Source organism: Schistocerca piceifrons, chromosome 2, assembly GCF_021461385.2.
Source record: "Schistocerca piceifrons isolate TAMUIC-IGC-003096 chromosome 2, iqSchPice1.1, whole genome shotgun sequence".
Classification (NCBI taxonomy): domain Eukaryota; kingdom Metazoa; phylum Arthropoda; class Insecta; order Orthoptera; family Acrididae; genus Schistocerca; species Schistocerca piceifrons.
The window spans coordinates 357,662,935-358,239,650 of NC_060139.1; the positions used below are offsets into that span (position 1 = coordinate 357,662,935).

The following is a 576,716-nucleotide window of genomic DNA, read 5'->3' on the forward strand; positions in this document are numbered from 1 at the left end:
AGTACTCAAGCACACTTCAGCCCCCCTCGGCACCTTTTCGATACCTCCTGGGCGTTTCCAGCATATTCACATTGACATTGTCGGCCCTCTCTCCCCTCTAATGGCTTTCGTTATGTTCTCTCGTCTACCGACCGAACAACTCACTGAGTCGACGCTGTCCCACTCCCCAATATTACGGCACAATCTGTAGCTCGAGCTTTCGTCGAGTCATGAGTATCGCGTTTTGGATGTCCAGCTATCATCATGACTGCCCAGGGCAGACAATTTGAGTTGGCCCTGTTCAACGGGACTTGTAACATTTGCAGCATCCAGCGCATCCGTACCACAGCATATCGCCTGCGATGCAACGGGCTAGTCGAGTGCTGGCACTGCATTTTCAAGGTGGCTCTTCGATGCCACGACTCTCTATGGATGGAGGCCCTTCCCCTTGTGCTACTCGGCATTTGTGCGATCTATAAGGAAGACCTCAAAGGCACAATAGCTGAGTTCATATACGGCCAGAACATTGTTCTCCCTGGCGAACTTGTGAGCCCTTCTGGTTCTCACCCTCAGTCTGACTTACCTTCCTTCATGGACCACGTCAGATGCCATTTCATCAACCTCCATATCCCTCCGCCCACCAGCCATTCCCACCCTAAGGTTCGCGTCCCGAAATCTCTGGAGAATTGCGAGTACGTCATGCTCTGAGATGACACTGTCCGTGCTCCCCAGCAACCTCCATATACCGGCTCATACCGAGTTCTCTGGCGCTCAGCCAACACCTATGACATCCAGATGAAAGATTCTGCTCTTACAGTCTCTCTCAACAGACTTAAGCCTGCTCATGTCGAGCCTTATTCTACCCCTCTTCAGGCCACGACCACGCCACTCACTGTTGTGGCTCACGATGCTCCGACCACTCCCTCCACATTGGATTTACACACTCGATCGAGTGACTTCCAGCTCCAATCGTCGAGCTCTCCTCTGACCTCGCCCTCTACTCTGGTCTCATGCACTCCGTCAAGTGACCACATGCTCTCCACGTTGAGCTTACCTATGATCACGCACTCACCGCCGGGCCCTTGGCCGGTCCCTTCGACCTCTCCACCATCACCTGCCTCACCCTGTCGAGGTTTCTCACACTCCTCTGTCTTGAATGTGCCCTGGCTCGAGGTGTTTGTGCCTGTCCCTCCAGACATAATCCATGACATCTCAATAATACTGCGCGATTATACACTGTTCGTCGTGTGGTTCTCTTCATCCAGTGCTCATGACACAACCTCCACCATTCTCTGCCACCTGGTGAAATGTGTTCCCCTCCTGCCCGACGCTGACTTGGACATGCTTCATGTGTTCGCCATGCCCACCGGAGACATCATCATCATTGCTCCGTTCCGAAGTTCCACCTGCAAATCGCCAGCGTACCTGTCACCGCACGACCAGCATGCCCAGTACGACGCCCGGCTCGATTCAACGACTTCCAGATTCAGTGGCCGAACCTTCCTTCACGACATCTACCCACACACTACCCACACAGCTCCCCAACAACACTGTTGAGCTGACCATGGTCCTGCTCCCGTGGACCACCCCAGCCGACGCCATACTCACCCTCCTTCCCTCCAGCCTCTTAAGAGTAACAGAGAGGGGGGTGGGGGGTGCTATGTGGCGACGATGAAAGCAACACCAACATCGATATGCATTCATCTTTGGATTCTAAGCATTGTCTTTGGCTGTTCCGCCATGTTCAATTCAGTTCTTTGTGATCCTTGTATGTGTGAAGGTTAATAAATGAACTATTGCTAAATGGGTGTGATTATTGGTGCAACCACCCCAGTAATCCTCCTCAGGCCTATACATGATGGAAGAAAAATACAGATGTCAGTTGGATGAGGGCATTAAATGATCTTTCCCAAAGTCAGCTTCTACCAGTATCATATCTCCCATCTCATCTTCATCTATATTCTCTTCCATTTCTATAATATTGCCCTCAAGTTACATCTCCGTATACTCCTTCCAGCCGGCCAGTGTGGCCGTGCGGTTCTAGGCGCTTCAGTCTGGAACCGCGTGACCGCTACAGTCGCAGGTTTGAATCCTGCCTCGGGCATGGATGTGTGTGATGTCCTTAGGTTAGTTAGGTTTAAGTAGTTCCAAGTTCTAGGGGACTGATGACCACAGCTGTTAAGTCCCATAGTGCTCAGAGCCATTTGAACCATTTGAACTCCTTCCATCTTTGGCTTTCCCTTCTTGACTTATGACTAGTTGTCCATCTGAGCTCGTGATATTTGTACAGGTGGTTCTGTTTTCTCCAAAGGTCTCTTTAATTTTCCTAGGCAGTATCTATCTTTCTGACAGTGATATATGCTTCTATATCCTTACATTTGTCCTCTAGCCATTCTTGCTTAGCCATTTTGCACTTCTGTCAATCTCATTTCTTATACAAAACCAGAGAAGGAAAGTTGCTACTCACCATATAGTGGAGATGCTGAGTCGCGATAGGCATAACGAAAAGATTCACACAATTAAAGCTTTCGGCCATTAAGGCCTTTGTCAGCTGTAGACTCACATACATACACACACACACACACACGTAAACGCAACTTGCACACACGTCTGCAGTCTGAGAGAGCTGAACCCACACTGCAATCAGCAGCACCAGTGCATGATGGGATTGGCGACTGGGTGGTGGTAAGTAGGAGGCTGGGGCAGGGAGGGGGAAGGATAGTATGGTGAGAGTGGCGGACAGTGAAGTGTGCCTTCATGCAAAATATTTGTGCTTGCCTCCAAATTGCATGGTGAGAGATCAAGGCTGTTTGGAGGATGTGTAAAGGATCTTCTGCAGTGTTGTCAAAACAACCTGCCAATAAAATTCCCTCCCATGTGTTGTCACGGTGAATCAGCTTTGCATTAACAATCATTATCTCACAGATATCAATGTCTCTCAGAACTGGTAATACACACTGACTAAACTTTCTGAATCAGGCACGCTATTTGTTTTATGAACTCTTTTTTTATATTTATCATAAGCACTCTTGGTCATTTTTATAGCTTCGATGTCCATTGATCCATTATCTTCAGTTATCCTCGATGCAAACACTCATCAATTGATCCTATGATTTTACTGTTAATTTGTTTTATTTTCTTTTTCATATGTTGATTATATATTGTTCATATTATCATTGATATTTAGAGATAAATCGTGAAATTCATCAGCAAAACAAAAATGCTTCTTGTATGTTGTATTACCATATATTCATTCTACATTTTTGCACTTTGAAGATTTGAAAACTTTTTATTGTGTTGCTGAGAATAGTTTTTGGGATATGCAGTTTCCTAGACTGAACCTTCTTCCAGTTTTAATTTGCCCTGATGAAGGATAATGGAAGCTGTGGGACTGACACATGCATTTTTCAGTACTCTAATGTTTGTTGAATTGGTACTTATTTCTCAGGGGCTGTGAGAAGAGATTTTATTGAAACTGAGTCAAATGATTTTTGTTTTTTTGTTTTCAAAATCTATGAATCACAGATGAAGTAGTAAACAAAAATTATTGCACCATTGTATAAACTGGTTATGATTTCCAAGTGATCTGTAGTTCAACATGGATTTCTAAACTCAGAACATTTGTTTGCTTGAGTAAATCCCAGTTTTTCCATATTTTTGAAATAATCTTAGACAATATTTTCTGTATGATGGAGAAGAGGCTTCTAGGTCCAAAAATTTTTGTCTTATCTTTTTTTTTTTAAAAGTAGGATAGTTACAATACTTCTCAACAAAAGTACAATTTTATGGGTTCCTTTAATCTTGTTTCTCCTCCAGATTTATTAACTATCTGTTGAAACACCAGCTACAGGTTTCTTTTCCACAAATTGCTTTATATACATCATGTAGCATTACTCCTTGAATGTTATAATTTCGTTGTTAACTATGTATGTTTTTGATTGTTTTCAACTAGACAAGCATTTAAAGATGTCTTTGAAAGCTTGTGCAGTACTCTCTCTGTTGTTGGTTATCTTAACAGAGTAAATGTAATGTACATCCAACAACAGTTTCTGTTTCTTTTTCTTCTTCAGATTTGTTGTGTTTTCAATTGTTTGTCTTATCACATTTTCATTGTACTTTCTCCTATTCTCTCTAACAAGAGAACCCTCCTTTGGTCACTCTCTGATAGCTGAAAATTCCCAGAGTGAAGGAAGGGGAAAGTATAGGAACTCATAGTTTGGCTTAGGTGCTGACACTCAAATGACGGTCCAAGTTTCAAAGCCAAACCACTTCAAAGGTCTGCTCATACAGTATAAAGCCAAGTGAATCAGAAGAGCAATGACTAAGAACCTAATTTTCAACATTTGCATGCCACATTTGAATCCAATCATATGGATGCCTTTTTTTTTTTTTAACATCAACATTGTTTGTGATATTGAGAAATACAGTGTAGTTACTAAGAAAAGAAATAAGCATTTCAAATTTTATTAGAATGGATTCTGCCAATCAAACATGTTGTATAATTAACAGTAGCTTAAAATGAAAAACAACATTTCAGTTACTCCTCTGCATTTTACTTTTAGCTCCAAGAAAACCAGTGCATTCCCTGGGATGATATCTTCTATGCTGGTAATAAATCTATAAAACTGTAAGGTCCATTTGTTTGAACACTCTTCTCCAAAATTACAAAACAAATTTTCATGGGGTCTTCACAGTTAACTTGCGCATAGCTTGGAGTACCACATAAGCTTTATTTAACATAAAATGGATCATACAGAAAAAGGTATTGTGATTTAAGAAATCAGAGCTCAAACGGAAAGATTTAGGTGTTCCTTTTTCCCACGAGCCATTCAAGAGTGGAATGGTAGAGAAGTAGTACAAAATGGTTCGATGAACCCTCTGCCAGGCACTTAAATGTGAATTGCAGAGTAATCATGTTGATGTAGATGTTAAATTTGTATATAAAACCATCACATCTGTCTGCTTGAACATGCTAATCTCTTCATGGCGTTTTTACAGGGAACTGAAACATATCTTGGGGCACTGTATAGGCTTTATTTCATCAAAATTGTATCACAGAAAAAAGATATCATAACTGAAAGTTTTATCCATGCTAATATTATTAATGGGAAAGCATCTGTCTGTTTCATTTTCTTGACTAACTCACTTAACCAATTTCGATGAAATTTGCTATGGAGATGGCTTGAGCCTTGAGGCTAATTTAGGAAATGTGTAGTGTAAAATACTTTTTGATTTGAAGAATATTACATGAATTAGGGAAAAAGTTTATTCCTTGAAAAAACTATTTACTTTTTGACTTTTGATCTTTATCATATTTGTGAAAAGACTTTTATTGGTTTATTTGTCCAACATGATACAATTCGTAGTAATGGACACAATGTGTATACGATCTTTAGTGTATTTAATCTATACTACCACATCCTTTGTTGCATAATATACATATTAGAAAATGTGTAGCGATCCTGCATGTTCATCATTTTAAACAATGAAAATGTTCTTGGGGAAGCTACAACAAAAGTTTTGATTTTACGTAGCTTGCTATTACAAACTGTCAAAGTGAATTGAACTAGCCTAAGAGCAGTGTCCAATTCCAAAGAGTAAACATACTGTCAATAGCATTCATTTCAAACACGTAAAGTACACTGTGTGCAATCTATTCTTTGTGTGACGATTCCCACACAGCCCTCCCCCTCCCCCCCCTCCCACCGCAGTAGGGATAAGCTCCTGTCTCCTGTAAAGTATGGGTATTTGTAATTTTGTACTGCATGCATCGACCAGCCCTGGTGCGAACTACTGGATTTTCTAGCATTTCCTCTGGGTCTGCATGCCATGTTGAGAGTTTCATTTGCTCCAATTGCTTTCCTTCTCCTGTCTTTTCTGCAGTTGCAAGCATAGTTTCCTCATGCTTTCCTGAAAGAATTCATTGTCTGACACTAATTTATATGCAGGCTTCACCCTTTCTAGGGACACTGTATGTTGTTTGCCATTACATTGTATCTGCATCATACGTTTGTCATGTTTTATGACTCTGTGTGGCACTGCATATGTTGATCGCAGAGGGGGACCTACTGCATTCGTCCTCAGCATTACACCTGAGCATGTGCTGAGATCTTGTGCACAAAAAACTTATGTTCACCATGTCATGTTGCTGGTGACGGCTGGAGTTTGGTAATGCGGCTTTGTATTTATTGCAGCAAGTATGCTAAATTATTTCCTGTCAGTTCTGATAGTGCCAAAAAAAATTCTGACAGCAGACGGAGGGTCTCTCCATATATCATCTCTACTGTTGAAGATCCTATATCTTGTTTATGTAAAGTGCATTTTCGGCCCTTCTTATGTGCCTAATATCTGTATTGAACTGCCCAATAAATTCAAGTTGCTGAAATTGTCTTGGGGACCGGTTGTCCTTATGTGTGCTGAAGGCGAAAGTTACCAGTTTGTGGTCCATATATATGATGAATGGTCTGGCTTCGATATACAGGCGACAGTACCACACTGCTTCATGTGTAACTAGTAGCTCACAATCAAAAGTGCTCAATTTGACTTATGATGCCATGAGCTTGTGGGAATAAAAACTAAAGGGCTGCCAACAATCGTCAGCATACTGGTGGAAGGTGGCACCAATTGCATGCTGGCTGGCATCTACAACTACTGTTAAAGGTGCGTCATGTACAGCATGTGCTAACAAAATTGCTTTATGCAAGCTGGCTTTTACCTGGTTGAAAGCTCGCTGCATCTCCGGTATCCAATAGAGTGGTCATCGACCTGTGCCATGTTTACCTGCTAGAGCTGCTGTCAGTGGTGCTTGTACCTTGACTACTCCTGGTAGGTGCCACTGGTACAAATTTATGGCTCCTAGGAATCCTATCAGCTGATGAAAGTCAGTCGGCTGAGGAATGTCCTTTACGATTTAAATCTTATATTTCAAAGGTTGCATGCCAGATGCTGAAATGATGGAGCCAAAGAAATTTTCCTGCGTATGATGCAGAGAACACTTTGCTTTGTTGACCACTATGCCATAGTTGCGCATTCAGTCAAAGACTGCTTTGATGTGTTGCTCATGCTCTGTGGTAGTTCTGGAAAATACAAAGCTGTTGTCCAGGTACACAGAGCAAAAATTCAGTGCTTTAAGGACTTAATCCAAAAAACTTGCCATTCTTTGCAGCATTTTGAATCTGAAGGGTATTCGTAAAAACTCGAATAATCCAATCACAGCAGTCTTTGGATGTCTTCATTCGCCACTGGTATTTGGTTATATGCCTTCTTGCAATCAATTATGCTGAATATTGTGGATCCTGCTAGTACGTTTGTGAAGTCTTTAATATTTGAAACCAGGCACCAGTCTGGGATTGTGCATTTGTTCAGGGTCTCCAAGTGCCATCCTTCTTCTTTACTACATGTAGTGGAAATGCCCACAGGCTGTCTGATCTGTGGATAATGCCCATGTCTTCAAAGTCTCCTTTGCTGCCATGAAACGATCAGGAGCCAGTCTTCTAAGCTGTCATGACACCAGTTGTCCTGGTGTGGTCATAATGTGTTATGCAGCATTGCGTTTACTTGTTCTCAACTACCCAAGGTGCTCACAGCACTTCGACCCAGAGATTCTGTGACGACCTCACCATCCATTTTTATCTGTGCTGCATTGAGGTTTGTCTCTATCCTTTGTTGACAAATATAGTCTGCTCCAAGGATAGGCTCTAAGACATCTGCCAGCAAGAAATTTCACATAAATTCCTTCCCAAATTCGAAATACACTTCTATTTCATGATGTCCGTACATTGCTATCGGCAAATTGTTTGCAGCTGTGAGCTGAGTGGGTTTGGCTGGCATTCTTTTTTTGTGCCTGCTGATAATGTGCTAACATCAGAGCCTGAATCAATGAGATAGTAGTGATATGCCATAACATCTAGTACATACAATCTTCATGACAATATTAGTAGACTGGCTCGATTACTCACTTGTTGGGATTCCATTAGGTCGTCAGCTGTCTTAGTCCAGTGCTTTTGTTGAGCTCTGCAACCTGCTGCACCTATTGCCAACTGCTGGTGCCGTTTGGGTATGAACACAGAGAAGTACACTTTGTGGCTTGCTCCCCAAAAAGCCAATGATACCAACAGGTTGAGTCTTGCCTCTTTGTATAATATTATTGATTCTTACTTTCAGTGTCTTGTTGTATATCCTTCATATCTTCTACCAGTGCCACTAGCTGTCCCTGCAATGCTTCTCTCTCTTCTATCAAGTATTTGTTAACATCTGTAAGTCACTCTTTTTGTATAACCACAGTTTCTTGCGCGTTGCTTCCCTCATGCAATTTCATTGCTCTGATGCATCAGTCTTGCCTAATGTTGCATACACTTTGTCTGCAACAAGAATTATCTTGCTGATGTCAGTACTGCCGCAGGTAACAACAGTTGCTTGCACCATAACTGGCAGTTGTGCCATCCACACATGTTGCAGCATGGCATCTGATAACTCTTCTTCACTGACGATACTTCATAAATGTCACCAGAATTCTGCTGGTATTCTATCACTTGTCTCCTTGCTATGCAACACTTGCTGCGCCCATTGCTCTACTGACTTACACAACTGATCAATTAGCGTTTTCCTTAGCTGCGTGTACTGTTTTTGAGGTGGCTGCAATATGTCGTCCATGATCATAGCAGCAACTTGGCGTCCAAATTGTTTACTGCTACCGTGAATTTTACTTCATCATCAGTGACTTAATTCTGGACAAATGCTAGGTCCGACATTGCAAACCATAATTCCGGTTTTTCAGGCAAGAACCACAGAGTCTGTACTTTCGTTCTAGGCTTGACTCACAACTTATATTTGTTGGCCTGTCTGTGAATTGAATCTTTGTCTTCTATCAGTGATTGTGGGCATGTCTCTCCTCTGTCTTGTGTTTCTGTTGCATCTTCAAGATCCTTAATCTGCTTCTGCAAGGCTTCTTGTAACTTTAGCAGCTGCAGTGTGGCTTGAGCTCAATTGACGTCTTGATACAATGATATCATATGACTCTTTGTAGTTCTACCGCCTGTGACTTTTACTGCGTTTTCGGGGTTACCTGTTTGTAGCTATCCTGCATGTTCATCATTTTAGACAATGAAAATATTCTTGGGGATGCTACAATGAAAGTTTTCATTTTACTTAGCTCACTATTACAAATTGTCAAGGCGAACGTAACTAGTCTAAGAGTAGCATCCAAGTCCAAAGAGTAAACATACATACTATCAACAGCATCTGTTTCAAAGACATAAAATACACTGTGTGTGATCTATTCTTTATGCAGCGATTCCCACAGATATATAGCTATTTCAGTAGCACAATGCATAGATGCGTGCACTTGCCCGTGCCCCTCTATATGCACTGCTTGGCAGCGACACTGTGCATGCCGACGCATCATGTATTGTGACAGATTGGAGGAGGAGGAGGAGGAGATCAGCATGCATGTCATGAGCCAGACACACAGACATACAGACAGATGAGGGCAGCTGATTATTGCACATACCATCACTCATAACAAAACTACTGAAATGTGAGTGCAGCCACAGCTAGCAGCATCTATCATAAAATCATTCAAAGCATAAAACTCCTGGAGTCCAACAACAACATAAAACAGTTAAAGGAACAGCCTCACAATGTGTACATAACAGCCACAAAATCAGGAAAGCTCACGAAGAAAACTTATAGTAAGTTTTCAAGCACAGTTTTCCTATCTTACATAAAAATGGAGCCATTCCTGTACATTATTGATTCACGGGGTAGGCAAAGCAATCTCTCCTTATACAATGGGCTGTTTGTTGATGAAATCAGAATACCAATGTGTTCATTAAAAGTAATTCCAGCAAAGTGTATGCAGTTCTGTCAATCCAGTGACATATATTTTTACAACAGGTAAAGAATTATATTTGCCAATTAAAGTTGCAGGAATCTTTTGTGATCTCACAAAAGCCTTTGACTCTGTAAATCATGCACTGCTCATCTATAAGCTCGACAAGTATGGGATCAAGGGTAATGTTCTAAATTGGCTTACTTCATACTTATCAAATAGGAAACAAAGAGTGATTGTCTCATCAAATGCAGCAAATTACTATTCAAAATGGAAAACAGTAGCCCAAGGTGTCCCTCAAAGCTAGATTCTAGGACCTATTTTGTTTTTGTTCTATGTTAATGATTTACCAAACAATGTAAATGCTCCATCGATTTTATTTGCAGATGACAGAACTGTATTAGTTGAAAACCAGGAGCCAGAAAACATCCCTCTCTACATAATAAACACAATGAACAAACTAGAAACATGGTTCCAACTGAATGGATTAAGATTGAACATCCCCAAAACCCACATGGTCCAACTCAGAACAAAACAGCCAAAGCCCCAAGAAATTAAAATAACTGATAAAAATCAGGATATAGAAGAAGTGGATTCTGTGAAGTTTTTAGGGTTAAACCTAGATAAAAATTTAAATTGGAATAAACATGTTGACTACCTGTAAAACAAATTATGTAGCTTCGCATTTGCTATGCAAATATTAGCTGGTGCAACAGGCATGAATACAGGGAAAATTGCATACCACAGCAACTTTCAATCAGTTGTAAGGTATGGTATTATTTTTTGGGGAAATTCAAGCAATATATTGTGCATACTAAAGTTACAGAAAAGAATAATAAGGAACATGTGTACTGCCAATCCAAGGACATCATGTAGCCCACTATTTTAAAAACAAGTTATTAACAATTCCCTCCTTGTACATCTATGATATTATCACCTTTCTACACAGCAATTTAGAGTTATTCAAGAAAATCTGTTTCAATCATACGTATAACATGAGAAACAAAGACAATTTTATGCTTCCCACTCATCGCTTAAACCTATATGCGCGGTCCTCTCAGTATACGGCAATGAAAATTCGTAACAAGCTAAAAGGAAAGAACGTTCTAAGTATGAACCTAGAGACACTGAAAACAAAGCTATATGATATACTTGTCAAATGCTGCTACTACACTGTTGAGGAGTTCAAGAAGGATGAACTGAACATTTGAGAAGGATAAATTTACATATAGTCTTGTGTGTAAATGTAGCTGTCCTTCACAAAAGGGAGGAAAGAAAAATAAAAGTTTATATTAATGTCAAAATTCTTTGTACCAATTAGGCCTAAGTTGTGTCCTGTACACTAAACATATGATTGGAAATTGTATGTTATGAGATGAATAAAACACTATTCACTATTCATAAGTGGAAATCACAAGTAGAAGTGATGCATTTAAAATACATTAATTGATTCATACTCTTTTTGCAGATTTCAGCTTTTGAGAAGCTGGTTTGATGTGTGTTTAGATTAGATTAGATTAATACTAGTTCCATGGATCATGAATATGATATTTCATAATGATGTGGAACGAGTCAAATTTTCCAATACATGACATAATTAAGTTAATTTAACAACTTTTTTATTTTTTTGTTTTTTTTTTAATTTTTTATATAATTTTTTCTTTGTTTTTTTCTTTTTTTCTTAATTTATATCTAAAAATTCGTCTATGGAGTAGAAGGAGTTGTCATTCAGAAATTCTTTTAATTTCTTCTTAAATACTTGTTGGTTATCTGTCAGACTTTTGATACTATTTGGTAAGTGACCAAAGATTTTAGTGGCAGTATAATTCACGCCTTTCTGTGCCAAAGTTGGATTTAATCTTGAATAGTGAAGATCATCCTTTCTCCTAGTATTGTAGTTATGCACACTGCTATTACTTTTGAATTGGGTTTGGTTGTTAATAACAAATTTCATAAGAGAGTATATATACTGAGAAGCTACTGTGAATATCCCTAGATCCTCAAATAAATGTTTGCAGGATGATCTTGGGTGGACTCCAGCTATTATTCTGATTACATGCTTTTGTGCAATAAATACTTTATTCCTCAGTGATGAATTACCCCAAAATAAGATGCCATATGCAAATAGGTGTAGTAAGCTAATTTACTGAGATGTTTATCACCAAAATTTGCAATGACTCTTATTGTATTAGTAGCTGAACTCAAACGTTTCAGCAGATCATCAATGTGTTTCTTCCAATTTAATCTCTCATCGATGGACACACCAAAAATTTTTGAATATTCTACCTTAGCTATATGCGTCTGATTAAGGTCTATATTTATTAATGGTATCATACCATTTAATGTATGGAACTGTATGTACTGTGTCTTATCAAAATTAAGTGAGAGTCCGTTTACAAGGAACCACTTAGTAATTTTCTGAAAGACATTATTGACAATTTCATCAGTTAATTCTTGTTTGTCAGGTGTGATTACTATACTTGTATCATCAGCAAAGAGGACTAACTTTGCCTCTTCATGAATATAGAATGGCAAGTCATTAATTATATTAAGAACAACAAAGGACCCAAGACCGACCCTTGTGGAACCCCATTCTTGTTAGTTCCCCAGTTTGAGGAATGTGCTGATCTTTGCATATTATGAGAACTGCTTATTTCAACTTTCTACACTCTTTCAGTTAGGTACGAATTAAACCATTTGTGCACTGTCCCACTCATGCCACAATACTTGAGCTTGTCTAGCAGAATTTCATGATTTACACAATCAAAAGCCTTTGAGAGATCACAAAAAATCCCAATGGGTGGTGTTCGGTTATTCAGATCATTCAAAATTTGATTGGTGAAAGCTTATATGGCATTTTCTGTTGAAAAACCTTCCTGGAAACCAAACTGACATTTAGTTAGTACTTCATTTTTACAGATATGTGAAGCTACTCTTGAATACATTACTGTCTCAAAAATTTTGGATAAAGCTGTTAGAAGGGAGATTTGACAGGAATTGTTGACATCCGATCTATCCCCTTTTTTATGCAAAGGTATAAAAATAACATATTTCAGTCTATCAGGGAAAATGCCCTGTTCCGGAGAGTTATTACACAGGTGGCTGAGAATCTTACTTATCTGTTGAGAACAAGCTTTTAGTATTTTGCTGGAAATGCCACCAATTCCATGTGAGTTTTTGCTTTTAAGCAAGTTTATTATTTTCCTAATTTCAGAGGGAGAAGTGGGTGAGATTTCAATTGTATCAAATTGCATAGGTATGGCCTCTTCCATTAACAGCCTAGCATCCTCTAATGAACAGCTGGATCCTACAATATCCACAACATTTAGAAAATGATTACTAAAAATATTTTCAACTTCTGACTTTTTGTTCGTAAAGTTTTCATTCAATTTGATGGTAATACTGTCTTCCTGTGCTCTTGGTTGACCTGTTTCTCTTTTAATAATATTCCAAATTGTTTTAATTTTATTATCAGAGTTGCTGATTTCAGACATGATACACATACCTCTGGATTTTTAATAACTTTTCTTAATATAGCACAGTAGTTTTTATAATGTTTGATAGTTTCTGGGTCACTACTCTTTCTTGCTGTCAGATACATTTCCCTTTTCTGGTTACAAGATATTTTTATACCCTTAGTAAGCCATGGTTTGTTACATGGTTACGAGTATATTTAACTCTTTTCTTGGGGAAGCAGTTTTCAAATGCATTTACAAAAGTGTCATGAAATAAATTATATTATAAATTGGCATCAGGTTCATGGTACACCTCATCCCAGTCTAACGGCTGTAGGCTTTCCCTGAAATTTGCAATTGTTAAATCGTTGATTGAACGTACTACTTTGGAGGACTGTTTAGTACAGCTGAATGGAGCTATGTCATATATTGTAACTAGCTGTGCACCATGATCAGAAAGACCATTCTCAACAGGCTGAGCATTTATCTGGTTAAACTTATCTTGGTCTATAAAGAAGTTATCTATCAGTGAGCTGCTATCCTTTACCACCCGAGTAGGAAAATCTATAACGGGTGTCAAATTGAAAGAACCGAGTAATACTTCAAGGTCATTTTTCCTATTACCCTCCTTCAGAGAATCTACATGGAAGTCCCCACAAATAATAATTTGCTTCCCCCTGTCTGACAGATAGCACAACAAGGAGTCCAAATTTTTCAGAACTAGATGAAAATTTCCCGATGGCGACCTATATACAGTTACAATTATAAATGTGCCTTTATTTAATTTAAGCTCACAGGCACATGCTTCTATATGTTTCTCTACACAACACTTTTTTGTTACTATACTTTTTGCACAATGATAACTTTTGACATGTATGGCAACAACTCCTTTCTCCATATTTTCTCTAATTACATGTGCAGAGAGCTTATATCCACTTACATTTACCTTATCCATATCAGTAACAATGTGATGCTCAGACAGGCATAGTATATCTATTTCATCCTCAGCTTCTAAATCTTCTAAACAAACCAGAAGCTCATCTATTTTATTCTTTAAACTCCCAATATTTTGATGAAATATACTTACATTATTTTTAATTATACTTTTATGAGAACCTTTCCTTATTCTAACATTTGCAGTACTCTCCTGTCTGAGTTTCTCATTGTGCTTAGACCTAGTTCCTATACCAGTGGTCACATGGTGTTCAGAGAGGCAGATTATGTCAACTGGGTTGGGTGACTTTAATTCATCAATGCAATTACCTAGGATTGAGATACAGCTTGGTGGTAATAAAATTTCTGGTGATTGGTGAAAATTTATAATTGGCAGCTGTGATTGGTGATCCAATGTGCTAGAATTGTGCTGTTTGATTTCTTTCCTAAACTGAAGATTTGTTTCAATCCTGACCTCTCGTAGAACTTGACATCTTTCTGTCTTACCTATCCTAAAAAAGGTGCTGCTCCAACACCTGTAACCACTGGTATTTTACCATTCATGGCAGTGCCTCCCCCTCTTAAATTTCCTGCTATTACCCCAGCCAGTTTACCCTTCCCTTTCCTGTTGAGTTGTAGGTCATGCCTGGTATAGTCCCACCTACTGAGAGAATCAACAGGAACCACAGCAATATGAGCCCCCGCACCCGACCCAAGCAGCCGTTCCAACTCCAAATTAACTCTCCCAACAGAAGAGTTCAAATGAGGCCAGTCATGGCGTCTCAGGACAGATACAAATTCAACATTGGTGTGTCTCGATGCCGACACAATCTTTACTAGGTCACAGTCTATACTGTACCCAGGATCTCTGTCGATACTGTTCCCTGGCCCTCCCACAATAACCACGGTGTCTTCACTGGTAAATCCTTTACAGAGTGAAGCTAAATCCTCTGTCACCTGATCCAGACTAGCACTTGGTTTGAAAAAAATTTGTGACCTGATATTCTGGTCCTAATTCCTCCTGCAGAAGTTGGCCTACACCTCTGGCATGAGAACTGCCTAACAACAAAACTTTCTTCCTTTTCGATGACTTTCCTACATTCTTTTTCAATTTCCTATTAAAAGTTTGTTGTGTCCTGTCAACACCTACCTCTGCTTGAGGCTCATCAGTCTCTAACTGAAGCAACAGGTCAAACTTATTTTTGATATTCACCACAAAACTGTCAGACTTAGTTCTAGGCCTGTTCCTTCTGTTACCTGTTGCCACTTCCCACCTCTCTTTGCCCTTCTCCCTCCTTAACCTGCCCAGATCTTCCCTAGCCTGATCTAGCTCAGCCTGAAGGTCAGCAATTTTCCCCTCCTGTTCCACTATCTTCCTATCTCTGCTGCAAATCGTACATAACCACTGATGAGTCTGACCCACTTTCCCGACACCCACGCCACTGCAGTACCCCCAATGAAAAAAACTACTGCATCCATCACACCAAACCCTGGAACTAACAATTCTATGGCAAGTCAGGCACTTCTCATTCGTGGCAAAAATAATACTTTACGTAGAATAAATCAGTTAAATTACCGAAAATAAAAGAAGACGTTACAAGAATTAAGCCTATTCACAAATGTATATAAGCAAGTTTCTGATATAAAGTTACGTTGTTTTTCTGAAATCTGTATTAAAACAATGAAGTTATACGCTATTTACGGCAGTTTACTTATTTGTTACCGAGAATCTAGTCAAATTACCGTGAAACAAGAAACAAACACGTTTACAAAATTTGAGCCTAAACGCGACTTCGCGAAGTTACGATCTTTTCATGTTTTCTGAAAATATACGCAAAGAAAAATGAAACCTTTAACGGCAAGACTAAATGATACACTAATGCACGTATTTAATTTGTTGTCGGTGTTAAACTAAATTACATTCCTGTCTAAATCACTTAACTTTCTGGAAATAGTTTCTGGCGTCACTTACTCGGCGGCCATCTTGGATGGCTTGGATGGTTTGCCACGAAATTATTGGCCGATTGTGAGTTGTTTAGCAATGCTAACAAGGTTGATTTCTTGCACTTGGTGCTCTGAATTTTTGAGCTTTGAATGTTTTTATGATAGATGTCCTCGGGAATGCACTGCTTCTCTTGAAGTACAAAAGTAAAAATAAAGCAAAAACTGAAATACTAGAATTTATATGATTTTCAATTTCAGTAACTGTTAATTATATACAGTTTGTGATGGTAGAATCTATTTGTAATAAGATTTGAAGTGCTCATATCTTTTGTCAAGGATTCTATTGGATTTCATGATCTCACAAACACAATCTCTACTGCTGCAACTAAAGAAATAATGATAAGATTGGATTTGAATACTGTGTGCAGAAATCTGAAACTGCACTCTTAGTCACTGCATCATTGAGTCACTTGGTTTTATGCTGCACAAGTGGACTGATGAAGTGGCGTTGAAAGTATGTCATTTTCTTGCAAACTACTGAGTGTTGGCACCCGAGCTGAAAAAGATCTCCCTTTATTTTCACTCTATGAACTTTTGTTTGTATCGGAGAGCAACCTATTGTGGGTTCTTCTTGTAATACATTTGAAAGTAGTTTTATTTAATAAATTCACACAATCTACATTTCAAAATTTTTACCTGATGGTTTAATTGAATTTCACTAACTTTTCTTTTATAGTAACTGCAAAAAATAAAAACACACTATTTATTTGCAATATTTGGTGACCACTCTGCTGTCATTGTGTATTTAGTGATGGCTGTCATGTTAGAGTGTTTATTATGAGTGATAATGAGGAAACACAGTTTGTAGTATACATAATCATTTCATGTTATTGTAATTGTAGTGATACTATTGTATAGAACAGAAGAATCTGAATACCCACAATATACTGAAAACTTATGAAATGTTGCCTGTGATTATATGCAATGGTAAAAATGTTGGAAGTCATATAATCTTGTAATTAGGTATAGATTCTATTTTCTGTTTTCAGACTTTTTAAAGAAGTCGATAAAACACAAATGGATTACATTACTCACATAGTGGAGTGACTACTGTGAAGCATTTTACTGGAAGCCATAATATTTGTTTACAAAGTTTGAGAGATATTTGATTTTCTGCATGAAGTCTCACTATTTATAAGAAGGTTTTATTCCACTTTTCCCCAGTACAATTAGGGACAGGAAACGAGAGAGTATATTTCAGGATACCCAAGCACTTCTTAATGCATTTCTCATAAAACACGTCTTATGAAACTATCAGGAATGTACACACATTGGCACTCTGAGCACCAGACGACAACAGTTGGCTTGGATTCTTGTGGAATGGGCCAGTAGGTCCCATCATAAACAGGTGTGTGACTTTCCCTTCAAAGCATATAGCAAATGTGCAATTTAGTAGACCTGCAATGCCTAACACAAAAGAAAAATTAAGACACTTCATTTGAGCCATTGCCATTTGCTGTACTTAACTCAGTACTTGTAGGGCATATTGATGGTAGTGAAGAAGAAATTGTGGGGCTTGAGAATTTTCACAGGTGTCCTAGAAAATAAAGTTCAACTACATATTTGTTCTTGGCCAAAATAAAATAAGTATGATTTACTAGCTGAAGTGCTGTGAAATACTTCAAGGCTATAAGGCATCAACTGGTAGCTCTTATTTATAGATTACTAGGAATGACAATTAATGACAGTATGTTCATTTTCTGATGGTGAGGGTAAAATATTTTTGACATTAATATAGCGCCTCTGCATTAAACAGCATTTTTTTTTTATTTTATTTTTATTTTTTTTTTTTTTTTTTTTTTTTTGAGCAAAATGTAATCAGGCACCTTGATTTTTAGCTTTGAAGTTGTTTAACAGTCGAATAACTGTGTTAACATTGTGTGCTACAAGTAATAGACATTGTAGTACTTATTTTACATGGAAAATGAAACATTTTAAGCAGCCATGCATTTCTGAAATACATCAGGTATTCAGACTCTAAGGGTATTCCTTTTAACAGTCCCTGTCACCAGTTTTGAATGTTTCTGGAAACTTACAAAAAGAATATTCTGGTACAAAGACAAACTGTTGTTGATTGTTGTGTGGAGATGAATTACTGCAACAGAATCAAATACAGGGAAGGCTGAAAATTTATAATTGCAATTTTTTTTTAAAAAGCACAGAAATCATAAAAAAACATAGCTTTCATTCATGAATTACTAAAAGCCTTAACAATATGATGTCTGGTTTCTCTGCAGAAATGCAGTTTGGGGGCTTTTGTTAACTGATACTATCAATTCTTCTTGAAGTGTTTTTGTTATATAATTTTTATGTGCAGTGTGATTGCTGTTAGTGCAGGATTCTAAGATGTTTCATAAATTTTTAACATCAGGACACTGCAGAGCCTTCACTTGTTTAGGAGTATTGTATAGAAACTGCATTATAAAATTTGTAGCAGAAACAATCACAGTGGAATTTAAAAAAAATTCTTTTCATCTGCTTCTGTACTCAGAAAATCATTATACAGTATGTGGCGGAGGATACTTCATGTACTACTGTTTCACCACATTTATGTACGCTTGCCTTCATTATGTGAATATATCATGTTGCTCCTTAGTTTTTCAATGAAATGCAAGTCTCCAATTCCAGGACATCTTATTATGCACCTGCAAAGAAGCACTGACTCATCTTCGTACAGTAGGATTGAAGCTATTGTACACATTTGGGCTGCAGCTGTGGTTGTAAGCCTAAGAATTTAAGGGAAATCAACAAACTAAATAATAACTTTTATATTATGTTAACCTTTGTGATTTATTTCTGGACTTGGGATTAATAATTGTGACTACGAAGTTTAGAACACAGAGAAATTGTGGATTGTTTCAATGGAAGAGCAAATATAACTCTCTTCTATGGAAGATAATGAAATGCATTTGTTTCTGAATACCATTGCAACAAGCTTCCATTCTACACCCTCTTCTTGTAAATAAACTGTTATTCCCATAATAACTTAAGAACATGTTTTCACAGATCAAAGAAAAATGTGACTATTAAAAATTGCTATCACTTTGCACAAATGTCATACAAGATTGTTTGCATAACAAGCACATTTGAGATTGAAACAACCATTTTTAGTCGATATGTAGTTTAACAAAAGCTCTGTGTACAGAGCTTTAGGCTCAGTCTGAAAACCGCACTCCTAAAAAATAGTTCTTTCACTAAGGCAGCTAGGTTCAATATTTTCAGACATGCTTCTGGCTATTTTTATCAAACACGATAAGTTCCCATCCATAGGTATAGTTAAATAAGATTTTAAACCACATGGAATTGTTTCTTTTTTGTGCAGTTATTTTATTACTGAAAATTGATTACAAAATATAATGCTGATTCATTAAGTATTAGCAACATCAAATGGACAAGTGGTTCATTGTGCAAACCTATTTGATGCAGCTATGTTGTACAATGGAAACTTCTAGTGATAAACATGTTACCTTTACAGCACTCTTTCAGTTAAACCTCAGGTAATAAATATCACTGATGCTATATTCATTCTTATATTCAGAATTAATCAGGAAACTACACTGTTAAGCACTGAAGTAGACTAAACACACAAGAATTGGTCTATTTTCACAGAAAATAAAAATATCTCAAGACATTTACTACTAAATGCATTCCAAAAATATAAATGTACTATTACAGGAAATAAGACAAAAATATACTGTTGAGAAACATACATTTGCAGAATTCTAATTTACATAATTAAAGAAACATATCTGTTATAGTGAACTGCTCGACATGATTGCTGTGAGGCCTTCCCATACATAATCCAGAAATTAAATCCCTGAATACATTCTTCCATTAATGAGCACACACGCATAATATAATATTGTCGTGCTTTATATTTTCAGCATCATACTGAAGTTTCTGAAAGATGAGTGCTGATTGATGAATAACTTGGTGAGATTGAAGACTCAATGAACACTTCCGATATGCACACACACACACACACACACACACACACACACACACACACACACACACACACACGTTAATGTCATGCAAAGAGACTGATATTCATTTCATTTTAACATGCTTACTAGGGAAGCTTCAATAATAATGAATGGGACCTGTCTTGTTGTTCTGACACACATCTAGGGTTTATTGTCACTCTTCTTGCATTCATTTATGAAAGATATACATGTAAACTTTTTGTGCTCCATAAAATAACTGGATGATAGGCTAGGAACAACTACTCCTGTATACAAGAACTTGTGTCTTTTTATACTGGGGCAACAGATGCTTGCAGTTCGCTGAATTTCTTCTCTCTTTTTACTTATCGCTTCTTCTGCATTCCAAAATATAATTATAAACATCAATATACTTTGTACTTTTACACAACCTGTTGTCCTTGAAAGACAATGTAACCCAAAAAACAAAACTTGGACAAACTAAAGAACATTAAAAATACAAATTTTAAGACTAATACCATGAATGATTTACAATTAGTTACATTAACACAGTACAGTTTGTGACTTTTTAAATACAATTTTGTCATAATGATATCATTCAGTTTGCACATTACAAATTTAGTATTTTTTAACAGAAACTGACTGACAAATTTTATCGAAAGGATTGCATTTCTACACAGAGGCATCTGCGAGAGCTATTTTATACCATAGCAACACCTTTGTTGAACCTGGTGCATAATGTCAATACTGAGGAGTATATCAGTCAAATAATGCTTTAAATTTTGTTTTTGTATTTTATTTTCCAATATTTGCTGCTAGGCAGTAGAACACAGAAGTTAAATTATAATTACTTTGTGAAATTTAAATCTAATTTCTAACGATTTGCTGAAAATAAGAATAAATATTATGCAATTAAAATCTGTTGTGTTTTGGGACTAAGTTACTACATTTGTAAAAACAGTGGCCATCCACAGAAAGGAGTGAATTCCTTAAATGCTGAGTGTAATCTTGGAAACTGCAACAGTATAACAAATCTCTTTGAAGGTGTCTGAAGTGACATCATCAAGAAAATAAGTAGTGTGTTCACTGAAATTGCAACAAATTGCTGCAATGTGTTTTGAAATACTTACAGAAAAAGTTGTCTTGAGAATTCTGTTATCATGTAGACTGAGCATTGAACTCTGTGCATCACAATGTTTGAGTAATATAGAATGGCAGTTCTGTCAGTTATTAATTTGATACTGTGGTCTGCCACTATTCAAACTGGCCTCTGGCATCCAATTAAATTCAGTGCTAATCTCTTAGGTTGGTCACCACCATTACTCAAGAGTACGCAGGTCAAAATTTGAAAAAATTATATCTGTAAGGCGTACATGTCAATTACAAGCTGTTACACACTACATTATACTGAACTCTGTTAAATGAAGGGTTTCTGGTAAATATGTCACCAGTTTTCTAAAATTTTACAGCTCACAAAAAGCAGACCATTTTGATAACTTACACATTTTAGTTCAGACCCTGACAACAAAATACTTGTCAGCTGAAGTGGGACCATTTTCGCTGACCAGTTTGAAAATGTCAAAATAAGAAGAGGCTGTGACATTACTCAGAATTAAACCAGTTAATTACCACATATGGGGAATTCAGTGTTATGTGTAATTGTTCACATTTATATTTATTATATATAAATTTATTTTATATATCAATATGGAGAGTTCAATGTATTCTACAATAGCACCATTTTTTATGCATGCTTAATGCATACTCAACTTGCAGTGTTTAAGTACTTCTACTATAGTCCCATTATTACATTACTTAAATTTACATTAGCTCACAACTCAAAATGACATGATATTATTTACTTACGATTATCTTGGACAGCAACTACACAACAATCACAAAAGTTCCTTTATAATATTATCTTATTTTTCTCATCACATAAGTTCTAGGCACTTTTCATTAGTTGTAAGTACATACTGCATACAGTTTGTTCAGACTCTGTCACTGACACAAATGAAAATAATACTTCTCAGTAATCCGGAATGACAATTTTCATGATACAGTATTGTGATGGGGCATACAAAAGTTTAATAGTCTAGCTACTTCTTTGAAAGGAATATAGTGCTTACAGTACAATACTACTCCACCTTTAAAATAACCAACCATGCTTGAAGCATTCTGTTAGCTGGTTTTGCTATAAAGAAACTACTATTACACAAATATACTGTCACAAAAATAGTGAATCTCTTTGATTGCATCCTGCACTTATCATCACTACTTCTGGAAGTTCTTTTATTTATTTTGCTTAATGAAGTAACGAAGTTTTCAAGATAACCACCACAGTTAATTAGAAAACAAAATAATAAAAACTCAACATGGTCTCGAAACTCTTTAAGAAATGCAAAGTGAACAGTATCAGTAAAAAAGGACTATTGGCCAGATATATATATATATCTCTCTCTCTCTCTCTCTCTCTCTCTCTCTCTCTCTCTCTCTCTCTCTCTCTCCCCCCCCCCCCCCCCCCTCTCTCTCTCACACACACACACACACACACACACACACACACACACGCATGCGCACGAGCTCCATATTTAGGTAGCAATTATGACAATTAGGAGAATAAATTAATATAATATTTTTATATATCTTACTGTCCCCTATCCATTTTCATCTGTCCACAAAGACTTGCATGCTGTTTCCAATCTCCATTATTAAAAAATATGAAATACAAGCCAATCCTTATATCCAAACTCTCAGATATCTTAATAGCTTTCTGTTTTATCAAGCAAGTACCATGGCATAATGACCAGAACACATCATGTGTAATGTATGCACATAAACCTATAAGAACTATGTAGAAATGTTAAGCCAAAGAGTTTTTGTGAAATACAAAATTACTGACTCACACTAACATAATTCACTATTTCCACAAAGAAAAACAAAGAGGAACTTGGGAACCATAATGTTGATGCATCTCGAGCACAGACAAAAGATGAGCAACAGTATAAGTTTTTGGAAGTTAGTTAAATTGTTTGTTGTCTGCCGGTCAGACAGAAATAGAAAGCACATGTGGTCAATAAAAAAATGTAGACCCTGATGATCAGCCTTCAGCAGCATCATGATTCCTCCTTTGTTGCAAATCTTCTTTTTTTGATAAAGGTAGTAATTGATCACTGCCCTCTGCTGAAGGTGTCAGTGGATATTTCTGATCAGGATAGTTCCAAGCCTGTATTTCAGCTGTTCCAAATATCTGGAACATGATGTATGTCGTGCATGACACTACTGCAGACACCCAGAACACATGAAGCCAGTTCTCCAAAGTTGGCTGGAAAAAAAATTACAAGTTTCATAACATCAAAATTGAACTCACAATTGAACAATTAAAAACTATAATAAAAAAACAAGCTTTATTTTTAACCTTTAGTGTTATCATAAGCAAGTGAGAAGTGCTACGTCAAAATATTGCTAATCACGTATAAGATGAAATACTAGACTGTAGTTGAACACACAAAAAGTAGCCCTTACTGCTAGCTTTGGGAACTTTCAGTCTTCTTCAAACTAAATAGGAACTTTACACATATAGGTATATCCCTTCACCATGAAATTCTGGCTGTTTATGAACCAAATGCAAAGTCACATCCAGCTGTAGTGAAATACTGCCAAGAATTTGGCTGAGGCTACAAAGATGTAGATGACACCGAGTGAGGAGGACGGCCACTGACATTGATCACAGGCAATCAAGGAACAGATTTGCAAAAATCCTACATTTTCTGGTGAAGAGGATTACATTCACACTATGGTTCTTAAATGGCTCTGTGACCAAAGAGTGGATTTCTATCGTTGAAGAATTGAACAACTGGTACAAAGTTCTAACTTGGTGGCAATGTGAAAATTAGTGTCATATATCAGTGTCTTTTTAAGGGCATGCACACATTCAATAGAAGTTACCAATGTGAACTTAGTTTTTGAAGGCTGCTTATATTTACGAACAGTGTTTTGATGCATACAGTAAAATTTAAGACAGTTAATGAACCTCTAAGTCGGATATGAGTTAAGTTTTATGGCCTCAAATTTGTGGCTAAAATGAAAATAAGAAAGAGTAGAGCTAGTGTGAGGGTAAACAGATGACAGAGGAAAGGTGCCAAGACAATTGCACCAGAAACAAATGAAGCATTACGAAAAGATAGTTTTAAAGTGACTTATAACTGAAGATCATTATACACACAGAATACAATATAGATCACAATGGCACTCTCCTTTTGACATAGAAATAGCTTATGAAATATAGTGATAAATGCTGGACGTGCCACTCTCTTTAACTACCTAATACTTTATCTTTCTAGAGCCAGTTTATGTTTTTGTATAAAGTGTTGGTACTTACACTTTCTTGCAGTAGTGCACCTGCAACCAGTGGCGATAGAAAACTGGCCGTCATGTGAATTGTTTGTGCAAATGCTAGGATTGGTCCTAAAGAAACAAAAAGGAAACTCTGTTATTAAGAAATGGTTTTCCTGCTTCATTCCAAACTGTTTAACTATGAACTGACTGGAAATATTGAGCCTTGGGGAATGACACTAATAACACTTACCATTTCTGGGAATTAAGGGTGAATCACAAATGCTTTTTAACAGTTACTAAAATAGTGTTCTTTGACCCACTAAAAAAATATCTGAGAACCGTAAGGGCTTAAGGCCCACTTGCTGTTGATTTTAAGACCTTAGCATGTATGCATGCTCATGATATATGTTGATCTTATCATGAGTTAGGTTTATCTGTGCTGTAGATCACACTACACATATAAACACTAATGAAAAGCTATCTCACCAATTTGTCTGATATTCACTTCTATATGAGCCCAATGAAATGTGCTTTACGCTCTTAAGGTTCTCAGTGCTTCAATTATTTCCTTCATATCTTCACATAAAATCTAATGTATATTAAATAGTAGCTATAATGATTTCACGATCTCAATGTAACTTTTTTTCAAGTTCTGTAAGATCTACAAAAAAATTCTATTTGTTTCTTTCAGTAATGTTCATCCACATTAATGTTCATTTTGATTATAGGCATCGGCCAAATTAAATCTACAATAATCTCCTCTTGGGATTAAGGGATAAACAGTTGATATTTAAGTTTTGTGGAAAGCATTTGTCATAGTCCCCAAATGTGAGGACAACAATTCATGTGATATGATGTCACATCATGTCATGTGGTGTGTGTGTGTGTGTGTGTGTATTTGTTTGTTGTGATAGATGGGGGGGGGGGGGGGCAAATGTGCCTTATTTTCAACATGTTGCAGTATGGTTTCTTTCCATTATGTGCATATGGCAATAGATCACTATTCTTCAACAGATGAGGTGCTCAGCAACAAAGATGGAAAATTGCTTAAATTTAGATCATAATGTAAAAAGCAGACATCTCAATGGGGCAAACAGTAATCTGCTCCCATGATGAGTGGTTGGAAGTGGTAGGGAGGGTGGGAGGGGTGTGCAGTGGGAGACATGAGAGCAAGACAAGTTATAAATGACTGTTCTGGGGTAGAACTTGTCAGTGTGTGCAGGTGTAGGTTATGGTTCCTTAAGAGGATATTCCAGGAAACAGAGTGAACAGATAGTTGAATATGGAGGATCCAAAGTAGGCATATGAGTTAAAGGGGTAAATAATAGTTACAGTGGATGAGCTATGGTGAAATGAAAAACTAACATAAGTGAGACAGTGTTACTAACCAACCTTCATTGAAATATTACTCTCAAATACACAAAATTAAGTGGTTAGTAGGTACTACAGCAACACCATTTCAGTGTAATAGTCAGTTTGTTTTTTGTCCATTTAAAAAATACCATTTCACCTGTTCCTGAAGTTGACCAAAAATTAACTGCTTCGGGGGAAAAAAAGACAAAACGTCCTGTTACCAGTGTTCAGCAATCCACATATAGAACTGGACTGCATTCCTTCAGGTGGTTCACTACAGTAGTGTAAATGAGCTTCATGGTGTAAATGATTTCACATCAGTAATTTTTTTATTCATATTTTGACAATAAAAACAGTTTTTCTCAAGAAGAAACATATATTCCATTTGTAAAAATGAGTACTAGTGTTCCACGGGATTATGTCCTAAGATACTTCTTCTATATTCTTTTTATCACTTGTGTGTCCCATTGTTTAGCATAGACTCTCATCTGATGAATTCTTCTTGGATTATCAGCAGAGTGGTGATGTCTTGTCACAATGTTTCAATGAGTTTCGTACCCATCATCTTCTCTGAAGAACGTTGCGACAAGACGACGCCACCACTCAGCTGATAACCCAAGAAGAATCCATCAGTGGAATACGCTGTGTAAGACTAAAATTGCATATAGACTCTCATCTGTTATGCTGCTGATACAACTTTAAGTAAAGCTGTACTCAACCTCAAGGTTAGTTTAAAACTGCAGTTATTTACTAGGCAAGGTCCTACTGGATATGGTATGTCCTGCCCTCCTCTATGTAACCTTTGGAGTGACTCATTCAGTCAGATATGGAGGAACCTACAGTTTAACATAGACTCTGAAGTAAGGAGCAACTTTTCATTTTTCACAATAATAAATCACTGCTGTAGGTGAAAGAAGCACTAAGTAACAGAAAAAAACTCCTTGAGGACATTGGGGACTGGACACCTAACCTACAATTTGTAGTCAGCACCAACCCACTAAATCACCAAACCACATGGTACAACCTCACATAACTCATTTTGCTGCTGGAAGACAGGATGCCAAAACAAGCAGAAAAAAACAGTGTGTGATTTAGTTACTACATGCTGTGGGTGGGATCAAGGAGCTGGAATAAAATGTACATTTGCTCATTGATATCAATGAATGCTATTTCTTCTTCACCTGTACCCCATTAGGACAGCTGCTAGAGTGTGGGATTCAGTAGCTTGGTCTAGTGTGCCACCTGTACCCCATTAGGACAGCTGCTAGAGTGTGGGATTCAGTAGCTTGGTCTAGTGTGCAGAAGGGTTGCTTAGTCCCAGTATGGGCCAAGTTTGGTGTACCTCATGTACAATTTATTTATGGTATGTTTATTGAAGCACTTGGTAATTTGTTTAATGCTGTCATTTATTCCCCTGCATGCTCTCTCGCATTGAAATAGACATTTAAGGCAATTTCATTGTACAGCAATGTCAATATGCTTTTGTGTGTTCATTTTTGTTTGACAGTATGTTTTTTGCTGTTTTGTTAAAGATCATTTTCTTCTGAATTGTTCACTCCACGTGGGAAAAAACCCACATCCTTTCGTCTTTGCCTCTCTTTCCCTCTTTCCTGACAAAGCAGCCGTTGGTTGCGAAAGCAGAATTTTGTGTGTATGTTTGTGTGTCTATCGACCTGCCAGCGCTTTCTTTTGGTAAGTCATATATATATATATATATATATATATATATATATATATATATATATATAATGGAAGGAAACATTCCACGTGGGAAAAATTATATATAAAAACAAAGATGAGGTGACTTACCGAACAAAAGCGCTGGCAGGTCGATAGACACACAAACAAACACAAACACACACACAAAATTCAAGCTTTCGCAACAAACTGTTGCCTCATCAGGAAAGAGGGAAGGAGAGGGGAAGACGAAAGGAAGTGGGTTTTAAGGGAGAGGGTAAGGAGTCATTCCAATCCCGGGAGCGGAAAGACTTACCTTAGGGGGAAAAAAGGACAGGTATACACTCGCACACACACACATATCCATCCACACATACAGACACAAGCAGACATATTTAAAGACAAAGCCTGGCAAAAACAGAAAGAGGAAAATAAGACGACAGAAAAGATTTCGAAATGGAACAGTGACAATAACAAACGTAATTGTTGGATTCAAATTAATGATATCAATATAATGGAAGGAAACATTCCACGTGGGAAAAATTATATATAAAAACAAAGATGAGGTGACTTACCGAACAAAAGCGCTGGCAGGTCGATAGACACACAAACAAACACAAACACACACACAAAATTCAAGCTTTCGCAACAAACTGTTGCCTCATCAGGAAAGAGGGAAGGAGAGGGGAAGACGAAAGGAAGTGGGTTTTAAGGGAGAGGGTAAGGAGTCATTCCAATCCCGGGAGCGGAAAGACTTACCTTAGGGGGAAAAAAGGACAGGTATACACTCGCACACACACACATATCCATCCACACATACAGACACAAGCAGACATATTTAAATATGTCTGCTTGTGTCTGTATGTGTGGATGGATATGTGTGTGTGTGCGAGTGTATACCTGTCCTTTTTTCCCCCTAAGGTAAGTCTTTCCGCTCCCGGGATTGGAATGACTCCTTACCCTCTCCCTTAAAACCCACTTCCTTTCGTCTTCCCCTCTCCTTCCCTCTTTCCTGATGAGGCAACAGTTTGTTGCGAAAGCTTGAATTTTGTGTGTGTGTTTGTGTTTGTTTGTGTGTCTATCGACCTGCCAGCGCTTTTGTTCGGTAAGTCACCTCATCTTTGTTTTTATATATATATATATATATATATATATATATATATATATATATATATATATATAAAATTGTAATGTTAAAAAAAGATGCTGTGACTTACCAGACAAGAAAGCGCTGGTAGATAGACACAATAAAAAACACACAAAAACACACACACAAATTTCAAGTTTTCGCAACCCATCAGGAAAGAGGGAAGGAGAGGGAAAGATGAAAGGATGTGGGTTTTAAGGGAGAGGGTAAGGAGTCATTCCAATGCCAGGAACGGGAAGACTTAAAACCCACATCCTTTCGTCTTTCCCTCTCCTTCCCTCTTTCCTGATGAAGCAACCGTGGGTTGCGAAAGCTTGAAATTTGTGTGTGTGTTTTTGTGTGTTTTTTATTGTGTCTGTCTACCAGCGCTTTCTCGTCTGGTAAGTAACAGCATCTTTTTTTTAATATTTTTCCCATGTGGAATGTTTCTTTCTATTATATTCATATAATTGTAATGTGTTAGAATGAGGAATGTTTCAAAGATAGTGCATATTATTCAGTTCAACAGAGATTGTTTTCAATACAGAAAGCCAGGAATGTAAATTAGCATAGAATCAGACATGGCCATTCAAAAGCCAGGAACACAAAGTAGTGTAGAATCAGACACACCCATGACTGTGGAAGATAGCCATGCTCTCATTGAGGCAAAAGCACTTCCATCCCCTCATTTCACCTTCATGGAGGGACTACCAACTATGATAACAAAGATGAAGGGGGACAGTATGTTGAAATTAAGGGAGAATTCAGAATTGTAATTCTGCATTAGAAGCAGAGTTAGAAGGTATAATGAAGAAAGTTAAAGATTTAGTCAGAAACATACGCACTGAATTTCATTTTATCACACATGATGTTGGTAAAGAGACAGTGGAATAGAAGAAGGGGTTAAGACTAACCTCGAATCACAGATGAGAGAGAGACTAGGTGGGAAGAGCCAACTAGTTAACATCAGTATAGCAGTGATTAGCAGAGACAGAACCACACTGGTTTTCATGTGACTACAAAAAGCAAACATAAATGCACTCAGGCAAGGTGTGAAGCAAGATAGACAGGATATGCATTTATTGAATATGCAGTGTGCTAATGATGAATTTCCTAGATTCCAAAGGAAGGGTGGGGGTGGGGGTGGGGGTGGGGGGTGGGGGCGGCACTTCAGGCTTTATTGTGTAATCTTAAAGTATATTTCCAGACAAAATGTATAACGAAATGCAACAAGTGGTTTCTCATATGGCAGATGCTAGATCTGGAAGCTGTGGCGTGGTTTGAAGATTATGTAAGTGAGGACCTTACATATGATACCTTCGAAGCAAAGTTTTTAAGCAACATCCTGTGGCCTAGTGGACTGATGGTCATAGAGAAAAATTTTTCATGGGTAGTACTTGTAGCAACTGCATAGTTGACAGCGATGATGCCACAGATCTTACAATCCTGGCTAGTCATTTAGAATGCAGGATTCAGAATGGTGCCTGGCAAAAACTACACATTTTACAGTGCACATACAGTGATAGCTAGCAGGTAAAAGTGCAAAGTCTAGTAGTAAAACTGTTAAACAAGGTGTGCCACAGGGCTCAGTATTGGGACCTCAAAATTCCTCCTGTATATTAATGACTTGAGCCTGAATGTAGATGAACTCAAAACCATAACGTTTGCAGATGACACAACTTTGCTCCTTGAAGGGGAAAACACAGAGACTTTTCAAAACGCTGTGAATTTGGCTACTGACCAACTCAGCCAGTGGGCTACAATCAACAGATTAACCTTCAGCACTAAAAAAAGGCAGTTTTGATGAACTTTCACACCACACAAAACGCAAACCCCTGTCAACCAATTGTAACAATAAATTCCAACCAATGGTTACCAATGCTGTAATCAAATTCCTGAGTCTATGGGTATAAGATAACCTGAAATGGAATCAACATACTGAAAAGGTAAAGGTCAGAGTAAGTACTGGCTGCTATGCACTAAGTGTGCTGAAATCATGTTCTCACTACATGTACATACAAGCCCATCTAAAATATGGTGTAATATTATGGGGTAATTCTACAATGTGCTCTGAGCACTTTCAGAATCTAGAAGACAGCCTCAAGGGTCAGTATGGAAGCAAACCTGGAGACTCCTGCAAACTAATCTTTGTGAAGTTGGAGAGTCTAACACTGCCTTGTCTATACACTCTTGTGACTGTAAAATTATTTTAAAAACCACATAATGCCAACTGAATACTGTTCGATTACCTGAATCCATTCATTCCATTGAACATTCCAACAGACTTGGGCAATTCCAGCAGGATAATGCAACACCCCACACGTCCAGAATTGCTACAGAGTGGCTCCAGGAACACACCATTGAGTTTAACACTTCCACTGGCCACCAAACTCCCCAGACATGAACATTACTGAGCATATCTGGTATGCCTTGCAACGTGCTGTTCAGAAGAGATCTCCACCTCCTTGTACTCTTACATATTTATGGACAGCCCTGCAGGATTCATGGTGTCAATCCCCTCCAACACAACTTCAGACATGAATGAGTCCATGCCATGTCATGTTGTGACACTTCTGCGTTCTTGTGGGAGTCCTGCATGATATTAGACAGATGTACCAGTTTCTTTGGCTCTTCAATGTAATTCACTTAGCTCGGTCTGATTTAATTTCACTACATTCCATTATACTTGGTTTGCTTTTGTTGGCGTACATCTTATATCATCCTTTCAAGACACTGCCGATTACTTTCAACTACTCTTCCAGGTCCTTTGCCATCTCTGATAGAATTGCAGAGTCATATGCAAACCTCAAAGCTCTCATTTCTTCCCCCTGAACTTTAATTCCCTTTCCAAATTACTCCTTGGTTTCCTTCACAGTAACAAAAGGGTTACGCAACAGCCCTGTCTCACTCCATTGTAAACTAGTGTTTCCCTCTCATGTCCTTCATTCTGCATTGTCTTAAGGAATTCTCTCTTTGGCAATGCTACTACAGTAGATTCAGCAATAGCAATCCTTAGGAACATTGTGTATATCAAAGATCTTGGGAGTCTGACAATCTCTCCTCAGTTCATTTACACTGATGTCGAAAATTAAAGCAACGAATGGAAATTTTGTGAGGTTACATTTATTTTGCCACAATACAGAACAAACGGGAGATGGTAAAGTAGAAACAGTGTAAGGAATACAGAACACAAACATTTGCAACATGCATAACAGTAGACAAAAATGTTCTTCTTTTTTCCAACTTAACAGACTTGCACACATGTTCCGACAACTGGTTAATGTGCTCAGAAGGGGGCTGCCATTTCTGGCAGCAATACAGGTGTGATAAAATGGGGCACACTGTGAATGATGTCATCAATTTCATGATGAGGCAATAGCGCCCATTCTTCTTACAGAGTAGTTCGCAAACGCTGGGGAGTGGTTGGTGGATACTGATGTGAAGCAACCTGTCTCCCTAGTGCATCCCAGACATGTTGTAAGGGATTCAAATCGAGAGGAGAGCAGGCTACATCTTGCATGCAGTATCTTCCATTTCCAAGAAAATGTCAACCACTCGTGCTTTGTGACATTGAGCATAATCGTCCATCAGTATGAAGTCTGGGCCTACAGCACCTGGTAATGCATGCACATGAGGTCCCAACTTCTCTTCATGATACCTGATGGAAGTTAAAGATTGTCAGTTCACCTGTACAATTTCATGAAGAGTTGCCAAAATATTCCCTGCCCACACCATTAATAATCCTCCTTTATATTGTCTCTTTCCACAATGTTTGGGTTCCGAAATTGTGTTTCACATTCCCTCCAGATGTGAATCCATCGAGATTCGCTCTCTAGACCAAACTGGGACTCATTTGTGAAAAGAACATTGGGCTATTATTCGACCGTCAAGGTGGCACGTCAACGCTCCACTCTAGATGTTCACTTCTGTGAAGAGGCAACAGAGATACACATACAGCAGTCTCTGACAATAAAGGCCGCTCTGCTGAAGCCTTTATGTACATGTTTTGCGTCAATAAATCATGTTCAGTGGATGCCGCAAGGTCGATGCCAGTTGCAAAGCAGTACTAAGGCATACTGCCTTAATCCTACAAGTCCTCACAGCCAAATAATGGCCCTCTCTTTCTGATGTCACACATGGTCCACCCCACATTAAGTCTTCAGAATTCAGTTTCAGTCTCTGTAAACTGTCGCCACATCCGAGAAACAACAGAATGATCACCATTAAGCCATTGGGCCAGATCAATTTGCGACTGTTCCATTTCCGTTCTTCCTATGGCCCTCCACTGGAGAGAGTCTGGAAGGTGTCTTCTCTGTGCCATACTGCACTGTCTGTCTCTGTGTACACAGCGGTTGTGGATGTGGGACTACCTGGCAAACAGTAGCCTATTTTATAGGTGCCACGATGTCATCATTGGTGTGGTTGTCCATTGACCAGAATGCCACATTCCATGCAGAACATGATCATACAGACATGTGTTGACAGTTTGTAGGATTACATCATGAATTAGACACAGGGCAGGGAAATAGTGGCTTGTTGCTTTAATTTTGGACAGCAGTGTACTTATTAACAGTTTATATTGTTGATAGTAAAAATAAATTATAGATGAACAGAGATATACATAGCTGCAGTAGAAGATACAAAAACAATTTCCATTATGAATCTTCCTCTCTGTATAATGCTAACATTTATATCTACATGACTGCTCTGGAAATAATTTAGAATTAAGGGAGACCACTCACTGAAAAGCAGAAGCACTGAGTTGTCGGTAGGCACATACCAAGGAAAAAAACCTTGCTAGCTTTCAGAGTTATCATACCTCTAAAATCTAGGAAGACTTTTTTTTCCTTTTGTATGTGGCTATCAACAGCTCAATGCTTATGCTTTTCAGAGAATGGTCTCCTTTAATCCTAAAGCATTTACATTCTACAAGAAATTTCCTACAACATGACCACTCTGCACTCCACATTTCCATGCGATCATTCCAATTTTTGTTTTTCATAATTTTAATCCCTTTGATTTTTGTTAAATTGACAACCTCTCAATTTGTGCAATTTATCATGTAAATGAAATTTAATGGATTCCTTTTAGTGCTCATTAGGATTCTGTGTTCTAGTGCACAGATCTTCTAACAAGCTTTCATTTGTTAGTACATACTAGAGACTTGATGAATTTCAAGACAAGCGCTCACTTGCAAACCATGGGTAAGATATGTGGAGAGAATTATGGTAACCACTACATGTGATGCAACAGCAAAGAAATTTTTCTTTCAATGGTTGTAATTTTACTTGCATCAAATGTTGCATATTCTGAGCAACCGTTTGCCTAAATGAAAGCGTATCCAGACTCGACCACTGACCTAGTGTAAGAATAGATGTGATTCCTGGTGCCAGGTAATAACAATCTACCTGTTGCCAAACTCATTTATATCAGAGGATTTTCTCATTTGCAGCCCGTATTGCCACTGGATGTCTCCATTTATCTCTGCTCTGCTTACATGCAGGTTGTTTATAAATTAAATCACACAATGAAAAATCCAGGATGAAATGTAACAATATTACAAAAAGGAAAGTTGTTACTTACCATATAGCGAAGATGCTGAGTTGCAGATAGGCACAACAAAAAGACTGTCACAATATAAGCTTTTGGCCATCAGGGCCTTTGTCGAAAATTCACAAAACACACACACACAAATGCAGCTCTCACACATGACTGCAGCCTCTGGCAGGTGAAGCCACACTGCTTCTGCTGCCAGAGGCTGCAGTCATGTGTGTGAGAGTTGTGTGTGTGTGTGTGTGTGTGTGTGTGTGTGTGTGTGTTGTCAATTTTCGACAAAGACCTTCATGGCCAAAAGCTTATATTCTGACAGTCTTTTTGTTGTGGCTATCTGTGACTCAGCATATTCATTATATGGTGTTTATAAATTAGTTGTACAAAAGTAACCTTTAATTGTGAAAAGGGTAAATAACTTACATAAATGTTTGATACAGCACTGAGCGCTGTACATTTTCAAGTTTTATTAGCACCTAACACTGTTAGTACCCAACTTTGACGCTACGTGGCATGTGCGGATGAGTTATTCCAACAGTCATCATGGAGTCGTATAAAGGTGCAGAGTGTGCACAGTGTTGGTTATGGTTTGATGAATCCAAATCAACTACTAAACTTCAGGGACAATTCAGGACTAAATATTGAAAGCCACCATCGCAAAGACAATTTGTTATTAATTGGTAAAATTGTTTCATCAAAACTGGCTGCATCTGACACAGTAATTGAACAAATTTGCCAGTCTTACATTTGAAGTCTAGTTAGATAAATGAAATGTGCCAGCTTAGAACTCAATATGCCTAGTGCAACACTGTCAAAAGGTATTACAGAAATGCCTGTCATTCAAACTCTACAAACTGGAACAGTTTTAAGCTTTAAGAGAAAGTGGCAAAGAAAATGAGCTGAGTTTTGTGTAGAAATGTTTAACTAAATGCAGACTGAAGATGGGTTTCTTAATAAAATTGTGTTTAATAAAGAAACCATCTTTCATACCTGCACTAAAGAGAATCAGCTTAATGCTCAGATATATGAGTTGTGCAGAAACCATGTCAAACAATCAAACAGGTATGGGTCTCACCTAAGGTAAATGTTCTTACATTGTAAGCTTTAACAAGATTTACAGATTTCTTCCCCAGAGTCAACTGTAACTGGTGCATCATAACTGGAAATGCTTCAACATTATCTAATACCTCTATTACAACACAACATAAGGTAAATGTTATTACATTGTAAGCTTTAACAAAATTTACAGTTTTTTTTTCTTTCTTCCCCAGAGTCAACTGTAACTGGTGCATCAACATTATCTAATACCTCTATTACAACATGACATGAGCACATAATTTATTTCCTAGCAAGCTGGTGTGCCACGACTTATCATCGTGAAGTCATTGTGTATCTCCATAGGAATACGCTGACCTGGACTGGACAGGGTGGAATGATATCCTGACCACAATAATCAACTGATATAACCCCACTGGACTTCTGCATATGATGTTATTTTAAAGACAAAGTATCTGACTGTCCACTTCTGGGAAACATTAACGAGCTGTGACAATGGATAACACAAGCAGTTGCCACCATACGCCAGACCTGCTTCGTAGTATCTCTGGAGGTAAACTGATTACAAAAGGGACATTTGTCATATTACAGAATAGCCACATTGAATATTTGTAAATAACATTTGAAGATATCCTCCATTCAGTGCTGTATTGAGGATTTCTGTCAGTAATTTATATTTTTTACAATTAAAGATTACTTTTCAATAACTTATTTTTAAACATCCTTTTCTTTCCTCATCAGATCACACGACTGCAGTCTCACCAGGTGGGATTCAATCTCAGGGTGGATAGCAGTGGTAATATTTCGAATCATCAGTATATGTGTATCTGCAGCATAAGCCTTTCTGACTGCTACTGAGGACTATAAGAAGATCTGCATATAAAGGCAATTAATGAAAAAAATGTTTACAAGGTATAGTAATAACCAGTGAAAACTATATTCTGTGCACTGGAATATGTAGTAGTACCACTCATTTGGAAAAGTTGAAAAGAGCCTACTGAGAAAACAATATAAGATATTACACATTTAGTCCTGGTAGAACTAAACAAGAAAAAATTCTCCTGTGATCTTGCCAAGGCCTATGACTATGCAGATCATAAATTTCTACTACAGATAATAGAATGAATGGCATTAGAGGCATTCTTCTTTGCACAATTGAAGCCATACCTTAACAAAAGAAAACAGAGAGTCACATTAGCACGTGATATTGCAGGAATAAGATTATATTCCCAGTGGGAGAGTATTTAATGTGATATCCCACAGGATAGATGCTTGGCACAATCTCCTTCTTGGCCAACAAATGATTTACTGAGGAGAGTGGACAACTCTTAAAAATTGTGATGTTTGCCAGTGACAAGTACACTTATAAAGGCCTCGAACATACCCACATCAAATGCAGTCAGGAGAATAATAGAACAGTTTTACAACTGGTTCACAGCAAGTTGCTTATGCACTGATCTTACAAAAACTTATATTATGATGCAGTAGCAAATAAATAAAAATGATTTAAAGATTCCAGAAGCAGAGCTCATTGGGCACACTCTGGATGAGGAGACATGTGGAAAACTGCTAGGTATCCAAATGAACAATAAACTTAGATGGCACCAGCATTTATAAAAACCTTCAGTTTCACCTGCTAAGGTCAATAACGTATTTATTTGCAGAAGCATGCTGTGAGAATATTGTGCAAAAAAAATAATATTGAGCTAAGCTGATAACTGAAGATTTTGCAGAAGGTTCTTCAGGGATTTAGGGACTATTACACTTACATGCCAATATGCACATACTACCCAATTGTATTAAAATTTGTGGTTAGAAACAGGAATGACGTTAGTATGAACTACACAATTTGCATCCACAGTCTTCTTCTAATACCTAGCATTTATCCCATCTAGTATGGGTCTGATTTTTGAGGATTTGCAAAATTTTACTTTATTATTTAAACTACCTGTCTGGATGCCCTTTCTGACACCACAATCAAGATAACCTAAGAGAGGGAAGCTGTGAGCACCATCTGTCTGTGACTCATGTAAACTTTGTTTTGTGGATTATTGTATTTTAATTGTTTGTGTATTGTATTCTTTGATGCAGAAGTTTGGAATCAGCTCAGCATTTGCCTAAATGAGCATAGCAATCAGCCTAAATACCACACTCAGGGTGTCCTATGTATCAGGTTACAGTCATTAATCTGCCAAGTGCATCTGATCCCCTATTCCCATCATTAGTATTGCTAGGGCAGTTTTAGTCCAAAAACATTTTTTCCCCTCCAGATAGTAAGTTGTATTTACCAGCCTTCGTAGAAAATATTCCCATCTTTCTAGAGTTATAGTTAACATGTTACACCTCTCTACCACTACATATGCCCCCCCCCCCCCCCCAACGTTAAATGTCACCAGGACTGATACCAATCCACCAAGGAATCCCAAAACTATGGATTAGATTAAAATTCTCATCCCCACCTCATTCCTAATAGTGCTAGCAGTGTCTTAGCACAATAACTTATTTTCCCACATAGTAAGTCTACCTGTACGATGATAGTTGAAATAGCTCCAGGTGTTCCAGAGCTATACTGGAAAACACTTCTAAATATAATGAGAGGGATACCGTAATGCCATATATGAACTGCAAACCTGAGCTTACACACCACTGAGAGCAACACACTGGAAAGGGCAAAGATTTTTTTCTGTTTATTTTCATGTCCTAAGTTTTGATTAATCAGGATAAAGTAAACAAGTGAAATGCTGAATCAATTGTTTCATTAGAATAACTGAAATGACTTCTGAACCAAAAGTAAATTTTTTGCAGGACTCATGGAAATTGTCACATACTACAGGAGTACAAAAATATATTATTCAGTTTTGACCAAATTACCAACTACTATGATTCATTGCTTTGTACACTACATTAGCTTCATCACAGCACATGTTTAACACAAAAATAGCAAAATGATGTTAAATCAGTATCACAGTATTTGTATACACTACTTACCAGCAAGATTTGGTGCAATATCTACCACATTAGCCATTGCACCAGCATAAGATGCTGTAATAAGGGTAACAGCAAGAAACCAAGCAATCAGTACCAACACTATTTCACAGCCTAAGTATCCAATTGCAAGGACAAGTAGTCCTGGAATTATCTGAGCTAAAAGAGAAAAAGAATAACTTTGTAGTAACAGAAATATTTAACAATGGCTGCAGAACATTACATGTAAACCTCTATAATTTTCTTCTATGCTATGCAAATGTTCAGTCCCTTCTGAAGTATGGAGTCATTTTCTGGGAGCTTCTCCAAACAACATTAAGCTATTTAGAATGCAAAAAAAATCATAGAAGACACTATACACAGAAAATCTCTTGAAAAAAATGCAAAACCTTCCACTTCCATGCCTGCATATATATATGAAATCTTAGTATTTATAAAGCAGTATGCGAATGAAAATCCTGCACTCTTCCTCGAAAATGAAGATGTACAAAAACAAAGCTCTCCTAAATGAAGTTGTGCAACTTTGATTATTTTCTAGGTATTTTTTTTCTCCAAACAACATGCACTCAGTAAACAGCATTGCAGGATACAGAGTTGCAGTGGAGGCATATCTAACTGACTACTGCTTCTATAGCCTGATAGACTCCTTTGATAGATAATGCATTGAAACCATAGTAGTAGTGTAAGCTATGAACTAATAACAATAACAATGTACCAATAACCAATATCATAACCATAAGTAATTGATGATATTTTATAGTGACAGAAACAGTGTTGGATTAAATGGTATCCAATGTCTTACCATACATTCTATGTACCCACAAGATCTCATGGACTAATAAATAAAAATATATAAATATACAACATGTATTGTTTGTGATTTTAAATAAATATGTATCGAAATCTGATTCACCTGCATACTTGTGAACTGACTTGCCCTATGCTTTATCCATAAGCTGCTATTGTAGACAGCAGAAATAATAAAAATAAAGTCCAATAGAATACTTGCGTGCACATCATCTTATTTCATAACAAATAATATTGTTTGTTCTATTTGGTGCTGTAACTGTAGGACTTGTTGAAACTGATGTTATGAATGCATCACAGTTTCTAAGTAAGATGAGTGCTGGTGTGACCATCCTGAAGTCACAACACATGACTATTATTGTATATTTTGTCATCTTTAAATAGCTTCACAATATTGTTATAAATGTATCGCTGTACAAATTACATAATTTGCTTCAGTAACTATTCTAATTTCTGCATACAACAGCAATTTACAACTTATATATCCATTCACTGTTTTATTCAGTTATGGCAAGAAGTAACAATACTCACACATGGCAGTGAAAAGCTTCCGAACATTTGTCAAAGAAAGAATCTTCCGAGTAACCAAAACATCAGCAAAATAACAGAAAAATACTGACGAGACATAACTGCAGAGGAAGGGTGCGCCAGAGAGCAAACCATTCTGAAACATTTAGATTGAAAGAAAAACAATGAAAACCTCTTTCTTTAAAACACTGAAGGTATATTGTTATAAGGGCTATACAGCGAAACCATAATATCTGTATTTTTACTGTGGTAGTTACATGCCAGTAATACTATCTTTTAATTAATCTTAATGTAGCATAAGTGAAAGTTTTCACTGATAGAACATCTGCTTCCTTAGGCATGAATTGCTTCACTAAGTCTCTGAGTGGTTCCATTATACAAGATCTGTGGTAATATTGGTCACTGTAATACAAAGTAATATATAACTATTAAGACAAGTGGTAAAGTCAAAGTGCTTGGTATTACACTTAAATCAAGTTTAATACTTGAATTATCATATGATGTGACGTGCCTTGATGACCATGCACCATGACTGTTTGGTCTGATATCTTAATGTTTAAAGGGAGTTTTATTTTTGGAGTAAAGGATGCAGGCAGGTAAAAGTGTGAAATATTGTGAAATGTGATACCAGTGTGACTAAACAGAAAAAAGCATGCATATGATATACATTTTGGCTAAGAGGCACATATAAATTCAGCTTATACTACGATAAATGGAAATTTTGGTTAGGTAAGCTCATGAGAACAAATAATGTTAATATACGAACAAGAAGAAGTGCTTTCTTCCAAGAGCATATAACATAAAATTTTCAAGCATAGGAATTAAGAAGAGCTATAATATCCAAAAGATGGTTGATAAAAATTTTGACAGCTTTCTTATTTGTTCCTCAGTAGACAAATCTGGGAAATTTCAAGTCTCCTTTCTCATGAGTGTGTTTATACCATAATATCTACTTACCACTACAGGCAAAATGTCATTCTGACTGTCACCAATCAGCCAAAGACTCTGAATCCTTCTTGGATGGCACTATACTGTGATTAAAATAACTTTGTGACTGAGATTTCTGTGAAGTCGATGGTAGATGCCAGTCATCAGCCAATTATACATTTTCTTTCTTGCTTGTGATCACTTGCTGTGTATTTAATAAGTACACACAGAGCCTTGTCAAGAGTGGCTGGTAGCACACCGCACTTACATTTGGAAGGACTGTGGTACATATTACTGTCCATCCATCAAGATTCAGATTTTCTGCGGTTCTCTCCATCACTTATGGCAATTACCAGAATGTTTCTTTGTATAGAACATGGTCTTGTTCCTTCCCAAAGCTGAGTTTGTGCTCTGTGCCTAATGATCTAATCATCATTTGGACACAACACCATCATTTTTCATCCTCTTTCTTAAGGATGTGATGTTGTCAGAACCATCACCCATCAGCCTAGCAGCACCATAAACTATAGATTTGATGTTAGTATTGGTCATTTTTTTGGCATGTCACCATTTTCCAACCCCCCCTATTCAGTCCTGACAGCACTATAGTAGCATAATTCACCCACCCTCCTTTTCCCTCCCATTGTTTCCCAAATAGTTAATCACATTTGTACACAGTTTGGTTGAAATTGCTCCATGGGTTCCACTGTTAAGTGCACATGCCACCAGTTCCTGTCCCTCATCTCCACAGATAGGACAAAAGTGTCTCACCCCAAGTCAACTGTTTCCTGGCACTAAGACATTTGCACATAGTTTGGTCCAAATTACTCATGACTTATCCTCCCCCTCTCACTCGCACTCGCTCTCATGCACACACACATATTTTTAGTGTATATAGATTGCTGAAGGCGATCTGTTTGTAAAACTGTGAAATCCCAATCTGCAAGCAACTATTGTACTTAACAACAGAAACAAAATGAAATTTGCACCAGATTTCATGCTTCTACTTTTTTTCAGTCTCATGAGAGTGGTATAAAGATTCAAAGAGTGGAATAAGTTGCTAAATCATCAGTGTACTATATTTACTTGCATACAGCAATACAATATATAGGCTCATAACTTGTAATTTTCATGAATAATAAACTACCCTTGTCTCAATCTCAGGTAATCTGCTGCCCTCACACCCTCCACCAAACAGTTTCCCTTTCCTCCATCCATGACTGGGTACATTACCAGAGATTACCACTAACTATTTTATAAAACACTGTACTATCTTTTGATCACCTTTTGTATGCTGAAACCTAAAACAGTCTTCATATAGAGTGGTCCTGGAATAATGAATGTGTAATGAACCCATATGCGTCCAAATGTTGTAATTCCTATAGACCATGCTGGTAACGATGTAAAAATTGCTTTCCATGGTACTGGTAAGCCCTGAAACAAATAAATCAAGCACCACAGGAAAGGAGAAATAAAAGTAATTTCAAATTAAAAATACCAACAAAATGGATTAACTTTAAACTAAGAAGAATGTAATTAAACTGAAAAACATAAAATAAAACATTAAGCAGGGAAAGGAGAAAAAATAGTAGGAGGAAGGAGACAGGAAAAGTTCATCATTAGAACAAAACTGTCACTATAGAATTATAGTTATTATGGTTAATGATTTATAATTTTGTGCAATTAATGAGAGTGGACGAAACAAAACACACACACAAAGAAAATATATTAATTCAGTTAACATTTAATCATGCAAGCAAAAGCAATGACTAAAGTTCAAAGCACATTAGTGTATAATATTTATCCACTGAATTGTCATTCATAAAATCTACAGACAAAAACTCTTCCATTCAAACAAATGTGGCACACTGGAAATATAAAACTGGACACAAGACTTCTTCAGTATATTAAACAGGTGTAGCTATGAGTTTCAATTTTAGTTTAAAGCCTGGTCTAGGATGTGGTCTTAAGCTGCCATGAAAATGAGATGAGAATTAAGATTACCAACATGTATTTAAACACTATATATTTATAAATCCTTTTCTTCCATCATATTTCTAATGACTTTATAAATCTCATATGGTAATGTTAAAGAATGTGTTTATTTTCATTATTAACTGTCTGTGTTTCTGATTCATCTCTTGCAATTTACAAACATGTACATAAATCTTCAAATGCTTGTACAGTTTTCTTTTTGCTGTTAATGTACTGTTTACCCATCATCATAAATTATAATTGTTGTTAATTGGCACATAAACAACTCTTCCTCCCACTCCACTACTTTTCTTCCCTCATCCACTTCACCCTGACCTGCAGTACAAACACAATGTAATCAGCAGTGATCATGCAGCCATGCAGATATATGTTTGTGTATTTGTACTCTATAGCTCTGAAGGAAGACTTGTGTTGAAGCCAGAAACAATTTTACTCCAGATTATATATGTATTGGTGAATCAGTGCCTAAACTATTTGGTGAGTTGTTACCTTTACACCTCCCTCCTTCCATCTGCATCAATACAGAAAATTTTTCTTATCCCTAGCCATATCCTAGTCCGACATACTGTGCCTGCATTGTTGCTTGGCTCATGGAATCCCCCCTAATGGCCTTACAATCAAATTACCCATCTCTGGCTGCCACCCCTCCTTCCACAATGACCTTCACCTGTTCAGATTCCACCAATCCTTAGACCTCACCGACATAGTCCTGCAGAACCATATCAGCCAAGCCCAAACCTCCTTGCAGTACCTTTTCTCCAACTGCAAAATTCTCCTGCTATGCAATCCCAAATTCCTAGAACCCATAACATACACTGAAACTCTTGCCCTGCAGGAACATGAGCAACATGCACAAAACCACCTCAAAGAGCTCTCCACACAGACCTGCAACACAGTCATGAACCTTTCGTCCAGAAGCCTTAGTCCCACCGAAATATCAGTCCTTTCCAAAGGCCTCACCTTTTGCCCCACTCTCAAATTCAATCATGCATGACTTGTTAAAGACCTTCTCACCTTCTCGTGGTCCCTTGAGTGGAAACACTTTTTCTCCACCAACCCTAACAATCAGACTCAACCACAGACCAATATTTAACTTTGCCTAGCTCAGTTCACTCCTCTATCCAACTGTGATCCATCCCCACTGCCCCCAAACCACCCCCTGTTAACTTTGCAGAATTTCTTAACCTAAAACCTTGCCTCACCATCATTCCACAAATCCCTCAACATGCAAACTAACCTTACATCTGCAGAAAGAACTGCAGTCCACCATCTAAAAACTGATACTGACCTTATAATCCTACCTGTGGACAAAGGCTCCACCACTGTTGTTTTTAACCACAAGGATCACCTGGTGGAAGGACTCTGCCAGCTGTCAGATACCTCCACCTACAAACCTTGCCACAGTGACCTCATTCTAGTAATCCAGCAGGATCTCCGGTCACTACTCAAATCCTTAGGCCCATCCCAGAACCTCTCCTCTAAGTCGACCTCTCTACTCACCCCTACCACTCCCCACACTCCTACCTTCTACATGCTTCCTAAAGTCCGTAAACCTAACCACCCAGGATGCCCCATTGTTGCTGGTTACTGCGCCACCACTGAGAGAATCTCAGCTCTCATAGACCAACACCTTCAACCTATTACTCAGAACCTACCCTCCTATATAAAAGATACCAACCATTTCCTCCACTGATTCTCCAAAGTTCCTGTTCCTTCACCACATGGTGCCCTGCTCGTCACTATTGATGCCACCTCCCTGTACACTAACATTCCTAATGCACATGGCCTTACCACTACTGAACACTACCTTTCCCAACTCCTGACAGATTCCAGACCAGCAAACCCCATCCTAGTCACCATGGCCAACTACATCCTCTGCAAAAATTACTTCTCCTTTGAAGGCCTTACCTACAAACAAATCAGGGGTATGGCTATGGGCACCCAAATGGCACCATCCTATGTCAACCTATTCATGGGCCATCTAGAGGAATCCTTCCTAAAAACCCAGAATCCTAAACTCCTCACCTGGTTCAGATTCATTGATAACATCTTTGCTATCTGGGTTGAAAGTGAGGACACCCTATCCACATTCCTCCAGAACCTCAACAACTTCCCCCCGTTTGCTTCACCTGGTCCTACTCAACCCAACAAACCAACTTCTTAGATGTTGACCTCCACCTCAAAAATGGCTACATCAGTACCTCCATCCATACTAAACCAACTAACCATCAGCAATATCTCCACTTCAACAGCTGCCACCTATTCCATACGAAGAAGTCCCTTCTGTACAGCCTAGCCACCTGTAGTCATCACATCTGCAGTGATGAGCAGTCCCTCTCAAAATATACCGAGGGTCTCACTGAAGCCTTCACTTACCGTAATTATCCTCCTAACTTCATACAAAAACAAATCTCCTGTGCCTTATCTTTACAGTCTCCCAACTACCAAAGCCAAATCACCCGGCCACAGAGGAGCTTTCCCCTCATAACTCAGTACCACCCAGGACTGGAGCAACTGAATTAGATTCTCTGCCAGGGTTCTGATTATCTCTTGTTATGCCCTGAAATGAGAAATGTCCTGTCTGTTATCATTCCCACCCTTCCCACAGTAGCATTCTGCCATCCACCGAACCTACACAATATACTCATCCATCCTTACACAAACCCTGCTCCCAATCCCTTACCTCATGGCTTGTACCCCTGTAATAGACCCAGATGCAAGACCTGTCCCATACATCCTCCCACCACATCCTCCTCCAATCCGGTCACTAATGTCAGCTACCACATCAAAGACAGGGCTACCTGTGAAACCAGTCAGGTGATCTACAAGATAAGCTGCAACCACTGTGTTGCATTGTATGTAGGCAGGACAATCAACAAGCTGTCTGTCCACATGAATGGCCACCTACAAACTGTGGCCAAGAAACAAGTGGACGACCCTGTTGCTGAACATGCTGCTAAACATAATATCCTTCATTTCAATGACTGCTTCACAGCCTGTGCCATATGGATCCTTCCCACCAACACCAGTTTTTCTGAATTGCGCAGATGGGAACTTTCCCTGCAATACAGCCTACAGTCCCGTAACCCTCCTGGCTTCAACGTTTGTTAGTCACTGTCCTCAGTCATCCAGCCCCTTCCCTGTTCCCATTCCAGCACTACACAGATGTCATTCCACTACCACACCCAGTCTTTTTATTTCTCTCCTTTTCCATTACTTCCCCCTCCACCCACCTCTCCTCTGCCCTTCATATAACCTGCAGCACTTCACTGTCCACCATCCCCACTATACTATCCCTGCCCCTCCCCACCTCAGCCTCCTCCTTATCCCCACCCAGTTGCCACTCCCATCATTCGCTGGTGCTACTACTCTTTTTCTTAAATATGCACTCTCACACACAAGTAAGCACATAGAAACCCAAATGCTTAATGACTGTCTATGCTGAGTGTGGTACCTGAGAGGATGTAATGTTCATGTGATACAGAGGGACAGGAGAGACTTGATAGAGGAGGGGACAAATGGCTCTCAGCAGAAATAGCAAAAGGAGTACTGAATAGGTAATTCAGAAAACTGAATGTGTGGGAGGTGGAGTATAAAACATGAATGTACGTTCAAGATACAGACAGGGAGGAGTGGTGTGGAAAATATCAACAGAGGAAAAGTGAGGGTAATGGAGTGGAGTGATGATCAACTGAAGTTTCATGTCAGATCATCAAAGCTAGCACTAAGATGGCTGACCGTCCAGGTCTGCCAAGCGCTGTTGGCAGGTGGGATGCACTTTGCCCTTGTGAGGCCAGTTGAGGAGCTACTTGACTGAGAAGTAGTGGCTTCGGTCACGAAAGCTGACAACAGCCAGTACAGTGGTGTGCCAGCCACATGCCCATCTGTATCTGCATCAAATGACACCAACTGGCTGAGGATCACATGGTGGGAGGTCAGTACCACTTGGCTTTTGAATTCCTGCTTGGATGGTTTTTCTGTTTGAGATACCAACATTGAACTACATGCTAGAGTACAGACCTTACCTATGTAGTTAATGGGAGAAGGTGCTCGAAGTAGAGGGTGGAGAGAGATCCACACGGTAAGGGTGCCAAAGCAACTATGGCAACATTTGTATTGTGTTTTGTAGCAATGTGTCTGTATGGGTCATGCAAGGGAGTAAATAACTAGTTAATTATCATCTCTATGAAGAATGTTGTTCAGTAATTGCAGCAAAGCGGATGACTTATATAATATGGGTACTTTTACACGTCACAGCATTTTATAGGTCATGAAATGCATATGATTGGATTACAGTTAGAGGTTGTGGGTGGGTATATAAAACTACTACTCAGGATGACGAGGATTAGATTTCAGGTACAATATCCCTTACCTCATGGCATGAGATGAGGTAGCCAAGACCTGATGAAAGACTCTATTGTGTTGTTCTATGCTGAGTGATATTAAATGATAACAGGAGTACTGGTCAGAGACTGCTTTACAGTGCTTCACTGGTGTCACAGGAAGGGATGGCAAAGAAAGTCTATTTCTGGAGAAGCTGGGCAGGCTATTGTCTGCCTGGAAATGCTGTATCAAGGTTACCTGCATGTTTGTCCAACTCCTGCTTCCCAAGTCAGATGTGCCCACAATTAGCAGGACTTTATAAAACAGACTTTTTGATGTAGAATAGGTGACACCTCTCGAAATGGAGCCACTGTTTGTTGTTGGAATATTTGAAGTGGCAGAGGTTTTTGTGATGCCATCTGAGCGCCTGAGATCAACATCCAGTAAGGTAACTCAATGAGCTGATAAGAATCTAGAGAAGCAGATTTGGAAGTACATGTTGAGGTTCTGAAGTACAGAAGATGTCATCAATGAATCTAAACTAGATAAGGAATTTCAGGCATTGAGTGGATAGGAAGGATTCCTCTAGATGACCCAGGACCAAGTTTGCACAGGATGATAACACGTGGGTACTGATGACAGTTTCCCCTTATTTTTTGTAAATCTTGGCTTCAAAGAAGAAATAATTATGGGCCATAATGTGGTTGGCCAAAATGACTAGGAAGGAGATGTTGGGTTTGGTAACAGACAATAAGAAATTTGGTGTTTCATGGCTGCAAGGCAATAGGTATGAGGTGGTTGGTGTAAATAAATGTTGGATTCACAGTGACTCACTAAGAATCTACTGGTAAGGAGACAGTAAATAATTATAATTTAGCAGTTCAGCATTTTCAACTTGTATCTATTATTGTTTGCTTGAATCTTTCACCTGCTCTTTATGACTGCCTCATTTCATTTGAGATCTTCTATTCTTTTGCTGCCCCTCTCTATTTCCTTTTTTTGTGCATCTGCTACATCTTTTGCTGTTTGTGTGGCTATCATGTTAAATAGTTGCCCCTTTCATCTACGCCTACAAAATTTTCATTTCCTAAAATGATGAACTAGTTGCTTGATTCAGTCTGGTACTTCTTTCTACTCTTAAAATAAATTTCATAATCTACATTTTTGCCTTTCTCTTTAATGAGTTTGTTTCTTTCTACTTCCATATATTTCATCTACATCTTACAGGTCTATGATCACTTTAAATTCTTGTGTTGTTACTTTTTAAGGGGAAAAATATTAAGGAATATTTTTCTGTATGAATGGAGGTTTACTTGTAATGAACATTGTTTCCTACAGGAAGTTGAAAACCTTGAAGATCTATTTTAGAAAGAAGGTAAAGTACCAAATGCAAGAACTATATGTCAGTCTGAGTTGAAAACAATGTCTTCACATAAATCCTTTGATTAATTTAACACATGCTATAAGAAAACATATAAAATATACTATAAAAATTAAAAAGTAATTTCATAAATTATATCTGTTTGATTACATAACAGTCTCTGAACTTTATCTCAGATGCACATTATTGTATATTATTTGTACACTCACGATGTGCACAATACTCACCTTGTCACCTACAACTGTATTTCCAACATTGGACTCTATGTAACGTTTTTCTGCAGAAGTAATGCGTGGATGCTTTGCTGGAGTATCAAAAGCAAGCAGCCACCAGAGTATACACCACAGAGCCCCAATACTTCCAGTTGTGTAAAACACTGCTCTCCATCCAAAGTGGGCAATGATGAATCCGCATAAGGGATATGTTAATCCAATGCCAAAGCTGAACCCTGGTGATAATAACAAATCTAAAATTATTTATTATCGCTTAAAAGGAAATAACTTAGCATAAATGAATTTTATATTTATTTTCAAAAATATAATTCTCAGTTTATTTCACAATTTACCAATGAAATATTAATCAAGTTAGCAATACTATTACTGGGATAATATATTAACTGCAATGGTATGTGTTTAATATGTAAAGCTGACAAAGTAAGTATGTTATCAAGCATCTATAGATCTCCTATATGTGTCCCATTGAGTAATATTAAAATAATAACCTTGGAAAGAAGACATGAAGCGACTCCTCTCAACAGCAGGTATCCAGTGGCCTACAATGGCATACATAGCTGGCCATGTTAGCCCCTGGGGGTGCGTCAAAAACATAAAATGAGATCACCAAACATAATTATAATGTCAGAAAAAATCATAACTGAGTCTGTCAAATAAAATTTGAGCTGAAATTAAGAAGCAATAAAACCTGTAAAGGCAAAGAGTCAAACAGCATAAATCTGAAACCAAATGCACGCATCATTTGATATGGCACAAAAGCACAAACTGAATGCCTCTTTCTTTTTCAAGAAATTCACAATTTTCTAGGAAATCATGACTTATACTGATTTCTGGGAAGTGTGAGAATTATTTAGCAACCACAATGGAAGCAATATCAATTTGAATGATGTCACTGGATGAAACAATTTTTACTTCTAAGCAGTTTTTCTTTTTTTTTTTATTGTTACTATCAGGCTGCAGCACAAAATACAAATATGCAAAGCACAGCTGAATCAAAAGAACTTATTTCTGGATGTATATGTGTTGACAGCTCATGAGTTAGTATTATAGCAGAACTGACCAATTTTACAGACAGACATATTTGTGACAGCCAATGTTCTTTCGGAGATCTCTTCAAGCCCCCGTTGATTCTATAAAGGTGAGTGAATATCTATAATGCCTATGAGTAATGAAAACTTGAATAACTGAATCATCCATTACTTTAATATCAAATTATTGTGCAGCAAACACTTAATTTTCCCCATCAATAAAATAATTAAGTTACAAATCTTTATGAGCAATTGGGTGCTGTTCAGTGGCACATGCATGTGAATCTTTATTTTAGTAACACATAATGGGAGTTTTTATTTCAAACTCAAGAGAAAAATGTACACACAGACAGCAAACAAGTGCATCACTAGAAGGGAGAGACTTAAATAGGAGAGAAATAAGGAAACAGAGATGAAAAAAAGTCTATAAGGTTATGCAAATTTTGTAGTTGAAGCATACTGATGCAGTTTTGGAGCAGGAAAGACAGTGGAATGAGAAGATAGTTGGAAAAGATGAGAGAGAAAGGGAGGGGGGGAGGGGAGAGAGAGGGGGAGAGAGAGAGAGAGAGAGAGAGAGAGAGAGAGAGAGAGAGAGAGAGAGAGAGAGAGAGAGATGTGGAGATGATAAGAATGACTGGTGTGTATGGAAGATACTGCCATGTTTGATGTAACCAAACAAAAGACTCAAGTCAAGATCTAATGGTTTGTAAGGCCAGAGAGTATGCTTAATTCCTAAATCCATATTTACAAACCTGGGCATCTGAAACATGGATATGGAGGAGTCCTGCAAATTAGTTGCGACTGTACTACTATAAGCAACCTATTTATCAGTTTTTCTGTAGTTGAATACTATTTGTAGCTAATGGTTGCAACATTTAAGGAAAAGATTTAATAAACACTGTATCTCTAACCCGCAAACTACGTAGAACAGAAACTAAAGATTTATCAAGCACATTAGTGTAAGCTTGTGATATGAAAAAAGACAATTTAATGAAGTTAAAATCTTCATGGAGGAAGTGACTGATGCTCAAGGCAAATAGGAGCAAGAATGGTTAAGTTAAGAAGCATATTATTTTTGTTAGTATGGATGGAGGAATGGTCTTGGTAACAAATTAACAGAATATGGATCTTCTCATTATAAACAATGTTGATTATGTACCTGAACGTTATTCAAGTACCTGGCTCATAAAACTGTTTTTATAGGATGAATAGAGGAGAGACAAACGCTGGTGAGATTGAGAGACACTACATAATAGACTTTTGTAACAGTTTAATGAAATTTTGGGTGATTCTTGAGTGTAAAGCTACATGCGGATTTGTGGCTATGGGTACAATTATTAAAATTTTCAGAACTTATAGTATTTTTAGGGAATTAGTTTCATATTTGATACTACTGAGAAATAATAATGTCACTTTGATATATATAAATTTCATGACCAGTTCACTGAACTGCAAAAAGTGCTAAGTGTTTTAAACATTTCTCCTCTAACAAACAAAACATTTATTCATACCATTTATAATTTACCATTGTACCTTCAAATATGGAAGGCTTTATCCCATACACCACAAAGGTATGTATAACAGGCTTCAAATGTAAATGACCAGTAGTTAAGGCTATCACCTGAGGAACTTACATAACACAGATGGAAATTTTGGATGTATTAATTTGGCAACAGTGCGAGTGTGCTTTAACTTCATACATGTTACACTGCGTCTTTCTCTTACCATTAAAAGTGGCTTCTTCCACCTTCTACCACACAAATAAAACAAATCCTAATCCCCAATAAATCTTATAGAAAGGGAAGTGCGGGATTTTATGAGTTAGGAGGTACAATGAAGGAAATGAGCTCATAATTCATTACAGAAAGTGATAAAACTGTAACCACTTACTATTGAGGTATCATGGGCTTGCAATGGTTGATCTATCTACCAATCTACCAGCACCCATAATGCTGCAAAATGGTGCATGGAAGAAGATATGGCTATATTCAAGACTGCCAGAACACACCAGTTTGAAAGCTTGTTCAAAGCCTGTGTCACTACCGGAATAGGAGCCACAAACTTTCTGTGTATGTCATATGATGTATCTGAACAGAAATCTTCTGAGGTGACATCATAAACATGTTAGCTACTTTTCAGTATCTTTCAGTAAAATACAACTGATCTGTCATCATCAATGGACACACAAAATACAACATACACAGTAATTATGCTGACACACAGAAGATTTGAAACACAATCACCTGATAAAGAACTTGACAACAGCTAATGAATCTATTTCATGAAATGAAGTTATGGATACATATCTGAGTCATTCCACTACTTTCCACTGCTCCATCCAAAACCTATCCTGTTAAACTGACCATTCACTTCACAATCGGCCACTAAAATTTCTTGACAATGAAGAAGAGCAAACACTAAAATTTTACTTGCTGTGTGCATACAGTAGTTGCAGAGGGCCCATGATTAAATTTGTGTGTCATTTTGGGGTAAGAAGCGAAATTTAGCACACAGAGCTGCCACCTCTGGCAGCAACAATGGCTCCAATCCTGCTGCTGGGCTCCAAGTCAAAACTGAGTGTGGACGATAGACATGGGTATGTCACTCATTGCTTTTTCAGCTCTATGCTAGACTTCATCAATCATAGTGGCTCATGAGTGGTGGTGTGCCAGTCTAATGGAAACACATGACCGTAGGCTTTGAATGGGTGAGAGATCTGGAGAACTTGCTGGCCAGACTAAACAGTCTGTTCAAAGACAGATCCAGATAGTATGAGTAATATACAATTTTGTGTTATCCTGTTGAAAGGTAACATAATGGAGACCTCAAAGATACAGCACAGCCATTGACCTTAATACATCTGAAATTACTAGCTATGAAAAATCAGGGTGATTGTGTTGTGTACCTAATGTCTGTCCATACCATCACACCAAGTGTTGGACCCATATGAAAATGAAAAATGTAATCATGTCCTCCTTGAAGCTTCCACACTCGAGTAAGAACATCATGCTCAGTGTTGTTGTTGGGCACACCATTGAATTCTTTTCTCTGGTGTTGTGCCAAGAGGAGACACAACAATGGTCTCTGTGCTGACAGTACACAGGAGTCTGCTGCTTATGGTCTAGTGATTAGTGTTGCTGTCTCTGGATCACAGGGTCCTAGGTTCAATTCCCAGCTAGGTCAGGGATTTTCTACACACTGGGACTGGGAGTTGGTGTTGTCCTTATCATTCGGGAAAATGGCGAGACTGGACAGTGAAAAGATTGGGAATTTGTATAGGTGCTGACAACCATGCTGTTGGGTGCCCCACAAACCAAAATCAGCATCATCGTCAGTACACAGTACTCCATATGTCATCAAATGGTTTATATAAATACTTGTTTGTAGCATAAAAAGTCAATTTGCTGACTCAAGATACAAGATGTGGCATCCAAGCAAACAATATGAAGAGTGGCAATTAAATAACTGGAATGGTGCTGCTACAAGCATAAAAGCCAGCACACCACAACAAGTTAGAACATGTTGTGTCAGTTGGTGCCTCCCCCATGCTGAGCTCATGGACATGGTTACATACTGCTCAGTCGTAATGTAGCAATCATCCGTTAGAGTCTTTGTGCTAGCATCTTGGCAGAAAAAACAAAGTGTTTGAACAGAGCAATGAATTAACCTCAAGTTTTTCATGGAACTGGGGAAATCTGCTGCAGGAGTTCATACCACATTAAAGGAAGTGGAACAGATAAGAATATTTTTTGAGTGGTTCAAAGAGATTGAGGAGGGATGTGAAACAACTGAAGATGATCCTCACCCTGGACGATGCTCAACATAAAAAATGGCTAGTAACATTGAGAAAATTGGTAAACTGATCTGTGAAAATCACTGTCTCAGTGATTGGGCTCTTGCTGCAATCTCACGAATTAACAGAAAGTTTAGTCAGATTTTGCATGAATCATTCAGTATCCACAAAGCTTGCACAAAAATGGTGCCAAAACTTCTCACTCCAGAACAAAAGAAATCAAGAACAAATATGTTGTCTGCCTTTTTTAAGCAACATTGATAATGATCCAGAATTTTTAGTCAAGTAATTACTAGTGATGAATCTTCTTTTTTTTATGCTTACAATCCTGATACAAAGTGGCATTCAATGCACTGGGAGAATCCAACTTCACCATGGCAAAAAAAAGAGCAAATCAAATTTTAAAGTTATGATGCTTTCTTCTCTCTCTCTATCTCTTACTGTCTCTGTGTGTGCAACTATGAAAATATCAATATTCAGTGAGTCCCCAAAGGTGAAAAGGTCAATCAACATTATTAAGCCAAGGTTGTGACTGCCCTTTGGGGGTGAGTGAGAAACAAAGACCCAATTTGTGGAACAGCAAGTCCTGGGTAATTCACCAAGACAATGTGCAGCATATTCCACCTTGTCTGTAAAGGCAATGTTTCCAAATACGGCATCACTATGTTGGACCACCCACTGTATTTGCTCCAAATGGCCCTCTGTGACTTTTGAATGGAAAATTTGTATGGAGTATTGTAAGGATTGCAAGGAGAGTAAATTGAAGGTAATGAGCTTTGTAATGTAATTGTTGATCCATAAAATGTTTTGTATACCAGTCTCATTATTTAATTGCCTCATCTCTTATTACTGACTTCTTGAGCACTAACTGCATGAGGGCATTCAGATTCTGCACGACACTGAATATGGTCCTCCTCACCATTATTCGATATTTGCACAGCAGTCATGGAATCCTGACCATTTTTAGCAGCAACATTGTGGAACAACAAAATGCAGTTACAATAAATCACAGTACTGCCATTGTTGTATTTCAACACCTGGTGGTAGATGTTTCTCCTTCTTCCAAGAGGAATAACATAACAAACAACCAACATTCAAAAATGATTTCTAAATGAGAAGCCCACTGTATAATCTTTCACTGTACTATACAGAATGTTCACAATTATACTGCTACCAAGTTTTGTGGCTGTACATGATAATCACATGTCCAAGCAAGCAACTTCATGATAATCTGATGTTTGTTGCAGACTGCCTTCAGTGTACTGCAATTTTACTGGCCAGCAGTGTAATTATATTACTGAGCATTCTGTGTCATATAATTTAGCCTCTGTTTTAGTCAAGCCATATCCACTAATTACAGTATGTCTCTGTTTCAATTGTTATCAGAGGTCCATCTTGGATAAGTGATTTCTCTCTTTCTTTTCTTGTTTTGCAACTATATTACATGTTAAAATGTGTGCCTCCACAAAGAGCATTTGAATAATACTAATCATTAACATGGGACTAAAAAAGACCATGTGATGTCAGTATCGGATCACATTATCTGGTTTGACACAAAAGAACATTAAACTTTACCTCAAATTTTGATTTAAAAAAATGCAGCCCTAGTAGAAGTATGCTATAGTTTGCCATGATTGTGCAACAATTTTTCTTGTATTGTAGATTTCATGCAATTTTTTCTTTGTAGAAAAATTCATTGGCAACATATTAATATAGCTCAAGCTACAGGGATTATAAATACAGGACAGGCATGTTCTCTAAGAATTTCTGTTTATCATGAAATTATCTTTAATATTACATCACTACAGTGATGGATAAATGCACATGGAAGGCTACAGGGGTGAAAACCATTATCCAAAATGCATTATCTAGTGTCTTACTAGCAAATGTCTTTATGTGAGAGTCTGGTCTGTTAATACTGCTTCAACAATAATTGCAAAAATCAGAAAATATGTTGAATCAAACCCTTCTTTCATCATATTTTGGCAACTGTGGTGCAGTAGGAGAACAGTCATCAACATGGTATATGATGGAAACTGCTTCTTTCCTTGTCACTGTTGTTGAAATATACTGATGACTGATACTGCCACCAGCTGTGTAGTGTAGGGGTTAGCTTCACTGACTAGCGTGCTGCACATCACAATTTCAAACCCAACCATCAGCAATCATTTGTTATTTAGTATTTATCATTTCTGGGTGGTTCTTAAAATAGCTTATGTTTTTTATAAATATGCAGCAGCATTCTGCAATGTTCGATGTTTATATAGATGGCTGCATACACTGCCTACGTTCTGTGTTCTGGCTGTACATGCTTTCGTTTCTGACTGTTGTACTTCAGTGACAACCCTGCCTTTGGATTTGGACTTGATTATGGTTTTCACGTGACATTGTTTGGTGAAGACATGGATACTTCAAAACATCTACCTCACTGATGTTCCAATTAGGCAACATAAAAGCTATCACCTACACAGACAGTAACTGGAATACAAACAGTACACAGTTCCTTAGATCTGTGTATTCTAGAGGCACATGGATTGCAAAATAGCAGGAAAACAGCTGCACATCAGGCATCTATTAGTGCACTCTAGAGACACTTATCAGAACCCAATGAAATAGTTGAAAGGATTCGACTGAGATGCCAAACACAACAGATGGGACAATATGATGTGTTTGGCAAAATTATGCTTTTACTTGGATGACACAGGTCAGAAATGGTACAAGAACAATGAACAGAAGCTCAACAGCTGGGACAAATGCCAGGTTGAACTGAAGAAAACATTTAGTGACAATCAACAGCAAATTCATTTAGCAGAACAACAACTGAAGAACAGAGCCCACCGTCATGGTGAAATGACCCAGTCATACATACAGAATGTTCAGGTCCTTCTCAATATTGTGAATCTGAATATGACAGAAGCTGACAAAATCTCACATTTGATGAAAGTTGTCACAGAATAAAGGTACCAAGCTCTTCTGGTAAACAATGTCACAACTACAGAATTTATCAAGTTATGCCAGTGCATTGAGGAAATGCAACAGAAAAAAATCTGACAAAAGAGGTATGATCGACTCTCAAATGTGGCTCCTGTGGCAGTTGGTGGAAGACCACCATGGCGTCACCACTCTTCTACACCACACTGTAAGAGAAGAGACAGCATTTTATGGCAGCCAGAACTGTCAGATGGAGTAAACAAGAGCAAGCAGCCCTGAATGGTGACCCATACATCAGGAAGTAATAGACAATACTGAAGGAGTATTGGTATTTAGCACTAATCTCCAGCGCCATCCAAACATGCCAGGATGAGTGAACTCTGCCAACCTGGACTTATGGTGCCACTGTCAAACAACAATCCAGCATCCAACCAACACAGGTACAACCAACTCCTCCACTAAGTAAAATGCCCCACAAAATAAGACTTTCATAGGACATGTAAATGCACTGAACACAGTGTACAGTACTACAGAGAAAGAAAACGAGTGTTCAAGAACCATTATATTGCATGACATCAAATGTCATGACATACCCTTATGCTAGAAGAGTCATTCCCCAACACACTGTAGCTGTTCTCCGTCACTGTAAAGAGGTACCAGCCACTCACTTAGCTGCCAGGTTCAGTAAAGCTAAGCAATGTGACCATCAATGGAGGTGAGGCTGCCACAAATGAAAATCCTCCATGGACAACATTTACCAAGATGCCAGGAAATCTCATTGACATCATCACTGACAGCCAACTAGTCCAGGCAGACTAGTGATTGTGCAGATGATCACAAATGGGAAACATTTCCCACCAGTAGGAACATGTATTGTAAGAATAACTGTGAATGAGAGAACACAGTCATTCAAATTTTTTGTTTGAACAGAATTCAGTCGTGATATTTTTGGATTGAACTTCTCGCAGGCATCACAAGCAGTCATAGACTGTGGAAAATAAGAACTCCAGACTAGTGAAGCTATTCCAGCAAGTACACTTAATAAATAATGCAGTTGTTTACCATTGAAGATGATGTTATCCCAACAATGTCTACGAGATGAGTTCCAGTTGTCAGTGAAGTTACACAGTTAAACTGTGAAGCTTTTGATGATTGCAAAAAGGTACTCACAATAGGTTCTCAAAAGAAATCTACATCCTAGTGATGATCATAAACATTGTGAATGGTAAGGAGAACACTGTATCACTAACTGTCATGAGCAGGCACAGCCCATCTCTAAAGGTACATGCATACATGCATAGGGACAACTGAACCATCCCAGAAAGGGTAGCTTGGTGTCTCTGAAGAATAATTGTGTTCTGCTACCACTACAGACAACAGGAGAATATCATCAGCAAGTAACAGCCATTCTGTGTCAGTTTTTGGATGCTTCCAAATCTGGAGGGCAGTAAAGGCAGAAAAACCAGTCCATGATAAAACATGTATTAACACTGGGGACACCCATCAATTAGCCAGGACACGTATAGTGTGGCGCAAGCTGAATGATGGAAAATGCAAGAGGAAGTGGTGAAGATGATGAAAGATGACACCACTGAATGTTCAGAGAATCCTTGGCTCTCTCTGGTGGCTCTTGTGAAGAAGGATGGCACATGGCATTTCTGAGTGGAATACAAATAACTGAACAAAATCATGAAGAAAAGTAGCTACCTATAGCTGCACACTGATGACATCCTAGACTGCTTGAAAGGAGCAAAGTATTTTTCAACTATGGACATGCTGACAGGCTGCTGCTAAATCGAGGTTCACAAGGCTGACTGGGAAAAGACTGTTTTCGTAACTCCTGATGGACTCTATTACAATAAAGTTATGCATACTTACTTAAGTTGTGGGCTGCCTCTAATGTGACAATGTTTACAGGATAACCCAACATGCACGCCAATGAATTAAGTCTCAAAACACTCGTTTTTGGGAATACATTCATTTTATGTTCAACATATTTTCAGGTGTTTACATTTATTTATGCATCATGAACATTCTTTAATTATTTCTGAATTTATTTTGTGGGTTGGACTGGAATCAACTGCAGACCAGGTCCACCCTGCGAGCTGCCAGCTGCCCACCCATTCCTTCACTGGATGGGGTGTGTCTTTGTTATCTGGTTGACGAGATTGTTTTCTGTTCTTGAAGACATTTGAAGAACACCTTAGCCGACTGACAACTGTGTTTGAGTGCATTCAGCCTGCAGACCTCTGCTGAATCTGAAAAAGCGACTATTTGCTGCCTAAGGAGAAAAAAATCTTGGCCCACCTAGTGAATGGAAATGAAGTTCATCCAGATCCCAAGAAAATAAGAGCAGTCACAGTTTTTTGTGACTCTTCAGCACATTGACAATTTGAGAGGTTTCCTTGAAATATGCTCATACTACCAGATATTGTGAAAGGACTTTTGTACCAAACAACATCCCTTGCAAGAAGTATGGCAAGAAGATGCCAAATTTTGCTATACTGAGTTGTAAGAAAGATATTTCTTTCCCCTTAAGGGTGCACCAACATCTTATACAATTCTAGTACCATATGATGAGAATGCTGAGACAGAACATCACATTGATGCTAGTAATTTTGGAATAGGTGCAGTTCTAGTGCAAATTTAGAAAGGTGCTGAAAAGGTGATACCTTATGCTTCCCACATACTTTCCAACTCTGGGAAGAGCTAACCTACAATAGAGAAAGAGTGCCATGCAGTTGTTCGGGGTATCAACAAGTTACGGTCATATTTATTTTCCTCACTGTGATGGATAACCATTCTCTTTGCTGGCTGACCAGCCGGAAAGATCCCTCAGGCCAACCGGCAAGATGGGTGCTGAAGCTTCAGGAGTGCAATGTCACAATGGAATAAAAAAATGACTCAAACAGAAGGACCCTGACTATCTTTCAAGAAAACTTTTGGCAGAACACATCAGTGTGAATGAAATCTTTGTCATGACTACATTATGTGACACTGCTGCTGAGCAGAGGGAAGATCCTGCAATGCTGAAAACAAGAGAAGCCTGGCAGAATGAAGAACCAACCAAAGAAGAACTCCAAAGAATTCCAGTTTATAAAGAGAACATTTTATAAGGGGAACTATGATCTGCTGGAGCTGAAATGGTTGCTCATATCCCAATTCATCTGTTGCCAGAAATCCTGAAGTATTTCCACGATGCTCCAACATCTAGTCACTTGGGATTCATGAAGACTCTAGACTGAGTCAGATGCAGGTAACATTGGCCATTTCTCTGTCAATGTGTTATACACTATATGAGCTACTACAAGGAATGCCTATAACGAAAGCATTTGCTACAATTACATTCATGGCATCCGATATGAATTCCACCAGCAATGGCACCATTCCACTAAATTGGAATCAACCTCTTTGGGATCATCCCCAAGTTGACTAACTTGAGATAATTTAACAATGTGACATCATTTATAGGATGACAACTGACTACCATCCACAGACGAATAGCCTCACAGAATGCTTTAATGGGAGATTTGCAGATATGCTCTTGGCTTGCGTTGACATCGAACAGAGAGGTTGGGATACAATACCGCCCATTATAACATTCATATCCAATATAGCAACAAAGCAAGACATTACAGGCTTTATACAATTCTTTCTGCTTCACAGATGTGAGGCCAGAATGACAATGGATAAACTGTTCCCTTTTCATCTGGATGATACTCATTATGACTACATGAAACACTTCTTCACCAGGACCAAGAAAGCAAGGAAGCTAGCTCCCTTATGGGCCCTGGACACCAGGAAAAGTGAGAGCACTGTAACGTCAAGCACTGACCAGTGAGATACAGGTCATGAGACCTGCTATGGATTTTTATGCCTTTGCAGAAAATGGGACTGTCAGAAAATTTACTTAAGTTCTTTTGTTGAGCCATATTACATGCTTTGGCATTTGTCAGACATCATACAAAAACTCGAGGATTATCACCCTTGATCAAAAAGAGAGATCATTTATGTCTCCCCAATGAAGCCCTTCAACAGTCCAGAGGTGCAAGTTAATGATGGGGGGTTCAAGGAAACTGAAAATCCACTCAACAAACACAAAGCTTAGATGGAAGCTGCAATCTGTGATGCCCATCATAGTGAAGAGAATGTGACAACATGACCAGAACATGAGGATTTCCCTGTGCTGCCATACAGAGGGCCACTGAGAAGATATAGATCCAGGATGCTGTAATCAGATCCAGTGAGAACTTCTGACATGCCTTGAGGTGTGGCACATGCATTGTAGTGCAGGCTTTAGATCACTGGCTGGCACGCTTTGGGTTGCCAGTTCAATCCCAACCACTAGAAATTTTTATTTAATATTTACTGTTTCTGGCAGGTTTCTGGCTTATCTTATATTTATAATGTTCACATATTCTGGAATATTCCATGTCATGTATAAATACTAGCATTCTGGAATATTAAACATTTGCATAAATAGTTGTGCTCTCCTTTCAGGAGATCAGTTCTGTTCTGGCTGTACACTGGTGCCAGTAACAAACCAGCTTTCAATTCTAAGTGTGTTACGTCACTGATGATCCTGCCTGCATATTTGGACTTGACTGTGGTTTTGACACGACAGTATAATCTGATGGTTAGTGTGTGTGTGTGTGTGTGTGTGTGTGTGTGTGGGGGGGGGGGGGGGGGAGAGTGAGAGTGTTGCATATTCTTGACTTTAACAACAACCTTTAGACAAGATCATTATGTGACAGCAAGCGGTGTTTCGTGCATTTCTTGAACAAAATACCACAGTTTGAAATTGGTCAGTGAAACAAGCCCACGACTAAATAAAAATGTTTTTTTGAAAAACCAAGAGTGAAAATGAAACTTATCATGTTTTCTTGTAACAGTGTGATCATTCACAAATTAGAAAATTCTAATAATGGATCCTACCAGGATGTGTTAAAATACTCACTAGTTCACCCAGACATTTTCACCTGGTATACAATATCACCTCAGTTCATTTAGTAGCAATAAACCACCAGTTCCTTGCTGAAATGCTGATCTCAGTAATGCACTCTCTACCTTATTCTCCAGATTTGTCACCTCTGTACTGATTACACAGTTTAATTTTTATTTATTTATTTGGTATGATGTCTTTGGTTTACTACTTAGAAGCAAAAGCAGACCATATGAGGTCTGTCCAAAACATTCCAGAACATTCGTAATTTCACACAAACTGCGTGCTGGAGTGAAATGCAGTTGGCATCCCTGCAAACACCTGTGTTCAATGTCCAACTGCTGGAAGTTTCATCGTTTTATATCTGTTAGTTATTGTTCAATGCTGTATTGAGTAGAATGTTGTGTCGCACAGTTTGGGAACTTCAAGACACCAGAGTTAGAGGACCAAAACGTCTCCATTAAATTTTGCGTGAAACTCAAGAAAACCTTTACAGAGACATACCAAATGATGCATGAAGCCTTTGGTGATGAGTTATGAATGGTTCACACTGTTTAAAAACGGCAGGATGGAAGTTGAAGATGACGGTTGCTCAGGATGCCCTTCAACATCTACGAACGATTATCATGTGAGGAACATCAACGAAATTGTGCATGCCAATCAAAGACTGACTGTCCAAGGGATTGCAGAAGAATGTAACATTTCAGTTGGACCATGTCATGATATCCTGATACAGCATCTCAGAACGCATCATGTTACCACCAAGTTCATCCCACAGCTCATGAGTCAAGACCAGAAAGACCGCCTCAATCTGTGAAGAGATTTGGATCGCGCAAATGAGAACAAGATGTTCCTTATGAGAATTATAATTATTGGTGATGAGGCATAGGTCTATGGTAATGATGTTGACACCAAGGTTCAATCTTTACAACGGATTGGGAAAGGTTCTCCAAGACCAAAAAGCCTTGCTGATAGTTTTCTCTGACTTTGAAGGATTAGTTCATCATGAATTTGTGCAGCGACATACATTTAATTGGTGGTACTATCAGGAAGTGTTGGGATGCCTGCGAGAAAATGTGAGAAAGAAGCAGCCTGAAATGGGGAAACTCATGGCTCTTGAATCATGATAATGCCCCCACACATCCATTCCTGTTCGTGCATGACTATCGCACAGAAAATGAAATCACTGTGCTGCCTCATTCTCTGTACTCTCCACACCAGGCCCCTGTAGGCTTTTTTTATTTCCAAAGTTGAAAACTCCATTGAAAGGATAAAGATTTGCAATGATCAATGAGATAAAAAATTCACAGAAGGCACTTTGCACAATCCAGCAAGAGGTTTACAGCTTCTGGAAGTGGAAACTGTGTTGGGAGTGGTGTATCAATTGAGTAGGAGAGTATTTCAAAGGAAACCATGCACAATAAGTGAAAGATAAGAGTAGAAAAATTATGTGGACAAAGTTCTGGAAATTTTTTTACAGACCTCGTATAACTGTTTACACTGTTGTGACATGTAAGTTAAGGTTGTTTTTTGTGTAGTTGGGTCACATACACTGCAGAATTTGTTAGTATGTGCAATGCTTTCTGAGCCACGACAAAGATCATGAAAAGGCTGCTCGAAATTTACACCAAAATTTGGTTGTGAACTACTAATTTCATGCGTGTGGATAACAGATGCATGCTGACAACAGAAATGTACTCTATAGCTAATAGGTGCGATTCATTAAATGACAGGACTGAAATTTAACAATCATGAGTGCTCTTGTACAGCTATCAGTTATATGGGGCTGGCTAAGAACCTGTGGTAACATGGGCTCAATACTGGTGCATAGCTGACCAGCATTCACTTTAAGGATGGCAACATTGCCTCATTATGGTTCCTTGTGGATACTGATTGATGACTGTTAATGCTGGCCAGTAACTAAAGGCGCTTGCCTTCAGAGGGCCCAACACTTTGAAAGAGTAACGTTTTTAGGTAATTTTCTGATACAATGTATGCAGCTGGCAGTAGGTATCACAGTACTTGACACCACCAACCATCTTGATACTACCAATAAACTGATTACCAACTGACTGACAAATTATTCTTTTCTGGCTATGAACTGTTCAACAGCAAGTGCAGCTTAGGACAGACACCAGCCTTCCAGGAAATATATAAATCAATTAAAAATTTCCTCTTCCCAAAACTGAAAATTTAAATGAAATGTTCATTAAAAATGAATAGTTTTATTGTGGAGATACAGAAGGCTGACAACATACTTAACCAAATCACCAAAGAAAATTACTCTGACACCATGAAATGATTGAAAGGTCAAAGCAATGTTATGCTCAAAATGGATTCTATTTTGAGTAAATAAACAATTACCACATGCAGTCTTTAATTTTGTATTTGTTACTGTTTTATCATGGGATCTTATGACTGCACTGTATACAGTTGAACGGTTTATTTTTGAGAGAAGCTATTTGCAATGCCATTTCTCAGGTAGAGTCAGATTTGATCGCCATGGTTTGTAGAGAATAAGAAAAGTGTGTGGCAGTGTCATCAAATGTATATAAATAATGGTTCTTTCTGTGGTTTCCCTAAAACAAGACAAGTACCAGGATGGTTTCTTTACTAATTTAATCTTGGTATCTAATAACTGTGTAGTTGACCAGGCACGATATTTGTAATGTATGTGGTGAGAGAACACCTGTGACTGTTTCATTGTGTTTGGTGTTGTTACTTTGCATGCCTACCATGAGCATTTTGTTTACATTTCTATGGCAATGCCTTGCTGTTGCTGGCAACTGTGGCTTTGAAGCCGTGATGACAGTAGCCTCTTGCATCTTGTGCTAAGGTGGTAATGGCACTGCCCATTGTCACAGCTATCCTTTAGGCATATGGAGTACACAACAGTTAATTTTGGAACAGACCCTCCATGGTGTACAATCATTTCTAAAGAAACAATGACTACTGCATAATGTCTGTAAACAAACTGTAGGGCAGTAGATGGAAAGAGTCTAAAGAAATATGTTTGCCAATGCACAAAGCCTGTAATGGTCATCTTTAGCAGAACACTATCTAAAATTTCTAACAAGAACCAAAGAAATTCTTGTTATATGTAAAGGCCATCAGTAACACTAAAGTTAGTGTCCAGATGTTCATGGATAGGAAAAGAACAAAAGTATTGCCCTGTTCAGTTCTTATACAACTGCAAAGATGAGTGCTACAGAAACTAGTGCCAGTTGATTGAGAAGAGTTGAACTCAGTAAAATTTAACAAAGCTCCAGGCCCTGATGAAATTCCTGTCAGATTCTATACTGAATTGGTAATAGGAGGTAGCTTCTGTTTTAATCATAATACACAATTAAACTCTTGAACAAAAATGTGTGCCCAATGGTTAGAAGGAAGCACAAGATAAAACAGATTTCAAAAAGGATGACAGAAGACATTAACAAAACTACTACCTTATTTCACTGATGTCCAGCAGTTGTAAAATATTAGAACATATTCTAAGTTTAAACTTAATGATGTATCTTGAACAGAATAACTTCTTCCGTGTGAGATAGCATGGATTTCCAAAATGCTGGTCATGAAGAACCCAAATGACACTTTTCTCACATTCCATCTTAAGAAGTCATGGATCACTCAGTCAGGTGGATGCAGTATTTCTTGACATCTGACAGGTATTTGACTCAAAGCCACACCAACATTTACATTAACAACAGTGTATTCAAATGTGGCTGTATGGGTATAAAATGGAATGATCACATAGACTCAGTCATGGTAAAACACATGGCAGACTTCGCGTTTTCACAGATCTTGTCAATGAACCGATCAGTTTACAGAGGAGACTGCTTACAAGACATCTGTGTGTCCAATCTTAGAATAATGCTAAAATATATGAGACCCGTACCAAATAGGACTAACAGGGTTTATTGAGCATATACAAGGAGTGGTACCATGAATGGTCTCAGTGTCTTTCAAATCGCAGTAGAGCACCATAGAAATGGGGGAAAACCTGAATTGACAGATGCGTTTAGATATATGCCAACTATCCTGCAAAAGGATACTTATGAAATACTTTTATCAAAAAAGGTTTATTGTAATCCTTAAGCAACACAAATATAGCATTTGTAATTTTTTGTCTTTACTGCTTAATAATTCTGTTCACAGAGGGTTAAGTGAAGATATACAAATACACTACATCCCCTCACATAATGCTCTCAGAGGAACGGTGAAGACAAAATTACACTCAGTGCTACATACCTCTCCCAAGCACTACTCCACGATAATGCCTGCCTGCATTCTGCTAGATTGACAAAAGACACTATACAGGGTTGGGTTGGGAAATTCTGCACCCACATAATTCACCTGATCTTGCAGGCTTAGATTTTCACCTTTTCCAACAACCTTCAAGAAACTTCCTTTCTAGATGAAAATGTGCTTCAAACATGGCTCAACAAGTTGTTTGCCTCAAACCACAAGATTTCTACAGTTGCAGTATTGAAAAGTTAGCCCAGTATTGTCAGACAGTTCTAAATAGTGAAGGAGAACATATTATAGATGACTAAAGTATCTGTAGTGTTTCTTAAACTTACAGAAAAATGCTACAAGCTTATTCACCAAGTGAATACCGCCATACAGATACGACTTTTATGATAAGTTACTGGGGTACCCCAACTACCAACTAACTGTCCTCTCATATTAATAGCCACTGCTAAACTGTGATCCAGCACAAGTTTGAGGACAAAATAGCAGAACACAGTGCTCAGCAAAAGGTGGTTTACTTCTATGGCTGTTTCACAACCCTTGACATCTTGATTCTCTGTTCCCTCACTACCTTACTTGAATTAAGCCACTGGGAACATGATAACTGCCCCTTCATGGCATCTTTGTGTCTCGCAGTCCTTTTAGCCTCAATTACTACTACCAGTCCCTAACATCCAACTAACTACATCCTGGTACTGATGTTGTTTCCTCTTCCTGCCCCCCCCTACCCCAAGTTATTACTTGTATTAACCCTCACCCTGTCTCTTTGGTTTCTCGTTTGCACAATTCTGTTTGCAGTCTCTTCTATTCCCTTCCCTGTAACAGCCCACCCACTTCTGCTCTGCATCTCTGTGAACAACATGTAATTACGTTTGACTGTACTTGAGTGAGATTTCTTTAATGTGATATTTCTACCCCCTTCACCGCTGCTCCTTTTCCGCAGTCCTTGATTTTCCCCCCTACTGTTTTGTTCCCTAACTTTCCACGTCATTCCACTGGCTCCAACTGAAACAACTGCTCCTCCACAGTGCCAGGAGAATGTAGTGCACACTCTCTCTCTCTCTCTCTCTCTCTCTCTCTCTTTCTGTGTGTGTGTGTGTGTGTGTGTGTGTGTATGTGTGTGTGTGTGTGTGTGTGTGTGTGTATGTATGTGTGTGTGTGTGTGTGTGTGTGTGTGTGTGTGTGTGTGTGTGTGTGTGGGCGCGTGCGCACTTGCTAATTCCATTCTTGATCTTTGGCTTCCCTCTGACAACCAAGCCTCCATCCTTGCTACCCTCCCTATTTTCCTTTCCCTGTTGCTTCATAACCTGGGTTGTGAGTAACTGAATCTCCTTTCCCTTCTTCCCTTTCTTTCCCCTCTCTCCTCCCCGATGAAGGAACATTTGTTCCGAAAGCTAGGAACGTAAATTTTCGGTTCTGTTTTATGTGTATCTATCGGCTGTACTGAGCTGAGGTAAGTACTGGCCAGCCCCTCTCTCTCTTTGTTAGTATTTGTTTCAAATCTTTATATGAGATTTTCCATAATCATTTTAATTCCATTCATTGTAAGAAAACTTATTAATTTGCCTGAGAAACCTATCAAAATGCTTATTCATGCAAATTATGTACAGTATTTATTACTGACAATGATTTACATAAGTGCCTCAGAGAAAAACAGCTCGGAACAGAAAATAAACCATAAAACATGTTTGTAAAACTAATACAGTTTTTTGTAATAACACCACCTACTATAAAACTACTTTAATCACCACTCACCACTCTAAGCAATATATAGGAGATGTGATTGTCAATCTACTGAATGCCTAAGTTTCAACTGAGAGAGTTAATGATGAAATATCTGAGAATAATTATTGTAATAACCGGCACCACTGTGATGCACAGAACACAGTACATAAGCATCCTAGCAATTCTTGAAAGAATCATATGCAGATGCATATTTTTTGAAACTGTTTTGGTAACAATACGATCATCCACATGTTTGATGTGATCAGAAATGTCTTTGAGTTCAGAGAAGACTGACTAATATTTACTGGATTAAAAGGCAAAATTAAAGTCATAATTAGTAAATGATAGAGAGAAACAGAAGTGCAGCCTTTGTGTGTAAAGAATCAGACAGCAGAACATGACATAGAAGAGAAAGAACTGAAGGTCTGCTTGATTATTATGAGTATTTATGTATGATAATTAAATAACTTAGCATAATAAAAATAAAATAATTAAAAAGTTACAATATGATTTAGAGATAAAGGAAGTAAGATCCAGAAATATTACATCTTACAAGAAGAATGACTGATCAAATGAATAATTATTGCAAACTAATGTAAGCCAAATGAAAATTCAACATTTTTTTTAAAAACTATGTTGATCTAGTTTGAGTGACTATTACACTCGAGAATTAGGACTAACGAAATTACTAATTCTTCTTGTTTCAAAATCTCAATTACCAGCAACACTCAAGTTGACTGATGACTTAATTCTGGCCAGGAATGGCAGAAATGTATAACAGCACAAATCTGATTACCTGTTGTTATATGCCACCTACTGCTTTATTCAGTCTATAGCTGACTGGTACTGTTGCACTATATATATATATCTTACACCCACTGAACTCACAGTATTTCAAGAGCATGCTGATAAGTAAGGCCTCCAAACTTTTTGTGTGAAACCCTTAAAGCTTTTTAAATAAAAGAGACGTTATTAACACTTTACAGTTTTAATTTTTCATGTGTACATACTTATTTCTCAACATAGTCGCCCTGGCAATGAATACATTACTCCCAAAGATCGGTTTGTTGATACCATCACTGTAGAATGTCTGCCTTTGTTGACAGAGCCGCAACCTCACCTCTGCTTGCACGGCTTCATCACTATCAAACTGAAGTCCTCAACGGTGTTCCTTAACTTTTGGAAATGGATGAAAATTGGTTGGGGCCAAGCTGGGACTGTATTGGGGATGACAGTGAACCCAATGTGTCAGAGTGTTGCAGCTCTCATGTTTGATCTGCCATTGTCCTCCTGTTTCTCAAGCACCGACATAGTTACGTTACACACTGCCACGTTACACTCTACGATTCGGAGCCCTCTAGCAGCAGAGGGCTCTAAATATATAGACATGAAGAATAAAGATGTAGAATATTAATAATATTTGTTTTATTTGAAAAGCTTTGAGGGTTTTCACATAAAAAAATTCAGAGGCAATACTTTTCAGCACATCCTCATATATTATACTTTTATTTTGAAATATATGACCAAATAAAATTTTAATCAACAAAATAAAAAAGAACAGAAAGAATGAATGAGAGTGTTCTTGTGGTAATGTTCTTAAACAAATTAATCAGATAGTATAACAGGCTACCTCTAGTTTAGCACAACACTCTTCCCACTAATGTCATGCAGCTTTTTGTTTTTACACTAGTGTAATAATAATAATAATAATAATAATAATAATAATAATAATAATAATAATAATGAGATTCTGTTTTGGTTGATAATTTCAAATCTTTTCTTCCTCAGAAGTAAAATAACTGTGTTAGATACCACAATATCAACCTGCATATCAATGTAGCTGAAGGGCAAAAGCTGAAGAGATGTTGTGGACACAAGTAGACCTGTAAAATACAGTACAACAAAGTTCACATTTTCACTTGAGGGAAGTGATTCAATGAAATGTGAAATATATCACATGACATTATCTCAGTTCACCTACAGCAGCCTGCAAAATACACTCATTATGAATACTCAAATCAAAAGATACCTCTCCAAAAACATAACAACAACAAAGGAAGAAAGGTAACTGAGAAAGGAATGTTTAAACTTACCGATGCAATGCCCTGTATAGATCTCAGCACAATTATCAGCGAGTAGTGTACAGATGCAGCTGCCGGTATGAGCAGTGAGCAGACAGCAGTTGTAAGCTGTGACATTCCAAATACCGTCTTTGTGCCAAAGTGTTGTGTCAGCACACCACCCACCACTTGTGAGAGGATGTAGCACCAGTAGAATGATCCTAAGATTGCTGACTGTGTTCGCAGATCCCAGTCAAACTCACCTTCATCCTGTGAATGTTACATCATTCTCAATTAATTAAATGTTTTGTGAGACAGTAACATGATGAGGCTGGAGTCACCAATACTACCACTGCCAACAAAAACAACAATGGAAGCTGTGTCAGAGAGTATCTGTAACTTCACTCCTGCCATAATTTGTGTATATGGTGAGGATATCAAGTGTCTACAAGCCAAGAGATCAGCTTATTATGAAAATAAATCACATCAGATTTAAAAATTGCAGTGCATTTAATCCATGCCATAAGGCAGGACTGGGTTATTGCTAGAGTAATATGTGCCTGATATGTGCTCATGATGTGGTAGATTGCTGTAGAAGTAGTTCAATATACTGTCTTTGAATACTCCATTTAACTGTTGCATTTAACCATCAATAAAATACTGTATTAGGGAAATACAGCCAAACAGCCATAAGTTTCCATTCATGAAGCCAAATCACACCAAACCAAGCTTCTTATTCACTCTGGTGTGGCTAAGTGTGGTTTCAATGTCAGTGATACTAAAGTGCGCGTCATTTATGTTGGCGGCCGAGTTTAGGTTCGTTCTGCGCATCTGACGTCAAAAAATACAGTCAGCCAATGAACACAGAACAACGTTGCCAGATCTCGACTGCAGAGCAGAGAACGGACGAGTGTCTTCAGTTTTAGAAACGTTCAGTCATAAACAAAGTAATAGAACAAAAGCAATGTATTGATAGCAGACTTTGGTTTTTGAAAGTTTGGAAAAACCATTCTTTATATCAATTGCTTCATTTTCTATTAATTAATTAAACCAAACAAGCAATAAGACTCTTAATTCAGGCGATTGCAAGGAAAGGTGTTTGTATCAATTTCACGAACCGCTTTTTCGCAATAAAGAACAGCGGTAATTGTTTATTTCCTATTGTACTTCGACGAAGTGCGAGTAATTCATAGGCATACCAACAGTGTTTGTCAGAATTTTGCGTGACCTCTTAGACTCCTTATGAAGAGATGTTGCAGGACAAGCTGCCCTAGCGTAATGGTTAAGGCGTTGGGTTAGTAAGTGGAAGGTAATGGGTTCAAACCTAGTGCAATGCTAAACATTTTTTTTATTTTAAAACAATATCGAAGTGTCTTACTTCATGAATTTTATTCGTTTGAATGCAATTTTTTGAAATTTCTAGTGCTTTGTCTCTTCATTAACCCTTTCGTTGCTGCAGTCACGTGCTCCCCGCATTCCGCGCTGTGCGCGATTTTGTCATCACTGCACTGCTCGCCTGTGCAGACACATGGTGTTCGCACTGCTTTGACACACTTATCATTCGATTTCACAAAAACTATTTGGTCCAAAAATTAGATTTTTACACATCTTCTTGACTGATACCTTCCCCCCATAAATGACTTAATTTTGTTTCGATGTTCAACCCAGTTATTGTGCAGCATTAAATATAGTAAACCATTGCGCGAAATTTTGAAGAGTTTGCAGAGGTAAAAGTCCATAGGGTATACTTCCTGTATGGTCGATTTTAGTTGCCACAATGTTGAGAATGAAATGTGGACAAGGTACCTAAATTTCATATAAAATTTACTGTATAACGATATCTCATTTAATTTAAGTACCACATAGGTGTCGTATGTAATATTCACGACTGTAATAAAAGTTTTATTTACACCGGGCGCGTTTGGCTTTATTTTAAAGCACTTCAGTCAGTCAATGGAAGTGGGGGGAAGGTATCAGTCAAGAAGATGGGTAAAAATCTAATTTTTTGGCCAAATAGTTTTTGTGGAATCGAATGATAAGTGTGTCAAAGCAGTCGGAAACACCATGTGTCAGCACAGGCGAGCAGTGCAGTGACAAAATCGCGCACAGCGCGGAATGCGGGGAGCACATCTCTGTAGCAGCGAAAGGGTTAATGTGGCCGTGGTGGCTTTACTTCATAAACTGCGCGCTCCCCCCTAAACGTAAGTTTGCAGCACGTGCAACTGGCAACGCAGCAATCTCCCGCGTCTGGGTGGGCATGCGCGAGCCGCCAAGATAAAAGAATTCAACTATAGTAGACTCACACAATATGCTTTAAGTTGTTTTAAACTCACATATGGCATTTCAAGCACAGCTGTGTTATAAAGACTATGAAATGTACTGCAAATGGAAATTAGCACTAAAATCTTATGGCTAAATCATATGTTAGAAAAATATATTAATATATTGCTGTTGTAAATGTGATTATATATTATACACAATAAGAACACATCACACACAAGTGCAAATATTGTAAATATTGTAAACATAGTAAACGAATACTCTTAAGTCAGCTAGGACCAACTCAATACCAGCAACAAAAAAAGAGGATGGAAAACGATGAGAATATTGCACGTATTTAGGACCCAGGGAATGTCTAGGTCTGCAACAATGCAGCACCCAAGGCTTGGCCACAATGTCTCACATGACACAACCAAAGGATGTTGGGTAAATAAATTAATGGAGAATGAGATTGCCATAGTAAGAGTTGGGAGTCCCTGAGATGAGTATAGTTTGGTTCTGTGTAGAGGTTTCCAGGGCTTGCAAAGAACTCTGTCAATGGTCTTCTGGGCCTCCTGTGGTGCCATTTGAAACTTTTCTGGGCGTTAGTATTCAATTGAAGAGTACTGATAGGTCCTGCTAGAAGACAACATGAAGCAGAGAACTGCAGTTAGGGTAGTAGGGGACAGAATGAATGTTTCGGTCCAATTGGGGGGTAATTTTTTGGTAGCAATCCTCTGTTAATTTCCACAGCTAACAGTTAGGCAAACATGGTTTTGGCTGAGAAAAAAGACTTAACTAAGCCTTATTGATGGGAATAAATTCTGCTGTTTACCTTTCAGCATCTGTTGAATCACATTTTTCCAGCGATTTTTCTCAAGATTTCTTTCTCAAGACTGGAGAATGTTGCAGAATAAAGGTTAAACAGAGACTGTGCACCTTATCATTACTGGTTCAATGGTCAGATTTGCAGGTCTTCTGATGGCTGTTACATTGCAGTATATCTTAAACTATTGATGGAGGATTTATGTTTAATCAATCTCGTTTCAAGGGTCAAACTCAGGATTTCACAGGGATGCATCTGTGTCAAGAAACAGGAACACAATCTCTCTTCAGTGATCTGAGCTATATTGTGGGTACTCTTTCCATTAAGAATGTTCAGTAAAATGATCTTTGCATTGTTTCGTTCAGTGAGCAAGAGGACTATGGATGGAAGAACCTCAGATGGATTAACCTAACAAACTGACACTTGGCATGGAAATGCAGAGCGACCACAAGGCTTCTTGCGAGTGCTAGGCTACTGGTTATCTACTTACCGGAGGTGACTCTGCAGCAGTAGAGAGTGAGTCATTGGCAGTGGCCTCGGATGTGGCAGCTGGATCATAGCAGTATAGGGCATCTGCATTGCTGGCATTGGTGGTAGGTGGTGGGATGCGAACCATGGCCACAATGGCGATGTTGATGTCAGTGCGCATCATGAAGCTCACCAGGAAACCAGAGAATGACAGGAAGTATAGCACCACACGTGCTGGAACCATGTCTGCAATGGAAAACAATGTGCCCTGTCAGCTTGTTTCATCCAGTAATAAGCTGTAAGGTCGTGCTCACTTTTCAGCACACTAAATAGATCACAACTTAAAATTAAGAAATGAAAAGAAGTACATTAATGGAAAGTATTCAGCACACATTCAGTTTCCTGTCAGGGAAAAATATGTGAATATGTTATGGGTTAGATATGTTGAAAGTTGCCTGTCTTCAATAGCTGAGTGGTCAGCTTGGTTGAGTGCCATACGGAGACCCCAGATTCAATTCCCAGTACTGTCAGTGAATCAACAGACTTTACTGACCTGATTCAAGCATTTGGTTTCAAGCCAAAATTCACAAAGGTCATGAGAGAGACTAAACAAAAAGCAACCTGACTAGATAATATTATGACAAATCATTCATCTGGTGATGCAAAAAATTCTGCACTGATTTAGATAATTTTGATCAAGTTGCACTGTTTTTTGAGCTAACAAAAATAAACAAATCAGCCATTAGAAAAACATAACACATCCTAAGGAAAATATGTGTTTTATTATAGGCTTGAAGAAAACAGGCAGTGGATCAGTGTACTACAAGCTCCAAAAATTATGACAGACTTCTTGAAAGTTTTTTTGTATATTTATAATGAAATATTTCCCCATAAAGAAATTACAAGCAGACTGAAATCGATAACTGCTGGTGTAACATTCAGAAATATCGGAATATTGCTATGAGTTTTTAGTAAATGTATCAAAATCAGATTTTGATGGAAGCAGTAACCTAGATACTGTCCAAACCTCTGGTTTCAATCACGACAACAAGGAAGTTTTAAATAAATTTGAATAAATTATAGCTGAAGATACAGAAAAAGTACTATATCCATCAAAAATAATAAAAAAATGACTGGAAGGGATGACATACCAGAGTAATTAGAATATGCTGCTATCTGAAATAATAAACCAGTCAGTTCAAGAAGGTGGGTTCCCAGATGTTCTTAAGTATGCAGCAGAAAAGCCACTGTTTGAGAAAGGTACAAAGGAAGATGTAGGAAACTAGTGACCACAGATTCTACTCCCATTATTGTCAAAAGTGCCATGTTTGAAGACATTGTTAGAATCCAAATCCAAAATTTTATAGTAAAATCTGATATCATGACAGTAAATCAGTTCAGCTTCCAGAAAGGGGAGAGTACAGTATGTGCCACCAACAAACTTTTTCAGGAAATTACAAATCCCAAAAAAATCACAGGAATTTTCTGTGACATTACAATGGCTTTTAACTGTGTACACCACTCTCTTCTTTTAAATAAATTAGAGAGATATGGAATAAACGGCAATGTTCTGAAGTAGTTCATATCCCATTTAACAGACGGAAAGCAAAGGGTAGTTGTAACATCAGGAACAGGAAACTGTTCTCAAGGTTCCATTCTAGGCCTAATGCAGTTTTTATTTTACATGAATGATTTACCTCTAAATAAAACATCCCATTCAGTTTTATTTGTAGCTAAACAGTACTGTATTCACAATAACAATATTGGCCTATGCAAGTGACATGAACAAGAAAGCTGTCCACTACAGCTATTTTGAAACTGTTGTATCATATGTAATAATCTATTTTATGGAATGCAAGTAGTGTAAATAGGATATCATCACTTCAAAAAAATTGTTATTAGAAATATATGTAATATTAAGCCTAAGGGCTCATGCCAATCTTTATTCACGCATCTAAAAATTTTAACTACAGTATTCGATGTATTTACAATTATGAAATGTTTATCTTTTTACATACCAATCTACAATTTTTTTATAGAAAACCATATTCAACACATGTATGGCACAAGAAACAAGGATAATTTCGTGTTAGCATCTCACAGACTAAAACTCTGCTTCCAGACAGACTAAAACTCTGCTTCCATACTCCTCAACACATGGTTATGAAAGTTTATACTAAATCAGAAGTGAAAAACTTTCACAGTATGGAACTAGGTTTACCGAAGATAAAATTACTCACCATCCTAGTGCACAAATGTTATTATTAACTCATAGAATTTTTAAATAGTGGTAAAGATTTCTGTGTTGTGAAACGAAATGAGTTTGCAATTAATTTTAGTTTTTTTGACACACTGTCGGTATGTCAGTTAGATTTTTTATACTGATGAGTGTCCTGGACTTATGCCCTAACATCTGCAGACACATTATTCCCTGGTTTGATGGGCATCTTACACTTTTAGACAACTTTCACATGGAGATCTGAGTGACAGTGTCCCCAAATATTTCTTGAATTCAGTTCCAATATTTATCATCACAGAAGACTCATTTCTGCCAGGGAGTCACTATATGACTATCGCAGTTAAAAGGATGTATGCCACATTTCTAAAACCCTTTCAGTAAATTTGTAGAACTTCCCATTCACCTAACTACAACACCTTCGTCAGTAGGCTAATAACCGTATCCTTTGGAAGACAGATCTCGCTTCCTCCTTCTGGAGTCTTCCTCTACTGAGAAACAACATATCTCCGGTTCTTCAGTGAAGAAAAATACGGCACATCTAGAGACAGGAGATAATCAGCATTTGATGGCAGGCAGATGAACTTAATGATGGTTTGCTAACACAGCTCCACAGTTTTCACTGAGATGAGACCTGACATTATCTCCAAAACTCTCCTCCCTTCTTTCTTTCTTTAACGCAAAGGGGAGGAAGGGATATCGAAACCAACCACACACTCCATTCTATCCATCCTTTCTCAGACAAATTCAATTGTGTTTGGATATGAATTTGAATGTAGTCAGTCCATATTTGTTTACCTTTAAAAATAACACATGGAGGAAGGAAATCTGCTCCTGCATTCCCACAGAACATGACCCTAAAGATTGATTTAGAGGCATTCTCAGGATACTGGCCTGTCCAGTGAAATAAGAGCTTTCCTTTTGTTGGCATGTCATGAAATCTAGTTTTGTCAAAACTGAAAATATTTAGAGTCAAGAATGTCTTCAATCTCATCTTTGCATTACTCAAAAAAATACTGATTACATTCTAATCTACAGCAGCCACTTCCTTTAAGTATTGACTGTAAACTTGTGAGAAAATTCAGAACTATGTCTCTCTAAAAACGCCTTTCCCCATTCCTACTCAGGCATGTTATCTTTAAAGCAGACTACTTTTATTATACTGTAAATATCGTGAGCTTTCCAACTTTACAACTTCTTCAGTTGGTTCACACAGTTTTGCATTGGAATGCTATATTTTCTTGCGTCATCCCTCTGGCCACCTCGCCCTGTAGTAATTTCCACCAATGTTTTCTGCAGTGTTTCGTGTTAATAATGGGTTTTTGTACCATATTTCTGGGAACCACACCTGGTTTGAGAGGTTTCTGCTGTATCATGGTCTATAGTAGAAGAAAAACATAGTAAGCACAGTGTATCGCAATCATTTAACTTCACTAATATTGAGGTTTATTTATTATTGAGCCTGCAGTAAATTTTGATTAACACACAAATGAGTGACGTCAGAAGTTATACAATCGTCTGTAACAAATTTCTTTAATTACTGAAATATGATTTTTCGAATTTTTGCTCATGTAAATGCTATGTTCAAGCACCAAGATCAAGTAATCAAGCAATCCTGGGCCATTTTCTCAATTCTAATGTTACAATACGTTGACTATTATTGTAGTTTCAATATGGTAGACAATGTACTACGATCCTGGTAACTTCGTAGTGGGGAAATGTTACCCTAAAATGTGCTCTAATCTGCAACTAGCTAGACTATATCACAGTGGTCATTGTGATCCCTTGGGAAACAATTTCAAATCTAATTGCTTCACTGTAAACTCAGAAAATTATTAAATCGTTTAAGAATCAAACGTTGCGAAGGAGGTTATCATTTTTTCTCACAAATCGAAATTACAATCGGTATTATCAGAAGTTGTCTTCACGGCCTACACAAACTAAGAATAACAAGCTTTCAGGAAAGTGGAAAGACATCGAAATATGAACGAGAAAACAGAGGCGTACTAGAACTATTACTTTTAGTACAAAATTATGCCAGCAGGTGGAACACTATCCATTTGAAACAAAAGTAGTACGCGTACAAGGTACCATGACTGGTAAAAAGTTGCTTGATGAATTGTAGAAATGTAAAGTCACTTCAGCATTTGTACACTATTCTCCTGAAACACAGTGCTGTCTGCTAGCTAACATTGGATCTGTCTTAGAAATAACCATTCCAGCAGATGTCGCTCGATTTCCATAAACTTAGCTACTCCCAAAAGCACTTTGCCAGGAATCATCTTACTGGCTGCGTGGAGTTTACGACTGTGGCGTTTCCGACCTGATTGTACGTACCACAGGTACCGTTGCACTTCCGACCAACCGATTTTGCACAGTGGTATTTCCGATCAGAGCCAAGTGGCCAGTCGTTCCTCAAAAGCAGAAGTGTTGTCACCGACAGTCAGCCGGTGCCCTCGTTCCACCCTTCATTGCCGTGCATTTAGTTTCGTAAGGTACGGTACTTGAGTTCTATACAGTGTAATGGAAATAATTACAATACTGTAACGAAAGGAATGCCGTGTCTTTCAAAGATGGTCACCGCTACGAGTTGAACAGAAAATGTGATGAATATAGGAACTGCTTTTGTGTGCATTCCAAACGAAGCAAGTGCCAAGACCATCTAAAAATTGTAAACGGTGGGATCATGGCTGAACAGAACAAGTCTTGCTCACCTGACGAAACAGATGTGCCGATTAAAAAACGAATGCGAAACTGCGGAAAAGAACCCGCGATAAAAATACTGTTTTCCAAATTTTTAAAGAAGAATTCAAGATCTGAAAGATAAAGGTTTAGATTTCGTCGAAATGTGCCAAATTATGAGAACCCCAAGACTGGATTGTGCAGAACAAGAAGAGGAACTATTGGGACGGTCCAGAACCCTGGCTCTAGTTCTCCGATGCAGCTGAGTGAAGATTATTTGAAATTAACTGAAGGTAACAGCTTTTTGAAAACTGACGATGGGTTGCTCCTGGCAAAAGAATCTTTGTGTTCGGTTGTTTATAAACACAGAAAATCCTGTGTGAAAATGAAACTGTTATTGTGGACAGGAATTTTGACAATTTTTTGATACAATTCAGACAAATGTACACAATACACATCGACATCGTAAGCTTTGCTCAGACATTATTCAAAATATGTGTGGAAGACTTTTTTCTGTACTGAAACTTGTTAAGCCACCACTACTATTTCATTGCCTGTTGTAGCTGATTACAGTTAATCAATATTTGCAATGATTCTGTTCCTTCCAAAACATTTTATTAGCAACGAAGAGGTTTTAATATGTGAACACTTTTGTACGATACAGTAATTTTATTCCACTTTCAATTCAAGTGACACGTCCGTATTGGTTCAGATTGCATTCACTCATGTATCACCCGCTTGCATGAGTTTACCATTGCCGGTTCATTACTGTACGATCGCCTTTTCATAACACAACGCCTCTCGCGGATACGAAATTTAAATGTGAGCTTTAAAATTCTTTTTACAGAATATTTCATCTTTGTACATCGCGATCTTCTCTGTAAGCATACTCCGGCCCTGCTGAGTTATAACAATAATTCTTCTTTATTTCTTTTACGTGCGATGCAAGAAGTACGAGCTCTCGTGACGAGCCCTGTAGGCTTGCTCAGACTCGACTTCCTTACTCCGCGCCAAAAGATGTCCAGGAGACAGTGTCTTCCTCCCTCAGCGATGGGGCATCCCCGTCAGCGATGTGTCTCCGCTGTAGCAAAGTAGCATGAGGGTAGAGTCGATCCTTCCAGTATAGGATCGATATCTATACCCTTCGAAACTCTCATTCCGGTTACAATTTTCAATAAAAACAATGTCTGTGGAAGAAGATAGAAGAACTGGGATCAACGGAGAAATAACGGGATAGAGAACAACTCTAACTGTTTCGCTGCATCTTTGCTGGTGTGGCACATCTACATTACTAACAGACTAAGACTCTTCATGGTTCATGGTGCAAAATCCTACTTGCAGGTGGCCTATCTAACGGCTTCCAAGGGGCACCAAACCTTCCACCGAATTTTAAAATTTAAAATGCCGTTATAATCTACACGTTAAAAGATATAATCTTACGTTACAGGTTTAACACAGTAAGACAAGTATTGCAGTTATGAACTGTACATGTCTTCAGGCAGCGTAGCTCACTATGCGCAAATTACCCCTGATATATCCATCCAATATTTGAGAATGAGAGCACTTAGCGACATCCAACAAACTTTAACCACAATTCGAAACCTTTATGAAACGTTTTATCGCAGACACCCCCCACAAAATGATGACAGAAGGAAAAAGTTTATCACTTACTAAATTTATAATGATCTTGCAGTAAAACTTCAGTATCAGGTATAATTTTTTAAATTTATTACTTCTTTACAACAAACACTATTCGCAATACATTTTGCAGACGATGTGCACACAATACCACTGAATGTACTTGCAAAATTATATCAATGTACGATCCGCAGTTCAGGAGATATGGCACCAGATGTGTGAAAAACTACCTTTTACTTAAAATGGAGCGGTGAGCTATGCGTGGGTTTATATCAACACCTGCCACTCATTAAACTTTTCTGTACTTCGTATCGTAGCGATGAGTTCGCCGGCATCTTGCTTTAGGCAGCGTACCCACACGCAGAGAGGATTTAACCACAAGCACGCTTTCTGCTAAGGGGGGATGTTTGCTGGCTCTTCCACATGGTAACCAGGGCTCTTCATTGGCATCGAGCGGAGCAGCGCAGTGGTTAGCACACTGGACTCGCATTCGGGAGGACGAGCGTTCAAACCCTCGTGGGGCCATTCTCATTTAGGTTTTCTGTGATTTCCCTAAGTCGCTTAAGGCAAATGCCAGGATGGTTTTTTCAAAAGGGCTCGGCCGCTTTCCTCCCCCATCCTTCCCTAATCCGAGCTTGTAAAAATTGGAAATTTGTGGTAAGGTCTTATGGGATGGAGGTCATCGGTCCCTAAACTTACTCACCACTTAATCAAAGTAACTTAAGCTAAGAACAACACCCATGCCCGAGGGAAGACTCGAACCTCCGACGGGGGGAGCCGCCCGGACCGTGACAAGACGCCTTCTCAAATGACCTCGCTGTGCACGGATTTTAAACACAAATCTCCTCCTAATTGTTCATGTTATGGGTAGTGATCCGTAACTGTGATAAATCTGCCTACGACATTTGAAAACGTAGTGCTTTCTGCTGCATTCGTGGTCGCGAGTTTGTACGTTCAGAGTCGAGATGTTTCCATTTCTGTTGCTTTGGCTGCTGGGTGCCTAACTGCCAGCGTTTACTAGACAGCCAAGGGTTGGCATAGAAAGAAGACTGTGACTTCCTTTTGTTACGTGTGACCAAAGTACTGGTTGTGATTCGTGAAAACACCTGTTCTAAGAGCGAGGCCTTGTTACAGAAATTTAATTTGGGTTCTCGCAGTTTAGCTTTGATCAGTCATATTTCTAAGCCCACTTGTAAAAAGTAATACCTTGCCAAACAAAATCTTTTACTATTTGGTGTAATCATGGTGGGTATAAAAAGAATTAATCATGTAGCTAGTGTGTGTTCCCTTGTTAAAGGCTCATGTGCTAAATTTGTCATGCAAAATTAGTAATTCTGAATCGTCTGTTTCCTTTTAAACACTTAAGTGTTAATTTGCTATTTTTAATTCAAGATTACAGAGCCGAAATATAAAAACTTAATTTGCTTACACTTAACGCCTGAAAAGGTCTTATGAGATGTTTCGGGGTGAGATCTGTAATTATGAGCCGAATGAAGGGACCGAGCAAAGTTAGTGAAAAGCTCAAGCCGGTCACCTTATGTCAGTGCCTGTTTACTAACCAAATGTATTTGTTTTCATCTCTGTGAATTGTGATTTAATACTGTTAATGCTTTTAGAGTTTACTTATGAAGTGAGCATTTTAATAACTCGTCTCTTTAACGGAAAATTGTTGTGAAACTTTTAAATTCTTTTAATATTGATTCCCTCACGGTTTATGGGATTTAAATCTCAAATATGCAAAATTTTAAAATTTCTTTAAAGGTAAAAAAAATCTGAAGTGTCATTCTGTCTGTGGGGTGCATTAATAATTTTATAGAGGCTGTTGTACTGTCCATCTTGAAGAAAGGCAAAATACTTCTATGGTAATCATAATACTATCTTCCTCAGGAATCCAGTTATTCATTATTGCCAAAATTATTTGAATGCCGCTGAGGCGAATAAATTTTGTAAAAATCTTTTTTCTTTCTGGGTAATCTGAGTTCAGCACCTAACCACTCCCAGCCGCATGCTACCTGCCGTATCAAAAACTTTAGAATCAGGTACGACACTTTATTACTTATTTCCTATTAACTCTATTCCCAGCACATTTTGTGGACAGTATCCACACATCACTTAATGTATCAGGTTGCTATAATAATTAAAGTGCAGCAACTCACGGAGGTCCAGTGTGGGCTGTAATTATCGTACGGCAGCGAAACTTCGTAGACATCAAGCTAACATGTAAATGCGGAACCGATTTACGCCGGCAAAAACTAGTTTCAACTTTGGCTACCAGGTGCAAATCTGGAGTTGTATGACACACACGCTGTCATTTGACAAGCCATAACGTGAGTGAACTGTATGGCTGTAGAGAAGAGAGAAAACGCGATATTAGTGAAACTGTTATGTGAACAGTAGCAATGAAAGTGCTGCATTGAGAGAATATCGCCGACTGAAATGTCATATTTAAAGAAGACGATAACGAAATTCTGAGACACGGGTGTGCTTGTTGTGGCCTCTGGAAGAGGAATGCATCCTACGGTGTTGGACGTTATTGTTTGCTGTAACTGACCATGCAGCACGTTGTCCAGCTAGTGCTAATGTTTGTGCACCGTCTCGAGAACTGTCCATGCTATGGTCAACAGCATGGAAAATTTGGCAATCTATATTACAATTGTACCCGTAAAAGATACAGACGGTGCTGCAACTGAAACCTCGTTATCTGCAGCAATGTTTTGCATTTGATCTTCGGTTTTGGTGCGGATTTAAGTTGATGACATGTGACTGGGCAATACTCTGTGGAGTGACGAGGCACATTTTACACTACAGGGTACAGTGAATACACAGAACTACCGAATTTAGGGTAATGTTAAAGCGAGTATTGTGCACGAAGTGCCACTGCACTCGCCATATGTCAATGTTTAGTGTGGATTCATTGCACGCTTATTCTTAGTCCGTCCGTCCTTTGAAGATAATATACCCAGAGGGCCTGTCAGGCGTACAATGACGTATGCACGTTGTCGAGACCTCCTTGTACAGCATGTGATTCCTGCTTTGGAAGCGCGCAGCTGTATGGAAAGCATTATTTCATGCAAGATGGGGTAACACCTAATGCCGCTCGCTCAGTGAAAGATCTGCTTAATGCAACCTTCCATGAGCATGTTATCTCCACATGTTTTCCAGATGCTTGGCCTGTAAGATCACCTGATCTGAATCCATGTGACTTTTGACTCTGAGGATATCTAAAAGTATGCGTTTACCAGGGACACATTTGGTTCCTACCTGACCTGAAGGCCAGTATACAGAAATATATAGCTCAGACTCCACCGGAACTGCGAGCAACAGTAATCAGGTCGTTTTAAGGATGTTGCATCTCGTCGACGTCTCTTGCGCTCATATTGAACAAACTGTGTAATCAGCGGTTAATAATAAAATCAACATTATGACTTTCTCAGTTGTTTGATCTTTTCTGTTCACGTCCCATTCCTAATTCTTGCATACAGAAGCCTTTCTATACGTCTATCTTGCGTTCACGGCGCTAGATTTGCACCCGGTCGCTAAAATTAGTACTAAACTTTTCCAGTGTAAGTCGGTTCCATATTAACACATTAGCATAGCTACCAAGTTTCGGTGTCATACTATTATTAAAGCACACATTGGACCTCCATGAGTTGCTGTACTTTCATTATAACTACCGGGTACCTGCAAAATTATATCATTGTGCGACACAATAGTTCAGGAGATATGAATGAAAAACCAGCTTTAGTATAAACCTTTGAGTTCCAGTGGTTTCTACCTCAAATCACAATTTTATGGATTTTATTTTGAAGTACCAGTGCCTTTAGCATTAAAAACCGCCTATGATGTTGCTAGACAGAGACATCTGAGGCACTGCTACGAATGTAGCGCATTCTAACAGTCACTTATAACGTTCAAAGCAACACTGGACTGAGTGACTGTAGGAGAGTTTGTTGAAAACTGAGTTGAAGTAATTCCAAAGCAAATCCACCTTCTTAAAAGAATTGGTTGTTTACTTTTTGCCAATTTCTTCTTGTATTCATTGCTTTGCTACGATAATAAAGCTTAATAATTTTGTGAAAAAAATTAAAATTATGTTTTTTTCGTATTGTTGGGACTTAAGGTTTAAAACGGAGCGCATATCACAACAACTATACACAGTGAATGTTTGGTAATGACAGCACTTAGCGAGTTCCAACGAACTTCATTTCTAAATTTTTTCTCGCTTGTTTGGTTAACGTCAGATATCTAACACATTAACTCATCTCTAAAGTAATTTGGTATTTGAAACTGCTTTATACATGGGAGTTCTATTCTTTAAAGACTCGGGGTTTGATCATACAGTGTAGGCTTTCTCGCCGATATCGTCTTTACTTAAAACTTCCGGGCCGATAGGCCGTGACCGATGTATAAAACTCTCCCCTGACGTTTCGTCTCCGACTGCGGAAGACATCCTCGGAGACAAAACGGTCAGGGGAGTATTTTATTCATCGACCACGGCATATCAGTCCAAAAGTTTTAAGTGAAGATTCGGGGTTTAATGGTCTTCCACTAAGCAGTATTGTTGAGCCGTGGTTGGTAATAAGGTAGGAAATTCCCTGTGGAGGAAAGATCACGCAGTTCGCAGGCTGCACGTTCAATCAATGGACGGAAAATACTTGTGGCGACGTCATTTATCCACTGCGCCAAAAACAGCGGGTGAAAGCTGCAGCTGATAGATATTTATCTTTGCCGTAGTCGGCTTGGTTACGAGTTGTTTATTCTTGTTAGTTTTTGATCTGTGCTTGGAAAATAAAATGTTTTCTCATCTCATGAAAAAGCTGTTACTTCGTAGACATCAAGCTAACATGTAAATGCGGAACCGATTTACGCCGGCAAAAACTAGTTTCAACTTTGGCTACCAGGTGCAAATCTGGCGTTGTATGACACACACGCTGTCATTTGACAAGCCATAACGTGAGTGAACTGTATGGCGGTAGAGAAGAGAGAAAACGCGATATTAGTGAAACTGTTATGTGAACAGTAGCAATGAAAGTGCTGCATTGAGAGAATATCGCCGACTGAAATGTCATATTTAAAGAATACGATAACGAAATTCTGAGACACGGGTGTGCTTGTTGTGGCCTCTGGAAGAGGAATGCATCCTACGGTGTTGGACGTTATTGTTTGCTGTAACTGACCATGCAGCACGTTGTCCAGCTAGTGCTAATGTTTGTGCACCGTCTCGAGAACTGTCCATGCTATGGTCAACAGCATGGAAAATTTGGCAATCTATATTACAATTGTACCCGTAAAAGATACAGACGGTGCTGCAACTGAAACCTCGTTATCTGCAGCAATGTTTTGCATTTGATCTTCGGTTTTGGTGCGGATTTAAGTTGATGACATGTGACTGGGCAATACTCTGTGGAGTGACGAGGCACATTTTACACTACAGGGTACAGTGAATACACAGAACTACCGAATTTAGGGTAATGTTAAAGCGAGTATTGTGCACGAAGTGCCACTGCACTCGCCATATGTCAATGTTTAGTGTGGATTCATTGCACGCTTATTCTTAGTCTGTCCGTCCTTTGAAGATAATATACCCAGAGGGCCTGTCAGGCGTACAATGACGTATGCACGTTGTCGAGACCTCCTTGTACAGCATGTGATTCCTGCTTTGGAAGCGCGCAGCTGAATGGAAAGCATTATTTCATGCAAGATGGGGTAACACCTAATGCCGCTCGCTCAGTGAAAGATCTGCTTAATGCAACCTTCCATGAGCATGTTATCTCCACATGTTTTCCAGATGCTTGGCCTGTAAGATCACCTGATCTGAATCCATGTGATTTTTGACTCTGAGGATATCTAAAAGTATGCGTTTACCAGGGACACATTTGGTTCCTACCTGACCTGAAGGCCAGTATACAGAAATATATAGCTCAGACTCCACCGGAACTGCGAGCAACAGTAATCAGGTCGTTTTAAGGATGTTGCATCTCGTCGACGTCTCTTGCGCTCATATTGAACAAACTGTGTAATCAGCGGTTAATAATAAAATCAACATTATGACTTTCTCAGTTGTTTGATCTTTTCTGTTCACGTCCCATTCCTAATTCTTGCATACAGAAGCCTTTCTATACGTCTATCTTGCGTTTACGGCGCTAGATTTGCACCCAGTCGCTAAAATTAGTACTAAACTTTTCCAGTGTAAGTCGGTTCCATATTAACACATTAGCATAGCTACCAAGTTTCGGTGTCATACTATTATTAAAGCACACATTGGACCTCCATGAGTTGCTGTACTTTCATTATAACTACTGGGTACCTGTAAAATTATATCATTGTGCGACACAATAGTTCAGGAGATATGAATTGAAAACCAGATTTAGTATAAACCTTTGAGTTCCAGTGGTTTCTACCTCAAATCACAATTTTATGGATTTTATTTTGAAGTACCAGTGCCTTTAGCATTAAAAACTGCCTATGATGTTGCTAGACAGAGACATCTGAGGCACTGCTACGAATGTAGCGCATTCTAACAGTCACTTATAACGTTCAAAGCAACACTGGACTGAGTGACTGTAGGAGAGTTTGTTGAAAACTGTGTTGAAGTAATTCCAAAGCAAATCCACCTTCTTAAAAGAATTGGTTGTTTACTTTTTGCCAATTTCTTCTTGTATTCATTGCTTTGCTACAATAATAAAGCTTAATAATTTTGTGAAAAAAATTAAAATTATGTTTTTTTCGTATTGTTGTGACTTAAGGTTTAAAACGGAGCGCACATCACAACAACTATACACAGTGAATGTTTGGTAATGACAGCACTTAGCGAGTTCCAACGAACTTCATTTCTAAATTTTTTCTCGCTTGTTTGGTTAACGTCAGATATCTAACACATTAACTCATCTCTAAAGTAATTTGGTATTTGAAACTGCTTTATACATGGGAGTTCTATTCTTTAAAGACTCGGGGTTTGATCATACAGTGTAGGCTTTCTCGCCGATATCGTCTTTACTTAAAACTTCCGGGCCGATAGGCCGTGACCGATGTATAAAACTCTCCCCTGACGTTTCGTCTCCGACTGCGGAAGACATCCTCGGAGACAAAACGGTCAGGGGAGTATTTTATTCATCGACCACGGCATATCAGTCCAAAAGTTTTAAGTGAAGATTCGGGGTTTAATGGTCTTCCACTAAGCAGTATTGTTGAGCCGTGGTTGGTAATAAGGTAGGAAATTCCCTGTGGAGGAAAGATCACGCAGTTCGCAGGCTGCACGGTCAATCAATGGACGGAAAATACTTGTGGCGACGTCATTTATCCACTGCGCCAAAAACAGCGGGTGAAAGCTGCAGCTGATAGATATTTATCTTTGCCGTAGTCGGCTTGGTTACGAGTTGTTTATTCTTGTTAGTTTTTGATCTGTGCTTGGAAAATAAAATGTTTTCTCATCTCATGAAAAAGCTGTTACTTCATAAAATATAAAGGCTCCCATAGTGGTGATCCCGAAAATCGTAGCAGAAGCATAAAGAAAATATATATACCGACGAGAATAATGAATTCAGAGACAAAAGCATGGGGCAGTGGAATCAAGATTGAAGACTACAGTCTGTTCGACAAAGGATCGCGGTCCACGCCCTTTGATTCGCCACAAAACGGAACGGCAGATGTTAACGCAAAAGATGGGAGTACCTACGCGCGACACGGAAATAAGCTTTCCGCGTTCTGGCCGACGCGCCCCCAGCTTTGGTTTACGCAGGCTGAATGCATATTTCGGCAGCGTGGGGTGTCTAACAACATTGACAAATTTAATATAGTGGTTTTACATCTAAATTTAGAAGTGATAGAGCAAGTAGAAGAAACCTTGTCGCAACAAAATTAATTTGTGCTAAAGGAAGCTCTCATACAGCATTATACGTTGTCACCAGATTTGCGACTACAAAAAATTTTCGCATACGAAGATTTGGGCGACAAGACTCCGTCACAAGTACTCAAAGCCTTACGTACATTAGCCGGCCGGAACTCCTACCATTGCAAGTCTTAGCAAAAAAGGCAGACACCATCGCAAACACCTTAACCGAAGTTTCTGCGTGTTCCGAATTCAACTACAGCCAGGATAGAGGCCCAAGAACGTGTAATGTGATGGAATCTGACGTCAGTGAGCCAGGAACATGCAATAATACTTCCCTACATCAGTGCTCATCGACCGAACCCACCATACAGCAACTGACAGCACAAGTGGCAAAACTCAACGTGCAAGTAACTTCACACCACCAGCAGCTACGAAGTCGCAGTTGGAAAAGACGAAGAAATGCTATCCAACAGGATTTGACAGATCAATGGTGCTGGTACCACAGACGCTTCGGTAACACTGCCCGTCAATGTATTCAACCCTGCAGCTACCCAAACTTAAAAGGCGGGCGTTAAAGGGCGCTAACGTTCGTCAACAACAACATAGGCGCCCGAGTCATAGCGTGATTCAAAGAGGTGAAAACGCCACGGTATCTGCAGTCAACCAATCACACAGATTGTTCGTGTTGGACCTCTCTTCAGGTGAGAAGTTTCTGATTGACACAGGTTCAGAAGTCAGTGTTTATCCAAGAAAGAGGGGTGATATACTCACGACAACAACGCAACATGTGCTGACTGCGGCAAACAATTCCAGAATATCTACCTATGGTGAGAAACAGTTGGCATTACATCTGAATTCCAACTTCCATCCAAAATGGACTTTTGTGGTTGCTGATGTGCCGAGTCCTATAATTGGAGCGGACTTTTTACGGAACTACCGACTTATGCCCGACTTGGTTAACCGTCGTTTGGTGACAGTTCCCAGAGAAGGGATATTGCCTACTGCGTCTTCCACGTCGGTTCAAGTGCAGTGCCATGTGCCCGTGTCTTTCCGCACGAAGATTTCCGGCTCCTCTACCGCGTCATCCGCGTCGGGATATTGTGATACGATTTCGTACCCGCAAGTAAGCGGGGCGCACACGTGTGCGTCACGCAGGAAGACACCCGACAGTCGTAACGATTCGTATACTGTAGGCAATATCAGAGCACTGTCGGAGGAATCACTTTTTCGTAAACTGCTTCAAGACTTTCCAGCACTTACCGAACCCGTTAACGCAACCAGGAAATGCAGACACAATACTCAACACCACATCAGCACGACACAAGGTCAACCCGTTGCCTTCCGCTCGCGGAGTCTGCCTCCAGAGAAGCTGCTCGCGGCGCGAGCTGAGTTCGACAGACTTCTAAAAATATTGTAAGTAGGTCTGATAGTTCATGGGCATCTCCAATTCACATGGTCCGTAAAAAAGACAATTCATGGAGAGTATGTGGAGACTACAGGGCGCTCAATGCCCGCACATTTCCCGACCGCTACCCAGTACCCAATGTGACTGATTTTAACAGTACGATTAGCAATGCCAAAATATTTAGTGTGATTGATTGCGCCAAAGCATTTTCCCAGATTCCCATGGCTCCATCTGACATTAAAAAAACAGCAGTTATCACACCATTCGGTTTGTTTGAGTACAATTTTATGCCATTTGGCCTCAGAAACGCTGCCCAAACATGGCAAAGATTCATGCATGAGGTGCTTCGAGAATTACCATTCGTATTTTGTTATATGGACGACATTTTAGTATTCTCTGGTTCTGTATATCAGCATGTCGAACATCTGCGGCAGCTTTTCCGCCGTCTGACAGGGTATGGTATGATTATTAACGAAACAAAGTGCACGTTTGGAAAACGCGAGGTTAAGTTCCTGGGATATTTGGTTTCAGCAGCAGGACTGTCACCTTTGCCTGAGCGGGTTGAAGCAGTACAACAGATGCCCCTTCCCATAACTTACAAAGGACTTCGCAGATTTTTAGGCATGCTCAACTATTACAGACATCACTTACCTAAATTAGCTGCCGCCCAAGAGCCACTCACAACGTTACTTGCAGGTAAAAATACAACAGGAAATCGTACAATTCCATGGAGTCCAGATGCTGAAGCAGCTTTCCATGACTTAAGAAATGTCTTTCTCGGGCAACACTACTGGGACATCCAAGATTGAGCGCTCCTTTAGCGCTCATGGTTGATGCGAGCCAAACAGCAGTGGGTGCAGCGCTACAGCAAGAAGTTGATGGCAGATGGCAGCCGCTCGCATTTTTCTCTAAAAACCTGACTCGACAGCAGCAAAAATGGAGTGCTATTGACCGTGAGTTGCTTGCTATTTACTTAGCCGTAAAGCATTTTCGCACGTCTGTCGAAGGGAGGCACTTTGCAATTTTTACCGATCACAAGCCGTTAGTAGCTATATTTCAACGAGACACAGAGCTCAATTCACCACGTCAGTGCAGGCAAGTCGAGTACATTGCACAGTTCACAACTGACGTGCGTCACATTTCAGGAAAAGACAACCTGGTCGCAGATTGCCTGTCTAGGAATTGTGCCAGTTTAAATTCAATTCGTTGGACCGAGTTAGCGTCTAAACAACGAGAAGATCCTTTCTTGCGCCGTCTAATAGAGGAACAGAGAACTGCGCTGCAGCTCAGACGTGTGTCTGTCCCAAATGTTCCAGAAGGAATTTGGTGTGATGTAGCAAAAGGAAAGGAGCGACCTTACATACTAGAACAATATCGTCGCGAGATTTATAGTGCACTACATACAGGAGTACGAGCTACAGCCAAGTTAGTTTCCTCCAAAGTAGTGTGGCCTGGAATACAAAAAGATTGTCGTGCATGGGCGCGTGCATGCCTAACATGCCAGCGTAATAAAATCAGCAGACATGGCTTTGCACCTATTGCCGATTTCCCGACGCCATCTGCAAGATTTTCACATATACATGTGGACATTGTGGGCCCGCTATCATGCTCTTCAGAACAACGCTATTTGCTCACAATCATTGATCGTTTTACCAGGTGGCCAGAAGTAGTTGTAATACAAGACATTTCTGCGGAGTCGGTTGCAAAAGCACTGTTGCATTCATGGTTCTCCAGGTTTGGCGTTCCGCAAAACATAACAACAGATCGCGGAAGGCAGTTTGAAAGCCAACTTTTCAATGAACTTTTACTACTGTGCGGGTGCAACCACCTACGCACCGCAAGCTATCATCCATCTAGTAATGGAATGGTGGAACGACTACACCGCACGCTCAAAGCTGCATTAATGTGTAGAACCACTTCATGGCCTGAAGCACTACCGCTGGTCCTACTCGGATTGAGAACGGCCGTGAAGGAGGACTTACAATGCTCTTCCGCAGAATTGGTTTACGGCGAGCAATTGAGGGTTCCTGGAGAATTTATCGTTCCAGCATCTACACAGCCGTTCGCCCCTGAGCTATGCACGCAATTCGCGAGACAACTCAGCGTTAGAATGCGAAACATCAAACCCACTAACCCTGTCAGACATGGAGACCGGAGAGTGTTCGCGCATAAAGACCTGCAAGCAACGTCCCACGCGTGGCTTAGGGATGATACGGTGCGCCCGCCGCTTGTTTCGCCTTACTCTGGACCATACGGGGTAATCGCAAGAGGAAGCCACAGCTTCAAAATCGATAAGGATGGTAAAGAAGAGACAGTCTCAATTGAGCGGCTTAAACCTGCTTACACCGAAGAGGGTACACTCCTTCCTCGGTCTGCAAAATCACCCTCAAACGTGGAGGCCAAAGAAACAGCAGAGAGTCTCGCCGAGCCCTCGGTTTCAGAAGAGGACAACGAAGCAGCAAGTGCAGAACAGGAGCAGCTATTGCCTGCACCAGACGTTTTCAAGAGAAATGGGAGAAAAATCAAGTTCAAGTTTCCCCACATACCTGGTGCACCCGGTTTCAAAAGGAGGGGGGCTGATGTGGCGACGTCATTTATCCACTGCGCCAAAAACAGCGGGTGAAAGCTGCAGCTGATAGATATTTATCTTTGCCGTAGTCGGCTTGGTTACAAGTTGTTTATTCTTGTTAGTTTTTGATCTGTGCTTGGAAAATAAAATGTTTTCTCATCTCATGAAAAAGCTGTTACTTCATAAAATATAAAGGCTCCCATATACTAATATAGTAATTGAAATGCGGAATGCATTTAGCGGCACAGACCACAAACGCTGTCGAACTTTGGCATCTATTAAGTTGGTGCGTAAATTTCTAGCGTTTATGTTTTGCATGCTGATATTCCGGTTTCTGTGGATTTGTTTATCGATTGTCATTTTTTATTTGTAGTTCACTGTTGCTATTTGAATTTACATATTGTCATTTTGTCATATGGAGATAGATAGTGGAGCTGTGGACGCTAGAAAATGGAGTGTCAAGTCGAGAAATCTGAAAATTTCCGGCATATTCTTCCTTTTGAGTTCAATAGAGGGGTGACAACAGCGGAGGTAGCCAGAAACATTTGCGCCATGTTTGGACACTGCACGGCAAAAAATGGTTTTATCTTTTTTTTTAGGAGAATCGTTTTGACGTTAGTGACTCTTCACATTCATGAAGACCTTCGGGGTTTGATGAAGATCGTTTAAACATATTAATCCGCAATAATCCATGTCAATGTACTTGAGAATTGGCAGATATGATGAACTGTGATCATTCCACTATCGTGCGACATTTGCTTGATTCAAAAATCGGGTGTGTGGGTACTGCATCCTCTGAGCCAAAATCACAAAAATCAGCGGGTGACCATATTTGCATCCCTCCCTTCTCGTCATCAACTGGCTAATCAACAACACCGACGATTCCTATCCTGTATCGTTACTGGTGACGAGAAATGGAGTCTTTATGCTAATCTAAGGAAAAGAAAGGAATGGTTCAGCCCAAACAAAGCAACAACTCCCCGTACAAAAACCTGCGCGCAAGTACAAAGAAAATGTTATGCATGTGGTAGAATAGCGACGGTGTGGTGTACAACGAATTGCTTCCCCGGGGTGTAACCATGACTGATGACACACACTGTCGACAACTGAGACGGTTTGCAGACGCAGTCGAACAACGACCAGGAAGACAGCGTGAAGTGATGCTACTGCATGATAACGCCCGCCTGCATTCTGCTACGCTGTCGAAAACACTATACACGTGTTGGGTTGTGAAGTCATTCGTCACCCACTTTATCCACCTGATCTTCCGCCCTCAGACTTTTATCTTTTCCTCTCTCTATCGACAAACCTTCAAGGAATTTCCTTTCCGTATGAAAATGCGTTCCGAACATGGCTCGACCAGTTCTTCGCCTCAGAACCAGCTGATTTCTACAGTCGCGGAATCGTAAGGTCCCTACGACGAGTTGCTTGTGCCCGGCAAAGAGAAGCGGTCGTCCCAAGTGTGGGTGAAGTCAATGTAGAGCGCGCACGAGGGACATTCAAAAGAAGTCCAAAGAAATCGGTGCCTCGTGCATCCCGTGAACTCTAAATGGCTCCAATGACAGTGTGGAAAGTCCTGCGACAGAAGCTGTCTATGAAATCTTTCAAACTGGAGCTAGTGCAGAAGCTCAATGACGACGACAAAGACAAGCGTTTTGAGTTTTGTTCGGAGTTGCAACAATTGAATGAGGATGTAATGAATAAGTATGTAATGTAATGTAAGGAATAATGAATTGTTGATCGCTTAATTTTTAGCGTCGAAGCCACTTTTCACACTAATGGGAAAGTGAACAGGTATAATTGCCGAATCTGGGGTACACACGAATACATTGAATTTGAGCGTGATTCCCCTAAGGTAAATGTTTTTTGTGCCTTCTCACGTCGAAAACTGTACAGGCCATTCTACTTCGCCGAGTGCACTGTCAATAGATATTCCTACTTGGACATGTTGTAGCAATGGCTGATGCCTCAAATGCAATCGGACTCTCCGTTCATCTTTCAGCAGGATGTGGTTCCAACCCATTTTCATCGTGAGTACCTGAACATGGAGCTGCCGCATCGATGGATCGGCCGTGCTGTAGAAGGGGACAGCTGTTTCATGAAACGGCTTCCCCGATCACCAGATCTCACTCCGTGTGACTTTTTTCTGTGGGAACACATAAAAGATCTGGTGTATGTACTGCCTCTACCACGTGATGTAGCAGAGCTCCGGGAGAGAACGCGGGAAGCGACTGCCACAGTCGACGACGCCATGCTAGAATGGGTATGGCAAGAATTCGATTACCGTATTGACGTCTGCCGGGTCACTCATGGTTCGCATATCGAATGTTTGTAAAAAAGAACTTTCAGAGTTTCTCTTCAAAATGCAATATGTATGACATCTGTACAATGTTCAGTTCTTGTGCAATAAATAATTGAAAAGTGTTTCCGAACTTTAGGTACACCCTGTATTACTAAAAGGCTAAGCCAGTGGACGGTCACCATATTCCGGCTGCAGACTGCCTGTCTAATCAAAATTTGACTTTCAATGTTTCGTATAGTTGGTGACAGAATTTAAAAATTTAAAATGCTTTCATCATCTATTCTCATTGCGAGGTATTACCTTGTACCAAAGGTTTAATGCAATAAACAAGTCTTACGGTTAGAAACTGTGTCTAAGTCTAGACGCAGCACAATTTATGGCGCTCAAATTACCAAGAATATACTCCTCAATATTTGAGAATGGGAGTATTTAGCGACTTCCAACAAACTTTACACAAAATTTCAAACATTCATGTAACTTTTCTCGTTGCCCCCCCCCCCCCCCCCCCAAAAAAACCACAAAATGATGAAAGGGAAAATGTTTATCGCTTACTACATTCTACATCTACATCTACATCCATACTCCGCAAGCCACCTGACGGTGTGTGGCGGAGGATACCCTGAGTACCTCTATCGGTTCTCCCTTCTATTCCAGTCTCGTACTGTTCGTGGAAAGAGGGATTGTCCCTATGCTTCTGTGTGCGCTCTAATCTCTCTGATTTTATCCTCATGGCCTCTTCGCGAGATATACGTAGGAGGGAGCAATATACTGCTTGACTCTTCGGTGAAGGTATGTTCTCGAAACTTTAACAAAAGCCCGTACCGAGCTACTGAGCGTCTCTCCTGCAGTCTTCCACTGGAGTTTATCTATCATCTCCGTAACGCTTTCGCGATTACTAAATGATCCTGTAACGAAGCGCGCTGCTCTCCGTTGGATCCTCTCTATCTTTTCTATCAATCCTATTTGGTATGGATCCCACACTGCTGAGCAGTATTCAAGCAGTGGGCGAACAAGCGTACTGTAACCTACTTCCTTTGTTTTCGAATTACATTTCCTTTGGATTCTTCCAATGAATCTCAGTCTGGCATCTGCTTTACCGACGATCAACTTAATGTGGTAATTCCATTTTAAATCACTCCTAATGCGTACTCCCAGATAATTTACAGAATTAACTGCTTCCAGTTGCTGACCTGCTATATTGTAGCTAAATGATAAGGGCTCTATCTTTCTATGTATTCGCAGCACATTACACTTTTCTACATAGAGATTGAATTGCCATTCCCAGCACCATGCGTCAATTCGCTGCAGATCCTCCTGCATTTCAGTACAATTTTCCATTGTTACAACCTCTCGATACACCATAGCATCATCTGCAAAAAGCCTCAGTGAACTTCCGATGTCATCCACAAGGTCATTTATGTATATTGTGAATAGCAACGGTCCTATGACACTCCCCTGCGGCACACCTGAAATAACTCTTACTTCGGAAGAATTCTCTCCATTGAGAATGAGATGCTGCGTTCTGTTATCTAGGAACTCTTCAATCCAATCACACAATTGGTCTGATAGTCCATATGCTCTTACTTTGTTCATCAAACGACTGTGGGGAACTGTATCGAACGCCTTGCGGAAGTCAAGAAACACGGCATCTACCTGTGAACCCGTGTCTATGGCCCTCTGAGTCTCGTGGACGAATAGCGCGAGCTGGATTTCACACGACCGTCTTTTTCGAAATCCATGCTGATTCGTACAGAGTAGATATCTAGTCTCCAGAAAAGTCATTTTCGCTGTTCACGTAGTAAAATTTTCCCATGAAGCATGATGTTAAGATTTATTACTTCTTTACTAATTTTATTCGGAATGCATTTTACAGACACTATCAACATATAAGAATGAATGCACCTGCAAAATTATATTATTCAGGAGATAAGACGTCGTAAAGATTGAAATGCGCGAAAACTAGCTTTTGGTTAAAACGGAGCGCAAACTACCCGAACTATACTGAATGTTTGACAGCGAGAGAATTTAGCGACTTTCAACAAAATTGAAAATAATTTCTAACTGTTCATAAACTTTTTCTCGTTAATATGCAAATACTCAACTCATTCTCAAAGCAATCAGATGTCGGTAGCTGTTTTATATATCGGAGTTCGATTCCTCAGAGAATCGAGATTGGGGGTTTACTTTCAAATGGCTCTGAGCACTATGGGACTCAACTTCTGAGGTCATTAGTCCCCTAGAACTTAGAACTAGTTAAACCTAACTAACCTAAGGACATCACAAACATCCATGCCCGAGGCAGGATTCGAACCTGCGACCGTAGCGGTCTTGCGGTTCCAGACCGCAGCGCCCTTAACCGCACGACCACTTCGGCCGGCCTGGGGGTTTACTGTTAAGGAACAAAACTCCTCAATACATCAAAAATATCCGAAAGTATGCTTACTGATAAACAAGCAGGAGGAGGAATCAGTAAATGCTACATATGAAATTAAAATAAAAGGTTCCATTGGCCTTCCTCTACAAAAAAAAGAAAAAATACATAAATATAGAAAAGATATTTAAAATTTCCAGCTTTCTTTAAAAAAATTGAGTGAAAATTAAAAATTATTAATTAAGATAAAAATTTTACTCATTTGCTGCAGTTATGTAGAAAGAAAGAAGAAAGGTAAAATATAATAAAAATAAAACACACATTCAAATAAGCCTACGTGCTATAGCATAGCTAGTTATAAGCGTGACTAAAAAGTCAGGGATGTTCTTATTACTAAAACCGTCGAATAATCCACTGCTAAAATATTTATGGTCGAAAACATGATGACATTACGGATCGCGTAGTACACGTCGGAAAGGTCACGACGCCATCTTATTGCGTGCATATAATACTTCCTCTCAACACGAGAGCACCACAGGTACTTTGCACGACGTTCCGACGGCTGCATCAATTAGCACTTTTCTTCCAGTAAAATTTAGTCACTATGCAAGCTTAATAACGATCTATGGAGAGCACACTCTTATATTCAGTGCTAGTCCTATCTCGATGTAGCTGATTCCACTGCAAACACAGCACTTTAACAATAAGCGCTGCTGGATGCCTGAGAAAGATAATAATTGCTCTGAGCCTCTGATACACATTTCGACAGATAAACGCAGTTTCTTTGATAGTTGCAATGTTTGTGTTTATACGATGTCCGTATCTTCACAATACAATGTCCTCCAGACATGCATACATGTCACAGTTACAGTAATTATAGAGATATCGGTATTAACTTCGCTTTTTCAAATGGAACTATAGTATTTTCTGCTGCTAGTATTGTATTTCTAAAAGAGACGAATTCTAAGGAGTTTCACTCTTACAAATCTGTTTTGTGGTTTCGGACAAAGTACAATACTGAGAACTTAGGATTCTGTTCCAAATCGCCGTGCATAAAAACGTATTTTCGCCGTCACCAGCGGATCAAACTCCGACCGAGGATTCCAATGGCTATGTACAGCAAATGGCTGAAATTTTTACAGTACATTCCGGTATCGAACAACCTTGAAAATTTTCTTGGCATCTTTATCCCTTTCCCAGATACAGAGGTTCAAAGTTACCGTGCTCGTACACACAAAAATATGCACGCAAATTTAAATAGATTGATTCATGACGGTTATACCCGCGATTTAAATAAACTGACGGGTACACCTATGAATGAACGAACGAATGAATGCATTTGCGTAAACATGGGCGGTTCCTGAGGAAACCTCAAGGAAAGCCTTTTCATCACATTTTCGCCATCAGCGGCGGACCAAATCCCAGTCGCGGATTCCAAGAAGGCTATGCACAGCAAGTGGTTACAATTTTTACGATATATTCCAGTGTCAAGCAACCTTGAAAATTTTCTACGTATCTTTATCTTTTTCCGAGATACAGAGATTCAAAGTTAATCTACTTTTGCAGGTAAATTCGATGTGACGCACAAAATTTATAAAGTGACGTAGCACGGAGAAATATGATGTAAAGCGTCTCCGTTATCACAAGGTTTCAGGCAGTTCCACGATGTTGTACTGAAGCACATGTAGAGTCCGGTCTGACAAGTAAAACTAGTTTTGCGTTGTTTCAGTTTCACATAAGTTAACTATCCAAACTGTACAGGCCCATCAAGTTCTTTTCAAATGAGTAACGCACCCCGCCATGGCACGGTAAAGAAGGGAAAGATCGTAAAAATGCTACTATCAGAGCACAAAAAAGGCGAATATGCTCCTCTTTATTAAAAGACTGGCTGAGAAGTGGGCTACCAGCTGCCACACTGCATCTTCCTCAAACCTTTAAAAATTTCCGCAAAAATATTGACATTTGAACGTATTCGCGCTTTTTTATGCTGAGACAGAATGAGACAGTGGCAGTGGGAAATAGACGGAGAAATAGTAAATACTGGAAGTAGTAGACAGTGGTTGTGCTGTAGAAAGAGCGAAGGAGACCATGGCAGTGTGAGAGAAAAAGAGGGCGACAGTGTGAGTGGAACAGAGAAGACAGTAAGAGAACAGTGGTAGGAAAAGAGTGAAGAAGACAGTGCCACAGGGAGAGGAATAAAGAGAAGGAAAAAGTGGAAGTGGTTAAGAGCCAGTGATAGTGAGAGTCTATGACAATGGCAAAGAGGAAGAGAAAGATGGTGGGAGGAGAAAGTAGTAATACGGCACAACGAAGCCGACTGTGCTCTTGAGGCAAGACACAGTACCAGTTGGAGAGTCAAAAAGAGAGAATGACAATTATTTGAACCAAATGAATGAGTGAGAACGGGTAGTTGGGTATGGATGGGCCCGAGAAACTTACAGCGATGGACTAGTGGTTGTGAGCGAGTTACAGTTAGGGCAGCTTGTGGGGGCGAGAAGTGTTAAAAAGAGCGCGAGTATGTTTGCACACCAATATTTTTGCGAAAATTTTTAAAGATGCTGAGGATGGTAGAATGGGGCAGCTGGTACCCCCAATTTTCAGTCAGAGTCTTTTAATAAAGAGGAGCATATTCGTTTTTTTGTGCTCCTATAGGAGCATTTTCGCTGGTTTGGTTTGAACATGAAACCGATTGTCGTTTTACGCGGAAGTTCGTGTTGTTGTACGGAACTGTCGCGTCAGGCTGATGAGGTGCTCCACCTTGAAGCAGTTGAAGCGTTCTTCTTGCAAAACTATTCAAAAGTGGAGAAAAATTCAATTTAAAATTGACTTGGCTACACGTGGCTGCACGGACACACCAACCGAAGGTAGAAGACGTGGCATATAAGAATGGTTCACCAATTAGCTACAGTAACGATTCTGCTCTTGTTTCTGACAAAATCTCGAAAGAAAGGTGCACGTAAAAAATTGAATGGATTTCTAAAACTGGGAATTTAAATATGAAGATTGTTAAATAATAATTTTGCGTCATAAATTTAATGACACGATAAACACATTGCAAAATTAGATCATCAACGGTAATCGCAAAAGAATGTGGTCATAAACATGTCCTTACGATTCAGTTTATGTCATCAAGAGTCTGAAAAGCCCACCGACTACTGAAATAGACGTTTGCAGTCGCTGTTTCAAGGGCTTCTAGACAGACTAAAGGGATTCCTTCGATATCACTGCGAATGCTGCAATAATGTGATGTTTTAAATCCTCTTGGATCATCGAAACTTGTGCATAGGCTTCATCTTTCAGTTTACCTCAGAGAAAATGCAGTGGCACCTACTGATAATGCCTGAAGGCGTGGAGCCATTAGCTGCAAGTGAGTAATGTGCCGGCATAATGTGCACACACGTATTTCAAACGGTATTTCCTCTAGGAGAGCTGGTAGCACTTCATCAAGAACCTGTGCGTGTCTTTCACTCATTTAATGAAGCAAGGGTCAATCACGCAGTCTCCAATAATCCCGCATCACACGCACACGCTCCACTGCCTCTGATATTCAACCTGCCTCAGCCAAGACGGATTCTCAGTCCAATATTTATTACATTCAGCGTTCCCATGATTTTTAAAGGTAGTTTTATCGGCGAAGAGAATTATTTGACGGAAGAACCTACTCAGAGCGTACTGTTATGTCGCATCAGAACCGAGCGACAGGATTCATTTGTCTTTTGCAATCTCGCTGGTTTACTCACTGATGAAGTGACATGACATGGACAGAAGCCGCATGCGAGCAAAATGCGAACAACTGTGGGCTGATTTATACCACGGACACTCACAACTCGCTGTTCCTCTGGAGGTAACATGTGGATTATAAGCCACAGCCACGAATGGTACCATTAAAACCAGGGCGGGTTTTGGCAGGCTTATCACTTAACTTGGAACGTACTTATCTAGCTCACGGTTTGTCTTTCAGCTTTAACCACAACTGTTCTACATTTGTTAGATGTGAACTAAATCTACACATTTCGTCCTTTACATTAGTGACTGTCCCTCCCATCCAAAACAAATATTCTCCTATCTTTTTTGACGCCTTTTGCCCTTGGTGAACATTGTTCTTGTAATAGCAATTTGCTCGCTGATACGCCTCTCATTGGTGACACACTAGATAAGATCGAGTCTGTCTGTAAACAGGCCTAGAGTGTCTCTTTCGTGCGTCGGCGTCTTGCCCATTCTGCGCTTGACTGCCATGCCGATGGCTAGAAAGTGGTCTGAAGGTGTGAGGTAGCGCATCAAACCATTCCATCGTCGTGGCGACGGGACCACTCCATCTCAGATAAAACAGATACCTTTAATTAACTGCTCGTGTGTCGATTTGATACAGGCTTCTGCGGTATTTCAGTACAGAACGTACGTTCTGCCAGCAGCATTTTGTCTTAACGAGAAGCATTTTTATGTCTGCTTTTCTTTCTTCTTCATCGTAGCGTTTTACCGCTGTAGAAGTGACCGCTTCTATGTGACAGTGCAAACAATCCTGGTCCGTCGCGTTTTCTATACAGAGGTCAGCGATATCATTGTAACGTCCACCAATTTCTGCTTAGACCACGTACGTAATCTCTCGTTAATAATTTTCAGTTTATACAGAGTTTTGGCCTAAGCTGGATCTGTTGTCCTGAGGCTGCCAGATTAAAAACTGGTGGTTCCGCCGAGTGTTTGCCTCTGTCGGCCTAACTTCACATTTTCCGAACAGTGGCCTGCTCTGGTCTTAACATAAACACGCGAAGGTTACGATTTGAAATTAATGGAACTTCGTGCACATAATAAGAGCAGCAATGTGCTATACATTTTACTTTGCTAAATAGGCGTGTGATTACATATCAGTGCAAGGACTGGACGAGTCAACTCCCCTAAACTGTGATATCCGGTTTTAAATGGGAGAGCATGCAGTGATGGGAAAACAAGCATGCAATGGCAGACCCACTTCAGGAAACAGCTGTCGGTGAGCGAGAAAGAGGGATGAGTAGGGTTTACCATCCTGTTGACGGTGGTGTCACTTAAGATGAAATAAAATCCAGGATGGGGGCGGAAATCGGCTGTGCCCTTCCAATGAAAGCATTCCGGCCTTAAGCGATTTAAGGAAGTCACGGAAAACCTAAATATTGATTGCAGGACCGGGAATCTGAACCGCTGTTTTCCCGAATGTGAGTCCAGTGTCTTACCACTCCACAAAGTAATACTAAAAACTCAAATCGTCTGCGAACAAGAATTTCCAATATCGACGTAATTTTTCCGATACTATGTAACACATTACAGGATAAATGTAGCTGAGAGTGCTTGTCCGTGGATGGAAGTAACAGCAACATCTCAAACTATGGAACCGCTCAATAATTCGAATAGGGTGCATGAGAATTGCGGACGCAATGTGGCGTGCCCGAGTACATTGGGCTGGGTTGCCTCACTCGACACTAGGAAAATAAATCGACCCAAGGGCAACAGGATGCACTGTAAGGCATTGCGGTTCGTTGCGCAAGGTTACGGGAAAGATAAACATTTTCGTTTCGTGTGCCCAGTCATTTGTCTGCGAGCGTGGAGAAGGAAAAAAAAGAAACGACTCGAATCATTTTACTTGCAAACATATTCTGCAAACAATGTTGACACTCTTTCGAGAGTTCCAGATTATCAGCAATTCCCAATATTTATTTTCACAGACTCAGGGCGAATGGAAAATAATCCATAATGGAATATTACAGCTAGGATAGGAAAGATAATGCTACTAAAAACCACTATGACGATGTGTGGAGGTCACTGAATTTTGGCTTTCCCTCACACAATGTGTGTGTGTGTGTGTGTGTGTGTGTGTGTGTGTGTGTGTGTGTGTGTGTGATAGAGAGAGAGAGAGAGAGAGAGAGACAGACAGACAGATTATATATACAGAGAGAAGGACGAGGGAGAAAAAGAGGGAGCGAGGCGGAAATTTTGTAACGTAATTTTCTCCTACCGCTGACAATATCTGTGGTAATTTGAGAACATTATGGAAATATTTTCCAAATCAGTTCGACGGGGGTTGGAGTGGTGGAAAGGATGCCTCTGGATAGCATGAACCAAGGTTAGCCATACTGCAAAGAGCACATCGTCGGCTTCTGTCGTCCAGGAATCAGAAACATCAGACTGCAATGGGGATGTGCTGGTAGGGAAAAAACGTGTTTTTTGACGAGTTCCGATTGGATACCGGTGGTAGACTCTGCAGGGACCCAGTCCGGGAACCCAAGTCGTGTGGCACAGAAAGGAGCGAAGTATTCATCCATGAAAAGCTTTGATCACCAACCAAATGATGTAAAAAATTTAATATATAGTAAAATTAACTTCAAATGCAAACCAAAAACTGAAATCACTTCTGAAATTCGTTTTGAAGTGACATCTTCTTGACTGCTCCCTATACACCACACAACAATTTTTGAACAATATGGTGTGTTTAGTAAGAGGGGTCGAAGTGGAAAGGTGGCTGCAGGTCACAAAGGAGCTATGGTGAAACTTTCAGGCACAGTAAAACTGTGTGCCGGACCGAGACTCAAACTCGGGACCTTTGCCTTTCGCGGGCAAGTGCTCTACTCACTGAGTTACCCAAGAACGACTCACGATCTGCTCTCACAGCTCCACTTTCGCTAGTATCTTATCTCCTAGCTTCGAAAATTTCATGGAAATTCTACGAAACTTGCACGACTACACTGCTGGAAGAAAGGGGACGGCGCAGACGTGGCTTTAGCGGAGTGGAAATTTCATTCTGGAAACATCTCCCATGCTGTGGCTAAGCCTTGTCTCCCTAATATCCTTTCTTCCAGAAGTGCTTGTCCAGCATGTTTCGCAGGAGAGCTTCTATGAAGTTTTCAAAGTAGGCGATGAGGTACTGGCGGAAGTAAAGCTGTGCGGACGGGTCGTCAGTCGTGCCTGGATAGCACTTTGCCACGAAAGGCAGAAGTCCCGAGTTCGATTCTCAGTTCGGCACACAATTTTAATTTGCCAAGAAGTTTCATATCAGTGCACACTCCGTTGCAGAACGAAATTTTCATTCTAGTTTCGATGTTTGTACGTGCCCATTGCCACACCGTGTGTGGAGTTTCCAGATTTGTTGGTGTATCAGTGTGCATACTAGGAATGGTTCCACGACTCAAGAACAGTGGTCGTGAAAAGATGCTAACCGCCAGGGACCAGAGACTAATGTCACCCCTTATCAATGACAATCTATTTCAAACTCGTTAGGAATTGGTACTTTAATTACATCTCACAATCAGTTTCCGACCGACCAATTAACATTTGGAGTAGGGTACAAAGCTGCACATCGTTTATGATCCAGCCAACACAAGAAATTGGACAGCAGCTGACTGGAGACGTGTAGTGTAGCTCGATGAGTCGCTATTATGTCTCTTTTCAAATGATGCAGGGCGTCCAGTAACATTAAAACAGACTTTACTCATTCCATCACCGCCCCCCCCCCCCCCAATAGCCGAGTGCGCCGGCGTTCGGTCAGAGAGCTGGTTGGCCTCCGTCCCCATCCGGCGCGCAGGTCGCCCAATGTGACGTCGAATGTAATAAGACCAGCGCCAAGGCGGCCGGACCTGCCCCGCAAGTGGCATCCCGACCAATGACGCCAAACGCTCATTTCCATTTTTTCATCACCACATGAAGCGGCAGTTATATATCTGTATCTTCAAATTTTATGAACAAGCGATAACTGTGAACACAGTAGAAAGTCTGGGTAAGAGAATGGTGCATGTATTTATTGCTGCAAATTGGATTGGATTGAATTGTTTGGGGGAAGAGACCAAACAGCGAGGTCATCGGTCTCATAGGATTAGGGGAAGGAAGACGGCCGTGCCCTTTCAAAGGAACCATCCCGGCATTTGCCTGGAGTGATTTAGGGAAAGCACGGAAAACCTAAATCAGGATGGCCGGACGCGGGATTACACCGTCGTCGTCCTGAATGCGAGTCCAGTGTGCTAACCACTGCGCCACCTCGCTCGGTGCTGCAAATTGAAACAATGCCACAACCTCATCTGGAAATGAAAGCATAGTACTTGCGGATTAATTTATTGGCGTGAGCTTTCCTAGATATTTCAAGAGGAGACAAACCGCAACAGGGAGAATGGGTGGGGGCCGTATGGTATCTTACTGCTATTGCATACGGCGCCTGATCACATTTCATAAACATGGTCAATACAGTCATATGAAGTTACTTTGACCTGTCTTGCACAGATAATTGGTAATTCCGTTTTGAATCCCAGGAAGCGGTTTTGACTGCTACAAAATGTTCCAGAGCCAGTCGCACAGTAATGTCTAGATTATTTGATGGGACTCATCTGTGCACAGTAGAGTACGAAACTTCTTAGCAGATTAAAGCCGTTTGCCTGACCAAGAATCGGTCTGCCTTTCGCGGCCAATGTTTTACTGTCAGAGTTATTCGAGCATGCATCATCAGCCCATTCAGAGCTTACAGCCTCAACAGTCCAGTCTATAGAAGCACTGCCGGCAAATGACCATGGCCGAAGATCAGATCCCAGTTCGGGACATGCTCTTAATCTGTGAGGAATTTTCTTTGCTGCATAGACGCTATTGCAAAGTTTCATTCCAACACAGATTTTCACAGTATGTGCGAATAGGTTTTTTTAAAAAAATGCCGGTAAACAGGAATTGCTTTCTTGAAACTAGCGGTACTTCTATTTAAATTTCCCTGTCATTTAGACACTGCCACATTGATTAAAGCAACTGACAAATTCTGGTCTGGGTTTAGTTATCTGCAATTTCACATATTCTACACAAATAGGTTTTTCCGAAAATCGGTGTGACGGGAGTGCGATAAGAGTCTAAAATTTCTCCTCGATAATGTGTCATGTTGCCTGACCTGAAACACGCTAGTGAGGCCATTGCCCTGTATATACTTTGGTGGGCTTACTAGGCAGCGCTCGATAGACCGCAGTGACTTTCTCTGCTGCAGTCTCTTCTCTAAGAGGCTGTGCAGTGCTGACCTATGGCTGGAATTCTGGACAATACGTACGCGTCTGTGGATTTCGTCCAGGCCAGATCACTGCATCGTAGTGAAGTACATTGGTAATACCACCAGCAATAGAGAAGTAGAGAATAATGGCAATTCGTCCACATTAAAGTTATAGTACTAGTAATATCAACAGCGGTATATTTCATTTATCCACTACAGCATTAGGAGGAAGTATGAAAGACAAAAACAAAAAGTGTAATGAAACTTACGTAGGACTGCAAGATTCAAATTGACTTTCTGCTTGACTAGCTACTTGTTTTTTAAATTTCTGTTTGTGTTATGTTTAGACGTCTCCTCGACTGACGTAAAAGCACCTGAGCTTAACACAGTGGAGGAGAGGTAAACTTAAAAATGATCCCGTTATGGCGTCGATCACCATTTATTGTTAGTTGTTAATATATGTGACATGCCAGTGCACTAACATATGGTTGATAGTAATATAAAAAACTTTGTCTTTTAGCTATTAAGGCAAACACTTTCTACTGTGACGCCACGCATGACTGTTTCATGTCCACATGAGAGAAAGTGTAATTTGTTGAATCCTGGAACGAAATACGGAACTCACTTCTAGTCTTACTGTAAAGTTACGCGTTATCGTGCTGGGAATAAAGTACCACAGCCCGTGCAGCAAACTGTCATTTGATGCCTGTGGTCGCTTAAAGATTGCAACTCACCTTAACAGGTGGTGAAGCAACAACATAAAAAAGGAAGAACAGAAAAAGAAACAAGGCACTCTTGATAATGATAGTGTGCAGGCCGAGGAAGCTGCGCGAGTATCCTATTACCATGACAAACTGGTTTTTATATATCAGCAACAGTTAACACAGAGACATATCTATTAAATGATAGAAAATGAAATCAGCCGCCAAGGAGTTATGGATAGGCTGTTTATGAAGTTATAACACCACAACACAGAACATTATGGAAAGGCATTTACAGCCTTTTATTTGTATAAAACAACCGTACAACGTGTCTCGCCTGTGTGTGTTATTGCAATAGATTTTTAAAAATTTACTTATGACTACTTTGCTGCCTTTAAGTAACAAATCTTTGAATATGTCCACCGCACCTATTTAATTATAACTGTTGTGAATTCATATGACACAGCACAAGACGTTCAATGACACTGATAGCTACGAATTGTATTCGCATATGTTTGCTGGACTCACCCGCTGACAGTACTTTAAAAACCAACCTTATGCCCGATGTGAGATTCGAACCCCCAGACCAGTGAAGCTGGCAACTCCCTAGCCTTCGTAAGTGTACACTTTACGGGAAACTACGACCACTTTCGCTTGGTCAGACGGTCATTTGTCATGCCCACATTACACATAAGCAACAAGCAAGACTTCCACGATAGAGGAGCATCCGTATGTGGGTCTCCGCTGCGTCTCTTACTGCACAGTTATGTTTGAATATGTTTAACGTGTGATGTAACCGACAGAAGCCACAACACAAATATGCAGCAAAGGGTGAAAAAATTCGTCTGGTAAAAACTTACCGCTGATGCCACTGACTGCAAAGACTCGAGAGCAGTAGACACAGTGATGAACCAATTGCCGCAAATGTTTATGGCACTGCGAGACCCGATGTTAAATATGCCACGAGTTCCGTAATTATTAAAGTATCGACAAAGGAGAAACTTATATCGATCGAACGTGGGTTTTCGTCACTGTGCCACGGATACGATATCGACTCCTCGTTGTCCTTCCGCCGCACAGCCCGTCTGAGCAACTGCAGTAAACCGCTGTGCATTTCGGCTGCCGGGTGTACGAACCATCTTGGTTTGGGGTGTCAGTGTGCGTTGGACGACACACCTGCCGGCTTCGCGCAGCCAGATATCGAACATCACACCTTTTAGCAGAGAATGGGCAACGATTAATACCTACTACTGTGCGGACAAATTTTTGCCGATTCTCACTGTCCGTTACGGGCGCTTTGCGCGCTACTGTCCCGGGAGCCGAGTTGTTCAACATTCCGCTTTCGGCAATCGGCGCTTATCGTGGCGGACGTGACGTCAGACGGCGGCAGAGGCGGCTCGAACGTGCGATTGAGCGAGTTGGCGCGCATGCGCCCTGTACTCAGAATACTCGTGGCTGACGTCAGCGAACCTTTGGCGACGCACTGTGGTGGGCCACGGTACTACTCATTGATGACTTTCGGCTGCTTTCTGGGAGAGTCTACTTTCTCAAATAACCGAGCTGTTAGCTGCAGATTAAAATTTTTTTTTTTGCACTAACATCTCTATTGCTGTGTTGTTCCTTTCTTATCAAGACAAATATTTGGTACGTCGTCCCGACATCCACGTGTTTAACTTGTCTTCTACATAGGATATCGTTCATTATGTAATTTTATTCACAATTCAAAAGAATTTATCCATTGTTAAGGCCTAATGTTAAATGGAAAGTAGATTATAAAAGAGCAGCGAGGAGGCGTTAATTCAAACACTGACGTACGCCCGCATTTCCAGACCTCCTTGACCTGACCACCGTCTCCGGAAACGGCGGGGTCACGTTCTTCTCCATTGAGCAAATCGCAGTTGGCGCATGCGTTTGAAGGCGACGGAGCGCAGCTTTCGATGTCAAATTGCCTTAGTTTTTGACTCCATCAACTCTAATGTTTACCACCCAAAAATGAGAACAGCATAGCGTTCTTACATTTAAAGATCAGAGCCAAAGGTAGAATAAAATCTAAAATTTTCATACATAATTACGCGTATGTGCAAGATTCAGATCACAAAACATTTGGCATGTGACATAAGTTAAAAATAAAAATTAGCAGTTTCCAAACTATTTCGGAAACAAAAATAAAATGGTATTTGGGCATACATCAAAAGTAAACTAACTTAGACTTTGTAAGGTTGTGGCTGGCCCTACAATGTTGCATGGTTCTCATACATGTCTCAGTCAGAAAGCCAAAGGAAACTTAAGTCAGACAGCAAGAACAAATTTTGTTCGGAACATCAAATATGTAGTCTCCTAGATCACATCGCAAATAACGTGAAAAGGAAGGAACTAAACGTGAAATCAGCACTAAACTAGATGTCGGCAAACCAGATGAAAACAGAGGAAAGAAGAATGTCTCAAATACTAACAATTCGACCCAATTATAAAAGAACAGCAAAGCAGAGACCGATCGTAATGAAGTGAATCGTGAAATCGGAAGAAACTAAAATCTTAATCCTGTGCCGAAGAAGACGCAGACGAGAATGAGAAGAAGAAGAAAAAGAAGAAGATAAGTACTGTTAAGTTACGAGGGAAACCGCTCAATTCGTCCTATAGGAAACGACATCTGCGCCTAGCTCTCTAAAACGATTTCACTCTAGCCCTTGGTAGAATTTGACTGAAGTAAGCTTATGCACTGATTATAAATTATTCTGAGACTGAAGAGCGATTCGATTTGTGAGATACGCTAATAAACCCTAAAATTACGTGCTACTTGGCTAAACGGAATTATATAATGTTAAAGGTTCAAAATAAAATTCTTTTCACTCCAGACACTTCTTGAAAAAGTCACTGTTTACTGCTCAAAATTTTCCACGCTGAAGATGCCGCAATAAAGGGAGAACTGTTTTCATGTGTATTTTCCTTTCGGACACAGGCATTTCTTGGAATGTGTTAATGTATCAAAAACGCAGCTTTCTTGGATGAATTACCAGGAGTGGTACACGGAAAAGCGAGATTAAAATGGGAGCAGACATGACATCATTTGAAACTGGCTCTTCCTCTGCGGAACTTTATCTGAGCTACAAAAAACAGATAATCACTGTCTTTTGGTGCAGTGTTTATGAAACGCTGTACTTCATGGACATCTAGTTTGTGTCTGTGACGAAGGTATAGAGAGAGACTCTTAGAGATGAACTCCAATTATTCCTTTATCAATTCCTATCTACATGAATGACTAGTATTTTATTTTTTGAATCAACGAAACAAAAAAGTACTCTCCTATAAAGTTTTGTAAACGGCTCTTGTTGCGTTTTGTAAGAATAGTCCTCAATTGTTGTTGAAGCGCCCAATGACACTGATGGTGTGGCGTTCGAGGGACTAGATCGCTCATCAGGTGAGGTCACACACATAGTAGGCATCGGCATTTCAATAATTAACTCAGAAGTGGCCGTCGAAATTTTTCCCGATCTCTGTAATGGTTCCTGCACCACACATTTGATAAATGTGTCTGAAGGTTATCTCGTAGATGATTAGCGCTGCATTATGATATATGGTCTCACAGTATTTACTCGTGGCTTCTGTCTTGTTTTAGATGGTACTTGTATTGTATAAGTTCCATACTTCCGAACGACGATGCATGCTGAAGAACGCTAGCAGCGTACTCATGTTCCGTAGGTTACGTGACTCTTTATATATCCACAATCAGTTTCTGGACGATTAAACCCTTCTGGTTTTTAGGAGAATCTAAGATGACACTCACCGCATAAGTAAATAAAGCAATCGGACTGTGGTAACGCCCGACGCTTATGCAACACACCTGACGTACACGTAATGCGGATCGAATCGTAACTGCCCGAGTCTACTAGGAAAACTATGGTAGTCTACGCTTAATTATGCTAGTCTACTACAGCTTGCGGTAGCTATGTAACTCTGTTAATACGACAGAAAAGAAGCACACATGACGCCGTGTCAACTTTCACCAAGTGTGATGGTGCAGTGGTAAGCAAATTGGGAATCTCATTCGGGAGCATTCTGCCTAATTTAGTTTTCCCGTGGCCTCATAAGACAGATAAAATAAAATGCTGGTATAAGGAGATGTAGATTTCCCTCCTCATCCTTATTCTATATCTTATTATTGTAGGTGCGCTTATGTTTCGTCTCTAATGACGAAATTCCTTCCTTCCTTTTCAAATTATATTGGAAGACTCTGACAGGAAAGGAGAACGGAAAATGTGCGGGTTAATATTGGGTCTGAATGCTGGGACAGTGGAATGAGTAATATTGATGTGAGGCGAAGCAACTGCCGCCGTGTCCTGCAGCTTCATTTTCTTCCTTCTTTTACTCAGTTTGTTTCAGGCAAAGTGCATTTCACTATTTCACCAGATACAAACAGAACATTTGACTGAACATTTCACCAGACACAAACAAGACATTGGAATGTCTTGTTAAAAAATATAAAACAACTTTGCGAGATAATTAGCCTACGAAGCACATTAGTTTGACGAAACTCTTAAAATAAAAGGCACAAATTTTTAACATGAAATGCACTCATATACATAAAACATGAAACAGTTTCTCATATTTTAAGGTTTTCTTTCACTAAGACAGATGAAATGGCAAATACATTTGGCAATGGATCTATCCATGGAACTAAGAATCACTCTACGAGAAAAACAACCTTTAATTTTAAAAATATTGTACACAGTAATTGTTGTTGGATGATTGTACTCGTATTTACCACAATCTATTAGTTTCTGCACTATGTCCTCAACAAAGAGACAGCAATCATAGCCTGGAGGGCGTATTACGTTTACCAGATGTCTCTTTTTATTAGCATTCATGTGAGCTGCTCGTAGTCTGTTAATAGTAACAATTTATTTTCTCGTGAACGCCGAGTTGAGAAACCTAGGGTAGCGTAGTATCTCTTGCTGAATCGCCCGAAACTATGTGCCTGATTTCACGTTAATAGTAGGTCCTCTTCACTTGGTTGAACAACTACAGTAGGTTAGGAGCACGCAGGTCGCCGAAGTGGCACTCAATTGAAAGACTTGTACCGCTTCAGGCAAATGCCGGGACGGTTCCTTTGAAAGGGCACGGCCGCTTTCCTTCCCCCATCATTCCTTAATGCGATGGGACCGATGACCTCGCTGTTTGGTTCCCTTCCCCAAATCAACAAAACCAACCAACTTGTACCAGGCCATTGAGCCACCCAACAACAACAAAAATAGTAACAGAAGTAGTAGTAGGTGATGTAGTAATGTCCACATACACTAAAACTGTCCATTACGTTTTTTATTTGTTGGCGAGTGTAATGTGAAAATCACTGTATGGTCGGGGAATGCCGATGGGAAGTAGACGCAGCAACGTTTTAGTCTGGTAGTCTGCCCTTTCGTTTCCGCAGTAACTATTGTAGACGAATGGGTTGACGCAACTTCTTTGCTCTAGCTTCACTCTTCACGTAGATCCATCAAATCTGTTCAGTGTAACCTACTAGCAGTCACCTATAATTTCAAACCAAAACTAAAATTCGCATGATCTACAGATCCTTAGGAGACAGTTCTGAAGACCGATTAATTTCGCACAAAATAAATAACAGGATTAGAACACGCGCACGGAAGCTGTAGAATACGCATGAATTCACGGCTGCTAACATGGCACTGGACAAACACGCACTGTGGGGAACATGACCTCGACATCAACAAAAAAACAAGTGAAAAGCGTCTTGTCAGCACGACGCGGAAAACATGCGCATCGAGAGAGGTCGTTCTTTGCGCGTTGCCAGGGACGTTGAATGTAGGATACACAAATATGGGTTTTCAAAGAGGGCGTGATCAGCCTCCACAGCTAGCCAGCACACCGACTCGATAAGAGTTATGTTAATTACATGTACCTGTCTTCCCTACTACGAACGAAACTACACTTATGCTCAAAAATTAAGGATAATGGTGTTACATGGTGAAACAACGCTCTGGTTGGCAGTTTGCGGGTTTAAATCACCTCGGGGTATGATCATGCGGTGCATTTGGCCTGCAGCCGTCGCACGGTGGCGCTGGCAGCAGTCCACATACGCAGAGGTGTGTTGGTGCATGTCAGAGTACGGTGCAGCGAGTAAGTGTGCAGACGTTTTCAGACGTGCTAATGGTGACTGTGTCTTGAAAATGGCTCAAAGAACACATATGAATGACGTTATGAGGGGTAGAATACTAGGGCGACTGGAGGATGGTCAAACACAGCAGGTCGTAGCACGGGCCCTCCGTGTGCCACAAAGTGTGATTTCACGATTATGGCAACGATTCCAGCAGACAGGAAACGTGTCCAGGCGCTACAGTACGGGACATCCACAGTGTACAACACTACAAGAAGACCGATATCTCACCATCAGTTCCCGCAGACGGCCAGGGAGCACTGCAGGTAGCATTGCTCGGGAACTTATCGCAGCCACTGAAACAGTTGTCTCCAGACACACAGTCTACAGACGACTGGACGGACATGGCTTATTGGGCCAGAGACCTGTAAGGTGCATTCCACTGACCCCTGTTCACAGCAGAGCCCGTAAAAACTGGTGTCAAGAACACAGTGCGTGGTCACTGGAACAATGGTCCCAGTTTATGTTTACGGACGAGTCCAGGTATAGTCTGAACAGTGATTCTCGCCGGGTTTTCATCTGGCGTGAACCAGGAATCAGATACCAACCCCTTAATGTCCTTGAAAGGGAACTATATGGAGGTCGTGGTTTGATGGTGTGAGGTGGGATTATGATTGGTGTATGTCTTTGACAGAGGAACTGTAACAGGTCAGGTGTACCGAGACGTCATTTTGCACCGCCTTTTCAGGGGTACACTGGGTCCCACCTTCCTCCTGATGGATGATAACGCATGGCCCCACCGAGCTGCCGTCGTGGAGGAGTACCTTGAAACAGATGATATCAGGCGAATGGAGTGGCCTGCCTGTTCTCCAGACCTAAACCCCATCGAGCACGTCTGCGATGCTCTCGGTCGGCGTTTCGCTGCATGTCTTCAAACCCCTACGACACTTCAGGAGCTCCGACAGGCACTGGTACAGAATGGGAGGCTATACCCCAGCAGCTGCTCGATCATCTTATCCAGAGTATGCCAACCCGTTGTGCGGCCTGTGTAGGTGTGCGTGATGATCATACCAGATATTGTTGTCAGGGTACATGTGCAGGAAACAGTGGCGTTTTGTAGCACATGTGTGCTACTCATCGCCAATACAGTGGACTTACAGATCTTTGTCGCGTGTGTTCCTTATGTGTCTATGCTATTAGCGCCAGTTTTGTGTAGTGCCACGTTGTGTGGCACCACATTCTGCAATTATCCTTAATTTATGAGCATGAGTGTATTTTGGCTTTACTACGAATCGGTTTTACAGAGAAACGAAGACACTTACTTCCGTACTACAATGGGCTACCAGACAGGCTAATACGTGATTATCATAAATAAATTATCCAATATGCGATACCTCTGTGTACTGTTGTAGGAAAGTGAACGCAATTTATGTCCACCATAACTTTGATGTGTTACAAACAGTGGTGGTAACACTAATGTCTACTCCGCCTGACCTACGTCAAGTAAAGTTTTGTAACTTTTACTTCAATGTATTTACATTATCTTTAATCTTATAAACTACCCATCCACGATATCACTGCACTTAGCCTCCCCTGCCCGCTATCGGAAACGCGCTGTGACATTATATTCATATGTAAAGGTTTTCGACGTGATTATGGCCACACAACGGGAACTTTGAACGCATGGGACATTATATTTCGGAAATCGTTAAGAAATTCTATATTCCCAGACCCACAGTGTCATGAGTATGCCACGAAAACCAAATTGCAGGCATTACCTCTCACCACGGACAACGCAGTGGCCGACGGCATTCACTTCACGACTGAGAGCAGCGTAGAGTTATCAGTGCTAACAGACAAGCAACACTGCGTGAAATAACCGCAAAAATCAGTTGGGACTTATGACGAACGTGTCCCTTAGGACAGTGCGACGAAATCTGCCGTTATTGGACTACGGCAGTAGACGACCGACACGAGTGCCTTTGCTAACAGCATTAAGGCAGCTGCAGCGCTCTCCTGAGCTCATGATCATGTCGGCTGGACGCTGGACTACTGTTGGCCCAGTCAGATGAGTCCCAATTTTAGTTGGTAAGAGCCGATGGCAGGGTTCGAGTGTGGCGCAGACCCCACTAAGCCATGGAACCAAGTTATCAACAAGATACTGTGCAAGCTGGCGGTGGTTCCATAACAGCGTGGTCTGTGTTTCCATAGAATGGACTGGGTGCTCTGGTCCAATTGAACCGTCAACGGCTGAAAATGGTTATGTTCGGCTACTCTGAGAGCATTTTCAACCATTCATGGGCTTCATGTTCGCAAACAACGATGGGATTTTTATGAATGACAATGCGCCATCTCACCAGGTCACAATTGTTCGCGATTGATTTGAAGAACATTCTTAACAGTTCGAGCGAATGATTTGGCCACCCAGATCGCCCGATATGAATCTCACAGAATTATTATAGGACATAATCGAGAAGTCAGTTCGTGCACAAAATCCTGCACCGGCAACACTTTCGCAATTATGGACGGCTTTAGGGGCACTACTGATCAATATTTCTGCTGGGGATTTCCAATGGACTTGTTGAAGCCACGCCACGACAAGTCGCTGCACTACGCCGGGCAAAAGGAAGTCCGACAGGATATTAGTATGCTGCCCATGACTTCTGTCACAGTGTAAGTTCATAATGAGATCACGCGCCAGCATCTTGGGCTCGATCTCAAACCAAACTCGATGACACTAGAATAATTGCGTGAGGTGGACGTCACAGTCGTTGGATGCTGACTAAAGGCTGTTGCGAAAGCAAATTTATCATTAAGTTTGGAAATATTTTGAAAAGGATGCACATGCACTCAACTCAGAATGTTATGTGGGTATGATCAGCCCGGATTTATGTTATTTCCGAACTGGGGCAGAAACTTGATAGTGGCGCCCCCCTCCCCCCTCGAGTGTTTGAGATAGGATGCCAAAAATTTATAAAAAAATCTGTTTTTCAAAAATATGTTTATTTTATCTTTCTGAAGAGTATGATATATAAAACATATTTGTTCGAGGAAATGTAAGACATGTTATCTCGTGGAGTGTAGGTTTAAGACGCTGCTGATGGTGTTCAGTACGTCTGACGTGAACACTAAACTGGTAGGCACGCTGTAGCTAACCGAGCTAGCTGGCGCAGTGGCAATACACCGGACAAGCACTCTGGAGGACTGCCATTATGATCTCCGTCCGGCGATGTATATTTAGGTTTCCCACGGCTTCGTTCCATCGCTTAAAGCGAACGCCGCGATGGTTCCTTTAAAAAGGACACGGCTAATATCGTTTTTCATCCTTTTCCAACCCAAGTTCATGCGTCTCCGTTGGAGACCATAATCTACTATTTGGGCTGAGCACGCTATGAGCCGGTATCATAGTTTCGCCGTCCCTTTTCTATTAATTGTATACTTATCTTCAGCAGTACAAAGATAACAGTATACTGCACAAGCGCTCCTTGCTGCCATCCACACGATACAGATAAACGTCTTATACTCATAACAAGCAGGGGGATGGGCAGCAACAAACTGTCATCGTTGGGACTTACCTAGTGATAGCATAGCGGCATTTCAGTGTTGTCCCCGAAGTTCACTGAGTTGGATTAGAACTGAGCTGGTCTTACTCAGCAAAGTAGCAATAATAATAATAATATACCAAGGAGACTCATTAAGTCCTTTCTGGTTCTGCCTTGCTCTGAACCCACTATCCAACATGCTAAATAATACAGAAGTTAAGTCGCATGGTGCTCAGAGCCAGCCATGGCTTTTGGAACAGACAAATGTACGAAAAATAGCATAGTCAAGGGAAAACACACTAAACAAGAAGATTACATATTGGATAACCACAGTGACTGCATAGAAGCGACGGAAAAAAAGATATGCCTATAAATATCTAGGATACAGACAAAAAATAGGAATAGATAATACAAATATTAAAGAAGAACTAAAAGAAAAATATAGACAAAGACTAACAAAAAAAAAAAACCAGAATTGACAGCAAGAAACAAGACAACAGCTATAAATACTTATGCTATACCAATATTGACCTATTCATTTGGAGTAGTGAAATGGAGTAACACAGACCTAGAAGCACTCAATACACTTACACGATCACAATGCCACAAATATAGAATACATCACATACATTCAGCAACAGAAAGATTCACGTTAAGCAGGAAGGAAGGAGGAAGGGGATTTATCGACATAAAAAACTTACATTATGGACAGGTAGACAATTTAAGAAAATTCTTTATAGAACGAGCAGAAACTAGCAAAATACACATAGCAATCACTCATATAAATACATCGGCTACACCATTGCAATTTCATAACCACTTCTACAACCCTTTAGATCACATAACATCAACAGATACGAAGAAAGTAAATTGGAAAAAGAAAACACTACATGGCAAGCACCCGTATCATCTAGCACAGCCACACATCGATCAAGATATACAGTGAGACGGAAGGATTCATGATTGCAATACAGGATCAAACAATAAACACCAGATATTACAGCAAGAATATTATTAAAGATCCCAGTACCACCCACAACAGATAAATGCAGACTTTGCAAACAACAAATAGAAAGAGTAGATCACATCACAAGCGGATGTACAATACTAGCAAATACAGAATACACCAGAAGATATGACATTGTAGCAAAAATAATACATCAACAACTTGCCATACAACATAAACTAATAAAACAACACGTTCCCACACACAAGTATGCACCACGAAATGTACTGGAGAATGATGAATACAAATTATACTGGAACAGAACCATTATAACAGATAAAACAACACCACATAACAAACCTGACATCATGCTCACCAATGAAAAGAAGAAATTAACACAACTAATCGAAACATCCATACCCAATACAACAAATATACAGAAGAAAACAGGAGAAAAAAATGAAAAAAACATCCAACTGGCTGAGGAAGTCAAGGACATGTGGCATCAGGATAAAGTTGACATTATACCAATTATACTATCAACTACAGCAGTCATACCACACAATATCTACCAGTACATCAACGCAATACAGCTACATCCAAACGTATATATACAACTACAGAAATCTGTAATTATTGATACATGTTCAATTACCCGAAAGTTCCTAAATGCAATGTAACATATACCGTACAGTTAAAAGGAAGTCACGCTTGATCAAGGTCCGCGTCACTTTGCATTTTTAACCAGACATAATGTCTGAGACAGGAAAGAATAATAATAATAATAATAATAATTTGTTTCGTGGTTCCTCTTGTGTCGAGTAAACTAAGTGCACTAGTTCGTAAAAACTTTCTGCAATCATTTGTGACCAAAATAAAGCGACACCAGAAAGCCGTCGTTTAATCCTACCATTTCCAAACGTGAAACACAGGATTCTTGTTGTCTGGTGCAATGATCGAGTTGCTAACAGATAACGCTCACAATTACATACACGGCAAGACACGAAATCACCGAAGTGAAACTAAACACGGTGCAATGTGGCGACGCTGAAGCAGACTACGTGCTCCGCCAGACAACAGCCGACTCGCCCCTAGGGCCGTGCGTGCCGTGGGCGCCACACGCCGCCTAAGCGTCAGATTCTCTGGAAGCCAAGCGGTGCCGCGGCAGTGTGGCGAAAGCCGCCCACAAACACGGCGCTCTCCTGTTCTAAAGTGGTACGGCTCTCCTGGAAAGGTAAGCTCGATTTGTCCAAAGGGTGGCGCATTACAGAGTAAGGCCAGGTTCACACACGTAACTAATGTTATGTCACAACTTGTGGCTGTGTGTATTGGCACCGAGAGCTACCGTTCACACAGGACGCCACAAATTCTACGTAGTTGCACAGCTCTAAGCAACTGAAATCATATGGGTTGGTTCTAATGTTGTTGTTCTTGTTGTTGTTGTTGTTGTTGTGGTCTTCAGTCCTGAGACTGGTTTAATGCAGCTCTCCATGCTACTCTATCCGAGCAAGTTTCTTCATATCCCAGTACCTACTGCAACCTATATCCTTCTGAATCTGCTTAGTGTATTCATCTCTTGGTCTCTCTCTACGATTTTTACCCTCCACGCTGCCCTCCAATACTAAATTACTGATCCCTTGATGTTTCAGAACATGTCCTACCAACCGATCCCTTCTTCTTGTCAAGTTGTGCCACAAACTCCTCTTCTCCCCTATTCTCTTCAACACCTCCTCATTAGTTACGTCATCTACCCATCTAATCTTCAGCATTCTTCTCTAGCACCACATTTCGAAAGCTTCTCTTCTCTTCCTGTCCAAACTATTTATCGTCCATGTTTCACTTCCATACATGACTAGACTCCATACAAATACTTTCAGAAACGACTTCCTGACACTTAAATCTATACTCGATGTTAACAAATTCCTCTTCTTCAGAAACGCTTTCCTTGCCATTGCCAGTCTACCTTTTATATCCTCTCTACTTCGACCATCATCAGTTATTTTGCTCCCCAAACAGCAAAACTCCTTTACTACTTTGTCTCATTTCCTAATCTAATTCCCTCAGCATCACCCGACTTTATTCGACTACATTCCATTATCCTCGTTTTGCTTTCGTTGATGTTCATCTTATATCCTCCTTTCAAGACACTGTCCATTCCGTTCAACTGCTCTTCCAAGTCCCTTGCTGTCTCTGACAGAATTATAATGTCATCGGCGAACCTCAAAGTTTTTATTTCTTCTCCATGGATTTTAATACCTACTCCGAATTTTTCATTTATTTCCTTTATTGCTTGCTCAATATACAGATTGAATAACATCAGGGAGAGGCTACAACCCTGCCTCACTCCCTTCCCAACCACCGCTTCCCTTTCAAGCCCCTCGACTCTTATAACTGCCGTCTGGTTTCTGTACAAATTGTAAATAGCCTTTCGCTCCCTGTATTTTACCCCTGCCACCTTCAGAATTTGAAAGAGAGTATTCCAGTCAACATTGTCAAAAGATTTCTCTAAGTCTACAAATGCTAGAAACGTAGGTTTGCCTTTTCTTAATCTAGGTTCTAAGGTAAGTCGTAGGGTCAGTATTACCTCACCTTACGGAATCCAAACTGATCTTCCCCGTGGTCGGGTATTAATGTTACGGTGCAGGTTATGGCATTAGAACGGTGACAAGAGTTAAATACAAGGAAGATGAAGCCCAGATGTTGGACACGGAAATAAATTTCGTGTAGCGATATATCAGGGACGACAAACATATTTATGAAAGAAATAACACTCTAAGACGAAAAAGCAAACTAACAGCTGACATGCACTCGTATGCAACTAAAAAGAACGAGTCGAAAGAACTTCGTGATTTGTGAGAACAAGCACTGAATAAATTTTGGATTATATGCAAGAAATAGCCTCTGAGTGTGTTAAGGCACCTATTAAATTAAAAATTAGTTATTCGAAATGCCTACATCAACGAGTACAATAAGATCCTAAAATCTTGGAAGAGTGGCGTTTCTGCAGATGGTATTTACGAGGTGCAGCAATAAAGAAACCGGACTCACGCTCTAACTCTATTGAAGTAACGTACGCAACTGAAATGTTGTTCCCTTCAATGTTCCCCCAGTGATCCCTGCACCACTCCATGCGAATTTTCCGTCGTTGGAAGCATTGCTGCAAGTCTTTTTCTGTTACTCGTATTAAGTGTATTTACTTAATCACTCAAAAAAATTTTAGGACTGTGGGATACATCACAGGTTTTCAAATATTGTGTTTGTGCGAGTGTGACATACACACATACATGGCTACAGAAAATTAAACATACGCTGTTGTTCTTGTAGTTCCAGAAGCTGCAAAAGTGTACCTGCCGACCACTATTTTGACTTTTTTCAGTAATAAATTGAAAACACGCTGAAATCGAACGGTGTACAGCAGCATTTATTCCACGATAACTGCGACAAAATGCTCGTGTTTCAAAATATAGCCACGAGGGAGCAATGGTCGAAGGAAAGTGGCGTAACAAAGTACGACCAAGTGGAACTTCTTGTGGCATGACAAAAGTTGCTTCTCAAGTTGCGCCACTGAACTCTGGGAGTTCACATGTGCAACTACTGTATGTGACTAGCTGTGGCGACACTTTTGTAGCGTGTGTGAACTGGCTTAACTTCTACCATGTTAAACTACTTCGTAATTCTTTGTTCGACGTATTTGTTCGATGTACACAGTGTTCCATCAAGCTTTCGCATCTGGAAGAGCTTTGTTCCTTTTAATGTGGCAAAAAAATGATTAAATGATTGTTTGGCTCCAAATTCTCTACACGCTTACGCTAATGGCTCAAATGGCTCTGAGCACTATGCGACTTAACTTCTGAGGTCATCAGTCGCTTAGAACTTAGAACAAGGACATCACACACATCCATGCCCGAGGCAAGATTCGAACCTGCGACCGTAGCGGTCGCTCGGTTCCTGACTCTAGCGCCTAGAACCGCACGGCCACTCCGGCCTGCCCTTACGCTAATGAAAGTAACTTCAATGACAAACTCTAAAACTGCATTGGTCACTAGAATTTTTAAAACGGCATTATGGCATTTTGTTCCGCCAGAATAGCAGATATATATGAGATGAAATAACTGGTGTAATTCTTTTGTAGGTGTGGCAAGAAGTTACGGGGTAAAAACACACTGAATATGGGGATTTCTGAGCTGTTGTCGCCACCATTTTAATGGCGCATCGCCCGGATGTTTACACCACTTTCCGTCAACAACGACAACACTACGTATGCTTTTGTCGGTGCTGCTAGTTTTCGTGGAGAGTCGTGTAAATTTGTAGGTGGCGTGGAATTCGAACGGCAAACCACAGAACTTCGCACATAACGTGCGTTTTTACTCAACAATTTTTAATCAGAGCTACAAACGAGATATCACATAATTCGTCTCATTCTGCTGCCAGGAAAAAAGAAGTTCCATTAAAAATGTACAATTGGGCTTATATTTTTAGAATAAGTATTTCGAGTGATTTTTCAGAAGCTTTGGAATCAATGAATCTCCATCTGAATCTTTTTGTTGTCACATCAAAATTTACATCAGATAGCAGTGCCAGTTGGGACTACCTTATCCAGCCGCTGTGGCCGAGCGGTTCTAGGCGCATCAGTCTGGAATCGAACGACCGCTACTGTCGCAGGTTAGAATTCTGCCTCGGGCATGGATGTGTGTGATGTCCTTAGGTTAGTTAGGTTTAAGTAGTTCTAAGTTCTAGGGGACTGATGACCTCAGAGTGCTTAGAGCCAATTGAACCATTTTTTTACTTCCTTTATATTGATTTTCCATATCTGTCACTTTTTTGTGGTGCGGGACCATTTTTCATTTAGATGTTGTCTGTCGTTCAGTTCAGCTGCAGGGCAACCTACTCCCTTTCTCGTATTCCACTGTTTACAATACTGTACAAGTATTTCAGTGTATTTCATACTTCACGTAGTGTGTAATGTGCAGTTCCGTAATCCTAACTATTCGCATGTTGCCGTGAAGCTGATCATAGTGTGTCATCAAAGCAGCTTGCATGTTACAAGCTGACCGAAAACTACGCACGCGTCTGCCTTGAGCTGTCGCAGCGGCGCACCGACTTCCAGATAGTGGCCATATTGGCTGCGGCCTGTTACGCGCAGGAGACAATGCCCTTCGCTTACGCGGACCACCACACACCTTGGCCTCAATCTTCGTACACGTACGCAACACTGGCAACTGTCAGTGACGAGGAAAGTGTAGCGTCAGTTCTGCTTAAATAAAGGCGACGAACAACGTTATATTCAGCCGCAGTGCTCGATGACACTAGAATAATTGTGTGTGATGGACGTCACAGTCGTTAGATGCTGACCAAAGGCTGATTTGAAAACTAATTTACCAGCACTTCCTGGCAGATTAAAACTGTGTGCCAGACCGAGAGTCGAACTCGAAACCTTTGCCTTTCGCGGGCAAGTGCTCTACCAATTGAGCTACCCAAGCACGATTCACGCCGTCCTCACAGCTTTACTTCTGCCAGTACATCGTCTCCTACCTTTAATCTGCCAGGAAGTTTCATATCAGCGCACACTCCGCTGCAGAATGAAGATCACATTCTGGAAACATCCCCCAGGCTGTGGCTAATTCATGTCTCCGCAATATCCTTTCTTTCAGGAGTGCAAGTTCTGCAAGGTTCGCAGGAGAGCTTCTGTAAAGATTAGAAGGTAGGAGACAATGTACTGACAGAAGTAAAGCTGTGAGGAGAGGGCGTGAGTCGTGCTTGGGTATCTCAGTTGGTAGAGCACTTTCCCGCGAAAGGCAAAGGTCCCGAGTTCGAGTCTCGGTTTGGCACACAGTTTTAATCTGCCAGGAAGTTTCATATCAGCGCACGCTCCGCTGCAGAGTGAAAATCTCATTCTGGAATTTATCGGTAGGTTTGGGAATGCTTTAGAAAGAATGCACATGCACTCAGCTCAGAACGTTATGTGGGTGTGATCAGCCCGGATCTACGATATTTCCCAACCGGGGCAGAAACTTGATAGTGGCGCCCCCCTCCCCGCTCGAGCGTTTGAGATAGGACGTCAAAAATTTGAAAAAAATCTGTTTTTTAAAAATATGTTCATTTTATCTTTCTGAAGAGTATGATACATAAAACATATTTGTTCGAGGAAATGTAAGACATGTTATCCGGTTTTTAGTGTGCCCAAGTGCAGTGCCACGCTTCTTCACACAGCATTCTTGTATCGCACGTCACTGTATTTCGTTCTGTGGAATTCAAACATGTATACTTTGTAATGAAAGGTATCAAACCTATATTCAGGACAGTGGAAATTAAAATGTCCAGTGTTGTCTCTCCTGCTCCCAATCGGCCGGTATGACATCCTGCCGCCCTTAAAAAAAAGAATTCACAATTAATACTGAGTGGGATTATTTGTGACCGGGAAATTAAGAACTCTTCAGAAAATTTGCACTCTTTATTGCCCACTAGCTAATAACTTTCTCTTTTGCTGCATGAAAAAACAATATGTCTTTCTCTAATACTGAAAAAGCTGTTAATACGAATAGTACCCAACACTGCTGTGGTTTCTCCATTACGTCTATTTTGTCACTGTCTGCTGGATAAAACGAAATACTCGCAGACCTTTGTAATGTTGCAGCAGTTGTAGGGTGCACCAAATAAGCGGGCCTGTTTTGGCACGAATGGTCATTTTTATGTACCTCATTTACATAAATAACGCGAAAGAACATAATTCACTAAGTAACAATAGCAAATGCCTATGAGGCCTGCTACAAGCAAAAAGTTTTATGTTAGGAAATAGTTTCACATTTCATTCATACGCTCCAGTTTCTCAAGCATAAGATCGAAAAGTAGTAGTGCGAAAAGTTATATAAATCTGGAATCGTCATATTCTTCCATTTAATTTGTGTGATATCCCCATTTCTGCTCTTTCCTCATTCTAACAATCAATCTTCTCATCATTAAGTCTGTAACTATTCCTGCCATTGTCAAAACTTATCCTCCAGTTAATTTCACTAACCCTGCCAGAATCACAGGCACAGTTATCTCACGTTTATTCTCCGGTTAAGCGTTACTAAGCTTTCGTATAACGCATTTTCCGCGCTGTTACGAGAAAAGTGCTTACAGTGGCTGCTAACCGGGTATGTACTACTGGTAGTGTAGCTACCTAGCAAAAAAAAAAAAAAAAAATTCTGTCAACATTTCATTTTCTTGGATACACCGAGAAGATAATACGTAATATTTCTTATCTGTTATTCCTGCTAGTCGATTATTTCCTTTCGGGTACTCTGAATCTTTGGATTTCACTGATAATTATAACAACGCTGATCATTCGCACACCCAATAAACCATGTAAACAAACAGCGATTGGCATTTACCCATTTGGGTATTCGGTTCAGCACGTATCGCCCCGTCCCCTTTTGTCTGCAGGGATTTTTTTTATTTCTAGATGCGACGGGGATTCCCCTGGCAGACACACGTATGCTATGCACGCATTCAAAAACCAACTTACGATTCCTTCAGAAATCAACTTGGAATGAATACAGCCATCACACCGACCGGCGAACTATTCCGGCATCCGCCTTTAGCGATCTAGGGAAATCACAGAAATCCTAAATCTGCATCGTAGGACGGGGATATGATCAGCTCTCCACACGAATACGAGCCCTGTCCCTTTCCTCTGAGCCACCTCGGCTGCTCGGACGGCAACATTCATGCTACACTTGTTACGAGCAGCCGCTGTTCCGAAAGGGAAAACTGGTAGTGCTTGTACCGGAACATTGCGTGTCGTATTATACGACAGCTGTTCTAAGAAATCTCCACGGTTCGGGACCAGATGATCGAAGAGTATGGAAGTAAGGTGGTGCACGCAAGCAATAAACTCCTTGCACTACGACCTTGGCAAGAACAACTGTCAGCGGTCGTAATTCGTCGAGGCTACGATCCCCATTGATTCTCGGAAACCGCTTATGTGCGGTTCCATTCACGTGCAGGCAAGTCACAAAGTGATCTGATATCTGAAAGCAGTGGAACAGCTATTTCCGACAATATAACATCAAACAATTGCCAGCTCCATCGCAATCTGCCGTGTTCTCTCGTTATCTCTGTGCTTAATGTCCAGTTAGCAGTGGATTTTCTCACGACAGAACAATCTAAGTTTCTTTGTAAATATAGTAACTGACAGTGATTAACATTTAGTGCTGAATGCAATGTTTTGAAAGTAAAACTGGTGCTGCTGAATGCGCTACACGAGAAATCGCGCCGATGGAGGCGAGTAAGGTGGCTGCTAGCCAGCTATCACATACTAGCCGTTTCTTCCGAACAAGCTGTTCAGTCATTAAGTCCGTCACGTGCAACTGAAAATTTATACCGTTTAAGTATATACACTGCCTAGTTCAGTAGATATTGCAGTTTATCATTTCTGCTCGCAACAGTCTCTGCCTGTGTTTCCATGTTGGCAAGCATGAAACGTAATGACAAGTCGCACCACCACCCCTGCAACTCTTCCAGTACGAAGCACAAATCGTGTATGGTGTACATAGTTATTTAGCTCGCTAGGCTGAAGTCTGCAAACAGGGCCCCACGAGAATATACATCATCTCTTCCACTGGACTCGACGGTGAACGGATGCAGTCATATCTGGAAAGAGTGACTTCCTAATAGTGATACATTTTTATACCCAGACACAACATAAATCACGATTGTACATTAATCAGTGTATCCCGTTCAATGTGATGGTACTTCCTTTATCCGTCTAGGAAAGAATTCCACAGTGCCTTTTTTTTAATGGTGATACATTTTTATACCCAGACACAATATAAATCACGATTGTACATTAATCAGTGTAGAGACCCGCAGTAGAAGAAGAAGTAGTAGATAAATATTATTTCCACTGATCGGAATCTCAACTTGTTAGTCGTCAACCGCCGGACTATTCGCAGTAAAGTCGCAGAACATACGTCTCTCCCACAAACAGAGTTGGTTGAAACCGCTACTAGAGAGTAGCGAAATCTTCGACGGCATGGAACGTATATCGGAAATACGGATTAGACTGTCCAGGATGAGGATTGAATGTAGCAACAAACAGAAGCAATAGGTCCAGCTAAGTCCAAAATGAATCCGACTGCGATCTAATATGTAGAAGAGTAACCGGGATCGACAATATTTAGGTGCAGGATCGCAGGATGGAATGCTTAGGTAGAGGACTGTCAGGCAAAATAATATGGATGTCGAGTGAATTTTCAATAGCTGATTATTTCTGTAGAATAAATATTGCTATAAGTTTCAAATGGAAGTAACAGAATACTTTTTCGAAAAGTAGTAGCACTTCTGGTTACGAAGCCGGGAGTCGTTTTCTCAAATCAGTGTTCAGTGATATAGTTGCTAAGTAGCCTACCGCCAAATTGGAATAGGAGTATTAATGCCAACTAGTCTATGGGCAATTCAGACTACTTTTCACTAAGTATTCGGCAGTTTTCATAGTCATTTAATTCCGCGGATGGTTGATTTATCTACAAAATACCATCCGAGAACAAAGGAAAAAATCATGTCCCACAGAGTGACTACACACGGTAGTTTAATACAGCGCTTTTATGCAATTCCGCTGCGTATCAATAATTAAAAATGTAGCCCCACGTTCCTGTACCGCCTGCTAGATGCAGTTTTTCGAAAACATGATTTGCAATCAAATTAAACTTTGCTCACTACAAAAATATTTTCATTCAGCTACTTTATGTATATCTACCATCAAAACAAAGTATTGTTTTAAAGGAGCAGCATTTCCTCGAAATTAGATATTCCATGGACTGAAGAGAATCAAATCTATTATCTTTAGCATTAATCACATTCTTCGACGGGGGAACTATGTGACGACGGCCCTTGACTGTGGTCAAAGAGTTGGCGGCAATCGCTGCAACGGTATATGATATTTCATGCACTTTACGTCATCTTAAGTCAGAACAGTTTTCGAAAGGTTGAAGCATCTACACGTACTCAGGTGAAGCTGTTGCGCTAGGAATGTGGCGGTTATGTGCGTCTACAACGTGGTCAGAAACAGTCTGAAAAGCTTGTAAGGGTCAAATGGCTCTGAGCACCATGGGACCCAACATCTTAGGTCATAAGTCCCCTAGAACTTCGAACTACTTAAACCTAACTAACCTAATGACATCACACACACCCATGCCCGAGGCCGGATTCGAACCTGCGACCGTAGCAGTCCCGCGGTTCCGGACTGCAGCGCCGAACCGCTAGACCACCGCGGCCGGCAAGCTTGTAAGGGTGTTGCATAGGAGGCTGAGAAATAACTGTTAACAAAAAAAAATTGGTACATTTCGCCGTTTCCGATTTCATTAGTACTGATGTTAGCTGGTCAGGTTGTCGCGCGCGCAAATTCGAGCACCCACTCGTGGTAGAATGCGGTAATGCATAGATATTTGTGGGTCCGTGATTTACCACTTGTTGAAATCCTCATTACCAGTTAAAATGTGCCTTTTTCGGAAGTGATGAATTTAAGGCAGACGAGCAAAAGCCATTTTTGTTTGGTTTGAGGAAACCAAACGAAGAACACGTTTGGCGACCCCACCTCTGGCAGGCTACTTATATTTGCGCACGCGACGATCTGACTGGCTAACTTCAGTGCTAGACAACTCGGAAACGGCGCAATGTTCAGTATTTTTTTTTCTTAACAATTACTTGTCAGCACAGCCTCCGCTGCGAAACACCCTTACGAGCTTTTCACACTGTTTCTGACAACCCTGTATACAGGTGGATGAGCCTGTTGGTTACTCTCACTGCTGCCAACTTCCGAGATCCTAATAAGGAGCAGAAATCCTTCAATTGTCGAACCAACTCGTACGTGACTGTGGGGTACTACGTTATACACATGATCGCTTTCTGTCTCAGAACAGAAACTTTGACGCTCAAACGGTCCCGGAACACGGAATTTCAGCCGCACCGAACAACAGATGAATGCGTCACGCTCCATTCTCAACCTTGATGCTCGAACGGATTGTCAGGCACGTCTGAAGTTTGCAAACAAACTATGACGGCATGTCGATCTGTTTTAGCTATAAGTAATGTGCGTGCGTGTCACGTAGTGCACGGGACCGTTCCTATATAGTAAGAAACCTAATAAACGACCGAACAAAACCATTCCTTATAATGAGTCACTTACTACACACAGGAACATCATTCAGTCTATTCCTGGTCTGAATTTTACGCATGCTGGAACACCATACATGGTGGTGCAAAGCTAATAACTTGTGACGAGATTTCGGAATGCGAGACAACCTCTGTACGCCGTATACAATTAGTTTCACTGTGACTTTCCAGTGCCACTTCAGTGAAGTGTGTGGCACTATCACGTCAGCTAAAGAATCAAGCAGTTTCGACATTACAAGAAAAGGTGCAAAGTAGGCGAATAAAATTCGACTATTGCGTGCAACCTGATCAGTCGTTTGGTTGCCCTTTTTGTTTTTGTTACCAAACACTGTCCGCAAACGATCTACTACGCCCTTTCTTCCTGTCAATATTATCAGCCCTTTAGAAAAAACTTAACAAGGTGAGTAGATTTTCTGAAAGACTGATTCTATGGACAAGCGATGGTTCATGTCTCACGGAAAAACCTCTAAACAACGCCGTCCATATTGTTTATTTAAGTCTAGGGGTTTATTTTATTTATTATAGAGGGTAAAGGTAGTTTTTGGCCACCCTGTGTATTAGAGAAACCTCGCGTACGGCTGTTTACTATCGAGGTATCAAGTGGCAGTGTGATACGCACGGATGGAACGATTATTTTCGGACCTGGCTCATGAGGACTACCACTTGAAAAATTACGTTCCTTATCTGGTTCTAAGAGGCAGCATATAATGACTCTGACCGAATTGTGTTAAGTAGTGTGGTTACGAAATAACATGCTGTAATGGCCCATTCCGAATTTTCTGCGATTTGTGCGGTAGTAGTGGCAAAAGTGAGTGCAACCCACAAATAGAACCGAATGTAGCCAGAGTATGGAGAATTTATTAAAGTGGAAAAAACAGCCATCCAGAGCAAAACTGTTGCCCCAGTCGTTGAGAACGCTGTCTATGAAAAGTGGTATGCATCTGTACACTATGAGAAAACTGTACTGCAGTACGAAAAGCAATTTCTCTCTGGCTTTCTCTGATAGACAGGTTTGCTACCGGATTTCTTGAAGTCAGAAATTTTTGCAGCGATCTCTTGCTGCTGTCGAAAGTGCTGGAACATTTTCAGTGTGAACTTTCTGAGAGTGGATAACAACGCACCTGCGGAACAACAGTGGTAGTTATTTACGGTCAGTTCAGTAGCATATCTTTGTCAGTAGCTCTGGCGTGATACCACATTCAAGGTGAAACAAGAATATCGCCAGATCGTAGCCGGTATTGTTTTAAAACTACGCTGTGCCTGTCGATCAAGGCTAGTGGGAAAGCTGACACTAACACTCATACCCCTACCGCTTACGCAATTACACGTAATGTCCCTTTTTCCTTACGTTTTATAATTCATTGTATTATTAGAAGTTAATACATTTGGCCTTTTAATGCACAGCAAATTTAGCACATGTAATTTCTGCTTTCATAAGGATTGATTTAGGGGGGGTTGTTGTTTTTTGTCTTCATGTGGAGCTAACAAGTGGTGCGGTCGACTGATGTTGGTGTCCACTACGCTCACCGTTACGCCTGTCACGCAGACCGAAAATCGCACGCAGTGCAAATATCTACGCAGGGAGCACTCTGCTGCGCTGATTTTGTCACAAAGAGACCTCGACTCCAGAAGTCACGTCGCTATGGCGCGGTATAAGTTTCGTCCATAAGCGTTCAGCTGATTTTGAATGTCATTACATAGTACAGTTTTTCGTAAACGCGTTTCATACAATCTTAATTACTTAACATTCGATATCCGAAATCAACTTTCCTTAGAGCTTTTAAGAACTAATGCAAGGGTATTCACAGATCACACGTCGCTAATTGTTTCGCTATGGGAAAAGATAGATACTGCTATTTTCCAGAGGCTTTGTACTCCACTTGGTCGTACTGCCGCAATTCTGCGGCAGCATTGTGGTATGGCTTACCAGTACACCAAGGTAGAAGAGTCACGAAAAAGAAACACTGAACTTGGAGCTATGATATGCAGTAAATTTGGGATTTATTACACAACAAGAATTTTTAATGACGAATTTATTTTATTTTTCTTTATGGTACCATAAGTTAATTCTACGTTTATTTTTCGGGAAATTTTCCCAGACAGACGTACTATTAATATATTCTCCTACTGTGATTACCTTAAAATAAGCAAAGTAGATGTGCGTAATCTGGAGGTAACGACAGAGTGCCGCATATAAAAACTGCTCGAAATGTGTATATATTCAATGTATTCACTGGCAGACTAGTCTTACAACACTGAATGTATGTAGCTTTTGCCTCGTAAATATGTATGTGCGTAAATTAACCCTATGGTATTAATTCTTTATTAAACTATGTCTTGATATTTTTGAACACACGAAGCACGTCTTATAGGTATCATAACTATAATTAGACCTATAATTTTTTCTCCTTTAGCGTATTTATATTTGCATCGAGGAACAACAATTACTCACCACTGCTGTTACTAATAAATAAATATGTAAAAGCAGGGTAAATAAGTACGGTAATTAAATTTCAGTCTTAGTTCAACACGGAAACACAGCTTTATACGTACGTCACGTGACCATTCTGGTTTGATGTTGGGAGCATACGCGAAACGCTCTACTCACCCCATAGGTATTTCACTTTATGAAAAACTGTCAAGAAGATGTTCTTCTGAGCGGCATCCAACAATTGCTCTGTTTCTTAACGACGACTTCCCTTGGGTTTTTACTTTGTTTCACTGACAGAATTTTGAAGAAAAGGAATGTTCGCATGCCAGTTAGTTCCGCTCAGTGGAATGAAATATATCAGCAAACATAATTTGGACTGCGTTGTAAGTAACAACGATAAAAAAGAGACAAATTTATTTTTTCCATCTTAGCTGCATTTTTAAAAAAATGATCAGCAAACTTACAATTTGATGAAAAGTCTTTTTAGAGAAATACATCAGTAATTACACTTACACATACACTAGGCTTTCATATTTCTTATCCCAGAATAAAATACAAATAGCAGTAGTTTTTAAAAAAAGCGCATTGATTTTGTTTATTTTATTTGCGCTCCCAGAAGCATTTCGCTTTATTTACAAGGCATCGTCAGTGGTTGACCTGAAATATTATGATTTATTCATTTAGACACAGAGGTTATATATTTAGGAGCGTTCTTTGACGTTTTTATAATAAATGGAAAGGTACTTACACATCAGAGTCTAATTCATTATTTCCAAGCCAAACAGCTTTCTAACATCTGCAAAATAATGAATTGGATGCTGATCTGTAAGTGTCTTTCCATTTTAGAAAAAAAAACTTCCAAGAACTCTTCTAAATCTATAGCTTAAGGGTGCAAATGAATAATCATGTAATATTTCAGGATACCCACTGAAGACGCCTTGAAATAAAGCCAAACGCGTCTGGGTGCGTGTTTGGTCAGAGGGTTAGCTACCCTCTGTAAAAAAAAAAAAAAAAAAAAAAAAAACTGAGTTAACGGCTCAACCCTCAACTTGAACGGGTGTCATGGGACATCCCCACCGAACAAATGCAACTAACAAAATCTAACAAAATGAGGACAATTAAAAAAATAAAATAAAAAGTGGTAAGCGTGACGGATTGCCGTCCTACGGGCCCGGGTTAGATTCCCGGCGGGGTCGGGGATTTTCTCCGCTCAGGGACCTGGTGTTGTGCTGTCTTCATCATCATTTCATCCCCATCCGGCGCGCAGGTCGCCCAATGTGGCGTCGAATGTAATAAGACCTGCACCAATGCGGCCGGATCTGCCCCGCAAGGGGCCTCCCGGCCAATGACGCCAAATGCTCATTTCCATTTAACTTTGCTTGCTATTTGCTTGAAAAGCCCATGAGTCTATAATGGCTCAGAACTTGCACAGTCCACGCTACCTTTACGGACAGAGAATTAATTGTTAAAATAAATGTCGGTATATAAGCGGAAGAGTAATGTTTCAGAATTTATTATGTAAAAACTCAAAGTTTTTTAAATAAAACAAACGTTATTAACATTCTACATCTTTATTCTTCATGTTCACATATTTATTTCTCAACACAGGCAGCCTGATCACGAAAACATTTTTCCTAACTAGAGACCGGTTCGTTGATACTGTCACTGTAGAATGTTTGACTGCTGACGGAATCTCAACCTCACCTCTGTTTGCACCACTTCATCACTATCAAAGTAAAGTCCTCGAAGTTTTTATTTGAGTTTGCAAACAGGTAAAAACTGGGTGGGGGTCAAGTCGGCACTGCATTGCAGATGACCCATGACTGAATCCACGGCGCCAGATTGCTGCAGACGTCGCAGCGGTCATGTGTGGTCTGGTATTGTCATGCGTAAAGAAAAGGTGCTCCAAGCCTGGTAGAACTCTTCGAATTCTAGTATAGCATACAGTTTCTCACATAACGACATAGTTACGATACACACTGCCGTGTTACGTGCTACACTTCGGGGCCCTCTAGCGGGCAGAGGGCTGCAAATATGTAGACATGAAGAGTGAAGATGTAAAATGTTAATAAAGTTTGTTTTATTTAAAAAGCTTCAGGAGTTTATACATAAGAAATTCGGAGGCATTACCTTTCAGCACGCCCTCCTATCGCCATTAATAACTTCAGTAAGTTCAAATGGCTCCAATCACTATGGGACTTACATCTGAGGTCATCAGTTCCCTAGAACTTAGAACTACTTAAACCTAACTAACCTAACGACATCACACACATCCATGCCCGAGGCAAGATTCGAACCTGCGACCGTAGGGGTCGCGCGGTTTCAGGCTGGAGCGCCTAGAACCGCTCGGTCACATCGGCCGGCTCAGTAAGTATCATCTATATGATAGTAGTAGAAATAGGACAATGAAATATTACTACTACTCCTATTGGATTTGTTATGCAGTGTACGTAATGTTGCAACAATATGATAGGTGATAAAGTTGCGAAGTAATGATTAGTACGAATTAAAATGTTAGAGTGACAGTGATAGAACTAAAATATACAGGGTGGTACATTGATAATGACCGGGCCAAATACCTCACGAAATAAGCATCAAACAAAAAAACTACAAAGAACTATACTCGTCTAGTAGATTGAAGGTGGAAACCAGATGGCGCTGTGGTTGGCCCGCTAGATGGCGCTGCCATAGGTCAAACGGATATCAACTGCGTTTTTTTAAAATAGGAACCCCCATTTTTTTATTACATATTCGTGAAGTACGCAAAGATGAATGTTTTAGTTGGACCACTTCTTTCGCTTTGTGATAGATAGCGCTGTAATAGTCACAAACTTATAAGTACGTGGCATCACGTAACATTCCGCCATTGCGGACGGCATTTGCTTCGTGATACATTACCCGTGTTAAAATGGACAGCTTACCAATTGCGGAAAAGGTGGGTATCGTGTTGATGTATGGCTATCGTGATCAAAATGCCCAACGCGCGTGTGCTATGTATGCTGCTCGGTATCCTGGACGACATCATTCAAGTGTCCGGTCCGTGCGTCGGATAGTTACGTTATTTAAGGAAACAGGAAGTGTTCAGCCACATGTGAAACGTCAACCACGACCTGCAACAAATGATGATGCCCATGTAGGAGTTTTAGCTGTTGTCGCAGCTAATCCGCACATCAGTAGCAGACAAATTGCGCGAGAATCGGGAATCTCAAAAACGTCGGTGTTGAGAGGAATGTCGTTACACGTATTGCCAAATGCATTGAGGTTGAAGGACATTATTTTGAGCATTTCTTGCATTAATGTGGTATATACAGGTAATCACGCTGTAACAGCATCCGTTCTCAGAAATGATAAGTTCAGAAAGGTACGTGTATCACATTGGAAAAACCGAAATAAAATGTTCAAACGTACCTACGTTCTGTATTTTAATTTAAAAAAACCTGCCTGTTACCAACTGTTCGTCTAAAATTGTGTGCCGTATGTTTGTGACTATGACAGCGTCATCTATCACAAAGCGAAAAAAGTGGTCCAACTAAAACATTCATATTTCTTTACGTACTACACGGATACGTAACAAAAAATGGAGTTGCTATTTAAAAAACGCAGTTATTATCCGTTTAACAGATGGCAGTGCCATCTAGCGGGCCAACCATAGCGCCATCTGGTTTCTCCCTTCAAGCTAGACAAGTTTCGTCCTTTGTAGTTTTTTCGATGTGACGCTTATTTCGTGAGATATTTGACCCGGTCACGATCAATGGTCCACGCTGTATATATAACAAATAATATCATAGAAAATGTAACTTTATATTAGGCTTGATCGTAGAACAAAAACATCGCAAACCGGAAATATCGTTAACATTATCTTGTGGAATAACTGAATATCTGAACTCTTACAGTCCATTTTTGTTGTCAAGAATTTCGACTGTAATTAATGACCGCATAAACGACTCCCCTACATGAATCCGAAAGAATATCTACAAACGTATCAAAGCTGTAGGTAACGCACTTGTTAGGTGCAAAGCCACAATTCCCAGCTTGCTGCCCCCTTCTCGTTTGGCGCTGGACACAAGACCCGGCGAGTTTAGTCGGTCGCGGCCGGTCAGCGCCACGGCCCGATATGGCCTCGCGGCCGCGGCCGTGTCAAACGCCGCTTTACATAATACTCACCCGTCTGACGCCGCGGTCGCTGCCATCCACGTGCCCGCTAGCTTCTCTGCCGCCTCTTTCTTTCACAATCGTGTATACCACGGCCTGGAAGTGAAACCACAGCGACCTCCACTGCACGCGCCCTACACGTGGCCGAACGAATGTTGGAACGGCACAGAGGTCGCAACTCATCCGCTCTATTCGCAAAATTTGCATTGTTCCTTTTAGCCATGTCTCCGCAATATCCTTTCTTTCAGGAGTGCAGTTCTGCAAGGAGAGCTTCCGTAAAGTTTGGAAGGCAGGAGGCGAGGACGGGGCGTGAGTCGTGCTTGGGTAGCTCAGTTGGTAGACCACGTGCCCGCGAAAGGCAAAGGTCCCGAGTTCGAGTCCCGGTCCGGCACACAGTTTTAATCTGCCAGGAAGTTTCATATCAGCGCACACTCCGCTGCAGAGTGAAAATCTCATTCTGGTTCCTTTTAGCCTTCAAAGGTACCTAGCTTACAATTACATAACGGATGTTTCAAAATGTAGGAGGGTCGTTCAATAAGTAATGCCCCACATTTCTTTCTCAGACCGTATTTATTGTTCAAGAGTCAGAATTTGGTGACAATATACATCAACATGTCTTGTTCAAAATGGCTCTAAGCGCTATGGGACATAACATCTGAGGTCATCAGTCCCCTAGACTTAGAACTACTTAAACCTAACCTAAGGACATCACACACATCCATTCCCAAGGCAGGATTCGAACCTGCGTCCGTAGCAGCAGCGCGGTTCCGGACTGAAGCACCTAGAAGCGCTCGGTCACAATGGCCGGCTGTCAAGTTCTACTTTTCTACGTAGTGTCTATCACTTTCTATGGCCGTACGCCGTTGTGGAAGAGCATGTATTCTCTGCTGGTAAAAGCTCCTGTCCTGCAAGCGTAGCCATGTTTTTACTGCATGACTTTTCCTGCGCAATGTGGTGCACGCAGCTTTCGCCCTCTTAACGATCCGTGACAGAAAGGGCTCTCCGTCGGTCTCGAAGCGCTCCATAAATTCAGATGAAATGGCCTTTATTTGAATCTTGTGGTCCGCTGTGAGCATTCGTGGAACCCATAGTGAGCACCACTTTGAATATCCGAGAGTCTCGATTATTGCAGACGCACTTCCAATGCTGACCGACAACAGCAGAGCCAATTGTCAAGTTGTAATGCGCCGGTCGGCACGAATAATGGCATCCGCACGATTCAGCATGTTTGGAGCAGTGGCTGTGGCAGGATGTCCTGAGCGTGGCTGATCATGGAGCTCTGTTTCTGTGGCTGATCATGTAGCTCTGTTTCTGCAATTCCTGAGGCTGCAACTTTCTTTACCCATGGCCCAACTGTACTCCTCTCAAGTGCAGTATCGCCATACACTGCAAATAAACGTTTATAGGTGTTCACCACGGTTTCTTTTTCTGCACACAAGAATTCAATAACAGCACGCTGCTTGTAACGTGAGTCGTATGTAGACGCCACTTTGACGCTGTACTACGGCTCTGCCATCTGCCAGAACGGTTCGAAACTTCACCAGCGCACAGAATAAACATCAAATGTGAAGCACCAAGAAGGACGTTTGTCTTTGTATAATAACGGCTTTTTAGAAAAATGTGGGGCATTACCTATTGAACGACCCTCGTATATTGGGACTTTAAGGCTTTGCAGAATTTATTACATGAAACTTACAATTATAATACGTCCAATGAAAAAACAACTCAAACAGTTTTTCTTGCAAATGTTCAATGTGAGCACCATTCGTCAGACGACACACATCGAATCGATGGACGAGTTCTTCCTACTGCCGCAAACCTCTTTTTTAAGCCGGGCAGAACAGCTGGTAGCGGTGGCATACGTATATAATCCTTTATGAATCCCCAGACGTAAAAATCGCATGGTGTCAGATCATGTGAACATGGAGGCCATGTGAAACAAGCTGTGTCATCGGCCCCTTGCGGCCAATCCAGCAGTCGGGTACAACGTCGTTGTTCAGTCGATTACTGAGCTTACTGGGTTATGTTATTGACGCAAGACGCTGTCTTGATGACAAAGTCTGCTGTTTAGCTTTTTACAACTGAAGAAAGATCCATAGTTCTAACGCATCAAGATAGGAACACCAGTTACAGTTACTTCACCGAAAAAGAAAGACCCATAAACTTTACCCTAGGATATGGCGCAAAAAAACAGGGAGTCTCGTTGCAAGCGCGCCACGTCGTGTGGATTGGTATCCCCCGATGCACATATGATGTGTGTGTGTTTACATTTCCACTTACGTGAAATATCGATTCATCACTGAAGACGTTGCGATACAGAAAATCTTTCTTGTGTTGCAGCAACATTTCGTTTGCAAAGTTGGAACGTAAATTTTAGTCTCTAGGCTTTTGAGTTTGCCACAATAAGGAGACACATTATGTGATCAAAAGTATCCGGGCACCTAGCTGAAAATGATTTACAGGTTCGTGGCGCGCCCTCCATCGGCGGTGCTGGAATTCAGTAGGGTGTCGGCCCACCCTTAGCCTTGATGACAGCTTCCACTCTCGCAGGCATACGTTCAGTCAGGTGCTGGAAAGTTTCTTGGGGAATGGCATCCCATTAATCTCGGAGTGCTGCAATGAGGGAGGTATCGATACCAGTCGGTGAGGCCTGGCTCGAAGCCTGCGTTCCAAAACGCCCCAAAGGTGTTCTATAGGATTCATGTCAGGACTCTGTGCAGGCCAGTCCATTACAGGGATGTTATTGTCGTGTAACCACAACGCTAAACGCCTTGCATTATGAACACGTGCTCGACCGTGTTAAAAGATACAATCGCCATCTCCGAATTGCTCTTCAACAGTGGGAAGCAAGAAGGTGCATAAAACGTCAGTGAAGGCCTGTGCTGTGATAGTCCACGCAAAACAACAAGGGGTGTATGCCCCTTCCATGAAAAACACACGCCGGCCGGTGAAGCCGAGCGGTTCTAGGCACGTCAGTCTGGAACCGCGCGACCGCTATGGCCGCAGGTTCGAATCCTGCCTCGGGCATGGATGTGTGTGATGTCCTTAGGTTAGTTAGGTTTAAGTAGTTCTAAGTTCTAGGGGACTGATGACCTCAGATGTTAAGTCCCATAGTGCTCAGAGCCATTTTTTTGAAAAACACGACCACACCGTAACACCACCGCCTCCGAATTTTACTGTTGGCACTACACACGCTGGTAGATGACGTTCACCGGGCATTCGCCACACGCACACCCTGCCATCGGATCGCAACAATGTGTACTATGATTCGTCACTCCACACAACGTTTTTCAACTGTTCAATTGTCTAATGTTTATGCTCCTTTCCCCAAGCGAGGCGTCGTTTGGCACTTACCGGCGTGATGTATGGCTTATGAGCAGCTCCTTGGCAATGAAATCCAAGTTTTCTCACCTCCTGCCTAACTGTCATAGTACTTGCAGTGGATCTCGATGCAATTTGGAATTCCTGTGTGATGGTCTGGACAAATGTCTGCCTATTACACACTACTATCCTCTTCAACTGTCGGCGGTCTGTCAGTCAACAGAAGAGATCGGCATGTACGCTCTTGAGCTGTACGTGTCCCTTCACGTTTCCACTTCTCTATCACATTGGGGACAGTGAACCTGGGGATGTTTAGGAGTGTGGAAATCTCGGGTACAGACGTATCACACAAGTGACACTCAATCACCTTACCACGTTCGAAGTCCGTGAGTTCCGCTGTGTGCCCCATTCTGCTCTCTCAATATGTTTAATGACTACTGAGGGCGTTGATATATAGTACCTGGCAGTAGGTGGCAACACAATGCACCTAATATGAAAAACGTATGTTTTTGCGGGTGTCTGGATACTTTTGACCTCATAGTGTAGTTGTAAGCGCCTCCTTATAAGTCCCCACACAGACATCATTGGGACTGCTAATTCACGACTAGCCTTCAGAACTTATTTCTTGGGGTTACTCGTGAAAGACTCTCTCACCAGTTCAACACGCTCTTCAGTCACTCCTGGTCGTCCCGTACCCTTTCCTTTGCAAAGACATGATGATACCATCTACAGATGTTATAACCCATTGGAGGATTGCAATGGAACTTAGTACGGAACGTACGTTGCCCTGTAACAACAGATTCAGCCCTCGCAAACCGTACAACACAAAAAGCGCCGGCCAGTGTGGCCGAGCGGTTCTAGGCGCTTCAGGTTGGAACCGCGCGACCGCTACGGTCGCAGGTTCGAATCCTGCCTCGGGCATGGGTGTGTGAGGTGTCCTTAGGTTAGTTATGTTTAAGTAGTTCTAAGTTCTAGGGGACTGATGACTTCAGATGTTAAGTCCCATAGTGCTCAGAGCCATTTGAACAAAAAGCATTCTGTTCACCAGTCGTCATCTTTGGTATTAGGCTTTTCTAACTACAGTTTAACACATACAGTCACGATATTCACTGCTGTGAAAATTGTTACCGTCTAACATTTGGAATGACACTAGCGCCCCTAGCGGCGAGAAAGCAGCTGTAAGATCAACGTTTGTTTTCAATTATTTTCTTCTTAATCAACGAAACATTTACTACAGTTTTGGGTTCCAAGAATTAGTAAATTATAGAGAGACTGGAATTGTCGTGAAATAAATATAGAAACAGCTGAATTTCGCTGATTCAGTGGCATAAGCCACAACTTATTCATGAAAAAATACTTTGGATGTGTGAATAATTACAGCTTATACCACAGAAATCAAGAGAATGTAAACCCATGGTTTATGCATGAGAAACATGTTCGTAGTTGTCTGTTCTTATTATAACAGGCAGTTTCCTTGACAGCAAACAATTTTGCGTGAAGTCTGGATTCGCACATTATCACGCTTCTCTCGATTTTACAATGCACGAATATTATGTAATGTAACTATTTTTGCTTCAAAAGCGAGAACATTGAAGATTCTTGCCGTTTGTGGCTCATTGTCAGATGTAGCAACTGTACTGGACTGGTTTCTTCTTTGTTGTGTAACAACAGTCTGAGTGGTTTTCCCTTCTGCTACAGTTGTGGTGGCTTACTTGGCTCGTTACAAGTTTCTTGCGTTCCATATTTACTGATTTGACTGGAAATATGAATGATACTTCACGTTGTTGAGCAGCTATACAAAGTCTATCTGCAAAAGGTCTTGTGCTGTTTATTAAGTATTTTTTGTTCTTAAAAGAAAATGTCACAAGAGAATTATAAATTAACTGTTCTGTAATGTACCATTTCATACCTCCTAGGGTCATTGTGAAATTAAAGAAACACAAATGTGGTACCAGTTTTAGTTATTGTCGGTTTTAACGGCACTACATAAACTCTTCGTTGTACAAACTATGTTACAAATCAGAATAAATGATACTTTTCGCACTCATCCAATATCGTATTCAAAATGTTGCTTGCTGGCCGTTTGGACCGTTGCTGTCGCATGGTATAACAAAACTGAGCAGGAGTGTCGCGACTGTATGTGTTGGACTGTGTTCTAACGGAAGACGCAGGAAACAGTGCGAGCGCATGCGCAGAGGAATACAAGCAAAATTGTTTGAGTTGCTCTTTCCTTGGATATATTATTTATAATTGTAAGGCGAACGTAATAAACGCTACAAAGCCGTAAAACTCCGATATTCATTTTGAAACACCCGGTACTTTCGTTTGGAAGAAGATCAGAATAGAAATAGCTATGGAGTGAGCATTCAAACGCGAAAAGAGAATTTCTGTCGCCAACAAACATTGCCTCCGAAGTCACGCGAGGCTCTGCTCGTAAGCTCCATGCATAAAATTCAATGTCGTCACATCTCTAGTACAAACAGATTCCGTATAAAGATGTTATGAATGCTGCACATGCGATTCATAGGTACTGAAATGAACTTGATTTAAAGCTTTAAAGAGATAAACGCAAGGCAATTTCGCCTTTTTGCAGCAAGTAACAGCTCATAGGTCGCAGTTTTTTTTATGGAAAAAAGCCACCCTCATTTTTAGGTTTTGTACTGCACTTTGACGTACTGCTTTTTAATGACTTATGATGATGATGATGATGATGATGATGCAGCAGGAGTGAAACTGTTCCAAAAAATTTCGAAATTGTAGCAAAAACGGACAGCAAATTTTACTACACTTTAAAATATTTTGAAGGGCGGAATTCTTTCGTTTTTACTTCCGGGTACAATATTTTTAATCTTTCTCCACATCTTAGGTAGGACTACAAGTAGCCTACAGTGACTACTTTGAAATAAGCATAGCAGCTTCAGATCTGTATTGTATAAAAGGAGGAAATGTTTCAGACGCGCCGCATATAAATCTCGGCTAAAATCTGTAGACATTCAATGGAAGGGCTAACACATATTCATGCTACTGAATTTATCTGGTATTTGTCCCCTAAATATACGGCCATGCCGTCAGATGAATCAGACCTACGATACTCACTCTTGATTACACACTGTGTCGATATTTTTTAACGGACAGAGTACCTCTTACTAGTGCTTGCCTATGAAAAATATCTTTTTCACCTTTGACGTGTTTCGATTTGTATACGTGGCTGTTATTAACAAATAAATCTGTGGAAAGATGGCAAATCAGTGCAGTATTGAAGTTTCAATCTTAGTGCAAAGCGAGAAGCAATAAATTTATACGAAAGGCACGTAACACTCCCAGGTCCATGCTGCCGACATGCGCAGTATGCTACACTCATTCCATAGAGACTCCTGCTCTATGGGAAGAACTGTAAATGAATGAATTAATGAATGTAGTATGGAGCACAGGTTGGTGCAGGCCTTCCAGTTTTGGCGCTATGTGTTTGAATTCAGCTGCTTTTTATAGTTCCGTACTTCATTCGATGAAAACATATCAATCTGTCTGTCCGTCCGACTGTATAGAACCCTTTTTCTCATGAACGGATGGAATATATGTCAGATACTTAAGTCTAGGGTCCCTTCAAGGTGTAAAAAAATTCAAGCTTCTAAGTCAATACAGTAAAAACATACGGCTATTTGTGTCATATATTCAGATACTCGCAAACTCACTCATCGAAACCTTTAGGGCGCTTCCCGTTGACCTAGAACCATGAAATCTACCAACAAGCAGGGTTTCACGGTACAACTAAGGAAAAAAACCGAAAATTGATGATTTGTAATTATATCACTAAACTAAACTAAACTCCGTCCGAACAGGCCTTGGAAGGCTCAACGGTACCGACCGGTCGCTATGTCATCCTCAGCCCACAGGCGTCACTGGATGCGGATATGGAGGGGCATGTGGCCAGCACACCGCTCTCCCGGCCGTATGTCAGTTTATGAGACCGGAGCCGCTACTTCTCAATCAAGTAGCTCCTCAGTTTGGCTCACAAGGGCTGAGTGCACCCTGCTTGCCAATAGCGCTCGACAGACCGGATGGTCACTCATCCAAGTGCTAGCCCAGCCCGACAGCGCTTCGGTGATCTGACGGGAACCGGTGTTACCACTGCGGCAAGGCCGTTGGCGTAATCATATCACACGAAAAAATATTTTTTGTCATTTGTTATCCGACGGTCTTTCCGTCTGTTACGATACCTTTTCTAAAGAATCAGAATTACGATATCGACAGCACACAAAAGTAGGTGAGATTCTCCATTGCCGGTATGAATGAACTAGTGTATAGACAGTTAAGTTTGTATGGAACTGTCAGTTTGCGAGTGCTACTCACACTATGACAGTCTTTTTTTGATTCAAGCATCTTCTCTTTTCGCCTCACGAAACTAAGTGGTCCCTGTTTAACGCCTTTCCATCACAGAAAGATCTGAGCTGGTTAGCCAGAACTTACAGGCAATAGCCAATAACGCTAACTACTACACTACGAGGGCCTGACGACGTGAGACTGTTTTTACCAATTGGTGCACGCGTGTACAACATTAAAATGTGCAATAGAGAAGTATCAGATGCCTGATATACAATATTTTATATTTAAAAATAAAAAATCATCAATTTCCTTTTGGGCTCATACGAGGATAAGATGACACATGATGTAATCATCAAGATAAATTAAACATTAAAACTGATATTACATTTGCATTTTCTCCCAGGAAATTTATAAACCTAGCAAAACAGAAGAATTATATAATTTTGTTAATTGTAATAATACGAGACAGCATCAAAGGCAGGCCTCCACATATAATAATATAAGAAGACTCATTTGATGGAAAATTTACATTAAAATCAGAAGGTCCTCAATGCAAACTAAACATGGGACAATTTCATGTGTGCCTTCTTTTAAATATCTGTGAGATATATTAGTAAGATCTGGATCAGACAGTAAAGACCAGTGAGAAAGAGCCACAAAGCTCAAGAAAGCGTATTGAATAACACGGAATCGCTGCAATAAACGAATGATATCTCGTAATGCGAAACTCGGCAATTACAAAACAGTTGCTTTACCTTTAGCATTACGTGTCTCAGGAACTACATCTGTAGGAGCTCACTCAAAAACTGATGAAATTGCAAAGGAAGAGCGAAAATTTCTCAGAAAAAATTATGGTTGCATTAACACAAACGTTGTATGGATTAAAAGAAAAACTGCAGACCAATACACAGAGACAGACAAGCTCACTGAATCAGTACGTAAACGACACTTTAGGTTCTATGGTCACACCTGCAGAATGGACAACACTAAATTTAAAAAAATACTTAATATAAGAAATTTAAAAAGGTAAAAATCACTTAGTTGGAAGAAGAGAACCAGGATTGGCGAAAAATGAATGCGACAGAAGATACCAGAGAACGCATAGCGTTTTGAATCCTAGTTGCAAATCACACATTTGCAGATAAAGCTACCAAAAAAATTGAAAACTTTGGACACAGGAGCGCAAGAAAAAAAAAAAAAGATATTTTGGGAAGAGCAAGCGAGACCGAAGCTTTAACCGCGGGACTGCTACGGTAGCAGGTTCGAATCCTGCCTCGGGCATGGATGTGTGTGATGTCCTTAGGTTAGTTAGGTTTAAGTAGTTCTAAGTTCTAGGGGACTGATGACCACAGATGTTAAGTCCCATAGTGCTCAGAGCCATTTGAGACCGAAGCTATCAGTCTAAGCTGACAATTTCAAACGCGTTCTTCAAAAATGTGTGTGAAATCTTATGGGACTTAACTGCTAAGGTCATCAGTCCCTAAGCTTACACACTACTTAACCTAAATTATCCTAAGGACAAACACACACACCCATGCCCGGGATCATGCGCTCTTCAACTGGCCATAGCGAAGAAGGAATGACACACGCATAACATATCTGCTGGGATTTAAATACCGGCACACTGTCCACGAATCCACAATCGGCACTGGAAACATTTGATCAAGAATACGAGTTATTGTGATAAATGTAGACCACATATTCTCCACAATATATACAGAGGATCTGGTGGATGTATGAAGATCCAGGAGGCTTATTGCGGATGATGCTGTTTTATACAGAAAAGTCTTGAGCTAGAAAACTGCAGCGAAATGCAGGAACACAGATGATCGGCGCTTGATGCAGGCACTGGTAGTTGTCCTTCAACATCAACAAATGTACCGTACTGCAGAAACTATCACCGGGAGCGGACACATCCATTAAATATCTGGCAGTACGCGTACGGAGCGATTTAAAGCGGAACGACCACATAAAAGTAGCCGCAGGTAAGGCAGGTGCCAGACAGGTTAACTGGAAGAATCTTCATGAAGTGTTGTCACCCCACAACGACGTTGGAGCACAAAACCCTCGTTTACCAATACTTTAATGTTGCTCATCAGCGTGGGATTTGTACGAGATAATTATGACCATTAAAGGAAATAGAGAAAATCCAAGGATGCTTAGTGCGTCTCGTCATGGGTTCATTTTCAGGGTTGGGCAAATAAAAGTGGTCCGGAGAACAGGTCCGCATGGAGTATTCGTCCGTATGATCGACATGATATGCCGGTCTCTTGCGACACGCGTCGGATTGATTTGGTAGGACTCTGAAGCATTTTCTGGTGAACTGCAGACACATTTTTGCTGTGCGGGCACGTTTCAGAATGTTTTTTGACTTGTTCAAAACAGATCTTGTCGGTCGCCATTTTCGGACTAAGCGTTGCATGGCACGCTCTGCTGACGCTTTGACACCACTAAAATTCTCAGCAAATAACTGACCACATCATAATCATGACTTTGTTGTCCACACCCGCTGCTCCACTGCGAGTACCATCGTATCCTTTGCAACGCTCCTCTCACACCGACAACCCACACTACTCTCTGAACCAGTGTGGATCACGTGGCGATCGTACACGTAGTGTGCGCGTCACGGGGTGTGGTTATACGAATACATTCACATCCAATCGTGTCCACTCATCCGGGCCACTTTTATTTGCTCCACCCTGTAGTAAGCGCGGTAGCGTCACGAAGATTCCCAGCCAACTCCAAACGCTACAAGAGTGGTGTTCTATATCACGGTGTGGTTTACTATTAACAGTCAGACAGTACTGCCTGTCCTACGTATATCTTATGAAAGGGCCATGAAGATAAAATCAGAGAGATTCCGGCTCACGTTGAGGCTTACCAAAATTGTTCTTCCGTAGACCATTCGCGACTGGAACAGGAAAAGGGGAACTTGACACTGGTACACAAACCACGTACCATATGGTGGCTTGCGAAATATGAATGTAGATGTAATTGTCAAGATTCACGATGAATCGCTTTTCCACATATCTATTTTAGTTGGAAAAGTCAAGTCCCTTCCAAAACTGCCTTCTTGATTTTTGTATCTCTTTCAGTTTTTTCCGCATTTGTAATGTCTTTTGATACTTTCAAAACTGACGAACCTCTCAGTCCCTCTGCACACTGATTTCTTTTTCTTTTCGTCTGGTTAGAGTTATCGAAGAGAAGCAAAAAATGATTAAAATTTGAACATACTGCGGCCTATTACTGCAGTTAAAATCAGTATCCAAGATTTGTGCCGCACTTCTACTTGCATTATTTTGAATTCCAGCCACTTACACAGACAGTACCTTCCTTCGAACCTCGTTGCTTTACTTCGAAAATTTACGTTGCCAATCTGGACGTAGGATGGAGCAGAGCGAGTATTATTTGTTAACTTTCCTTTTCCGATAATAGAAGGAGGCGTAGGGAAAGCAAATTGTGCCCGTACGAAGACGGTTGCTGTGAAGGGAACGTGGCCCACATCCGTCTCGCAAAGCTGTTTTGTGTTTCCTGGTAACCATCTGCTCTCGGCGTGGACAGAGCTTTCTTCTTCCGACAAGTTATCGTAGTTAAAGCCCGCGATGGTCCCATGACTACTTCACCACTCATTTTAGCACAAATGTCCCATAACAGTAAAACTAACTGAAACATATTTAATAATGGCTACTTCAGTGTCGCCCTAACCTGCCTTCGTAGCTGGTTCGAATCCTGACGCTGAAACATTTTCACTACGAGCATGTCCGCCCCGATAGCTGAATGGTCAGCGTGACGGAATGCCATCCTATTGGGACCGAGTTCGATTCCCGGATGGGTCGGGGATTTTCTCCGCTCAGGGACTGGATGTCGTGTTGTCTTCATCATCATTTCATCCCCATCCGGCACGCAGGTCGCCCAATGTGGCGTCGAATGTAATAAGACCTGCACCAAGGCGGCCGGACCTGCCCCGTAAGGGGCCTCCCGACCAATGACGCCAAACGCTCACTTTCATTTCCACTACCAGTATTTGGCTGGCAAGGAGAAATGTTTTGGATAAAATTCCAAATCTCTCTATAGTGTCCCATGAAGTGGGGACTTTTTAACACTGTAGATCGTGAGCCTCCCGTTGGATGGAGGCATTAATCTCAGCGCCCCCTTGGCGCTATTCCACAGGAGTAGGCCATGTGCCGACGTCGGGTTTCACCCTCTCACTTCTCTCATCATCATTATCGTCATCACTACCACCACACAACACAAACGTAAAAATGAACTGTCCACGCAGTGATCACAGTGATCCACACGCCACGATCCACACCTGATATTTCACAATAACTCGCAGGGCGGCAATGGCAAAGTACGTCCACTACGGCGTTGCCTAGAATGGCGATGCACGATTCCTGTACCTCCTCTCCTACATTCATTCCCTGAGTACGGGACTACCTTAACTATGTTATCGCACAAAGAGTTGTTACATCGCTAAGGCTGCCGGTGGTCGGACATAGAAGTCAAGTGGCCCAGTTTTCATATCGTACAGTATCTCAAAGATAGAGGAGACGTAAGTTCGCAAAAATTGTAAGAATAAATAAAGGACGGAAGAAAAGGATAGTAAGTACCGAATCTAAAGAGAAAATGGACAACCTACAAATGGAAACCTTCATTAAACTATCTTCCGTTGTGCGTCCTTTTAGCCAATTGTGATAACCCAGGGGGTTTATAACTATTTTGTTAAGTTTGATTTTGAAACAGCAATTAATTTCACTATAGGGGAGTTTTGTCACATAAGATAAATTTAGCTGTTAACATGTGACCTGGATGAGGAGTAATACTTCACTGGAACATGAGATGCGGCGCGAAGGCTGTTGTTACGTAATTCGCACATAAAGAAGTGGCGTCTCAGAATCATTCGACGTGGGTCACTTCCATTAGCGAAAACAAGTTACGGAAAAACTTTACGCAATATAGTGAGCACTATTACGTAAACGTACTTGTTCTTACTGCTCAGAATCACCTGGTCACACTCATACAAGGAGGTCAGAATAAAAAAAGGCAGGTATAACCTTGGCGCAAACTGGAAGTTATCGATTTCAATGTGAAAGATTTCTCATATAAATTCGGCTCATGTAGATAAGCACAAATTGGGCAACGTTCCCAACACGATAAACCACTTGAAATTAATATTTGGGCCCGTTAGATTAATTTAATGACAACAACTTCGTTCTCAAATTTCGCAAGCTAAATGCCTTGTTTATTTGAAACCAGTAGCTGTTTGGGTCATCGCAGAGACAATATGAAGAGAAGCTCATCATACTGTGCTCGAGTTTTGGTTTTATCTCTCCACTAGGCTCTTTTAAGAAGCACTTCATAAGGAACGGCGTAATTTGGATAAAAATATATAGAAGGACGTAAGGAAGTTGGATAGCGATGGGGAATGAAATCAGCCGTCGCCTTGTTGAAATGATGTATTATAACCGCGGGGAAACTGAGTCAGGATACGGAGAGAGTGATTTGTACTCTGTTCTCCCTGGATACAAGTACGATGTACACTGCGCAACAGAATTAAAGAAACACTTTTTCGAAACCCCGTAACTGTATCCCACTCCGAAGCATAAGTTTGAACTTTGGCTCAATGGTGCCTACAACATTCCTCTGAAATGGTGCAAAAGTGTGGCGACGTCATCTTCAGGCTCTACGACGCTTCAAACAGCAAGGTGTCGACACTTGCGGGAAAAAAAAAGCCAGAGCTCAGAAGTTCATGTGATGTGTAAAGTGGGTTAATGACGTCACACTGGCACCAAATTTCACCACAATTCTGCCCAAAGCCACCGTGGACATGCCACACGATTGGAAGGTCGTCACAGCCCCTCTTACCCATATTTCACCCCTTTTCCTGAGGCCTCTGTGATGGAGGTCAGAACCGCGACGCCAAATGCTGAAAAAACAGTCTTCTTGTGAGTGGCCGAGGAAAATGTTTCAGACACACCACCGTTCAGAATCGCCACAGGCATAAAATGCGTGAATGAAACCACCCCTATACTTGGGACATTGATTCCCACACATTTCGATGTCCAAAACGACAATTGACAGTGTGATGAGCGTCAGGAAAATGTTTATGACAACCTTTGACACTGCTGACACCCTTGGACGTTTAAACCCTTCCCTATGGACATTGTGGATCTGCACTGTGGATCTGAGTATAGCACGACCGCAATTTTTGCTCTCGTGTTCAGCTTAAAACCACTAGGAATCGTTCAAAATCATGCGACAAAATTTGAATGTGGTCTGCAGCAGAAAAGGGAGCTTTTTCAGTGCTCCTATTTCATAGCCTCCTGTGGCGTGATCACAGAGGGTTGCGACGTTGACACATGTGACAGTAAAACGGCAACGCCTCTCTCTGAAACCCTAAGTTCAGCAAAACCTTCAGTGCCACCTGTTCACATTTATTGAGAATTTTAAAAATGTACATTTATAGAGAAAACGTGTGAAGTAGTCAGGCGCGCCTGCAGGTAGACAACCACTTGACACATCTCTGAGGCCAGTCGCCTGCCTGCAGGCGCCTAGAAGTAATGTACTGCCTCTTTCCACACTTCGCCCACCTCAAGATGAAAGCTATTTCGTGTAGCCAAACTGTGTTGTAAAGACAAGAAAATTTTAATAGAATTTCTGATGAAATACCAAGAAATTACAGTTAGCAAAGCTACGCTTTCAGGCCCTTATCGACCAACTGGAACAGACTGACCACTGTGTAATACTCTGCCGGTGGCATCTTTGGATGCGATATAGAGGCTGTTGTCGCTTTTTAGACTTTGGAGTCGATACTTCTCATTCAAGTAGCTCCTCAGCTGGCATCACAAGGGTGAGTGTACACCGTTCTAGTCCTCCCACCAAGTAAAAGTCCACGACAGTACCGGGATTGAACCTGCGTCCTCCGAAAAGCACCCAGACACGACAACCGCTTCCCCCCCCCCCCCCCCCTTTCTTTCTATATGTTGCTTCGCCGTTTTTTTCAGCAGTTCTCTACGGATGTCGCATGACTTTCTAATCCCATCGATCAATCTGAACTTAACACAGATTTTTTTTTTTTTTAATTACAGAGGGTGACCAGTGCTCTGACTGAACACGCTGAGCTACCGCGCCAGCTTCCTGTGAGCTATGGAGGCAGACACCAAGCAATTACCAGAAGATTTAAATGGTTATCATTATTTTTTGTATCGTTTTTTTCGTCGCAAATTGTGCATTAAAAAGCACAGAAACTTCGAATGTAAAGGCCACCGTAGAGTCTGTGGGGCTGGGTACCCACGATTATGGTCGTGCCAAGGCCGAGATGTGGGATAATCTCTGCGTTTACTGTATTCCTTCACTGAGGAAAGCATGCAGAGGACCTCCTGTTTAGTTTGGAAATTAATCAGAGGTAGTGGCACATGAAGGCGTAACTAGGAGAACTGAAGCTCAGAACAAACTACAACTTTGCTCTCCTGCTCCCTCCCGGCCAACGTCTCACCATTAGCTTTGGTTTTTAATATTCATTGCTGCTTAAGGGTGTTTATTTGTTTAATTTGACCAACACGACTTAACAATGAGGTAAAAGGGAGACACTTCAATATTTTCTTTTTGTATGACACAATATAATTTTGCGACGGTTCAAAGTCGTATTGCTGGCAACGTAAACGCGATTACTTTACCGCTGTTTCATCACCGACTATTGTAAAACCGTGACAGACAAAACTACAAACGCAAAATATACCTTATCTAGTAGCCAGAAACAACAAGAAGCGTTTCTGTACCGGGGAAATGTAGGTCTTCTGGAACTGTTAATCAATAGTCTATCCAAATCTCCTCATGAATACATTTCACACATTTCAACACCCTTCCATTTTAAAGCCCACCAACCAATTATCTTCTTTTGCTATTCTTCAGATTCGACCTCTTTCCCTTTTATTTTGCCCTTCCCCGTTTCATCGCCCGTCACATAACTGTGTCCCTGCGGAAACGACGCCCATGGCGCTGCTGCCATACCCCAATGGCGGCAAATTTGAGCTTGGAGCGTGGCTTGATTTGCTCTCGATAGCACATACGGTACTACACTAACCGCGACATATTAAGGTCTGTGTTAGAGTCACGGTTCTGGATACCGTTTTAATACGTGGGAGGCGAAGACGAATAATGAGGTTCGTCTTAATAATGCGAATAGCTACCACAGAGTTTCTAATTAACCGACCCTCTGGAATTCCATATTTAGTGTAGTCAAGGAAAGTGCCGTATATGAAGTCTCGTAATTTCTTTCGTTAGGAAGAATAAATATTCAGAGTTCAGTGGTACAGAGAAGAATATACTAACCTCAAAATTTCCTATTATTGGCTTTAGTGCTGTAGAATATACCCTGAACAAAATTCTCAAAACTTTTTGTGTGGTGTCGATTTTAAATGTATTATTCTATCTTAGAAGACTAAGCAAAAAGTACCTGGGACTGGCAGTGAAAACTCTTTTTCAGGACACAAGTCCACGTAAATTCCGACCTTGTTCCGTTTCTGCTCGGTGTGAATATCCCATACCAGTAGAGTTTATTTGTTAAGAGCGATTCTTGAACGCCTGCAAAATACTCATTTACGATTGCCATAACTTCTTTATTACACTCAAATTGCTTTTGTTGTGGAAATAGGGAAAAGTCAGAAGGTTGCAAATCGAATAAACAGGGAGGAGGCGCGAGCAATCTGCATTCCAGATAGTTATGCCGTTTCTAAAGCACCTTCGTAAACAAGAAAGGATGGAAAAAGCTTAACTTCCCGTTAACAATGGTGCTTTATGTGTACGGAGCACAAAATCTGACAGCAAAAGGATGTAGATGTGTTCTCCTCAAAGGAAACATTCTCGTATTCACATCTATTAATTTAAGAAAACAAGGAAAACCTAAATACGGATGGCGTGAGGGAGATAAGAATTCTGTTACTTTCGAATGCAAATTTGGGTGCCTTCTCGACTCTACCACCTCGCTAGGTAATTCATCTTTATGGGCGGTGCATTATCCTGAAGAAAAATGGTCTTTTTCTCCTTTTCGCAGTCAACTCTCTTCCAAGGTATTTTTTCTTTCAGCTGGTTCAAAGCTTTGCGTAGTGTTTTCCACATTGCTGCTACTCTGCAAAAGATATGATGACAGCAAATAATTTTTTATTTTACATTTCAGCAAACAATAGTTACAATCTTTTCCAGCGATGTGATCATCTTCGAATTTTTGGTGCAATGCGACAAGCTTCCAGACAATGTCCCGTGTCAGGTGCGAAATGGACACTCCACGTTCATCCGCAGTTAAGATTTGCTTTCTTATAAACATCTACAAACTTTCGATGACTTCCCGCCTAAAATGAAGAATTTTATAATGTCATAATATTCTGGTTTATTCATCTAAAGGAAGTACATGCGGTTACTTTAAAATACAGGAAAAACAAACCTATTCCCCTGACTAAGCTAAATCGTTACTGTGCCACATTTATCAAAATCAGAATAACAAAATTTCATTGATATCGATGCCTTTTATTAGCCAAACCGAAAAATTTTCACCTTGCCCTAGTAACTTATTATTTGCATTCTCTTAATGACGTGTATAATTTTTAAAATTTTTGAAACTATATTGACTAAAATCCCTAAGAGTTATTTGTTGGAAGCAGTTAATCAAAAGGAAAAAAAAGAGAAAGTACTTTAGGCAAAGCGTATATGTAGCACACTGAAGATCTCTACGAGGTGAGGGACTTTCTGATGACGTGACAAAAAATGTAATGGGAGTCGACATGGAAGTATTAGCATCGGAGTTTAATAGAGCTTTAAAAGACATGCGATAAAATAAGGCGGAATTTCTGTAATCACTGGGGAAGTGGCAACCAAGCGACAATTCAAGTTGGTTCGTAGAATCAACAAGTCTGTCGCAATCCTTCCGACTTTGTAAAAGATATTCACACAACGAGAACTATTGCATTGTCGACTTAACATGTCATGCATTCATGTTGTTGACAAGAATAATTTACAGAAGAACGGAAAATTGCGAAACTGTCAGATGACCATCAGTTTGGCTTTAGGAAAGGTATCATAGGACATTTGTCAAGACATCGAGGTATAACTTCCACCGTACTTGAGGGAGTCATAGAGGTTACAAACGGTAGGGAATACGGAAACTGAAATAAATCCAACAAATAATTCAGCACGTTGGGTACAAGTGGTGCTCTGAGATGAAAAGGTTGGCACAGGAGAGGAATTCGTGGCGGACCGCATCAAATCAGTCAAAAGACTGAAGAAGCCGCCCACCCCCACCCAAAAAAAAACAAGACATGTGAAAAGTTGGACGTAAAAGAGGTACTAGAATGAATAGGGAGGGAAGAAGTCTATGGGGAAGCGTCAGAAGAATAAGTGACAGACAACAAGGTCACACGCTAAGTTGTTCATTAATAGTTAACTGCGTTCTAGGATCAGTAGACGGAAGCAACTACAATGTTAGACAAAGATTAGAATCTTGGCTTATATGATCTTGTTATGCTGGTACTGCGGACGGCATTGGGAAACTACACCCGTTATTTTTTCTTCAGGGCAATGAAATGTTTTATTAAATCAGGTGATGCTGAGGGAATCAGGAAATGAGACACTAAAAGCTGTTTGGTCAGCAAAATAACTGACGACGGCCGAGGCAGAGAGCATATAATGTGCAGACTGGCAATAGCTAGAAAAACGTTTCTGAAACAGAGAAATCTCTTAACATTTAACACAAATCTAGGTGCAGCCTTGAACGGAAGTGAAAGGAGTACAATAACCAGATCAGACAAAAGAGCATAGGAATAGACGAATGCTAAAGACCAAATGCATAGATTGAATTACTAATAAACAGGGACTGAATCGAAATTGGGAGAAAGAATTTATAGTACAACTTCACTAAAAGAATGATCGGTTGATGTGATACACTTTGAGGAAACCAGATATCCTTTATTAGTTAGTTACGTAAGGGCTGGAAGAGTGGGTGGGTGGGGTTGGGGGTAAAGATTGTAGAGGGAGGCCACAGTTTGGATGTGTGTAGCAGTAGTTACACAGAAATGAAGTGGATTGCAGAGGATCAACTAGCGTGGAGAGTAGCAGAAAACCTGTCTTTGGTATGAAGAAAACAACAACAGAAAATGTAAAACGGATTACAGAGTATATCAGGAAGGGGTAGGAGGGTAGAGGATGACACTAAACAAAAAAGTCTAGTGAGTGCTGACTAAATAAAAAAAAATACGGAATACTGTCAGGTAGATCCGACCCTGGATGTAAAGAAGGCTGCTCCTGATTATTAGTCGAATGTCGCAACAGCGCCACCTTGCTGCAAATGAGGTGTTAGGGTAATCACGTGTCGCTTACATAAGTACATGTTGCGTCTCAAACCAGGGTCGAAACTGTGCTCGAAACGAACACGTTCATTAAAATTTTTCGGCTCATGACCATCACGAACAACGAGCCATGAAATGGGTTAAGAGGCAAGCGAGTGAGCATTATTTTTGTAGTGTTATCGCGCAGTGATGGCTATCGGTAGTTACGCAACGCACCCACAATAGTGTGAACGGAAGCTCTTCTCGGACTTGGTTTCATCAGTAGCGGGCAACAACTCACTTGTGCAAGAAGTAACACTTACAGATGTATGACACTTACAGCTGTATGTAGTGCAAATAGCTTACTACTCCAAAATAAGAATTAAAAAATTCAAATGGCTCTTAGCACTATGGGACTTAACATCTGAGGTCATCAGTCCCCTAGACTTAGAACTACTTAAACCTAACTAACCTAAGAACATCAAACACATCCATGCCCGACGCAGGATTCGAACCTGCGATCGAAGCAGCAACGCGGTTCCGGACTGAAGCGCCTAGAACCGCTCGGCCACAGCGGCCGGCTAAGAATTAAAAACCGTTCAAGTGATCATATTGTATAATCGACGACACACGAAACCGAACGCCAGGGCATTCAGATAACTGTATATGATGAAAAGATGGAAATATTTTTCTGGACGTCTGAAATACTAAACAACCCTAAACCAGAATGTTTCTATTTCCTTGTAAGGTATCTCGTTCCTTGTATTCCACATCAAACATTTCAAAGAGCAGTGTAAGGTATAAAGCTGTGATGAAGTACGTGAACACTGCACAAATGATCTGCGGGAATAAGTAGTGTACTAAGAACAACTTACACAATCAAAGACAAAAAAAGACGCACCACGAAGGAATTATCCGAATGGGACGTAAATAGGTAGATGTGATGTATATGTACAGACAAACAAACGATTAGGATTTCAGAAAAATTGGATGATTTATTCAAGAGAAAGAGCTTCTCGAATTGAGCAAGTCAATAACGCGTTGGTCCACCTCTGGCCCTTATGCAAGCAATTAACTTGACCTGTAAAGCTATTTCTCTGGAATAAATCATCCAATTTTTTCTTACATTGTAATAATTTATTCGTCTGTACATATATATCACATGTACCAACTTCCGTCCCATTTAGATAATTACTTTGTGGTGTGTCTTATTCCTTTCGAAGAGTGTATGATGTGAGTGCTGACTGCTAGAAATTCGAGCCACGCGCCACACTGGTACTCGGACCGGGATTTCCGGGGCGGGGGTGAGGGGGACGCGTCAGGAAGGCCATCCGCCCAGCAAATGTCACTAACTTTGTAAAAACGTACATAAAAAGATGTTGACCCCGCAAAGAAACAGGAAAGGCAAGGAAGAAGAAGTTACTACAGAAATTTTGTGCTTTCCACGTAATTTAATGATAACAAGCTTAATAGCCTAGTAAAGCTAAATGAAGCAAGATTTAGGGAAACAATATGATGTTGCTATTTGCACATTTGATGCTAGTGTTACAAATCTTTTTTTCCTAAATCATCGAACTCACATTTGTAAGAATATTTGTAGTTGCCTGTTATGTGCGGGTATTATTTGATACCAACATTGTTTTGGGAGTTACTTGTTTTTTATGAAGGATGACAATTTAGTGAAAAGATTTCAGTCCATTTTTAACGTAAATGAAGTTTAAATGTGTGGGAAGCAATGATAAGTTCGTGAAAACGATTATAAGAAAGAAAGCTGTCTTTTTGAGCTCTTCTGCTCAACTGGACAACGAAAGGAATGATGTCACACCAGCAATAACGAAAATCTGTACAGGAGCTGAACAGAAAACAAAGAGGTATTCTAAGGGAAAATACTTAGGAGTTTACTAACCGAGGAGCAGAGGAAGGTAAAAACTAAAAGAAAAAATCTTCTGGGAAGAGTTTGGCCAGATAGCCTCAAATTCTACGTGGCCCATAGTTGGCCAAAATGGACAGAGGAAGAAGAAAGAAATTTATAACGTACAACATAACTTAAAAATAATGATTTCCATAGTTAAATTTTTCTCGTTTCGTGATAACCAGAACCACAAATGTAAAAAAAAATAAAAACCATTAGAATTCCGCCTCAGCTACACATCTTAAAACGTTTTACACCTGGTTTTCATCCTTCAGGTACATTTTCAAGCGGTATCTTAAGATAATACCGAAGCAAAATGTAGCAGAAATAAGGTCATTATAACACCCAATTATCTAAAAACACCATCATCATATTTGGTTTAAAATGGAATACTCACGTAACGCCCAATACTAAAAACGAACCGACTGTACGTAGAGCCGGCCGGGGTGGCAGAGCGGTTCTAGGCACTACAGTCTGGAACCGCGCGACCACTACGGTCGCAGGTTCGAATCCTGCCTCGGGCATGGATGTGTGTGATGTCCTTAGGTTAGTTAGGTTTAAGTAGTTCTAAGTTCTAGGGGACTGATGACCTCAGAAGTTAAGTCCCATAGTGCTCAGAGCCATTTGAACTGTACACAGAAATACACTGAACGGAGCTGGCATACGAATACAATTGCAAACAGCCAACCGTTCATGTCGGCAAACATTATAGCGTATTTCATTATCATCAACTCAAAATGAGAGCACAAATCTTTCAGTGTATGGCCTAGAGGTGAATATTTCTTTCGTATTGGTCTTACGTGAGATATGTAGTATTGCACTTTTAGTTTAAGCCAAGAATGCTGATAATGCTTTTAGATAATTGATGTGACACTAGCTGTATTTCTGCAACAATTCAAATATGCATTGTCTTCAGATGCAACTTGAAAATTAAGATCTGAAATGAGTTGTGGATCAATAAAAGATGCGAATATGAAGCGGAATTCCACATGTACATGTTATCTAAAACACGTTGGCACATTCTATGTTGATGCCCATTGTCGTATTTTGCCAGTTATATTTTCTGTGAGTGCATTAATACTAACGGGAAGTGTAATATACAACATCTTCAGTCACACATTCGTGTTTTATTTCATTGCGCGGTGCATTTCGGCTACTTCATGTGTCATTAGCCGTTATATTAATCCTGCAGCTCTTGTTGTAAGAGTAAAAGAACTGCTGTAAACACGTCAGAGCAACAGTAAAAGGACTAATGTAAACACGCAAGAGAAAGAGTGAGAGAAATGATGTAGACATCTGAGAGCAAGAGTAAGAGAACTGATACAGACTTTGAATTACACCTAACTTCGCGTACACTGAATACAATCAAGTCAGTAAATGTGAATGATGGATAAATTTAGGCATAAATATTCATATGCTTACCATTACTAAAATATAATGGCAAAAGAATATGTGCAATGTAACTATGTTACACTGATACGAGAGAAGCTTTAACTGTAGGTGTCCTCTCAAATATACATTGGGGGGGGGGGGGGGGGAGAAGTGGGGTAAGACGGAAGTTATACGTAAAAATAATCGAAAACGACCGACGTTGATGTAAATCTATTGGTTAGGGGTAGCTAAGCCGATCAGTGTGTAACACCGAAAATGCAGGATGCATGGCACCTGCTACCGATATATAATTTTTTTAAATTGTATGTAAATATTTATAATTTAAATGCTTTCACTTAATAAGTAAGGACTTTGTTTCACTGTATGTGTACATTTAGGTAGAAGTCTGTTGACGTTTTATTTTATTTATTTGTGTTTTACTGTGAAACTTATAAGGTCTGGGAAAAAGCCAAAGGAATTGTTATTTGCATCGACTAGCAATGATTATAGCAGTGCTTGTGCGTTGTAAAATCTTTGGGTAGGGGATTGTAGCGCAGAGCGCGCAGAGAGAGCAGGAGACGGGTTCCAGCGCTTGTCGCGTGCGGAAGGGTGGTGTTAACGCTCTCGCACTAGAGTACCATTTTCAGCGGCATCATGTACGCGCGCCGGCCAGATGACTAGTAGCAGGAGGAATAACAGTGGACGGGCAGAAGAGGCTGTATTAACTACGATTGCCTGTTCCTGTAATTAGCCGTGGCCCCACAAGATGCTACCGTCTTAACAACAGCAGCAGTTCCAGCAACACAGATTCGTCGTCGGCTCCGAGTTTCGTCGCACGCATAGCACTGAAATAAGACTGTTCATTGGTAGAAAGTATTAACGGCTAACCCAGCACCACAACTGAATTTGATTTCATTAATGAACTTTATCTGAATAATAATCAGTTAAATTAAGGGCGATTGTGTCCTCATTGCCCCCCAGACATTGTTACGAAGCAGGGTCCTTGTTCCTTTTTTTCCTTATATGCTAACCAAAGTTTGAGGATCTATAACTGTAAACAATCCAGATCTAAAGAAATGCACAAATTAAGAGTGCGGAAGTCTTATTTATTTTACATATAGCTTGGAGCGCATGGCTGTTTGGTTTGGTACGTATTCTAGTATTTAATTCTGTTCAAGCCAGTAAAAAAAAAAAAGGCTCAGTTGTCCAGACAATAATATGAAATCCAATTAGAAAAGTAAGTAGCTGCAAAGTAAAAAGTGCTTGCCTTTCTCTAAATTTCTTTGATGACGTTATGCTGAGGTCTCTGAAAGTCATTGTTCACGTAACGAAGTTCAATACTAACATACAGTTTAAGTGGATATTTTCAAATCATTACTCGATTGCCTTTTTCAAAATTAAATGACAAACTTAACGTAAAAGTGACTTCTCAATTTTCTTTATCATTACATACGCACTTAAAATTAGTATCAAAAAACGATACAACCTTCAGTTGCCACGTCAGTATTTAATAATAAATGTTTTTCTTTCCCATCATCTTGTACAGGATTTTGGATGTAAATCGCCATAGTGGGCTGGCGACCGTAATTATTTCCTTTTCGTTCATTAGTGTAACTTTTGGATTCATGATCAGTGGTACCCCTTTTCTGTCCAGTGTTGTTCGTGAGTGAAAGCACAAAATAACTTTCATTTTTCCAAATTGTAGCCCTGTTCGGTTTAATTACTTTTTTATTTTTAGTAGACTTTTATATCAGAAAAATCGGTTGTACGTTTTCCCCCTACTTATCGGTATCACTTCTTCGGGAAAGATAGCCTTATCCAATTAGAAAAATTCCATTAGGTATACAGGCGATCCACGGTCATATTTTATATCGTAAGCAGGATAGGTCGATTAGTAAGGGGGAGGTTACAAATGATGGTCCCGTGGAAAGTTATGTCCTGGTTAACAGAATAGAATGAATAGAACACGTTAGGATGATAACGGCTCACGGGACCAGTTTCCTGGCTTCCTACGTTATGACAAGCCGCTACCGCGAACGTACATCGTGTTAGTTCATGCGTTGTGCGGTCTACTTTGGCCGGCACCTAAAATTCTGGCCTGTTTGGGGTTTGAGAGTATATTTTATGCATTTTACTACAAGAAATTGAAACAGTCATTTCACCATAGATAGAACTTCATTCATTCTTAGATTGTTTCATTATTCGCATGCATATACCAGGTGATTGAAGACAGCCTTCCGAAAAGAGACCTGAAGTGAATACAGTACAGTGGAAGAGGCTGATGATACTGTTGCTAAATCCCTGAATGCCACAGACCATCGCCGTTACACCTTGAAACGCTGGACAAATGTATGAACGCGCGACATGTTGCAAGCGGTACGGCGAGGGCGCCAGTAGTCCCTGGCGCTGGCGGCGTGCTCGCGCCGCTATCTCGCCGCGGGCAGCGCGCGCCTCAGGATCCGGCGCAGCGCAAACAATGCCTCATACCGCACACGACGAGCAAACAGCTTTACGGCCGCCCTGGCAGAGATATTGCCGGGTCACCAGATCCGACCGTCTTCATAGCTGGCTCTTCTGTGCTAACTTGCAAAAACAGTCCGTAGAGCTACTGTTTGATTAGACAAAAATTATGTACACGCGTGCAGACATAAAGTGCTTAACCTGGCGTCTGTAGTAACAACATCTCAAGAAAATACGCTTTGTTTCAAAGAGAAGTCCGTCACGTTTCGTTCTTTTCAACGTAACAGTCAGTATACAGCGAAAATGCCATTCAGCTTCTGCCGAATGGTAATGCATTCAGCTGTATTTACTAAACTCTTCTCTTCTTTATACACATAAATTGATGTAGTTTGCTTGTGTCCGTTTGCATGTGAAGGCTAACCTCAGGAACTACTGAAGGATTTTGATCCATTTTTGATTAATAGATACACTGATTCACTAGAAAGATTTTTGTATATAATTTATAAATATTTCGTACAACTGTCTGAATTATGATGAATTAATGTCAAATTGTGAAAACGATGCCTTTGCCAACTAGTGAACAGTCGCCATACCCGAGGGAGCAGCAGTCCCTCGAGAATGCAGCGAGCGGGATATACACTCATATCATAAATTAAGGATAATTGCAGAATGTGGTGCCACACAACGTGGCACTACACAAAACTGCCGCTAACAGCATAGGCACCTACGGAACACACACAACACAAATCTATAAGTCCACGGTATTGGTGATAAGTTGAGAAAACCGTCCTGAAACACATGTGCTACAAAACGCCACTGTTTCCTTTGCATGTTCCCCGACATCAATATGATCACCATGCACACGTACACAGGCCGCACAACGGGTTGGCATACTCTGGATCATGTGGTCGGGCAGCTGCTGGGGTATTGCCTCCCATTCTTGCACCAGTGCCTGTCGGAGCTCCTGAAGTGTCGTAGGGGTCTGAAGACGTGCAGCGATACGTTGACCGAGAGCATCCCAGACGTGCTCGATGGGGTTTAGGTCTGGAGAACAGGCAGGCCAATCCATTCGCCTGATACCTTCTGTTTCAAGGTACTCCTCCACGATGGCAGCTCGGTGGGGTTGTGCGTTATCATCCATCAAGAGGAAGGTGGGACCCACTGTACCCCTGAAAAGGCGGACATACTGGTGCAAAATGACGTCGCGATACACCTGACCTGTTACAATTCCTCTGTCAAACACATGCAGGGATGTACGTGCACCAATCATAATCCCACCCCACACCATCAAATCACGACCCCCATACAGGTCCCTTTCAAGGGGTTGGTATCTGGTTCCTGGTTCACGCCAGATGAAAACCCGGCGAGAATCACTGTTCAGACTATACCGGGACTCGTCCGTGAACATAACCTGGGACTACTGTTCCAATGACCATGTACTGTGTTCTTCACACCAGGCTTTACGGGCTCTCCTGTGACCAGGGGTCAGTGGAATGCACCTTGCAGGTCTCCGGGAGAATAAACAATGTCTGTTCAGTCGTCTGTAGACTGTCTGTCTGGAGACAACTGTTCCAGTGGCTGCGGTAAGGTCCTGACCAAGGTTACCTGCAGTACTCCGTGGCCGTCTGCGGGCACTGATGGTGAGATACGTCTTCTTGTGGTGTTGTACACTGTGGACATCCCGTACTGTAGCGCCTGGACACGTTTCCTGTCTGCTGGAATCGTTGCCATAATCTTGAGATCACGCTTTATGACACACGGATGGCCCGTGCTCCGACCTGCTGTGTTTGACAAGCCTCCAGTAGCCCTAGTATTCTAGCCCTCATAACGTCATCAACAAGTGTTCTTTGAGCCATTTTCAACACACAGTCACCATTAGTACGTCTGAAAACGTCTGCACACTTACTCGCTGCACCGTACTCTGACATGCACCAACACACCTCTGCGCATGTGGACTGCAGCCAGCGCCACCGTGCGATAACCGCAAGTCAAATGCACCGCATGGTCATACCCCGAGGTGATTTAAGCCCGCAAACGGCCCACCAGAGCGTTGTTTCACAATGTATCATCACCATCCTTAATTTAGGAGCGTGAGTGTAATTCGCTTTAGTTGTGGTGGTCTAGCGGTGGAGTGTACTGGGGAAACGATTTTCGGTCCGCGCGTACGCCGGGACATCATGGTTTTAGTAGGAAATGTCGGCGACATTTCCGTGCTCAATGATACCTTGAATTTTTTTCTCGCCTTGCTGGTGCCCGCATTATTGGCCGCAAATGCACATTCTTGTTACTGCGGGTATCAAGTGGTAAATCCTTTGGCGACAGTGGTCGATCGCCACAATACTTTAGAGATCTTACTGGATCGCAAACCGACCAATATTGCGACACTAAACTGGCAAGAGGCTACAATTCGTGTTCAGGGAGCGACTCTTGAGCACGAACGCCGTTCCCTTCGCTTCCTTCTCCAGGTGCGGGTCTTAGATACCTGCATTTTCAGTAAAATATGTTACACTGCACACATACTCGCGCTTCCCACGATCATGGGCCGCAGACTCAAATAATTATCCGGTCGATTCCTGTGGCAACATCTTCCGAGTTCGATATGAAGTGGTGGCAGGCCACGAAAGCTGGGAGGATTAAGTCTTCCCGATATTAAAGATGTGGCGTCCATCATGTTTATATGAAGCAATGTCTTACGTGTACCCTGGTGCCGTATTCCATTACATCTCTTTTATTTTCTTGTCTCCAGCCGGGAACCGTGCGACTGCTACGGTCGCAGGTTCGAATCCTGACTCGGGCATGGATGTGTGTGATGTCCTTAGGTTAGTTAGGTTTAAGTAGTTCTAAGTTCTAGGGGACTGATGACCACAGATGTTAAGTCCCATAGTGCTCAGAGCCACTTGAACCATTTGAACCATCTCCAGCCGGTCAGTGTGAATTCGCCCGTCGAAGTTGGGCAGATTAACCCTAAATTGCTACATGCCTTCGAATATTTTATTACTGTTAGTGTCTTAGGTGTTATTACTGTTAGTGTCTTAGGTGCTCACATCCTTCCAAAGGCGCACCTCACTACCGGAGTCTCACCCCTTTGGTTTGATCCGTCTTGCCTCCCCGCTGTTGAAATAGCTTCTTCGTCAACATTATTCGTCGACAGTTGGCTTTTCTTTTTGGAGGGCCTGAATCCACCTTTTGGGTGAATTTCTTATTCATCCGTACGTCCGACCTTTTTCCTCAGAGGAAAACGATTACGACTGTCTGCCTACTTGGGTTACTACGTTGTTGAAGGGGAGAACGAACCTTTCACCAATATCTGGAGACCGCGCAATGGAAGTAGCTGCTGTTGCCACGCTATCGAGCGTTTTTTGCAAATACGCTCTTTCTTGTCTTTAGTCGACAGTGTGTTGGTTAAGTTCCCCTTTGATCTATGATTACTCCCTGTTTCTGGTGCCTAGTCATGTGAAGCCCTGTTTTACTCACTTTCATTCCTCGTAAACATATAGAGAGAACGAAAAAGAGAGAATAGGTTGTGAGTTAGTTTCCTGATTCCTCAGAATCTTTTACTCTTGTTTTCTTTATAATAATTATTTGTTTCTCAATTTGCAACTTGAGCTACAGGATGATTTTATCTACGCTCATCTGAATGTTCCATGAAAGTACCAAATCAGCTTGATAGTAAAAGAGCGGTAACGCGTATGAAAGGTTGTGGATCGAATCCTGGATGGGTCACGTTTTTCGCCTAGCATTTAGCTCTCAATGATGTAGAAACATGCATTTAAAAATATGACGATGTCAGACTTTCATTGTCTGCTTTCCTCGGAATTGCGATCGCAGTTCGCAGTCTTAATTCACTGCAAATTATCGTAATAAGTATGACCAATAACGAAAAGATAACCAGCTCATCGTAAGGCTGTGATGTGAGCCTTACAATTAGAAATAATCATATACTTTTAATCAATAGTTTCCCTGCAAATGTTTGAGGACAGTTGCACAGCGAAAAAACATGAATCCAAAGTAGCGGTGTTTTATTTTTCATGCTACAAGTGAAACGTTATCCGAAAAAGTATATACGCAACTTTGCTTCGTGTACGTACAGTATGTTCTTTCCGCAGCGCAGCAGATGACTCAACTTTCAGCTCTCTGCCTTCCTTGAATCAAACCTAGATGTGGACACGATACTTTGCGTGGCACGGTGAAGAAGTCTGCCATAAAGCGTCCACCACAAAGAACTGCGGCAGTGAGTTTCACCAGTTAAGGTAAGTGCTACAACACGAGCTAAACAGGTACATCATGAGTGGTTTTTCTTATTTTTTTTCTTTTATTTGCGCCACTTCAGCTAACCTCCGATACACAATGAATCACTTACACACATACGCCCCTGATTCGCATAAAATGTATGCACTGATATAAGCATACTACATACAACACAATGTGCTTCCATATTGCCATGAGATGTCACTTCAAACGCCAATTCAATGTGAAACACACGATATTCGCGCCTCCAGACAACTTGCCGGCCGTTCGCTGCTTACATCGTGTAAGTCATATGAAAGTGACGATATTGAATTAATTAACGTTGTTCTCCGCAATTTAATCAGCACCTTACGCAGTGGCCCGCAAGCAAAATACGCAATGCCACACAAGTCGTCTGGCCGTAGACACTTAATGGTACCTGTGCGAAGTGTGGCTGGGTCGCTAGTAATGACACAAGGCTTTCTTTATGTATATGCATTAAATGTTATCGACCCTCAGACCCCTTACAAGGACGGATAGTGTCATCACAAACACATTCGTACTCATAGCAGTAAAATGATTCCCAATCATAACTAAGATACGGACGGCGACGGAATGAGAGAGAATGTCACAAGAAAAGTGGAAGATATGTGTTTAGTGGATTGGATCAATCTTAAAGGAAACGTATCTGACAAACGTCGTCACAATACGGTAGCCCTACTACAATGAGCCTTCTCAGACGACTGTTATCATCAGCCTCTATGTTTTCAACTATAGTTTCTGTCTAACAATCCGTGTCATGTGATACATACTTTGCTCTAATTTCGAAAAGTATCTAGCAACCGATTGACCTATATGGTATATCAGTATATTCAGACATTTTCATAGTTGATAATATCAGTAAAATGACTTGGATTGGATATCCAGGCAGTACTAGGATTTTTAGCTCTCACTTACCGCTTCGCTACGTCAACCACACTTGCTAAAAGCCGCAGTTATTGCGGATCTGGCAGTTGGTTGTGACATTCTGCGGCCTATAAAAGTGGCTACTAGTGAAATTCGAGTAAAAAAGTATGTTGCAACCATTAAAGTAATTTCAGCACACACACACACACACACACACACACACACACAAACACGTGCACGCGGACACTGATGAGCCGAAACATTATGATCACCTGCAAAAGTAGCGCGTTGCTCCATCTTTGCTCTGTGTGGCATGGAGTAGACAGGAAGGTTTTCGGAGATGTGTGGCACCAGACGTCTACGAACACGTCACAAAATTCCCGTAAATTACAGAGCGGTGGTTTCCGGGGAACGGAGCTAGCGCCTGATACCGCCCAAGATGTGTTCCATCGGGTTCAGATCACACAAATATTGTGGCCAAGACAACAACCACATGTCACGCTCACTCTCCTCAAACACTGTAGCACGAATGTGGCCTGGCTGGACAATTTGCCTGATGGAAGATGCCATCGCCGTCGGAGACGCATGTGGTTCCCAATAATGTTGACGTAGTCCACAGCTGTCACGATGTCTTCGATTACAGCCGCAGGTCCTCAGGAACCCCAAGTGAATGTCACACTGCCCATCGGCCTGTGTCAGTAGCGCGGTGCTTGTTTCGGATACCCGTTCGCCTGGATGGGAGCCCCATGTTCAATAACGCTAACTCGTCGGTGTACTCAGAAACAATTGCGCCTGCACCAGCACTGAACTGTCGTCAGACCGACGCCCATCCGTTTCACAATGCGACGAAGCCTCTTCCTTTCAAGTTCTGTGATGAGACACAGACGTCCTACATCTTGTCGTGTACTTGTGGTTTCATCGTCCTTCAACCGCTTTCCACAGATGTTCACGACACGCACAGCCACTCAGCTTCGCCCATTCTCAGATGCTCGCTCCCATGCAACGGGCCATAGGCGCCACAGCGATCTGCTCTTCTTCGAAGTCGCTTATGTCAGTGTATTTCCCCATTTGTGGCCATTATCGTTGCTCCTCATTAGTCCCTGCTCCGCTAATATACTTCTCTTTCCCCGTGACGTGGCCGCAATGCCACTAAAGGGCATTCAGTAAGAGGATGGCAATGGTCATAACGCTTTGACGTATCCGTGTATGAGCCATATCAAATGGTATCCCACTGCACGCTGTTGACGGAGGTACGAGCACACGGAATAGGTTCCCAGACGTGTGAGTGGCTCGAAGACTTCTAAAGTAATAGAACCCAGTATGTTGTCCTGACGGCGAGTGTTCATCACAGACAAAAATTTCGTTAGGAGTGCCACAGGGTTAGTGTTAGGACCGATATTTTTTCCTACACACATAAATAATCTGCGGACAGGGTGGGCAGCAATCAGCGGCTGCTTCCTGATGATGCTGTGGTGTATGCGAAGGTGTAGAAGTTGAGGGACTGTGGGAGGATACAAGATGAGTTAGACAAAATTTCTAGTTAATGTGATGAATGGAAAGGGTTTCTGAACGTAGAAAAAATGTAAGGTAGTGCGGATGAGTAGGAAAAACAAACACGTAATGTTCGGATACAGCATTAGTAGTTTCCTACCTTACAGACTCACGTCGTTTAAATATCTGGCCGTAACGTAGCAATACGATATGAAATAAAACGAGCACGTGAGGACTGTGGTAGGAAAAGCGAATGGTCGACTTCGGTTTATTAGGAAAATTTTAGGAAAGTGTGGTTCATCTGCAAAGGATACCGCATACAGGACGCTAGTGCGACCTATTCTTGAGTACTGCTCGAGTGTTTGGGATCCGCACTAGGTCGGATTAAAGGAAAACATCGAAGCAATTCAGAGGCGGGCTGTTAGATTTGTTACCGGTAGGTTCGAACAACACGCACCAGTTACGGCGACGATTTGGGGGCTTAAATGGGAATCCCTCGTGTGAAGGTGACGTTTTTTTCGACAAACACTGCTGAGAAAATTTCGAGAACCGGCATTTGATGCTGACTGCAGAACAATCCTCCTGCCACCAGTATACATTAGGCGTAAGGACCACGAGGATAAGATATGACTAATCAGGACTCGTACAGAGACATATAGACTGTCACTTTTCCCTATCTCCATCTGCGCGTGGAACAAGAACGGAAACACCTAGTAGGGCTACAGGGTACCCTCCGCCACGCACCCTACGGTGGCTTGTGGAGTACGTATGTTGATGTAGATATCAAATTTGCTCGTTCAGTAGGTTCAAGGGCATACATTTTCGTCGTGCGTTAGCATGTTCGGATGCTATCAAAACATTCAGGGATTTTCAATTAGCTACTGAAACGACTGTCAGTGAAGATGGCAAATATGTTGACACGTTTCAGGAAAACCAAATTTGATTAATAGATTGAACAATATAAAATATCACAAGAAAGAATAATTTTGCAAACTGGAACAGAAACAGATCGACCATCACAGTACAGTTATATTTTGAAAGATCGCCTTCTAAATGTTAAACAAGATCCATTACAAGTACGGAATAACGCACCGGTACTACCAATCCAACGCCACAGAACACCGCAGTGAAACAATTGAATTGTACACCTACGTCGTCAGCTTCTAAACGCATGTCCTCAAAAGCAGGATACGCTCTCTCTCAAAAAAACTTAACAAACCTTAGAGGAAACTTCTCTCAGAAATGTCAAAACGGACTACCCCACCGCTGTATTACTACACTTTGCCTCCCAAGGCCGTTGTCGGAAACACGCGATGAGTTAACAGTAAACAAGTACAGTGGTGACTAATGAAAACACATCGCACTGTGAATGATTTCAAGACAGTTGCGCATATACCTGCACTATCAGAAGTCCAGCGTGTCCTGAAGTATCGTGATAAAATCTCCCGATAAGCCGACCGAAGCCCCCTCACTCCCAGGTGCAATAATATCGTAGTCGACTGATACTTATTGTTATATTTATTGATTAATAAATGATGTAACATGTATTTATATGTCGCTCATTACAGCATTCCGTGAACTGTCCCTTATTAAGCCATTCTGCGAATTCAACATTCAACATCGATGTTTTGGGGATGATTATTATCGGCCATCTATTTTAGAAGTCATTGACGAAATTGAAATCAGCACCGATGAACTGCCAACGTTGCCCTTCCCTAATGAAACACCCTTCGCCATGCTCTGTACAACACATGTAGTGTCAAGGGAAGTGTGTGACCTCGAACGTTCCATGTGCTGGCGTGGGATTTTAATGAATGTCAAAATGTGGCTTTAATCAGATGTGCATACTGCTCTGTTCCACTTTGCTTCGACCACTTCGTTAAATATCTCTGAAGCCTGAAAGCTGAGCAAAGGTAGAAAAAGTTTATTGTTCGGATAACGCAATCATTTTAAGCAGAGGGAAATGTAGCAATAAGTCACGACATTGAAGTCCGTGTATTTTTGGCCCTATTATATGGATATTTTGTTTCTTCACGTTACCGAAGTTCCTCTCTTAGACCTTGAATAGGTGATAATTCAAATGTCTGTCGTGGTTAGACGCGCAGCTTTGCGTACGAATGGCTCATACCGCTGTTTTTGGGATTGGCGATTTACATTCTAAGCACATTTTTCTGCGGTTATGGGCGTTCGAGGTCACGCACTTCCCTTGTGAGATGATGACAGACTCTTAACTCCGTCTTGTATAATTAGCTAATCAGTGCACGTAAAGTTACTCTTATTGTTGTTAGTGGTGGTAGTGATATGGTAGAAAAAATTGTGTGAAATGTGATGGTGGCATGTACCTTACTATTCTCGAATAACAATTAAGGGGGTGCCAAGCTTTAAGTCCCCTTAGCACGGACAGATCAGCGTATATAAAAAAATGACATGCCCACAGTCCTTAAGACATTGTAGAGAGGTTTGAAAAACAATGTAGAAGTCGATCGTGCTGGTGCCGTTGATGGTAAACTGGACTCGTACTCGCTAGGGATGGGAACTCCTGCCCCACCTCAAATGACCTCGTATCGTACAGACGTTCAATCCTTATCTTTATTTAATCAACGACACTGGTACTCGACATGATCATATGCAACTTTACGCCACCTCCTCTCTTCCCCTGGCTGGCAGATTAGTGACGATGGAATTGTCTTTCTATTACCACGATTCACACCGGCTACATCTTCAGTAGCTAGAGGCACTGCATAAGTGTGTGTTAGTGACCTCGGTTGGGAGGCAAGCCTCTAATGTCGTTGACAGAAGACGACACAAAGGTAGATCGTCACGCGTGAGCCACAAGTTCTGCCAGTGGAGTTAACACTAAGATACCGCTCCATTGCACCCCTGTGAGTAGTGCTACCTCATCGACAGGAAAACTGCGCAGCGTAATGTTGCAGCCGGCTGACAACTTTATGGCTGATTCGGGACATGAAATAGAGGATAGGTCTGCTATCAGGTTAATGGTATGGCCATCGCATACGCTGAGCGTGATTATTACTGCACACATAGGCGACTGGTCAGAGTTTCCCTTCTTTGCCTTACCAACTCGTTTGTAGCAAATACTGTGTTACCACAGCAGACCATACAAATCACACACGTTACGCTACTTGCAAATACGCATGATACAATTTTGCCGTGTGATTTTCGAAAGCACAGTGTTTCAAATGACACAGCAAACGGATAACGCCACACAGGTGGTCGAAGTGCGCTTGAGTCGCAGTCGTGCAGATGAAATCCAATGAAACAGACCGTGACTGGAAGTTTTGTCTGTTATATAACACGTTCATGTACGGATGTTGGACGTAAGAAATCTATCCACCACAAAGAGTATTGTGTCCGACGGAGATTTTAATGCTCTTTCGCCCAGAGAGGAACAGGTTGCTCAATACTCCTCCGCTTACATTCGACGTCAGTGAGACATTGGGGCTCGTTTTTCCTCAGTAGCAGCTCTTAATCACGATGCTGAGTGATTCCACAAACGTTTGCACGGCTGCATGTACACATGTCGTCCGTCACTCGCTAAGACCGTTGTGAAACAAGAGCGGCGCATTGTCAGAAGACAGAACATGCGAAGAATGACGCAAGGAAAAAAAAACGCAAGAAACGATAATAATTAATACTGTTTATATTAGCAAGTTAAGGCAAGACAATTGTTCATGATTCTTGTAGACCAAAACTGTAACGAAAACTGCATTGTTATAGTGATCACAGAAGGTGCTTTAAAATAAAGTGAAACGCGTTTGGTCTAAGAGTTTAATTACGGTCGCAAAAAATAGTATTTAATTAATAAAAAATGTGTATCTGCGAGTGAAAATAGGGCCCGAAAAACAAAGAAGACAACACGTTTCTGGTTTCCTGCAGACACAGTTCTGCTGCGGTCGAATAATAAGTGCATCGGAGTGTGCGACTGAAATTGAGCAGCAACTGGAAATTGACGCGCGGTGTACGACACGGTTCTTGTGGGCAGAACGCCTAAATTGCACAAAGATTCACTGTGAAATTTTGGCAATATACGGACCAAATGCAATGTAGCTTCCACCCGTAGTGAAATGGCGCCGAGGCCAAGGCCACACAGACGTGAGTAATGCTGGCCTGGAAGACCAGATCTTGCACCATGCGATTTCCAACTTTTTGGGAAGTTTAAAGTAGATCTTGTGGAAAGAGAGCTTCCAACGACGAGGACTTAAACAGAGCAGTTCTCGAATGGCTCTGTGACCAGTATGCACATTTGTATCATAGAGGAACTGAACGATTGGTAGAACGTTCTGATCGTTATTTACTGACTTTTTGCGACTAAGCTGAAAAATGGTGTCATGTAGCTGTGTCACCTTGTGTGTAATGCAACAATGAATAAAAATTATTTGGCCTGCCACATTAATATGTAACTTACTTTTTAAAGTACTCTCATAATACTCATACAGGCGAACCCTGTAAGTACTGAACATCGTGAACATTAATGTTGCATAACTTTTAAACAAAATATTTCGAGCACCATTATTACGCAAGTGACATCATGATGAAAACACACTGTTCAATCTGGACATTGCGAACAATTGTCATCAATAGAAATGTGCACGTTTGGCTTATGTGAATAACATATGTCACAGAGGTAAAAATATACTGTAATTTGCGCTTCTCTTAAATGTTACTATTTTTTCAATGAGTACTTCGGTGCAGGATGTCTGGGTTTACATCTTTCGAACACTGGCGTTTCCCTAACGTCTAGTGGCTAAATTTTATGTTGTTCTATAACATTTCAGAGTATAGTTTCAAGAAATATGCTTATAATTAATTATCATGCTTAGCTTTTGGATTGCAGTGTAAACACGCTGACGTGTACAGGGCTTCTCTACCGCTCGTGCAAGTATACTGCTGGCGACGCCTGCGCGTCGCCCGACGCAATACGCAGTGCAGTAGCGCTGTGGGGGATGCAGGACATGCGATCCAAGGTGCAACGAGGACGCACTGGTTTCTATCGTAGAACTTCGCCTAACATCGCTATACCAAGCTGTTTGTGTAAGTACAGCTTAGCGTGCGAAAAATCTATTCTAAAGGATCATCAGTCATGTCGGAACATTCGAAATACTTATGTGGATAGCTCCTCCATGAATCGCACACCAGGTAAACGATTTCGACTGGGTATATGAAGGTTTCAAAGAAACACGACTTACCTCAGATACAAATTTTAAAAAAAGGTCTATCAGGAAAAATCAGCTCGCTCAATAATTAAATTCTCTTCCATCTTATGACCCAGATGCATGAAATACGTCGTAGGAGCATGTGTTGTGTGGGGCGCAGCATTAACCTTTTGGCGATTCGCAAGTACAGTCTGTTCGCCTTTTTTAGGGACTAACTGTTTACTTCACCGTGTGACTGAAGCACTAAACTGTAATTTATCCGTGAGTAATGAATAAGTCAGTGGAATTTAATTAGGCATACAACAACTGGTGCAACACTTCTCACGTATACAGCGACTTGTTGCTCGAGGTTGGCACCGAAGTAAGAAACAACGTATGAACTACATACGGTCCCGAAGTGATGGGAAACAACAAGGAAAAAGTTCGTGGATAAGTTTGTTTGAAGTAACTATATTTGTTACAGTACTTTGCAATTCTGTTAACAGTTCAAATATACTGTATTTTACTATCCAGGAAGAAGGAAGGAAAATTAGGTTCTATCTCATAAACATTGATGTCATCAGAGACGGAGCACAAGCTCTGACTATGAAAGGAAGAGGAAGGAAATCGGCCGTGTCCTTTCAAAGGTATGATGTAACACGGGCATTGTGCATTTCAATATCGAGCTAAAACCATGGAGCATTAATTCAAGTTTAAATATTATACATAAAATTATAGGGCAGGGACATGTGATGTACAGACTCCAGGTAATACGCATTTCGTGTTCCCACTGAAAATATTTATTGACTTACAGTATCAATATTTGCACACTCTAGAAATAATCTCAGTATCATAATTGTGTGCTCCTATTGTCTTATGTTAGCAATAGAATTTTCAAACTAACGTAATATTTTAAGAATACCTATAAAGAATGATGATATATTTTTTACTTTGATTATTTAGCGAGTCCAGTTCTCGTCGCGACTAGGAATTATTTTGAGACCTCAGGCACTTTTAAAGTTTTTATAGCGAAGTGTTTTGGAACACGTAGTCAGTTTAATATTTTGGTCATGTATTCACGAATTGCGAGGGACACTTCGAGTCAGCTTTTGTTAATTTGCACGTCATGCCACAAGAGTACGCGAAAAAGGAGGGATGAAAAATCATAAAAGCACTTTACTGCTTCGGATCACGTCCAAATTTCGCAAATGATTTTGAACAGTCTCTAGTGGTTTCGTATGGGACAGCAATTTTTGCTGTCACGTTACACTCCAAAGGGGTGAGATCACATTCAGTAAGGCTACAGCCCTACGATGTCCACAGAGTAGGTTTTAAACACCCAGGGACTGGCAGCAGTGGTCATGTTTGTCGGGAACGTGTCTTGCTGCTCACTGCACTGCGAACTATCATTCTTGGCCGCGAAATATGTGGGAATCAACAAACCAAGGAAAGGGGTGGTTCATTGACGCTTTTTATGCCACCCCCAGGCCATTTCGCGTCGGTTCTGAGCAGCTGCGTGTCTAAAATGTTTGTCTCAGTCACCTACGCGAAAACGCTGGGTGTTGCGGTTCTGAAGTAAAGGTAAGAGAGGCTGTGACGACCTTCCCATTGTGTGACACGTTCACAGTGGCGCTGGGCAAAGTTGTGCCGAAATTTGGTGCTAATGTGACATAATTACCCTGCCTTACAGTTCACGCGAACTTCTGAGCTCTGGTTTGAAACGTCGTCGTGCCCGAGGGTGACGTCGCAGGGCGGCACACTTTTGCACCGTTAAGGTACGTTGTCCAAGACGCGACGCACACTAGCGACTGCGACGGGTCGCTACGTGACGTCAGAAGTTGCCTGCTGGCGCATGCGCAGTTCGAGTTTGGGATGCGACGCGCGACTGTTGCGGCAGCTGCCGCAGCACTGCACCAGTGAGCAGTGTTGCGACGGAAGTCGCACGACACAAAGACGTACGGCTGCCAGAAAGATATCGAGCCAGTCAAGGAAAACTGAAATGAGCCACTCACAGGATGTGATGCTCTGTGAGCTGGTCTCGCAACATCTTTGCCTTTACGATTTGAAGAACCCTAAATATAGAGACACTAAGTTCAGAGACAGAATTTGGGAAGAAATTGGTGCACAGTTGAAACTGGCAGGTGAGTGAAATGTATAATATTTTCCCATTAATGCAAATTTTTCAGGCCTGTTATGAAAATCAGTATAATCCATGCAGATGTAGAATTAGAATGATGAAAATGAACTTGAAGGTCAATTTTCGCATTACTCTTTTTTGTGACGATAAAAATTGAAAACGGCAAGTACATTATAAAATGAACAGTCTAAAGTACAACGAGAAAGTTACATTTTACAATACCTTCACTTTGAAAGTAAACGGTAAATTGGTGTCTTGATGATACCTTCTAGTTGTGAAAAACCACCACCAGATTGTTGTACAGCTTTCTGTAATCAATAGATGTTCGTTTTTGAGGAAGGCGTTTCTCAACAGATTGCGCAAACAGTATGCTGCAATAAGTAATTTGTCACATTCACTTCAATTCATTGGTAGAAGATGGTGCTCAAAAAACTTGTGCCAAAAGTGCACTACCGTTTTACAAGGCCCTTCTGGTCTGACTCAGTTCACAATTGAAATTCGTCTTTTGTAAATCCTGGAGTCATCTTTTGAGTGCAGCTTGGCAAGATTAAATGTTCATGTCATCCATAACGATGTATGCTGTCAGAATATAAGAATATGGAAGTTCATTTCGATGGAAATAAAGATTCAGTCAGCTATGAAAGTTGACTTAGCTTGTTCCAAAAGTTTCTGCATGGGAGAAACTGACAAGTATAATTTGGGGAAATTTTGTGAACAAGCACGGACATTATTTCTTCCACATTTCTGCCAATGTATACTGTAGACGTTCAGAATCAAAATTATAGAAATGTTTAAGGTGTAACCCTATCTTGTTGTCAAGAACTTGAAACAATGCAATGACGCTAGCGTGCGCTTATTGTTAATAAACTTATCTTTCATTGGAATTTTAAGTGAAATGTGCAAAAACAGATGGAGGAATATTCGGGACTCGTATCAGAGAAATAAACGAGAAAGAAAGCTTGGAACAGGTTCAGATGCCTCAGCAAAACCAAGAAAATGGGTTCTGCTTGATCACTTGGCTTTAAGAAATCTACATTTCGTGGCATTTTAAATGAAATTGTCAAGAGCATATGGAGAAATATTAGTAACTCATACCGGAGAAATATGACATAAAATGGTTTCATTAGGTCCAAATGTGTCAGCGAAACAAAACAAATGCATTCTCTATCGTGTGAAGACCACACGATTCTCGTTGCGCGTCGACAGAACTGGCGGCTAGTCGCGACGCTCCCGGAGATATATGAGCCCAAATCTCGGAAACGGAGATCGATATCTTTCTGATCTCAACTTTAAAAATAATTTCGATATGTTAGCTTCTTTTCATCGGCAACGATGTATGACCTAACGTGAACCATGCGTAAAGTAGCCAGCGACCACATTTTTCACTGTACACAATTCAAATTTTATGCAGTAGGTTACTTGTAAATTAAGTACCGGAATAACTATGACGAATATCCGAAAAATAGACACCTCATTATCAAGCTGTGATGTGAAACTGTAAGATACGCAAACATCAATTTTTTGTGCCTTTTACTTTCCTCACCATTAATAGAGAAGTAATATACAGCGAAAAAAACACGCAAAACCGGAAGAGATACTTTTCAATTTTTTAAAGTAAAAGGAGAATCTGTATCGAAAAACTAACTCTGGGAGCCGATGTAACTTTGTTGCATTAACATACAGTATTTTTTACAGCAAGAAAATCGGAATTCTTATTTTTCTTATGTATTTGAATCCGCCGCCGCCGACCGGAGCTTGGGAAACGGCGACGACTCCTGTCGTGTTGCGGCCGTGTTGCCGTCTCCCAGGGTGGGAAAAGAGGAGGGGGCAGCGTCGCAGTCGCAGCCAACTGTCGCGTCTTGCACAACGTAACTTTAAAGGTACGTTGTCCAAGGCGCGACGCACACTAGCGACTGCGACGGGTCGCTACGTGACGTCAGAAGTTGTCCGCTGGCGCATGCGCAGTTCGAGTTTGGGATGCGACGCGCGACTGTTGCGGCAGCTGTCGCAGCACTGCACCAGTGAGCAGTGTTGCGACGGAAGTTGCACGACACAAAGACGTACGGCTGCGAGAAAGATGTCGAGCCAGACAAGGAAAACTGAAATGAGCCACTCACAGGATGTGATGCTCTGTGAGCTGGTCTCGCAACAGCCTTGCCTTTACGATTTGAAGAACCCTAAATATAGAGACACTATGTTCAGAGACAGAATTTGGGAAGTAATTGGTGCACAGTTGAAACTGGCAGGTGAGTGAAATATATAATATTTTCCCATTAATGCAAATTTTTCAGGCCTGTTATGAAAATCAGTATAATCCATGCAGATGTAGAATTAGAATGATGAAAATGAACTTGAAGGTCAATTTTCGCATTACTCTTTTTTGTGACGATAAAAATTGAAAACGGCAAATACATTATAAAATGAACAATCTAAAGTACAACGAGAAAGTTACATTTTTACAATACCTTCACTTTGAAAGTAAACGGTAGATTGGTGTCTTGATGATACCTTCTAGTTGTGAAAAACCACCACCAGATTGTTGTACAGCTTTCTGTAATCAATAGATGTTCGTTTTTGAGGAAGGCGTTTCTCAACAGATTGCGCAAACAGTATGCTGCAATAAGTAATTTGTCACATTCACTTCAATTCATTGGTAGAAGATGGTGCTCAAAAAACTTGTGCCAAAAGTGCACTACTGTTTTACAAGGCCCTTCTGGTCTGACACAGTTCACAATTGAAATTCGTCTTTTGTAAATCCTGGAGTCATCTTTTGAGTGCAGCTTGGCAAGATTAAATGTTGATGTCATCCATAACGATGTATGCTGTCAGAATACAAGAATATGGAAGTTCATTTCGATGGGAATAAAGATTCAGTCGGCTATGAAAGTTGCCTTAGCTTGTTCCAAAAGTTTCTGCATGGGAGAAACTGACAAGTATAATTTGGGGAAATTTTGTGAACAAGCATGGACATTATTTCTTCCACATTTCTGCCAGTGTATACTGTAGACGTTCAGAATCAAAATTCTAGAGATGTTTAAGGTGTAACCCTATCTTGTTGTCAAGAACTTGAAACAATGCAATGAAGCTAGCGTGCGCTTATTGTTAATAAACTTATCTTTCATTGGAATTTTAGGTGAAATGTGCAATAACAGATGGAGGAATATTCGGGACTCGTATCAGAGAAATAAACGAGAAAGAAAGCTTGGAACAGGTTCAGATGCCTCAGCAAAACCAAGAAAATGGGTTCTGCTTGATCACTTGGCTTTAAGAAACCTACGTTTCGTGGCATTTTAAATGAAATTGTCAAGAGCATATGGAGAAATATTAGTAACTCATACCGGAGGAATATGACATAAAATGGTTTCATTAGGTCCAAATGTGTCAGCGAAACAAAACAAATGCATTCTCTATCGTGTGATGACCACACGATTCTCGTTGCGCGTCGACAGAACTGGCGGCTAGTCGCGACGCTCCCGGAGATATATGAGCCCAAATCTCGGAAACGGAGATCGATATCAATCTGATCTCAACTTAAAAAATAATTTCGATATGTTAGCTTCTTTTCATCGGCAACGATGTATGACCTAACGTGAACCATACGTAAAGTAGCCAGCGACCACATTTTTCACTGTACACAATTCAAATTTTATGCAGTAGGTTACTTGTAAATTAAGTATCGGGATAACTGTGACGAATATCGGAAAAATACACACCTCATTATCAAGCTGTGATGTGAAACTGTAAGATACGCAAACATCAATTTTTTGTGCCTTTTGCTTTCCTCACAATTGATTGAGAAGTAATATACAGCGAAAAAAACACGCAAAACCGGAAGAGATACTTTTCAATTTTTTAAAGTAAAAGGAGAATCTGTATCGAAAAACTAACTCTGGGAGCCGATGTAACTTTGTTGCATTAACATACAGTATTTTTTACAGCAAGAAAATCGGAATTCATATTTTTCTTATGTATTTGAATCCGCCGCCGCCGTCCGGAGCTTGGGAAACGGCGACGACTCCAGTCGTGTTGCGGCCGTGTCGCCGTCTGCCAGTGTGGGGAAATTTATAGACGAAGATTGTAGCGACCTTTGAGCCAAATTTCAAACTTAAGCGACGCAATGGGTGAAAATTACACGATTTCTAAAAAGTGATCTCACAATTCTGTGGTGCAGTGTAGATGCGGAGTACAAGATCCTCATGCTTAGGGAAGGGAAAGGAAATTGGCAATGGACTTTGCAATGTAACCAATTAGTTGTTCGTCTGATGTGCTTGAGGTAAACCACATCAAAGCTTAATGTGGATGTTCAGACGAGGAAGTGAACCCCCTCCTCCTCCTGAACAACAGTCCAGAGTCTTATGCACTGTGCCTTGGTTTTCAACTGCAGTCATCTAGAGCAGGGGTCTCCAAACTACGGCCCGCGGGCCGAAACCGGCCCGCGACGGCCGGCAAACCGGCCCGCGTTAGTTGGCCGGACATCTCCGGTATCCGGCCCGCCAAATATTTGAGGTGGTACCTATACTGCCAACAATTGAGTTTCGAGGCCTATCGCGACCAATACACCGCGACATTGGCTCTGCTACTCGCTACAAGCCTACATAACTAAACTTATTGTTGCGCCGCTTGAAATAACAATGCGTTGACATACTCTACCTCTGTTACGTCTTGCAGTAATAGTGTTGCTAACAATGATTTTGAGATTTCGTTAACTTCGTGCAGGACGCTTTCGTGAAGAATGTACAGTGACATACAGGGCGATTCAAAAAGAATACCACAACTTTAAAAATGTGTATTTAATGAAAGAAACGTAATATAACCTTCTGTTATACATCATTGCAAAGAGTATTTAAAAAGGTTTTTTTTCGCTCAAAAACAAGTTCAGAGATGTTCAATATGGCCCCCTCCAGACACACGAGCAATATCAACCCGATACTCCAACTCGTTCCACACTCTCTGTAGCATATCAGGCGTAACAGTTTGGATAGCTGCTGTTATTTCTCGTTTCAAATAATCAATGGTGGCTGGGAGAGGTGGCCGAAACACCATATCCTTAACATACCCCCATAAGAAAAAATCGTAGGGGGTGAGATCAGGACTTCTTGGAGGCCAGTGATGAAGTGCTCTGTCACGGGCTGCCTGGCGGCCGATCCATCGCCTCGGGTAGTTGACATTCAGGTAGTTACGGACAGATAAGTGCCAATGTGGTGGCGCTCCATCTGCGAGTCGATTTTCCTGGGCTGCGAACAAATGCTTGCTGGATGCGTGCTACATTTTCATCACTCGTTCTCGGCCGTCCAGAACTTTTCCCTTTGCACAAACACCCATTCTCTGTAAACTGTTTATACCAACGTTTAATACACCACCTATCAGGAGGTTTAACACCATACTTGGTTCGAAATGCACGCTGAACAGCTGTCGTCGATTCACTTCTGCCGTACTCAATAACACAAAAAGCTTTCTGTTGAGCGGTCGCCATCTTAGCATCAACTGACGCTGACGCCTAGTCAACAGCGCCTCAAGCGAACAAATGTACAACTAAATGAAACTTTATAGCTCCCTTAATTCGCCGACAGATAGTGCTTAGCTCTGCCTTTTGTCGTTGCAGAGTTTTAAATTCCTAAAGTTGTGGTATTCTTTTTGAATCACCCTGTACTTTTTTGTCGGTGAAATACGCCAGAATTTCGGTCAGGTACGTCCACCAATCAAAATTATGTAATTAAATAAAAATCGTATTTCGTTTCAGTGCTAGCTATTCCCACAACCGTAGATTTTTGCGATTTCATCTTTCCTTTCGCCTTAGATTACGGTTATCATGGAGTGCTAGGGTGCTTTAATCCCACTAGGTAGATCTTGGCCCTTATGACTTCGTGGAGGAGTCAATGTGGCCCGCGGACTGAAAAGTTTGGGGACCCCTGATCTAGAGACTTGATAAATGAACTTATCTGCCAAGTGTCGCTCAGTAAGAATTATTGGTGTATTGAACTCTGTCGCCTGACTCTGTCCGAGCTCCGCAACGATAATACCGTGTGGCTCTACAGGTAAGTCAGTGGTCAGGACTTATGGGCGCCTACATCGTCGTCTCTGTTCCATTTCCCGGCTCTTCAGTAGCTGTTGATGTCGCACTGCGAACTGAAGCACCGTCTGTGACGCCACCTGTTACTCAAGTACGTCAGGCCGACTAACGCATCTTCACGTGATGGCCTTGCCGGACTATTGAATGCAATTCGAGTTCCCACGAAACGTGCGAGCTCATTATGCTGATAATCTCAACCGTCACGGTCCGATTGCGTTCGCTTCTAGATTGCTATGGAAAGTCTTACGGTTTGTCAATAACAGCTTCTGTTCTCAGCGAGTCTCGTTTTGTGCTTGGCAATCGAGCGTTGTTTCTTACCCTGATTTTGTCTGAAAGTCCAGTAATAAATATTAATATCTTAACTCACGACAAGTTTATCCCCTTCACATGGCAAAACAGGGATAGTTACTCAGCTAATACGGCAGCTACCGTCGTATGTAATGGTAACACACTACTAAGCATCATTTTGCCATTATCTCGTCTGTGCTCAGGCGCGAAGCGAACTAAATCCTCACAGTATGTCACAATAGCGGTCGCTTAGGCGTGTGTGCTGTAGGCCGACCGTAGTGCCGAGCGGTTCTAGGCGCTTCAGTCTGGAACTGCACGACCGCTACGGTCGCAGGTTCGAATCTTGCCTTGGGCATGGATGTGTGTGTTGTCCTTAGGTTAGTTATGTTTAAGTAGTTCTAAGTTCTACGGAACTGATGACCTCAGATATTAAGTCCCATAGTGCTTAGAGCCATCGAACCATTTTGTGTAGAGTTTACGTCAGTCAGCCATAGTGATGAACCGGCATTTATCCTCCAATATACACGGTATTAAAATGCACTGCATCTATCTTACGTACTGCAGGTTCGCATGGATAAAGTGATATCGAAAACGTGCAAGTATGTCGCAGGCTACTATGCTTGTCTGCTTCGGACAGCTAGTTCAAATCCGTGATTTACACTACGCTGCCGCTAATTACTGATACCATAGAGTACAGGAAACTTGACAACATACCCGTGCAACACGCGGGTTTTTGATAGTCGTCCCATAAACTAAACAATAAAGCTCGTAGTTGCTCCACAAGATTTCGCTGCGGGCTGACGTAAGACAAAAAACAGCGGAAGTTCTTAGAATATATGAATAACAAACTAGTTTGCTATCTTTATGGATGCTTCTTAAATATATGATATACGTGTCTGACTTAATGTGCTAGATATAAAAGAGGCGGTTTATGTATTATAAAGAAATGAAACATGACTGTTATATAAAATGACGGTATTTCAAATAGAAAAGAATACGTTACGATACATCAAAAATTTTCGGGTCGACATGTACTCATGGGACAACTGCAGTTGCGACATCGATCTTCATTCCGTGTATTTCAAGTGTGGTTTTTGTAAAAGGTAGTATACTATGTCCAGTCATAGCGCTCATAAGACATGCTGCCTAGCAGAAACGTAGAGGTAGGTTACAGAACAACAAGTGGCATATTTTCCGTTCGTCGCGTCTTCGGAAGTTCAGCCTTTACCCAGTCTGCACGCCATGTCCACCGTTGAGGTCTAGAGAGGAAAATGCTGTTCTTTCTGAGGAGTGCGTACATTCTGTAGAAAAAGGTTATACGTCGGCAATCCGGGCTTCGGATTTTTCACTGTTGTACCTTAACCATTTCGGCTGTAAGCAATCAAGTATCTCGCACAGTTACAGAGTCGGGACTCTGAAGAGGGGAAATACTGAAACTGTTGACACACCCATCTGCTTTGACTCATGACATCACCAAAATGGTGCCACAAGAAGAATTGTAATTATTCTTATGAGATCACAGTCGTTGACTCTGCCAACTCACAACCAGTCACTTTTCAGGCTAACCTAGACCTGTGGATACGCTACTGATTTATCACCACAATCTACATTTCAAAAAATAACACAAAAAATTGACAGTGTTCTATTCTACATCTGTTTGCGTAAGAACGACGTCACACGTGACAATATGACACCGGCACAGCCGTCCGCTAACCATTCACCCCTGGAATCTGGAGTATAGAATTTTCATTATCTTTTAAGTGTCGAAGTAAGCTATATACACTAATAATACACCTGTGAAAGTATCGCATCTGTCTCTTTCTCTGTTTGAATACGCTTCTCCAAAATCACTAGACGAATTTTCATGGGGGTTTCACAGGTACCTTGAGCGCAGCTTGGGACAACGTATCAAATCGGATCACGGGAAAAATATATCGGAATTGAAAGTTTTATCCATACTAATATTATTAATGCGAAAGTAGCTCTGCTACCTTTTCACGACTAAACTGCTGAACCAATTTCGATGAAATGTGGTGCGGAGGTAGCTTGAACACTGAGGAAAAACACAGATTACTTTAGAAAGTGTGCAGTACACGATACTTACTGACCTGAAGAATATTACGCGAATTAGGGAAACACGGTTACTGTTTGAAAAAGCTTTTAACTCTTTGACTTTTAATCTTTGTAATATTTGTGAGAATAGTTTTATTGGTTGATACATGCTACATGACGCCATTAAAAGTATTCTGCACAATGCTTAAACAATCTTTAGTGTCTTTATTTCCTACTTCCACACTGTTTGTTGCATAATGTAGACTTTGCATAATGGATAGCTACTTGAATAGCACGACGCATTGATGCGCACCCCAACCTATTCGCCTCTGTATGCACTGCCCGGCAGCGACGCCGCGTATGCCGTATTGTGCTTCGGGACAGCTTGGGAGAAGGGAGAGGGGGCGCAGACCACAAGCTATACTTTCCACAACAAGCAGGCACGTGAGGGCTGCTGAAATTATTACACGTGCAGTAGCTTGGCTACTCACCATCACTCATGATAACTAAACAACTGATACGTGAGTCTGGTAACAGCTAGTCTATAATAAATGTTGAGTGGCTAACCTTCAGTACTGTGGGATATAATGTTTTGTGTCACCTGTAAAATTTAGTTCATGTGGCACGAAAAATCTAGAAACTGAACACGTCACTTATATAAAAAAAAGTCAGACAAGTGTTGTTAGGACTTGGGCTCCGAGGGTTCCGTACAAACTTAATTGTATATACAGGTAATAACAACAACAATACTAATTATGATTATAATTATAATGTCGTGTGGCCAACGTAACTATGCTCAACATAGTCTAGCTCGATGCAGCCAGATTGTGCGTGTGTTGCCGGACGACAACATCATGCATATACGAGTGGCTTCCTTAAGATTACACTTAAACTTACGGTTTGTTGCCAAATGGCAACGCCGTGAAATAGAAGGTTAATAAGAAGTGCTACTATGAAGTGAAGAGACTGGCACAGAAGAAGACAGCGCCCCCTTATAATATACTGTAGTTATGGCGGCCGGGCTTTGGCAAGCAGACTGGCGTCGCCCGTGGGTAAAACTGCGCGGCCCTGAACGTGTGACCCAGATTATGGCAGGCGACAGCCCACTTACCTTGTATCCTGCGGCAGGAGCATGACGAGTATTTCTTTATGTTAACAGCTTCGTCGAATCTGGAAAACACCAAACAGAGAGATTTTCTCAAAACCTCATCCAAACAATCTATCTGAAAATTCGCCAATTACTACTAAATACTATGTTATGGAACTGAAACAAGGAAGGTAAATAGTTTAGGCAAGAAGAGAGTAGAAGCTTTCGAAATGTGATGCTACGGAAGAATGCTGAAGATTAGATGGGTAGATCACGTAACTAATGAGTAGGTACTGAATAGAATTGGAGAGAAAAGGAATTTGTGGTACAACTTGACTATAAGGAGGGATCGTTTGGTAGGGCATGTTCTGAGGCATCAAGGGATCACCAGTTTAGTATTGGAGGGAAGCGAGGAGGGTAAAAATCGTAGAGGGAGACCAAGGTTCAAATGGCTCTGAGCACTGTGGGACTTAACATCTGAGGTCATCAGTCCCCTAGAACTTAGAACTACGTAAACCTAACCAACCTAAGGACATCACACACGTCCATGCCCGAGGCAGGATTCGAACCTGCGACAGTAGCGATCGCGCGGTTCCAGACTGAAGCGCCTAGAACCGCTCGGCCACGCTGGCCGTCGGAGACCAAGGAATGAATACACTGTGCAGATTCAGAAGGATATTGGTTGCAGTAGTTATTTGGGGATGAAGAAGCTTGCACAGGATAGAGTAGCACGGAGAGCTGCATCAAACCAGTCTGGACTGAAGACCGCAACAGCAACTATGTGGCCAAAATATGATGCACGTTTCTATCTTTTTGCATATGAATGTGCATATGTTAGTCAATGAACAAAATTCGTAAGCTTAAATTTTACTCAAAACATCGTAAAATTCGTGACCAACATTAATTTTTAGATCTCTTTTACGCTCACTTCCTGAGATGAGACAGGCTTATCCTGGACTTAACGAAGAAGCAGATGCAGTGCTGTTAACAGGACAGTGCTGATGTAAGGGAAGTTATACTATTTTATTATACTGATGCACTTATAAGGGAAGTTGTACTACATATATTAAGTGGGCATAAAAAGCTTTACAGCCACAATGAAACAGAATTACATCCTTTTACGACTAACAGAATCAAAATATCACAGTAGTTGATAGCTCAACACAGAATAGGGCGAGGTTGTCGGTTCGCCGTTACTCACACGGACAGTTTGGTTGTGGCAACAACAGCTGTGAAATTCACTATCGAATTCCTGCTTATCTTTCCTGTTAACCTACAGTACTGGCAGCGCAGGGTAGCCGCGTGGTCTGAGGCGTCTTGAATAGTACTCCCACGGGCATGGTGTGTGTGTTGTCCTTAGCGTAAGTTAGTTTAAGTTAGATTAAGTAGTGTGTAAGTCTAGGCACCAATGACCTCAGCAGTTTTGTCCCATAGAACCTTACCACAAATTTCCAAAATTTCCTACAGTACTGAGTTCATTGTGCACGACTGTTACAGCTTTATTTTATGTTCACTTTCGCTATTAGGTACAAACATTCTTTTGTTCATTATAAAACAAAACAGCACAAAGAAACAAAGCACATGACGAAAATGAATCTTAACAATTACATTAGCAGCCGCAATTGTCGTCCGTAGAGCGATATGGCAGTGGCGAGCAAAGCACTAGGCGCGACCAGGCTTGTTCTCTGGTTGGTTATCACCTTGGTAACTAGCTGTTAATAACTTTGTTATTCTGATCTGAGTATATCTTAAAACTTCTTTTTCGCTAGGACACATACAAATGATTTCTCACTGATATGCTACTTGACATGGTTCTGCTCCATTTCCGAATTGTGACACTCCAGATGTTTGTGAAAAATAACATAGGCCTCAGTCTCGCCACAGTGCTCTACAGATAGGCAGTTGTGGTCGAAACGAGTAACAAACAAAACTTACTGGCTTCGTATTTCGGCTGGTTGGTTGGTCGGTTGATTTGGGGGAGAGGACCAAACAGCGAGGTCATCGGTCCCATATTCTAGGATGGCAGAAATCAATGGAAGAACAACACGACCAGCACAGTCCAGTCAAGAGCAAACACAGTGGGAAAAGGGGCGTCAGGGAACCAGGAAGAGGAAAGAACGGGAGGGGGGTGGGTGTAAATGGGGAGAGCAGGGGTGCCCCAGAAAGGCTACGTGCGGTAGGGCACCAGCACTGCAACCAAACCGCCCTGACACCCACACCATACCATACCATTATCGCGATACAACTGGGAGAACACCAGGAGAAGAAGACACAAGGAAAGGGGAAACAAAACAGCACAATAGATAAGACACAATGTAGGGAAAGGAGGGGAGAAGCTGATTGGTGTGGAGGTAAGAGAAGGCCTCCATAACCAACGCCTACGCTAGCTGAGGGACTCAAATTCTGGAGGAAACTTCAAGAACTTATACCTGAGAGTACAGATCACTTACGCGAAGAAAACCGAGGACAGACGTAACCATGAGAGGTCGTCCACTAACACCGAAGACAAGGTAGATGGGAGGACATATTTAGTGTGAAGGCCAAAAAGGCGGAGGCAGTCTAGCAAAATATGAATCACTGTGAACAGTGCCCACAGCTACAAAGGGGAAGTAGGGGACGGTTCTAGCAGAGTAAGAACCCATGGGTCAACCTAGTTTGGCGCACACAAAGACGGCAGTCGATGGTAGATTCCCACTGGAAGATGCAAAGGGAAGAACTCCACATGGTAGAAGTCTCTTTGATGAGCCGAAGAATCAGTCCATGATCAAGCAAAAAGGGATTTCATGTAAAGCCGCAAATCCGCCCCAGGAGGGGGGGGGGGGATCAGCAGGTTAATTACCCACGATACCTATGTGGCCAGGAACCCAAGGAAGTCGACCAAACAAGCAGCATCACAAAGCCCAGTGAGAAGTTCTTAGATGGCAGAGACCAAGAGATGACGGGAAAACAGTTCCATAGTAAACACCCCACACGTGGCAGGCAAGAGACGGTGCCCCATACCAAGAGATGTGAAGGCATATCCCACATGATCAGCGGATTTAGAGCCATCGGTGGATCGATGGAAAAAAAAAACAATGGCATCCTGAAACTCCTGTAAGTCCATTTGAAACAAACAATGGAATACCTTTGGAGCGATAGAGGCTTTCGGACCTTGGAAGAGATCCATCCATATCCATGGCTGAGGAACTAACAATGGAGGTGGTCAGGAGAGAATATGGAGAAGAGGACAAGGAGTGGAGATGGATGTCACGGTGGAGAGAAGCAAAGTGGAGCCCAAAGGGTAAGCCCACCCAAGGGCGGGCAGCGGATGGGCAGCGGCTCGCTACTGTGAAAAGAATAGAATATGAGTGGTGAGCAGGGAAGAGCGGACAGTGATGGCATAGGAAATCAGGAGCAGCGACCGTCGAATCAAGGGGGGGGGGGGGGGGGAATCCCAACGTCAATAAGAAGACTATCGACAAGGCTAGTGTGAAAGGCACTGGTGGTTAAATGGATACCACAATGGCTAACTGCGTCCAAGAGGAGGAGTATGGAAGGGGCAGCTGATCCATAAACTTGACAACCATAGTCCACACAAGGCAGAACTAATGCCTGGTAAGATGGAGAAGGATCAAACGATCCATGCCCCAAAAGAAGTGGATGAGAAAGTGAAGAACACTGGGTTTATACAAACAGTCAACCTTCACATGGCTGACATGGGACAACCAAGTAAGCTTGTTCTCAAAAAGAAGATCCAAGAAACGGGACTGGAGGACCACAGTCAGGCGTTGATCGTCAATATCCAGCTCCGGAATGGGATAGACCATAGTACAGCGACAGAAATGCACCACCCTTGACTAAGGGAGGAGAACTGAAAATTGTCCACGTGGAAGTGCGCCAGATGTCTTTCTGGAGCAGTTGTTCTGCAGAGACGACCGAGCGAGAGCTATCTCAAATACAGAAATCATCCACCAATGGTCCAGCAGAGGCCACAAGTCCATTAATAGCGATTATAAAAAGAAGGACACTTTATACAGAGTCCTGTGGGACGCCATTCTCCTGGATCCATGGAGAGCTGAAAACAGTGCCAAGCTGGACTTTCAATGTCTGGTGGGACAGGAACTGGTGAATTAAAGTAGGGAAGGGTTCCCAAAGACCCCACTCATGGAGCATAGCTGTGTCATAGGCCTTATCAAGATCGAATAAAACTATGACAGGATGGCGATGTTGAGAAAAGGCCTGCCGAAGCAGATGATCGATTGGAGACCATACTGCCTGAAAACCGCACTGGTAAGAAGATAAAAGATCCAGAGACTCAAGGACCCAATCGAGCTGTCGAGTCACCATGCATTTTAGTAACTTGCAGGGGACATCGGTCAGGCTGATGGGGCAGTAACTATCATGGGACGAAGGGTTCTTACCAGGCTTAAGGGCAGGAACCACAATACTATACCTCCACTGAGAGGAGGAAATGCCATTGATCCACCTATGGTTAAGCAACTGGAGGAGACACAGACGCTGTGGAGTGTTGCGGTGTTAAAACAATTGGTTATGGGTGGAATCAGGACCAGGAGCTGAATCGCGGGACGAGGGGGCCAGAAGAAGCTCCCATGCAATAAAAGGGTCCTTTTAGGATTCCGCCTGACAAGGGGTAAAACATAAAAGTGAAGCTTCAGCCCACTGTGCCCAGAGGAGGAAGGCAGCTGGATAGGAGGCTGACACTAATGCCACCACAAAATGGATGTGTTCTGCAAGAACTGATGGGGCTGTACAAAGACCACCGGGAAGAGCAAGGCCTGGAATGGAAGACTGCCCTGAAACCTTAGAGGGTGTAGAGTGTAGTCCACACCCATGACGAAGGGACAGAAGAATCTAGAGAGGTGACAAAGCATTCCCAGCACACCCGTCTGCTCTGTTTGATTAAGTAACGGGCTTTGGCGTGAAGATGATTAAATGTAATAAGACTGGCAGAGGACGAGGCGTGACGACGATCACGGATAGCAGTGGCAATGGCCACAGTCCACCACAGAACTGGCTGACAGTGAATGGGGCCCATCAAACGGGGAACGACAATGCCAGCATGATGGATTATTTTATCGGAGAGATCACGGGCGACTTCATCAACACAACATGACAAAGAAGGTGTAAACACGATCTGAGAGGTATATAGAGGCCAATCAGCAAGATGAAAAGCCCAGCGGGGTTACCTTGTAAGAGGGAGATGGGAACAGAACAAGAGAATCAATGGAAAGTGATCACTATCATAGAGGTCATTGTGTGGCAACCAGTGGAAGGAAGGAAGAAGGGGAGGGGGAGAGAGCGAAATATCAATGGCAGAAAAAAGTGCCATATGTGGCATTAAAACAAGTAGAGAAACCATCATTAAGAAGGAACAGGTCGTGGCCCACAAAAAATTGATCAATGAAGAGTCCTCGACTAGATGAAGAAGCATTGCCCCACAGCGGGTGATGAGCATTAAAATCTCCAAGGGAGGGGAGAGTTGATAAAGGAGGGCATTCGGGGTAGCACATGTAGATGGGCTGTCAGGAGTGAGATATAGATTGCAAACTGTGAGGCAGAGTCCAAGTGGACCCGAACGGCAATGAGATATGAAGTGGGATCCATGTAATAACAGTATCCTTACTAACCAACATGCAGACGCCACTGGAAGATCTCAAAGGGCCAATCCTGTTCTGACATAAAGCACAATGATTTAGCTTGCAGTTCAAGTTGAATCTCTGAGTCACCACTCTACATCTGAGTTCAGTTCACTATCGATATTGTTCATTGTAGCAATAACGGTATGTATATTACATAACTAAATTTTATATATACATCATTGTACTTGTATATCATAGACAATACTGTGCATACATTTGTTCTCATTTGAAGTTTTTGCTATTTAAAAAGGGCATCTTTATTTTAAGTATTTTAATTTTGAATGTAACAAATTTTTCAAAGGTGCAGGATGTAAGTGAAACAAGCAGTCTTCGCGTTGAAGCGTTTCAAATTATTTAAGGTATCATTTTACCAAACTGGATTAAAAAGTAGAAAAATACTGTTAGCACCAGCAATAGTTTACTGTACTTCTGACTCCTCATCAGACCTGAAGACTGATCTGAAGTTCAAGCATCCAGCTGTACCTCTAGAAAGCTGTGGGTCATAAATCCCATCACGAACCCAACGAAGTGATGATTCTTCTGCAGAAATTCAATAAATTGTTTCTCAAAAACAGTCCCCACCATTGTCCGCCTCCACTTTGGATGGAGCTCTCAATCGAGGAAATCAAAGCGGGTCTCAATATGTTTCCAGTCTGCCAGTGTCATTTGGTTCCCAACCGATTTTCATTTGCAACAACAGATATGTAAATTTGGCAATGCTATGAAGCTGATCACATTACACGAAATTATTAATTTACTGTACTGCGGGGCCAATAGTTTCTATATTTTTTTAAAAAAAATAACGTCATATTCCCTTTGTAGTTCCCGCATTTGTGCTATTTTTAAGCAGTTTGCAGTTCTTTTGAACATTCTTATGCCTACAAGATCTGGTGTTACGTCACAGAAATACGTTAAAAATAATGGCTCTGGGCACTATGGGACTTAACATCTGTGGTCATCAGTCCCCTAGAACTTAAAACTACTTAAACCTAACTAACCTAAGGACATCACACACATCCATGCCCGAAGCAAGATTTGAACCTGCGAACGTAGCGGTCACGCGGTTCCAGACTGAAGCGCCTAGAACCGCAGGCCACAACGGCCGGCCGTTAAAAATAACGTTATTATAGGTTTGTGTTAGTTTTGATGATAATATAGTCAATGGTTGTTAATAATATTGGTAGATTTGTTACTGATGCCCAACAACAGGTGCACAATCGTAAATAATACTAGTTTGTAAGCACTCCAGGCACATTACGTAGATGATAAGATGCAGTTAAAGTCATATGTTCTGGAGTGCATCCAATCTGAAGAAAGAAATTGCATAAAGTATTTCAAATTGGGTAAAGGCTGTTATGACCAAATATAATTTCAAACTAAAAAATTATAACAGAGAATACGTCAAATATGAAGTCAACTGTTTTGAACCTTCCATATGCCCAATATTTTGCACACACTTTCCATTGCATTGTGCAATATGCAATATAAAAGCCAATAGCGAAAGATGTTGATAAGATGAAAAGAGGAGTTATGTTTCTCTCTAAGAGTCTTTTTGCCTTAAGAAAACTAGTTGAAATGCAAGGAAATTACAAGAAAGACCAATCACCAACCAATGAACTTCATAAAGGGTGGAAATGGTTCAATTTGGAAGATGTTTGATGGTAACATGAGTAGGCTCCAAGGAAGCCACGGCCAGGACCTGTAGTGATTGTCAAAGTAGACATATATTGTTACTACGATTGTAAATGACAACTGTAGATAATTTCAGGAAGTACAAACCGTCAGTTTCAATCATATTTTAGTTACTATATTACAATGTGTTTTCAATAAATTTATGAAAAAGTAACAAAGATGATCTATTTTTATAATTTTCCAAACCTATATTCAGAATTTTGTTGTGATATTCTTAATTTAAAATTGTTAGTTCTCTTCCTACATTCTTTCTTTTAGGATAAAATGAGGTAATGCAGGTGCAGTAATCTTGAATTGAAAAAGGAATATGTGTCTCTTTCATTCACCTTTCAAAAGAAAGGTTTTGCCTATCTCTACGGTGTACTCTCTTTCTCTGTCCCATACCACGATCTCCAGCTGATGCATACACTAGTATCTGTCAACGCTGAGGTAAGCCCACATTGGGCCACTGTTTCTACCTCTGAGTTTCCCTAGATAAATTTGCATGCTTGGAAAACAATCACAGTCGCTTCTTAACGGAATACTTGTCGTGGCTGTTTTATGCCACCCATAATGAACACAACAGTGGCCAAGAACGTTCAGTATACCTGAACCAACATGATAATTCGCGCTAAATGTTCTACGCGCACCGTGAAGAGCTCGCTGCAGACGTGACAGAATGACGCCTCTGGCTGGACTGGAGCGTCAAGTGGCGCAATGCTCCCGGCCACGGCGCATCGTCCCACCACTCACCTTTTAATGTTTACACTGTCGCTACTGTGTTGCGTCAACAATGCTCTCTTAGTGGAAGCCGACGGATTTTTGTCACAGTTGTTTTTCAGTGATGAAACAACATTTTACGTTGGAGTTAAAGTTATCATATATATAAGGTGCAAATTTTCGAGACTCTAGTGTCATCAACAAAACTCTGAGCATGAAAGCCACTCGCCAAGTGAACTAATTTTGTGCCGTTTCTCATAAAAGAAGTGTGCTCTTTTGAGGGAAACACAGTGACTGGAATGATCTGGCGTGAAATGCTGGAAACCTGGCCTTTTCAACACTTCAAGAAGACTCTAAGGCTTTCATATTCCAAGAGGATGGAAGTTCCACCACACTGGCAAAACATAGTATGTTAATTTCTCATTGCCTCAACGTTGGATAGAGCGTGCAGTGCTCTGAGGCATTATCCTACAAAATCTCCATACCTGACCCAGGGCCACTTTTGTCTTTAGGAATTGCCAGGAATGTGTTTCCGTTCTCAGTTTAGTTGAAAAGAAATTTCAAAGTGTATGATAATTTTAGCTCTCTTTCAGACGTTGTCCTTGCGGCTGGTCGTGCACACACACACCACTTGTAATAACATAGCAAAAGTCTTCGAGGTTTTTTCGAGTATTTGTACCTTTTCTGTTGGATGTGCCGCATCAATAATGTGAAATTATTGAAATAAGGTCACTCTTTTTGTAACGCCCTCTATGATTACTCCCCAGAACAGCATTCTTTAAGGGGAGGTTTACTATCTTTCGGTTCAAAAAATCGATTTTTAATTGCATTTTTGTATCCATAAAAGTGTTTAGAATACACCCCTGACACGGTTTTTTAGAATACGGAACGGAAATGTTTGTTATTCGCGGTTAAACAAAAAGAAATGCACCTGTCTGAAATCGGCCTTTTTCACGCACCAGTTTTTTTCTTTCGGAGGACGAGTTATTGTACCGGTGCTTGGGAGGAAACTCACAAAATTCAAATGAAAGTTTGAACGCGAAGTTAGCCCCCCAAGAATTTACATTCTGGTGCGAAGACTGTGGAGATTGCGACTTTCCTGGCAGTGAGCAGCTTCAACGAAGGGTATTCAGCAATTCTGAAGACCATGACAACGATGGACGTCACCCTGGGACACTAATCGACGCAGTTCGCCAAGCATTCGGACGACCACCGGATTCAAGCGGCCGAAAACCGCTTGTCACCGCCCGTACGAGCGGCTCTGGAGCAGCGCAGGATGGCCCAGATCGAGCAGAACGCCCTCTATGAGGAAGAGGAAGGACTAGTTATGGACTCGGAATAGCAGATTGCACGTACGTTGCATAATACTGCATTTATATGTAGTCAAAACTTCAAACACGTTTTTCTCGAAATGACGTATATATATCTACTGAACCGATTGGCATCATTCTTTGTTTCCGACGAAGCTAACTAAATTGTCTAGGAGTTGTACCACTTTTATTCCAATCCATCAATATCCATCAAATATTTTTACTTGACAGATGAAGTCGAAAAATCGATGAAATAACTGTATTTGTTTCAAATGGCGGTCATTTTGTTTCCTATGGTCCAAATAACTTAAGCGAGGTAAAACTCCTAAAGAATCTTACATACTTCGCTAACGTTACTCAATTTTGATTTCAGACGAGCCGGATGACCTGTGACCATACACGCGTGGAGGTCTACATCGAAATTTTGTTTCGCTCCGATGGCACTTCCGCATTTGCTCTTCGACATTTGCGGCAGAAAAAATTCCAGTTTGTAGAGGAAATATCAATAAACATTTTGACCAAATTTGACATTGACATCTACAGGGTGTTACAAAAAGGTACGGCCAAACTTTCAGGAAACATTCCTCACACACAAAGAAAGAAAATATGTTATGTGGACATGTATCCGGAAACGCTTACTTTCCATGTTCGAGCTCATTTTATTACTTCTCTTCAAATCACATTAATCATGGAATGGAAACATTCAGCAACAGAACGTACCAGCGTGACATCAAACACTTTGTTACAGGAAATCTTCAAAATATTCTCTGTTAGCAAAGATACATGCATCCACCCTCCGTCGCATGGAATCCCTGATGCGCTGATGCAGCCCTGGAGAATTGCGTATTGTATCACAGCCGTCCACAATACGAGCACGAAGAGTCTCTACATTTGGTACCGGGGTTGCGTAGACAAGAGTTTTCAAGTGCACCCATAAATGAAAGTCAAGAGGGTTGAGGTCAGAAGAGCGTGGAGGCCATGGAATTGGTCCACCTCTACCAATCCATCGGTCACCGAATCTGTTGTTGAGAAGCGTACGAACACATCGACTGAAGTGTGCAGGAGCTGCATCGTGCATGAACCACATGTTGTGTCGTACTTGTAAAGGCACATGTTCTAGCAGGTAGAGTATCCCGTATGAAATCATGATAACGTGCTCCATTGAGCGTAGGTGGAAGAACACGGGGCCCAATCAAGACATCACCAACAAAGCCTGCCCAAACGTTCACAGAAAATCTGTGTTCATGACGTTGTTGCACAATTGCGCGCGGATTCTCGTCAGTCCACACATGTTGATTGTGAAAATTTACAATCATGTCCATTATAATTATCCGGGCTGTTATGCCGTGGTCGGTTGATGAATTTTGTCTCAATTCCCAACGTGTATAGGATCCCATACAGCTGTGGTGATGTTTATGTGGGTACAACTAAAAGAACTGTTTCTAAACGTTTGGAAGAGCACAAGGGAAATTGTAGAAGAGGAGAAACGGAACGATCAGCTGTTGCGGAGCATGCTTTCCAGCCAGGGAACCACATTATTTGTTTCGAGGAGACGCATGTACTAGCGGCCACAAGCGGATACTACGAAAGGCTCTACAGGGAGGCAATCGAAATCGCTAAACACCCAAATAATTTCAACCGAAAGGAGGAGGGCGTGAAATTAAACGGTATATGGATGCCGGTGTTAAAGAAGATGTGTACCACCCGTCCACTACTGGGTGATGGCAACGGCGATCGACGGCGGCGGACAGCGGCCAATTGCACTGACGTTTTCAAAACACGTGACGCCACACCGCGGCGCGGCAGTCAGTAGCGAGCCAGTGGGTGTATTGGACCTTCCATCGACCTACGGACGCCCTTGAAGATGTCTCCCGCAGTCGGAGACTAAACGTTGGGAATTGAGACAAAATTCATCAACCGACCACGGCATAACAGCCCGGATAATTATAATGGACATGATATTTCCGGCCGTGAAAGTCTACTTTATAAAATTTACAATTTGATCACGTTGGAATGAAGCCTCATCCGTATAGGGAACATTTGCACTGAAATGAGAATTGACACATTGTTGGATGACCCATTCGCAGAAGTGTACCCGTGGAGCCCAATCAGCTGCTGATAGTGCCTGCACACGCTGTACATGGTACAGAAACAACTGGTTCTCCCGTAGCACTCTCCATACAGTGACATGGTCAACGTTACCTTGTACAGCAGCAACTTTTCTGACGCTGACATTAGGGTTATCGTCGACTGCACGAAGAATTGCCTCGTCCATTGCAGGTGTCCTCGTCGTTCTAGGTCTTCCCCAGTCGCGAGTCATAGGCTCCCTAAGACGCCGATCAATTGCTTCGAACGTCTTCCTGTCGGGACACCTTCGTTCTGGAAATCTGTCTCGATACAAACGTACCGCGCCACGGCTATTGCCCCGTGCTAATCCATACATCAAATGGGCATCTACCAACTCCGCATTTGTAAACATTGCACTGACTGCAAAACCACGTTCGTGATGAACACTAACCTGTTGATGCTACGTACTGATGTGCTTGATGCTATAGAGCAATGAGTCGCATGTCGACACAAGCACCGAAGTCAACATTACCTTCCTTCAGTTGGGCCAACTGGCGGTGAATCGAGGAAGTACAGTACATACTGACGAAACTAAAATGAGCTCTAACATGGAAATTAAGCGTTTCCGGACACATGTCCACATAACATCTTTTCTTTATTTATGTGTGAGGAATGTTTCCTGAAAGTTTGGCCGTACCTTTTTGTAACACCCTGTATAACACATCCCGAGAACAGAATTCTCAAAGAACATGCTTTTTTCGGGCCAAAGATAGTAAACCTCCCCTTAAGGATTGAAGACGCTGCATTTGTGCTCTATTAGAGAGCTGAATAGCTAACATCGTTTCTTTGTAGACTAAAGTCCACAGAAGTAGCAAAGATAAACCAAAACATCACGAGTCTCTATCAGTGTTGTGTTAGGTTTACTTGGAACAACGGACAGAGGAGTAGCTCTGGACGAATAGTGAAACGTGCGTCGCGAAGACAGCGGGTCACTCACCTCTGCGCCTCCTCCATGGTAGTGGCGGCAGTCCCTGGTTAGTCCTGCAACAGGCAAAACACAGGCCGTCAGATGGTCCGCCGCGAAAAGCGCGCCAAAGCAGAGCGCAGCCATTTCCTCATAAGGTCTGTTATCAATCATAAGAACTGTGCGGACGAAACGCACAAGAGTTTCGAAAATTTTTTCAGATGTCACAAATTTTTATTGAGTTACATTATTTGGCAACAATTGTGTCTCAAAAACATTTTCGTATTTTTGAAACAGTCACGGTCGATTAAGTCAGTATGTCTTGAAACTGCGCTATTGGTGGCTGCAGGGTGTGCTGAAACGTAAATGCAGTTTTACATTTTCCAGTGAAACAGATTACGCGAGCCTCCAGTGTGGAGTTCGCTTGAAGGCTGTTCCTGTTCTGTCCATGGATGTGTAAACCAGGCGTGCGCTCCTATCTACGGTAATTCAGACGTAGCATTTCAGCTCTTGTTTACGTTTTGCAATGAGGATACAGGAAATGATGATTTATCGTACTATAAAGTAAAGTTTTCAAAGCTTTCAACTGGAGCAATATAAGAATCAAAGTCGTGAAAATACGCTATGCGAATTCATGGCACTTTGGTGACAGGTGCTTGGCTTTCCAAGAGCGAAGTGAAGTCGTAGATGAAAGGCATTTTGTTTGGAGAGAATAAGATTCCAGTTCTACAGTCTTCTCCAATCGGAGTCAGCTGACTAAAGATAGTGTAAGAAATTGGCAGCGGCCTGATCGAAGGAACAAACTTTTATCAGGATGCCCGGACGGGGGTTTGAACAGTCTCTATGTAAATGAAAAAAATGTAGTTCAATGTCTTTAAAGTTCTTCTGAGTGTACTGTCACGTTATCTTATAAAATCCGACAATACTGAAGTAAGCGACATTTCTGGCTTGTGCCACCCTTTCCAGGCAAAGATTGAAGGGACACTGCAGCACGGTCAAATCGAGTTACTTCTATATTTTAGGATTTTAACTGATTTGACACGGGCCGCGGAAATCTACGTGTTTATAAACAGTTCAAAGTTTCATCAACAATCACATCATTTGAGACAAAGCACAAACTTGAGCTGAAATACAAAGAAGTCAATAGGATGTGTCGATACTTTTCTTATAGGAACTATCCAGGTGTTCACCTTAATATAGTGAAACCACGGAAAACCTGAGTCTGGACGGCGGACACGGATACTAAACACAACCTCGCAAAAGTGAGTTCTTTCCCTTGACCGCTGCGTCGCCTCAGTAGACCTAATGGGAGTCTTTTGTCTCACGGCACTATCTGTGATGTTACTCGATGTTACTCTACACCTCGAAAAGACATAACGACACGCGAACAAATACTTCAACCTCTACGCTGCTTCCACTTGCATTTTGGGTAAACTGACACTTCAACCTTCTGTGTCAATGTTTGACTCATCAAAGGTGAGCAAGTAGCACTTCAAAATCATTGTATGGGCAACGACGTAGTTCTTTCCAGATACTGATCCGCTGAATTTTAAGATTTTGTCAGCTCTTAATACTCGCAGACGAATGCTTAATAATAAATTATTTAAAACCAGTTGCAGAAACTATCAGTCCTTTAGAGATTATCTTCTATACCTGTCCAAAACCATATATTTGTTTACGCAAACACGGAAAAAGTAGTTTCAACCCCAAGATGATTGAATATCCGTGTTTTTAATAATAATATTGCTGCAGCAATAGATATCATAAATGATTTCAAATCAGGTGCGGAAGCAATCAGTCCTTTAGAGATCAGCTTCAGTCTCCGTCTTTTTCGTAATAATATTGCTACAGCACGAAACTTGAGTCACGCAGATCTAACGGAATGATGCTGCCTATTACGCTAACATTTTTCGTTCCATTTTTGCGAAAATAATGTTGTAATTGACTGTCACAAGTCACTACAGTTTTTGCACCGAGTGGTGCTGATGTGTTATAGTGCTATGTAATGTTCGGTGACTTTCTTATAGCTGCATAAAACAATATTGAGGAATACTCAGCCATCGATACCGAAATGGTCCACTGGGAACTGTATGAACCGACGCCACACACGAAGAGTAACTTTCACAATCTGAATATAGGGATCAGTTCACTATATATGTTGTGGTTGTTGTGATCTTCAGTCCTGAGACTGGTTTGATGCAGCTCTCCATGCTACTCTATCCTGTGCAAGCTTCTTCATCTCCCAGTACCTACTGCAGCCTACATCCTTCTGAATCTGCTTAGTGTATTCATCTCTTGGTCTCCCTCTACGATTTTTACCCTCCACGCTGCCCTCCAATACTAAATTGGTGATCCCTCGATGTCTCAGAACATGTCCTACCAACCGATCCCTTCTTCTAGTCAAGTTGTGCCACAAGCTCCTCTTCTCCCCAATTCTATTCAATACTCTGTCTCACTCCCTTCCCAACCACTGCTTCCCTTTCATACCCCTCGACTCTTATAACTGCCATCTGATTTCTGAACAAATTGTAAATAGCCTTTCGCTCCCTGTATTTTACCCCTGCCACCTTCAGAATTTGAAAGAGAGTATTCCAGCCAACATTGTCAAAAGCTTTCTCTAAGTCTACAAATGCTAGAAACGTAGGTTTGCCTTTCCTTAATCTTTCTTCTAAGATAAGTCGTAGGGTCAGTATTGCCTCACGTGTTCCCACATTTCTACGGAATCCAAACTCATCTTCCCCGAGGTCAGCTTCTACCAGTTTTTCCATTCGTCTGTAAAGAATTCGCGTTAGTATTTTGCAGCTGTGACTTATTAAACTGATAGTTCGGTAATTTTCACATCTGTCAACACCTGCGTTCTTTGGGATTGGAATTATTATATTCTTCTTGAAGTCTGAGGGTATTTCGCCTGTCTCGTACATCTTGCTCACTAGATGGTAGAGTTTTGTCAGGACTGGCTCTCCCAAGGCTATCAGTAGTTCTAATGGAATGTCGTCTACTCCCGGGGCCTTGTTTCGACTCATGTCTTTCAGTACTCTGTCAAACTCTTCACACAGTATCGTATCTCCCATTTCATCTTCATCTACATCCTCTTCCATTTCCATAATATTGTCCTCAAGTACATCGCCCTTGTATAGACCCTCTATATACTCCTTCCACCTTTCTGCTTTCCCTTCTTTGCTTAGAACTGGGTTTCCATCTGAGCTCTTGATTTTCGTACAGGTGGTTCTCTTTTCTCCAAAGGTCTCTTTAATTTTCCTGTAGGCAGTATCTATCTTACCCCTAGTGAGATAAGTCTCTACATCCTTACATTTGTCCTCTAGCCATCCCTGCTTAGCCATTTTGCATTTCCTGTCGATCTCATTTTTGAGACGTTTGTATTCCTTTTTGCCTGCTTCATTTACTGCATTTTTATGTTTTCTCCATTCATCAATTAAATTCAGTACTTCTTCTGTTACCCAAGGGTTTCTACTAACCCTCGTCTTTTTACGTATTTGATCCTCTGCTGCCTTCACTATTTCATCCCTGAAACCTACCCATTCTTCTTCTACTCTATTTCTTTCCCCCATTCCTGTCAATCGTTCCCTTATGCTCTCCCTGAAACTCTGTACAATCTCTGGTTCTTTCAGTTTATCCAGGTCCCATCTCCTTAATTTCCCACCTTTTTGCAGTTTCTTCAGTTTTAGTCTACAGTTCATAACCAATAGATTGAAAGGGTACAGTACCGCCCGACATTGAAAATAGGTACAACATTCTTCGTTATTCCTGTCAGAACAACATATTTTTTCTAATAATAACTCAATTTCAATTAATACAGCGAAGCCGGATACCAGTGCGGGAAAGAATGACAATTTATTTATTTGATTGATCATATGTGCACTCCCACAAAATAAATCCCTACATCCAGTTTGGTGAGATCTGTGAAATGAATGAATGTATGGTCGTCTGCTAACTGCAGATAGTGAATGTGAATATATGATCATCTTTGAGACGGTACTTGGGTCACCTTTGGTGGGACCAAAGAGATGAAATTTACCTGAGCTTTGAGCGCCTGAAAAGTGGCTGACCAATACGGTAGCAAGGTGCTCCCCCACTTCGGCAGAGGTGCGAGAGAACCTGAAGAACGGCCATGTTTCAGCACTCTGCCGCTGGATCTAGTGTTGGTAAGACCTGTCTTAGGCATGCTCCGTAAGGACAAAGGAGTGGAGACATGGTATGCATGTGAAATACTTAAGAGTAGTTTAGAATAATAATTTCTCTATTTCAGGAACTTTTGTGGGGAGAATTAAATGTCAGGCAGGTAATATTAATGGGATCGTAGTAATCTTCGGAAGTGACCAACGGTCACAATGAAACCACGTGTAGCAGTAAGTTGAAATACTTCCGAGTGCTTAAGTTAAGCTGAATTTCTAGCGTGTGTACTGTAAGTTGGAAATATTTAAGAAATGGCGTGTGCAGGACTTGAAATTAGAGACGAGTACTTCCACGTGATGAGTACTGTGTGAGTCTCAATCTGTGTATGAGACAAAGGATAAAGAGAAGTACTCGTCCATGGTATCAATTGAGGACTCGCGTGTGATGAATATGTTCTTAATATTACTTTGCGTGTTATGTTTCCGTGTGACGCTTGATTCAAACTATAATACTCTGAGAGAGAAGCAAGGTGAGTCAGCCGTCTATCCAGCAACGTCACTTGGCTTGCATTGTACAGGAAGATGTGCATATAACGTCCAGAGTTCGTAGTAGGAAAGAAAAGTTACGAAGTGGGGCAGTGTCGTGTGGAACTGGGATGAATATTAATTGAAGTGGGAAAGCTGAAAGTGATGTGATTATAATGTTGTGACTATTCCTTATATTGTATTCCATGTTGCAGTGTGGTGTATGTCATGTAATTTAAGTATGTGTGGTTTGCATGGGAGAGTAGCAAGGTAGTTTCAGAGGTAGTGGGTTATGCATGTTCCTTTTGTACTGCTTGGTCTGGAGGAAAGTTTCGTGATGATAGTTGGGAGAGTCGAAGTGTGAGGTATAGCAAAAGATCCACCATCCCATCCAGAAAGTGCACCGTAGCGTTAAAGAATTACGAGACCATAAGATAGAGAATCACCAATGTAAAGCCATGCCCTCTGGGCGGAATTTCTCATGTGTTATTGTTGTAGGTTATAGAATTTGTGTGTTTAGGTTATAGAATTTATCGGAATAAATAAGATAGTGAAAAGAAAAAGATTGGTGGCCTTTTCCTTCGAATTGTATGTTGCCATGATATCCAGAATTTATAATGTGTGCGCCATTCATATTCAGTGCGATGGCCACGTGTTGATCAAAGCCGTTAAATAAAAAAGAAAATGTGGTATTGCAAGTGCGTAGTGAACAGTCAGAGTTGTGTAAATTACTAATAGTCAGGTTTACGTTTCCATTGCGTAATATTCATACAGAAGAATAATTTGTAACTTAATTGTGAGTACTAGAGTTCATGTTACTCGATAAATAAGAATGAATCCACTCGCTTGGCAGACCACTCATCTTGCAGGGCTGACTGCTTGATGCCACAGTATGAGCAAGGCATGTGGGTGCCTCTCAAGATTGTGGTCAGAGTCCTCATCTGCCCCTGGAAATGTCTTACAATTTAAAACCTGTTTCCTAAACCTTTGTCTTACCATTATATAATCTATCTGATACCTTTCAGAATCTCCAGGGTTCTCTATGTACCCAGTGTTTAATTTTTTCCCAATCCCTTATTCTATTCCTCCTCTTACTCGATCAATTATTATTATTATTATTATTATTATTATTATTATTATTATTATTATTATTATTATTTGTGAACTCCCAAATGATGTATTTCATTAATCTTCGGGCCATCTCACTCTAACGTAATGCGGCCCCTCCTGCTGGAGGCTCGAATCCTCCCTCGGGCACTTAAGTTAGTTTAAGTAGTGTGTATGTCTAGGGACCGATGACCTCAGCGGTTTGGTCCCTTAGAAATTCACACACATTTGAATTTTTTTTTTTCTAACGTAACATTATACAAACGATTTTCATCGCTGCGCTACACTCTGCATTCAAGACGCTGCCACATTCATAGCTACTATTATATTCCGTTTTGCGCTGTTTATTTAATTTTGTGTGACTTGTGTCAGTGTGGAATGTGTGTGCTGAGACGAAACAGATTGAGAGCGACAGACACAGAGACAGAGAGAGAGAGAGAGAGAAGATGACTGCTCCTTGTTCTACCTGCGCCGTGATTAGTCCTGCAATGCTTTCATATTTTTCGCCTTGTGTACAAATACAGTATTGCAAAAGAGTATTTAAAACTAAATGACAGCATCAGAATTCGGACAATATCTAATTTTGCTTTGTCAGTCACTTCAGTAAATTTCGTCAGTAACAGTCCAACATCCGTTGAATTCAGAGATTATGAGTACTACCAGTAACCTAGACCCCAAAGTATTTTAAACGTCGAACTCACATGTATAAAAAAACTTCAGACGTCTGATTATAAATAAGTTACTCTACTAAATGGTTGAAGGCGCAAAAGCCAAATTATGTTGGGTTTATTAATTTTGGATTCTATACTAGATGACTGTAGTCTGGGTAATTTGCGTTCAGTTTTAAGAGAAACACCGTTTTCACGCATCTCGATGTTTAACACGCCATGTCTCCTGAACCATGCACCGTACAATGATATAATTTTCCAGGTAATTTAAGTAGTACGAGGGAACGTCAAAAAGTAAAGGGACTTTTGCAGTTTCTCGCCATAGGGCTTGGTAACACTCCTAGTATCCATGGCTGAATTATTGTCGTTTGCAACAATTCTATACAACGTGTCACTCTTATTCTCGCATTAGTCGTACGTGGATAGAGCGCTTCAAACAGGGAAGAACTCTATGTGACGGGGAAAGATGGGCAGATCGTCGACGTCAACAACTGAGGACAATTTGGAAGCCGTTGAGGGTTGACGATGGAAAACAGACGAATCACAGTGGACAAAATCGGCAATACCTTACATATCAGTCATGGTTCAGCGTATTCCATTTTACACGACAGGCTCAATTTTCGGAAAGCGAGGAGTGGGTACCGAAAGAATTGTCAGGGCAGCATAAGGCGCAAAGGATGGATATATCTCGTAAATATCCGTCCCGATATCATTGCAAGCGAGGTGGATTTCTACAGTAAATCGTTACTGTGGACGAAACATGGGAGCATCATCACGAACCGGGAAGTAAGGCTGTGAGCATGGTTTGGAAACAGCCATCGTCACCAGAAGTTAAGAAATATAAACGTCAATCATCACCTGGTAAGATTAAGCTAACACTACATTCTGGGACATGGAAGGTGTGGTGGCCGTTCATTTCACCCCGAGAGGCGAAAGGCGAAACTGTGAACAGTAAGAGCTATTGTGACGTGTTGCGAACTGCACTGAAACCTGGTTCAAAATGGTTCAAATGGCTCTGAGCACTATGGGACTTAACAGCTGTGGTCATCAGTCCCATAGAACTTAGAACTACTTAAACCTAACTAATCTAAGGACATCACACAACACCCAGTCATCACGAGGCAGAGAAAATCCCTGACCCCGCCGGGAATCGAACCCGGGAGCCCGGGCGTGGGAAGCGAGAACGCTACCGCACGACCACGAGCTGCGGACAACTGAACCCTGCAATCAGATCCAAACGTCGCAGAATACTGCGAAAAGGTGTCATCTTGCAGCAAGATAACGCTCGGACACATTCTGCCAATCGGAAAGAGTTGGAATTCGAATTGCTGGAACACCCGCCAGACGTATTATCAGAATAAATATTCCTTTTCTCAAAAGTCCCTTTAACTTTTTACAATGTGGATGCCGTCTGCAATACGTTTTGCGAACAGGGTTAGTAGTGCAAAAGTAATAAATTAAAACGTCGTGCCTAATGCTGAACAGCATGAACAGGAAAGTGTAGTATATGGTGAAATTCTTTGTTTTCATTATTTAATGGGACGGGTCTGTCAGCGAGAAAAAGTTTTGAAATGGTTGTGACGGTACGTCACATAAATGGACATTTGGAAAAAGGGAAAGGAAGTTTTTGTTATGAGACGTGTGGATTATAAATTATTTCAAGACTGTGTATGTGTGCGCGATGTATAACAAATAGTAAAGAACGTAAGTTATTATTATCAAAACACAAATATCGATGTAATTAACAAAACACAGTTTTTTTGGTATAATCTCTGTGTAACAGAGGCCATGAAGATCAGAGACAATGCTTTGATTGAACTATCGCTCCTGTTTTGTTTCGTCTAGCGGTAGGCCGCCATTGTAGTGCTGTCTGGTAATTTTTGAAAAATATAATAGAAATTGTTATTAGAAAGTGTGTATTATTGAGTTAGTTATCACCTCTCATGATCGCAACCAATAATGATAATTAACAAAAATTTTACAGAACTTCGTAGTGCAGGGAGTTCATCTCCCCTGGCAGGATTTAGTCGGCCATTACGCTGATTGTATTATTTAATTAAAATTTCAAGTCATAATATTAAATGTAAATGCGAGAGACTTCTCAGTTTTGATCTTTCATTAATTTCAAAGTTAAGATTAATTTCAGTTACCAAAATTCACAGCACTGAATGAGTTCAGTACGTTTCATTTTGGCCGCCTAACGGCAGACGAGATTCTCTCCAGTTTTGCTTTGCAAATAATGAATAAGAAATATTGAAAAGCATTACATTCCGCAATATCTCAGCTAATCTTTATGTAATTTGGTACATAAATAACCAGTAGCCCCTGAGACCCATATTAATAATTACAGTTTGAGTAAGAATACGCATATTTTCTTTTCTAAATAGCAGCGCTCACGTGAACTATTCATTAGAAGGCGGTGAGTCGCGCGTTGTGTTTAAAAAATATTATATCGTACGTACTTCGGGGCAGCCGAAGTCCGTACGAGTGTTATCGCGGTATGAGTTAATTTGAAGTCTCATGCTAGCCCACAATATTTAAAGACACCCCTACCAAAACCATAAAATATATAATTATAAAAATAAAAATATACACTTATACTGTGATAAGTGGCGCCCAAAGTGCAAAGTTTGTCTGAAGTCGCTAAGTGCTCTCATTCTCAAATACTGAATGAATGTAGTCTGGATAATCTGCGTGCAATGAGTTACACTGTCTTAGGACACACTCACAAAAATGGCTCTGAGTACTATGGGACTCAACTGCTGAGGTCATAAGTCCCCTAGAACTTAGAACTACTTAAACCTAACTACCCTAAGGACAACACACACATCCATGCCCGAGGCAGGATTCGAACCTGCGACCGTAGCGGTCGCACGGTTCCAGACTGTAGCGCCAGAACCGCTCGGCCACCAGCGGCCGACATACTCACAGTTTCTTATTTTAATAATTGACTTCTTATGTTAAACAGTTAAATTAAGCTCATACTTCTTGATGAGTAGATAATGACAGCATTTTAAATTCTTAAATTCTGTCAATAATTATAGTAAGTACTGAAAACCAAATTTCAGTTGCCCAGCAGTCGCGCAACCTGCAGCTAGGACTGGCTAACCGTATTAGACATTAAGTAATGCAGACTTGACGAGATTCCACGTCTCTCTGCAATGCTATTTGGACAAAAAATAAACACGTCTGTATGATCCAGGCGGTTCGCACAGACCGAATATTATTATGACGCACGCGCGATATCAAAATCACTGCCGCGCGGGACAGCCGTGCGGTCTAGGGCGTCTTGTCACGGTTCGCGCGGCTCCTCCGTCGGAGGTTCGAGTCCTCCCTCGGGCATGGGTGTGTGTTGTCCTTGGTGTAAGTTAGTTTAAGTTAGATTAAGTAGTGCGTAAGCCGAGGGACCGATGACGTCAGTAGTTTTGCCTCATAGTCCTAATCACAAATTTCAATTTCAAATTTTCAAAATCGCCGCACCGTGCATGTGTCATGTGTCACTCCAGTGGGCGAAAGATATGGCAAAGTCGCGTAATGCGATATTGTCAAGGAAAAGTTTCCAAGAAAATGACGTCAGTCTCGGCCGAAGTTATCAGCATAGCCGCGAGTAGCCTTGCATAGCATAATCTTACTTTCGGTATTTTTTACCTACAGGCAGAAACGTAGTTTTAAAGAAATGAAGTTAGTGGATGGAATACATAAAAATCTTTTGCACGCCTCACCAAAACAGCCATTGTGGAAAACGAGTCAGTATTAGAAATGCTGAACCGCACTACATGTAACTATAAAGGAAGACACTCTTTTAACACAACGACACAATAGGCGCCTACTGCGATTCTGGTCAGATATGTGAATGCACTCACTAAATACGAACGACACGTCTGTAGTACTATCCACACGTATCTTAAGCGACGTAAGTTGAGTGTCAAGTGTGCTACCATTAAGGGAAAAAATTAAGGTATTTTAGAACCATCATTTTGTCAGCTATTAGACTGATTCCGAAGCAGGAAACAGGATGTGGGGATTGTACACCGTCTAGGGGAGATATACGAGTTCCGAAGGACAGAAGTGAAGATTAAGAGGGAAGAAAGCATCTTCACTATGCCGGCTTGTGCTGGCAGTTTCCTGAACCACATACATAAACAGAAGAGCAAAAACAGTCCCAAATGAAAGCTGTGGACCCACATTCAAGGAATTTAGGCAAGGAGGTAGCATGCAGAGAGCTACACGAAGAATAACGATAGACTGAATACCTACTGGTGTTCATGAAAAACCACAATTGAAGCCGCCAGTTGCATAAGAATATTATATTTTCGAGGCGGAATGTATTTCGCCTCCCCACCAAATGCTTCACACAATTGCTACAAACAAAATTCTTTGCTTCACCATGGTTTCTCATCTTCTTATGAAAGTGTGTGTGTTACAATCACAGTATTCACTACAGTCTACTGCCTCAACGGAGAGTCTCAGTACAGTTAGGGAAATACAGGTAACCTGGAATTACAAAAGCTATCTACTGCTTTCTTACCGAGTTCAGTCGAAATACGTGGAAGTGTGGGTAATTTAGGAGGAGGAGGCAATGTAAAATTAGAAGTATCGATTTTGTACCTATTCTGTGCATTCCTCAACAAATCGAAACATAAAAAACATTCAAACTTCGTGATGGGAGCAGTGTGCCTATCTAGATCAAAATACTATATCAAGAAAGCATAAATGTAAACCATTAAAGCAGTAGAAATGGGAAGGCAGAAGGTGCTGTGACTTGCTAATTCCTGTTCACTCTGTCTCCTTTAGTCTTCAATATTAGCAAGATACTCAGGACACAATGTTAGGTAAACGACCACATCCTGACGGAGGCTCCCTGCTACAGTAGCCGAAAGGTTGGTAGTTTTTTAACACGTGACGCGGTCACACACACAGAACGATTTTACTGAAATGGACTCCAGACGCGAAATTCTACGCTCATAATATAGCACGCAATAGTTTATCTTTCACAAGAAGTACTTAAATACTTCAGGGTTTGCGTCGCGTGGACCATTACGTTCAAGTAACAGCCCTGTAGTGATAAATTAGTGCTGGGTAGGGTCCCAGTGGGGGGTAATTTTCCAATGTTATTCTTGAGCCTACAAGTATTATGAAGTGCCTCGTGTGTGTGGGGAGCGGGAAAGAGGGGGAGGGGGGTTCTTTATGTGGGTGTGTGTGTGAGTCTTGTTTTTAGTGGTGGTGGTGGTGGTGGTGGTTGTTGTAAACGACTGTCGAATAAAACGAAGGGAGAAAGTAAGAGATGGTACCGGTACACTGTCTAACCCGACAGAATTGTATAAAGAGGACCACCCGGTTTCATGGAATCATTACAAACAGCGTCGCATGTCCTCACGCCATGTCACACTGGGAGACATTTGCGATTTAACACACAACGTTCACACACTGTCTGGTGGTCAGAAATTTGATACTGTCTACGTTCCTCTGTTTGATGGCCAAGTACTGTTGAAGGAAGATTCTTCATTTTGTCATCAGTTTTGAAAGGGCTTTCAGCATCGTGACGGCCACTACGCTATGATTAACATGATTTACTGACTTCGGGTAAGGTGGCGAATATGACCATCATAGGCAATGAACTTCTTATTTCACTGAGAGCTGTACAACTGGTCACTTCACATGGTAACAGCAGCATTTTATGTTACTGACGAAACTTGTTGCATTACCACATGACGTATATCCTTTGATGGAGAATATAGTAACCGTAGCTAAAACCAACAGCAAATTACACGGCCAATCGCATTTACTCTTACGTGCCTAAGGTTCTGTCATGTCTGTAGCACCATTGAAACAAGTAAAGGAAAAGTCTATTCTCCTCAACAGAAGTTCTACCGGAAAGCTCCTTACCACTCCGTGGTCTACAGCGTGGAATCGATCGTTACTGGCTTCGAGATGCGAATTAGATCTCCTAGGACCACCTCAGATTCTTCTGTGGCGAGGAAGTCCGGAACACGGTGCACATAACCTCAAAATTCAAAATGAACCCCGTTTATCGTTATCTCTTACTTTTTTTGCAAGCAATTCCATAATAGAAAATTTGTGTTTAATACAGCCCACTTAGCGAACAGTCTTTGACGCTACCAGATATTCATTGTGCGGGTACATCATCTGATGCAATTGATATCTTACTCATCAAGCGCCGAAGGCTTTGACCGCCGCAAACTAATGATGCTTGTGAATGCGCACGCAAGCTTTTTCTGAAACTCTGTTCGGCATATTTCGCCTCACGTGAAACGGTAATTGGCAATGCGTCCGTAAGCGCCGCCTCGTAAGGCCAGTGAAGTTAATTTCCTGTAGGAAATACCTACAACAGCTTTAATCTTCCTCCGTTAATGTCAGCTGTAACTTTTTTTTCTATTTTTCGACTTTTGTTAGCAGTCTCACAGGTATGCAGTTATGTCTAAAGACTATACGACCTCTTTCTTGTTATTGTTTCCCCTACCTGGCTGTATGTATATCATGTATTAAATGATTCGTATCGATGCACACTTACGGACAACTTTTGACTGAATTTGCATTTTCTAGATCGTAGAGGCCTGTCATGGGCTTGTGACTGAGATCGACACTTGATCAACATTCAAGTCCAAAAATAGTATCCTTATAGCGCTCCTTTGCTTTATTAAAACCAAAATGTGACGCAGGCCTCCAGCTCTACAGTAGTAAAGAACCCACTCGGCCTCATTTACAATAAACAGAAATCTACTGTCAGCAGCCCTCTGAATTTCAGGGAGAAGGTGCGCACCCACCTGCAGTTGAGCAGTCATGCGGTAACTTGTATTTCAAGGAACTCGGTTCGGTTTTCTTTGTGGGTAGATATTGAACCATTATCCTCTTAAACTGCACACATTCCGCTAGTGGATACTAAATTCTAGATTAGACAGGTAACACCAGAAGCTGAATTAGAGTGTTTTCTTTAGTTAGAAAAGAGCTGTATCACTTCCGGGTAGTCCTTTTTTAAACTTTTTATACCTGAAAATAAATTGTACAGAATTCGGTAGAATTTGAAGTGGGCTAAATTTGGAGAATTGTTACTGGCTACCACATGCCACGCCTGGTTAGATTCCAAAAATTAAGCATCCTCTCTCGGCTAATCGGATATTAAATGACTTTTTTACTATAGTGAAAGCTTTTTTCTATTAATTACGTTACTGCGTCCCAAATACTCAAGAACTAGAACCGTAAAAAAATGGACACTTATCATGAATAAGTTTTTGTTGTTGTTGTCGTCTTCAGTCCAAAAACTAACTCTCCACGCTAGTATACCCTGCGCAAGTCTCTTCATCTCTGCATTACAGCGATCTACGTCCTTTTGAATCTTCCTTGTGCAGTCAAGCCTTGGTGCCTTTTTACAATTTTTATCCCCCACACTTCCCACCACTACCAACCTGACGGTTCTTTGATGCCACAGGATGTGTGCCATCAGTCGATGCCGCCTTTCAATAAAGCTGGGCTGAAAGTTCGTTTTCTCTCCAACTCGATTCAATACCTCGATCTGCCCTTGAATAATTAAAGCAAATAATCTGCTTTCCGGTAATAATATACATAACGCGAAGTAAATATCCTTTAGTCAGACGGTCTCGTAACATGCTATTGTGCAAGCCCTTCTTTTGCCTTGTCCAGTTTCTTCTACGGGGTCGACATTGTTATATGGGATGAGGTAATGCTGGAGATAATTGGTAGCAGGATGCTCTTCCTGACGCCACTATTTCCCCCCCCCCCCCCTCCCTCCCGGCGCGGAATCTATGTGGTCCGTCTGTCTGCGTTAGGAGTAAATCTGTCTTCAACAGTGAGAACGTTTTCATAATATTTACCTAACAATGTGCTATAGCATATATTCTTACTAACGTTTTACACAAAGCGGCGTGACTTACCATTCCGTAGGTGCGGGAGTCTGGGCGTAGCCTGACTAGGGAAGGAACCATTTGTTGCTATTTGGTTTGAATAATGATTATTCGTGCTTGTAAGGGCGTTGCAGGGTAAAATGTGCTGAGAAATAATTGTTAAGAAAAAAATCGATATGTTGCGCTGTTGCCGAGATAATTAGCATTGAAGTTAGACAATCAGGCCGTAGGGCGAGCAAATTCAATCGGTCCGCCATACACGGTGAGGCCAAACATGTTATTCGTTTGGTTTCCTAAAACCGAACAAGAAGGCGACACGGGACGGTAGTGAGGGTCGAACCTGAATCAGTGGCTGAGCAACCTCGTGCGCTACCATCTACGTTATGAGAAAAACTGACACTAATTATATATGGCGGGCCGCTTGAATTTGCACGCACAACTGCCTGGTTGGGTAACTTTAATGCTAATTAACTCGGAAACGGCACAACGAATCGAACTTTTTTCGTATCGATTATTTCTCATCACAATGTACCCTACAGCACTCTTATATGTACTATATAACTTCCTTACATGCTTTTCAGACTGTTTCTGGCTTCCCTATGTAGTCATAACGCGTTGAGACAATTGTCGAACATGAAGATTAACTCTGCAGGGTAACAGAATATTCATAGTCGGTGTCAGCGCCGAGCTGGTGATAGATACTCCTCAGAATCTGCAGCAAGTTGTAAGCATCTGTTTTGGCAGTTCGCGATATTAACTACATCGTCACAATACATTTATTTGTAAATTACATTTTTTGTCGCCAGTCCATTCGGATTTTGAGAGTAATCGATACGATATTTACAAGCGCAATACAAGCAAACAAGAAGTAAAAGACGATCTGCTCCACCTTCTAGCGAACCTAACTTTAACACAGAAAAGGGTAAAACAGACAAATATAAAACTTAAGACTTTCCCACAGGCGACCCATGGACAGTCAACAACTGTGTTTTAAAATGGGGCTCAAAGTTATTTCTTCTTGACAGCTCTTACTATATCATAGCAAATTGTCAGCTGTAAACCACGTCCACAATGAAGCCAGATAAACAACTGTTGGCCAACTGAAACATATCGAATCAAAACGTTTATCGTGTACATGATGGATGGAGTATGCGGCTGAAGAAACTAAACAAAATTATAGTAACTACACTATGGAGCAATAAGCACACCATACAGCCGTGAAGGAGACAAGGTTGTGTTAAAAATTGCATCGGCTTATAATTTGTTCGAACATCTACGTTGTGTCTCAACCACAGAGTCAGTTCACTCAGTATGTAATTCAGAGCTATTCACTTCACGCACGCCTTACGTAGTTGATCAGTGACCAGCTCAGATGGATGAAAGTGTGATGCTCGATGATAGACTAATGAGACCTCAGCATCGGTCGCACGAGACTACAGGTCCAATGAAGAGCACAGTCATGCTGTTGCGTACGTATATGTGACAGGAACTCCGACAATCAGTGCCAAAGAACTGGATTTCATTACTGCGAACTATTCGCAGAGCGGATGCATTCGGCCAATTTCCGGTTTTATATGCGATGGTGGCATTTTTAAAGATTACATAGCTTCTCTAAACTCAGGGAAAAGAAGAGTTTTCATGTAAACGGTCGCATTGCAACTAGGACAGGTATCCACATAGCAAGACTGCTATAACAAGTAGCTACGACGGTGACACATTAGATTACTACTCTTCTGGTGACGAACGTTAGAGCTTCAACATACGTGTGTCTGGTTCCTAGCCAATTCATTTACGTCCACTTACTATTCCACAACTACGCAAAATATATGAAAGAATGTCGCTAGAAATCTTGGGCTGTTCTTGAAATAAAACTTTTCATGTGCATTTTTCGCATTGCTATATCTTTTGTCGAGTGAGCCGGCCGAAGTGGCCGTGCGGTTAAAGGCGCTGCAGTCTGGAACCGCAAGACCGCTACGGTCGCAGGTTCGAATCCTGCCTCGGGCATGGATGTTTGTGATGTCCTTAGGTTAGTTAGGTTTAACTAGTTCTAAGTTCTAGGGGACTAATGACCTAAGCAGTTGAGTCCCATAGTGCTCAGAGCCATTTGAACCATTTTGTCGAGTGAAATAGCGCAGTATTTAGGAGATGACTTCAAATCACTATAGATTCTTTAAATCGACAAGGGAGAATGCCGGAATCGTTCCTTAGAAAGGCCATGTCCCGTTTCTCACCTAGTAATGTCTTCAATAGCGACAACTTGATAAAATCTGATGTACTGATACACCTTTTCAATCTGACATCATTCGACTTTTCATTTTAACTTACCTTACATCGATTTGCTACATCAGCATTTACATACTGCTAATGGTACCTCATATCCGACTACCAAGACCTCCATCCCCCCCCCTCCCCCCACCTCCTCCCACACCACGACTACTGGGGACCCCAGAACTTTACCAGCAAACCTCTTTGTGATACAAATTACAGCGTAATGAAACGCTCAGCTCTTTTTTGAACCTTCCCTATATTCTCTGCTGATTTTATCTGGTAAAGATTCCACATTAAGTAGTACACGGAAACTGGCCTAATGAGGGTCTTTAAGCTGTTTCTTTCGTAATTTTACCGATAAATCTCAGTCTGGATTTTGGCTTCCCTACATCTAGTTTTATAAAGGTCATTTCTCTTTAAGATGCATGGACCGGATACTCGTAGACATTTTACGGTTTTGAGTGTTCTCATCAATCGATTGACAATTGTGAAATCGAATAAAAATGAGGCTTCCCGACTACGGTGGCTACTGAAACTTGAAAAAAAAATCCCTGAGAATTTCAGGTCTGAGGAGGAAGATGGTACCAAGATATTCCTGATAAATTAACGGTGAGTGTGAGGGAGGACAGGCAGCATACCATAATAATGACTTTTCCACAGCTGAACTATATACCAGCAATTAGTTTAACCGCAGTTTTTAAACATCGACGATTTATACGGAATAATATTCATATAATTGACACATTGATTTATTAAGTATTTCAAAATTTGTGATTTATAAAACTAGATAAAATTTAATTTAAATGCCAGGATAAAAACCCAGAATTCCCTGAGATGTTACGGGATCCCTGAAATCCCCTGAGATTACCCTGACTTTCCAGGTAAAATGTAATTCCCTGGTAATTCCAGGTTTACCAGGAGAATTGCCGCACCGCTATTCATGTATAATAGGTTACATTTCATTTGATTCATAGGTCAATTACCAATCTTTGCACTATGCATCAAACCCCTTCATATCTTCCTACACTTCACTACAATTCTATAGCGTTCTGACTTGCCTGCACACAATAATGTCGTCCAAGATCAACTTCATGGAAGCTGTCCGCAGTGGCCGAGCGGTTCTAGGCGCTACAGTCTGGAACGGCGTGACCGCTACGGTCGCAGGTTCGAATCCTGCCTCGGGCATGGATGTGTGTGATGTCCTTAGGTTAGTTAGGTTTAAGTGGTTCTAAGTTCTAGGGGACTGATGACCACAGCAGTCCCATAGTGCTCAGTGCCATTTTGAACCAACTTCATGGAGCTTTCCACATTATCTACTAAGTCACATATACAGCGAATTGCAGCAGTTCTACAACTTCCTTTCCCTTGGGGTAAGCTCGAAGCTACTTTCTGGGGCGATTTCACGCCGTTGTGAATGAAATACTGAGTTTCAGTTACTACAAGAGGGAGACGACAGCGATACCGGCCCCAGTGGATTGAGGAACCGACTGAGAGTGACAGGATTCCGACGCGGAGTGCTTTTTATACAGCAGTGTTGCTGCCTTTCCCAGCCATGTCGGCAGGTCTGCGCTTGTCCCAGCAGGAATTTTGTGGCCGGCTGTTATTGCGTGAATCAAAGCTCACGCGCGCTCAAGGACGGCAGGTGATTTACAAGACCAGTACCAGTACCAGTACCAGAGCTGAAATGTTATGACGAACGGCAAAAAGCAAACACGCAGGCGGCAGCGGGCGGCCCCCACAGCACCTGCTACCCGCCAGGGGGGCCAAGGAGCGCGAAACGTGTGAACTGGCTCTACGGGCCCCAACTCAGGCCCAAGGCACACTACCTCGCGGTTAGCTGCTCGAAACAACAATTTCTTTAGAATGAGATTTCCACTCTGCAGCGGAGTGTGCGCTGATATGAAACTTCCTGGCAGATTAAAACTGTGTGCCGGACCGAGACTCGAACTCGGGACCTTTGCCTTTCGCGGGCAAGTGCTCTACCAATTGAGCTACCCAAGCACGACTCACGTCCCGTCCTCACACCTTTACTTCTGCAAGTACCTCGTCTCCTACCTTCCAAACTTCACAGAAGCTCTCCTGCGAACCCTGCAGAACTAGCACTCCTGAAAGAAAAGATATTGCGGAGACATGGTAGAAGTAAAGGAGTGAGGACGGGGCGTGAGTCGTGCTTGGGTAGCTCAGTTGGTAGAGCACTTGCCCGCGAAAGGCAAAGGTCCCGAGTTCGAGTCTCGGTCCAGCACACAGTTTTAAACTGCCAGGAAGTTTCATATCAGCGCACACTCCGCTGCAGAGTGAAAATCTCATTCTGGAAACATCCCCCAGGCTGTGGCTAAGCCATGTCTCCGCAATATCCTTTCTTTCAGGAGTGCTAGTTCTGCAGGGTTCGCAGGAGAGCTTCTGTAAAGTTTAGGACGTGAGTCGTGCTTGGGTAGCTCAGTTGGTAGAGCACTTGCCCGCGAAAGCCAAAGGTCCCGAGTTCGAGTCTCGGTCCGGCGCGCAGTTTTAATCTGCCAGGAAGTTTCAACAATTTTTTTATTTTTTCCGTGTGTCTTCAGTTTCTTTTTGCACTGTATTAAACCATCTTCCCAACAGCAATAGTAGTCCGTCACAGACACACTAACGTTTATGAAAATAGAAGCACCAATAGGGATGCATGTACTGAAACGTACATTACAGCAACGCTCTTTCAGAATTTCAATGTGTGAGCGCCTACGTGTCACAATCGGAGCCTCTATGCTGACGACGTCAGTCCCGCTATACAAAGAAGAGACTGCAATGAGGCAGAGGATACACTCTTCGACGACTTCCAGAAGATGCACGGTTACTTCAGAAACTGAATGTGCAGCCAAAGCCACTACAGACAGAAATAATCACAGACCGCCTCGTTAACACGAAAGGAAACAACCACTCTTGGGTCAGGTTCAGAGTCATACATTACAGTACATCCCATCTCCCAGTACTTGGGTGCAATCTTAGATACTTAGCCTACCGGTGCCATCTTCGGAAACTTGCTGATAAAGTTAAAAACCGCGAAAACTTACAGCGAAAAGTAGCTGTCGCTTCATGGACAGCAGATGTGAATACGTTATGAACAAGTAATGTAGTATTGGTATAGTCATCAGCTGACTATTGCTCTACTGTATGGTTTAATAACTGCAATACTAGATTGGTTGATGTCCAACTGCGCCATTCAGTGAGGCTCGTATCCACTCCTGCCCAATGATTATCCATACTGGGCAACATCCAAACTCCTCTACATCTACATCTACATTTATACTCCGCAAGCCACCCAATGGTGTGTGGTGGAGGTCACATTACATGCCACTGTCATTACCTCCCTTTTCTGTTCCAGTCGCGTATGGTTCGCGGGAAGAACGACTGCCGGAAAGCCTCCGTGCGCGCTCGAATCTCTCTAATTTTACATTCGTGGTCTCCTCGGGAGGTATAAGTAGGGGGAAGCAATATATTCGATACTCATCCAGAAACGCAACTTCTCGAAACCTGGACAGCAAGCTACACCGCGATGCAGAGCGCCTCTCTTGCAGAGTCTGCCACTTGAGTTTGCTAAACATCTCCGTAACGCTATCACGCTTACCAAATAACCCTGTGACGAAACGCGCCGCTCTTCTTTGGATCTTCTCTATTTCCTCTGTCAGCCCGACCTGGTACGGATCCCACACTGATGAGCAATACTCAAGTATAGGTCGAACGAGTGTATTGTAAGCCACCTCCTTTGTTGATGGACTACATTTTCTAAGGACTCTCCCAATGATTCTCAACCTGGCACCCGCCTTACCAACAATTAATTTTATATGATCATTCCACTTCAAATCGTTCCGTACACATACTCCCAGATATTTTACAGAAGTAACTGCTACCAGTGTTTGTTCCGCTATCATATAATCATACAATAAAGGATCCTTCTTTCTATGTATTTGCAATACATTACATTTGTCTATGCTAAGCGTCAGTTGCCACTCCCTGCACCAAGTGCCTATCCGCTGCAGATCTTCCTGCATTTCGCTGCACTTTTCTAATGCTGCAACTTCTCTGTATATTACAGCATCATCCGCGAAAAGCCGCATGGAAATAATCACAGTGGACTGCAAAATGCCCTTGCCAGATTATGGTCCAGGATACTGAGCACCTGTTATCATCCCGTCTATTAGGAAAGGAAGTGCTGCAATGAGACGGAAATGTCGTAACCTTGCCTGCAAGGAGGACCAAGTATTAACGGACACGGCTTTTACATATGCCAAAGTGCGAAGATAAGAACGGTCAACCATACAAATGATCTTTGTGGCACAATCTTCTCTACTCTAACTGAACAGATCTTACGATACGGTAGTACCGTCGGAATCAATGCATCACCTCTACAGTAGTGTGCCTTGTTAGACTGCCTTGCTTGTGACCGTGATATTGAGGTGTTAACTCTCGCACAAGGTAAACTACTGTACTACATGAGCAGCTCTGGTTCGAAGAAACAGTTAAATCAAGCTTTTCTTTTTCCGTTCCCTGGCCGAAGCCAGGGCGCGCCCTGTTCGTGTCACACAGATCCCAACAAACTGGAAGTCGGACAAACGGGTTCTCAGTTGGGAATGTGAGGTAGGGGGATTACCAATTCTAGCAATCGCCTTACAACCTAAGAAAAATTCTCAACAATTTTGGTCAGTAGAGAGACCTAAGCACCTGTTAAGTGACAGTGGACCTCCAATATTCAAAATTTGTTGCTGAACACTCGTCATTGAGAGGCCGACGATAAACCGAAACCTTAAACCTTTGTTGCATTAAACTCTCTACTCTGTAAATGTATTTGTGTGTGCAACAGATATTGGATTCTGTTGTTATCGTAGCACCATCGTTAAACACACAATAAGTTTTTGTGCGCGCCCATATAGTATCAACAGTAATGAACAAGTTTCCGACCAACTATATTCCAGTAGTGTCAAATGGGAGATGAGTGGCATGAAGGTACATTGCCTACATGGAGTCGACCATTTTTGTGTTGGAAAAATGGCATGTAGTTCTCTGAAGTAGGGGCTTCATATAGATATTTAAAATGGCTCTGAGCACTATGGGACTTAACATCTGAGGTCATCAGTCCCCTAGAACTTAGAACAACTAAAACCTAACTAACCTGAGGACATCACACACATCCATGCCCGAGGCAGGATTCGATCCTGCGACCGTAGCGGTCGCGCGGTTCCAGACTGAAGCGCCCAGAACCGCTCGGCCACATCGCCCGGCCACATATTTAAAACCTCTCTATGGTAACTGCTGCTGTTGACGTTATGCTCAATACGTTGGAATGCATTGACGAGTCCCTGGTAGTTTGTGTCGTTTGTGGTTTTTGCGCAACTGTAGCTGACGCAACGGCGTGAGTGCCCATAGTCGTCTAATATGTGTGTATGAGCCATTGTCCCAAGAAGACTGCCCATAGGCAGTGTTCTCACAAAGCATTTAGTTCATATTCTGCAAGGACACTGATGCCTTTGGGCGTCCTGAAGTTAACATCACCACTATCATCGTCTAGTTAGCCTCAGAAAACGCCACTGAAATGTTTACGCAAGCATGTGAACTAAATTTTATGATCTCTTACGATCATGTGCACAAGATGCCAGTCATCCTATGAGGTTCTCGCAATGCGTGGTTCCTTATAGTCTCCCGACAGAATTAAAAGCTAGCAACCGAGTACCAATTTTCCCTACCCAGTTACGTCACAGTAGGAGTTTCATAAGGTTAGAAGGCATGAAAAATGGGTGAACTTTTTTCATAAAAGTATTTTTTATTAAAATGGGATTTTACCACTTATATGCATTCGTATATGAAAAAAATTATCTCATAACAAATTAAAAATGGAAGCTGCAGCCGTCGTCTGAGTTACGTGTCTCCCGGCGCGTCTTGTTTTGCGCGAAGTGTTGTACATTTCGTGGCTATTTCTTAAGACCATAAAAATAGAATATTCTTAGATTAGAATGAATCTGGGGGGCCATCGCGATGATGTTTTGAAAAATAATTTGAAAAAAAAATGGAGCTATTTGAAAAACGTGTCAATTCTTGGTATGTTTTTTTTTTAATTTCAAACGTTTAAAAAAAATAAAATTCGAATTAAAAAAAGCCCCAAAATGTAATTATCTTTCATTTAAAAAATGATCAAATGAATCGATAAACCTACAGAGGCTCTAGAGCGCTTCGCGCACTGAAAAATGCTGTTTCAAGAAAAATGCCTTTAAAGTTTGGGGATATATATATATATATATATATATATATATATATATATATATATATATATATATATATATATATAGGGTGTTACAAAAAGGTACGGTCAAACTTTCAGGAAACATTCCTCACACACAAAGAAAGAAAATATGTTATGTGGACATGTGTCCGGAAACGCTTACTTTCCACGTTACAGCTCATTTTATTACTTATCTTCAAATCACATTAATCATGGAATGGAAACACACAGCAACAGAACGTACCAGCGTGACATCAAACACTTTGTTACAGGAAATGTTCAAAGTGTCCTCCGTTAGCGAGGGTACATGCATCCACCCTCCGTCGCATGGAATCCCTGATGCGCTGATGCAGCCCTGGAGAATGGCGTATTATCACAGCCGTCCACAATACGAGCACGAAGAGTCTCTACATTTGGCTGGTTCAAATGGCTCTGAGCACTATGGGACTCAACTGCTGAGGTCATTAGTCCCCTAGAACTTAGAACTACTTAAACCTAACTAACCTAAGGACATCACAAACATCCATGCCCGAGGCAGGATTCGAACCTGCGACCGTAGCGGTCTTGCGGTTCCAGACTGCAGCGCCTTTAACCGCACGGCCACTTCGGCCAGCTCTCTACATTTGGTACCGGGGTAGCGTAGACAAGAGCTTTTAAATGCCCCCATAAATGAAAGTCAAGAAGGTTGAGGTCAGGAGAGCGTGGTGGCCATAGAATTGGTCCGTCTCTACCAATCCATCGGTCACCGAATCTGTTGTTGAGAAGCGTACGAACACTTCGACTGAAATGTGCAGGAGCTCCATCGTGCATGAACCACATGTGTCGTACTTGTAAAGGCACATGTTCTAGCAGCACAGGTATGAAATCATGATAACGTGCTCCATTGAGCGTAGGTGGAAGAACATGGGGCCCAATCAAGACATCACCAACAATGCCTTCCCAAACGTTCACAGAAAATCTGTGTTGATGAGGTGATTGCACAATTGCGTGCGGATTCTCGTCAGCCCACACATGTTGATTGTGAAAATTTACAATTTGATCACGTTGGAATGAAGCCTCATCCGTAAAGAGAACATTTGCACTGAAATGAGGATTGACACATTGTTGGATGAACCGTTCGCAGAAGTGTACCTGTGGAGGTCAATCAGCTGCTGATAGTGCCTGCACATGCTGTACATGGTACGGAAACAACTGGTTCTCCCGTAGCACTCTTCATACAGTGACGTGGTCAACGTTACCTTGTACAGCAGCAACTTCTCTGACGATGACATTAGGGTTATCGTCAACTGTACGAAGAATTGCCTCGTCCATTGCAGGTGTCCTCGTCGTTCTAGATCTTCCCCAGTCGCGAGCCATAGGCTGGAATGTTCCGTGCTCCCTAAGACGCCGATCAATTGCTTCGAGCGTCTTCCTGTCGGGACACCTTCGTTCTGGAAATCTGTCTCGATACAAACGTATCGCGCCACGGCTATTGCCCCGTGCTAATCCAATCCATACATCAAATGGCATCTGCCAACTCCGCATTTGTAAACATTTCACTGACTGCAAAACCACGTTCGTGATGAACACTAACTTGTTGATGCTACGTACTGATGTGCTTGATGCTAGTAGTGTAGAGCAATGAGTTGCACGTCAACACAAGCACCGAAGTCAGCATTACCTTCCTTCAATTGGGCCAACTGGCTGTGAATCGAGGAAGTACAGTACACACTGACGAAACTGAAATTAGCTCTAACATGGAAATTAAGGGTTTCCGGACACATGTCCACATAACATCTTTTCTTTATTTGTGTGTGAGGAATGTTTCCTGAAAGTTTGGCCGTACCTTTTTGTAACGCCCTATATACAGGGTGAGTCACCTAACATTACCGCTGGATATATTTCGTAAACCACATAAAATACTGACGACTATCGATTCCACAGACCGAACGTGAGGAGAGGGGCTAGTGTAATTGGTTAATACAAACCATAAAAAAATGCACGGAAGTATGTTTTTTAACACAAACGTACGTTTTTTTTTTAAATGGAACCCCGTTAGTTTTGTTAGCACATCTGAACATATAAACAAATACGTAATCATTGCCGTTTGTTGCTTTGTAAAATGTTAATTACATCCGGAGATATTGTAACCTAAAGTTGACGCTTGAGTACCACTCCTCCGCTTTTCAATCGTGTGTATGGGAGAGCACCGAATTACGTAGGGATCCAAAGGGAACGGTGATGGACCTTAGGTACAGAAGAGACTGGAACAGCACATTAAGTCCACATGCTAACACCTTTTTATTGGTCTTTTTCACTGACGCACATGTACATTACCATGAGGGGTGAGGTACACGTACACACGTGGTTTACGTTTTCAATTACGGAGTGGAATAGAGTGTGTCCTGACATGTCAGGCCAATAGATGTTCAATGTGGTGGCCATCATTTGCTGCACACAATTGCAATCTCTAGCGTAATGAATGTTGTACACGCCGCAGTACATCTGGTGTAATGTCGCCCCAGGCTGCCGCAATACGTTGTTTCATATCCTCTGGGGTTGTAGGCACATCACAGTACACATTCTCCTTTAACGTACCCCACTGAAAGAAGTCCAGAGGTGTAAGATCAGGAGAACGGGCTGGCCAATTTATGCGTCCTCCACGTCTTATGAAACGCCCGTCGTACATCCTGTCAAGGGTCAGCCTAGTGTTAATTGCGGAATGTGCAGGTGCACCATCATGCTGATACCACATACGTCGACGCGTTTCCAGTGGGACATTTTCGAGCAACGTTGGCAGATCATTCTGTAGAAACGCGATGTATGTTGCAGCTGTATGGGCCCCTGCAATGAAGTGAGGACCAATGAGGTGGTCGCCAATGTTTCCGCACCATACATTTACAGTCCACGGTCGCTGTCGCTCTACCTGTCTGAGCCAGCGAGGATTGTCCACGGACCAGTAATGCATGTTCCGTAGATTCACTGCCCCGTGGTTTGTGAAACCCGCTTCATCGGTAAACAGGTAGAACTGCAACGCAGTCTCTGTTAATGCTCATAGACAGAATTGCACTCGATGATTTAAGTCATCACCATGTAATTGCTGATGTAGCGACACATGAAACGGGTGAAAGCGGTGACGGTGCAGTATGCGCATGACACTACTTTGACTCAGTCCACCGGCTCTCGCAACGTCCCGTGTACTCATGTGTGGGTTCATGGCAACAGCAGCTAACACACCAAATGCACCCGCTTCTCCTGTGACGGGCCTGTTACGGACCCGTTTGCGTGCTACGACCATGCCTGTTGCATACAGTTGGCGTTGGATGTTTTGCAATGTGCGGCACGTTGGATGCTCTCTGTCCGGGTACCGTTCTGCATACACCCTGCAGGCTTCAGCTGCATTTCGTCGACACTCACCATACATGAGTATCATCTCCGCCTTTTCAGAGTTCGAATACACCATGGTCGCAGTTCCTACAACACTACACTATCACAGACGTCTGGTAACACGGTGTACTACAGTTGGTCTGCGTGCGGAGACGAATGCAGAATAACATTAGCAGCAAGCGCTACATGCGGACACTGCGACAGCTAGACCAAACCACAACAGTGCACTACCGCCACACTCGTAAACACGGTCGTCATCGTAAACATGTCCTTGCAGATGCTGCTCGCCGACCGTGGCCCGTGTTTGTTACAACACGCAACTGAACGTCGGAGGTTTCAAGCGTCAACTTTAGGTTACAATATCTCCGGATGTAATTAACATTTTACAATGCAACAAACGGCACTGATTACGTATTTGTTTATATGTTCAGATGTGCTAACAAAACTAACGTGGTTCCATTTAAAAAAACGTAGGTTTGTGTTAAAAAAAACATACTTCCGTGCATTTTTGTATGGTTTGTATTAAACAATTACACTAGCCCCTCTCCTCACGTTCGGTCTGTGGAATCGGTTCGTCAGTATTTGAGATTATATATATATATATATATATATATAAACTTAGCTGCATTCGCAGGATCAAACATCTACATCTACATGACTGTTCTGCTATTCACAAGAAAGTGCCTGGCAGAGGGTTCAATGGACCACCTTCAAGCTGTCTCTCTACCGTTCCACTCTCGAACGGCGCGCCGGAAAATTTGGAAATTTGTGGTAAGGGCTTATGGGACCAAACTGCTGAGGTCATCGGCCCCTAAGCCTGCACACTACTTAATCTAACTTACACTTTGTACAACACACACACCCATGCCCGAGGGAGGACTCGAACCTCCGACGGGGGCAGCCGCACGGATTGCGCCTCAGACCGCGCGCAGGAAAAACGAGCACCTAAAATTTTTCTGTGCGAGCCCTGAGTTCTCTTATTTTATCGTGATGACCATTTCTCCCTATGTACGTGGGTGCCAACCGAATGTTTTCGCAATCCGAGGAGAAAACTGGTGATTGAAATTTCATGAGATCCCGTCGCAACGAAAAACGCCTTTGTTTTAACGATTGCCACTCCAGTTCACGTATTATGTCTGTGGCACTATCTCCCCTATTTCACGATAATACAAAACGAGCTGCCCTTCTTTGAACTTTTCCGATGTCATCCGTCAATCAAACCTGATGCGCATCTTTCGCCTCACAACAATACACCACAATAAGGCGGACAAGTGTGGTGTAAGCAGTCTCTTTAGTAGACCTGTTGCACCTTATAAGTGTTTTTCCAATGAATCGCAGTCTTTGGTTTGCTTTAGTTCTGAACTTTGTGGTGTAATTTTTCAATCCGGGCTCTTTTAACAAACTGATACATTCCTTGTTCCGCGGCGGCCACGCGTTTCCTGTCAGATAACCCAGCGAAGTTTTTGCTGTTCGTTCCTGTGACGATTCATAACACGTTCATGGTCTTCATAATAGATTATTAACATTCGCTGAATATACCTGCAGCCACATATGCTGCAATTTCAAGCATTTTTGCCACACAGTGAAGATGCACAGTCTCCAAACGCACACGCTGAAGCTCTCGTCATTTTGCGTACTGGCACTGATGCACCTTCATTGTACATAAATTAATATATTGGTCGATTCTTTTCTTGAACTAATTCATCGAGCGCCTACAGGTGCTTGTATTCCAGTAGGCGCACTGTTCGATTCAACACGCTATAACTTGTAAAATACTTTCACAACCAAAAAATCCTTTATCAGGCATAAACTATATGCTTCCGGGATGCAAATTATGTTAACGAAACCCATTTTTCGTCGGTCTCTACCACAGCCTTCCCTTAAACCAGAGCGACGCAGTGTGCAGATGTGGACGTGTAATAAATGTTTTGCCGGCCGAAGTGGCCGTGCGGTTAAAGGCGCTGCAGTCTGGAACCGCAAGACCGCTACGGTCGCAGGTTCGAATCCAGCCTCGGGCATGGATGTTTGTGATGTCCTTAGGTTAGTTAGGTTTAACTAGTTCTAAGTTCTAGGGGACTAATGACCTCAGCAGTTGAGTCCCATAGTGCTCAGAGCCATTTGAACCAATAAATGTTTTTCACCAAATGTGTTTAAGACCATACGAAACACACAAATTAGTGAATAATGTAACTAAAGGGAGATACGCACTCAAACAGAATTATGTGAGTCACCGCACGCTGCATTGCACTGTTCATGGTATCTTGAACCTTACTGTTTCTGTACTGCAGCTGTAGCGTCCTTCCGGGAAAGAACACTTCCTCCACCATGAGCGCTGCTCGGTCTTCAAGTTACAGGCAGACAGTGCTTAGTAGGAGTTTATGTCGATGGAACGGGAAACGTATTTTCTAGAAACTGATCACTCCTCCACAATCGAATTCACTTACATGATGATTTTACGCTTTTTGAAATCGACGAGGTATACTGGCTGCACTTCATCCGGCGACTCTTCTCTGCGTGAGACTGTTGTAGCACAGACCTTTCCGACCACACAAGATAGGCTGCCCTAGGACTTCCGAGTACTCTAACCCTCCACAACCTTAATTACTTACTGCTGTTGTTCTGTTTTACACATTCTTTGAGGTTGGACTGATTCGCACAATTAATTCCGAAGGCTGTTATTTTCACAAATATTAGTAGCCCCAATTTTCTTTTAATGTTATCCTTTTGCCAAATTAACCTTGAATTCTCAGTACAGTACATGCCGTTGTGTTTCAGTATCTTGTTCACTTCTTTATTTGCCGTCAGAGATAATCCGTTGCTACGCAAATGTTACGTTTCATTTAATATTACATATTTCTCTTACTTTCACCCAGAAGAAAACCAGTATGTGGGGCAGGTCGATAATTTCCGCAAGTACGTAACTAGATGAAACAATGGGCCGCAATTTCTTTTCAATAAAAATAACAATTATTCTAAACCCTTTGAGTCGCTGTCCAGTGTTATAAAACTGTTGACCGACAGCAAAGTTTCGTCAAAAAAACACAAGTTTCTTTCGGCCTGCTCCTATTTAGTAAGTGAATTTGTGTTTACACATGTGTAGCATATTTAGTGTAAATGGTAACACACACTAAAAGTATCATTTATGAGTGCGTACTTTGTGCACTTGCCTTATTTCTGCCTGGAAAACGAGAGGTCCAAAGTCGTTACATTTAACGATTTTATAGGCTCTTTGCCGCTACTCACGTCCATTCGCTGTCTTCGTGAGTTAATAAAATAGAGTAATACACATGAAAAAAGTCCATTTCGCCCACGTGCCATTTTGTCATCAGCCTATTTTGTAGTTCCTGCTTGACTCGATAATGTATTAGAATTGTACGAGATAGTAAAATATCAGCGAAGTGAACTTTATTGAGTACATGTATATAATTTACCTAGTTCGATTCAGACATTAATCAATATATATATATATATATACTTATCTGTAAAGACACTACATACACCCATGTTCAAAAATTACTGACACAAACACCCTGTAAATTGAATCGCTCTTTATAATTACGTTACATAGTGCAAATGATCTACGCTACATGTATCTAACGAGGTTCGCAGTAGTTCAAATCGCAGACACGTATTAGAGGGTAGCGGATATCAAATTCGCTTACTGGCATCCTGCAATATCCAGTGACCACTTCAGGCAAACGGCGGAATGAAATCGAGTGCTCAGTCACTAATGCTCCATCGAGGGGGTGTTTCGGACGTCGTTTCGGGTATCGGTTTGGCTACCACTGGCTGTCTGTATTCTCAGAATGCTAGCATGGCAAACATATCATCTGCACGAATAGCTTCGTTTACTTGTGGCGGAGGCAGGGAAACCCGCAACGAAGTTCCCAGCTTGTTAACACCCCCCAGCTGAACTTCACTCCCAACTGCTATGTCGTTGTCGGAAAGTTATGTAAGCCAAACAACGCTGCCAACAGAGCATGCAGTTACGCAACTTATTGCCAGAATGATCTCTTGATCCTCAAAGTAAAATGTATCGTCTTAAGTGTGACTAACCCAAAGCAACTTTGCAGTAATTATTGTCTGAAGTATGCCATCAGGGAGGCTACCGGAAATGATTGTATCACTGAGAACAATCTATTACATTAGCTTCAGACATCAAGTACTTAAGGTTTTTTAAAGTATTTTTTCCAGCCGTTTCTACGGGCAACTCAGACTGAAGTAAGTAAGATTGTTTTTGGTTTTGAAGGCATTGTGGCATGAGTATATGGAAAGAGAGACACATACTGACGTCTTACCTGCAATCTGAAAAGTAGTGCAGAATTTTTCGTTGGTTACGCGAATAAGATAATTTTAGCAGAAGTTGTTCGGGCAATACACATTCAGAATATCCATCAACTCCATGGCAGCATCGGACGGATGGGCGACTGGATAGCTCCTGGTTCGAGGAGCACAGTCACACTGCGTGCATCTTACGAAGATTGTTTGCACTAGATCGCTATCTGTCAGCCTCTCACCAGCTCTAGACGGAAGCGCCTGTGAGTAAGGAGCATCTGCTTACAGCTATAGACAGGAAAAAGGTAAATCACGAAAATTTTGTGTCCGTGAGTGAATTCAATAATATTGAGTTTGGAATGTAGAATAAGGCAGAGCTATAGAGCTGAAAGGGGGGGATCGCGAGTCCTGCCTGGAAAGTTCAGTCAGTAGTAGAACACTCGTTCTCGAAAAGCTTAGGTTCTGTCTTCGAGTCCCGCTCCAGTACACAGTTTTCACCTGCCAGGAAATGTTCAGTGTCAGGTAATCTTAATGACCTCTGAGTTACCTTTAGTCAACTACAGAAGACATCTGGCATGAAGTGCTGGTTAATAATTTCGGACCTGAGTTCTTCCAGAAATCTGTCTTGCTTTAAGCGTAATAGAGTTCAGCTGTAAAACATACCTGTAGCAGAGCGAAGATCTGTAGCAAAGCGCAAAACATTCCGAACGCCTATCAGAACTGTTAACGTATTTTTCCACAACTAAGACAGTATCGCCGTCGTAGCTTTATGAAATTTATATAATGGGAACTTCGTTGTACTGTATTAGTAAGAGCCGACATTTTTCCCGACCAAAAGAAAGAATTGAGTTTTGTTGAAGTGTTTGCTTAGAGATCCGAGGAGGTGGAGAGGGGGGGCTGGGGGGAGGGGGGGGGGGATTACAGGTAGATTACGCCGCATGCCGCATACTTGGAAAGGTTTTCTTACTTCGTGCAGATTAGTACCTTCATGGTGAAGACTTGCATCTCAAGTGAATCCTTTGAACGTAAGTGATTGCGATGAGGGGGTGTGATGGTTTAGTATTATGTTTGTGTTGTTGTTACTGATGATCTAATGATTGTGGCGGTGGTGGTGGTGATGATGATGATCATGACGACGATGATCATGAGAGAGAGAGAGAGAGAGAGAGAGAGAGAGGAGAGGTGTAACCTGGCGCCGTCACACAGTCCTCTCGAATAGCGCCAAGGGTGCCGCATAGCGAACGTTCGTCATCCAGCGTGCATTTCACCATCGACAGTGTCACATGCTCTTTCTCAGTGAGACACTGCGGTAACGGCTGAAATAAAATCCAGGACATTGTCACAAAGAAAGATGTTCAGGACACCTCACCTTACCGGCGACTTGAGCGGAACCGGGCAGTTGTGCATTAGAGAGCTCCGCCACGAGGCGTGTATTGAACAGGTTCATCTACACCTAGAGTAACAGAAAGAACCAAATACAAACAAGCCACAGGCCCGTTTCTTGATCGTTATTTCATAAGGATGGACATGCTGAGGCATATCGAAATCGATCTTGATTTTCAATAGAAATTTCATTATGTTGACTGTGAGTTTGTAAAATGAAAAGACCGGTTTCGATTGTGCTAGCAGTCATTTTGAGATCTTTGGTTCTCGCTGTACAGTTTAAGCGGGTATTACATTCACTACTTTAAAAAAACGTATCATTCGCTACACAAAGGACCATAAGTACTGTAAAGGTTACTCATTTACGCTATACATACGTAATAATTAGTGTTTTAAAAGTTCACGGTTGCGCCTCATAAAACAAAGACTGTACAATGTTTTCATTTTTGAACAACCGAATGAAAACATTGTACTGTTGTTGCTTTTTGACGTTCAACACTAAACTTCCAAAACACTAAATCCTGCGTATGAACAGCGTAAATGAGTAACCCGTATTTCAAAAATACAATATTTAAGGTGGTTTGTGTTACGAGCGATACGTTTCAAAATCATGTGAACTCTGCCGGAAACGTTTTTGAATTCACCAGCCTCTTGAACGCTATAGGAAAACCAACGATCTATGGACAACTGCCAGCATAATCGAAACCGGTCATATCATTTTGTAAGCTCGCGATCAAGACAAACAAATTTTTACTGACCACTGGTCTGTTAGACCGGTCGTCCCGGAAGCTGTTTGTAAGCTCGCGATCAAGACAAACAAATTTTTACTGACCACTGGTCTGTTAGACCGGTCGTCCTGGAAGCTGGACCGATGCCCTATTTTTGCGTCCTATGCTGGGTGGACAAAAAAGTAAAACCGCAAACGTATAGAGCTGAAGGCTCTAACAGGTTGTGCATACTACGACATTCATCCCCAAACAACAGTTTTACTATACAGAACTTCCTTTTTGAATCACTTACGGTTCTTGCACTAAAAATGATAAATATCGTTTCATACGAACTGAAAGCAACCACATGATTCAATTTCATCCTTGCGTGGAAAACTTGTAGTTAATGGCTTTTGAAAAGAGTTAAACGTAGGAAATAAATCATACAGAGCGCAAACGTACAGAACGAAAATGTCATCCCTGCAAAGAGCTGACTTAAAACAGAGTACGTCAGTTTTGCACAAAATATGACTTCGCGTTGTTCGAAAAATCTCTCAGCCTGACTGAACGAACCATGAGATCTGGGCTTAGTAGAGAGAGAGAGAGAGAGAGAGAGAGAGCGAGAAGGAGAGGGAGAAACGAATTCAAAAGAGAATTTTGCGACCCATTATTTTGCTAATGGCGATAAAGGAAACAAGAGGAGTGAAAAGCAGAAAGTACAAGAACAAGAAATTATCCCACCCGTTACAAAGATCCTACTAAGCAACCAGCCCCAGTCCCAGCTCCAGGTGCAAGCAAGCGGCTGTGAAAGAAACAGGCAGGCAAAATAAATGTCCATGTTTCGTCTTGTATCTTACGTTTTTAATACTGTACGCTGTTGGCTTTTGAATCAATACGCTTAAATTTGATTTTTATCTGAACCGAAAGTAAAGACATGTTCACACAGCCCGTGTGTGTGTGTGTGTGTGTGTGTGTGTGTGTGTGTGTGTGTGTGTGTGAACGCAATTAATTGAGTGTATTGCTATTTTATGATTCCACATGGTCAATACTTGTCACGGATAAAGTGGTACTTGACTGCTGAGTTTAACGACGTCATTAAAGAGTAGTTGGAAGGGGATTCACAAGCCAGCAAAAACCTACGCGATTCTGGTCCACAGAACCTGTATGCGAAACCGGTCGCACGACATCGCGTGATAGCAGGATGTGGAAGGACTTCGCCTCTCTGCGGTCTGTTGCCAATATCCGTTTTTGTTTGAGTAGCTAAAGCTAAATGGAATTCAAGGTACGGATTGCTTATGTAGCATTCTAGAAAAAAATTCCTGGTTGGTAACGTTCAGTGTAGTGACAACGGGACTAGTAGCATTATTTGCATTCTTACATTAGGAGAATGCATTACCTATGCCAGCAGACTAATGCCTAGTTAGGTAGCTCCGAGATACTATGGTTAGCCACAACCGAATCTACTCTCCGCGCTGAATTAATCTTCGGTCTTCCCGTGAGCCTCGTTTTCCTTTACTTTTTGCGGTTTTAGGAGCCCTTGGCCACAGGTGTCGGATCTTTATTGTCTATGCTCTAATTCTCGGCTAGTGATGGTCCTCGTGTGTTGCCCGTAAACTTCCATTTCTTGCCAATGCTGTCTTCGCATCTTCCACAGACCTTAAATGGCTTTGAGCACTATGGGACTTAACATCTGTGGTCATCAGTCCCCTAGAACTTAGATCTACTTAAACCTAACTAACCTAAGGATATCACACACATCCATGCCCGAGGCAGGATTTGAACCTGCGACCGTAGCAGTCCCGCGGTTCCGGACTGTAGCGCCTAGAACCGCTAGACCACCGCGGCCGGCACACAGACCTTAAGACAAAATGAATCTAAAACACGACAAAACAGCGATCTGAGAGTTTCTGTTAAGTACAATATGCAGGGGGAGGTGTGTGAGCAGAAGGACTGAAGCCACAACACGCGGATTAGATGAATTAATGAACGAACCGAAATGGAACATAGGATGGAACGAGGGAGCAAAAAAAAGAGTAGAGGTACAATTTGCGCACTTTTTTTCGCTCTTTTTAAATGCCTAAGAGCGGAAGATGCAAGTTCGGTACCGTGCATACGCTTTTGAGTGTTTCGGAGGAGCTAACTCGTTTTCCTTATTCGTTATTGCCACAAAATCCATCGAATTTGTAATTCGTGATTATCTCGTCACTTTTGAACACAAGCAGTCGGAAAGCAGTGCAACGAAAAGAAACAATATGAAATACGTCATTATACATTCCTGGAAATGGAAAAAAGAACACATTGACACCGGTGTGTCAGACCCACCATACTTGCTCCGGACACTGCGAGAGGGCTGTACAAGCAATGATCACACGCACGGCACAGCGGACACACCAGGAACCGCGATGTTGGCCGTCGAATGACGCTAGCTGCGCAGCATTTGTGCACCACCGCCGTCTGTGTCAGCCAGTTTGCCGTGGCATACGGAGCTTCATCGCAGTCTTTAACACTGGTAGCATGCCGCGACAGCGTGGACGTGAACCGTATGTGCAGTTGACGGACTTTGAGCGAGGGCGTATAGTGGGCATGCGGGAGGCCGGGTGGACGTACCGCCGAATTGCTCAACACGTGGGGCGTGAGGTCTCCACAGTATATCGATGTTGTCGCCAGTGGTCGGCGGAAGGTGCACGTGCCCGTCGACCTGGGACCGGACCGCAGCGACGCACGGATGCACGCCAAGACCGTAGGATCCTACGCAGTGCCGTAGGGGACCGCACCGCCACTTCCCAGCAAATTAGGGACACTGTTGCTCCTGGGGTATCGGCGAGGACCATTCGCAACCGTCTCCATGAAGCTGGGCTACGGTCCCGCACACCGATAGGCGTCTTCCGCTCACGCCCCAACATCGTGCAGCCCGCCTCCAGTGGTGTCGCGACAGGCGTGAATGGAGGGACGAATGGAGACGTGTCGTCTTCAGCGATGAGAGTCGCTTCTGCCTTGGTGCCAATGATGGTCGTATGCGTGTTTGGCGCCGTGCAGGTGAGCGCCACAATCAGGACTGCATATGACCGAGGCACACAGGGCCAACACCCGGCATCATGGTGTGGGGAGCGATCTCCTACACTGGCCGTACACCACTGGTGATTGTCGAGGGGACACTGAATAGTGCACGGTACATCCAAACGGTCATCGAACCCATCGTTCTACCATTCCTAGACCGGCAAGGGAACTTGCTGTTCCAACAGGACAATGCACGTCCGCATGTATCCCGTGCCACCCAACGTGCTCTAGAAGGTGTAAGCCAACTACTCTGGCCAGCAAGATCTCCGGATCTGTCCCCCATTGAGCATGTTTGGGACTGGATGAAGCGTCGTCTCACGCGGTCTGCACGTCCAGCACGAACGCTGGTCCAACTGAGGCGCCAGGTGGAAATGGCATGGCAAGCCGTTCCACAGGACTACATCCAGCATCTCTACAATCATCTCCATGGGAGAACAGCAGCCTGCATTGCTGCGAAAGGTGGATATACACTGTACTAGTGCCGACATTGTGCATGCTCTGTTGCCTGTGTCTATGTGCCTGTGGTTCTGTCAGTGTGATCATGTGATGTATCTGACCCCAGGAATGTGTCAATAAAGTTTCCCCTTCCTGGGACAATGAATTCACGGTGTTCTTATTTCAATTTCCAGGAGTGTATAATGGTTAGGGACCATACGAACACCAAGAATTTTTCCACTTTCGAATTTACTTCGTTCCGATATTAGCACCGAAAACTACAAACTTCACTGTTCAGATGTTCGCCCCCGGTAGCTGAGTGGTCTGCGAGGGAGAATCTCAATCCCAAGGGCCCGGATTCGATTCCCGGCTGTGTCGGAGATTTCCTCTGCTCAGGGACTGGGTGTTGTCCTAATCATCATCATTTCATCCCCATCGACGCGCAAGTCGCCGAAGTGGCGTCAGATCGAAAGACTTGCACCCGGCGAACGGTGTACCCTACGGGAGGCCCTAGTCACACGACATTTACTGTTCAGGTAACGACTGACACTTGCCACGTATTGAGGACGCTGCACAGGCGCCGTTCCTGGTCAACATTTATATTCAAGCACCCCATTTCTCACGGGGTTTCCATACTTTTGTAACTGTGAACGGAGAGAAGAGAGAGAGAGAGAGAGAGAGAGAGAGAGAGAGAGTTTTGTACGTCACAAGAGACGGATCAAGCTCCGCTCTGTGTGTGACAACTGCACGGCCTGTTGCAGCGCAGCGTTACGTAACGGCTGATCTGGTTAGGTTGAGCCGCAGCCGCAGATGAATTTGAGACTAGCCGCAGGCCGCGACATCCAATTCCGCCCGCGCCGCCAATTGCCGCCGTATCGCCGCCTCGTTAAGCCGTTGCGCAACCCGAGGGGCTCCTCCGCTGCAACGGCCAAACTGCGCTGCAGCCGCTGCCGCGCTGACGTACACAAGTTTGTCTCCCCCCCACCCCTTTCACCCCACCTCCACCGCGCTAGAACTTTCCCACCGCCACCGCTATCTGGTTTCTTGTGCCTTCCAATTGATTAAACTGCAGAGAGAAAGCCACTTCTTGGAAGTGATTGGTCCACTGCAGAAGACCGTAGTTCTTTTTTCGCAACACTTCGTTGCCCAGGACACGGTTTCGTTTTACGACTACACCCTAACCAAGTGTAGCGTCAATATTGTTCGCATTCACTGTTTTCACGTCTGAACTGTTGTTGTGGTCGTCAGTCCGAAGACTGGTCTCATGCAGCTTCCCACGTCAGTCCCTCCACTGCCGAACTATTTCTTCGATCCTCAGAACATGACCTCCCCTCCGATCTCTTCTCTTAGTCAAGCGTTTCTTTTTTTCCCATGTCGATTCATTACTTCATTATTAAGACACAAATAAAAAAATGGGAATGAGCGTATGGCATCGTTGGTCGGGAGGCCCCTATTCGGGAAGGTCGGCCGCCAAGTGCAAGCCTTATTTCATTCGACGCCACACTGGGCGGCTTGCGCGCCGGTGATGAGCATGAAATGATGAGGACAATGCGGCACCCAGCCTCCGAGCGGAGAAAATCTCCAATCGAACCCGAGGCCGCTTGCATACCAGGCGAGCACTGTACCACCCAGCTAAGCAGGTGGACATTAAGACACAAAGGAATTAAAGACATTGGCTGCGAGTGGGCATTGATTTAAGTCAGTGGGGGAAAATTGAAAATTCGTGACGGACTGGGATTCGAACCTGAGTCTCCTGCTTGCTAGGCAGATGCGCTGACCACTCCGCCATCCGAACACAGTGGTCCTCGCAACCGCACGGACTATCCTAGTACGCTTCCCGTCAGACCCAAATTCTCAACTTTTTCACTCACTACTAATCTTGTCTCCTTGTCCATTATCTTTATTTCTTGCAACATTTCGCCTATTCCCGTAAGAGTCGGCAGGATGTGCATCTAAACAACCTACACTGAAGAGATCATTGGCCGTCCTCGCCTTTATGTATGTGATGTCTGCAAGAAGAGACACCACATATATATTTCTTTATTAGTTGTCCTGTAGCACTGCATTCATATCTTCCACATTTCACTTCTGCACGACGCTACATTCCAGACAAACCCGTTTAGAAAATACTTCCTAACATCAAAATTTGTGTTCGATGTTAATAAATGTTCCTTTTGCACAAATACTTGTAGTTGCGATTCCCAGTCTGCATAACGTACCCTCTCTACTTCAGCCACAGTAACTTATTTTTGTGTCCAAATAACAAAACTCATCTGCTGCTTTCAGTATCTCATTTACTGACCTAATTCCATTAACATCGCCTGATTTCATTTGACTACATTCCATTAATCTTGACTGATGTTCATCTCATAACCTCTTTTCAATAAACAGACCGCCCCGGTTAGCTGAGTGGTCAGCGCGGCGGAATGCCAAGGCAAGGGGACTGGGTTCGATTCCCGGCTGGGGCAGAAGATTTTCTCCGCTCAGGGACTGGGTGTTGTGTTATCATCATTTCATCCCCATCTCCGACGCTCAAGTCGCCCAATGTGGCGTCGAATGCAGTAAGTACTTGCCCTCGGCGGCCGAACTGCCCCGAATGGGGGACTCCCGGCCCACAATGCCGTACACTCATTTCCATTTTTCAATAAACAATTCATTTGGTTCAGCTACTCGTCCACGACCTCTGCCGTATCTGACAGAATGACGAATGTCACTGGCGAAGCTCAAAGCTTTTATTTGTTTTGGATTCCTTTACTGCTTGATGTATTCACTTATTGAATATCATCGCGTATAAGCTACAAATCTCCCTTCTCGGCTACTACTTCCCTTTCATTCCCAACTGTTATAAAAGCAATCTGCATTCCGTATAAATTGAAGATAATGTTTCGCTCCCAGTATTTTGTTCCTGATAGGTTGCGACTTTCAAAGACTGTGATTATTCAAAACTGTCAAAGGCTTTCCCATTGTCTACAGTGTAGATTTGTCTTTCTTTAATATATCTTCTAAGATACGCGTTACGGTCAGCATTCCCTCGTGTATTGCTACATATCTCCAGAACCAAAACCTTCCCGGTAAGTCGGTTTCTACCTGTCTTCCCATTCTTCAAATAATTCGTGTCAGTGAAGCAATTGATCATTAAGATGGTGAATAGGTAATATTCACACTCATAAGCACCTGCTTTCTTGGAATCAAAATTATTAATTTCTTCATTAAGCCAGTTAATTTTATAGTATTTGTATTCAGAATGAATTTCTCACTCTGCAGCGGAATGTTGGCTGATATGAAACTTCCTGGCAGAGTAAAACTGTGTCCCTCACCGAGACTCGAACTCTGGACCTTTGCCTTCCCAGGGAAAGTGCAGTACCGACTGAGCTACCCAGGAATGACTCATGAGTTGTCCTCAAAGCTTTACTTTCGCCAGTATCTCCTACCTTCCAAACGTCATAGTTCTCCTGCGCAGCTTGCAGAACTAGTACACCTCGACGAAAAGTCCCATCTTCTGGTCCGGCACACAGTTTTAATCTGCCACAATGTTCCCGTACTGTATTAGTTGTTAAAATATTCCAATACCAAATCTTTTACGTAAGTTTTTTTTTCTTTTTACTTCATTTTGTGTAATCGTTAACCTGAAATCTCCTACGCAAATAAGCGGAGCCACTTCTCAGTGGCGATAATTACGAGTATACAGCTTTATACCCTTGAACTGCCTTACGAATTAGTACTACTGCATCGCTGATTGCTTATCAAAACCACTTGAATATTGCTGTTACACAAAAAAGGACCTTAGGAAGTAGAATTTCCTTTTATCGTTTAGTAGGCAAAATTTATGTGCAATGCTTTCTTCACTAAAATCTAGTCCTCTAGGCTTTACTGCTCTTCGAAGCCATACGCACGTTGCTTAGCATTTTTCCGTGTCGTTTCCCAATACACGCTGAAAACTTGTAAGCCAGCAAGCTATTTTTAAGAAACTTGGTAAAAACTTACATCAGCTTTTCTTCTTCGTTCTCTAAATTAAAATATGTCAATCACAAACACTGGTAAGCTTAATGCAGCGTATGCAGTGTCCGCACGGATACTAAAATCAGTAACTGCGGTGTAACTGCTGAACCACGGGATGTGTAACTACTGTTTTAGGTTTTTTGTACACAAAGACGAGACAACACACAGCCCATCACATCTTACCTATTTGAAATAAATCCAAAGTAATTTTAAAGAAGGTACTCGCTAGCGGCCTGAGTCGGTGAAATCTTTTTAAAAAGCAAGTAGTACGTAATCACCCATTATAAGAGTTCTCTAAACTGTTGAGACGCGAACAATAGTGAGACACGTACGTAGGTGTCGCGTATACACAGTTGTGAGTGCGAGTCTATGGAGTGTTATGCAAGTCACAACAACCACACCAAATACTACATTATGTACGGAAAGCTTTTCGCTGGTTGTCTCAACCATCGAAGCTTTATGAGCAAACTTTTGTCGAGTTTATTCAGTACGCGAGTGATGAGGAATATACTTAAACATACAGAGTACTATTTAGGATACGTATTTCTGTACTTAGTTCGTGATGGGCGGTGACTTGTCGTGTATTTATGACGTTTGTTTTGCACCTCAAGGAAGCACTCAGAATTCAGTTCCCTTCAACTACTGGCGCAGCAGCAGTATATTTGACGTGTTAGCCCTGGCTGCGTTCATTTTGCTACTATCAAGCGGAAAGAGCTCATAAAGATAGGGTGGAAAACTTGAACCAGAAACTACCATTCTGCATATCATCATAATCCTCTGATGACGTAGGCAACTTGCTGGCTATGTATCAGTTAGCACTTTCATATTCTCTCTCTCTCTCTCTCTCTCTCTCTCTCTCTCTCTCTCCCTCTCTTCCTCGATCGAAAGTTTTTGGGAGTTAACTTTCTTTGTGCCCTTTACTTTATTACATACAAAGACGATGCCCAAACAAAGGAACAAAACCACTAAGTGCATGGAATTTACGTATTCGTACTAGCGTCAGCAACGAAATTGATCAGCCTCAGTATGATAAACATAGAGTAATTATCCGCACTCTTTCATCCATCACTGTTTTACAGCACGGCGGCACTTCAGCATCAAGGTCTTTGCATAAATTACTTGCGAAACAATATCGTAAAAAGTGGTAACAAGGCACTTACGTAAAACAGTAGCGTGTTTGACGGCCATAAATGCGGGGTCCCGGTAAGGAAGCAAGCTCCTGCAGCCTCCACTACAGTTCTGTCGACTCCTGGCTTTAGCACTTACCAAAATACACTCCTGGAAATGGAAAAAAGAAAACATTGACACCGGTGTGTCAGACCCACCATACTTGCTCCGGACACTGCGAGAGGGCTGTACAAGCAATGATCACACGCACGGCACAGCAGACACACCAGGAACCGCGGTGTTGGCCGTCGAATGGAGCTAGCTGCGCAGCATTTGTGCACCGCCGCCGTCAGTGTCAGCCAGTTTGCCGTGGCATACGGAGCTCCATCGCAGTCTTTAACACTGGTAGCATGCCGCGACAGCGTGGACGTGAACCGTATGTGCAGTTGACGGACTTTGAGCGAGGGCGTATAGTGGGCATGCGGGAGGCCGGGTGGACGTACCGCCGAATTGCTCAACACGTGGGGCGTGAGGTCTCCACAGTACATCGATGTTGTCGCCAGTGGTCGGCGGAAGGTGCACGTGCCCGTCGACCTGGGACCGGACCGCAGCGACGCACGGATGCACGCCAAGACCGTAGGATCCTACGCAGTGCCGTAGGGGACCGCACCGCCACTTCCCAGCAAATTAGGGACACTGTTGCTCCTGGGGTATCGGCGAGGACCATTCGCAACCGTCTCCATGAAGCTGGGCTACGGTCCCGCACACCGTTAGGCCGTCTTCCGCTCACGCCCCAACATCGTGCAGCCCGCCTCCAGTGGTGTCGCGACAGGCGTGAATGGAGGGACGAATGGAAACGTGTCGTCTTCAGCGATGAGAGTCGCTTCTGCCTTGGTGCCAATAATGGTCGTATGCGTGTTTGGCGCCGTGCAGGTGAGCGCCACAATCAGGACTGCATACGACCGAGGCACACAGGGCCAACACCCGGCATCATGGTGTGGGGAGCGATCTCCTACACTGGCCGTACACCACTGGTGATCGTCGAGGGGACACTGAATAGTGCACGGTACATCCAAACCGTCATCGAACCCATCGTTCTACCATTCCTAGACCGGCAAGGGAACTTGCTGTTCCAACAGGACAATGCACGTCCGCATGTATCCCGTGCCACCCAACGTGCTCTAGAAGGTGTAAGTCAACTACCCTGGCCAGCAAGATCTCCGGATCTGTCCCCCATTGAGCATGTTTGGGACTGGATGAAGCGTCGTCTCACGCGGTCTGCACGTCCAGCACGAACGCTGGTCCAACTGAGGCGCCAGGTGGAAATGGCATGGCAAGCCGTTCCACAGGACTACATCCAGCATCTCTACGATCGTCTCCATGGGAGAATAGCAGCCTGCATTGCTGCGAAAGGCGGATATACACTGTACTAGTGCCGACATTGTGCATGCTCTGTTGCCTGTGTCTATGTGCCTGTGGTTCTGTCAGTGTGATCATGTGATGTATCTGACCCCAGGAATGTGTCAATAAAGTTTCCCCTTCCTGGGACAATGAATTCACGGTGTTCTTATTTCAATTTCCAGGAGTGTATTACCTCAGACGCAGGTGTATATATCTGTAGTCAGACAAACAGTCCGCTTACAATGCATGCACCCTACTGCTTTGGCACTACACGGTAGCTTCATGTGTTTTAGTGCTATTGACTGCTACTGGTGGGTAGTGGAGTCGAATTCACTCCAGGGCAGTGCATATATTTATATCTTCCCCGTTTCATTAGAGACCTGCTTGTGTCGGTACAGCACATCACAGCGCTGCCCTAGGCTATATGTAAAAATGCGTCTTAATGGTTCTTCATAGTTTCCATTACACAACATTATATTACACTGTCCAGTCACATTAATGTGATCACCGCCTACGTTCGACGTAAACGAGCAGTAGCCAATCACAGACGGCAGGTGGCAGCATTAGCGGAGGATGATATATAAAGCGTGTCGAGAACGGAAGGGGGAGGGAGGATAAAACACGCGAAAAAAAGTGCGGAGCTACTTATCTGATCCAAAAGGATATAATCACTTGCTTTCGGGCCAAGAGTAGAAGCAGTTTCTAAACGGGTAAGTTTGTTACCTGTTCGCGTGCCGCCGTGGTTAAAGTATGCCGTGCATGGAAAAATGGTGCTATCCAAAAGGGACCAAGGCAACTGTGGTGCATCACGAACAGGGTGAACGATGGCTGCGGAGATGTATATGGGCGAATAGATGTGCTTCTGTTTATCAACTGACCGCCCAGATGAACCAATGGGCTATCAGGTGTACCGTCAACGACTGTTCAGCGAACTTTGCTGCACATCTGAGAGCAAACACCTTGAAACCATCATCGAAAGTGTCCTGGCCAGAAAGGGGGGGGGGCAGGAGTTACGGACTGGGGAATATTTTCGTGGCATTCCTTGTCATTCTGGAAGGCACACTGGATCAACACAAGTATACAGCTATCGTTGGAGACTATGTCCACCCCTACAAACAGGTTGTTTTTTTCTCGGCAAGATGCAATCTACCAGCAGGACAATGCAACATGTCTGATACGGAGAGCACCACCGATAAGTTTACTGTACTCCCCTAGCCACCAAACACCCAGGATTTAAACCCACTCGAGAATCTGTGGGACCACCTCGATCGGGCTGTTCACGCTGTGGATCCTCAATCGAGAAACCTAGCGCAGATTCCCACGGCAGTGGAGTCGGCATGGCTCCACATTCCTGTCGGCACCTTCCAGAATCTCACTGACTCCCTCCTGTACACCTTGCACTGTAAAAGGTAGTTATTCACGTTTTTGCAGGTGGTCACATTACCGTGGATGTATACTAATGACCTATTATGACAACTTGCTTAACGAAATACATCACTGATTCTGCGTATCAGGGATCCGACAGTTTGTTGGTAGGTTTATGTAGGTATGTGGCGTTAGATGTCTACGCACAGGTCATGTGATTCGCGTAAATAACGGGGGACTGAATTGCGTACGCGGTAATGGCGCCCGATAGCGAAACAGATGGGTTCCATAGGATGTACATCAGGCGAATTTGGCCGCTGAGACATCAACGAGAATCCACTATAACGCTCTTCAAACCACTGTAGCACGGTTCTGCCTCCAAGACACGTACAATTACACTGCTGAGAGATGACACTGCCGTCGGGGAAGACATCAAACATGTAGAGACGCGGGAGGTTCGCAACTGTCAGCGTGTCTTCGATTACTATAGCATGTTCCGTGCAAGCGCAGGAGAATGTCTCCAAAGCATAATAAATGGTTCAAATGGATCTGAGCACTATGGGACTTAACATTAGGTCATCAGTCCCCTACAAGTTAGAACTATTTAAACCTAACTAACCTAAGGACATCACACACATCCATGCCCGAGGCAGGATTCGAACCTGCGACCGTAGCAGTCTCCTGGTTCGGGACTGCAGCTCCTAGAATCGCACGGCCACCGCGACCGGCAAAGCATAATACTGCTCCCACCAGCCTGCGTCCGTGGCGCACAGCACGTTTCGAACTGCCGTTCACCTCGATGCCGCCGTTTGTGGAGACGACCAGCGACCTAGTCTAGTAAAAATCTGATTTCGAACAGCCGACACATTTCCATTGATCGACGGTCGAATCCCTATGGTCCCGTTCCCACTGCAATCTTAACTGACCATGTCGCTGGGTCAACATGTGAACACTGTAATGGTCGCCTAGTCGTAGATATTGCTAATTGCTATAATCGCACTATTTCACTCCCATTTACGGAGCTTGTTAGCACTTGATGTTAGGTTGGCGCCATTAAAATGCATTGTGGTAATCGCTGCTGCTTGCTGGATCGCTGCTGTGTCTCGATGCTGATGCTGGCTCTAAATCTGGTTGTCTAGGGTTAAAAACATGAGGTCCCGTGTTTTTATGTGCTTTTGATGATAAAGAACGAGTGAAACCAACAAATATGTAAACTTCAAATATTTATTACTCTGGTGGCCATCTTAATTCCACTGTCCACCAAAGACCATGACACAACACAAAGTAGTACTTCTTTTATCCACCTCAAACAATAACACACAAACACACTTTACCAAAGTGACATTCCGACTGCGCCCCCGACCCTTCTTGCTGCTTGTATTTATAACATTGTCAAAGAACTACTAAAAAGAGATATAGTTTATAAGTCAAATGTACATCTGTTATCATAATTTGTGCAGAAAAGTTATTAATTTGCATCGAGTGACATAATTTAACATGTTATTAAAATGACAGACAGATTTGTTGACTTGACAGAATAATTCTTTGTTACAAAGTGGCTGTTTTTTAGAAGTTTGTCAATTGACTTCTCTAATTTGCATAAATAAGTAAACAACATGAATTATTAAGAATTACATTGGTTTTCGTCTAAAATAGGACTGATTACGTGAATACTGAGTGAAAACGCTCCTAGTGAACAAATAGGTTTCACTGGGTGATTTTTATTTAAGGAGATCCAAAATACCTAAGTTGGCCACTATTTTTCGTACTTCATATTAATTATTTAAGATGAACTTAGTGTTTTTACATGATGACATTTGCCGTATCAGTGATCAAGTGATATTAACTTTTGTGTGGGTCAGTTATTCAGTACAATTTAATGGGTTGACTGTTTATGGAGACATGTTATGCAATCATTGTTAACATACACAATAACTTTTCTATAATCATAAATACTCGTTAAACTGGTTGAATTTGGAGGGTATCGCATACTTCGGTAAAGTAAAGCCTTTAATATGTTCCGTTACAACACGTAGGGTTGGTCTGCTGCGGAGCTCCATGTTCAACGATGTACGATGAACAGTGTACTCCGAAACACTGGTCCGTGCACCAGCATTGTGCTCTTTCGGCAGAGGTACCACATATCACCGTCTATCCTACTTGACAGGGCAGACATGCCTCTGAACCCCACATTCTGTGTAGTGTGGACGTTCAACCATTTAGCGCCTAGTGGAAGTTCCACTGTCCTACCTCTTTCTGTAGATGCTCACGACAGTAGTATGTGAGCATCTGACCAGCTTCGTCGTTTTCGAGATACGCGTCCACAGGCTCTGCATAATAATAATCTTCCCTTTGTCACTGGATCTTCCCATTTACAGCCCATACTTTACTAGGGTGATGCCCTTCAGTGTCTGCTCTGCTTATATACTTTTGTTGCAACATCACGTGCCCGCAACATCACCAGACGGCAACCATCGTCGCGGTAGACAGTGTATAACTAGCACTGCCAAATTTCATCTATACCGTTGTGTCTATGCACTTTGGAATCCTAGATTCACTGCAGAGTAAATCACGTATATGGAATATCACGTTTCAGTGGATGCGAAGGTAGTAAAGATGGGAGTAAAATCACACTGAAGAGGAGGAAGTGACCGCGAGAATGAATAAGAAGGAAAGAAAGCAACAATGTGCGAACTAGACTGAGGACTCAGAAAGAGCAGTGGAATGCGAAAGAGAGATGTGTGGGGAAAGAGGGAGAATGGAGGCGATGGAAATTCTCTTTGATACTCGTTCCTTTTAACAGGACGCATAGGAAGATTATAAAGTTACAATCACCACGTAACAATTGTCTTGTCTATTACTATAAGTCGACAATAATCACATTTAACTGTGGATGAGACACGACTTTTTCGTTTGTCGCCACGAACGAAAGAGTAGTAAAGCAGTGAGTGGGACGCACTCGTCTGACAAAATGAGAGCAGAAATCGAGTTCATTTGCCTCAAAGATCATGGTCAGCATTCTCTCGGATACACCTGGGATTCTTTGTACTGATTCTCTCGCAAGGGGTGAAAGAGTATCTGGTGAATAATACACAAATCATCCGGACCAAATGAATGAAATGGTAGGAGAAAGAAGCCTGCATTGCACGCGCAAATAAATGGTTTCCACAAAGATACTATGGAAATGAAAACATTGAGCGAATGTAAGTACAAACTATTGAATCATTCCCCATCAATTCTCCGATTTGCTCAGATTTTTACAAATGAATGGTTGTGACTGGAAAACGTTCCGCACTGCAAAAGAGGCTTGGAAGCCGTAGATAAGTATAGTTTGCTCGCGACATCCTGGACGAATTTCCAGTACACTGCGGAGAGCGGAGGGAACAAGCTCCGCCTACTGAAGGCGTACCCGTCGTCAGCCGCGGGAAGAGTTATGCGGAGGGAGACAAGCTGCACGTCGGCCGCAGTGGCCGAGCGGTTCTAGGCGCTTCAGTCTGGAACCGCGCGATAGAATCCTGCCTCGGGCATGGATGTGTGTCATGTCCTTAGGTTAGGTAGGTTTAAGTAGTTCTGAGTTCTAGGGGACTGATGACCTCAGAAGTTAAGTGCCATAGAGCTCAGAGCCGTTTGAACCTTTTGACAAGCTGCACTTACCTCACGCAGTTATGGCACTACATGTCGTAGTCACTGATGCGCAAAACTGGCGATTGTGACTTATAAACAAATGTAGTTTCATTTTTCTAGATGTTATGGCAAAAACTCGAATGAGTTGTCTTTGTAATGTTGGAAAAAACTCCAGGTCCATTGCGTGTATGTAATTTAGTGCTAGGTTTACTGCAAAGCATATGTCATATCTGGAATACCATGTTTTCTCTCTTCATAATGAAATGAGTGTACTTCGTAACACAACAACATAAAATGTGTCACACTTATAAGATTTTCTTGTGTACGACTATAATGCCCCTTTTTGTCATTATTCAAGTCAATTTGCGCATAACAATGTAACTCTTAGCAGTTTAGCTGTCCACTACACACAGCGTTATTACGGGACAAAACTGTCACGGGACCTCGTGACCAAGCACTACGCTTGATAAAAATGACAGTGAATAATTTGGCTATATAAATATGGGAAATCAAGATAGCACTTGTTACTTGAGGAATGAAATAGACCGTAAAAGAGCGTCGATTGAAATCACCACATGTTTCTATTATTACAGTGTGGCACTACAAGAAATTAGATAAGTGAGGATGATGCAAGATGCATGGCAGCTTGTGTATCGCTCTGTGCAAGACCCATCCAAACGTACAGTCAGCTGATCACGTAGTTTTAGGAACAGGTCACACAGAAATGGAGTGTGACTGTTCGTTCCAAGTTAGAGAAGAAAAGTTTGTATTTGCCAGTGTTCCACCCTTGAAGGATGGGCACAGATCACTGGAAGTTTCACGAGAAATTATAATCATTTCGTCGTCCACACTATGCTGTACGTTGATTGTCTAAAATTTAAAAATGACCAGAAAGCATTGAAAGTCCAGTGCACTATGCCCGCCTACTCCACCATGAAAGAATAAAGGTCTTTCACTGTTTTATGAGACAGAATTTGAAGAGGTCTTTAGCGAAGTAACCTTAAAAAGAAAGGGCTACCTTCCGTAAATATGTCTGTTCCCAAGGTACACACGAAAACCGCTTCCGACAGCTGCAGCGAGACAGATAATGACGCGAGTATATTATGAACACAACCGAACTTTTCTGAGCGATCAAACGCAGCGTGACGTAGAACCTGAATCAGACATTTTAAAGAACTCTGATGCAGGTTAATTTTTTCGGTGGGTTAGGCTGTTTATTTACAGTCTTACTGCTGAGTCTGTCTCTGGTTTGTAGATTCTCTTGTTTATCTTGCAGCAATGAAATTAGAGTTGGCATCCGATATGTCAGACTTACGTATAGCACGTATGCAAGAAGTCAGTATGACTTGATTATTCCAGAACAACGAATGTACGAACACATGCCTTCCCCTCTCTAAGCAAAAGGGAGGGACGTATGATCATTAATTTCATATCGTAACATCTGTAAATGTGGTAACAAAGAAGACGCAAATCGATTTCGTAAATTACAGTCGATTTTTAAGATTCAGTGAAGCAGCCAACTGCCCGTATCTCGTAAGAAATACAATACACATTCGTTGTTTCGGTAATACGGGGACGATATGAGAATACTAGTGTGGCACGGCACTGCTGCTACGGTATACGCAGGTATTGTCCTGTTACATCGCCAGACACAAGGCGCTCGTGGTCCCAAGTTGAACGACTTCTACCGGCTGCAGCTGATATACAACTAGGGAGACGTTTTCAAGACGTTGTGGACAAATCATATTTTATAGACTTCGAGAATCGTACCTCAGAGATGGAATTCATTGCTTGGAAACACACTGCACTATATTCAATAATCTGATAGGACAAATGCGCCGAAAAATAAATGCCTATTTGACCTAAAATACGCAGTCGTTGACTTAAAAGGTCGAGAATTTTTCAGTTCTTATCTACTGATTAAAAGAAAAGACTTAGCGTCATAAGGAATACCGCGCAGTTAATTCACAGCGACTGGCGGTGTCCTTTGGTACGAGAACGAGAGGCGACAGCCCATATGCCTTAAAAGTGTCATGATGCAGACGAGGCATAATTCTGAAAAAGACCTGTAGTGTTACGTCAAACCTACGTAATCGGCTTCGTGTTGGGGAGTTTTAGCTTTTGAGGAGGGGGGGGGGGGAGGGGGTAGTACCTTTCCGTGCCACTTTGACGGCAGGGAACGGCAAACAGTTCTTGGTGGAATGAGTTCGAAACTTACGTTTAATCGCTAACCAGTGGGACAATGCGATAGGTGCTGATGTCTGTCATTTCGTCAAACGGGGAAATTGAAAATGAGTATTATAATTCCGAGATCATACACAACAACACGAAGTCTAAGGCTGCACTGGACAAACATCCATCATGGTCACCCACGTGATACACAAACGCAACTGCTGACTCCTGGACAGCTCGGATTCTGAATAACTACTTCGCCTACGGCCCCAAGAATGCAGTCCATCGGGTTCCCACCTCGCTCCAGAAACTTAAACTTAAGCAAGTGAATAATGTAACGCGTTAAGTTGACAAAGCTGTTTAATACTAAACCGAGGCTGTGGAAGATACGTCTGTGAGGTAACCGACAGAGAAAATGTAAGAATCATTTACTTATACAGAAAGCCGAAAGTTACTGCTGGCTTCATTTTAGCCGACGTGTGTACTTTCGTCGATATTTGTTTTATTCGTTTGAAGGTTAACAGGAGTTTCAAATACATATCTATTATGAAATGAACATTAAAGTTATATGTGCTCGATTCATTCATGTGGCACAAAAATGTGGAGAACGCTTCATTCTTATCAATCAACGGCAGCTACGCGAGGAAAATTTCTATCTGTTTCGAAACACGTGGCTGCTGATATTGTGAACAGTTATCGCGAACCACCTGTGAACTGATGCGCCAGCAGCTGCTAACCTCGCCGCTGACATGTTTATCCTCTTTATTTTTCCACACAGCTTTGCACCTAAGCGTTACCACATAACGTGAAGTGCAAACCTATTCGTTTCGGGAACTAAGCCTGGTAACCTGACGAGGTAACTATGAGACATAGGTTGCTTCGTAACTTATTATTCGTAACTTATTATAAGAACTGCGTTCACAGACAGATGCCACAGCTAGCAATAAACTCAAGTAAGTCAACCGACGATAACACGAGGAAAGAGAGAGTGCTACCAGAAAAGGTGATATAGTATTTGAATACTTTCAAGGGGTATGGCTAGAAGACCGTGTGAAGTAAGGAATGGGTGATACTACATGGCAGTGACAAAATCAGACATTTGTTCCAGAAAGGAAGATAAAGAGGTAAAAAGTGCTTAGTTTAAAAAAAAAAGTGGTGGAACATGACGAGAAGTCCACTACAGAACTTTTCAAAGGAACCACTGAAGGATTTGCCGTGAGCGATTTCGGGAAACACTGAAAAGATGGGTAGTCATACGGAGATTTAAATCCCTCATCTTCCAAATGCGTGTGCAGTACCTTAAGCATTGCGTCACTTCACTGGATGTTTAATTTTAGAACTCTATGGATGATGACAATAATATTGTATACAGCTCCTGATTATACGATAATGAGAACGGTACAGCTCGTGCAAAATAACGTGGCCGCAGCGCAGGAACGCAACCTCGTCCTGAGCGCTGAGTTTTGTCCTGAAGAGGCAGTCTGCCGAGCTGCGCTCTTCCAGTCTCCTCGTTGTTATCTCTTTACCACAATGCCTGACAAAAAAGTGAAGCACCCAGAAGACATGTTCGGATGTCGATGCAACTTCGTATGAGAACACAACATTGGCGGGTACGTACACAACAGAGTTCCAGTTCACAGTGACAGAACGGCTACCAGGTTACATTAGTGTTGTTTGTGTTTAGTGTTGTTACCAGGACTGCTACGATATACCAAGTACGTGAACAGCAGATGCTGAGTGATTACTGTGGAGGACACGGAGATGCCGCATACTCGTAAGACACAGTGTTATCAGCACTTGACAGAGTTTCTGAACCACGGTACCTCTCGCCATTCTTCACTTCAACAAACAGTTCCAGACGTTAAATCTCTGGTAAGTAACAGATAAAAAAATACTAGGACAGACCAGGATAGCCGGCCGGAGTGGCCGAGCGGTTCTAGGCGCTACAGTCTGGAACCGCGCGACCGCTACGGTCGCAGGTTCGAATCCTGCCTCGGTCATGGATGTGTGTGATGTCCTTAGGTTAGTTAGGTTTAAGTAGTTCAAAGTTCTAGGGGACTGATGACCTCAGATGTTAAATCCCATAGTGCTCAGAGCCATTTGAATCATTTGGGCCAGGATAATCAGGTACGTGTGATTATACGCTACGCCATTAAATTTATTTCTTAAGTGGTAAACGAGGAAGTAAACATATGGTTAAACAGTGTGCTTTAGAGGGAAGCAGGAACTGCTAGCTACTGCAATCACATCATAAACAGAATAAAGGAAGAGAGAGGAAACATAGCCACAAGTACTTCCGAGGGCTTCACTACTTCAGATAATATTGACGGACGTGCCATCAGGGGACTGACAATTTCCACGTGGCGCATGTTCTTTATATTATCAGTATCATAGTAGGCGACGTTGTCTTCTTTGCTACATTTTAACAACTTTTTCGTTTTATAAGGTGCATGTATTGACTGTTCTGTCGGTGCTTGGTAGAATATTTCATACATTATGAATGAAAACACACACAACACTGGTGTAATAATTCTACAATATTTGTTAATTATTTCAAAAACGCGTTTTCAGCTGTTACGCCATCACTAGGTACACTGATAAGTATGTGGCGCAGTGAAATTTCATTGGATCAAAGATTTTAAACTAGTGCATTTAACAAAGTACCTAGATTTCCAGATATGATAAATGTTAATGTTCGATTTAGGAATGAAACAAGATGGATTAACTCAGTGTAAATGCGATGTAAGATTATTTAACTAAGATAAAATATGTAACACATTAACCTATGAACCTAGTACAAATTACAACTGTTGTTCGTGGAAGAACATAACTTGAACAATAAACTTCCGTGACATGTTCCAAATGTGTGGAGGAACAAGATAATCTGTCTTTAATAGGTCCTACATTACAAACGTAAGATATACTAGTGAGATTAAGCAGGTAAGTTAAGCAGCTGTGATATACAAATCCAGTTATAAGTGGCGATTAATGGAACTGGTGCCTGCTCATTCAGTACTAAGCTTGGGTTGATGGACGTATGTTCATTAATTTCCTTTATTTCAAGATAGTTCATCTTCTTTCCATTATGGATGTGATGTAATTCTTAATGTTTCACTTTCTAACTATGGCCTTCTTTAAGCAGGTGGTCTGCACAAATACAGTCTCCTTTTTTAAGTTTCCAGCTTCTGTGGTGTTCCTTCAAGCGGGTGCATATTGCCCTCCACTGACCTATATAGGATTTGCCACAATTACAAGTGATTTTATATATTCAACTCTTTTCCAAAGCTGGAGTGCGGTCTTTACCAATGGGCAAAACGTACTGACTTCATTTTTATGGATTACAAATCGCGACTGCTCCTAACAGCACAGCTCTTGGAACGAGAGAATATTCGGCGAATCGACTGACATGTCTATTTCGCCGACTTAAATCCCATCGAGCACGTGTTGGATGCACTGGGCAGACGTACTGCAGCATCAATGACCATCCCGCAGTTGTCAACCGCACTGATGAAGGAATGGAACGCCTACTACGAGAACTCCTGTGGCCAGAATGAGAGCACGCTGCAGAGCAAGCACTGCCATCATTGGCGAGCCATGTCCCGTCTTTCGTAATGTCCAGAAACCACAGTGACTTCAGTGTAATTACTGGCGTTGAACGAAAGTGCCATTTCTGTTCGTCTCATTGCGTATTTCTATCTGTTACATTCTGTAGCCCAATGTAGCAGTCCTAGCTTTGTGTGGTCCAGGTTTCACCGAGCTGTGATACTTGGTAGTGACACGTCATGCGAAAGTTACTTTCGTCTTTACATTTTGCACACCAGTGCACGGTTCTGAAAAATTCGCAAGCTTCAGGTGTGGGACGGTTTTGTAAAGAAATATAAAACAGCTAGAAAGTATCTCCCAGAATTATCTTTCCTTGTAGAGCGCTGTTTGCACTGTTTAGAAACTTCTTGTACATTGAAATTGTATACCGGGCTGGGACTTACACTGAGCTGACAAAAGTCATGGGATAGCGATATGCACACTTACAAATGGCGCTAATATCGCGCACACGAAGTATAAAAGGGCAGTGCATTAACGGAGGTGTCATTGGAGATAACGGCGTTTCATGTGAAAAGGTTTCCGACATAATTATAGTTCAAATGGCTCTGAGCACTTTGGAACTTAACTTCTGAGGTAATCAGTTCCCTAGAACTTAAAACTACTTAAACCTAACTAATCTAAGGACATCACACACATCCATGCCCGAGGCAGGATTCGAACCTGCAACCGTAGTGGTCGCGCGGTTCCAGACTGTAGCGCCTAGAACCGCTCGGCCACCCCGGCCGGCACGTAATTATGGGCTCACGATGGGGATTAACAGACTTTGAAAGCGGAATGGTAGTTGGAGCTAGAGGCATGGGACATTGACTTTCGGAAATCGTCAGGGATTTCAGAATTCCGAGGCCCAGAGCGTCAAGAGTGTGCCAAGACTACCAAATTTCAGGCATTACATCTCACCACGGACAGCGCAATGGCCGACGGCCTTCACTTAACGACCGAGAGCAGCGGCATTTGCTTAGTTGTCAGTGCTAGCAGACAAGCGACACTGAGTGAAATAACCGCAGAAACCAAGGTGGGACGTACGACGAAAGTATCCGTCAGGACAAGACGGCGAGAGCGGTTCCAGGCGCTTCAGTCCGGAACCGCGCTGCTGCTACGGTCGCAGGTTCAAATCTTGCCTCGGGTATGGATGTATGTGATGTCTTTAGGTTAGTTTGGTTTAAGGGTATGGATGTATGTGATGTCTTTAGGTTAGTTTGGTTTAAGTAATTCTAAGTCTAGGGGACTGATGACCTCAGATGTTAAATCCCTTAGTGCTTAGAGCCATTTGAACCATTTGACAGGGCGGCGAAATTTGGCGTTAATGGGCTAGGGCAACAGAAGACCGACGCGAGGGCCTATGCTAACAGCACGACATCGCCTCCAGAGCCTCTCCTGGGGTCCTGACCACATCGGTTGTACCGTGGACGACTGGAAAACAGTGGTCTGGTCAGATGAGTCCCGATTTCAGCTGGTAAGAGTTGACGGTAGGGTCGGATTGTTGCGCAGACTCCACGAAGTCATGGACTCAAGTTGTCAACAAGGCACTGTGCGAGCTGGTGGTGGCTCCATAAAGGTGTGGGCTGTGTTAACGTGGAATGCACTGGGTACTCTTATCCATATGAACCGATCGTTGCCTGGAAATGGTTACGTTCAGCTACTTGCAAACTATTTGCAGCCATTCGTGATGTTCCCGAACCCGTCAACGGGCTAGAACTGTTCGCGAATGATTTGAAGAACATTCTGGACAATTCGAGCGAATGATTTGGTAACCCAGATCGTCCCACATGAATCCCATCAAACATTTGTGGGACATAATCGAGAGGTCAGTTAACACACAAAATCCTGCACTGGCAAAACTTTCGCAATTATGGACGGCTATAGAGGCAGCATGGTTCAATATTTCTGCAGGGACTTCCAACGACTTGTTGAGTCCATGCCACGTCGCGTTGCTAAACGATGCCGGGCAAAAGGAGATACTCCACAAACATTAGGAGGGATCACATGACTTTTGTCAGCTCAGTGTACGCCCAGAACGCTCCATGTAGCGGGCAGTACTCTCATAGTGAATACTGAAATTTTCCCGGCGTATTGAGTACTCGATGACGCTTCGGGATTGCAGCCGGCCGTTGTTTTCTAACACGTACGATGTTTTATATGGACAGCTGGCAGATAGGTGAGGCGTCGCAGACTAAAAAAAAATTGATTTACTACTCGAACGCGTCTGGCAGCTGACCAGATACAATACCGTGCTTAGTAGGAAACAACGACCGCTGCACTCGTGAAACACCATCGATTAATATTCGAACCAAATACGATACACAGTCCGCCCTCATACCACCTCCATCCCTGTTTCCGGGGACGAGTCCCGGTCCGACCAACGGTTTTAATCGGTCACGAATTTCACAAGTACCTTTTCCTCAATACGATGACTAAGCCTCGTGCGGGCTGCTGCTGTTGCTAAGGGGTGACTCCATGATGATCTACGTCTTATAACAACAGGTAAACAGCATCAACAGATTGCTGCAGATAACATACTGGTAAAAAACTACATTATTTTCCCCGACACATTCTCAGTAACCAGAACATGAATACAGCAATTTTCGATCAACAACATGAGGAGGTGTTGAATAGGATTGGGGAGAAGAGAAGTGTGTGGCACAACTTGACTAGAAGAAGGGATCGGTTGGTAGGACATGTTCTGAGGCATCAAGGAATCACCAATTTAGTATTGGAGGGCAGCGTGGAGGGTAAAAATCGTAGAGGGAGACCAAGAGATGAATACACCAAGCAGATTCAGAAGGATGTAGGTTGCAGTAGGTACTGGGAGATGAAGAAGCTTGCACAGGTAGCATGGAGAGCTGCATCAAACCAGTCTCAGGACTGAAGACCACAACAACAACAACAACAACAACATCATTGAGGAGACATTTTAGTTTAAAAAACGCTCACACCACCAGTGTTTACAACCTCTTCGAGTCGCAAACGCTTCTCGGGACTTGCTTGTAACATCAGAGAAGCAAAACAGAACTAAACTAAAATCTTTAAGTCTTTGTGTTTCGACAGGGCGGAAACTCAGCTTTTAGTTTTTCCGGAGCCCATATTCTCTATTAAACGCAGCCTCGTATATTGTCACTCAATTTGTTAGACACTATACAGTTCTTTCTTTTCTTTTTAATACTCATTTTTCATTTCTTTCTTTTTTTAAACTGAAATGTTTGTCTTCGTATAGGATTACAAAATATAAATTATAATGTACTTTTATGTCGTGTTACGAACTATGCTGAAAGTACGTACACCTATTGCGTGCAGTGTAAGGGGTTTGCTACAATATAACAGACTCTAACCCCGCTACGACAAGTAACTCAATAAATAATGAAATTCTCAGCCCAAAGGCATCACTGGATGCGGATATGGAGGGACACGTGGTCAGCACACCGCTCTTCCGGCCGTATGTCAGTTTACGACACCGGAGCCGCTACTTCTCAATCAAGTAGCTCCTCAGTTTGCCTCACAAAGGCTGAGTGCACCCCGCTTGCCAACAGCGCTTGGCAGACCGGATGGTCATCCATTCAAGTGCTAGCCCACCCCGATGGCGCTTAACTTCAGTGATCTGACGGGAACCGGTATTACCACTGCGACAAGGTATTTCAGCGAACGGGTGAACCACAAACCAGAGGAAGAACTCAGAGAAGCTAGTGTTAAGTGAACCATAACGTCGCTCGGCAAGATTGATGTAAGGTGACCGGAACCGACATTCCAATGCAGTTCCTCTAGCTCTCCAGTTCCGTGTCTCGCTGCGGTGGTGCCCCACCAGGAGCTGAAAGAGCTTTCCAGAATTTGCCTTGTCGTTTGGCCCCGACCGCTTTCTCTATCTCAACAGCACGCTAGAGCCGCCGCTACGATAATTACACTCGTCTTTCCACCGTTTGTAACTAAAAGTCAGCCTGTTAGCAGTTATCTACCTGAGACGATAAACATTGTTTGCAGGACGTAATCGCGTTCGTTAGAGCACAATTTGTGCTCTCTGCACACTTTGACGTAAACTCATGTTCAGAAGAAACAACACCTTGAACGGCTAGAGATAGCGCGTTCATATTCACATTGCAGAAGTGATTAGCATTTGAACCACGTCAGGCCGCTGTTTCAAGGTCCACATCGATATCGCGGCACAATACGTATGAGCGAATCATACCGTGAAATCAGTGAGTTTGAAGGAGGGCGAATTATTGGCATGAGAGAATGTTATGTATCCATCTGTGTAATTGCTACTCGTGTGGGACGAAGCGTTTTGGACAGTGCAACGGGTGTGTGCAGAATAGTTCACGGACGGGATGGGTCAGGCATTAAAGGCTCCGGCGCAACAGATGAACAGTGTTACACATCGCATACTATCAGGGGTAACCGTTAGTCCCCATTTATTACGGCATGGGATATGTGCGCGTTGTCCACTTCTCCGCCTACCTCTGACGAATGTGCAGAAAAATGCTAGGCGGCAATGGTGTTTAGAACGACGTCACTGGGGACAGGAAAGGCATCAGCGTTTTCGAAAGGACCCAGGTTCTGACTGTTTGAAAATGACGGCCCAGTTTGGTTCGTCGCAATCAGGGGGAACGGCATCACAGCGCCATCTCAAAGCGTTATGGTGTGGGGTGCTATCGGGTACAACTACAAATCACTATTAGTGCGCGTCCAGGGCATTGTGACCAGTGTGACCTACGTGAATGACACTATACGACCCTTAACCACGCCCTTTCTGCACAACACCCCAGACGCCATTTTTCAGCAAGACAATGCACAACCCCATGTTGCTGCACGAACTCGTGCCTTCCTGGTGTTACCGGATGTCAGCCTTTTCCCCTGGCCCGCCAGATCACCAGACCTGTCGCCAATCGAAAATATGTGGGATGTGGTGAAATGACGGGTGTAGCGCTGTGACCCAATGCGAACCACCAAAGATGAACTTTGGAATCAGGTGAATGCAGCATGGACGCCATTCACGCTGTATACGCCTCGATGCCATCGCGCATGGAACACGTTATCAAAGCCATGGCGGACCCTTTGCCTACTGGGCAACAGGAGACATGCTGAACTGAGATGACTGAAATGCTGCAGAACATACTAACGTACCTGTCCTATGAATATGAACGTCCTATCTAGTCGTTCATGGTGTTCTGCTTTCTTCTGAACATGAGTGTATTTCCGTTTCTCGCACTCCTTCCGCCGTAAGCAAATGCACTATACCCCCTTGCTCTTCCTTTGGAGAATCCATTTCTGTTTTCAGCACTAGTGAGTGCAGTCGAGGGTCGATGCGTGCACGTGCTCGTACTGTTGTCAGTGGGTGTGGGCCCGTGTCCTCCAGTAGCGAGTTTGGACCCTCAGTTCTCTCATGGTGCGCACACCTTCTTCCGTACGCAATGGAATTACGATCCCTTTAGCGGTTTTCATTTTACAGTGTTAAGCTCGTTTCTTTTTGAAGGCCGGCCGTTGTGGACAAGCGGTTCTAGGCGCTTCAGTGCGGGACCGCGCTGCTGCTACGGTCGCAGGTTCGAATCCTGCGTCAGGCATGGATGAGTGTGATGTCCTTAGGTTAGTAGGGTTAAAGTAGTTCTAAGTCTAGGGGAGTGATGACATATGTTAAGTCCCATAGAGCTTAGAGCCATTTGAATCATCTTTTTGAATACAGCAGGAAATTGAAGAAAGGCGCTCACCTAAAACCGATTTCGTGAAATAAAAGAATCGTTAATTAGTGACTGAATGAGGACGTTATCGCATTAGTCATTAGAATTTCGATGCTGTCGATGGATACTCAGGCCGTGGGTGGTTGGGCCTAGGTCTTAAGTCTACTTTGGCCACATCCTTAGTCATTTATACTTAAAATTGCACGCCGTAGAAAAAGCAGTCTGTAGGCTGTCACGAGATGGTAGCATTATTCGTACAACTTCCGTCTGGAAGAGACGGAGATGCGAAATTCGTGAAGTATCCCACAACTGCTCGTCACTATGCGGATAAACAGCGCCATGAGTTCAAAGGAAAGCGCAAGTAGTTAATGACTGTCGCCTGTCATTCGTTTGAATCCAAAGGCTGTGAGGCACTTTCAAAAAACGGTTCAAATGGCTCTAAGCACTATGGGATTTAACTTCTACGGTCATCAGTCCCCTAGAACTTAGAACTACTTAAACCTACTAACCTAAGGACATCACACACATCCATGCCCGAGGCAGGATTCGAAGCTGCGACCGTAGCGGTCGCGCGGTTCCAGACTGTAGCGCCTAGAACCGCTCGGCCACTCCGGACGGCGAGGCACTTTCCTATGACTGTCCACAATATTTTCCTTAATACACGGAGACATATAGGCATCTATAATAATGAAAATTTCACCCACAGTCAGCACTCAAACCGGCTTCATTCGGAACGCGAACGTTAACATCGTAGGCTAAGAGGCTTAGTTGTTCAAACCACATGAAAACTGCTATGTATAGGTAACAAACGAGCAGTAAATTTCCACACCGACTGGCAATTGGAAGCAAGTTATTTGCAAATACACGAAGTTTATCGTTTCTGGTTTGTGGATGTACTACAAATCCTATTGTGGCATCGCTGACGGACATGTTACGCAAACGTTGGTATTTCCCAGATATGTAATCTCTAATAAGGAAGAAAAAAAGCGATGGACAACACGTTTACGCTGATGGTGGATTTGCCTGCAAATGCAGACTTCACAAGTGGTACACGATCTTCGTTATAAACACAGCTGTTGACAGGAAGGAGCTACGGATTCGAGTATCAGGATATGCTTTCTTTGGCTGAATATGTAATTTTTCACAAATGGTGTGGGTGTTTAAGAAGTCTTTCTTCTAGCCATCACGGAAGAAATCAACCGCAGGTTACAAAAGATAGGTACAGGTGCCGTCTTGACATGGCAACTTACAAATGGTCGCGTGCTCATAGTACAATGAGCAAACTAACTCACCTGATAATACGACGAGCAGCTGTCTTTATCGTGAAATCGCGTAGTACGGGTTAAGTAAAAATAAACGGTATTCAACTTTAAAATATATTGCAGCTTTTTTTCACGTGTATCTAGTTACTATACAAAATCATACGATAATCTGTTAACGCCTTTCCCCAACAACAGTCTGTGAGTTTTAGAAATGTGAAAACGATCTAAAATTTGCTGTAATAGACGTGATAGAAGTTGCACGCAAAAGATCTCCTTAGATTACTTAAAAACTGACCACGAAAGTAGCGTTTTTCCGATTTAGCTGAATGGTGCAGATGAGACTAGTCCGTCGCCAGCTGTCGATAGCAATGCTTCCTGTACAGTAAAAACGTTGCCGTTATCCACACGGAGATCACTTTATCAGAAAACTGTTAAAAGTACACAGTGAGTCGCAAATTAAAGGAGAAGGTTACTTAAAAGCGACGCTTTCGCAGTGATAAGACGAAATCTTGAATTAAAATTCTCTTTAATCGGTCGTATTTTTTCCCCACTAACTTCGGGCACATCATTGGTTCATCTTCAGATGGCTGGACAAATGCCTCATAATCTTATCTGAACTCCATACAAGGTCACTTTGCAACACACATTCCGATATTCATATGATTCCATGGAACATTTGTGTACAGAAATCTGAATGTATGACGATAATTAACACGTTTGCTAAAAAACAAATGCACTTCAAAACCGAATGAAGAACAACATAAGGCAATATACATCATTGTTATTATACTGGCAGTACTGACTGTAATTAATTTAACTTTTTGTCTTTGGGCAGGTAGAAATGCAACGGACAACATATTGAGTAATGTAAGTGGTGCTTCGAACGTCTTTCCCTTATTATAAGTATTTTTTTTAATGTCTGCTACATTTATGACATATGTGAAACAGGCATAATAGTGATTGATGGTTACGAAACTGTTGCAAAATCAGTAAAAAGCTCAATGTCTTCTGGTACCACGAGATACGATAAGGCAAAATACATCATTGGTATTATACCGGCAGTACTGACTGTAATTAACTTTTTCTTTGGACAGGTAGAAATACAATGGACGACATTGTTGAGTAATATATATGGTGCCTCGAACGTCTTTTCCTTATTGTAAGTTTTTTTTAATGCCTGCTACATTTACGACAGATATGAAACACGCATTACAGTGAACAAAGCAGGGAAAGCTTGAAGAGTCACATCAGGTATTACAGTGATTGATGGTTAGGAAACTGAAAATGAAAGTGTTGAAAAATCAATAAAAAGCTCAGTGTCTGCTGGTACCATGAGATACCAACACCAATAGTGCAGAGGAAATTTGATTAATCATCAACCTCTTCAGAAAAGGTGGGAGGAGTGAGGCAGTATTTTGTGCTGTATTTCAAAACCTTTTTTAGAGACTCAGATAAACTACACTATGTGACAGGTCCTGTACGTCACATTTTGCAGAATAGTTTACTTTTTGGTGAAGAAGGAGTCGCTACAGAGTTTCATCTTGTAGTATCGGGTAATTCACGGGCAACTGAAATAAAAGATCGATGACATCTAGAATGTGTTGTCTAAGGTAAGATCGAAGGAGGTGTTCGTCTGGTTTTCTGTTGCCCATTAAATATGGTTAGATACAAAACACCCTCACTTTCACGTATCTCTCATACCACCGATAACAAATAAAGTCTGTAATCAATGGAATCATTTTCGAACCAACTACAATATGAAAGGCACATCACGTCTGGTATTTAGCCTCCTTTTTAAGATAAAAGAATAGTGATTGCTGAACGTGTCGATAATTTTATTTTATACCACTGACAGTTGAGTTTTTATTCTTAGGTAATAACTATGTTCATATGTGCGGATCTGAAATGTTACAAGTGTTTTGGGTGATAGAACGTTTTGGAAAACTCGCTAAGCTACGATCTGATGCAGAAACTAAGGTCAGTTGCTTGGTTGTTTTTCTTTTTTTTTTTTTTTGAGGGGGGGGGAGGGGGGGAGGCGGGGGAGACAAACAGCGAGGTCATCGGTTTAGGGAAGGAATTCGGCCGTATCATTTGCAAGGAACCAACCAAGCATTTGCCTGAAGCGATTTAGGGAAATCACGGTAAACTTAAATCAGGGTTTGAACCGTCGTCCTTCCGAATGCGAGTCCAGTATGTTAACAACTGTACCACCTCGCTCGGTGAGAAAGTAAGGCAGTACAGTGATAGAAATTACAAAAATGATTGCGGTCTGTTCTTCAATAATATACTAGATGTGGAAAGCGGAACGTTAGTGAAGACGCAGCACCTCTCCTACTCCTCACCACCGACGTATGTACGTCATTGCGTGGTACTGACGTCAAAGATTTCCAATACATCATTCGGTTGTAGTACATTTTCTTCACCAGTGTAATATCATTTCTATCGGTAACCTGTCGGCCGATGACGACCTTGTAATACGGAAACAGGTTGATGAGAAACTAAGAAAAATAAAAGCTTTAGCACGCACACAATTTGTAGTTTTCTTTCAGAAATATTTTAGAACTGTATGTTATTAGGTCATTTCGGTGGTAGTTCGTGGATCTTGGGTCTAGCTGAATGTATAAATTTCCTTCCCCTAATGTCTATTGATGCTTGAATTAAATAAATTTCCTAAAGTTTTGTTCGGACACTCACCGAGAAACGTGATGAATTGCTAAGATAAATGACTCGCATACGGGAGGACAGCGGTTCAACTTTCCGTGGGACCATCAAGATTTTCGTTTTTCCGTGGTTTTCTAAGCTGTATAAGTGAATGCAGGGATAGTTCTATTAAGACGTACACGGTCGATTACCTTCTCCCATCTGGTTCTTAATGAGCTCGTCGTGGGGTGGAAGTTAACCCTTAATCACTGTTTGTCCCTGTGTTTAGGCTCTTCTTGAAACAAAGAAAGCGGCATGCTCTCTTTTCTCAGTGCTCTGTGCAAGCGGTACCGCCCAGTGGTATACTTCGTCAACAGAAATAGTCACCCTTCGAAAACTGCAGTTCTGCTTCCTATTTTCTTGTTGTTGTGCTTTCAAGGAAAAGATGTCACGAAAATTTCACATCGCACAAATAGAAAAAGGGAAATATTTAAAAAATAACCAAATAATTTTCACATTTTTCAGCAGCATTTTTTAAATGGTTTTTCACTGTCTGGAAAACTGTGGAACTGTGATAGTTATTGTATTAGTGCAATCTTTGTAATTCCTTTATACACATTTAATTATGCCTGTTACAGCAATATGAGTCGAAGGTGTTAAAGTGTGTAACGTTATAGCCTGTTTTAAAATTTTTGCGGAAGGGAGGGCTGGAAAATTACTGTTTATGAATTTCGGATTTGAGACATCAATAACAAGTCTATATTGGGGTCTCCAGCCCACAGAGCAATTGAAACAGTAGTTAAGCCACCGTGTGTAGGTGTTGGACGAACAGGTGCCTGGCTTTCCTGAATCACACGAGGTGGACGCTGGGGCGATCCTTTTTCGTAATTAACAGGGCGTTCAATCCCTATCACCTTCTATTACTTCTCACCTTGAACTGAAACTGCTATCACACGTCTACATTTTTGTAAGTGATGGACATTGAAAAAAACTGTTATTACTTTCCATTCTCCAGACAATAAAGTAACGAAGCGTACTGAGGCCTATATAGAACGTCGATTTGCAGCCTTTGCATCAGTTTCTACGCGGGACTCAGCAGCAGAAGAAGCGTTCTCCTGGAGATGGCGAACAGTTGGATCGCCGAAATATTGAATCGAGTTGATTTCAGTTCCCGCAGCAAACCCGAAGAGACTTTCAAGACTTATTACGCTGCAGTCGTGGACTGTGCGGCTGGTTCCGGCGGAGGTTCGAGTCCTCCCTCCGGCATGGGTGCGTGTGTTTCTCCTTAGGATAATTTCAGTTAAGTAGTGTGTAAGCTTAGGGACTGGTGACCTTAGCAGTTAAGTCTAATAAGATTTCACACACATTTGAACATTTTTGAAGTTATTACGCCGGGAAAGCCTACGGAGTCACACAACGTAACGAAACGTTTATCTGTTCCAAAAAAGGTACTGAAGTAGTTTTTAGCGTAAACGAATATTGAAATCAAGATGTACTACTGTTGTAGCTGGACAGAAATGACACTTTATAAGCTGCGGAAAAAAAGGAACTGAAATAGTTTTTAGCGTAAACGAATATTGAAAATAAGATGTACTACTGTTGTAGATGGACAGAAAAGACACTTTATAAGTTGCGGATAAATATTTAAACGCACAATGAATAACGGAACGTTTCGGCATTCAGACACTGGCAACGCGTAACTTCGCCAATGGAAGGCCAGAGTCGTAAGAAGTAAGGTACCATTCGCTCTCAGGTCTCTGTCAGCCCTGACGGTGACAGAGAGCAAGTTTCAAGTGCCTAACGGTATACATCCCAACACTCTGATCAGTACGCACCGACGTGCGAGCGCTCCCTGGTAGGTAGCAACTGTTGCGCCGCCGCGACGCAGCGGTTACCTGAGGCGGAGGCAGCGGCGAGCGGCTGTAGTGCACAGTGGCGCGGCGGGCGGCTGGCGCGTGTCGGGAGTCCGCTCGGCAGCGAGTGTGTGGACGCACTGAGCGGCGTCGGCTGCTGGTCAGTGCCGGAGGTTACGCAGGCACGCGACTGCGGCGGCACACGTGAGTGCGGACTCGGCCCCCACTCGCGTTATCGCGGTGCGGCGGGGCAGCCCGCGGACTCAGCGCGCCGCGCCGCGCCGTGACTCAGCCTCCGCAGGGCGCACCACGGGCGCCGCCAGCACGTGGCTCAACGCATTACTAGCACCCCTGGATTGTTATGCAATCACATATTCTTTCCCTTCGCTTCTACGCACGTCAAAACTGTAAATGTTCGCGTATTATGTTGCGTATTATAAACATCCATGGATGTATATACTCCTCCTAAACCACTGGATCGATTTCGATCAAACTTGGTACACATTTCACTTACCGTCTTCAAAGAATCGCTGTGGGCGTAAAGAACTACCTTCCTATCAAAGGGGTCGGGGTGGATAGTGGATAAGCAGTGTAGTCCACGATGCGCGAATACCCATACTTCATTCAGTTCAAATGGTTGAAATGGCTCTGAGCACTATGGGACTTAACTGCAGTGGTCATCAGTCCCTAGAACTTAGAACTACTTAAACCTAACCTAAGGGCATCACACACATCCATGCCCGAACAGGATTCGAACCTGCGACCGTAGCGGTCGCGCGGTTCCAGACTGTAGCGCCTGGAACTTGAAACAAACTTTAGACATGATTTCAAACCTTTACGATACTTTTTCTGACAACCCCCACAAAGTGATGAGAGAGAAAATGGTTATTGCTTGCTACATTCCTGCTGTTAGTGCAGTAAAACTGCTGCATGAACCATGACATTTTAATTTATTATTTCTTTACTACTAATTGTATTCGCGACACTGAATATACAATAAAATTTCTGTCACTGTAAGACTCATAATTCAGGAGATATGACGTCATAAACATTGAGCTCCGTGAAAACTAAACTGCATGGTTAAGTTTGCTACAGAGAGAGGTGAAATACGGCTACAAGTATGTTAAATGTATTTGAAATATATTTTACATGTACGAACGCAGGCAAAGCCACAGTTAAAAAGCTGATGCTAAGCCCCTGCAATTATTTTCCAAATTTGGTACACGTGCTAGTTACGATCTGGAAAAACATACTGTAGGGGTAAGAACTACCTCTCCCCTATTGGGGTGAGGATGTTAATGTGCAGAGAGAAGAGGGAGGAGGAGATGGACAGACAGAAGGGGGGGGGGAATAGGACATGGACACTGATAGGGGAGAGGAGGAGATGGACATGCAGGGGTGGGAGAGATAGAGGAGGACTTGAACAGAGAGGGGGAGAGGCAAAATGGATGATAAAGGGAAGAGCAGGAGATGAACGGGTTTAGAGGGGAGAAGACTGACAGACAGGGAGAGGATGAGATGGCATTACAGAGGAGGGGGGGGAGGAAGAGGAGATGGAATTAGAGGTGGGGGGAGAATGAGAAGATGGACAGAGTGGGAAGGAGCAGCTGGATAGAGAGGGAGGAGCAGATGGACAGAGGGGGAGGAGAAGATGGACAGAGAGGGGGAGGAGGAGATGGATAGAGGCGGAGGTGCAGATGGAAAGAGGGGGAGGTGCAGATGGAAAGAGGGGGGGGTGCAGATGGAAAGAGGGGGAGGTGCAAATGGATAAAGAGAGCGGTAGGTTGAGATGTATAGAGGCGGAGGAACAGACGGACAGAAAGAGGGGGACAAGTAGATGGACCTTTGTTGGGGTGTGGGTGGAGGACATAGAAAGGGAGGAGATGGACGAGAGGGCCTAAAGGAAGAGATGGGCAGAGAGAGGGTGAAGGATGACATGACTAATCGAAGACTGCAGTAAATACATACCTGGGCAATGCCGGGTACTCAGCTAGTATTCCATATTTATTTGGTGGCAGAACAATGGTGGCACCGTCTGTCGAATACACGTTCTTTCAGTGCATCGAACAAGGGTTCGCGAGAATGTCTTTCTACCAAGGCTACTCATTTAAGTTCCCAAAGTATTTCTGTTACACTTTCAAATGGGCTAAACCAATTTGTTATGGTCCTAGTAGCGAACCTTGGGATTCGTTGGAGGTCTGTCGTCACGCCTGCCTGATAAGGACTCCTCAAACTGGAACCATACTCTAGAACTTTCGCACTAGCGTGTTGTATGCTATTTCCTTGAAATGTGCATTGTATTTTTTTTTAAGAATGCAACAGCTAGGTCTTCCATTCATCTTCAATAATTCTACCTCAAATAGTCACCATCACGTCCTCTACGAGAAAAAAGTGCTTTGAATTATAATTACGAGAATACCTCTTGAGATGTAGAGTGTACTTTATATCCCAATTGTGATAAAAAAAAGACTGTCACCTGAGGGGAAGACTTAATGTAGGCCGTATATATTCCTTCAGGTCTGATAATTACACAAATATAACCCTTGACCATAGACATCTCAAACTACAGGCTACTGTAAATAATTCATTCGTTTCCAAAGCTCTATATTTTCCAAAGTATTATAAGTTACAAGCATGACTGATGTATGCACAGAACCATAAACTTAAAGTTGTCATTTTACACTCTACAAATGTTCTACGAGTGCTTCCCTGGTCATACAACACATCCTGGCAATAGTCAAGTTTGTTCCACATCTTATGTATCAACAACCTGTCAATGGTCATCATAGCAGCGTCGATGCATTCTTTGAGCTGTACCAGTATTCTTGGCAGTAGTGGTACGTAAACACGGTCCTTAATGTACCATCAAAGGGAAAAGCCACAAGCTGTAAAGGTCAGGTGACATGCGGGGTGCCGGCCGAAGTGGCCGTTCGGTTAAAGGCGCCGCAGTCTGGAACCGCAAGACCACTACGGTCGCAGGTTCGAATCCTGCCTCGGGCATGGATGTTTGTGATGTCCTTAGGTTAGTTAGGTTTAACTAGTTCTAAGTCCTAGGGGACTAATGACCTCAGCAGTTGAGTCCCATAGTGTTCAGAGCCATTTGACATGGGGGGCCATGGGAAGAGAGGAAAATCATCTTCACACTAGGCCCAATCTAGCGATGCGGAAATGCGTCGTATAGGTATCGAGGAAAATTGATGCTCCAATGAGTGGGTGCCTCGTCTTGATGGAAGATGAGATTCTCGGAATTAGCAACATATCAAGGTAAGACGCACCCGTCACAGTCTTCTCACAGAAGAAAAACGGCCCCATAGTCTGAGGCACTGCAAAGGAAACAGTAACTTCCGGAGAATCTCGTCCACAATTTCATGAGGACTTTCAGTGCCACAAACACTCACGTAGTGGGGATTAACGTTTAGAGAGAAATGGAAGGTAGCTTCATCGCTGGATATCAGCTTGGAGGCAAAATATTGATCCTGAAGGACTTCCTGCATTGTAATGTGAAATCGAAGGCGCAGGCCATAATCTACCGGTTTCGATTGTTGCACGAGCTGCAGAAGGTCCAGTTTGAAATGTAACATTCGTCGCAAAATTTTTCACACAGTTTGTTGCATTAACCAAGTTCGTGGCTTGTGCGGATCGTTGATTTTTTTGGACCGCGTACAAAACTTTGTTCAGTCTCTCCATGATTGCATTTGGCACTCTCTGTCGACCGGTACCTTTCTGTTTACATGGAGGTTCTTTTCGATAATTCTTTTTGAATGCTCACTGCACCGTAGCAACAGAAACATCTCGTATGTCCCAACTCACAAAATTCTTTTCTTGCTTTGTCGCCATTTTGTCAAGGCACTGCACTCTTAACCATTAAAACCAGCTAGTGGGCTCAAAGAAAACTCCGTTAGTGTATGGTTCTATTCATGCATCAATCATTTTTGTACATTTAATACTTCAGAAAATGAAAATTTAAAAATGAATAAATCATTTATAGTTGCTCTGTACATCCCAGAGGAAATACACAACATACGTTGAATCGACGCACTGCTTAAAAACGACTGTTGATACAAATTTTGTCGAAACTCTCAAAAGCTTTCTCAGAATTGTGGGTAATGTGGTTATTCATCCACGCTGCGCTATTCTATGATTTCTTTTATGGCTTGAAAATTATCCACCGGGCTGTATCCATTTTTCAAACCAGATTTTTCACCTGCTCGATTAAAAGCCAAGGTTTTCTCAGTGTTGCTGTTGATAATTTTAGTGAATATCTCGTATACTTCAGAGAGGAGGGTGGCAGGTTTATAGTTTTTTTTTTACTTCTCGTTTGTATCCTTTTTTATGATTAAAGAAAGCAGTCCGAGGAAATAGTCTTCCTCCGCAGATTTTTTGTGAACAATTTTGAAAGCCCCTCTTTATATCAATTTTGCTCCAAGTAAAGCCATATCTGCTGTAATAGATTACGGTCTTGGCCTAGTTCCACGTGAGATTTGGTTGGCTTCCTTTCTACCTGCTACACCTTTTGCTATTTTGCACACTTACATTTGTTAAATATCTGCACCTTCCGGCTACGTCTGCATGTCTCGCTTCATTTAATCTCCTGTAGGCCTGCCTCCATATTCTTAAATAATTTCTCGTAATCTACAGTTAGGACGCCCTGTCCGATGAGTTTGTTTCTTTCTCGCACTGTCTGTTTTTACTATGCAACTATATCCCTATTCTGCAAACAACTGTGAAGTGCATGGTAGAGGGTACGACCCATTGTACCAATTATTCGGGCTTTTTCTAGTTCCATTCACGTATGTAGCGCAGGAAGAATGAGCGCAGGAAGAATGATTTTTTTACATATCTGTGCGTGCTGCAATAAGTCTGATCTTGTTCTCACGATCCCTATAGGATCCTAGAGTCATCATTCAAAGCCAGTTCCTGAAACTTTGTAAGTAGGCTTCCTCGAACAGTTTACATCTGTCTTCACGAGTCTGCCAGTTTAGTTTTTTTAACATCTCTGTCCCTCAGGTTAAACAAACCTGTGGCATTCGTGCTGCCCTTCTCTGTAAATGTACAATAGCTCCTATCTGATACTTGAGCAGTATTCTACGGTGGGTCGCACGAATGATATGTAAGCGGTTTCCTTAGTAGAGATTGCATTTCCCTAGTATTCTACCAATAAACCAAAGCCTGCCACCTGCTCTAGCCACGACTGAGCCGATGTGATGGTTCCATTTCATGTTCCTACAAAGTATGGCACCCACGTATTTGTATGCATTTACTGATTCAAATTGTGACTCAGTGATATAATAGTCATAGGATACTACCTTTCTTCGTTTTGTGAAGTGGACAAATTTACAATTCTGAACACTTGCAGCAAGTTGCACCACTTTGAAATCTTATTATCACGTGACTGAACTTGGTGCAGTTTCTTTCAGACCGTACTTCATTACAGATAACCGCATTGTCTGCGAAAAGTTTGAGGTTACTGTAAATAATATCCGCTAGGTCATTAAGACATAACGTGAATAGCAAGGGACCCAACACACTTCCCTGGGGTGCACCCGAGGTTACCTCTACATCTGTGGGTGCCTCTCCGTGCGAGATAATATGCTGCGTCCCCCCCCTACCAGGAAATCCTCAGTCTGTTCACAAATTTCACATGATACCATACTATCATACTTTTGATAAGTTTAGATGTGGTACTGAGTCAAATACTTTTCGGAAATCGAAAAATAATGTATCTACCTGACTGCCTTGATCATGGCTTTCAGTATGTCGTGTGAGAATATGCGAGTTGGGTTTCACATGACCGATATTTTCGAAATTCGTGCTGGTTGGCACAGAAGAGGTCGTTCTATTCGAGATACCTCATTGTGTGTAAGCTCAGAATATGTTCTAACATTTTACAACATATGGATGTCAAGGGTACTGGACGGCAGTTCTGTGGATAGCTTCTGTTGCCCTTCTTCTTTACATGTGTGACTTGCATTTTCTTCGGACTACTGGGCAAGGTTTTTTATTCAAGGGCTCTTCGACAGATTATAGTTAACAGAGGGGCTAACCCAGCTGCAAATTGGGTAGAGAATCTGATAGGGATTTCATCCGGCCGTGGAGATTTGTTCAGTTTTAACGATTTTAGCTGTTTCTCAATGGGACACATATCTGTTTCACTCATCTTTCCAGTGGTACGAGAATTAAACTGAAGCAATACTCCCGGATTGCCTTTGTAAAGGAACATTTGAAAACGAAGTTAAGCACTTCCGTTTTTGTTTTGCTATCCACAGTTTCAGTTCTTACCTCGTCCACGAGTGTCTGGACACTAAATTTGGTGCCACTAACAGCCTTCACATACGACCAGAATTTCTTTGGGTTTTCTGAAACGTGACCTAACAGTGTGCTGCTACGGTAGTCATTGAAGGATTCACGCAATGCTTTCCTGATGGCCAAACGCTGTCTATTCGTCTCTGTCTATAGTCCTATGCTTCATTTTACACCTATTACGCAGTAGCCTCTGTTTCTTTAGAAGGTTCTTTACAGCAACTTTATACCATGGGGGGTACCTCCCATCACCAACCGTTCTACTGGGTACATATTTATTGAGCGCATGGTCAACTATTGTAAGTGGGCTGCTTCTGTGTTGGCAGCGCTGTGTAGCGCTTTGCATTGGGTCTGCACTTTGTAGGAGACTCTGTGGCTGGTCGGACTCGGTTGTTGGAAGTTGGTCGCCAGATGAAGTACTGTTGGGTAGTTGGAGGTGAACAGCCAGCAGTGATGGATGTTAAATGTGAGAAGTTAGCATTGATGGAGGGTAGAGGTCTCAAGTGTTAGCGTAGGCTGGAAGTATCCGACTTGGAGACTGCAAATTATTCGTGATTATATATCTTTGTACTGGATGTCAATGACGATTTATATTCGTGTTTGAACTGGATGTCACATTATTAAGGTAAAAAATACATTATTTGCTTTGCAACAAACTCTTTCCTCTGCTAACCACATGACTATTAGTAGTTATTGGCTTTAGTAGTTAGAATCTTTTATTTAGCTGGCAGTATTTGACGCTCGCTGTATTGCAGTAGTTCGCGTAATTAAGATTTTTGTGAGGTAAGTGCTTAATGAAGTGTATAGGTTATTGTCAGGATTGCTTCTTATTCAGGACCATTCTTTTGTATTAATTATTTGAAGTCAGGTTGTAATTTTTTTGAGCAGTCACATTACGTTGCGCTAGAATATTGTTGGTCAGTGTTGACATGATAAGAAAAAGTAAAGAGAAAGTAGGCTCAGTACGTTCAGTTTTACTCAGCTGTTTCAGAATCAAATAACGTAGAAGTTTCATCTTCTCAGTCATTCAGCAATTTAAGTACAGATTCACACATTTAAATAAAGAAATTTCACTATTCTTTTAAACTTGAGCAATAGTTCCTCTATGTGCTTCTGCCCTGTACAAAGTTTCAAGTCCCTCACTGAGACATGACAGTACCGGTTTTTTTATCTTGTTTACTGAACTTGAACATCTGTTTGCTTGTTTTAGTTGTCCTTTGTACTATGGTAATCATCGTTACCACAACTGCGTCACGGTCGCTGATACCAGTTTCGATATGGACATGGTGAGGTTCCTAACTATCTGCTCTAAATAGTTTTCTGACAAGAAATGTTTCACAGGATGTCTTATCACGCCTGTCACTAATAAAACAAAACTATATATATCACAACACACTGTTGGATGGTTAAAGACTCCTCCGATAATTACAGTATGATTAGGGAACTTTCGTAGAAGCGAAATTAGGTTTTCTCTGAAGTTCGCATGCAACTTCAATTTCTATCTCGGCGGATTTGAGTTTCTTGTCTACTGCGACCAATACACCACCTCCAGTCCCAGTTAAGATTATCCTTTCGGTATATGCTTAAATTTTCCCAAAAATCTCACAACCGTAAACTTTTTATTTTATCCACGTTTCTGTGAGCTTCACTGCTGCTTAGGGGAGCTTCAAACTCTGTCATTTTGGTGCTAATGCTTCGGCAGTTAACAGGATTTTAACACTCACCTGTTGAGTGGATTTCTTTGGATATTACACTTATACTACTGGGTTTCCCACAGCCAGCGTTACCTGAATGAGATGCAGAGTCGCCTAATCTAAAAAGCTGCTTACTAGTTTATGATCACTTTAAATTTGAAATTGGTATAGGAGAGTAGAGTCCAACACAATATCTTTATTATTTGGTCAAAGAGTTAACTTGGTTTTTAATTCTGTATGGTATTTTCTATTTGTTTTCTTCTGGAGGTACATGTTAAGGACAAGCACATTGTTTGTCTCGGCAAATTTTGTGAACGTGTCACCTCTGTCATTTCTGACATCATACCCAGTTTCTCACAACAGAATCATTCTTTAGTTTTGGCACAATTTTTGCATTAATATCGCGCATTATCAACTTGTACCAAGATTTACCCTAAGTTTCTGTCATTGTTTTTACAGTTATTCCATCTCATCGTGAGAATCTAGCATATTGGTTTACAGAGTTGAATCATTTTCGTTATCTTTTATTTATTTATTTCTAAAACAAGTAATTTGTATTGAGGCCAATTTTTACAATACCTTTAATAGTAATTTTTTCTTAATTTTCTTGTCTACCGCAAAGCTACATCTAAAATCCTTTCCTCTTTCTCTTTGAGAAAACATATGTCGATATTTTACTTGTATTTAGTCTTCGTTTTTCACCGCACATCAACTGTAATACCCGTACATGTACATCCTATCAGATGCAACTTAATTCCCACTCTAACTCATTAACCCATCTTAAGATCCTCAAGTTCTGCAATTTACTCCCATTAAATAAAGAGTGGTAGTTAATGTTGGTTCTCTAAGGATCACATTAATGTTTGTTTAGCTAAACTGCGGGCAGCAAGCTGCAAGCCAGAAGCAGCTAGACGTGGTCCACAGGCGAAAGCTACTGCCTGAAATCTCTCGGTCTACGAGTTCTACAGCAATATTCTTTCACCACCGCCGGAATGCTGACCTTCCAGGAATTGTACGTGTCAGTAACACCTTTGAAGACAGCATCTGTGGCAGAGCTGTGCGCACACCAGTAGAACAAGAAACAGCAAAGCTTACAAATCGCTGCCACAAAGCGATACGTCGAGAAGTTTATGTTATGGACACTAACGGCTGCACAACAGGGATGTCTCGCTTGGACACTGGGATCTACTCTAGTCGAATTCCCAAATTCTGCGTAAGAAGTAATTAGGGGCTCTCCTTCAGTTCTGAGTAGTTACCTGCTGTAATCGACTATGCCTACACAGCAGTTAAACTTCATATGAGCTACGTATCATTACTCTTAGCCATTTATATGACATGACTATTCTACTCGCATTAATAACGCCTAGTTCATTTTTACATTTTGTGAAGTGAACAGCTTCACATTAATTTATATTTATATCTATTTGTCGATCTTTACAGGCTGCTAATGTTTTCTGGCTGGTCGTTTGTACGTTTTTTTCTTTCAATAACACATTTCAAAGATAACAGCAATATTGTGAAATGTCTGCGATTTCAACTTACATAATGGGCTCTACTGTGTATACAGTAACCAGTTTTCTGCAAACTCTCTTATCTCGTTACGATCTACACTATTAAGTTCTCAGCACTACATGAGTATTTCAGAGCGCCTCTCAAGATTTTGTGCCTCTGATCGGCTTTGCGTCACCTGTCAAAGTTCAAGATTATTGGCTTCTCTTGGTAGTTTATCCGTGGCTGTTAAGCTCCTTATAAATTAAACCGAGCAATGATAACACTCCACGTTTTGACCGCAGACAAAATTTGTCGGCAATAACTCTACGTCATCAATCTAAATACGTACAAACTGTGTAAAGAGCAGAGGTTACATTAAAAATGTGGCTACGCACGAGATAATGGGCATGAAGAATAAAATTATACTTTACTATATTTCTGTATGAATGTATTGAATATTTATTCGAGCATGTCAGTCATACAACAGCAAATTATGAGCTGGGGACTACCATCAGTTTGCACAGCGAAATGATCACTGCTGCTGCCACACGAGTGTACAGATTGTTTCGTAAAAAGACGCTTAATATTGGTAGATTTCCGAACAAAATTGTGAGGAGTACGGTTCAGTTCGAAGAATCTTTTCGACGATTAAATTTTTCCTCCGCAACAGGAGGTCTGGGTATAAGCACACAGCAAAAATTAATGCCTTATTACTGATAAGGAATGGCCTTAAAGATAATGAAAGCAAGTTACATTATTTCAGAAAGCTGTCACGATTAAGTGGTGAAATCATCCCATGATATCAGCTGAGCAAATTCACTGACAAGACCTACGAGGTGCGACAATAAAGTAATGAGACTGACTTTCTTTGCAAGATGTGGCAACCCTGCAGGCTTGCATAGGCACAATATCTTTGACCATGGTCTATAAGCTGCTTCTAGTCCAAGTGGCACATCTATGCAACTGCTCAGTTGTGAGTTGTGCTGTATTAAGTTAACACGTGTTTGTATCTCTCGACATGGAAATGGAACCGCATAATATTGCGCAAGGGTATGCCATTTCTTTTTGCGTTAAATTGGGTGAAAACATGACGACAACTTACGGTAAGCTTCAGAAAGCTTTTGGAGAGGAGGTTATATCAAGAGCTCAAGTTTTCCGTTGGCATAAAATGTTTAGTGAAGGCAGAACGAATGTTGAAGATGAAGAGCGCAGTGGACGATCATCAACCTCATGGACAGATGTCAACTTGGCCAGGGTGCGTGAACTCGTACGATCTGATCCAAGATTATCCGTGAAAATGATTGCAGAAGACCTGAACATCAATAGAGAAACGGTTCGTCTAATGATAACTGAAGATCTTGGTATGAGAAATGCGCCATCCCATACTGCTCTGTCAGTACAGCAATTTTTAACCTCAAAACAAATTTCAGTACTACCACAGCCACCTTATTCACCAGATATCGCTCTGTGAGACTTTTTTCTATTCCCAAGAGTCAAAACGGCGGTCAAGGCACACCATTTTCAAACAACACAAGATTTCCAAAAAACTGTGACGAGGGTCTTGGAGGATATTACAGAAGATGAGTTCCAGAAATGTTACCATCAAGGCAGAAGTGCTGGAAAAAGTGTGTGCAGTCAGAAGGGAACTACTTTGACGGAGACAATACTAAAATTGACTAAAACGGTAAGCAATATTTTTTTCACGTCAGTCTCATTACTTTATTGTTGCACCTCGTATATTTCTGACAGATGTTTACTTCTCATTTCAAGTGGTAGGGTGAGTCCGACAATTGCTGTAACAAATACTGCAATTTTTATACACAGCTAATGTACAACTTGAAGCGAAGACTGGAGTATCGTTGAATCAAGCAACTGGGCTAAAAACAAACTCCGTCCACAGGTCCTAGTGGACCGACCGGTACCGGCCGACCGCCGTGTCATCCTCCGCAAATGACGTCACTTATGTAGTGTGGAAGGCGTGGGGTCAGTACACCGATCTCCCAGTCGTTGCCAGTTTATGTGATCTGGTGCCGCTACTCTCCGTCAAGTAGCTCCTCAGCTGGCATCACGAGGCCGAGTGCATCCCATTCCAATCCTCACACCAAGGAAGAAACCCTGGCAGTAGCGGTTGTCGAATTCGCGTCTCCCGCATGGCAGCCAGCCGTGCTGACCACTCAGTTACATCCACAGAAAAGCGGGACCGGAAAAAAAGTCTGGTGACGATTTTATTCTTCTTCTTTATCGTCGTCTTGTTCCACGTCACGTAGGGTCGGCGTTGCTCTTCTGGATCCTTCTCCTCCATAATTATCCATTGCCTCTTCCTTCTTCCATCCTTTCTCCCTTAGGTCCCCGGATATCTTATCCTTCCACCTCATCTTCGGTCTTCCTCTCCTTCTCGCTCCTTCAATCTTTATATCATCAATTCTGTTTCCAATATACTCTTCCCCTTTTCTCTGTAAGTGTCTGTACCACCTTAGTCTGCTCTCTTGTATCTTTTTCCCCATGGGTCCCACTTTCATAGCTCCTCTAACAAATTTATTTCTAATTCTGTCCTTCCTTGTTACCCCACACATCCATCTCAGCATCCTCATTTCCGCCACTTCCATCTTCCTTTCCTGGGCTACTGTGATTGGCCATGTCTCTGCCCCGTATATCATAGCAGGCCTTACCACCGACTTGTACACTTTCCCTTTCAACCCAATGCTCACCTTCTTGTCTCTCAACATTCCACTCATTTTCCTCCAGTTGTTCCAACCGCAATTTATTCTGTGTGGTATTTCGGTTTCCAGTCCTCTGTCCCTCTGTATGTACGACCGCAGGTATTTAAATTTGCAGAACGATTTCAGCTCATCATCCTGGATCTTGCATGACCTCATCTGCACATCCTTCAGTGCTAAATATTCTGACTTTGTCCTGCTAATTTTCATCCCTCTTTCTTATAGTGCCTACCTCCAATCCTCCAGCTTTTCCTCAAGTCTGTCGGTGCTCTGCTCACAAAGAACCACATCATCCGCAAACATCATATTCCACGGCGTTTCCTTCTTCACATCTTTCGCCAGCACATCCATAATCAGGTCAAAGAGGTAGGGACTTAGCGCAGACCCTTGATGTAACCCTACTTTTATTGGAAACAATTTTGTCATGCCCACACTACTTCTCAGCTGTGTCATTGCTCCTCTGTACATTGTCTTCACTAGCCTCCCATACTTCTCTGGCACGCACTGCTCTCTCATGCTTCTCCATATTTCGTCCCTTGGGACTCTGTCATATGCTTTTTCCAAATCAATTAAAGCCATATGTAGATCGGCTTGTAGCTCCCCGTGTCTCTCCACTATCCGCCTTAAAACATGTATTGCATCAGTCGTTCCTCTTCCAGGCATGAACCCAAACTGTTCTTCACACACCACAGTCTCCTTGCGTAATCTTGCTTCTATAACTCTTTCCCAAATTTTCATTGTATGTACCATCAGTTTAATACCTCTATAGTTACTGCAATCCTGCACATCATCTTTCCCCTTAAATATTGGGATCAGTACACTAGTTCTCCTCTCGTATGGCATCTCCTCCTGTCGCCAAATCTTCTTCACTAAATCCCAAAAGAGCTCAATTTCCTTTTTACCGAGACACTTCCCTTCCTCAACGGGGATCTGGTCTGGGCCAACTGCCTTCCCATTTTTCATCTTTTCGTCTTTTCAACTGCCCGTTCGACTTCATCTCTACTTATATCCATCGTTAATCCTTCGTTTGCCCCTCCTTCTTCAGTTTTCACTCTTACATTTTCTTCATTCAGTAATTTCTCAAAATAATTCAACCACCTTTGGATTATTTTTCCATGGTCATGCAGAATTATTCCTGTTTCATCTTTCATTTGTTTTATTGCTGTTAGATCCTTAGAAGCTTTATCTCTTGATTTACCTATCCGTATCAGTTGTCTCACATCCTGATTTTTCTGTAGTTGTTCGTGTGCCTCCCTTACTGATTCAGCTTTAGCTTTAGCCACGGCTCGTATTGCCTGCTTCTTTGCACTTTAGTATGCTTGCCCATCCTCAGCACTTCCGGACATATCTCACTTCCTCTTAGCGTTTCTTTTCCTTCACAACCTTCTGCACCTCTTCATTCCACCACCATGCTTCCTTATCTTTTGGCACCCCTCTCCCAGATGTTAACCCAAACACTTCCTCCCTGGTCTTCCTGATAACAGCACCATTTATTTTCCACCACTCCTGCACACTCTCTGACAATTTTACCTTTCCCAGTACTTTTTCACTGAACTCCTCTCAAATTTTGTGGTGACGGTTTTATAGTGCATGTAAAAACGAATTTACACCTCCAATGTTACTCTAATATGATCCTTCGACTTCTTTTTCTGCCATTTGCTAGTACCACTGATACAAGAGTGGTTACAATTAAGGTGCAGCTGTTCACAGCGGTCCAGTGTGGGTCGTTATTATCATAGAGCAACGAAACTTGGTAGATGTGCTAAAGCAGCACTGCAGTACATACTAAACTGGAAAAAAAATAAGTTCTAATTTTGGTCACCAGTTGCAAATCTGGCGCTGTGAATGCGAGAAAGGCGAAGAGAAATGTTTCCGTATGTAATAGATTAGGAATGGGACGTGGGCAGAAAACCTCAAACAATTGAGATGTTGATTTTATTATTAATGGCGCATCCGTAAAATGACGTGATCGACTGTTGCTCTCACTTCCGGTGGAATTTGAGCAACGTGTTCCTATATACTGGCCTTCAGATCACGTAGAGACCGAATGATTACCTATTAAACGCGCTCTTTTAGATATTCCCAGGGCCAAAAGTTACATGGGTCCTATTACATGATTTTGCAGGCAATGCATCTGGAAAACCTCTGGAGACAACACGTTCGTGGAAGGCTGCATTAAGCAGATCTTTCATTGGGCGGGCGACATGAGGTGTTGCCCCATCTTGCATGACGATGGTGGTTTCCACGCAGTTGCGCTCTTCCAAAGTAGGAATAACATGCTGTAGAAGGAGGTTTCGATAACAAGCGGACATCATTATACACCTGACAGGCCCTCTGCTTGTGTTCTCTTCAAAAAAGAACTGACCGAGAATAAAGATGCTTGTAAATCGGCACCACACAGTCACGTATGGCGAGTGCGATGGCTCTTCGACCATAATACGCGGTTTAACAGTGCGCCAAATTCCGCAGTTCAGTGTATTCACTGCACCCTGCACTGTAAAATGTGCCTTGTCACTCTATAGAATATTGCACGGTCAAAAGTCATCAACTTCGTACCGTGCCAGAAATTGAAGAGCAAATTCAGAAAGTAGGTTTCTGTTGCTGCATTGTCTGGATCTTTTAAGCGTACCAGTGCAAAAGAGAACGCAAAACTTTCCGTACTGTTAACCACAGAATGGAAAATTCTCGTAACTCTGCACGAAAACTAGCACTACGCGGGGCACGCGCTGCAATGTCAGTTACAGCAGCGTGGTCTTAGGCGCCTTGTCACGGTTCGCACGGCTCCTCCCGTCCCAGCCGGCCGTTGTGGCCGGGCAATTCTAGGCGCTTCAGTTCGGAACCGCGCTTCTGCTACGGTCGCAGGTTCGAATCCTGCCTCGGGCATGGATGTGTGTGATGTCCTTAGGTTAGTTAGGTTTAATTAGTTCTAAGTCTAGGAGACTGATGACCTCAGATGTTAAGTCCCTAGTGCTCAGAGGCATTTGAACCATTTTTTGAACCTCCCGTCGGAGGTTCGAGTCCTCCCTCGGGCATGGGTGTGTGTGTTGTCCTTAGTGTAAGTTAAATTAAGTCAGGTTAAGGAGTGTATAGGCCTAGGGACCGATGACCTCAGCAGTTTGGTCCCATAGTACTTTACCACAAAGTTCCAGCAACATCAACCCCGTCAATAACTTCAGCCGGGGCAGGGCACCTTCCTCTTTCAGATGCCACACCAAGGTCACCCATGTATTCGAATTTCTTTATCGTCTTCTTTAAACCTTTTAACGTCATCGGGCCGCACCTCAGATCTTTCAGTCGGCGATTCTCAATGCAGCGCTGTAACTGCTGTCGTTCATATAAAACAAAGTCACTGAAAGCGCGCGGTCTCTCTTTCTCGATAGCCATACTATTCACTCAAGTTACGGCTTGTCAAATGACAGCGTGGCTATCATACAAACAATGTACAGCGCCATATTTACACTTGGTGACTAGAATTAGAATAATTTTTTTCGAGTGTAAATCGGTTCCATATTTACGCATTAGCGTATCTATAAAGTTTCGCTGCCACACAATAATTACAGCCCACACTGGACCAAGGTGAATAGCTGCACATTAATAATAACCATCCGGTACATCTACGAGGGGTTTCACTACGTATTGCAATACATTTTTCTCTGCCAATTTCGGTTAAAAAATGCAGATTTTTTTCTGTGGGATATCTTGGAATATTCCCACTTCAGCTCGTATAGTTTCATGAAGTTCGATAGGTGTCGGCGCCACACGTATACTTCAAAATGGCGTCTGCAAGGGAGGTGCGCAGCAAGAAGAGCGCTGTCATTGAGTTCCATCTGGCAAAGAGCCAGAGAATCGCAGATATTAATAGGCGCTTGCAGTGAACAAAAGCACGGTGAGTCGTTGGGCGATGCGTCTGTCATCACCGCAAAAAGGTCACGCAAACTTGTCCGATTTCCCAGGTGTCGGCCAACCGCACAAAGCTGTGATTCCTGCAATGTAGGAATGTGCGGACACTCCCATTGGAGGTGACCGACGGATCACAATCAGACAACTCACTGCTCAACTCGACGCCTCTGCTGGTAGTGTGGACACACTCGTCCACCAATTGGGGTACTCAAAGGTGGGTGCCCACTGGGATCCCCGACGCCAGGATCATGAAGAGCAACGAATAACCATCTGGGCCGAATTGCTTGCGCGTTATGAGGCTAACCGTGACAATTTTTGCTAAACATCGGCACATCCGATGAAACATGGGTTCATCACTCCGAACCGGGAACAAAATGGCAATCCATAGAGTGGCGCCACGACACCTCTCCTCCGAAGAAAAAGATCAAAGCCGGTAAAGTCATGGTGACGATCTTCTGCGACTCTGCAGGAGTTATTCTGATTGTTCTCGTCACCCTTAACGTATAACGATAACCTCTAAAGTGTATTGTGCTATCTCCAGGAAACTGAAGAAACGACTTCAGCGTGTTCGTTGCCACAAAAATGCAAACGAGCTTCTCCCTCTCCATGACAGCGCAAGGCCTCAAATAAGTCTGCGTACCCGACAGGAGCTCACAAAACTTCACTGGACTGTTCTCCTTCATCCACACTGCTGCCCGGATCTCAAACCTTCACACTTTCCCCTTTTTGGTACAATGAAGCATGCACTCTGCAGGACGCAGTACAGTGCTGATTGGGAGGTTATTGGTGCAGCAAGACGTTGGTTCTGATGTCAGCCAGTAGAGTGGTACCATGCAGCCAAACAGGCCCTCCCAGTAAGGTGGGTAATGCCGTCGCACTTAATGGGGATTATGCTGAAAAACTGGGTTTTATAGCCAAAAGAGTGTGGAATACTGTGGTGTATTGGAATCCTAAATACACTACTGGCCATTAAAATTGCTACACCACGAAGATGACGTCGTACAGACACGAAATTTAACCGACAGGAAGAAGATGCTGTGATATGCAAATGATTAGCTTTTCAGAGCATTCACACAACGTTGGAGCCGGTGGTGACACCTACAACGTGCTGACATGAGAAACGTTTCCAACCGATTTCTCACACACAAACAGCAGTTGACCGGCGTTGCCTGGTGAAACGTTGTTGTGATGCCTCGTGTAAGGAGGAGAAATGCGTACCATCACGTTTCCGACTTTGATAAAGGTCGGATTGTAGCCGATCGCGATTGCGGTTTATCGTATCGCGACATTGCTGCTCGCGTTGGTCGAGATCCAATGACTGCAGAATATGGAATTGGTGGGTTCAGGAGGGTAATACGGAACGCCGTGCTGGATCCCAACGACCTCGTATCAGTAGCAGTCGAGATGACAGGCATCTTATCCGCATGGCTGTAACGGATCGTGCAGCCACGTCTCGATCCCTGAGTCAACAGACAGGGACGTTTGCAAGACAACAACCATCTGCACGAACAGTTCGACGACGTTTGCAGCAGCATGGACTATCAGCTCGGAGGCCATGGCTGCAGTTACCCTTGACGCTGCATCACAGACAGGAGCGCCTGCGATGGTGTACTCAACGACGAACCTGGGTGCACGAATGGCAAAACGTCATTTCTTCGGGTGAATCATGGTTCTGTTTACAGCATCAAGATGGTCGCATCCGTGTTTGGCGACATCGCGGTGAACGTACCTTGGAAGCGTGTATTCGTCACCTCCACACTGGCGTATCACCCGGCGTTATGGTATGGGGTGCCACTGGTTACACGTCTCGGTCACCTCTTGTTCGCAATGACGGCGCTTTTAACAGTAGACGTTACATTTCAGATGTGTTACGACCCGTGGCTCTGCCCCTCATTCGATCCCTGCGAAACCCTACATTTCAGCAGGATAATGCACGACCGCATGTTGCAGGTCCTGTACGGGCCTTTCTGGATACAGAAAAAGTTCGACTGCTGCCCTGGCCAACACATTCTCCAGATCTCTCACCAATTGAAAACGTCTGATCAATGGTGGCCGAGCAACTGGCTCGTCATAATACGCCAGTCACTGCTCTTGATGGACTGTGGTATCGTGTTGAAGCTGCAAGGGCAGGTGTACCTGTACACGCAATCCACGCTCTGTTTGACTCAATGCCCAGGCGTATCAAGGCCGTTATTACGGCCAGAGGTGGTTGTTCTGGGTACTGATTTCTCAGGATCTATGCACCCAAATTGCGTGAAAATGTGATCACATGTCAGTTCTAGTATAATATATTTGTCCAATGAATACCCGTTTATCATCTGCATTTCTTCTTGGTGTAGCAATTTTGATGGCCAGTAGTGTAAAACCAACCTTCTTTCAGAAAATAAATGCGTTGCATTACTTGACACCCTTCGTAGGATAGGTTCCTTTTCATGGAGTACAATCCTCGTACAGATAGAGGGACGACACGATATAAAACTAATGGCATCACTCGAATGCCATGGTCAGTGTATTCTCTAGAATGAAATCTAGTTGAACACGTGTGTGGTTCACTTAGAAACAGTATTGCACCTAGTACTGCATCGCTTACGACAATAGTACACACCATTCTTCTTGAGTAATGGGGGAAGTCATTCGGGATATTTTGTCAATAATCACACAGACTACACCGCTTGCAGTTGTGAGTAATATCTGCCGCTGTTAACACTAAGACACAGTGCAGTTCAACACAGCAATAAAACTTCTTCCCTTTTTCCAGAGCTACTCCATCAGTGCAAAAATTGGCCTTTTATGTCGTATGTTCGTGGAAAGAAAGGGAACAAAATCCGGGTCTTAAATTGAACTCTAGTAGGTCACTGGTCTTTCTTGTATCACGCCCCACTTGTACAAAAAAAAAAAAAAAAAAAAAAAAAAAAAAGACACCGGCATCACCCTGGATGAGTTCTACATTGGGAATACAAGCCGGTGCATGCAGAATATCTGTAATCGCAGTCCTTAAGAATATTGAGAAAATACTTGCGCTTGGAAGTAAAACAGAAACATCTACTTTCATTAGTTCGGTCAATACTGTGCTGTGATGTAGTTCAAAACGTCAGAAATAGAGGACATTTCAAAGTATTCGAGCTAGCCGCGAATGTGTGCGTAAGATATGCCAGCAAATTTTGGTTGTTAGATCATGTTACCTCGGTTACAGTGCTGAATTACGAACAGGAGAGCGTATAACATAAACACGGTCGTAAAGGGCCCGCTTTGCCAAGAACACTCAATGTTCGTTTAGGTTGCGCCCTCGTGACGTACAGCTTGAAAATAACGATACGCTGCTTACAGGATTCGTTAAACCATACGAGGCGCTTCATTTGCGCCCGTCATGCTGACGGCAGAAGATCTGCTATACTCGGAAAGACAAGCGGCAAGACCACGTCCTACTGGTCTTACGTAACGCATTACAAGACTGACACGATAATTGCATCACTGATAATCGTATCTTTCTGATTTCTCTAAGCATGTTACTAGAGGTTGAAAATCAGCTTTAATTGTAAATTTCTTTTATTATCATGACCGGACACCTGAGGATGGGCTTATGAGAGCCCGAAACCGGTCGTGATAATATAAGGAATTTACAACTGAAGCGGATTTTCAACCTCCAGTAACATGCTCAGTTGCGGATGTTCTTCCAACAGGATTGTTCTCTAAGCAGATCTTTTTATTCCTCGTTTTGTTTAAATATATCAAATTCTTAAGATCTGTTCTGTTAGCTGGGCTACTGTAGTACTTTCTTTTGGAACACTTAATGCTTTTGATGTCACGTTTTACGTTTGCGAACGGATTGGATGAGGGAAGACCTAGAGACCAGCTCAGGATTAGTGAACATGTGTATTAACTGTTTACGAAATACTTCCTAAAATTAAGAAAATGGATAAAAATAAGTATTGTAAATATTACACAGTAACTATTACAGTTCGCTGCACATCACAGATTCCCTCTGTATGTTACCGTCCAATTAGTGGCGATTTGATAACTAATGTTCTCTCGTACAAGCTGGATCAAACACCAGATTACGCGCTTACGAACACTAGTTATTCTAAGATGTAATACTCAATGGATAAAAGTTCTACCATGCACAAAAAAGAGCGAACCCCCCTCCAAAAAAGAAAAAGCATCACAGACATTATAACGGAACTGATATAAAAGCTTTTACCGTAAATTAAGGCAAATCATGAAACGGTATAAGCAATGTGATGAAAAATGTAGAACGCATAACATAAGATAAATAAAATATTAAATCTGGTGTAGCACTAACAGTTCTCGTATTAAAAGCATGATTGCTGGGACTACGAGCAGCAACACCGCACAGGCGATGATCTGTGAGATAGTTGAATACAGAGCATACGAGCTCCGTAGAATATTAGATCCATTCTTCTAACAACGCTATGTGGCAGCAGTCTAGGGAGGAATCTCTCTAGAGCACCCCAAACACTTCCTACAGCATTCAGACAGGTAGATACAAATCTCTCTTCCGTGTACAGCATTACCAGCTGTTCACGGTATTCGTTCCTCAAGAAAAGCCCTGCGCGGTGTAGAGTAGTAGGACGAAATAATCATTCTGTGCCTACGCGAAGACATAGGTATCATGGATGTCTTACCATCGACCTAAGCACTCTTTAATTCCAAGCAGAAATGCGTCCCCCTGAAGATATTCCCTTCCGAAGTATCGGATCCAAGATAGGCTGTAACGGTTTCGGTCCTCGACAAATCATAATGCGTCTACTGGGTCATTTTGGAAGAAAAACCATGATTCGTCCGCTGAAACAACTGTCCTCTGGCGAACTCGAAGTTAGCGCGCGCGCACTGCCAGTGCCACCTCCTGCAAAAGGAAGTTTTCGCGTGATTGACCCCGTAGAATGCATACCACATCCGTGAAACTTGAGCGGTAGCCAATGGTGTAGAGTGAACCGGAACTCCAACAACAAAATTTTGGAGGTTTTTTTAGGGATTTTTTTCCCTTAAAGGTGTCCAGGTCTACCGTGGCTCGATACAGCATTGGATTTTGTTCGATTCCTTACCACCATTTATCTTTGTGTCTGTATTACACTGAAGATATCTGCACAACAGCGCATATTTCAACGGTATGCGCTTTGTCTCTTGTTTTGAAGCAAACTTGTTCCACCCACATAAGGCACTCTCTCACGCTAACACTAATGCCTGCTTCACTCTTCGTCCTCTTCAGCAGTGCTCGCTTCTATTCCTGGTTTGTTTATTCGGTTCCGTGGCTTGTACATTAACAGTAATATACAGCAGTATGGCTACTTGTAGTGATGTACAGTTTCAGATGCGAAAGTACTATGTCGTAGTTCCGTCACTACGAGAACGACTTAGCACAGCGTCACTGTTTTATTCTTCCATCACATTCAGCACGCGATGTGCATATCGGCCAACTCTTCAGCAGGAAATCTATCAGTACTGCTGTGATTCACTGTTAACGTGTAACTAACACTTCTGGAAAAACAATCCCGGGACGGAAACGAACCGTACTGAATGCTTCAGCGTGAAGAGAAAAGTGCGCATTACTGTTCTGAACAGCAAGTATCACGAGTGAATGGAATAAGTTCGTTTCCAAACAAGATCCGCAAAGCATATCGTCGACATTTGCACCACTGTCGAGATATTTTCACTGCATTATAGATAAAGATAACTGGGGTAAGAAAGAAAACGAAATGTAATAAATCTGTACGAAGTCAATGGAAACCCTTATCCTATAGCAAAATACGCAGATTGAAAGCTCTCTGGGCAACTTCCGAAATTTTGTGAGTGGAGTTCGGGTTCACCTTGTGGCCTTGGCTAACATATTAATAAAAATTCTTTCTGCTCCCAGTGTCGGATCACGTCCGATATATTGATTTAATTTTTGACTCCAGTCTCTGACTACCTCAAACACGAGTTTTTTGTTACTAACTTTCAACTGGTTTGCTGTCGCAAGCAGTCCGACGCGTTCCGACTCTTACAAGGGAACCTCCCCATCGCACCCCCCTCAGATTTAGTTACAAGTCGGCACAATGGATAGGCCTTGAAAAACTGAACACAGATCAATCGAGAGAACAGGAAAAAGTTGTATGGAACTATGAAAAAAATAAGCAAAATATACAAACTGAGTAGTCCATGTGCAACACAGGCAACATCAAGGATACTGTGAACTCAGGAGCGCCGTGGTCCCGTGGTTAGCGTGAGCAGCTGCGAAATGCAAGGTCCTTGGTTCAAACCTCCCTCGAGTGAAAAGTTTTAATTTTTTATTTTCAGACTATTATCAAAGTTCAGGCACTCAAACATAATCAACTTCACTCTCCAAAATTCCAGGACATGTTCAGATTTGCTTGGACACATGCAGGATTTGACGGTCTACACACGGAAAAATTTGAAAACGTTAAATCATATGTTTTGACAGAGCACAGGGAAAACTGTGCGACTGTGAAACTGTTGCATTCATTTGTTGCAGTTTATGTGACAAACTCTTATGTGTTCATCACTTTTTGGGAGTGATTACCACATCCACAAGAAAACCTAAATCGGGCAAGGTAGAAGAATCTTTTTACCCATTCGTCAAGTGTACAGGTTAGATAGGTCGACAACATATTCCTCAGGTGACGCACATGCCGTCACCAGTGTCGTATAGAATATATCAGACGTGTTGTTCTGTGGAGGAATCGGTTGACCTATGACCTTGCGAGCAAATGTTTTCGGTGTCCATTCGAGAGGCACGTCCTTTCGTCTACTAATCGCACGGTTTTGCGGTGCGGTCGCAAAACACAGACACTAAACTTATTACAGTGAACAGAGACGTCAATGAACGAACGGACCGATCATAACTTTGCGAAAATAAAGAAAGTAAAATTTTCACTCGAGGGAAGACTTGAACCAAGGACCTCTCATTCCGGCGCTGCTCACGCCAACCACGGGACCACGGCACTGCTGAGCTCACAATGTCCTTAATGTTACCTATATTGCACATGGACTACTCAGTTCGTATATTTTGATTATTTTTTTCATAGTTCCACACAACTTCTTCCTGTTTTCTCGATTGATCTGTGTCCAGTTTTTCAAGGCCTATCCACTGTGCCAACTTATAACAAAATCTGAGGGGGGTGCGATGAGGAGGTTCCCTTGTTAGTGTCCGTCTCTGAGTATCAAACAACCCAAGTTGTCTGCTCTGTAGAAAGTTAACGTATTGCACGTGTACAAGTGATCGTGTACTTTTGGAGCCGTTTCCCCTTGTACGAGGATGACAAGCAGATGGTGTACAAGTGACGAGGATATTGCGAAGGGGGTGTGGAGTATACTGATGTTTCTCTGCTTGCAGGCAATGATATAAGGCGTAATGTACCTGAAGTTAGTGACGAAGAAAAATGTGACAACGATCTACAGTCTGTAGCATGTAGATCAGAGATGTGTCGTGACACAGCTTTCCGAACAATAACAGGGGCTCACGCCCCCTAAATGTGCTCGAGACGCAATGGAACTTAAATATCTTCAATTCTTTTCTAATGGTCACGTTACCCGCATGACTGCTACCATAACTGTGCAAGCAGCAAAGAAAATACAGGAAGTGGCTCCACTTACAACACATACAGTAAGACACTCATGGGAAGATCTTGTATCATCACAAGAAATGAGAGCTTTATCGGCGCAATGTTGAACATGGATCTGAGTTCAAAGGCGTAATTAAGAGGTCAATTTACTTAAGACTGGTGGCATCAACCCCACTCTTCAAGGAGGTTTCCTCTCGTCTCCAGTTCTCCCATTTATCCGCTAACCTACCGAAAATGAATACGACCTGTACAGAAAACTGCTGCTACAAAAGTAGAATGAGCTAAAACACAGTCACAAATGAGACGTGGGAGGCGTTTTTGTCAAAAGATGACATACAACCACCTAAACAGTATAGACTGCATCATTTTCAAGGCGGTTCTGAGCACTGAGAGGTTCTCTCTTTCAATCAGATGCACGTGGAATGAATTTGTAGCTGTCTATACGCCGACGCTGGAGATGGTCCGACTTGATTTACAGACAGAAGGATGACAAGCGAAAATGTGCGCAAATACGGGAAAGGAGCATATACAGATGGATAAGGCTGTGTCGTGTCTCTTCGGCAGGTAACATTGTTCATCTTGAGCGCGATTTGTAGCCAATTGCCACTGTCACGAATTCAGAATGCGCGAGATATCAGGGTTAAATATATTGAGTAACAGCCTTCTAGAGCGAATAGATCACAGTTCCGGCAGTAACATCATGAGAAGCCTATGACGACAAAAATCACAGTAGAGCAGCCTACTAAAGCAACCTTCACGAAAATCTGTATGAGTTTCCATTAGACAAACTGGTACTGACTAGTTAAGACCTTTTGAAAGATCTGAACACCAAAGTGAGAAACAGACACTTTTTACTGTTTCTCACTGCCGTAGACCGTTTGACTGACTCACCAATTTGGTACTACTTAGTAACCTATGTTGGCGTCTTAGTTTCGTCGACATAGTCCTGTTTTAGAAGGAAATCGAATTCCGTGACGTATTTGTTCCAGATGTTTTACTCGCTACTATCAGATCTACTGCCTGTTGTGTGATTACGGAAATACACTGAATTTTTTTGTCGCCATATTTCTACAGACGGCGGACTGTGGTAGAGCAGCGTTCTTTTCAGCCAGTTGTAGTTAATGCTGTTGTGGCACTGCTTATTTTTAATATTAAATTTTTATTTAGCTTGGGCGTAGCAAATAATATTGCTACATGGTAGGAAGATGTTGTTAAACCTATTACATAATTCCAGAATTCGCTTTACGGCTGAGGAAAAACATACCGGCACAAAGACCTACGTTGAGGATACAAGTAAGGAACTCTGCAGGGTGTTCACAAAAATGTCGATCTGGAAAACAACTGAGAGCAACCAGCTGTACCTCTGCAGTCACCTGAAGGGCACGAGATTCTTCAGCACTAATTCTGCTTTTAGACTGAGTGCGCAATAGGTACAAATCTGGTATCCTAGGTTCAATACTCGCAGAACGAAGTCATAAACTGCAAGGAAATAAAACAAGTGAATGACCAGAGGAGTGGTCACAACAAATTATCCTTGTTTGCTGGATTGTATGAGATGGAGTTACCACTCTAAAAGGGTTTGTGAGGCTTGCGTGACTTCGTCCACGTAATTTCAAGGTTAAAATAATCTTATTTATTCCTCTTATGACAGTAAAGCCAAAGCGTATATTCGAACTTTACGGGAGCAGCTATAATGCAGATCGCGAACAGCCTTCGTCGGATACAGTCAGGCATCCACAGCGGAGCAGTTCAGTCGATTTACAGTTTCCTACCGAGCTGCGTGTCCGCCCTGGTAGCTGAGTGGTCAGCGTGACAGACTGTCAATCCTAAGGGCCCGGGTTCGATTCCCGGCTGGGTCGGAAATTTTCTCCGCTCAGGGACTGGGTGTTGTGTTGTCCTAATTATCATCATTTCATCCCCACTCATGCATACATAACGAGAAACAATTCGCACTGGTCACCTATTAAGGTACTGATGTTAGAAATAGCCTCTGCAAACAGTATGTACAGTAATTATTATCAGTGGTAAGGGCCCTTAATCAAGTCCTTTCAATTCCCTGTCACCAACAAATGCTATGCGAGTTAATCGACCAGTCCAGAGGTTACCCGATTAATATGTTGCTTTTCGAAATAGAAATGACAAGCAGCGTGCAAAGCAATTTGATCTCATTAATGAAACCTCGTGTGGTTTCATCGCCAGATTAGTATCAAATTCGAAGTGATCCAGCGCTGATTTCGTAAGTTCTATTCAACTTGCACCGTAGTCCGTGTTTACTATGAGGTGTCTGTCCGTGGAAAAATCAGTTAGGATATTCCAGCTAACGAAAAAAAAAATTCCTTTCGAGGAACGTAACAGATCATACTGAGTTCCCGGCTACGCATAACAATTGTCTCAAGTCACAGTTCTACGATGGCAACGCGCCAGAGATCAGTGCTTTTAGGGCACAGTTTCCCTTTTCCTCTTCAGACTCTCTCAGGCAGAGTTCTTAATAGGATTCTTTAATTTTCAAGCATAAAAGTGTCTCTGTTGTTGCCTTTAACATTTGGAGCTTCACGCCTATTATTCACAGTTGATCTGCTCCATGTAATTCCTCCAGGTTTGCGAGTTGCGTATTTTCGTTACCTCCGGTACTATTTTATTATTCTGGGGTATGTCTAACCAATTTTCACTTTACCTACTTGAACGTATATACTTCTGAAACACCTGTTCTCCATTGATCAGTTCTCTTACCCCCTTAGATTCACACTTGTAAATAGATGCTGATTAAGCACAGCCGTTAAATATTTGCGTGCTGATACTGCACTTAAGTTGAATACGTTTCCGGAGAGGTCTCAGCGGAGGCGGAACAGCTTGACAGATGAAGACGAGTCATCTCAGCAGTTGCTAACCGTTTTATGGAAAGAGAAGCCAAGGACATCGAGCAATAAGGCAGTTTTCAACCTAAACCGCGATTCTGCGTACCGTCACATTCATTCTGCGTACCGTCACATTCGAAGGTTGAAATTACTTCTGTCCTACAACAGCTGAACGCTGTTCAAATCTCTCATGGTAGACATTACCTCAAAAGCATTAAAACTCGATTCTGAACAGCCGTTGACTCTCAAATACTCTGTGAGAAATTCCGATTAACCCAGTCTTATCTCCTTATATACATCAGTATTATTTGTGTCTCTGTATCCAAGTGTAATTTAGAACGCTTTGCACCTTTTTGTGCATGCAGTAGATGGAACGTTCCCGTGAACGAAACTAGTTTCCATTGTATCAAACATGTAGAACAGTTTTTAATGATACTGAACTGTCATTCTTCAGTTGCTGATAATATTATACTAATGATTCTGAAGTTATACCTATGTGCAACCGAGCTGTTGTTTTACTGTGTGCGTTTCGTGTGAGTTCATTGAAGCATTTGCTGTGGTTTTAAACACAAACAATTTTCCTTATATGCGGCACTATTACCTTGCATGTTCTCTCACTGTGTTTATAGGTTATAAGTAGTTCTGTGTTTGGCAGTTTTTTTGAGCCATATGTGTTTTATGACCTATGCATGTATTCTTAAATTTGTTGTTGGAGCTGTTCAGGCCATTCAAGATGCTTCATAAATTGAAATGAAATGCTTATAGCAAAACACAAATTGCATTTTTCGGTTACAATCTGACGTAACTTTAAAATTGTTAATGTAATGCAAAACCGTCATACATACATTACTGTTTTAAAAAAATGAAATACAATGAAGAAATCATCCAAGGCGATTTGTTGTCCACATGCTGAACTATTAGGAAAGAACTTATGGAAAAGAGCAATAAAATGCTACTACATTGTAAAAATCATTGTTTGGCGAAGCCAGAACGGACTGCGTTAAGAATGTCTACATAGGGCACCACCCTGTTGATATATGAGTGTATTCTTCAGGAATTTCTTTCCTAAATGCCTTCCACCCTAGTTGAAAGTACTCGCTAGTAGGGAATGTACAGGTGAATCGTCAGCTGAAGACATCCCACACGTGTCTAATAGCGAACTCATAGATGAATGGCTACGACAGTAAAAACACTTGGGCCCCAACAAAGTCCATTGTGGAGTGATTAGTGTATCAAGTGTCCAACACTTGGATTATCTGGCATCACCGAAGACGCCCAGTGGCTCCAAGTGGCTCCTGGTATTCGTTCATTATGATTGATTTACATCGACATATGAGTCTCTTTGAAGCATGAGAGTTAAATATACCGATCTACTGTTCTTTGTCGTAGACTGTGGCATTTCGTTTTGCATAATTCCAAACAGCTAAAGTCGCTATCACATGGGAGACACGAATATTCTGTTGCACCTTATTTAGTCTCAGACTTTAGAATGAGATCGATGGCACCCTTACGTGAGCTTTAGCGGTTTGCATGAAAGGACTTTCGATTACTTAGAAGGATTTCCTTAACTCAAGAACGTGGCTATTAACTAGGGCGCTTATGTGTCCTATGCAGGACTGATGTTCACGAAGCTTCCGCTAGCTGAACTCCCGGTGTTATGCAACTGTTCTCTGAAACGGTCCTGCAATGTACGTAAAATAATGCAAAAACTCAATCCATTGGAATAATTAATCGAGAATGAGACATATGTGACAGTAATAGTGACTGTCAGTAGGTGATAGATGTACCTTACTCCTTATTTGCTCTTTTTTTTCGTATTCGTATGCCTAATATAAATGGAAGACGGGTGAACGCGAACTGGTACGAGGCGACAGTGCCGCTGAGTCACGTAGGGCACACCGAGCGAGGTGGTGCAGTGGTTAGCACACTGGACTCGCATTCGGGAGGATGACGGTTCAATCCCGTCTCCAGCCATCCTGATTTAGGTTTTCCGTGATTTCCCTAAATCGCTTCAGGCAAATGCCGGGATGGTTCCTTTGAAAGGGCACGGCCGATTTCCTTCCCAATCCTTCCCTAACCCGAGCATGAGCTCCGTCTCTAATGACCTCGTTGTCGACGGGACGTTAAACTCTAACCACCACCACCACGTAGGGCACCATCCCTGGAGCAGTTCTCGGAAGGCCGTGTTGCGTGGTTAGCCCCGCGGTCTTAGGCGCCTTGCTACGGTTCAAGCGCTCCCCCCCCCCCTCCCCCAAAAAAAGGTTCGAGTCCTCCCTCGGGCCTGTGTGGGTGTGTTTTTCCTTAGCGTAAGTTAAAGTTAGCTTAAGCAGTGTGTAAGCCTAGGGACCGATGACCTCAGCAGATTGGTCCCATAGGAACTTACCACCACCAAAGGCAGTACCGGGAGACATACAGGTCAATGACTCGCAGACCACTGGGCAGTCGTTTGTAGTGCCGCTACCTGACACCTCAAGCACCATAGTCGAACACAGATAAGATCTCCTGTGGTGTAACGCCTCCCGCCGTGATCATTTTTACAACCCACAATTGGAATGAGGAGAAACGCTGTTTCAAAGAAGGTATTATAGTGCACAAAACGCAGAAAGCTGTGTTTTCTCCGGAAATCGCAGGAGGCTATAGATGCTATCTCGAAAAGGGAATGGAATCAGCAGTTTTGGAATGCTTTAAAGATGTGAGACACCGCTGAACGTTGAATTCACGAAAACCAAATTATTACGCACGTAAGAGCTGCCAGGATTGGTTAATGTGAATGAGAAACTCGACTGTGCCGATGAGGACGCATCTCATAGGCCACAGAGAGAGACGGAAAGAGAGCGAGGTGCCCTTTTTCAGTGTTAAACGGTAGGATGTATAGACACTTTGCTGTTCCTTATCTGTATACACGATTTGGGAGACAATCTGAGCAGCCGTCTTAGGTTGTTTGCAGACGACTCAGTCGTTTATCGACTAATACAGTCGTCAGAAGATTAAAAAAAATTGCAAAACAGTTTAGAAAAGATATCTGTATGGTGTGAAAATTGGCAGTTGACCCTAAATAACGAAAAGTGAGAGGTCATTCATATGAGTGCTAAAAGGAATCCGTTAAACTTCGGTTTCACGATAAATCAGTCAAATCTAAAGACTGTAAATGCAACTAAATACCTAGGCATTACAATTACGAACAACTTAAATTGAAAGGAACATGCAGAAAATGTTGTGGGGAAGGCTAACCAAACACTGCGTTTTACTGGCAGGACGCTTGGAAAATGTAACAGGTCTACTAAGGAGACCGCACGCTTGTCCGTCCTCTTTTAGAGCACTGCTACGCGGTGTGGTATCCTTACCAGATAGGACTGACGGTGTACATCGAAAAAGTTCAAAGAAGGCCAGCACGCTTTGTATTAGCGCGAAATAGGGGAGAGAGTGTCACTGAAATGATACAGGATTTGGGATGGATATCATTAAAATAAAGGGGTTTTGACTACGGCGGAATCTTCTCACGAAATTCCAATCACCAATTTTCTCCTCCGAATTCGAAAATATTGTGTTGACACCGACCTATATAGGGAGAAACGATCACCATGATAAAATAAGGGAAATGAGAGCTCGTACGGTAAGATGTACGTGTTCATTCTTTCGGCGCGCTAAACGAGATTGGAAAAATAGAGAATAGAAGGTGGTTCGATGAACCCTCTGCCAGGCACTTAAATGTGATTTGCAGAGTATCCATGTAGATGTAGATGAATGGGAACAGTGTTTTCTAAAGAATTTTTTTTTCGATCAGTGCTCGGAATATCCGCAGCCCAGCCAGTCCGAAAACAGCAATGAGCGAAAATGCTGAAAAGTTAATGTTCGTTATAGCGAAAACGTGGTACAAAACTACTACGCAAAGAGCCTTCATCACTTCACCTCCTAGAGTCCTGACTGCCAGAGTCCACCGGAGGGAAAATGTATCGAGCCACTTAGAGAGATTTCGGGCTGATCTGCACTTAGCCATTGGTGAGGTTCGTTGATGTGCCGCCAATGACTGAACTTGCAGCCACTTCAGAACACCTACAACTTACTACGGTGGGGTCGAGCCGCAACTGGGAGGCAATGCTTAGGGACATCAAGGCCATTTTGTAGAAGTTTATATCTTCAAGCTTCACTCTGAAGACATGCATCCAGATTCAAGGAGCAGCTTGCTTTCCAACTCCGACCATCAGTTCAATGCATTCCCTTCTTTAGTGAGAGCTGACTGCACTTGGAGGGGAGATTGACTGTTGCTCCCAGTCTGAGGAATGTGTTTTCTTTTCTACGTATAAATAGAGGAAAGCAACAGAATCTTGCCACTCAAACCTTACAAAAAGCATCGTTACGCTTCATGGGGTTGGTACGAGTTTGCAACAGTCTCTCTTCATTGGTCAGTACCGTCTGCATTGTGTGTGGTGGCAGAAACGTTACTTTTAGTTGGACAGTACGTAATTTTGGAGGGAAGCAACGAACTTTCTCACAGCAGGTAAGTGGCGGTAGGCAGCTCCTCTTTGATGTGTCGAAAAAAGACAAATTTCACTCTCAAGAAGCCTCACAGCGGCATCATGTTTATGGCAAGCCGTTTAGTGCCAGGAACTATCCACATAAGATTTTCAGAAACCATTTCCGCAATAATTGGCTGCCAGCCTGAATGCGCACGTTCCCTGCTTTTGAGACACTTTAAAAGCCTTCTGCCGATCCTACGGGACGGCTGAGCATCGATATCCCTCAGCGTCACGACAATCGTGGTACAACTTCAAGACCGCAACTTTTTCATTTACAAGGTTATTAGAATCTTCACAATACCCTTTTATCAGATCTAACTGGAATAATATCAATGCTTAACAAATACTTTCTTTAAGGGAATAAACCGACTTAACTGTGAGTCTTTTCTCATTTAATAGAAGTTTAATTCCTAACTCATCATTTTGGAGAGTGTTTTATTAACGTATGTCAAATACAGGGCCCAATTTCCACACCTCCAACTCGACTCCCACGACTATACGCTAGTCCCGGTATGAGGTGTGGAGGACTGCGCGGTATGCGTCGCTCTGCCTCCGCCTACTCATCGCGCAGCAATAAGCGGCGACACCGAGAATTAGAGGCGCCCCTCGCTGCCAGCCCTTATTGCTTTTCGCGGCGGAATGTGAGCGCCGTGGTGTGCGCTACGGCCTAGGGGCACGGCCGCCCCAAATAAGGCCGCCGCTCTGTGGTTCCCCGGTGCCCGCCTGACCCGGTTAGTCCTCCTGTCACTCGGCGTACGACCTTCACCGTCAAGTAACAGCTGTGCGAGCCAATGATCCGTGCAGCGGTAGTACGTCTACAGACAACAGACCAGCTGACTACGCGTGTACTGTTCAACTCAGGACGACCGTACCGGTATTTTGGAATATCAAGCACGGATCCTCATTTTCAGCCAAGGAAGTTACTTTGCTGAATGCATCCCAGCGACTCTGGTGTTGCTCAATTTGCCGCCGCGTAGGTTGCGTGCAGAGCGCACCAGACACATCATACCAACAATTTTCTTTTCCCTGGTAATCCCGTAAGGGGTCATCAAAAAATTTCCGTTCGAAGGCCACACTAATTCCTTGCCTATACAGGGTGGAAAGTATTTAAACCGAGAAACTCTGGGAGGTTGTAGGGGACACCAAAAGAAATATTTTTCCCTAATGCCATTTTTTTCCTATGAGGAGTATTTAAACCGGTAGAGGAAGATTTATCTGGTGGCAAATTAATTAAACTAACAAACACTTTTCCATTTTTTTATCACCAAGAGACAACACATTAACACAACCCAGTTTCAATTACAGTAGATTTTCAAAAATGCTTCCATTGACACGTAAACAAAGGTTACACCGTCGGATCATGTTCTGTCTGACACGGGCAAAAACCCCAGGGGTATCCTGAATTGTTCCTGCTGCTGCTACTATCCGGGCAACCAGATCCTCTTCTGATGCAACAGGAGTTGCCTAAACAACGTTGCGCATCTCTCCCCACACAAAAAAGTCCATATCTGGGAATCGAACAGGCCATGATACAGGACCACGTCTGTCAATCCACGTTTCTGGGAACCGTCCGTCCAGGAATCGACGCACACGACTGAAATGTGCCGGCGCCCCATGTTGGAACCGCATGTGTTGTCTTGTAGGGAGCGGGACGTCTTCCAGCAACTTCCTCAAATTGCAGCGTTCTTGCCGTGCGACGGCATCCCTGTCCAGGTAATCTGCTAAATGACCCGGTCACACGCAGACGTTGGTACACAGCAGCAAAGGTCGTATGATGCGGGATACGGCGATTAGGATATTGTTGTTGATAAACCCACTGTACAGCTCGTCCGTTGTCGTGAGCTACGTAGTACGCACCAACCATATCAGTGTACTCACTCCAGGTGTATCGATCCATTAGTAAACAGCGACAATGCACTACTAGACTGGTGGACAGCAGTTGCCTGCAACTGAAGAGCGTAATACGCCCTCTGACAACTGATGATCGTAATACGGCCTCTAACAACCGAAGAGCGTAATATGACCTCCACTGGTTTAAATAATCCTCAGGAAAAAATGACATTAGGGAAAAATATTTGTTTCGATGCCCCCTACAACCTCCCAGAGTTTGTCGGTTTAAATACTTTTCACCATGTATACTCGCATCGAAGTTCCACTGGGCTGCATCAGCGCACTCAAGCAGAAACTTTTTTTTCGTTCCTTATATAAGCCTAGAGCACCTGGAGAGTAGTGTTTCGAATGGGAAGTAAGCAGTAGCTGGAAAGCTTCGAAAAAGTCCTTAAAATAATTTAACAACAGTCATTTTACTTGATTCAAGAAATTACGTAATTAAAAAATTACTGAAGAAGTAATAACTTGCAGCGCTTGTGGAAGACGTAGCCGCCGTATTTCGTCTGACCGCAGAATGCGCGCCACGAACATATTCAAGAGTGCCCCTGCCCTGTCCTTATTCATGCATGCCAACACCTCGTGGCACTCAAACACAAATTGTACTCTGTCCCACAGAAATCATCATTCAGTGCTAGACTGATTAAGGCGCACGGCGCTGCAGATCCTTTCTGTTATTCACTTTATGGTAATATAGGCCTAATTTAGAGATGGAACACAACCTGCTTCAATCGCTATATTTAATATTGTTCTGATTACCCGTTTCATTCTGATGAACATATCTTCAGATCTTATTATGGGGAAAAAGAAGTACAGGGGGTGGTTAATACAAAAATTACAGCAGTATAGCACGAAGCCAATAATGCTACGAAAAACAGGACACCGTGAATTTAGTCGTATTTATTGCTCCAAGAAAGATTAGGGTTCAACGTCGACGATGTTGCCCTCGTCAGACGGAGTACAATGTTGGATTGGGGAACGACGGAGAAGCAAATTGGTTATGTTCTTTGCAAAGGACCCATCCCGGCATTCGTCTTCATCGATTTCGGAAAACCACGAAAAACCTAAATCTGGATGTAACGACGGGGATTTGAACTTCCGAACTCCAGAATGCGAGAGCAGCACCACTGTGCTTGGTGCAGATTAAAACATTTGAGATTTATGTCTACTGCGAACAAAATTGTTAGGAGCATTGGTGAGGTTTATTAAACCTAAATAGGCACCAGAAATAATTTTAAAAAACTGAAACTCATTGTATTCCATCGAGGAATCTTCAATAGATGATACTTGTGCGAGCGAGTGCGTGCAGGTGTGTGTGTGTGTGTGTGTGTGTGTGTGTGTGTGTGTGTACATTAGAGAGAGGGAACGTAATATAACGTTAAAGATATAAATGAGCAGTATGTTTCCATAAAACGAACGGAGAAAATGGGTTCAAATGATTCAAATGGCTTGGCTCTGAGCACTGTGGGACTTAACTTCTGAGGTCATCAGTCCCCTAGAACTTAGAACTACTTAAACCTAACGAACCTAAGGACATCAGACACATCCATGCCCGAGGCGGGATTCGAACCTGCGACCGTAGCGGTCACGCGGTTCCAGACTCTAGCGCCCAGATTCGCTCGGCCACCTCGGCCGGCGTTCAAATGGCTCTGAGCACTATGGGACGTAACTTCTAAGGTCACCAGTCCCCTAGAATTTAGAACTACTTAAACCCAAGTAACCTAAGGACATCACACACATCCATGCCCGAGGCAGGATTCGAACCTGCGACCGTAGCGGTCGCGCGGTTCCAGACTGTAGCACCTAGAACCGCTCGGCCATTCCGGCCGGCAGGAAATGGGTAAATTTAATAAATCAGTTGAAGCTCTCGACATCATAACCGATATCATGAGCAAGTCTACGGAATAATCAAATGATTAGGTACCTAATTAATGACCTATATACACTCCTGGAAATGGAAAAAAGAACACATTGACACCGGTGTGTCAGACCCACCATACTTGCTCCGGACACTGCGAGAGGGCTGTACAAGCAATGATCACACGCACGGCACAGCGGACACACCAGGAACCGCGGTGTTGGCCGTCGAATGGCGCTAGCTGCGCAGCATTTGTGCACCGCCGCCGTCAGTGTCAGCCAGTTTGCCGTGGCATACGAAGCTCCATCGCAGTCTTTAACACTGGTAGCATGCCGCGACAGCGTGGACGTGAACCGTATGTGCAGTTGACGGACTTTGAGCGAGGGCGTATAGTGGGCATGCGGGAAGCCGGGTGGACGTACCGCCGAATTGCTCAACACGTGGGGCGTGAGGTCTCCACAGTACATCGATGTTGTCGCCAGTGGTCGGCGGAAGGTGCACGTGCCCGTCGACCTGGGACCGGACCGCAGCGACGCACGGATGCACGCCAAGACCGTAGGATCCTACGCAGTGCCGTAGGGGACCGCACCGCCACTTCCCAGCAAATTAGGGACACTGTTGCTCCTGGGGTATCGGCGAGGACCATTCGCAACCGTCTCCATGAAGCTGGGCTGTCCGCAGCTCGTGGTCGTCCGGTAGCGTTCTCGCTTCCCACGCCCGGGGTCCCGGGTTCGATTCCCGGCGGGGTCAGGGATTTTCTCTGCCTCGTGATGACTGGGTGTTGTGTGATGTCATTAGGTTGGTTAGGTTTAAGTAGTTCTAAGTTCTAGGGGACTGATGACCATAGATGTTAAGTCCCATAGTGCTCAGAGCCATTTGAACCATTTTTTTGAAGCTGGGCTACGGTCCCGCACACCGTTAGGCCGTCTTCCGCTCACGCTCCAACATCGTGCAGCCCGCCTCCAGTGGTGTCGCGACAGGCGTGAATGGAGGGACGAATGGAGACGTGTCGTCTTCAGCGATGAGAGTCGCTTCTGCCTTGGTGCCAATGATGGTCGTATGCGTGTTTGGCGCCGTGCAGGTGAGCGCCACAATCAGGACTGCATACGACCGAGGCACACAGGGCCAACACCCGGCATCATGGTGTGGGGAGCGATCTCCTACACTGGCCGTACACCACTGGTGATCGTCGAGGGGACACTGAATAGTGCACGGTACATCCAAACCGTCATCGAACCCATCGTTCTACCATTCCTAGACCGGCAAGGGAACTTGCTGTTCCAACAGGACAATGCACGTCCGCATGTATCCCGTGCCACCCAACGTGCTCTAGAAGGTGTAAGTCAACTACCCTGGCCAGCAAGATCTCCAGATCTGTCCCCCATTGAGCATGTTTGGGACTGGATGAAGCGTCGTCTCACGCGGTCTGCACGTCCAGCACGAACGCTGGTCCAACTGAGGCGCCAGGTGGAAATGGCATGGCAAGCCGTTCCACAGGACTACATCCAGCATCTCTACGATCGTCTCCATGGGAGAATAGCAGCCTGCATTGCTGCGAAAGGTGGATATACACTGTACTAGTGCCGACATTGTGCATGCTCTGTTGCCTGTGTCTATGTGCCTGTGGTTCTGTCAGTGTGATCATGTGATGTATCTGACCCCAGGAATGTGTCAATAAGTTTCCCCTTCCTGGGACAATGAATTCACGGTGTTCTTATTTCAATTTCCAGGAGTGTATTATCCAAACACGCCTCACAGGCTGGCAGTAGAAGTGCTGAAATACGTGCAGTGCATTCCAACATATCTGTGGAGCTGCAGGCATGAAACCCAACTTGTGAATGGAGAAAATGCGAACTCCGGTAGTGTAAGGAATTTTTATCTCCGGAATTTGGCTGACGAAAATGTCACGGATTAACACAATTTACTGTAACATGTAATAGCCTGTATTTGGCGCTTTTTGGGAGGAACAGAATTTCATTTAGATTTTTTTGTCACATCAGTAAGATGTCAACAATACAAAAGCACTCTCACAGACCTACAGAGTCTAGAACCTTATGCAAACTGACAGTATGTAAATGTGGATTCAATCGTCCGTTATGTGCACACGCCTTTTTTTTAGTTCATATTTTAATGGAAAGTGTGACAGGAAACAACTGAGTAGGAAGGCGACAATGATTGTAACAGAAATTGCAGTAGGCAGCGGCCATTCAACTGTATTGTACTTTTTTCGATTGCCCCCTCTATGGCCCTGATTCAGCGAAGATCCGGAATGCACACGTGATTACTGAAAGATAGTGCACCTAGTGTAACAATATTTTTATTGTCCGCGGAAACTAAATTATTTAGGGTTACTTAGGTTAGGTTTTAGTTACTAGTCATAATCAGATATTTTACAATCTGAAGTGTATCCACGAACACGGAAGTCTGAGAGCGTCTGGCATTAAATTACTAGAATGATCGATGATGACTATAAGACGCAAAGGATTTCTGCGACCAACTCTCACTTATACATTGCGTATCACTGTCAGTAGTTGAGGACTGACTTTGATTATGTCGATAAATTTAAGGATGTTACCGTTAACCCCCTGCTTATTCTTGGAAGGTGTCCACTAAGTGGGTACATGTCCCCATGATGTAAAGACGTTCAAAACAATGACGCGGGGTATCCTTCGGAGTGGAAAATATCACAGAGGTCGGTACTTCATACGGATTTTTACGCTTTTATTAATATCCCTTCTTAATAACTTTAAAGTTAAAAAGCAAAACTTAATTACTCCTCGATCAACGACAAAAAATGACTGGAAAGCTGATGACCGAACCCAAATTACAGTTTGTAGCAGGTACGTGGCGCTGGAGTTCTAACGGGTAGAGGCTACACTCCATCCTAGAGACTCCGGGTTCGATTCCAAGCCGCCGCCCCCCCCCCCCGCCCCCCCTCCTCTTAGTGCTGCGACGAATACGAACACTGCACTCTACTTGCAGTCAAACCGATAGTCCGCTCACATGTTTGCGCCATAGACTCTACTTTTTTATAGTAGATACTGTGCACAATCTGTAACGAAAACAAGTAAGGATACAATGACAAGAAGGAACGAAAATTAAAGCATGAGAAAAATTAGTCAAAAGTGGAGTATTGTGAGTAATACTCACATGCATCTGTCAACAGAGGTATGGACGCCATAGCAGTAATAGAGGAGGAAACTTCGAGATGAAGAGTGCCACAAACAGCAGCAGAAATCAAGAAGCCTTCCCAGTATCTTATCGCGACAGTTAAAATTTACTAAAAAACATTGTGTCAGGCTGATCCCTTTTAGAAAACACTAACGCACGTGGAAAAATTGAAGACTAGAGTTTGAAGTCCCGTAGACAATATGGCCATCAGTGATGAATACAAGCTCGTGAAGGGCGGAAAATACGGAAATAAATTGGATGTGACCTTTTCAAACCAACGATCTGGCATTAGCCTTACACGATTTGGAGAAACCACGGAGAAACTACGGAAGACCTAAATGACGTGATGTGGATCTGAACCACCGCCATTATAAACGCGGGTCTAGCGCAATGACGACTATGCCACATCGCTCTGTTGTCAGGTGGGATCGGAGTCAGTAAAAAAAAGTGCAGTCTTCAGTACGACTCCGCTTGTTGAAGCTATCGGGTCACTGATAAACAGACTCCAGACTGTCGCTTATTTAAAAAAAGGTGCTTACGTCACAATGCAAAAAATTTGCAAGTTGGGTTTTCCAGGAAAGAGGTGTGCGGTAAAGAACTTATTTTGAAGCGTTAAGTGTTAATTAAGTGTAAAAGCTGACAGAACTACCTTTGTGTCACGCCTGCTAAACACCTATGTGAAACAAGACCCTATACATTTCGAACAGTATGCTAATTACTGGACATAGGTTTGGCGTCAGTCAGTCGAAGAGCAACGCTGGCCATCACGTGCGACACGGTCACGTTTTCTTGTCTGGAGTATTTGCCGGGAAAAAAGAGAAGCACCACCACTTACGTATTATTCTGAGAAGCGAACTGCAGCCTACAATGCAGTATGAGGGGCAGTCCGTGGGACATATGATCAGCATCTCGCGAACCCCCCTCCCCCCTTATTCCGTTATTGCCAGTGAATGAATCCTGATGATGCCGCTGCTCCTTTATCGACAGCAGCTCCTCATCTGACCTCATGAGACTGAGTGAACCCCCGTTCCAGGCCTCCTACCTCATAAAAGTCCTATGTGAGAATTAACAAATCACTAAACAGCTTTGAAGGTAACGTGAAAATCTCTCATTGTTTTCTTAGCCATATCTAGTGAAGAAGTGTAACCGTTACCTTAATCTCATCTATTGGCCTACAAAATAGGCAGCTTCATCGCGCACGTGACTTTAAGAAAGAAACGGATGTTAAGTTTGCGTTCTGAAACGGATGCACGGAGATGCTGAAACTTTGTGCCGGAAAATAGCCTTCTCCTCACTGTAAACGCAAAGGAAGCCGCATAGCTCAACGGACAGATTACCATGTCTTTCACGAATTGGATTCAGATCAGTTACAGCCTAATCACAAATCAATGTGTGGTTGCGAATTACTGACACAATGGTGCAATCAACGGGCGTCAAAATATATCATTTTTCCTGAAAGACAGTGGGGATCTGATGCATATTCCTGCTAGAAGTCCTGATATGTGTAGCCGTTCTGAGATTCCACGTCTGTTTCGAATGATTTATTAGCAGCGTACAGCATATTCAAATTTTTCTATCCACCCAAGTACTCCTGCTTTACAAGGAAATGTGCTGTTGTGAAAGAAAGTACTGCGGATCTATACGGTCTTCAATGGCAAACTAATCTGTAACACAAATCGCTCACATTCATTCTTCACCTTTGCAATATATGATTGGTACCGTTTAAGAACATAGTGCGACAGGCACAAACCCTCACGACTCAGCTCACTTGCTTAACATCTTCAAATGCAATGTAGTTTGCGGCAGACGAAAATGCACTAATTTTATCTGCAGCTACCTCGACTTTCCAGCTTTTTTTTTTTATCTTCCGATCAGGCTTCTTCCACAATTATGTGACGATTTGAAACGCAGGTCTCGCGGAACACGATCGACACAAATGACGTTTTCTACCATCATTGGATTGGATGTGGTCGTCACAGCTCCCGACGAATCGACAGTAGTTTCCCCTCCGTGAACAGGTAATGAAGTACTTGGCGTATCATAGATAGATGTGTTGGAAGTCCTTGATATCTCGAGCTGCAGCGATTACTCTTGGTACTTGTGACATAAGTGTCACATATCGCTTTGCGATTTTGTTTCATCTCTGTCACGATAAGGGATAATTAATTGTGTAACCCTGGTACATCTTGCTAAGAGTGAAAAGCACTTGATTTCCCGCCAGAAGGGAATGGGTCTAGAGGGCTCAGCCATCCCGTAGGATCGGCAGGAGGCTTTTAAAGTGTCTCAAAAGCAGGGAACGTTCGCATTCAGGCTGGGAGCCAATTTTTGCGGAAACGATCTTGTTTTCTGAAAAGCTTATGTGGACAGTTCCTGGCACTAAATCGCTTGCCGTAGGCATGATGCCGCTGGTTGCCACGGCTTTTCCTGGGGGTTCTCGAGTGTGAAATTTGCCTTTCTGTGCACACATCAAAGAGGAGCTGCCTACTGGCGCTTCTCTGGTGTGAGAAAGTTCGTTGCTTCCCTCCAAAATTACGTACTGTCCAACACAAAGTAACGCCCCTGCCACCAGACGCTGTGTAGACGGTGCTGACCAATGAAGAAAGATTGTTCCTAACTCGTACCAACCTCATGAAGCGTAATGATGCTTTGTGTAAGGTTTGAGTGGAAAGATTCTGTTGCTTTCCTCTATTTCTACGTAGAAAAAAGAAAGTATTCCTCAGACTGGCATCAACAGTCAATCTCCCATCCAAGTGGAGTTTGGGAATTGTGAGGAGTTCAGGATTTGCTTCCACCCTCTCATATGATGCTGACTGGCGACGTCTCGTTCTAGTTGAATGTAAGCTTCATTCAGGCAGTAACGCAATCCATCTTCTGAGCAGCTCACATTTAACTCACTCCGCCTTTTCATTCAGTTATATGTATTAAGTATTCATCTCATTTATTTTGCTTTCGCGAACTGCCCAGATGTGGAAATCTTGGCATTTTTGCTTCCTGCTTCAGTCTTTCAATTAAATGCAAGTCCCGCAGAGTTTAGAATCATTTTAATTTAGATTGCAGAACACTGCAGTGTAGTATTCACTGTCAATTCATCATTTCACTAGATTAAAGAAAAAAGTTCTGTAATCTCCATCTGACTTACATTTTAATATCCCTAATATCCAACAATTTCACTATGTTTAGGCGACCCTTAAATAATAAATACACTGATGGAAAAAGATCGGAATACAAAAAGGTATTGGTACGGATGTTTCTACATCTGAAAAATGATATCTACTCAAATTTCGCCCAAGTATGTTATTGTTGTGGTCTTCAGTCCTAAGACTGGTTTGATGCAGCTCTGCATGCTACTCTGTCCTGTGCAAGCTTCTTCATTTCCCAGTACTTACTCCAACCTACATCCTTCTGAATCTGCTTAGTGTATTCATTTCTTGGTCTCCTTCTACGATTTTTACCCTCCAATACTAAATTGGTGATCCCTTTATGCCTCAGAATATGTCCTACCAACTGATCCCTTCTTCTTGTCAAGTTATGCCACAGCTTCTCTTCTCCCCAATTCTATTCAATACCTCCTCATTAGTTATGTGATCTACCCATCTAATCTTCAGCATTCTTCTGTAGCACCACATTTCGGAAGCTTCTATTCTCTTAGTGTCCAAACTATTTATCGTCCACATTTCGCTTCCATATATGGCTACACTCCATACAAATACTTTCAGAAAAGACTTCCTGACACTTAAATCTATACTCGATGCTAGCAAATTTCTCTTCTTCAGAAACGCTTTCCTTGCCATTGCCAGTCTACATTTTATATCCTCTCTACTTCGACTATCATCAGTTATTTTGCTCCCCAAATAGCAAAACTCCTTTACTACTTTAAGTGTCTCATTTCCTAATCTAATTCCCTCAGCATCACCTGACTTCATTCGACTACATTCCATTATCCTCGTTTTGCTTTTGTTGATATTTATCTTATATCCTCCTTTCAAGACACTGTCCATTCCGTTCAACTGCTCTTCAAAGTCCTTTGCTGTCTCTGACAGAATTACAATGTCATCGGCGAACCTCAAACTTTTTATTTCTTCTCCATGGATTTTAATACCTACTCCGAATTTTTCTTTTGTTTCCTTTACTGCTTGCTCAATATACAGACTGTATAACATCGGGGAGAGGCTACAACCCTGTCTCACTCCCTTCCCAGCAGCTGCTTCCGTTTCATGCTCCTAGACTCTTATAACTGCCATCTGGTTTCTGTACAAATTGTAAATAGCCTTTCGCTCCCTGCATTTTACCCCTGCCACCTTTAGAATTTGAAAGAGAATATTCCAGTCAACATTGTCAAAAGCTTTCTCTAAGTCTACAAATGCTAGAAACATAGGTTTGCCTTTCGCCCCAGTCGCGTAAGAGTGGTGCTATTAGCACCACTGTGAGGATGCAACTGTTTTGCTTTAAATACCCGCTGTAACGGTCGTGAGCGTTAGTTACCTTTGAGAGTGGGCTTGGTGAGTTGATGCTAGTCAAGAATAAGGCGCTAAAGACGCCATTATCAACACCTCATTGAGTTTGAACGAAGTCTTGTTGTGAGGCTAAGAGAAGCTGGATGTTCTTCTGCGATACTGCACAAAGACTTGGCACGAATTTAGCCACTGTAAGTGATTGCTGGCAGCGGTGGTCGCAGGAATGTGTGGTCACAAGGCACTACCGACGTGTTCCGCGTATGGCTCTGGCGCAACGTACTGCATCTGCAGCAGAGATTTGAGCAGCACTTGGCACCACAGTGATACAACGAACTGTTACAAATGGGTTACTTAAAGGACAGCTCCGAGCCAGACGCCCTGTAGCCTGCATTAAAGTGATCCCAACCAACTGCCATCAGCGACTTCAGTGGTCTCAAGCGAGACGGCATTGGAGAGCAAGTTGAAGCTCTATTGTTTTTTTCTGATGAAAGATGGTTCTACATCGGTGCCAGTGATGGCAGTGTGTTGGTTAGGAGGAGACCAGTTGATGGCCTGCAACCAACCAGGACCTCCGCCTGGAGCGAAGGTCTAGAATGCGATTTCATATGACAGCAGGAGCACTCTCGTGATTGTCTCATGCACCCTGACGGCAGATTTTGTACGTAAATGTGGTGATTTGACATGTGCTGCCGTTCATGAAAAGCATTCCAGGGGGTGTTTTTAACAGGATAGTGCTTGCCCACATACGGCTGTTGTAACCCAGCTTGCTCTACAGAGTGTCGACATATTACCTTGACCTGCTCAGTCACCGGATCTGTCTCCAACCGAGCGCATATGCGACATCATCGCACGACAGCTCTAGCGTCATCCAAAATCATTATTAAGCGTCCCTGTCTTGACCGACTAAGAGCAACGGGCGTGGAACTCCACCCGCAAACTAACAATTTTTGGCTTCATAGTGACGAGTTTCCGTTTAAGAGATGTAGAGGTGATAACGAGTGTCAGAGGCTCACAGGTTTTACAGTAGCAGTTCGTGCACAAGCTACTCAGCATTGCCCACCGGGCTAGCCGCGCGGTCTAACGCGCTGCTTCACGAGCAGCAAGGCGTACCGGTCCGCAGCACGAATCCTCCCGGCTGATTAGTGTCGAGGTTCGGTGTGCCGGCCAGCCTGTGGATGGTTTTTAAGGCGGTTTTCCATCTGCCTCGGCGAATGCGGGCTGGTTCCCCTTATTCCGCTTCAGTTGCACTATGTCGGCGATTGCTGCGCTAACACTTAACGTGTACACCATCATTACTCAACCACGCAAACATTTTGTGTTACACTCGTCTGGTATGAGACGTTCTCGGGAGGGGGGAGATCAACTGGGGGCCGAACCGCACAATAATCCTGGGTTCGGTGTAGGGTGGCGGTGGGGTGGGTGGACTGCTGTGGCCTGTTGTGGGGTTGGGAACCACTGAGGGCTATGGCGGGACGAGGCCTCTCCGTCGTTTCTAGGTCCCCGGTTTAACACACAATGCACACACACACACACACACACACACACACACACACACACACACACACAATACTGAGCCTTATTTCGACCACTTACAGGATGTATCATTATTCGTGTTAACAGTTTCATACGACGCATGTAGGAATATTTTACAAACTTCCAATTTAATTTCTGCAGCCACTAAATCAGTTAACTATACACCCATATAGGCCTACGTCTCCTTTACAAGGTGAAGCATGCAGTTTTCAAACTACTGACCGTTTTGAGAATGTTAAACAAGTATAAACAAGCAAAAGTTGTTAGTACATTTGTTTGCACGATGGGCAGTTGTGTATCTCAAGGGGAACAAAACACCCGCCCATAAGCGCGCGCGCCCGCACACACACACACACACACACACACACACACACACAGACACACACACACACACACACACACACACACACACACACACACAAAGAGAGAGAGAGAGAGAGATGAGCTAAGACATTAAGCCCATTGATTTCCTAAGGTATGTGGTACCAGGTGTCTGCACAATCCCAAATTTTCCTTTGCTTTTTCTTTTAATGCCTTCTATGAAAATATTAATAAATACTATACATTCAGCATTATTTCGTCTTATTTGTAGTGTAAGTAACATATAAATTGAAAATAAAAAATGTTTATGCAAAGGGACTCGATCCTACGACCCTCGGTTTACCATCCCGTACTCGTTTCAGTGCGCCAGCCGCTGCCTGGAATGCACGCTAACATAAATAACGTCTCACCGGACCCACGCTAAATGTTTGCCTACGTGGAGCTTCCACTTCTTTCAGTTTCATTTCTGGCCGATTCCGGTGTATACCAGAAGTCTGAACGAAATCGGTGATGACGAGTAGGTGGGGTCCTCTTTCCAGTCAATCGCGTCACCAGAAACAAGGACAATTGAGAACAACGATTTATGTAGTAGAATGTACCCAAACATTCTCTCTCATCGTTTCATTATGTACTTTATTCAAAATTTTTTTCACAGTGACTCGTTGTGGGACGGCTCCATTCCTTACTCTATCAGTTTTCTGATCTATAACAGTTTCCTGTAACAACACAGCTTAAAGGACTCTAATAGTTCCATTTCTTTCCCCCTCATAGCCCATGTTTCTCATTCGTACAGAGCTGTCCAACAAACATGGCTTTTTATGACTTTTTCCGGTCCCTGTGGTAATATTTTTGGGTATTAGCATCTGTTTCTTTCTCTAGAATGTCCTTCCACTTACGCAATCCTAGATACTATGTGTTTCTGGTATCTTCCTTCTTTATAGATAGCAAAAATTTTCCACCTCCTCGGGAGTCTCATGTTCAAGCTTAACAACTAGTCATCCATTTAGTCCACCTGTTGCGCGCCTTTGTTCTCGTGTGTTCGACAGCTATCAAGTTAGCTCTCGATCCGTTCCATTACGCACCCGATCCAAGTTCTGTTTGCTTTCAGCGATTACTGCTATGTTGCCAGCGAAACATAAAATGCTGATTTTCTGTCCACGATAACCTCTACTACATCAAGATTGTCCTTTACTTCCCACCGTGCCTCTTCAACGCACAAAGCAAATTTCAGTGGCGATAATGCCCTGGCTTGTCCTTAATTAAATACCGAATCTCCGTTGAACGTCTTGTGGTGAGAGGCAGGTTGGGTCACACAGTGTGAGGTGGTCACCAAGTACAGCACCCACTTGGTGCTATTCCAGAAGCGTAAGCTATGCCCCTGTACCGGATCTGTAACATTAATCTGAAAAACATTGTATTGCGAAGATACAGTCACTGTATAAACACACTGTCACCATCAATGACGTTCCATACCTCGACGGGCTAAAAAAATGACGATATATTTGTTTCCATGCGCGAGAACCACGAATTGTGCGAACATAAGGGTTGTGATTACGTGACAAGTGAAAGTTTGAATAGGTCCTGAAGGACAGTATCGAAGGTTATTGCTTTGCAAACGAATAGTTTCCCATGTTGTTCTGTTTCCGTTTGTCAGCAGGTATACCGTATTTTTGTTGACTTCTCACAGTTCAGGCTGGAAGCACGTCTGACACCAAGTGACTTATCTGTAAAAAGGTTTGTGCCGCACAATAGCTCCCACCAGTATTGATGTATGACAAACACTAGCTACTTTACACATTGTACTGAAACAACACGTACTATTGACATTTCTGAAAACTTGAACAACACGAATACGATTTATAAGCAACATCTGTGACAGTATTTGTTCCTGCCTGAAGAACCAACCATCTTTTTACTTCAGGATTTTTTAAATACCCGCAAAAATGGCACTCGAACGAATTAATGGGCATAGTTAACCCGAGACATAGCTAAACATGCACAAATATGGAGGATGATTTGTAGTGAGACACTCAAATGCATCCATATTTGAAGATAACCGGGACACTTAACTGAATTTAATCATCAGATTTTTAAAAAAAATAATTATTAACTAAAGCATTCAAAAACTTTAGTACTGATTTTCTAGGTGTTTCAGGAACGAGGGAGACGAAAATTAGATAAATTCGCAAGATGTGGAAGTATTTTTGTTTTGCTGTGAAATATCTTATCTTCAAATTAGTTTGAGCAGCTAATCAGAGAACGGACTTGTGAAAATAAATACTTTATCTCCTGACCACCAATACCCTCAAACTTTCCAACTCAGCGTGGAACACGTAATCAGTGATCGTAAAGACGTTACAGCATCACTGAATGCGGTTGCAAGCAGGAATACAAAGAAAAGTAGGGAGATGTTTCTGTTTAAAAGCCTAAAACAGGTTTCAGATTATCAGAGTGGGCAACATGAAAATCTCATCTCCAGCACTGACAATGCTGAGCGTCATGAACAAAGCTCAAGAGCACTTTACAATTCGCCTTGGGGAGGTATGCGCCCTGCAACTTAGTGAGGGATGGGAAAGACCCGCCGTTGTTCCACAGCTGTGTTAGAAAGCTGTTACGACAGAAAAGAGTTTCATTGCAAATTTAAATGTAGCCAAAGCCTAAAAGACAAACAAAAACTGAACGAAGTCAACATTAGCGTAACGAGAGCGATAACGGAAGCACATTCCAATTACGCAGTGGTTTCTTCCAGGTATTATGGTTTGAAGCCCTTTCTTTTCACCTACGTCCTCATGATTAACCGTGATAAATCGGTGTACAAACTGACCGCTTGATTCACGCCTATAGGCGGGGCAGAGTACGATGCTTCCAAGCCTACAAGGAAGGGAACCTGTTTGTTTAGGTTACGCTTGTTAGAGGAACTGGTGGAAGTCAGGTGGAGTGTGAAAAACTCCATCACCTACAGTATTGCACGCTCATTGTGTACATTGCTGTGGCTGGAAGAAGGCCATTTCCTACGTTGGCTAAGAGCCAGATGCCTCCGTTATGTATCCGACATCGCTCGTCGTTGCGACTGCAGTCTCAAAACAGCGGATATCATTAATATGGAGTACACTGTATCGCGTGCTGCGTTGCCTCAGTTCAACACCACGTTAGCTATGTCCACTTTTAGGCCCAGAAGACTGAATGCTGTATCATCATCTGCAGGAAGCCGCACGGGGTATTAGTACTGTATGAGCATCCGGATTCACACGGCTCTCCTGGCCGTTTCTACAGGCTTTTAGATCCAAGTCCACTATTTCTCTTTCAAAGGACTCTTCAACTGTCCTCACGAGGCTAATAGCACCCTGTTACAGCCCTCATCACAAAGAAAATTTTTTGACAGTCTAGAGAATCGACACTGGTCCGCCACGTACAGTAAGACAGGCTGGCCGTCCAGACAGGAAACAGTAATGTTGTTTATTGGAAATAACCACACAGATGAAGTCACGGATTCAACCGTCACTGTTCAACTCAGTTTTGTACATGCCGATTCCAACAAGCATAAGCTACCACTCTGCATGATTGCACCAATACTTGCACCAATACTATAAGAGTGGCAGACATAGAGCTAAAGAATAAAGCTGTCCTCAACACGAAGGTTAATTTGAATACTAACAACGCATTGTTCTACTGGAGGGTTTCTTTCTTTGTCTTCCACAGACTTGGTCAGTCGGTTATAGGAGGGCATTCAGTTCCAGATGAAATCGAAATCACGATACAACATGGTATTTGTGATAAACACAAGATAGTGCCCAAAGGTGAAAATAGCAACAAATTACAGGGTATATCCCTCAGCCCTACCGAGCGAGGTAACGCAGTGGTTAGCACACTGGACTCGCATTCGGGAGTATCACGGTTCAAACCTGCGTCCGACCATACCGACTTATGTTTTTCGTGATTTCCCTAAATCGCTTAGGCAAATGCCGAGAGAGTTCTTTCGAAAGGGCATGGCCGATTTCCTTCTCTCTATCAATTCCTAATCCGAGCTTGTGCTCCGACTCTAATGACGTCGTTTTCTACGGGACGTTACTAATCTCGTCCTCCTCTTCTATCCCTCAGCCCACTAGGAAAGGAAGGCAGCACATTCGGAATTGTTGCACGTGGTGACTAGTTCAGCAGAATAAACCGGAATACCATGCAATATTTTTTGTACTTTGCAGGCAGTGAAAACGGATCTAAAATTGGCAAAGATTTCTAAGAAGTTTGCTCCTTCATTTGAAACAGTTGAGAAATGGGCTGCTGAATTAAAATATCACTGCACGTCCCTTGAAGATGGTCCACAAAGTGCACAGTATGGTATTGGATGATAGGTGAATAAGGGTCCATAAACCAGCAGACGCTCTAGGCAAATCGGATGGGAGACATAATTAGCATTGAGAAACTTTGTGTAATACGTGTGCCGCGTATATTGAACGCTGAGCAAATGTAAATGGGCATAGTATTTTATAAGCAATGTTTGGGGCCGTTTAAAATGAACGCAATTGATTTTTGTGTGCTGATTTGTTACAGTAGATGAGACGTGGGACAAGCAACGCTTGCCAAAATACGGTGCATTAAATTTACCCAACAGGATTTCGCGATATAGAGTCGCCTTGCTTCCAGAGACTCCAGCTGCGTTACACTTTCCTACGCGCTGTGCCTACCTGACACGACTCTGGCAGCTCAAAAACCGATACATTCGATTTCTGCTGTAATGCCTGCCTGATAAGGACTCCTAACGTAGTAGCAATGCTCTACAACTGTCCACACTTGCGTCTTGTAAGCGAATTCCTTTATAGACGGACTCTTATTTCACACTGCCCTAAATAAACGCTGTGATGTGCCCCATACGTCTACCACTAATATCGCAATAGTATAGTATCTGGTTCTTTCTCCTTTTTGTGGGCACTATTTCACATGGAAAAATGGTTCAAATGGCTCTGAGCACTATGGGACTCAACTTCTGAGGTCATCAGTCCTCTAGAACTTAGAACTACTTAAACCTAACTAACCTAAGGACATCACACACATCCATGCCCGAGGCAGGATTCGAACCTGCGACCGTAGCGGTCCCGCGGTTCCAGACTATAGCGCCTAGAACCGCACGGCCATTTTCACATTGACCATTACACCAAGAGGAAATTTCGTAGAAGTGTTTCCCCTTTTGTTTACGATCGTACAACGGCAAACCATGCTTCAGGAGCGAACAGTCCTATAATGCCGTGACATAGTATGATAAATCTTTTACGTATAATGAGAACATTCTCTGGTCCTATTAAACTTGCGTGGGTCACACTCGACGCTACTCTGGTCTCTGTTGAATATTCGCTTTGTACTGTTCTGTTAATCCAAAATTCGTTGAGTTGTCCCATATCTGTGAGGATGCTTTCTATGATTGTGTCTTCGTTATCAGTCGACTATGCACTGCAATCTGAACACCTTTCGGAAATCATTGAAGATAGAATTCATCTTCTCACCTGCAGTGACGCTAATATGCATCATGGCACTCAATGCGGCAGTCCTAGTGTCAGGAAACTGACGATTATTGACACTGCCACTACTATACAGGATACAACTAAATTCCCTTTACAGACTTTGAGGACAAGTTCCTTGCATTTGCAAGGTAGCAACCTACGAGGTGTGACAATGAAATAATGAGACTAATTTTCTTTGCAAGATGTGGCAGCCCTACAGGCTTGCATAGGTACAATATCTTTGACCTTGGTCTATAAGCTGCTTCTAGTCCAAGCGGTACATCTATGCAACTGTTCAGTCGTGAGTTGAACTGTAATAAGTTAACACGTGTTTGTGTCTCTCGCCAAGGAAATGGAACTGCATAATATTGCGCAACGGTATGCCATTTCTTTTTGCGTTAAATTGGGTGAAAAAGCGACGACAACGTACAGTAGGCTTCAGAAGGTTTTTGGAGAGGAGGTTATGTCAAGAGCTCAAATTTTTCGTTGGCATAAAATGTTTAGTGAAGGCAGAACGAATGTTGAAGACGAAGACCGCAGTGGACGACCATCAACCTCACGGACGGATGTCAACTTGGCCAGGGTGCGTGAACTCGTACATACTGATCGAAGATTATCCGTGAAAGTAATTGCAGGAGAACTGAACATCAATCGAGAAACGGTTCGTCTAATAATAACTGAAGATCTTGGTATGAGAAAGATTTGTGCAAAAATGGTCCACAAAAATCTCACACCACAATAGCGACAAACACGGAAAAATGTGGCAGCCGATCAGTTAGAGCAAACGGAAATCAATCCAGAATTGTTGAGCTGTGTTATCACTGGTGATGAAAGTTGGTTTTTTCGGTACGTTCCAGAGACAAAACGCCAAAGTTCGCCATGGTGCTCAAAGGGATCACCCAGACCAAATAAAGCTCACATGTCAAAGTCAAAAGTGAAATGCATGTTTGTGTGCTCATTTGATTCCAAGGGAGTTGTTCATTAAAACAGTTAACCATTATTACTACAAAGAAATTTCAGAAAGACTTCGTATAAGAGTTCTTCGTGTTCGTGCCAACATTGCTGATAACTGGTTTCTGCATCACGATAATGCACCATCCCATACTGCTCCGTCAGTACAGCAATTTTTAACCTCAAAACAAATTTCAGTACTACCACAGCCACCTTATTCACCAGATATCGCTCCGTGCGACTTTTTACTATTTCCAAGAGTCAAAACGGCGGTCAAGGGACACCATTTTCAAACATCCCAAGATGTCCAAAGTGCTGTGACGAGGGTCTTGGAGGATATTACAGAATATGAGGTCCAGAAATGTTACCATCAATGGCAGAAGCGCTGGAAAAAGTGTGTTCAATCAGAAGGGAACTACTTTGAAGGAGACAACACTAAACTTGACTAAAGCGGTAAGCTACATTTTTTTCACATCATCTCATTACTTTTTTGTCGCACCTCGTATATGGGCAACGCCCATATCAATCACCACTGTGCATTTTTGAATAATTAATTAGGGCAGTAATGACAAGTAGCAGCATGAAATTTGCGGTTCATCGCGCTATGCTAGTACAGATTGGTAAGGGACGGGCGATGAGAATGTACTGCATTTTGTTAAGTGCAAATAATTTTTTCGAACAGAGTTTTGTGCGGGATTGTACTCAGGGAGCCGGTGGCGTGAAGCCAGCAGCGCGTTGCCTCGAAGGTCGAATTTTACAACCGGTAGCATCCCAGGAAGTGTCCCGCCATGCCGGTCTCCAGCGGCAGGGCTTTGATGCAGCCCTAAAGGCAGGTAGCATTTCCGGCAGAACACTGCAAGGCAAGCAGAATGTCTCCCCAAAGTGAATAACGCAGGGAGACGTTGATTCCCGTTCGGCTGTGTCGCAAAAGCATCGCGGGCGACATTGCCACCAAGGAATGTACCTCCGCGAATCCCCCACTCCATATTTTTTGAGCGTGGGACAGAGGAGCGGAACGTGTCCGTTTAGACGCTGTCGCCAAGAAAGCGTCTGGAAAGTTTTTCGGAAGGCTCCCAAAGCCGACCGGGATTGGCCAGATCGACGTAAGCAGTGTTTCCCACTCACTCACAGTCGAGCGGGAGTAGCGATCATTGATGAAAAACTTGTTAAAATGTTGCGATTGGACAACCACACCAGCAGAGCAGCACGCCGCACTAGATTTTGGTAGAAATGAGACACTCGCAGTTCAGTGCCCGTCCGATAAGAACGCAGTAGTCTGAACCGCGCGATACGGAGTAATTGCGGAATAGCCGTGTGCCTTATCCGGAACTTCGCGGAGTTGTGTCGTATACTGGCGCCGCTGTAGTTGCAGCGTCATCACAAAAAAATGACTCTATGCAGTATGGGACTTAACATCTGAGGTCGTCAGTCCCTTAGATTGAAAACTACTTAAACCTAACTAACCTAAGGACATCACACACACCCATGCCCGAGGCAGGATTCGAACCTGCGACCGTAGCAGCAGCGCGGTCTCAAACTGAAGCGCCTAGAACCGCTCGGCCACAACGGCCTGCTAGCGTCATCACACCTGATCGGCCTAACATCACGACGAGGACCCGGCTGGGGACCCTGTCGTGGAGCAGAAGAGCAGAATGGGTAACATATGCAGCTCCGGCCGTAGCACGATCAGCCTTACAGCTCATAGAAGTTATGGTGGCCACTGGCCGCCCATTGAGTATCGCACCACAATCTAGCATTATTTCGGTGGTTAGATACTGATGGAAAGATCTTGGCCTAGAATCTTGTGCTCTCATTCAGTTAAGGGGAAGTGCCAATCCGCATTGCTATGTTTTAAAGTTATAGATTAGCGTTATACTCCTTCCTCTTTATTAAGACATTAATCTGTCTACACTTCGCCGGCCGGAGTGGCCGAGTGATTCTAGGCGCTACAGTCTGGAACTGCGCGACCACTACGGTCGCAGGTTCGAATCCTGCCTCGGGCATGGATGTGTGTGATGTCCTTAGGTTAGTTAGGTTTAAGTAGTTCTAAGTTCTAGGGGACTGGTGACCTCAGAAGTTAAGTCCCATAGTGCTCAGAGGCATTTTTTTGTCTACACTTCATCAATTCAATTTGTTAGTATACGTAACTGTCAAATGGAATAAATCTGATTATCTTTCCCGATATTTCAGACTACACATATATCGCCACATCAACCCTTTCCTAAAACCAAGGTCCGCAGCTCGTGGTCGTGCGGTAGCGTTCTCGCTTCCCACACCCGGGTTCCCGGGTTCGATTCCCGGCGGGGTCATGGATTTTCTCTGCCTCGTGATGACTGGGTGTTGTGTGCTGTCCATAGGTTAGTTAGGTTTAAGTAGTTCTAAGTTCTAGGGGACTGATGACCATAGATGTTAAAGCCCATAGTGCTCAGAGCCATTTGAACCATCTAAACCCAAGTCACAAATTTTGGGGGGTCAACTTGATGTTAATAGTTCACTTGCATAACCACTTTCTATGGGGCAAGCGACCTCACCCAATCAGATTCTTTAACAGAGGCCAGAATTGCATAGTCATTAAGCGCATAAGCATAGCATTGGGAGAATTTATAACAGAATTCTGAGTTCAGCAAACAGTTCATTGGCATATCGCCTCACGGTAGCAAAGGAAACTCAGATGTCGCTTCCCGCACTAAAACAGTTAGGTCTAGTAAGCATGGGCTCTAAAATGAATACCTTAAGTGCTATCAGTGCTTGTCCATCATCCATACTGTGAAACACGTCTCTTCTACAGAACGAGTGCTCATATCTCTTGAGATAGGCATTTTAGAGCCCATGTTTACTGGACTTTTTTTTCTTGTTTTTGTCCATACTACCTCCTTCCGAAAAATGGAAAACAAAGAGCTTGCAGCAGAAGAGATACGTTTCGCAGTATCGAAAATGGTGGTTTAAAGCTCTTAAAGTGTGCATTTTAGAGCTCAACGTCTGTAAAAGGAATTCAGTTATACACTGTATATCACGCAGTGTGCAACGCACATGAATGGAAGCTATTGCAGATACCAGTAATCCGACATGCGCGAGAAATGCAGTACCGGGAACAAACCTCATATCCTTCCACTGTCGGAAACATCAGAAGTGCTTCGACATCAAATCAATTAATCTGTTCACTGTCATATTCCAGTGTGCTAGGGATCTACCATAACAGTTCAAAACGAAAAATTAAAATTGTGTCCTTGTGGAGTTTATGAATTTGTAACTGAGGTGAGGAACATGGTGTCAGTGTAACACGTTTATCATTGTACTTTTATGTTAGGATACACCAGTTAATAGCAACAAAATGCATACTTTCGTACTTTATTTTAATGTTGGATGTGTGTTGTAAATATTTGTATTAGAATTTGTTATATATATATACAGGGTGTTTCAGAAATGACTGGTATATTTGAAACGGCAATAAAAACTAAACGAGCAGCGATAGAAATACACCGTTTGTTGCAATATGCTTGGGACAACAGTACATTTTCAGGCGGACAAACTTTCGAAATTACAGTAGTTACAATTTTCAACAACAGATGGCGCTGCAAGTGATGTGAAAGATATAGGAGACAACGCAGTCTGTGGGTGCGCCATTGTGTACGTCGTCTTTCTGCTGTAAGCGTGTGCTGTTCACAACGTGCAAGTGTGCTGTGGACAACATGGTTTATTCCTTAGAACAGAGGATTTTTCTGGTGTTGGAATTCCACCGCCTAGAACACAGTGTTGTTGCAACAAGACGAAGTTTTCAACGGAGGTTTAATGTAACCAAAGGACCGAAAAGCGATACAATAAAGGATCTGTTTGAAAAATTTCAACGGACTGGGAACGTGACGGATGAACGTGCTGGAAAGGTAGGGCGACCGCGTACGGCAACCACAGAGGGAAACGCGCAGCTAGTGCAGCAGGTGATCCAACAGCGGCCTCGGGTTTCCGTTCGCCGTGTTGCAGCTGCGGTCCAAATGACGCCAACGTCCACGTATCGTCTCATGCGCCAGAGTTTACACCTCTATCCATACAAAATTCAAACGCTGCAACCCCTCAGCGCCGCTACCATTGCTGCACGAGAGACATTCGCTAACGATATAGTGCACAGGATTGATGACGGCGATATGCATGTGGGCAGCATTTGGTTTACTGACGAAGCTTATTTTTACCTGGACGGCTTCGTCAATAAACAGAACTGGCGCATATGGGGAACCGAAAAGCCCCATGTTGCAGTCCCATCGTCCCTGCATCCTCAAAAAGTACTGGTCTGGGCCGCCATTTCTTCCAAAGGAATCATTGGCCCATTTTTCAGATCCGAAACGATTACTGCATCACGCTATCTGGACATTCTTCGTGAATTTGTGGCGGTACAAACTGCCTTAGACGACACTGCGAACACCTCGTGGTTTATGCAAGATGGTGCCCGGCCACATCGCACGGCCGACGTCTTTACTTTCCTGAATGAATATTTCGATGATCGTGTGATTGCTTTGGGCTATCCGAAACATACAGGAGGCGGCGTGGATTGGCCTCCCTATTCGCCAGACATGAACCCCTGTGACTTCTTTCTGTGGGGACACTTGAAAGACCAGGTGTACCGCCAGAATCCAGAAACAATTGAACAGCTGAAGCAGTACATCTCATCTGCATGTGAAGCCATTCCGCCAGACACGTTGTCAAAGGTTTCGGGTAATTTCATTCAGAGACTACGCCATATTATTGCTACGCATGGTGGATAGGTGGAAAATATCGTACTATAGAGTTTCCCAGACCGCAGCGCCCTCTGTTGTTGACAATTGTAACTACTGTAATTTCGAAAGTTTGTCTGCCTGAAAATGTACTGTTGTCCCAAGCATATTGCAACAAACGGTGTATTTCTATCGCTGCTCGTTTAGTTTTTATTACCGTTTCAAATATACCGGTCATTTTTGAAACACCATATATATATATATATATATATATATATATATATATATATATATATATATTAGTGTTTTGCCCTTAAACAGCGCAGTTGGACTAAATTACATGGGCAGTTCCTTTTGCTGCCTTCCTTGCTGCCCAACCTTCCCTCATTCGCTCACTGTGTTTCCGTTTCCAGTCATCTGTCCATGCTTCTTGTCGGCTTTGTATATTCGGCTTCATCTTGATTGCCTTTTTGGTTGCCCATATTTCTTTCATCTTCCTGCTGTGATCTTGCTTGCGTTCTTCGGTCCACTTTACGCCTGTTCGTTTGTCAGAGTGTATCTCATGTAGTTTGCTTTTCTTAATGGTGTTTCTGAATTTTATTCTGTCGTTTATTGTGTCTGCTGTTGTGTTGAGTTGGTTCAGGTCGTTTTTTACCTCTGCCTTCCATTTGTTGTTTCTAGTGGTTACCCAGTCAAAGATCTGTTTGGTCAGTCTGTGTGATGGCATTCTGTATAGGTCTCCATAGAATTGTAGTCTGCGTTTTCTAATCTTTTCTGTGATTGTCTCTGTATGTTTGTATAGTTCCTCTGTAGGTTTCTTGATCCATATTCCATTGTTGTTGGTTGCGCCAAATATTTTCCTAAGTATTTTCCGTTCTACTTTTTCTAGTTGTCTGATACGTGTATGCACTAGGATTAGGAGAGAGAGAGAGAGAGAGAGAGAGAGAGAGAGAGAGAGAGAGAGAGAGAGAGAGAGAGAGAGTGAGAGAGAGAGAGAGAGAGATCTGACACCTCGACAACAGTAAACTTCATTTAATTTGCCTGTCTTGCTTAGTCATTCCTATCATTCATCTCTACAAATCTCGCTGAGCAACCCTCAATTTTCGCCCTAATTCAAAACTGCCCGAGGCAGGATTCGAACCTCTGACCGCAGCAGCAGCAGCAGCAGCGCGGTTCCGGGCTGAAGCACCTAGAACCGCTCGGCCGGCACATGTTAACATTTTTGTAGGTTACAGGCATACGTACAGCTGGTTACGAAGGTGCGTATTCACTGCACCTGTTGGTACTCCGGTTGTTATGTGTTTATTTATCGATTGTCATTCTTATCTTGAAGATCAAGTTGTTAACAAGTGCTTCAGTTTACGTAATTCAATTTTTCAACTGTGATTACGACTGTTGGCCTACCCGTGGTCTAAGGGCCAGCCGACACGGTAGCTCAGCGTGTTCGGTCAGAGGGTAATGTGCCCTCTGTAATAAAAAAAACTGAGTTAACAGATCAACAACGAACTTAAATGGATGTCTTACAACGTCCGCCCCGAGCAGATTAAACGAATTAAAGCGAACAAAATGAAAATTAAAAAAAAAAAATAAATAAATAAAATAAAAAAAAGGGGTAGCGTCTTTGATTCATAATCACCTCTTCGATTCCGGGTTCGATCCCAACCACTGCCTAAATTTTGATAAATAATCTGCATTGGCGGCCGAAGACCTCCGGCATAAGAAGTCAGCCTCATTCTGCCAACGGCCTTGTCAAAAAGGGCGTAGGAGCGGATAGAGGTTCAGGGCACTCTCTTGTCCTAGGGGTGGGAAATTGCCCCTAAAGGCGGAAGAATCAGCAATGATCAACGACATGAGGATGCAGAAGGCAATGGAAACCACTGCATTAAAGACACGTAACGTGTATCCACAGGACATGTGGCCTGTAATTGAAGAAGTGTCATGATGATCTCTCCATTGGCAAAAGATTCCGGAATAGTCCCCCATTCGGATCTCCGGGAGGGGACTGCCAAGGTGGAAGTTACCGTGAGAAAGATTGAATAATCTACGAAAGGATAACGTTCTACGAGTCGGGGCGTGGAATGTCAGAAGCTTGAACGTGGTAGGGAAACTGGAAAATCTGAAAAGGGAAATGCAAAGGCTCAATCTAGATATAGTAGGGGTCAGTGAAGTGGAAGGAAGGCAAGGATTTCTGGTCAGATGAGTATCGGGTAATATCAACAGCAGCAGAAAATGGTATAACAGGTGTAGGATTCGTTATGAATAGGAAGGTAGGGCAGAGGGTGTGTTACTGTGAACAGTTCAGTGATCGGGTTGTTCTAATCAGAATCGATAGCAGACCAACACCGACAACGATAGTTCAGGTATACATGCCGACGTCGCAAGCTGAAGATGAACAGATAGAGAAAGTGTATGAGGATATTGAAAGGGTAATGCAGTATGTAAATGGGGACGAAAATCTAATAGTCATGGGCGACTGGAATTCAGTTGTAGAGGAAGGAGTAGAAGAAGAGGTTACAGGAGAATATGGGCCTGGGACAAGGAATGAAAGAGGAGAAAGACTAATTGAGTTCTGTAACAAGTTTCAGCTAGTAATAGCGAATACCCTGTTCAAGAATCACAAGATGAGGAGGTATACTTGGAAAAGGCCGGGAGATACGGGAAGATTTCAATTACATCATGGTCAGACAGAGATTCTGAAATCAGATACTGGATTGTAAGGCGTACCCAGGAGCAGATATAGACACAGATCACAATATAGTAGTGATGAAGAGTAGGCTGAAGTTCAAGACATTAGTCAGGAAGAATCAATACGCAAAGAAGTGGGATACGGAAGTACTATGGAATGACGAGATACGTTTGAAGTTCTCTAACGCTGTAGATACAGCAATAAGGAATAGCGCAGTAGGCAGTACAGTTGAAGAGGAATGGACATCTCTAAAAAGGGCCATCACAGAAGTTGGGAAGGAAAACATAGGCACAAAGAAGGTAGCTGCGAAGAAATCATGGGTAACAGAAAAAATACTTCAGTTGATTGATGAAAGGAGGAAGTACAAACATGTTCCGGGAAAATCAGGAATACAGAAATACAAGTCGCTGAGGAATGAAATAAATAGGAAGTGCAGGGAAGCTAAGACGAAATGGCTGCAGGAAAAATGTGAAGACATCGAAAAAGATATGATTGTCGGAAGGACAGACTCAGCATACAGGAAAGTCAAAACAACCTTTGGTGACATTAAAAGCAACGGTGGTAACATTAAGAGTGCAACGGGAATTCCATTGTTAAATGCAGAGGAGAGAGCAGATAGGTGGAAAGAATACATTGAAAGCCTCTATGAGGGTGAAGATTTGTCTGATGTGATAGAAGAAGAAACAGGAGTCGATTTAGAAGAGATAGGGGATCCAGTATTAGAATCGGAATTTAAAAGAGCTTTGGAGGACTTACGATCAAATAAGGCAGAAGGGATAGATAACATTCCATCAGAATTTCTAAAATCATTGGGGGAAGTGGCAACAAAACGACTATTCACGTTAGTGTGTAGAATATATGAGTCTGGCGATATACCATCTGACTTTCGGAAAAGCATCATCCACACAATTCCGAAGACGGCAAGAGCTGACAAGTGCGAGAATTATCGCACAATCAGCTTAACAGCTCATGCATCGAAGCTGCTTACAAGAATAATATACAGAAGAATGGAAAAGAAAATTGAGAATGCGCTAGGTGACGATCAGTTTGGCTTTAGGAAAAGTAAAGGGACGAGAGAGGCAATTCTGACGTTACGGCTAATAATGGAAGCAAGGCTAAAGAAAAATCAAGACACTTTCATAGGATTTGTCGACCTGGAAAAAGCGTTCGACAATATAAAATGGTGCAAGCTGTTCGAGATTCTGAAAAAAGTAGGGGTAAGCTATAGGGAGAGTCGGGTCATATACAATATGTACAACAATCAAGAGGGAACAATAAGAGTGGACGATCAAGAACGAAGTGCTCGTATTAAGAAGGGTGTAAGACAAGGCTGTAGCCTTTCGCCCCTACTCTTCAATCTGTACATCGAGGAAGCAATGATGGAAATAAAAGAAAGGTTCAGGAGTGGAATTAAAATACAAGGTGAAAAGATATCAATGATACGATTCGCTGATGACGTTGCTATCCTGAGTGAAAGTGAAGAAGAATTAAATGATCTGCTGAACGGAATGAACAGTCTAATGAGTACACAGTATGGTTTGAGAGTAAATCGGAGAAAGACGAAGGTAATGAGAAGTAGTAGAAATGAGAACAGCGAGAAACTTAACATCAGAATTGATGGTCACGAAGTCAATGAAGTTAAGGAATTCTGCTACCTAGGCAGTAAAATAACCAATGACGGACGGAGCAAGGAGGACATCAAAAGCAGACTCGCTATGACAAAAAAAGCATTTCTGGCCAAGAGAAGTCTACTAATATCAATACCGGCCTTAATTTGAGGAAGAAATTTCTGAGGATGTACGTCTGGAGTACAGCATTGTATGGTAGTGAAACATGGACTGTGGGAAAACCGGAACAGAAGAGAATCGAAGCATTTGAGATGTGGTGCTATAGACGAATGTTGAAAATTAGGTGGACTGATAAGGTAAGGAATGAGGAGGTTCTACGCAGAATCGGAGAGGAAAGGAATATGTGGAAAACACTGATAAGGAGAAGGGACAGGATGATAGGACATCTGCCAAGACATGAGGGAATGAGTTCCATGGTACTAGAGGGAGCTGTAGAGGGCAAAAACTGTAGAGGAAGACAGAGATTGGAATACGTCAAGCAAATAATTGAGGACGTAGGTTGCAAGTGCTACTCTGAGATGAAGAGGTTAGCACAGGAAAGGAATTCGTGGCGGGCCGCATCAAACCAGTCAGGAGACTGATGACCAAAAAAAAAAGAGTTCGCCTATTCTACTGCACCCTTTAAACATGCCGCACGAATTTACAATTGCCGATATTGTATTTTTGTAGGGGTTTCATAACGGAATCGCTGCTGCTACTTATACAGAGCACGATAGGTGATTTACTAAGCAAAGAGTATCAGATCACCGGTGTTTATTCGTGTTTTCACGAAGCGTGAGAGTGGTGCAGTTCCCAGCAGTCATATCTTATCGGAACGTGCAAACGAACGAAGTGTGGATGAAGTACGAAAGCATTATGAAGTTGGTAGATACTGGCGGCCAGGCAGATGCCGCGTTCCTTGGCTTCCGTTACAATTCCGCACTGCCGCCTCATGAACAAAATTACGAGACTGCGGAATATCAGAGCAACTGTATGATTGGACCAAGAATTTCTAGCAAACAGAACATAGCAGAGGTAAAAGTAACTTCGGACGTACCCCACGACACTAAGAAATTGTTGCAAAATGCAGGAAGACCTGCAGAGATCGACGCCTGGTACAGGGAGTGGCAATTGATCCTCAACATCAAATATAATGTATTGTGTGTACAGAGACAAAAATACCATTATTGTACGCTTATAAAATTACGAAACAATTACTGGAATCAGTTACTTCCATAAAATACCTAGGACAATGCGTAAGGAGCTATTTCAAATGGAAAGGCAGATGCTAGACTGATTCACTGGGTGAATTCACAGGAAACGTAGCTTACAAAACCCTCGTTCGTCCAATACTTCTATATTACTCGCCAGTATGGGATTCGTACCTGTGGGGATTGGTAGAGATAACAGAGATACAAAGAAAAGCTGCGCGTTTCTGTACAGGTTCGTTTAGGCAAGCATGAAAACGTCACGGAGGTCTACCAACTCTTGCGGCAGACCCTGTAAGTTAGTAGTTCTGCATCACGGTATGGTCTATTCTTAGAGTTAAAGAGCGTACGTTCCTAGAAGAATCAACAAATACATTGCTTGCTTCTATGTATATCTCCGGAAAGATCGTGAAAGTAAAATTACATAGATACGAGCTCACACGGAGGCCTACCGGCACACTTTTTTTTTTTTTTGCGAACCATTAGCGATTGGAATTGGAAAGGATGAAAGTCACTTGCGGAGTATATATGTAAATGTAAGTATATATTTAAATGTAAATCGTAGAGCTTAGTCCTTCAACAAACACACACAGAATTTCTACACGTATCGGCATATCACATACACGAATAATGGTAGGAGATTACGCAGACAAGACCCATATGCTTATAATTTACAGCGGATTCAACATATCCAAGATGATAATGAAATTAGACGATTGGAATTTTGTCACTTGCTAACCGCCGAGTAATCCTGACAAGACTGTTTAGTGCTGAAGATGCTTTCATTCGTGTCGGTTTCAGTAACACCAGTAACTCACGTCGGTAATCCGTCGAAAACCTACATGTCCTTGTGGAGACACATTTTCGAGAACCCTGCTCTTTAAATGTGTGATGTGTTATGAATGACACACAATCAGTTGATTGGGACTGTCGCGTTACCGCACGAGCCAGTTTTCTATACTTTCTTGGAAACGAACTTCTAGCGTTATTTGAAGAGATTCCTCCGGCTAAATTGATGGAAAAGTTCTTGCAGCTATACGGGGCCCTGCACATTCTAAGCGCCAGGAGACATTCATCTAAACCTAACGTTCCCCAGAGATGAATCGGCAGAAATGATCATACTTCTTTGCCACCAAGGTTCACGCAACTGGCCTGTCGGATTACGGGGCGGCCCCGTTAAAATGCAATGTGATTCAGCAGAGGAAGTCAGAGTCCTCTGTCCAACTTAAATCCAAAACAAATACATTTCTAACAACACTTAACATACAAACACTTTTGCAACCAAGTAAACTTCATAAACTGGGAGATACATTAAAAGAACAGAAGTTTCAAATTCATGGCACTTCAAGAAAAACGAATGACGGATAATAACACCATGGATTTCGGCAATTATCGTCTTTTTAAAAGTAAAACTGATAAAAAAATACTTAATAATACACCACTTCTGGGAGTTGCTTTTGCAGTCTCCAAAAATATTTTAAATTTAATAAAAGAGGTAAAGCACATTAATAATAGGTAACGAAAATTCTTAAATGCGCAAATAAAGCATACACTTTAATTGATGCTCATATGACAGTCAAGGAGGATACCCGTAAAAAACCTGAAGTTAATGAAGCTTGGGAAACGTTAGAAATCATCATCTCCAAAATTCCCTCAAACCGTGTTAAAATTTTAAAGTGTGTTTTTAATTCTGAATTAGGCAAAGAGTAAAACTATAAGAAAACGGTGGGTGAATTTCCTGCGCATAAATGGACAAAAAAAGTGGCGAAAGACTTGTTAAAACGTGCAGAAATTTAAACCTTAAAATTCAGGTCAATACATTTTAAAAGAACCCTTCTAAACAAAAAAAATTGACAGGTACCCAATACATTTATGTGGGAATTTCAAATCGATCGTGCAGCAATTTCATACCTTATCTATAAAGAAATTTTAAATGTCCACGTTCGGAAAGGGGTTATATTGATTCTGACCATTATTTAACGCGAATAAAAGCAAAACTTCAACTCCTTAAAACAAAAAATGTTATCCCAAAATTTGACACTGCTAAAATAATCCTAACTCTAACAAGCGAACTAGACAAAAAACAATCCAACAATTGGCAAAATCTAAAAAAAAAAGTTCATCAAACAGGACAAAATTTAATTCCACTTCGAAAGAAAGTACCGAGAAATCTCTCTTCTCCCGGACACATACAAAATTATCTCGCAATGTTTACTTGATCGAGCCGAGGAACTGTTAGAAGCTAAAATTGGTGAAACGCGGATGGTGAAGCAGCAGTTAAGTCTAGACATGAGGCATTCAAAAATTGAAATAGTAGCAAAACTGAAAAAACGTACAATAAGAAAAGAAACATGTAAATTAATCCGACAGACTAAAAGCAACTACGAAAATGCCCAACTTTTAGAATTCGAAAAAGACTTCCAAAAAAACAATACAAGAAACTTTTATAAAACAATCAAAACAAAACTAACCGGTTTCCAACCTCAAAATCTTTGCTTAAAAATGAAAATGGCAGTTTGGCTCTTAATAACCAGGAAAATTGTAAAGTACTTGCTAGTTATTTTGAGAAACTATTGAACAGTCCAGAACCAGCGAATAAATCCCAACCACAGCAAACTAATAACACCAACCATAACTCTAAAAAACCTGACGAAATCGAAGTAATTAAGCAAATTAAGAGACTGCAAAGCAATAAAGCATCCGGAGAAGACGATATAATTGCAGAACTACTAAAATCAGCTGGTGATAACACTATAAAAGAGATTACTCAACTGATAGGACATATCTGGCAAACTGAGAAAGTACCCGAGGACTGGAAAACTGCCCTAAAGAGACGTCATTCTGGAAGGACGATACAAATTTGGACGCGAAGGAAGGCCAACCATCAAAAGCGACATTGATAGATTGTACTTCGCGTGGTCCCATTGGGCCCATACGTGAATAATAATACACTACTTCCCATTAAAATTGCTACACCACGAAGATGACGTATTACAGACGCGAAATTTAAGCGACAGGAAGAAGATGCTGTGATGTGCAAATGATTAGCTTTTCAGAGCATTCATACAAGGTTGGCGCCGAACCTGGGTGCACGAATGGCAAAACGTCAGTTTTTCAGATGAATCAAGGTTCTGTTTACAGCATCATGATGGTCGCATGCGTGTTTGGCGACATCGCGATGAACGCACATTGGAAGAGTGTATTCGTCATCGCCTTATTGGCGTATCACCGCGGGTCATGGTATGGGGTGCCATTGGTTACACGTCTCGGTCACCTCTTGTTCGCATTGACGGCACTTTGAACAGTGGACGTTACATTTCAGATGTGTTACGACCCGTGGCTCTACCCTTCATTCGACGCCTGCGAAACCCCACATTTCAGCAGGATAATGCACGACCGCATATTGCAGGTCCTGTACGGGCCTTTCTGGATACAGAAAATGTTCGACTGCTGCCCTGGCCAGCACATTCTCCAGATCTCTCACCGATTGAAAACGTTTGGTCAATGGTGGCCGAGCAACTGGCTCGTCACAATACGCCAGTCACTACTCTTGATGTACTGTGGTATCGTGTTGAAGCTGCATGGGCAGCTGTACCTGTACACGCCATCCAAGCTCTGTTTGACTCAATGCCCAGGCGTATCAAGGCCGTTATTACGGCCAGAGGTGGTTGTTATGGGTACTGATTTCTCAGGATCTATGCACCCAAATTGCTTGAAAATGTAATAACATGTCAGTTGTAGTATAATATATTTGTCCAATGAATACCCGTTTATCATCTGCATTTCTTCTTGGTGTAGCAATTTCAATGGCCAGTAGTGTAATAATAACAATGGTCTTTAAAAAAATATTTTCGAGACCGAAACACAGTGAACCCGCTCTGTAACCACCTTTCAGAAAACTTTATTTGATGCCTCTCCGGGTAATTACCCCAAGGTCGGGAACCACTGCTGTAAGCGAATAGAAATCGCTGCGAAATATCGACGGCCGTCGAAGTTGTAGCTGGTCCTTGTGGCCGGGGCTAGGGATGGGGCAGCGAACTGCGCAGTGCCAAGAGGCGAACTCAGCATTCCGCTGCCGCAGAAACGGGGTGTCCGCGGAATGCGCCAGGTGTGCAGATTGAGGAGCGGACCGGTCGGGCGTCGCGGGCCCGCGGCGGTGTTTAACAACAAGGCCGGCCTTGGCTGGCGCCGCCAAGGTCGCACGGAGGACAGCCTGGGTCACACACCGCCCCCTGCCGCGGTTACGTAAAGCGCGCGCGCCGCGCAGGTCCGGGGGCTGCAGTTCCACCGCAGGGCATCACCACTGCTCACAAGGGGAAGGCCTCAGAGACGGCCAACCGATTCGGCTCAGATTTTGTAGGTCGCTTGTGTACAACCTAAAACGAAGGAATCTAAGATATTTTGGGTCAACACCCCCACGTTTTTGAGAAAATCACCCCTAAAGGTTATGACGAGCGATCGACTCAAAGTTGGCGGGATCGATAGATAATTGTAAATAGAGCATTTTTCATCACCAGGTATGGGGTCCGAAAACGCATACTTTTCCAGAAATCGAGGTAAGAAACTTTTACAACTGCCGCGTCTGTACCCACATGGTTAACGCCTGTCGCCGGCAGCGCCGCTAGCGCAACGGCCAAGGTAACTGGCTGGGAATCGGAAAACCCGGGTTCCAATCTCAAAGAAACCTAGCGGATGTTATTCTTCTCGTTTGATTTTTCCATATCTCTATTGATAGGGATAGGAGGGTTAACAATGTAAGCAAATCAATAAGGCATGATAATAATAAGGTAGGCAAACTAATTTCCCAAACGCCGTGAGTTAGTAAAGTATTAAACGTTTAAGGCTTGTCACGAGGGATCACAGATAGCCAACCGTGCGACGCTTGTTTACAGCGGGGCACGGGATAGAATGCACGCGGGGAGAGTTATGTTGTCCCGGTTGCCTCTTCGTCATTATCACAGGGAAGGAACAGTATAGCTGTCGAAAGATTGCATTCATTAGTTGCTCTTGGTGCCGTGAGTATATTTGTTTAGAATGTTTATATGACAAGTACCATCCATCTAGTTGTTCGAAGAAAAGTGAGGACACGTAACAGTGACTGGAAGAGCCATTGTAAAGTGACCTGTAGTAACATTTTAGTTGTTTACTATCCCAAGAGGTTTGAAAAATTTATTTGCCTACCTTATTATCATTCCTTGTTGATTTACTTACCTTATTAACCCTCCTATCCCTATCAATTGAGATATGGAAAAATACAAACCAAAAGAATAACATCCACTACGTTTCTTCGAGATTCACAGCCAGTTACCTTGGTCATTGCGCTATCGGTGCTGTCGGCGAAAAGCGTTGACCATGTGGGTACAGACGCGGCAGTTGTAAAAGTTTCTTACCTCGATTTCTGGAAAAGTATGCGTTTTCGGACCCCATACCTGGTGATGAAAAATGCTCTATTTACAATTATCTATCGATCCCGCCAACTTTGAGTCGATCGCTCGTCATAACTTTTAGGGGTGATTTTCTAAAAAACGAGGGGGTGTGGACCCAAAATATCTTAGATTCCTTCGTTTTAGGTTGTACTCAAGCGACCTACCAAATCTGAGCCGAATCGGTTGGCCGTGTCTGAGGCCTTCCCCTTGTCAGACAGCGTTTCACCTGACGTGGACGCCCGGAGAATTTTTGCAGATGGTTTCTTATTTAGATCGTTAGTCTTCTGACTCGTTTCTGCGGTCCGGCACGAGTTCCTCTCTTGGCCCAATCACTTCATTTGTAGTAGCGCTTACTCACTGTCTTCAGTTTAAGACCTCGACTGTAAATACTGGTAAGGGACAGTCGACGAGGAACAGAGTTATTGCATGTAAACATGGTTTGTGATGTGCGTTATTCTTTTGGCTGATCGTTACACTGTAAAGCGAGAAATGACAGCTCTAATTTCAGATTCTGGCTAATGGCATCTTTGCTAGGCTGTGTGCATGTAAACAGTGGTAAGTGGCAAAAACATGGCTGCCAGTAGTTGGGATGCGATAGAAGCTCGCGCTAGAAAAATGCTTTTCTGGGATAATTTGTAAGGATATTACGATGACGTGGGTAACTACTACTCTGATTAAGTTCATGTATCTGTTCCTGAGCTCAAAAGTACATCAAAATTTGTTGCTAATCGGGTAAATGAGAATATTTATTTAAGCAAGAAACAATATTAGGTCGTGTCCCTTAAGCCGAAATTCGTTCCTCCTTGACTTTTAATTTTAGGTTTAGGTTATCAGCCTGGATGCTAGCAAGCAAATGTTATTATTTACCCGAAATTAAGTGACAGTGGGATGATAGATATTTTAAAGGCCATCCGTAACAATGTTTACGTTCTGTGGTAAGGTATTTACTAAAATTAATTTTATATTATGCTCACGCAAATTAATTTTTAAGCTTTTTCTACGTTATTACTGAAAAAATTGTTCATGCAAATCTTATAACCAGAAACGGAATCAATTCGAATCTTTGAAATATTTGAGAGAGATCGCTTTGTTCTCGCTAACCGGCTGAAAGCAAGGAGAAACTACGGCCGTAATTTTTCCCGAGGGCATGCAGCTTTACTGTATGGTTAAATGATGATGGCGTCCTCTTGGGTAAAATATTCCGGAATGGAAATAGTCTCCCGTTCAGGTCTCCAGAAGGGGACTACTCAGGAGGACGTCGTTATCAGGAGAAACAAAACTGGCGTTCTACAGGTCGGAGCGTGGAATGTCAGATCCCTTAATCGGGCAGGTAGGTTAGAAAATTTAGAAAGGGAAATGATTAGGTTACTGTTAGATATAGTGGGAATTAGTGAAGTTCGGTGGCAAGAGGAACAAGACTTGTGGTCATGTGAAGCAGGGTTATAAATACAAAATCAAATAGGGGTAATGCAGGAGTAGGTTTAATAATGAATAAAAAAATAGGAGAGCGGGTAAACTACTACGAACAGCATAGTGAACGCATTATTATAGCCAAGATAGACATGAAGCCCACGCCTACCACAGTTGTTGTTGTTGTTGTGGTCTTCAGTCCTGAGACTGGTTTGATGCAGCTCTCCATGCTACTCTATCCTGTGCAAGCTTCTTCATCTCCCAGTACCTACTGCAACCTACATCCTTCTGAATCTGCTTAGTGTATTGATCTCTTGGTCTCCCTCTACGATTTTTACCCTCCAATGCTAAATTTGTGATCCCTTGATGCCTCAAAACATGTCCTACCAACCGATCCCTTCTTCTAGTCAAGTTGTGCCACAAACTTCTCTTCTCCCCAATCCTATTCAATACCTCCTCATTAGTTACGTGATCTACCCACCTTATCTTCAGCATTCTTCTGTAGCACCACATTTCGAAAGCTTCTATTCTCTTCTTGTCCAAACTGGTTATCGTCCATGTTTCACTTCCATACATGGCTACACTCCAGTACAAATTTATATGCCAACTAGCTCCGCAGATGAAGAAATTGAAGAAATGTATGATGAGAGAAAAGAAATCATTCAGATAGTGAAGGGAGACGAAAATAATAGGAAAAGCAAGAGAAGCAAAAGTAGAAGGTGAATATGGTGTAGGGGTAAGAAATGAAAGGGGAAGCCGCCTGGTAGAATTTTGAACAGAGCATAACTTAATCATAGTTAACACTTCGTTCAAGAATCATGGAAGAAGGCTGTATACGTGGTAGAGTCCTGGAGACACTGGAACGAGTCAGATTGATAATGGCAAGTCAGAGATTTAGGTACCAGGTTTTAAATTGTAAGACATTTCCAGCGGCAGATGTGGACTCTGACCACAATCTATCGGTTATAAACCGTAGACTAAAACGGAAGAAACAGCAGAAAGGTGGTAATTTAAGGAGATGGGGCCTGGATAAACTGAAAGAACCAGAGGTCGTAGAGAGTTTCAGAGAGAGCATTAGGGAACGATTGACAAGAACAGGGGAAATAAATGCAGTAGAAGAAGAATGGGTACCCGGCTGCTGTGGCCTAGCGGTTCTAGGCGCTTCAGTCTGGAACCGCGCGACCGCTACGCTCGCAGGTTCGAATCCTGCCTCGGGCATGGATGTGTGTGATGTCCTTATGTTAGTTCTAAGTTCTAGAGAACTGATGACCTCAGATGATAAGTCCCATGGTGCTCAGAGCCATTTGAACCATTTTTTTTGAAACGAGAGAAAGTATATCATAATAGAAGCAAAAACGTTACAGCAGGCGTGAACCGCTAGCGAGATAATTACCAAAGTATTTTTATAAACCAGCACTGCCTTCAGTATGAAATACTGTCCTAGTTAGTACAAATACTCATTTTCTAACGTATGCCTTTCAGTTAAGTCCTCATCCAATTAAGTTCAAATTTCACGTATGCTGCACATTTAGGGAATGTGGTAAAGGCGTGATGAGACATTTTGTTGTTGATGTAAGGCGCCACCTAACGCGCCACCTGAAGCGCCAATATGGTCCAAGATGGATTGGTAAAGTAGGCCCTGTAACTTCGCCTCCAAGATCACGTGACCTCAATTCTCTGGATTTCTCTGTCTGCGGTCTCTCAAAAGTGAAGTGCACAGCACTTTCGTTAATGAGCAGCGAATACACTGTTTTGTCAAGACTTACGAGATGAACTGATGGGTGTAGCAAAGAACTCGCAACTCATTGCACAGAAAAGTGCAGTAATGCATCGAATGCGAGGACGACACGTGGAGCATCTCCTTCGTTAAGTATGAGAACGCAGCACACTGTAACATGTAATGTAATGAAGCAGATTTGTATTTCTTGTTAAGGTATGCCACGGATCAAATTAGAAACCAATTAGATGGGGATTTAATAGGAAAATTTTCATTTCAATTACATTTGTAGTATTAATGAAATCAGTAGCAGCTCTTAACCCCACATTCACCAGTACACTATCCAATCAAATTAATGCGTCCACCAGCAAAAAGCCTGAAAAAACGACCTTTTGCAGCGCGGACCGCTGCAAGACGTGCAGGAACAGACTCAGTGAGGTTCCGGAAGATACTGACAGGGATGTGGAACCACGTCGATTCCAGTGCCGTGGTCAGCTGTACCAGATTTCTCGATTTAGAATGCATGGCGCGAACAGTTCGATCGATGTTGTCCTACAGATTCTCGATTGGGTTTTAATCCGGGCAGTGTGGTGGTCAATGTAGTATACTAAACTCATCCTGCTGCTCATCGAATCACGCAAGTATACTGCAAGCTGTGTGACACGTTGCCATCGGGCGGAGGCTGAGGCAAAACAAACTGCATGTAGGTAGGGACATGGTCCCCAGGACAGATACATTGAAGCACTGTGCCTTCTAGAAAGACGAGATCACCCAGGGAATCCCACGAAAACATTCCCAAATCATAACGCTTCCTCCACCGGCTTGGACCTTTCCGGCGATTGTTGAACGGTGTCCGCTTCCAGACATTTCACGCCGTGCATGCCAATGTGTGCGTCCGTCTGATGGAGCATGAAGACCACGTCTCACCACTCAGTGCGCATCCAGCTACGGTATTATCGTGCAAATTCCAGCCTTCGGCGCCAATGAACAGCCGGCAGCGTGGGTGACTGAGCCAGGCGCCTGCTGCGGAGGCCCATACACAACAACGCTGTGTCCTTGAGGACACAATGTTGGTAGCGTCTTGGTGCACCTGGCGGGCAGTTGCTTAACAATTGCACGTCTATTCCTCCGTACACGTCTGCGCAGCCGACGCTCATCCCTGCCATCTATAAATCAAAAAATGACGAACCACAGTTGTCTTGGCGCCGGTTTTGGATAGGGCCATTTTCCCACACGTGGCATACTTTAACCACGGCGGATGCAAACAGTTTACAAACTTTGCTGCTTCTGAAATGCTCCCACCACTGGCCCAAAAGTCAATGTCATGCCTATTTGAACGTCAGATAAATCGCTCCATTTCCGCATTACGACAACGACCGCACTGCTGCACTGCTTTCCGCGTGTCCCCCCTGTGCTAGAGCTGCCATCTACCGTCTGTGAGAAGTTATTGCACAGAAGTCGAACATTGGCGGTGGTCACATCAATGTGACTGGACCCTGTATGTCGCAAATGGCTGGTATGCGGACCCATGCTTACTGTACTGTTTCTGCTTCTACTTGTATTATCCAATATACCACCAGTCTTAGTTTTGCTAATGTTAGAATCGCAGTCGTTCCCTAAAAATATTTCCTTCTATGGCTCCCGCTAGTCCCTCGAATTAGTTAACTTCCAGATATGACACACATCCCCTTTTCTAGTCCTTTCCACATATTACTTTCCTCGTCATTTCTGTCGAGCAGTCCACTTAATTTCCAGTTTACTTCTGCAACACCACAAAAACGCTTCGAATATCTTCTTTTTCGCTTTGCCCTCAGTGCACAATTCTTGTTTATTCATTTATTTACACGTCAAGTTCCGTAGGACCAAATTGAGGAATAAATCTCCAAGGTCATGGAACATGTCAGTACATGAAATTACAACACAAAAGTAATAACAGATAAAAATAAAATGTTTATGAACTCGAAAAAAGTCAAACCACGTGGTTAAGTAAACGCAGTCAACAATGCAACAAGAATCAGCTTAATTTTTTAAGAAACTCCTCGACGGAATAGAAGGAGTGACCCATGAGGAAACTCTTCAGTTTCGATTTGAAAGTGCGTAGATTACTGCTAAGATATTTGAATTCTAGTGGTAGCTTAATGAAAATGGATGCAGAAGTATACTGCAGACCTTTCTGCACAAGAGTTAAGGAAGTCCAATCCAAATGCAGGTTTGATTTCTGCCGAGTATTAACTGAGTGAAAGCTGTTTATTCTTGGGAATAAGCTGACACTGTTAACAAGAAATGACAGTAAGGAATATATATATATATATATATATCAAAATACCCAGAATCGTGAACAGGGGTCCACAAGATGTTCGTGAACTTACATCACTTATTGCCCAAACCGCCCGTTTCTGAGCAAAAAATATCCTTTTAGAATGGGAACAGTTACCCCAAAATATAGTACTATAAGACATAATCGAATGGAAATAAGCAAAGTAGACTAATTTTCGTGTCGAATGATCTCTCACTTCAGATACTGTTCGAGCAGTAAAAATGGCAGCATTAAATCTTTGAACAAGATCCTGAACATGGGCTTTCCACGACAGTTTACTATCTCTCTGAACATCTGAAACTCAACAGTTCACAATTTCACTGATCATATGCCCACTCTGTGAAATTAAAACGTCAGGTTTTGTTGAATTGTGTGTTAGAAACTGTAAAAACTGAGTCTTGGTGTGATTTAGCGTTAGTTTATTTTCTACAAGCCATGAACTTACGTCATGAACTGCACTATTTGAAACCGAACCAATGTTGCACACAATATCCTTTAACATCCTCGTACCAAGCTAGTGTCATCAGCAAACAGAAATATTTTAGAGTTACCCGTACTACTAGAGGGCATATCATTTATATAAATAAAGAACAGGAGTGGCCCCAACATTGATCCCTGGGGCAGCCCCCACTTGACCGTGCCCCACTCAGACACCTCATCACAGCCATTCTCAACACTGTGAATAATAACCTTTTGCTGTCTGTTGCTAAAGTAAGAGGTGAACCAATTGTGAGCTACTACCCGTATTCCGTAATAGTCCAACTTCTTGAGCAATATTTTCTGATAAACACAATCAAACGCCTTAGTTAAATATAAATATGCCTAGCGTTCGAAACCTTTTGTTTAATCCATCCAGTACCTCAGAGAGAAAAGAGAATATGGAATATAGCATTTTAAGTCGTTAAACGACTTCTAAATCCGAACTGTACATTCGATAGCAGATCGTCTGATATAAAATGATCAATATTATCATTACATAGACAGCCTTTACAATAACTTTAGCAAACACTGATGGCATAGAAACAAACCTAAAATTGTCTATATTTTCCATTTCTCCCTTATTACAAAATTGTACTGAAATGCAGGAGGATCTGCAGCGAATTGACGCATGGTGCAGGGAATGGCAATTGAACCTCAATGTAGACAAGTGTAATGTGCTGCGAATACATAGAAAGATAGATCCCTTAACATTTAGCTACAAAATAGCAGGTCAGCAACTGGAAGCAGTCAATTCCATAAATTATCTGGGAGTACGCATTAGGAGTGATTTAAAATGGAATGATCATATAAAATTGATCGTTGGTAAAGCAGATGCCAGACTGAGATTCATTGGAAGAATCCTAAGGAAACGCAATCCGAAAACAAAGGAAGTAGGTTACAGTACGCTTGTTCGCCCACTGTTTGAATACTGCTCAGCAGTGTGGGATCCGTACCAGATAGGGTTGATAGAAGAGATAGAGAAGATCCAACGGAGAGCAGCGCGCTTCGTTACAGGATCATTTAGTAATCGCGATAGCGTTACGTAGATGATAGATAAACTCCAGTGGAAGACTCTGCAGGAGAGACGCTCAGTAGCTCGGTACGAGCTTTTGTTAAAGTTTCGAGAACATACCTTCACCGAAGAGTCAAGCAGTAGATTGATACCTCCTACGTGTATCTCGCGAAGAGACCATGAGGATAAAATCAGAGAGATTAGAGCCCACACAGAGGCATACCGACAATCCTTCTTTCCACGAACAATACGAGACTGGAATAGAAGGGAGAACTGATAGAGGTACTCAAGGTACCCTCCGCCACACACCGTCAGGTGGCTTGGGGAGTATGGATGTAGATGTAGATTACAAATATGACTAAATACAGGGCTAACATGTGCAGCACAGTACTTATATATTCTGCTAGGCTCACCATCATATCCATGAGGGTCCTTAGTCTTCAGTGATTAAATTATTGACTCAATCTCTCCCTTGTCTGTATCACAAAGGAGTATTTCAGACATCAATCTCGGAAAGGTATTTTCCAAGAGAGTTATATGATTCCCTGTAAAAACTAAATTTTTATTTAATTCACCAGCAATGCTCAGAAAATGATTGTTAATTACTGTACATATATCTGATTTATCAGTAACAGCAATATTTTTACTACGAACGACTTTATGTCGTCGACCTTCTGTTGCTGACCAGGCACTTCCTTCACAACTGACCATATGGTTTTAATTTTATCCTGTGAATTAGCTATTCTATTTGCAGACAACTTATTCTTTGCCCTCTTAAAAACATATACTACTGTAGCTTGATTGGGCAGAATGGGAACGAGGTCAGGTGATTGGGTGTCACTTGTGTCATACAAGTGTACGCGAGATTTCCACACTCCTAAACATCACTAGGTCCAATGTTTCCGATGTGATAGTGAAGTAGAAACATGAAGGGACACGTACAGCACAAAAGCGTACATGCCGACTTCGTCTGTTGACTGACAGAGACCACCGACAGTTGAAGAGGGTCGTAATGTGTAATAGGCAGTCATCTATCCAGACCATCACACAAGAATTCCAAACTGCATAATGACCACTGCACGTACTATGACAGTTAGGCGGAAAGTGAAAAAACCTAATTTCATGGTCGAGCGGCTGCTCATAAACCACACATCACACCGGTAAATGCCAAACGAATCCTCGCCTGTTGCAAGGAGAGTAAACATTGGACGACTGAACAGTGGAAAAACGTTGTGTGGACAGACGAATCACGGTACACAATGTGGCGATCCAATGGCAGGGTGTGGGTATGGTGAATGCTCGGTGAACGTCATCTGCTAGCGTGTGTAGTGCCAACACTAAAATTCGGTGGCGGTGGTATTATAGTGTGGTCGTATTTTTCATGGAGGGGGCTTGCACCCCTTGTTGTTTTGCGTGGCAGTATCACAGCACAGGCCTGCATTGATGTTTTAAGCAGCTTCTTGCTTCCCACTGTTGAAGAGCAATTCGGGGATGGCGACTGCAACTTTCAACACGATCGAGCGTCTGTTCATAATGCATGGCCTGTGGTTACACGACAATAACATCCCTGTAATGGAGTGGTTTACCTCTCCTCAGTGCAGCACTCCGTGAAGAATGGGCTACCATTCCCCAAGAAACCTTCCAGCACCTGACTGAACTTATGCCTGCGAGAGTGGAAGCTGTCGTCAAGGCTTAAGGGTGGGCCAACACCATATTGAATTCCAGCATTACCGATGGAGGGCGCCACGAACTTTTAAGTCATTTTCAGCCAGGTGTCCGGATACTTCTGATCACATAGTGTATATGTGACATTTGTGCGACTACAAAAGCCTTTTAGTGTTAAAATTTGTGCATCATGGTCTGAAAGTCCGTTCACCCTTTTACTAAAAGAAGGCCCATCTAGTAATGAAGAATGATTAAAAATATTGTCTATGGCTGTGCTACTGTTCCCCTGTACCCTAGTTGAACAAAACACAATCTGCAAAAGTTCATATGAATTTAGGAGGTCTACCAACATCCTTTTTCTTGCACCATCATATACAAACTTTATATTGAAGTCGCCACATATAGCTAATTTCTGGTACTGCCTATTAAGTAAATCAAGAAACCACTCTAGCATGAGCAGAAATGCTCTGAAGTCAGAGTTAGGGGACCTAGATACAACAATTAGAAGTTTAGTTTCACTAAATTCAACTGCCCCTGCACAGCATTCAAATATCTGTTCAGTGCAGTGCCGTGATACGTCTATGGACCCAAATGGAACACTGTTTTTTACGTACATGGCCACTCCCCCACCCCACAAGGAAAAACAGCCAGCTAATCTATATCTTGGTAAAGGAAACCTCTGAATTGTCAAATTATTTAAGTGGTGCTCCGATATACCAATAATTTCAGAGTCAACATCTATAAGCAGTTCACTAACTTTACCTCTAATATCTCTTATATTTTGATGAAATACACTAATTCTTACTTGGAAACATGACGCCCTCTGAAGGTGAGCCCTTAGTTAGAATGACTTTACGCAGGTATGCCTATCAGCTGACTTCAATCTAAAAAAGGTGCAGCTCTAACACCAACTACTACAGGAATTTTTCCATGAGTGATCGCCGGCCGATGTGGCCGAGCGGTTCTAGGCGCTTCAGTCCGGAACCGCGCTGTTGCTACGGTCGCAGGTTCGAATCCTGCCTCGGGCATGGATGTGTGTGATGCCCTTAGGTTAGTTAGGTTTAAGTAGTTGTAAGTCTAGGGGATTGATGACCTCAGATGTTAAGTCGCATAGTGCTCAGAGCCATCTGAATAATTTTTTCCATGAGTGATCCCACCACCACCCACTTCACTGTCACCTATAAGCTCTGCAGCTTCCCGTTCTCTTACCTATTGGGATGAAGGCTATACCTAGTAAAACCCGATCTACTGATAGACTCAAGTGGCACCACTGAAATGTGACCCATGTCCTCTGCCATCAGTGCCTTCTCCAGCCCCATGTTAACGCGCCTACCAGCTGCATTAAGATGAGGCCGATCATTCTCTTCTATACAAACCTGTACTTCATAAATAATTTTTTTTCTTAAATTCTTTCTCTCAATTTCTTTCTCAAATTACGGCCAATGTTTGATAGTAGTTGAGAGATTATAATATGAGCACCTGCAATTTTATGTGAGCAGGCCTCTAATTGTGGGCTTCCGTATTTTAGTAGTCAGTACATCTGTCTGCTATGTGGAGGACCCATGTTCGATGCCTGGTACTACCATGGATTTTTCCTTTGTGGGAGGACTGCAACGCACTGCACTAGGCCTCGTGATTCCAACTGAGGAGCTATTTGAGTGAGAAGTCGGGGCTCCAAGGTCAAGACAACCGACAACGATCCGGAGAAAGGTGTGCTGACTCCACGGCCCTCCATACCACATACAATGACGCCTCTGGCAAAGGATGACACGGTGGTCGGTTCGTCCCCACTGGCCCATCAAGGCCAGAAGGCGAAGCTTGTCTTGTCTTATTTTGACCTCTAATTGCAGTGTGGTGAACTAGGTTCTGAGTAGCTTGCATAGACATTCCAAGCGATGCAAACGATCGTTTTGGAACTCCTTAGTGTGGTTTCAATGTGTAACAAAATTCTGTTGAACGCTGATTATGCAAAAATTAAGAGAACTACCTGTCGTCCATGTGTAGCGTCTTTCACTAATTATCAAAACGTCGTGGATTCCGAGTTCGAACCTCGTCACCGATTAAATTTTGAATAAAAATCAGTAGTGACGGAAGGCGAAGACTTCCTGCATAAGGAGTCACCCTCTTTTTGCGAACGGCTTGTCAAAGAAGGATGAAGAGGCGACAGAGGTTTAGGCTACTCTCTTGCGCTTGTGGTGTGAAACTGTCCCTAAAGGCGGAAGAATCAGCAATGATCAACAGCATGAGGATGCAGAAGGCAACAGAAACCACTGCATTAAAAAAACAATGTGTATCTACATAACTTGTGGCCTGTAATTAAAAGGTGTCATTAGACAGATTTCTGGGAGGGGACCGCCAAGATGGAGTTGACCATGAGGAAAAGATTGAATAACCAACGAAAGGCTAACGTTCTACACGTCGGGGGCTGTAATGTCAGAAGGTTGAATGTGATAGGGAAGCTATAAAACCAGAAAAGGGAAATCCTAAGGCTTTGTCTAGATATAGTGGGGGTCAGTAACTGAAATGGAAAGAAGACAGGTATTTCTGGTCAAACGAGTATAGGGTAATATCAATAGCAACAGCAGAGGAAAATGGTATAACGGGAGTAGGATTCGTTATGAATAAGAAGATAGAGCAGAGAGTAAGTTACTGTGAACAGCTTAGTGATAGCGTTGTTCTCATCAGAATTGACAGCAAACAAACACCGACAACAATAGTTAAGGTTTAGACGCCGATGTCGCGAGTAGAAGATGTAGAGATAGAGGAAGTGTATGAGGATGCTGAAAGTGTATTTCAGTACGTAAAGGGAGATGAAATTCTAATACTCATGGGCGATTGGAATGTGTTTGTATGAAAAGGAATAAAAGAAAGAGTAGATAGTAGCCATGCGAGAGGAGAAAGACTAATTGAGTTCTGCAATAAATTCCAGCTAGTAACAGCTAATACTCTGTTCAAATATCAGAAGATGAGGGGGTATACTTGGAAAGGGCCGGTCATACGGGAAGTTTCCGGTTAGATCACATAACGGTCAGTTTTCGGAATCACATATAGTATTGTAAAACGTAGCCAGGAGCAGCTATAGCCTCGGATCAAAATCTAGTAATTATGAAGAGTAAGCTTAAGTTTAAGAGACTAGTCAAGAACAATCAGCGCACAAAGAAGTGGGATACGAAAGTACTAACGAATGATGAAATACACTTGAAGTTCTCTGATGCTATAGATGCGGTGATAATGAATAGGTCAGGAGGCAGTTCAGTTGAAAAGGAATGGGCAACTGTAAAATCACAAATAAGTTGTTAACAAAAACATAGGTACAAGGTAGGTAACTGCGAAGAAACCATGGCTAACAGAAAAAATAATTTAGTTGTTCGACGAAAGAAGAAGGTACAAAAACGTTCACGAAAATTCAGGTATACAGAAATACATATAAATTATAAATGAAATAAATAGGATGTGAAGTGAAGCTAAAACGAAATGGGTACATGAAAAATGTGAAGAAATCGAAATAGAAATGATCGTCGGAAGGACTGACTCAGCATACAGAAAATTCAAAGCACCCTTCGGTAAAATTAAAACCAAGTACTGTGCCATTGACAGAGCAATGGAAATTCCATCGTTAAATCCAGAGGAGGGAGCGGCTTGGTGGAATGATTACACTGAAGGAGGGAGGACTCGTCAGATATGATACAAGCATAAACAAGGGTTGATACGGAAGAGATAGGGGATCTAGTATTAGAGTAAGACTTAAAAAGATATTTGGACGACTTACGGTCAAATGGGGCGGAAGGGGTAGAAAACATGCCATCAGTATTTCTAAAATCGTAGAAGGAAGTGGCTACCAAAAGACTATTCAGATTAGTGTTTAGAATCTATGAGAGTGGCGATATACCATCAGACTTTCGCGAAAATATCATCCACGCAATTCCGAAGATAGGAAGAGTCGAAAAGTGCAAGAATTATCGCAGAATCAACTTCACAGCCCATACATGCAAATTGCTGACAAGAACAATATACGAAAGAATGGAAAAGAACATTGAGGATTTGTTACACAATGATCAATTCGGCTTTAGGAAGGTTTACGGCACCAGAGAGGCAGTTCTGACCTATCGCTTGACTATGGAAGCGAGACTAAAGATAAATCAAGACGAATTCATAGGATTTGTGACCCGGAAAAAGCGTTCGGCAATGTAAAATGGTGCAAGATGTTCAAAATTCTGAGAAAAATAGGGGTATGCTACGTGAAAAGACGAGTAATACGTACAAGTAACAAGAGGGAACAATAAGAGTGGAAGACCAAGATCGAAGTGCTCTGATTAAAATGGTATGAAACAGGGATGTATTCTTTCGCCCCTACTGTTCAAATCTTACACATGAAAGAAACAATGGCGAAAATAAAAGAAAGGTTCAAGAGTTGTATTAAAAGTCAGGGTGAAAGGGTATCAATGATAAATTTCGCTGATGACACTGCTATCCTCAGTGAAGTTAAGAAGAATTACAGGATGTGTTGCGCGGAATGAACAGTCTAATGAGTGCAGAATACGGACTGAGAGTAAATCGAAGGAAGCCGAAAATAATGGTCAGTAGCAGAAATGAGTATAAGAATTGGGGATCACGAAGCACACGAAATTAAGGTATTCTGCTATCTAGTCAGCAAAATAACCCTTGAGCAAGGAGGATATAAAAAGCAGACTAGCATGGTAAAAAGGGCATTCCTGGCCAAGAGAAGTCAACTAGTATCAAATACACGCCTTAATTTCAGAAAGAAATTCCTGAGAATGTACATTTGAAGCCCAGCACTGTCTGGTAGAGAAACATGGACTGTGGGAAACCGGAACAGAAGAGAATCGAAGTATTTGAGGTGAGATGCTACATAAGAATGCTGAAAATTACGTGGACTGATAAGGTGAATGAAATGGTTCTCCTGAGAATCAGCGAGGAAAGGAATGTATGGAAAACACTGACAAGAAGAAGAGACAGGATGGTAGGACATCTGTTAAGACATCAGGGAATGACTTCCATGGTACTAGAGGGAGCTGTGGAGGGCAAAAAATGTAGCGGAAGACAGAGGTTGGAATACATCCAGCAAATAATTTTGGAAGTAGGCTGCAAGTGCTACTCTGAGATGAAAAGGGATGAAAAGGTTGGCACAGGCGACGAATTTGTGGCGGGCCGCATCAAACCAGTCAGAAGACCGCAAAAAAAAAGGAGAAGGAGAAGAAGAAGAAGAGAGAGAGAGAGAGGAGAACGAATTTTAAGCTGAATGCGCAGCCCGGCTTAGAAAAATTTTGTGGAGGTTACTTTACAAATATTGCAGGACATGTTGTCTCTGTGTGTAAACAGGACCTTGGTATTTCCAGTTTGAAATGCTGAAAGAGGTGCTGCTGTACCGAACGCACATTTAGAGCGGTCAACTTACTTAACGTCTGAACCCGGCCGCGTGTTAAAGCACTGCTTCCGTGATGGGGAGGTGCTCCCGTCGTAGATTGAATCCACAGGGAGGATTAACAACGAGAGTCTGTGTGCCAGCCATCCTGTCTGTGTTTTTTAGGCGGTTTCCCACATCCCATTAGGTGAATACCGGGCTTTTATCCAAGTCCTGCCTCAGTTACAGGATTTGCAAGCTTTTAGAAACACTCTCATTTTTCCGCTTTGAGCTTAACGTTCTATTGACACCGAGATATTGTAACGAGAGATATAACACTGAGTCACTTCGTCACGGATGGAGTGGGAAACTGGCTATGAGCTCATTAAAATTGTCCACTACGGTGTTCACCACAAGAGATGTATGGAATAAATCAGCCATGGTCAGACGGGAATCTCAGTTGCGCCATTTCAGAATAGGAGTGTACTTGCCCTAGCCAGTGCCCGTGGAAGTATCCGGAACCGATGGCAGCACTTTGATAGAGGAGTTGCCAGGGGCACTAGTTATGTAACCAGCACAAGAATTTTAAGGAGAGATCGTTAACAATCGACTTTCAACAGCCGTGTTTTCGGAATAACTTTGAACACGGAGCAAGCTGTCACGATGACGCCTCTCGCCTTTTCTAAGAAATAGTCTGAGCATATTCGGTCCGCATGACTCAGGGAAACCACGGAACATCGAGTGAGTATTGTTTTGCGAGAATTTACAGGAGGATACTCCAGTATAAGAGTGCATGGTCAGAAGTAATTTGCTCCCTGAGCTGCATATATTACACGTCTGTAGCTGAGCAGTCAGATCGTCCACTGTCACAGAGAGGCTTCGTGTTCTCTCCCCAGTTAGACATCGTCAGTTCATCAGAATGAATTTTCTCTCTCCACTGCAGAGTGCGTTGATTTGAAACTTCCCGGCAGATTGAAGACTACGTGGCGGACCGGGAACCGAGCTCAGAGAGGTGGGAGAGAGGTGCTGGCAGAGGTATGCGTAATGAGCGATTTAAGGTGGAACCGCATGCCCGCAGATATTTGATAAATGTGCTCTGTCAAAGGAACCATTCCATTTCTCTCTTAAACCGATTTCGGAGGAACTACAGGAAAGCCTAATCTTAATGGCACTATTCCCCCCTCCCCAGTCTGAAAACCCCAAATTATAAATGACAGCACAAGACACTGATCTAATATTCTAAAATTATATTATTTATTGCACAAACCGGTTTTCGGCTGTTACGTCATCGTCAAGTACAAAGATAAGCATCTGATGATGGGGTAACAGCCGAAAACTGGTTTGTGAAATAAATAATAAATATCGTAGAGCATTACACCTGTGTTGTATGTGTTTTCATTCATAACGTATAAAGTATTCTACCAAGAAACGACGGAAAAATAAATCAATGCAAAAACCCGAAAAGCAATTCTAGTGATATAATCTCGGGCCAAGTGCGCGTTAGCGGGGAGACAACATCAAATATGAGTCAGAATGCCTTGATTTTACCCTCTGTCGTTTGCCCAAATCACTACGCTATATATGTGTGTGTGTGCGCGCTCTTTGCGATACTAATTAAATTTCGCAGTTGCATTTTCTTAACATTGCTGGAGGGGAATACATAACTAGTGCCTTTCTTCTTGAATGTTTCGTCCCGGAGGCAGGTACGAGCGCATGTATTGCGAGATGCCTGGTTGGTCTCGGCACTTCGCACATAGGATGGCCTACAACCACACGTCTGTAATTCTATAGGCGTGACGGCTGTTAGGTGAAAAAGTTTCAGCACAAACGTCCGACGTCCTTTGGGAATCATAAGCCTGGGAGCGGGAGATTAATAGACGGGAGTCGTTGTGGTGCGGTGAGCGAGAAGTTGGGAACTTTGGTCTTCCGGAAAGTGTGTCTGCATAGCCGAGGAGGGTTAGCTGCCCCCTGTAATAAAAGGAACTGAGTGACGGATCAGCGATTAAATTCAACAGGTGCCATGAGACGTCCGCCCTGAACATATTCAACGAACAATTACGAACAAAATGAGATAAAAAAGTGATTAAAGCAAATGTTCTAGAGAAGCGGAGCGTCAGGGTTCGAGTCCCGGTCCGACAGAAATTTTCAAACTTCGTGTTGTACTGCGCAACCGCTCGGCCGAAGTTGGCCGCGTTGATTGACTGCAAATCAGCATGGGCCTTTGAAATTAGAGGATAATGATCGCAAGTTCCCTGAGTATGGAAACTTCCGGAACCATCATTTTGCAGGCTTCAGTGTTAGAATACGTCCGAGGTTTACATTCCGGATGTTGTCAGACAACCGTATTGGACGGCGGCATAGGTGCTGTGATGTGACTTATCTGAGCCAACGAGCGACGACACAGCAGAAACAATGTACCAACCTCTAGTTAGTTACTGACGTACAGGAGGCGGAGAAGTTTTAGCAGTTTTACCCTGCAGTTGGGTGTATTCAGGGAAATTCTTGCTCGTCACTGTGGTGAAAGTCGTGAATCCTCCCTTCCAAGTCGTCAGTTTTTGGGAGCAAAGAGGAATGTAGAGTAGACAGGGCGACAGAGTTGAGACGCGTGGTCGTCAGGTCACGTCAAGAGAGAGGCACCCTGTTGCTGCCCGGCGTACTTAACAGAGTCTAGAGGAATTGTCACTTCTAGCTTTAGCTCTGCTTTGAGCAGGTCACAATTTGCGAGGTTTATTCCGCAATTTGTGTTGCTTCTTCAATGGTTTCATTTATCTGGATTTTCGACCCATTTTTAACTTGTTTTTGCGAGCTCCACAGATTTGGAAAGCCAATTGCAGTTCTGTAGCAACGTATCATTTAATCAGAGATACCGACCACTTATTACAGTACACGTTGTATCACTTAAGCTTCACTCAAGCAGTGATTTATTATATTTTTGGGCACGTCAATGTGTACTCCGTTGTGGAATTGACTTCTTGAAACTCATTTTGAGCTACATGACCTTTTTTCAGCTTCAAGTAAGCAATCATCTTTGTTATAAATAAGTGAACTGACATTCACACGTTGATTCAAATTGATAACTGTAAATCATTTAATCGTGAAACGAACTTCAGAAAATAAACACGTATATTAAAGCTTAGGACTGTGTTTCGTCTCGTCCTACGAGAGTTTCGGTCAGGCGACACTAAATAAAATATAAATCCGACTGGCTTCTTTTGCATAGCTAAACTGCTCACTCATTGTGGTGGCGTTCCATTGTAAAACACGTGCCCCTACATGGAGTATTTATTGTGTGATGTAGGGAATTTACTTCATTTGAATCACTCATGATTAATGAGAATTGCTCTCATTTATATCTACTACAGTGTTGATATTACAGAAAGTCTCAATTAGTGTAACTAGCGATTTGTTGGTTTAATATTTTACAAAGCGTACACTAGATCGCATAACATTTTTGTGTCGAGCACGTTACGTGTGATAGGGCAGTTTGCACACTCCACTGTTGAGCCCCAGCACGTCAGCTTACATACCGACAACAAACATTTCAGTGTGAGTGTGTGTGTGTGTGTGTGTGTGTGTGTGTGTGTGTGTGTGTGTGTGTAGTTTATGGGCACTCGACGGCGAGGTTATCACAGCCGTCACTAAAAGTACCAGTAAACCAAAAAATAAGGGTCTGAACTAAGATTTCCGCAACTGGAAATATTTATTTTATCGAAAGAGAAAGAAAATATATTAAGCAAGGAGGAAACATTTAACTATTTTTAAGAATCTAGACAGTCTGGTCCACATTAACTGACAAAAAATGAAGGAGGTCGTAATTTATCCACATCCTTCGATTAAAGATTCCCATGTGCTTCCCTCGACAAACTTTACTATTTATCAGTCTACAAACAGTTATCTGCTACATGGTAGATATTGCTTCAAAAACTTTCTTTCGGTACTTCCACTAGCAGATTATTGAAGAAAAGGATTACGACTATGGGAATGGAAATTTTTTAGTCTCCAACAACGCCGGCAAACGAATTCTCATACAGATTTTCTAAAATTACTGGTTTCTAGTCCATTGAAGCATATACAAGAAAAGACATGTGATAGCAGCATGAAACGTAAACTAACAGCAAATATCGCATACGTATGATTATTAGAACAAACGTTGCATTGGCATATTCTACAAGATCTTCAGTCGCTAGCTACTATCCAATTATTGCAAGAACATTTCTGTGTGATGATATACTTTCAGTGACAGTCGGTGACTTAGCGACTACATTTAGTATACGGGTGTTCTTCGCCCTCTGTGACTATTTTATCGATGTTTCAACGAATACGGACCCTACAGAAATAAACGTCATTACGGGCGACCAGCAACAACTGTTAACATACGAGAACGTATTCCATGTTCAGTGAACGAGAAAAAAAAACATACTGCATCTCGTTCTCGTTCTAATGTCCTTATTAAACAGTATATAGGCAGCAAATATTATTCTACGAAAATTTGCAATACCTTCGTAGTCACTGTGGCAACTGGCTCCAAATTATATATAGAGAAGGAGTATTTCTCTTTGCTAGAGTAATTTTTGGCACGATCTCATTGCAAGTTGTTGCTGACTCATGCGTGCGTGAGTACTAATAATAGCAGGAACGTACAATTATTTTTATTGATGACTGAGATAAGTTTATCAACACTGAAAACTGCTCTCGAGATCAATCTGATTAGCATACAGTCTACTCTCGATTCATATTTCCCTCGTCAGATATATCCAAAACCGGTAATTTGCTTTTCTTGGCCCTTGTATCTATCCCAGTAAGCCCGATACATCTAAATACACGCTTGCGTTAGCTGAAGCACTTGCGCAGTACTTCGTTAATTCCGGTGATCTACCTGGGATTTCAAAACTAACTTGGATGAATGTTCATAGTGGCAGTCCGTATACAAATTAGTTATGTCTAGCAGGAATCATCTCTCCACTCATGTATGATTTTCTATGTGTAACGTATATGGAGCGATCAGAAAGTTTCCGTTTGACCTGTTGCTGTAATGTATATGCAATGTGACGCGACTCCGATGCGAGTATATAAGCAACGATATGTGGCATTCCTATCTTTCCGACGTGTTTGCGATAAATGTGGAAACGCATTACCAAATGCGACCAGACAGGACCAACGTGTTGTTATTCGTTTCTTGGCTTCCGAAGAGAAACGGCAGAATGAAGAAGTATGTGAGACATACCGACTGTCGAAAACCAGCGTTGTGGAATGATGTGCCAAGTTCCGTGCTGTTTGCGAAATCGACACAAGACGCTGGTCGATCTAGGAGGGCTGCCTCTACCATTACGGACAACACCCCACAGTGAGAGACCTTAGAGAACCCGCTCTATGTTTCTGACCTCTCCCCACGCCTTCGGTTCTTTAAAGAAGGCACTGAAAACTCACGATTCCTGTTGGACGATGTGCAGCAGGCAGTTACGGACGTCTACTCGCAGCAGGATACGGTGGTTTACCTAACTGGTATCTTCAACCTGGTGAGTCGGTGGGACGATTGCCACAATGCTCGCGGCTATTTTGCCTGACTGATATACCAATTCTAGACTGTACGGCCTTCGAACGATAACTTTTTGATGGCCCTTTATACGAGGGTTATTCGGAAAGCAAGTCGCGAAATGGAAACCACAGTGAAAATCCGATTAAGTTTTGCTGGCACAGACAATGAGCTGTAGGCCAGCGAAGAGAATTGGCGGAAAGCACTGGCGGCTGACTTCTATAACGAGGATTTTGGAAAGTTGGTACAACGCTACGACAAGCGTCTAAGTCGGATCCGCGACTATGGAGATAAGTAGCTGGAAGTTGTAGCTAACTGTTGCAAATAAAACAGTTTTGATTTTCAGTGTGGTTTCCATTTCGCGACCTATCGTTCCTTACTTTCCTAATAGCCCTGGTACTATGGTTGCTACGGAATATTCCACTGAGAAATGTCCACAAAAAAGTTGCAAGATGAACACGTAAGTCATAGTAAGTCAGACACTGAAACATGTTTTGATGTATGATGCAAAATGGTAAGTATTGTCATTCGATGAAATTATTTGTAGTACTCCCTCCTGCATACGTTTACAGTCTCATGCACTATTACACATGTTTTTTTCAGCTTTTAAAAAATATAATTTTATGTCAATCTAGCAAATAACTAACGAGTAATGGTAATTTAAAACACAATTAAAAATACGGTTACTATTGCAGCTACAGGAAAACTAATTTATAGCAAAGTGCGAGGCGAAACGCAAGACAAATGCGACCGTGTTTACATAAGGCCTCACTACGTATCGAGCTGTAAAGCGAGCTCACCCGTCCCTCTCCACTGCATTTACTGCTGACAGATGACTGCGTTTAGGATCAAGGTAATAGTCAAGCTGTCCAAGGGCCGGTTTGAACACTACAGAAGTTTACTAGGCATGGTCGTATTGGGAGTGGTATACCCTTCCTAACCTCCGACTTTTAAACTGATTTTCCTAGCCATGGAAACCCACAGATTAACGCGGACAACGAATCACAGTGTGTCTCGGCATTTTTCACGTTAGCAAAAACACTGTCATGGGTGAAGGAAATGACAAGTAACAGAAGTCGGAGATTTAATCCGAGCCCTATTGATCAGGTTTGACAAGTAGTCACTGAGCCGCCAAGTCATTAAAATGTTGGTGCTAAGCTGTTCATGCACGCGGTAGTAGGCAGAAAGAGAATTACAATAGTAAACGCTCTTACAGCAAATGGAAAGGACTAATTTATTAATTTCACCATTAATAAGGACAGTCGCGTGAATGGGCTACCTGCCGCCGCTTCACTTCGTACCTCTCATTGCCAGTCTCAAGATGCAGCCGTGCTCATGAAATCAAGAAAACTGCATTCCAACCATTCTGCCTCAGAAACGCTTATCGCAAAGGGAATCAAACACGGGACATCTGAGGAACTCTTAAATAACACTCACTAGACAACAGTTTTGCTTCGATGCAGAAGCCAGTAGACGACTAATATCCTCAGAGGTATGGCTGGTCCTGTTGAGTCCTGCCGACTGACAGGATGTCCAACGTAGTATTGGACGAAACGTTAGGAATAGAAGTATTCCATGGACCACGGCCATATAGCCCGGAAGAATTACCAACAACAGTACCATCCGGTCGTGAAAGCCTTCATTGTACGATTAAACCATATTTCATCATTGCCTCTCACCACAGACAAGGAAATGGACGACGGCTTTTACGTAACGACCGAGAGCAGCGGCGTTTGCGTAGTGGTCAGTGATAACAGACAAACAATGCAGTGCGCCAGAATGGAGGAAATCAATATGGGGCGTACGACGAACGTATTCGTTACGATAGTGCGACGAAATCTGGTTTAATGGGCTAGGGTAGCAGACGAGCAATGCCAGTGCCTTTGCTATCAGCACGACATCGCCTGCAGTGCCTCTCCTGGGCTCGTGAACACATCGGTTGGACCCTACACGACTGGTAAACCGTAGCCTGTCCAGATGAGACCCGATTTCAGACGGTGAGAACTGACGGTAGGGTTCCATTGTAGCGCAGATTCCACGAAGCCATGGATCCAAGTTGTCAACAAGGCATTGCGCAAGCTGATGGTGGCTCCATAACGGTGTGGTCTGTGTTTACATGGTACGGCCTGAGTACTCTGGATGTTCGACTGCTTGGAGACCATTTGCGGCCATTCATGGACGTCATGTTCGCAAACTACGATGGAAGTTTTATGGATGACAATGCGCCATGTCACCGAGCCACAACTGTTCGCTACTGGTTTGAAGAACATTCTGGACAGTTCGCGTTGGTTTGGCCACCCAGATCGTCCGATATGAATCCCATCCAGCCGGCTGCTGTGGTAGAGCGGTTCTAGGCGCTTCAGTCCAAAACAGCGCTGCTGCTACGGTCGCAGGTTCGAGTCCTGCCATGGGCATAAATGTGTGTGATGTTCTTGGGTTAGTTAGGTTTAAGTAATTCTAAGTCTAGGGGACTGATGACCTCAGTTGTTAAGTCCCATAGTGCTTAGAGTCATTTGAACCATTTTGAACCATCTGAATCCCATCCAAAATTTTGGGACATAATTGAGAGGTCAGTTCGTGCACAAAATCCTGCACCGGCGACACTTTCGCAATTGTGGACGGCTATAGAGGCAGCATGATAGAATATCTCTGCAGGGGACTTTCAACGACTCGTTGAGCCCATGCCACGTCGAGTTGCTGCACTACTCAAGATAAATGGGGGTCCTACACAATGTTAGTAGGCATTCAATGACTTTTATCGCCTCAATGTGTATCAAAATGTAGCTGTGCTTTTAAAAGTGTAGTCAGAATAGTTTTTTGACCAAGCATAGCGTTTTTTATATGCTCCAGACATTTATGTCGATTTTCTGTGAGTGCGTCAGACTTTCAATCCTGCATTATTTTTCATGAACAGTTAAGAACGTCGATCCACAGGGCACAAGATTGGTCTGCACCATTCTGCTTGATTACCACAACCCACGTTATTTAGCAATATTAGTAGCTTCAAAATATTCCACTTCGAACCAGAAGGGAAAACTTGCCTGAGATATTGGAACGTATGAAAACAACGAAGCGTTATGTTTAGTTTCCTGTGCATGCGTGCACTGCATTTTTATTGCGAGCGTTGTTAGAGAGCCCAGTAAGACGATGAAGGGTGCTGATATTAGCACAGGTTGTCGAGAAAAAGCAAGTTTCTTTTCATTCTGAATATATCTAGACTCAGTAAAGTGCTATTATAGAGCTGCAGTTAATTTTTTACCGCCTGTCGCAGCAATACGCACCTACACCGTTAACACGATTTATTTTATTACGCGTGTTACGCAAGTACGCGGGGCAGCCAGCAACGTGATCAGCTGCAGTCCGCCCTCACGTTCACGTGCGTGCCACGTGCCAACTCCGCGTCTCAGGGTGGCGCGCTCCTCTTGTTTCCGTTCTCCAGCCATCGTGTATTTACACGAGCTTTTGCGTCTGCACTAACGCTCGTGCGACCTTGAGATGCTCCCTTTTCGTAACGCGAGAGTTTGCGCAGCTCGCTTGGTACAGTCATCTCAACGCCGGCTGCGGCGTGGGCTGGTAGCCGCCACCGCCGCTCGCTTTACGTAAGGCGTGCTCCTTCCGACACGAGAGTTCACGGCGTATGCCACGCTTTGTGCCAGGCTTCTGCCCAGAGATATCGTCGGAGGCTCCACAATCTGTGTTGAATTTATAGAGTTAAAAGCTATTTTGTTGCATGTATTTTGGTAAGCTGTAGCCCGTTATGCCGATGTAGTGAGGTATCTAACGAACTGCCGTTACTGTACACATAACGAGAACACTGTGCATTTTTAGTGGAGTACGCGAAATGTGACATGGGTTAACATTACACGAAGGTCACTAAATTGTCCCTTAGTTCTCAAACCAATTAGTTCTACGTTCTTCGAACAATCAGTATGTAAATGTAATTATAAGTTCATTAGATTTTATATAAGGGATTTTTTAATGATCATTTAAATTTGTCACTGTCACATGCATCCTTCTTTAATTTAGTTCAAAAATGGCTCAAATGACTCTAGGGACTTAACATCTGAGGTCATCAGTCCCCTAGACTTAGAACTACTTAAACCTACCCACAGCGGCCGGCGTTTTAATTTAGATAACTAATGAGGAGGTATTGAACAGAATTGGGGAGAAGAGGAGTTTGTGGCACAACTTGACCAGAAGAAGGGATCGGTTGGTAGGACACGTTCTGAGGCATCAAGGGATCACCAATTTAGTACTGGAGGGCAGCGTGGAGGGTAAAAACCGTAGAGAGAGACCAAGAGATGAATACACTAAGCAGATTCAGAAGGATGTAGGCTGCAGTAGGTACTGGGAGATGAAGAAGCTTCCACAGGAGAGAGTAGCATGGAGAGCTGCATCAAAACAGTCTGAGGACTGAAGACCACAAAACAACAACAGATTTTGGTAACACTTATTTTTGGATAACACAATGTTCAATGCTTTTGGATACATGATAAAGCAGTGTTAGCCTGACTATAAAAATTATTGTGGGCTTTAGGCATAGACCGCATTGCGCATGCAAGAGGTGCCGTTAAGTGTTCGTTAGCAGTTCCCTCCAACCTTCTTCGTAACGAGACTGTAAAGCTCTCTATTTTCGCAACATCTTTCAACTAAGGTCGGTCTCTGCCATCTTTTATTACAATACTTGGTTAGTATTTACCCTGAAGTGCCAAAGAAATTGGTATAGACATGCGTATTCGAATACAGAGATACACAACCAGCAAAACTCGGCGCTGCGGTCGGCAACGCCTCTATAAGAAAACAAGTGTCTGGCGAAGTTGTTAGATCGGTAACTGTTGCTACAATGGCAGGTTATCAAGATTTAAGTGAGTTTCAACGTGGTGCTATAGTCGGCGCACGAGCGATGGGACACAGCAGCTCCGAGATAGCGATGAAGTGGGAATTTTCCAGTACGATCATTTCACGAGTGTGTCGTGAATATCAGGAATTCAGAAAAACATCAAATCTCCGACAAAGCTGTGACCGGAAAAAGATCCTGCAAGAACGAGACCAATGACGACTGAAGAGAATCGTTCAACGTGACAGAAGTGCAACCCTTCCGCAATTTGCTGCAGATTTCAGTGCTAGGCCATCAACAAGTGTCAGCGTGTGAAACATTCAACGTAACATCATTGATGTGTGCTTTCGGAGCCGAAGGACCACTCGTATGCCCTTGCTGACTCACGACACAAAGCTTTACGACTCTCTTGGGCCCGTCAACAACGACATTGGACTTTTGATGACTGGAAACACATTGCCTGGTCGGACGAGTCTCGCTCCAAGTTGTATCGAGCGGATGGGCGTGTATAGGTATGGAGACAACCTCATGAATCCATGGACCCTGCATGTCAGCAGAAGACTGTTAAAGCTAGTGGAGGCTCTGCAATGGTGTGGGGTTCAATTGACTCTGAGCACTATGCGACTTAACTTCTGAGGTCATCAGTCGCCTTGAACTTAGAACTAATTAAATCTAACTAACCTAAGGACATCACACACATCCATGCCCGAGGCAGGATTCGAACCTGCGACCGTAGCGGTTGCTTGGTTCCAGACTGGAGCGCCTAGAGCCGCACGGCCACTCCGGCCGGCAGTGGTGTGGGGTGTGTGCAGTTGGAGTGATATGGGACCCCTGATACTTCTAGATAGGACTGACAGGTGACACATACTTAAGCATCCTGCCTGACCATCTGCATCCATTCATGTCTATTGTGCATTCCGACGGTCTTGGGCAATACCAGCCGGACAATGCGACACCCCACACGTCCGGTGTGGCTGCAGAAACGTTCTTCTGAGTTTAAACAGTTCCACTGGCCACCAAACCTCCCGGATATGAACAATGTTGAGCATATCTGGGATGCCTTGCAACGTGCTGTTCAGAAGAGATCTCCAGTCCCTTGTACTCTTACGGATTTATGGACAGCCCTGCGGGATTCATGGTGTCAATTCCCTCCAGTACTACTTCAGGCATTAGTTGACTTCATGCCGTGTCGTGTTGTGGTACTTCTGCGTGCTCGCTGGGGCCCTACACGATATTAGACGGGTGTACCAGTCTCTTTGGATCTTCAGTGTATCTACATCGCGGTATATAAATTCTTTCAGCTATAACCGCAGTTCTGCGTTTGCCGAATCTGAACTAAATGTACTCAGGTTGTCCTTTATGTAGGTTGTAAATGGTTGATCATCCCTTCGCCGAATCACGAATAGTCTCACAGCTTTCTTTATGTCGTTTTTACCTTTGATTCCCGTCTTTCCTGTAATGTCATCGTTGTGGGTAATCTCCGTCTGATTTGTGACACATCCGAAAAATCAAGTCTAAAATAATTCTTTCGCGTGTTAGTCGTCGGACTAGTTATTCGAGTATGGACTCTGGTGCTGTCGGTAAAAATTCCTACTATTAATGTGCTGGTATGCAAAACTTAAGGACGAAAATAACTTTCGCAAGATGTGTCACTGCCAAGTAACACACCTCTATGAAACTCGGACGATACATAGAAATGCTGCAGTATAGTACAGGAGGTAACCCAAAGAAATACGCAATGAGATGAACAGAAATGACATACTTATTCAAAAACAATAATTACACTGAAGTCACCTTGATTTATGATGGTCCCTTGGACATTACAAACTGTGGGACATGATCCTTAATAGGATGTGTATCTCGAAGGACGACAATGTATGCTCACCAACGTACTCCCACTGTGAGCGCAAGGTTGGTAAGGAGCACTTGTGGTAGGGCTTTCCATTTCCCCGGTGGCCCGGTTGACAACTGATAGATGGTCGTTGGTGCATATGTTTCCCCAACGTATCCAGCACGTGCTCGATGGGATATAAGTCGGAGGAAGGACCAAACCAGTCCACTCGCCGAATACCCTCTCGTTCCAAGAGCACTGTTCGATGCAGTCGCACGTTGTCATCCATAAAAATGAAATCGTGGCACAATGCACTCGTGGAAATAAGAACGTGTGGAAGAAGTACAGTGTTACAGTAACGTTGACCGGTGAGTGTACCTTCATATAGCGAAATGTGAGAGCACTTAATGCACCCAGGTACACTGCCGAACACGATCGTTTCGGTGGTGCAGGTATTATGGTGTGGGGAGGCATAGTGCTACATGGGCGAACTGAGCTCCAAATCTTTGAACACCGTGCTCTCAGCGGTCAGCGTTATTGTAACACTGTACTGCTTCTCCATGTGCATCTCTTCAGGTGTGTATTTGACCTTCACTTTTGTGTTGGAACGAGAGGATATTCGGCGAATGGACTGGCCTGCACCTCTGTGAAGGACTGGAACGCGCTACCTCACGTACATCCTATCAACCTTGTGGTCAACATGGAGGTACGTTGCTGAGCATGCACTTTTGTCAGTGATGACCACACACCCTGTTAAGAACCACATCCCGCAGTCTGTAATGTCCAGGAGACCATCATAAATCGCGGTGACTTCAGTATAATTATTGTCTTTGAATAAAAGCGTCACTTCTGCTGGTATCACTGCGTATTTCTAGCAATTACCATCTGTACCCTAATGAAGCAGTTCTTTCTAGTTATGGTCCACGTTTCGTCGAGCCATGTTACTTGGCAGTTACACTTCATGCGAAAGTTACATTCGTCCTTCCGTGTTGCATACCACTATATGATTCCACCCATTCCAGCTACTCATGTCCATATTAACACACAGTCGGATTCATTTTGCAGCTTGCTGGACACTGTTTATGCTTCCCGCTGTAAAACTCCTCCGACTGTGGAGTCTATGTTTCTGAAATACGATCAACGTGTAGTTTAAAATTTTCTACCCTCTACGTTGTGTTTCATTCGACTCTGAGTTCCAACTATGATGTGGGTGACTGCTTTCTAGAGGAATAGTAGTTCTGGCCCTTTGCTGCGAATACTCCGACAGCTAACACCTAATATCTTGAGTGTCGTTTCTATTACGTAATTCTGAAACGTGCTACACAATAACAAAAGCGAGACGTGATTGATATTAACGCCATCGCTGTGCCGAGACGAGAAATTTCTCCTTCCTCTCTTACGCTCTGTGGAACGAAGCTGTCTTCATGTCATTACTAATTAGGTACCAGACATGTACATTTACCAGCGAACCCGGCAATCCTTCCCAGTAACTAAACGTGTATGGGAATTGGACATATGTTCTAATCTCCTCCTCGCCCCTCTCTTCGTCCACCTCCTCATCCTCTCCCGTGTTTCTGTTCATCACCTCCTCCCCCTCTCTATCTCACCTCCTCCCCACACTGTCTCCTCCTACACTCTCTCTCTGTCCATCTCCTTTCCCACTCTACGTCCAGTTCCTGCCCCCCCCCCCCCCCCCCCGCTCCCACTCCCTGTCCAATCCCCCCCGTCCACCATCAATGACCTTGAGCCTTGATCATTGTTATTGCAAATGCACATTCTGCAGTAGTATTCTAAAAATAAGCAGATAAGCCGTAAAAATAACTTTCCTCCTTTCTGTGAAAATTGTCTGCGTCGAGAGAGAGAGGAAAACCAACAGATCCATTGTTTTACTCAGGTTGTGCCACAAATTCCTCTTCTCCCCAATTCTATGCAGTACCTCCTCCTTAGTTACGTGATCTACCCACCTAATCTTCAGCATTCTTCTGTAGCACCACATTTCGAAAGCTTCTATTCTCTTCTTGTCTGAATTATTTATCCTCCATGTTTCACGTCCATACACAGCTACACTCCATACAAATACTTTTCTAAAAGACTTCCTGACACTTAAATCTACACTCGATTTTAACAAATTTCTCTTGTTCAGAATCGCTTTTCTTGCCATTGCCACTCTACATTTAATATCCTCTCTACTTCAACCGTCATCAGTTATTTTGCTCAGTAAATAGCAAAACTCATCTACTACTTCAAGTGTCCCATTCCCTAATCTAATTCCCTCAGCATCACCTGATTTAATTAGACTACATTCCATTATCCTCGTTTTGCTTTTTTCATGTTCATCTTACATCCTCCTTTCAAGACACTGTCCAGTCCATTCAACTGCTCTTCCAGGTCCTTTGCTGTCTCTGACAGAATTACAATGTCATCGGCGAACCTCAAAGTTTTTACTTCTTCTCCATGGATTTTAATACCTACCCCGAATTTTTCTTTTGTTTCATTTACTGCTTGCTCAATATACAGATTGAATAACGTCGGCTACAACCCTGCCTCACTCACTTCCCAATCACTGCTTCCCTTTCATACCCCTCGACTCATAACTGCCATCTGGTTTCTATACAAATTGTAAATAGGCTTTCGCTCCCTGTATTTGACCCCTGCCACCTCCAAAATTTGACAGAAAGTATTACAGTCAACATTGTCAAAAGCTTTCTCTAAGTCTACAAATACTAGAAACGTTGGTTTGGTTTTCCTTAACCTATCTTCCAAGATATGTCGTAGCGTCAGTATCGCCTCATGTGTTCCTACATTTCCACGGAATCCAAACTGATATTCATCGAGGTCGGCTTCTACCAATATTTCCATTCGTCTGTAAAGAATTCATGTCAGTGTTTCGCAGCCGTGACTTATTAAGTTGATAGTTCGGTAATTTTCACACCTGCTTTCTTTGGGAATGGAATTATTATATTCTTCTTGAAGTCTGAGGTTATTACGCCTGTCTCATACATCTTGCCCAGGAGATCAGAACTGGCTCTCCCATGGCTATCAGTAGCTCTAACGGAATGTTGTCTGCTTCCGGGGCCTTGTTTCTACTTAGGTCTTTCAGTGGTCTGTCAAATTCTTCACGCAGTATCATATCTCCCATTTCCTCTTCACTTACGTCCTCTTCCATTTCCTTAATATTGCCCTCAAGAACATCGCCCTTGATAGACCCTCTTTTCAGCTTTCCCTTCTTTGTTTGGAACTGGTTTTCCATGTGAGCTCTTGATATTCACACAAGTTGTTTTCTTTCCTCCAAATGTCTCTATAATTTTCCTGTAGGCAGTATCCATCTTAGCCCTAGCGATATATGCCTCCACATCCTTACATTTGTCCTCTAGCCATCCCTGCTTAGCCATTATGCACTTCCTTTCGATCTCATTTTTGAGACGTTTGTATTCCTTTTGCCTATTGCGTTTTTATATTTTCTCCTTTCATCAATTAAATTCAATATCTCTTATGTTTCCCAAGGATTTCTACTAGCTCTCATCTTTTTAACTACTTGATTCTCTGCTGCCTTTTCTATTTCATCTCTCAATGCTACTCATTCTTCTTCTACTGTATTTCTTTCCCCTGTTCGTGTAGATCGTTTTCTAATGTTCTCCCTGAAACTCTCTACAACCTCTGGTTCTTCCAGTTTATCCAGTTTTAATCTACAGTTCATAAATAATAGATTGTGTTCAGAGTCCACATCTGCCCCTGGAAATGTCTTACAATTTAAAACCTGGTTCCTAAATCACTGTCTTACCATTATATAATCTATCTGAAACCTTCCACTGTTTCCAGGCCTCTTCCACGTATATAACCTTCTTTCATGATTCTTAAACCAAGTGTTAGCTATGATTAAGTTATGCTCTGTGCAAAATTCTGCCAGGCGGCTTCCTCTTTCATTTCTTAGCCCCAATCCATATTCACCTACTATTTTTCCTTCTCTTCCTTTCACTACTATCGAATTTCAGTCCCCCATGGCTATTAAATTTTTGTCTTCCTTCACTATCTGAATAATTTCTTTTATCTCATCATACATTTCTTCAATCTCTTCGTCATCTGCAGAGCTAGTTGGCATATAAACTTGTACTACTATGTTGTGTGTGGGCTTCGTGTCTATCTTGGCTACAATAATGCGTTCTCTATGCTGTTCGTAGTAGCTGACCCGCGCTCCTATATTTTTATTCATTATTAAACTTACTCATGCATTACCACTATTTGATTTTGTATTTATAGCTCTGCATTCACCCGACCGGAAGTCTTGATCCTCCTGCCACCAAACTTCACTAATTGCTACTATATCTAACTTTAACCTATCCATTTCCCCTTTTTAAATTTTCTAACCTATCTGCCCGATTATGGAATCTGACTTTCCACGCTCCGATCCGTAGAACGCCAATTTTGTTTCTCCTGATAACGACGTCGTCCTGAGTGGTCTCCGCCCGGTGATCCGAAAGGGGAACTATTTTACCTCCCGAATATTTTCCCCAAGTGGACGCCATCGTCATTTAAGCATACAGTAAAGCCGCATGCCCTCGGGAAAAATTTCGGCTGTAGTTTCCCCTTGCTTTCGGCCATTCGCAGCATCAGCACAGCGAGGCCGTTTTGGGTAGTGTTACAAGGCCAGATCAGTCAATCATCCAGATTGTTGCCCCTACAATTACTGAAAAGACTGCTGCCCCTCTTCAGGAGCCACATGTTTGTTCGCCCTGTCAACAGATACCCCTCCTTGTGGTTGCATCTAAGGTACGGATATCTGTATCACTGAGGCACGCAAGCTTTCCCACCAACGGCAAGGTCCACGGTTTTTATATATATTTCTCTAATGGTTTAAATCCCCTACTATCGCTGAAAGGTCTCTGCTGGATTCCTTTCATGTTAATTTCTTAAATCTTGCCATTTACGGCATAAATTCCTCTTCTAAATTTACTGTGGCGTTTCTGACTATCTGGGAGGAGACTGAGTAGTGGAACGTGTTACTTTTACACATAAACAAGAACGATCTGTCACACTACTACACTTTAAAACACAGTTTATATGTAATTCATGTCACACAGTCTCATACGGAACCTACATCCGCTTTCTTTTATATACTGTATATGATAAGATACTGTCAATCCCCTTCCCTTCTGTGTGAGAGGATGAATGAGCAAATGTATTTCTAGTTGCATGCTTGAGGGTAGCAGACAAGCCTGTCTGCTAGAGAACAGTAGGACCAACGTCGGAACAGGTAGCTACGCTTTCTAAAAGCAGAGAGGTTTCTATTCTTAGTATGGTCCTGTCTGTCCCTTGTCATGTTGGTATAGGAAGCTACCCCTCTGGCCACTTCCGTTTGTATTTGTGAGCCACCCTCAGGAAGGGACCACGGCAGTCGGTCCGCGGCGAGCGTCTGAAGTGGTAAGATCTCCGGCTAAGCGCGTGTCTGCTAAGTCCGTAGGACAATGGATTTCTTAAGTTCAGCCTAACTGAAAATTTAATCACCTTTATTTCAGGTTTAGCTCTAAAATATCTAATGTTATCTTAAATTGCAACGCAGTGTAATTCGAGTGTGAAGTTCAGAATATATTCCGGTAGTTGCTTTGTCACTACTTTGTGAGTAAAGTGGAACCACGTGTTGATCAGTAACTCTAATGAAGATCATCAATCTTAAATGCGAATGTGCGTGAGATTATAACGTCTCGTCTTGACAATATTTTCCAATATAGCAACTTTTCTTTATGTTCAACCCACGTGGGGTGTACTTTGCGAGACCAGTACCACATGCTTATACAATTGTTTGACCCATCAGGTTAATAGTAAGACGTTAGTAACCAGTTCGAGGTTTTTCTTTTGTAAATTGCTTTTCGATCTAATTTATTTTAATTATCAAAATTATTGTGGAGTTACACTCTTTGTGTAAACCAAGTTGACCACGTGAATCATGTGGTGTAATCATCAAAGTAGCCCTCAGCTATTCTTTTCGGGAAGATTTCACGAAGAGTTAATATGAATTTAGTATACCAGTGTGTGGTAATTACATGACGGACAGGATTGTGCTACGAACGTAACTTCTTTGGGTGAAAATTGAATCGGTTGGTTGTGGTTAATTTTGCTCTTGCATATGTTTCAACGTTCTTCGTGTGTTATTATATGAATGCAGTGTTGTATGCAGTCTCCCAATCTTGGGTCCATATTTGATGTATTCTGTAAGATTACAAACTCACATTTTCACAATCCTAAATAAGGCACCAGTTTAGTATGAATCAAGTTTAATATGTTGAAATTTCAATGATCAATGTTAAAATAAATTTCCAAATATAAACTGATTTATTTCTTTTTATTTAATATATATATATATATCACCGGTTGTCGTATGACGATTAAAAGATTATAATTAATGTTAGTCTGGTTGGGAATTTGGTAAGCTGGACTGGATACCTGGTGAAACAGTTGCTCAGTAATGCAGGGTTAACTTCCCCAGACAGCTCACAGCTTTTAACCCGCTTTTATGGTCTTGAACATCAGCACCGCTTACACCTCAAATTAAAGAAACAACATTACATCGCAGTTAAAACTGTTAGCGAGACAGGAAACAAAACCGCATATATTCACCGTGAAGTACAACACAGTAGTTTCTGACAGTTTTAGAAGAAAAACCAGTACGCAGTTATTTTAAAAAATATGTAGCCTATGGCCGTATGAATGTTTATTAGTGTATCCTGCAAAAATTTGAAGAAAGTCGGTGAAGAAATTTCGGAGAATTTTGGTGACAACGTTTGCCCTCTGTATATTACGTACATTTTTATATTAAAAATCCAAATGCTCATTACAGCATCGTATAAAAAAGAAGTAAATTGGTAGAGACCGTTACGAGATAAGGATAACAATGTTTCGCGCTTATATATATTAATATATATTTATATTGTATATGTTTTGGGGTATATGGGCTATGTCAGTCCGAAGGTTTATTGAGGCATCGTGTAAAAAATCGAAGAAAATCGGTCAAGTACTTTCGGAGATTGTTGATATGAACGTTAACCAACAACTTATCTTTACATAGTAGTACAGATGTCTCGGAAAACTTGAGAACTGGTTATGTTATATAAGGCGTAGGAACGTTGGGTAAGGCAGGTGAGCTACACAAAGTGAAGAAGAGAAGTAAAGACGAGAAAATGAAGACGGAGCGGAGCAGCAAAGCGGCTGCTTGGCCAGGTCAGGGTCGCAGGGAACGTGCGTGCGGTGAGTCGCCACAGCCGGCCGGCGCAGGATACGTACGAGCCGCCGCGTCGCACGTGAGCGCCTGGCCGGCGCTGCTGCTTCCACACCGCACTGCACTACACCGCGGCCTCTGCGCAGCGCCACTCTCCCAGTCCTGACCGATGTCGAGACCAATCTACACATGACGAATCATTATTGGCGCTCACCAACATTGTTAGTCATCCTTCCTCTTGAAACTTCCTGGCAGATTAAAACTGTGTGCCGGACCGGGACTCGAACTCGGGACTTTTGCCTTTCGCGGGGAAGTGCTCTACCAACTGAGCTACCCAAGCACGACTCACGCCCCGTCTTCACAGCTTTAATTCCGCCAGTGCCTCGTCTCCTACCTTCCAAACTTCACAGAAGCTCTCCTGCGAACCTTCCTCTTTCACATCTGTGGTGTCATTTCGCGAACTTCGTGTAGCCCCCTGTTTCTCAGAATTTTAGCTCCTTCATCTGTGTACTTAATATGCTCCATCAGAGCACGTGTTCTCTCATCGACATCATACTCCGCAAGACACGTAATGGTGTGTGACGGAGGGTACTTTCGGTACCACTATCAGATCCCTCCATCCCTCTTCCACTCGCGAATAGTGTGTGGGAAGAATGAGTGTCGGTAAGCCTCTGTATTGGCTCTAATTTCTCCAATTTTCTCCTCGTGCTCAATACACGAGATGTACGTGGGTGGCAATTAATATGTTGTCCGACTCCTCATGAAAAGTACTGTCCCGAAATTTTAATAGTAAGTCTCTGCGTGATGCAGGATACGTACGAGCCGCCGCGTCGCACGTGAGCGCCTGGCCAGCGCAGTTGTTGACTCATTCAGAAGAAATCCGAACATTCATTCACTGGACAACAGACAGAGAAACGATTTGCACTTGGCTAACGCTTCCGTGGGCATTGCACTGAAGGGCCTGCACTACTTATCAGGTTTCAATAGACCACCACCACAACTGAAACAATTGCGCGCAAAACCACAAGTTTTCAAATCTAAACTGAAACGTTTCCTTTTGGCATACCCTTTCTATTCTATATGGTTGAGAATCTTTCTAAGTAATGTGTTATTTATTTATATAATCTTCCACAATTTCTTTTCACATTTTATTAATTCTTCAGATCTTTTTCTCCATAAATTTTATAGCAATAATTCTCTAAACTATGTATAGACTCATTTCATGACTCAGTAGCTTTGAATTGCGTGGTCCCACGGAACCTGATGAATAAAAACACTACAAAAAATAGATGGTCCAGGGAAAATCGATAGCTGGTATGTCTCTTTAGGGTCCAGTTTTACGAATGAAGATTAGGATTTAACCTCCTGTTGGCAAAGACATCATAAGAGTATAATCTCAGATTGGGAGAAGATGCCGCAATAATTCATCTACAGCGTTTCTGAAGATACCATCCTTACTAATGAAACTGACTTAATCACTGTACGGATAAAGTTTCTTTTTATTTTACGTACCGTTTCTAAATATGCTAACGGTTTTACCGCAGTGGTAACACCTGTTCCCGTCAGATCAGTAAATTTAAGCGCTGTTGGGCTTGGCTAGTATTTGGATGGGTGGCCGTCCGGTACTGCCGAGCGCTGTTGGCAAGCGGGATGCACTCAGCCCTTATGAGAACAACTGAGGAGCTACTTGACTGAGAAGTAGCACCTCCGGCCACGAAAACTGGCAATGGCAGGGCGAGCGGTATGCTGACCACATGCCCCTACAGACCCGCCTCCAGTGATGCCTCTCGGCTGAGGAAGACACGGCGGTCGGTCAGTACTGTTGGCCCTTCCGAGGCTTGTTCGGACGGACTTTTGTTCATTGTACCTTCAAATCGATCGCTTCGTGAATGGTCAACTAAAAGTACAGGCAGGCTCTTTCTCGCTGACCAGTAAAGCAGAAGAAAAAGAAATTAAGAGGATTCAATACGTAGAAACGAATGTGAAACAGGACATTGACAGACAATATGCTGAGGCTCAACTGATTTGATTATCATATGAGCATGCCGTCAGCGTGCCGACGGAAAGATGCTGCTTTTCACAATTTATGGACGTACGTAGGAGAATTACTATCTCATTTTACAGAGAAGAGCGTGCAACGAAATCTGATTACATCAAAACTTTGTTTGGAAAGTCGGAGAAGGCTAATGGCAGAACTTAGTTATGAAGGACGGTTGTGAACCATGCCCTGACAGATCAGTGGGTATGAGCTCCGATCGCAAGAGACAAGGCTCCAGATTCAAATCCCGGTACGGACACGGTAATAATCGACTAAGAAGTTTCTCATTCGAAAGATAATCCGCTATGGCGTTATTTAAGGAGTCTGTAGACCAGCAGAAAACCTTGTCCAATGGCTAGCACAGCAAAATGCTTCACATAGAGTAAGAAGACAACACAGTCTTTCTCGGTGGGTTGATATCATGAAACCTTCTTGCACTGTCTTCCCGATTCTCTTGATTATTCTTCTCGGCTGATGACCCAACATTTCAGCAGTGGAGAGGGCTTGGGAGACTTGGGAGGTACTGTGACCCCAGAGCGATACTTCTGTTTGATTAGGCCTCTTGCACACAACTCAGTCAGTAGTGATCAAGATTTTCACTTTAACAGATTCTCGCTGAGGAGGCTGGACATGTTTGTACTGCGAGCGGGCGCGTGTGAACGCATACATACGGTCACTTAAGCACGTGAACGGAGCGGCGACTAAGGCGAAACAACCACAACAAGTATTCTCAGCGTCTCCACGCAGGGATTCCTAGAATACGCAGGAATTTCTAGAATACGGACGAGACATACGAACTGAATCTCTGCCTGTACTCCTGATTCACATTTATGGAGTTCGTTCGTCTTATCTGAGGCATTTCATCACAGCGAATGCCTCTCAATGGCAGGCGTCTTAAGCCAGTACGTGGAAAATATCTCGACCTAGCAGCGAATGACTGTGTTTGCTAGGTAAAAATACAACGATGTTTCGATGTAGACCCCTTGTACGATAACTGACTTTGATCAACGTTACTGCAGTGAGCAGATTCCAACCGTTGGGAACTATTTCCGAAGGTCTGCGAAATATTCTCCCACCGCTGGCATACCCTCTTAACTAGACTCAAATCATTTTCAAGGCATGAAATTTCTCTAGATATGGGTATAGGTGAAAGTCACAGGTCATACGGTCCAACGGTATATACTTCAAATCCCTAGTTTTATCCATTGCGGGAAATTGCATTGAATATTAATTTTTTCTCTTCGCAATACTTCAGGTCTCTTCTCGCGTATTTTTTTCATTCAGATGCTCCATACGATTCGCAAAGTGTTTGCGAGTTATTGTTTTGCTCTTTACAAATCAATATAGCATTCCAGCAGACCAAATAATGTTTGCCTTTTACAGGGTGGATCACGAGTTTGTAGCCTTTGATTTATTAATTGTTTCCGTCATTTAGTGGTAATCTTGCGTTTCGTTCACCGTAACATACCGGCATAAAGTTCTTTTTAAAACGGCCGAATTCTGTATAAGAAACCTGAGTTCCCATTTGCTTTAGTCAGCATTCAGTACATGCGCTGTCCACTCGCACAAAGCTTTCTCATAGTTACTTCTACGTGTAAAATGTACCGTAGTGTTTCATACAATACACCTACAGCGTCAGCTACTTAAGTCATCGGTAAACGCTGACCATCCAATACCATATTGTACACACTTTCCACGTTTTATGTCTGTTTGAATTTTTGGGATGCCATTCTCGTCGTTTATCTAAAAGAGAAGTACACCCACGTTTGATTTCATCTGGACGTTTCTCAGCTGTACAAAACGAAGGAGCAGACTGCTAGGTTTGCTACCGGTATTATGGAAATACTACGAGAAAGTTTAGAGAGTCGATATCTGCGACAGACTGTAGAATTATCCTACTGCCACCAACGTACATCTCGCATAAGGACCGCGGAGACAGGTAAGAGAAATCAGGCTCATTCGGAAGCATGTGGGCAGTCGTTTGTCTCTCTCCATTTGCAAGTGGAATGGGAAAGGGATGACTATCAGTGTACAAGGTGCCCTGCGTCAAGCACCGGGTGGTGCTTGCGGAGTGTGTTATGTAGATCTAGACATAAAGCTTTAATTGCTTACGATGATTTTCCATATGCGATAATCCGGCAAAACCAACTAATTTCAGGACAACGCGGCATTCCAGTTTGTCCATTTCAACGAAACGCTTACGGCACCAATACTTAAGCAAAGAAACGTGTAAAGTATTCCGCACGTCAGCGGTGTACATGCATTGTGAGAATGTCAATGTTCGAATTCAGCATAATCGAAATTTTACTAGTGACGCTCAAGTACCAGAGAGGCTGCACGGTCAAATCCTATTACAAATGAGAACTTCAGAATTATAACAATATAACTTATAATACTGTGTATTTTAAGCATGTGCCGTCTTTAACATTATCCATTGTGTAAACAGCAATTTACAGTGCAAAGGAAGTGTCTAGCGCCCAGATAGTTCCCAGAATGAGATTTTCACTCTGCAGCGGAGTGTGCGCTGATATGAAACTTCCTGGCACATTAAAACTGTGTGCCCGACCGAGACTCGAACTCGGGACCTTTGCCTATTTCGCGGGCAAGTGCTCTACCAACTGAGCCACCGAAGCACGACTCACGCCCGGTACCCACAGCTTTACTTCTGCCAGTACCTCGTCTCCTACCTTCCAAACTTTACAGAAGCTCTCCTGCGATCCAAGCAGAACTAGCACTCCTGAAAGAAAGTCTCCGTAATACCCTTTCTTTCAGGAGTGCTAGTTCTGCTTGGTTCGCAGGAGAGCTTCTGTAAAGTTTGGAAGGTAGGAGACGAGGTACTGGCAGAAGTAAAGCTGTGGGTACGGGGCGTGAGTCGTGCTTCGGTAGCTCAGTTGGTAGAGCACTTGCCCGCGAAATAGGCAAAGGTCCCAGTTCGAGTCTCGGTCGGGCACACAGTTTTAATCTCCCAGGAAGTTTCATGCCCAGATAGTTATCAACCAATATCACGACCTTACAAACTGTAACATAACTATGCAACCTGTAATACTGTAAGATTGCGTATTTTACTTATTTATTAATATTGTCCACTGCGTAGCGTGTAACTTACAATGTTAAAAGATCTGGTAGGTGCACAACATAAACGGCGAGTATTCAGTTGGACAGTTCCGCAGTTAATGTCACGACCTCTCAAATTTTAGTTTTATAAACATACTATAGCATGTAATCCTCCAATATCGTGTATTTTTATTATTTATTATTCTTAGTATTATTCATTGAGTAAAACGTAATTTACAATGCTAAAAACATGTTTGGTGCACAACATTCTGTCCAATGGATTCTATCTTTGTTTATAATGTGTGGTTACCTAAGAACGAGTGTCCCTTGTGGGCGCTAGATAGTTGTTTCCTGAAGATGGCCCAGTAAGCCGAAATGAACAAAAATCAGTAGATCAAAACAGTTTACTTCTCATTCCACCTTAAATATAAAACTTTTCTACCGATAAGCAATGTAAGAATACATGAATAAGAAATGAGTAACGTTTTAAAATATTACATTTCCCATCTTCGTTTATTTCTCCCACAAAAGGCAACGATAATTCAAAAGTAATAGCTCGTACTCATGAATGAGAAAAACAGAGTGTGCGTATGTGGGAGAGAGAGATGAACGAGGAGGAAGTAAACGCCACTAAGAAAGAGAGAGAGAGGGGGGAGGGGGTGGAGAGGGGGGGGCGGGGTGGGTCAGCAGGGCACTGACACGCATGTGGCCTTCATCTCATCGTAACTGTGCGTCAGTTGCTTACAGAGTGTGACAATGAAACAGCGTGGACGTAACCGACAGACAAAACATAATATTTATGTTCCAAGGCGCATTGGCACACCCGGCCGGTGTGGCCGAACGGTTCTAGGCACTTCAGTCTGGAACCGCGCGACCGCTACGGTCGCAGGTTCGAATCCTGCCTCGTTCATGGATGTGTGTGATGTTCTTAGGTTAGTTAGGTTTACGTAGTTCTAAGTTCTAGGGGACTGATGACCTCAGATGGTAAGTCCCATAGTGCTCAGAGCCAGAGCCATTTGAACCATTTGAAGCATTGGCACAGTCTTTATGACATCTGCACTTCGAAGTCCAACTGTCTAAAAAATAAATAAATAAATAAAAATTAAAAAACTTTGTTGTTTGTGAGTAGTCAAAAAGCCCTCAGAAGTCTGATTTATCTCTAAAAGTGTTAGATTTCGACCGTTTGTGAAGTGACTTAAATTCGCATAAGGCTCATGGAATTAAATGATTAATTTATTTAATATAAAGGGCCCTACAGAGACAGAGTTGTTAACTAGTGCCAAGAAGGTCATCTAGTAATCAAATAAAAGAACATTTCCAAATCTAGTTATTTTATTACAAAAGATGGTAAGAACACATAGACATGAATTTAATGATGCGATCTGATTGAGGTCAGAATGGCAAGTACAGGGGTTAAATGATTATTCAACATGGATAGTACTAAAGTCTTGGCAAATACCAGAATAAAAAGGGGATGTGTGAGGTTCTCACCTCATAAACCATCTGTACAACTATGACTCGTGGCATCTATTCAGCGACTGAGTGATCACGCCGAAAGGTTGGTTATCTACTGCATGCGCCTAACAATAACTTCCGCTTCTCCTCAATCGTTTGCGTAATCTCGTTTCATCTTACCGCACTTTCCCCGTAGTGTAGCAGGAGTCATGATCTGCTGCTAGGTATTGCTGGTGGGGAGGAAGCCAGTTCTCGAAGATTCTCGGCGAAGTAGAGTTCTAGTCGGCGGCCGGAAAAGTCCTCTGTTCGGCAGAGGAGAAGTGGTGTATTTGGTGGCCGGAGGAGAAGTGGTGTATCTTTCACTCTCCAGGCTAACTCTCCGTTCTGTGTCTGTGTGCCTTACGCCGCACCAGTCAGACGATTTTACAAAACTCTGCCCAGTGGCATATACAGGGGATAGGCAAAATAATGTGAATACTGGCATATAATGACTGTGAAGTCTTCAGTGGAATGTTATGCCACTTTTCGATGAGAACCTTTTGTAATTCTTGTAGTGACGAAAGAAGAAAGTCCGGGAACTGTGCTGGCCAGGGAAAACGCTGCAGTTTAGTTGCTGACTCCTCTTACCACGATTGTACTGTCCTGGCTGTGTGAATGGGTGCATTATTGTCCTGGAATATGGCATCATTGGGGAACAACATTTGAATAATGGGGTGCACCTGATCAACTAAAGTGTTCACATAATCGTTGGCTGTAACACCGCCTTTGAGAGTAATGATGGGACCAGCAGAATACCATGATAAAGCTGCCCACACCATCACACTTCCATCTCCATGCTTAATGGTTGGAATCAAGCAATCAGGATTGTAGGCTTCTTTTGGCGCTCTCCAGACGCAAAGCCGGCCCGATGTTGGAAATAACGAAAATGTTGACGCGTCGGACCATATAATGTGTTCCCACTGATCAGCCGTCCACGATTTATGCTACTGACACCATGTTTTACGCTTCTTTGTATTGGTTGTCGTCACTAATGGTTTCGATATAGCAGCCCGTCCATAAATATCGGCATTATGGAGTTCTTGGCTGACAGTGTCGAAAGATACAGGGTCTCGATGATGGCTATTGAGCTCCGCAGTCACTTTAGCCGCCGTAGTTTTGACACAATTCGTGTCAGCGTACGACGATCTCTGTCATTCATTTAGATTTGCGCCCACCGTTAGGTTTACACGATGATGTCTTTTCCATGTTTTGCGTAGGCTGTCATGACTGATAAAACAGTTACTCTTGAAACTTTCAATAAGTTGGCTGTCTTGGTTACTGGTGCTCAAGCTAATCGGGCTCGCACAATCTGCCCTCTTTGGAACTCTGTTAGGTCTTTCGTAGCACGTCGACATCGGCGTCTGACTGCAAATACGAGGTGTGCACTGCTCGTAAACAAACTACACTGATGCCTAGTCCGTACTGAACACGCACAGTCCAGCGCGATACGTGCCTTACCTGCACTGTTGACCGTCAAACACAACCATCCCATTACCACCAATGTTCACATTATTTTGTCTTTCCCCTGTATGTATGTAAATAAATAAACAAATTCTAAGTTTGCAACGTTAATTTATGGAAGGACTCAGTTCTGAGCAAGTCTTCCTGACGACCCCACACTACTTTCGAATGCTCTCTCTAGCCAACCCGCTGGTTCGTAGTTTTCAACTTTTTGGAAACCAGCGCTCGACTCTGCCCCTCTGCTAAATTATTACCGTTAATCAATAAGGAGTCTCGTTCTAAAGGTACGGCGAACTATCTGGACAGTCGCGTGTGGAGGCTTTGGACTTGCAGTTTCTCACAGTTCCACACGATGGTCGACGCCTCACACCACTTGTTTCTGTGCAGGGCTTTCCAACTTGAAAACAAACTTCTTTTTTGAGTCAGTTACGCCTCGCTGCGCCGGCCTGCTAAGCTCTTCGAGTCGTCCAAACCCTGTTACGTAATCTGATCTACTGGGAAGGCACCGGGCCGCACAGAGAGTGAATTACAGCACGGCCACTGCTCTGGGACTCCACCGTGGGCCTTACGCAGAACTCTGGAAACGCTGGTGCCAGCTTATACGCTCGCCCCACCGGACCTTCCGGTACCTGCCCTAAACCACAAGCGTAGTGGCTCTTAAGTGCGGGAAGGGAACGTGCCCAGCCGAGGAGAACAAGATACCCGAGCGGCGCGTCGCTCTGTGATCCTCCCTTCACGGTAGTTACCGAAAGAGACAGCCAGAAATGTTTCGATAAGCTTCGAGGGTTGTAGAGGGTCTCTTGAGGAATAAAAACGAGGATAGGAAACTGTGTCCAGAAATATTATCCAACAACGCTTAGGGGCGTCGAAGTTACAGGAGCCGGGGCCTGCAGCAAGCCCACCCCTTCGGCAACAAAAGTGACTTAGTACTCTGACGAACCGTAAGCGGAATATCTCGCAATGTCGTTTGTTATTCAGTGATCGCGACTGATTGCCATGAGCATCAGTGGAGGAGATGGAGCTCGCTGCTGCGTAGTCCGGCATTGTCTCCTATGAATGCGATTTTTTTTTGTTTGCGTTGCGAACACAAAGAAGAGGAACAACACCAAAAATGGAACAGGAGCGTAATGTGTAGAAAATCGTCCACGCAACCTGCCACTGAAGATGCCTTGCAGAAAATAAATGCGAAACGCGTATGGCACGAAAATCGTGTTTCATTCAGTTGTAGTCAGACGGTACATAAAGTAAAAATTATCAATATACCGTAATATTACACGCAGGTGATGAAGACAGGACTACAAAAGTCGAAGAATTAATTATGTATTTAGTTCCAAAGTAAGACAAACAAGCTTTAAGCAGAGGTGATAAGGTTTGGCTCATTAGTGTATGTCCTCATCTTTGGAATACCTGCAGCTGCTGCGAATCAGTTACTCGATTGCTTGGACATTGTCGTCGATGGCCTTCCTTCCCGATCAGCATCACCCATGTCGTGGGGCCTCGGTCAAATTGTTGGCACCATTTCTCTACGGCTGGATTCCACATTGCATTTGTTCCCTATACCTCCAGCATTTCATGGTGAAAGTATGTGAAGTTTAGACGTTTTGCCCACAAGAATCATATTTTTTAGTACGTTTCCAGTTGCCGTGCCATTTCACTGCCACACTATGATGCACCTGTTATCCATACCGCAGCAGAACTGTGTCTGCAGGAAACCCAGACTATGTACTCTCTTCTGACAATGTGCCACTCTTGTTGCGCAAGGTCTTAGCGTGGGACGACATGTGTATCTTACCTCTAGTAATCCACTCGTATTAACTACAGAGAGACAGGCACCATCTTAAACTGGAAAGAACACACAGAAAATGTTGTGAGAAAGCGGAACCAAAGACTGCGTTTTATTGACAGATCATTTAGAAGATGCAACAGATGTACTATAGAGACTGCCTACACTATTGGAGTATTACTGCGCGGTATAGGATACTTACCAGATAGGATTGACGGAGTACATTGAGAAAGTTCAAAGAAGGGCAGTACGTTTTGCATTAACGAGAAATAGTGGAGAGAGTGTCACGGATATGATACAGGATTTGGGATGGAGATCATTAAAACACAGGCGCTTCTCGCTGCGGCGAGATCTTCCCTTGAAATTTCAATCACGAACTTTCTCCTCTGAATGCAAAAATATTTTGTTGGCGCCGACCTATACAGGGAGCAACGATCATCATAATAATATAAGGCAACTCAGAGCCCGCACGGAAGTATACAGATGTTCGTTATTTCCACGCACTGTTCGAAAGTGGAGTAATAGAAAATTATTGTGAAGGTGTTTCGATGAACCCTCTGCTAGGCACTTAAGTGTGATTTGCACAACAGCCGTGTAGCTGTAGACCAGCAGCGATTGGGTTTCAGTGCTTCGCACTAATTAAGGCTGTGTCTGGTCACCAGACAAAAACAATAATTTAGGAGGACTGACATTGTTTACTTTCCTCATCTTAAGCACCGAGAATCTCAGCGGAGGAATTTGTTGGTAACGCTTGAAGTGCTCATCCACACAATGGTCTGAAAGAACACAGAGCAAATTAAGAGGGTTGACTGAAAAGTAATGCCTCTACCTTCGTAATTTTTCAACAGTTGGCAACATTGGTATGCGGCAGGTACTGGCTTGTTCCGCAGCCTCTTCTCTACAGCTCCAGTTGGCGGGGAGCCTTAGCATTGAACGGTTGTGTTGTAACAGTGTCAAGTATGGAACCCTCACCGAGTTTCAGAAGCAAAATGTTGAGAGATTAATTCAGGACGATCGTCGTATCTCTCAGAGAGAAATTGCAAGCATAGTCGGCATCCACAAGAACTTGTGGGTCACATTACTGGTTTGCTTGGCTTGGCTATCTGAAGATCTGTGCACGATGGGTACCCCTAATACTGACTCCTGAAATGAAAGCGCACAGACTTGAAATTTGCCAGGAACTCCTCACGCGTTACGAGAATGAAGGTGATGCCTTTCTCCATTTCACTGTGACAGGAGACGAAACGCAGCGCTTCTGATGAAGATGTTGAGAGAACTGTGAGACTGTGGTTGCGGAAACAGAGTCGTCTTCTTCCTTGACGGCTTCAGAAAGCTTGTTCATCGTTGGCAGATATGTATCCAATTGGCTCATGATTATGTGGAAAAGTGAATATTGGTAATTAAAGATCACATTATAAGGATTATTTCTGCGTTTGATTTATTAAAATATTCCCTTTCAAACCCAATTAACGAAGGTGGAGGCATTACTTTTCATTCAACCCTCGTTAATTATGGCGATTATGGAGATCAAAAATCTATTCTATAGGAATCAACAGGGGTTCCTAAAACAAACACGTGTGAAACCCAGCTCCCTCTGTTCGTTCACAAGACCAAGAGGGCGGTAGATAGACTCCGAGTTCCTCGAATTCCGTGAGGCATTCCATACAGTTCTTCCGCACTGCCGCGTAATAGACACAATACGAGCGTACCGAATATCAGACCAACTGTGTGATTGGACTGAAGAGTTTCTAGCAAACACAACACAGAACGTCATTGTCAAGGGAGAGAGGTCTTCAGACGTAAAGTGACTTCGTGCGAACCTAAAGAGAATGTTACAGGTCCACCATTTTTCACAATATATATAAATCACTTAGCAGACAACATCGTTAGTGCCTTGAAGATTTTCGCGAGTCATGCTGTTGTATGCAGAGGCAGTTGTAGCGAAATGCAGGAAGAGGGTTGGTGGAAGGAGTGACAATTCACTAGCAACATAAAAAAATGTAACTTATTGCCAATACATGGACAGAAAGACCCATTACTGTATGGCTACAGGACTGCAGAACCACGAGTTTCGTAAAATATCCAGAAGTATGCATACAGAGTGACAAAGTGAAACAAGCACATAAAATTAATCGAGAGAAAGACAGACGCCAGATGAATCCATTGGATGAATCCTCAGGAAATTTATCTATTAGCAAAGGAGATAGCTCACAAAACCCTCTTTCGACCAGTACTTAAAATACTGTTCGACAGTCTGGGATCCGTACCAGGTAGGATTGATGGAGGAAATAGTGAAGAGCCAAAGAAGAGCAGTACGTTTCGTTATAGATTCACTTAGCGAGGACGAAAGCGTCACGCTGTAATATTGCGCCCTGTCACGACGTAATAACATACTGTTTTCCTTTCCTATCGAAACATCAAGAGTTAAAAATATAATTTAACCACTGAGTCAATGAACTGCGCTGCAAGTCAGCGAATATGTACGCCTAGGATAACGAGAGCGGCGTAGCATTATCATATGTACTTTGTTCTATATAAGAATGCACGCTCGTCTTTTGTTTCTCTTCTTTAGACCCCCGCCTTTCCGACAGCATCTTACTCTATCAGACTCTTATTTCCTCTCATTTTGTTCAAATGAACTGAAATTATATTCCTGTTAGGAATTTGTTTAATTGTGCCATTATTACATTATCGCCAATTGCGATTACTGATATGACTTTACTATGAACACTTTTTTCTTTCGCCCCAGAGTCGGGCTAAAATTATTGTAAGTTTTACATATTTCGCCAGAATACGGCAAAAATTCTCTGTTATGTCAAAAACCGTGAGATTAATGCAGGAGATGTCAGACGTCTGCATAAAAAGCTTCTTTCGTTAAATAATAGTTGTTTAATTTGGCATTTCTGCTTTCATTTCATAGTAACGATCATCAATACCCAATTTATAAATGTTACAGATTTTGCTTTACTACATTTTTTCTTACGTTACCAACGCGATACCCACGAAATTAAATTAATCGGAATTCTCTCGCGAGGCGAGAAGCCAGTAATTTCCCTGAAATTATAGAAACCCAAATTAAATGTTTTTCAGCACGCCACGAGTCTACTGACCTCCACTTCAAACAATAAAAAAGGGTAAAAAAGAGTAGAATTAACTAAGGAGTGAAGTGATTTTTTTTACGTGGTCGATAATATCGTGTGCACTTTCGGACAAAAAATAATTTTTATTATAGAGACTAAGAAAGTGGCGTGAGTGTGAATATTTAGGTTCATTTTACTTTTCATTTAGTAGATTTCCTTTTAATTAATTATTTATTTAATTATTATCAGTTATTATTATTATAACGCAGATGCTTAGCCAAATCTAGTGGCAGACGCCGCAACAGAGGCGTTCTGCATCACGATGTGGTTCATTGTTAAGCTCCGAGAGCCTACGTTGCTAGAAAAGTCAACAAATATATTGATTCCTGCTATGTGTATTTATCGAAACGACCATCAAGATAAAATTAAAGAGATCGTAGCTGACACGGCAATCATTCGCGAGTGGAACAGGAAAACGAGAAAGTTACATTGGGCACAAAGTACCCTCCGTCGCACACCACACGGTGGCTTGCAGAGTATAGATGTACATGAAGATGTAGACGTAAAGCCGGATGACACTGGCAAAAACCAGTTTCGAGTTCGAGAGAAACGGATGTGCTGAGTAAGTTCTGCCAGCCACGCTTGTCTGCCGGAAAAAGACAGCCACAGACAACACTCACAATGTAAGACAAACACAGCAAAATGCTGAGGAGTTGTATTTTCAAGGAACAAAACATTGTCAGAGTGTTGTTCCTAGAGTATAGTTTACCTAGATACACATGATGATTTTTGGTCGTTCCTTTGCGCTAGTGACTGATTTTAGAATCGTTATAAGGTATGCACGCTAGAGATCGCCATAAGTAGTTTCCGAGGTTTTCTACACTTTTTGTAGTTATTATACATGAGGTATTTCGTGCAGCATTTGTGATTATTTCGCGCTGTACACATTTACATGCTGTATTTTACTTTAAATCAATTGGAAATATTCTGTTAATTCTTCAGGTACAAAACTGTATACTGAGTGGAATGACATATACTTCTCTAATTATATGTGACGGTAGTATATGTTCCCGAAAGAACAGTTACCGTCAATGACCATGCAGCTTTGCTAGAAATGAAAAGATAATTAAATGGACACCCTAGCTGCAAACAGGCGTTGATGAATTTCATTGGGGACAAGTTGAAAATGTCTGCCCCGACCGGGACGCGAACCCGCGATCTCCTGCTTACATGGCAGACGCTCTATCCATCTGAGGCACCGAGGGCACGGAGGATACTGCGCCTGCATGGACTTATCCCTTGCACGCTCCCCGTGAGACCCACATTCCCGACATGTCCACACCACTACATTCGTGGTGTGCCTAACAGATGTTTGCCCATCGTACTCATTACTCATGTACTACATGCATGGATATGCAAATGACTGGCATTTCGGCAAAAACGCACGAAGAAGGTGTGACTAACGCCATCTACATTCCGAATGTAAGATACGGTTCGGTAGTGGGATATCATTTAGAAATAATATCTAAATGTTCGTTTTTTACGACAAGATCGTGTTATGCCCCGCGTAGAAGAAGCAATTACTAGCAGCAGTTACTAGCATTTGCTTGCAGCAGGTCTACTGTGACTGCTGTTTATCGTTTCGCAATATTGGTACTCTTGTTGGTTGGGATCCCATGACTGCTGCGCTGATATGGAATGATGGGTTCAGTAGGCGTACACTCCTCAATGACATGCAGGGCATCAACCGCGTCACTCCGCTAACGCCCGAGGGCAAAGTCATATTGGTTGCCTGACCGTGAAGGGCAGTATAACTCGGAGACGTACTTCGAGACATGAAATGGGTTTGTTTGCAGCAGAATAGGTACCAACACGGGTAATGCGAAGCCGTCTGGAACGACAGTGACTGCCACGACGGCGAGTGCTGTAGCGGCTTTCCTAGAAGTCACAGCAGGGCGAGGTGTCCCGCCAGAGGAGAACCCAGCTGCAACGTCGGACGCAGAAGTGCACCCCACTGTGTTTCAGGCAGAGTCCAGTTCTGCGTAAAGCACCACAGTGGATGTATGTCTGTGTGCACACCCTGAGCAAAGAGCGAACGTTGTCAGATTGAACTGGTTCAAAAATGGCTCTAACCACTATGGGATTTAACATCTGAGGTAATCAGTCCCGTAGACTTAGAACTACTTAAACCTAACTAGACTAAGGACACATCCATACCCGAGGCAGGATTCGAACCTGCGACCGTAGCAGCAGCGCGGTTCCAGACTGAAGTGCCTAGAACCGCTCGGTCACATCGACCGGCGATTGAACTGGTAATGGCATACGGGGCCAGCACCTAGGTTGATGGTGTGGGGTGCCATTTTGCGTACAATACGATCAACTCTGGTCCGCATAGCTATAGTCTGATTAAAATTACTTGATAGTTGAGAATTAACGCGTTGGCGCTGGTTTTCTTCAATCAGAACTTCAATGTCACGGGCAAACCGTTTGCCATTGCCACACTGCCACATTAATTGGTCATTTCACTTTCAATTAACTATCCAACATTCTTTCTTGGTGTATTCCCATCCGGAATCATGGGTCTGTCCCATTTATTTCGTATTTCATCACACATTATAACCACACCAAAAACAAAACACACACACACATCGATGCTAATGAAATATACACATTTCACATAAGACATCGATTCAGCGTCACATTTACAGTTATAATAACAGAGATACTCTTATATCACATAAGCTCCGCACGACATTGCGTGAAGTTGAATTATTGAAGGCTGCAAAACACTTTTGCGAGTGGATCACCACAGACATAAATATAACTGCTTAACCCAGTGTTGTACCGTAGCGCAATGGATAGCGTATGAATCTGACGTAGATGGTCGTAGGTTTGAATATCGTCAAATGTAGTGAATGTTTTTATTTACAAATCTAATCTAAAGAGTTTGATGTTTATTTTATTCAATTAATTGGTTTAACTTTATTTTTTTAAGTTTCTTATTCTTTACCGCATCATTTTCGTCATCTTCTTGACTTTTTATTTGCTCTTATTTTTCTTCGTGTCCTCTTATTCGACCGGAATTTGCCTGTGTCACCTAAAATCTGTAAAACAAGAGCAATGGAGAACCGTTCATCAGTCGGAAATGCGACAACTCGTGCAGCCAGTGTGAGGATAGTTACAGGTAACCAATGACAGAGACAAATTACAGTTTTCTTTTAACACTGAACTGAATTTTTACCGTCTTGAGTTTGCGCATAGAGGTTAGCTTTAATCGCCGTTTAGTTCTGCCGCAGATTGTTGACCGCTGTTTTCCTGGATACCCAGCACATTACGAGGTTGTGGTTAGCTTAGGACATGATTTTAAATTCAGAGCTACAAAACGCGTCGTCTGCTGGAGTTCAGTCACTGTTGTTGTTGTTGTTGTTGTTGTTGTGGTCTTCAGTCCAGAGACTGGTTTGATGCAACTCTCAGTGCTACTCTATCCTGTGCAAAGTTCTTCATCTCCCAGTACCTACTGCAACATACATCCTTCTGAATCTGCTTAGTGTATTCATCTCTTGGTCTCCCTCTACGATTTTTACCCTCCACACTGCCCTACAATACTAAATGGTGCTCCCTTGATGCCGCAGAAAATGTCCTACCAACCGATCCCTTCTTCTAGTCAAGGTATGCCACAAATTTCTCTTCTCCCTAATTCTATTCAATACCTCCTCGTTAGTTATGTCATCTACCCATCTAAACTTCAGCATTCTTTTCGAAGGCTTCTATTCTCTTCTTGTCCAAACTATTTATCGTTCACGTTTCACTTCCATACATAGCCACACTCCATACAAATACTTTCAGAAACGACTTCCTGACACTTAAATCTATACTCGATGTTAACAAATTTCTATTCTTCAGAAATGCTTTCCTTTTCATTGCCAGTCTACATTTTATATCCTCTCTACTTCGACCATCATCAGTTATTTTGCTCCCCAAATAGCAAAACTCATGTACTACTTTAAGCGTCTCATTTCCTAATCTAATACCCTCAGCATCACCCGATTTAATTCGACTACGTTCCATTATCCTAATTTTGCTTTTGTTGATGTTAATCTTATATCCTCCTTTCAAGATACTGTCCATTCCGTTCAGCTGCTCTTCCATGTCCTTTGCTGTCTCTGACAGAATTACAATGTCATCGGCGAACCTCAAAGTTTTTATTTCTTCTCCATGGATTTGAATTCCTACTCCGAATTTTTCTTTTGTTTCCTTTAGTGCTTGCTCAATATACAGATTGAATAACATAGTCACTAGCCACTTAAAATAAGCTGTCGGCAGAGCACCTCGATTCCCGACATACCTCGTAGCAGGCACTTTCTACACTGCTCCGCATTACACAGTACCGGAATTTTTGCAGTGACCCACCATGTCACCCGAGCGGTAGTTGGCAGGCGCTGTGGCGCCCCTATAGCGGCAAGTGGCAGGCGCTAACTGTCAAGTAATTTTAATCGGACTACAGTAATTTGGACAGTAATTGGTACCTTTCTGTTTTGTTAAGGCCGGTGGTGGCTGTGCCTGATCTTTCAGGTCTCCGTGACGTTATGATTCAACAAGATAACACAAGACCACATGTTTCTGATGTTGTCCTGATCCATCTCAATCTCACGGTTTTCGAGTGTTACCCTCGACATGACGTTTTCCAGATCTGTCATACCCACTGAAAACATCCGGTCAAGGGTTGCCGAGACACTGGCATGACACTACTCGTCAGCCATTGCGATTAATGAACTCTGGCACAGAACTGAAACAGCGTGGAATGACGTGTCCGTATCTGCCATCAATTCGACTCGCTGTCTACCCGAATGAGAAAAAAATGGTTCAAAGGGCTCTGAGCACTATGGGACTTAACATCTGAGGTCATCAGTCCCCTAGAATTTAGAACTACTTAAACGTAACTAACCTAAGGACGTCACACACATCCATGCCCGAGGCAGGATTCGAACCTGCGACCGTAGCGGTCGCGCCGTTCCAGACTGAAGCGCCTAGAACCGCTCGGCCACATCGGCCGGTCCAGAATGAGAGCCACTGTTACTGCGTAAGAGATTTCTCACGTTGTTGGCCCCCAAATCACCACTACCCTAGTTGCTACCCTTCGTGGCACTCCAGTTTTAATGGTCGGCAGCGCATCTGATGCTGAATGGAGTAGAAGTTAAACTAGACAGATACAATTGCTACCGAAATTTCGTTGCTCAACAAACAAAGATTCAGCCTCGCATTCTCATCAACACCATAGCGGTTGGATATCCAGTGTGTTCTTGGATGTGTCGTGCATTTATATCTAGTTTCACATCTTTCTGATCGGTGTCTACAAAAACACCAACAAGTACCGATGTTCATTTCTCGTGTTAAATTGCAGATTCCCGCGTAACTTGTTCAAGCAGACTTCCAAATTTTAACGAATCTGTAAGACAAAGAATAAAAAACAGCATCATCACAGACGTTTTACAAATTCAGAGCTGATTTTTATCAAGTAATCAGAGTGTTGCTTTCTTTATCAAAATTTCATTCCATGACCCCCCCCCCTCCCCCCTCCATGAGTTGCAGGGCCTAACATCGGCAGCACGATTTTAAAATACAAGTAACGACAAAACATTTAAAGAAACATGTGTTTGAATTTTATTACTGTAAAGGAGGTTTACACTAATATGAAATTTGCGTGTCCTTAGTGTAGCCGTTTTTTAGAGGATGATACTGGGACAGTGGAGGAATTAAAAGAAGCATGACCACATACCTGTACTCTGAAATCGTTAACTATAAGAAGCAATGTTGATTAATTCTATGAGGAGGGTTTTTGTTAGGATACGTGAAAAAAAAAGAATGCTGCCCCATGAATACTGCAAGAAAAGAAAAGTAGGTAGGGGTCATTGATATGAGCACGGATGGGAAGTACTGTAATAGACCTTTAAAGCGGGATTAATGTAGCGGCGAATTTCATGATGTGGGATGAAGCTGTGAAGGAAGGGAAGTTGAAGTTCGTACAGGTATAGGGTTTGGGAATGTGTTAGCATACCAGTAGCGTCCGTATTGTAGTATAATACAAAGGTTTTCCGTAGAAATACAGGAACACGTGAGGCAATACTGCCTCTACGACTTATCTTAGAAGAAAGATTAAGGAAAGGCAAACCTACATTTCTAGCATTTGTAGACTTAGAGAAAGCTTTTGACAATGTTGACTGGAATACTCTCTTTCAAATTCTAAAGGTGGCAGGGGTAAAATACAGAGAGCGAAAGGCTATTTACAATTTGAACAGAAACCAGATGGCAGTTCTATGAGTCGAGGGGCATGAAAGGGAAGCAGTGGTTGGGAAGGGAGTGAGACAGGGTTGTAGTCTCTCCCCTTTGTTATTCAATCTGTATATTGAGCAAGCAATAAAGGAAACAAAAGAAAAATTCGGAGTAGGTATTAAAATCCATGGAGACGAAATAAAAACTTTGAGGTTCGCCGATGACATTGTAATTCTGTCAGAGACAGCAAAGGACTTGGAAGAGCAGTTGAACGGAGTGGACATTGTTTTGAAAGGAGGATATAAGATAAAAATCAACAAAAGCAAAACGAGGATAATGGAATGTAGTCTAATTAAATCAGGTGATGCTGAGGGAATTAGATTAGGAAATGAAACACTTGAAGTAGCAGATTAGTTTTGCTATTTAGGGAGCAAAATAACTGATGATGGTCGAAATAGAGAGGATATAATATGTAGACTGGCAATGGCAAGGAAAGGGTTTCTGCAGAAGAAAAATTTGTTAACATCGAGTATAGATTTAAGTGTCAGGAAGTCGTTTCTGAAAGTATTTGTATGGTGTGTAGCCATATATGGAAGTGAAACATGGACGATAAATAGTTTGGACAAGAAGAGAATAGAAACTTTCGAAATGTGCTACAGAAGATTGCTGAAGATTAGATGGGTAGATCACATAACTAATGAGGAGGTATTGAATAGATGATGCCTCACTGAAAACCTCAGCTGCCAACAGGTGTTGTTGATATACCTCGATGTGGACAGCTGAAAATGTGTGCCCCGACCGGGACTCGAACCCGTGATCTCCTGCTCACATGGCAGACGCTCTATCCATCTGAGCCACCGAGGACACAGATAAATAGCGCGACTGCAGGGGCTTATCCCTTGCACGCTTCCCGTGAGACTCACATTCCCAACTGTCCAAAATTCTACATATGTATTGTACCTTGTAGACATTTGCCCACCTACTCATTACTCGCGCACGCTTTGGCGATTCCCGTAAGAGCTTGGGCAACCTGTGCGCAATCGCACAGACGAAGGTCAATGGCTGGGTAGCCTTTAACTATATATATATATATATATGAAGGCAGTAACTTTTTCTCGAAAGAATAGTTACTGTTGATGACCGTGCAGCGTATCCCTGAAATAAACGATGACTAACTGAAAAGCAGGAGATCCCGGGTTCGAGTCCCGGTCGGGGCACACATTTTCAGCTGTCCACATCGAGGTATATCAACAACACCTGTTAGCAGCAGAGGTTGTCAGTTAGTCATCATTTATTCCAGGGATAAGCTGCACGGTCATCAACAGTAACTGTTCTTTCGAGAACAAGTTACTGTCTTCGTATTTATATGGTATTGAATAGAATTGGGGAGAAGAGGACTTTGTGGCATAACTTGACAAGAAGAAGGGACCGGTTGGTAGGACATGTTCAGAGGCATCAAGGGATCACAAATTTAGCATTGGAGGGCAGCGTGGAGGGTAAAAATCGTAGAGGGAGACCAAGAGATGAATACACTAAGCAGATTCAGAAGGATGTAGGTTGTAGTAAGTACTGGGAGATGAAGCTTCAACAGGATAGAGTAGCATGGAGAGCTGCATCAAACCAGTCTCAGGACTGAAGACCACAACAACAACAACAACAACAACAAAGTTTTCAATATTGGCGATGAGGGCGGGATCTTTGATAATCTGAAAAATAAGGACTACCCTAAACGAGATAAAACGGACGAACCGAATGGTGTTCATGAAACGTCGTGCGGCTAGGGCCTCCCGTCGTGTAGACCGGTCGCGTGGTGCTAGTCTTTTTAGGTGATGCCACTCTGGCGACTTGCGTGTCGATAGGATGATGAAGACAACGCAACACCCAGTCCCTGAGCGAAAAAAATCTCCGACCCAGCCGGGAATCGAACCCGCTCCCCTTTGCATGGCATTCTGCCGTACCGACCACTCAGCCGTCGAGGAGGACATGGTGTTTATAATTTGGTGGGATGGATCCCGAAAGACAAAGGTAAGAAATATGTCTGATCAAGGCTTTATGGGTATGGAGCATTACGGAAGGATGTGACATTCATAGTCAGCCAGTTAAAAGTTGAAGCCGTTGCAGTTTATTTCGAGCTTTCTGAGCGGAGATTTTCTTGTTAGTTGACAGTCCTACCTTCGTCGTATCTACTGTATTTTGGTCAGTTCGTTAAACGGCAATGTATTCATCAGACATGCACTATATAAAGGGAAACGGGAAGAGAGCAGTTGCCGGCCGCGGTGGTCTAGCGGATCTAGGCGCTCAGTCCGGAACCGCGTGACTGCTACGGTCGCAGGTTCGAATCCTGCCTCGGGCATGGATGTGTGTAATGTCCTTAGGTTAGTTAGGTTTAAGTAGTTCTAAGTTCTAGGGGACTGATGACCACAGATGTTAAGTCCCATAGTGCTCAGAGCCATTTGAGCCATTTGAAGAGAGCAGTTGCTAATACGAGAGAAAGATGATAGGGGCGCTGGAGCAGTTTTTACGCGCACGATTGGAGGCGCTCTGCTGTCGAGGGCTCGGTGGCGGGGGTGGAGTGGGCGTTGGTATCGCTGCCAGCGCAGCTGCCAGCAGGACGCGATAAACAGGTTCACCGAGCCGGTTCAGCAGTTCTGCCATCTGTCCTCCGGGACTCGCCGCGCAGCCCACCTCCTCCCCACTCTCTGCTTCCTTCTGGCTCCACAGAACTGACAAATCAGCACACAGCTCCCTGACAAGGTACCGCACAGTTCCAAGTGCGTACATACAACTATTAAGCATCAAGGTCGTTTCTTCCTTCCACCGCATTACTCTCAACATAACTGAAGAAGGAAATAATTACTGAAATAAAAATAAACTATTAATACAACACGCTTTTAAATCGCACTAAAATGTATGAAATAATTTGGCGTAACCCCATGCAGATAATTATGAAAATTTATGATTGTGTATTTTTAAAAGCTATGAAAATACCTTTAAAATTTACATCGAAAAACGTGAGAGACGAGCATTACATAACCGATGCATGAATAGATCAACTCCTGTTATCAACTGTTTGCGCCCCACATATTGCGGTATAAATCTTACTAGAGTATTTTCATACCTATTAAAAATTCACAAACATAAATTTTCAGAACTTCTGTATGGCGTTAAGAACCAGTAAGCGGTCAAGAGAATTTTTTGTAATTTTTAAGTCAGTTTAAAAATGCATATATTAAAATTTTATTTTTATGTAAATAATTATTTTCTGCTTTCTAGTCTTCTATGTGTGAAATTTCTCAATGAATTTTAAACTTTTGATGAGGTTATAAGAGCAAGATGTGTTAAATTTCAAGTTTGTTTCAACCTCTTTTCACCTGATGATACATGAAATAGAATATTGTTATACCTGTAAGAACGCAGAGTCCCGCGGAGGTAACATTGAACAAAAAGTTCTCAGGTTTGCAGCCGCGTTAAGTGATTACAATTACACGAGCTCTCGGCTAAGCACTCCTTGTGCATTGTGAAGAAGTATGTGTCAATTGGTTGCTGGTACGCCACTTATATACAGTTGCTGGCTGTGACGTCACTGGTGCTCGCCATATATATATTGGCAGACGTGGATTCTGGGTTCGATGAGCTCGTCTCAACCGCGCGATCGCTGGATCCCACGCCGTGCTGAGCTGCAAGGCACAGTCTCTATTTAGGGTGTTATCAGTGATTTTTATTTCTATGGCTTCTGTAATTAAACAGTCCAAGAAGCCGTTACTGTGAGCCACGACAGAATTTTCGTCGAATTTTATCCGGCGAAAGTTTTCTAAAGCATGCTCAGCTAAAGTAGATTTTTTGGGGTAGCGTAGGCGATAAAACCTCTCTTGCTCCTTCCTGGGCTGTTTTCCCGACGTAAGACTGGCCACACTCGTAAGCTATTTTCTAGGCCCCAGGTCTTCTGAGACCTTCTACGTCTTCAACTGATCTCAGTAATTAAAGGATTTTTTTCAAAGGCCCCAAGATCGATTTGATCTTGTGTCTTTTCAGTAGGCGGGTTACCATGTCCGACAGGGAACCACAATGTTACCGCCGCGAGACTCTGCATTCTTATATCAGGTACCTCTACGGAGAGGCAACGTGGTGCAGCGTTAAACGTCTGGGGAAGCTGCGCGTCAAGAAGGCTAATTTGCTGAATTCGCTAGTCTTCCTATAGTGGTGCCTTGACGAGAAGACTATTCCACGATTTGCTGTGGTATCCCATCATATCAACACCGCTGACTTCATGAAGATATATCATCGTGCCCTACTATGAGAAAGGATACCTCCACGCAACAGCTGGATGCATATGGACGTGCCCTTTTGGCCCTGCATGATCTGCACTTATCAAAGCTTCGGACTGGGATTGCGTCGACGCAGCTACCGTTTCCCAACAAAGGTCATCACAGAAACAAACTACAGAGGGGCAGAAAAGAAAGTTCAGCCGCCTGTCCCAACAAAACGACGTGGACAACAGATCCTCAGACCGGAACGTCATCAACTTGACGGCGAAAGATACAAACACGGGTGCAACGCCGGCGCTTAAAGGACGTAATTTCGCCTCATCGCCGCGGGACGTTTCTGTACGTCAAATAATAAGTGGCGTCGAACAGACAGTCCGCTAGCTCCCAAATGAAACAGGGGCCGAAATACGCCTTATTCTCACGAAGGCAAAGTTACCAGCACCTAACATGACCTAGGCTGAGCGCAATGGCCTGCGAGCACTACGCAATGATGGAAGCATTGTGGTACTTCCTGCTGACAAGCGATATACAGCCATTTAATTATGCAACACGCGGACTATGAAACGAAGATCTGCGCACTACTGGATGAAGATACTTACCGGAAACACCCACGCAACCCAACATCGAGGATAATACGAAAGACATCTGTACTTCTCAAGCGCTCTTCTGTGGAAGACACTGTGGTCGAGTATCATCTCCCTTAGGGACTAAGACCCCACCTACTGGTTATGCGTTATCGAAAATCCACAAGGATGGGACGCCATTCCGCCTCATCGTACCCACCACCGTTCAGCAACATAGAAGCTCGCGAGGTACTTGGCCAGTGGGACACTGTGAACGTCATATTAAAAACTCAACATATTTTATCCGCCGAATTAATCGTCTTCGACTTAGAGAGGGTGACATTCTAGTCAGTTTTGATCTGGTGGCGCTATTTACGAATGTGCCTATCAAAGACAGTTTGGACGTAGTATCCCATTTCTTTGTAACTGACGTAGTCGAACTATTATAGAAACACTCTTACGTCTCCAGAATTAAGACGGGTCGTGAGTCTTGCTTGTGTAGCTCAGATGGTAAAGCACTTGCCCGCGAAAGGCAAAGGTCCCGAGCTCGAGTCTCGGTCCAGCACACAGTTTTAATCAGCCAGGAAGTGTCATGTCAGCGCGCACTTCGCTGCAGAATGCAAATCTCATTCTGAAAACATTCCCAGCCTGTGGCTAAGCCATGTCTCCGCAATATCCTTTCTTCCAGGAGTGCTAGTTCTGCAAGGTTCGCCGAAGAGCTTCTGTGAAATATGGAAGGTAGGAGAAGAGGTACTGGCAGAATTGAAGCTTTGAGGACGGGTCGTGAGTCGTGCTTGGGTAGCTCAGTTGTAGAGCACTTGCCCGCGAAAGGCAAAGGTCCCGAGCTCGAGTCTCGGTCCAGCACACAGTTTTAATCTGCCAGGAAGCTTCACTCTTACGTCTTCTTATTATTACTATCAGCAGGACGGCGTTGCTGTGGGTAGCCTATTATCGCCAGCTGTTGCAAACCTTTTCATGAAGAATTTTGAAGATATTGCCCTAGACACAGCGTCATAAAGCCCAGATGTTTCGTTCGATACCCTGACGACGCATTCGTCATTTGGCTCCACTGACGTGAGAAACTTCATGAGTTCTTGGAACACCTCAACGGCACTGACATTAACAGTTCACCATGGAGGTAGAAAAAGACAAAGCATTGGTCTTTCACGACAAACTCGTCCGCCGCACACAAAACGGATGCCTTGGCCACAGCGTTTATAGAAAACTCACCTACACCAATATGTAGTTGCACGCCATCAGCCATTACCATCCAGCACAGAAGCGCACTGTTTTGCAAACATTGGCGTATCGTGCAGAAATGATATCAGACGTTGATAGCCTGCCCCAAGAGCTGAACCATCTACGCAACGTCTCCAGGAACAAAAGCTGTAATGTTCGTCAAGTAAAGTGATTTCAACCGAGAATCACAAGACTGCCGACGAGGAGCACGAAAAAACTTGTTTTCTTGTTGCTCTGTGCTTCCGTGACGAACAAGATGAGCCGCCTGTTGAACAGCCTCTGCCAAAAACCCGTCAATTACGGAGAGCAGTTAAACACGCAACAGGTCTCAGAAAACCTGGGGTCTATAAGAAACCTTGTGAGTGCGGCCAGTCTTACGCCGTGTGAAACAACGCGGGAAGGAACATGAGAGACAGCTTTTATCGCCTACGCTACTCCGAGAAATCAGCATTACCTGAGCATGCTTTAGAAACAGATCACCGGATAAAATTTGACGAAACCTTCGTCGTGGCTCGCACGAAAGGCTTCTGGGACTATGTAATTAAAGAAGCCAAAGAAATAATCACCGATAACGCCTTAAATAGAGTCGGTAGCCTGCAGCTCAGTACGGCAAGGAATCCAGCGATCGCGCGATTCAACGTTCGCCCACATATGCAGCGAGCACCAGTGACGTCACAGCCGGCAACTAGTGTATATAAGGAACGTACCAGCAATACACCGGCGTATAACTTTAATCACTCGATGCAGCTGGAAATCCGAGAACTTTTTATTCAGTGTTACACCTAGACACTAATATTATATCAACCTGCTTATCATTTTCCTAAAAAATATTACAAAAAGGAAGCACAATTAATTTCGTATGATTGTTATAAGTTTTTATTTTATTGTTGCAATTTATTGTAACTGGAATCTGACAAGGATCGGGAACGATTCAAAAGAACAAGAGTCTGGCCGACCAGCCAGAGGCCATCAACAGTCGTTAGTCGAGTGTGAACTGGGGAGTAAAGAGAAGAGAAAAATGGACAATGGAGACAGCACGGTAGAATGACGAAGTTCAAATGAGTAATCCAAGAGGCAGAAACATGGCGTAGCGAAATCTAAGATCATCCATCCACTGTGTAATGAGAACAATATGACGACAGAGCAAATACACAAATGAAGGCAGACCCATGGTCTTCGAGTGTGACTGCAAGCACTAATTGGCCAGCAAGGAGTGCATGGCCCTGTAGCGCCATGAGGCCAGTGCTGCAGAAGCAGTACCAGCACTCACAGATGTACCAGTCTCATCTAGCTGCCATCATTGAGTTCCACGCAAACTGCCTGTAACTCATTCGGATACTACCCACAAAACATGCCAGTTCTGCAGGGCAGCCGACATGTCAGGCGTTGCCAGCCTTTCCACTGCTACTCCCTCCCCCATGGGAGCTACGTGGATCAGGAAGACCAGAAAATGAGTCAATACTGTACTGCCATCCAGTTCTGAGCTATGTTTAAGATTTCAAGTCTCTAGCTCACCAAAATCAACTGCAATATTTGCACCTAACAGAGAGACAACAAAGCGACCTAATATACACATGTTGAAATATTGGAGGATGAGGTTTCACACTTTTTGTTGACATTGCTATTGTACTCATGGTAATGTCAGAAATAGGTAATGTCAGAAATAATGTTTCTCATGTTCAAACCACCATTCCTCAGAAGTTCAAATTAAGAATCAAGTCAATCTTCTGTGACAATGCAGTATTGGTCATATTCACATTCACCAATCAAGGATTATAAAAAAGTCCCTCTATTGCAGCATCAGTAGCTCATCATTGGCATATTATCGTATGACATGGGCATATAAACTGCAGTTTCAACTTCACACCTAGAAGTCTTATTTTCATCGGGCAACTGATGAAACTCATATAGATGTCACTATTTAGATAAGGCAGTGTGGTGAGTGAGATAACAGTTTTTTTGGATTCAGGTACCCAAATGAGTCCAGGCGTACACATAGAGTAGCTCTTTAATTCAGGCGTAATTTATTATTAAAATTATCTAGAGTTCTTTCGTAACCTTAAAAACACAACCCATTTACACATACGTACCACAAGCCACTGTTAAGTGCATGGCATATGGTACTTTGTATAAATTTTCTATCGTATTCCAATTGCATATTGAGCGTGGGCTAAACCCTTGTCTCTTTATCATATTCTCACATCACTATGAGAGATATACGACGATGGCAGCAGAATGGTCGCACAGCCTTCCTCAAAAAACAATTTCTAGATTTACCTAGTGGGGTTTCGCCTTTCTTCCAAGGCTTCCAAACATCTGTCACACTTTCACATGGACTACGCAGCAGACATACTGCGATCCTAGCAGCTTGTCCGAATTTGTTGGACGTCTGTTGTCACAGCTGCTAGATAAGGACTCCGAACGCTGGAACAACACTCACGAGTTGGTCGCACTAGCGTCTTAGTTGCAGTTCTCTTTGCAGATGCAGTACAATTTTCCAGAAACCTAACAAATCCAAATCTTCCATTCGACCTCCATAATAGTGACTAAAAGCGTTCGACTATTTCTTATGGATTCTCAGTGTTACCCGGATGCATGGTGTGATTTGCTCAAGATGTTCACCGCTAATATTGTAAACGGCTTGCAGCAGGTTTTTTTCTCTGTATTATAGGCGTTATCTCGCATTTATGCAAATTTAAAGAGCTGCCATTCACTGCATATAGAGAAAATTTTGCTGCGTCTTTCTGATTTTACTTACGACCATCCAACGCCGACATTTTCCTATAGATAACAGCATCGTCAGCTAATGATGTGATAGTGCTGCTGACCCTATCTGATAAAGCGTTTATCAAAATATAATTCTATTATTCTTCCTTGGGACATAACCGATGTTACTTTTTTGCGTAGACCATTCGCTGCCCAGTTTGACGTCTGAGTTCTTTTATTCCAATCAACAGTGGCGCCACTACTAAGGCATTCGACTAGCATTCCGATGGTAAATGAGAAAGTAAGGGTGGTGCGACTCGGATGTGAGCGGCCCGCACATCAGACAGTGGCCGTGGGGAGAGGCCATCCCACAACGCCAATGCCACTCTCAGACACTGCGTTGCCGAGACCTCGTCGCCGATGAGGTTAACCAGCGGGTCGCCAACAACCGAAATGCGTCCTGTGCCCAAAAAAACGCCGCGGGCACCGCTGCTGGCACGCTTTGAATTACTGCTGGATGGCAACCTCTCCGACGGCAACACAGAAGACAGATACTCTAGAATGAAGTTTTTCACACTGCACGGAAAGTGTGCTGGTTTAAAACTTCTTGAGATGGAGCCGAAAATGCCAAAGGACCTGGTTCGACTCACTGTCTGGCCCACAGTTTTAATCTGCCTGGAAATTTCTAGCACAAAGCACACATCCTTATCGAGTGAGTTATTCATTTTGGAAACAGCTACTGACAAGGAGAGGCCAGATCCTGTTATCTACTTCGGTGTCCAGTTGAGTGCCTCTCAAAAGTAGCTACCGTCAGAGGGGCTAGCACACGACGCATCATTTTTTTAGTAAAAAAATCAAGGTCGGAGGTCATGACACTGGACCGATATTAGATCAGGTAGAAACATTAGGATATTCGAAAATAATTTTATGCAGGGTGATTCCATGATGATGTTACAAACTTTCAGCGACGATAGAGAATGGTAAATGTCTTGAGCTAAAGGACTCTGGTCCGGAAACGACCGAGTCTAAGGTTACAAGCGAAAATCGTTCTGATACTAACAGTGGAACGCATGTACCGGTACTGTTGTTGCTGAGATTGTAGGGTAGGCACCTTTCAGGGGTGGTAATATTGAACAAAACAAAAAAGTCTAGAAGAACATGGGTTCAAATGCATACCTTAAGAGCCATAAGCACTTGTTCAGTAGAAGAGATGCGTTTCACAGCAGTGAAGATGAGAAAGTGCACATAACTCTTAAGGTATGCAATTTAGAACCTATGTTTGCTGGATTTTTCTCTTTTTTTTTCGTCCATATTAGCAGCTCCCAAAGTTGTCTATCACACAATCGTAGCAACAACAGTAATGGTACATTATTCCACTGTCAGAGGTATCTGAAATATTTTCGCTTATAACTTCCAACTCGTTCGTTTTCGGACCGGGGAACCTTACGTCAAATTGATACATTTTAACTTCTCCAGCATCCTTGAAAGTTTGTAAGATAGTCACGAAATCACCTTGTACACACATGCTCGCAAGGAAATAATTTGTAAGTTTTTACCTAACATTTTTCGTGCTTTTTCATCATCACATTCCCTCAAACAACATAACTTGTTTTGAGAGGAAAAAAGCCAACGTGAAAACACAGCCTGCAACGGTATCAAACAAATATCGTCAAAAGCCATAAACTAAACTCCGCCCGAACAGGCGATGAAGGCCCAACGGTACCGATCAGCCGCCGCATCATCCTCAGCCCAAAGGCGTCATGGGTGCGGATATGGACGGCCACGTGATGAGCACACCGCTCTTCCGGCCGTATGCCAGTTTACGACACCGGAGCCGCTACTTCTCAATCAAGTAGCTCCTCAGTTTGCCTCACAAGGGCTGAGTGCACCCCACTTGCCAACAGCGCTCAGCAGACCGGATGGTCACCCAAGTGCTAGCCTGACAGCCATTAACTTCGGTGATCTCACGGGAACCGGTGTTACCACTGTGGCAAGGCCGTTGTTCTCAGAGGTAATAGCCACTTACGTTATTCAATTTTTTCATAGCTCACAATAGAATTTGCTGTCCTTAATACAGGAAGATCTGTGGAGTATCGATGCTTTGTGCATGAACTTGGCAGTTGAAACTGTACGTAAATGAATGTAATAAATTGTGCATGAAAATGGGAAGAGATCCATTACTGCTCCCTTACGTTATTGACGATAAGTCAAGGCAAAATATCTAGAAGCGATTTAAAACGGAATGATCACATGAAAGTATCTGTACGAAAAGCAGATGCTAGACTGAGACTGTTTCGAAAAATCCTAAGAAAATGCAGTTCATCCAAGAAAGAAATGGCGTACAGAACACAGGTTCGACCAATTGTTGAACATTGCTAACCTGTCTGCGATCATTATCGGATTAATTACAATAGAACTCTACTGACAGACGCTACAGGAATACATTGTTAATAACGGAGAAGTTCACTATCAAAATTCCGCGAGCAAACTTTAGGGTGTCAAGATAGTGGAACTTTCACACTGCTGTACTTACCACCTAAGCGAATACAGTTGAGAAGACACCGTAGCATCTGTACAACATAATACTGTATATTTCATAAACGTCTGTTTCATTTGTTTCATGCTGAGAATACGAGAGACGCAAGCCGCCGACAGCAGGATGTTCGCTGCAGTGGCCAAAGGTGCTGAGCCGGACACAGGCATAGCTTACCTGATAGCCAGTACCAGCAAAAAGATCTGGCCGTCCACTGCTGCCGACCTCTGACTATTATGAATAAGGAAATTTTCTAATATTTTTTGAATGAACGACTTTATGTATCTGTAATGAAGTCTGTAATGTTGTAAAGTTCACTTATTTCTAATCGTTGTCAAGTTCACAAGCACTGCTACTACGTGCTAAAAAATTTAGATACATATTTGCAACTATTAACTGATTAAATCTATTGCATTATTAAATTTCTGTGCGATGTCAATATTATCCACGAAAATAAAATGATATGAATGCAAAGCGAAAACATGCGCACATGCAGATGGGATGAGAAGGAATTTTAGGGCAGAAAGAAATAATTTATCTTCACTAGTAGTTCAAGAGTTACATTTAGTACCTTTGCAGAAATCTACAAAAATTTAATCTCTGCGAAAAGGAACGCACGCAATAAATGTATAGAAATCTGCCTTGCTTCACATTACAACTAATGAATATGCAATTAAAAGAAAATTTTTATATTTCATTCTAAACAGAGAAGACAGATGTGATTTACGCTCTAGTGAGGAATATTGTCCCAAGCATGGGCCAAATAGTAAATAAAATTCTTCGGGAGCAGACCGTAACGCCGTAATATGTTCCAAGAACAGTCAAGAAGCATATTACGTCCTCCCACTTAAGTCTCGCCAAATGACCACAAAGAGAAAAAAATTATAATAGTAAAAGCTCGACCGGAGGTTCATCGACAGTTGATTTTTCCAAGCACCAGTCGCGAACGGAATAGCGAAGTGGGGAATGGTAGGTGTATATACGCTGACTGATGCGACGAATGAAAATTTATACCAAGACCGGGATTCGAACCCTGGTCCCCTGCTCACTAAGCAGATGTGCTAACCACTACGCCACCTTGGCCTAGTGACTTTGCACAACTGCACAGACTACCATAACGCACCTCCCTCCTCAACTCAAATTCCAAATCACGCCTCATCTCACTTGGGATTCTCCCAAAACTCGAACAGTATTCCAGAGGTTCTCCAACTGTACTGGAAGAGAACTTCAGTACCTAACGAAACGGGGTATGGCTATCATTCATCGCTTCAGTTCTTAGGTCGAAGAAGAGCGACGGCAATCAGGCCCATTCCCATGAAACACTGTTGTTGACATCAGCCTTCGAGTCGAATCATTGGTTTTAATATTAGTGAATACTATGCACCCGAATTTGCCCGCCCGGTTGGCCGTGCGGTCTAACGCACGGCTTTCCGGACTGGGGAAGGAGCGCCGGTCCCCGGCACGAATCCGCCCGGCGGATTTCTGTCGAGGTCCGGTGATCCGGTCAGTCTGTGGATGGTTTTTAGGCGGTTCTCCATCTGCCTCGGCGAATGCGGGCTGGTTCCCCTTATTCCGCCTCAGTTACACTATGTCGGCGATTGATGCGCAAACAAGTTCTCCACGTACGCGTACACCACCATTATTCTACCACGCAAACATAGGGGTTACACTCGTCTGGTGTGAGACGTTCCCTGGGGGGTCCACCGGGGGCCGAACCGCACAATAACCCACGGTTCGGTGTGGGGCGGCGGAGGGGCGAAGTGGACTGCGGTAGTCGTCGTGGGGTTGTGGACCACTGCGGCTGCGGCGGGGACGGAGCCTCTCCGTCGTTTCTAGGTCCCCGGTTACCATACGATACAATGCACCTGAATTTAACACATTTTTATGGTATGGCACATATATGTGCCCAATATTACAACAGCCTGTCTAGCATGTCTTATTGAGAGTGATGCAAAAGAGGCAAAGCCACAATCTCTCTCCTAGCATTTATCGTGTTGTACGAGGCCCACTGTCTTCATGATTTGGCAGATTTATTGTACGAGGAACGATCAGTAAGTGATACAACAATTGATTTCTGAAAGCAGGTTGGTTTTATTTAGGATTCCAATAGGATTCCTATTTTTTAACTTAATCTCCGCCAATGCGACACCCTTACGACCAACTTACTGGGCCACAACGTACTGCCCACAACACACCACTCTGCTGGTCCACATCGGAGCCAACGTCTTGCCGCATCAATAATCTCCCCATCATCAACGTACAGTTTCCTGATGAGTGCCTCCTTCAATAGGCCAAACAGATGGAAGTCGGAAGGTGCGACAATCGTGCTGTAGGGTGGATGGGGAAGAACAGTCCAGTGAACACACTTTTGAATACCCCAATTGGTGTGCGAGTCTGTCAGCACTACCATCATAAGACGTCCATTTGTGCAGCGAGGCGTTTGATTGTGATCTGTCGATCATCTCGAATGAGAGTGTCCGCACGTTCTAACAAAGCAGGAGGCACAGCTGTGTGCGGCGGGCCGGCACGCGGGAGGCAGGCAGGACAGGTTTGCGCGACGTTGTTGCGATGATGACAGACGTCTCGCTTTCGTTTCCTGCCATGTATCCACAGACATGTGCGATGCTTTGGTTTAACACCTAAAGAAATTCAATGAGCGCTCTCTGCTTAGAACGCATCTCCGTTGCAGACGCCATTTTCAAGCTACGTGTAGCACTGCCACCAATCAGAACTGCATGAAACTATAGGGGCTGAAGCGAGAATATTCCACGATGTCCCACAACAAATTCCATATTTCTTCAACAGAAACTGACCGAGAAAAAAAGTGTTGCATTACTTAATCAACCGCTCTTGTATTTTGACTTCACGGTCGGAAACCCTTTTTGTCGTCAAGGTCGTCAGTTAACCCTGAAAGAGGTTAAGTAGGGGGGGGGGGAGGAGTAAAGCTATACGGGAACGAAGAAGTGTCCGCTGTCTGACTGTGAATCGTGTAATCTTCATTCTGAGTGTTATCTAATTTTAATTGCTTGTACATAGTATTTTTCAATGCGGTGATTGGGAATCGACCCAGCATTTGCCTAACAAGCGCCGAAAACGCCTAAAACTATAGTCTGGGCAGTGCGTCAAACTAACCGTCGTCAATCCATCGTGCCGATTCGATCTGAGTTTAGCCCACGTCCGAGTCTCATTAGCTAACGTATTGCACTTGAGTTAGCCTAGCAGATCAATGAGCCAAAGACACTGGACAGATACTTTGGCGGAGCGGCTTCGCATCACCGTCCGCTCAATCTATTTCACGTTCTCTGCATTTTCCACAGGTCACTTTGGGCGAACCCTGGGACGCTTTTTCAGTTTACGCGACAGACAATTTCGTCTCCAGTTCTCATCGCAGTGCTATTACTCAGCGGATGCAGTAGCTCCGATATCACTGGACGCAACGCTACCACCATTCGTACCATCAACGTCACTTGTTTCGCAGCGACAGTTCCCAGCCGTGGACCTAAAACAACAGTTTGTACAAACCTTCTTTCCAGCGTCAGTGGCTTCAACTGCTAGTAATTCCCCGAATCAGCAGCGTCTTATCTTTGACCATGCGGAGGAAACCCCGCAGTCCCTCACGTTGTTAAGCAGAAATCCGCCCTGTCCCAGTAAAGGTTATCTCGAGGTGAGTTTCCGCTGTTTTTCTGCGACACCGATAAACATTACCGTCCTTATTTTCCTGTTAGATATGCTTATCGAGAAAGACAGAACTGAATACTCACGATATATTTATAATGAAGTCATCACGGTTTCCTCGTTGTTGGCATTTCGAGACTGATGTCAGACAAATTCCCAGTGAGCATTCCATGCCTATTCCTACGATTACACATCGATTTTAAATATTTACTCCGAACGAATACGTCTGGACTGACGGGCTTGGTTAGAGGCCATTTATGAACAATTTAGGTTCACAAGTGCGTTGTATCGTCCCAGTGAAGGATATCTCGAGGCGACAGTACAGTGCTGTGTGAGGTGGGAGTCCTGTTACATGATGGAGACAGGCGCAGTGCTAAGCAGGGATTATGTAATACTTTTTATAATTTCTTCAGCCAAGTGCACTACTGTAATGTTAAAAATAGTTGAGGGCTGTCACAACGGATTGTCAAAGAAACACTGTACGTCCTGACGAAAAGTGAAAAGAAAACAAAACAACAGTTGGTTTTATAGTACAATGAAGCGCCACAGAAACTGGTTAGGCATGTGTATTCAAATATAGAGATATGTAAACAGTTAGAAGACGGCGCTGCGGTCGGGAACATCTATATAAGACAGCAAGTGTCTGGAGCAGTTGTTAGATCAGTTACTGCTACTACAATGTCAGATTATCAAGATTTAAGTGAGTTTGAACGTGGTGTTATAGTCTGTGCACGAGCGATGGGACATAGCATCTCCGAGTGTACCTTTAATATCAGGAATCTGGTAAAACATCAAATCTCCGACATCGCTGCGGCCGGAAAAAGATCCTGCAAGAATGAGACCAACGACGACTGAAGGGAATCGTTCAAAGTGACAGAAGTGCAACCCATCCGTAAATTGCTGCATATTTCGATGCTAAGCCATCAACAAGTGTCAGCGTGCGAACTATCCAATGAAACATCATCGATACGGGCTTTCGGAGCCGAAGGCCCACTCGTGTACCATTGGTGACTTCACGACACAAAGCTTTACGCCTCACCTGGGCCCGGTAACATCGACAGCGGACTGTTAATGACTGGAAACGCGTTGCCTGGTCGGATGAGTCTCGTTTCAAATTGTATAGAGCGGATGGACGTTTACGGGTATGGAGACAACCTCATTAATACACGGATCCTGCATGTCAGCAGGGCTTGTGCACCTGGAGTGATATGGGACCAATGATACGTCTAGATATGGCTTTAACACGTGACACGTACGTAAGCATCCTGTCTCATCACCTGCGTCCATTCATGTCCATTGTGCATTCAGAAGGACTTCAGCAATCCCAGCAGGACAATGCGACACGCCACACGTCCAGAATTGCTACAGAGTGGCTCCAGGAACACTCTTCTGACTTTATGGGGCTCCGGAAAGGCTCAAAATCATGAAAAGTTCAATTGTTACTTTTTTGCGTTTTCTGAATCTGCAGACTATTACCTTTTAATAGATATATAATTTATTCAATTCCGAAGACTACAACTATTTTTAAATTTTTTTTGAAATGTGTTCTACATGGGCGTGACCCACTGTGGCGCTGTTAAACTGCTGTCAAATGGTGTTATTATTAACGTCCGTGTTCATCAGGTACATTTTAGTGATGTGAGATAAAGTATGTGTTGTGGCTAACCTGTGATGGTTCAATATATATCGCTGGTGTGATTGTCGATTGTTTCATGTTTATTTACTCTGTCGTTATCTCGCAAATATTCGTAATTAATTCTGTTTCTTGAGTCTCTGCTTTGTTGAAGTATAATAATGAGTAAAAGTAAAGTTATTAGAAGTCCTCTGAAGGCTTTTAAGAAAAGGAGAAATGTTGGAAAGCCAAAGGTATGTGTTATTACTGTAAATAATAAAGACGATAACCAAGTGAGTGAACCTAACCTCTCAAGTACACCTGCCCATAGCAGTCAAAGTGGGAAAGAAAATACTTCACAGAAGAAGCTTGGTTCAATGAGTGAAAACTATGAATGTTTTATGGGCGAATCGGATGTGAATGAAATATTTGATAAGTCGGTTCTCAAAGGAATTTTTTCAAACTGTGTAAGATGTATTCATTGTAGTGAAGTTGGTCTGGAACTCTCCATAATAAAGCATGTAGGACTTGCTAGTGAAATACAACTGAAATGTGATAAGTGTTCATACATGACCACCTTTTGGAACAGTGTTGCAGTAACTGCAACTGAAGAAAATGGTAGCAAAATCTACGAACACAACAACGAGCGATGCTTGCTTTAGACAAGGAACGCCTTCGGGCTGCAGACAGGGCTGTAAAGAGTCTAGAAATACAAGCAAGAGTAAACAGGAGGAGGAACAAGAGGAAGCTGGAGGAGGAGTTTGCAGAGGATGAAGATAATCCATCCTATGGACCTGGAATGCACTAAAAAGTTAATCCAATCTTTGTCGCTCGACTCCCAAAACTTTTATTTTCTCATACTAATTACATGTTTTCTAAGTATTTTCCAAACATATTTGTTTCAAACTTTCAGTAAATGTTACACAGTACCTTCTGCATAATTTAACACAGCCTTTTTCCAAAAAACTGTATATTTTTTAATATATAAATAAAAAATTGCAAAAAAGTGTTGTGAATTTTCATTACAATTGAAAAAAAATCATCTTTAATAACTGAACTAAAATTTTGTAAAATCCCTGTGTTAAGTTGTAGCCCATATTCCAATAAATAATCTGTAAAAAGTTCAACTTCCTACCTCAAATACTTTGTGAAGAAAGACGTAATTTATAAGCGTTATTTTAACATCGCAAGTATAGGGCGTTCCGGAGCCCCTTAAGCACTTACGTTGGCCACCAAACTCCCCAGGCATGATCATTATTGAGCATATCTGGGATGTCTAGAAACGTGCTGTTCAGAATAGATCTCCATCACCTCGTCCTGTTACGGATTTATGGACAGCCCTGCAGGATTCAGGATGTCAGTTCCCTCCAGCACTACTTCAGACATTAGTCGAGTCCATGCCACGTCGTGTCGCGGCACTTCTACGTGCTCGCGGGTGCCCTACTCGATATTAGGCAGGTGTACCAGTTTCTTTGGCTCCTCAGTGTATAAGTGTACCACTTTTTAAATAAAAGATCAGTAAATGAAGAACATCTACTGCTTCGAACCATGATTAGCGCAAAAGAGGAAACAACACAATGTAGATAACTGTCTCTTGTAAAGGTGGGTTTCCATGAATATTTAGCTAGATGCTTAGCTAATTAAATGATTTTCTTTGCACTCGATTAATTTTATCCGTATGGTTCTTTGCCACTTAGCAATAGCACGGAAGGTGATACATGACTTTTTAACACAGTCTATACGAAATGGGTAACAGTAGTTATTTAGTAAGATTTTTAGCCGATAGTTCCGACTTCCTTCACCGGTGAGATCATTTATAGTTGTACTATGGTCGCGTCACCCATCCATTTGTCCTACATAAAAATTCGAATATGCCAATTTCCCTAAATAAAAATTACAGAAACAGATCACTAATCTCTGCAAAAATGGCGAACATATCCCGAACACGGTGGTTTATGACTCGAAGGTGTTGGGTTCGAGTTCAGTTAGGACAAGTTTGGTAAATTTTACTATTTTAATCTTTTTTAGCTTATAGTGCTGTTCCTGCACTGTACAAGTAACGCACAACTACCTCAATACTTTCGCGTATTCAGATTACTCTTCTATTCGTAGCTCATTTTTCACAACTTACACTATTTTTGTCTTTTTCTAGCTTTAATTTCATTTTGTTCCTCAAGTGTCACATATGGAGGGCACCTTTGATATAATTTTATTTCATTTTTTTCTTTGACAGGACGGCCGAGATCCCATTTTTTACCGTACCTGCCGCCCGATCCTAGTTTTAGAAGCTCCGTTTTAAGGATACGCGGAAGACCTTTCCGATTGCCACAGTTTTAGTCCAATGACTGATTAAATCGTCTTGTTTGTGAATATTTGCACAGTATCGGACATAATGCACCGAGTCCAGTTATTCGATTTGTAAGGATTTTCACAGTGTTCGTACGTTAATCACAGTAACATCGTGACCTTTACCAGAGGTGATGCTACAGTAGGTTTTTCACTTTATATCGTGACATTAAAAGTGGTGATCTTACACCAGGCATTTGATGTGGCACTCTTCCATGGTACATATCCTTTCTCTTTAACTCTATTTCCAAGACCACGTATTGTACACGACAAGTTTTCACTGCAGTTGCTGCAGATGAATGCACGGTCAATTTTTGATACCCTGTCTTGTTACAGAATATGTGTATGAATTAAGGTTGTGCGTTCCCTAAATGTCAGTGTGTTGTTGAAAACACAACAACGCGCATAGTCACCAAGCACGTTTCCTGCAGCAAATCTTCTGTCGCATACGCACAGCATACATCTTCCTCTCGTATTTGTTTAGCAGATTCACTCGCGACACGTTTTGTACAAATACCTAATACCACAATTATTAGCTGATATCTCAAATGGTTCAAATTGCTCTGAGCACTATGGGACTTAACATCTATGGTCGTCAGTCCCCTAGAACTTAGAACTACTTAAACCTAACTAACCTAAGGACATCACACACATCCATGCCCGAGGCAGGATTCGAACCTGCGACCGTAGCAGTCGCGCTGATATCTCAACTCTGTCATGTATATATTGCTTGAAACTAGTTAATTGGCTATTCATGGACTGTCTCTTATTGTGCAACGTCCACTTTATACATATTACGTCGCAGAAAAATTATTTGTTTTTAATATCAGTGTTCTCATAGCTAAGTTCGGTCCGCTGTCTGTGTAGACTTGGAATGTGTTACGCTGTGAACATGGCTTGCAGACCAGATATGTGCATTAGTGCCGCAATGTATCAAGTTGTTCGCTCATGTAATCAAATCGCAATTATCTGAACAACACTCAAACTGTTGGAAATGTTAGGTGAACTGTTGGATATACATTCTGCATTCTTGTAGAAATAAAAGTTGTGATCTAGAGTAACTGGCGTCCGTTGCAGTATTCATAGATGACAGTAGAAACACTGAGTGTTTCGCCAGCCATGCAGCGGGGGCCATGTTCAAGCACGCGGCAGAATCTTGTAACCATGCTGTTGCTGCTCTAGACACCTAGGAAGACCTTCGGTGTGTAGTATATCAGTGAACTGGTGTGTCAGCTAGATGAAAAGTGATGTGACTGATCACCAATTATCGTTCACTGTGCTATCACGAGTGAATTTTGACGTCATGTTAACCAAACAGCCGCCGCTCATACTCCTTAAGGCCACTTTTTCAGTGTGTAGAACCATTAATAACGTGCCACTTTCCTGAGAAGTCACCTACAATCACGCCTTTTATGTACCTGGCTTAATTCTTGACATACCAAACATTATACCTTCTCGAACATTATACGTTCACTATAATGCTTTATTTCATTTAATTGCCTCATCAGCCATATGTAAACATCGAAGCATTTTTCCTCGTAGTTACTAGCCAGACAGCTGATCATAGTCATAGCTTTTTTCATAGAAAATTGTATTCTTCAAACAGAAGATAGGCACAGTACGTACTGAAATAATTAAACCATGTATATCCTCGAAATGTGGATAAACTCAGGTAGAGATATTGGTGAAGTCTCTTTGCATAACATCCTTTTTTTTAGTCTATGCATTGTTCAAAAACAAGTATTATTTCTACTGACTGGCTACAGATTCCAGAAAGGCTGCATCGGACAAAGAGACTGCCCCCGAAACAAAAAAAAACAGGAAACGTCACGGCTGCAGATTTGTTCTGCTTTCGCGGGTGCCACCATTTTCCTGTAACACTTCTGTTTGTCCAAGAGTCTCGTTCAATTTCTCCTTGCATTTTGTAAACGTTTATTCTGCATTGTCCGTTCAAATAAGACACAAATTAAAATTTTCTTTATGTGATAAAACGAATTCGAATGAGTTATTTCTTTAATAAAACATTCTCGGGTTTCAAGCCGCGTCAAGTGGTTTACTGCTCACGAGCTTTCGGCAGAGATCTCCTCTGCCATTGTCAAGTGGATGACTGTCGTGTGGTTGTCATTGCCGTGCTTATATAGGCGCGCCGTCTCTCGTGACCTCACTGGTGCTCGATTACACACCATATATGGTAATGTTGTGGCCGCGCGACCGCCGGGCCATCTTCAACTCCCTCTGCACCAAATCCCGTGCTGTACTCAGCTGCAATCCACCGTCTCTATAGAACGTGATGTCAGAAATTATAATCTATATGGCCTCGTTTATCACGCTATCCCAGAAGCCATTAGTCCGTTTAATAATAGACGTCTCATCGAATGCAATTCGGTGTCAGTTTTCCAGAGCGTGTTCTGCTACAGTTGACTTTTCGGGATAGCGCAGATGGTAACACTTTTCATGTTCTATGCGGCGCTCTTCAATAGTGCGAACAGTCTGGCCGACATAGAGTTATTTCTTTTCATATTACCTATTTTTCAAGCAAAAATATCATTTTTCACACAGAGATTACGATGGTTTATGCATTTGTTGGCACGCCTGAGAATACGAACAGGATTTCGTTTTAGTAGCGTACAGTGTTCCATCCGTAAGAAGAAGTGCTGTGATTAAAATGACTGTTATATTGCTAAGAGTAGTGAAGGCAGCTATCCTTTGGTTTCATACAAGCTTAATTTCCTCGTCTTTCCAACCTTTTGTCACGTTTTACTATAAGTAGATTCTGTGGGACGCAAACTTCAGGTGAAGAGATATTCTCGCATGTACGCAATTTTGTCATAGGTATAGATCACCGGCCAGAGTGGCCGAGCAGTTCTAGGCGCTACAGTCTGGAACCACGCTACCGCTACGGTCGCAGGTTCGAATCCTGCCTCGGGCATGGATGTGTGTGATGTCCTTAGGTTAGTTAGGTTTAAGTAGTTCTAAGTTCTAGGGGACTGATGACCTCAGAAGTTAAGTCCCATAGTGCTCAGAGCCATTTGAACCATTTGGTATAGTTCACGTTAAGACGAATAACAAAACCAGAGTCTATAGAAATCTGAATGGCGGGTTTCCTGTTAGATTTGTGACGTCTCAAGCTATTGATCAAAATGATCAGCTATCACGTATTTCCAGTTACACATTGGAAAAAATAGAGAAAAATAAAGAAAAGGAAGTGAGGTGAGGTGAGAAAGAGAGTGATTTCTCCACAGTCTCAGGATTTTTCAGAATCTATTACTGATAAGTTTGTGTACAAATCAGAAGCTGCAATACGTCAATATAATTATAATGCTCTGTGACTTTTCTTAAACTTTCTGTTGACGTAAAGGAATGAGCTCTGGTCTCATATGGCACAAAGGTCGATTGAAGTGCTAAATTTATGTGGTACATGGAAAACAATGCACAAGGGTTTTCTCATGCTTGACGATCTGAGATGAGGCACATGCGGTGGTATTGCGTGCGGTGGAGCGTATGACACACTGGACTCACATTCGGGATGACTGGGGTTCAAACTCCTATTACGCCATTCGGATATACGATTTCTGTGGTTGCCCTAAATTACTAAACGCAAATGCCAAGATAGTTATTCTGGAAACGATGTTTTCTTATCCTTCTCCAAACCGAGCTTACGCTACGTCTCTAATGACGGGCCGTGAAGTCGTAATTTTGCTTTACCCTTTGAGCATTGAGCGAGGCTCTAATCCACAATGAACTAAAAAAGATGGCTACAACAAACAACATTCGATTTATTCTGCGCGATGGGCAACAACACTGACGCCCTGGTACAGTAATATTCAGTCGTTGTGATCTTCAATCCGAAGATTGGTTTGACGAAGCTCTCGACGACAGTTTATCCTAGCCTATTCATCTCTGCATAACTACTGCAACCCAACCTAACGTGCAAATTAGTCAAACCTTGATGTCCTCCTACAAGTTTTACCTTCGGCACTTCCGTCCATTAACAAATTGAGGACCTCTTATTGCTTCAGGATGTGTGCTATCAATAGATCCTTTCTTTTAGTCAAGTTCCGCCATAAATTTCTTTTCTCCCCAATTCGATTCGTACTTCGTTATTAGTTACTCGATCTACCTACTCTCCAGCATTCTTCTGTAGCACCACATTTCAAATGTGTATATTCATTTTCTTGTCAGAACTATTGACGTCCTCGTTTCACTTCCACATAAGACTAAACTTCAGACAAATATCTTTAGAAAAGACTTCCTGTAACAAATTTACCTTCCATGTTAACGAATTTGTCTCTTTCAGGAAAGCTTTCCTTGCTATTTCCAATCGTCATTTTGTATTCTCTTTACTACAGCTACTACTACTACTGAAACAGCAAAACACATCTATTACTTTTAGTGTCACATTTCCTTGCCTGATTTAATTCGACTACATTCCATTACCCTTTTTTTTACTTTTGCTGGTGTCCTTGCAAGAACATATCAATAATATTTTAACTTCAGACGACAAGAGATAGTGATTCTTTAAAAGAGGAATGTGGACTGGAGGTAGGAAAGTGGGAGAAGGAACAGTGTTGGTCATATACTTCATGTACCAGTAAGTCTCGAGTCAAAGCAAAACAGGCGAATAGCAGCTGCAAACGTCAAACTTACTTTTAATTATTTGTGTGTTGCATCATTGTTTTATTTCGGCGACAACGAAATAAGAGGAGAAATGTTAACGTAATCTGTTCCGTTAATCTTTTCTAGAAAAGAAAACAATGTGTTTGTTACTTTCTCCAACATAAGGAGCAAAAGAAGCTAGAGTGTCGAAGAAAATTCTCAAACATCACTAAAATTCTGTATTTTCGCTGTGGGTGTAACACATCCTGACACTCATAATTTCTGTCGCTTATAAATATAAATCTCAAATGTCGGAATGTTTGATAGAAATGAAAGTGACTTAGTGGTCGGACATTAGAATGGCCCGATCAGTGCGACGAGACCGTTCCTTCCAGAGGACATATCTAATGCTACATCCATTATAACCACGCGATCGATAGGTACACTACTAGCCGTTAAAATTGCTACACCAAGAAGATATGCAGATGATAAACGGGTATTCATTGGACAAATATGTTATACTAGAACTGACATGTGATTACATTTTCACGCAATTTGGGTGCATAGATCCTGAGAAATCAGTACCCAGAACAACCACCTCTGGCCGTAATAACGGCCTTGATACGCCTGGGCATTGAGTCAAACAGAGCTTGGATGGCGTGTACAGGTACAGCTGCCCATGCAGCTTCAACACGATACCACAGTTCATCAAGAGTAGTGACTGGCGTATTGTGACAGCCAGTTGCTCGGCCACCATTGACCAGATGTTTTCAGTTGGCGAGAGATCTGGAGAATGTGTTGGCCAGGGCAGCAGTCTAACATTTTATGTATCCAGAAAGGCCCGTACAGGACCTGCAACAAGCGGTCGTGCATTATCCTGCTGAAATGTAGGGTTTCGCAGGGATCGAGTGAAGGGTAGAGCTACCGGTCGTAACACATCTGAAATGTAACGTCCACTGTTCAAAGTGCCGCCAATGCGAACAAGAGGGGACCGAGACGTGTAACTAATAGCACCCCATACCATCACGCCGGGTGATACGCCAGTATGGCGATGACGAATACACGCTTCCAATGTGCGTTCACCGCGATGTCGCCAAACACGGATGCGACCATCATGATGCTGTAAACAGAACCTGGATTCATCTGAAAAAATGAAGTTTGCCATTCGTGCACCCAGGTTAGTCGTTGAGTACACCATCGCAGGCGCTCCTTTCTGTGATGCAGCGTCAAGGGTAACCGCAGCCATTGTCTCTGAGCTGCTGCAAACGTCGTCGAACTGTTCGTGCAGATGGTTGTTGTCTTGCAAACGTCCCCATCTGTTGACTCAGGGATCGAGACGTGACTGCACGATCCGTGCTGCTAATAGTCATTGGATCTCGACCAACACGAGCAGCAATGTCGCGATACGATAAACCGAAATCGCGATAGAATACTATCCGACCTTTATCAAAGTCGGAAACGTGATGGTACGCATTTCTCCTCCTTACACAAGGAATCGCAACAACGTTTCACCAGGCAACGCCGGTCAACTCCTGTTTGTGTATCAGAAATCGGTTGGAAACTTTCCTCATGTCAGCACGTCGTAGGTGTCGCCACCGGCGCCAACCTTGTGTGAATGCTCTGAAAAGCTAATCATTTGCATATCACAGCATCTTCTTCCTGTCTGTTAAATTTCGTGTCTGTCGCACGTCATCTTCGTGGTGTAGCAATTTTAATGGCCAGTAGTGTAATTTAACATCAACGGAAAAGTAAAAATTTATTCGTTTATACAGTGGTTCCCATCGTTTCTGTCGCGTCACTCTTTTCGCAACAAGCGCCTACTAACCGCACTGTACTATGCGATACATTGGTATCAAATGAATTTCTGGAGGAGACGCCTTAATCGTTTATTCCTATAAAATAATTAACTTCTACACCCTTCTGAATACAAACACAATTAGCAGTGGCAGAATCTTTCCTCTAATGCCAAATGAAACAAGTCATTAAGATGCTTAAACGTTGCTGCAACAGAAAAAAAATGGCTCTAAGCACTATGGGACTTAACATCTGAGGTCATCAGTCCCCTAGAACTTAGAACCACTTAAACCTAACTAACCTAAGGACATCACACACATCCATGCCCGAGGCAGGATTCGAACCTGCGACCGTAGCGGTCGCGCCGTTCTAGACTGAAGCGCCTAGGACCGCCCGGCCATTCCGGCCGCCTGTATTTGTGACATCGCGTACGATTTTGTCCTGACGAAACAACGATTGCGACAAACTGGTACGTTGGCAACTATGAGGGTTGGTTGTGGTGCTCCACAGAAGTGCCGCATTCTCGACTGTGAAGAGGATGTCCTTCGGCATACTGAAGAGAACCCGACGACGAGTGCTTTTATCAATGCCCATTCCATGGGCTTCTGTAGAGCACACAGATCTCTGCTGTGAGAGTGTGTCGTGAAGCGGGAAATTTGAAAGTGGTATGATCAACAAACTTATTTTACATCCAGTTTGTACATTTTCGGACGTGGGTTCCTTGTCAAAACTTCATCTACTAAGGCCCCCATTACGACCCATTACGACGAATTATGAAAGACTCATCACCTGGCAGAACTTTCTAGGTCTCTCAAGCAGCTCACCGACGACGCAGCTGTGCACTCGAAAGTAAAGTCATTACAAGAGCTTACGAAATGCAGGCTGAATTTCAGATGTTCAGCAACTGGTAAAATGAATTCCAGCCGACGCTAAACATAAATATAATGTATGCCCACAAACTGACTAAAATATTCGGGATCGTCACTGTAATCAGCCACAACTGTCAAGCAACCAGGAGTATTTGTTCAGATCGATTTAAGGAAGAACGACCACAAATTTAGCTGTTGGTTAAACAGCTCCCAGTCTTAGATTTTTTAGAAGAATCTTAAGGCAGTGCAGTTCCCCCAGTAAGGAATTCCTATATCAGATCTTCGCATGAGGAAGCAGCAACCTCTCAGACGCGTGCAGTCTACATAGCCCCTGAACACCGAGCAGCCAGCCGCAGTAGCCGAGCGGTTCTAGGCGCTTCAATCTGGAACCGCGCGACCGCTACGGTCGCAGAGTCGAATCCTGCCTCGGGCATGGGCGTGTGTGATGTCCTTAGGTTAGTTAGGTTTAAGTAGTTCTAAGTTCTAGGGGACTGATGACCACAGATGTTAAGTCCCATAGTGCTCAGCGCCATTTTTGAACACCGCGCATCGCGATCTCTCCATGTCGCAGTCACGACAAAGACACCAGGCGGCCGTACCATCTCTTGCAGGAGCCGCCACTTCCGACGGACCTATCCGCGAGACATGAAAACCGAATCAAAAGTTTTCCGCCGCCGGCAGCTATGAAATCCGACGCATGGACGACACCAGACAATTCTTTCGGATTCGAAAGCCTGGCCTCTGGACGGGTGCTACTCACCTCATCGTTTCACGATGTTATCTAAGGCCCGCCACACACGTTCCGGTATACCTGTCAGGTCAACCTGTACTCGTAAACCGGAGCCTGTGTTCCAGGTGCTGCAGGCCATACTGTACAGGCATAGCGACCTGCGCAGGCGACCAGAGATGAATCACAATTCAATTCTTTCTAACTGCGCAGGCGTGTAGACCTGAGCGTTTGTGTGAGACACACCGACACGCCTGTACAGGCTTTTAGTTATCTGGGGCTAGCTCTCTGAGAGCGTCGGTTGTCTTTGTATTTACGTACACAACAGTGTTAACTAGTGACTACACGCACGGTAGTGCTCACTCTTGTGGTCAACATGTCAAATCGAAAACGGAACTAAATGATAGAAGAGGCTATAGAAATGTATAGGTTGGAACCTTGCCTGTAGCAGGTGAAAAGTAAAGAGGACCACGATCGTGAAAGGAGATGGTTCAAATGGCTCTGAGCACTATGGGACTTAACATCTGTGGTCATCAGTCCCCTAGAACTTAGAACTATTTAAACCTAACTAACCTAAGGACATCACACACATCCATGCCCGAGGCAGGACTCGAACCTGCGACCGTAGCAGTCGCGCGGTTCGGACTGCGCGCCTAGAACCGCTAGACCACCGCGGCCGGCGTGAAAGGAGAGATGTAGCCTATGAAAGACTTGTTATTAAATTGAAAGAGTGAGAACCTTATGCTACAAAGCAATCTCTAGTTTAAAAAATAAATAATTCAAGAAGTAATGTACGTAAAGAGAAGAAGAAATGTGAAATGCCGATGCAATCCGGAGCTTCAACAGAGAACCTTACACGTCAAAATTGAGGTACTTACAAGGAGACTGCACGACCGTGGGGTCGGGGATTTGTCCCAAATTTTGTGTGGTGAAAGAGGACCCCTAACACTTCACGTGGTTAAAATCTTAGGACGTACTACCCGGAAAATCCCGAGAAAAATCGATCCAAAGTTTCTTAGGTGCCTCATGAGTATACAATGATAGTCCATTGCAGAGCCGCCGTCTGGCCTAGATGGTTAGGGCTCGGACCCTTACGCCAGATGTCTCCGGTTCGATTCCTCCTCTGGCACTTTTTTTTCTTCTGTTTCATTTTCTTTTGTTATTCCACCAATTATTCAAAAAGTATCTCAAACCTAAATTATTTTTAGAACATTATTTTAGCTCAAGAACGTAAAGTTTTTCATTCACTGAAAATATTCGTGTTTGTTGTTCTATTTCGTTTTATGGGGTTTCAAGGTTTAAAGGGGCTTTGTAAGGGTCCCCTTGGGATTATAACGGTCATCTGCGCATAGGACTGTGCGCGAGCCGTGAGAAGTAAATGGCAGTTTGTTTTTCGATTTCGTCGTGAACAGACGTCCCTGTCTCAAATTTCAACGTGTTATTCCGATCCGAGGTTAAACATGTTGACTGAAGAAGTAGCTGGCTCGTCTGTAATAGGAGCAGAAATTGCTAAAGAATCCATTCATAGTGATCCATCAAAATTATGATTGAAGGATGCAGTGGTGTATTATGAAAGACTGTTGATGGAAAATAATTTAATTGCATCGACATCTTCGGAAGAAATCTCTCGCTATGCTATATTCTTGTATATAATTATTATATGTATGAAAATGGAATGTTTTCCAATCGACTTTGTTATTCTGATATACATACTTTACTGATATATATATACTTTACAATGAAAAATGGAAACCCCACGGCCATGAATTGTGTTGTTGGACAAAAAGAAAGTAATTTGTATTCAATAATGTAACTAATTTGATAAAGATAATGTAGGTTTGGGAAACTTTCTGAATAATTAGCGGAATAACAAAAGAAAATGAAACAGAAGAAAAAAAATTGCCAGAAGAGGAATCGCACCCGAGACATCTGGTGTAAGGGTCCGAGACCTAACCACCTAGGCCAGACGGCGGCTCCACAATGGACTAACATTGTATACTCATAAGGCACCTAAGAAACTTTGGATCGATTTTTCTCGGGTGTTTCGGGTAGTGCGTCCTAATATTTTAACCACGTGAGGTGCTTTGGGTCCTCTTTCACCACACAAAATTTCGGACAAAACCCCGACCCCACGGTCGTGCCGTCTCCTTGTTAGTTTTGTTCGATTTTCTTAGCGATCAAGATATTCCCGGTGCGTCTGTGTCAAACTGGGATGACGAGGATGGATGTGAGATCGATGAAGTACGTACTCAGATTATTTACAATAGTAATAATTTAATTTAACTACATTTTGTATTAACAAATGGAAAGTTTATATTTATGGTCCACATGTTTTATTAATTAATGCAAAATGTTTTGAACTGTATGAATTATTAACTTAATAAGGCCGAACTTCTTCTTTTAGTCTATTTTTTTGTTTCGAAGAACCCTATTGTCTTACCATTGTACTTTGCCTTCATTCATGAAGTATGAAATGAATCAATTTCTAAGCTGTTTTGCAGCAGACGTTATGTTCCCGTGGTTTAGACGTTTCGGTGCGATCATATTTGATTCCGAGGTATCCAAACATGCAATGGCAGTAGTTGCATCGTACGTCTCAAAATGGCTCTGAGCACAATGGGACTTAACTGGTGAGGTCATCAGTCCCCTAGAACTTAGAACTACTTAAACCTAACTAATCTATGGACATCACACACATGCATGCCCGAGGCAGGACTCGAGCCTGCGACCGTAGTGGTCGCGCGGTTACAGACTGTAGCGCCTAGAACCGCTCGGCCACCCCAGCCGGCTCGTACGTCTCCTGATAGGTACGGTTTGGAGGAGCATAAAAGCTTGGATGTTGTTCCCTCAAAAAATTATGCAATGCACATGTTGCCATCGCCATGTTTATTATGTCCTCTGGTTCCAAATTGATTTGAGTATGGAATATACGAAATCTGGATGCAAGTATTCCAAAACAATTTTCGACAACGTGTCTTGCTCTTGAAATGCGGTAGTTGTAAATTTCTTTACTAGCTAAGTCTATTTGCGCTTGTCGAAAAGGCTTCGTAATACTAAGTGTAAGAGGAAAGGCGTCATAAGCCACAAAAACGTAAGGGACATATTCGAAATTTTCTGTAACATTGCATGGCTTTGGAAGTTTGGGCTCATTACTCTCTAACTTTTCATAAAATTTATTATTCTGAAGAACGCCTCCATCAGAAACACGTCCATTAGTTCCAAAATCCATTAAAAGGAACCGATAGTTAGCATCCACTATTGCAAGAAGTACCACACTGTGTCTGCATTTGTAGTTGAAGTAAAAAGATCCGGAATTCACTGGGGGAACTATGTCTATATGTTTACCATCCATGGCACCAAGGCAATGTGGAAAATTCCATCTGTCTTCAAATGTTTTAGCAATAACTTTCCATTTCTCAGCGGAGTCTAGAAACTGAAACAGCAAATTAATAATATTTCTTCACACGGTGAATGGATAGCGATGATTATTGCAGCAGGCTTTATAAATTTACTTTAACAAGCAAAATAAAAATAACACTTAAAAAACACAAAACAATGCTTGTTAAAAAGTTGGGTTATAAAGAAAATAAGAAATAGAATTTTAAAATGCTACAGTAATACTACTTGTTTAATAGGTTTTTTAAGAAGGTTTTTGTTGTTTTTATCTTATAGTTTTGTCTTATTTTAAATTATATTCCTGATATAAACAATAAAACCAGAGTAAATGACTTGTAGGGTCTAATAATATGCTACCCTCAGGATGGAATCGAGGATGCTGCCCCACAAACTCCCTCAGAGAAAAACGAGAGTCCTCAAAATTCCAAAGAACTCCCAATAACACGACCCAATTTGGCAAAAAAAGGAAAAATGTGGAATTGACTTATGATGCCCTGCTATTAGTGAGAGATCATTTTAAAAAAGCCTTCGCCCCAAGATGAAAGGTATGATGTAGTGCGAAAATCTATTGCAATGAGAATGAGGGCACTGGAAAAACGACAACGTTTATTGTTGAAAAAAGTATCAGTGACCTCCTATATGAAGCTGAAATGGGAATGCTTAACGTGCCAACGAGTTCATACAGCTCCTAATATCGAAGCAGTCCAGCTCAAGTACGAGCTCACCAATTCCTACCGTAGCTGCTTCATATGATCAGTTTACACAACATACAGCGCCTGCAGGGTTTGTAACCAATCAAGAACTTGCACTTCCAGACTCAGCAGCTACTTACTTAGCTAGTTTTAATAATATTTGATTTTTGAGACATTTTAAATTTTTCTATGGTCGTAATTGACTAATACTACCAAATTTCCAATTATTTTTCTAATTTTATGTATTACTCATTATTATGCTTCAGTTAAAATTTTTGTCTTTGAATTGTAAAAAGAGTTACTAAGAATAAAAAAAATTTTAAAAATTATTTATTATACATACCTGAAGATAGACTCCTTTCAGCACATTGTAGATGGCGTCACATGTCTCTGGAATTATTTTGCCAAGAGTTTGAGGCAATATAGTAGAATATTTGAGACATTCGTACGATCGATCCGTTGCAAGAAACCTCAGAGTAGCTGTCAGTCTTTGATAGGCAGAAATAGAAGTTCTCATAACTGTATTTTTCCTTTGTATTAAAGGAGTCACAAGCGACAGTAGTTTTTGGTAGACGATTTCATTCATCCGCAAATAAGTACGGTAACCTGAAGGATCTGAACATAACTCTCTTTTATGAGTGTATTCATTTCTCTTTGTATGCCACTCTTTACATCACGTTTTCCGTGTTTGCTTCCTTTTACACTTCACGGCCACTAACAAACCGACTAACGCGATCGCGTCGTCTTCTTGTCTGCTCGCCATTTCTCGACTGACTGAGTAAAAATCTTCCGGTTTAGCTTAGCATGTGTGTGCTCCAGCCTGCACAGCTATATCTTTCCGGTATATCTGTGCACGTTTACCTGACCGGTATACCGGAACGTGTGTGGCGGGCCTTTAAGCCTGTCTTAGGGACTGACGCCACTGTTCTCAGCTTTCATCGTTGCTTCTTCTGAGGCTTTACATTGTATTAAGGATAGGCTTTACTGTGCCTGTGTTGGACCTCATCAGGACGGTGTACTCGGTGCTCTGATAATTTCCCTGCAAGTGTATTTTCCGTAAGAAGCTCCTAGTGGTGTTACTATATACTCTAAACAATCACGCAATTTTAGTTTGCAGCTCTGTCAAGTCTCTGTACCAGTACCTAGTGAGATTCAGTATTTTGTGCCTTTTGTTCTTACCGTCGAGGCAAAGGTATTTCGTTGACAGTAAACATGTTAAAATTTGATCACTGTTTGTTATCTTGTTAAAATTGGTAACTTGTTAAAATTTGATCAATGTTTTCCGTGTGTCCCCGTGAGGGAGACTTCTGAAATCTCTTATAAAACACAGTTCAATGGATTCTTGAGCGACGTTCGTTGCTATGGAGCCGTTCCTAAAGTAGAGAAGACTGAGATGGAAGATGAGAGGGAGAAGTTTCAATGAAGAGCTGGTCTGCAAGTGCTAAAGCGTCATAGAAACGTTGAACAAATTCCAGTGGAAAACGCTACAAAAAATACGTTGTTAATCGCAGAGCGTCTTGCTCTAAAAATTCCAAAATGTCACGTACGAACAAAACTCCAAGAATACACTGCTATCCCCAATAAACATCTCGTGTAATGATCACGAGGGTAAAATAAATACATTTGGACTTACACAGAGGGGTACCGACAATCTCTTACGATATGCCATCCGAAAATGAGACACGAAAAGGGTGGTGGGAGGGAACTATTTTGGTACACTACGTTTCTTCCGTCACCTACCCTACGATGAAACTTCCTGGCAGATTAAAACTGTGTGCCGGACCGAAAATCGAAATCGGTACCTTTGCCTTTCGCGGGCAAGTGCTCTACCAACTGAGCTGCCCAAGCACGACTCACGCCCCGTCCTCATAGCTTTACTTCTGCCAGTACCTTGTCTCCTACCTTCCAAATCCTACGATGATTAGCGGGGTGTAAATGATGAAACAGTTGTACACACGAAATACTAGAAGAGACACGCGGCAAGTGTCAAGTCATCTTCAGCAGCCCACGGTGAATGAATGACGTTAAACGTGATAGGCAACTGACGTCGGCAGAGGCAGGCGGCGGGCTTCGTCGTGTGTTGGGTGCAGCCAGTTCGCTGGCTTCACTGCCAGCCCTGACAGGCGGCGAGCCAGAGGCAACGACCACTGGTGAATGGCGGGTGACGTAGCCACGTCGCAGTGACACGGCTCAATGGACGTTGCGGAGTCGTCTCTATGGGTAGCGCAACTTTCTCTTGGCTCGTTTAATTCCTCTCTCTGAGGTGGCTTTTCTAAGGCTGCAGTTTGCCAGCCGTAGGGTAAGAGTGATTTATTTTGTTGTATCTGTCACTTATAATGTTACGCCAAGGGAGGGGGGGGGGGGGGTGCGAATTCTCATTTCCCCGAGTTGGGAATTTATTTGGAGAGTATTATCGGGGACAATTCTGGTAAATCTGTTACAGCCAGAAACCACAGCGGCGCAACAACAAGCGACAAGCGTGCAACAAGATGTCCTCCAGAAACATTCCAGTTGCAGCTGCACTATCTGAAACATATGACTAATGCGCTAATCAGCAAGTTTTCTACGATCTACTCGATCAGAGGTCCCAGGCACAGTGGTCCGTAGCGTAGAGCATTCGGAAATATGATTTGTCAGAAATGTGTGCCTATTTTTCAGTTATAGGGCAACTCCATAAATGATTCATCAGATTTCTATTAAATGTGTCTCTCAATATTTTATACGCACAACAATGTTTATTGCATAAGAATAAGGAAAACTCCGTAGGTTTCGCTGCAGTGAATGAGCTAAAGCTGTGCAAAAGGGCGACAGTAAAAAATCTGGGATGCGCAACGCTGCAAATATAAACCTGATGGGAACATCAGTGTCAGAGACAAACGTAGCTGTAAAATGCACAGAAACGCATCATATCTTGGTGTAAGTCATAAACATATGAAGAAAACAAAAGTAGTAAGATAATATCGGTTCACCCTAACAAGCAACTCAATGAATCTCTAGAAGAACTTGTAAATAATTTGTTATTTTTTCAGAGAAATGGCGATCTTTCTTGGAATTAACTACGAAACGTGTACGTCCTCCATATACACTACTGGCCATTACAATTACTACACCAAGAAGAAATGCAGATGATAAACGGGTATTCATTGGACAAATATATTATACTAGAACTGACATGTGATTACATTTTCACACAATTTGGGTGCATAGATCCTGAGGAATCATTACCCAGAACAACCACCTCTGGCCGTAATAACGGCCTTGATACGTCTGGCCATTGAGTCAAACAGAGCTTGGATGGCGTGTTCAGGTACAGCTGACCATGCAGCTTCAAAACAATACCACAGTTCATCAAGAGTATTGACTGGCGTATTGTGACGAGCCAGTTGCTCGGTCACCATTGACCAGGCGTTTTCAATTGGTGAGAGATCTGGAGAATGTGCAGGCCAGGGCAGCAGTCGAACATTTTATGTATCCAGAAAGTCCCGTACAGGACCTGCAACATGCGGTCGTGCATTATCCTGCTGAAATGTAGGGTTTCGCATGGATCGAATCAAGGGTAGAGCCACGGGTCGTAACACATCTGAAATGTAACGTCCGCTGTTCAAAGTGCCGTCAATGCGAACAAGAGGTGACGGAGACGTGTAACCAAAGGCACCCCATACCATCACGCCGGCTGATACGCCAGTATGGCGATGACGAATACACGCTTCCAATGTGCGTTCACCACGATGTCGCCAAACACGGATGCGACCATCATGATGCTGTAAACAGAAACTGGAGTCATCCGAAAAAATGATGTTTCGCCATTCGTGCACCCAGGTTCGTCGTTGAGTACACCATCGCAGGCCTGTGATGCAGCGTCAAGGGTAACCGCAGCCATGGTCTCCGAGCTGATAGTCCACGCTGCTGCAAACGTCGTCGAACTGTTCGTGCAGATAATTGTTGTCTTGCAAACGTCCCCATCTGTTGAGTCAGGGATCGAGACGTGGCTGCACGATCCGTTACAGCCATGCGGATAAGATGCCTGTCATCTCGACTGCTACTGATACGAGGCCGTTGGTATCCAGCACGGCGTTCCATATTACCCTCCTGAACCCACCGATTCCATATTCTGCTGTCATTGGATCTCGACCAACGCGAGCAGCAATGTCGCGATACGATAAACCGCAATCGTGATAGGCTACAATCCGACCTTTATCAAAGTCGGAAACGTGATGGTACGCATTTCTCCTCCTTACACGAGGCATCACAACAACGTTTCACCAGGCAACGCCGGTCAACTGCTGTTTGTGTATGAGAAATCGGTTGGAAACTCACCGGCGCTGCTGACTCCCCAAGCGGCCAGTAGCAGTGTTATGTTATTTTGTAGTGCAGCCGTGTAGGTTATTCTGAGTTGGAGATAGATCTGAATACAGAAATTGAAACATACCCATCAATATGGAACGTGGATTGTGAAGGCTGTTCAGATAAACTACAGAAGATGAAAGTATAGAAGGCAGTCATTTCTAAGTTTGTACCGGACTTAAGAAGGCAAAAGTGCTGCAAAGAGGAAGGCAACGGGTGGATGTCATAACAACAAAATGATTAACAAATTAGCCGGCCGAAGTGGTCGTGCGGTTCGAGGCGCTGCAGTCTGGAACCGCGAGACCACTACGGTCGCAGGTTCGAATCCTGCCTCGGGCATGGTTGTGTGTGATGTCCTTAGGTTAGTTCGGTTTAACTAGTTCTAAGTTCTAGGGGACTAATGACCTCAGAAGTTGATTCCCATAGTGCTCAGAGCCACTTGAACCATTTTTTTGATTAACAAATTAGATATTCACCACACTTTCAGTTTTATTAAAGATTAAGCATACAAAATATTCTTCATAAACATGAAATTTTGAGCAAGGTAACCTCATATTTTTTTTTCAAATTCCCATTGTAGTTGTCTCTTAGTGCTTGTAAATTAGTCTGCAAATTTGTCACGAACACTGTTCACACTTCTTCCCACTTGTGTTGGACCTGTTGTCATGTCATCAAAACAGCAGTCAAAGTGTTCTCAAATTTGTATCCATTTCGATCACATACAAAACTGTGCAACACAGAGCTTGTTTTTATAATGTCTTCAGCAAGTTCTGGAGACACATTCAGTGGTCTGTGAAAACTTCGTCGTGTATTAGGAAGAACGCCGAAAGTGTGGTGTCACCGCCAGACACCACTTGCTAGGTGGTAGCCTTTTAAATCGGCCGCGGTCCGCTAGTATACGACGGACCCGCGTGTCGCCACTGTCAGTAATTGCAGACCGAGCGCCACCACACGGCAGGTCTAGAGAGACGTACTGGCACTCGCCCCAGTTGTACGGACGACTTTGCTGGCGACTACACGGACGGAGACTCTCTCATTTGCCGAGAATATAGATAGCATAGCCTTCAGCTAAGTCAATGGCTACGACCTAGCAAGGCGCCATAGCAATTGATAGCTATCGTATGAAGCATGTCTCATCAAGAACGATGTATACAAATGATGGATTAAAGTTAAGTATTCCCGCAGCTACGTACTTTTCTTTATAGCATTCATTACGTATCCTGTTTCAGACCTCACGCCATCCTGCGTGAGTTAAACGCGTGCCTTTCGGTCTCCCGTCACTGTGGACTGGCTGTCTTGTCAGTCCACAACAGAAAGTGCACTCCATGTATCTTCTAGCCCTACAGAGACGTTAGCTGAAAGCTCTTGTTTTAACTTATAAGAAATGGCCTCCGTATGATTGTAGTAGTAAGTACGATGACATACCGAAACCATCATCAACAGTTACATAAGGAAAGTAATCAGAATCTATATACAGCTCCCTGTTTTGAGGAAATTTAATGCCTTGCTCAGTTATCTTCTTATAAAGCAATTAATTCTTGAACGCTGTAGAATCTGACGATCTTCCATATGCACCAAAGTCAATGTTCCTGAATATGTACTGGGAATCACACAAGGCAAGCAACAGCAGGGAGAAAAAAATTTTGTAGTTGTAATAAAGCGACCCACTGTCAGCTGAGTTGATGACACGTATATGTTTCCCATCTATAGCTGCCACACAGTTGGGGAAATCGGCTGTCCTTTCAAAGTCAGATTCCGGAAGTCGACTTACTGTCAGAAGGGAGAGCTGACAAACTCAAGCACAGCCACATAGCCTGACGCACTTCATTACACCAGATATAGTTGACAAGCCATTTCGATATTGCAGGTCAAGGTCCGTCAGTTTTCGGCTCCAAGATACGTGGAAACGACAAATGTTACGCACAACAAGCATTTTCTTTGCTTTTCCAAGCATATCATTAGATAAGAGCACTCAGAATACAGTACTAACAGATATTAGATAACCGTTTTCGTTTCTTCAGTATCTCCTTTCCAAACAAAGTGGAAAAGCTTAGGAGATTCTTACACCAGAGAACTGGAAAAAAAGCAAGAAAGAGCAGTTCCGTTCTGCAGCTTCTGGGAGAAAACAATGTATTTTCTTTGAGAATTTGCGTTTTAATTGAAACGTCAGTGAAAGCTACACGTGACAGTTTTGAAGGAGACACTGAGGATGACTCCCAGCACTATAAATCACATGTCAAAGGACTAAAAAGAATGTGGGTCACACTCACAATAAAAAGAAGAAACTTACAAAGAAGCCTACAGAAACAGATGAGCTTATCGAAACTTTTAAATCTAAATTATACAGCCGTTCAACATCTTTAGTGCCTGAACTTGAAAAACTTCCGGAACTCGTAAAATTAGACACAAAGGCGGAAATTTTAACTGTTTTAAGAAAGGGAAAGAACCAAAGTGTCGCAGTAGCTTGTAGCTATACACCTTACACCTCATATTGCTCAGGCCCCTATTTTCAGCCTGAAGCGTCATTTACAACATGGAAATTTCCCACTCTTTCCTCAGACAAACTCAACTACTCTTAACAGCACACAAATAGACATGTACGTAGGACGTCAACAGCGTTCCAGTCTGACATCCAATATATCAGATTCAAGTATGTCTTCAGAAATAGATTTAGAATAATTTGAATAATAAGGTGACGTGTTATTTGTGAGAAATAAATGTTAAATTGGATATAAGTATAAAATGTTTTACCTAAATGTGGGCGCAAGCATCTCATGCGCTGGACTGCAATGTCGCATGTTGCTACTTGTTTCCTGTATAACAGGCTTATCCATGGGAAAAAAGTTAGTCTGAGGGTCCCCGCGACATTCAGAAATAAGGGAAAAATTCCCGTCGTCCTGTTGAAGGTCGTCGTGTTATATGTGTAACAAATCCAAAGCTATTCTACCATACAGAAATGGATTTACCCAGAATTTCCTTTTAAATTTCTTCTTTTTGGATTTCTTGTTCAGTAAGAGAAGTAAAAGAAAGGCATCCTCCGCGTCAGAGTCCATGACGAAACTCACGCACAGCGGCGCAGCAGTCGGCGTAGCAGTAGCGGCAGCATCTAAGCAGCAGCTGCGCCTTCCAAGAACCGCGGCATGCAGCGGCGCGCAGTGTGGTGTGAGGCGCCACCGAGAAACGCTTGTCGATGGTTCCGTGTGAAGTAGGCCTAACAATGCTGGAAAGACAAATCCGCAACAGAACCAAGCAGGACTGAATACAAACTATAACGCGCGCAGTGAAGAGGCACTGCTATTTTCAGCAACACGTACCGAGAGTGAATGAGACAAGTGTGTTTCCAAACAAGACGCAAGGCGCATACTATCGACATTTGCACTTTTCTGCATATATTTCCACTGAAACACATACAAAGATAAATGAAAGTAAGAAATTAAACAGGATATAATTACTCTCGAACAATCCAGCGGAGATCACGAGTTCCTTATATCAATCGCAGGTTCGAATCCTGCCTCGGGCATGGATGTGTGTGATGTCATTAGGTTAGTTAGGTTTAAGTAGTTCTAAGTTCTAGGGGACTGATGACCACAGATGTTAAGTCCCATAGTGCTCAGAGCCATTTGAACCTTATATCAAAATACTCAGAAATAATCCTTGAACAACCTATGAAATTGTGACGGCGAAGTTCGGATTCACATTGTACACTATGTGATCAAAAGTACCGGACGCCCCAAAAAACATATGTTTTTCATATTAGGTGTATTGTGCTGCCACCTACTACCAGGTACTCCATATCAGCGACCTTCCGCGGAACTCACGGACTCCGAACGCGGTCAGGTGATTGGGTTTCACTAGTGTCATACGTCTGTACGCGAGATTTCCACACTCCTAAACATCCCTAGGTACACTGTTTCCGACATGATAGTGAAGTGGAAACGTGAAGGGGCACGCACAGCACAAAAGCGTACAGGCCGACCTCGTCTGTTGACTGGCAGAGGCCGCCGACAGTTGAAGAGAGTCGTAATGTGTAATAGGCAGACATCTAACCAGACCATCACACAGGAATTCCAAACTGCATCATGATCCACTGCAAGTAGTACGACAGTTATGCGAGACGTGAGAAAACATTGATTTCATGGTCGAGGGGCTGCTCATAAGCCACACATCACGCCCGTAAATGCCAAACGACACCTCGCTTCATGTAAGGAGCGTAAACGTTGGACGATTGAGCAGTGGAAAAACGTTGTGTTGAATGACTACCACGGTACACAATGTGGCGATCCGATGGCAAGGTGTGGGTATGGCGAATGCCAGGTGAACATCATCTGCCAGCTTGTGTAGTGCCAACAGCAAGATGCGGAGGCGGTGGTGTTATGGTGTGGTCGTGTGTTTGATGGATGGGGCTTTCACTCCTTGTTGTTTTGCGTGGCACTATCACAGCACAGGCCTACGGTGGTATTTTAAGCACCTTCTTGCTTCCCACTGTTGAAGAGCAGTTCGGGGATGGCGATTGCATTCTTTCAACACGATCGAACACCTGTTCATAGTACATGGCCTGTGGCGGAGTGGTTACACGACAATAACATCCCTGTAATGGACTGGCCTGCACAGAGTCCCGACCTGAATCCTATAGAACACCTTTGGGATGTTTTGGAACGCCGACTTCGTGCCAGGCCTCACCGACCGACATCGATAGCTCTCCTCAGTGCAGCACTCCGCGAAGGATGGACTTTCATTTCCCGAAAAACCTTCCAGCACCTGATTGAACCTATGCCTGCGAGAGTGGAAACTGTCATCAAGGCTAAGGGTGGGCCAATACCATATTGAATTCCAGCATTACCCATGGAGAGCGCCACGAACTTGCCATTTTCAGCCAGGTGTCCTGATACTATTGATCACATAGTGTCTCTGCTCTGCAAACCACTGTAGTGTGTTTAGCGAAGGGTACTTCGCAGCAGTCTTAACTACTATGTATCCTGTGCCTTGTGCGTAAGGTGCGAGAGTAAAAAGACTGCATGTATTTCCATACACGTTTAAATCACTCATCTTCTAGTCATGGTCCCCCCGCGATGGATATGGTGGAGGTAGATGCATTGTTGAACAGCTTACATCCAATACCTTTCTGTAAATACTAATGTTATTTCCTCGACCGTCTTACTTAAACATTCGCATGGGCTAAAATACTATCCCATTTAGTAGCGCGTCCCTGAATTCCTTCAATGCCTACAGCCAGGCCTACTTAATAACGACGCCAAACATCGCAGTGGTACTTTACAACAGTTCGTACTGGCGCGTTGCAGGAGATTAGCTTATCTGATACAATGCACAGCCCTAAAACGCGGCCGGCCGGTGTAGCTGAGGCGCTTCAGTCTGGAGCCGCGCGACTGCTACGGTCGCCGGTTCGAATCCTGCCTCGGGCATGGATGAGTGTGATGTCCTTAGGTTAGTTAGGTTTAAGTAGCTCTAAGTTCCAGGGGACTGATGACCTCAGATGTTCAGTCCCATAGTGCTCACAGCCATTTTTGAACCCAAAACGCACTAACAAATATGACGCCTTCTTTCTACCTTTGCCATACTCCTTGCATTTCGTATCACTTCGTAGTAACCATCGTCGATTTTTAAAGAATATTATAAGATCAAGAACGGAAATTTTTCTCTTGTTTATGGGAATGACAGAGTTAGAAATTTAAAGGATGTGACAGACTCAAGAAGTTTACCGCTAATCTTGAAATCTCATTCTGTCAAGTTTTTCTTTATTTTGGAGGGCATTTTCTTCCGTTCCTTCACATTTTAAACTAGCTCTCATTCAATACACACAATGGAGACATTAAATTGGTCTGCCTTTCCTTACAGGCTTCCGGTACGACACTTACCTCTAGACATCAGCAGCAGCACAATAACAACTACCTTAGAGTGATGTTAGGCCTATCTGATAAACCTTCCATACACGCTGGGATTGCTGCAACTTTTACACTTCTGGGCAAACAAGTACTGAACATTTGTCGCACAGTACAACGTACCGTGTTCCCTACGAGAAAAAGTCTTCAAGTCAATCTCATATGTGTGAAGATACTCCGTACGAACATACATACTTGGTCACAATGTACAAGATGCACGGCATTCCAGAAATAAAGGAATCTGTCTGCGTCTGTTATTTGTAAGAAGGTGAGGAAGAAACATTTTAGTGAGTGCACACACAGTTCGTGAATTAATAACGTGTAGCAACTGCTGATTCCAAGATCACACACAACTGTGTCTAAAATGAAGTTTTGTACGCAGTACGTGAGGGTGTTCGTCACAAAAGACGTGTCTATTAGAAGGCAAAGACAAGAAATGCCTAATAAACAGAGCTTTCCCCGGTAGTACAGTGAGTCTAACGGCACTTGTTCCATATGTTTTGTAAAAGCAGGAAGGAACTAAATACAAGTGATGAAACAATGGAGAATGAGAGAAAAAGTTTCATTTGTAATCATACAAAATGACAATCACTTTAAATTATGACCGATAAGAAACAGACAGAACATTGAAGATTTGTAAAATATTAAATGGAAACTTTGGTTTTTTGTCATTTATCGGTTATGACTGTACTTGTAATTATTTAGAAAATAAGCCGCTTCAGTGTTGTGAAAGCAACACACAAACTTTTCCCGATCGAAATAGCTTCGGCGTGTGAGCAATCAGAATGAAGCAATAAGAATTGCGCGTGGTTTGTGCTAGCTTGAGGCAGGGTGCTTCAGTATCTAACAGAGAGGGGCCTAGCTTTCTGCATAACAGCTTATGTTTTTTATTCACACTATTTTCATTTCAAAAAGGAACGGCAACAAGACTGTTAAGGTCTTACACTTCTGTAAGTGCGCTTTGTTGAACATTCGTCGTCCCCGTTTACAACGCTGCAGCATGTATTCTACTGCTAGAGTTGTTTAGCCTTGTTATCTGTTCATATAATTAAAGGCGTATTTGCTTCTAATTGTTCCATCGATTTGCCTGACTCTGCTGCTTGCTCGCACATGGAAACACAGTACTGGCTTTCTCGAAAAACTGCTCACTTACATTTCAGTCGTAGCACAGTTGGGGCAAGTTCAAATGGATCAAATGGCTCTAAGCACTATGGGACTTAACATCTGAGGTCATTAGTCCCATAGAGGTAGAACTAGTTAAACCTAACTAACCTAAGGACATCACACACATCAATGCCCGAGGCAGGATTTGAACCTGCGACCGTAGCAGCCGCTTGGTTCAGGACTGAAGCGCCTAGAACCGCTCTGCCACCGCGGCCGGCCATTGGGGCAAGTTGTGCCACAGAATGGCACTGGACATTGCCATGCATTCTCATCAGTGCAGAAACAGTACAGCCACGGAAAATGTTTAACAAGTTTTACACGAAGTAATTTACTCTACATAACGGACCAAGAATTATTTTTACAGAGAATGCTGGAAATGGTTACCATTACGCACGAATTATCAAACTGTGAAACACGAGGACAAACTCTGGCTAAGAATTGGCGGAAATAGAGTTTTCAGTATGTGGGGATCACATCGGTATACCTGACTTTTCAACTTTCGCTACAGCCAAAAAGTAGAGAGAACAGTCGGTCTTGGGGCTCAGGAGATTTTATTGCCTTTGCTGGCGGTCCTTTCCATAACTCATGATATCCAGCCACGGTTGCATGTCCTGTGTGTGCAGTTGCTTCATCTTGTAAGTAGGCTGTTTAGGTTTTTGTATTGGTAACGCCACCTCTGTATGAAAATCACTGGCTGTGCTGTGTGCAGTCTGTGGTTGGTTGGCATTGTTGTAATACTCGCCATTGTAGCATTGGGCAGTTGGCTGTTAACAGCGTGTAGCGTTGCGCAGTTGGAGGTGAGCCGCCAGCAGTGGTGGATGTGGGGAGAGAGATGGCGGAGTTTTGAAATTTGTAAGACTGGATGTCATGAACTGCTATATATATTATGAGTGTTAAGGTAAATACATCATTTTTTCTCTATCAAAATCTTTTATTTGCTAACTATGCCTATCAGTAGTTAGTGCCCTCAGTAGTTAGAATCTTTTACTTAGCTGGCAGTAGTGGCGCTCGCTATATTGCAGTAGTTCGAGTAACGAAGATTTTTGTGAGGTAAGTGATTTGTGAAAGGTATAGGTTAATGTTAGTCAGGGCCATTCTTTTGTAGGGATTATTGAAAGTCAGATTGCGTTGCGCTAAAAAATATTGTGTGTCAGTTTAAGCACAGTCTTGTATAATTCTTCAAAAGGGGACGTTTCATATGGCGACCAGTGAGGACTGGAATCTTCTGATTTTTTCTTGTAGTTTGTGTAATTAGTGTAGCTTTTGTTTATTGCTAGCGCGTAGTTATAGAGAGAATTTCCTCTGTAGTTGTAGTTTTTCATTGTTGTACAGTAAAACAGTTGTGGCATGCATGTAAATTTGCAGCAAGTATTTCGCAGCTGCGCTTGCAATTAACTAGATATTATTTTCAGTGCTATGTTAATGTGTTCTCTTATTTTTGCTCTTCAAATTGTGTTTTTCTGTGTTGTCGTATGAAATATTGTGACAATAATGGCGTGTGAAAAACGTAATACTAGGCTCCAAAGTAAACTGAGAAATGACAGTGAAGACGAAAGCAGTGTGTTAGCGTCACTGTGTAATGAATTAACTAATGTTCAACATAGTAATTTGGTAATTGTGCATAGGGAAATGGAGCGGGCGTCAAACAATGGCGTGGGCAGTGAAACAATTAGTGAACAGGGAAGCATTATCGATCGATCGGTCGGCAATAGCTCGCCTCAGGAATCCGAAATGACAGGACACAATTTTGCAAATACTGTAGATTCAGGTTTTGCGTCCTCACCGTTTTCTCAAATAAGTCAAGACACATTTTCTGCTTGTCAAAATGTGAATGTTGCCGGTGCAAATGCACTGCCGAAAAGCGTAGAGGAACAGATTCCAGACACTAATGCATTGTTATTACAGATAATGCAACAAATGGAACAAAATCAGAGACAAACACAACAAAAGCTTCAAAAGTTAGACACAATGGAACAACACCAGAGACAAACACAGCAAATGCTTCAAAAGTTAGACACAATGGAACAAAATCTTCAAAAGTTAGACACAATGGAACAACACCAGAGACAAACACAGCAACAGTTAGACGCAATGGAACAAAATCTTCACACCACGCTTGAACAAACACGTGAAGATTTAACTACTGAGTTACATAAAATCGAATCGAAATGTCAAAAAATCTGTAACGACGTAAAAACACAAATTTGTGAGGATTTTCAACCTATTTTTTCGCGGCATGAAAATGCATTACAGAATCACGAAGCAGCCATAAAAGAACTGCAAATTATTGTTCATGAAAATCATGAGACCTTGCAAGCTAAAATTGACTCAGTTGCATCTACCAATTCGGTTACGCAACTTGCAAAAACTCAGGAAAACTTAAAGGACGCAGTAGAAAGACACATGGAGGAAATTAGTTCATTATCAGAGAAAGTAGTTGAACTTTCGGATCAGCTAAATAATTTATCTACGAAGGTAGATGATAATCTGAATGACACAAAACTGGTAGTTTTTAATGACACAGAAGAGTGCGAACAAATTAGGAAATTCAAACAAAATCAGAATCAAATTAATACGCAACACCAAAGAGAAATCCGGGAAGTACAAGATCAGCTGACACAAGTAATACAAAAATTACATATTTCAGAGGACACTCGCGCTCGAACACGGGAAGAGGGACTTAGAAATACGGAACAACCACAAAATAATAACACAGGGCACTTCGGAAATTATGAAAGAAATTGGCAAGGCACACCAATTTTGAGATGGAACCGCCGAAACGACGTAACAATGACCGACATGTGAGTCGCCGACATGATGATTTTGACTATAAGCTGTTCATTACTACACGTAAATTCAAAACATTTAAGAATTCTGGCAACAACATTCATCCACAAGCATGGCTCCATCAATTCTCTCATTGTTTTCCTCCCAACTGGTCATTAGAGCACAGATTAGAATTTATGTGTGGCTACTTAGAGAATGAACCAGCTGTAAGAATGCAATCGGTCATTCACGATTGTCACAGTGAAGGAGAATTTTACCATGCCTTCCTCTCAGCATATTGGTCTCAAGCTACAGAAGACCGAGTAAAACATAGCATCATAATGATGAAACATTTCGAACAATCTGTATTTTCCAGTCTTGTGAAATATTTTGAAGACATGTTGCACAAGAATCAGTACCTGTCAAACCCATACAGCCCCTCAGAACTCATCCGCATTTGCTTAATCAAATTACCTGAACATTTACGACATATTATTTTGGCAGGACGTTGCAAAGACGATATTGAAGCTTTTCAGGGACACTTACAAGAATTAGGAATTGACACTGACAATCGCGGAACGCGAAAACAGGAACACAACAATTACAGGTCACGTCCGTCGCAATTCCGCGATGAAAGAAATAATAACTGGACACGACAAGGCTATTCTCACAACACAAATCGTGACCAAAAAAGACACCACCCTTATGACAACCGTTGGCAGAATAATAGGTACAGAGAAAGATCGCACTTCCATAGTAATGAATATGACAGACATAACCATAGAAACAGACAATATGGGAACCAAAACAATTATTATCAAGGGAGACAGAATAACTTCAGACGCAACAGTTCAGCGCGCAGTTACGATTCCTGGAGAAATTCTCCACTACATGACCGACAAACAAGAAACTACGTAAACTACCAACAAAACGACAGGCCTGAATTCCATCAGAACTGGCGGGATTCAAACAGAGCAGGGCACTTTCGACAAGGTGAATTTGTAGAAGTTAGGTCTCCTAATCCCAGTAACGACGCGCGCCAACAAAGAAACAGACAATGACTCGCAACGCAGGCAGCCACGTGCGCCGACTGGCTCAGGGAAAAATAACATAGATGCTAACCTTGAGAAAAATTCCAGTATTCTTTACCGACGTATACGACATGATAATTCCGTTTAAGCTCGAGCTTTGCATAGTAGGAAGAGTAAAGGCTTGCACCACATTTCACATGTAAAACCGTTTATTGAAAGATAATCTGCTATTTAACTTTGTCTTTGCCATAAAACTTTTCACTTTACATTACTAGTATGCTTTGTCAGACTTAGAATCTGTTAATATGCAACAATGTTTGAAGTTCAATATCCAATCAAGAACCAAGAGAACTTATTTAAACAGAAATTACGAATGCATTGTTATAGTGAACAGACAACACAGTGTTACTGTGTGTGTACATTCTTGCAACAAGTTGCACATTTACGTAACGACTATCAGGCTTACTTACTTAGAACTTATACTGCTAATGAGATATTAATGCAACATTTTGGTTTACTTGAAAAGATACTCTTTATTTGAAGTACATTCGGTGAGATTAAAGATGACCTTAGCATTTGGTTTCTTTGATAGCTACACGATTATATCACGACGCTATTAATATGTGACAATTTACAATGTTGCTTTTGCGGTGTTTCTGTTTCATATCTGCACAGTTTTTCTGAATTATTCTGGAATGTAAAACATGTTTTAGTAGTAACGTTTGTGGTATAGCTACAATGAGACTGCCTTTTCCGTAGCACAACAATACGTTACAGCACAGTACTTTCTTCATCATGGCAATAAGCGCAATAACTAAGATATCTATACGCAAAGCATTTCACTTTTGTTTATCATGAGGTAAGTACATTGACTTTTGCATAACTTAGCTTTCGGAGGACGATAAATACGACACTTCCACAGAGATTATCTTACAACAAGACGCACAGTTTAGCGCCACAGTACACGTATTTGAATGATTAATTTTGTACTTAAAACATTTATTTTTAAAGATATTTGAAGTACAATGATACAAAGGTTTTCCGTGATACATTTCATTCCATTGCTGTAATCTGTAACACCTGTGGGTATTATTCATTAATCCTCAGGGGGGTACACGCTTACTTTGTGTACCATGTGTTTGGCAAGCACAAGGAGCCCTAGCTAATATGGTATTTGCTTATACAACTTTACACTTCGGTACCATATTTCTCTAACACATAAATTACACAGCTATCTGATCATTTAACTGAGAGACAAAAATTTTTTTTACTACATCAGTGACACATGTTTACGCAATTACACAGTTGAGTAACTTCACACTTATGAAATTGTATTTTGTCTGTACTTTGTGAACTGATCAAATTTTTTTGGAACCATTGTGATACTATGAGAGCTTTGAATGATGTATTTGGTAAGGGAGCATGATTTTTACAGTACATTTGAGGCAGATGACACTTTTGACATGAGCAGAGAATTTTTTTTAGGTTTTGAAATTATTGGAGGAAGCTACGACGATTTTGAGAGTAGACTGAGGTGTTATGATGTTATTATTACGATGACTATGTGTATTATGCTGTTGCGGTATGTTTATGATCAATAAGCTGATGCTATATGAGTTATTTGAGTATGCTACGTACCTGTTACGATGAAATATTTAAGAAGTGTCGACGAATAAGGTAAGGAGTAGTGGTTAGAGACTCTGGTTTGTGAAAAAGGTTGTTGGAAACCAAGAATCGTACTTTAAGAGTTATGAAATGTATGTAAATGCGTGAATGTATTACAATGCCGCCGAAAATTTTTTTGGACTCCGTTATATCAATAGGATTTTGTTTCTACAGATTTGTAACGCAAATTCTTGACCCGTGAAATATTTTTATATGAGACTGTCACTGTAGCGGAAACTGCTGTCGTAAATATTTCAGTAAGAAAGTTAAGTGACCACCTGCACGTAATGCGTCGTGGGCACCCAGCTGTGTCAGACGCCTGGAAAAAAAGCCATTAGTGTGTGCCGTTTCAGAGGCACAGGTAGAAAAAAAAAAGGGGGAGGCCATTATCCTCGCTATTGACATTCCTTTGTAGAAAGCATCGCAAATACGACACGCTCAAACTTGAAAACATATGATTATACTGTGGAGCTCTTAATTTATGATATTTAATAAAATGCCTAATGAAACGATGAGAAACATTTCACGGCTATTGCCTTGCTAGTTGAGAGAAATGCCACATGGCTTGCTTTATGTATTTATTTACTCATTTTGTTTAATATCTAGTTTCTAGCTGCACTGCAGCATTGGCTAAAATAAAATTTAATAGATGTACTAATATAAATATTTTATGCCTACAGATCCAGTAAATAATTTTATGATCTATTAAAAAAAACGAGGGAGCATAAAAAGACATTTCCCTTCACAGGAATTGCATACGGAATTTTCTTTTCGACTACTTGGTAATTTTTTTGGTAGAATAACTTCTTGTGGTGCACCACTTTAATTACATAGACATTAAGATGTGAATATACATTTCCCTTGTCTGCATTGTTGTCTTTAATGTAATATTTTTTTCTGCTTGAGCTATGTCATGTTCAGATATAAGTTATTGCATTTGCTGCTGCTGTTTGCCAGGCATAGTGCTACTAAATTTCACTTTGTATTACTCTGTTAAGCTAGTTTTACTACTGATTTATTTTTCTTGTTGCTGCACATTGGCTCATATTAGTTGTAATGTTGCATTGCTTGGTAAGTTAGATTTACTGTAGCTTGCATTGCAATTTTCCATTTTTTTGTCATTGCTGTTTGTGTTAATTGTTTTGTGCTGCTGCATTGCCTCATCCCTTAGTTTAGCATCTGAGCTCAGTAGATTTATGTTAGCTTAAGAGGGGGTAGCCTCTAAGAGAATGAGTTGCGATGAATTTGAAGAAATGCACTGAGAGGCTATACGAGAAAAGTACAGAAAGCAGGTATAGATAGGACTTTTGGAAATAATGAAGAATGAAGGGAGATCTCCTAGAAGTAAAGAAAGTTTTGTTTGCAAAATACTGCAGTAAAAGAAACCCTGTCCTTTCCTTGTGTTATCCCACTATGTGTTTGTGTACCCTTGTGTATTTATGTTCTTCCTGTCTTTATATGTTTATCTGATAAGACTCATGTTGTAGAATTTTTCTAATACTCAGCTACATGAACTATGATGAGGAATACTGTTATCCTCAAATATAATTTGCATTAATAATATGTTATTTACTTTATAAAGATGTTAGACATTATTAATTCTGTTCTGTTTTAATGCTCATGTGTGAAGTTGATGTTTCAATAATTATTCTGATCTTTTATGTATTTACTTATGTTATAATTGCTGTAACACTGATGTATATGTTTATTTCCATTCTTTTGTAAAGCCCCTATTACTACAAATATTATCTGTACTATTATGTTTTTAATGATGTATTTTGTACCATTGTTATTGTATTCTTATGTTATAAAATTGTAATTGATACCAGTTCATCATATCATTAACTTGTAAGTTACATTTCACTGCACACGTTTCTGTTGGTCATAGTATATGGACAATATGTGAGAAGTAGGGACTGTTAGTGTTTGCACGTGTGTTAATAATTCAGCAAGGGACTGGATGACAGCATTGCTGGTTCTAAGGACAATTCCAAAAACTTCGTGAGTGCACAAGTGGTGGTTATGGACTTGCTATATTATCCGCAAGACTCTTCAATGGTGATTGTGCACCTGCACAATCACAACAGATGGCTGCTGGCCATCTCTACAAAGACTACAGTGGGTCTGCATCTTTGATGACCCACCAATACCATTATTTCTACAAGGACTACTGTGGGTCTACACCTTTGCTGACTCACCAGTACCATTATTTCTACAAGTACTGCAGTGGGTCTGCACCTCTGGTGACCCACCAATATCGTAATCTCTACCAGGACCACAGTGGGTCTGCTCTGTGATGACCTACCTACCAATATCCTTCAACTTCGACTGACTCTGCTGTGGGTTTGCTCTGTTGTGGCCCTTTACCTGTCTGCATGTCAAGAGTCAGCACTGTCTTTCTGTTGGAAGGACAACACTACTTCTTCAAGACTGCATGGAATTCCACTACTTCCGTGTGCATTTTCTTTTACTGCTCAGACATTGAGAAGAACACTGCTATTTTACTGTGATGAACGATCAGGACTGTCTTTATGGACTGTGAGAAAATGTTAGCTTTTGACCAACATTGTATCAATAAGTGTGTGCATTTGATTTCTATGTTATTGTAACTATAATTATGAAAAATTTTTAACAAATATGTATTGGCCAGTGCCCAAAACAATTTGTAAAATTTTTTGTGGGGAGCATGGGGGCTATGTAAGTAGGCTATTTAGGTTTTTCTATCGGTAACACCACCTCTGTATGAAAATCACTGGCTGTGCTGTGTGCAGTCTGTGGCTGGTTGGCATTGTTATAATACTCGCCATTGTAGCATTGGGCAGTTGGCTGTTAACAGCGTGTAGCGTTGCGCAGTTGGAGGTGAGCCGCCAGCAGTGGTGGATGTGGGGAGAGAGATGGCGGAGTTTTGAAATTTGTAAGACTGGATGTCATGAACTGCTATATATATTATGACTATTAAGGTAAATACATCATTTGTTCTCTATCAAAATCTTTCATTTGCTAACTATGCCTATCAGTAGTTAGTGCCCTCAGTAGTTAGGATCTTTTATTTAGCTGGCAGTAGTGGCGCTCGCTATATTGCAGTAGTTCGAGTAACGAAGATTTTTGTGAGGTAAGTGATTTGTGAAAGGTATAGGTTAATGTTAGTCAGGGCCATTCTTTTGTAGGGATTATAGAAAGTCAGATTGCGTTGCGCTAAAAAATATTGTGTGTCAGTTTAAGCACAGTCTTGTATAATTCTTCAAAAGCGGACGTTTCAATCTTACTGAAAGTATCCTTACAGTTGTTCACCTTCTGTTAGTTGATTCAAAATTCAGAAAGCTCTTTTCGGGACAGTTTAACTTTCGCCAACCTCCAGTAGGCAGTAACTCTTTCCTGAGATGTAATGTGCAGCGACAGTATTAGTCTATAAACTATGTAAGTACACTACTGGCCATTAAAATTGCTTCACCACGAAGATGACGTGCTACAGACGCGAAAGTTAACCGACAGGAAGAAAATGCTGTGATATGCAAATGATTAGCTTTTCAGAGCATTCACACAAGTTTGCGCCGGTGGCGACACCTACAACATGCTCACATGAGGAAAGTTTACAACCGATTTCTCATACACAAACAGCAGCTGACCGGTGTTTCCTGGTGAAACGTTGTTGTGATGCCTCGTGTAAGGAGGAGAAATGCGTAACATCACGTTTCCGACTTTGATAAAGGTCGGATTGTAGCCTATCGCGATTGCGGTTTATCGTATCGCGACATTGCTGCTCGCGCTGGTCGAGATCCAGCGACTGTTAGCAGAATATGGAATCGGTGGGTTCAGGACGGTAATACGGAACGCCGTGCTGGATCCCAACGGCCTCGTATCAGTAGCAGTCGAGATGACAGGCATCTTATCCGCATGGCTGTAACGGATCGTGCAACCATGTCTCGATCCCTGAGTCAACAAATGGGGACGTTTGCAAGACAACAACCATCTGCACGAACAGTTCGACGACGTTTGCAGCAGCATGGACTATCAGCTCGGAGACCATGGCTGCGGTTACCCTTGACGCTGCATCACAGACAGGAGCACCTGCGATGGAGCACTCAACGACGAACCTAGGTGCACGAATGGCAAAACGTAATTTTTTCGGATGAATCCAGGTTCTGTTTACAGCATCATGATGGTCGCATCCGTGTTTGGCGACATCGTGGTGAACGCACATTGGAAGCGTGTATTCGTCATCGCCATATTGGCGTATCACCCAGAGTGATGGTATGGGGGTGCCATTGCTTACACTTTGAACAGTGGACGTTACATTTCATATGTGTTACGACCCGTAGCTCTACCCTTCATTCGATCCCTGCGAAACCCTACATTTCAGCAGGATAATGCACGACAGCATGTTGGAGGTCCTTTACGGGCCTTTCTGGAAACAGAAAATGTTCGACTGCTGCCCTGGCCAGCACATTCTCCAGATCTCTCACCAATTGAAAACGTCAGGTCAATTGTGGCCGAGCAACTGGCTCGTCACAATACGCCAGTCAATACTCTTGATGAACTGTGGTATCGTGTTGAAGCTGCATGGGAAGCTGTACCTGTACACGCCATCCAAGCTCTGTTTGACTCAATGCCCAGGCGTATCAAGGCCGTTATTACGGCCAGAGGTGGTTGTTCTGGGTACTGATTTCTCAGGATCTATGCACCCAAATTGCGTGAAAATGTAATCACTTGTCAGTTCTAGTATAATATATTTGTCCAATGAATACCCGTTTATCATCTGCATTTCTTCTTGGTGTAGCATTTTTAATGGCCAGTAGTGTAGTAACAAGCTATGTCAGTCTCCAGACGAATACTGATTTCATAATCAAATGCGATTCAATCCACTCTAGTACAAAGGAAACGACGCACCACGAAATAATTAGCCGAATTGTACGTAAATCCGTAGATGTTATGTGCATGGACAGACGAACACACGTTCACAATTTTAAAAAAATTGGATGTTCATTCAAGAGAAAAAACTTCATAGATTAAACAAGTCAATAACGCGTTGGTCCACCTCTGGCCTTTATGTAAGCACTTATTCAGCTTTCCATTGATTGACAGAGTTGTTGGGTGTCCTTCTGAGGGATATCGTGCCAAATTCTGTCCAATTGGCGGGTTAGATCGTCAAAATTCTGAGCTAGTTGGAGGCCATGCCCATAATGCTCCAAACGTTCTCAGTTGGGGAGAGATCCGGCGCCCTTGCTGGCCAAGGTAAGGATTTGGCAAACACGAAGACAACGGCGTGTGTGGGCGGGCATTATCTTGCTGAAGTGTAAGCCCACGATGGCCTATCATGAATGGCAACAAAACGGAGCGTAGAATATCGTCGACGTACCGCTGTGTTGTAAGGATGCCGTGGATGACTCCTATGAAATGAAATGGCACCCCATAGCATCACTCCTGCTGTCGGGACGTATGACAGGCGACGGTCAGGCTTGTATCCCACTGCTGTCCGGGACGTCTCCAGACATGTCTTCGTCCTGGAACTTCATTTACTGGAGTAGAAATGTCTTCAGCGATGAGTCACGCTTCAGACTGAGCCTCGATGACCAGTGAAGACATTTCTGGAGACACATCAGACAGTGGTGAGATACCAACCTGACTGTGGCCCCACATACGGCCTGAAAAACAGGCGTGATGGTCTGGGATGCCATTTCTTTGCAGGACCCCTTTGGTTGTCATCCGCAGCACCTTTACAGCACAGCGGTACGCCGACGATATTCTACGCCCCGCTTTGTGCCCGTCATTGAAAACCATCCTGAGCTTACATTTCAGCAAGATAATGCCTGCCCACACACGGCAAGTGTTTCTACTGTTTGGCATTATACTTGCCAAAGCCTACCTTGGCCAGTTCCAAACGTATGGGCATTTATGGACAGAATCCTTCAACCATCTCGAGATTTTGACAATCTGACGCGCCAGCTGGACAGAATTTGGCACGATATCACTCAGGAGTACAGACAAGAACTATCAATCAATGCCAAGCCAAATAACTCCTTGAATGAGGGTCAGAGTTGGAATAACATGTTACTGACTCGCTTAATTCGTGAAGTTCTTTCTCTTGAATACATGATCCAATCTTTCTGACATTGTAATTTTCTGTTTGTCTGCACATGCATACCACTCTACGGGGTCCGACCCAACAGCTGAATGGTCAGCGTGATGGACTTCTGTCGGATTCGATTCCCGGCTGTGTCGGGGATTTTCTCCGCTCAGGGACTGGGTGTTGTGTTGTCTTTGTCATCATTTCATCCCCATCTGGCGCGCAGGTCGCCCAATGTGCGTCGAATGTAATAAGACCTGCACCGAGGCAGCCGGACCTGCCCCGTAAGGGGCCTCCCGGCCAATGACGACAAACGCTCACTTCATTTCCATTACTGGTTCCGTACTATTCTGATAATTCCTTCGCGGTGCATAGTGATTTTTTTTCTTCCTTAGAGTATAATACTTTCCGCTTATGGTGAAACTCTTGTGAATTGCAGCCTATAAACAAGAGTGCACCAAAAACTCAACAACATATGTAATTTACTACACATCCTCGACAACGAAAATCCCCGTCCCTACCAGTTCACCGACACCAGCACACTGGAGCATTACTTTCCTGCCCTTCTGTCAAACCTGTCAATATTCCCTGGAGGTCTTTCCACTTCACCGTGACTATTTCACGTTATGATGTGACCTCTGGGACAATCACTTTCCCCAAACTTCAAAGAAAAAATAGAAGTGATATAGTATTGTTTGTTGATTTACCACGAAGTTATATTTAGTCGTCTAATGGGAAATGGTTTTCTTCCCTTGCGCACAGTGCCCTCCTTTCTTGCGGTGCATAATCTGACGTAGTAGGTGGCTGTAATAAGAGGGGAAGAGAAGGAGGCTAGAGTTTAACATCCCGTCGACAAGGAGGTCATTAGTGACGCAACACAAGCTCGGACTAGGAAAGGATGGGGAAGGAAATCAACCGTGCCTTTCCAAAGGAACGATAGCGGCATTTGTCTCTAGCGATTTTGGGAAATCACGGAAAACCTCTTTATGGATACCTGTACACGGGTTTGAACTGTCGTCCTAGAGAAAAACCTAAATCTGGGTGACCGTACAGGGATTTGATCTGTCGCTCTAGCGAATACGAATTCACTGTGACTAACAGATATGTGGTTAGTGTGCTGTCTTGTTTCTGATGAGAGGAGGGAGAGGAGAAAACAGGAGCCGGCACGTAACATACTATTCTCGAGTAGCACAAATTGGGCAACCAAGCTTAACGTCCTCGTTTGACGGACGAATCACTATATACAGCGTCACATAGGCCAACTCCTTGAGACACTGCGAAGAGAATTGTAACACAGAACATCAGCGCAAACACCAGTGATGAAGAGCTGTACGTCACCATCTCTCCCGTTAATGGCCAAAAACTAGCTGTGTAACATTTCTTCCACCCGTAGGATGTGGACATACCAGCTCGGAGTCGAGCGCCACCGCACAGGCCTCTGTTACCTACCTCGGCTACAGGACAAAAGGAATGCCTTTACGCTGGTCACCCCAAGGACGGGCAGAAAGGAAGAGAATCAAACATTGTTCTACGTGGGAAAAGATGGTAATGTAAATACAAAGACAAGATAAATTTTGCGAAGGCACGGTGCACCTGGACTCTCAAAACGTTCATGTCATGCATTGTATATGACAGTGACTTTTTCCCAAAACAGAAAAATAACCGGAGATTCAGTTTCAGTACGCATGGCTCTGACACGATCTAGTCTGCTACCGTTGAAGCATCTAGGTTGAATTTATTGCAGAAGCGTCCCACCGATGACAGCGGTGTCAGCCGTCACGTGATCACCAACCGGCTGCTCTGCTTATGTAAGACGCAGGGCGAGTAACCTCGGGCAGCGTGCGCCGATCTGATAGCACAACAACGAGTCTGGCATTGTCCGCTTCCAGTTCTCGAAGGCTTTCCAGATAAACCTTCCAGATTTTTTTTCTTGCGTTTACAGACGAAATCGCACTAGGCCAGCAGCGTAGGCAGCGTTTATAATGATAAAATGTATTACGATGCACGAGGTGGTCCTTGAAATTCTGTAATAAGGTTTCCTTGGGATAGTTTGCGTATCCTCAAGTGTCTGCCATTTCAGTATCTTCAGCATATCTACGACACTCTCCCAAGGGTCAAACGAAACTATGACAATTCGTGCCGTCCTTCTCTGTATAAGTTCAATGTCCGCTGTTAGTCCTATTTGGTATAGTTCCACAAACTTGAGCAGTATCCTAGGACTGGTTGCAAGAGCAATTTGTAAGAAATTTCTTTTGTAGACTGACTGTATTTCTTTAGTAGTCTACCAATGACCTGAAATCTGTCACCCGCTTTACCTAAAACTGATCCTGTGTGACTGTTCCATTCATACCCTTACAAAGAGTTATGTCGACGTAACTATATGATTTGATCTAGTCTGACAGTGACTCATTGGTACTGTAGCTACACAATATTATTGTTTTTTCTATTTGTGGCGTGCACAGTTTTAAATTTCTGTATATTTAAGGCAAGTTTCTGATTTGTGCACCACTTTTAGATCTTATCATGATCAGACTGAATATTTGTGGTACGTTTTCAGATAATATTTCATAATAGATAACCGCATCTGCAAAAAGTCTTAGGTTACCACTGATATTGTCTGCAAGTTCATTAATATACAACATAAACAGCAAGGGTCTAAGCTAATATAGTTCCCTGATTCATACTCGAAGTTACTTCTACATCTGCTGCAGTATACAGAGAAGTTGCAGCATTAGAAAATTGCAGCTAAATGCAGGAAGATCTGCAGCGGATAGGCACTTGGTGCAGGGAGTGGCAACTGACACTTAACATAGACAAATGTAATGTATTGCGAATGCACAGAAAGAAGGATCCTTTATTGTATGATTATTGATAGCGGAACAAACACTGGTAGCAGTTACTTCTGTAAAATATCTGGGAGTATGCATGCGGAATGATTTGAAGTGGAATGATCATACAAAATTAATTGTTGGTAAGGCGGGTGCCATGTTGAGATTCATCGGGAGAGTCCTTAGAAAATGTAGTCCATCAACAAAGGAGGTGGCTTACAAAACGCTCGTTCGACCTATACTTGAGTATTTCTCATTAGTGTCGGATCCGTACCAGGTCAGGTTGACGGAGGAGATAGAGAAGATACAAAGAAGAGCGGCGCGTTTCGTCACAGGGTTATTTGGTAACCGTGATAGCGTCACGGAGATGTTTAGCAAACTCAAGTGGCAGACTCTGCAAGAGAGGCGCTCTGCATCGCGGTGTAGCTTGCTGTCCAGGTTTCGAGAGGGTGCGTTTCTGGATGAGGTATCGAATACATTGCTTCCACCTACTTATACCTCCCGAGGAGATCACGAATGTAAAATTAGAGAGATTCGAGCGCGCACGGAGGCTTTCCGGCAGTCGTTCTTCCCGTGAACCATACGCGACTGGAATAGGAAAAGGAGGTAATGACAGTGGCACGTAATGTGCCCTCCGCCACACACCGTTGGGTGGCTTGCGGAGTATAAATGTAGATGTAGATGTAGATTTTCCATCCAAGATCACTTACTGCGTCCTCCCGACCAAGAAATCCTTAACCCAGTCTCATATCTATTTGACACACAATACGAATGCGCTTTTGATAAGCGTAGCTACGGTACTGAGTCAAGCGCTTTTCGGAAGTCGAGAAAAACTGCATCTCCTGTCTGCTTTGATCTACGACTTTTGATCTACGACTTTCAGTATGTCATGTGAGAAGAAGGTATATACATATTCAGGATGTTTCAAAATGGACTTAACAACTTTGAAAATTCATATAAATTAATTCATAGTACCTACAGAGGCGATTGTAGTGTCAATTTGTAGGGAAATACATCAAGTTTTGTCTCGCGTAGTTCGCTAGCGCCGAATCGCACCGTAAGGAGCGTAGCAGCAGTTGCGTTAAAGATGGCTGCCTTCACTGGACCCGAGAGTGCTAGCTGTGTGTTTTGGTTTGAAGAATCGAAGTCGGCGACAAGAGGTCAGCGTAATTTCCGTACTCAGTACGCTAAGATCCTCCTAGTAGGCGTGCGATTAATGAGTGGCATAAATGTTTTGCAGAAACAGGGTGCTAAGTAAGATATGCGAAACCATCAGGTCGCCCAAGCACGTGTAACGACGTCGTTGAGCAAATGAGACAACGTTTTGGCCGGCCAGTGTGCCCGAGCGGTTCTAGGTGCTACAGTCTGGAAACGCGCGACCGCTACGGTCGCAGGTTCGAATCCTGCCTCGGGCATGGATGTGTGTGATGTCCTTAGGTTAGTTAGGTTTAAGTAGTTCTAAGTTATAGGGGACTGATGACCTCAGAAGTTAAGTCCCATAGTGCTCAGAACCATTTTTAGACAACGTTTTGTCAACAGCCCTACGAAATCGACCCGGCGTGCATCTTGCGAACTGCAAATCCTACATACAACTGTTTGGGGTGTGTTGATAAACCGTTTACATTTGAAACCGCACCAGCAATAAAAAACACTGATAAAATTTATCGCAAGATCTTCTGTGCGGATACGTTAAATCGTTTACATGAGGATAAAAATTTCTTGGACAAAATCGTCTTTTCTGACGAATCGACTTTTCACTTAAGTGGCAAGGTTAACACACATAACTGTACGATTTGAAGCAGTGAAAATCCACATCGAACGTTCCAACATGTTCGTCGTAGCCCTAAACTGAAAGTTTTTTGTGCACTGAGCAAGAACGAAGCGTAAGGCCTCTTTTTTTTCCATGAGAGAACCATCAGTGAGATAGTGTTCCTGGATATGTTACAACAATTTTTGATAGCACAGATCGATGGGGATAAACGAAATGTTCACTTCATGCAAAATGGTGCACCACCCCACTATCTGACTGACGTCCGGGATTTTCTCAGTGACCGCTTTCCAGGTCAATGGATCGTGATGCGCCAATTGCTTGGCCCCACGTTCCCCAGACCTGACACCACTCGATTTTTTTATGGGGATTCATCAAAGATATCGTGTTTGTACCTCCTTCTCTACCTGAACTTAGAGCAAGAATTAACGCCACCGCTGAACAAGTTACACCTGCAATGCTACAGCGAGTTTAGGAAGAAATTAACTTCCGGTGGGTTGTTTGCAGGATAACCAACGGGAACCACATTCAACATCTTTAGTTTAAGGTAAGTCTAAATATACTATTTATAAATAATATTTTTATGCAAAGATACGCGTACGGAGTCTGACCGAAAACGGTCGTACAATCAAAAATAAGTTATAGAGCAGCATCACGTATTACGTCGTTTGTACGATGTCAAGGATATTGATCGGTAGTTTTGTGTATCACTTCTGCTACCTTTCTTGCAAAGGGATGTGACGTGCTTCTTTCCAATTACTGGGGACACGACGAGGGGGAAAAATTCACGTACAGCGATAGTGTCTGTATTGGAAAACTGCAGTGTATGGTCAGATTGTATCTACATCTGTGCGCTGCAAATCCCTATGAAGAGTATGGCAAAGGTGCTTCCCATTACACCATGCTTTAGGGCATCTTCCCATTCCATTTGCGTACGGAGAACGGGAAGAATGTGATTCGCTGCCTATTTGCGCGCCGTTATGAGTTTAATCTTGTGGTCACGGTCTATAGGAGAGCGATGCTTGGGAGATGAGTGTTCATGTATTCCTAGGGTCCGCTCTTAATGCTGCTTCTTGAAACTCCGAGGTGGCTTTTCGTGGGATGGCTGTTGTTTATCTTCAATCGTCAGCCAGTTTAGGGTATTCAGCACGTCCGTGACGGAGGTATAAGTAAAACAAACCGAGAATGTGTTAATGTGCTAAGCGTAATGGAGCTACTTTTATAAACAGATATATATTTAACTTAACGACGTATAGTAACAATTAATAAAAAGTTTTCAATAAAATTAATATAAATAATAGACCAATAGTTTACCTCTCTTACACATGACAACGTGAACTCATCAGCAACCAACCTAAAACATTTTCGAAAAAGTTGAAGACATCGAAACGTGTTTCCAAAGTCCGGAGAGGAGAAATATGTAAAAATTTCGCTCTTTGGTCAATGTGTGAAACTTAGATCTCCCGAGATATTAAGGTGACTATATTCTTTGAATGGAGCTATGCATTTTCTTTTAACGGCTTTCGAAAGCCACTGGAAAAAAAGAAAAAAAACTTAATACATTTAAGACATGATGGATGTTATGGCAGCGATAGTTTTCTCATACAGAAGCCGGGACTGTGTTGCTGTGACACAGACACAGAACTGCCACAGACATGTTACCGCCGTCTAGTTATGATGCTACGGCGAGGTGATCTAGTGAACCAAGTACGTCCACGACACTGAGGGGCTTGTATCATTTTCCTTCGTCGATATAACTGAGAACGTGTTTCATTTACATTTTAAACCAAATTCTGTAATAACGAAACGCATTTACACCTAACTAATACCATTTTAAAACTTTTTTATTAAGTGTATGTATAAGCTCAGGAATGTGCGTCCAGCCAGCGCGACACTACGTACGATTATGCCAATGGCGGCCGTGAGTGGCGTAACGATCCGTTAAGCACATGCCGTGGTTCGGATGTACGCACATTCTTGTATTTTCTTTGATTCTATACACGCATGAACGATAACAACTGTGATGCACCCTGAATAAATGCCCTATTTCTTAATGACATGTAAGACCAGAAGTACTAATTTCAAAATTAATTATCCAAAAATATCAAACGAGGCTTGAGGGAAGCCGTTGGTCGAAAAGGTAAGTTTATGGACACTGTCTTCAGACCAAAAATTGAACTCAAATAATGAAACGACTCGATTGAAAGCTTGCAAAGTAATATTTCAGAGCTAGATCAGAAATGTAAGGACTATGGTATGAAGATTAGCATCTCCAAAACGAAAGTAATGTCAGTGGGAAAGAAATATAAACGGATTGAGTGCCAAATAGGAGGAACAAAGGTAGAACAGGTGGACGGTTTCAAGTACTTAGGATGCATATTCTCACAGGATGGCAACATAGTGAAAGAACTGGAAGCGAGGTGTAGCAAAGTTAATGCAGTGAGCGCTCAGCTACGATCTACTCTCTTCTGCCAGAAGGAAGTCAGTACCAAGACTAAGTTATCCGTGCACCGTTCAATCTTTCGACCAACTTTGTTGTATGGGAGCGAAAGCTGGGTGGATTCAGGTTACCTTATCAACAAGGTTGAGGTTACGGATATGAAAGTAGCTAGGATGATTGCAGGTACTAGTAGATGGGAACAATGGCAGGAGGGTGTCCACAATGAGGAAATCAAAGAAAAACTGGGGATGAATTCTATAGATGTAGCAGTCAGGGCGAACAGGCTTAGATGGTGGGGTCATGTTACACGCATGGGAGAAGCAAGGTTACCCAAGAGACCCATGGGTTCAGCAGTAGAGGGTAGGAGGGGTCGGGGCAGACCAAGGAGAAGGTACCTGGATTCGGTTAAGAATGATTTTGAAGTAATAGGTTTAACATCAGAAGAGGCACCAATGTTAGCGCTGAATAGGGGATCATGGAGGAATTTTATAAGGGGGCTATGCTCCAGACTGAACGCTGAAAGGCATAATCAGTCTTAAATGATGATGATGATGATGATAATGAAACGACTTTGTCGTAAAACAGCGTTCAGGAGAGTTATGCTTATAACCACCTAAAACTCAATCGCTTCTTACGGATTCGTTACTGTTTTCATACAAAGACTGAAGAATTTTTCACGGGCAGTTTTCAGAGCAACAGTCTCAGCATGTTATATAACGAATGGCTAAAGGGGAAATGAAAAGCAGCAAAAGTACGCAGGACTAAGCAAAAGAAACTTTCGGAGAAGAAAAAGCAAGTCTACGAACATCAAGATCTCAGATGGCAAGTCGATACTAAACATAGACGGAAAAGTTGAAAAGTGGAAGAACTATATAGGAGGGTCATACGAATGAAACAAATCTAAGACAATACGATGGAACGAGAAAAGGAAGTACAAGAAAAATTGGACATTTGTGGTAAGATCTTATGGGACCAAACTGCTGAGGTCATCGGTCCCAAAGCTCACACACTACTTAATTTAACTTACGCTAAGGACAACACACACACCCATGCCCGAGGGAGGACTCGAACCTCCGACGGGGGGAGCCGTGCGAACAGTGACAATGCTCCCCAGACCGCATGGCTAACCCGAGCAGCGACGTACAAGAATATGACGGAAATGTGATATTGCGAGGAAATTTGACAATGTTCTGAAAGGCCTAAATCAAAAAAACGTCCCTGGGGTAGAAAACATTCCATCAGAACAACTGATATCCTTGGGAGAGCCAGCCATGACGTAACTATTCCAGGTGTTATGCAAGTTATGTGAGACAGATGAAATACCCAGGCGAAATACCCTCAGATTTCAAGAAGATATAATAATTCCAATTTCAGACATAGTAGGCACGAATATTGCCGAACTAACAGTTTAATAAGTCATGATTCCAAAATATTAACACTAAGCGTCAACAAAAGAATGAAAAAAAACTGTTAGAAGCCAACCTTGACGAAGATCAGTTTGGATTCGGGAGAAGTGTAGGAACACGCAACGCAATACTGAACCTACAACTCATCTTACAAGACATACTGAAGAAAAGAAAACCTACGTTTATAGCACTTTTAGGCAGCAGCTGAGAAAGGCTGCGACGGAATGTGGCCGGTAACTGATGTCATTCAGTCGGTACGTCGAGCAGTAAAGGAACCCAAGGAGAAACTAGGAACGGGAATTACAGTTCAGGGAGAAGAAATAAAAACCTTGTGGTTTGTCGACGACAATATAATTCTCCCACAGAGAGCAAAGGACGTGAAAGAACAGATGAACGGAATGGATACAGTCTTAAAAGGAGGCTATAAGATGAACGCCAATAAAAGTAAATCAAGGGTAATGGAACTAGTCGAAATAAATAAGGCGATGCAGAGGGAGTCATATTAGGATACGAGAAACTAAAACTAGTAGCGGACTTTTGTATTTGGGTAGCAAAAGAACCCACGATGACCAAAGTAGAGTGGATAAAAAATGTGCATTGGCAATAGCTAGCCAAGTATTTCAGTAAAAATGAGAGAAATTTGTTAACATTGAAAATAAACATAAATGTTAGGAGGCCTCTTCTGGAGGTGTTTGTCTGGAAGGCACGAATGTAAGTGTGAAATATAGATTATTCCTGAAGGTTAGGTCGGTGGATCTAACAACTGACGAAATGGGGAGAAAAAAACGTTATGGGACAATGTACTAATGGAAAGGATCGGTTGTTAGAATACATCTTGAGGCTTCAAGGACTTGTCAATTTTGTTATGGAAGGAAGTGTGTGGGGAAGGAGGGAAGGGGGGATTAAAAGTTGCAGAAGGAGACCAAGCAGGCTTGGCAATAGTGAGTAGGTTCCAGTAAATGTTGGCTGCAATGATCACTACTCAACCATGACAGGACTGCACTTGGCCGTAACGGGAACACATGGTGACATTACGTTAAATAAGTACAGTTGTGACTGAGAAAATCTCATCGCACTGTCACTGCTTTCAAGTCGGTTGTACATACTCGAATACTATCACTATATGCGCTGACACACGATAAACCTCTCTCTCCCAGGTGCAATTAATATAGTGGTCGACTAATATTCAGAAATGAAGTGACCCGTATACCACAGATTAGCATTGAGAGCTGCATCGACCAGTCTTCGGACCTAATACAACAACAAGAACAGCAGCATGTTATGTACTTATTAATTAAAATAAGTTTCAGTGCTTTGATGTTTTTGTAATGACAAGACGACACACTGAAGAGTTGATAGATTATTTCCATATCATTACCCTTTTACATGATAAAAGGTAGCCACTGTAATTTATGTGATTTCTACAATAGATTCTGCATGTTAGTAGTATTACATTGTTCTAAAGTGACATTTTACATCTAGTATTGAGAGCTGGGTCAATGCATACATGGCTGAGTACATGACTTTCTTTTTCTACGATGACCATAAGTTACTGTCAATTAGAAACATCAGTTCTACATTTTGAACCTGTGTATTTTATTATTTTGGCCGACTGTTGCAACCTGTCAGATTGATCTTTATGACTACTGACCGTTCAAATTTCACGCTGTGGCGAAGAAAACCACTATCACATTACAGTCTCCATCAGAAAGGATTTTGCACGTCGACTTTTGATTTTGATACCCTGCACTCTGCCTATCAGCGATTTCGTAGTTGGTGCAAAGTTGTGAAACTCTGAGCGACGAAAATGTTGGGAACGTTTATTTTGGAAAACCTCTTGCGTAATTTTCGTCGCCCTTTGCGACCATTTGTCCCAAATGACGTAATCATTACGTAAACTCTTGCTTGATTCAAGGTCAACAACAAAACCAAAATGGACTAAATGCCCCTATTAATACGAGAAATTACGGGTTTGTCACTGAAACAACGGGACAGTCACACGATGCAAGATAGTCCCTGTGAAAAGTAAGCAACAAATGTGCCGCAAACACCACACCACATCGCTCAAATACTATGCGTATTTCACCTCTACAGTATAATGCCGTATACATTGTACGTGAAGACATTGTAACATAGCTTTTGTTTTAGTCGCCTTCCATTTAACATTTCGTAACTCCATACGACGGCTATGTGACGTTGCAGCTTTGTGGTTAGATGTCAACCTGCGCAAGAAAAGGTTTGGGCATTAGGTCTCCTGCTCGTACCAGGGCTTTTTCTGGTGTGAATCAGTGTGGATTTTACATCTGACAATGTCATACTTGTGCGAAAATGCCTAATTACAACCAGAGATATTCTAATCCATACACAATATCGAATTGAAGGAAAAGATGCAAGGAAACCAAAAGGATGCTACTATATTTGTAATACGCAATTCAGTCACGAGCTACACATGTGCCCCCTGCATGTTACATAGGAATCGTAAGTTCCTGTCTATCATTTACCCTGTTGTTTCTCTTACCGTTAGTGAGATTTTAAATTGTGTCAGTATCCTGAAGATGGACACTTGTTCACTCTCCGTACGGTTCGTGCTTATTGCAGCTGTCTTGCTGGTGAACCAAGCGGAATAGTCAGCGTAGAGCCGCAGCAAGGGCAGAGTGCTCCTCAGATGCTGAATATACAAATTCTGAGGCAAAAAGCCGTCCTGCTAGTGCGATATGACACGCGACACGTTTGGTCCAGCTCTGTAACAAGCACCCTCTCGCAACTTTTGGATGTAGCAAGTTATTAGTATCAAAATATGATAAAGTCTCCAGACGGAATCAACGCATTTAAAACAATTTAGGTATATTAACAAAATCAGTGTAACTAATTATGCACTGGGAATACAAGGCTAAAATTTCATGTAACACATAAAAAGAAAATTAAGAGTGTATCACTGGATAAACAATCAAAAATTTTGGTGTCAGCATTGTGCGCCCCTTTTTGTGCTATAGACAATGCATTGTAGAGCAATGAATGTTTTTTTCTTCTAGTTTTGCAGTTATGTATACCACTGATCCTTTTGATCTGAGTGTATTATTAACAACAAAATTCATGACGAAATAAATGTACTTTGAAGCAGTAGCCAGAATGCCTAACTCCTTAATTAGATTTCTACAAGATGAGCATAGGTGAGTACCACACAGCCTGTGTCTGAGCAATGAGCACTTTCTTTCTTAAAGTTGAGTTACCCCAGAACATTATTCCACACGACATTATCGAATGAAAATATGCAAAATATGTCTCTCCCCAAGATTTCCAGCGATTTAAGTGCAAATGTGGCTGAAGTAAGTTGTTTTAGGAGTTTCAAAATGTGCTTTTAATTTTCATCAATATGTTATACTTATTGTTGTACTTTCTCTAGATGCGCATAAATTGTGTCTTTTTGAAACAGAGTCAGGTCATTCACAGTAAACCATTCAATAAGCTTTTCAGAATATTATTTATCATTTCTTTGTCGTTGAATGTAGCCTATGTTAAGACTGATCAAAATACCAGTGTCATCCGCAAAAATAATTCTGATTGTTGTATGTTAGACAGAAGATAGTTTACGAGAGGGAAGATTACGATTGGTATTACACTGTATCTGTTTCTCTATTATTTGGCCTATAGTTCTCAACGAATCCAGTTCATGGTTTCTGGCCAACTGATAAGATTTTTGCTTAATAACATACTGTGTTGTGTTACATGCGTATTTCTTCAGTAATCCTCAAAAACAATATCCGCCCCATGACCTATTACACATAAATTTTATAACAGCAATTTCCGCACTAGAAGACCCAATTTCCTCAGGCAGATTAATTCGTGGCAATCCTCGCAAATGTAGGCCCCAGTTTCTGTCTTTAATTGATCTGTGTCTTGAAATTTCTGCCAGTCTGACACTGCATGGGACTGCGTAGACGCCAGATATGACCAGATTTGTACATGTGAATTTTATGTTGTGGAAAAGCCTACTTAGATTGTTAGAGTTGCGACTGCACTAACCATAACACGTTTTTGTTGCAGCACTTCTTGTTGGAAATCTTTATGTTTAAGTGGAAATTCGAGGTCTCTGCACAGTGTTGACCTATATGCTTTTTTCTTGTGAATAACTTTAGAGTATGTTTCAAGGCACTTCTGTTAATCTTTCATGCGTTCTTTACTATATAACCCATTTAGAAACGCCTGTATGCCCATTTTCTCTCGCCGAATGTTGCGGCGTTAGGGCTAGCTTTGGTTTTCTAGCACGATGTTCTCGTAGATCACGGTTTCCGAAACGATGTGTCGTCACGTTTTACTGTGTGCCGTAGTCATACGAAGTGAGTCACAAAATTTTCTTCAATCCAAGTTATAAGTTTAGGATAAGGTGCATTTCACTACTATAACATTTCAAAATCAATTTGAGACGCTCTGTAAAAGTCACCACCTCAAGCGGTATCAACTCTCACTTCTGCTTGCCGATAGCTGCAGCGATGGTACAAACCTGTGAAATGATTACCTTACCTTATTAAATTAATGAATACTGACATTAATATCCATTACTAGTATTCGGAGACAGATATTCACGGAATATTTGGCGACGTCTTGGTCCGCGCTCTGTTTGTACTCAAACAGAACATTGTGTAAGACGCCGCCGAATATTCCAGGAGTGCCTGTCTCCGAAGACTAGTAATGAATATTAATGTGAGTTTTCATTAATTTAATAAGCATGGGATTTTTATTTCCAAGTAGCATGTGGTTTGCTATTGCTAGGTTAATATAAAAAAGTTTAGTTTTCACATTAAATGTTTCACAATTTTTCATGAATATTGTTACTAAAAATTTCTTTCTTGTTATTGGACTTCTACAGTTATTATTACCTGATAATTTTATTTTGTTACCAAAGATGAAGTCTTATGGATGGTTCCTCAGTTATTGTTTAAAACAATGGGCTGCTGGTGCAACGGTATTTCTATCACAATTCTTCATACCTTTAAAATGGCATCAGAATCTTCTGGCAGCTCATCACACAAATTAAAAAAATTCTTCTTTAAACTGGAAATATCAACTTTTCTTTACAATGCATGACCTCCGTGATCTATTGACAACTTTTGGTAACTTTATATCTCGCTTGATATATTGTCTGAAAAATAAGCACTGGAAATTCGAAATTACACCATCTCACTGACAGTGATATAATATAGACATTTATAGTTTCTTCACTGTGTGGTGCACAATCCTAGACTGACGGGTTCAAATGTTCGTTTGTGCAACTTCGTTTAGCTTTAGCGATACAGTTCCACCAATAATGCTATGACGGGACCTGGACAAGTTTTGTGCGTCCTCCTTCAAAGACACTAAACGGCCAACCATACGCACCGCGGAAAATCATAGTTGCAGCCTGCCTATCTAACGGCTTACAGGGGTAACAAAAATTTCATTTTCAGTGTTTCACACAATTACAGAGTGAATTTCAAAAAAATAAATGCTGTCATAATCTACTCACTAAGAGGTATAATCTTGTGTTACAAGTTTAATAAAGTAAGTCAGGTATTACAATTAAAATGAGCACACCGGCGTATGAACGTATTGTTTGTCTAATTACGACCTAGTTTCGGCCTTTAATGCCATTTTCAAGAAATTGAGTTTATGTCATTAAATACATATTGTATATATCTTGAGCCAGCGTAGCTTACAGTGCGCAAATTTCTGATTATATGCATCCAGTATATGACAATGACAGTACTTAGCGACTTCCAACAAACTTTACACATAATTTCAAAAATTTAAGAAACTTGTTCTCGATGGCACCCATCACAAGATTATGAAAAAAAAATTGTCGCTTATTACGTTTTCGCTGTCCATCCTTAGTATCAGGTATGGCGTTTTAATTTTTTGCATACAGTGTTCACACATTCCACAGTGAGATGCCTAAAAAACTAGTTTTGCCTAAAACGGAACGCAAATTACTTAGAGTAGACTCAACCACTGTTTGATAATATGAGCACTTAGTGACTTCCAAAAAACTTTACACATAATTACAAATATTTTTCTCAATTTCATGCATAATGTTAAATATTTAACACAGTTCACTCTCTTGTCACGTAATCAGATGTTCGAAGCTGTTTTATGCTTGAGAATTCGATTTTTTCATGAATCGGACTGGTTAATGATACTGACAGATCTTGATATTTTCGTGCATCGACAACTCAGCAACTGCACGTGATCAGATTTAAAGCTAAAACTTCATATTTTGTTCTTGGTTCAAGTCCAGCGGAATAAATCATAGGTGAGCTATTTTTTCTCTGTCGATTGCCTTCACTCTTTTACGGTTTAAACAAAAATGGTTCAAACGGCTCTGAGCACTATGGGACTCAACTGCTGAGGTCATAAGTCCCCTAGAACTTAGAACTACTTAAACCTAACTAACCTAAGGACAACACACACATCCATGCCCGAGGCAGGATTCGAACCTGCGACCGTAGCGGTCAGGCGGTTCCAGACTGTAGCGCCAGAACCGCTCGGCCACCAGCGGCCGGCTTTTACGGTTTAATGCAGCTACATATTTTCTTACAAGTATCCTGCAAGAAACCCAGCTCTTTACCATCACGCGACGAAGAGTACGCGAGCTTTTTTGAGTATTTTTCAAGAAGCCATTTGAACTTGTACCAGACTCGTTATACTCGTGTACATCACACGGCACGAATATTAACCGTGACTCTACGACTGAATGTTGATCAACTGTAAAATTTCAGACTGTCTTATAGCCTACAGGAAGATCTCTCTGATCTATCATGGATGACAATACTTCGCTACTTCAATTTTTTTTTCATTTGCCAGCACCTGACAGTGTTATCTATCTGTGAGAAACAAGCGTAGAGTACTATTCCAAGTGCGTCCAGAAACCACGGAAATTCCCCTCCGTGTGAGCAATCTTGTATGCAGCGTCTACAAAGTCTCAATATTATGTTATTTCCTGGTACTACGAGGGCTATCCACAAAGTACATTACGTTTTGGAATTAAAAATAAATAAAGTATTGGAGATTTTTTTTAATTATTTACAGATGAAAGCCACACTTAAATACTACTTTTCTACATAGTTGCCATTTAAATTAAGGCACTTATCGTAGCGATGGACGAGCTTGGAAATTCCTTCGTCGTAAAATTCGGCCGCCTGCGCCTTCAACCACGTGGTTAATCAGCACCCCGGTAGAAATACGATTTTTGTGGATTTCCTGGAAAGAGGCACTACAATAAACTCTCAAAGGTATTGCCAAACTCTGCACAACCTCAGAAGAGCAATACAAAACAAGCGCAGGGGAAAGTTGGGCTCAAAGATCTTGCTGATTCACGACAACGCCCGGGCCCACACGGCAAATGCCACTCGTGAAGTTCTCGAATCTTTTAAGTGGGAGTTGTTTCCTCATCCGCGGTACAGTCCCGACCTGGCACCGAGCGACTTCCACTTATTCTCAGCGATGAAGAAGTGGTTGGCTATGCAGCGTTTTGATAACGACGCACAGCTTCAAGAAGAGGTAACCATGTGGTTGAAGGCGCTGGCGGCCGAATTTTACGACGAAGGAATTTCCAAGCTCGTCCATCGCTGCGATAAGTGCCTTAGTTTAAATGGCAACTATGTATAAAAGTAGTATTGAAGTGTGGCTTTCATCTGTATACAATAAAAAAAATTTCCAATACTTTATTTATTTTTAATTCCAAAACGTAATGTACTTTGTGGATAGCCCTCGTATCAATGTTGTCAAATTGAATTAATTGTATTGCATAGTAGCACGAACTACGTGAACAGTATCGAAGAAGTCAACTTTGCATCAATCCTAGTTGTTCGTGTTCCCAGAAGTACACCACCACTGCTTCTCAAAATCTCAAAACAGTCGGACTGCATCTCTACTTGTCTGTGGCAGTTCCAGGGTTGTTGATTCTAGAGTTTTCTTTGCAAGACAATTCTTCTGGTGTTTCTGACTTATCATACATCATGTAAACTAAATAAACTGACAAGCTCCCGCATTTGTTTTACGTCAGTGTCTTACTTAGCTCAATCTTCCTGCTCACAAAGAAATAAGGGCAACTCTTTCATTAGTTATACTCCTCGACACCTTTTTTAAATCTTCAATAGAGTTTTATATTCTTTATCGCTCAATATGAAACATAGCCCTTATCCATATAAAAATGAATGTTTGTTCAGAAAGTATGATTTCAAAATGTAACAGCTCGATTTCCGCGCGGTTTTTTTGCAAAATGATTAGTTTTGTCCGGAAAAAGTGTCAGCTATAGTATATAACTTTTCCATCAATAATTTACCGGTATCCCGTTAGAACCAATTACCAGAAAGATAATGCTGCAATTCTCGACATTACAAAAGCCATCGATGGCTTTACGAACGTGTGACAGCTTCGTGAATGTGGACGGTACTTTAAACTATCCAATTGAGTTTTTGAACTCGTATCTCCCTGTTGTTCCACCCATACGTCACTAACATAAATCTTTTGTACAAATTAATCCTCCTCGATAGTACAATTGAACCTAGTTCGCCGTCAAAAAACTTATGCCAAACATCATGAGGCAACAATCGTGATTGGCAAGCCAAACGAAGATGTGTTCATTCCACGCATTCCTATCATTCCAACCAACATGTCATGCCATTTTAAACGACTACGGTTACTCGTTCGCCTAGCAATTTCAATGACCATCAACAAAACGCAAGGCCAGTCCCTTGAAGTGTGTGCATTAAATTTGCAAATTCCATGCTTCTCACATGGTCACTTATGTGTTGAATGCTAACGCGTGGGACAGCCGAAAAATTTCTTTTCGCAACAAGACGGAAAGACCAAAAAATATTGTATTTCCCAAAGCACTTCAAAAAATTTATTCACATATAACGCAGTGATGAACAAATCATTTTATATGTATTTTCTACATATACGAGGAGCGTTCAATAAGTATGCACCACATTTTCCCTCAGCCAATTTCGGTTGAGAAAATGCGCGGAATTTATTGTGGGACATCGTGGAATATTCCCACTTCAGCCGCTACAGTTTCATAAAGATTCGATAGATGGCTACGCTATACGTAGCCTTCAGAATGGCGTCTGGAACGCAGGTCCGTTCCAAGCAGAAAGCTATGACAGTTTCTTTTGGCGGAAAACCAGAGCATCGCAGATATTCATAGGCGCTTGCAGAATGTCTCTGGAGCCCTGTCAGTGAACAAAAGCACGGTGGGTCGCTGGGCGAGGAGTTTGTATGCATCGCAGAAGGGTCGCGCAAAACCTGTCCGATATCGCGCGTGCCGGCCGGGCGCACATAGCTGTTACTCCTGCAATGTTGGAACATGCTGGTACGCTCATTCCAGGTGATCGGCGGTCACAATCAAACCACCTCGTTGCTCAACTGGACGTCTCTGTTGTTAGTGCTGACACACTCGTCCACCTGTTGGGGTAATCAATGATATTTGCCCGTTGGATACCTCCCCGCCTAACAGAAGAAGATTAAGAGCAAAGAAGGACCACCAGTGGGGAATGCGGAATGCCTGTGCGTTACGAGGCTGATCGAGTCAATTTTTCGTTGAACTTTGTCACAGGCGGTAAAATATGGGTTCATCACTTCGAACCGGAAACAAAAAGGCAATTCATGGAGTGGCGCCACACCACCTCTCCTCCGAAGACAAAGTTCAAAGTTGCACCCTCAGCCGATAAAGTCATAGCAACAGTCTTCTGAGACTCTGAAGAGGTTGACCCGTTCCATGTCCTCCCTCCCGATGCAATGATCAATTCTGTAGTTTATTGTGCTACCCTCAGGAAATTGATGAAACGACTTCAGCGTGTTCGTCTTCACAAAAATGCAAACGAACTTTTCCTTTCCCATCACAGCGGAAAGTCTCACACAGTTCTTCACATTCGAGAGGGGTTCACGAAACTTCATTGGACTGTTCTTCCTCTTCCACCCAACAGCCCGGATCGCGCACATTCCGACCTCCATCTGTTTGGGCCAATGAAGTATGTCCTCCACGGAAAGCGCTACGTGGATGATGCAGAGGTTAGTGATGCTGCAAGACGTTGGTTTCGAAGTGGACCAGTAGATTGGTACCTTGCGTGCATCGGGCCCTCCCAGTAAGGTGGCGTAAGACCGTCGCGTTGAACGGAGATTGTGTTGAAAATAGTGAAAAACAATAACGGCGTATTGGAATTCTGAATAAAACCAACCTGCTTTCAGAAAAAAAAGTTTTATATTACTTATTGAACGCCCCTCGTATAAGTGTGTTTCCTTTATGTGTACCTACAAAACAACTGAAAGGAACACTGCCACGTTTGCTGGGCATTAGCTAGTAACTAACAATAATGACTTGCAAGTCTTTGCAGTTTTCATCACTTTTGAGACTTGCGTGTCAATGTCGCTGCTGCTTCAACAATGGGCAAAAGCCAGTCCACAGTTACCCATCACAAACAAATCTGAATGGTTGCCAGAAGAAGTATTTAGCACGTCAATAGCGGCTACCAGCAATTATAAGCACTAGACCACGAGGGCAATAACCGTACAACGTCCATAGCAGCCGTTACTGTCCCAAAGCGAAAGGAACTGTGGTGTGAGTGGGAACCTACTTCTGCACGAATAAATCTTTCGTAACTGGACGTACAAAATATGACACGCTTTAACAAGACATTATGGAACGACAACAAACAGTACTTTAAAATAGTAAATTAAATGGAATAACAAAATCTCTATACGTATTCCATGTTCGTTGAGCTACCGATATATGCTTTTGACTCGTGTAAGTTACAGCAGAAGTTACAAAAATACGTAGTTTGATTTAACGCAAGTGCACTACATATCCATAATTATGTCTCTCAAATTCGATGTTTCCAGCTTTTCGTCCATCACAGAGTACCGTCTCCACTCGTTTCTGAAATATTCTAGGAAGTAGCGATTTCGTGTTAATTTTTAATACTTTTAAATAATAAGCCTGCGAGTATTACAATAAGGATATGTTAAGTGGACCTGGACACACAAAATGGAAATTACGTTTTTTGGTTTCTGATATTCTTAAATAGAAGAGACATAGTATTTTTTCATCTTACTTAATTCTAGTACTTTTATTTTATTTTTCTAAATGTGTACTGACGAAGGTTTGTCATCACATCTCTCTACAAGAATCCAGTATTCGTAGAGACAATAAAACTGTGGAACATATTGCCACACTTGACACTACAGGCAACTGTTTCCATTTCAGACGACGAGTTCCTGCCAACTGTTTCCATTTCGGACGAGGAGTTGTTGCTTTGTAAACTGTATTGTGTAAACTGGAAGAAACTTTATGGATGTGAGGACCAGAATTCTGCTCCACATCACATAGTTCACACTCTCGTTCTGACTCTGTACGACCATGAAGAAATTCACGGAATAATTCACTGACTCTGTACGACCATGAAGAAATACACGGAATAATTCAGTATCAGATAGATCTCTGAAGATTGATTTGTAATTTCCATGACAGTTTTTGATAGACTGTGTTTACCTGTACAACCATGCTATGATCCTCGGTAATCTCTGGCACTACCACCACGTGTCTAGTCCTTCTGGACACAATCCATGCAATGATTCAACACCTATAGACAGTATATTATACTCCGCAACTTGGACTGTATCATACTATTGCCGCACACAACAATGTAGAAGTGATCTGCGAAATAGATTATCAGCACTATGTCATACACACACAATGAGTTGACAGGTGAATCATGAAATCTTTGCTACGCTCCGGGATTTAGTTAAAGTTTGGCTTAAACTTAAAGCACTGTTTCGTGCAAACGTGCCTTTTGCCGTTCAATGGCAATTTTCAAGTGAACTACTAGAGACAAAAACTAAAACTGTCAGTTTTTGTACGGCGTAAAAATTTATACATTTTTGTCATAGCTTTTCATAATATGTCAAAAACTAATAAGTAAGTACAAACATAAGTAGCGGAAAAGTTTTAATTTCTGCAACAATAAAAAATGTCTTTCTAAAGAATAATTACCGATGTACTGCAGTCTCTTTGATAAAAGGCGTCGTACTTACCCACATTACTGCTAAAAAATCTTTATTGTGCATGTAAGTGTAAGAGAGAAGGTTCCTTAAATTTAGCAGCTAGGGGAAGGTCCGTGTCCCCTTAAGTTCAATGCGTGCATCTCTACAATAGAGAAAATAAGCTACTGCTTTTCTAGTAATATTGTCATACTGTTTCAGGATCAAGTACTGAAAATTTAGAGAAGGGGAATACAATTCTGGTACGGTGTGGAAAGAGGTCTGGGGAGCAATCACTAAGACGCGACTGGGGCCGTAAGGTCAGTGAGCCCGCTAGGTCACCAGCAGGACAATCAATAAGGACAGGCGTCAAGCGCTGCAACTTCTAACCAGCACCACGCCTTGTCTACTCATGCCACGCTTGCCGGTAGCAGCAGTCGAAATTGAGGGCCTAAGACTAGAAATTACGTTAGATTAGATTCGTACTTGTTCCATAGATCATGAATACGACACTTCGTAATGATGTGGAACGTGTCAGGTTAATAAAAGGTGTCTATACAAGATATTACATTACACAAAATATTACATAACAATTAATACTTTTTTTTGTGGGGTTTGGGGAAATTACCCACTTACTATATCCAAAAATTCATCTAATGAGTAGAAGGAGTTGCCATTAAGAAATTCTTTTAATTTCCTTTTAAATGCTATATGGCTATCTGTCAGACTTTTGATGCTATTAGGTAAGTGACCAAAGACTTTTGTGGCAGCATAATTTACCCCCTTCTGAGCCGAAGTTAGATTTAAACTTGAGTATGGAAGATCATCCTTTCTCCTAGTATTGTAGCCATGTACACTGCTATTAGTTTTGAATTCGTTCGGATTGTTAATAACAAATTTCATAAGTGAATATATATATATTGTGAGGCTACAGTGAAGATCTCTAGCTCTTTAAATAAGGGTCTGCAGGATGATCTTGGATGAGCTCCAGCTATTATTCTGATTACACGCTTTTGTGCAATGAACATTCTTTTACTCAATGATGAGTTACCCCAGAATATGACACCATACGAAAGCAGAGAATGAAAATAGGCGTGGTAAGTTAATTTACTGAGATGTATATCGCCAAATTTGCAATGACCCTAACAGCATAAGTAGCTGAACTCAAACGTTTCAGCAGAACTTCAGTGCGTTTTTCCTAGTTCAAACCCTCATCAATGCGTACACCTAGAAATTTTGAATATTCTACCTTAGCTACCGATTTCTGATCGAAGTCTATATTTCTTAATGGTGTCATTCCATTTATTGTGTGGAATTGTATGTACTGTGTTTTGTCAAAGTTTAATGAGAGCCCATTTGCAGATAATCACTTAATGATTTTCTGAAAAACATCGTTTACAATTTCACCAGTTAATTCTTGTCTGTTGGGTGTGATAGCTATACTTGTATCATCGGCAAAAAGTACCAGCTTTGCATCTTCGTGAATACAGAATGGCAAGTCATTAATATATATTAGGAACAGCACTATAAGTGGTACAAGTGACATTTCTCACGAAAATGATCTAAATGCACATTTAATGAGCTAAATTGCGGATCTCTTCTGAGTAAAAGACGTACACGCTACATTCTGCACAGTGCCGCAGTCTGATCGTAAAGTTTAAGCTCTATACCAATACCTGGACTGCATTTAGAATACAACTAGCACATACCGAGAATTGCTGCTCTCTTTAATCTTCATCCCATCAGTACCTCTTCTGCAGCCTTTGCATCAAGATGAGTTTGAAATAAAATTTGAGAAACAATAATCTTCAGGAGATGGGGAACTATACCCCTCCATTAAATAGTTCTATAATAATATTTCGCACTCCCGGACAACAGTTACCACGGATGTAAGAAAGGTGAGTAGAGAAAGTAGAGAATGTGATCAAAGAAGGGGACGAGGGAGACTGAAAATGCACAACACAATCGTACAGCATCACGAGTGTTGCCCAGGAAGGACATTCCTCAAGACATGCCACAGAAGGAATTGGTTATGATTCTACAGCTACTGAATTGTGAGGGGATTGTAGAAAGTGACTATGAATAATTATCATATGTGTTGGAACCACGCCAATATATTTTCGTTTTGGCAATTTTATATGCTATTTACTTAGAGCTTTTCAGCTCGTTGTATTAATTTCTCTTTAATTACTCATATATCCTTGTTCTAAAATGAACCTTTATTGTACTATGTATATCATGTGTCTTGTAACAAAAACATCTCGAGATATAGCAAGCCAAATAAAATGTTTTGCTCTTGTATCTGTTTTACACTACATAGTTTTAAGAGGTAATGAGTACAGGTATTTTTAATATATTATAAAAAATAATGCAGGGGCACTACAGTCTCTAACCACGCCTACAACTATATATAGACTAACTAACAGTTAGGCAAAATATCTGATGGTCCAATAGTAACTCACATAATTTATAAATAGCCATTTAACTTTCGCAGTCATTTACTCAGTTTGTTTCAGCTAGCACTTATACCACTTATTCTTACAGTCCCTCAATTATTAACTTTGTGGAATAAAATTATCCATTGTATGCAACAAAACAGCAAGAGCGCAAAAGACATTTTAGTCTCATTGAAAAAGAGCATAATTTCGTTTGTATACCCCAGAATAAAATCCGTCTCTCAGTACTGTTATTTCACTGGGCCACACGCTCCTAGCACAAGTCAACCGTGCAACACATGCTCCTGTACATGCGCGCTATTAAAAACCTCTACACTTACATTGCCGAACTAGTAACTTTTTTTGAAATAACGTGCGCCGAATAAATGGAAATGGCTTGTTCTTGACAACAGGCACTGCTTAAAACTATGTACAAACTACGAATGTGTTAACAGTTGTTGCACTTCCAGTATTCAAGCATTTTAGGAACATAAAATGCACATGTAACCAATACACTGCAGAAACGCTGTCAAAATTACGCATGGATGTAATCTGATTTCGTATCTCCCAAATGGGTATATATTATTTTCTATTTCATGGCCTGATTTTAGTATCACTGTATTACAAAGGACTTCTGGCTATATTCTCCGTAACTCAGATCGAATGAAGGTTATGGTTTCCATACTTTATTGTCAACTCGCATCGAACATCGGATCCAGAAAATCTAATAACACTGAAATTATTATTTCGATTACAACGTCCGAAAGCCGAAAGTACGCGATTTTACTACGAGAGCGTTATCGAAGATGCAGTCCTTAAACGAAAATATCACAATATTGTTACAAGGCAGTACCACAATTAACATATGTATCCCTATAAAAAGAGGATTCCAATAATTTTACCACGTCTGTGAGGAGAAAACTACGCATTTTTATTACTTCGGCAGTAAAACTGTTTTCAAGGAAACAGTTGCACCGCTGTCGTCTATTGTTTAAAAAAACAGCAACGATAGAAGCTGTTTTCTTGTAACTGTATTTATCAAGCATGTTATGCAGCAAAAGTCTGTTCTTGTTCATTTGTATTGGTGTCTTCGTCTCTGCTGTCGTGTACACTTGTGTCAGCGAAGTAGCAGGAATGCGGCGTCAGCTCTGTGCACGAGCATTTTATGTGACAATACTTATCGTGCGCTGCTTGTGTATGGAAAGAAGACAGTCGCCGGCCACGCGATTACTCCTTCCACTCAATGGCAGGGCGCGATATTTGAAATGTTTCGTTGTCTGTTGCTCTGTGGCGACAGCAGTCGCGCGGTTTTGAGTCAGATTCACAGAGGGCATCTTTTACTCAAAAATAGTTGGTGCCTCAATTACTGGGACAGCTATTTCAGACTCACTCTCCGTCCAGTATTATGTAACCAAGCACATATAATGTCGCGACAGAGAAACACATTTAACAGCTTTCGTTAGTGAACGCGGCTTTTATAACGCCCTCTTAGACTTCTACAACAATTACATCTAATACTCATTAGTTATAGCGCAAGGTAATAAGATACCTAACCTGCCTAAGAGAATAGCCTAACACAATAAAGCTGGCATCAGAACTTGGCAAAGATCATCAGATTTATAAATGAACTGCCGTTGACTAACCGCAGACAGTTCAGGTTAATTAACAACATTGGTAAATATCGGTAGTGCTGGAAGGCATGAATGGGAGAATGACGAAAGCGAACGCATAATGCTGGTCAAAAAACTCGAGCCAACTCACCCGCACACGTGGACGCAGTAAGGAGAGCGCGTCCTTGGCGAGAGGTGCCGCCTGTATGACAGCCACGCGACATGTGCTTCTGGCGCCGGCTGCACTCTTCAGATAATCCTGTAGACAGGCGTGCTGCCCACTGACCACCGCAACAAAACACCAACTGCGCCCGCTGACGCCTTCCCGCTGCCGAAACAGACCGACGACCGGCGTGTCTGCCCGAACGAGCTACAGACTCGCTAACCGGCAGGGAGCTAGACTCGCCACGACGCCTTTGCAATTCACAGCTGGCGATCGATACGCCAGTGGCGCCGCGACGCCGGTGTGTAAAACCGAAACTTCGGATCAGAAAGTTTTCGGAGTTGAATGTCGTACATAATATAGTGTAGAGATCTTCAGCAATCTCGCAGTTAGATAATACTTTGAATATAAGTAAAAGTTCGTAACACATGTATGACAAGCGATTTGTGTGGTTCCCAAATGTTTTAGACGCAACACATTTGGTGACAAATAATGTTGAAAATTCAGTATTGCTAAAGGCATGTCTAAAGGGAGTATCTAGCGACATTTAGCAAAATATTTTACTTTTGAGCATTGTGAAAATTACTTGAGACGTTCTAAAAAGGTAAACCCTTCTGACATGAAGTTCGCCTTTAGAGATCCTCCAGCACATGAATTCCATTGACAAAACAACCTGAAGTGTATTGTTTCATAATTAATAAGAGGTTTTAAACGGGATGATCCACGTAGCTGTTTACAGAGTTAAACGGAGACGACTCACTTTCATTCACGCATTGATGTTTTTTAATATATTACTCTCATAATGGAAATATCTACACACTGATGGTCCGAAGGAATTTGTTTGTGAGAGCTATCACTATGTTTACATGCGACACATCTCCTAGAAGACCAAATAGGAATTTCGGAAACCGTTTTTCTCTATCGTGTCTACGTGTTAAGTCCTGATTTGCTAGCCCAGTCAAATATGGCTCCTGGAAAACAGCTGTTCCAGTTTTTAAGTTAGTCAGCACACTCGCTATTTCTCTTCAGTTAGATATTAGAGGTGTAGGCAGCTTCACGCTCAATCTAATGTTTGTACTCCTCTTTCATTGTACAAAAAGTCACTCCGTCTGTATTAGCCGTACTTTTTTTAAAATACCAGACATAAAATAGTTCAAATGGCTCTGAGCACTATGGGACTTAACTTCTGTGGTCATCAGTCCCCTATAACTTACAACTACTTAAACCTAACTAACCTAAAGACGTCACACACATCCACGCCCGAGGCAGGATTAGAACCTGCGAACGTAGCGGTCGCGCGGTTCCAGACTGTAGCGCCTAGAACCGCTCTGCCACCCCGGCCGGCTACAAGACATAACCTGACACCCCAAGCACGTTTCAAAAACGGTTGTGCATTTGCTTGGGAGAAATCAGTTGTGGAAGTGGAAAACCCGCAGCTAGAACCGGATTTCCAGAACCGATTTCGGGTTGTTTACATAACCAACTAGAAGCGGTACTGGGTAATCGGTTTACGAAATCCGGTTTTAGGAGCCTCATGTAAACATAGTGTATGTCGACATTTGTAAAGCCAGAACTTATCTTTTTGTCTCCGGCGGAGTATGCTTCCTATAAATATATTTGCAACTTTTTGCTGTCGCATTCCCGAATCGAGCGATGTAAGAATGACGTGATTGTTTCCGCTTGCTCTCGACTAGTTCGTATGCGAAGTGATTGATTGCCAGAGGCTTTCGAAACACAAGACGGATTCTGGAAATGAAGACTGTCCACTTTCTGATATATCACCAGATTAACGAGTGCAGAAAAAAAATAACCGTACACACACATATTTCCACAACTGCTACTACTTCAATCGACTTATGCGAATCAGTGATTAATTACGAAATATTTCTAAACTGAGACACATACTGTTTATGTGAAGATGGGCGTTAGAGGGACAGAGATCCGCTTCTCCTCTGGTCGTTGTGTGAAGTTTCTGCAGTGGAAAACTGTGCTCGTTCTCAAGGCAGATTTAATAATAGCGTGTAAGTAGTATTGAAAATAATGAAAAAACATATGGTATTTTTTTTTTTAACATTTGGGTCACACCGCTCCAGTTACGTTGACATACATAGGTCATGCTCAGATATTATGTTTTAGTTTACCTCCTTTTCTACAAGTACATTAATTTGTTTATCTTCTTTTAATTCAGGGCAACACGAGGCTAGTTTTTAAGAGGTGCATGTGTCTGAAACCGAGGCTCGAGCTCGATGCTTAGATCCAAGCTGTTCGTTCATCTTGACTTTATGTTAGGAAACTTCATACTTGCTCGCAATTTTGCTGTCTCTATACCTCTGGTAATAGTATCTCTACTTGTCAAGCAAATAGACCCCATGTTAAACTGTACGTTCCCCTGCAATTGGCTGGGCAAGTCAGTTCCAAGATCTGAGGAAGACAAGGGCATATCGCCATGTCTCGTAAATGTCTCGTAAATTAATACAGTGTTCAAAACAATCTTTGGATTAAGGAGAGCTTCATCTAGTGTTTCTGCCATATATATTGAAACAGCACATATAATTCTGAGTATCACCTATGGTGGTACGGTTCGAAACGCCCTCGTTGTCCACAACACTTCTGCGGCAGTCGATTTACGTCCACTACTGACTCTAATAGTCATGTTATTAGCTTCAGGCAAATTTCGTAGTGTTATAAAACAAATTAAATAGCAAGTGTGACACACAACGAAATCTACCTGGCAGTAATGGCACTGCCATCAAGTGGAGTGAGACATTACATTATTTAGCTGTATTCTTCATTGCAATCTACCAATATTCTGTGCTAATGTCGCAGCATGTGAACTCAGAAGCTTTCATAACAACCATCTTTGGTATCTAAAATCACATATTAATATCGTCTTGTTGCTTGTATGGAAGGGCTGTAATCACATAATACTGGTAATATTATTTATTTTACATTGTAGCCAGGTGCCTGGTATTCTACACTAGGCCGCATCTTCTAATTTCAGTTATATTTGTGTATTCATTTTGAGATAAATGAGAACTATGCTACAACACATTATTACTATTACTACCGTTGATATTACCATTATCAAATACAAAATAGTAAAAAGGTACTGAATTTAAGGGAAGTTTGGTATAAGTGCGGCATAGTTAGTTATTTCTTGTTATAAAGAGTCTGCTGATCATGAGTAATATCTTAATGTGTATGTCCAAGAACTTTGAGAAGAGTGTGAAAGAACACTAATGTCACAAGTTTTAATTTTAGTTCCCAATGATTCTGTCCATTAATTGGCTACTTCGGGACACTATCGGGTAATGAAATGGTTGGTTATTAAAGCCGAGAAACTGCACAGTCTTACCGCAGTAGCTCACGAAAGGAATGCCTATTTTTTTCGAGTCGCATTCTTCTATTGTAGACCTTATGAGGTTTTTAAACGGTGGCATAGCATCACAGTCGCTGGTAGATGACAAAAGTTGTCGGCAACATCTGCTCTCAGGGGTCTGACACCAATAAACATATGCTTTATCGTTACCAGCCACCTAGCATTCTGGATCGTGGTCAGCTCAGATGAAGTGGCCAATCCATGGCGGCAGAGCAAATGATGCAGATGTTTCCGATGACAGTCCATTACTCCTTGTCAACAGCAACTCACTCTTGCCTGAACACAACAGATTACTTTCAGTGATAGAGAACCGCTCTATTTGCCTACACCACTGGATCCTTGTGCGTTAACGTCTGCAGGCGGGTAGGCACTACGTGTAACTTTTAAGTTGCGGGAATAACTGGTTTATTTTGTTATTTTCACGACCGTGTCAGCTTCGAATCTCTCAGGTCTGCCAATAGTGTTCGCACTAGCAAATCGGGCTTCGCAAATTAAAAATCCGGCAGGTTCTGAATAATTACTACAGTTCGTACCAATCTCAGTGAGATAGCCGTAGTGCTGGCTAAACAAACATTGTGCAAGCCGGCTATTCGCCTACATGCAGGCTCACCCACACTTCGACTGTAAAACATGTCAATAACATACCAAGGGTATTAGTTGTACAAAATAAAATAACATGACACAAGGTTTAAGCAAAAATGAGTATTATTCTCAGTTAAAGAAACTTATATTGATACATGCGCCTTAACATATCGCAGTTAGGAGGAGGAAAGGTAAAGAGGGAAGGAACAAGTGAAGTATATCAGACAGAAGACGGACACTGTTTGACAAAATTTTCTAAACTGATTACTCCAGATTTGCGATTTATGACTGCATGTCTTATATAAACATGTTTTTCCTTCATCACAAATGACACATTTATAGTCAGAGTATTATATTTGCTCTAAAATAAAGTAGTTTTATTAAAGCATGCAAAAAATTAGAAAATTATCAATATGTCGTTATAAACTGTACAAGAGAATCCTGGAAGAAACAGGGTGCTTCCAAACGTTTCAAACGATTTCATGAGCCTATATCTACTGCATAAAGAGTAGTACCTATTAACCTCTGATCTAAAAGTTAACCTTGGCTTCATAAGTAATTTGCTGGTTCTTGTGGCAACCGGTAGGGGTCTCCCCGAACTAGTGAGCTCGTTCGCTCGTTCAAGTATTGCCCAATCTAGGTCTAGTCGAGATTTCCCATAAGTCTACTCATCTTGCGTGTCCTCATTCTTCTTTCCGGTGTGTTTTACGGCTACGTTTCTGTTTAAAACCGTACAGACTTCAACTGCTACAATCCCTTCATGAGTAAACCATGTAAGGGGTTCACCACCCTGCTGGAGCAAATGTAATTTCGATGTATTGCTCACGCGCTGCCTGCGACAGAAAATATCTTTGCTGCAATAGAGTCGCATGTCAGAGCAGTCTCGACAGTTGTTGCAGTCGCTCGCTGCTACAGTGCAGTTGTAGTCTGCTGGTAAAGCGCAGTTCATAGCTATGTATGCTCGTAGTTAAGTCACTTGTCTGAGATGTTAATATGAATTAGTTTCAATCTTTTTGTGATTCGTCAGCACCAGTTGACACAGATTTGTAATATCCAATTTTTCATATAATGAATTGCAGATCTTTATCAATAATTTAAAAGATTTTCAGAATATAATTTTTACCAGTCAACAAAAAAAGGAAGGAATAATTATTGACATGGGACAATACTGATTTAACATTTGAATGTCCTGGATAGTTTAGGTGAATGAGACAAAACTGTAGTCTACAAATGAGTTACGGGAAGACAAATGCACCATGGACGCTCAGTGATTGCCTGAATCTGCAAGAAGACTGAAAAACTACCACACACAAGTAACATCACTGACCTGAGAAAATTAGCCGGCCAATGTGGCCGAGCGGTTCTAGGCGCTACAGTCTGGAACCGCGCGACCGCTACGGTCGCAGGTTCGAATCCTGCCTCGGGCATGGATGTGTGTGATGTCCTTAGGTTAGTTAGGTTTAAGTAGTTCTAAGTTCTAGGGGACTGATGACCTCAGATGTAAAGTCCTATAGTGCTCAGAGCCATTTGAACCATTTGAACCATTTTTTGACCTGAGAAAAATATAAGACGTGCGGAACATAATCGACCCTAACAACACGCCCACCAACGCTCGGTAATTCTCACACCACGCTAGCCCAAACTGCAGTTTCTCACCATATTCTGCACTCAGCAGTGTAGAATGATGGGAGCTCGTGAACTGCTGCTGCAGCTGAAGAGTTCTCTTACAGCAGAGATCTATCTCTTCTCTAAAAGTTCGTGCAATTCCCATGCGCCAATGAAAAAGAGTCTGCAAAATGCTGGATCATGATATTTTTGTTACCGAGACAACAATCTCCATTCCTAGTATAAGTTTTACAAAATTAACCAGTCGTTTCACTCCCACGTTTGCAATTCTTAACCAATTTTGAGCTGCGCTTCCACTGTTCAGCTTTCTATTTCAGCCAATATGCTAGTCTCCACGTCCGCATTTCTCGGAGACTGTCGTTCAGACTTCTCCTTCTTTGCTATTTTTTAAGATTAACCAGTGAAGAGCCCTCTTACATTTTTAGACAAGAGGTTGTTCACCCCGCATAAGACAACGCCAGATAGTCGGCCCTCTGTTTTACAAAGAGGAATGAATTCCTGACCGCAAAATAGCTCCATCACCTCCCACAGAACGCAGACTTCCCCCTGCACAGCGTTCTTCGAAGGCGACCTGTCGGCACAAACCAAAGTCCCTTTGAAATGCTTTTTTCGGCTGGATTGCACTGCTTATAAAAACTAAGACCCTGAACAAATGCAGGTGTTCATCACACTATATTACACAACTTCTGCGAATGTGGGTGTGGACCCCGTATTGCACAGGGCGCATTATGCGAAAAAGTGCCAGAAGGCAGCGCCCAGACGCTCAGCCACAACAACACTTGCGGTTGGAGCAAGGGGGCGGGGCAACCGCATACTGTCCTGGAGCTCTCTCCCAACCGTGGCTCGTCATCGACTCAGCTAGACTACGAAACATATTACTTACTGCAAGTGTTTTTAACTGATGGAAATAGAATTCAAATAGTACACTACTGGCCATTAAAATTGCTACACCAAGAACAAATGCAGATGATAAACGGGTATTCATTGGACAAATATATTATACTAGAACTGACATGTGATTACCTTTTCACGCAATCTGGGTGCACAGATCCTGAGAAATCAGTACCCAGAACAACCGCCTCTGGCCGTAATAACGGCCTTGATACGCCTGCGCATTGAGTCAAACAGAGCTTGGATGGCGTGTACAGGTACAACTTCCCATGCAGCTTCAACACGATACCACAGTTCATCAAGAGTAGCGACTGGCGTATAGTGGTGAGCCAGTTGCTCGGCCACCATTGACCAGACGTCTTCAATCGGTGAGAGATCTGGAGAATGTGCTGGTCAGGGCAGCAATCGAACATTTTCTGTATCCACAAAGGCACGTACAGGACCTGCAACATGAGGTCGTGCATTATCCCGCTGAAATGTAGGGTTTCGCAGGGATCGAATGAAGGGTAGAGCCACGGGTCGTAACACATCTGAAATGTAACGTCCACTGTTCAAAGAGCCGTCAATGCGAACAAGAGGTGACCGAGACGTGTAACCAATGGCACCCCATACCATCACGCCGGGTGATACGCCAGTATGGTGATGACGAATACACGCTTCCAATGTGCGTTCACCGCGATGTCGCCAGACACGGATGCGACAATCATGATGCTGTAAACAGAACCTGGATTCATCCGCAAAAATGACGTTTTGCCATTCGTGCACCCAGGATCGTCGTTGAGTACACCATCGTAGGCGCTCCTGTCTGTGATGCAGCGTCAAGGGTAACCGCAGCCATGGCCTCCGAGCTGATAGTCCATGCTGCTGCAAACGTCGTCGAACTGTTCGTGCAGATGGTTGTTGTCTTGCAAACGTCCCCATCTGTTGATTCAGGGATCGAGACGTGGCTGCACGATCCGTTACAGCCATGCGGATAAGATGCCTGTCATCTCGACTGCTACTGATACGAGGCCGTTGGGATCCAGCACGGCGTTCCGTATTACCGTCCTGAACCCACCGATTCCATATTCTGCTAACAGTCATTGGATCTCGACCAACGTGAGCAGCAATGTCGCGATACAATAAACCGCAATTACGATAGGCTACAATCCGACCTTTATCAAAGTTGGAAACGTGATGGTACGCATTTCTCCTCCTTACACGAGGCATCACAACAACGTTGCACCAGGCAACGCCGGTTAACTGCTGTTTGTGTATGAGAAATCGGTTGGAAACTTTCCTCATGTAAGCACGTTGTAGGTGTCGCCACCGGCGGCAACCTTGTGTGAATGCTCTGAAAAGCTAATCATTTGCATGTCACAGCATCTTCTTCCTGTCGGATAAATTTCGCGTTGCAGCACGTCATCTTCGTGGTGTAGAAATTTCAATGGCCAGTAGTGTAATAATTTTAAATCACTTGTGAATGACATATGGGACATGCCAGTCCGGCAGTGGATTGACACGTATCACTCTGTAGCTCACACAAATTTCATGTTCACAGCACCATTAAAAGAATAATTTTGAAAACGAAACTACGAACCAGAAGGCGATTAAATATTGCTGCAAAAGTTTTCAACTTTAAACTCAGCGAAAATGATTGAGCGACCGTAATGGAGGTTCATTTCACGTAATTCACAAGCCACTTATATTTTTACTTCAGATATATTACAGAAAATATGGCTTCAGTTTTGTGCCTGTTGTTTGATCTGCTAATATTTATATGTGCACATAGCTGGCATTCGTAGTGTATGTATTCTGTGGTTCTCGTGCATCACTTCAGACTCATACCAGGTTAGTTCTTCCAAAAAGACCACAGTCAATTCCATTCCACATTCCTGGTACTGATCCGCATCTCGTGACCTCCATGTTGACGTACGGAAAACTACAACTTTCCTAAATGTAAATTGCTTCTTTCGGAGGCCTCTACAGACAATTCCATTCTGTGAACTAAAATCCTTTCCTCTAACTTCATTTGTCTAATTGCTAGCACATGTCGTCGATTCACCGCCAATGTTTTTCCGTGACTCCACAAAGGGTGCCATAAACATCACGTGGTGCTTCAATCGGTTCCTTGGGTAGTTTTTGTGCTTCCGGCCAGCACATCATTCAGACGGTCGCAACAAGAGCTCGGACACCCAATATTCAATGTATTCTTTATCCTGTAATTTCTTGCTATATCTACAAAATCACTGAATAAAGATCTGATATCTTCTGACAGTACAAAATATCATAGTTTCGTTTTCAAAAATGCTGGCGATCATTGTATTTTTTAGAATATGTAGTTCTCGGTAGAGTAAACAGTTAGGACTTTCGGAACCGGACAGCCTTTGTCTGAAGTATTTTCCTTTGTGGATATCAAATTTTGCTAGAACGCCCTGTATATCAATATTTAGCGAAAAACATACAATCGCAAATGCAAGTCTCATATGAATACCTATGGCGGGGGTAAAGAATAATGAAATCCAAAAAAGAAAGTAACGCAGTTCGTCTAGTGTTATTAAAGCAGCGGCACTTACATACGCAACACAACCAAGCAGAACGTGACCTTGCTAAAGACAACATCACAGAACGGAAACCGCCGCTTATACAACTTCTGCATTCCGATTTTTTTCCACATTTCAAGAAAACAGGAGTGCCATTAATTGGAAGAGCAGTGGTAAACATCGCAGTAGAAGAAGGGTTTACGTATGCTTCAGTCTAGCGCACGATACTAAGAAAACCGTGGAACAGTAACAAGGAGACATGTTACATCAATTACACGACTGAACCTGTAGCACACACGTTAGCCTGCGAATCTCTACAAGTTCGAACTGACAGACTTTCCCAGATGCAGTGGATAGAAGATAACGGAGGTCTGAGGACCACCATATTGGGATGTGCTAAAGATGCTCCACATCAAAATAAACTGTGGGAAAACCTTGCAGCAGTGCAGATTCTCTTGCCAATAAACATTAAAACCCAAATGAATATGAATAACCTCGAAATTATCACATGACCTGCAAGATGAGAACGTAAACATCTGACGTACCAAATATTGACCTCTTTAAATTAACATATATGAAATAACTATATGCTTAATATTTAAGTGTCTGAACGTACTTGAAAAAGAACTTTTAAATGACTCTATTATTTCCAGAAAAATCCCATTAAATTATATTAGAAATGCATCATAATTAGTAGTTTTGTATCCTCTAAACTGGCGAAAAAGTTGGTAACTGCTCTTTACGAAATATTAGACTAAGACTGTTACAGTTCTTAGCTTTGTTTTCATGGACTACGAGCATTGTCACTACCTGGCACCTAAATATATCAAATATGCTTAAGGTTAACATTTCCACAGCAGTAGATCCACTAATGTTTAATTATTTACTATTTCTACAAAAGCTTCCTTATCACTACAATAATTTAATTTAGCATAGCTTCAACTTCTCTAGTTCGCTGACTCAACAACAGGTCCTTACAGTTCTATACAAATACTGCTCAGGACTTTTCCCCTAAGCTCTGCTAACGTTTCTGCACTAACAGCTGAAAATTTCCACGAGGGAGTTCTCAAAAGTAATGCCTCCGAGCTGTTTTATGTGAAAAATCTTACAGCTTTTAAACAAAACAAATGTTCCCAGAATGATATTTTCACTCTGCACTCGAGTTCGAGTCTCGGTCCGGCACACAGTTTTAATCTGCCAGGAAGTTTAATATCAGCGCACACTCCGCTGCAGAGTGAAAATCTCATTCTAGAAACATCCCCCAGGCTGTGGCTAAGCCATGTCTCTGCTATATCCTTTCTTTCAGGAGTGCTAGTTCTGCAAGGTTCGCAGGAGAGCTTCTGTAAAGTTTGGAAGGTAGGAGACGAGAAACTGGCAGAAGTAAAGCTGTGAGTACCGGGCGTGAGACGTGCTTCGGTAGCTCAGATGGTAGAGCACTTGCCCGCGAAAGGCAAAGGTCCCGAGTTCGAGTCTCGGTCGGGCACACAGTTTTAATCTGCCAGGAAGTTTCAAAACAAATGTTATTAACATTGCACATCTTTATTCTTCGTGTATACACATTTATTTCTCAACATAGTCACCCTGTACGACAAACGCATTTCTACCAATGAGAGACCAGTTTGTTGATACTATCATTGTAGAATGTTTGACGGAACCACAATCTCACCTTTGCTTCCACCGCTTCATTACTATTAGAGTGAAATCCTCGAAGGTGTTCTTTAAGTTTTGGAAACAGATGAAAATTCGATGGAGCCACGTCGGGAATGTTTGAAGGATGACTGATGACAGTGAAAGCAAGGCGTCGGTTTGTTGTAGATGTCGCAGTGCTCGTGTATGGTCTGGCACTGCCCTGATGAAGGAGAGGGTGCTCACGTGTGGACCAACTCTGCGGATTCGAAAAGTGATCGCAACATCCTGTTTCTCATGCACCGACATAGTTGCGTTACACACTGCCATGTTAAACGCTACAATTCGGAGCCCTTTAGCGGCAGATACCTGTAGATATGTGGACATTAAGAATACGAGTATGTCTAATGTTAACAAATTTTGTTTTATTTAAAAGTGTGGTGTCACCGCCAGACACCAAACTTGCTAGGTGGTAGCTTTAAATCGGCCGCGGTCCATTAGTACATGTCGGACCCGCGTGTCGCCACTGTCAGTAATTGCAGACCGAGCGCCGCTACACGGCAGGTCTAGAGAGACTTACTGGCACTCGCCCCAGTTGTACTGACGACTTAGCTAGCGATGCAACACTGACGAAGCCTCGCTAATTTGCCGAGACGATAGTTAGCATAGCCTTCAGCTAAGTCAATTGCTACGACCTAGCAAGGCGCCATTTGTCCTTTGCTATGTATCTAATGAAGCATATACAGTAACAAGATCAATGTTCACCAATTGTGGATTAAAGTTAAGTATTCCAGCAGCTACGTACTTTTCTTTATAGCATTCATTACGTATCCTGTTTCAGACCTCACGCCAGCCTGCGTGAGTTTAAGCGCGTGCCCTTCGGTTACCCGTCACTGTGGATTGGCTGTCTTGCCAGTCCACAATAAAAAGCATTAACAGTTTTCACATAAAAAATTCGGAGGAATTACCGTTCAGTACGCCCTCGCATCATGAATTTCATTGGGAAATGATATCTAGCAACCAAGTAATTTGAATTACTTAACCTGTTCAACTCCCCCCATGAACCATGGCCCTTGCCGTTGGTGGGGAGGCTTGCGTGCCTCAGCGATACAGATAGCCGTACCGTAGGTTCAACCACAACGGAGGGGTATCTGTTGAGAGGCCAGACAAACGTGTGGTTCCTGAAGAGGCGCAGCAGCCTTTTCAGTAGTTGCAGGGGCAACAATCTGGATGATTGACTGATCTGACCTTGTAACACTAATCAAAACGGCCTTGCTGTGCTGGTACTGCGAACGGTTGAAAGCAAGGGGAAACTACAGGCGTAATTTTTCCCGAGGGCATGCAGCTTTACTGTATGGTTAAATGATGATGGCGGCCTCTTGGGTAAAATATTCCGGAGGTAAAATAGTCCCCCATTCGGGTCTCCGGGCGGGGACTACTAAAGGGGACGTTGTTATCAGGAGAAAGAAAACTGGCGTTCTACGGATCGGAGCGTGGAATGTCAGATCACTTAATCGGGCAGGTAGGTTAGAAAATTTAAAAAGGGAAATGCACAGGTTAAAGTTAGATATAGTGGGAATTAGTGAAGTTCGGTGGCGGGAGGAACAAGACTTTTGGTCAGGTGAATACAGGGTTATAAATATAAAATCAAATAGGGGTAATGCAGGAGTTGTTTTAATAATGAATAAAAAAATAGGAGTGCGGGTAAGCTACTACAAACAGCATAGTGAACGCATTATAGTGGCGAAGATAGACACGAAGCCCACGCCTACTACAGTAGTACAAGTTTATATGCCAACTAGCTCTGCCGATGACGAAGAAATTGAAGAAATGTATGACGAAATAAAAGAAATTATTCAGATAGTGAAGGGAGACGAAAATTTAATAGTCATGCGTGACTGGAATTCGGTAGTAGGAAAAGGGATAGAAGGAAACGTAGTAGGTGACTATGGATTGAGGGTAAGAAATGAAAGAGGAAGTCGCCTGGTAGAATTCTGCACAGAGCACAACTTAATCATAGATAACACTTGGTTCAAGAATCATAAAAGAAGGTTGTATACATGGAAGAAGCCTGGAGATACTGACAGGTTTCAGATAGATTATGTAATGGTAAGACAGAGATTTAGGAACCAGGTTTTAAATTGTAAGACATTTCCAGGGGCAGATGTGGACTCTGACCACAATCTATTAGTTATGAACTGTAGATTAAAACTGAAGAAACTGCAAAAAGGTGGGAATTTAAGGAGATGGGACCTGGATAAACTGATTAAACCAGAGGTTGTACAGAGTTTCAGGGAGAGCATAAGGAAACAATTGACAGGAATGGGGGAAAGAAATACAGTAGAAGAAGAATGAGTAGCTTTGAGGGATGAAGTAGTGAAGACAGCAGAGGATCAAGTAGGTAAAAAGACGAGGGCTAGTAGAAATCCTTGGGTAAAAGAAGAAATATTGAATTTAATTGATGAAAGGAGAAAATATAAAAATGCAGTGAATGAAGCAGGCAAAAAGGAATACAAACGTCTCAAAAATGAGATCGACATGGAAGAGGATGTACATGAAGATGAAATGGGAGATATGATTCTGCGTGAAGAGTTTGACAGAGCACTGAAAGACCTGAGTCGAAACAAGGCCCCGGGAGTGGACAACATTCCCTTAGAACTACTGACAGCCTTGGGAGAGCGAGTCCTGACAAAACTCTACCATCTGGTGAGCAAGATGTATGAGACAGGTGAAATACCCTCAGACTTCAAGAAGAATGTAATAATTCCAATCCCAAAGAAAGCAGGTGTTGGCAGATGTGAAAATTACCGAACTATCAGTTTAATAAGTCACTACTGCAAAATACTAACGCGAATTCTTTACAGACGAATGGAAAAACTAGTAGAAGCCGACCTCGGGGAAGATCAGTTTGGATTCCGTAAAAATATTGGAACACGTGAGGCATTACTAACCCTACGACTTATCTTAGAAGCTAGATTAAGGAAAGGCAAACCTACGTTTCTAGCATTTGTAGACTTAGAGAAAGCTTTCGACAATGTTGGCTGGAAAACTCTCTTTCAAATTCTGAAGGTGGCAGGGGTAAAACACAGGGAGCGAAAGGCTATTTACAACTTGTATAGAAACCAGATGGCAGTTATAAGAGTCGAGGGACATGAAAGGTTCAAAATGGCTCTGAGCACTATGGGACTCAACTGCTGTGGTCATAAGTCCCCTAGAACTTAGAACTACTTAAACCTAACCAACCTAAGGACATCACACACATCCTTGCCCGAGGCAGGATTCGAACCTGCGACTGTAGCGGTCGTGCGGTTCCAGACTGTGATGCCTTTAACCGCTCGGCCACTCCGGCCGGCGACATGAAAGGGAAGCAGTGGTTGGGAAGGGAGTGAGACAGGGTTGTAGCCTCTCCCCGATGTTATTCAATCTGTATATTGAGCAAGCAGTGAAGGAAACAAAAGAAAAATTCGGAGTAGGAATTAAAATCCATGGAGAAGAAGTAAAAACTTTGAGGTTCGCCGATGACATTGTAATTCTGTCAGAGACAGCAAAGGACTTGGAAGAGCAGTTGAACGGAATGGATAGTGTCTTGAAAGGAGGATATAAGATGAACTTCAACAAAAGCAAAACAAGGATAATGGAATGTAGTCGAATTAAGTCGGGTGATGCTGAGGGAATTAGATTAGGAAATGAGACACTTAAAGTAGTAAAGGAGTTTTGCTATTTGGGGAGCAAAATAACTGATGGTGGTCGAAGTAGAGAGGATATAAAATGTAGACTGGCAATGGCAAGGAAAGCGTTTCTAAAGAAGAGAAATATGTTAACATCGAGTATAGATTCAAGTGTCAGGAAGTCGTTTCTGAAAGTATTTGTATGAAGTGTAGCCATGTATGGAAGTGAAACATGGACGATAAATAGTTTAGACAAGAACAGAGTAGAAGCTTTCGAAATGTGGTGCTACAGAAGAATACTGAAGATTAGATGGGTAGATCACATAACAAATTAGGAGGTATTGAATAGATTTGGGGAGAAGAGAAGTTTGTGGCACAACTTGACTAGAAGAAGGTATCGGTTGGTAGGACATGTTTTGAGTCATCAAGGGATCACCAATTTAGTATTGGCGGGGCAGCGTGGAGGGTAAAAATCGTAGAGGGAGACCAAGAGATGAATACACCAAGCAGATTCAGAAGGATGTAGGTTGCAGTAGGTACTGGGAGATGAAGAAGCTTGCACAGGATAGAGTAGCATGGAGAGCTGCTTCAAACCAGTCTCAGGACTGAAGACCACAACAACAACAACAACAACCTGTTCAATTGTATTTATAAAAAGGAGAAGATCATTAGAGAACAAGCACATACTTGGATTTTCTATAAAAAGTTATCGGTAAGCTGCCGTGGCCTTTTCAAATGAACCATTCCGACATTTGCTTAAGCGATGTAAGTAAACCCCAGAAACTTACAACTCTACTACCGAACAGGGGTTTGAACGTCATTAGAGTTGCTGATGATAGAAAGCACTAATTTCAGCTGCATTAATAATTCGCCTATGAAGAATGTACAGGCATGGAGATTACACGTTTCTGTAATGTGACTATGAGAAAATACATAATAGCTTTGCAACAACTGCTCGAAAGTAACGTGCTCCTAAAATAGTTTGAACACCTCGAAATAATTTATGAGCATAACATGATGTCCTAGGAGCAACTACGTGTATGACATAATCTGTTACCAAAAAATCATCCATAAACTACTTGAAAATGGCCTAAGGCCGAAATTGTACAATTGTACCGGAAATAAAGAAAATGGAAGCTGAAGGCTTCAAGAAATTATTCAAAAATTCATTGCAGCTGCGGACCCTATCGCATTTAAAATTAGGGAGTAGGATTCGTTACGAATACGAAGGTAGGGCAGAGAGTGTGGTACTGTGAACAGTTCAGTGACAGGTTTGTTCTTATCAGAATCGACAGCAAACCAACACCGACAACGATAGTCCCGGTATACATGCCGACGTCACAAGCTGAAGATGAAGAGATAGAGAAAGTATATGAGTATATTTAAAAGGTAATGCAGTACATATAGGGAGATGAAAATCGAGTAGTCATGGGGGACTGGAATGCAGTTGTAGGAGAAGGAGTAGAAGAAAAGGTTACAGGAGAATATGAACTTGGGACAAGGAATGAGAGAGGAGAAAGACTAATTGAGTTCTGTAATTAATTTCAGCTTGTCATAGCTAGTACTCTGTTCAAGAATCACAAGAAGAGGAGGTATACTTGGAAAATGGTGGCCGATATGGGATGATTTCAGTTAGATTATATCATGGCCCGACAGAGATTCCAAAATCAATACTGGATTGTAAGGCTTACCCAGGATCAGATATAAACTCAGATCATAATGTAGTAATGATGAAGAATAGGCTGAAGGTTAAGAGATTGGTCAGGAAGAACCAATATGCAAAAAAGTGGGATACGGAAGGAGTAAGGAATGATGAGATACGCCTGAAGTTCTCTAAGGCTATAGATACAGCAATAGAGAATAGCCCAGGAGGCAGTACAGTTGAAGAGGAATGGACATCTCTAAAAAGGGCAATCACAGAAATTGAAAAGAAAAACATAGGTACAACGAAGGTAACTGCGAAGAAGTCATGGGTAACAGAAGAAGTACTTCAGTTGTTCGATGATAGAAGAAAAAACAAAAATTTTCAAGGAAATTCAGGAATACAAAAATACAAGTCGCCGAGGAATGAAATAAATAGGAAGTGCAGGGAAGTTAAGACGAAATGGCTGCATAAAAAATGTGAAGAAATCGAAAAAGAAATGATTTAAGTACTGACTCAGCATATAGGAAAGTTGAAACAACATTCGGTGAATTAAAAGCAAGGATAGTAACATTAAGAGTGCAACGGGAATTCCACTGTTAAATGCAAAGGGGCGAGTGGATAGGTGGAAAGAGTACATTGAAGGTCCCTAGGAGGAGGAAGATTTGTCTTACGTGATAGAAGCAGAAACAGGGGTCGATACAGAAGAAATAGGGGATACAGTATTACAATCAGAATTTAAGAGAGCTTTGGAGGACTTGAGATCAAATAAGGCAGAAAGGATCGATAACATTCCATCAGAATTTCTAAAATCATTGGGGGAAATGGCAACAAAACGACTATTCACGTTGCTGTGTAGAATGTTTGAGTCTGGCGACATACCATCCGACTTTCGGAAAAATATCATCCATACAGTTTCGAAGACTGCAAGAGTTCACAAGTGCGAGAATTATGGCACAATCAGCTTAACAGCTCACGCATCCAGGTTGGTTACAAAAATAATATACGCAAGAATGGAAAAGAAAATGGAGTATGTGTTAGAGAAGATCAGTTTGGCTTTAGGAAAGATAAAGGTACCAGAGAGGCAATTCTGAGGTCGCGATTGATAATGGAAGCAAGACTAAAGAAAAATCAAGACACTTTCACAGGATTTGTCGACCTGGAAATAGCATTCGACATTATAAAATGGTTCAAGATGTTCGAAATTATGAGAAAAATAGGGGTAAGCTATAGGGAGAGACGGGTAATATGCAGTAAGTACAAGAGCCAAGAGGGAATAATGAGAGTGGACGACCAAGAACGAAGTGGTCGGATTAAAAATGGTGTAAGACAGGGATGTAGTCCTTCGACTATACTGTTCAATCTGTAAATCGAAGAAGCAATGATGGAAATAAAGGAAAGGTTCAGGAGTGGAATTAAAATTCAAGGTGAAAGGATATCAATGATGCGATTCGCTGATGACACTGCTATCCTGAGTTAAAGTGAAAAAGAATTACATGATCAGCTAAATGGTTCAAATGGCTCTGAGCACTATGCGACTTAACTTCTGAGGTCACAGTCGCCTAGAACTTAGAACTAATTAAACCTAACTAACCTAAGGACATCACACACATCCATGCCCGAGGCAGGATTCGAATCTGCGACCGTAGCGGTCACGCGGTTCCAGACTGAAGCGCCTTTAACCGCACGGCCACACCGGCCGGCATAGCATTGTATGGTAGTGAAACATGGACTGTGGGAAAGCCGGAACACAAGAGAATCGAGGCATTTGAGAAGTGACGTTATAGATGAATGTTAAAAATTAGTTGGACTGATACGGTGAAGAATGAGGAGGTTCTGTGCAGAACCGGAGAGGAAAAGAAATGTGGAAAACACTGACAAGGAGAAGGGACAGGATGATAGGACATCCCTTAAGCCATCAGGGAATAACTTCCATTGTACCAGAGGGAGCTGTAGAGGGTAAAAATTGTAGAGGAAGACAGAGGTTGGACTATATCCAGCAAATAATTGAGGACTAGGCGGTAAGTGCTGCTCCTGAATGAGGAGGTTGGCACAAGAGAGGAACTCGTGGCAAGCCGCATCAAACCAGTGAGAAGACTGATGACTCAAAAAAAAAAAGAAGACAATTAAAATGATTCACAGCTTATGTAGTTCACAGCTTACGTAGTCTTCATACTCAGTGACCCCAAGAACCTATAGGCAAAAACTGACTTTGTATCCGGAAGTTAGAGTTTCGACTCTCGATCAATCTTTGACTATGCTTTGTGTATGTACAGCATGACTCGGATTCAACATTGTACCGTAGGTACCTTTAACTGGTTGTTCTTCTACGTCAGAGGAAAGCAAGGCCGTAGAACTTGCGTAACGTCACAATAAACGCTTAATGTGAATTATCTGTTCTCAATTGCACTTTATTTCTTGGTCCTCGTACTAACTACGCCACAAGCGATCTAACCTAGCCCAGTCGTGACCTTGTACGACGACCCCACGAAAGTGGAAGACGCAATGTGATACACAAGGACGCTGATGGAGTGCGCTCAGCTCGACAGCCTACACCGACCAAGCCAGTCCGTTAGCGACGATCTGTATACAAAATCTTCACAAACTTAGGCCAGGTTCATACGGATTTATAAACGTAACATGCATGTTCTAAATGGTCACGGGCAGTCGCCTAGAAAAACAGTTCCTGCCTCTATCAACTAGTCCGACTGAGAAATATTTTAGACCTCCTGGCTCCAAACAGACTTGATATACTGACGGAAAAAAACCGCAGCACCAAGAAGGAGTTGTGCGATGTAAACGGAAGTTGATAGGCGTGTTTGTTACATCTGAAAAATGATGTCTATTCAAATTTCTCGACAGTTGCGTAAGTGTGGTGCTAGTAGCGTACTATGATGATGCAAATCAGGTTTGCTTTAAATAAACGCTGTAACGGTCATAAGCTTTAGTTATCTTTGAGATTGGATGTTGTGAGTTGATATTAGTAAGGAATGCCTTTAAGGCGACGAAGAGGCCATTATCAGTACCTCATTGAGTTTGAACGAGGTCGTGTAATAGGACTAGGAGAAGCTGTATGTTCCTTCTGCGATATTGCAAAAAGACTTGGTAGGAATGTAGCCACTGTACATGACTGCTGTCAGCGGTGGTCACGGGAATGCACGGTCGAGAGAACACTGGACTCCGGGGGCCACGTCGCACCAGACCCGGATCTAGCGGGGGGCAAACCGGCGGCAGCTTCACGGGACGCCAAATTCATATTCTTGAAGAAAAACACCTTGTTTCGCAAAGCACCTAGCATCCAGTGCACGTTGGTCTATCGATTATTCATATGATTTTGAAACGCATCCCGGTTGGTTTTTAAACATTTTTGAACACATGCTAATCTGATTTCTGGACGACTCACAAGTTGATTTTTGAATGCGTGCATAGTGTACGTGATGTCTCTGCCAGGGGAATCCCCGTCGCATCTAGAAATAAAAGAACTTTCCAGCAGATAACGTGGGACTGGGCTATAATTGCTGAGCCGAATATATCTATACGGGTGAGTGCCAGTCGCTGTTTATGTGGTTTACTGGATGTGTGGATGGTCAGCGTTGTTATTATTATTAGCGAAATAAACAGGTTCAGACTACCAGAGTGGAAATACACGGCTAACAGGAATAACATGTAAGAAAGGTTACATATTATCTTCTCGGTGTATCCAAGAAAACGAAATTTCGACAGAAAATTTTTGCTAGATCGCTATACTACCAAAGGCCAGTTATACAGTTCCCGGCTAGCAGCCGCTTAAGTTCAGTTATCGGAATAGCGCGGAAAACGTGTTGTACGAACGCGTAATAACGCCTAACCGGAGAATAAATGCGGTATAACTGTATCGGTGAATCTGGAAGAGTTAGTGAAGTTAACCGGATAATAAGTTTCGACAATGGTAGGAATAGTTACGGAACTAGTGATGACAAGGTTAGAACGAGGAAGGGGAAGAAACAGGGGCATCTCACAAATTATATGGAAGAATATGACGGTTCCAAATGGGTACAAAAAATTTTGTACAACTACTTTTCAGTTTCATGGTTGAGAAACTGGAGCATATGAATGAAATATGAAACTATTTCCTAACATAAAACTTTTTGCTTGTAGTAGGTCTATTAGGCATTCGATATTGGTACTTCGTGGGTGACATTCTGTCGTGTTATTTATGTAAATGAGGTACATAAAAATGACCATTTGTGCCAAAACAGTCTCGCTTATTTGGCGAGTGTTACAATTGCTGCAATATTAGAAAAGTCTATCTCGTTTTATCTAACAGACAGCAACAAAATAGACGTAACCGAAAGCGACAAACCACACCAGTTTAGGGTACTATTCATATTAACAGCTTTTTCAGTATTAGACAACTATATTTTGATTTTTCATGTAGCAAAACGTCTGACGAACTTTGATGAGGTAATAGGTTCTTTCGCAAAAAGGAAAGCACCCCGTGTAAAGCTGTAGCAAGAGAAGAGAGAAAAGAATGGTGGGACCTATGGACTAAAGAAATGTGTACTGCCTTGCTTGTCTCTTGCCTTTAGTAGTTTTATGTTTCCCATGTTTAATTTTATGTCACTGAAAAGATAATGTTAATAGCTAATAGACAATATAGAGTGCAAATTTTCTGGAGAGTTCTTATTCTCCTGGTCACAAATAACTCCACCCAGTATTAATTGTGAGTTTTTTTTTAAGGGGGGAAGGACGTCAGAGCGGCCGAGTGGGAGCAGGAGAGGCACGACAGGACTTTTCAATTTCCACTTCCTGAATATAGGTTTGGTGGCTTCCATTACAAAATATACACATTTGAATTCCACAGAGTGAAATCCAGTGACGTGCGATGGAAGAATGCTGTTGGAAGAGACGTGGTACTGCACTTTGGTACACTTAAGACCAAATAGCAGTCTTATATTGCCTCGAATATAAATGTTTTATGTATCAAATTGTCCAGGAAGATGTGTGCTACAAAATGAACATATTTTTTTAAAAACCGGCTCTGTTAAAATGTTTGATTTCCTAGCACAAACGCTCGAGGCGGGGAGGGGGGCGAGGGGGGGGGGGGCGCCACTATCAAGTTTTTGTTCTGGTTCGGAAATATTGTAGATCCGGGGCTGCGTGGCACTACCGAGATGTAGAAGCATGGAGTTCGGCATATGGCTCTGGCGCATCGCATCGCACGCCATCTGCAGCAGCAATCTGAGCACCAGTTCGCACCACAGTGACACAATGAACTGTTACAAATTAGTTACTTCAAGAACAGGTCCGAGCCAGACACACTACAGCGTGCATTCCACTGACCCCAAACCAACGCTATTTGCGACTTCAGTGGTGTCAAGCAAGGGATCACTGAATGGCAGAATGGAGGTTTATTGTATTTTCTGATGAAAGCTGGTGCTGTCTCGATGTCAGTGATGACCGTGTGTTGGTTAGAGAGAGGCCAGTTGAGGACCTGCTACCAATCTTTCTGCGTGCAGGACACACTGGACCTAAACCTGCAGTTATGGTTGGGTGTGCGATTTCGTGTGGTAGCAGGCGCACTCTCGTGGTTATCCCACGCACCCTGACTGCAAATTTGTACGCCAGTCTGGTAATTCGTCATGTACTGCTGCCATTCATGAACATCATTTAAGGGGGGGTGTTTTCTAACAGGATAACGCTCGCCCATAAACAACTGTTGTAACCGAACAAGCTCTACAGAGTATTGACATGTTGCCTCGGCCTGCTCGATCACTAGATCTGTCTCCAATCGAGCACATTTGGGACATCATCGGACGACCAGTCCAGCGTCACCCTCAACCGGCATTAACCGCCACTGTATTAACCGACCAGGTGCAACAAGCATGGAATTTTATCCCACAAACTGACATCCATCACCTGTACAACACAATGCATTCACGTTTGCATGCTTGCGTTCAACATTCTCGCGGTTACACCGATTATTGATATACCAGCATTTCACATTTGCAATGACTTATCTCGTGCTTACATTATCCTGTGATCTCGCAATTTTAATCACTTAAATTTTATTACCTTGAAAAATTTATTCCCGAAATTTTATTACTCTATATTAATTATTTTTTGGTGTTCCGATTTTTGTCGTCACTGTATTTGCGACAGTATAAAAGAGACATGAACTGACACTCATGACACTACCGCAGCAATAATGGCCCCCCAAAATAAAAGTCTATCAAAAAGGACAGGGAATATGTGCATTCAGTAGAACTGATAGACAGTTGCTGACAGCCATCTCAGCACATGAACAGAAAACGTTTAGCTCCACGTGGTCGGGTCAAATTAAGGTGACCACTGCCTTTGCTCTTTGTCAGAGCGAAATAACCACTCACAGACGGTAGGTGGCAGCACTAGAAGTTGAGTGTATATAAAGCGTGATGGGGGGGACTCGAGAAACAGTGCAGTCGTTGTCGTAATGCCTAAGCGGAGCGCTTTATCAGATGTCCAAAAGGACATAATCATTTGCCTTCGGGCCAAGAGTGGAAGCATCTCCGAAACGGCGAAGTCTGTAAACTCTTCGCGTGCCTCCGTGGCTATAGTATACCATGCTTGACAAAATGGCGCGATCCAAAACTGGCGCCGAGGCAACCCGTGGTGCACCATGGGCCATGAACAACCGCTGTAGAGGTGTATACGGGCGAATCGACGTGTAAAGCCTAGTTTACACGACACTAGGTTGCAGGCAACTGCGCTACCGGCCACTGCGCATGCGCACCGCGCGTTTGCGCAACTTGGTGAAACTTAACACTTTCGGCGTTTTCCAACTTTGGCGACACTAGTTGCATGAGTTTTAAGGTTATGTGTGTTCGTAGAGTGTAGACGAACTGAAATATGAAGAGGGGAACGGAGAATAATGTACGGCTTTTTTATGTCTATGCTTTGCGTAGGTATTTTTGGGATTTCAGTGATGCTGATTACAAAAATAAGCAACATATTGCTGCCGCTGAGACCGTCATGTGCGATCATAACATAGATGGTTTGACAATATCTGAGCTGCAGGGCAAAATGTATTGAGTTAGGAGCTCTAACAAAAATACAAGCAAGTGTAATTCTAGCTGTGACAATGCTCTTGTCTAAAATACTCAAATCCCATCGTTCGAGTTGGCCAACTCCTTGTTAAGGAATATTGTTGACTGGAGGGAAGGCTATACAAATGCAAGAAGCTGCATTCTTCATTCAATATTCATGTATTTAAAACGTCGCTGCAGTGTTCCCCATTCACATATGTTAGAATTTTGAAATATTGCCACTGTACAGATGATCTATCCTCAAGAGAGTGGTTTGCAAACCGTTATCTTCTTAATGCGGCCTGCTTCGAGTAATTATTGTTGCTAATGTTAATAATTATTACTGTTAAGGTTAATAATTATTGGTGTTAATGAAATAGCGTCATCAACATCTAAAACCGAATCTTACAACATGCCGAGTGTTCTCTATTGTAATGCACGCAATATGATACGTAATTTCAGTTCTGGTGACAGTGCTTCATGCATTACAGTACCTTTATTCCTTATTGCATAATGAACTCTATTTAGAAGAAACGTGAACAGTTCTGGTGACATTCTAAGATAATTAAAAGAACTTCTTGGATCTTCCGTTATAAATTATTTCAGTAAGGATGCTGAGCAACCGAGCTGACGTCTTTTCTTCATCCAGTCACGAATCGAAACACGTTTCTTATTTTTTCTTATGCAACGATTCCATGCAACAAGCTTTAACTCCATCACAGCTCGATCGACGTGCAACTGCCAAAAGTTTCATTTTAGACACGACTCAGCGAGCCACAAAACGACGAAACTGAAGTGTATACTGGTGTCGTCGTGTCTACAGTCATACATGAAACCACTTGCGTACAACTCATTCCACGCAACGAGTGGCGCAACCCAGTGTCATCGTGTAAACTAGGCTAAACTTTTGAGCAACTGACCTCCAAGATGAACCAAGGCGCTACCAACAGTGTCTCCTCGACGACTGTCCAGCGAATGTTGCTGCGTATGGGCCTATGGCTGCAGGCACCTGGTTCAAGCATACATGCTGAATGCTGTTCATTGCCGACGAAGGCTAGAAATTGCTCGCAGCTGGACGTTCACTGAGAGGCGAAAGGTAGTATTTTCAGATGAATCACATTTTATGCTTCACGGGCGTGAAAGTCCGAAAGCAAACACCCTCCAAAATCGTCGGAGGGTCCAGGCCGGAGATTGGGCGCTATGGTCTGGGGAATGTTTTTGTGGCATTCCCTGGATGATCTCGTCATTCTGGGAGGCACAATGGGTCAACACAAGTACGCATATATCCCTGGGGACCTTGTCCGCACCTACATGCAGTATGTTTTGCCTCGACACGACGGCATCTACCAGCACGACAATGCAACATGTCACACCCGGCAATGCACATGCGCGTTTAGAAGAGTGCCAGGATGAGTTTACCACACTCCCCTGGCCATAAAACTCCCGGATTTAAGCTCAGTCGAAAATCTGTGGAACCACCTCGATCGAGCCGATCGCGCCATGGATCGTCATCCGAGAAATCTAACGCAGTTGGCCTTGGCATTGAAATCGGCATGGCTCCACATCTCTGTCGGTACCTTCCAGAACTTCATTGACACTCTTCCTGCCCGTCTCACAGCAGTACGCGCTGCAGAAGGTGGTTATTCAGGTTCTTGGTAAGTGGTCACGTTGATGTGACTGGACATGGTGTACTTACACTCAACGAGCCCTGATGTGTGGCGGAGGGTACATAACACAATCCCCCCTCCCCTTGTCCTCCTTCCGACCCATTCACGAACTGTTCAAATGGCTCTAAGCACTATCGGACTTAACATCTGGGTCATCAGTCCCCTAGACTTACAACTACTTAAACCTAACTAACCTAAGGACATGACACACATCCATGACCGAGGCAGGATTCGAACCTACGACCGTAGCAGCAGCGCGGTTCCGGACAGAAGCGCCTAGAAGCGCTCGGTCAGTACATAAGAATGGTTCGTAGTTCGTGAATGAACTGCATTTTCACAGTAATTTTCAGATGATTGGTAGTCCTGCGTCTGCCTTTCCTTCTACTAAACATATATGGTTGGTTCACTTCATGTCATTCTGGACGAATAATTCAGGATTTTTTTTCCAATGACTAATCGTCACTTTCGTAAACAACAAACAGTGTGTACTTTCTCACAAAACGGCCGAGCAAGGCGGCGTGCTCGTAAAGACACTGGATTCGTATTCGGGATGACAGGACGGGAAATTATATCCTAATTTTCCTTCATTCCTGCCGTATAAAACGTTACTCGTATTTACGTTAAGGCTCAACTGCCAGTTCCTGCACCAAGCGTCGATCCTTTGCTGACATCCTTGGATGTCACTATATTTTCCTGGTGTTCCGACGACGTCCGGGAACACCGTCATGGAGCTTCCGAAATTATCTCCAAGGTCAAGTATATTTATAGTGAACTGTACCTGTCCCGTAACACGTTTGAGGTAAGCCCGGTCTCAGTTCTGTCTCCTAAGAAATTTTCAGTCGTCACACCGCTGGTCAAATATGTCGCAAGTTAGAATTTTATTCGTTAGGTGATAGTGCATAAGTGTTTCAGATGCTTTGCGAAAGTATAGAAACATGGCGTTAGCCTGGGCTTCGTTACCGACTGTCGTTTGTCACGTCTGATCGAGATTTGTCGTTACAGCTCAAACACATAATAAATTCTGAGAATGCAAACGTTGTCCAAGTAGGTTGTAATCTGTTTATTATCCGTGCAGTGAGCCAATCTTGACCATGGGTCATTTTCAAGCGCCTGTAATAGTTCGAAAATGGTGACGTTGGTTTATACATCAATAGTGCATAAGTTCTCGCATACACATACACTTTATAACCGAAGTTACTTACATATTTAAAGCTTTAGGCTTCATTTCACACTTTACTACATCTCTGATGCGTGTGGACCGGTATACATCGTATTTCTGTGCGTATATGGCACAAAAACAATACAATAGTGTATATGATTACGTCCATTACCCTACACCTACAGAAAGCTGCCATATCGTAGTATAGGAACAGGTGTTATGGTATGACCAAAGATGTTCAGAACGCTGTCTGTGGAAGGTCGATAACGTTAAGGAAGCTACTGTCGCAGTATTCACTAGAATATTAAGTTCGTTATTCTCATATGTGGTATCTTATTAAAAATAGAGTATCGAAACTTATACATCATATGTCATGCCGCATGTACTATTGGAAACTACGGTACAAGTCCGAACTACAAAAGATTATGTCGGTGCTCTTAATGAGATGTGGTAGCGAGTCTATAAAAAAATATAGCTGTGACTTAGTAATAAATACATCATGTGCTAAATTATAACCAATAACAGATTATATACATAATTGGCGCAGTTTCACATTATCTAGAAAACAAAGTTGGATTATACCATATGAGGACCGTTGTTTTACCAATATAATACAGTACAGGTTAAAATAAAATTAAAAACACCATAAATCGCGCTTTAGAGGAAAATATACCAACTCACGTAGTAAGAACTAAAATTCACCTAGGTCAGGTAGCACCCTTCGAAGAAAAAGTTGGGAAAACAGTGTTTGCTTCCACTATTGCTACAATGTTTAAGGTAGATAAACCAACACTCACTATTGATAAATTTTCACGTACGACACTTTCTAAAATGGGGTTATTGTGGCATATAATTAAAAGAACAGAATTAATTTACAATGAAATGATAAAGACTGATAAGTTGTAAGCAAGAGCCGACGACTATTGAGTTATTCGGGAGGAGGCAGTGACAAGTTGAACTGTTGACAGCGTCCGTTCAGTGTTTTAAGTCGTTACGTTGGAAAAACATTGCGTTAGAGAGAAAAAGATTCCATTTCCGCCTAGACATATTTTTAACATACCAGAAATAATCAACATGTCGTATACTACACCTTGATGTAAGTAATTTTATCTCGGTATTAAAGGGAAAAGACATAAGTTTACTGTAAATAGCACATCCGTTAGCTGGTAATGCTTAATGCACAGGTCTCACCATAAAATGAAAATTTCTTTACCTCGCTGCTGCAGAATTAAAGCATTGGAGAGCCAATCGACCTGGCGAACTGTGGATGTGTTGTAAGGAGTTACCTACGCAAGAGGTGTATGTCCTTCCAACTGGATTCCCTCATATATAAGACGGCATCCGGAAAACCATCGCCGTAACCAGTACGATTAGTACCGCGCTCCTGCTGGACCTTTCTCAGAATGCCTCAGCAAGGTCTCTGATAGCGGAAGTTCCCGGAAATACGCCACAGCTAGGCAGAGCAACCGTCCCACGTACAAACGCATTTCAAATATTCCTTTGCTGTGCTGCTGTTGCTTATGCATGCTTAAACAAAACTCGACGGCAGAGTTTGTCTATTCCTGGTAGCTGCGAGACGTGTCCTACGCCTATCCTTACGTAGTCTATTCGGCCCAGTTTCCGCGAAGCTGCAAGAAAAATGTGCGTTGATGTTACGCGCTTGCATGTGCCTCCTTCTATGGCTACAAAGTAGTTTCCCTTTGCCGACTGCTCCATCATGCGTGGATACGAAACGCTTGTAAGCAGAGAGAGACGCAGTTACCAAAAACTGCTTGTTTCCAGTATATCTCCTTACTAAATGTACGACTCACCCATAATAGGCAATGCATTTCAGGTACAAAATGGTAGCGATGGATCAGTTTATCCTTTTTATGGTTCAAATGGCTCTGGCATTATGGGACTTGACATCTGAGGTCATCAGTCCCCTAGAACTTAGAACTACTTAAACCTAACTAACCTAAGGACATCACACACATCCATGCCCGAGGCAGGATTCGAACCTGCGACCGTAGCGGTCGCGCGGTTCCAGACTGAAACGCATAGAACCGCTCGGTCACAGCGGCCGGCTTATTCCTTTTAAAATAACGTACATGAGCGCTATTGAATTACTGTCAAAGATTTTACAAGTGTCTATAGCAGTTATAATAGCTCAAAATATTCTGATTTCCTAACACCAGCATCGACTTCCATGATGTTTAAAAAATAATCGATTATCATAAAATGCAGTCATATGCCGCGAATACGCGGCTCATTTGAATTCAGTTCTTAACAAACATAAAATTTCCATTCCAGTATGTACAGTTAGTAATTCAAGCGATTGTCTGTCGATATGTTTACCTTTAAAATAACAACTAGCTGACAAGTGCGAATAATTCTCACTCTATCCTGATCAGTCTCCGATAGGTAATACAGTAATGGATAAATGAGTAAATGGAAGTATCTATTAATAAAAGATACTATATTTTGAATAGTAGTAACAAATACACTCCTGGAAATTGAAATAAGAACACCGTGAATTCATTGTCCCGGGAAGGGGAAACTTTATTGACACATTCCTGGGGTCAGATACATCACATGATCACACTGACAGAACCACAGGCACATAGACACAGGCAACAGAGCATGCACAATGTCGGCACTAGTACAGTGTATATCCACCTTTCGCAGCAATGCAGGCTGCTATTCTCCCATGGAGACGATCGTAGAGATGCTGGATGTAGTCCTGTGGAACGGCTTGCCATGCCATTTCCACCTGGCGCCTCAGTTGGACCAGCGTTCGTGCTGCACGTGCAGACCGCGTGAGACGACGCTTCATCCAGTCCCAAACATGCTCAATGGGGGACAGATCCGGAGATCTTGCTGGCCAGGGTAGTTGACTTACACCTTCTAGAGCACGTTGGGTGGCACGGGATACATGCGGACGTGCATTGTCCTGTTGGAACAGCAAGTTCCCTTGCCGGTCTAGGAATGGTAGAACGATGGGTTCGATGACGGTTTGGATGTACCGTGCACTATTCAGTGTCCCCTCGACGATCACCAGTGGGGTACGGTCAGTGTAGGAGATCGCTCCCCACACCATGATGCCGGGTGTTGGCCCTGTGTGCCTCGGTCGTATGCAGTCCTGATTGTGGCGCTCACCTGCACGGCGCCAAACACGCATACGACCATCATTGGCACCAAGGCAGAAGCGACTCTCATCGCTGAAGACGACACGTCTCCATTCGTCCCTCCATTCACGCCTGTCGCGACACCACTGGAGGCGGGCTGCACGATGTTGGGGCGTGAGCGGAAGACGGCCTAACGGTGTGCGGGACCGTAGACCAGCTTCATGGAGACGGTTGCGAATGGTCCTCGCCGATACCCCAGGAGCAACAGTGTCCCTAATTTGCTGGGAAGTGGCGGTGCGGTCCCCTACGGCACTGCGTAGGATCCTACGGTCTTGGCGTGCATCCGTGCGTCGCTGCGGTCCGGTCCCAGGTCGACGGGCACGTGCACCTTCCGCCGACCACTGGCGACAACATCGATGTACTGTGGAGACCTCACGCCCCACGTGTTGAGCAATTCAGCGGTACGTCCACCCGGCCTCCCGCATGCCCACTATACGCCCTCGCTCAAAGTCCGTCAACTGCACATACGGTTCACGTCCACGCTGTCGCGGCATGCTACCAGTGTTAAAGACTGCGATGGAGCTCCGTATGCCACGGCAAACTGGCTGACACTGACGGCGGCGGTGCACAAATGCTGCGCAGCTAGCGCCATTCGACGGCCAACACCGCGGTTCCTGGTGTGTCCGCTGTGCCGTGCGTGTGATCATTGCTTGTACAGCCCTCTCGCAGTGTCCGGAGCAAGTATGGTGGGTCTGACACACCGGTGTCAATGTGTTCTTTTTTCCATTTCCAGGAGTGTATTAGTCTCACCGTAAGAAATCGACATTATTATATATAATACGGTCAATTGCAAAACATTAAAAGGCACATATTGCCTTTGTCAGACTAATACTATTTTTTTAAACTTTTTTATTTTACAAAACTTCTTAGAAAACAATGTTAACAGTTACGACGTGATCATCGTTTACTTTCTGGCTGTGTCTTTAGCACAAACATAAAATATCACTGAAAATGTGTACTGTTGAAAAGGCCACGTATAACGGTCTGTGCGAAAAAAAAGCAGGTTCTGGTAGATACAGTTCTGCCCTTTGTAGCGGCTGACCTTTATAAACGATCATAGCTATGACTATTTTTACTGAACATTGTTATCATTTTCGAGCAAAACACAACGCTTGCTCAAAGAAAGTAAGCGCCAACCGCCGTTGTGCATAATAGTTAAATTAGATTGTATATAGATGGAGCCTTGTAAATTCTTTACATCGATGTGTATGGCCGAAATCGCGTGATAGACAGTTTGGGTAAAGAACATAAGACAGATGCAACAGTTGTCGAGCATGTTAGCCCATATTGTCAATAGATGGCACATTCTACATTGCTTTACAGAAATGTTTTAAAAATAAGGTTTTTTAAGGAAAACAATAACTTTAAACTATTTGTGTATTTTTCGTCATTAGCGGTGAATGAAGTCTTTGAAAATGATGTCTTAATCATTAATTTTGATTAAATAATACGGGAGATATGGCGTACCGACAAAAAACACCGTTGAGAAATAATACCTATATATACACGCAATGGTTAGCGATAGTGCATCCTAAACCACAGATAGATAAACACTATCCCTGGTGAGGTGGGCGGTAGAAAACCAGTTGAACAAGTGGTGTAGCCGGCCGTGGTGGCCGAGCGGTTCTAGGCGCTACAGTCTGGAACTGCGCGACCACTACGGTTGCAGGTTCGAATCCTGCCTCGGGCATGGATGTGTGTGATGTCCTTAGGTTAGTTAGGTTTAAGTAGTTCTGTTCTAGGGGACTGATGACCTCAACAGTTAAGTCCCATAGTGCTCAGATCAATTTGAACCAAGTGGTGTATTCGGAGTGGTTTGACCATTGGTAGGTCTGTAAAAGGCTAGCCAAGTGAAATTCACGCACTCATCTTCCGTATCACATCCATTACTAATTCTCTTAACCATGTCAAGTCCAGCTTCAGGCTGGATGCACAGTAGCCCCCATTAGTTGAGGAGTAACCAGCACGCTACACAACGTCATAGTGACCGCCTGACTGTGTCTGATAGCGCTGTCAATACTGTACTTTTAGAGATGCTCATGCAGCTGCGAGCCGTAACCCACCAGGTGGCTGCACTTCACAGCCGTGGACATATATTCGTGCCGGCATTAGCCACATGGTCGTGCCCAGTAGCGATGCACTACAAACAAAAGCGGTTGCAGACGAGCCTACGATCATGGAACAGGCACGCTCCACCTGTCGAAGTCATCGACTTTCGTCTGTTACACACACACCAACAGCTACTCAATCAGTCACCAGATTTTCATGTTTCTGTACGGCGCGTAGTTTGCCAGAAATAAATCAAAACTATCTCCAATCTCCAGTCCTGACAAAATTTTTCTGGACATTTCCATTGGTCGTATGTCATAAACTAAAACTGGATATTCCCGCCCAAACTTTACCAACTGCCGCCCCTATGCTCCACTGCGGGCTCCCCTGATTTAAAATGAAAAAAAAAAAAAAAACTGGGCTCTCTGATGGTCCGGGCCTCCAGCAGCCCTCTGTACTCTTTAGAGTAGAGAATGAAACTTATTTCTAAAAATACCACAGTCATACGTCGTCGACACCTTCTAACAAGCTGTCCATCTCCATAACTTGCGCGGTGGAACCATTTATGAGAGCTGCTGCAATCACAGAATTATCCTCTGGATAGTTAGTGATTGTGTCGCTTTCAAATTCATGCTATGATTTCGACTGGATCCCATTATTTGGCTGTTGATCGACGTTTAGCGCCTTGTGACAGGAGTATTTTTGTACCACCGGAAAAATGCGCCTATCGGAGCACAAAAAATGCGAGCATGTTATTATTTATTTAAAAGACTCTGGCTGAAAATTGGGTACCAGATATTTCATACTACTTTCCTCAGCAACTTCAAAAATTTTCCCAAAAAATTTAGCATGCGAATATATTCGCGCTTTTTTAAACATGAAACTCACCTCAAACTCCCACAAGCTTTTCCAGCTGTAACTTATTCGCGTCCGCCAGTACATTGCTGTAACTCGCTCATAGCCATCCACTCCCAGCTCCCCTTTCTGACTCATTCAGCCCAACTTATTGCCATTATCTCTTTGCGTCTCTCTGTCATTGTCTCCTGTGTAACAATCACAGTTCTCTTCGTTCTGTCCAACCTCTACAGGCCCCACTCATTGTCACTGTCCCCCTTTTGCTCTCTCTTACTGCTAATATTTCATTCCTTCCTTCCTACTGCTGTTGTCTGTCCTCATTGTCACTATCTCTCTTTTCCTCGTTGTCATGGTCATACCCTGAGGTGACAAAAGTTATGAGACAGTGTTACGCACATATGCAGATGACGGTATTGTCGTATACATAAGGTATAAAAGGGCAGTGCATTTGTGCAGCTGTCATTTGTACTCATGTGACTCACGTGAAAATGTTTCTGACGTGATTGTGGCCGCATGATGGCAATTAATAGGCGTTTAACACGGAATAGTAGTTGGGGCTAGACGTATGGGACATTGCATTTCTGAAATCGTTGGGGAATTCAATATTCCGAAATCCACAGTGTCAAGAGTGTACCCCAGAATGCCACATTTGAGGGGCAGCCTGTTACCACGGACAACGCAGTGGCCGACGGCCTTCACTTAACGACCGATATCAGCGGCGTTTGCTTAGAGTTGTCAGAGGTAACCGAAAGCAACACTGCGTGATGTAGGTGCAGAAACCCATGTGGGACGTATGACGAACGTATCCGTTAGAACAGTGCGGCGAAATGTGACGTTTCCAGAATGAGATTTTCACTCTGCAGCGGAGTGTGTGCTGATATGAAACTTCCTGACAGATTAAAACTGTGTGCCGGACCGAGACTCCAACTCGGGACCTTTGCCTTCGCGGGTAAGTGCTCTACCAACTCAGCTACCCAAACACGACTCACGACCCGTCTTCACAGCTTCAATCCTGCCAGTACCTCGTCTCCTACCTTCCAAACTTCACAGAATCTCTCATGCGAACCTTGCAGAACTAGCACTCCTGGAAATGAGGCAAAGGTCCCCGAGTTCGAGTCTCGGTCTGGCACACATTTTTAATCTGTCAGGAAGTTTCGAAATCTGACGTTAATGGGCTATGGCAGCAGACGAGCGACCTGAGTGCCTTTGCTAATAGCATTAAATCGCCTGCAGCTCCTCTCCGGGGGTCGTGACCTTATCGGTTGGACCCCAGACGATCAGAAAACCGTAGCCTGGTCATATGTTCAAAATGTTCAAATGTGTGTGAGTTCTTAAGGGAACAAACTGCTGAGGTCATCGGTCCCTAAGCCTACACACCACTTAACCTAACTTAAAGTAACTTACGCTAAAGACAACACACACACATACCTGAGGGAGGACTCGAACGTCCTACGGCGGCACTGGTCAGATGAGTCCCAATTTCTGTTCGTAAGAGCTGATGATAGGATTCGAGTGTGGCACAGAAAAAAAAAAAATGGTTCAAATGGCTCTGAGCACTATGGGACTCAACTGCTGAGGTCATTAGTCCCCTAGAACTTAGAACTAGTTAAACCTAACTAACCTAAGGACATCACAAACATCCATGCCCGAGGCAGGATTCGAACCTGCGACCGTAGCGGTCTTAAAGTGTGGCACAGACCCCACGACACTGTGCAAGCTGCTGGTGGCTCCATAACAGTGTGGGCTGTATTTGGGTCAAATGAACTGAGTCCTCTGCATGTTCGGCTACTTTGAGACCATTATTTCGCAGCCATTCATGGACATCATGTTCCCAAACAACGATGAAACTTTTATGGATGACAATGCGTCATGTCATCTGGCCACAATTGACCCAGACAGCCTAACATCATTGACATCGAATATTTTGGGACATAATCGAGAAGTCAGTTCGTGCACAAAATCCTCCACTGGCAACACTTTCACAGTTACGGGCGGCTATAGAGGCAGCATGGCTCAGTATTTCTGCAGGGGACATCCAATGACTTGAGCCCAAGCCACTTAGAGCTGCTGCACTGTGGTCCGATACCGCATTAGGGGGTATCCCGTCACTGGCTGTCACCCACTTCCACTATCTGTTTCTCTTTATTCTCCCAACTCCCTCTCCTACGGCACCATCCCCTTCACTCTTTTGCTACACTTTTCTGTCACTGTCATCTGAGTACCATTGCCAGTCTGTCCCTTTTACTCTCTCTCCTTCTCTCTTTTTTTTTTTTTCTTCAGACGTCTAGTTCCGTAGAACCAAATTGAGGAGCAAATCGGCAAGGTCAAGGAATGTGTCAGTACATGAAATTACAACATGAAAATAATAACACATAAAACAAAATGTTCATGAACCCAAAAAGAGACAGGCCATAAGTTTATGTAAAAGCAGTCAACAATATAACTCGGGAATCAGCTTAATTTTTCAAGGAACTCCCCGACAGAAGGAGTGACCCATGAGGAAACTCTTCATATTCGATTTGAAAGCACGTGGATTACTGGAAAGATTTTTGAATTCTTGGGTAGCTTATTGGAAAAGGATGCAGCAGTATACTGCACACCCTTTTGCACAAGAGCCAAGGACGTGCGCTCCAAATGCAGACTGAATTTTTGTATAGTATTAATTGAGTGAAAGCTGCTAATTCTTAGGAATAAGCTGATATTGTTAACGAGAAACGACAGTAAGGAATATATATATATATTGAGAGATCAACCTCAGAATACCCAGACTAATGAACAGGGGTCGACAAGAGGTTCGCGGACTTACATCACTTATTGCCAGGACCGCCAGTTCTGAGCCAAAATATCCTTTGCGAAAGGCAAGAGTTAACCCAAAATATAGTACCATACGTTATAAGCGAATGAAAATAAGCAAAGTAGACTACTTTTCGTGCCTGACTATCGCGTATTTCAGATACCGTTCGAATAGTAAAAATGGCAGCATTAAGTCTTTGAACAAGGTTTTGAACGTGGAATTTCCACGACAGTTTATAATCTATCTGAACACCTAGAAATTTGAGCTGTTCAGTTACACTAATCATATCCCCATTCCGTGAAACTAAAACGTAGAGTTTTGTTGAATTGTGTGTTAAAACTGCAAAAACTGCTCTTACTGTGCTTTAGCGTTAGTTTATTTTCTACAAGCCATGTACTTACGAACAGCACTATTTGAAACAATGCCAACGTTGCTCACAACATCCTATATTACCAAGCTAGTGTCATCAGTAAGCAGAAATATTTTAGAACCACCTGTATTACAAGAAGGCATATCATTTATATAAATAAGGAAATGGAGTGGCCCCAGCACTGATCCCTGGCGCACCCCCCCTCCCCCCCCCCCCCCCTGCCCTCTACCACCCACTTTAACTCTGCCCCATTCAGACCCCACATCATAGACATTCTCAACACTGTGGATAATGACCTTTTACTGTCTGTTGTTAAAGTAAGAGGTGAACCAATTGTGAGCTACTCCCTGTATTCCATAATCGTCCAACTTCTAGAGCAATACTTTGTGGTCAACACAATCAAACACCTTAGTTAAGCCAAAAAGATGCCTAGCGCTCGAAACCTTTTGTTTAATGCCTCCAGTACCTCACAGAGAAAAGAGAATATAACATTTTCACTTGTTAAACCACTTCTAAAGCCGAACTGTACGTTTGATAGCAAATTACGTGAAATGAAATGATCAATTATCCTTACATACACAGCCTTTTCAACAGCTTTAGCTAACACTGAGGGCATAGAAATAGGTATAAGACTTTCTTCATTATCCCTTTCTCCCTTTTTATAAAGCGGCTTTACTACTGAGTTCTTTAGTCGTTCAGGAAACTGACTATTCTTAAAGGAAAAAATACAAATATGGCTAAGTGCAGGGCTAACATGTGTAGCACAGTACGCTAATATTCCGCTAGGTACTCCATCATATCCATGAGAGTCCTTAGTTGTTAAAGACTGTATATATATCTGACTTACCAGTAATAGAAATATTTTTACTACGAATTGACCTTGTGCTACTGGCGAGACACTTCCTCCATGGTTTTAATTTTATCCTGTGAGTTAGCTATTCTATTTGCGCACCACATACTATTTGCCTGCCTAATAACATTTTAAGCACCTTACAGTACTGTTTGTAATGGGCTACTGTGATTACTTTTAACATTTTGATATAATTCCCGCTTTGTTCTACACGATATCTTTACCCCACTAGTCAGCCACCCAGGCTGTAATTTACTGCTAGTACCCTGTTTAGAACGTTCTAATGGAAAGCAACTTTCAAAGAGTATGAGAAATGTGTTAAGGAAAGCATTATATTTGTCATCTATGTTATCGGCACTATAAACATCCTGCCACTCTTGTTCCTTAATGAGGTTTAAAAAACTATCTATAGCCTTTGTATTAGCTTTTCTACATATTTTGTAATTATACATAACAGTTGTTTGAGTACAAAAACCTTTTAGAGTTTAAATTTGTGCAGCGTGGTCTGAAAGGCCATTCACCCTTTTACTAACAGAATGCCCGTTTAGTCATGAAGAATGAATAAAAATATTGTCTATGGCTGTGCTACTGTTCCCCTGTACCCTGGTTGGAAAAAACACAGTCTTCTTGACATCATATGAATTTAGGAGATCTTCCAACATCCTTTTCATTGCACAATCACATACAAAATTAATATTGAAGTCACCACATATAACTAATTTTTGGTACTTCCTATAAAGCGACCCAAGAACTTTTACTACTTTCAATTTGCAGCTCAGTCAGCAATCGTGATCATCTAATATATAAGAAACTATCAGCCTCGAATGCGGTAATGAAACCAACCTTTACCTAGGTTTCAACCCAAGTAATTTAGCCTTCTTCAGAAAATAAACCTGATTCTATAATATGTCTACGAGGGCATGGTCTAGAAATAAAACTAAAATAGCCTGAATAGGCGTAGTCACATTTTAAAAAGGCGGTACATAGGTACTAAGTCACCACCAAGACTTGACTTAAGCTCCGGCGATCGCCTCGTCTCCATGGACGGCGTCACAACCGATACAAAAGAGTTACATGTTTGCACCTGTTACTGTCCTTCAAAATAGTCGCCAGCGTTGTGTTGAACCCGTTGCCAGCGATACGGAGGGCGTAGTATACCTTTAGCAGAACCTGTCCTGTTGATGGTGCAAATGGAGCTGTCTACTGCCTGTCGAATCTCTGGAACTCTGAAGCGAATGCCACGAAGTGGTTCCTTCATCTTCGGAATCAAATCAAAGTCACAAGCACTTAAGTCCGGGGAGTATGGTGGATAGTACAGTACTTCCCAGTCCCATCGACCGAACAGAGCAGCCACAGCCTGCGCTGTATGCGCCCGCGCATTGTGGTGCGAAATGATGGGTGGGTTGCGCAGAAAGTGTCGCCGCTTCTTTCACAAGGCTCGTCGCAGGTGATGCTCCAAAAACGAACAGTAGTACTGTGCATTGACGGTCTGCCGTGGAGGAACGTAATGCGTTAGGATAACACTATCACAGTCGTACACGAGAACCACCATAACTTAAGACCGCTCCATTCGCACCATCAACAGAACAGGCTCTGTTAACGGTATACTACGCCTTCCACATCGCTGGTAACGGGTTATACTCAACACTGGTGACTACATTGAAGGATAGTAACAGGTGAAAACATGTAACTCTTTTGTATCGGTTGCGAATATATAGTTGCCACTATTTAAGTTCCAACCCTCGCACAAAAGTGTGATCAAAACCAAAGTAAATATTTCGATATGATGGGCAGTGATGGTGTTAGGAAATTAAATGTTTGACAGACTACACTCATGCCAGTAAAACGTATATTTAACCGAGCTATTATTGTGTCTAGGACATCTTTGAAAATACTAACTTTAAACATTTCTTCCCTGTTTCGAAATCGGTGGTCAGAGGCTAGCTCATCAAAATGTTTTTTAACCTTCTCTTGTGTTTTTCAAGAAAATTTGATCTTTGTGTTTTTTTTTTTCAGTTTCACTGGCTTTGCACCAGAATGATTCGAAATCGTTTCTATAAGCTATCAATTTTGTTTTAACGTCTGCGAAAGCTCTATTTGCCTCATCCAAATCGATATCGCGTTTTTGTAAAATTTTTGATGCAATATTGATGTCTTTCAATATTTGGTGTATGAATTCACAAGGGAATACGAACTCGAAATTTAGCATTTTTGTTTTAATATTTTGTGTTTCGCTACGCTCATCTTTATTGGAGCTCTTCAGTACTATTTCTGATAATGCCTTGACTATATAAAAAAAACGAAGTTTTGTTGCAGATATCGTGTTAACTCTGGTAGAACACCTAGTCGGAGTTAATTTTTTTAAAGTGGTTTCTGATTCACCAGTGACTTTCGACAGTAGATCCCAACGCTTAATGCTATTACCGAAAAAACTATGTAAGTACTGTACTGTTGCCAAAAATTTTGTACTTCCACACAACTGCTAAAGGCTTCATTTGTCACTAAATTCATGTTATTTATGACTGGCGCAATGTACATACTACGCATCTGGCTGAATATTCTTAATCTGTTTTTGTACACCATTATAAACACTACTCACCACACTGGCCCCTCCATAAACTTGACCCGCACAATTTTTTAAATCAGTATTTTTGTCAATAAAAAATAATTTGTTGCACCATGTTTGATGACTGCATAAAAGCCCAGAAATAATTCTTTTACTTCTATATCGATTGGTAGTCCATTCGCCGATCTAGTTATTACTGCATATCTCAGAACAGTACTTATATGATCTACCTTCTATATATCCTGTGTAGCGTCCATTATGACGGCGAAAATCGGGCGGCAAGCTCTACAACGGACAGAAAATTGCCGAGACATCCTTCCTCCTGATTCAGGTTCCCTCGATGTCCTCTGAAACCCAATGAACCTGTTGCTAGAGTGTTTGATATCGAATAATCTTGTAAGAACCATTTTCCAAAATAACGCTGCCTTGCTAACTTCAAAAAAATAGTTCAAATGGCTCTGAACACTATGGGACTTAACATCTGAGGTCATCAGTCCCCTAGAACTTAGAACTACTTAAACCTAACTAACCTAAGGACATCACACACATCCATGCCCGAGGCAGAACTCGAACCTGCGACCGTAGTGGTCGCGCGGTTCCATACTGAAGCGTCTAGAGCCGCTCGGTCACGCCGGCCGGCTGCTAATTTCATTTTCAGCCTCCTTTTCGATAGTATCATTATTTTTCCAAAGTTTGTACACGGCACATGCTTCCGCATGGACACTCCAGAAATTGTGTTCTTTAATTCTTTCTGATTAGTGCTTCCAGTCTCGATTACCCGTACATCATACACTATTCCATTGGAAGCAATCGACCAGCAACGTTGACAATAGGCAGCATCAAAAATTTTGGAATAACACAGCTGAAAACGATTAAGTGGTCCATAATTAGAAACCGAATCATAATACGACGTTGAAATACACCTATTGTTCTGGTGGGTATCTATAAGAAATGGCCCTGAAGGCTGTAACGGTCTCATATCAAGAATTAGACGTTTTCTTTATCACTCAATGTCTTGTTCGAGAAGTTTCCCAAGTCATAGGAAGTTCTATTTACCGTTTCGGAGAGGGTGCAGATCGAAGGGTGTGCCATGCAGATGTCGTCGACATGATCAGTAGCGTTGTCGCGGCCGGCGTACTTGTAACTGCAATTATTGTCGGATCGTCGACTAGAATAGGCTCCTCAACAGATACCACGTTATCTGAGTCAAATCAACAGAAATGTTTGGACCGGAAGTACTCGTAGAAGTAAAAAAAAAATTGTCAATTTTGGTCAATTTTTGTTTACTCTCCTCTTTTTCCCCTTACGCTCGTCTTTTTCGCTTAAACGGATCACTACGCTCCTTTTTTTTTATCCATGATTTTAGTCACTTCAATAAAAAATTTTCAAACTAAACAAACAGCTGTAATGCTTGGTATCCATATGTGCTCTAGTCGAATACCCACTGACTTTATACGTTGTTAAGAGAAAACCTGATGTAAACTTTGCGTTATGTATACTTCCGCGTTTGCTGTTACCTCATTGGCCTGTTGCTTACGTGGAGCTTATAACGCCCTCTCGACTACACTCAAATAAGATGCTAATAAGACAAGTTGTACTGATATGTCATCGATAATACCGAAAAAATCTCACAACGACACAAATATTACTGGTACATATGCGCTGACTGACCAGCCGTGCCAGCTAACTCATAGTTCTGAGAACGCCAGCATATACCCTAACTTGTAGAAACGACGACCGACAGAGAAACAACAAAGCAGCAAATGCAAATTTATTTTAAGACAGTGGACTAAACTACCGTAAAACTTAGGAAATACGCACTTTACGCCTGGTGGAAAGAATATGTGAGCGCGGCGTGGCCGCGGGGTTTAGGGCGTCATGTCACGGTCTGCGCGGCCCCTCCCGTCGGAGTTTCGAGTCCTCCCTCGGACATGGGTGTGTGCGTTGTTGTTAGCATAAGTTAGTTTAATTAGTGTGTAAGTCTAGGGAACGATGACCTTAGCAGTTTGGTCCCTTAGGAATTCACATAAATTTGAACATTTTTGAAAGAATATGTCAGTTCAGAAAAAGAGCTGATAAAGAAAGTTAAACCAGATACAGCCATACAGATTACCAATGGAGTTATTATTTCCTACAGTGATGACGAGACGATCACTAACACAATCCACAAAACCATCGAAGACCAAGATCACACTTCCTCTTCTTGTTTTAAGAAATTGAGAGTGCAATTGGTTTCAACACTTCATGGCGTAATGGATGTTAAAATATAGCTTGCCTTGTTCCTGCAGTTTTCCGTGTTCAAAATTATTTTTTTCGCAGCGCTAATTCCAACAATCACATCATTGTTCTTGAACGTTGCTGGTGGAAAAGGTTTGCGTGAGAAGTAGTCTTGGGGAATGATTCGTTCATAATACTCGACTGGAAGTGTTATGTTGAATGACGGCACTGCTCTGGCATGGTTTGGAGCTTATCATTTTAAGATGATAACATGCTGTGCTTCGGTTGTAAAGTGAAGTGTTGCTGTCTTTATATACTGGTTTTACGGTATATCGTGTGCCCATCCTGCTTCAAACGAAGACTTATCACGATCTCTTCACTATGAAAATCGACGAGACGGTCGCTTTGGTCCAAAATCATCATCTAAAGATGATCTAATGTCTGAACAGTCACTGGGATGTAAATGGCGTTACTTAATGACTCCACAATTTTATATCCTGGACCTACTGTATGGAAGCACCCGCAAATGCCATGAATCAGTTTGCCATTGATAAACGAATTCGTTGCAATATTATGCTCGACACGAATTTTTTCGAATCTTTTTGCAAATTTGATCCCTTGAGAAACCTAGTAGTGATCTGATTTAATTTTCTTTTGTTAAATCCGTTATGTGCTTGGTCGTTTTTATTTCAGTTTTAATGCGTTGATTTTTGCACTTAACTCGAAACCTGGTACTGCCTGTTTTAAATATTCGTTTGAATCATCACTGTCGGACATCATGATGTATTTGTTCAACTTTATCGTTTTCCTGATGTAGATTGCAGTTTGATGTAGAGAGATTTGGTATTGCTTTGTATGTTTCTTAGTTTATCAGCGTAATACATCACCCTCCTTTGCCTAGTTCGACTGGTGGGAAGTAAATTGTGCTTAATACCGACAATCAACCATTTAAAGTCTACATGTACTGCATCACTTCTCAAGCTCAGCTCACAAACTGGTGTGCGTGATTACAGTTTTTATATCTTCCGTGCAGCTATAAGGATGAACATGACGCATAGGTGACCACAGAGGTATGTACTGAAGTTTTGGTAGGGCTGAAAGTTGTAAAAAAATGTCTGATTATCGACAGAATAACAGCGTAATTCTTCTTGGGGGCCTCAAATTCCCAAATGAGCGGAGGTAATAAACATTATTTTGGGTTCTTCTTGTAACATACGCTACCCAGTGAGTTCCAGGTCTTCTCACAATGTCCAAATTTAAAATTCCACATTCACTGCATTTCCAGGTATTCTCGGGCAGTGTATTCTACGTGAATATTCCACAATACTTGCGATAAAGAACTTTTTGATGACTTTAAGCAGATCGATGTTTGTAAGTGGTCTGTTGGGTAGTATAGCTAATAGTTTTTTTTTAATGAACAGTCCAAGTCTTTTCCTGTGAGGTTTCCAATATAGTCCTTTTCCAATAGCCACATATTCAACGAATGTATTATGCCTTTTAGCCTCGTCAAGTTGCTGCTGTGCGCTTTCCGCATCTTCCACTATTCTGGCGATAGCTGCCGCATCCCCAGCCAGGGAACCAATGGGGAAAGCCCTGCCAATGCTGATGAAATTAAGAAGGGAAGGAATTCCTGTGATGTGCAGTGGTAGGATTCTTGGCGTTTATAGGTCGACTGAAATTTAACCTGCAACGCCGGAAATGCATATCCTCCTACTTCCATCTATTGCACTGCAAATTTTTTCCCTTATTTTGTTACCTGAAGATATGACGTTTCTGTGTCTTTGTATATTGTAATTGTTTTACTATTTGTATATATATATATATATATATATATATATATATATATGCATTTATGTCGATGTATAATTGGTTTGTTTTGTAAATATTATTTGTATTTTTACGCTGGGTCTTGCCTAGGGAAAAATATGCTGTCAAACAATTACATCGATAGGTCGTGTGGAGAACCAAAGTGTTTAGGATCTTTGGTAGTGGGAACTCGGCCGCGTGGAGCGCGGGCAGATGTGAGTCTGGCTGGAGGAGTGCGGTGGAGCAGGTGTGTTGTGTGACGCTCCCGCGAGTTGCCACGCTTTCGGGGTTTGGCAGCATGTGATTGCGCTCGACTTGCTATGATAGTTTCTGACACGGTGTCGCGGACGGGAAGCATTAGCTGGCGCACATCAAGAGCCCGTTTCGCCTGGTGACCATGTCGAGAAGAAGGCGCGCCAACATCCAGCTACTGCAACAGCGACGGCCGACAATGAGTGACTGTCGTCACCTGCACGACCGACGACTTCAAACCTTCAATCAACCAACAAGGAAGACTGGAAGCACGTAAAGTTTTAGAACTGTATGGCAGACCTCAGCTTTTAAAATTGTTGCATCACAAAATTACAGCAACTTAGCATGAACCTTTGTTGCTCATTTTCCCAATTGCATTACCAAGCAGGGTCCCTTCCTTTTCCGAAATGAACCCGAGTGTCGTTGAAATTCAGACGCCAGCGTTGAAGTAACATCATTCCATTTCACTGCTTTAATTTCAAAGTTCAGTTAATGTATTCATAGCTGGCTACTGTATTTAGATTACGCAAGCACAAATTAAGAGTGCGAGTTTTGTTACCATATTTTAGCTTACCTGTGACTGCAGCTCGGCTTGGTACATACTAAATGTTACTATTGTTAATTGTTCAGAATCATTTAATTCAAGTTCAATGTTAAATCTCTTATTTCTAAATTGCGTAGATTCAAGTAGCTTTTGAAATGATTGTTGAGGTAGCCCAAGACTAACCTTATTTTACTGAATTTCGTAGTGCTTCAGAAACAAATTTCACTATTAATTTCAGTCACTAAATTAACTTTCAATTTTCCGGTTTTATTAATTCTTTTGCTAAATTAAGTCAGAGTGTAGCGAAATTTATTACTTCTGACAAACTTTCAGTTTTCACACAACACGTGTCAACCTTCAGTTGCCACGCTTTTAGTGCTAATTATATGTGCAATAACCTTTCTTTTTCAGTTATTATAGTAGTTGTCCATGGACTGGCGACCGTAATTTTCCCCAAATCTCAAATATATAATTAACGCCAATTAATTGTTAACGTGACGACCGCACATTTACTTTCTTTATTAATTTTACCCTTTTCTCAAAATTAATTTCCACCAATTTCATTTGCATTTTTCCTTTCATTTAGATGTAACCCTTTCCTCCCTCAGATTAACATCGGTGACGATTGCTTTTCCAAAATTCCATTAGGTACACGCGGTTTAATTTTTCACTGTCATTAAGGTCGATAAGTGAGGGGGAGGTTACAAACCCCATACCCAATTTAAGTTTTGTATTCATTGCTTTACCTACTAAAAGTGCGATGATAAGCTGACCAGTAATGATATCCCTTTTTAAATATCCATGCCTTGGGCAGAGTATTATATCTTCAGCATGATGTCCTAGGAGATACATACTTGCTATGTACGCTATATTGTGATGTCTGCAGCCTTGTCTAAATTACTGGTCCCTTTTCACCATGTGCGAGTTGTTTCTCAAGCTTAGTTCCAGATCTACAAAAGTTATATGTAAGGATATGAAGTTCTATTGACAGATTATCGAAAGTCCCACTATCTCGGTTGATATGTTCCCTATCATGCAAGTTACGCAGCTGTGCTGTTTGAGGTTTGCGAGCTAATCAGTGTCATCCACCCAACTGTAATGTGATGAAGGGAATCAAAAACACTTAGGAAGAGCTTTTCCCCCTTCGTCTTATGACACGTTGTACGAGGAAGATATCTGATTTACTGCGCCTCTGTAATTCTTCTGCGCAAAAACTACTGGCAATTTCACTACTGTTGCTATCATTTAATAAGATGTAAGTTACATGGTTTGTTCATTGCACCTCAGAAACTGTACATATCTCCTTGACCAGTTTGGGAGGTAACAATTTCTCAAATACTATCTTGTGTTTTGAAATACGTACAAAATCACCTATATTAAATTTCTGTTTGCATGGATCTAGCATTTTAATATGTATGTAAAGAGTGTTTAGAAGCTTATTATCACATACGTCAACTGGCATAATTTTTGTTGTCATGTGAACAGTGTGGCTATGCATGTCGATGATTTGTGGGACGATATCTGTCCATTTCAAAGAATCATGAAAGTCAAAACTCATCCAAATTTTATGAAACGTCCCCTTTGAACAATTATACATGACTGTGCTTAAAACTGACACACAATATTTTTAGCGCAACGCAATCTGACTTTCAAAAATCCCTACAAAAGAATGGCCCTGACTAACATTAACCTATACGTTTCACAAATCGCTTACCTCACAAAAATCTTGGTTACTCGAACTACTGCAATACAGCGAGCGCCACTACTGCCAGCTAAATAAAAGATTCAAACTATGGAAGGCACTAACTACTGATAGGCATAGTTAGCAAATGAAAGATTTTGATAGAGAACAAACAATGTATTTACCTTAATACTCATAATACATATAGCAGTTCATGACAAATTACAAAACTCCGCCATCTCTCTCCCCACATCCACCACTGCTGGTGGCTCACCTCCAACTGCGCAATGCTACGCGCTGTTCACATCCAGCTGCCGCTGCCCAACACTACAATGGCAGACAACAATGCAAACTAGACACAGACTGCACACAGCACAGCCAGTGATTTTTATACAGAGGTGGCGTTACCAATAAGAAAACCTAAACAGCCTACTTACATAGCCCCCATGCTCCCCACAAAAAATTTTACAAATTGTTTTGGGCAGTGGCCAATAATGATTTGGTAAAATTTTTCATAATTACAATAACAAAGATATCAAATGCACACACTTATTGATACAATGTTGGTCAAAAGCTAAAATTTTCTCACAGTCTATAAAGACAGTCCTGATTCATCACAGTAAAATTACAGTGTTTTTCTTTTTTTTCAAAGTCTGAACAGTAAAAGAGAATGCACACAGAAGTAGTGGATTTCCATGCAGTCTTGAAGAAGTAGTGTCCTTCCAACGGAAAGACAGTGCTGACTCTTGACATGCAGACAAGTAATGGGCCACAACAGAGCAAACCCACAGCAGAGTCATTTGACGTTTTGAAGAATATTGGTAGGTAGGTCATCACAGAGTAGACCCACTGCAGTCCTGGTAGAGAGTATGGTATTGGTGGGTCACCAGAGGTGCAGACCCACTGCAGTCCTTGTAGAAATAATGGTATTTGTGGGCCATCAAAGATGCAGACTCACTGTAGTCCTTGTAGAAATAATAGTATTCGTGGGTCATCAAAGATGCAGACCCACTGTAGTCCTTGTAGAGATAATGGTATTGGTGGGTCATCAAAGATGCAGACCCACTGTAGTCCTTGTAGAGATGGCCAGCAGCCATCTGTTGCGATCTGTTGCGACTGTGCAGGTGCACAATCACCATCGAAGAGTCTTGCGGATAATATAGCAAGTCCATAACCACCACTTGTGCACTCACAGAGTTTTTGGAATTGTCCTTAGAACCAGCAATGCTGTTATCCAGTCCCTTGCTGAATTATTAACACACGTGCAAACACTAACAGTCCCTACTTCGCACATATTGCCCATATACTATGACCAACAGAAATGTGTGCAGTGAAATGGAACTTACAAGTCACTTAATTTGCTGACCTGGCGTCAATTACAATTTTATAACATAAGAAAACAATAACAAAGGTACAAAATACATCATTAAAGAACATAACAATACAGATAACATTTGTAGCAATAGGGGCTTTACAAAAGAATAGAAATAAACATATACATCAGTGTTAATGGAATTATGACATAAGTACATACACAAAAGATCAGAATAACTTTTGAAACATCAACTTCACACATGAGCATTAAAACAAAACAGAATAAATAACGTCTAAACATCTTTACAAAGAAAATAACATATTATTAGAAAAATTCCACAACATAACTCATATCAGCTAAACACATAAAGAAAAGAAAAACACAAATATACAAGAGTACACAAACACATAGCAGAATAACACAAGAGGAAAGGGCAGGGTTTGTTTTCAGTGTAACATTTGGTACTGCAGTCCAACCTAAAACTTCATTCCATAGATCTTTCGTCTTATTTCAACATTTGTTTCCACCAAAAAAATCCTATCAAGCATGCTTTGTGTATTTATATGTTCACATATTTCTTACATCATTATTTATTTTCCATTATCTTACCTCATCATTTATTTCCAAGAAAATCCTACGTAAACCTTTTGTCCTTAAACCCTACTTTTTTGCTCATATCCTCTTTCAAAAATACTTTTTTTTGGCCAATCCATATTCTTATAGCTTCTCAATGCATTTCTTCCAATTCATCACAACTCATTCTCTTATATAGTCTACCCCCTCTTAAGCTAACTTAAATCTACTGAGCTCAGATGCTAAACTAAGGGATGAGGCAATGCAGCAGCACAAAACAATTAACATAAACAGCAATGATAAAAAATACAAAAGGCAAAGCAAGCAGCATAAATTACAACTAATATAAGCAATGAGCAGCAAACAAGAAAAATGAATCAGTAGTAAAACTGGCTTAAAAGGATAACACAAAGTGAAATTTAGTAGCACTATGCCTGGCAAACAGCAGAAGCAAAAGCAATAAATTATTTATAAACATGACAACGCTCAAGCAGAAAAAATAGTACACTAAAAATGGCCATGTCTAATACTTAGTCACATCTTAACACTAGAGTGATGCATCACGAGAACTTACACTAGCAGATAAGTTACCAAATCGTAAAGAAATTATTTATGCAATTCCTGTGAAGGGAAATGTCTATTTATGTGCCCTCGTTTTCTTGGAAGTAGATCATAAATTTCTTATTGACGGATCTGTAGGCATAAAATAACTATATTAGTACATATATTAAATTTTATTTTAACCAATGCTGCAGTGCAGCTAGAAACTAAATATTAAAAAAATAGGCAAAGCAAGGTGTCAAACGTCATTCACTAGCCATATGGCCTTTCATAATGCAGTAAACAATCTTTCAACTAACAAGACAATAGACATAAAATGTTTCTCATCATTTCATTTCAGTAAATATCATAAATTAAGAACTCTACAGTGTAATCATGTTTTCAAGTTTGAGGGTGTCTTATTTACGATGCTTTCTACAAAGGAATGTCGATAGCGAGGATAATGGCCTCCCCTTTTTTTTTCTACCACCTAATGGCTTTTTCTCAAGGCGGCTGGCACACCTGGCCGCTCACAACGAATTACGTCACGATCACTTACCTTTCTTACCGAAATATTTATGACAGCAGTTTTCGCTACAGTGACAGTCTCATATAAAAATTTCACAGGTCGAAAATTTGCGTTACAAATGTGTAGAATCAAAATCTTGTGAATATAACAGTGTCCAAAAAATTTTCGGCGGCATTGTGATACATTCACGCATTTACACACATTTCATAACTCTTAAAGTACGATTCTCGGTTTCCAACAACCTTTTTCACAAACCAGAGTCCCTAACCACTGCTCATTATTCCTTACCTTATAACTCATATACATATTCGTCGACACTTCTTCAATATTTCATCATAAGAAATACGTAGCATACTCAAATAACTCATATAGCATCAGCTTATTAATCATAAACATACCGCAACAGCATAATACACATCATCATCGTAATAATAACATCAGAACACCTCAGTCAAATCTCAAAAACGTCGTAGCTTTCTGCAATAATGTCAAAACCTAAAAAAAAATTCTCTGCTCATTTCAATAGTGTCATCTACCTCAAACGTACTTTAAAAATCATGATCTCATACCAAATACATCATTCAAAGCTCTCATAGTATCACAATGGTTCTGAAAAAATATGAACAGTTCACAAAGTACAGACAAAATACAGTTTCATAAGTGTGAAGTTATCCAACGGTGCAATTACGTAAACATTTATCACTGATGTAGTAAAAAAAAATGTTTGTCTCTCAGTTAAATGATCAGATAGCTGTGTAATTTGCGTGTTAAAGAAATATGGTACCGATGTGTAAAGTTGTATAAGCAAATACCATATTAGCTAGGGCTCCTTGTGCTTGCCAGACACATGGTACACAAAGTAAGCGTGTACCCCCCTGTGGATTAATGTAATTATACCCTCAGGTGTTACAGATTACAGCAATGGAATGAAATCTATCACGGAAAACTTTCTTTGTAATTCAAAAATTTTTAAAAATAAATGTTTTAAGTACAAAATTAATCACTGAAATGCGTGTCCTGTAGCGCTAAACTGTGCGGCTTGTTGTAAGATAATCTCTGTGGAAGTGTCGTAGTTATCGTCCTCGGAAAGCTAAGTTCCGCAAAAGTCAATGTACTTACCTCATGATAAACAAAAGTGAAATGCTTTGAGTATAGATATCTTAGTTATTATGCTTATTTCTGTGATGAAGAAAGTACTGTGCTGTAACGTATTGTTGTGCTACAGAAAAGGCTGTCTCATTATTGCTATACCACAAAAGTTACTACTAAAACATGTTTTACTTTCCAGAATAATACAGGAAAACTGTGCAGATATAAAACAGATACACCGCAAAAGCAACATTGTAAATTGTCGCTCATTAGTAGCGTCGTGATAAAATCGTGTAGCTGTCACATAAACTAACCACTGTCTCATCTGGTATCTCACAGAAAGTACTTTAAATCCAGAGTGTATTTTCAAGTAAACCAAAATGTTGCATTAGAATCTCATTAGCAGTACCAGTATATGTTCTAAGTATGTGAGCCTTATAGTCGTTACGTAATCGTGCAACTAACAAGCAAGAATGTACAAATAACAACACTGTGTCGTCTGTTCACTATAACAATGCATTCGTAATTTCTGTTTAAATAAGTTCTCTTGGTTCTTGACTGGATATTTAACTTCAAACATTGTTGCATGTTAACAGATTATAGCAAAGACTAAGTTAAAAAGCAAATTATCTTTCAATAAACGGTTTTACATGTGAAATGTGGTGTAAACCTTTACTCTTCCTAGTACGCAGAGTTTCAACTTAATGCAATTATCATGTGGTATATGTCGGTAAGGAGTGCTAAAATTTTTCTCAAGGTTAGCGTCTATGTTATTTTTCTCTGAGCCAGCCGGCGCACGCGCCTGCCTGTGGTGCGAGTCATTGTCTGTTCCTTTGTTGGCGCGCGTCGTTATTGGGATTTGGAGATCTAACTTCTACAAATTCACCTTGCCCAGAGGGCCCAGCCCTGTTTAAATCCCGCCAGTTCTGATGAAATTCAGGTCTGTCGTTATGATTATATCGTCTGTCGTCATGGCGGTAGTTCCTGTAGTTTCTTTCTTGTCGGTTAAGTGGTGGAGAATTTCTCCCTGAATTATCACTGCACGGTGGACCGTTGCGTCTGAAGTTATTCTGTCTCCCGTGATAATAATAGTTCTGGTTGCCAAATTGTCTGTTTCTATGATTGTCTCTGTCATATTCATTACTACGGAAATGCGATCTTTCTCTGTAACTATTACTCTGCCAGTGGTTGTCATACGGGTGGTGTCTGTTTCGGTCACGATTAACGTTGTAAGAATAGGCTTGTCGTGTCCAGTTATTGCTTCTGTCGTCACGGAATTGTGACGGATGTGATCTGTAGTGATTGTTTTCCTGTTTTCGCATCCCGCGACTGTCTGTGTCAATTTCTAATTCTTGTAAGAGTCCTTGAAAAGCTTCAATGTCGTCTTTGCAACGCCCTGCCAAAATAATATGTCGTAAATGTTCAGGCAATTTCATTAAGCAAATGCGGATGAGTTCTGAGGGGCTGTATGGGTTTGAAAGATATTGATTCTTATGCAACATGTCTTCAAAATATCTCACAAGACTGGAAAATTCCGATTGTTCGAAATGTTTCATCATTATGATGCTATGTTTTACTCGGTCTTGTGTAGCTTGAGACCAATATGCTGAGAGGAAGGCATGATAAAAATCTCCTTCATTGTGACAATCGTGAATGACCGATCGCATTCTTACAGCTGGTTCATTCTCCAAGTAGCCACACATAAATTCTAACCTGTGCTCCAATGACCAGTTGGGAGGAAAACAATGAAAGAATTGATGGAGCCACGCTTGTGGATGAATGTCGTTGCCATAATTCTTAAATGTTTTCAATTTACGTGTAGTAAAGAACACCTTATTGTCAAAATCATCATGTCGGCGAGTCGCATATCGGTCATTGTTACGTCGTGTCGGCGGTTCCATCTCAAAATTCGGTGCACCTTGCCAATTTCTTTCATAATTTCCGAAATGCCCTGTGTTATTATTTTGTGGTTTTTCCGTATTTCTAAGTTCCTCTTCCCGTGTTGGAGCGCGAGTGTCCTCTGAAATATGAAATTTTTGTATTACATGTGCCAACTGATCTTGTACTTCCCGGATTTCTCTTTGGTGTTGCGTATTTATTTGATTCTGATTTTGTTTGAATTTCCTAATTTGTTCGCACTCTTCTGTGTCATTAAAGACTACCGGTCTTGTGTCATTCAGATCATCATCTACCTTTGTAGATAAGTTAGTGAACTGATCCGAAAGTTCGGCTACTTTCTCCGATAGTGTACTTATTTCCTCAGTGTGTTTTTCTGAACCAAGTTTCAGAGTATTTACTGTGTCCTTTAAATTTTCCTGAGTTTTTGCAAGTTGCGTAACCGAATCGGTAGATGCAACTGAGTCAATTTTAGCTTGCAAGGTGTCGTGATTTTCATGAACAATGGTTTGCAGTTCTTTTATGGCTGCTTCGTGATTCTGTAATGCATTTTCATGCCGCGAAAAAATAGGTTGGAAATGCTCACAAATTTGTGTTTTTACGTCATTACAGACTTTTTGACATTTCGATTCGATGTTATGTAACTCAGTAGTTAAGTCTTCACGTGTTTGTTCAAGCGTATGTTCCACTGAGTCTAACTTTTGAAGCTTTTGTTCCATTGCGTCTAACTGTTGCTGCGTTTGTCTCTGGTGTTGTTCCATTGTGTCTAACTTTTGAAGCTTTTCCTGTGTTTGTCTTTGATTTCGTTCCATTGTGTCTAACTTTTGAAGATTTTGTCCCATTTGTTTCTGATTTTGTTCAAGTGTTGTGTCTAACTTTTGTAGCTTTTGTCCCATTTGTTGCATTAACTGTAATAACAATGCACTGGTGTCTGAAACGTGTTCCTCAGTGCTTTTCGGCAGTGAATTTGCACCGGCAACATTGACATTTTGACAAGCAGAAAATGTGTCTTGACTTATTTGAGAAAACGGTGAGGACCCAAAACCTGAATCTGCAATATTTTCAAGATTGTGTCCTGTCATTCCCGATTCCTGAGGCGAGCTGTTGCCGACCGATCGATCGATAATGCTTCCCTGTTCACTAATTGTTTCACTGTCCACGCCATTGTTTGCCGCCCGCTCCATTTCCCTATGCACAGTTACCAAATTACTACTTCGAATGTCTGTTAATTCATTACACAGTGGTGCTGATAAGCTACGCTCGTCGTCACTATTATTTCTCAGTTTACTTTGGAGCCTAGTGTTACGTTTTTCACACGCCATTATTGTCACAATATTTCACACGATAACACAGAAAAACACAATTTGAAGAGCAAAAATAAGAGAACACATTAACATAGCACTGAAAATAATATGTAGTTAATTGCAAGCGCAGCTGCGAAATACTTGGTGCAAATCTAAATGCATGCCATGTATAACAATGAAAAACTACAACTACAAAGGAAATTCTCTCTATAATTACGCGCTAGCAATAAACAAAAGCTACACTAATTACGCAAACTACAAGAAAAAATCAGAAGATTCCAGTGAGGTATCCTCGGCTAAGGGTCGACATATGAAACATCCCCTTTTTGAAGAATTATACATGACTGTGCTTAAAACTGACACACAATATTTTTAGCGCAACGCAATCTGACTTTCAAAAATCCCTACAAAAGAATGGCCCTGACTAACATTAACCTATACGTTTCACAAATCGCTTACCTCACAAAAATCTTGGTTACTCGAACTACTGCAATACAGCGAGCGCCACTACTGCCAGCTAAATAAAAGATTCAAACTACGGAAGGCACTAACTACTGATAGGCATAGTTAGCAAATGAAAGATTTTGATAGAGAACAAACAATGTATTTACCTTAATAGTCATAATATATATAACAGTTCATGACAAATTACAAAACTCCGCCATCTCTCTCCCCACATCCACCACTGCTGGCGGCTCACCTGCAACTGCGCAACGCTACGTGCTGTTCACATCCAGCTGCCGCTGCCCAACACTACAATGGCAGACAACAATGCAAACTAGACACAGACTGCACACAGCACAGCCAGTGATTTTTATACAGAGGTGGCGTTACCAATAAAAAAACCTAAACAGCCTACTTACATATTTTTTTTAGAGAATAAACAATGTATTTACCTTAATAGTCATAATATATATAGCAGTTCATGACAAATTACAAAACTCCGCCATCTCTCTCCCCACATCCACCACTGCTGGCGGCTCACCTCCAACTGCGCAACGCTACGCGCTGTTCACATCCAGCTGCCGCTGCCCAACACTACAATGGCAGACAACAATGCAAACTAGACACAGACTGCACACAGCACAGCCAGTGATTTTTATACAGAGGTGGCGTTACCAATAAAAAAACCTAAACAGCCTACTTACAATTTGTCTTTTTATTGCTCAGTTAAAACACTCCACAGTACATGCTTTCATCTGAGAGAACATCAGACAGTGATGTACTACATACTGCTTCACTACCACCTTGAAATATCTATGACAGAATACCTTCATGATATGTTTGTAGACTATGCGGGGCGTAGTTGCTTCCTGTCTGTAATAGTTGTTGAAAAATTCAGGCAGCACTCTTCCCCGTCTTAGTTTTCACAGGCTGAGCCCAAGAAGATTTCGAATATCTGTCAATTGACCATCAAAATATGTTTTAAACCGTTAATCTATCACGAATATTGTCTCATATCTACGAGATCCGCCTGCGTAAGTCATCCAAACCTCAAATTATAACCTACATACACGAGAAAGTCCTGCATGCTGGTTTATGGAGTTCTTGAACAACTGTCTCGTTGATTATTTGATGATACTTCTTTCCCTAAGCCGAGAAATCTAAGCTTACAAATCACAGAAACAATTTAATTCGAATGCGCTGTATTTCCAGCTGTATATGATGCTCTGTGCAAGCATAATCGATCAACTATTTCGTTGTAATAGAGGTAATGGGGTGATTTGTTGTTAATTTTCTTAGTATAAATGTCAATAATGCTAACACGTTTAATAATGTTTTTAAATTTCGAGGTGATGATACATTTTGCTCCACTTCAGTGCCTTTCTTATATAACTCTACGATACGTAACAATGACCATAGTTTTCAATATCTTTCCGTGAGTAGCTGTGTAGTTTCGTAGTTTTTTAGAATATTAGATTCAATAAACTGGCTGTTCTTTCGAATTCTCTGTCTCCGATCTGTACTGCGTTCTTGGTTAAATTTATAGGTTGCCTATTCAGCGTATATGGATTTTCCTTGATTACTCCATAAGTTTAATCTATCCGACTATCGCTGTAATGTTTAATGAAATCACCAATAACATCTTCTTTGTCGTCTTCTTTAGCTTTTGAGAGCTGTTCGAGAGATTCTATGACAGGTCTACATGTGTCTGTGAGTGATTGGTCTCTTTCCAAGTGCCCTAACTTCACCATTCGAAGTTTTTCTCATGTAGCTTGGTGTGCTTAGATGACTGTGTTTAATCGATACGTTGTTATATACCAAGCAGACTTTGAAACAGTATAGAACTTAATACACTCCCATTTGCCGTTTTTTCAACTGGATCAAGCTGAGCAGTTAAGTCGGTTGTCTTCTTTTCAATTACATTAACCCTTGCGGTTAATTCATTGATTAACCACAGAATGGGTTGTGAAAAAAGTATTTAACTCCTTGATACTTCTGTTGATTGCTTCAAATCTAGTAGTATGACGTTTAATACTATCGTTGCGCGTCTGAATTTTCGTGTCAACATAGAGACAAATGTTCTTTCTCCCCCTCTCATACTGATTGTGGATGGATGATCTAGCAAACTTATCCATGCTGTAAAGTATAATGACATAAGTACCATGTTGTTTCACTATACAGTATATACCCACATGCCATCATCTTTTTTTTAAAAAATCACCTAAGTTCTGGCAGTAGTGGCCTTCATTCAGTTGTTTAGTTTTATCGATAACAACAAAGTTATGCTGTGAAGGATCCATCCAAACGCTACACAGATTTGTAAATTAATCGAATGTCATGTCAGTTGCTACGTGTGCCTTGTAAATGCGATTTAAAACCATATTATTTCGTTTGACGGCAATAATAAGGTTTGCATTAACTTTTATCAGTTGCTTTTGGGTACTTGAATATGGCTGGCTTAGGTAAAATATATCAAGACCTGTATGCCTGCCAATAAAGGATTTGCATATTTGATCCTGATTTTCCACTATGGAACTATCGAATATGAACACCATATTTGGTGTTACCTCATCACGTTGGGTGAAAGTCTAATACGTAATACCAACACCTGAAAGTATTTCCTCAAGTAGCTGGTACTTGAAACAGTGGTTTTTAAACAGTGGTTTTGAAAATATATATACGTTCTCAAAGCGGACATTATAGGGATACAATAGCATGGACATAGGACATTCGTTTCCCCTCGAGACGATGGAACAACTATAATAATCGATCTAATGCTATTGGGCCGTAGTGTCCAATTCTTGTTATTCTGTTTCTCCGAAGTATTTTCACGCGAATTAGTTACAACGAAGTCCTTGTGGAGAGAATGCTTCGACAATTCGCTCATGTTGAATACTATATGGCTACACTAGCATACAGGGGAGTTTTATAGAAAAAAAGAATACCACATGCACATGCTAAATTTATTTCTACAGATAGTTTGTTACATATAATATTCAAATAAGATCACAGTTCTTGTAAACTCATATGTAGTTCTGCTTATTGATGAGCAACATGCATCGAAACATTGAGCTACATTTTCTTTCGTGTGATTCGGAGTTTGCAGCAAAAGTTCCTGAAAATTGGCGCACAATGTTTTATAGAAGCTCTAAATGTAAGCCGTCAGCTCAATTTGTGGTCAGCGCATGTTGTCTGACAAAACTGCTGTACATTAAATTTTTGAAGGTCTGTTCCTGCACGTGAGCCTGTTCCATTTCGTTAAAAATTTTTATTGTTCTGGGAAGTCACAAGCAGTGATCTTGTGATCACCTAGTACCACTGTAGGTGTGGCTTGAGTATTTTAAGTAAAAATACCTGTAACCACTACTGAGTTGTCACACTCCTAGGGGTTAATATTACTTTCGTTCCACAATAGTAAGGGTTGAATTCACGATCAGAGAACATTCCAACACTAAACCGTTGACATCCACTTGAACTTAAGGTGAAAAACTTGTTGAAAATACTCAAGCTGAGACATTTTGTTCGAGGGCACTCCACATCATCTGGAAACGGGAAAATAAAACGAGTTAAACCATAGACCCACAGTACACTACACCTCCACTTATACACAAGAATACTGATGATACTTACATGATGTTGATTATTTAAGTGTGTCTCGACATTTCATGATTGTGATGTTACTTCACAAATAGCACACTGTAAACTGAAATTATTACTGATCGATGGTATATATATATATATATATATATATATATATATATATATATATATATATATATATATATATATATATATATATATATTCGTGATGCGGTGTTGGTAACTTCATGAAAAATGTTTGTGATCATTGTATTGCAGCTGTATGTGAGGGACAGGAGCCTAATATTAGAATATTTGTTAGGATAGAAGATAGTGTGTGCTGAATAGACATGTTGCCATACGTCAATGTGGAATCTATGACTAAACCAGCTGCACTACAGTGATCATTTATACGACTTAAATCACTTTTAGGGTGGATGATGGTGTAACAGAAACGCTATTAATGTACGATCATGTCTTCAAGCTTCTTAATTTGCTGACTGATTTCTACTAGCTTTGAATCAAAGTATTCTTTCATCAGCAAATCTGAATGGTCAGTACTAACTGTCTTTCTCTGATGCCGCCAGAATTTGTCAGTCACGCAGAATATTTGTATAGATTCCTGAAAAGTGAGATTTTCGTGTGTCCGCTACAAATAGTACTGAAATTACTGTTAAGTAAATAACACAGAAGAAAGATGTCGGCTATATATCTATGGAATGAAAGTTGGTGAGACAAATAATTATCAGGTTTGTAACACGCACTGACCAATGGAGCATGACACGGTCGGCCTCAGCTAGTAATTGTATTCCTATGAGTAAAATGAGTCAACTGAGCACGAAGCACGCTCGAGGTGCCCATTACTGGGATGTCACATGAGAGTAGCTATCTGGCTGTAACGCTACATCAAGCGCAAGAGTGCCCACAGAAAACACTTGTTCAGCATTGCCCTACTAGTTGGAGTGGTGCTGGCTGCTGCTGTAGTGTAACGACGTAAGTTTTGTATAAATGATTTTCTTTTGACATATGACCATGTGCAGACTTCGTCACCAACGTCAGTTACAAAACATTTCAAAATTATTTAAACTCTTTTTAAAGTTGTCTCTGAATGGTTCTTGAACGAAACTGTAATTAAAACATCATCCTTTGAGTCATATGCGCAGAATTACGTAACTCAGTCCAACTGGTTTGCGCAAACTTTTTTCAATTTAGATGTCGTTTGTTTCTTCTCAGAAATTATATTAATGTAAGTTATCTGCTTTAATAAATATTAAAGCCACATGGAAAAAAAACTTTTAAGACTCAATCTCGCGATGAATGTTGTCAAAAATTAATAATCTTGTCAAGTAAATCAGTAATCCTTCTTTCTTAATATAATTCTTCATAGTGCCGGTCGGAGTGGCCGAGCGGTTAAAGGCGCTACAGTCTGGAACCGCACGACCGCTACGGTCGCAGGTTCGAATCCTGCCTCGGGCATGGATGTGTGTGATGTCCTTAGGTTAGTTAGGTTTAAATAGTTCTAAGTTCTAGGGGACTTATGACCACAGCAGTTGAGTCCTATAGTGCTCAGAGCCATTTGAACCAATTCTTCATAAATAAATTCTCGGAACACGTATTTAAACTTTTGTAGTATACACTAGTTTATTATCTTCATATACACTACATATAGACGTGAACCTGAGCCTTGACAAGATAGGACTGAACATCTACAACATGATTAAACTTTCTGTGACGTCATTGTTGTAGAAACATTACAAATTCTTATTTTTTCAGTTTTTAGAAGCACGACGCAACAACTCGGTTTCAGGATCTTCTGTTGCTCTTTGGCTGTCGACCCGCGACGTATAGTGGCCAGCAATTTTCTCTGTGGTCCCGGCAGTGAAGATGCTGTCTCCGTTCGTTACGCCGCCCTCTCCGTACATGAAACACAAAAATAAATACAAAACTTTAGATAATTCACAAACATTACAAATATTACAAAATACATAAACAAAACACTAAATTAAACTTATATTCACCTGCAAACTGGGCTGACACTGGTGGATGGGTGACGCTTCAGTTTCGCGTCCCACTACACTGCCTGGCCAGAAGTGACAGAGACTGTGGCCCAGCGATCGTCCAGTGATGTTGGCAGCCCCGATCCCAGAGCAATGATGAGACTCTCAATATCTGTGACCTAGCTGTTGATGCTACTGCCTGGCTCCAGTTGCTGATCGCAGGGTGTTATGGGTGGTGGCATTGGGGGCACAAGGGAGTAGGGTCCTTTTCTGTTGCTTTCTTAAACAAATGAGATGCAGATGCTGCTGCTAGACGACACGCAGTTATAAAGTGGGCCTGTTTGAATTGTGATGTCGTAAGAGCTCCCAGTTATTGAACTGAATTTAATTAATTTGAATAGAATTGAAAAGATACTGCGCTGTATGACATTAAATTTAAGGTAACAACTGCTTAAATGCTTATGTTGTAGTAGGACTGAGCCAGTATCTCAAGGCTGGGCCAGTAACGCAGAATTCAACAGCTTATAAACAGTTCTTAGTAAGATACTGCCACCATAGTTAGATTGTCTTCGTATTACACCTTTGGGGTAATATATCAGAATTGCGCACTGTTATAAATAGCCAAACAGGTCTGAGCTGGATTGTGACATCGTAGTATGTCCTCGTATTCCAGTTCTGGGACTGTATACCAGAATTCAGAACTGTTATAAATAGCCCAATATGTCTGAGCTGGATTCTTACGTCGTAGTTTGTCTGGTGCTCGTATCACAAATGGCTCTGAGCACTATGCGACTTAACTTCTGAGGTCATCAGTCGCCTAGAACTTAGAACTAATTAAACCTAACTAACCTAAGGACATCACACACATCCATGCCCGAGGCAGGGTTCGAACCGGCGACCGTAGCGGTCGCTCGGCTCCAGGCTGTAGCGCCTAGAACCGCACGGCCACTCCGGTCGGCGCTCGTATCACAGGTCTGAGTTAATGTACTCTGGTCGCCATCTTTAATTCTATATTTAGGACAGCAACCCTAGACATAATACCAGTAACAGTTGTTATTTTTGAATTTACTGCCAAAATTTGAATTTCTTGCCATTTTATGTATAGGGAAATTGACATTTGTCAGAGGCGGGAGGGTTGCGGAGGGGGAATCCTATGACTCCTCGATGACATTACTCGTGACACACACTGCACCAGAACTCCTTTTTTGTACCTAGTATCCTCGTTAGTACTAAAAGGAATCAGCTAAATTTTAGTTTCACAATAAATCACACCAAAGGCTGGCAGTTCAGTCTTGATTGCTACAATGCCGTTTTTATTACCAGGGAACTTTATTATACACTCACTTCGTCCTAATCCTCCACCCCAGAGCCGGACAATGTTCACATTCAGATGTTGCAGAACCTTTCTCTTGTGGGCAAGCACTTTCTCCTTCATACATACAAACGCATCAGGGCAGAGGGTACGTTTCCTAGATGCAGGCGTGGAGCCACTGTCATACCCATACCTAATCCCGGTAAGGACAAGCAACTTCCTTACAGCTATCATCCCATTCATCTCACCAGCTGTGTTTGCAAGTTGATGGAATGCATGATTCATGCTCGACTGCTATGGTGGCTCGAGTCTCCCAATTCACTGACCACTGCTTAATGTGGTTTTCGAGGGCGCTGTTCTGCAGTTGACCATGTCGTCACTTTGTCAACCCGTGTCATGAATGTTTTTCTGTGGCAGTACAAGACTGTGGCCGTGTTTTTCGATTTGGAGAAAGCCTGCGACACCTGCTGGAGGACAGCATCCTTCTTACTCTCTACACGTGGGGCTTCCGAGGCCGCATGCCCCGACCGAGTTTTAAAAATACGTGTGGGTTCTGCCTTGTCAAACTCCTTTATCCAGGAAAATGTAGTGCCTCGGGGTCCCGTCCTGAGTGTCGTCCTCTTTGCTATCGCCATTAACCCTATTATTGTCTGTCTTCTGCCAAGCATCTCCGGCTCTCTTTTAGTTGACGATTTTGCCGTTTATTGCAGTTCTCCACGGACTTGTCTCCTTGAGCGGCGTCTTCAGAGATATCTCGATCGTTTTCACTCGTGGAGCATCGACAATGGCTTTCGCTTTTCCACTTACAAAACAGTTTGTATGAACTTCTGGTGGCGCAGTGGGTTTCTTCCATCATCGTAACATCTTGGACCTGTTGCTCTTCCGTTCATTGAAACTACGAGATTCCTGGGGCTCATGCTCGATAGGAAACTTTTTTGGTCCTCCCACATGTCTCACTTGGTCGCCCACTGTACGCAGTCCCTCAGTGTCCTAAGTGTCCTTAGTGGTACTTCCCGGGGAGGGGATCGGACTACCTTCCTCCTTTTACACCTGTCCCTTGTCTGTTCCTAACTAGACTGTGGGTGTTTAGTTTATGCATCTGCTCGTCCATCCATCTTACACCGTCTCAGTACGATCCACCATTGTGCCATCCTTTTGGCCACTGGGGCCTTTTACATAGCCCAGTCAAGAGACTGTGTGCAGAAGCTCCCGAACTACCGCGGTCATACTGCCATGATTTTCTCCTCTGCCGATACACATGCTGCTTGTCTGCCATGCCTTTCCACCCATCCTATGCCTCTTTCTTCGAAGACTCCTTTGATTGCCGGTATGGGGGGCGTCCCTCTCCTCTGTTACCTCCTGGAGTTCGCTTTTGGCTATTGCTCCGGCAGCTTAACTTCACGCTAACTGCCACTTTCCAATGGATGTGAACCTTTCACCACCTTGGCTTCGTACGGTGGCCCGTATTCACCTTGTACTTCATTCGCGTCCTAAGGACACTACTCCAGACTCGCTCTATCGCCATAAGTTTCTCGACCTTCGCACAGAACTTCTCGATAGTATCTTTGTGTACACTGACTGACTCGGACTGAGTGTGGTGTCGGATGTGCCTTCATCATTGGCACCGACGATTTTCGGTATCGGCTTCCGGAACACTGCTTCGTATTTACAGCGGAGCTCATTGCCCTGTATCAGGCCACGCAATGCATCCACCGACAAAGGCTTTTCAATTGTGTCATCTGCTCCGACTCTCTTAGTGCTCTTCAGAGCCTCTGTGTGCTGTACACCGTCTGTTCCTTAGTGCAAGTGGTCCAGGAAAGCTTTCACTTACTCACTCTTGATGGATCCACTGTGATGTTTATGTGGGTCCCTAGTCACGTCGGTCTGACGGGAAACAAGGCCGTTGACACTGCTGCCAAGGCTGCAGTATTCCTACCTAGGCCCGCTAGTTCTTCTATTACCTCCGATGATCTCTGTGTTGGCGTCTATCAGCAGGTGGTGTCACTTTGGAATCACCACTGGTCTTCCCTTCATGGGATCAAGCTCTGGGGAACTAAACCTCTCCCAGCAGCTTAGCCGGTCTCCTCTCGGCCATCTCGCCGCGAGGAGATCATTTGTAGCTAGGGTGCGTGTTAGGAACTGTCTTTTTAGCCATCGCCATCTCTTAAGTGGTGATCACCTGACACTTCGTGCTCATTGCCCTCAACGTTTGACGGTTCCCCATTTCCTGACGGAATGCCCTTTTTATAACCACTTACGTTCTCATTTATGTTTGCCGTTGAGTTATCGGCCGTTTTAGCTAACGACGTATAGGCTGTCGATAGCGTTTTACTTTTTATCCATCTTATCAATATGGCGGAGGACATTTAGTCTTTAGTTCAGGACCACCGCTGTCCTTATGGCGTATTTTATGCCCATTTCTCCAAGAGAAAGTCCCTGTTTTTAGCTGTCTCTCCTTCCGTCGATTGGGCTTAACGCATAGCCGCTTTTAGCTTCTGAGTGAAGTGGTTCAAGTTTGTTTTGTGCTCTGATAGCATAATTTTTTGTGAAGCTAAGTATCTGTACTGTGAAGTTTATTTATAATTCACACAGCGTGTAAATATACTTTTTTTATAATGATGTAGTGAAGAAACATTTAAAATAGCCCTAGACTCTGTTCAGAAAAAGGTAGGTTTAAAAAGTATGGCGCGGTCTTACAGTTTGTACCACCACTTGCAAAATTCTGTGTGTATGAGAATGCGAAATCTAACTGAATCTGAAACTAATTAAGAATCAGGCACACCCCTGAATCCAGTGATGAGTTTAATGTGCACAACAGAATTACTAATGTTTTAATTTATCTGCCCTAGCAGGGATTCTGTTTGTTAGGAATTTATAACAATATTTGTTTGTGTTGATTTAAATTTTTTATAATTTTGTTTGCTTTTAAGTTTTCGCAAATTGGTACTAAATTTTCTGTATATGTAAAGTGCACTATACTGGACATTGAAGTTCTTTGCATTATATGTAAGTAATGTAAGTAAAATACTTTGTAAATTATGTATTATTTTAAATAATTTTTTGATGACCTTTCGTATTTAAAAATATATGTGTGTATAAATTTTTCAAGTTGATGTAAATTTCACAATTTAAGAAATGGTCACGCTTAGCAATAATATAAGAAATAGGTGTTATGTAAGAGTCAGTGTGCTTTTGTTTAAAACGAAGATGGCTCTGGGGAGTGAAAAAGGTGGCAAGGGTTAATTGGTGACTAGGCAGCAGTAATTGAGGCAACACCTTTGTGGAGCAGGAGAAGCCTTGCCTGCAAATTTGCACAAAATGTCTAGGATGGAGACTGCAAACGGTTTACGGCATAGCTGCGAGATGTTGGGCTAATGTATGTAGAATTGCACAACGTCAAGAAGAGAAATTAAACCCATACAGCAAGAGATTTGCAGGCTGTATTGTGGGTAGTGTAGCCGCCATAACTGTTCGCCACGCCCATGCCTACAGCCACCAGATAAGACTTTTTTTTTATAGTAAGTTTACTTTTGTGCAGTGTGAACCATTAATTTAAACTGCGTTTTAATAATCATTCTTGAACTTTAAAGAAAGTTGTTCACCCTGTTATTTCATCCTAATCATACACCTATATAGGGTTCCTTCCTGGTGTTTAATGAATCCGAGTATCCTATTTTACAACCTTATGAAGTGCCAAGTTAATATAAAGAGGCACGATTTAAATTGTTTTTGTGTTTTCTTAACAACTGGAAAGTGTTATAGTAAAAAGTCTGCTTACGTAAATTTCAGCCAGAGGGTAGCCAAGTTACTAGAGTCTGGTAAATGACTATACAGAGTTAGTAGCTTTTAAAAGTAAATTCCACTTTTCTTGAAGTGAAATGCTCAGTATAGAAAGTGTGTGCTTTTGTATCTAAGTATTTTAGTATTTAAGTTTGTTTATTATAGAAAACGATATTCTATATTCCTCTCTGGCCAATTATTTTTAGCTTCCCTAAAGTTATCTACTGGGCTTTTTCTGTTTTTAAAACGTAATGTATAAGGGTGTAGTAGTCAAAAAGAAATTCCAGTGTCTGCACTAACATTGTTTACGTGAGGTGATATTAATTTCAAGAACCATATTAAACAGTAGAAGGAAAGTAGGCAAAAACTCATACTTCTGCTTTTTCAATACTTCAGTGTTTCATTGCCTGGAAAGGCTGGCGACCATTAATACGTGTTTTAAACCACTAAATGAACTTGGTACTGAGTTGTCCTAGCTTCAGTATAATATCACTCATACTGTGTTTCTATTTAACCACTGGGTAAAATCTTAGGAAACGAATTAAATAGTCTGTTTTACTTATCCATTAGACACAACACACGGTAAAATCCTGTAAAAAGGGTAACTCTATTGATTAGTTTTTCCTATTACCAGGACTATCCTCCCATAGTTTCCTTTATTTCGAAACTAAACTAAAATTAAGTAAGAGGGTTATACGCGGCTTTTTCCTTAACAGGACTATTGGTTCTGTTGGGGTATAGTATACGTGACGATACAGAGACAGGTTTTTCTGTTATTTAGGTATAAGCATACTAAATTACAATAGCAGAGGTAGAGTTATAGTTTGACATAATATCTATCATTTAAAGGAAATGGTTGTGGTAACAAACTCAATATTTAAATAACACTATGTGATATTAAAAAAGACAAATGAGTAGTAATGCAAAAAAGCACAATTACGTGGACAAGAACTTTAAAGATGAACCTTACTATGAGAACTGCAAACTATAGCTCTAAGTTTGCAAAGTTACTGAAAGAGATGTAGTTTCATAGAATCTCAGATATATTCTGTGGACTATGTACAGTAACCCGACAACAACGATCACAATGATTGTTTGTCTGGAACTGAGACTTCCAGAGATCTGAGGAAGCACTGAAGAATATGAGCCAGTGACAGCAATCTTGCAATTGAACTAGACTCTCACTTGTCCTGATACACCAGATGTATACTGCAATCTTCAATGTACCTTGAGCAGAGTGGATACACAGCAACTCCGCGACTTGAGAATGTAGCCAAAACTTTGCCACTCTCATCTGTCCATGACTTCTGCCCTGAACTCCTCCACTTTTGCACCCCTTCGCGCTTTGCGACTGTTTACATGCATGTCCTAATTTTTCAAATCTCTTGTCAGCAGCTTTCTCCTGTCTGCCTGTCAACAAAGCGTGACCATCAATCCTCTTAATAGTTACTAGATTTCGTCAATGGAGTATATGTTTCTTTGACTGTTTCGCGTCCACAAAAGATGAAATGCCAACAAGCCAATGAATCGAATTTCTTACCCACTTTTCTAAACAGCTTCCCACCGAACTTTACGTCCTCATGACATCACTACTAAAACTCCAATTATTGCTCGTTTAAACCACCAGCTAGTCTCGCATTACAGGTCTCGTGTAGTGTAAAAGAACTTGCTACAAGGCTAGTAACTGACTCTGCTCCAGCTTCCATCCCTTAAGTAGGTCGGTGCTGTTTTGTCCGGTTTTTAGAAATGCCACAAGATACTTATCTACTCAAGCTCCTAGGCCTACCGCCCGCTGAAAGAGTTCCGTCTTCTGGAACAAAAACACTCGCAAACCGTCCTATAAATGGATAATGTCCAGTCTGCCTGCTCTCCGTATGAGAAGGAGACCTCCATCCCCTGGCAAGGAGGTGGGTACCCTATCTACTATTTCTTCCACCTCTGTATATGCAAAAGTTGGCATGTCCACAGTCCCCCATTACTTGTTCCGCTGGACCTTGCAATAAATCACCTGTCTCACATTCACTGCATTCCTCAACGCCAAAGTTAGCGCATAAAACAAATGTATCCAGAACCGTGTTACACTACGAGAGGTTAAGAAGTTAAACCAGTTCTTACTCTCACTGTGATATCACAAATCCCATTAAACTGATTCAGCTCCCTTCCATTTGTACAGATAGAGGTGAAAAAAAATTAAAAGAGGCTAGCTGACGAGCTTGTCACGTGTCATTACGCCCTGCTAGCACAAATATTTTGTGTAGGAGGTGTTCCTTTAAAAACTCTTTACTCTGTGTGGTCAACAAGGTAATCTATCAGACCACAAATATCACAGGCTGAGCAGAGGGTAAAACGAAATGTGTCTCAGCCAACCAGAATAAAACATAAAAGGAAAACACATTTTCCCAAAGAGAGACCATCTTGTGCATTCCCTATTCAGCTGGCCGTGATATGAAGGCATTTATGTGATTATTACTGAAATTAGAATGAGTACAGAAACGCTCATCTAGTCAAACTTTCACTCCTTTGTCAAGGCTACAGTTGTAAATACGTTGTAAACCAAAAGATACTCTGCCCTTATTGTCATGTTGTTCTCTGCTTCGTCTTACAAGTGAAGCGACGAGTATGACCCAACTGAAGATCCATTCACACTCACTATATATCCTATGTTGACATATACTATACCATCAAGCTTATATCGCCGTAACTATTTTACATTAACTACGAAATGTTACAAGAAGGGAAATTTAAATTTGTTTATCCTTCGAACCCTTCAAAATAAATGTGTGATAGTCTGTAGTATATGCTAAACATAAAATTAAACAAATGTTAATAAAGTGAAAATGTATAGCATCAAATACAAATATGTCATGGAGTAATAACGATACATGTATAACATTAAAATAACATTTTATACAAATGGACACTGACTTCTCATGACTACCCATATTTTCATATGTGAGCTACATTTACTAGAAAGTGATAAAGTAGCAACATAAAATGACAAAGTGTACCAAATGTTTGAGGTTATGAAAACATGGTGTGTTTGCAGACGTAATTGTGAAGCTGCTAGAAAAGATATTCTTCAGCTCATCATACAGTGATAATACTTGCTTGCAACCTGTCTTAATGTTCAGATAGTCAACCATATCTTAACTATCTTTACACGAACAGACAACGTGAATTAGGCATATCAGTCAAAGAACAAAATACACATGAAAAAATAAGTCGTCTGAAAGAAAAAAATACAGACACAACACTATAAATGAACCTCATATGAAATTGTAGGCACATTGTCACATAAGAACTGTGGGGTGTTCAGTGTCACAGTGTCACATGAAAATGAGACTTTCATATTGTCACAAACGTTCTGGAGACTGGTTAGGACTGCTGTGGAGGGCGTGGCAGTGGTAGTGGCTTGCGGCTGGGCTTGGCATGACAGGCCGGCTCATCATGGGCTGGTTACAAAATGCATGACATCTCCTTCTTTGGATAGCCATCTTCTGGAAGAGGACTACTGTGGCAGTATTATCAGAGTGGCTCAAATGACGATATGACTGAGACATCTTGTCCTTTCAGTAATGTTGTGGTGGTAGCTTGTGCTAGTGGATACAGTGTGTTAGCAGTATCTCTCCCAAACAATGGTGAATTGAAGATGGATGCTTGCCATTCTGTGTATGTTAGATATACTGTGCAATGTTAGCGAGGTGTAATGGATCCATTGAGAGATGAATGGAGTCCTGTTGTGGAGTAGCATGAACAGATAGGTCCTTGTTATTCATGGATTATGATTGAAGCTGATATGTTGATCCATGCCATACGCTACAGATGATAGCATGTGGGCATTCCCTTAACACGTTCGCTGCGGCTGACGCTTATAAGCGTTTCCGCGATCAACACGCCAGAGCGGCTGACGCTCATAAGCGTTTCCGCGATCAACACGCCAGAGCGGCTGACGCTCATAAGCGTTGCCGCGATCAGCAAGCCAGTGCGGGTAACACTTATAAGCGGTGCGCTCGCTAGCTGAGTTCTCACTAGGGGAGGTCGCCAACTGGGACACGCCGATTTCGTCCGAATTGTTTCTAGAAAGAGGTGGGACTCCACATAACGTGCCCGAAATATTTCGCCTGAGTTGGCCATAGGAAAGGAGAACATGCTCTCGAAAGTTGTTCCGATAGCACTATAGGAGGCTATACCCTATTTAGCGCTCTATTCGTCGTTATTGGCGTAGAGTGATGGTCAAGCGCATTGCTCACGAAACAGGCGACTTGGGATCAATCCCAGGTCCGTCCTGATTTTTTTTTCTCATTTTTATTTTACTTCGTATCTTCAGAGTGTTCGGTTATTTACGGTAGATGTATATTTCTATCGTCAAGTCAAAAATCTAATTAAAAGATTACAAAGTGCCCCTGAATAACTCCAACAACAGCGAGAGGTATCATCAAGAGAAGATGCAATTAAAATACATTCGACCGTGCTGCATCAATTCAGTGCTCTTGTGGACACCCCTATGATCTAGTACGCTTGGTTTGCATCCAAACTATTAGAGGAAACACCTTAGTTTTAAAACCTGAATTAAGTGTGCTTTCCAATGAAGCATGTTGCAGAGAAATGTAACTGCTCAAACAATGCCTTCATAAAATGTGCCTAGAGTGAAACATATATGTTTCACATGTTTCTATGATATGTCACCATAAAAATGGCAAAACTTCTACTGTCGTAATGAATAAAAAGTAGCGCACGTAATCACAAGAATCTTTAAAATCTTTATTTTCATTAAAACTTTCGCCTAGTTATATAAATATACTACTTGAATGTATTTAAATTCTACGGTAAATAGTTGCAAAATCTGACGAAACCAAGGAAAATAAGAATGAAAACAATTGAAAAAAATTAGGAAGCAACTGGGATTGAATCCAGGTCGACTGTTTCGTGAGCAATGCGCTTGACCATTACGCTACGCCGTCAACATGTTCGCTGCGGCTGACGCATATAAGCGGCGCGTTCACTAGCAGAGTTCTCAGTTTAGTTTGTTTGGCTGTGCACTCGTGTTAGTTCAAGTAACCAACGACATATCACGTAACGTGTTCCTGTCTGCAGTTGTGTGTTTTCGTTTTTTGTCGTCTGTGTTGTGCATTGTTTGCAATGGCGGCGAATGAACCGACACCGGGGCCTTCGAACGCGAAAAAGTGTAGGAAGAGTGACCAATATACTGACCATGAGTTACTACGTGTGTTAGAAGATAGTGATGTAGAGTTCAGAGAGGACGAACCAGATGAGGGTGACTGGCATTTGGAGACTGCAGAAACAGACCACAGTGATGACAGTGTGGAAGCAGAACTGTCCAGTATGTTTCGTGACAGTTCGGAATCGGACGATACGGGCGACGATGATGAGGAAATCGCCGACGATAAAGAACCAGCGCTCGCAGAGGTAAGCAAACCAGGTGTTACGTGGCATGAAGAACCACATGGGATGCAGTATCACCCGTTTACGAAAGCAGAATGTTTGCTGATGAAGCCTGCTGGCAATACGCCAATGGATTTCTTTAGGCTACTGGTTACAGATGACATACTGCAGCTCATAGTTGACGAAACAAATGATAACGCACGGAATATATTTGCGAGCGCAAATACACAAGAGGGCTCTAGAATTAGTAATTGGAAACCCGTAAGTATAGAAGAAATACTTGTCTTCCTGGGGATTTCATTACATATGGGTAATGTCAAATGTGCCCGACTACAAGACTACTGGAAGAGGGATCCGCTGTTCGAAAATAAAGGAATAACGATGAGTATGAGCAGAGACAGATATTTGCTTATCTTACGCGCATTGCATTTTGCAAAAAATCCAGAGTCAGGCGAACCGAAACCAAATGATCGACTGTATAAGATACGCCCTATATTGAATTATTTCAACAACAAAATGTGTAATGTGTATTATCCAGGTAGGGATCTCTCTTTAGATGAATCAATGATTCTTTGGAGGGGACGATTGTCATTTAGACAATACATAAAAAACAAAAGAAATAAGTATGGCATCAAATTGTACATGCTAAATAACCCAGACGGCTTCATCAATAAATGCGCTGTGTACACGGGGATGCGTGGTGATATAGGGGGAAAAGGGCATGCTGAAAAGATAGTATTGCATTTGTTAGAAGAGAAGGTGAATGTTGGCCATCACATTTACATGGACAATTTTTACAACAGCTTTGCCTTAGCTAAAACCCTGTTGAATGCAAAAACACATTGCACCGGGACACTAAGGGTAAATAGGAAAAATACCGCTAAAGACGTGGTATGCGCCAAGCTGGGGAAAGGGGACACCATAGCACGATATTCGGACGGGGTAATGATCGGCAAATGGAAGGATAGACGAGAGGTCTCCTATATTTCCACAGAATACCCCAATACAATGGAACGTGTGCAGAATGCACGCCAGCAAATAGTCGCGAAACCACTGCCAATTATCAGATATAATAGTTGTATGTCTGGGACCGATAGGCAGGACCAGATGTTGTCTTATTATTTATGTGAACGAAAGACAATCCGCTGGCCAAAGAAACTATTCTTCCATGTAGTTGACATGCTAATGTTCAATGCACATTACCTATATAATAAATACTCAGGGCATAATATGACTTTGTATGATTATAGAATACAAATAATAAAGGGACTACTTCCACCAATGGACGTTACAAAAGGTGTGCGTAACAAATGTAAAGACACACATGTTGTGCAAAAGCGGGACGCAACGGAAGGGACGAAGCAAGTTATGCGGAAGCGATGTAAAACGTGCGCGGCACGGGGCAAGCGTACGGATACACCATACGTGTGTATAACGTGTCCAAACCAACCTGGATTCTGTTTGAACTGCTGCACAATTACACATCCATAATGTAATGGGACGTCGTATCTACAGAGGAAGATCTGTTTGTGTTTGATTTGTAAAGTGTTTGTTTTATTTGATAGCCATGTAAATATAGTTACATTGGTTGCTCAGAATATGATGTTTCTGTACAGTACCGTATGTGGACTTATTTGTGGTTTGCTATAAAAACATCACCTCTACACCTTGAAAACTTATTTGTTACTAGCTGCAGTGCCCGGCGTTGCCCGGGTGTGTATTCATTCCTGTCTTATTTTAGTCCATCTGCTTCTTCTCTCTCTGTCCATCGCCTCCTGTTCTATCGCTATCTATTTTCCATTCATCTCAGTTCCGTTTTCACACAGGTCAATCTTCATGACATAATATTTCCTGTACTATGTGTCCCACAAGAATATAATTTTCCATGTTCCCCGGGAAGAATATTAGGAAACTGCAAAATGAGGTGCGAATGGAGTTGGTATTACAGACGTAATACATTACAACCACATGCATAGTGGGACGGATTTTCGTGCGTTTCATAGTTTTGACGTCATATCTCCTGTACTACGTGTCATACTATGATATAATTTCAAAGCTACATTTAGTGGTATATATGCATATCCTCTGCAAAATTCTTCGCGAATAGCTTTAGTAGTAATGACATAATAAATAGAAATCACAAACCTGATGTTGCGGTTATTCAAGAACAGAATTGTTTATGACGTCATATCTCCTGAACTATATATCGTAAGTAGTTTTTGCTACCATAGCAAATGATTCATTACCTTAGAGAAGATTTGTACCAAATTTGATTGAAATCGGTGTACTAGTTTAGGAGCAGATGTGGAATATCGTCACATGATGCGGCCGTTTTTGACGAATTACATTGTTCATGACGTCATATCTCCTGACGTATGTGTCGTATGTGGTTCTTACCCCTACAGTGATAGTTTTCCGATAATAGGAATATGTGTACCACGTTTCGTTGAAATCGGTCCAGTAGGAGGAGATGTGGAACATACATACATACACATACAGTCATTTTTATAATATGTATATATTTGTGATTGGGTTTCCATAGCACCACATTGCAGACGAGTCCTGTTTCTTTTTCTTCGTTTTATAAATCTTTTGGTGTTTTCCGACTAATTCTTTTTCAATGGAGTGGATTTGTCACTTGTGTGAATTGCATTTTCTGTCCAGTTAGCAATACAATAAATAAATAAGGGGCTTTGTTAGAATTGTTTGCAATAAATGCATGTAACGCTTATAAGCGACAGACAGCAGGCAGCATTTATCACATGATCGGCATGCAGCTAAAGTGTACTTGTATTTCTATATCTAGCACCTCTTCCGCAGACGTTATATTCGTTGCCAATATTACGTTCGTGCACAACATGAATTTGTCGCAAAACTAGACATTAGTCTTGCGATCAAAATTTAGGCGTGTTCATAATTTGTATTCAGCCAGGTATGGATTACGAAATATAAATTCCAGCAGTATCTTATTATAACTTGAAACTGCTGACTTCCCTTGCAGAACAAAGTTTTATTCATCCATAAGAATTATGAAAAGATACAGTGGCGAGCTAAGTCGGTAACTATGTAAAGTTATTTCCTCGAAATAAAAATCATAGAAGGCCGTGCGGCTGCAAAGAGAAGTGATTGCAGCGCTCCTGGCAGCTAGCCCCGAACTGTTTTGACTGAGTGGAACGCTGCGCCTCTGGTAGCCAGCGTACGAACTCCAAACGAATCAGCTGGCGGCATCTAGTTTATTCGCCACAAACTTACAGGTTTCGCAGGGCTATGATTTCAGCTCTCAGCGCACGTGCGCTTACAAGCGTCCGCCTCGCGCGTTAGCGGCTCGCACGGGCGACCGCAGCGAACGTGTTAAGAGAAGAAATATGATAACCAAATAGTGGCCTGGTAGCACAATACCACATATTTTGGTACGGACTGGGGCATCTAAATCTCTCACAAGGACTGAATGGGTAAGGATTCCTCATATGTTATTAGCACTTGTATGTATGACTTGCTGTAGGGAAAATGTTCATTTCCTACACTGCATTTCGTCGACTTTATAAGTTGTCTTCTTGCAGAGAAAGTAAACAATGTGAACATCCACAACTGTTGCGTCCCATGTTATGGAAGTGGAATATTTTGACAGAGTACTACCTATCCATTCTTGTTCTCCACTGACTCCAGCCCCAGGGGACTAGTACGCAACGCAAGCCTTCTCTCACTGTTTCTGCTTCGTCCAGGCATGTGCCAGCCAGAGTGAATGCCCACTCCAACTGTTTCGCATTTGGTTCTTAGCATACCTCCAGATGGCAATGAACACATGTGCTGCCAGCACAATTCTGTATCTGCACGCACACCAACTGGGTCTCTGTTTTGACCCCTTTGATGTTTGTGATTCTGCACACTAATCGTACGGATCCATTACAATACTATACTAATGCAACGATTTCCAAAACATGTATAACATATCATTTTTACCTTACATTGGTGTATGTCCTATTCTGAATTACAAACATCTACTTTATCTTAATCTCTCTCTTCAATAATGCAAAAATTGAGATGTCAAAGCACGAATGTAATCTCCCTCGCATAATACTCATCTTTCTTTTAATTTACAAACACATCAAATATATATATAACTATGTGAACATTTTCAGTTATTCATAAGAACAGTATTTACAGTTAGTATGCATAGCCTGTTAGGTTTTGTCTTTACAGTGCATCAAACTTATTATCTTTACATTTGCTGTCTGTAAGAGTCACACATCTGATTTTATTCCTTGGTTAGTGTGTTATTATTGGTATTCTAATCCTGTTTTCTTACAGGTTTGACGTAACGTACATTATTTCCATGCAGTTCATGTTCCAGTGATTATCCTTCACCAACTACAAGTGCAAATGATTAAGTAAAAACTAAAGACTGTCACCTATGATTTGTATAAACAGGACATGGTCTTGTTCTTAGGCCAATTATTGATAATTGCTTATCCCCTGGTCTGTGTACCCCTCAATTCACGTTATTTTCTTTTATGCCTTTCCCCTTCTAGTTTTCCTTGTTAGTGCTTTCCGCGTCTTCGTCTTCACCTGTGAACAATAACTTCACGAAACACAACGTAGCTATGTTTTTAAAGTTGGTCATATGAAATTGCAGTCGATGTTACTCTGTAGTTTTCATCATCTTCTGGTAAGCCATAGTAGTTACATACAATTCCCTTGTGTACTTACATATTTCTTTATGAGCTTCCTCAAATTCACAACCTTTTGTGCATTAATTTCTCATATGCAGTTACATAGTCCCTCACTGTATCACATCTCCTGTAGGTCTTCAAGTTGCTGAATTCTAAACATAGACAATACATTATTTTGCACAATTCTTCTTGTCATATTTAACATTACACTGCCATCAAACGGACTGCTATCGACGGTTGTTTGCCTGGATTCACTTTATTCACTAGTATTCCGTCGATGCCATGTTGCCCTTCACATTACTCGCAAGACAAGAGACGTTGCTTGTCATTCAGTAATCTGCACGTTTCGTGCTCTTCTAACAAAAATTAGAAAAAGGTCCTAGTCAAACTACTATCATGTTCAAACCTACCCTTGACGTTGAACTTCTCAAAATAACCACTTTCTAATAAATCCTGTCCAACCACAACTTTTGAGAGGTACACATTACAACATCTCTATCCTGTTGTCTCAAAAACACTCCTTTGATGCAGACGAAAATACACATAATATTCTACACAAACTACCTGTCAGCTAAATAACAAACAAATCAACTCATGAACTCTCAGTACAGCCAAGCATGCATGTCTCAAGGAACAGACATTGTTGACGATCAGCAGCCGCAGCCAAATACCGAAATATTAGTCACAATTGCTGCATTAGGTATTGAAAGAATATCTATTAGTGACGTATGAAAATTTGTGCTGGACCAGGAATCGCAGCCGGATTTCCCACTTATTGCAAGCAGTTGCTTTAACCATCTTGGCCCTCTGCACGTGCTTCCAGGACCTATCCAGACCTCAACATGGCACTGTGTCTATGCCTCCTAGCCCTCACAGCTTTACCTGGATTCTTGCAAGAGGGTTAATGAGACATGTTCAACGTTAGTAAGTATCGACACCTTTGCCCATTTAGGCTGCAATATTTAATCTTAGAATGTCTGTTCCTTCAGATTTGCAAGCATGTGACCTTCATTTACTGGAAGCAGACCATGTTTCAAGACTGTTTGCTTTCCTTTAAATAACAACTCTGATACGTCGTCGTTTTTGAGTAAATTTACTAGGCTGATTTCAAGTTGTACTGCGGGTGTCCCTGCAGCCTCCCGTGCTATTAAATCCAGTCAGTGTTGCAATGAGCTATTATCACGATCCTCACTTCTTGGATTCGGTGGCCTGGTCCCTATGATTTCTGATCCTTCTCTCTCTATGCTGGAATGGGCCCATTTTGAACGAAATGCTAGCCTTTTTTATGACTATGATAGTTGTTCCAGCCTCTTTATGGTGGGTGATTACACAAACTATTTCCTCCTCCTGACGGAGCACTGAAATTATTTACTCCTCCAGGTGCTCCATTTCTGTTATTGTTTCTACCTTTATTTTCATGCTATCACTGTTCATGTCCTAGCACTGCTCTCATCAAAAGAAAATTCAAGTTCATGCAATGTGTTCTTAAATGCTTCAGTACCTTCATTGCGTCGACTTGCTAGTAACTGTTGTTAATTTGTCAGTAGTTTCATACAGAGGTACCGAATGATTACACCTGGGCTACAAGGAATGTTCAAAGACTGATTCTCTCTAACCACAGTTCCAAAAACCTTCACTGGACTCTTTCATCGTGATGCTATTACTTCCTTGCACATCGTCATCTCATGCTTAATACATCCTCGCATTCATCATGAACAGTAATTCGTGAAGAAAGCATCTATAAACTCATGATATGTGATACAAGTCGCACCTGTCCTCATTCTTCCCACTGCTGCCCCTTCAGGGCGTGTGCAGACAAACACTAATTTATATGTCAAAGGCCAATAAGATGGTAACGACAGATAAAATCTCGCAATTCAAATTTCATGGTAAAGCATTTTCTCATTACCTTTATAGTTTTGGAACTTACGGACTGATATCAAGTGTTTGATATCGAATGTGTCTTCCTCTTTTACACACGACCTAACAGCTGTTTCTGATGCTCTACTTATCTCCTCTCTTTGGAACTTTGCGTGGAATTTCTCACTGTTACTATGTTCAGAATTACATTTGCGTCCACTGATTGTGTGACGTCTGCTCAGTGGCATATAGTAATATATTTCGATAGAGTCTGTTTCTATTCCCACCCCTAGTGAACCCACCCTTTGAAGTCTGCCGTGAACATTAACTGAATCCTCGTTTCTTCTCTGCTGTCTTTTGTTTCTGCTTTCCTGCTTGTTCTAGATGGAGGAAGCGCCTTACCTCTGGGCATTCTGCTGCAGATGCTGGGTTGGTAACATCTGAACCTGCACCTCCTTTTCGTATTTCTTCTTTGATTTTCTCATAGTTGTCAACTTGTAATTGATTTGTGATTTTTCGATTAAACCTTCAAGCCTTCCAACTCGCTCTTCTATCTTGTCAACTCACTTCACTAATTATTCTTCCTGCTCATGCAGTTTCGTTTGGTCTTCTTACAAACCTGTAAACTGATTTTGTACCTGCTCTACTTTCTCGATTCTATAGGTTAATTCGTCATCTCTTCCGGTGATTCTTTGGTTTCAGTGATCGATTCTTGTGCTGTTTTCTTGACTTCTTGCGCCTCTTTCAATGTTCAGCCTGCAAATAATCTAATCTTTTCTGTTTCATCTATCACTTCTTTCCTAGCTTCCTGTACTTCTTCCTGTATTTCATCTATCCGTCTCTGTATTTCATCTGTCCAGTTCTGCGTTTGTTTTATGTCTTTCCTAATCTTTCCTGTCCCCTTCAGCGCATCGTCATTCATTTTCTTTAAGAATTTAAGAAATCCGAAAATATTTTCACTGTTTACTATCTGGAGCATGTCGTCGCACCAGCGTTTCTGGCCTAGCGTTCTCTTCTACTTCGTAATTTTGAATACTCACTATTGCTTGCTTCGGCATGTCGTGAATTGACCTCTTCTCCTTCTTCATTATTCTTGCCGTGTGCATTATTAAACTCATCAGCTGGCTGTAAGTAATCTAAATCTATTACTTCATTATCGCTGATGTTCAGACTTGCCTGTTCCATGGGAAAGATCAACTGTTCCCCTCCTAAACCACCTTCTACCCTACGTTTTCAGTGCTGCATGGCATTAATAGTCTTATTCTTGGCCTGTTCTTATTCTAGTCACACCTTAAGCCATATTATCATTCAAATTATGTACCATACACTGTTGTTAAAATGCAAAAGAACTAAACCTGATTACACCTAATCTCTTAACTACCACATTACTTAACAAATTCTTTGACATATATATTAACTTAAATGTCATTACAACTCTCAGACATGGAACAGATTCCGTCAAAAACAGGCAGAAAGCTGTGTTAAGTACATTTATTATATATTCAAGCCAGAAAAATGTTCTGTATGGTATTTCAGTTTTAAACGTTCGTCAGTAATGACCTATTAATAAAAGATCTTTCCTGTCTGACTGCTTCCTAGATTGTCCCGTTTAGTAATCTGATCCTGGAAGGTTAAACTAGTTTATGCAAAACCCCACATATGTGAGAATGTGAAATCTAATTGAATTTGAAATTAATCAACAATTTGGCACGCCCTTGAGATCCAGTGCTGAATTTAATGTACACGACGGAATTATTGACACTTTAATTTATTGTCCCTAGCAATTGGTCTCATGGTGGGGAACTGCCATAATATTTATCGTTTGAAGGAAATGGTAGTGATAATAAATTCAAGACTTAAATAACACTGTGGTTTATTATAGAAGACATATGACTAAATATGCAACAAAACACAATTATCTGTATAAGAACTTCACAAAGAAGTATCTTAGTACGAGTACTGCAAACTAAAGCTTGGAGTTGGCAGTGTTACTGAAAGGGATGGGGATGCATAAAATCTCAGATCTAATTCTGTGAACTAGGCACAGTATCCTGACTATGATGATCACAGTGACTGTTTGTCTGAAACCAACACGCAATAATTCCAAATATCTGAAGAAACACTGACAAATATGAACCAGTGATAGCTATCTTGCAACTGAACTGCAGTACTCTTGCTTGTCCTAATACACCAGAGCTGTAAGCGTTGTTTACGATAATCTGCAGCATACTGTGAACAGAGTGGAGACACAGTGAATTCTCAGCTTGAGAACGTGGCCGAAACTTTTCCTTCATCACCTGTGACTTCTGCCCTGGAACCCCTCAAATTTCCGCGTCTCTTCACCTTCTGTGACAGAGTATATGGATGTCCTATTTTTTTAAGTCTCCTCCCAGTAGCTTGTTCTTCTCTTCTCGCCAACAAAACGTGACCACCAACTCTCTTAAAAGTTGCTACAGCCCGCCAATGGCGCAATTGGTTCTTGATAATAAGTAGCGACCAGAACCAGAGAAATGTCAACAAGCTAATGGGTCAGATTTCTTTCTCTCTTTTCTAAACAGCTTCCCACCGAGCATTGCATCCTACAGTTGTCACTACTATCACTCCAATCGGTGCTCATTTGGCCACCAGCTAGTCTCGCAAACAGGTCCCGTGTAGTGTTAAAAAGCTTGCTACGAGGCTAGTAGCCGACTCTGCTCCAGCGGCTGCCCCTTAAGTAGGTCTGTGCTTTTTTGTCAGATTTTTAGGAAAACAAGGAAATGTTTATCTGCTCAAGTGTATCACTTAACACGCTCCTAGCGCCTACCACCTGCTAGCAGAGTTCTGTCTTCTGCGATGAAGGCTTTTTATCTTGGTCACCAGCAAACCGTCCTATAAGTTGACAATGACCCGTCTGCCTGCTCTCCACATGGCAAAGTGTCTTCCAACCCCTGGCAAAGAGGTGGGCACCCTATCTGCTATTTCTTCTCCCTGCGTTCCTGCAAAGGCTGGCATGCCCACAGCCCACATTGCTCATTCCACCAGGCCACGCAATGCATCAGTGTCCCATATTCACAGCACTCCTCAGCTCCAAAATTAGCCCATAAAGGAAATGAACGTACCCTGGCCATGTTAAACTACTAGAAGTTAACCAAAGTGAAAGCAGCTCATACAGTCACTGTGATGACTCGCATTACACTAATTCAACCCCTCTCCATTTGTATAATGAAAGGGGAACAAAAAGGAAAGGAAGCTAGTTGAAGGGAATGCCATGAAATCAAATGATCGTGTGGTACTGTTAGCCGAGAGGCCCTCTCCGGGGAAGTTCGGCCGCCAGGTACAAGTCTTCTTTCAGATGACGCCACACTGGGCGACTTGCACGTCGATGATGATGAGAAGACGACGAGGACAGTACAACTCCAAGTCCACAGGCGAAGAAAATCTCTAACCCAGCCGGGAATCGAACCCTGGTCTCCGACCGGATGGGCAAGCCCGTTACAACTTTTTTCATTTTTTTTTTTCATTTTGTATTGCGTTTGGTCTGGGCGGTCGTCACAAGACACCCATTCAAGTTGATCGTTGATTGCTTTACTCTTTTTTTTATTATTACAGAGGGCAAACAGCCCTTCTGACCGAACGCGCAAACCTACCGTGCCGGCGTACTCGCTAAGCAGTCGGACAGCGCGTGTCATCTTCCATGTTTTTCATATACAGTATACTGTACTGGTGCATTTCAAAATAATATTCACTATTCATAGTTAACAACTCATTGGATCTAATAATGGTACTGCTATATGTGTTTCCAACTGTAAAAGTATAAAATCTAACTCGTACAAGACTTATTTATGCGTTATTTTTCAAACACTGAATTTCACACATTTTATTATTTCTTTGTATTTTATTACAAACCGAAACAAGTTATGTTAAATGTATTATTAGGCTTTTCAAATATTGTCTTAATACTCTTAATGTGCCACATCATTTTATAGAAACACATAATCATAACCCATGTTAATTGGGTGTTACATAATTAACATAACAGTGGAGAACGACATCTGCATAAAAACATAGTCCTTTTCTTACTATTGCCACAATAATAATAATATTATTATTATTGCCACATCAAAACCACAATCAAGTCCAAATCCGAAGGCAGGGTCGTCGAGTACAGCACTTAAAGAACTGAAAGCACATATATTACTGCAACCAACGTAAGGCCATAACAGAATTGCATTCCTGGATGGAGAGTCCAGATGTTTACACGAACTTCGAATATTCCAGAGTATACAAACATAAGATATTTCTAGGATATTCCAAAAATGATAATTACTAAATAACAAATAATTGCCTGGGGTCAGATTTGAACCGACAGCGCACAGCACGCCAACCAGCAATGCCAACCACTACTCAACACTGCGTATGCTACAGTTTACTTTATTGTTCCGTCAACAATCCGCTGTTTTAGTAATTCTCATTGCAGCCAGTTACAGCAGTCTGGATCTAGTTCTTGTCAATGGCCCACTGTATGGCGGCGTTGGTGGATCCTCACTTTCTGGTCGTGCTATTTCATCCTATTCACAATGATCACCATCGAAGATAGACCCTTCCATCACATTTTTTGCGATTGTCGGTTGTGTTCGGTTTCCTTGAAGCTGCCATCATCGTTCTGCGGTGGTAGTGTTAAGTTCCTTTGGGACCAAACTGCCAGGGTCATCGGCTTCTTGGCTTACTCACTACTTTATTAAACTTACACACACACCCAAGCCGGAGGGAGGACACGAACCTCTGACGGGGGAAGCAACGCGAACCATAGCAGCTACCCCGCGCGGCCATCGTTCTGTGCCTGTGGATTGTAATAGGGCTTCATATGGGGGATGTTGCTGTCGTTGTTGTGGTCTTCAGTCCTGAGACTGGTTTGATGCAGCTCTCCATGCTACTCTATCCTGTGCAAGCTTCTTCATCTCCCAGTACCTACTGCAACCTACATCCTTCTGAATCTGCTTAGTGTATTCATCTCTTGGTCTCCCTCTACGATTTTTACCCTCCACGCTGCCCTCCAATACTAAATTAGTGATCCCTTGATGCCGCAGAACATGTCCTATCAACCGATCCCTTCTTCTGGTCAAGTTGTGCCACAAACTTCACTTCTCCCCAATCCTATTCAATACCTCCTCATTAGTTATGTGATCTAACCATCTAATCTTCAGCATTCTTCTGTAGCACCACATTTCGAAAGCTTCTATTCTCTTCCTGTCCGAACTATTTATCGTCCATGTTTCCCTTCCATACAAGGCCACACTCCATACAAATACTTTCAGAAACGACTTCCTGACACTTAAATCTATACTCGATGTTAACAAATTTCTCTTCTTCAGAAATGCTTTCCTTGTCATTGCCAGTCTACATTTTATATGTTGTGGCGTAGAAAGACAGCCACGCCACGGAAGTAGCCGAAAGGCACGCGCAAAGCTAAAGCTGGATGGCGTGAGGTCTGAAACAGGATACGTAATGAATGCTATAAAGAAAAGTACGTAGCTTCTGGAATACTTAACTTTAATCCGTCCTTTTGGTACATCTGGAGATTGTGGCGATACAAGTGAGACTCTTTAGATACATGCAATGTTACTAATGGCGCCTTGCTAGGTCGTAGCCATTGACTTAGCTGAAGGCTATTTTAACTATTGGCTCGGCTAATGAGCAATGCTTCGTCAATATAGTCGCTAGCTACGTCGTCCGTACAACTGGGGCGAGTGCTAGTAAGTCTCTCTAGACCTGCGGTGTGGCGGCGCTCGGTCTGCAATCATTGATAGTGGCGACACGCGGGTCCGTCGTATACTAATGGACCGCGGCTGATTTAAAAGCTACCACCTAGCAAGTGTGGTGTCTGGCGGTGACACCACATTATATCCTCTCTACTTCGACCATCATCAGTTATTTTGCTCCCCAAATAGCAAAACTCCTTTACTACTTTAAGCGTCTCATTTCCTAATCTAATTCCCTCAGCATCATTATCCTCGTTTTGCTTTTGTTGATGTTCATCTTATATCCTCCTTTCAAGACATTGTCCATTCTGCCGGCCGCGGTGGTCTCGTGGTTCTAGGCGCTCAGTCCGGAACCGCGCGACTGCTACGGTCGCAGGTTCGAATCCTGCCTCGGGCATGGATGTGTGTGGTGTCCTTAGGTTAGTTAGGTTTAAGTAGTTCTAAGTTCTAGGGGACTGATGACCATAGATGTTAAGTCCCATAGTGCTCAGAGCCATTTGAACCATTGTCCATTCTGTTCAGCTGCTCTTCCAGGTCCTTTGCTGTCTCTGACGGAATTACAATGTCATCGGCGAAAATCAAAGTTTTTATTTCTTCTCCACGGATTTTAATACCTACTCCGAATTTTTCTTTTGTTTCCTTTACTGCTTGCTCAGTATAAAGATTGAATAATACCGGGGAGAGACTGCAACCCTGTCTCACTTCTTTCACAACCACTGCTTCCCTTTCATGTCCCTCGACTCTTATAACTGCCATCTGGTTTCTGTACATATTGTAAATAGCCTTTCGCTCCCTGTATTTTACCCCTGCCACCTTCAGAATTTGAAAGAGAGTATTCCAGTCAACATTGTATAAAGCTTTCTCTAAATCTACAAATGCTAGAAATGTAGGTTTGCCTTTCCTTAATTTATTTTCTAAGATAAGTCGTAGGGTCAGTATAGCCTCACGTGTTCCAACATTTCTACGGAATCCAAACTGATCTTCCCCGAGGTCGGCATCTACCAGTTTTTCCATTCGTCTGTAAAGAATTCTTGTTAGATTTTGCGGCCGTGACTTATTAAACTGATTGTTTGGTAACTTTCACATCTGTCAACACCTGCTTTCTTTGGGATTGGAATTATTATATTCTTCTTGAAGTCTGAGGGTATTTTGCCTGTCTCATACATCTTACTCACCAGATGGTAGAGTTTTGTCAGGGCTGGCTCTCCCAAGGCTATCAGTAGTTCTAATGGAATGTTGTGTACTCCTGTGGCCTTGTTTCGACTTAGGTCTTTCAGTAGGATATGAAATACTTTTCTGCTTTTCCATCTTCTTGATGAAGGGTCATAATCTTTAGCTTCATATGAGACGTCCGAAAAGCAGCGAATGATACGACATGACCCAAAGTAGCACTTTAGTAATTTTTCGAACAGTCCTATTCTCTGCACAGACGTAAATATTCAAACCACGTCTCCTGCGCCGCATCTCACTGGTTAGTGTTGGGTATTGTAGCACTCTCGGTCCTTCTCTTGTGAGAATCCAGGGTCCGTTTGTGAACCAGGTGCATTGCTTCCTTGGCCCTGTTAATACAGCACAGCAGATAGTCATCCTATGTATCATCTGGTTGAAATGGGAACAGTGTATCCATTGTTGTTTCGGCCTTGCAACCATGGATCAGAAAGAACTGTGTGAAGCCTGTAGTGTCTTGCATCACTGTGTTGTAAGCAACTGTTGCGATGGACAGTATTGTATCTCTCTGTTCGACATCAAGAGCCAGAGCATATCCGCCAGCGTCTTATTAAAGCGTTCTTTGAGGACATTCGTCTGTGGATGGTAGGCAGTTGTCATCCTGTGGCTGATGTCATAACTTGAAATTACTTCCGATACCATGCATGGATCAGAATAAAAAGGTGACTGACGTGTAGGTGTTTACAAGGGTGCTACCATTGCAACAGCCAATCAGAGACTGCGCTTGACCGCGCCTCCTGTTCCGTGCATCGTTGTCAAATCTCTCTGCTCTTTCAGGCGGCGGCGAGAACGGAAACGACACAGGGTTCCGCACTATCCCCACCACGTCGTGCCAGCTCTAACCACGTGACCAACGAAACGTCAGAACTGGAGGGCCAATCGGAAAGCGCTATGTTTCACCCGCGTACAGGTTTATATTCGTTTTCTTACTAAAGTTGGTTTTGGCCCATTGAAGATTTACCACAAACATTACACCCCTGGTAGTTTTTCTTATAATTAAATATCAACCAACAACAACACATCGACGTAAAAGGTTATCAGGCGATCCTAACACGGAAAATAACTTTATTCATTCGTATCCAACGTTCCGTTTGGACGTGTGCCTAGAAGGATCGTATTACTGTGTCTAGGGTCACACTTCGCGTTTGTGCCGGATTGTGAGACCAACAATGATATTTGAATTCATACTTGTTACAAATATTTTGCGGTTTTTTCCGCCTTTGTCCCGACTTCCATGGGTGTGGTTAGGCAGGTTTAATTGATGAGAGTGAACGAGCAGCAATGACATTTGGCGAGTAAACTGCATAAAAGCGGACTTCCATTTCGTTTTTTATTTTACAAAAATAGAAAATAGAGTTGTGTTTTAAAACCATGTAATATTTACTTTACAATGTTATGTACCGCTTGCACTTTAGCAATGGGAAATAAACGAAAAGTTATTATGAAAATAATACTTTAAAAAATTTACATGTACAGAGTTCCAAAAATAGCTGCCAAAATCGGATCCCATGTACAAATAATCGAAATAGCACTAAGCAAAATTAGAAGAAGGTCTTAAATCGGAGAAAACATAATCTAGTTTCAAAGTAGGTATAACACAATATCTTCCAGAAAGTTATCGAATTCCTGTGTGTTTTCTCTGCTGAAACTAAGAACCTCGTGCGATTTACTTGTGACAGTTTGGTTTTGTGTTGTTTAAGAACTCCCCACCCCATTTTTCCAGCAATTTCGTCTTTGAAAGGGTGTTCGATGTCATTTCTCTCAGCCAGTTGCACAGTCATTCTTCAAAGGTCATTGCTTGTAAGCATGAAGAAAGAAGCGTCCATGACAAGACAACACTAAACCAGCTCTTCCTCAAGATCTTTACTCACAAGGGAACCTCCCCATCGCATCCACCTCAGATTTAGTTCTAAGTTGGCACAGTGGATAGGCCTTGAAAACCTGAACACAGATCAATCGAGATAACAGGAAGAAATTGTGTAGAACTATGAAAAAATAAGCAAAATATACAAACTGAGTAGTCCATGTGCAAGATAGGCAACAGAACAGCCAACTGTGAGGGCTCGAGCGCCGTGGTCCCGTGGTTAGCGTGAGCAACTGCGGTAGAAGTCCTTGGTTCAAGTCTTCCCTCGAGTGAAAATTTTTTATTTTCAGACAATTATCAAAGTTCAGGCACTCACACATAATCAACTTCGCTCTCCAAAATTCCAGGACATGTTCAGATTTGCTTGGACATATGAGGGATTTGACGGTCTACGCGCGGAAAAATTTGAAAACGTTAAAAATATGTTTTGACAGAACACAGGGAAAACTGTGCGACTGTGAAACTGTTGCATTCATTTGTTGCAGTTTATGTGACAAACTCCTATGTTTTCATCACTTTTTTGGGAGTGACTATCACATCTACAAGAAAACCTAAATCGGGAAAGGTAGAAGAATCTTTTTACCCATTCGCCAAGTGTACAAGTTAGGTGGGTCGACAACATAACCCTGTCATGTGACGCACATGCCGTCACCAGTGTCGTATAGAATATATCAGACGTGTTTTGCTGTGGAGGAATCGTTGACCTATGACCTTGCGATCAAATGTTTTCGGTTCTCATTGGAGAGACACGTCCTTTCGTCCACTAATCGCACGGTTTTGCGGTGCGGTCTCAAAACACAGGCGCTAAACGTATTACAGTGAACAGAGACGTCAATGAACGAACGGACAGATCATAACTTTGCGAAAATAAAGAAAGAAAAATTTTTCGCTCGAGAGTAGATTTGAACCAAATACCTCTAGTACCGCAATGTCTCACGCTACCCACGGGACCACAGCGCTTCTTAGTTCACACTATTCTTGGTATTGCGTATCTTGTCCATGGACTACTCAGTTTGTATATTTTGCTTATTTTTTTCATAGTTCCACAAAACTTCTTCCTGTTTTCTCGAGTGATCTGTGTTCAGTTTTTCAAGGTCTATCCACTGTGCCAACTTAGAACTAAATCTGAGGGGGGTGCGATGGGGAGGTTCCCTTGTCAGTAGGTCTGCCTCGTTTTGTTTTTGCTGCTTCCTCAGGTACTCAGTGGCGGATACAGAAAAACCTCAAGGAGGGGGCGCTAAAGATATCTTGAGCTACCATTGTATTGTATTGTATTAAATGTTAACCGGGGGCCTAGAAACGACGGAGAGGCTCCGTCCCCCCCGCAGCCGCAGTGGTCCAAAACGCCACGACGACTACTGCAGTCCACTTCACCCCTCCGCCGCCCCACTCCGAACCCACGGTTCGGCCCCTGGTGGATCCCCACCAGAGAACGTCTCACACCAGACGAGTGTAGCCCGTATGTTTGCATGGTAGAGTAATGGTGGTGCACGCGTACGTGGAGAACTCGTTTGCGCAGGAATCACCGACACAATGTAGCTGAGGCGGAATAACGGGAACCAGCCCGCATTCGCCGAGGCAGGTGGAAAACCGCCTAAAAATCATCCACAAACTGGCCGGCTCACCGGGCCTCGACACAAGTCCGTCGGGCGGATTCGTGCCGGGGACCAGGAGCTCCTTCCCGCCCGGAAAGCCGTGCGTTAGACCGCACGGCCAACCGGGCGGGCTCAGCTACCTCTACTTTTACCGTAATAAAAAATAATCACGTCACACGTCGAAGGTTCTCTCTACAAGAAAACAGTAGAATATTCGCGACTTTTCTTAAACAAATGCCAGACAGAATAACGTATCGAGATCACTAGAATGGCCGCGACTTCTCTCGTAGGTATGTGTTAGCTATCTATGTGCCAAACAGAAACGTATAAAATACGACGAAACGGACGCGGGTGCTAAATAGAAAAGTACAACTACTCGAGAACTCGTTTCAGTCGAGTCAACTGACGAAAGAAACGAATAGCGTGCGGGTGGCAATGCAGGCGGCCCCACAAATGGGTGGGGGGGGGGGGGGAGGAGAAAGGTGGGGGACGCGCCCCCCCCCCCCCCCCAATATGTATCCGCCACTGACTGTACTTCATGTTGGACACTCTCCTAAGAGTTCACTGGTCATCTTCCAATTCAACTGTCTTTGCACTGCACCAATAGCTTAAGTCATTTTAGACATACTCCACATTCCCTATTACACTCTTGGAATAAGCAAGAGAATTCCAAAGGAATAAGTGTGTCCATAGTATGGGCAGACTTTACACACGAAAAAGTAAAGGGTCCAGTTTAAGAAACTTCAGAAGATTCAGTTTACGTGGCTAAAGCCTACTTGTCATAACAGAATAATTTTTTAACCAGTCTTGTTAATTTAAATGTAAAAATGTCTGATACAACAAATGCATCAAAGTACAATAGGTATGCTGTGTGTGTATATTGTATCAAACATTACTACGAAAAATACCAATTTTCCATACACGCATTTATATTCTGTGTAAATGATTGCACGTCATATAGTTTATTTGGCGTTCATTTGACAGCATTCATGATATAGGGCTTGTTTTTACCACTGCACAGACATTCAACATTCGTGGTAGAAGCTGTTCTAGAAGCTTCACATTTCACTTCATACACACATGCTTCATCTGATTTCACTATTTAAAACACTAAACACAATTTTCACAAACAAATACAATCATTGCAAATAAATATAATTTTCAGAGGAGACTTTTTCACACATAAGTAGGCAAATATTCAAAGAAACAGCAGTGCCATAGACGTTACACAAAAATCAGCTGTTTTCACTTGCAGTCGGGTGAAACATAGCGCTCTCCGACTGACTTTCCGTTCATTGGTCGCTTGGTTAGAACTGGGGCGACGTGGTAGAGGTAGTGCAAAACACTGACAAGGGGAGGCCACGACGTTTGGAACGCGGATTTACTGCAAACTTCGTACACTCGTAGTACTCCATTAGGACAACAAAATGTGTAAGCAGTAGTAGTGTGTGTACTCTCTGCCGCCGTTGGATAAGCAGCTGCCAGCAGAAAGTCGTATACTCCTAGCTCACTTATTTGTTACATAGTTTAATTAATTTCTTTGCGTGTTTTTGGTACTTGCATTGTTTAATTCATAAATTTCGGGCGTATTATAGTATTTGAGAGTTGTGGCATCGCATTTTAGTACCTGAATAGTGTAAATTCGCGTAGTCGTTTGTCTTCTGTTTTTGTTTTGAACGGCCAGTGTCGGTTGGTCACAGCCAGTGTGCTCCCTACCGCCGTTGATGAACAGCTGCCAGCAGAAAGTCGTATACTCCTAGCTCACTTATTTGTTACATAGTTTAATTCTTAATTTCTTTGCGTGTTTTTGGTACTTTTAGTCTCCTTCCGCCGCCGAGCAGTGTGTCAGCAGTGCGCAAGTAGCAGCATTACTGCATATACTAGGCAATCTTCTATTTTAATAACCGTTAAAATTTTGTGTCGATTTGTTTGTGCTCTCTGTACATTAGTTCATACGTTCTTTGCACAACAGTTTTTAGCATGGATAGGGACTGCAACTGCTGTGTTCGGATGCAGGATGAGTTGGCATCCCTTCGCTCCCAGCTTCAGGCAATGTTGGCTTCGGTCACACAGCTTGAGGCTGTTGCCAATGGGCATCACTGTGCGGGTCCGGATGGGGGTTTGTCGGGGACGGCCAGCTCGTCCCACGCATCACCCGATCGGGCTACGACTGAGGCTGCCCGGGATACTGCCCACATTGAGGCTGATCCCTCACCTGTGGTAGAGTGGGAGGTCGTCTCGAGGTGTGGCAGGGGGCGAAAGACATTCCGGAGGACTGAACGGAAGGCCTCTCCAGTTTGTCTGACGAACCGGTTTCAGGTGCTGTCTCAGGCTGATACTGATCTTCGGCCGGACATGGCTGCTTGTCTTGTTCCAGAGGTTGCCCCTCAGTCTGCAAGATCCGGGCGGTCGCAGAGGGTGGGCTTACTGGTAGTTGGGAGCTCCAACGTCAGGCGCGTAATGGGGCCCCTTAGGATATGGCAGCAAGAGAGGGGAAGAAAACCAATGTGCACTCCGTGTGCATTCCAGGGGGAGTCATTCCAGATGTGGAAAAGGTCCTTCTGGATGCCATGAAGGGTACAGGGTGCACCCATCTGCAGGTGGTCGCTCATGTCGGCACCAATGATGTGTGTCGCTATGGATCGGAGGAAATCCTCTCTGGCTTCCGGTGGCTATCTGATTTGGTGAAGATTGCCAGTCTCGCTAGCGGGATGAAAGCAGAGCTCACCATCTGCAGCATCGTCGACAAGACTGACTGCGGACCTTAGTTACAGAGCCGATTGGTGGGTCTGAAACAGAGACTGAGACGGTTCTGCGACCGTGTGGGCTGCAGATTCCTCGACTTGCGCCATAGGGTGGTGGGGTTTCGGGTTCCGCTGGATAGGTCAGGAGTCCACTACATGCAGCAAGCGGCTACACGGGTAGCAGGGGTTGTGTGGCGTGGACTGGGCGGTTTTTTAGGTTAGATGGCCTCGGGCAAGTACAGAAAGGGCAACAGCCTCAAAGGGTGCGGGGAAAAGTCAGGAAATGCGGGGACCAAGCAGCAATCGGTATTGTAATTGTAAACTGTCGAAGCTGCATTGGTAAAGTACCGGAACTTCAAGCGCTGATAGAAAGCATCGAAGCTGAAATCGTTATAGGTACAGAAAGCTGGCTGAAGCCAGAGATAAATTCTGCCGAAATTTTTACAAAGGCACAGGCGGGTTTAGAAAGGATAGATTGCATGCGACCAGTGGTGGCGTGTTTGTCGCTGTTAGTAGTAGTTTATCCTGTAGTGAAGTAGAAGTGGATAGTTCCTGCGAATTATTATGGGTGGAGGTTACACCCAACAACCGAGCTAGGTTAATAATTGGCTTCTTTTACCGACCTCCCGACTCAGCAGCATTAGTGGCAGAACAACTGAGAGAAAATTTGGAATACATTTCACATACATTTTCTCAGCATGTTATAGTCTTAGGTGGAGATTTCAATTTACCAGATATAGACTAGGACACTCAGTTGTTTAGGACGGGTGGTAGGGACAGAGCATTGAGTGACATTATACTGAGTACACTATCCGAAAATTACCTCGAGCAATTAAACAGAGAACCGATTCGTGGAGATAACATCTTGGACCTACTGATAACAAACAGACCCAAACTTTTCGACTCTGTAAGTGCAGAACAGGGAATCAGTGATCATAAGGCCGTTGCAGCATCTCTAAATATGGAAGTTAATAGGAATATAAAAAAAGGGAGGAAGGTTTATCTGTTCAGCAAGAGTAATAGAAGGCACATTTCAGACTACCTAACAAATCAAAACGAAAATTTAATGTTCCGACAGTGACAATGTTGAGTGTTTATGGAAAAAGTTCAAGGCAATCGTAAAATGCGTTTTAGACAGGTACGTGCCGAGAAAAACTGTGAGGGACGGGAAAAACCCACCGTGGTTCAACAACAAAGTTAGGAAACTACTGCGAAAGCAAAGAGAGCTTCACTGCAAGTTTAAACGCAGCCAAAACCTCTCAGACAAACAGAAGCTAAACGATGTCAAAATTAGCGTAAGGAGGGCTATGCGTGAAGCGTTCATTGAATTCGAAAGTAAAATTTTATGTACCGACTTTACAGAGAATCCTAGGAAGTTCTGGTCTTGCGTTAAATCAGTAAGAGGCTCGAAACAGCATATCCAGACACTCCGGGATGATGATGGCATTGAAACAGAGGATGACACGCGTAAAGCTGAAATACTAAACACCTTTTTATAAAGCTGTTTCACAGAGGAAGACCGCACTGCAGTTCCTTCTCTAAATCCTCGCACAGACGAAAAAATAGCTGACATCGAAATAAGTGTCCAAGGAATAGAAAAGCAACTGGAATCACTCAACAGAGGGAAGTCCACTGGACCTGACGGGATACCAATTCGATTCTACACAGAGTACGCGAAAGAACTTGCCCCCCTTCTAACAGCCGTGTACCGCAAGTCTCTAGAGGAGCGGAAGGTTCCAAATGATTGGAAAAGTGCACAGGTAGTCCCAGTCTTCAAGAAGGGTCGTCGAGCAGATGCGCAAAACTATAGACCTATATCTCTGACATCGATCTGTTGTAGAATTTTGGAACATTTTTGCTCGAGTATCATGTCGTTTTTGGAAACCCAGAATCTACTCTGTAGGAATCAACATGGATTCCGGAAACAGCGATCGTGTGAGATCCAACTCGCTTTATTTGTTCATGAGACCCAGAAAATATTAGATACCCGTTCCCAGGTAGATGCTATTTTCCTTGACTTCCGGAAGGCGTTCGATACAGTTCCGCACTGTCGCCTGATAAACAAAGTAAGAGCCTACGGAATATCAGACCAGCTGTGTGGCTGGATTGAAGAATTTTTAGCAAACAGAACACAGCATGTTGTTATCAATGGAGAGACGTCTACAGACGTTAAAATAACCTCTGGCGTGCCACAGGGGAGTGTTATGGGACCATTACTTTTCACAATATATATAAATGACCTAGTAGATAGTGTCGGAAGTTCCATGTGGCTTTTCGCGGATGATGCTGTAGTATACAGAGAAGTTGCAGCATTAGAAAATTGTAGCGAAGTGCAGGAAGATCTGCAGCGGATAGGCACTTGGTGCAGGGAGTGGCAACTGACCCTTAACATAGACAAATGTAATGTATTGCGAATACATAGAAAGGAGGATCCTTTATTGTATGATTATATGATAGCGAAACAAACACTGGTAGCAGTTACTTCTGTAAAATATCTGGGTGTATGCGTGCGGAACGATTAGAAGTGGAATTATCATATAAAATTAATTGTTGGTAAGGCGGGTACCAGGTTGAGATTCATTGGGAGAGTCCTTAGAAAATGTAGTCCATCAACAAAGGAGGTGAATTACAAAACACTCGTTCGACCTATACTTGAGTATTGCTCATCAGTGTGGGATCCGTACCGGATCGGGTTGACGGAAGAGATAGAGAAGATCCAAAGAAGGGCGGCGCGTTTCGTCACAGGGTTATTTGGTTAGCGTGATAGCGTTACGGAGATGTTAAGCAAACTCAAGTGGCAGGCTCTGCAAGAGAGGCGCTCTGCATCGCGGTGTAGCTTGCTGTCCAGGTTTCATGAGGGTGCGTTTCTGGATGAGGTATCGAATATATTGCTTCCCCCTACTTATACCTCCCGAGGAGATCACGAATGTAAAATCAGAGAGATTCGAGCGCGCACGGAGGCTTTCAGACAGTCGTTCTTCCCGCGAACCATACGCGACTGGAACAGAAAAGGGAGGTAATGACAGTGGCACGTAAAGTGCCCTCCGCCACACACCGTTGGGTGGCTTGCGGAGTATAAATGTAGATGTAGATGTAGCGCGTACTTCTCAAGCGTTATTGAGAAAATAGCAAGATAATTTCGGTCGCCCAATATATATACCTGTAAGTGGACATTTTTACCATGAAGCGGCGGCAGCCGAGTGGTGGCCGACACGGTAGCTAAGCGTGTTCGGTGAGAGGGTTTAGCTACCCTCAGTAATAAAAAAACTTAATGAACGAATTAACGAACAACCTGAACAAGTGTCATCGGAAGTCCACCCCGAACAAATTCAACGAACAATATAGAACAAAAATTAGATTAAAAAAAAAAAAAGTGGTTAGCGTTCAAACCCCGTAATCGCTGGGTCGCTGGATCGAGTCCCGCTCGTCAGTTATTTTTTATTTTTAACACAGTCATTTTCTTTACTATTTATATTACAATTGATATAATGGGAAAAATACGTGTAATCGCATGAACTTTTATTAAATTTACAATGTTATTTGGCACTCTACAAATTTTTATTATCACAAATAACATAATATTCGTAACTACCGACTAGTAAACGACCAAACGCATAAAGTGATACTGAAAATGTATGCTTGTCGTGTCTTCAAAATTGTTCGTATTTAATAGAAAGAGAACGAGAAATTGCTTCTCGTGAAGACGCTATTAAAATACACTCGATTCTGCATGACCAATGATCAGCACCGATATTTAAGGAAATGCTGCGTTATGCTTGGTTTGCTTCCAAATTATCAGCTGAAAGAGAGGTTTTGAAAATGTTAACGAGGTTTTTTCCACGGAAAACCTCAAAAGACCTTGCGTCTGCGGAAACATAGCATTTATTCAATGCAACTGGTGCCGTTTAACTTTGTTTTTCATGTTTTTACGAAAAATACCATCCTGCAACTAGTAATGTCAAAAGCGACGATTAATTGTACGTCTTTCGAAAACCGTCTGTGCCGGTCAAAACTTGGAGGTAACAAGTCATTTTGGGCTCCTTCCAGGTATAAGGGATTTCTCAATATCGGACAAGGCTACATTTTCAGTATCACTTTATGCGTTTGGCCGTTTAATAGTCGCTAGTTGTGAATATTATATTATTTGTGATAATAAAAATTTGTAGACTGCCAAATAACATTGTAAATTTAATAAAAGTTCATCCGATTACACGTATTTTTCCATTTACATCAATTGTACTATAAATAGTAAGGAAAAAGACTATGTTAGAAGTAAAAAACCTGACGAACTTGGATCGATCCAGCGACCCAGCGATTACGGTGCTTGAACGCTAACCATTGTTTTTCTTGCATTTTGTTCGGTATTGATCGTTGCGTTTGCTCTGTGCGGACGTCACATGACTTCCGTTCAAGTTGATCGTAGATTTCTTTACTCAGTTTTTGTATTACAGAGGGCGAGCAAGCCTCTGGCCGAACACGCTGAGCTACCGTGCCGGCGATCCACCCGGCTGCCGCCGCTTCATGGTAAAAATGGCCACGCACAGGTATATATTTGACGACCGAAATTATCTCGCGATTTTCTCAATAACGCTGGAGAAGTACGCGCTACTGCTTACACATTGTGTTGTCCTCGTGGAGTACTGCGACTGTACGAAGTTTGCAGTAAATCCGCGTTCCAAACGTCGTGACCTCCCCTTGTGAGTCGTTTCCGTTCCCGCCAGGAAGAGGCTACTGAAGCCAGTGGCAGACGATGCTCGCAGCCGGTAACGTAAACAGCTGTGATCCGTTTCTTTCCGTGCTTTGTTTGTCCATGCGGCGAGTTTATTTTGCGCTACAGAATGTCTGATGCTTGTGGTGGAAGGTGCAAAAAAGTGTGAGTGCTAAACGGAGAGTTAAGCGATCTGCTCATTTTCTGCGCGGTCACACACGTGAGTTCGTGTGCTCAGTGCAGGAATATTTCGATAAGGAGAGAGACAGTCGGTGCAACTCTACTACCTCTAAGGTAGTCGAAAGGACTTCAGGTGCTTTGAACATACATTAAAATACTGTCAACGAAATTTGTAGGGAGAAATACTGAGCAGAAGGGAAAGAGCCTGGTTCATTCAAACTGCGGACACCTGATAAAAGGAGGACGAAACCACGCATAACAAATTTGGACTCTTGTCATCAAGATGCTGCTCGTCGCTACAGTTATGGATATTACGAGAGAAAATAACATCCAACTATAAAGAAGCTGTGCATTACTCTTCGCGAGACATTTATTCGGTGGCAGCAAGACGTCTTTCTTAACAGATGTCAGAGCCGACGGTTTTCGGTATAAAAAATTTAATGGACGTAAAATTATATCGCAGAGAGGTGCCATTGCAGCGTGGCGTTGTTGATTTTTAAGAAATATCGTTAAAGTGCCGTTTGAAGACATTGTGTGTCTCGACGAAGTCTGGATCCACACCGGTCATTCCATAAGAAAAGACAGGACAGAAATGGAAGATATATAGAAGTTCTGCTGCTCCCTTGGGAAAGGACGCAAGAATTATTGTCTTGCATGCTGGAATTGCCTCTGGTTTCGTGCCTAATTGTCTCCTCGTTTACAAATCGAGAGAACAGGCGACTACCACGACGAGATGATCCACGATGGTTTTCTGAAATGATAAAACAGGGCAACTATTGGAAAACTTGAATCGGCCATCTGTCGTTGTAATGGATAATGCCCCATACCCCATACCATTATTAAGGATACAGCTCCCGCGTTGGCAACAAAAAAAGCCGACGTTGTTGGATGGCGTCGGCCGTTGCGACCGAGCGGTTCTAGGCGCTTCAGTCCGGAACCTCGCCGCTGCTACGGTCGCAGGTTCGAATCCTGCCTCGGGCATGGATGTGTGTGATGTCCTTAGGTTAGTTAGGTTTAAATAGTTCTAAGTTCTAGGGGACTGATGACCTCAGATGTTAAATCCCACAGTGGTCAGAGCCATTTGAACCATATCTGTTGAATGCAAAAACGCCACATTGTGAAAATTCATGATGATTTTCGTAAGTCGGTGCTGACGGAAATAGCGAAAACAAATAAGTCACAGTTTCAACAGTATGTTGTGGACGAGGTAGCTAAAGAACATAGCCAACGGCTCTTAGGTTTCTACCGTATCAATGCCACTGAAATGATTTGGCATAGATTAAACGTTACGTGGCAACAAATAACAAAAGCTTCACTGTGGCAGAATTTCAAAGACTGTTAGAGAAAGCAGTGGTACAAACAACGCCATAGAAGTGGAGTAATGTTGTAAGCCACACAGAAATGGTTATTAAGGAAGCATGGAAAAGTGAAGTGAATCTAGAAAGCAATATTCAAAATATAACTACATCCTTGGGCAATTTTCAGTGACTCTTCCACGGACCAGAGCTCAGATAACGACAGTGTCGAGGAAGAAAGTGATGCTGAGCTACGTGGGATTTACCCTCTGCCATTTTTGGGTATATGTTTCGTATTTTTGACTAAATGACTGAATGGTGTGTACTGCCTTTGCACAATAAATGTCAACGAATACTCCTCTACACAAGTACGGCACTCTACATGCACACTACAGTGATTGGTAGTACTCATGCAGTTTATATTATTTTAATGTTGTTAGTTGTTGTATTTACATGAACGACTCAGATCCATTTTACGACCCCTTTCGTGTCGAATGCGACAGCTGAACCTGATTCATTCTGATTATTGTAAAAATAGTGCGCCTCCTGTTGCGTTTGTTGAGATATACAAATACAAGGAATACGATAGCATTTTATACATGGGAGTGCATTTGATAAGCCACAAGAATATTACGATCCTGTAAAGCGAACTCAGTACTGCGCATTAAAAGGCGGCATGTGAAGGTAGTCCAGTAAATGCCGGTTCCCACCCGGGCTGCCGCGCGTCAAAATCGCGTGCGGGGCCTTGATTGACATGAAAAGCCGTCAGCGGCATGGTGCAGCCGGCTTTGCGTCGCGGTTCGTCCATGTGGAACAGCGACCACTGCCACGTGCCGCGCTGCAGGTCCGCGCCGCCAATCACAGAACGGGCTGAGCGTGACGTCAGGTACAGAGCCCCAGCTACACGAACTGTCGCCGAAGCGCTGGCGCCCGCGAGGTTTCGCATTATCTCTGCTTAGCAACGTAAACAGAGATCGCAGTTTGGTTCGCATTGTGAAATAATTTAAAAATATAGTTGTATTACAGACAGTTACACTTTGAGCGGTGTCCATTATCGTTCATAGCCTTCTGACAAGCAACTACGCAGAAGTTTCGCTTATCTGGAACCAGAATATCGGCTTTTCCGGCCGTCCTGAGCGGACGCGCTGTGGCGCTTCTGTTTGGATTTCATGACTCTGCGTAACAGTGTTGTGTAAAATTGTGATTGTGGTGATGCAGCATTTTAGTTTACTTGTATTTGCGAACTGTTAACTGCTGACATGGCAACAATGTTTCCCAGAAAGCTTACCCTAAGATTTGGATTTGACAAAGCAACCCGTAATGTTCAGCCAAGTTCACTAGAAATTCATGACTGGATCGTTGACGTTATTGGCATTACTTCGGATCAGACGCACACTGCTTATTATGACTTGGAGCAATACTGCTTTTTTGTGAAGCTGCTTTCCCCGTTGGTGTTGGAACGGATTTTGCAGAAATTTGAAGGAAAAGCTGAATTCCACCATCGCGATAATTCGGTGAGTACAGTTACTATTTCAATTGCTGATGTTGATTATAAACAAGTCAGAGTATTTAATTTGCCTCCTGAGGTAGAAAACTGCTACTTAAAAGACGCATTATCTAAATACGGTGACGTCAGACAAATTCGTAATGAACGATGGTCAAGCCAGCATAGATTGCAATGCTTTAGTGGCGTTCGTTCTGTCGATATGCATGTCAAACAAAACATTCCATCTCATATTTTGGTTTGTGGCTACAAAGCGCACGTTATATACAATGGACAGACTTTGACTTGTCATATATGTAATGAAAGTGGGCATCTCCGGCAAAACTGTCCAAAAAAGGTGTTTGTATTGCAGAATAATTTACAACAGCGTAAAAGGTTAACACTGGCTGATCTTGTGACTGAAAATCAGATGACGGGTGGTGAAGTTTCCAGCATTTCGGGGAATGTAGACGACAGGCCACAAAATACTCTTGAAGCATTTCCACCTTTACTCAGGAAAGACACTGTAGACAATCCGGCTGGAAAAAGTAGTATAACCACTAACAAGAGACGTCGAACTTGTGACGGCAGTAGCACAGATGAAGAAGATATCAACCTATCGCTGAAAGTTGTAGGTGACATTCAGAAAACAGTACTGGAAACTGTTTCAGACAATATTGTCAGCATAGATTCGAACTCTGAGTCCAGTACATCACTAGACAGATCGAATATGCTAGCATCACCTGAACAGGTCGAAGTGACATCAGAGTCCCATTCTGTAGCGCTGGACGCGCCAGTAGATGGCAATGCGCTGCTATTGGTGACGCCACAACCCCGCGCTGCAGTACCCGTACGTCAATCAATGCAGACAGATTCACTCGCAGATGCAACTGAAAGCAAACATGACGAGGTAGCGAGTGATTGTCAGCAACAGGCGACGTCACAGCCAAAATCCCAAGACGAAGAAGCGGAGTTTTACAACAACAACACACAAACAGTAAACGAAAGTGTTCATAGAAGTGATGGGGCATTGGAAGAGTGTTTGCAAACTGATTCTGCGCCGCCTTTGGCAGATGAGATGGTGGCACACGACTGCCCCTCAGATCCACCGACACCGCTCTCGGTAGAAAACTGTTCAGGTGGTGGGCGGAGCAGACATTCGGTGAAGGCTAGTGTCAATGCAAACCGCAAGAAAAGTAAAAAGAAAGGTTCTAATGCAAACCGTGACGGTGGTCTCCAGTCAGATTCTCAGGAAGTATCCGGCATGGAGTGGCATGAAATGATAGACTAGCGGGAAAAAGGTCACTCCCCTATGTTACAGTCATATACGATTACCACGTTAAACATTAATAGAATACAGTCGGATGTTAAAATAGCTGCTCTGAAACAGTTTCTGTATGAGTCAGCGACGGATATTGCTCTCCTACAGGAAGTGGTATTCCCACAATTAAATTTTTCCAATTACGTTGATTTTTACAATATTTCCACTGAAACGAATGTTGGCACGGCCATTTTAGTTAGAGAAGGCATCCCCGTACATGACGCTGATAAATTAGAATCAGGGCGAGGAATTGGAATAAATGTAGCAGGAGTTACTATAGTCAATTTATATGCTCCTTCTGGCAGCAGTAATAGAGCTGCAAGAGCCACATTCTTTAATGAAAGCGTAATTTATTTACTGAGGAAAAACCCCCTCCAACTTATAATAGGGGGAGATTTTAATTGTGTATTGAGTCGAAAGGATCAAACCCCCAACCTCAATTACGCAACTGACATGAGACGTCTTGTTGTTGATTTAAAATTAAAAGCTGCGTGGGAAATAAAATACCCAACAATGGTGAACTTCACTCATATTGTTGCGAATTCCTGTAGCAGAATTGACAGAATTTACGTATCGGAAAATTTAGCAGATAAAGTACTGAAAACAGAAACTGTTCCTGTTAGTTTTTCCGATCACAGTGCGTTGCTGACCTGCGTAAATTTAGCACCACAACCTACCCGAAGAGTAAGAAGCCAGTGGAATCTAAATATATCGTTATTATCAGAAAAAGACTTAGAAGATGCCCTAACCAGAGCTTGGGAAATGTGTCTCCGTTCACTGAACAACTTTCCAAGTGTGATAGAATGGTGGACCCAACGAGCGAAACCGAAGCTAAGGAAAGTTTTAATATCTTTTAGTATAGATATGGCCAGAGAAAGGAAACAGACTGTAGAATTCTACTACAGCGTGCTCAGGGACCTCTACGATCAGACAGATGCAATTCCTACACGATTAAAAGACATCAAGAAAATAAAAGCAAAGTTAATAAGTCTGAAACGTAAGGAACTGGAGGGACTTAAAATAAAATCTAAAGCAAAGTCAGTCACTGAAGATGAGACTGCTGCATTGTACCACCTTGTCAGACACGCCAAAAATAGAAGAAGAAGTTTCATGGATGAACTTCAAATAGATGATGGTACCATAACCACCACCCAGAAGGAAATAATTAAAGAGATCTCAGCGTACTATGAACGTATGTATGCGTCAGGGGAAACAAACGAAGAAGAATACGATGACCTCTTTGGGACATATCTTCCACGAATATCGCGAGATGGTGATGAGAACATTTCTTCGGACATCACCAAAGAGGATGTATTAGAAATCGTGTGCAGCTCCCCTGCTAGAAAATCTCCAGGACCTGACGGACTGCCCATTGAATTCTATAAACGATTTTGGACCCTAATAGGAGAAAAGTTCACCGAAATTGTCAATGAAGTCTTACAAGGAAAGCCAGTGCCTGCAGAGTTCAAACAATGCAAAATCGTGTTGATCCCGAAGAACAGAGGCTGCAAAAAAATAAACAACCTACGGCCGATTTCGCTTTTAAATTCCGATTATAAAATTATAGCTCGAGTAATTAACAAGCGCTTTACACCATGCACTGCTGACATCATAGGCCAACAGCAGACTTGTGCTTTTAGAAGAACGATTTTACAAACTGCGGCTTTGTATCGCGATGTCATTGCGTTAGCACAGGCAAGTAACATAAAATGTGGACTGCTTTTCATAGACTTCCATAAGGCATTTGATCAAATTAATCACAAATACCTGATAGAGATAATGCGTCGAATGGACTTCCTGCCAAAAACCATCGACATCATCAAGAACATGGCAATGGGTGTTACTGCACAAATCTCCGTTAACTGTCAACTGACAAAAAAAAAAATTGAAATAAAAAGGTGTGTTACCCAAGGAAGCCCCTTATCCATGCTCCTGTTCGTTATATCGCTGGAACCTTTCTTGAGACAGCTACAGCACAGGCTGACAGGCCTTACCATTCAAGGAACAAAGACCGTGGTAGGTGCTTACGCGGACGATGTAGGCGTAATCATCAGAGACCAAACAGATGTGACACAACTAGAGATGATACTTGCACAATACTGTTCTGCATCAGGTGCGAGAGTAAATGAAAATAAAAGTAAATTTCTAAATATAAAGCGGCTTGCTAACTTACGCATTGAGTGGGCGAACCATGTTAATGAACACAAAGCTCTTGGAATGGCATTGACAACGTCCCTTTTAAAAATGATAGCAATAAATTGGCGGGAGGCGGCAAGAAAAATCAAGGGAGCTTTGATTGAAAACTGTCAACGTAGCATAGACCAGTTCCAGAGAATATTGTTTATCAACACGTATATTTTATCCAAGGCCTACTACATAGCACAGGTTCTCCCCATTCCATCAATGGTGGCGAAGACGATCATGTCCACCTTAGCAAAGTTCTTGTGGAAAGGGGAATTGTTTCGAGTGCCGGTGAAGACAGCAGTTTTGGATCCAAGCAATGGAGGAATGGGTCTAACCGACATCAAGTCTAAAGCGATGGCATTGTATGTCAAACGAACATGGAGCATAATGTGTAATGATCCAGGGTGCATTACAGCAAAACTATATGATATTGTTAGGCCAGAAAGTGTAGAGCCGCCGATAAATATACAAAAAATAAGTTTTAAGCTGAAACACATTAGGGAGTATTATCTTGAACTAAGTTATCTCAGCAAAAAGATTTTAAACTCCAAAAACGTTACAGCAAAGGCGATTTTAGCTGAAAGGCGGAAACATGAAAGGAAAAATAACATAGAAAGCAAATATGCTGGAATAGCATGGAATGTGGTCTGGAAAAACATCAGTAGTGATGTTCTTTCGTCTGACGTGAGAACAGCGTGGTACAAGGTAGTCAATAACATCATCAGCACTAATGAGCGCCTCTTTGCCGTCGGTTTAAGTGACACAAACCTCTGCAGCAAATGCAACCTCGTTGATAGTGTCCCTCATCGTTACACTTGTGGAGATCGGATTATCAACTGGAGGTGGACCAGGGAGAAAATTGCTCAAATAACAAGAACTTCAGCAAACAATGTACCGACTAACATTTTCTTCAGACCAGAGGAAAGTTACTACCCTCAGGCAAAAAATAACGCAGTGATTTGGTTAATGGGCAAATATACACGTTATGTTTTTAACAATATTGGGAGCGATGAACATATTGAATACAAGATGTATATGGAAAATGAATTCGAGAAAATACTCAAATATCAGAATCACAATAAGAAATATGGTAACATGCTCCGAATTGTCTTCAACCGAATGGGTATAGGTTAGGAACTGGATTCCTAGTAGAGAGGGAATGGATTGGGTCACGTTCCCGACCCTAACCTCACCTGCAAGTCACACATGAAAAATAAATCAGCAGTACAGCAGATACAAGAATATGGCGAGAAACATCTGGTGTCTGATATAAAGGAAGATCTTGAACTCCCTATAGATGCGTTTAGAAGGCTGAAACTGACAAAAATAACAAGGCCGTGAAATATTTTGCGATGTCGCTGTTCGGACCTGCTCTTCTGTCCACATAATTTACCCAGGAAAGAACACATATCAAGGATTTACTGAATGATTAATTTGGGTCTGGGAAATGATGATGAGGAACCGGCTGCAGAAGAAGAAAATGTGCGCACTGAACTGCCACCAGTTGAAGTGACAGTGAAGGTGCTAAATTGTGCTACTACTAAAGACTCATTTTTTGAATGCTGTAATTCATGACTGCAATTATCTGTCACCTTATTTATGTCATTTCATTGTAGTCATTTTTGTTACTGTTTCTAGTGAATAAAAAAAAAAAAAAAAAAAAAAAAAAAAAAAAAAAAAAAAAAAAAAAAAAACTACACGAACTGTCGCCGAAGCGCTGGCGCCCGCGAGGCGGCAGCTACGAAATACTTATCATCCGATTTCGAGGAAACTATTCCGTGAAAAAATTTGATTCTTCTGCATCAGATATCTTCGCTCGATAATGTACTGAATTTCTTTTCGTTATTCGTCGTTGCTACTTGCTGTATCATTATGTCAACCACTACATGAAATTTGGTTGTATGTGCAGAGGTAAGAACGCATTTCGTAGACTTTCCGTATAGTTCATTTTAGGTAATACATTATTGGGTATCAAATTTAATCAACACATCGAAATTGTTTTTAAAGTTGTGAGCAGAACGATAGCTATTACCATTCTCAAGATATTGAACGGTTTGTCGGCGAACGGGATGCGTGCGGGTCGCGTGCCCATACTACGCCCTGGTCGCCGTATATGTGTTATATCAGCTCCGTATTTTGTAAACGGTTCAAGGTATGGAAACATGTACTTTTTTTTTCAAATGATTGCTCATTAAGAGTCAAGTATTTTGCCCCATGATCAATATACTAAACCTTTTTATCTATCGAGATGTGAAAGGAACTACGGTTTTTCATAATGGCTCAAGGAACTTCTTTAACCAGCATTTGAAAGCATGTGATTGAGAATTGCGGTGACATAGGACACATTAATATTTACTATATTCTATATAGACCTATAGAAGGTAAACTGAAAATAAATTGCTGGTACATCATAAGGTGCAATTTGCTAAGTATCTGCAACTATTGATTATTTCATTTTGTAAGTAACAAACGCTTCTTTCTTACTGAAATGTATTTTATTTGTTCCAGACGAGTTTCGCCTTTTACTGTAAGTTATCTAGAATGACTCAGTTTTATTTTGATGTGCGATATTTGTAGATTATAAAACAGTTCACATCTAATTTTTTTACATGTATAAATGATTACTTACAGTGAATGGAGTTTTTGGATTACATCTGCTTTTCCTCTGATCTTGTAACGTGCTGGAGGTCGCACTAAACTTACGAAACATAAGCACATTTTCAGGTTCTAAATTCTTTCATCACAATTTTCATGTTCTTTGCGCTAATTGGTATGGAACACTGTAATTCTTCTGTCAGTAACTACAGATATTCTACCAAAAATTGATTCAAAATCGAACTACTGTGTATTCAATTTATGTCTCTTCTTATTTGGCCGTGTGGTTAGTGGCACCATGTCACGGATTGTGCGGCCCCTCCCGCCGGATGTTCGAGTCCTCCCTCGGGCATGTGTGTGTGTGTGTGTGTGTGTGTGTGTGTGTGTGTGTGTGTGTGTGTGTGTGTGTGTGTGTGTGTTGTGTTTGTGTGTGTGTGTGTGTGTTGTTCTTAGCATATGTTAAAGTAGTGTGTGAGTCTAGGGACCGATGACTTCAGCAGTTTCGTCCCCTAAGAATTCTCACACACACTCTTCTTATTTGGTTTGTTTGTGTACATGTTGCTAACCTAACGAAGTATATGCTGAAAACGTAAGTCTGTTCATTTCTGTTATCTTTGACTGTGTGTGTGTGTGTGTGTGTGTGTGTGTGTGTGTGTGTGTGTCTGTGTGTGTCTATGTGTTTGTGTGTAGTTAGTCAGGGCGAGTTATAAAAAGTTGAATGCGAATGTAATAGCTGTCAGATAGTGGGTGAAAGTCTTCATGTTCAGCTGATTAGAGTTTTGGTTCAAATATTTTATGAGGGGTTCATGTAAGAGTAAACTCACTGCTTACAGTAATATATAAAATAGTAGAACAACAGTTCAACAGATGATTATCATCCGAATGTTATCAGCAAACCCGTTTCTCCTCATTCTTACATGAACCCCTCTTCAAAATATTTTAACCAAAACTCGAATCAGCTGAAAACGAAAACTTTCCACCCACTATCTGACAGCGAGCTGCCGCCTCACCGCAGAAAACGCTTGCCGCTGGCGTTGCCGGTTCCCACAATAGCGCGACAACGCGGCATCTGGTAAAGGCCGGTTCCCACTAGGGCTGCTGCGCGTCAAAACCACGCGGAAACGGCGTGGTTGCCATGGAAACGCCGTTAGCGGCGCGGCATAGCGGTGTCTGCGTCGCAGTTTGCCCATGCCGAACCGCTGCCGCTGCAGCGTGCTGCGCTCCAGGTCCGCGCCGCCAATCACAGAACGCGGTGAGCGTGACGTCAGGTACGGAACCCCAGGCCACACGAACTTTCGCCAAACCACTGGCGCGGACGCGGCGGCAGCTATGAAATACTTATCATCCGATTTCAAGGAAACTATTCGATTGAAAAAATTTATTCTTATGCCTGTTACAGCCTGATATCTTCTCTCGATAAAGGACCGAATTTCTTTTCGTTATTCGTCGTTGCTACTTGCTGTATCGCATTTACGTAAACCATTACACGAAATTTTAATGAGCGTGCAGAGGTAAAAACTCATTGCGTGGACTTTGTGTACAGTTCATTTTAGGTAATACATTATTGCGTATGAAATTTAGTCAACATATCGAAATTGTTTTTAAAGCTGAGAACACAACGATAGCTATCACCGTTCTCGAGATATTGAATGATATGTCGGCGGACGGGCTGTGCGGTGACCGGGCGCGGATCGCTCGCGATGCGACCGATACTTCGTCCTGGTCATCGTAAACCATGTGGTTGTATCAACCGCACATTTCGTAAACGGTTCAAGACATCGAAACGTGTTTTTCTGAAAACGATAACTCGTAAAAAGTCATGTATTTCGTGGCATGATAAACATCCAAAATATGTTTATCTACCGAGATATGAAAGCAACTACAGTTTTTCAGAATGGGTAGATGAGTTTTTTTAACCGGCATTTAATAGCTTGTAGAATGAGAATTACAGTGACATGGAACACGTTAATATTGACAATATTCTATATAGACTTACAGAATTTAAACCAAATCTAATTTGCTGGTATGTCATACGATGTAATTTGCTAAGTATCTACAGCTATTGATTATTTCCTTTGGTAAGTAACAAACTTTTTTTCTTGCTCCAGTGTACCTTATTTTTTCAAGACGTGTTTCACCTTTTACTTTAAGGCATCTTCAGTGGGATCAAGAATGATTCAGTTTTGTTTTGATATGTGATACTTGCAGATTATAAAACAGTTCACATCTTCTTTTACGTGAATAACTGATTACTTACAGTTAATTGAGTTTTTGCCGGACATCTGCGATTCCCCTAACCTGGTCACATGCTGGAGATTGAACTAAAACTTAGCTTATGGAACGTAAGCACATTTTTGTGTTCGCTCTTTTTTCTTCTGTCACTAGCTGTAGACATTTTACCGAAAACTCTGATTTAAAGATGTAACTACACTGTGTTCACCTCATGTCCCTTCCTGTTTGGTTTCTTTACGTACATGTTGCCAACCTAAAGAATTATATGCTGAAAACTAATGTTTGTTTATTTCTGTTCTCCTTATATCTGTATGTGTGTGTGGCTAGCCAGTGATAGTTATAAAAAGTTGAAAGTGAATGCAGTAGGTGTCAAAAAAAAAATGGTTCAAATGGCTCTGAGCACTATGCGACTTAACTTCTGAGGTCATCAGTCGCCTAGAACTTAGAACTAATTAAACCTAACTAACCTAAGGACATCACACACATCCATGCCCGAGGCAGGATTCGAACCTGCGACCGTAGCGGTCACGCGGCTCCAGACTGAAGCGCCTTTAACCGCACGGCCACACCGGCCGGCAGTAGGTGTCAGAGAGTGGTTGAAAGGTTTGGTGTTCAGCTGATTTTCGTTTTGGTTTAAATGTTTTGTGCAGGAGTTCATGTAAAAGTGAATTCATTGCTTACATTAATAGATAAAATAGTAGAATAACATTTCAACGGATGATTATTATCAGAATACTAGCACCCAACCCCTTTCTCCTCACTCTTACATGAACTGCTCCACAAGATATTTAAATCAAAACTCGAAACAGCTGAACGCGAAAACTTTCAATGCGCTCAGGCATATATTACATTCACATTCAGTTTCTTCAGCTCAGCTTGGCTAACTACACACACATAGAAACAGATATAAATAAAACAGAATGAACAGACTTTAGTTTTCGGCATATGCTTCGTTAGGTTGGCAACGAGTACATAAACAAACCAAATAAGAAGAAACATAAATTGAGTACACAGTAGTTACGACTCTAAATCAGTTTTTGGTGAATATTCGCAGCCAGTGACAGAAGAATAATTGTGCTCCACACCAATCAGCGCAAAGAACATAAAAGTTGTTACGGAAAAAGTTTGTAACGTGAAATTAATGTGCTTACGTCTTGCAAGTGATTTTATCATGCGATCTACAGCCTGCGACCAAATGAATGGAAACGCAGGCGCCAGCCAAAACTTCGATTACCTGTCAGTAATCACTTATTCACGTAAAAAATAAGACCTGAACTGTTTCATAATCTACAAAAGACACAAAGATTCCACTGGAAGTGCCTTAAAGCAAAAGGTGAAAAGCGTATAGAACAAACAAAGTACGCCACAGGAAGAAAATGGCGTTTGTTATTTACAAAACGAATATTTCTGTGCTTGCTGCAGTGATGGCCACGTAAACCACTTTACGCGTTATAATCTAATTGCCGATTCCATATTTGGTTGCAAAATACCGTATTTATTTTTTGTTTAGTTTCAGACGACGTTCGTGCATCCTTTAATATGCGTGAGAATGGTCACTTGATATCTGAAGTCAGCGGAAAAGCCTCCGCTACACAAAAAACGTATGCCAGCATATGTGAAAGTGCATTACGATACATTTGCCACCGATGACTTCTACACAGTTTAAGAACTGTCAGTGCATTCGAAAGTCATAGATAATGCGTAACCAGTCATTGGTTGTTTCATGAAGGAATAAATGTCTTATGGAAAATGCTACAAATGGCAGAGTGGCCACAATAGCAATTGAACTTTATCATTTGCTGACAGTCGCCATAACAAAACTTCATTCAAGTTGTAAATTTTCCTTAACATAAGGCTGTTTGCAGAGACTAATAGAGATGTATACACAAATACATCACAAATATATGTGCTAGAGGCTACATTAAACAAATATTCCGGCAATAAATACGCAACTGACCTACCTAACGAAAAGTGATGTTATTTGCTGTTGGGCTGCATTAACAATAAATACATTTTGTCTGTGTGTTGATACAGTGTTCCGCAGTAGTCTATCCTCTACAGACCTCTTTATTTCTACATAACTATTGCATTCTACATCCATTATAATCTGCTTACTGTCGGCAACCCTTGGCCTCACTCTACCATTTAGCCTCGATTACCAAACTGACAATTCTTCGACGCCTCATAATATGTCCTGTCAACTAGCCCCTCTTGTAGACAAGTTGTGCCATAATTTCCTCTTCCTCCTCTATTTAATTCCGTACCTCTTCTTTAGTTACATTATCCTCATATCTAATCTTCAGCATTCTTATTTATCACCACTTTTTTAAAGCGTCCATTGTCTTCTTGACAGAACTATTCATCGCCAGCACCATTTTGAAGAATCATGAAAGAATAATACATATTTGGAACAGAGTTTTCGAAACCAGATTTTAAATTCTAAGACATTTCCTGGTGTAGCTGCAAACTGACAATACTTTATTGGTTACAAGCTGCAGTTTACAACTAAAGAGACAGTAAACGATAGCAAATTAAGGAGATGGAACTTGAATAAGTCAAGACCCACAGTTTTTTGATAATCTTCAGGATACCATAAGGCAACGACTGACTGAAACAGAGGAAGGAATCCACTACAATACGAATGGATATCTTTAAGAGAAGAAGTGGTGAATTGAGCAGAGGATGTGAATGGGAAAAAGCTACAGTAGAAATCGTTGGATAAAACGTGATATATTAAATTTAATTGACAAGGGGGAAAAAACAAAAATGCAGCAAATAAAGTAGGGCATGGGAAATAGAAATGTCTAAATATGACATTGACAGAGAGTCCAAAATCAAAACGTGATTTTGCACTTGGAAAACATAGGAGAATGAAAATGAGAAAGAAGAAATAAAACACTGTTCTAAGGAAAAGTAACTGTCAAGAACGCATTTGGCAAGCCAGAACTAAGTAAATAAGAGAAAACTATAAGGTGGAGGGAATATGTAGAGAGGAGAGGGGGGAGGGGTTATACTAACTAACATGAGCACAATGTTAGATTCCTGTGAAAAGTCTGAACACACAAGGCAGTACTGATCCTACCACTTAGCTAAATAGACAGACTGGAGAACGGTAAAACTGTGTTTATAGCATTTGCATGTTTAGAGAAAGGTTTTGACAATCTTAATTGAAAAACATTCTTTGAAGCTCTGGAGATCTCTTCGATAAAACACAAGGACACAAGATCATCTACAACTTGTACAGAAACCAAACTGCATTTCTAAGACTTCAATGACTTGAAAGGGAAGCAGTAATTGAGAAGGCAGAAGTTGAGAGGATATAAAATGAAGACTGTCAATAGCAAGAAAAGTGTTCTGGAAAAGAAAATTTGTTCACATCGAATATAAATTCTAATGGCTGGGTACTATTTTATAAAGGTATTTGTGTTGAGTGTATCCTTGTTTGTAAGTGAAGTGTAGACAATGAATAATTCTATCAAGAAGACAATGGACGCTTTCAAAATGTTATGACCACTCTGCCATTTGCAGCATTACATGAAACAACAACCAATGGCTGATTATTTATTATCCATGACTTTCGAATGCACTGTCACCTCTCAAACTATGTAGAAGTCGTCAGTGGCAAATATATCATAATGCACTTTTACATACACTGCCTTACGTTTTTTGTGCAGTGGAGGCTTTTCCCCGACTTCAGGTAACATGCGACCATTCTCAGAGATATTAAAGGATGCACGAACGTCGCATAAAACTATTTTTAATTACCCTTTTTGTAGGGGAAAGCAGGTTAAACAAAAAATAAATACGATATTTTGGCAACCAAATATGGAATCGGCAATTGGATTATAACGCCTAAAGTTGTAACTGTGAAAGCAATTATTATGACTGTTCCTTCATAACTACTTGCAAGACTGTGATCAGTGAGATATTATGGATATTGAAAACGATTCACATAATATTATAGTTGGTACTTTATGCCAAGGTGTTTGATCAGGGATGTAAAATCTTTCGGTAAAAGAAATCGACTTATCAAAGGCTACACATCTTGCCTGTAAAGATTGTTTTAGCGATGCTGGAAAGAGTAATTGGCAAAGCCTATCAGCCAATATATCGTTCTGCTCTCAGCTTTAAAAAGAATTTCAATATGTTGACTAAATTTCATACCCAACAATGTATTACGTAAAATGCACTATACGCAAAGTCCGCGCAATGCGTTTTTGCCTCTGCACACGCATTAAAATTTCGTATAACGGTTTACGTAAATGCGATACAGCAAGTAACCACTACGAGTAACGAAAAGAAATTCGGTCCTTTATCGAGAGATGATATCAGGCTGTAACATGGATAAGAATCAAAGTTTTCAACCGAATAGTTTCCTTAAAATCGGATGATAAGTATTTCACAGCTGCCGCCGCGTCCGCGCCAGCGGTTCGGCGGAAGTTCGTGTTGCCTGGGGTTCTGCACCTGACTTCATGCTCAGTGCTTTCTGTGATTGACGGCACGGACCTGGAGCATGCCATGTGGCAGCGGCAGCAGTTCGACATGGGAAAAACGCGATGCAGAGGTCGCTATGCCGCGCCGCTGACGGCGTTTCCATGGCAACCAAGGACGGTTTTGCAGCACGGCAGCCCTAGTGGGAAGCGGCCTAATCACGCTGCTGCACTGTGATGGGGATCGGCCTTAAGAAACCACCCAGTCGTTGCTGCTGCAAGAATACTGTACGCGTACACATGTGCAAACCGAAAACGTCTCCCCCTAACGCGCTCAACTGTGCTTCGCTGTCAATCACATTGTTATTCTGATCTGACTATTGTCTCAATCGGAAATCTTTTTCACAATCAGAGATCATTAGACAGGGTGCTCTGTGCTTCAAGTGATGTCTTCTACAGAAAAACTTTGCAATTTCCAAAGCTTTGCAGTCAGCACGTCTTTAGAGACTGCAAAGAGGTGAGGTAGTCATTTCAGACTACTACACATCGATTCCCATTAGTCGACTTCGAGAACGCTACCAAGATGGCGATTCCAGTTGAATGGAATAACGCTGTTACAGGCAGATGTGAAGGAATCCTGACTTCTAGGATTCCAAGCCGGGTGATATTGTCTCCAATGCGTACAGTCGATCTTCGAGGTGCTGTAAAATTTAAGCTTGCAGAGTAGGCCAGGAACTTGCCAACCAGGTTGCACACAATGTCGGCAGCTCTTCCCGCAACTCGTCGCTGCCAATCCTTAAGTGTGCTGGCAAGGCTTGCCTCCAACTTATTTAACCACTTGCAGCTTCTTGAGGCCTGTACCGGACAGGCAGAACCCCCAAAAGAAACAACTTGCCAGCCATGTGCCAGACACACACACACACACACACACACACACACACACACACACAGTCAAAGAGAACAGCTTTCAGCATATACTTAGTTAGGTTGGCAGTATATACATAAACAAACCAAATAAAAAGAGTGTGTGTGTGAATTCCTAGTTGACCAAACTGCTAAGGTCATCGGTCCCTAGACTTACACACTGCTTGAACTAGCTTATGGTAAGAACAACACACACACCAATGCCTGTGGGAGGACTCAAACCTCCGGCGCGAGGGGCTGCACAGTCTGTGACATGGCGTCACTAATCACGTGGCCAGATGCCCCACAGGTAATTGCAGCATATGCCTCTGTCATTGGCATTCCTTAATTTGGCTCAAGTAGTGTCTAACAAATCAGTAGAGACCTGGCCAGTGATACCTGTCTCTGATTCTGCCTAGGGTTTTCACGAATCCCAGGTGACCAGATGTTGGAGCATCATGGAAAAACTTCGGGATATCTGGCTTTAGAGGAGCAGGGATTACAAGCAGCTATTTATACCCTATTGGAGTATAGTTTCTCTTAAACAATATTCTGTTAATTAACTGGAGTCCTGATTGGTTGGCTCCTTCTCCTTCAAGGCTTCTATGATTGTCAGCAGTGTTGAATCCTCCCTCTTTTCAGCAGCAATGTCATTTAATGTAATGATGACTGAGATTTCATCCACATAGCCATATTCTGCCAAAGGATTCTTTGAAAGACAATCACTATCTTATATTTGCACAAACTTTCATATACCACTGTGATGTTCTCTTGAAGCCTCAGTGTGTACCTCACCAATCGACCCAATAGAACCTTCAGGCTAGTCAGTCAGCAGGGGGATTGGTCATTGAGCCATGGTGGCTTTAATTTTTGTGGTATGGCAGTCCGCTGGCGCCATTAACTATTTGGGTTGCTGATATCGATTTGAGAATATGTCGCGAGCAAGGATCTTTGATCAAGGCATGTGTTGTAGGTTTGGCAGGTCTGGGCACAGTCAGTTGGTTGATGGGCACATGGCTGGCAAGTTGTTGCTTTTGGGAGCCTCCGCTTGGCCATATGGGCCCCAAAAAGCTGCGAGTGGATAAATCAGTTGGAATCAAGCCTTGCCATGTCACTTAAGGATTGGCAGCAGCGGGTTGCGGGAAGAGCTGCTGATGTTGCGTGCAAACTGGTTGGCAATTTCCTGGTCCACTCTGCAAGCTTAAGTTTTACGGCACCTTGAAGATCGCCTGTATGGATTGGAGACAATAGTACCTGGCTTGGAATCCTAGGAGTCATGGTTCCTTCACATCTGAGTGGAGTTAATTGTTCTTTTCTTATCTTTTGGATATCTGACATTGTACATCTGTGTTTATTAGAAATTAGGTCTGTTACATTAATGCACTTCTCAGTGACTGTATCTCCCACCATCAGTCAGTGTAACTGATCGCAGTTTATTATTCCAGGCCATATTCCATGCAAGTGCATGAGTGTTCTGTGTTATAAATTTTTTAACTTGTGTCTGTAGTCGCTTTTGTGGTAATCTGAGATTTCCCACATCACAGGCTTTCTCGTCTGTATTATTATTTGCACATATTACTGATCCCTTCTGACGTGTGTTGGCAGGGTAGCTTTGACAGTGGACTACACGTTCCTGTTCCTGGGCCTGGAGCAGAGACATGTTTGCTTTCTGCTGTGGCAGCACTTCCATCATCACATGACGTCTAGGTTGGCTGGCAATCTAGCGCCTCTACCAGCCACGTTGTGGTGGCTCAAGTATGTTGATCGTTTATATGTGTCACAGCGGAGTGTCGCCGATTAATCGGGAACTGTTAGGCTGTCCTATTTGGTGAATTCAGTAAGCTCATGAGGTTTAAAATGTGTTCTGCAAGCCTGAAGTTGCTCCTCGCTACATCTGTTCTTTCACTAATCATTCAAACCTTGCACCATTATTGCTACTTATGGAGTGCTTTATTTTTTAAGGACTTTTACTTGTCGATACAAACTGCTGAACCATTCCTTTGATCCACAGTCATTATCTAACTCCATTCATTGTGAAACTTGCCTGCTTGTTCCTGGTTAGCTGTGATTGCCGTCTGCTGTAGTTCTCAGCTTACCTTGTATTTTGGGCAACTGGATTTTTATTAAGGGTCATTGCCAATGTTCCTGCTGACGTGTACCAGTGAGAAGTCACATTTAAGTTACATGTCCTCCCAATGTATCTTGTATTTGGTCAACTGTATTTTTATTAAGGTCATTGTCAATCTTTCTGCTGGTGTGTACCAGTTGGGAGTCAGAGTTAAACTGTATGCCTTCCCAGCTTTGCCTGTATTTTGGGGGATTGTGATTTATTGCTTAAGGGATTTTTATTCAGACTTATACATTGTTAAAGGCTTTACAACTGCCACAATCAGTGCCATGGCTTGTTATGCTTTCTATATTTTGGATGGGCGTTGTCCACTTGTGTAACATGTTACCCATGCTTGGAAATTGTCAGTACATTTAGCGCCTGTCATTGTAATTCATTTTACTGATAAAATTGTGTGTTGAACCCGCATGATGTGACTTTTTTCTTGAACTTGGGAACTGTATACCCCTGCTTACAAGCCCTGCTCTTAATGGTATAAATTGTTAAAGTTTGTTGTTAATGATGAGTTTTTAAAATGATTATGAGCAATGTTAGTCTTTTAACAAGGTTTTTTAAATTTAACTGTAATATTAAGCAACGAAGTTCATTCCATGAAACGACAAATTACGAATTATGTGGATCCACCTTCCATGTGTTTTCCTTAATGTTATCCCAACCCTAGTTGTATCAGTGTTCTGTCACAGTGATGAATGGTTTGCCAAATAAACATTGCCAGAACTTCTTGATGGCCCAAAAAACTGCAATTTGCTTCTTCTCAGTTGTAGAGAAGTTCAATTTGGACTCGGAGAGTACTATGGAAGCAAGATCTATCACGATTTCAGTGCTGTCCTGAATGTGAACGAGAATCATCCCTATTCAAAAATTGTTAGAGTAAGTGTGGAGTTAGAGTAAGTGTGGAGTTCTGTCAGGGCATTTTCATCGTGCAATGCTAGAACTGGAGAAGTTTTAGCACCTCCATCAGGACAAGGATAGACCTTACTTCAAGTAAATTTGGCGTCTCCCTGCAACAGTTCTTGCAAAGTACATGGCTTAATACAGAAGACCTTTATGAATTGCTGGTAATATAAGCAAATTCCGAGAAAACTTCTCACATCATGAATGCGCCAAGGAGTTGGAGAATCTGTGACTCCACTTATTTTCTCTGAATTGGGATGGACTCAATCGCCATTCACTAGGTATCACAAGATTTTTATTTCTTGGGCGAAGAAGAGGCACTTTTTCGGATTTAAGTGGAGACCTACAATCTGAACACACATGTTTGTCAGGAGGCTTAGATGCTCTTCAAATGTCTTAGAGAAAATGATATTGTCATCCAGATAGCAAAGACATGTCGTCTATTTAAGGGATCAAATCAGGTTGTTCATCACACTTTCGAAGGGGGATGGAGCATTACACAGTCAAAATGCCGTAACTTTAAACCCATAAAGGTCCTTCTGAATTATAAAGGCAGTCTTTTCGTTGTCAGATTCATCAGCCTCGATCTGACAGTAACCTTGCTGCAGGTCTGCAGTTGAGAAATAATTTGCTTCTTTCAAACTGACTAAGGTAGTGGTCAGCAACCTTTTAACAGGCAGGGACAAAATGAAATAAAGGCAGGCCACACATGTTAGTAATTTTGTGTATCTGTAACTATATCGACGATATTAAAAATCCAAAAACAAAAATATTTACATTTTCATTTTATTAATCGTCATTTTATTAATAAGTAGGAACAATGATAAGAAGAAAATGATAAAAAACAAACAAATTAAAAGAAAACGTCGAAATGATTATACATGTGAGACAAATCACAATGATAAGAAGAAAATGATAAAAAACAAACAAATTAAAAGAAAACGTCGAAATGATTATACATGTGAGACAAATCACAATTTAATGTGATTTTTGATGCTGTATTTGACAATCTATTTGCAGAACTGGTTATGTTTATTGCACAAGAAGGCCCAGTCTCCTGCCACAAAGTTGGCAACAATGGCCACAAATATCTAGAATCTGATATCTACAGGATCAACTCTCAAGATAGTGATAAGTTTCATATTGATCATAATGAAAGGAATTTAAAGACTAGTCTTAGAGAACACACATATAGTCAATGAAGAATGAATTTGGTACAGTTTTTGATAAAGAAAAATGCAGAGGATAATAAGGAAGTGTTGAATAAGGCGTCAAAAGGACAACTATTGAACCAACTGGAAGAAATAGAAATTATTTACATAGGAATTGGCAACCAGGACCACTGCTGAATGAACAGAATGAGTTCAACCTGAATGTGCTTATTTTGATGTATTCAGAAAACTACTAGCTTGAGCAGTGTCATGCACTGCAGAAGCTTTGCATGCTGTCGTGTGCCCCGTCCCACTAATGGTGAGGAGACTGGGCCTTCTTCTGCAAGCTCCACCACAGGAAAACAAAAACTTCCAAGGGAGAAGACATAAGGTGGCGCCACTGAGATTCCACTTCTAGTGTTTCATCGACTATCGAGATTTTAATTAATGTCATTGTCCTGTTAATTATCTTACTTACATGTATGGTTAATAGTTTTGTCATCCTGAAAGTTTTTGATTTGTAAATGTGATATTACTTTCAAACTTTTTACTCTGGCTTTGAAACAGTTGTGTGTTCTTTATTCTGCCAGGCTATAAGCTTCCTATTATTACACTTTACAAATTTTATGTGGGTTTTAAGCGTGGATTTAATTCCCACATTTGTATGTCGATTCATGTTTTATTGTTAGATGCTCTTTTTTACACGGGAAATAAATGCAGAGCAATTACTTAAAATTATTTCTATAAATACAGGCTACACCAAGCTCATTACCAGTACTTACTAAAGTACCTAGCTATATAGACTGACATCAATATATCAAGATATTTTGTGGTATTTATGGCTGGTATGAATGGCTGTTAATCTTATTAGTATTTTTTATTTGTCTTATGTATTTTATGATATTGTGATATATATGCATAGCTGTCATTCATGTTAGCATTTTTCATTTGCCTCATGTATCACTAGGCCTGTTATAGAAATTGCTTAGGTTGTTACACCACTGTTTTTCTATTTGTAACGTATATGCAGATGGCAATGGCCAAAACCGATAGTTGTGAATTGTACAATTTATGATCATGATAGACCTTTCCAAAAAAATAACTAAAGCACACTGTTTTACTAGTTTGTTGTCGCTATACAGGCAGCCAGGTTTTGCAACTATTTTGGCTACCTTTAAACACACACATACACCTAATGTGTCACTTTGAACTTGAACCTACAAACTGTTTGTTGTTTCTTTACTGACGATTTGGGTGCATTAATTTTATTTTTCCATAAATCACTCACAAGACATTCAAATTTTGCGTAACGCTCTCTACAGTAATGCTGTTTAAGATTACATTCGTTTTGAACAGCAATAGTTTTTATAGCGTATTAAGCACAGAGGTTTTCCTGTACAGCCAATAAAAAAGTATAAATCTGCCTATGCATTGTTAAACACAGGATTTTCTTCCAGTACCTTCTTTTTTGATCCATTTGTAACAGTTATTAAGCCCACAACAAGGAGATACAACAACAGAAATATTATTGTGTTATAGGAATACTATTTATCTCTGTGAACTACAGTGTGGTAAATAAAAAACAGCTCTCACACTTACCGAAATTAAAAAAAAAAAAGTTGTTAGTTTCGTGCAACGCCTTGGATGCACATTAACTCGTTCACTGGATCCGCCCGCACTGGTGGCATGTGGGCGGCAATTGTCTTTGCGGTCTGCGTTTCGATCAGTCGTCGTTGTTGCCTCTATTTCAGTTTAGACCTGAAATCAGAATAGTTCCGAATGGTAAGACCTGTATTTAAATCAGTTGCAGGCCTCAAGGAGAAGATTCAAATGGCTCTGAGCACTATGGGACAACATCTGTGGTCATCAGTCCCCTAGAACTTAGAACTACATAAACCTAACTAACCTAAGGACATCACACACATCCATGCCCGAGGCAGGATTCGAACCTGCGACCGTAGTGATCACGGGGTTCCAGACTGAAGCGCCTAGAACCGCTCGTCCACCCCGGCCGGCCCAAGGAGAAGACACGTGGGCAATATGCAGACCTCGAGCTGCGGCTTGCCAACCGCAGGCCTAGTGTGTCATCAGATTGCAGCTATGGATAAATAATTTTCTTCACGATTTTGTCCAATCTGTGGTAATTGATGCAGAAACGCCATGTGCCATCCTTCTTCTTCAGTAAAACCACAGGAGATCTACCGTACCTTCCTTCGTCGTCGGCGTTGTCGTTGTTGCCGTCAGGCACCGTTATACCAAGTGGAAAGGCGCGTCGATCTTAGAGCATGAGATATGGTAATTTTAAGTCATTGACAACACACAACGGTCACAGTAGCACCTGATTCCAGAACAGCTGCAGTAGTTAGGATCTACGAACTACCCCCTCTTGACCAGGTCCCCAAAACTTATCTCGTAACGAGATCCCTTCGAAGCAAATTGTCATAACGATCGTCTATAAAGGCTTCGCCCAACGATAAGAAATGTTACAGTTTATGGAATAATAACAGATACGACCAAACTGTCTTGTTTCTTCTGTTTTATTTAACATAACTTTGTTCACAGTTTTATTTCGCATTCACCACTCATTCACCGAAACCCTTTGATTAACAGGTTTGGTTGCTTGACACCAACCGTCAATGATAATGATACAGTTTTTCTCCTTTTCATAAATTGAAGCCCGCTCTCCGTGATATAATAAAAAAAACCGGTCTCAATACCGCGTCCCTCGTGAGATGCGTGTAGATTTATTCCGGAATTTACCGCCCTGTAGGTGTACTCAATTTAATGACCACACTTCACTACCCGCGATTTCGTGTAACTAAATGTCCAGTTGTTAGTCTGATTATACACCGTAGCTATTTAAAATTCGCCCCTATATTTTTCACAACGCACAATTAGCACTTCTTTACTTTTTTTTTTCTAAGAGTAGACGGAAAAAAAGACGCCGTATCATCGGCTTAGTCGATATAAAGCAAAACATCTTAATATGCCCAATTTTACCTCTTCTTATAAGATCGGCTACCTTACTCATTAATTTACTATATATTATTTCCAGTAACACTAAACAGGTATCGCCGTTATGTTTTAATTGTATTCAAAAGCATGTTACTATTATTATGACCGACCAAATCGTAACAAATCGTGCGGCGTGCGTTTTTAACGATAACTTTACGCTATTCAAGTTCCGTTACAGCTATCTTGACTCGTAATGGTACAGAGAGAAGCAAGGACTCTCTGAAGGTTCAGCGATATCATCTTGTAACACCTTCTCCATCTTCTCCCGGATTATCCATCATTCAGCCTGTGACACTCTATATGAGCGCTAGCTCATTGGTGGATGATACCCAGTGTTGTGTTTCACCATGGACCGCTTGGTCTGTCTTTCCTCCACTTCTGATCTGAAAGCATCCGAAAATTGACGCAGGACAGCAATCATTGACAGTATGATAGTAGATTTCACCCCTGTGTAATGGTAGCGTAGCACAGTTCTTAACCGACAGTACTGGACTGTTTGGCCGTCCCTACCCTTATACGTTTAAGGATGAGTTGTGGCTGCTCGTCACAATCAGTGATTCAAAGTTCTCCTTAACCATCTACAATGCATATGGCTGTCGAGGGTATGTAGATTTCTTTTGCGAGCTTGAACAGCTAGTTGCAAGTGCCAAAAGCTTCACAGCATCTCGACTGAGGTTTGGAACTCGTGCTGTTGATGACGACAGGATGGCAATGTCTTCAGCGGCAAACAGCCCATCAAAGCAATGTTTGCTGTGTGTGCTTGTCCTAATATTTCTCCAGTCCGGAGCTCAGATAGTTCATAGCCTATAATTGCTTGTGGTGCCTGCAAAACGTTCCATCCCAGAATAATATTATGATTAAATTCAGCTAAAACGACAGAATGCATTCTGTCAATGATAGTTATTCTTGCAATAAGTGTTCCTATCAGCTGGATGTATTTCCTATTTGCGACCCTCAGCACAGTTGCTTTTATATCACAGACTTGTCGGATCTTCATCCATGGTGGCCTCACTTCCATAGATGGTCGCCTTGCTTAGTTTTCCTGAATTAGGTGGCAAGGCGAGATGCTCATACCTCTGTATGGGGACTGTGAACAGCTACAGTATATTTACTTGTAAATTATAGATTGCAGCGATCAGTCGTCCTTTCTAGATTTCGGCTAGAAGCTAGCCATTCTCAATGCACTATTATTTTCGCTCAATGCATGTAATACCTGTTGGTCGGGCTTCATCCACGGTTCGTTGAATGAGCATTTGATGGAATACTATTGTGTATAAATGTTACATTTGAGTCGAACTGACTGTGGCGTACTTCTGTTGACAACTTTATCAAATCGTGTACTTCATTGTTCACAATTTGGAACTTACATTCCACATATGGGGCTCCACCAATCTGTAGCCCCTGCTACTTTTTCTGTGCATAATATCTATGTGTTTCTTTCTTCAAAGTAATAATAATAATCGTACATCTGTAATAGCTGCTCTGTTGATCTAAGTGATTTGTTTGTGAAGGGAAACTGTTACCTATTTCTTCCTATGTTTTATTTGGAAATCTAGAAAGATCTCTTACTAATCATAACTAATATCTGATCATTTAACTAATTTCAAGATAGATCGTTATACATGGAAGTACCTTACCAATTTAGTTAAATGCTTTTATTGAATGAGACTGCAGCAGTTTTCGTGTTTTCTACTACACTCTTGAACTCATTTACAGTATCTATCAGCCACAAAGTATCCTCAAACGAAAAGTTTTGTGACCGCGAACGCTTATCACTCATGTTTGACCCACTATTTCTACAGAAGACGACTTAATAAATATGAAATGTCGTACATGAAAATACTCAGAATGCTCTTCAGCTGTTGCCATCTTAACTGGACATCAACGCTATTCTGGGAATAACAAACTGAGAAATAAAATGGTGATGTACATTGCGCACTGGAAGTTAACTCGTGATTAGTCCATATCTCGGTTAGCTTGCCCTTAGTGGTGCAACTTAGGAGATGCAACTTTTGTCATACCACAAAAAGTTCAGCTTGTTCATACCTTGATGTGCAACTTTCCTATCACCACTGCTCCCTGGCGGTGGTATTTCGGAATACGAGCATTCTGTCGTAGTTATCGTGCAGTAGTTGCTACTGTGATCTACTTTACAGTGCAGACAGCATTTTCATCTCTGAGTGTTATTTCTTGTATAAATGTGTTGTTTCCCTTGATTTATCCCTGTGCGAAGCCTATTTTCGGATTCAGCATTTGGGTTTCGTCTTTCTTGTATTTCACTCTTGTCACAGCTCTGAAGCCATAACCTGCACTGTAACATTCATACCCGCCCATATGATTTCAATTGACACCACATTGAAAGCTGGGCAGCTACATAGAATTTGTGGCGTCCTGTGTGAACGGTAGCTCACGATGCCACTACAGCAAGCCACAAACGGTGGTGCCACATTAGATGCGTGTGTGAACCCGGCTTTAGGTACAGTGTGCAAGCAAAATCCATGGCTGTAGAGGACACCGCCACTGTAAGCACCAACGTGACATGCCAGTCGGATGCCATTCTGTGGGTATAAAAGAGGGAACTTTGCCTGTCCATGTTCACGACAGTCAGTTTTAGCCCCTGACAAATATGGCGGAGGATTTCATCGAAATTTTGGAATTTTATCCGAATCTGAAGCGGCAAGTGAACCCAGAAATTGTTATACAAAAAACAGTTTTGTTTTGAAATTTCGTTTGATATTGTAAATCATCGGAATAGAAATTTGGATATGAAGGGCGCATATTACGAACAGCCTGGAGCCTTGAGAGCTACTTCATCTTCTATACTGTGAAATAAATCTCTTGTACTGCAAGTTCTTTGTTTTCCATATTTTGAGAGGCGATACTATGGATCAAAACAAGAAAAAACTGTCCACTAAACATGGGCTCTAAAGTGCATACCTGAAGAGCTATAAATACTTGTTCAGTGAAACACATCTTTCCTGCTGAACAAGTGATCACAGCTCTTATGGTATGCATTTAGAGCCCATGTGTACTAGACAAGTTTTCTTGTTTTACTCATAAAAGATTTGTTTCACAGTACCGAAGATGAAGTGCTCATAATTCTTAAGCTATGCATTTTAGAAGCCATCATTACTAGACATTTTTGCTTCGAAAGGTAGTTCCTGTCGTATCCCTCTATTCATTTAATACACTCTAAGGAAAAAAGGAACAAAAACAATGCACAACGAAAGAATTATCCAAGTTGTTGGGTTGATTTGTGGGAGGAGACCAAACTGCGAGGTCATCGGTCTCATCGGATTAGGAA

The 576,716-nt window shown here is 42.0% G+C and overlaps 2 protein-coding genes and 1 non-coding gene across 5 annotated transcripts; 1 reads left to right on the forward strand and 2 right to left on the reverse strand.

The window, feature by feature from the left end:
- Nucleotides 1-22,683: 22,683 nt before the first annotated feature.
- Nucleotides 22,684-456,628, reverse strand: LOC124777517 (sialin-like). Of its 3 annotated transcripts, none has more exons than XM_047252962.1 (12): nt 456,467-456,628; nt 194,267-194,310; nt 181,887-181,945; nt 72,729-72,952; nt 69,187-69,423; nt 48,912-48,996; nt 48,418-48,638; nt 41,776-41,925; nt 39,568-39,700; nt 38,233-38,388; nt 24,526-24,611; nt 22,684-23,469 (listed from the first exon to the last, which is right to left on the reverse strand). In XM_047252962.1, exons 2-12 carry the CDS (start codon nt 194,281-194,283, stop codon nt 23,245-23,247), a joined length of 1,593 nt encoding a protein of 530 aa, XP_047108918.1. In that variant the 5' UTR covers nt 194,284-194,310; nt 456,467-456,628; the 3' UTR covers nt 22,684-23,244. The 3 variants fall into 3 exon arrangements, with proteins under 3 accessions (XP_047108918.1, XP_047108919.1, XP_047108920.1); XM_047252963.1 differs by lacking the exon at nt 456,467-456,628 and adding an exon at nt 259,010-259,101; XM_047252964.1 differs by lacking the exons at nt 181,887-181,945; nt 194,267-194,310; nt 456,467-456,628 and adding an exon at nt 106,276-106,722.
- Trnat-agu lies at nt 390,190-390,261 on the reverse strand. Its single transcript has one exon. It is a non-coding gene; the product is annotated as a tRNA-Thr (tRNA).
- Nucleotides 456,629-524,931: 68,303 nt separating the features above from the next.
- On the forward strand, nt 524,932-553,850 carry LOC124775381 (dentin sialophosphoprotein-like). The gene is made up of 2 exons (XM_047250216.1): nt 524,932-525,219; nt 552,990-553,850. The coding sequence occupies exons 1-2, from the start codon at nt 524,932-524,934 to the stop codon at nt 553,848-553,850; spliced, it is 1,149 nt and encodes a 382-aa protein (XP_047106172.1).
- Nucleotides 553,851-576,716: the final 22,866 nt, after the last annotated feature.

Bases quoted from the DNA above. Each gene is read 5' to 3' on its own strand.
- LOC124777517 (XM_047252962.1), bottom strand. The intron at 69,424-72,728 runs GTAAGTAGATAA...TAACATTCACAG, and splicing joins CTGCTGCAGAGTCACCTCCG to GATGAAGGTGAGTTTGACTG. The intron at 38,389-39,567 runs GTGAGTATTGTT...TTTCTCTTTTAG, and splicing joins GAAGCTTTTCACTGCCATGT to CTCAGATAATTCCAGGACTA.
- LOC124775381 (XM_047250216.1), top strand. From the start codon at position 524,932: ATGGCGGCGAATGAACCGACACCGGGGCCTTCGAACGCGAAAAAGTGT. The intron at 525,220-552,989 runs GTAAGCAAACCA...ACTGAAAATCAG, and splicing joins AAGAACCAGCGCTCGCAGAG to ATGACGGGTGGTGAAGTTTC.